Source organism: Mesoplodon bidens (assembly GCF_964165515.1).
Source record: "Mesoplodon bidens genome assembly, chromosome: 7".
NCBI lineage: Eukaryota > Metazoa > Chordata > Mammalia > Artiodactyla > Ziphiidae > Mesoplodon > Mesoplodon bidens.
Window position 1 is genome coordinate 90,914,309 of NC_138164.1, and position 576,716 is coordinate 91,491,024.

Below are 576,716 nucleotides of genomic sequence, written 5' to 3' on the forward strand. Positions count from 1 at the left end.
TCCGTTGATCTCCTAGTCTCCATGAAGGAGGTAACTAGTCTCTGGGAGTGGAAATGACTACCTTGATGGAGAATTATCAACGCAGAGGTGGGTGAACTTCATATTTACGGGGATTTGGACCATAGAGATGCTCTTGGAAAATTTCCACGCGGGCCTTTTCCCCGTTCTTTAACCTGATTTTACAATTCCCTTGACCCTTTGGGATGGGGGAGCGGGAAGGACCTATTTCAGACTGGGATTGTTCACTTTAAGCATTTCCCCTTATTATTAGACCTTAAAAAAAGAAAGATAGAAAAAAAAAAAGGCAAGAAACAGATCCCAAAGGGGTGGCAGGGGAAACTGATTACGGGATCTCGAAAGGCCTGTAAAATCCGCTTCCGCATTTTCAGCCTTTCTTTGGTGTTAGGATCTTTTTACAATATATATTTTTGGCGGAGTGGGCCTAAGACTGAGGTTCGGAACAGTAAAGGGGGCGCTGGCGTGAGGGAGCTCCGGGTCAGACTCCCGCCGGCCGCCAGGCGGGCTCGAAGCTATCAACACAAGGGCGCGGCCGCGGGCGGGCGGGCCCCGGGGAGGGGCTTCACAGAGGCGCCGCGGGCCGAGCCGAGCGGGGCCGCCCGGGCTCGGCGCGCAGAGCGGCCGGGCGAGCGGTGGCGCTGCGGAGGCGGGACAGAGGCCGGCGGGCGCGGAGGAGGGGCCCGAGAGTGGGGCGGCCGGCGGCAGCCGCCTCCGTGACGACTGCCGGCAGCGCGGCGACCTGAGGAGACCGAGCCGCGGGCCCCGCCGCCGCCGCCGGTCCCTGTTGTCTTCCTTCTCTCTCGGCGGGGGCGTCAGGAATGGGCCCCAACCGCCGCGGGCACCGCACCGCGCGCCGCCCGTAGGCCCCAGCAGTGGGAGGCTGGCCGCCCGACCTCTCACCACCCCTTCGCCCTAGCCAAGCCGTCCCCACCCCAGATCCCCGGGAAGGAAGATGAGGGACACGGGCCCGGCGCTCAGCAGCCAGAGCAGCAGCAGCAGCGGTCGGGGGAGGGTGTTTCGCCGTTTCCTCTCAGCCGCCAGGACAAGATGGCAGCGGCCGCGGAGAGGGGCTGAGCCCGGGCTGGGTGGTGCCGCCTGCTGAAGCGCCTGGCTCCCTGTCCCCGACACGGCCCCGCACCCACCCCGGACATGCTCAGGGCTGCGGCCGCCCGAAGAGGGGAGAGCGCAGGCCTCTAGGAAGGTAAGGGAATAGGGCGAGGGGCGAGGGGCGAGGGGCGTACCCACCCCGGGGCGGGGGGACCGGCTCCACCGGCCGCGCCTGCCTTCGGGGGGGGCCAGCGGGCCCCTCCCCTGGACCCTCGCGGGCCCGACGCCCCCGGAGCGGCCCGCACCCGTTGCGCGTCCTGCACCCCCATCCGCATCCCCTGCGCTCATGCCCCGCGTTTCCGTCCCGGTCCCGGCGGGGTGGCGGGACCAGGCGTCTCCCTTGAGGCCTGGGCGCCCCGGGACCGAGGCCACCGGACGCGGGGGCCGCGCATGGTTCCTGCGCGCGGTGGCGCAGCCTCGGGGAAGCCGCGCTTGGGCTGGGCCAGGCCGGGCGGCCCCCGCCGCCTCCTGCCAGCGTTGCGCAACGGCTCTTCCCAGCAACTGAAGTTTTGTTTAGTCCCACATGGGGCCTCTTCCCTCACCGCAGCCTGGGCCGTCACTACGGAGACCTCTTGTCTTTCATTAAAGGGGAACAAACACAAACGCACGCACGCACGCAACTTGAGCGCCGCGGCCGATGGCTGCGTCCCTGGCTTTGTGGCCCAGTCCCCAGCGTCGCCGAGCGGCGGGTTTGGAGGGTGTCAACTCTGGGGACGTGAGTGCGTGTGATTGTTGGGGAGGAGAAATGTGATCCGCCGCTCCGCGTCCCCCGCCGCGGCCGGAGGAAGGCGTGGCGGCCGCGCGGCGGGTCTGCTGCCGGCGCCTCTCGTTAGGGTGGCGGCCGCCCGTTTTCCTTCGCGGCGCTGGGAGAACTCGCGGAAAGACTTCGGATGAGCGAGAATGTCTGTTGTCCTGTCGGGAGGGAGACGGCTGTTTTAAAATGGTATGTGGTTCTTGGCCGAAGCCTGTTGTTTCCCAATCTTATCTCTGCTTGAGGAATTGCGCTTGAAGGGTGTGTGCGTAAATTACCTTGGACCTGTTACAGAGCAGTCATAACACGTTCAGTCCTTGAACCGTGTTTTCACAACCTCTTGCTGCCCTGTTAGAATTTATTTTTTCACCTGCCGTTCGCTGCTTCTCATTAAAAGGAGCTTCTTTTAGCAACAGTGAAGTTTTTCAGATTATCGTCCAGTTTACAGGGAAAGCTCATGGTTGGTTCTGTTGTCAGCTTTGATGTCTCTTTGGTCTAGGGCCAGAAAAGTTAGCTGGTAAACCAGCCTGTGCCTGTGTTTATGCATACCTTCTAGTAGTTTGGAGATGGGGGTGAATTTTTTTTTTTTTTCTATTTTAGGTATCTGCTTGTTAGGTGTAGCTTCTGAAGTGGAAGGATTTATATTTAAACCATTTCAGTTTATTTCTAAGATTTAATTGCTGGGCGCTCTAAATTTTTGAGAGGTTCTCTTGATCAAATTTTTGATGCAAACTTTTAAACAGGATCTTTTTTTGTCACCCAACCAAAGACATTTTAATACTGCATTCTCATTTGATTTTTCAGAAGCTAGGCATGCCTCACCATATGTTTGATAAGTCTAGATTCTGCTTATGCTTGCAAGTGCGGTGCTAATTTTATACAGTGAGCCATGATAAGATTTTGATAGGTCATGATTAAACTTAGTATTTAAGTAAACAAAATAAGACTGACCTTTTTTTGAAACATAGTTTTTATAGTTTTGTTAGTTACCTTATGTCTTTATATGCCACTTAAGAGAAATTGAAATGTAACCAACCAAATAAAGTTCCTTACTTTTAAATCAACAAGGTATTTCTTGGTATATTTATGGGTGCATTCCTAAAGTACAGGGAACTCTTATTTATGAAATATAATGCTCACCCTGATTGAGGTTTATTTTTCTTTTATTTTTGAAACTTGTTTTTAATTTGTGTTAAGGTAAAGGTGTGCTGATATATTTGATACTTTGGACGTTTCATTGTGCAGTTTTTTTCTTGCATTTATGGGAAAATTGAATAATTTGTTCCTTAATTTTTAATACTCTAGGGACTGTATTTAAAATTTTTTTGTGGAGAGCCTTAGATTAAAACTATGTTTTAGAAAGATAAAATGAGCTTGAAATCTAGAACAGAACCAGCCATTAAATATTTCAGATTTATATTTGGACATTGCTGACTATAGTAGCTAAACATGCATATTAGGCAAGCAGATCATAACATGGTGAGCCAGCCTGAGTCTATTGTCATAATATCTTTTCCATTGAATTTGTCATTATATTGCTTATAAACCAGTCAGTGGCTTCTGGGCATGGAGTTTTAGAGTCACATAAAAGTGGATGGTTTTTATGAGGTAATTCTTCTTGTAAACATGCTTGAAAAGAAGTTTCAGATCATACTATTTTAATTTTTTCGATCTTCTGTCATGGGGTATCATAAAACGGTGCAAATTACAGAGGTAGATTGCTGTAGCTTGTATGGCAGGGCACATAAGTATTTGTTGAATGCAGGTTATTGAAAGCCCCGCCCCCCTTTTTTTTCTTGCAACTTAAAATAGCAACAGCTGTCAAGTGAACTTTTTGATTGAGCTTCGTTTTAAATATTTGATACATCAGTATTGAGGGAATCTATATGTAAGGGTGGAAGAGGAAAATGTAAATTTCAGAGTGCTAAAATGCTGTTTCCCAAGCCTGTTTCACATCCATTGAATGGAATACTTGTTTGCATGTTATTTTCCATTTGAATATTAGAATGACTTATTCTGGTAACTTTTGAAGTTAACTTTCTTAATATGCTTTTCTGATTGTAGCAGTTCACCACTGAGGGTGATGATATAGTACATTAGAATTGCATTATTAGTGGTTAGTTAATTCAGAGGTTTTAAAAATAGTTTCCATATCAACTTTACATACGTTTGAATTTGGAAATGAAAATGACATGGCAATATTTAGATTTAAAGGTATTCCAAGGAACTGTGAAATTTTTCACATTTAAAAATATTCCTCCAGAATTATTCTTGCCTCTTAACTATTAAAGGACATAAAGTAACTTGCTACATGATTATATTGTTGCTGCCAAAAGAAATCTTCATGTATAATTTCTGGGTTTGCAGCTGTCCTAATTTCCTAATATCTGAAGTTGAAACTCCCAGTGTGGTATGTTTAAATTGGAAGTTACTTTTGATGACAAATTCCTAGAACTTTGTTGAAATCAAGGAGCCTGTCAGTGTACTTTATTACTTTTGAAAAGGTGTTCCCTCCCGCCCCCCACCCCCACTTGCTGAAAGCTGTGTCATGGGAAACCCTTTCTGTATGATACATATGTAAGTCTAAATGAATTATTTGAAATGTCCTTACTGGTTCTGGATTCAACTGCTTAAAATACATTTTGTCTAGTACCTTTAAGCATTTAACATAAGTTGAACATAGGGATATAGATTTGGAGTAGAAGTTTTGAATCAGTGGAGGATTTTAGGATAGCCAAAGCACTTATGTGACCGACTTGAGGAAATACAGTCCACTTCTTTTGGTTGGATTGGTATAATTAAGAGTGATTTGGGGGCTTCCCTGGTGGCGCAGTGGTTAAGAATCCACCTGCCAATGCAGGGGACACGGGTTCGAGCCCTGGTCGGGGAGGATCCTACATGCTGCGGAGCAGCTAAGCCCATGAGCCACAACTACTGAGCCTGCGCTCTAGAGCCCATGAGCCACAACTGCTGAGCCCACGCGCGGCATCTACTGAAGCCTGCGTGCTCTAGAGCCCGTGCTCCGCAACAAGAGAAGCCACCACAATGAGAAGCCTGCGCACCGCAACGAAGACCTAACACAGCCAATAAATCAATCAATAAATAAAATTGTTTAAAAAAAAGAGTGGTTTGGGGAAGAACAATTTAATGTTAGTGTGCTGCTTCTGTAGCTTTGTCACAGCTGTTGGCTTGGACTTTATCTTAATCCCTGTTAGGACCAAGCTAGAACAGATATTTAGAGGATGTTTGTTATACATTTTACCTAAATGTTTGTTGAATTAGACCTTGACTGATTTAGCAGATCATGCTGTCCTCCTCAGTTGATACTTGGGCCATGTGTCACTACACAAAGGCAACATATTGCCTAGATTCTGAAGCATACCACTGTATGCTAGGGTGTTAGAGCCTCTGCTCTTACTACTTGTGTGGAAATTAAAAGAACAGGATGAGTATTGGAAATACTATATTTTTAGGGTGGCATTTGTAGTTTGGGGACAGCTAAGTCATTAAACTGATTTACTTTGTGTTTTATATTTAGTAGTTAATGCCAAGTCAATACTTTAGAAAGCTGTCTTATTCTAACAGATAAATCTTTGAAATGAAACAAATCAAGGATAATATTTTTTACCTTAAATGTATTTTCTTTTTACCCAAATAATTCCTCTAATTTTCTGAGAATTTTTCACTGCAAAGGGAGACTGAATGGGAGGGAAGGTAGGGGGACAGATGAGGTAGAAGAAGCTGGGCTGTAGTGGGGGTGACTTAATTGGATTTGGGAGAGTTAGAAATCTGTTTTGATTTAAATGTTCCAGTTGCTAGAAACCAGGGTTCTCTTAAGTTATAAGGTCAGTGAAATATTGTGGTAGCTATTAGCGGGGGCTAATCTTCGTTGCGGTGCGTGGGCTTCTCATTGCGGTGGCTTCTCTTGTGTGGAGCATGGGCTCTGGGTGCGAGGGCTTCGGTAGTTGTGGCATGTGGGCTCAGTAGTTGTGGAGCGTGGGCTCTAGAGCGCAGGCTCCGTAGTTGTGGCACACGGGCTTAGTTGCTTTGCAGCATGTGGGATCTTCCCAGACCAGGGCTCGAACCCGTGTCCCCCGCATTGGCAGGCAGATTCTCAACCACTGTGCCACCAAGGAAGCGCTGTCTTTTCTTTTGAAGATTAGATTTCCAGATACTTTTTCATGTTGCATTTTCTTTGCTGCTTTGTCTTTTTTTTTTCTCCTTAACCAAAAAGGTTACACCTAAAAGAAGTGGAGATTTAGAGAAGCATAAAGAGAAGTATAATACTTTGCTCCTTTGAGCTCTACTTTTTCCTTTAGGTAAGGATCTAAATTGTGAAAGACTGATTATTTAGTATAACTCTTGGTCACATTGAAAATAAAGGATTGCCAGAGGTGGTCAGATAAATTCTTTATTTTATATAATTATTAATGCTGGAGCACCTTTTCTAATTGGAAAAAAATTGTTTAGGCTTGATGGATATTGAAATAATCAAATCAACAAAATATGAGTCACTGTCTCCCCTTTTAAAATTTTGTAGTCATTTATTATAAACTATATATATATATTTTGTTTGTTTGTTTGTTTGCGGTACGCGGGCCTCTCACTGTTGTGGCCTCTCCCGTTGCGGAGCACAGGCTCCGGACGCGCAGGCTTAGCGGCCATGGTTCACAGGCCTAGCCGCTCCACAGCACATGGGATCTTCCCGGACCGGGACACGAACCTGTGTCCCCTGCATCGGCAGGCGGATTCTCAACCATTGCGCCATCAGGGAAGCCCTATTATAAACTATATTTGATTACATATGGCTTACCAAGAAAATTGTCTTTAGAACTTGATAGAAAATATAAAACTTGGCTGCATTTGACTAGCCAGTTATTCCCTTTTAGAAATTAAAAAAAGTATTTGATTTACTAAAAACATTAATATTAGTTTTAAATTCAACTTCTTCCTACTTTGTTGTATATTATTCATAAATTAAACAACCTGTTGCAGTTTTTAAAAAACAGAATAGTAAACTTCGCAGAAAATAACTTGCTTAGAAAATGTTTTCTCCCCTATAAAGCAATTCTTTTAAAGGCGTAAAAATTTCATTTGTGTCTATTTTGACTGTGTGTTATCTGTTTAATAATACAATAAGAGTCTTGTAGGTTTGGTAAACTATACTACTTTAGATAAATAATGCTACAGTCTTAAATAGTTAATAAGTCAGATGGACTGATAACATATTGAAAATTGAACCTGACTTTCTACAGATATTTTTTAAGAGTATAATTTAATACTTCTGAGGGCTTTAAATCTGTAATTTATTACAACTTTTATTGAGATTAAATAGGGTACAGTGACTTAAAATCACAATGAAAATTACAGGTTATATGCTAGATAACCTATTGCAGTGATGCTACGCTTCACTACATTCTCAAAACAAAAGAAAACAAACACGTTTTGAGCCAACTTGTAATCAATTTCATCGGAGACAGTACAAGTATCTCTATAGCATATTAGTTGTAGTTTTGTATTTTAAGTTAGATAAGAATAGTATTGGGTTCAAAAGTATTAGCTTTTTAATCTGGTTAGTATGCTTTAAATATTTTTTTGTAGCTGGATCACAGACTCTGACCGCAAATAAATGAATTTTATTATGGCAGGTAAAACAATGATAAAATAAGTGTTTGAAAACTATTTTATCTAATTTGAGTGCCCATTAAGTGCAAGGTGTACTGTGCTGTGAATGAAGAGAGTAAGACATGATGATCCCTGCTTTGAGGAAGTAAATTTTATTTTTACCAGTTATTTTTACCAGTTTAGTAGTATAATTGCCTTATAGAGACATGCTGTATGTTAATTTAAATGAAGGAGTTGGTCATTTCTCAAATATGATTAATCTAGTTCTCTTGGTCTCTCAGGGTTTTTCCTTCTGGACATGCACAATTCTTGCATTGCCTGAGAAAGTTGTTAAGGTTTGCCTTTTCTAATTATATTATTACCTTCTCAGTTTGGAGTACAGAGATCTCCAAACCTCTCTTATGCCACCTGTGGAAAGAAAATAGGTGAAAACAGCATATAGATAGAATTCCATTTTACTGTACTTTAAAAAATATTGAAATTGCTAGCTGTAACTTATTTTTGAAACCACTATTCAGAAGGGATATTATTTCTGTAGTTAATTTGTGTAAATCAAAAGTCTGTTTAACTTGGGCTCCTTAAAAACATTCGTGCAAAGGGCAAGTATTGTATTGTGTTGCTCCTATTATAGTTGTATATGATATATTCTTTTTCTTAAAATAAATTTATTTATTTATTTATGGCTGCGTTGGGTCTTCGTTGCTGCCTGCGGGCTTTCTCTAGTTGCGGCGAGTGGAGGCTACTGTTTGTTGCGGTGCGCGGGCTTCTCATTGCGGTGGCTTCTCTTGTTGCGGAGAACCGGCTCTAGGCACGTGGACTTAAGTAGTTGTGGCACTCAGGCTCAGTAGTTGTGGCTCTCGGGGTCTAGAGCTCAGGCTCAGTAGTTGTGGCTCGTGGGCTTAGTTGCTCTGTGGCGTGTGGGATCTTCCTGGAGCAGGGCTTGAACCCATGTACCCTGCATTGGCAGGCGGATTCTTAACCACGGCGCCCCCAGGGAAGTCCTGTATGATATATTCTTTACGAACTTTGACAATTTGGTAATATTTTGATATTTTATATATGTGTATTTAAAATTGAATTCTTGTTTTTTTTGTTTGTTTTGTTTTGTTTTTGGCTGCACACCCCACGGCTTGCGGGATCTTAGTTCCCCAACCAGGGATCGAACTCAGTCCCCAGTAGTGAAAGCGCCATGCCAGGGAATTCCCCCAAATTGAATTCTGCATGGAAACCTACTTAGGGTGTTAGGGACTATAGCATAATTAGTTTGCCAATAGCTTTTTTTTTTTTTACTTGGAGTATAGTTGCTGCCAGTAGCTTTTGCGTAGAAAATAGTTGGAATGCTTGCTTTGTGAGTTGCCCTAAACCTAGTGTGGCTTTGCTGAAAGTATTTCTAGTGGCTACTTTGTAACTTGTAAAATCTCTTTAAAGTATCTCATATCTGAAGGTATATCTAGCTTGAAATTGTTTCCTATTAATCTGACTGGAAGAAAATGAAATACCTCAATTTATAACCTATTAAAAGGTAACCTAATACCTTACCTTTTGGGGAAGGGTTACGTATAAAGTAGTATCTGAACTGTTCCTTGCGGACAGAGACCATGTCTTAAAGGTTTTTTTTATATCTCCTAAAGTGCCTAGTTGACATTGGGGAATCAAATATAATTATTATAAAAGTAATCAAATACAGGCATTCTATACTCATATCCTTTAATCAAAGGATAGCGTCTTTTATTGAGTAGCTTGACAGGTACCTCACCAAGCAGTTGTGAATGTGTCATAGACACATTTGACTTCTCAAAACTCTCCTCTTCCCCTCACTCCTTAATTCTAACAGATGAGTCTCTTTCTTATGTAGAGGTTAACAGGCATGAATTACTCCAAATTTCCAACCCTCTACCTCTGAGCATAACTTCTACTGCTACACACTTTGTGTTTTCACTACACTCAAGAAAAGAAATATCTCCTTCCCTCCAAGATTACTCCCTATTCTCTCTTATGGGTTTCATCCTGAATTATGTTTTTCAGTATCTTGAACCTGTCTGATAACTTCAGTTTCCCCCTTTTTCTTGGCCCTTTTTCCTCAGCCTTTTGAAATGGTCAGGTATCTGGCATCCTTAAGCAGCCATCTTTTAATTGTGCCTCCCCAGGTCTGTGGACCTGTATCTTCCCTACTCTGTTTCTTCCACACTTCGTAATGTGTACTCTAGCCTCTACTTGAATTTCTATTCACTTCTTAGCTCTTGGCAGTGTAGCTCTCTGTCCATGCCACTCTAGTGAAGTCTGATTTCAGGTAATGATAATGGCTTAGTGATAATTTTTACTCTTTGAATTTGCAAGGTTTCTATGAATAAATAATATTTTAAGTGATAACATTGTTATAAAATAACCATTTTGGCATATTCATCATGTATAATTAATATGTAATCATTACTTTTATAGCTGAGATTTTATCTAGCCTCTTATGCGGTTGCCTGAAAAATGGCATGAGGTCAGTTTTGGCCAATAAGAAATTTTTAGTTATTATCTAAGAATGAATTTCTCATCAGTAAACTATAACTACTTTTTTGCCATTTTCAAATGATTTAGCATGTTTTTCTTTATTTTATGCCATGGGATCAATAGCTAGCCTTAATTTTGAACTTAAAATGTGTTAGATATTACTTAGGCAACTTCAATCTGAACTAAACTTTCTTTTTTAAAAAATTTATTTTATTGAAATATAGTTGGTTTACAATGTGTTAATTTCTACTGTACAGCAAAGTGATTCCACTATACATATATACATATATATATAGTGTTTTTCATATTCCTTTCCATTATGGTTTATTATGGGATACTGAATATAGTTCCCTGTGCTATATAATAGGACCTTGTTGTTTATTGATTCTATATACAATAGTTTGCATCTGCTAATACCAACTCCCCAATCCATCCCCCCTTCCCCCTTGGCAACCACAAGTCTGTTATATCTGTGAGTCTGTTTCTGTGAATTAAACTTTCTTTTTTTTTTGAATTAAACTTTCTTAATCATCTTTTTATCTTTTTATATGTTTATGGCATTAAAAAAACCTCTTTAGCCAGATAAATCTGAATACGTTTTTATCATTATAATTCTGATACATATAATTGTATAGTATCCTATATGACAGTGTGGCTTTTTACACCAATATAAAAATTTTTTCTCAGTGTGTTTCTGTGGAGCTTGTTGTAGCAGAAATATTTATGTGACCCTTGCTAAATGCATATAAATCTGCAGTTTTAGTTCACAGCTTATTATATCCAACCCAACAATGTGTCACTTTAAGAAGTTAATGATTAGAGGTAGTCAGAGCCAAACAGAAGCAGTTCTGATAATTTCTAAGAATTCAGGGTCCTTTCTTTGAGAGTACTTTGTTTTTTTAAAGTGTATTTTTAAAAAATTTATTTATTTTTGGCTGCATCGGGTCTTTGTTGCTACGCGAGGGCTTTCTCTAGTTGCGTTGAGCGGGGTGGGGGTGGGGGGGCTATTCTTTGTGGTGTGCGGGCTTCTCATTGTGGTGGCTTCTTTTGTTGAGGAGAGCAGGCTCAGTAGTTGTGGCGCATTTGCTCCGCGGCATTTCGGATCCTCCCGGACCAGGGCTTGAACCCATGTTCCCTGCTTTGGCATGCGGATTCTTAACCACTGCGCCACCAGGGAAGTCCTATCTTTGGGAGTACTTTTGAGAAGCTGTTGGTTTTCTTTACTCTTTAGAGCTTTATGAATTACATTGTTCTCGTTTTTTCTCGTTTTTCTTAAGGATACCTTTTGTGAATCTCTGCCCTGTCCTCCTCAAATTTTTGTCATGAGAATAAGAATGAGATCTTTATTTTTCTTAACATAGTCTCATTTCTGTTCCTTCTGTTGTTTCTCACTTGATACCATAGAGTTTCCTGAAGCACAGGATTTCTGATGCCATTGTGAAAGATCATCCTCAGTTCCTAAGGTATATAATATGACATTTAAATTTTGAAACTCAAAGGTTTCTGCATTTAAAAAGATTTTTGAAGGTACTTCACTAAATTCCTAAAAAGGGACATTTATATAAAGCGGCATATCTGGCAACCAAATATGAATAGAGAAAACATAATTGTAGGGAAGAAAAAAACAGCTTTGGATTTAGCAGTGTAGGTCACATCATGACCATGTAGGGTCTTAACATAATTTGGAAAGAACAAGTAGTTGAAGTTTTTGTTCCAGTTTATTTTTTCAAGCCCTAAAATGTCTTTCATAAAGATTTTTTAAAACTAAAAGTACTAAAATCAGGCTTATACAGCTGTAAATTTTTGTCTTTTCAGCTCTTAGAAATGCAAAACTGTTGTTAGTGTGTGCCTGTGGGGGGGCAGCTACTGTTACCATTTCACACTGGTTTTTAGACTTCTAATTCTTGTAGCATACACATTACTCTGGAGTGATAGTACTCCTTCAGTAGTACTGACTGTAGAATGCTGTACAAAAGGAGAATGTAAAAGTTATTTATTTAGCATAGCCCATAATTTAGAAAAGTTTTATAGAACTTGACCTTTAATTCTGTAAATGTTCATTTAGAACTTTGAACTATTATCTCTTACAAAAATCTTATATGTCAGCATAATCTTCCTTTATATTGCTTTATCAACAGTGGACATTTGATCAAATTATTAATCTACGATTCATCTTCCTATGAATTGTTTCAGAGGTGTTTTAGGTTAGGAGATATTCTTCTGGTAAGGATCATTTGATCTTTGCCTTCTTAATCTTTAATAATTCAGGATTTAAAGGATTTTTATAAGAAATAAAAGTTTTGTGGTGTTTGTTTTGGGACAGATTTCCTACAAAATAGAAAATAATTCATTTGGCTTTCTAGTAAGGGAGTTATTCATAACCTAAAGATGTAAAGCTGTTTAATTTTTCTAGCAGTCCATTGGTAGGTATTGGTATTGATAGATATTGTGTGAGGAATTTAAATAAAGTTTACTTTTGTATGTGTTTTATAAACCAGATGTGAATTATTTTTTTTTTTAAAGTTTATTTATTTATTTTTTTAATTAGTTTCTGCTTTATAACAAAGTGAATCAGTCATACATATACATCTGTTCCCACATCCCTTCCCTCATGCATCTCCCTCCCTCCCACCCTCCCCACAGATGTGAATTATTAATCTTAAAGTTTACTTCAATAAAGAGTGCTTCAGGTGAACTTTTCATTTTTATTCAACTTTTCTGTCGAAATTTCCATTTCTGACTTTTGATTTTTATATAGCTTTAAAAAAAACCTAGAGAATTATATGCTTTAGTAAGCGTAGCTCTTAAGTACTGTTTTTAATTAACTCTTTTCTAGCCTTTCTAAAGTAAAAACTTGTATTAACAGGGTGAATTCTAGCAGCTTTGAAATGTCCAACAGATCACTTTCTGTTCCAAAAGTTAGAATGTTTTGCTAAGTCAGATGAAGCTTGTTATTTAACATGCTGATTTGTGTTATAGTCAACACATTCCCTAGATGCTTTGCTCACAATACTGCTGGAAAATACCCAAGACTTTAGTGTTTTCAAATGTTTTGTGAGTACCTGAGACAGCAGGTTTATTTTATGAAGCTTTACAATTTGTGGTGGTTCATTTATATGAAAAGGTTTCTTACATGAGATGTTTTAGTGTTAGTAATTTCCTGGATATAATACTGGTAAAATGACCTGTGTAATGATATAGGTATTAAAATGTCCAATGAAGAGTTAAACTTACTATTCACACTAAAAACTTATTTTCTAGTGCACCCTGTCTTTTATTTCTAAGAAGACATGCTGTTTTGTCTTTTATAAATATGCACTTTAAACAAAGTAAGTGAAAAATGGAAGTGTAACTAGATACTGCTTTTTATTGCCTGAATATTGCTAGTCATATAGTTCCATTTTCTAATTCCTATTGTAGAGCCTTGTATAGACTAGTACTAAGGTTCTTTGTCTTTCAAGAATGAAAAGACCTTTTTAGTTGAATTTATTGGACCACATAGTGAAATACTAATTTTAGTCTCTGTTGATTGAAGAAATTGCATAATGACCCAAAGCTCCAAAAACCAATGTGAATTGAGTAATACTTCTTTTTTTTTTTTTTTTTTTTAAATTTTTGGCTGCGTTGAGTCTTCGTTGCTGCGCACGGGCTTTCTCTAGTTGCGGCGAGCAGGGACTACTCTTAGTTGCTGTGTGCAGACTTCTCATTGCAGTGGCTTCTCTTGTTGCGGAGCACAGGCTTTAGGTGCGCGAGCTTCAGTAGTTGTGGCTCTCGGGCTCTAGAGCTCAGGCTCAGTAGTTGTGGCTCACTGGCTTAGCTGCTCCACGGCATGTGGGATCTTCCTGGACAAGGGCTCGAACCCGTGTCCCCTGCACTGGCAGGCGGATTCTTAACCACTGTGCCACCAGGGAAGCCCCAAAGTAATACTTTTAAATTAAAAGATTTCCTCTCACTGTTTATGAATACTTTTTTAAAAAAAATTAGTGCTGGCACATGATCCCACGGACTTGTTCTGTGCCTGAGAATTCTGGATTTTAGGTGATCTGGGCCATGCCTAAGATATTCAGCAGTTCATTTCCAAATGAGTAACCCTTGAAGAGCAGCCTTATGCAAGAAAAACATTATTTTATGCCTGTCACTCATATACTCTTATTTTTCTGTTTAATTTGTCACTTGACAAAAATTCTAACCTACAGAAAATTTACAAGAATAGTACAAAGAATTCCTCTATATATTTTTCACCTAGATTCTTCAAATATTAACATTTTACCCCATTTGCATTTACCTTTTCTCTCTACATCTGTATTTTTTTCCTTCAACTTTTTGTAAGTTGCAGACTTGACGTCCATATACACCTGATTTTTTTCCTAAAAGCAAAGACTGTTTTGTTTTATGTCTATGTTTTCTGTAATCTGAAAAGTTTCTCAGTCTTTGTGTTGTTTGCTGATATTGACATTTTGAAGAATACTGCCAGTTATTCTGTGGAATGGCTCTCAATTTGGATGTTTGTTTTCTTGTGCTTGGAAGTATCACAGTGACATGTATTCCTCTCAGTACATCATACCAGGAGGCACATGATGTCAATATATCCCATTACAAGTGATTTTAACATTGATCACTTGGTTAAGGTGGCATCTGCCAGTTTTTCCTTTTGATTTGTATGTATCTTGTGGGAATGTACTTTGAAATGTATGACCATGAAGGGTCTTGCAAGCTAACAAACTAGCCATGGCTGCTGGCAGAAGATAGACTCTGAGGTCAGAGCTAAAGGACTTTCATACTCAGCGATAGTGGTAGTCAGTGTGTCAGTATTTCCTGTTTCCCCAGTTCAGTTCCCACAGGGTGCTGCAAACAGGGCCCAGTGACTCCTGCACAAGAGGAGTTGTGCTCCAGGAGGGGAACCCCAGGTTTAGGAAACTTTTATAAGGGGCAGTGAGCCTGCCTGACATGCGCCCAAGAAGGAGTCATTATCTTTTGTTATCCTGGACATGAAACAACCTGCCCTTTGCTCAGGAGGAAGACGCTATCTCTACCTTCAAGGCTGTTCAATATACAAATATCCTTGAAAGGAGACTGCAGAACAAAGGCATTCAGTGTCCCTGCTTGCAAGACATGGAGAAACATGAGAGATCCATGGTGAATTGTCTCCCAACAATAATATCCTGTTATTCTTGAAACTTTCACCCACTAGTTTTTTTTTTCCTTAAATTTTACTGGAGTATAGTTGATTTACAATGTTGTGTTAGTTTCAGGTGTACAGCAAAGTGATTCAGTTATACATATACATATATTCATTCTTTTTCTCACCTGCTAGTTTTTGCATCCATTGATAATTCTTGTTTGAATCAATTATTATGATTGTTGCCAAATAGTTAATTTTTAATTCCATCATTCCTTTATGTTTATTAATTGCTTTTCCCTCTTTCCTGACTTATTCTCCACGTCCCTTACTCATGCCCTCTAGGATAACTTCCCAAGTAAACTACCTGAATGCAGGCCTTTTTATAAGAGTCTACATTTAAGGGAACTTGGGCTAAGTCACAAGGTACCTCAAACTCAGCATGTCAAAAATTGAGTTAATTTTTCCTCTCTCATTTCTCCTTAAAAAAAAGTTTTTTTTGGTTAACATTTGGCTATCAGTTTTTCAAGCCAGAAACATGGTTTTATCAATTCCTTCCTTCCTTCACTCGTCACCAAGTTCTGTGGTTCTATCTCCTAGCTACCTATAGCTAACTATTGGTAATCAATACTCTCTCATTCTATTACTACTGCTTTTGCTCGGGCTCTGATCAACTATTATCTGGATTATTACCATAGTCTTTCAACTGTTGTTTCCATTTTTTTTTTGGCCATGCTGAGCGGCATTTGGGATCTTAGTTCCCTGACCAGGGATTGAACTCTTGCCCCCTGCAGTGGAAGCGCAAAGTCTTGACCACTGGACCACCAGGGAAGTCCTCCATTATTGTTTCTTTCCAGTTTATCCGTCACAAATTTTCCTGAGTAATCTTTCTAAAATACAAATATGATTATATTGATTTTTCTATTAAACCCCTTCAGAGGCACCTCATAGCTCCTTACTATGGAAGACAAAGTTCTTCATCATCATCTTTCTTTTTAAGGTTTTCTTTCTTCTTCTCAAGGATCATCTTTTTACTTCAGCTGCCCTCTCCACTGGCTGCATGTTATGTTCTAGAGCAGAGCTTGGCAAATTTTCTTAAATGGCTAGATGGGAAATATTTTAGGCTTTGCAAGTGGCATATGATCCCTGTTGCATGCTTTTTTTTAAACCTTTAAAAATATAAAAACCATTCTTAGCTTGTGGGCCATACAAAAATAGTCTGGGCTGGATTTGACTAACCATAATTTGTGGGCCCCTCTTCTAGCCAAATAAAGCTAATATGTCATATTTTTCATTAGTCTCTGCTCTCATATGTGCTGTTGGTTTGTGCTATTGGACTGTCCCTCCTAAATAGCAGGCTTCTTCCCATCATCCTTCAAAATTTAGCTCAGATTAACTTCTTAGTGAATACTTCAGTGCTCCTTCAGGGCATATGTTAATCATCCCCTTTTCTTTGCTGCCTGTGTGCTTCACACATCCTTATGTTACTGCCCTCATTAGTGATGTAGCTATGTGTATACATGTGTTTGCTTCTTGCTAGAAGGAGCTCATTGATGAAAAACATACTTCATTGCTAAATCTTCCTGCTCCTAAATGTCTTTACTTGATTTGAATTGAAAGAAAAATTTAAAAATTGAAAGAAAAATGGGATGAAATAGTGTATGGCTGATTGAATACACTAATAAAATATATCTAAAATGGCATTTTTCTAACTTTTAAAAATACAATTAATTAAAGAGGTTATTCTATTCTCTGGTAGATTTTTTCCCCTTCTTTATTTAAAAATTAATGTAAATTTAGGCTATGAAAGTACAGAGAGTAGTAGAACCAGTTCCTATGCAGCTGCCACCCTGGGTGCAAAATAGTTCCTGCAGTTGAAGTCCCTCCTTTTCCCTTTCTTCCTGGCATGTTTATCATTTCTATGCATGATTTTATACTTTTACCACATACTTACTATATCTAAAACCGCAATATTGTTTTGTCTGCTGCTGACTTTAAAATAAATGATACATGCTGTTTTGCAACTTGTTTCTTGTTCTATATTGTTTTGAGATTTATCCATGTTAATATATATATAATTTCAGTTAATTCATTTTGCTGCATGTCTTTAATTCTAATCTGCACAATTTTCCCCATGTTTAACATCTTTGAAATTGTGATACATCTTAATCAGTGTCTTACTCTTATAATTGGTATTTTTTCTTTTTTTGTGGTACATAACTGTATGGTGACTGTGCTATAAGCCACAGTCATTGTGTATGTTATATGAAAAAGCCACGCTACTATATCCATCCCTTTTCTGACAATTAGGTTATTTCAAAATTTTATCATTATGCTGCAGTGAACATTATTTTACCTGTTTTGTTGTACTTACGTGTGAGAGCTTCTCCAGGCAGGGTATGTACCTGGGAGAAGACTTGCTAGATTATAGACCACATCCATTTTCAGCCTTGCTTTCTAAAGTGGTTGTACTTCTTACTCTACCTAGTCTCTAAGAGTCTTTGCTGCCCTGCTCCTCTTCAGCATTGGGTGTTGTCCTACCTTTTGTCAGCCTGATGGGTTTAAAATGGCATCTTCCTGTAGTTTTTTTTTTTTTTTTTTCTTTGTGATATGCAGGCCTCTCACTGTTGTGGCCTCTCCTGCTGTGGAGCACAGGCTCCAGACGCGCAGACTCAGCGGCCATGGCTCACGGGCCCAGCCGCTCTGCGACATGTGGGATCTTCCCGGGCCGGGGCACGAACCCGTGTCCCCTGCATCGGCAGGCAGACTCTCAACCACTGCGCCACTAGGGAAGCCCTTCCTGTAGTTTTAATTAGTATTTTTCTTATTACTGATGAGGTTGAAAAAAAATTTTTTAAAGCCTTTTGGCTTGTACTTCCTTACCTGTGAATTGCCAGCTTATACCTTCTACCCATTTTTTACTGTGTTTTGCTAAACACACTATGACTTCTTTAGATCTTTTGTCAGTTAGGTATGTTGCCAGTGTCTTCTCCATAGCTGTGGCTTATCTTTACTGTATCATTTGATAAATAAAAGTTTTCAGTTTTAATCAAGTCACATTTTCCAATCTCTTCCTCTTATAGTTGGTGCTTTCTGTATCTTGTTTAAAGAAAACCTTCCTTCCTTTCTATCAGAGGTTTGTGATTTGTTAAAAATGTAACATAAATTTTAAACTGAAAGGGAAAGATTCCCCCCCCCCCCCCCCGCCTTTTATATTTATCTTCTAGAAGGAAATTCTAGCACCTCAGTTGGAGAATAATTAGAGCCTGTGGGTGTGAAATTGTTTAAATGTAATGAGGGACAAATATAGCGTTATAAACTTCTCATGATAAATTCACAGGTGGTCATAATAGGATAAAAATTTGGGAAATCACTAACTGGAGACAGTTGTGTGTCTTGTGTGTGTATTTTTTTTTTAATTAGTGAAGAACTCTCTTTTTGGATGGTGTAGGGTGAAGTGGGTAAACATACCAAAGTGAAGCAGATAGTTATCTGTTCAGTCCGTGTAAGATGTAAAGGAGTTATAAATGGCTTTACCTTTGTAGGCTGTACATGTTAAAAAACAAATAAGGAGTGACTAAATTTTGGATAAACTAACTTGATCATTTAAAAAATCGTATCCCAGAATTTGAATGTACAGTGAAAATTTATGAAGGAGTTTTCCATTGGATTTAATTAACAATTCTTCCATTTCTTCCGCAAAATATGATCTGTTTCTTTGATGTTGTCAGAAAAAACATTGGTAGGTTCATATGTATTTTATTGTCATAAATTAAAGTTTGGGTACTAATGAAGGTATCTAGACTTTTCTTTTCCCTCAAGTAATTGAATCTTTAAACTTCAAACTTGCAACCTGAGAACGAGGCCAACCATCTGTTGTCAGGGATAAGTATGGTAAAGGTAGAATTAAAATATATGAAAACATTATTTGATAATCACAGTGGATGTAGCTATGAGACATTAAAAAAGTGAATTTGGGGCTTCCCTGGTGGCGCAGTGGTTGAGAGTCTGCCTGCTAATGCAGGGTACATGGGTTCGAGCCCTGGTCTGGGAAGATCCCACATGCCGCGGAGTAACTAGGCCCATGAGCCACAACTACTGAGCCTGCGCTTCTGGAGCTTGTGCTCCACAACAAGAGAGGCCGCGATAATGAGAGACCTGTGCACCGCGATGTAGAGTGGCCCCCGCTTGCCACAACTAGAGAAAGCCCACGCACAGAAACGAAGACCCAACACAGCAAAAATAAATAAATTAATTAATAAACTCCTATCCCCAACATCTTCTTAAAAAAAAAAAGTGAATTTGATGTAACTTTCATAGATTATTAACTCATTTATCATTTGAACAATACGTTGAAAATTAGGTCAGTTGGTAGGAATTTAAACTTCAGCCCAAATAATACAGGTTTTCATTTGTGGTATCACCATAATTATTTCAGGAGCTGATTTTTTGGGGAAATATATACAACAAATATATACAACAAACTAACGTTAATTTAAAGTTATATTTATGAACTAATCCAAGATAAAATGGTTAAAGGGGCATTACAGTAACAAATAGTTGTGCAATTTATAGCTTTGTTCAGTCACTCTAAGTAAAAGTGTGATATTTGTTTTTAACATTCTTCTCTATATTTGATGCCTTTCAGTTTTAAAGCTCTTAAGAAAAATGTCCTTTTATCCCTCAATAAAATGATGACAAATTTTCAGTTGAAACAGAAATGAAATTCTGATATTGTTTGCATTGTGTCCAGTTACAAGTATCAAAAAAATGATTCTGAATGAAACGTTATTGTAATGTCTTAATATCCTTTGAAAATATTCATGTGCCTGAAAATATCTTAAAAATGGAAAAAATGTAACTTTTTCTTATATTCATGAAAGCAAAATCTTAAAGTCTATGGATAAACCAAGCTGGAACAATTTATTATTTACATGAAACTAGATTATGGACAGTATTGTTACCTTGAGGATTTCCTTCTATCTCCTTTGATCTCTTTGCTTGTCAGACCTTATGAATCCAAGACATAGCCATTTGTACAGAAATTAGAGTTGTGATAAAGCTGGTGTTTTCAATATCCTATAAAAAATAAGTGAAAAGGTTTGAGACGATAATAGCTTGAGGCTTTCTTTATTCATTTAACTCTGTGCTAGACTTTGTGAGGAATGCAGAAGTAGTGTAAGAACGGCATCATTTCTCTTTGGCCCACTACCTAGATGAAGTAGGTTGACCCTGCTGTTTTGCAAAAGATTTTCTGCAGTTTTTTAAAAATAATTAATTAATTAATTAATTTTTGGCTGTGTTGGGTCTTCGTTGCTGTGCGCGGGCTTTCTCTAGTTGCAGTGAGCGGGGGCTACTCTTCCTTGCGGTGCGCGAGCTTCTCATTGTCGTGGCTTCTCTTGTTGTGGAGCACAGGCTCTAGGCGTGCAGGTTTCAGTAGTTGTGGCACGCGGGCTCAGTAGTTGTGGCTTACAGGCTCTAGAGCTCAGGCTCAGTAGTTGTGGCGCACGGGCTTAGTTGTTCCACGGCATGTGGGATCTTCCCGGACCAGGGCTCGAACCCGTGTCCCTTGCATTGGCAGGCAGAGTCTTAACCACTGCGCCACCAGGGAAGCCCAAGATTTTCTGCAGTTTTGAAAGTCATTCTAATGATGTGCAAACCTCCTTTCTTAGAATGACTAAATTACTTCATTTGCATGTGTTAATAAAAATGCTTTTGTGAAGACCACCTTCCCCAAAGTACTTTTACTTCTCTGAAGAAGTTTTGCCCTTTAATACTACCTCCCCTAAAGTGCTTCACTTCTTCAAAGTTCATCATACCTGAAATGTTTCAGGAAAAAGATTGAGAGCTACTGTATTCAGATTTAGAATTTTGGGTTCTTTTGCTCCTAAGCATCTTTAAAAATATTTTTGTGTGTTACATAAGAGAAGTGTTAATTTTGAATCTGTTTTACTAGAAGGAGAGGAACTAGAATTTAGCAAGGAATATTGGGAGTTTGTGTGGTGGGAGATAATCAGAAAGAGATGGTAGATCAAAGGAAGAGATAATATTTTGAGGACAGAATGTGAAGTGCTGTGTTGATGTGGGCAGGTCAGACCTTGGGGTTTAATTGAGCTGAGGGAAGGAAAGAGGATTATAAGAGGTGACTGGATCCAATAAAGACCAGAATAGGATGATGAGGACTTGGTAGTAGGTCAAGAAGCACTGGCTTGTGTGTGTGGGGTGGTGTTGTTGTTTTATTTGTTTTTTAGCATGCTCACTGAGTTTTTACGAAGTACATTTCAGTCTTTTTGTCTCATGCTAATCATAGCATGCTGAAAGGCAGTTGTAATCATTGCTGAAAGGCAATTAATGTGTATTTGTGTGATTTGACTAAAAACACATTATTCCATTAGTGAATTTAGTACTACTCTAGCTGTGTAGACACGATACCATTACTGTTTGAACAGGATGATTCTTTAGCTCTTAGCTTTGAAGCTGGTAGATTAAAGGTACATTTGTACATTTTACCTGATAAAAGAGTCTCAACTTTATTTTTGTTTCCTGTTCCATTCTGTCTCCCTTTAAAGAGTGGTAATAAGTTCACTTTTGAAGGTGAACTGTACTTGTGTCTACTTATTTTAGTATATCCTGGAAACAGAGTTGATAGGTGTGTTCAGAAAAGAAATCTTTTTTTTTATGTTAGAAAAGAAATCTTAATGCAGGGTTTTTATGTAACAGAATCAGTTGTTTACCTTGATCTAGTGTAGCTGTTTGCTGATTTCCAGTTGAATGAAAATATTCCCTAAGGTAATGTTCATTGAGCTGACATTTTTGTTTGTTGTATTGACAGTCTTTTTTTTTTAATTGTGTAGTACTAGCTATGTATTTAATATTTTGGTCTTTTATCCCTGTTTATTATGAGATAATCTTTTAGTGCCCTGAGCCTCTCTTTAGTTAAAGGAAACATTTTTCCTGTGTTTTTAAAAGGGTTTTGTTTTGTTTTGATTTATTTCTTCTTGTAGATCTTTAGAAATCTTCAATACTGATCACATTTCCTTATTTGTATCTTAATTTAAAACTTGTTTTTAATTAATTAATTAATTAATTAATTATGGCTGCGTTGGGTCTTCATTGCTGCCCGTGGGCTTTCTCTAGTAGTGGTGAGCGGGGACTACTCTTCGTTGCGGTGCGTGGGCTTCTCATTGCGGTGGCTTCTCTTGTTGCAGAGCATGGGCTCTAGGCACGCGGGCTTCAGTAGTTGTGGCGCGTGGGCTCAGTAGTTGTGGCGCGCGGGCTCCAGAGTGCAGGCTCAGTAGTTGTGGTGCATGGACTTAGTTGCTCTGCCGCATGTGAGATCCTCCGGACCAGGGCTCGAACCCGTGTCCCCTGCATTGGCAGGCGGATTCTTAACCACTGCGCCACCAGGGAAGTCCCTAAAACTTGATGTTCTTAGTAATTTAATAATTTCTATACTTTTCAGTGATGGTCTGAAAGAAGGGGGTTTGTTCAGTGATCACTTGGGAATTGGTTTCTGTAGAGCTTAGTCTTAAGTGTAATGTTTAATATTCATCAGTAACTCAAATGAAAAAATACAAAGTTTACGTGTTATAGCTACTGATGACATCAAGCTCTAAGTGTTAGTGTAGCCAGTATTGATGAAGAATCAGATTTAAAAAATTGGAGATTTGAAAATCACAATAAGATACCCCTTCATACCCGTTAGTATGGCTATTGTTAAAAAAGAAGAAAGAAGAAAATAACAAGCATTGGCAGGGATGTGGAGAAATTGGAAGCCTTGTGCACTACTGGTTGGAGTGTAAAATGGTGCAGCTATGGAAAACAGTCTAGTGATTCCTCGAATTAAAAATGGAATTACCAGGCTTCCCTGGTGGCACAGTGGTTGAGAGTCCGCCTGCCGATGCAGGGGGCATGGGTTCGTGCCCCGGTCCAGGAAGATCCCACATGCTGCGAAGCGGCTAGGCCCGTGAGCCATGGCTGCTGAGCCTGTGCGTCCGGAGCCTGTGCTCCGCAACGGGAGAGGCCACAACAGTGAGAGCCCCGCGTACTGCAAAAAAAAAAAAAAAAAAAGGAATTACCATAGTAATTTCCTGGTGGTCCAGTGGTTAGGACTCCGCACTTTCACTGCCGAGCTCACGGGTTCGATCCCTGGTTGGGGAACTAAGATCCTGTAACCTGTGTGGTGCGACCTAAAACAAAACAAAACAAAAAACAAAGGAATTACCATATAATCCAGCAATTCCGCTTCTGGCTATATATACAAAAGAATTGCAAACAAGGTCTTGCAGAGATGTTTGTACATCCATGTTCACAGCTGCATTAGCCACAATAGTTGAATGGTGGAAGCAACCCAAATATCTTTTGATGATGGAATGGATAAACAAAATATGGCATAAACATGCAATGGGAAATTACTTAGCGTTGAAAAGGAAGGAAATTATGACACATGCTGCAACGTGGATGAACCTTGAAGACATGCTGAGTGGAATAAGCCAGTTATAAAAGGACAAATATTGTATCATTAAACTTACATGAGGTACCTAGAGTAGTCAAATTTGTAGATACAGAGTGTAGAAAGGTGGTTGCCAGGGGCTAGTGGGAGGGGACAATGGACAGTTGTTTTAGTTTTAGTTCTGGAGGTGGATAATGGTGATGGTTGCACAACAGTGTGAATGACCTTAATGCCACTGAGCTGTGCACTTAAAAATGATAAATTTTATGTTATGTATGTATATTTTACCACAGTTTTTTAAGGAAAAAAAAGTTTAAAAATTGAGATTTGAACAAGTAGTAGAACAAAGTTGAGTGAGGAGAATGCAAGGCATTATTTACCTTTAATTAAATGTATTTGTGATATCACAGGATATTTTAAAGAAGAACCTGATTACATATAGGGCTATGTATAAGTTTGGCAGGAAATGATCCAGAACTTTGATATTGGCTAATAAACTGAATATAAGATAGTCAAAGTATTTCTATCTCTGCTACCTCCCTCCGTTTTCAGAAGGCCTGATATTATGTGTAATAAGAAAAAAAAAAGAAGAAACCATATCTTTATGGTTAGTGGTAGTTTAGTTATCAACATTGGTTACATTGCTGTTTTGGTAATTGTAAAAGGATGTGAAGAATTTGAATAGAATTCAGATGAGTCTTAAAGTTTTTTAGAGGCTTGGAAAAATAAGGCCTATTAAAGTACCTGAGATTATTAAGCCTGAGGAATGGAAACTTAACAGTTGCTCTAACCGGAGTCTTTTTTTATTTTAATAAATTTATTTTATTTATTTATTTATTTTTGGCTGCATTGGGTCTTCATTGCTGTGCGTGGGCTTTCTCTAGTTGAGGCGAGCGGGGGCTACTCTTCCTTGCGGTGTGCAGGCTTCTTATTGCGGTGGCTTCTTTTGTTGCGGAGCGTGGGCTCTGGGAGCGTGGGCTTCTGTAATTGCAGCACACAGGCTGAGTAGTTGTGGCTCACGGGCTTAGTTGTTCCACGGCATGTGGGATCTTCCTGGACCAGGGCATGAACCCTTGTCCCCTGAATTGGCAGGTGGATTCTTAACCACTGTGCCACCAGGGAAGTCCCTAACAGGAGTCTTGACTGTCCTTGGAGTGATTTTATAGGCAGCTCCAGCTCACAAAAGGATGGTATTTCAAAACTTCATTTCTTAGTCAGTTGGTAAGAACAAATGATAAAGTCATGAAATATAACTGCATTAGTATAACAGTATATATTGCAATGAAAAATAATAGGAAATATGTAGTATTGTACTGAATCAGTGTTTTGGACTATGGACTTCAGCAGCTTCTTGGAATACTAACTATACTCTGTAAAATCCATAAACACCAAGTATAAGATACTCTTCTCAGGTCATGAGTTAATCTGATGGAGTGTGGGAGAAGGGGAAGACTTAATACCTGTGGTAGGGAGTCACAGTAGTCAAGTTGATTAGTAATTTAGAGTTCTTTTCTTGTGGTCTGTTATAACAACTATCTCCAGCATTACCCCCTCATCCACTTCTTCTTATGTGCTATGTAAATTATGTGACATTCCTACCCCGTGTTTATTTTCTAAAGTTTCCTTTGAGATTGGTCCCACAGAGTACAGTGGTTGGTGAGGGGTAATTACTTTTTCTAAGCTTTCTTTAGTTGGCCCTGGTTGGAACCTTTGGGCTGTTTGCCTTCCAGCTTGGCATGTTGGAAAAGAAAAGGTAGGGACAGCTGGATTCAGAAATTGCAGTAGTTTTAAAAAAAAAAATCTCTAGGTCAATTACTTGGATCTCAGCTGTTGTTCACATAACACCTTTATTTAACATGGCATGGATTGGCCTAGCGTGGTATGCATTTTATTCCCTAGGACTTCATCCTGATTTTTCAGACTTGAGGGCCCTGAAGTGGTAGGACTTGAATTTGCCTAGGGTTTTGTACAGATGAGATCATTGGTTCTCAGTAGTGTGAATAGTTGTGAATCTGTCAATAAATGGCCTTGGGAACTTGTATACATACAGATACCTGAACCTCACCACAGATTTACTGAATCAGAATTTTTCTGGAGTTTTAAATATATGTTTACTTAACTTTTTGTTCTTAAACATTTTTTAAAAATTATTTATTTATTTATTTTGTCTGTGCAGGGTCTTAGTGTGGCACGCGGGATCTTCGTTGTGGCATGTTTAGTTGCGGTATGTGGGATCTTGAATACGGCATGCAGACTTCTTAGTTGCGGCATGTGGACTCTTAGTTGCAGCATGCGAACTCTTAGTTGCGCCATGTGTGTGGGATCTAGTTCTCTAACCAGGGATTGATCCCGGGCCCCTGCATTGGGAGTGCGGAGTCTTACCCAGTGGCCCACCAGGGAAGTCCCTTACTTAACTTTTTATTAAGGAAAAATGTATACATATTCAAAAGTAGATAAGATAGTATAATGAACCCCTTTTTATTCACTATCAAGCTCCTATGATGAATGATTTATGGCTAATTTCATTTTATCTGTATCCCCATCCACTTTATCTGTTATTTTGAAACATATCCCAGATATATTATTTCATCTTGAAATTGTTTCATCTGTATGTTTTAATAGGTTTCCCAGATGATTAAAAAACTTTTTTGAACAGGCAATACAGGTACATAGTAAAAAATAAGGTGGTAAAAAGGACGTACAGTGTAAAGTCAATCTTTCTCATTGCCTCCAGTATTCTTGTTATTCTTCTCTAAGGCAGAGAAACCTACAACTTCTTTATATATGTACATGTATTAACGTATGTGCAAAAATATTGATAATATAATTCCCCTTATTAATTAAACACACATGGTAATATCTGTTGTAAAGTACACATTTTTCTGAATGTTGCCTTTTTCATGTAACAATATTGGGAATCAGGTTATAGCAGGGTAAAAAGATTGTATTCATTGTTTTTTTTAAGACTCTGGTTGGTCTGTGTATCAAAGTGTATCTAACTGATGCCTTTTGGATGGATGCTTAGGTTGTTTCCAGTGTTGTGTTTCTTTACAAACAGTGCTGCATGAGTGTCTTGTACTGTATCTGAGTTATCTGATTCTTGATCAGAGGACATATCCATTTGCAATTTTGTTAGGTATTGCCAAATTTCTTTCCCACCATCTATGTATGGTATGTAGGGTTCTCCAGGCTCACCAGTTCCATTTTTAAAATGATTTTCACGTGTCTCCTGTTTATGTTCATGTTCTTCTTTAAATCCATTAGTATATTTATAAGAGCTGTTTTAGAAACTCTTGTTTGTGAGTTTCGTCATCTGTCATTGTGTCTGTTTCTATGGGTCTGGGTCACAGAAGTGCTTTGAAATAAGGAGAATCATGATAATGTTAAGTTGTTGAAGATGAGGTTGGGGAGCTTCACAGTGTTAAGTGAGTTAGAGAGTGAACTTGATATGTTTAGAAGGAGTTTTTGATGTGGCTTTGCCTCATTAAAAAGATGATAATTGGTGGAGTTTTGAAACCTCCCCCGAGTAAAAGTATAGAATAGATGCCAACAAGATTTGAAGAAAATGGATGAAAAGGTTTGGAACTCCAGGATTTCAATTTACGATTTTCTCTTACACATTGGACAGCAAGTCTTAATTTGTGTAATAAGGTTTTGTAGCTGATTTCTTGCCAAAGCCAGGTCAACTTAGGAAAGTGGTAGGTTGTAACAAGAATTGTTTATGAAGTTGAAGGAGGCATAAATTTATGCCTTTTACCTGAAGGGGCATTGTATTTTCCTGCTCCTTTTACTACACCCTAGCTATGTGACTTTGAACCAATTACCTAGTCCCTCTGAGCTTTAGTTTCCTTAACAGCAAACTGGGACTAAATAAAATACTGCAAATAAAGCATTTGTTCAACTGTTGCATAGTAGGTGGTAGCTCTTATTATTTTAAATATTATATATATTACATATAGTGATGGCAATCTGTTGTTTTTGAGTTAAAGAATTGATGTTTGATTTGTTAAAATAGTAGGAGACTGCCCAGAATATGATACAGATTTTTAAATTGTGGAGAACAGAAATATTTTGAAGTTAATTCAACCAACCAACATTTATTGAAAACCAACTCTATATTATGAGCACTTTGTTTCAGATCTAGTGTGAAAGACTGTTGTATGTGCTGACAGTTACAATGTAATGTCAGGCATATCATATCATGAATGCTAATTAGAGGAATATGTAAGCTTCTACGAGAGCACTGAATGCCCAGTTCTGCCTGGAGAGTGAGTGGTGAGTGTGGGTGTTCCAGCCAAGGCTTCAACAAGAAGGTATTATACAATGGAATATTACTCAGCCATTAAAAAGAATGAAATAATGCCATTTGCAGCAACATAGATGGACCTGGAAATTGTCATACTGAGTGAAGTAAGTCAGAAAGAGAAAGAGAAATATCGTAAGATATCGCTTACATGTGGAATCTAAAAAAAAAAAAAGATGAACTTATTTACAAAACAGAAACAGACTCACAGACTTAGAGAATGAACTTATGATTACCAGGGGGGAATGGATAGTTAGGGAGTTTGGGATTGACATGTATATACTGCTATATTTAAAACGGATAACCAGCAAGGACCTACTGTATAGCACAGGGAACACTGCTCAATATTATGTAACAACATAAATGGGAAAAGAATTTGAAAAAGAATAGATACATGTATATGTATAACTGAATCACTTTGCTGTAAACCTGAAACCAACACAACATTGTTAATCACCTATACTCCAATATAAAATAGAAAGTCTAAAAAAAAAAAAGGTATTGTCTCAGAAATTCCCTGGTTAGGATTCAGTGCTTTCACTGCTGAGGGCCTGGGTTCAATCCCTGGTTGGAGAACTAAGATCCCACAAGCCAAAAGAAAAAAAATGTATCACTTTGATTTGAATGTAAAGGAGTTTGCTACAAGGGTGGATGTGGAAAATGACGTTAAGTAAAGAGGACATTGTGAAAACGAACTCTATCTGGCTTATATACTTATTTTTACAATTGATTTTTTTTTTCTCCCTGAGGCAGTTCTGGAGCTTTAGGTTTATGGAATGTAACTACATTTATGTAATATATATTTTCGGTTTTGGTCATTGGTTCATAAATGATATATTGGTAATAGAATGTTTTACTTTTGCCAAATGTGTACAGTTTAAGGATCTGTACCTTTTCTTTTGGAGGGAAAATGGTTGGTATAGTGCTTAGGGCATATCTTGGCCATTGTAGCTTAGCAGTAAATATTTATTGATTAAATGAATGCACTCAGCTGTTTAGTCCCGACCTTTCATGCAGTACACAAAATATCTGAAGTACTAAGTAACTAAAATGGAACATTGAAAATGTTTTTCTCCTCCAAGGGGAAAAAATCTTAATGGAATTTAACTATTTTTATAAATCATGGACTTGATCCTTAAATGTTTTCTTCATGAGATTTAAAAAATTAAAATTTTGTAGCTAACATGGCCCTTTTTTTCTTTTGCAGGTATGGCCTCACAAGTCTTGGTCTACCCACCGTATATTTATCAAACTCAGTCAAGTGCCTTTTGTAGTGTGAAGAAACTCAAAGTAGAGCCAAGCAGTTGTGTATTCCAGGAAAGAAACTATCCACGGACCTATGTGAATGGTAGAAACGTTGGAAATTCTCATCCTCCCGCGAAGGGTAGTGCTTTTCAGACAAAGATACCATTTAACAGACCTCGAGGACACAACCTTTCATTGCAGACAAGTGCTGTTGTTTTAAAAAGCACTGCGGGTGCTACAAAGGTTATAGCAGCTCAGGCGCAGCAAACTCAAGTGGAGGCACCTCAGATTGGGGCGTGGCGACACAGGTTGAATTTCCTAGAAGGCCCCCAGCGATGTGGATTGAAGCGCAAGAGTGAGGAGTTGGATAATCATAGCGCAATGCAGATTGTGGATGAGTTGTCCATACTTCCTGCAATGTTGCAAACCAACATGGGAAATCCAGTGACAGTTGTGACAGCTACCACAGGAACAAAACAGAATTGTACCACTGGAGAAGGTGACTATCAGTTAGTACAGCATGAAGTCTTATGCTCCATGAAAAATACTTATGAAGTCCTTGATTTTCTTGGTCGAGGCACTTTTGGCCAGGTAGTCAAATGCTGGAAAAGAGGGACAAATGAAATTGTAGCAATCAAAATTTTGAAGAACCACCCTTCTTATGCACGTCAAGGTCAGATAGAAGTGAGCATATTAGCAAGGCTCAGTACTGAAAATGCTGATGAATATAACTTTGTACGAGCTTATGAATGCTTTCAGCACCGTAACCATACTTGTTTAGTCTTTGAGATGCTGGAACAAAACTTGTATGACTTTCTGAAACAAAATAAGTTCAGTCCTCTGCCACTAAAAGTAATTCGACCCATTCTTCAGCAAGTGGCCACTGCACTGAAAAAATTGAAAAGTCTTGGTTTAATTCACGCAGACCTCAAACCAGAGAATATTATGTTGGTGGATCCTGTTCGACAGCCATATAGGGTTAAAGTAATAGACTTTGGGTCTGCCAGTCACGTATCAAAGACTGTTTGTTCAACATATCTGCAATCTCGGTACTACAGGTAGGTGACAACTATTTTTTGGTTATTTGATGTTGAATTTTTGCTGAATGAAATAATTTTGTGTGTGTATGTGGTGAAAAAGACTGCTTTGGATAAATAGAGATCAAGATAAGTTCAGTTTAGGCTTGAGGTTTTAAAAATCTAGGCATACATAAAAAGGAATGAAATTGAGTTATTTGTGGTGAGGTGGATGGACCTAGAGACGATCATACAGAGTAAAGTAAGTCAGAAAGAGAAAAACACATACCGTATGCTAACACATATATATGGAATCTAAAAAAACAAAAGGTTCTGAAGAACCTAGGGGCAGGACAGGAATAAAGATGCAGACGTAGAGAATGGACTTGAAGACACAGGTGGGGAAGGGGAAGCTGGGACGAAGTGAGAGAGTGGCATGGACATATATACACTACCAAACATAAAATAGATAGCTAGTGGGAAGCAGCTGCATAGCACAGGGAGATCAGCTTGTGACCACCTAGAGGGGTGGGATAGGGAGTGTGGGAGGGAGACACAAGAGGGAGGGGATATGGGGATATATGTATACATATAGCTGATTCACTTTGTTGTACAGTAAAAACTAACACAACATTGTAAAGCAATTATACTCCAAAAACGATGTAACGAAAACCCCAAAAAACACAAGAGAAGGCAGGAAAAGAAACAAAGGACAGAGGGAACAAGTGAACTCATATTAAAAAGAAAAAAATTTGGGCATAAAATCTGCTCAAGCAGAATAGAAATTCCTACTGCAAAGTTCTGTGTTAAAGACATTGGTTATTTTTTATTTTTTTTTTTTTTGGCGGTACGCGGGCCTCTCACTGTTGTGGCCTCTCCCGTTGCGGAGCACAGGCTCCGGATGCGCAGGCTCAGCGGCCACGGAATCTTCCCGGACTGGGGCACGAACCTGTGTCCCCTGCATCGGCAGGCGGACTCTCAACCACTGTGCCACCAGGGAAGCCCGACATTGGTTATTTTTATTGTTAATAGAGAACCTGAAGGAATGATAGGTGATCAGTGATGATTAAACAGAAGTCTAAATATTGAGAAAAGGTTTATAGTAATTTTTGTACATATCTTTGGGCATTTTTCAGCACTTAAGAGAGCTAGCTTTTTAATGACACATCTGATGTAACTGAACATTTAGAAAAGTTATAAAAATTCAGATTAGTGATTTTAAGATTTAAACACACTTCCATGGCTGCCTCAAATGTTCAGGCCACTTTTTCATAAGTTTTATTATGGTCTTTCCATATATGCTTTAGGTAAATGTTGTTTTGGTGTTGGTGCTATGGGTGGAATTTGAAGAAGAAAATAATTTCTGTGTACTACAGTGTCATGATTAATGCTAGCCTGGAGTACAATAGATGGTCTTGAGGGTAGCTAATGATTACTGTGATTCAAAATATTGTCTTTAGTTTGTAAATGTTTTTGAATTCATCGTCTGTTTTTTTAAAATTTATTTTTGGCTGCGTTGGGTCTTTGTTACTGTGTGCGGGCTTTCTCTAGTTGCGATGAGTGGGGGCTACTCTTCGTTGCAGTGCGCAGGCTTCCCATTGTGGTGGCTTCTCTCGTTGCAGAGCACGGGCTCTAGGCATGCGGGCTCAGCAGTTGTGGCTCGCGGGCTCTAGAGTGCAGTCTCAGTAGTTGTGGCTCATGGGCTTAGTTGCTCGGTGGCATGTGGCATCTTCCCGGACCAGGGCTCGAACCTGTGTCCTCTGCATTGGCAGGCGGATTCTTAACCACTGCACCACCAGGGAAGTCCCTGGATTCATAGTCTTATAATTTTGGGAAATTCTTTTCATTTCAGCCTAAATGAGTTTATCATCTTGATGTATTCTGGAGCCCCACGAGCCGCAGCACAGTGGGCAGATATAGGATCTGCCAATATTGGCCATTATTAATAAGTTAGTAAATAGATGAACACATGCAGTTTATTGTTGGAAATTGTTAGAACGTGAGGATTATATATTTAGGCCCAACACGGGGTAGTTATTTTCTGGTATTGCATCTGCCTTTGTACTATACCTCTCACCCTGATTAGCTTCTTGCAAATATATGCCTTAGTACCCAGGACAAGATAAAGCAGAAATTAGCTACTACAAAAATCAGCTCCAAACATATGTTCTACCATTAATAGTTTATCAGAAGGAAACCCACATTTATGTCACTTGGTGATAATTAAGTTTACTAAAATATATGTTAGGAATTAGGAATATAGCCTAATTTACCCTTTATATTCCTGATGTTATAATTTTTAGTATTAGAGTGCTAGATACTGTTCTTAAAGCCTTTTATTTATTTTTTAATTTATTTTTTATTTTAAAAAAATTTAAACATTTGTTAAAAAAATCTGTTTTTAATTTATTTTTATTTTTTGGCTGTGTTGGGTTTGTTGCTGTGCGCAGGCTTTTCTCTAGTTGAGGCGAGCGGGGGCTGCTCTTCGCTGTGGTGTGTGGGCTTCTCATTGAGGTGGCTTCTCTTGTTGCGGAGCGTGGACTCTAGGCATGCGGGCTTTAGTAGTTGCAGCACATGGGCTCAGTAGTTGTGTATGCGGGCCTTAGAGTGCGTAGGTTTCAGTAGTTGTGGCGTGCGGGCTCAGTAGTTGTGGCTCTTCGGCTCTAGAGCACAGGCTCAGTAGTTGTGCCACATGGGCTTAGTTGCTCGCGGCATGTGGGATCTTCCCGGACCAGGGATTGAACCCGCATTCCCTGCATTGGCAGGTGCATCGTTAACCACTGCGCCACCAGGGAAGTCCCTTAAAACCTTTTAGATGGTTTAAAAGGTATTGTAGTGTGGCACTGTAGTGAGTCTTAATTGACATCTCCTGTAATTAGACTTATTTGATCCTCTGTGCTCTTGACAATTTTTTTTCAATTTAATGTAACACAAGATTAGCTTTTAGTTAATATTTTTCTGGAAAAATTATTTTAATATCTGATTTAACAGCATGAGAGGAATGGTGTTGTTTCCCTCTTGCCTTTGTATTCTGTGGATTTTGTCTTAGGAGCTTTTAGAACTCAGCTAGCATATTATATAAACCCCCAGGCTCCAGCTGCTTGGGCTCTATTTTTAGTTCACTTGTTAGTAAATGACTTCATTATATTTTGGTCCTGCATTATTCGGCATATCAGGTTTAGTTATGTGTGATACCTAGACTCCTTTTCGTTATTTGAAATCTTGTGGATGAGAGTAAAAAGGAGCTTTATTTTTTATACTTGAGATGACCTGTTTATTAAATGTTTCAAGAGAGTAAAGGAAATCCTTTAAAAAGCAATCTAAGACACTAAATATTTTATGATATTGGTTTTTAGCATTAGGTCTTTGCACAAACATTAGCCTCTTTTGGGAATAGAAAAATAAGCTATGAATAATTGCTAAGTACAACTAGTAGTTTCTAATTTGTTTTTATACATACATTTCAAGTAAGTAATTTACCTGAATTTCAGAAGCTATACAGTTGCTAAATTACAGGTTCTGTTTTTAGATTAAAAAAAAATGAGGCTCTTATATGTAAGAACAGTAGTTGGTGTTGCTTGGATAACAAAAATTTAAAAATGGAGTTTATGTCAGTTGGATCAAGAGTTAGAAGAGTTTGTAAATATTATGGTAGATTGGTGAAAATGTAATATAGCCCTTAATCAGCTAGTTTTTTTTAAATTATATTATTTCATTTATTTTTGGCTGCATTGGGTCTTTGTTGCTGTGCACGGACTTTCTCTAGTTGTGGTGAGCAGGGGCTACTCTTTGTTGCGGTGTGCAGGTTTCTCATTGCGGTGGCTTCTCTTGTTGTGGAGCACGGGATCTAGGTGCACGGGCTTCAGTAGTTGTGGCACGTGGGCTCAGTAGTTGTGGCTTGTGGGCTCTAGAGCGCAGGCTCAGTAGTTGTGGCACACAGGCTTAGTTGCTCCGCGGCATGTGGGATCTTCCCGGACCAGGGCTTGAACCCATGTCCCCTGCATTGGCAGGAGGATTCTTAACCACTGCACCACCAGGGAAGTTCTCAGCTAGTGTTTTAATGTCTAGTATAACTTTGCATAAAAATAGCAGGTAACCATTATTTTTCAGTATTTGTACTTTTTATTTGGAGCTTTGTCAATTCTGCCTTAGTTTTTTTTTTTAATATTTATTTGTTTATCTATTTATTTAAGGCTGCATTGGGTCTTTTTTTTGAATTTAATTTATTTTTTTATACAGCAGGTTCTTATTAGTTAACCATTTTATACATATTAGTGTATATATGTCAATCCCAATCTCCCAATTCATCACACTGCATTGGGTCTTAGTTGCGGCATGCGGGATCTTTCCTTGCAGTGCACAGGCTTCTCTCTAGTTGTGGTGCGTGGGCTCAGTAGTTGCAGCATGCAGGCTCCAGAGTGTGCAGGCTTAGTATTTGCGGTGCATGGGCTTTCTAGTTGTGGCATGCAGGCTCCAGGGTGTGGGGGCTCTGTAGTTGTGGTGCAGGGGCTCAGTAGTTGCAGCGTAGGCTTAGTTGCCCCATGGCATGTGGGATCTTAGTTCTCTGACCAGGGATCGAACCCAGTCCCGTGCATTGGAAGGCAGATTCTCAACCACTGGACCACCAGGAAAGTCCCTCTGCCTTAGTTTTTGTTATAAACCTGATTAGGCAATAATCAGAAGTGTCTCATACTTGATTTTTTTTTTTTTACTCTTTGTTTAAAATAGATTGTATTTAAAAAATGAGGGACTTCCCTGGTGGTGCAGTGGTTAAGAATCTGCCTGCCAATGCAGGGGACACGGGTTCGAGGCCTGGTCTGGGAAGATCCCACATGCCGTGGAGCAACTAAGCCTGCACGCCACAACTACTGAGTTTGCGCCCTAGAGCCTGAGAGCCACAACTACTGAGTCCACGTGCCACAACTACCGAAGCCTGTGTGCTCTAGGGCCTGTGCTCCGCAACAAGAGAAGCCACCGCAATGAGAAGCCTGTGTACCGCAATGAAGAGTAGCCCCCGCTCGCTGCAACTAGAGAAAGTCCACGTGGAGCAAGGAAGACCCAACGCAGCTAAAAAATAAATAAATTTAAAAAAGAGAAAAAAAATTTTTTTAATTGCTAAAAAAAAAAAAGCAGGAAGTGAAACTTACCAAATTAAATATTTTTGAGCTAATCACAGTGGGAATACACATAGCCCAGGTTCCAAAGTAAACGATTTGCATTTAAACACAGATTCATGTGTTACTCTATTTTTTTGAACTGTGCAACACAGAAACATAGTAGGGATATCTTAAAATAGACAGTGGATTGTGGCCAGAAATTGTTGACTGCTATAGATGGTGAGGCTGTCTAGCTCTTGTAGTGATATAAGCCAGAAGTACATGCTAAGGGCATTGATTTGCTCAAGGTCAGCATGTTCTAAATTCAGCTGCCTGAGTATGGTTTCTGTCAAGAACACGTAGGGCTCTTGAATGCATAAAAGGTTTTAGCAGCAGAAGGTGCTGTATTTATGAGGTGTGGTGGCAACATTCAGGTCATAAATATCTTTTTCTTCTTTTTTAAATATAGAATTTTAGCCTGTGGTTCTGAGTCATTTCAGAGCATAGAGACAGGAAAGTGGGCTGGAAAGTAACCTGTATAGCGGTTGTATTCTTTGCTACTTATTTTTAGCATTAGTTGTTGTTGAAGTAAATGCTGCTCTTTTCCATGTGACAGTTGACAAAGAGATATGTAATGGTAAAAAACAATTCAGGCTTATCAGTTTTGGTTTAGGACACTCCCAGCCCCTCCTGCCTTTTTAGACCCTGAAGTATCAAAGACAAAGTTCCTGTAACAAAGTTAAGGCACACAGAATGACCCATAAAAAAATAACTAGTATTTTATATAGGGTACTTTATAATAACAGAAGATTGTGTATGTATACTGCATCCTTTTTTCAAGTGCTTCTACATATAATTCCTAGTTTGTTCCTCATGTCTCAATCTCTGTGTTCTTAGACGCTTGGTGGAATTCCTATTTAACAAATAGAAAACTGAGGCTTATACAGTTCGCACAGGTCCAAGTTTACAACGCAAGATTAACACAATTTTTGTTGAGCCCTTTTTGTGTGCTGGCACTGTGCTAGGTGCTAGGGATACAGATAAAACATGGTTTCCATTTAATGGGGGAGAAAAATAGTTTGTCTCAAGAAGTTCTAGGGTGGAAGTGTGTGCAGGGTGCTGTGGGAACCCAGAGGAGAGCCCTTAGCCTAATGTGAGGGTTCAGAGAGGATGTCTGGGGAAAGATGACCCTTGACTTGAATGAGACTTGAAAGTAGAGAAGGACTTAGTATTGACTAGTCTTTTTTTGTTTTGTTTTTGGCTTGCCTGATCTTAGTTCCCAGACCAGGGATTAAACCCAGGCCACGTCGCCAAGTCCTAACCACTGGACCTTCAGGGAATTCCCAGGATTGGCTAGTCTTAAGGAGTGTTCTCTCACAAACTCACCCTTACCTTAGAGCTCAGTATTGGCTGAAATTGCTGGCTGCTTCTTCTCTGTATCATAAAAGTTGTTTTTGCTTAGGAATCTTTATTAGACAAAAAGTTGTCAGCTGGGTTTAGTTTTAACAGAAGTTTTAACAGAAGATTCCAAAAGTCTATAATGAAGTGGTTTTCAGTGCCATACATTGTGGTCACAGTCATAGATTACTACTATATCAGGCCTTCAAATAAAAATTTTGACAGAGCTCTTAAAGTTTTTTTTTAAAAAAAACACCTTTATTGAGCTGTAATCACATGCTATGAATTTTACCCATTTAAAGTGTACAATTCATTGTCTTTTAGTGTATTCACAGTTATGCACCATCACCACAATTTTAGAACATTTTCCTTACCCCTCAAGAATCCCGATCCCTGCTCCCCAGCACTCTTTAGCCATCTTTCCACAATCTTCCCACCTCTAGCCCTAGGCAACAAAAAATCCACTTTCTGTCCCTACAGATTTGCATTTTCCAAACATTTCATGAATGTAATCATACAGTATGTTTCTTTTTTTTTTCTTTTGCGGTACGCAGGCCTCTCACTGTTGTGGCCTCTCCCGTTGCGGAGCACAGGCTCCGGACGTGCAGGCCCAGCGGCCATGGCTCACGGGCCCAGCCTCTCCGTGGCATGTGGGATCTTCCCGGACCGGGGCACAAACCCGTGTCCCCTGCATCGGGAGGCGGACTCTCAACCACTGCGCCACCGGGGAAGCCCCTATGTTGTCTGTTTTAACTGGCTTTTTTCCAATTAGTGTAATGTTTTCAAGATTCATCTATGTTGTAGCATGTATCAACACTTCACTTTTTTTGTTGTTGTTGCCAAATAATTCCATTGTATAGATATACCACATTTTATGTATCCATTCATCAGTTGATGGAGACCTCAGTGAAAAGATATGTGAATAGAAAACTCTAATATAGCCCCATGATTAAGTCTTTCATTCAAAATATTTAGTGCCTACAAAGTGTAAAATATTGTGCTGGGTGCTGGTTATACATTGAGGAGCAAAAATATAGACCCTACCATTATGATGTTTACAATCTAATGTGTAGATAACCAAAAAGTAATGGGAAAAGAACAGGGAGAGAGACTAACAGGATACTTACTTTTTTTGTTTTATCTTGTTTTTTAACTTCTTACTTTGTAATAATTTTAGACATAAAAAAGTTGCAAAAATAGTACAAAGAATTATATGCAGATTCTCCAAATATAAGCATTTTACCACCCTAGTTTTATCACTCATTCTTTTCTTTCCTTCCCCCCTTCCTTCCCCCCTTCCTTCCCCCCTTCCTTCCCCCCTTCCTTCCCCCCTTCCTTCCCCCCTTCCTCCCCTCCCCTCCCCCTCCCCCTCCCCCTCCCCCTCCCCTCCCCCTCCCCTCCCCCTCCCTCCCTCCCTCCCTCCCCCTCCCCCTCCCTCCCCTCCCCCTCCCTCCCTCCCCTCCCTCCCTCCCCTCCCCTTCCCCTCCCCTCCCTCCCCTCCCCCTCCCCTCCCCCTCCCTCCCCTCCCCCTCCCTCCCCTCCCTCCCCTCCCCCTCCCTCCCCTCCCTCCCCTCCCCTCCCCCTCCCTTCCTTCCCCCCTCCTTCCCCCCTCCCCCTCCCTTCCTTCCCCCCCTCCCCCTCCCTTCCTTCCCCCCCTTCCTTCCCTCCCCCTCCCCCCTCCCTTCCTTCCTTTCCTCCCTCCCTTCTTCGTTGCTGTGCAAGGGCTTCCTCTAGTTGTGGCAGCAAGCGGGGGCTACTCTTCATTGTGGTGTGCAAGCTTCTCATTGCAGTAGCTTCTCTTGTTGCGGAGCACGGGCTCTAGGCACGCAGGCTTCAGTAGTTGTGGCACGCGGGCTCAGTAGTTGTGACTTACAGGCTCTAGAGTGCAGGCTCAGTAGTGGTGGCACACAGGCTTAGTTGCTCCGCAGCATGCGGGATCTTCCCGGACCAGGGCTCAAACCCGTGTCCCCTACATTGGCAGGTGGATTCTTAACCACTGTGCCACCAGGGAAGCCCATATCACTCATTCTTTTTCTGTGTGTGTACACATACAGATACACAGGTATATTTTTTCTGTTGTTACAGTGTTGGAGAGCAAGTTTTAGATGTAAAGCCCCTTTACCTCTAAATAATTATAAGAGAAATGTCCTTATGTTTAGGAATACACAGTATTCTTTTTTTTTTTTTTTTTTTTTTTTTGCGGTACGCGGGCCTCTCAATGTTGTGGACTCTCCCGTTGCGGGGCACAGGCTCCGGATGCGCAGGCTCAGCGGCCATGGCTCACGGGCCCAGCTGCTCCGCGGCATATGGGATCCTCCCAGACCGGGGCACGAACCTGTATCCCCTGCATCGGCAGGCGGACTCTCAACCACTGTGCCACCAGGGAGGCCCTACACAGTATTCTTAAACATAAGGACATTTCTCTTGCATAACCCCAGTGCAATAATCAGAATCATCATTGGTTAATATCAGTATTATTGATTTGATGAACTGTTTGAACTGCTCAGTACTATTTGATTTGAGGAAATGAAAATCAATTTAGTACTAGTAGCTTATTTATAGACTTAATTCAGATTTTGCCAGTTGTCTTACTGTTGACTTTTTTCTTGCCCAGAGTTCAAGTTCACACATTGCAATATGTATATATATATATATATATACAGTGGTATACTACTCAGCCATAAAAAAGACTGAAACTTTGCCATTGCAACAACACGGATGTACTTAGAGGGTATAATGCTAAGTGAAATAAGTCAGACAGAGAAAGACAATACTGTATGATAACACTTATTTATATGTGAAATCTAAAAAATCAAACTAGTGAATATAACAAAAAGGAAACAGACAGATATAGAGAACAAACTGGTCATTACCATTGGGGAGATGGGTTGGGGGAGGGGCAAGATAGAGGTAGGGGGTTAAGAGGAACAAACTGTTATGTATAAAATAAAGATACAGTGATATATTGTAGAACACAGGGAATATAGCCAGTAGTTTATTTATTTATTAGTTTCTGCTTTATAACAAAGTGAATCAGTCATACATATACATCTGTTCCCACATCCCTTCCCTCATGCATCTCCCTCCCTCCCACCCTCCCCATCCCACCCCTCCAGGTGGTCACAAAGCACCGAACTGATCTCCCTGTGCTATGCGGCTGCTTCCCACTATCTATCTACCTTACATTTGGTAGTGTATATATGTCCATGCCTCTCTTTCGCTTTGTCACAGCTTACCCTTCCCCCTCCCCATATCCTCAAGTCCATTCTCAAGTAGGTCTGTGTCTTTATTCCCGTTTTACCCCTAGGTTCTTCGTGACATTTTTTTTTTAATTCCATATATATGTGTTAGCATACGGTATTTGTCTTTCTCTATCTGACTTACTTCACTCTGTATGACAGACTCTAGGTCTATCCACCTCATTACAAATAGCTCAGTTTCGTTTCTTTTTATGGCTGAGTAATATTCCATTGTATATATGTGCCACATCTTCTTTATCCATTCATCCGATGATGGACACTTAGGTTGTTTCCAGCTCCGGGCTATTGTGAATAGAGCTGCAATGAACATTTTGGTACATGTCTCTTTTTGAATTATGGTTTTCTCAGGGTATATGCCTTGTAGTGGGATTGCTGGATCATATGGTAGTTCTATTTGTAGTTTTTTAAGGAACCTCCATGCTGTTCTCCATAGTGGCTGTACCAATTCACATTCCCACCAGCAGTGCAAGAGTGTTCCCTTTTCTCCACACCCTCTCCAGCATTTATTGTTTCTAGATTTCTTGATGATGGCCATTCTGACTGGTGTGAGATGATATCTCATTGTAGTTTTGATTTGCATTTCTCTAATGATTAATGATGTCGAGCATTCTTTCATGTGTTTGTTGGAAGTCTGTATATCTTCTTTGGAGAAATGCCTATTTAAGTCTTCTGCCCATTTTTGGATTGGGTTGTTTGTTTTTTTTGCTATTGAGCTGCATGAGCTGTTTATAAATTTTGGAGATTAATCCTTTGTCAGTTGCTTCATTTGCAAATATTTTCTCCCATTCTGAGGGTTGTCTTTTGGTCTTGTTTATGGTTTTCTTTGCTGTGCAAAAGCTTTGAAGTTTCATTAGGTCCCATTTGTTTATCTTTGTTTTTATTTCCATTTCTCTAGGAGGTGGGTCCAAAAGGATCTTGCTGTGATTTATGTCATAGAGTGTTCTACCTATGTTTTCCTCTAAGAGTTTGATAGTTTCTGGCCTTACATTTAGGTCTTTAATCCATTTTGAGCTTATTTTTGTGTATGGTGTTAGGGAGTGTTGTAACCTCATACTTTTACATGTCCCTGTCCAGTTTTCCCAGCACCACTTATTGAAGAGGCTGTCTTTTCTCCACTGTATATTCTTGCCTCCTTTATCAAAGATAAGGTGACCATATGTGTGTGGGTTTATCTCTGGGCTTTCTATCCTGTTCCGTTGATCTATATCTCTGTTTTTGTGCCAGTACCATACTGTCTTGATTACTGTAGCTTTGTAGTATAGTCTGAAGTCAGGGAGCCTGATTCCTCCAGCTCCATTTTTTGTTCTCAAGATTGCTTTGGCTATTCGGGGTCTTTTGTGTTTCCAAACAAACTGTGAAATTTTTTGTTCTAGTTCTGTGAAAAATGCCAGTGGTAGTTTGATAGGGATTGCATTGAATCTGTAGATTGCTTTGGGTAGTAGAGTCATTTTCACAATATTGATTCTTCCAATCCAGGAGCATGGTATATCTCTCCATCTATTTCTATCATCTTTAATTTCTTTCATCAGTGTCTTATAATTTTCTGCATACAGGTCTTTTGTCTCCTTAGGTAGGTTTATTCCTAGATATTTTATTCTTTTTGTTGCAATGGTAAATGGGAGTGTTTTCTTGATTTCATTTTCAGATTTTTCATCAGTGTACAGGAATGCCAGAGATTTCTGTACATTAATTTTGTATCCTGCTACTTTACCAAATTCATTGATTAGCTCTAGTAGTTTTTCGGTAGCATTTTTAGGATTCTCTATGTATAGTATCATGTCATCTGCAAACAGTGACAACTTTACTTCTTCTTTTCCAATTTGGATTCCTTTTCTTCTCTGATTGCTGTGGCTAAAACTTCCAAAACTATGTTGAATAAGAGTGGTGAGAGTGGGCAGCCTTGTCTTGTTCCTGATGCTAGTAGAAATGGTTTCAGTTTTTCACCATTGAGGACAATGTTGGCTGTGGGTTTGTCATATATGGCCTTTATTATGTTGAGGAAAGTTCCCTCTATGCCTACTTTCTGCAGGGTTTTTATCATAAATGGGTGTTGAATTTTGTCGAAAGCTTTCTCTGCATCTATTGAGATGATCATATGGTTTTTCTCCTTCAACTTGTTAATATGGTGTATCACATTGATTGATTTGCGTATATTGAAGAATCCTTGCATTCCTGGAATAAACCCCACTTGATCATGGTGTATGATCCTTTTAATGTGCTGTTGGATTCTGTTTGCTAGTATTTTGTTGAGGATTTTTGCATCTATGTTCATCAGTGATATTTAGCCAGTAGTTTATAATAAGTATAAATTGAATATAACCTTTAAAAATTGTGCATCACTATGTTATACACCTGTATATACTATTGTACATCAACTATATCTCAATGTAAAAAAAAATCACACGTTGCGTTATTTGCCACGTATGTCTCTCTAGTGTCCTCTTATCTGGATTAGCTCCTTATTTTCTTTACCTTTCATGATCCTGACACTTTTGAAGAGTACTGGCCAATTATTTTTTAGAACTTCCGTAGTTTGGGTTTGTCTGATGTTTTCGTGTTATGTGTTTTAACTTACAGAAGTGATGTTTTGTTCTCACATATCGGGAGGCACATGTTGTCAGTTCGTCCCATTACTAGTAATGTTAACTTTGATCACTTGACTGAGGTGGTGACTTTCAGACTTTTCTACTATAACGTTTTTTCTTTGTAATTAATAAGTATCTTGTGGAGAGGTACTTTGAGACTATTCATATATACTGTTTCTCATCTTATTTTCACAGACCAATTTTAGCATCCATTGATGAATATGGCCTTTAACAGTTATTAAGTGTGGGGTTGCAAAATGATGATTTTCTAACTTTATCATTATCATTCCTCTGTAAGGAATTCTCCTGGAAGGAAGAGCTTTCCTTCACTCTGTTTGTTGTTGTATAGACTTACAGATTCATATTCAGTGGGTTATAATCTATTACTTGTCATTTGTTTTACCGCACAATTGTCCTAAACTGTCTAGTAAGAAGAGCCTTTTTAAGCTTGCTCCTGTATCCCTTCAACATGGCCCTATCCTTCCTTGAGAGCTTACTTGCTGACAGCACAAGATGTTCCAGGCTTACTTTGTACTTTTCCTGCTCCATGCTTGGTATTGGCCATTTTTCTAAGGACCGTTGGTTCCTGTTATTGGAGATAATGGTATTTAGGAAACAAGATCTGGATGCTAGTCCCAGATGTGCTCATTGGTACTAGGGTGTTATTGCTTTTAGGTCCTTTGAGTGGCAAAGCTAGAAGATGTGTGTGTGTGTGTGTGTGTGTGTTTGTCTGTCTTTGTGTGTATATGTAATTCTTTATCTATCTTTATATATTAAAACAATGAATTCATACTGACATGTTTAGTTCTGACACCTCAGAGTTCATTCTGTCTTCTTCCTTTATTTATGATCTCTTCTCTGACATGAAGAAACTTGGCTCTCATTATCCACAATGTTACTTCTTTGCTCAATTCTAGAATACACTTCAAGTAGTTTTGGAATTGCTAACCCATACCACTGCTAACTTACTAGCCAGAGTATGCATTTATTTATAGTTGTTTTATTCTTTAGCCTTAGACTTGGAGGATGTCTTCAAAGTACTGGGTTCCAAAGTTAGTTAGGTTAGTTCTTCCTCAACTCCCCTTTCCCCCATCTTCAATGTGATTATTATTTATTTGAAATATAATTAAGTTCATTGCATTGTATTCCATTTTGGGTCCTTTATATCCTTGTTTATTTATTTGACTATTTGAAACATTAACATAGTTCTGAAAATCAGAACAATATTAAAATATTATCTCAGAAGTGTCATGCCCCCTCTTCCGTGACTCCCCTCATTCTTTCTACCTCATTCCTACCCAACCCCTTTTGGTAATCATAATCATTGATTTTTTAATTTATTCTGTGGTGTGTGTGTGTGTGTGTGTGTATGTGTATGTGTTTGGCAGCGGGTGCAAGTAAGCAGACAAATGTCTCAGTTCCCCTTTTATAAGAAAGATAACATACTGTAGATACCTGTTTGCGCTTGGCTATTTTCCCTTAACAGTGTTTCCTGGAAATCGCTTCATGTCATTTCACAGAGATCTTTCTCTTTCTGTTTTGCTGCTTAATACCCTTTATTGTGTGTATTACCATAGTTTATTTAGCCATTTTTCTTTTTTCTTTTTTTTTTTGGCTGCACCACACGACTTGTGGGATCCTAGTTCCCTGATCAGGGATTGAACCTGGGCCCTCAGCAGTGAGAGCACAAAGTCCTAACCACTGGACTTCCAGGGAATTCCTAACCATTTTTCTAACTATTGTGTATCCCAATTACAAACAATTGCAAAGAATAACTCTGTACATATGTATTTTTGTCTTGTTGGAATTGCATCTTCAAGGTAAATTTCCAGAAGTGGAATTAGTCAAAAGGTAAATACACGTGTAGTTTTGTTAAATATTGCCAAATTCTTTTCAGTAAGGACTGTATAAATTTGCATTCTAATCAACAATGTATGATAGTGCCTGCTTCTCTATTGCCTTGCCAACAGAATATCTTGTCATTCTTTTAAAATTTTGCCAAGCGTGGTATATTTGGGGTATTAATTTGCATGTGTCTTATGAGTGAAGTTAAATATCTCATGTTTAAGGATCATTTTAAAATTATAGGGTGTGTGTGTGTATGTGTGTGTATGTTTGTGAATTGCCTATTCATATCATTTGCCCATTTTTCTATCAAGCATTTGGTCCTTTGTCCCTCAGATTTTAAGATTTCTTTATATATGAGGGATATTAGCTCTTTATGTATGATATATGTTGCCCTTTTTTTTCATTTTTTATGTTTTTTGCCTTGTGAAAATTTTGTGTGTGTGTGTGTGTGGTCAATTTTATCAATCTTTTATTGCTTCTGGATTTTAAATCATAGTTAGAAAACCTTTTTTGTACACCAAGTTTAAAGAGGCATTTGCCCTCTTTTCTTCTAGTACTTATTGAGATAGTTTTTTAGCATTTAGATCTCTAATCCGTTTCGAGTTTATTCTTGTAATTGGTGTGAGGTGTGGATCTAATGTTCTTTTTCCAAATAGCTAATCAGTTGTAGGGACCTACTTTAGATTGGGTGGACAGGGAAAAAGCTCTAAGGACATGATATATTAAACTAAGATCTGATGGGAGCCTGACATCCACCGTGGTTGGAATGAGAGACCTAGACAGAGGAAAGAGCACACGTGAAGGCTCTGAGATTAGAAAGAGCTTGGTTAGATAAAGAATCCGAAAGCCTGCCAATGAGACTTCAGCCTGTTGGAGTGGGTATAGTAGTAGAGGTGTGATTGAGGTTGGAGGGTAGCCACAATATGGTTTATGTCTTTATCTCTCTGGCTGCTCTTTCAAGGGGGAAGGGGACAAGAATGAAAGTAGGAGTAGAAAAACCATTAGGAAGGAGGCATTAAAGTAATCAATCCACAGAGAAGAGGTGGTGCCAGTGGAAAGAAATCGATAGATTTGAGATACGTTTTAGTATTAATGTGTCTATTTTGTTTTTTACTAGAATTAATTTTTTTCCCTTGAGATAGATGCTTTGTTATGGTTGATATTTGTTGACTTAAATTGTGTGTGAGTTTAGACAAACACCTGACTTCCATGGCCTCAGCTTTCTCATTTGTCAAATAGGAATGTCATTATGATTCAGAGTATATTTCTATATATATACACTTAACCTGGAAAGCTCTACTAGACATGACTGCCTGAATCAGAGGAAGTGAAGTAATAGCCTTTAAAAATTTTTAAGCTAAATCATGACATTTTGTTTTTAAAGTTATTTTAGGCTGTTTTTATAATTCCCCCAAATCAATGGTTATTGTTTATCCCCTAGAAATGACTACTTTTTCTTATCATATATTAAGAAAAATATTTAAACAAAAACAGTGTCACAGAATACATTGTTTTGCAATTTGCATTTGGTTAACTGTATATCTTTGGACTTTTTTTTTGTCAGTATAAGTTTCTGTAGAGTAATCTTACTCTATGAAACTATTTAAATAGAAATTTCATGTGTGACCTCCATTTAAATACTAATTGAACACATCAACTGTAAAGAGACAGTTATAAGGCAGTAGAGAAAAATGGGATGTCAGACGATATTAAGGAATTACTGCATTTTTTAATGTGTGATAATAGAATTGTGGTTATTATTATTAAAGTACCTCTTAAAGTTTTATATGTTGAGGTTTTTTTTTTTTTTTTTTTTTTTTTTTTGCGGTACGCGGGCCTCTCACTGTTGTGGCCTCTCCTGTTGCGGAGCACAGGCTCCGGACGCGCAGGCTCAGCGGCCATGGCTCATGGGCCCAGCCGCTCCGCGGCATGTGGGATCCTCCCAGACCGGGGCACGAACTCATGTCCCCTGCATCGGCAGGTGGACTCTCAACCACTGCGCCACCAGGGAAGCCCCTGTTGAGGTATTTTTAAAAAAAATTTTCTGGGACTTCCCATGGTCCAGTGATAAAGAATCCACCTTCCAATGCAGGGGACGCAGGTTTGATCCCTGGTTGGGGAACTAAGATCCCACATGCTGCAGGGCAACTAACGTTGCGTGCCACAACTACCGAGCCCTTGCACCTCAACGAGAGAGCCCACGTGCTGCAAACTACAGAGCCCACGCGCTCTGGAGCCTGCGTGCCACAACTAGAGAGAACAAACAAACAAACGCCCAGCACGCCACAACTAGAGAGAAGCCCGTGCAACACAACAAAGATTCCTGCATGTTGCAGCTAACACCCAACACAGCCCTCCTGCCCCCCCAAAAAAGTTAATTTTTTTTTTTTTTGCCTGCCCCATGCAGCATGTGAGTTCCTAGTTCCCCGACCAGGGACCGAACCCGAATGGTCCCCGATTCAGGGACCTGAATTGGGAGTTCGGAGTCTTAACTACTGGACTGCCAGGGAAGTCCCCTGTTGAAGTATTTATAAATGTAATATACCTGGGATTTTCCAACTACTACCTAGTGGGTAGCCGTTATAATTTTAGAGTCTTTTTGTTGATGCACTGGTAATTTTTGAAACTGGGTGGTTGGTAGATGGTGGTTCAACTGTACGTATTTGAAATTTTCTATAATAAAAAGTAAATAAATGCAATTAGGTCTTAAACACTTTCAAATTAAATGCCAAAAATAATTATCATAGTTCTTAATATCCATGGAATATACTGGTAGTTTCCTAGAGAGTGGCTTTTTTTTTTTTTTTTTTTGCGGTACGTGGGCCTCTTACTGTTGTGGCCACTCCTGTTGCAGAGCACAGGCTCCGGACACGCAGGCTCAGTGGCCATGGCTCACGGGCCCAGCCGCTCTGCGGCATGTGGGATCCTCCCAGACCAGGGCACGAACCCGTGTCCCCTGCATCGACAGGCGGACTCCCAACCACTGCGCCACCAGGGAAGCTCTACCGTAGCTTTTGTAATAAGTTTTGAGATCAGGAAGTGTGAGCCCTCCAACTTTGTTCTTTTTCAGAGATGAATATTTGGGGTCCCTTGAATTGTTTTTATTTATATCATCATTTTCCCCCAAATTTGAGGTCACATTGAGAATTTTTTTATTGATGTATAATTGACACATAATATTATATTAGTTTCAGGTGTACAACATAATGGTTCAATATTTGTATATGTTGTGAAATGATCACCACAGTAAGTCTAGTTAACATCTGTCCCCATACATAGTTATAGAAATACATATTGAGAATTTCAATGTTAAAACTACCTTTAATATATGTCAGAATTTAAGGATGTAGATTGACCAGTGGGTATAGTCAATACATAATGCATTTTGTCTATGTTAACATTTTGATTCATCTTTCCTTTTCAGCTTTATAGTACAATTTACCCTCAGAGCATCCCTTGCCTAGTAATACTTTCTGAACATGCTGTGTACTTTTCACTCCTATTCCTTTGTCTAGGCCTGAATATCCTTCTCTGTTCTTCCTAAGAAAATTGTATTCATCCTTCAAGGCTTAACTTAGATGTTACCTCCTGGATGGTCTTTTCCTGAACTACCCTGTAGTCATTCCTTCTGAGCTATATTTAGCATAGTAGGGTATTTATATGTGGAATAGGCACTCACTGAGCCTTAATTAGGAAATACTTACTCTTATTGTGAATTACTGGAACATAGACTCAAAATTTTAAAGTTGGAAGGGACTTTTGTTATCTTCTTATACAATCCCCTACCCATACATGCATAACTTTTAATAGTATCCTAACACATTTATTTGTCCAACCTCACCCTGAGCTCTTTTCAGTAATCACAGGAGACTTCCCTTTTAAAACTAGGTCCTGCTTATACCCATGGGTACTTAAGGTGTGTGGGAGTATTTCATATAGTAGGATAAGTATAATCTTTTTGTGATGTCACTTTTTTGTGGTCTTAAATTTTAAGAAATAAATACTTTTCTGGGGTAATTACAGGTATATTATAGAAACAGATACAGAAGTTCATAGACCTCTTTTAGATGTCTAGACTGTTCTGAGGCCATGAGTTTATTCTTCTCTATGTAGTCTTTTCTTTAAGTTTATATCAAGGGAAATTTTTTTGGGAATTACATGAAGTAGGCCTCTTTGTTTTCAGGCATCTTTCACTGTTAAAAAAATTTCCCTTTTGGTAACTAGAATTCTAACATAGACTCACCCCCACTTACATAAAGTAACTGATTCTGCTAACCATAAGAAACTTGATTAACAAGTGGACTAGATACATGTAGTTTATCTGAGGAACATAAATATATCTCAGTTTAAAATCCTGAACTAAGGCTTCCCTGGTGGTGCAGTGGTTAAGAATCCACCTGCCAATGCATGGGACATGGGTTTGACCTCTGGTCCGGGAAGATCCAACGTGCCACAGAGCAACTAAGCCCATGCACCATGACTACTGAGCCCGTGTACCACAACTACTGAAGCCCGTGCACCTAGAGCCCGTGCTCCACAACAAGAGAAGCCACCGCAGTGAGAAGCCCGCGCACTGCAGCGGAGAGTAGCCCCCACTCGCCACAACTAGAGAAAGCCTGTGTGCAGCAAGGGAGACCCAACATAGCCAGAAATAAATAAATAAATAAATTTATTTTTTTTAAAAAAAGAGAGAATCCACTTGCCAGTACAGGGGACACGGGTTCGAGCCCTGGTCTGGGAAGATCCCACATGCTGCGGAGCAACTGAGCCCGTGCGCCACAACTACTGAGCCTGCGCTCTAGAGCCTGTGAGCCACAACTCCTGAACCCGCATGCCACAACTACTGAACTACTGAAGCCCACGCACCTAGAGCCTGTGCTCTGCAACAAGAGAAGCCACCGCAATGAGAAGCCCGTGCACTGCAACGAAGAGTAGCCCCTGCTCACCACAACTAGAGAAAGTCCCTGTGCAGCAACGAAGACCCAATTTAGAACAAAGTGTATTAGTATCTTGCTTAGAGGACTGTCCTTGGGCTGTCTGTGCCAAGGGACTATAGTTTAGATAAGGTCTCTTTAAGTACCTAAGGAACTAAACTACTTAGTTTAGTTCCTTAGGTACTTAAAGAGAAGTGAAAGAAGGAGAGAAAAGAGAATACGACTACTTTGCCTTGTACTAAATTCTGTCCGTTTGGAAACAGCTTTGGAATTAATCTAGATATTCTAAGTATTAAATCCTGTAAAGGTTATTTAAGACCCCCTTCAGTTCTTTGTGCCTAGGCACTTGTAACTTCTAATTTCATTTCTTCCCAATTTTCTCCTTACTTCCCTTCATCCTTCCTGAAATGAAATGAAAAATAATATGGCATTTCCCATATAATCATTTCCTGTATTTTGAAGAGCCCATACTTTATTCTCCCTAATAAACTCTTCTAAGATAATCTCTTAATTCTTTTATATAATGACAAATCAGTGCTTATGATTTCACAAATGATTTCAGTAATAATGAAAAAGAAACAACGTGAAAAATATCATAGGATTTGGGTAGAACTAGCAGACTAGGAATTCTGAATTTTAACCCTAATTCTAGTACTGATTTACTTAGTATATGTGACTCGTGAGGAGGCTACTTAACTTTATATATTTGCACATTGATGGTTTAAAGCTGTATTATGATCCTCTTGCTGTATAGGTGTGATGTTAAGTTATAAGATAACAGTACATAAATGCTAAGTAATACTAGTACGGCGTAGGACAAAATCGTTTTGTAAAAGCTTGGTCACAGTGAGTTTGTTAATTCTGTTGATTTTAGATGTAAAATACGTAATAAATGTAATGCCATATGAACGGCTAATCAGTAATTTTATGTCAGATTGGAATGACTATTCTAGAATTGAATATAGTAGTTATATAGAAATAGAAATAGCTAACAGTATAACAGGTTAAAAAGAAAACTTTCGTGATGGTTTTTAAAATTAAGTTGAATAAAAGCCTGTAATTTCTAAGGTTATCAGTTTTTCCCCTTGTGCTATATAGCTTTGTTTCAAAGGTGTATATAGTGTCATGAATGTACTGTAATAGAATGTAATGATGTCATGGATTAGATGTTGGTCCTGACCCCACACACCTCAGAATGCATGTGCCTGTTTGTTTCTGAGTCTTCAGCATTTTCCCGTGAATGGAATTCAGCACCCTGGATGTTATTAACAGAGTGCTTGCTGCCACGGAAGAGTGCCAGTTCAGTGGCCAGTGAATAATTTAGTCATCAGTTGGTGTGGCAAGATTGTATTACTTAGGAGAGAATTTAATATGTGCTAAACTTTGACATTAAAAAGAACAAATGTGTGTGTGTGTGTTTTTGATAGAACAGTGAATTACAAAAAGTTTTTAATATATTTATCTAAAACCAGTGTACTAATTAAAATTTATTTGATTTAATGTTTTTAGAATTATAATAGTTATGGATGCTCACTGTCAGAAAAAATTCAATAATACAGAAGGCTAAGAAGCAAAACAGGAACAGTTTTCCCCTTTATTGTGACTCTGCTTTATAATTTTTATATGTTTTATTCTTTAAACATTTCTCTATGATGTACATTTCATTTGTTTTCTGATAATGCTACCAGGAACCTTCTGGAAGTCCTTGGACACTTGAAGGTACATTTCCACAACATTTCTAGAAGGAGGATTGTTGGGTCAAAGGATATGTACGTTGTGCTGCTGGGCACTGCCAATTTCCTTTCAGAAATGTTGTACCATTCCAGTGCACAGTCTTACCAATAATGTGTGAACATGTCCTTTTCCTCACATTCTTGTCATCACAAGGGTATTTCTGGTTTTTCAAATTGGTGGCTGTAAATAGGCAAAAAGCAAAAGCATTTAAATTTTATCTTCACTCTTCATTACATTTTTTTTTTTTTTTTTTTTTTGCGGTACGCGGGCCTCTCACTGCTGTGGCCTTTCCTGTTGCGAAGCACAGGCTCTGAACACGCAGGCTCAGCGGCCACGGCTCACGGGCCTAGCTGCTCCGCGGCATGTGGGATCTTCCCGGACCGGGGCACGAACCCGTGTCCCCTGCATCGGCAGGCGGACTCTCAACCACTGCGCCACCAGCAAAGCCCTCTTCATTACATTTTAAAAAGTTTTACATCTGTCTTCTCTGTCACACATTGTACTGGTAGATACTCTTTTATGTGGGGAATGAGAATGTAAAAGTAAACAGAGTTCATATAAAAGCAGCATTTATTGACTGCTTAGTACCAGCCACTGTGCCAGAAACTTTTCATAATTACCCTTTACCCTTATAGCAACCATGATAAGTGGTAGTACTGTCTTTATTTGACAACTGGGGAATTTGAGATTCAGATACGTTAAGCAACTTGCGCAGTGGTACACAGCTAATTGCAGAGCTGTGATTTGAGCTCAGTTCAGTCTATCCATTTTACCATGCTCCTTCTTCAGAGATTTCCCCTCATCTTCCTGAAACTCCTCTGCTGAAGGACACCGATGACTGGTTTGTTAATTATCAAATTTGGTAGATTTTTTTTTTTTTTGAGTCCACATTTGGCTGGACCTCTGTCTTTCACTGCTGTTAGTGCTTTATTTTATTGAAATGTTCTGTACTGGTTTCCTAAACACTATACCCTCAGATCCTTTCACTTCTCTGACAAACTTTCTTGTTCTTTTTTTCACCTCTTAAATGAGTACATTCTTCAGGGTTCAGTTTCGGCCCCTTTCTCATTCAATATAGTTGCCTCTTGGAGATCTTACTCTCTCCCATGACTTCAGTTTGTTTGCTTAATATCGTAAATTTTCAAATACCTTCTTGTAGCCCTGCTCTCCCTTTGAACACCTAGTTTGTTTCCAGTTATCTCCTTGGGCAGTCTCTGGATGTTACTAACTCATGTTCAAATGATTCATCTTTCTCCCAAAGTTTTCTCATCCTCCCATATTACATATCAAAATTATTAAAGGAACCATTTCCTTTGTTATTTAGTGTTGGCTGTTTCTGTGCTATGTATCTAATCATTGTATGACCAGATCCTATTGATTTTACCTCTGAAATATCCTCATATGTAAATTTTGCCATGCTCTTCTCACCGCCTTGTTCTGGTCTGGCCTTCTGTACTAGATTAGTAATTGATTTTTTAACCTATAGTGTCTGCCTTTTACTCTTCTTATCCTGCATTGTTAGAGGTGTGTTATGGATTGGTTTGAGAGATCACAGATGTGTGCACACACAGATGTATTAGAAGACTTTTTTTTTTTTAACTACTTTGCTCTTTTTTACCCCTTCAGTTCTGATCAGCAAATGTCACAAACTAATGACCTTTTGGAAACCTAATTGTGGTGGCATCAAGATTATAGCATGCCTTTGTCCTTGAAATAGTTGTATACAATTGGAAAAGGCTGATAAAGTAATCAAAAAAAGGGATTAGAATACTTAAAAATGTGTGGGTAAAATGTTGTACTTAGGAAGCATTTGGTAACTTTCAATAGTTTTTATCGTACACCCTCTGATAACACTAGCCCTGTATATCTGTTATGTCAGGAGTCTCTCTGTGGTAAGGAGCTGTTTCATATTGTAGCGGAATGCTCTCTGGCATTATAAAATAAACGTGGATTTTTTCCTTTCCTTCCTGTAAGGCTAAGTTAATCATCAACAGTTCCTAAAGATAAAAATATTTGTATTAAGGATGTTGGATGTACAAGCAAATAGTTAGAGGTGGAAACAGCTACATAGGCATTTAGTCCAACTTACTTTATAGAAGAGACTAGTGAAATGCAATATGCCTAAATGAGATTTGGCATATCAACATTTATAAATAACTCTTTTACATGTATGTAATGGGGTGTATTTATAGATTTTGAGTAATAACAAAGTAATAATAAATTATTCTCTGAATCTAAGGATATAGCTTCTCTGTAAATGGGAAAACATAATGGAAGAAATCGACAATCAGTGACTGCAAAAGTCATCTGGAAACAGGATATCATTTTCAAACAAAATAGTGTTAGAAGTATTTAGAAGGAATAAACTCATTGAATAAACTCATTTGAGTAATATGATGGTGAAGCTATGTAACATGACAGAAATGTATTTGAATCTTTTCAAGATTTTATTTACTCTAAATTGCTTTTCATTAATATATAAATCCTTCAGAGAGACTAATATGTCATTGAATTAGTAACAAGATTCTAAACACGATATAGTATTTTGGATATGATGATATTCCTTTTTTAGGGCTTATAAGAAAACTTTATCCTTTTTAGTGGTTCATATGAGACATTAAATACAAAGTGTTTTCAAAGAAGGATAGAATTTAAGTAAAAAAACAAATGAAACATACTTATGTCTGATGCTAAATAATACCACATTATTTATTCACAGGTTCATAATTTCAGCTCTGCCACTTATTGTGTCCCTTAAAGCAAGTTGTTTAACCTTTCGGAACCTCAGTTTACTCATGTAAAATAATATTAGCTACTTTAAAGGTTCTTATGAAGGTTAAACTCCATAATGCATGTAAAACAATACAGTCTTGGGACATTTTATAAGTAGAAGCTACTTAAAAAAAAAGTGTATGGTTTAAAGGAAATTAATAATGGTAACAAGATGATAAGGAGTCTCCGATAATTATTCTCTGGTGGCCTACATTAGGTATATGTGCTGCTTTATTCTTTGGAGTAGAAACTGTGAAATCTTAGAAATTGTGTTAATATTGGTTAATACAGACATTTTGGGAGGAGGGGTGAACTTACGTTGACGTATAAGATACAGTACACAAATTTTAAGTTTACAGCTTAATAAATTACAGTGTGAACTGACCCATATAACCACCACCCAAGTCAAGTTTATTGACTGTTTGGCTGTCCTAGTTTGTGAAGTTTCTTTTGCCTAATTTTCTTTTTTTAATAAATTTATTTATTTGTTTATTTATTTTTGGCTGCGTTGGGTCTTCGTTGCTGCTCACGGGCTTTTCTCTAGTTGTGGCGAGCGGGGGCTACTCCTCGTTGCGGTGCGCGGGCTTCTCATTGCCGTGGCTTCTCTTGTTGCGGAGCACATGCTCTAGGTGTGTGGGCTTCAGTAGTTGTGGCACATGGGCTCAGTAGTTGTGGTTTGCAGGTTCTAGAGCGCAGGCTTAGTAGTTGTGGCACACGGGCTTAGTTGCTCCGCAGCATGTGGGATCTTCCTGGACCAGGGCTGGAACCCGTGTCTCCTGCATTGGCAGGCGGATTCTTAACCACTGTGCCACCAGGGAAGCCCTTGCCTAATTTTCTATTTGCTTGGCTTTCTTATTGTTCATTTGTGGTTTTTAAAGTATATATTCTCTATATGAAACTTTAGGAGAAAAATAACTTCTTCCATTCTGTGGTTTGCTTTTCACTCTCTTAAGGCTGCCTTGGGTGAGTACGTGGACTCTTTTAATACATAATAATCTTATTTTAAAATAGTTTTATTTCTCAAAAATTTCATTTATAATTAACACCGTTTGTGTCCTATTTAAGGGAACTTCATGTACTCTGAGTTCACTAAGATTTTTTTCTGCTTGTTTTCTTTTAAAACTTCTATTGTTTTACTTTTCACATTTAGCTCTGCCATTTTTTGGGGATTGATTTTTGTGTGTAGTATGAGCTAGGGATTAATGTACATTTTTTTCCACATGGATATCCCTTAACTGAGCACCACTTATTATTCCACTACATGGAAGGGACAATTTTGTCACAAACCAGGTGACCTTATATGTGTGTATCTGTTTTTGGATTCTTTGTTCTGTTCTATTCATTTGTCTATTCTTATACCAGTATCACAGTGTCATTACCATGATCGATAGTATGAGTCCTTTTGCTTATTCTTCAAAGGATTGTTTCTGGTCCTTTGGATTTCTAGATGAATTCTAGAATGTGTCAGTTCTACAAAAAATACTTTTATTTTTGAAGTATGTATATATATATATATATATATATATATATATATATATATTTACCCCTGGGAATGCTTGGGGAGTTATTTTCCTTCAGCACTTTAAAAGATGTTATAGTCTGGTGTCCATTATTGCTATAGAAAATTGGCTCCTTTGATGATGGTATGTTCTTCTTTCCCTTCTGGGTACATTTAAGGTTTTTTCTTTGGTTTAAGCAGTTGACTATGGTGTGTGTGTGTGAGTGAAATTCTGCTTGGCCTTATTTAAATTTAAATCCCCTCCCTCCCCCGTATTTTACTGTGAAACTTTTCAAACTTAGAAATAATTTGAAAGGATATACAGTGAACATGCATATACTCACCACCTGGATCCTACAATTAAGATTTTGCTATATTGGCTTTATCACAGATATCCCTGTATCCATTTGTCATTCCATCTTTATTTCATGAGGCAATTCAAAGTAAGTTACAGACATCAGCACACTGTACCATTAAGCATTTAGGCATGCCTCTTATAAAATAGCTCAGTATTTATTTATGATTCTTTGTTTGGAAGTACATGTTATATACAGTGAAATGCACAAATCTTAAGCACTATCCCAGTGAGTTTTGACAAATGCACACACCTTTGTAACCCAAATTCCTATCGAGATATAGAACATTACCATCACCCTAGAAAGTTCCCTCATATCCGTCCCTCCATCTCGGCCCTTTCATTCATATCTACTGATCTGAGTTTTTTCATGACAAATTAGTTTTTCTGTTCTAGAACTTCATGTCAGTGGAACATACCTTTTTTCTAAGGTTTATGTCTCTCAACATGAGCATTTTGTGATTTATTGGTATTTTTGCTTGTATCAGTAGATCATTTCTTCTTATTGATGAGTAATTTTTCTGTCACAAGATTTCCAGGCCTACCTTATACTTTTCCCCACTCAGTTCTGGAATCAGCCATTTCTCCAAGGGGCCTTAGTTCCTTTTACTATGGGAATGGTATTTAGAAATCAAGAATTTGTTTTTTTAACAAGTAGATTCCAGGTTTTTTTGCCGAAACTTTCTATCATTTCATTCATTCTCTTGAACTTTTTTTAATCATTATTTTAAAGTCCCTGTTATTATTTCAATAACTAGGTAACTGTGAGGCTGCCTATATTGATTTTTCCTCCTTTTGTTTCTTTGCATTTGATTGTAGTTCCTGTTAGGCTGGTATCTTTTTGTTTGTTTGCTTGTTTGTTTCTTTAGCACTGGACCTTGGGTATTAAGTGTTAGATAGCGTCACTCCTGTGGTATTCCTGCTGAATAGATAACCTGAGGAAACATTAACTAAACACAAATTGAGGGAAATTCTACAAAATAACTGGTTTGTATTCTTCAAAAATGACAGTATCATGAGAACCATCAAAATGCTGAGAAGCACGTTCAGTATTTTCTCCTTATATTGTTGTCTACTCTGAGAAATAAGTATGAGGAAGTTTCACTGTAATTGAGTAAAATTTGCTTCTGGCATTTATTTTGATGATTAAGTTAGGATTCTATGGATGCTGAATTGATATAAAAGGAGAGGATAGGTATCATATCTGAGAGTATCTTTCCGCCTCTAAGGCATTGCATTCTTGTCTAAAATGGAAAATTTGGCTGATTTGAGAATAAAATGTAATTGAGTATGCAACCATGTGAAGAATAAATTTTATTTTTTGGGAAAAAAATGTTGTGGAGCTCTTCCAGATAGGGGGAACTAAAGAGACATGGGTCTGGGAGTTATTTATTTTTAAGAATTGTTTATTGTAAAAGAAGACATTATTGAGACAGTTGACAAAATCTGAATAGTAGCATCACATTAATATTGATTTCCTGGTTTTGACAAATACTCTGTAGCTATGTAAGAGGCTCCCCTTGTTTTTAGGAAGTAAACACTGAATGAAGTATTTAAGGGTAAAGGGATACAGCGTCTGCATCTTAACTGTCAAATGATTCATAAAAATCATATTTGTGTGTGTATATAAAAGGATAATACAAATGTGGTAAACTGTTAACATTTGGGAAATCTGGTTAAGGGTGTATAAGAATTCTTTGTATTAGTTTTGTAACTTTTCTATAAATCTAAAAGTATGTCAACATAAAATGTTATAAGGAGGGGCTTCCCTGGTGGCTCAGTGGTTGAGAGTCCGCCTGCCGATTCAGGGGACACGGGTTCGTTCCCCGGTCCGGAAGATCCCACGTGCCGCGGAGCGGCTGGGCCCGTGAGCCATGGCCGCTGAGCCTGCGCGTCCGGAGCCTGTGCTCCGCAATGGGAGAGGCCACAACAGTGAGAGGCCCGTGTACCACACACACACACAAAAAATGTTATAAGGAAAAAAGTATGAGAAAAATAGTTATATATTTGCTGAGTTAAGTGAAATTTAAGAATTTCATCTTTAAGAAATGGCATGCTCTAGAGTGCCACCAGGTTGTGTAAGAGATCACTCACTTGGTGAGTGATCTAATCTTCTACCTGCTTGTTAATGCATAGGTATGTGGTCTTATGATTAAATAACACATTTGCAATAGTTCATAAAATAAAATGATCTATCTACATGGTGTTGAGGAGCTTGGATTTTCACTGAGACTGTGTAGGTTTGTTTATAAGCCCTCCCACTTGCTGAGAGAACTTGGAAAGTTACTTCTGTGCTTTAGTTTCCTCATGGCTACAGTGGGATAATACAGTACCCACCTCTTAGAATTTAATGAGATAATGAATATAAAACTCTTAGCACAGAATCTGATTCCTCATTAGAGCTCAATAAACATTTTTGTTATTTTCAATAATTTTGCAGAATTGAGTCATTTATTGCAATTAAATAATTTTTGTTGTCTGATTTAGTTTCAACACACTGTATAGATTATGAACTTCTGTTGGCATCTACTGATGATACATTATGATTTTAAATATATCTCATAGTCAAATAAATTTGAGAAATCCTGGTTTTTTTTTGGGTTTTTTTGTGGTACGCGGGCCTCTCACTGTTGTGGCCTCTCCCGTTGCACAGCACAGGCTCTGGACGCTCAGGCTCAGTGGCCATGGCTCACGGGCCCAGCCGCTCCGCGGCATGTGGGATCTTCCCGGACCGGGGCACGAACCCGTGTCCCCTGCATTGGCAGGCGGACTCTCAACCACTGCGCCACCAGGGAAGCCCCCTGTATTGTTTTGTACTTCCCTCCTAATCACCTGTAGAATAAAGATTACAGCATTTATCTTATTACCTCATAGAACAAAATATTTGAAAGGGTTGTAAAATACAAATGCAATGTAAAATATTAATAATATAGTCCATTTATATGATCTGTGATAATTATACATTGACTTTTCTACATCCAGTAGCATATAAACCAATATATAAAAAACAGACACTTTCAACCTCAGTTGCTGACATGTTTTTCCTTTATTTTCCACAGATACTTTTCATATTCCTCTACCAAGCTTCTCTCTCTTGATATGTTAATAACAATTTCCTCAGTTTTCTCTCCCGTAAGATGGAATTTTGAGATCTTGCAACTGTTCTTGGTAGATAAAACATAAAATAAATAGGGCTGTCTGTAAGTGAAATAAATTTCTGACTCCTACCTTTACAAAGTATTAGCTATTGATCAGTCATAGATGTGCAAATTATTGATGTATACATCTTATCGGACGTTGGGCTCTAAGTGATACATTTAGCATACTGGTAATGACCATTAAATCTTTGCTATCACCTATCCTCTACCTCTCAGGTTTACATTTAATAGATTTTGAAGGTATTTATTATTACTGCAGTTCTTTGTACTTGGCGCTTTGATCTGGAGGCGCTTTGATCTGGATCATTGTGCAGCATACTTAAAAGATTAAGTAGCCTTGCAATTACGATATTTTTAATTGTGGTATTTTTAGCCTATGACTCAAGCTACATTTGAATGAGTGTCTATTCTAAGAGCCTGTACTTCGATTACATTTGAACACATTATTGAATAGTTGCAGTTACAGTCATAAAAGCAATTTGTGTGAAAATCCAGTATTCTGTAGCGTTGTTATTGCCTACAGCAACAAGTTTCTTATCATGGTAAACACTCGTGACTTCAAAAAGAAAATATTTCTAGAAGTGATTGGCTCTTTTGAAATTTATTCGCCTTTCTGAGAGCGTTGAAGTTTTGTTGGTTGCTTTAAAAAAGCACCATTCTGCAGGATATTTAAACAAGTGCTGATTAAGCTGGAAGTAAACTCCCTAGTATATTTTAACAGTCATCCTTCTTTAAAGTTCCAGTTGTACAAATGTTCTTTCATATTTTCATAGATTTTAGTTGCATTATGATTTGGAAGATTCTTGGAGGTATTCCAGTTCCCCTGTTGTACTTCGAGGAGTCTCCTTCGTGATAGCCCCTGCAGACAGTGTAGAGCCTCTCAGGGATACTTCCAGTATTCCTTCCCTCCCAGCGTCAGAGATTCTCAGTAGGCAATTGTTCCTGGTAATAAAAGGAAATAAAAAAATTGAGTTAACACTGATTATGTAGTTTGATAGTTATAGTATTAGAAGAAAACACGAAATTCCTATAAAATTTAGGTGACTGAACAATTTTAAACGTTAGTCTTGTCTTGTATGAGATGCTTGTTTTAGTAACAAGTATTATGGAACTGTATACTTCTCTGTCCTTTCCAGGTTGATTCCTCAGAGATAATTGCTGATAAAACTTGGTTGTGTATCCTTTGCTAGATTTGCTGTGCTTGTATAAACACATGTTTATTAGTGCCTGCATTTTATAACCACTTTAGGTCTTTGCTGTCTTTTGCTAAGTAAAGGGCTTTGCCTTGTAAGAATTTATTGAGTGCCTGACGTTATATTTATTAGTAATCACACCTACTGGATGGTCACATCTACCATTGAACTTATTTCCTTATTGCTTTTGTAAAAGGTTGTTGTAGTCATCTTTTGGAACACAGTATCTGCCAAAATAAGAGCCGTATTTTAACTGAGAAGTATCCAGCAGATGTCTGTGTATTTAACATGGAAGATTATTTATGGTTAAGATGAGTAAATGCTTAAAGATCAGGAAAAGGACTTAGTAAAATGTCAACTATAGTTCTTTTAACATATGTCAACTATAGTTCTTTTAACATAAGTGTATATCTCACATTTCCCGGTTAGTCTAAAAATCAAAGGTGATATATTGAAAGAGAAAAGAACACATTAATGATAAGTATAGCATCTCAGTGGGAGGACTTCTAGTAAGATAAAAGTCTGATAGTTTTAGTAATCCTAGGAATTATTTATTTTAACACTTAGTAGTTAAAGCATTGATCCTGAAGCCATAACACCTGGCTTTAAATCCCAGCTGCTCGTCACACTAGCTCTATGACCCTTAAGCAAGTTGCTTATCCTTGTGTCTATTTCTTTATCTATTAAAAGGATTGGTATGAATATCAAATGGGTTAATATTTATAAAGTGCTTAGAGCATTGCCTGGTTCATAGTGCTAGGTAACTGCTTGATGTTACTTCTGTTATTTATTTTAAAGGATTTATACAGAATGAAAAGTAGGTTTAAAAAATGATAGTGAAATACTTTTTTCATTTGATTGTCCTAGAAAGCTAAAGACCAGTTAGCCTCAAAAAAGGCATAGAACTATTAGGTCAGTTAGTATTTTCTTATTCTGTGGAAAATAAAACTAGAACATAACTTTAATTGAATTGTTAAAAAATACCTTCGGTGTCAATTTCTAGGTTTTCTGTTAGCTTGGCTTTCTGTGTTTCTTTCAGTTACAAGATTTTATAATTGAGATGGTATGGTATAGAGAAAGGCTTTTGGAATAAGGCATTTGAAATCTCATTTCCATCACTTTCTGGGTAACTTTGGGTAGTGTATCAGTTATCTGTTGCTGTGTGACAACTCCAAAACTTAGTTGCTTCAAAAACGATTTATTATTTCTCATGATTTTGTGGACTGACTGTACTCAATTGAGGGGTTCTTTTGTTTTACGTGGAACATTTTGTTTACCAGCATTTTTGATCTCGGAACAGAACAACAATGCTGAAATCTGTTTTTAGAACAATTTATTTAAATGAGCTAATGTGTTAAAAGTTATTTCTGTGATGCCTGGCCATTGTTAAAACTCAGGAAATGGTGTTGATTTTTATTTAATAGTCAAAACAATTCAACTGTCCCAAATGTAAAGTGGCTAGCATGTAAAAAAGGTCTCTTGGTTGATACTTGTTTGGCTCATGTGTTTGAGTTAACAAAGCTATTCACAACAGAACGCTAACAGCTTCCACTGGTTGATCAACTCAGTGAACAAATAAATGAGTGAATGCCTACTATATGCCAGACAGTGTTCTCAGTGCTGGCAATATAGCATTGAAAGAATTAAAGCTCTTTCCCTCACGGGTTTTATATTTAGTGGGGGAGGGGAAAACAGATAATAAGCAAACATATATATCAGTTGGTGGCAAGTGCTACAGAGAACACTAAAGCAGGATAAAGGAGGAGAGGTAAGTATATGTGCTGGTGGGGGCTTACCCTTCTGTTTAAGGTGGTCAGGGAAAGCCTTTCTAATAAGATCTTTGGGCAGAAACTCAAAGTAAAATGAGGGGATCAAGTCCTGCTGTTCCCTCTGCCTGGAACCTTCTTCTAGATAAATGTAAAGGTTTTGAGGCAGCAACTATGGTTAGAGACAGTAAGGAGGCCAGTGTAGGTGGATGAGAGCAAACAAATGGGATAATGGTGGGAAATACTAGATACGGCTTCCGGCTGAATCACGTATGACCTTGGAGGCCATTGTGAGGAATTTGACTTTACTGTGAGATGGGAAGAAGCTCTTGGGAGGTTTTGAGGAGAAGAGTGATGCGGTCTGACTTGTGTACTAAATGGATCACCCTGGCTGCTAAGTTGAGAGTAGATGGTAGAGGACGGGGCAGAAGCAAGAACAGTTGGGGAGCGTGCAACGAGAGATGCTGGGGGCTTGCACTGGGGTTGTAGCAGTAAAGGTAAAGCAAAATGGTCAAATTCTGGATCTATTTTGCAGAAAAAGTCAATGGGATTTGCCGATAAGTGTGGGAAGTGAGAGAAAGAGGAGAGTCAGATTTGATTCTCGCACAAATTATGGGCCTGAGAAACTAGGAGGATAGAGTTGTCATTCCTGAGATGGGGAAGGCTGGAGGAGGAGTGGGTTGGAGGGAATTATGAACATGTTTTGAACATGTTCCGTTTGAGATATCTAGTAGACACTCAGTAAGAGATGTTGAGTAGACAGTTGGATATGTAAGTCTGGAGTTGGGGAGAGAGGTCTGGGTTGGAGATACACATTTGGGTTTTAAGAATAGAGGTGGTATTTAAAACTGTGTGATTGGATGAGATCACCTAAGGGAAGTGAATGTAGTTAGGGAAGATAGGCATCCAAAGACTGAGCCTTGGGGCACCCCAGAATTTAAAGGTTGTGGAAATGCAATGGAACTGGAAAGGAATCTGAGAAGGGACCGCAGGTGAGGTAAAGAGGAGAACAGAGTGGTGTCCTGGCAGTCAGTTGCATACTGTTTAAAGCAGGAGAACACAATCAACTGTGTCAAATACTGCAAGTCAAATAAATCAAGGATGTGGCAATGCAGTGGCTGATGGTGACTTTGACAGGAGCTATTTTGGTGGAATGATGGGGTAATGAAAGCCTGATTAGAGTGAGTTCAAGAAAGGGGCAGAATTGGAGGCAGCTTTTCTTAACAGTGCTTTCAAGAAGGACTGGTGTAAGGGGGAATAGAGAAATGGGTGATGGCTGGAGGAGAGTATATAAACAAGAAAGTTTTTTTTTCTTTTTTTTTTTCAAAATGGGAGATATGGGATAGTTATATATATATGTAGAGAGAAGGAGGGAGAGGGAGAGAGAGGTTGGTGATGAGAAAGAGTGGGAAATTGGTGGAGTGATGTACTTCAGTAAGTGAGCATGGGTGCCTTAGATAGAAGCACTGACAGATGCAAGTGGGCTAGTAGATGTGGTGGCGAGAATGTGGAAGTTTCTTTCAAATCCCCCCCTGCCCCCCAGTAAAGTTGGATGCAAGGACAAGAGTCAGGAGTGAGGATGAGGGAGGAGGTGATGGTTTGAGAAGAGAGGAGGTGTGAATTAGGACAGTGGGAGTATGAATAAATTAAGAGAATGTATATACTGTTTTACATTTTACATAGATTCTTTTACTTAGTCCTTTGGATAATTTTCAGAGCATGCTACATCAGTAAAACCCCATTTTAAAAATGAAAATACTAAGGCTCAGGTAAATTCCTTGCTGTTAGAGGGATTGCTAGGTGTCTGTTGAGTGTTTAAAATCTAGCTCTATTTAGATGATTTGCATTATTTGAAGTCAGTGCTTCCTTACCAGACTCCCAAGATTTGTCTTCCCAGAACATTCTGCAGAGATTTTTAAGTACCACTATAGCAAAACATTCTTATGAATGTTTTTACCCCAGAATTTACCCATGACCTGTGGTTGACCCCCAAATGAGAGATCACATGTTGTGCCATTCCATTTGTATGACATGTCCAGAACAGGCAGATCTAAAGATCTAAAGATCTAAAGAGACAAAAAAAAAAAAAAAAAAAGACAAAAAAGAGACAAAAAAAAGAGAGACAGATCTAAAGTGACAAAGTAGATTTGTGGTGGCCTAGGGATGGAGGAGTTTGGGAGGAATGGGGAGTGACTGGTAATGGATATAGAGTTTCTTTTGATGGTGATGAAAATTTTCTAAAATTGATTGTGGTAATGGTTGCATAATTCTGTGAATATACCAAAAACCATTGATTGTACCATTTGAATGGGTGAATTGTATGGTATGTGAATTATGTCTTAATAAAACTGTTATTATAAGAAATGCCTTCTGCATCACCTGCCTCAAGAGAAGACTGTACTGATTTTATTATTTTTATCTTTATTGAGTTTACCATTTATTTACCTTTTCCAAGTTTGTGCTGCATTTCTCTGGTATCTTCTTTTTTTTTGTTTTTTAACATCTTTATTGGAGTATAATTGCTTTACAATGGTGTGTTAGTTTCTGCTTTATAACAAACTGAATCAGTTATACATATACATACATTCCCATATCTCTTCCCGCTTGCATCTCCCTCCCTCCCACCCTCCCTATCCCACCCCTCTAGGTGGTCACAAAGCACCGAGCTGATCTCCCTGCGCTATGCGGCTGCTTCCCACTAGCTATCTATTTTACGTTTGGTAGTGTATATATGTCCATGCCACTCTCTCACTTTGTCACAGCTTACCCTTCCCCCTCTCCATATCCTCAAGTCCATTCTCTAGTAGGTCTGTGTCTTTATTCCCGTCTTACCCCTAGGTACTTCATGACCTTTTTTTTTTCCTTAGATTCCATACATATGTGTTAGCATACGGTATTTGTTTTTCTCTTTCTGACTTACTTCACTCTGTATAACAGACTCTAGGTCCATCCACCTCACTACAAATAACTCAATTTCGTTTCTTTTTATGGCTGAGTAATATTCCATTGTATATATGTGCCACATCTTCTTTATTCCTTCATCCGATGATGGACACTTAGGTTGCTTCCATCTCCTGGCTATTGTAAATAGAGCTGCAATGAACATTTTGGTACATGACTCTTTTTGAATTATGGTTTTCTCGGGGTATATGCCCAGTAGTGGCATTGCTGGATCATATGGTAATTCTCTTTTTAGTTTTTTAGGGAACTTCCATACTATTCTCCATAGTGAGTGTATCAATTTACATTCCCACCAGCAGTGCAAGAGGGTTCCCTTTTCTCCACACCCTCTCCAGCATATATTGTTTCTAGATTTTTTGATGATGGCCATTCTGACCGGTGTGAGATGATACCTCATTGTAGTTTTGATTTGCATTTCTCTAATGATTAATGATGTCGAGCATTCTTTCATGTGTTTGTTGGCAATCTGTATATCTTCTTTGGAGAAATGTCTATTTAGGTCTTCTTCCCATTTTTGGATTGGGTTGTTTGTTTTTTTGTTATTGAGCTGCATGAGCTGCTTGTAAATTTTGGAAATTAATCCTTTGTCAGTTGCTTCATTTGCAAATATTTTCTCCCATTCTGAGGGTTGTCTTTTGGTCTTGTTTATGGTTTTCTTTGCTGTGCAAAAGCTTTGAAGTTTCATTAGGTACCATTTGTTTATTTTTGTTTTTATTTCCATTTCTCTAGGAGGTGGATCAAAAAGAATCTTGCTGTGATTTATGTCATAGAGTGTCCTGCCTATGTTTTCCTCTAAGAGTTTGATAGTTTCTGGCCTTACATTTAGGTCTTTAATCCATTTTGAGCTTATTTTTGTGTATGGTGTTAGGGAGTGTTGTAACCTCATACTTTTACATGTCCCTGTCCAGTTTTCCCAGCACCACTTATTGAAGAGGCTGTCTTTTCTCCACTGTATATTCTTGCCTCCTTTATCAAAGATAAGGTGACCATATGTGTGTGGGTTTATCTCTGGGCTTTCTATCCTGTTCCGTTGATCTATATCTCTGTTTTTGTGCCAGTACCATACTGTCTTGATTACTGTAGCTTTGTAGTATAGTCTGAAGTCAGGGAGCCTGATTCCTCCAGCTCCATTTTTTGTTCTCAAGATTGCTTTGGCTATTCGGGGTCTTTTGTGTTTCCATACAAATTGTGAAATTTTTTGTTCTAGTTCTGTGAAAAATGCCAGTGGTAGTTTGATAGGGATTGCATTGAATCTGTAGATTGCTTTGGGTAGTAGAGTCATTTTCACAATGTTGATTCTTCCAGTCTGAGAACATGGTATATCTCTCCATCTATTTGTATCATCTTTAATTTCTTTCATCAGTGTCTTATAATTTTCTGCATACAAGTCTTTTGTCTCCTTAAGTAGGTTTATTCCTAGATATTTTATTCTTTTTGTTGCAATGGTAAATGGGAGTGTTTTCTTAATTTCACTTTTAGATTTTTCATCATTAGTGTATAGGAATGCTAGAGATTTCTGTGCATTAATTTTGTATCCTGCTACTTTACCAAGATGATTGATTAGCTCTAGTAGTTTTCTGGTAGCATCTTTGGGATTCTGTATGTATAGTATCATGTCATCTGCAGACAGTGACCCCATGCACTTTGAAAATCCATGGATAACTTCACAGTCAGGGCCCTGTATCTGCGCTTCCACCTCCGGAGACTCAGCAACCACAGATCCTGCAGTGCACATCTATGGAAAACATCCACCTATGAGTAACACACACACACATGCATGCACACGCACAGATTTCAACTTTGTTGTGTTTATTCTCGTGGCCACTCATCCTTGACATGTGCGTGCATACCTATTTGAACAGTAATGTAACAGGTAACTCCCGTCACTTGTGTTCTACTTTTTTACTTACCATTCAGACTTAGTTCCTGATTGACCCTAGGGTTTGTAATTTTGTTTACAACTTCATAAAAATAGAAAGTCCCTCACTGATCAACAGGGAGTGTGTGAAAGGAAAATTGACCCATTCTGACTCAGGGCAACATTTCCTGGTTTTGAAAGACACACACCCACTTGGTAGTGCTTACATATGTCCAAGTACTGATCCACTGAAGTGGGGTTGCTTTCTTTCTTGGTACCAAACTTTGCATTCTTAAAATACTTCGCCATCTACCTATTTATGCTGTAGATTTGTAATAATAGACAATTTCCAAACGTCTGAACCTTGTCTCAATCATGGGGCTCACACATTCTGTCTGGTATCTTCTTATTGTCAAAAGTAGAGAGAAGCATGTAGCTATGCACTTGTATGTAGAGGAGTATCATCAAGAGAAGCCTGGATAGCTGTACCTTTCATTTTTACTGAGTGACATTTCTGACAGAATCATCAGAATCTGGCCCTTAGTTTTGTCGTTTCAGAAATTATTTGATCAGTGTCCTAGACTTGACCAGACCTGGGTTCTGTCACTAGATTCTCAAGAAACTGAAATATATCAGCATTATGCTAGTTTATTAACTTTAATGAGAAACGTTAGGCAGACTAACTAATCAAGTTGGCCTAAGCATTATATTCTCTGTATTTGAAAAAATAAGTTAGGAGTCATATTATGATCCCTGTTTTCTTGATGGCCATGAAATCATCGCATGAGTTAATAGTTTAATGGCATTTGCAGGGATAACCCAGGGCATCTTTCTCTTATAAGAATATATTTGTTCCTAGAACTTGACATATTGAGTTCCTGAACTGAGACATCCCTTTTCCTAACATGGCTAGGTTTCTCTGCCAGTAATTGAATTTTCAGCTTAAAAAAGTAAATAAAAATGAAATAAAGTAATTCCACTAATAGTTATCTTCTTTTCTGAGTGATGGTATTTCACTATGTTCTTAATTGAGCCATCTACTTCTAACATTCTTTTTGAGTTCTCTAGCAAAAGACCCACAAACCATTCAGAGTTCAGTTTACCCACTTAAACAAATTTTTTTTTAGCTTCCCCACTTTACCTGTATGTTATACCAGTGTTTCAAGGTTTTAGAAAAGTAAAAAAGGATTTGGTCTTAATGAATATTGATAAATTTTATTAAAGGCATATGGCAAAAAAAGGAAACATGGCATTTTATATATAGATTGCCTTTGTTACCATATAACCTAAGGTTTTGAATTGGTTTGTGGATTTGACACTTGTCTTCTAATTGTGAGTTATTATTTATAGAGTGGTGAACAACAGGTTTAGTTATACTCTCCATCCAATGGACATGTTTAATGTGTGCCTTGCCTGTCTACAAAAGTACAAATGATATCTGTTCCCTGCTATATCCTTAGCACCACCACATTATAGCTGCTCAGAGGGGAGTTAAGTTAGATGAGAAAAGAAGTAGAAGAATTTCCTTTAGGTGTAGAACAAAAGATTTATTTTAAGAGTGGTCGATAAATCAGAATCTCTGCTGTGGTCATTTATATACAAAAGTATATTTAGCCCAGAGGAATAATTTGAGAGCCCGTTAAGATATAACCAGAAAACTAAGCTTTATTCATTACTGACAGATGGATATATTATTCTTTAGTGCATACTTTGATTTTAAAAGTTTATTTTATTGTAAGACTAGCCAGCAGAGCTCTGACAGCTCTGGCAGTTTCATCTAGATTGTAAATGCTTAACGGTATTGCTTTCCCACCGTTTTACATGTGATGATACATATAGAAAATACAATGTTTTATGGCATGCCACGGTAAACTGGAGAGAATTTAGGCACATTTGACTCAGTCAGACTTGGTGAAGAAATTTATTACATTTTCTTTATGATATGTGGTAATATAAAATACAATACCAAAGCTTTTGGGAAGATAGTTGTGGCAGCCTTGGAATTGTGCCATTCTGATCCACTTCAAGAGAACCTCCTGCGAAGAGCAGTTAACTGACAGCCTCCAGCTGTTGTGCCTTTTGGTTATGCCTCAGTGCTCAGCAGAGGCCCCTTTGCTGCTGGGCTGCTCTCAGCCAGTGACCAAACACAGTGGGGGTCCTAGAGCTGTTCTAGTTTGATGGGGAACTAGCCTAGCAGATAATTTTTGCCTGGGGACTCCCCATTGACCCTGCCAAGATTTTCTCTTAACAGCACTGCTGTTGGAGGTTCTTTCCACCCAATTCTTCCTTTGCACCTCTTTCACAGGTGTCAGAACTGCTCAAGGTCTGAAGCTCTCTTCACCTATTCCTTCTTCCTGTCCCTGTGTATCCTTCAGAGACATTTTTCCCAAGAAATTTCTTGCACATCTTATCTGCTTCTCAGAGGATTTAAACTGATGCAATAATACATAATGAATTTGTATAAAACTTGCAGTTAAAATTCTTTCAGTTTTTAAAATGAGAAAGTTGAGTTTGCTTCCATAAATGCAACTTTTGAATCTTAGATTTGTATTTGAAGTGGTTTTATACAATTCCTAGTCAAGAGTTTGAAAAAATAACTCTATATTCTTGTCACTGTCTTGGCTTGAAACTTGGCTCATTCATTAAATGGTAACAAATGGCAGAAGGAATTCATCACTCTTTGTCTACTTGACAGAAACTCTTCTTAATTGTTAACCAGATTTCAAATAATTTTGGTCTCTTTAAGTTGAATATCCTAGATACTATCATTTTGTTAATCTTCCTTCCTTACCAAATGCAATGTTGAAGTTTTCTACAGTAGCCAATTTCAAGTCCCATGAATTTTTTATATTAATTCTTTCAAAATAATCATGAAGCTCTTATACACAGCTATAGCTCAGTCTTATTAATAAGTCTTCAGGATTCAAATTAGTACATGATTAAGTATCACTAGTGAATCTTATTTACTCCATACTTTTGAAACAGGCTGCCTTTTGCTTTGAACCTTTTAAAGTACAGATTAGTATATACCCTTTATAAACTCTTGTGTCCATTTCTCTTTCTTTCTGCCTAGACTTCTGTTCTTTGAGGCCTAGTTCAAACCCACATTTCACACTGATGCTTTCTTTCCTTTGTGTGAATCAATCTGTGTTGGCATGACTTATCCGAGAAATGTTTACTAAGTGCATATTCTCTGCTACGTTCTGTGTATAAAATAGTGAACAAAAAAGGATAATATCTCTATATTGTGAATATATAAGATTGATAATTTAGTGTAACCTATTTTTTTCTCTTTTTACAATACAGTTTAGCATTTGATTTTAGCTGAATATAACTCATGTGTGTACATCTGTACACTTGCTGAGTATTTTGTCAAAAGAATGAAGACCTTTTATAACTATGTTTTAAGGTTCTTTTATGCCTCATAACATCTCTCCATGACACTTACTTGTTTTTCACAAGTACTTCTGCATTAAGAGTCTACTGAATCTTAAGTATTAATTATAGCAGAGGTGTTTAGGAGTATAGAGTCACTGGACAGATCCCAAATCTATGGTAGAAAACAATTTGTTTATTATCCTTTGAACTTATTCTGATCAGAAGAGCTGTAGGGAGGAGACGGAATAGTTTTCCCATCGGGTTTAACTACTTGAGTCTAGTGCTTTGGTTCTCCACTTTGGCCATGTATTGGAATCACCTGGGGAGCTTTAAAAACTACTGATGCCTACCTCCCATCCCCAGAGTTTCTGATTTAATTGGTATGGGGTGTGGCCAGGACAAAGGGATTGTAATGTGCAGCCAACATTTAGAACCACCGCATTAGGAGGTAGTGACAGCACTCTCAGTTTAAAAAAATTAGCAGAAGGGTTATTTTTTTAACAGTATAAAATATACACTGAGGAATCCTGGGAACAGTGCCATCCCAATAGTAATGAGGACCCATATCTCATTGAGGGAGTTCCGACTGGTCAAGTCTGGGAAAATTAGAGCATCAAAATAAGTAATTATAGTAATAGATTATAACCCATTGAATAAAATAGGAATCCATTATACTTACATAGGTAAATACATGAATACGTTGAAATTGATTATTTGTACAGTCTCAAATGGAAACTCCACAAAATACTTCATTACAGAGGGGAAAGGAGAAACTTGATAGTGGAGAAATCTAGCAGATACCATGTTAGGTAGTCAGAGTGAATATTATCAGTAGTGGAGCAAATCAAAATTTTGTACCACCTGATAGCATGTAATGAGAAAAAAACCCCATCACTTTTTAAACATTTCTCCCAAAGATCTATAACCCTCATCTAATTACAAGAAGACATCAGACAGACCCATACTGAGGGACATTCAACAAATAACTGGCCTGTAATATCTTATGCTAGGGTCATAGCAATCAAGGAAAGAAAGACTTGAGGGACTATGCCATATTGGAAAAGACTGAAAGAGATATGACAGCTAAATGCAGTGCATGATTCGGAATTGGATTCTTTTTCATAAAGGACGTTATCAGTGTCATTGGCCAAACTCACAGTCCGAGGCTTAGATGGTTGGAGATGTATCAGTATTTGTTTCCTGACTTTGATGATTGTATTGTGATATTGTAGGAGAATATTCTTGTTTGTAGGCAATATGAAGCATGCCATTATTTGGCAAATTACTCTCAAGTGGGTTAGGAAAAAGTATTTATTGTACTGTTCTTATAACTTCTCTGTAAGTTTGAGACTGTGCAGGATGACTATGATTGTATGGCTTTGTATTTAGAGAACTCTTAGAACGTTAATTTTCTTGTGGAAAAGTCCTGTGAAGTAGCAACATAATTTATCAGGGAATTGTATCTTTCATGAAATAATTTTCCAAATAATCAAAGCTCTTCAAGTGCTAAAATGCTTTTTTAACTGTTTTGATGTATCCTGTACTTTTCTGCCTTTTAAGGCTGAATATATTGAACTTGGTCTTATCTGTTTTGGATAACAAATAGCCCAGTTTTTATTATTATCTTCTGAAGTAATACCCACGTCTAGGTCCATGGTTAGCCTTTGGGGTTTTGTTTTCTTTGGTTTGGGTCTTATCTTCCGGTGTCTGGCTTTAAGTTCTGTTGGTGTCATGGTGCATGTATTTTTAATTTGTCAGTTCTCTTTCTAGTGTGTTATTTCTAATCTCCTGTAGTCTCAAGAACAAGGGCTATGCTTTTCCTTTTTTTACTGTCATGTTAGTAAAACTCAGATTAAGTATAGACATTTTATCATAGCAATGTTGTACTCATAGCACCCCTTGAAGTTTAATTCAGGATTATGGCTAGGTTTCAACAAGTTCTGAAAAATGAAGAATTACTCTAAATAGTAGATGATTTCGCTCTCATTTTACAAACTTCTCTTAGAATGTCAGATGAATCGGATAATTTTAAAAGAAAACCGCTGATTGATTGATTGATTATTATTATTATTATTTTTTAATTTCAGAGCTCCAGAGATTATATTGGGGTTGCCATTTTGTGAAGCCATAGACATGTGGTCACTGGGATGCGTGATTGCAGAATTATTCCTTGGATGGCCTCTCTACCCAGGAGCCTTGGAGTATGACCAGGTAATAGAACTGTCGTGATAACCCAGTAGAATTGGTAGAATGTAAAGAAGAATAATAGACTTACAGGAATGCGTTTTCCCAGATATACAATACATGTGAGACTCCTTTTAGAATAAATTGGCAAAACCTTGGATCTAATGGAATTTAAATTCAGGATCTCAAAACAGAACTTGATTTTTAAAGTGTTTTCATAAACAAGGGTATAATCCACAGGCCTGAAAAGCTTTTGGGAGAATTTTTTTGGTACCATTTTTATATTATACATATATAAAGGGCTGGACTGTGTCCATTTAAATAATAGTGCTTTGCTTGGGTGACAGACATCACTTGGGTGATGACAGCTGAAATGTCAGCCTCTCCCAAGGAATAAAAGTCATCATAGCTACTGGTCTTTAACCAACAATCTTTACTGGTCTTAAGTACCTCAGTCACCCTAACCCTCTTTAGTATTTTTAGCTGGTTTTGGTGGTGCTAAAAGTCTAGCTTAACATTATTGAAATGACTCTCAGTAAAATCCAGCAAGTCACCTCATTACACACTTTTCATGGTAGTTTTCAGGTGTGTTCATTAGTCTCTCTAAGCTACTAGACAATGTTGTTTGCTATTTATTTGGTTTTGAATATCAAGATTCTTTTTTTGGTAATTGTTATCTTCTTCACTATTATTTGAAAGTTTCATAGCATCTCCCTTATTAGAGAGATATATATACTCAACTCATATTTTAGTAGAAAATGTTAGTCAGAATTAACAGTGGTTACATATATTTTGTCTGGCTTGTATTTTTATTTAAATGTTATACTATTTAACTTTCAAACATGAAAAAAATAGAAAACAGAACATTTTAAAGCACACATAACTTGTAGCAACATGCCTGATTTCTAAGGTTTAGCTTTCTATATAAAAGGGGATATGAGAGGTAGTTAATTTAGTGACTTAAATGTTGCTGAGATGACCCTAAAAGTCATTTAATATTAATTATTAAATTAGATGTTATCATTAACTTTAATCTATCCTCTTCCAATGACTTTCTACCCATAAAATTTCTCTTTTAGGCCAGGTGTTTTTTTTTTAATATTCTCTACTTTCCCCCTCCATGTTGAGCATACCTCTTAAAAGACCATTTCTATAAAAATTTCCATACATTCTAGCTTCCTTCATCTTTTTACCCAATCATTAACTTTGATGCAGGTGCCAAACTGTTACTAGTTTTGAAAGAGTTAGTGATCTAGTTGGAGAGTCCCATAATCCCTTGGCTGCTGAAGTACTGAGGTACCTGTCAAATTCTAGAAATATACCTTTGGCTTTGTGGACCACAATTTATGACATGCGTAGTACTCTGGAGCAGGACACCATCTAGTGGCAATATAAAGGTCAGTTTGCTATTGTACTCTGGATTTGGACTTTACAGTTCTAGTGTTGGACAACTAATGTTGATACTGAAAGGGACCCTACAGATTATCTAGTTACTACCCCTTCACATTTTATAAAGGAGAAAACTGAGGCCTGGAAAAATGAAATGACTTGTCAAAAGTTACAGTGGTAATTTAACACAAAGTCCTGACCAAAGCTCAGTTTTTCTAAAATCTGTAATAGATTGCTTTTTTTTTTTAAACTGGGAGGTGTTATCTGATCCAGATTCACAATATTTTCAGAATGTATATTACTTTAATTCCAAAAGGGTACAGTAATTGAAAAAAATTATTAGCATACAGCATCAATAGCCACACAGTTATCAATTCAGTGTTTTAAAAGGTATTTTCCAAAATATATGAATGCAAACGAATAGCAGTGATGTGTTTTTTGATTCCAATCTTGGACTTCATACTCATTTTCAAATATGATGCTTGCTGTAGAGGTTTTGATAAATGTCTGTTTTCAAGATAAGGACTATCCCTTTATTCCTAATTTTAAGTTGTTTTAAAAATCTTAAATTGGTTTTGGACTCTGAAATGCTTTTGTGCATCTATTAAAATATTCACGAGTGGGGTTTTTTGGGGGTTGTTTTTTACTTTAGTCTATTTATATGGTTGAATTTCATAAAATTTCCTCAACTCCCTGGATTATGACCATCTAATTAAGATGTGAAAGGACATGCCTCTGTCTGTTATCTGTTTCCTATTCTGGGCATCAGCTGCCAGGATATACTTGGATATCCAATTGGGGTGTTGTTGCTATTTTATTTTTTTAACTTATTCTTTGCCTTACAGTGGCAGTACAGTGGGCAATAGTAGTAACATTACTAATGAATACTTATCGAGCTCTTTTGGGTGCCAGGAACTGTCAACACTTTAACTCATTTAATGTTCACAACAACCCTGTGAAGTTTTATAGATGAGAAAGCTGAGGTGTGGGGAAGTTTAATAAGCTTGCCCAATAGTCTAACATGGGCAGTCTGAATCTAGAAGCTATGCTATTAGCAGTAGACCACCTCTACACTACTTCATGAATAATGATACCTTCAAGACACTCAAAGAGTCCAGCTGAACCCTGCTCTAGTCTGCCCTAGCGCCCTGGCACTGGCCCTCTTCCAGACTCCACCTCTGCCCTACCACTGTCAATCTGCTATTGCTCTAAGTGGGTTTTCACAGTCTGTATATTAGTTATTCAGATTCATCAACCTCCATTGGTATTCTGTCTCCAGATTTGAGTTCTAGGGAAGGAACCAGCAGCCTATGCTAGTTTATCGTTTTGTCCCGTGATAACTTTTTCTAAAAATGAATTTTTAAATTTTTATTTATTTTTGGCTGCGTTGGGTCTTTGTTGCTGAGTGCAGGCTTTCTCTAGTTGCAGTGAGCGGGAGCTACTCTTTGTTGTGGTGTGCAGGCCTCTCGTTGCAGTGGCTTCTCGTTGCGGAGCATGGGCTCTAGGCGCGCGGGCTTCAGTAGTTGTGGCTCGCGGGCTCTAGAGCACAGGCTTGGTAGTTGTGGCAAATGGGCTTAGTCTTTCCACGACATGTGGGATCTTCCCAGACCGGGGCTCGAACCCTCGTCTCCTGTACTGGCAGGCGGATTCTTAACCACTGTGCCACCAGGGAAGCCCCCGTGATAACATTTTGTACAAATATTTATCTCTCAGAATATATGTTGTACAAGATATTCTTCTTCTGCTTTGCTTTTATTAATAACATTGCTTTTAACAACAGGAGTGTTCGTATATTACAAATACATCAGCATTATTTATAAAGAGTGGAAGCCCAGCCAGTTAATTTGGAAATTCAATTCAACACAAGCACAGAAATTCTATATTTTATATCTCTAGCAACAGCTTCAAAACATTATAAATCTAAAATTGATAGAACCAAAAAAAGACAAAGCCACAATCATAATTAAAGATTTAAAGCACATTTCTTTCAGTAATTGTTAGAGAAAGTAGATAGAAAAATATCAGTAAGAATATAGAGGATTTGAACACATGATTAACCAAGTTGACCTAGTGATACAGGCATAGAGCACTACACCCAATACTACACACAAAACTGCAGGATACATACATTTTAAGTGCACATGGAACATTTACAACAATAAAGACTTTCTGTGAAATATATTGTAACATCTCTTACTTAACCCTTGTTGATATGCCTTTTGTGTAACCTATATTTAACCTTGTAATATTGGTTTTTTTTCAAAGGAGGTGAAAAAGACTTAACAGTATACGTGTATAGTTAAATACTTCTAGGCCAAATTTGAGTCACTAGGAAAAACTTCAGACTATTTAAATTCTTTATTATGGGCTTTGTGTTCTAGCTCTTTAATCATCTGTGTCATCTCTTAGTCTTTCCAAGGCAATTTCTTCTTTGAATTTTGGATTCTGCAACTAGGCACTGACCATGTTGAGAACATATTTTGTCATATGTGCATTTTATTTCCTTTTGTACACAAATGTATTTACTGTGTATGTGTAGAGAAGGCTGCCCTGTGAATTGGTACTGTGCTTGGATCCCTTCCTGTCTTAATTGTAGGTATACTGTCTCATTAGTGCTATATGTACTCGATTTGACTTATATTTACTGGGGAAATATCAGTAACATTCTAGGAAATTAAATAATATTTTTATGGATGAATGGACAGTATTTACTTGGTAAATGTTGATTGTTCTTGAAAAATGTTTGTTAGAGTTTAGGTAGAATCTTATCCAGAACAGCTGGAAGTCTGAATTTATATTCAAATTTTATTATACTTGGTAATATCAAATTATATCTTATGTAAGAAGAATAAAGCTCACTCCAGGGGTGGGGGTGGGAATCTTCAAAGAATTCTATTTTGTCATGCTATTCAGGTTTCAAAGAGACCTTCTGAAGTTGGCTCAAGGAAGAGTTCATTTATTTATGTGTGGAGTGTCAAAAAATCCAAGAATGAGCTTTAATATGACTGGATTTTGTGAAGTCTGGAGTTGAAGGTGCTTTTAGATTCAAGGCAACACTTAGAGAAATTAATAGGCTTTGGTAGAATTTCACTCTGGTGCTCGATCTTAAATTAAGTATAACTTAGCTGCTCTTGAAGTGCTTTTATCTGTTCTGATTCTAACTTGCTACTCAGAATTTCTGCTCACTCTTAACTCTGGTTATGTTAACATGGTCATCAAACTCTAGCTCTACCTTATAACCCTTCAGCTCATCCTCCAACAGTATCTGGAATTTCTTAGTTTGCGTTTCCGACACTGTAAATCTGATTTGCTTAGCTTAATTCTAGTTGAGTTCACAAGGCAGATTTATGAATTAATTGCTTCTAGGTCAGGTCCCCACCCTTCATCCACTGGAGACAGGAGGGGCATACAGATGGAACAAGTTCTTTTCAAATGACTGGCAGGCATTACGACCAAAAATAAACTTGGCAGGTTCATTTGCCGTTTTTTTTTTTCAGTGCCATCTCAACTTCTTAGGTATATTAATTGCTCTATGGTATTCTCTTAGCACTTTGTTTTCTTCTTTATAATGGCATTTCCTAGTTTAATTGCAGATTATGTGCTTAAATATTTATTCTACTGAATTTTTTGAATAAATTTTGAAGATTGGCAACATATTTTATTGTTCTGCATAGCTTTAGCATCTGACCCATAATAAATGCCCTGTGTATGTTTGTTGAAATTGAATTGTTGAGCACCTTTCTTACCATCTGCGATACTCTGATGCAACATCGAGGTACTAAGCTGTTAGTACTTTTCATTTTCTGTTTCCATAAAACAAGGAACTCAGGCACTTGGGGGATATGGGGTGAGGGGGAGGTACTGCACTTTAATGTAACGAAACTAATTTGTAAGGTGGAGATTTTAGTTATCATTTCATGTAAAATTGGGGATACAAATATGCGTGAACATAGACTGTTGTTAGGAGGCGCATAGTCTAGCAGGGAAAACTGACGTGTAAAACTAATTGTAATGTAGTGTTATAAATGCATTAAAATTGTTATGTTCTAGGTGTGATGATAGCACAGAGGAAGGTGATTGCCTCTGTTTTGGATGGTTAGACTTAGCTTTACAGAGGAGAATTTCTTGAATTGAGTCTTGAAGTTGGAACAGTAAAAGTTTGCCGCGTGGATTCGGTGAAGTGGCAGGGAGGGGGGTAAGGAGGGAGAGGAACAGGGATGTTGATAAGTAGGGGTTAGAGAGCAGTCTAGGAAAGGGAAACTAACCCATGCAAGGTTTAGCAGGTGCTAGAGGGGGCTGGAGTACAGGAGCATGTAAAGAGCCCGGAAGAGATAAAGCTGGAGGGCCTGTGTGCTGTGTTTAGAGATTTGGAATCCATCCTGTAGGCAGTAAAGTAATTTTATACAGGGGAGTAATAATCAGATTTGCATTTTATCAAAATGGCTGTTAGCAGTTTCTTGTTCTTAGCAATGTGAATAATGAATTGGGAGTGAGTGGATGGGGTCATTAGGGAGGCAGGTAGACTAATTAGGAGGCTTGTGAGATTGTATAACTCAGAATTGAAGAAGACCTGAAAGAGGAATGGAGAGGAGAGACAGTTATGAAAAATACTGATGAGGTAAAATTGTTACGGTGTTGGATGTTGGGTGATGAGGGCGAGGTACTTGTTGGGCATAAATTTCCGGTTTCTGATTCCGGTGGTTGGTGGTAGTCTCCAAAGGGGGAAATACATTAGGATTAACAGGTTTAAGGAAAATCAGTTTAGAATATGTTCACTTCGAGGTACCTAAAGGCCTGCCAGATGGAGAGTATCAGTAAGCAGTTGGATCTACAGCTCCAGAGCTAGAGATAAATATTTAGACATAGAATTAGGGATAAAACTATGGGCACGTGGGGCTTGTAGAGGGAAAGAAGACAGATAAAACTCTAGAATGCAATGCCATATAACAAATGGAGGAAGGCAGTTAAAGAGTGCCAAGGAGTAGGAAGAGAAATAGAAAAGAATGATGTGGAAATGAAAGGAACAGAGTTTTCAAGTTATTCACTTGAAAATGGCCAATAGTGTTGAAGTAAGATAAGGATTAATATGTGACTATTAAATGTGGCAGTTAATAACAGGACATTATCATTTCGTGAGAGTAATAGTAAAACTCCAGTTGTTGTGTGTTGAGGTTAGAATGGAAAGTAAAATATGGACCACTATTTTAAGGCTTTTAACTGAATGAGAAAAGTGTTTTAAATAGTTAAGGGAGTTTTTTGGGGTTTTTTTTTTTTTGTTTTTAGGCTGGAAGATATTAAACATTTTTGTAGATCGAGGGCAAAAATCTCATACAGAGGGAGAAATAGAAGATTCAGGAGAGGATGGACTAGTTGTATTTGAGGTTTAAAAAAAGAATCCTGTGTTCTCAAACACAATTTCAAGGAGTTAAGCCTCTGTTTATTCCCTGTGCTGCCCAGTTGTTGATCTGGGGAACAGGTATTTGAGGGCCAACTATGTACCAGACACTGTCACAGGTGTACGTGTAAGAAAACAAAACAAAGTTCTTTCCTTCATGAAATTTACATTCTACTGCAGAATGGGGTAAGAAAATACAAAGTAAATGCACAGAATATCAGATGATGAAAAAGCACAGTAGAGAAAAATACAACAGAATAAGTAGAGATTAGGGGTACTGAGCAGGGGAGAGCTTGTTCTTATTTATTAGTGGGGCATGAAAGGCCTCATGAATAAGGTAACATTTGAGGTGAGAGCTGAAGGAAGTGAAACACTAGCCATGCAGATGTCTGGGGGAACAGTGTTCAAACAGAAGGATGTTAAGTTCAGAGGCCCTGAGGCTGGAGCTTTTCAGTGTCCTCCTGAGAGAGCCCATCTACACCTGTGTCCTCCTCTTCTGGCTCAAACACACATATGCCAGTGATATAGACGCGTCCCCTCCAGTGCTCCCATAGCCCTAATTCACCATGTCAACTTGTCACTAAGTCAAGTAACTTGTCAGTTGCCTGTGTAGATTTCTCCAGTTTCTCCAGTGGTTTCCCAGTGTTACCTCTCAGAGTAAAATCCAAACTTCTTAACCTACTGATAAAGCCCTTTGCCTGCTAGATCAATTTCGTCTCTTGCCATTTCTCCCTTAGTGAACTTCAGTCTCTGAATGTGTGCATGTATTCTTTTTATTTTCCATATTTACTCATATTATAACCTTAGCATAAATCATAATAATTCAGATTTTTTTCCATTCCTTCAGGGCTAACAAACTGTTTGTTCTTTTTGACCCAACTTGAGTATCACCTCATCTGGAACTTTATATGACTACAATTATTTTATGTGTCTCTTCTTTGTCTTTCCATAAGGCATGTATTTATTATACCTGTATTATATCAATATATATTACACTGTATTATAATTGCTTACTTGTATGTTCCCCACTGGACTGATTTCTTAGGGCACACACACTGTACATCATTTAATTCTTGACCTAACATCTAGCTTAGTGTCTGATATAGTTGTTCAATAAATATCTTAATGCAATAAAAGAATAACTCATCTGTTTTGTACATTATTTTTCAGATTCGATACATTTCTCAGACTCAAGGTTTACCAGGAGAACAGTTGTTAAATGTGGGTACAAAATCCACAAGATTTTTTTGCAGAGAAACAGATATCTCTCATTCTGGTTGGAGATTAAAGGTAATTCATTTAAAAAATACTTAGAAAGACATTTTCTAAGATGCCTCATGTTCACAGATAATACCCTCTGTGCCTATTTTTCTTTCATTGCATTTTTTCTTCTTTTGAATTTTCATTTTTGACAATCCCCACCACCCCCTTTTAACGAGGAGAGTCCTTTCTGAATACCTTAGCTCATTCTCTAACCTGGCAACACAATCATTAACTCATTTTAAATAGTTTAAAAAAATTTTATGTGTATCATTTTGTGTTGTTTATCTTCCCTACCCAGTTCTACATTTATTAAGCTTTATAAGACAGGGATTGAATCTAACCACTTACTACATAACCCAAGTACCTAATTTATTCCTAGGATTAGTAAATCTTTAATGATTAACTTTAGTTATTTTGTTAAGGAATTTATCTATATGTGTAATATTTTTTTATCTGAACCTGAACTTCTCATTTTTTGTACACTTCTAAAAACTTACATTTAAAAATTTATTTTATTTTATTTATTTATTTTTGGCTGCATTGGGTCCACTCTTTGTTGAGGTGCGTGGGCTTCTCATTGCAGTGGCTTCTTGTTGCGGAGCACAGGCTCTAGGCGCATCGACTTCAGTAGTTGTGGCTTGCAGGCTCTAGAGTGCAGGCTCAGTAGTTGTGGCACACAAGCTTAGTTCCTCCACAGCATGTGGGATCCTCCCGGACCAGGGCTCAAACCCGGGTCCCCTGCCTTGGCAGGTGGATTCTTAACCACTGTGCCACCAGGGAAGTCCCAAAATTACATTTTTGATAGTTATTCTTTTGAAACTACTACTTGCCTTAGAATATTCAATATATTAGGCTGAATGTGCCAGAATTGAAGAAATAAAGGACTTACAAATGGTGGGTAATAAGATATTTTCCTTCTCTGATATATTCGATAAGACACTGGAAGAACATGAGGCTGAGACAGGAATGAAGTCTAAAGAAGCCAGAAAGTACATATTCAACAGTCTGGATGATATAGTGCATGTGAGTACCACAGTCACATTTGTCAATCTTATGCTTAAGTTGGTGGAGTTGAATGCCAAGAATGCCAAAACACGTTAATCATTTTCTACATGACGTAGAATGCTTGCTGTTTTTAAGCTTTTCAAACAAAATTGATTCTGAGGTTTCAGGAACGAAATTTCATTCATCTTTATCAAATACTTAATTTGTATTATTCAAGTATTTTCTTTAAAAAGGAAAACTCTAACAGACATGTTTCTTTTCCTTATATCTCTCTAGAAGTGGATATTTGTTTAGTTAAAAAAATTTTTTTTTTCCTGCTTTGAATGCTCTTTGGTACCTCAAAATATTTTTGAGGATTTGTTAAACTCAATTGTTCTTTCTTATTTCAAAATAATTGTAGTTCTTTGTTCTTTCCTGTGTTGTGGGCTTTTTTTGTAAACTGTGAGACTTTAACGTATACTACCTTGTATGGCTTATTTTTATTCGATGACTTGAAATTTTGATTTTGCAGGTGAACACAGTGATGGATTTGGAAGGAAGTGATCTTTTGGCTGAGAAAGCTGATAGAAGAGAATTTGTTAGTCTGTTGAAAAAAATGTTGCTGATTGATGCAGATTTAAGAATTACTCCAGCAGAGACTTTGAACCATGCTTTTGTTAATATGAAACATCTTCTAGATTTCCCGCATAGCAACCAGTAAGTTACTCTAAAATCTTTTAAAATGATTCTGGAGAAATGATAATGCTGTTTGTGGTAAACCATTGTGTTAGAAAAATGATTCAATTTCTTCATTAAATATAAGTAAACTGAGTAAAAAGAGGTTAAGCTAACGTGGCCAAGTTCACATAGACAGTAAATTGCAGAGTAGAAATAGAATGCAAATCTAAATCACATTCCAATGTTCTTTTTCCAAAATAGCATACTGAGGATGACTGAGTGATGTCGTTTTACATGACATTCTTACCTTAATAACCAGGCATATTTATAGTTAAAGGAAGTGTTAAGTTGTTCCTCCCTCAATTTTGAGTCCTGCAAACTCCATTTTCAATTTCCTTTCACAGCATTTGCTTTTCTTGTCCCCTTTCTTTCCCCTCTGTGTTGTGGTAGGAAAGGAGGTTTTTTTTTATGGGTTAGTAGAGAAGAGTATATGCCCAAATTGAGAAGGACTTAGAAGAGTTACCTTAGGCAAATCTTGTGAATTCTTTGAACCCCAGTCCTCTTTTTTATAGGCTGAAGAGAGTAAAGCAAGTGACTTAAAATAGCTTCTTTTAATATTTTAAAAATATTGAATGAAGGAGGTGAAGGAGCACACTGATATTCGTTATTGTGAATTACAATTAAAATGGATGTTTTTATAAAGCCCAACTAGTCTCCACACCCCCAATACTTAAAAATGTCTAATGGTTTCTGTATATAAGCACTTTGAAAATAACGTAATAACCACATACATGGTGCCATTAATTTAGGGATGTGGAGATCTAGAAGTTTAGAAAAAAACTATTTAGAGTAGGGGTCATAAAATTTTAACCAAAAAGTGCTCACTATTGCTTTGCTGTCTCAAGAAAATATTCCAGATATAAGTATATTCTTCTGCTTGCTTTGAAATTTGATCTTAACAGGATTTCCTGGTAGAAATACTATTGGAAATATGCAGATTAAGTGCAAGCCATAGACTTTTTTTCCTTTTGGAAATAATTTTTCATCTTAAACTACTCTAAACATTAAAAAAATAATATTACAATTACCTTTCGATTTTTCTTTTGCAGTGTAAAGTCCTGTTTTCATATTATGGATATTTGTAAGTCCCATCCGAATTCATGTGACACAAATAATCACAATAAAACTTCACTCTTGAGACCAGTTGCTCCAAGCAGTACTGCTAATCTGACAGCAAATTTTACTAAAATTGGCACATTAAGAAGTCAGGTAAGAACTTATAGTATTTGATAATTTATGCTCCTCTTTTTTTTTTTTTAAAAAAAAAGATTGCTCATTTGCTTTTGAAATATGCAGAAGTTTCCATGTCAGCAGTTAGAAGTTCCAGTGCTGATGAAGTCTTACTATGGCTGTTCTGTTAAATCTCTAATATTTCAGGGTAACAATTGGAGCATATCTACTCAAATCCATTTTTTTCCTTCACCTTTTATTCTTTCAATATGATCTACCTGCCCTTCTATGTCTCTACAAAAAGTAGACTTCAGTAAGATCAATTTCTGGGTCCATTTTTATCATAGAATTATGATTTTTTGAAATGCATTTGATTTCTACTTGTAAAGTATGTGTACAGCAATTAGAAGCCTGCTCTGTATAATGAATGCCATGTACGTCTATCGTTTCAGGCATTAACCACATCTGCTCATTCAGTTGTGCACCATGGGATTCCTCTGCAGGCTGGAACTGCTCATTTTGGTTGTGGTGATGCTTTTCAGCAGACACTGATTATCTGTCCACCAGCTATTCAAGGTATTCTTTTATTTAAATTACACTTTGAATTTAGGCACGCATTACTTTAAAATAAGTTTAGGCATCTCTTCATTAAATATACTGCATGGGTTTTGCTACATTTACTGCTACATTTGAATTTAATTTAAGCAGGTCAGTAGCCTTTAGACCAGTGATACTTCTTGACTGCAGCTCCACTGTAGTCATCAATAACAAAATGGACCATATGACAGTTGTATTTCCTGTAGAGTCTAGCATGATAACATACCTTAGTGGAAATTAATGAACTTGGAAAGGTATGGATTGTCCTATACTGGGTATAACTGCTCCAGATGTTCACGTAAGTACTTATCTGCATGTAATCACTGGACATTACAGTGATTGAGAGCTCAGTTCTTTAAGTTTTGGTCAGAGGATTTCTTTCCTAAAATACTGTAGTCTTGTTCTTTACCCATAGCTTAGTTAGTTTGTTTGTTTGAAGATTGATTTTGATCAAATTGCCCTTATTTAGATAAAAATATCGAATCAAATCCTCAAGTGAGATGGTGACAGAATACCTTTGAAGATGCCATAAATTTTCACACCGAGGAACTTCTTCGTGGCAAAAGGGTGATAGCAGTGAACTTTTTGACTGGAATAGCTAGCATAAAGCCCTCTTTCCTAGGTCCTTCGGTAGCGTTTTGTCCTTGCTAGCCTGTAACATCTAGTCATATCTTAAAATCAAGAGATTGATTCCAAATGGGCCCGAAGTGACTGTGAAGCATGGTGGTAATGCTGTATAGTGTAAGTGAGAGCTCTTGATGCTAAGTCGGCCTGGGATCTAGTTCTCTTTCTTCTGTTTGCTCTGCCATCCCAGACAAGTCTGTTAACTTGCTTCAGCCTTTGTCAAAGAAAACAGACTGAATAGATACTATCTTGATGGTTTCCAGCTGTAATATTTCTGGATTCTGAAGGTTATATTTGAAATTTTTATTTCATTTAAGGATGTGAGCAACTTTTTAAAGTTTTTATTTTAATCTTCCCCACAGTGCCTAACAAAGCTCCAAGAATATATTTGTTGACTTGCTTGGCTGGTAATGAGAGATGTGAAAACATAGCAGCTCTTTAGCCACTTTGGTTCTACCAGGGTAGCTTTGGTCTGTTATCTGTGACAGTGACCCATGGCTGGTTTGGTAATAAAAATACCTGTATCATATTGTCAGCACTCTTAAAGATGCTGTTGTGTTTCTTTGTTTTTCTTCAACTGTTTATTGTAGAGAAGTTCAAAGAATAATAATGTCCTTTCTCCTAGATTCAACAAGTATTAACATGGTGTATTTGTTCTGTCTGTCTATTACACATACACATACTGTTAATAGTAAGTCATAGACATTTTACTTCTAAATACTTGAGCATGCAAGACTGATGCTTTTTTGTTTTTCAGTTAGTTACTACGTAAGTGGTATCTTGACAAATACATTTTCACTTAGATGAGTTTTTAATCTGTACTAATAGATTCTCAGGTTCTAATGATCTCTTCCGTGTACAAAATCAGTTTGGGGGTCACCTACCTACAGTGTGGTATATTTCATCAAGATTTGGAATAGCAGGGAATTCCCTGGCGTTCCAGTGGTTAGGATTCTGGGCTTTCACTGCTGGGGGCCCAGGTTTGATCCTTGGTAGGGGAACTAAGATCCTGCAAGCCGTGCGGCACAGCCAAAAAAGAAAAAAAAAAAAAAAGATTTCAGGTTTTTTTCAGAGCTACCTTCTGTTTGTACCAAAAGGCTTTGTGGACACATTTCTAAATACAATTGAGCATCATTCTTAAAACATTCAATGAGGCTAGGCAAATCTTTTATCTTTTTATGTAGCTTATAATTAATAAAAGGTTAGTAACCTTTTGTACATATGTTAACAACTGCAAGTGCTTCCTAACAAGGATAACAGAAAGAAAAGGAGATATTTTCAGGCTCATTAACTCATCAGATGTGAAGAACAGTAGTTTTAGAATTAATAGAGAAAGCAAAATATTTGTTCGCTTAAAGAACTAACAGGCGCAGTTGCAGCAGCGTAACAGGCAGGCTCTGCAATATGTTGTCTCACTGTTTCTTATCTTAGTATAGTGTCCACTTAGAAATGAAAACTTTCCCTCTAATCCATTTTGGCATCTCTGTAGAAAATCCCAGTATTGACCTTCTTACCTTTACCTCATAATGTGCCAATCCACTTAAAAGAAACATATTTAAATGCTTATTGGGTAGCAGTTATGGTACCATTATACTTCAGATTTTAAAATAAAATTTATGTCTCTTGTCCTTCACTTTAAATTTTTTACCTTGGGTCTACACTGTTTAAGTTCATCATGCGTTTCATATATGTTAGATACTATAGATATAACGTGTAGGTATAGCTATATGGATGCCACATCCCTAATATTGTGCCATGTTTAAAGTACAGAAGACTTAGACAAGCTTTTACTTAACAAATTTGAGTGTAGGTTCTTGTATTTACTAAACAAGCATTTAACATTATTTGGCAATCTGAAAAGCTACTTATTCATCCCCTCTGGATGAAAACTGCTATTGTAGAATCAAATGCATTCCAGCAAAATTCTCCTCTGTTGTACTAGAACAGTCTTTAAACTTTTTGTGTCATGCTTTCCAGGTATCAAACAAATGTAATCAAAGATTAAAATTTTAGCTAACCTAATAAGCATATAGAAAGTTGGGATCTGAACCCACTTTTGAATTTGATTTTAAAAAAAAGATTATAGGAGAATTCTTCTTGTCTTAAGGCATTGATTCCGAGGAGAATTTAAGGGCAATCTTTTTTTTGGGGGATTTAAGAGTTTGCTCTGTGGTTTCATCCTTATCAAAGTGAGGATGCTTTTTTCTCTGATGAGATTCTCTATTGCTGCAATATATCTACACAGCCTGGGTGTGCTTATATTCCATTCCTTGGAGAATTTGCTGATCAAGACATGCTTTTTGGAAAGGGTAAGAAGGTCAGTTTAAAAAAATAACTCATAGATCTTTGTAGATCTAATTCACATGTAGCTCTTTTTTTTCTTTTTCTTTTTTTTTTAAACTTTTTTTGGCCATGCGCTGCAGCACGTGGGATCTTAGTTCCCTGACCAGGGATCGAACCCTCACCCCCTGCATTGGAAGCACAGAGTCTTAACCACTGGACCGCCAGGGAAGTCCCTCACATGTAGCTCTGTAGGTGGAGCTCAGAGGGTAGAACACCCTGCCAGTAGGATAAGTACCTCTGTGAAGAACATAAACACAATAAAATTCTCCTTAGAATTATCACTTACAAATATTTGTGCAATAAAACGTGTAAGGTTATTATTCAGTAGGAAAAAGAAACGATTGTTTTTGAAAAATTTTTTTAAGTGGCTGATCACACAAGGTCACTTTTATCCAAAAACGGATTATGTTTAAATGATCTGCCAGCCCATATTGAAAGTAAGTACAATACAATAGACTGGAATTATGAAGTAGTGAATTTATTTTAGTAACTCAGCTTTCTGATCTTAGGAGATATCCCTAAAATCTTGTTAGTCGAAGTTCTTAGTTGGTGTAATACTACTTTACTCTCTTAAAGTTTAGTACCATAAGACTTAATATTTGCAAGGTGCTCTTGCGATGTATGACACAGACATATGAATATTAACAGGATTAACGTGGGTAGTAATCCTGCTTTCTCATTTCCCTAGGGGGTCAGCAAAATGGAACATGTTTGTCCTGGAGTTCCAGTAGCTCTCCACTAGAAATACGAGTAGATTAAACCACAATGATAAATGCTTAGTTGTATCATCATATTAGGCAGAAAAGTTTGTTTTTTGCTTTTCCTTTAGAGGTTGAAATGAGTGTGCCATTCTGAATTTTACTGAATCATGTAAACCATCATGGCCATTGAAGTTGAAGTTGTGATACATTCCTCCTTTGATGACGTGTATAAGATCCTATCATAGTTTTAAAGAAGAGAATACCAAGCATAGCTAAAAGTTTGTATGAAAAGATGAACATTTACCTGCTAGAGGATAAGGGTGTTGAGCCAGATTCACCTTTCCGTGTCTTACCAGTGGCAGAACTTTCTAAAAGGAAAGTAAAGCTATAATAGCAAACTTTAAAGGGAATGGGAAGTTTCAAAAACAAATCATTCAACTTTATGCATTTTAAAATGGTAGAAAGAGTAGCTTTATAACAATTTTTGGAATGATGTACCACAAGGTAGATAGACGGTATCTCACTTTCCAAATAGATTGCTCTCTAATACTATGAAAATTTTATGCAGGGGATTTTTTCATAATTCTAATAAGAATTTTAGCAATTCATAAATCTAAGAGTTTTATAAGGTAACTCAGAGAAAAGTTTTTTCTTTTATTTGAGAACTGTTCTTTTCTATTTCACAGGTATTCCTGCAACACATGGTAAACCCACTAGTTATTCAATAAGGGTAGATAATACAGTACCCCTTGTAACGCAGGCCCCAGCCATGCAACCACTACAGATCCGACCAGGAGTTCTTTCTCAGGTTGGTAATAATTCATTATTTTTACATATGTGCTGTCCTCCTTTTACTCAGGTAGAGGCACTAATCCATTTGTGCTGTTGGAAACAATGAAAATGACCTAGATGGGAATTCGATCCTTGTAGATTATTGACTTTAACTTTTATAATTATTAGAAGATTTACTTTATTTTTTAATTATTGAATTTTTAAATTTTTTTAAATTTTTTATTTTTTTAACATCTTTATTGGAGTATAATTGCTTTGCAATGGTGTGTTAGTTTCTGCTTTATAACAAAGTGAATCAGTTATACATATACATATGTCCCCATATCTCTTTCCTCTTGCGTCTCCCTCCCTCCCTCCCTCCCACCCTCCCTATCCCACCCCTCTAGGTGGTCACAAAGCACTGAGCTGATCTCCCTGTGCTATGCGGCTGCTTCCCACTAGCTATCTATTTTACATTTGGTAGTGTATATATATCCATGCCACTCTCTCACTTTGTTCCAGTTTACCCTTCCCCCTCCCCGGATCGTCAAGTCGATTCTCTAGTAGGTCTGTGTCTTTATTCCCACCTAGAAGATTGTTACTTTGAATTAACTTGTATCATACTAGTTTTTCTTTTGTTTTTGGTTTTGTTTTTCGCTGCAACAGACATGGTCTGGTAGAACACAGCAGATGCTGGTACCTGCCTGGCAACAGATAACACCCATGGCTCCTGCTACTACATTAGCTTCTGAGGGTATGGCTGGTTCACAAAGGCTCGGAGACTGGGGGTAAGTTAAAAACGAGGGTACTTCTTTGTGAATAGTTTGCAACATAGATATGGTAAAGTAGGGATTCAATTTTTCTGAATTTTCTCCCTAGGAAAATGATTTCACACAGCAATCATTACAGCTCAGTGATGCCACAACCTCTTCTAACCAATCAGATCACCTTATCAGCCCCTCAGCCAATTAGTGTGGGCATCGCACATGTTGTGTGGCCTCAGCCTGCCACCACCAAGAAAAATAAACTGTGCCAGAACAGGTTGGTATTGATATTTTAACTTCCCTCTGCATTTTGAAAATTAATCATTAAAATAAATTTTGCATGTACACCAAAGGGTCACTCTGTTGTATTCAAAATGACCTCTTTGATAGCTTTGTTACAAACACTAAGCCAGCTCCCTTCTCAATTTCTCAGAGGTATTTTGGTAAAACTAATGGAATGGGAGCCAGGAAGAGAGGAAATAAATGCTTTCAGTTGGTAAGATTGTCTTTATTGCCCTTTTGATTTAATTATCTACCTATAATTTTAGACAATTTTAGATACTCAGATATCACATTTACCAAAAAAAAAGACTATTTGAATATATGTAAATGCAATCTGCACTCATATTTCTAGAGGTATTTTATATATCACAGACTCATGATCTGTATGGTAGTGCGTTATAATCTTAACAAGTGAAGGTTTGCATTGTTAATTATAACAAGCTATCTTAGAAAAATGTCATGTATATATTTTGATTATAGAAATAACACATTATTCCTTTGATTGCAGGAGTAATTCATTGCAGAATACCAATATCCCACAATCAGCATTTATTTCTCCAAAGATAGTAAATGGGAAAGATGTTGAGGAAGCAAGTTGCATAGAAACACAGGACAATCATAACTCAGAAGGAGAGGCAAGAAATTGTTGTGAAACTTCTATCAGGCAGGACTCTGATTCATCAGTTTCAGATAAACAGCGGCAAACCATCATCATCGCTGACTCCCCGAGTCCTGCAGTGAGTGTGATCACCATTAGCAGCGACACTGATGAGGAAGAGACGTCGCAGAGACATTCGCTCAGAGAGTAAGTGCCAAAAGCAGTTTCCTCCGATTTTCTTGCATCCTTAAATAATGATGATGGCACCCTCTGCTGCAGTGGGAAAAAAAAACTTTGTGATTTATTACTTGTCTGTTCATGTCCTTCAGAGTAAACTTCCTGAATAGTATTCAGCATGATTACTATAGCATTTTTCCTGTATTATGAGCTTTAGATTTTTGTCCATGTAGGTCACTTAACTGTTTCATATCCTTAATAAAATAATGTAAATTTTGGCTACTTGGGGAGTATGTTCTCATTTTTGACCCAATTTTCCCTTCCCTCTTTACTTAGATGTAAAGGTAATCTGGATTGTGAAGCTTGCCAGAGCACCTTGAATATTGATCAGATTTGTTCATTAAGTAGTCCTGAGAGTACTCTGAGCACCAGCTCCTCAGGGCAGTCCAGCCCATCCCCTTGCAAGAGACCAAACAGGTAAAGGAATTTCAATAGCAGTACATTATAAATATTAAGTCTACTAAAAAGCCTATGATTTCTTTTGTTGTTGTTTAAATTAGTAAGTACCTGCCAGTTTACCACAGTGACTTCTCTCTTGATCATAATATTTGAACTAGATCACCTTTCTATAAACTCAGGTTTTAAGTAGTAATTTTCTTTACTATTACAGAACAGATCTAAATGAAAAATTGAGGTTCTAATAAATGATTTTTAAAGAATCATTTTGTTTTTGAAAGGGTGAAAAAGCCACATTCTCAACTCCAGCTCCACAGACTACTATTGTAATTTAAATTTGGAATAAGAACATATACTTCAGCAAAATAAAAAGGAATGTTTTCCATAATAAAGTAATGACCCACTGTCAGTAGAGTATTTGCTGATTTTTTTCTCTCATAGTGATTGATTTGCACGGTTTCATGCATATTTCCTTCCTACCCTTCCTTTTGGCCAGGGACATGCCTTGCCACTAAAGTAGTGAGCTTCTCCTAACCTGCATGATGTACTAACGCATTAAGAGATGAGCCATAAAAATTTCAGTGAAATACATTTGATTTTAGCTTTTAGAAATCTTTTTTTTAGTGGAAACAAAATTTGAAAACTTTCAGCTTTAATTTTATTCGTCTTCTCTTTTTTCCATAATCAGGGAATACGGTTTTGAATAGTTTGGTTATAACTAAGCTCTGTGGAAGCATAAAGAAGTATTAACACATCTTCTTAGAACTTGTTTATAATGTGTTTTGGAAGTTGGTATTATACATACGTATATGTAAATACATACGTGTAAGATGTGTATATATATAAATAAGATACAAAGATAAAAATATATAATTAAAATATACATATAAAAAGAGATGCTTCAAATTGTTAAGTATGAAGTGAGTAGTAAAACAGAATATAAATGCTGTAAAAATCCCAAGGAGTTGGGGGGTGGTAGGCAGGGCCCAAGGGTCAGGGCGAGAAGAGAAATGGGACACTGGCTAGACCTTCAAAGAGGTGGGAAAGACCTTTCAGATAACTGGTTAGTTAAAAGGACCCAAATTATTACTAAAGGCACATATATAACATTAGAATTTAATCTGACATATGCAAGCTGCATGCTTATATGTTTGTACATTTCGTTTCGGTTATCCAGAACAGTACTTCTTTTGTACTGTCTTGATGAAATCTTCTGTAATTTATAAATGGGATTTTATGAACTGCTACTAAGGATCAAGTGGGAAGGGAAAGGAGGGAAAAATAAGTGCCAAGAGTGTGTTCCTAGACAGACAGAATTAGGGTTAGCAGTCTGAAAAGAGAATTAATGTGAGAGTCCAGGAAATCGATGAAAAATGTTTTTTTGATAAGGAAGAAATTGTAGTTAGGTATGAAATAATTGAATAAGATTCTTATCAACTTGCTGGGAGTCTGGAAATTATTTAAGTTTAGATTTAATGTTGAAAAACATTGCTCATAGAAATACTTTCTTGTTGTAGTATGTCAGATGAAGAACAGGAAAGTAGTTGTGATACTGTGGATGGCTCTCCAACATCAGACTCTTCAGGACATGACAGTCCGTTTGTAGAGAGCAGTTTTGTGGCGGATACTCATCAAAACGCAGAGCTGGTAACCTCTGCTGACACAGAAACCAAACCAGCTGTTTGCACTGTTGTGGTGCCACCAATGGGACTAGAAAATGCATTACATGCCGATGAGCATATGGCAAACACAGGTAAACTGAGTCCTCTCTATTTCCCTGATTGGCCCTTAAAAGGTCGTAATTTAGGAACATTAGAGCCAAAAGTCACCTCTGAATTTCCAGCTTGACCCTGCCAAATCTATTGTACAAAGGAGGTATCTTCTAATATCACCCAGTCCTTGGAAACCATGAGATCTTTTCTTTGTATTTAATTTTAAGGTTCTCAGATCACTATTGTGTAAAATGTCTAAAGACCTTTCTAATTTTTATATAAGAAGGAAAAAGCAGCTACTTTCTGGTATTTTGTTGTTGCCAGATTCTGTATGCCAGCCATTAATAAAAGGACGATCTACTTCTGGAAGATTAAACCAGCCTTCCGCAGTAGGTAATCGTCAGCAAAAATTGACATCAGCATTCCAGCAGCAGCATTTGAATTTCAGTCAGGTATGTTTGTGAATTTCTGAGTCTTTGGGATTCAAATTCAGCAGTTTTCTAACTGGGGGGAAAAAGATTCTCACACTGTATAAAATCTTAATAAATTTTTCCCTTTTCATTATCCCAAGTGACTTAAAAAGTAATTGGCTTAATAATAGGATAATTATCAGATTATCCATGGAACTTGAATTTTTCAGAAAGATTAGGTTCTTAGGTTCTCTTAAAGTTTTTTAGTGTGTTTAGTGTGTTTAGTGTCTTAGGCCCTTTAAATCAGAATGCACACCAGTGCATTGATGGTTACATTTCTTGTGTGTTAGTTGTGATGGTGAGAGATGCCTTATTGAGTACTTGCCATCTGGTCAGCACTGTGCTTGGCAGTTGTGTTTCACTTGGGGGAAAGAAAAGATCATAGGTATTGGAGTCAGACCTGTGTTCACATCCTGGTTTTGCCAAATGCTATGTACAGTACCTTGGCCAGGTCTCTTCAACAAGTCTGGACCACAGTTAATGGGAATGATAGCTATATAACTATAATTAGAATTAAATACCGTCTCGTGCGTAAAGTGTTAGTCTTACATATAATAGGTGCTCCGCAAATGGTAGCTATCAGTAGTGGTAGGAATAGTGACACTACTAGCAGGGGTGGTGGCAATGTTAATATTATAATAATATGCAGTAATACATATTAAAATGCTAATACTAATATATATATATAATGATCGATATTTTTCTCCACTCTGTTTATACTTAGTATAAGCTAAGATCTGAGAGATCCTCTGTAGGTTATCAGTCACAGAGTATCTTGTAGTTTTCCTTTTTTCCCTTTCTTTCTTTTTGACTTATAAAATATGTAATTAATCTTTTTGTTTTGTTTTTGGATAGATTCAGCACTTTGGGTCTGGGCATCAAGAGTGGAATGGAAACTTCGGACATCGAAGACAGCAAGCCTATATCCCTACTGGTGTTACCAGTAATCCATTCACTCTTTCTCATGGAAGTCCTAATCACACAGCTGTGCACGCCCATCTGGCTGGAAATACGCACCTCGGAGGACAGCCTACTCTACTTCCATACCCATCATCAGCTACCCTCAGCAGTGCTGCACCAGTGGCCCACCTCTTAGCCTCTCCATGTACCTCAAGACCTATGTTACAGCATCCAACTTATAATATCTCCCATCCCAGTGGCATAGTTCACCAAGTCCCAGTGGGCATAAATCCCCGTCTGTTACCATCCCCAACCATTCATCAGACTCAGTACAAACCAATCTTCCCACCACATTCTTACATTGCAGCATCACCTGCATATACTGGATTTCCACTGAGTCCAACCAAACTCAGCCAGTATCCATATATGTGAAAATTCAAAAGAGTCTATTGAGGAAGCTCAATGATATAAACATTTGATTAAAAATAAAACATGGTATTTAATAAAGATTAACCATGGCACAAGAAAATTATTTTTGAATCATGTAGACTTGGGTGCAATTTAAACAACTTTGAGCTTTAAAAAAAAAACTCACTTTTAATGTGTTTTGCACATTTGGTATAACTTGTCTTTGGTCATGTTATCTTCTTATGTAGTAACTCTAGGCAGGTGACTTATGGGAGCAGAAGTCCAGTTTTGCTCCCGCTATTTTTTATAAAATTGCCTTCTAACTAGTGCAAGACACGTCTATATTTGGGAAGCCATTCTGTGTACAGACTTAGAGCAACAGATGCACATATGTCAGAATTACAGCATACAAGTGAATTGTATTATCTGTGTCTTAGTGTATAAATGTTGGGTCACTTACCTAAGAAATTGAGCTATTGTTCTTTACATTTGCATGTGTCTTTTGCATGGGCAAAATGTTGCCTAGACTTTGCTCTTAAATGTTGTTCTAATAATCTCAGCTGCATTGTAAACCGTTCCCACACATAGTGCCTTAAATATTTGAGGTTGTTAATGTTATTACTATATATAAATGTTGAGGACTGCAGCACTTAAAGTTCAGACTTACTCTTTAGTTTCCTTTGATGGAGTAATGTTCATTTTTGGTTTCGTGTGGTATGATTTCAGGTTGTAGCTGTTTTTTCCTTACTAAGAGGGCAGCATGTTTGCTATAGCTGAATTCTGCTGTCTTGATTTTTCAGAATGATCTAGCTTCAAGAAAAGCAAGCAGGTAGTAGTGCTTAAGAAAAATTGATTCAGTATCTAATGGATAGTTGATACCTGTCACAACACAGCATTTTATATACTGTTCAGTGAAACTGCAATACAATCTAAGTTTATTTTGGGAGTGTGTGCTGTATAATTGGATTTAATAAAATGTTTAGAGATGCAGTGCAGTAGGCATGACTTTGAGTAGATAATGAAAGAAAATGCAAAATGCTCATTGATTCATGATGTGGTTTCATCCTAGCTTGGGCAAACCATGCAGTATTTAATAAATAGTAGCAGAATATTTACCATTGAAGCTTGAAAAGATGTGAGTTCTTTGTGTGCAATTTTTCATTTATGCATGTGAGAGGGTTTGTTTTGTTTTGTTTTTAAGTATTTTTACCTTGTAGTACTTGTTTTGCTTGTTGGTGGTGTTTGCTTATTTAATACATTCCGTCAGGGACAGAAATTACATGCTTGTTTTCCTAGGAAGTGCGTCTTGGGTTTTTCCCTCCTTTTTTTTTTTTTTTTTTTTTTTGGTGGTGGTGGTGGTGATGTTTAAATGAAGTTGCTTTTACAGCACCAAAGACTTAATCATCCATTTCCTATATAAAAGGTAGCTACTTTTTGCATAGACCTCAAGTATATTGTAGTGTAGAGGTGGAATTTAAAGGAAGGTATTAAGCAGGCTGTGTTTTAGCTTATGGGCAAATAATAAATTGTATCATTTATCTTGAATGTATCATAGATAAGCTGCTATATAACGATTGCCACTTCAGATAGCTGTGAAATTAGGTGATTAACTAGTTGTTATTTAGCCTTCTAATTTCTGTATAAGTCTAATTACATGAAATAGAAGTTGGGGTTTTGATTTTTTACTTTGCTTTTCTGTTTGGAGTGTCATTGTAACTACTGTATTGTAAATGACGGAAAAAATTGCATATGTTATTTTGGGGTGTGTTATTTGCATCAGTATTTTATCTCTATTAATGTTTGTGCTCATCACTGCATATAAAAAAAACTGGGATGTATCAATGTAACTTAATTTTTAATTTTCATACTGGCATTGTATAGACACTTGAGAAAGCTGTATCTTGCAGGCTTGACTTAACTTTTTTTCCTTAAAAATCTGGAATATAATCTTATAGCATTTACTGGAATGAACAGTACAAAGCATTTGAGTGTAAAACTCCAACTGTTTTGGATTTACAGCATTTCTTTGATAAATGAATTGCATACCACTAGTACAGATCTAGTACAGCGTTGACAATAAGCTAATAATGGATAAACTTTTCTTTACTCCATTAATACAAGCAGTGTTTTATTTAATAATCATCAATGAAATAAATGTGCCTGAAAATTAATTTTAAAAATTACAGTATTAGATCATGAGATAAAAACCAGCAGTACATTTTTAGTCACACTGAAAATGAAGGACTTAATTTTCCCCACAAGTTTCAGTGTTTTTAGTAATCAATTCTATGCATTTTATATAAATAGAAATATATATATATATTACACATAAAAAGGAGTAGCCTAAGATTAATTTAAAAGATTATTTACAGGTGGCAAATTTATGGAGTCACTATTTAAGTAAACTTGCTGCCCTCCACAGCCTTCTAATTTTATTTATCTGGTCCAGCAGTTTACTGGTATCTGCTCACTTGTTGGAGAAGAATCAATGCTGGCAGCGGATGTTTCAGAAACACCAAGTGCAAAGGATTGATTGATGTTTGTACCAGGTACAAAACTGGCGCAGTTTTCTTTCTGTTCAGGGCCATGTTCACTACCCTGAAACATCGTATTTTCTGTATTTCTGTTCCAAGACTGAGATGTCTTGTTAAATTGATGGTGAATGATAAACTTCAATGTTTTCATAATATAATAGTCCTGTTTGATAAAGGCGTACCCAAGTTAAGTACACTGCTCTTAACTGATTCTAATCGTGTGCTTTTTATGTGTTTAAGAACATAAAAAAAGATCCAAGATCCTGCTAAAGTCTAAATTTAGCATACTGACAACAGAATTTGTACTCTCTTTAAACCATTTTTACCAGTTTTCTTTGGTTTTACTGCTTTCTTAAATAAAACACTGCATGACTTCCAAGTTGCGTATTTGCATACTACTTTAATTTACAAATTATTTTTTAATCAAATATCTTGATATTTCGTTTCTTTTCCTTCAGGGTGTTTAAGTATGTTACTGTAGTAGCGAACCTTTTTCATTTTAAGAATCTCTACTACTAATTTTAAAGTTGATTTGTGTTAAGTAAAAGTTAAATCATACACTGCAAGGTGTAGAAAGATTTGTTTTAAAGAACCCAATGATATAGATTTGATTACTAAGTTTGAACTGTTAACGGTTTAACAGTTTTAGACTTGTGGCTTTCTTTCTTTGGTTTGTTTTTGCTTTTATTTCTATGCTACACTAGTTTGCCCTGTAGCAATTGCACTGTGCAATATTACAATAAGGACTGGGAAAATTTTTATGGATGTAACGTCTATTACGGTTTGCGATAGTATTTCTCTCTAGTTCTCAGTGATTTAAATGTGACCCAGCCTCCTGTACTTTGTCACAAAAAGCGGGTTTTCCAGGTGGGTGAGTGTCAAAAGAAGAATTTATGGTGTATTACTGTCGATTCACTTTGAATTAAAATATATATATTGCAGCAAACAGCTTGTTGACGTTTTTTCCACCCCAGTACTACCTACAGGGTAGGGGAGGAAGAGGTCAGGAGCACTGAGTTACCTAACGTAACATCATCGCATTTACTTCTCAAAACCACCTGTGAGATACAATATTATCTTCATTATGTAAATGAAGAAAAAGGCTCAAAATATCTATAGGTAAGTTGCCCAAACTCCCAGCGCTAATGAGTCGTGAATCTGAGACGGGAACCAGGCTGTCTAACCAAACCAGTCTACTTTCCAGCACTTCTTTCTGAAACTGAAATCTGAGGTAGTGTGCCACAGTACTGTAACCACAGGATGACCAGGGCCTGCTTCCCTGGAATATTGTTTTCTTGAATATTTTTTGAGGTAAATATTTCTGTTCAATATGCATGGATGAAGAATAGGGAATTCACATGTATTTTTAAGATATAAAACATAAGACTTCAAAAGCATGTGGTTTCCAGTAGGCCAATTTAGGCTGTGCCTTCATACACCACCTTATACTTCCAGGATTTAACTTTAGAGAAACATCAGGAGGAACGTTTCTCAGCGCCCCGCCAGAACATATCAGTGAGAATATGTATTTTCAGTCTCTCTCAGTAAACTTTTACTCGATGTATATGCACTTGGGTGTGTCTGGCTTCTTTTCGTTCAACATTTTATTTCTAAGATACATCCGTGTTGTATGTAGTTGTTGATCATTTACCACATTACTGTATAGTATTCATCTGTGTGCGTATGTAATCATTTATCTGTTTTGTTGATAGACATTTGAGTTGTTTTTACTTTTTGGCTATTAGGAATCATGCTACTACAAACATTTTTTGTTCATATCTTTTGGTGTACACGTATGCATTTCCTTTGGGTATATATGTAGGCATGGAATTTCTGGGTCATAGGGTATACAGATGTTTCACATTATTAGATACTGCAAACAATATTCCAAAGTGGTTAAATTAATTTACACTCAATGCAGTGTATGAGAGTTCTAGTTACTTTACATCCTCACATGTATTTTTTGTTTCTTTCCATTTAGTCATGGGTGTCAGTTGTTCAAAATTACGTGAACATTCTAGCCTAAAGTACTGATCCCGCATATAGGTGAAATCCAGATTTTGCAATTTTCTTGAAAGTAAATTGGCTTCTTGAGAGTACTAGGAAGTATTTAGCTATTTAAATGGATCTAGGAATTTAAAATATTTTTTTCTAAAGAGATTAAAAAGTCTTTGACCAACACACCATTCAGCCAATACCTAGCAGAGTGCCTGTCACAGCAGGTATGTCAGGAGTCATTCAGTAATATTTATGAAGCATCTACCATGTTCCAAGCATTCCATGCTAGGCATATGTCAGTGGACAAAGCCAGAAGATTCTTTTGCTCCTACAGATCTTCTTGTGGGAGGGAAAGATTGAAAGTAAGTAAGTTGAGTTAGGGTAAGCAGAATGAAGAAAATAGCCTGATTAAGTGACCTAGAAGGAGCGTGTCAGGATATGCCTCAATGAGAAGGTGACATTTGAGTTGTGACAAGAAGAATGCTAGTCAGCCATGCAGGGCAAGAGTATTTCTGGTAGAGGGAGCAGCAAGTACAAAGGCCCTAAGTCGGATGAGATTTAATATGGACAGAACAGGAAAGTGGCTTGTGAGGTCAGAGAGGAAGTGTGTGAGTGGGCAGCAGGAGCTAGAAGACAGAACCGGAGGGGTGGGAATGCAGGCCTTTTGCCAAACAAAGGAGTCTAGATTTTACTGTGTTATGTTCATGGGAAGCAAACACCATGAACTGGCTATCGTGGAGAATGGTGGCAGGGCCGGAGGAGCAGCTGGAAGACCGGAGAGGAGGTTGTTGAAGTAGTCCAGAAGAGATGGTGGATACTAGTCTTTTGTCAAGACGTTTGTATTACAAATATTTTCTCCCAGTTTGTGGCTTTTCTTCTCATTTTCTTTACAGGGTGTTTGGAAGAGCAAAAGTTTTGAATTTGGATTAAGTCCAAGTTATTTATTTTCTTACAGTTTATGCTTTTTGTGTCCTAAGAAGGTTTTGCCAATCCCGAAGTTGCAAAGACTTTCTCCTTTGTTTTCTGCCAGGAGTTTTAGGTGTTGGCTTTTATTAGCTCTGTGGTCCATTTCATGTTAATTTTTGTGTCAACTTTTTGTTCTAATGGCATTATTTTATCTTACGAGAATCTGTACTTTTCCCTAAATGGAAGTATGATTATTTGAAGTGGGAAAGTAAGATGTTAATAATTAGTATTTTTCAATCATAAAAATAATACCTGATTACATTGTACTTGGAAAATGCAGAAAAACAGTTTTTAAAACTCAAAAATGTAAGTGTTGAGGTGGTTAAAATATTGTAAGCAATTTTAGATCCTGATATTTTCTACTTCAATTTATAACATGAGCATTTTGCATGTTTTACAAACTTCAGAAATATTTTGAATGCCCAAATGTGGAATTTAGAGAGGTGATCAGCTTTGTTCTACATTGCTTATTTCCTCGGTGACTATGGAGAATCCAAAGAATTCACTTTTTCTTATCACATCGAATGTTTATACTTACTATAAACCAATTTTTAATTAGAAAAACAAAAAGAACAGTATAACAAACACACGCACAACCTACACCTAGATTCACCAGTTAACATTTGCCACATTAACTTCATCTCTCTATATGTAGTTTTTAAGTTGAACCTTTTGTGGATAACCATGATACTTGGCCCCTAAGTACTTAAGCAAGCATGCATCTGTTTGTAAGAATAACATTCTTCAGCTGATCACAAAACTGTGTAACACCTAGCAAGATTAACAATTTATAACATCTAATTTCCAGTCCATATTCATAATTTCCCAGATATTTCAAGAGTGTCTTTTATAGCCATCTCCCCATTCCCCCTGTCTAGGAGACAGTCAAGATTCACCCATTGCCATTAGAGAAATGCATATCAAAACCACAATGAGGGCTTCCCTGGTGGCGCAGTGGTTGAGAGTCCGCCTGCCGATGCAGGGGACACGGGTTCGTGCCCCTATCCCGGAAGATCCCACATGCCGCGGAGCGGCTGGGCCCGCGAGCCATGGCCGCGGAGCCTGTGTGTCCGGAGCCTGTGCTCCGCAACGGGAGAGGCCACAGCAGTGAGAGGCCCGCGTACAGCAAAAAAAAAAAAAAAAAAAAAAAAAAAAAACCACAATGAGATATCACCTCACACCGGTCAGAATGGCCATCATCAAAAAATCTAGAAACAATAAATGCTGGAGAGGGTGTGGAGAAAAGGGAACCCTCTTGCACTGTTGGTGGGAATGTAAATTGATACAGCCACTATGGAGAACAGTATGGAGGGTCATTAAAAAACTAAAAAGAGAATTACCATATGATCCAGCAATGCCACTACTGGGTGTATACCCTGAGAAAACCATAATTCAAAAAGAGACATGCACCCCAATGTTCATTGCAGCACTATTTACAATAGCTAGGACATGGAAACAACCTAAATGTCCAGCGACAGATGAATGGATAAAGAAGATGTGGCACTTGTACACAATGGAATATTACTCAGCCATAAAAAGAAACGAAGTTGAGTTATTTGTAGTGAGGTGGCTGGACCTAGAGTCTGTCATACAGAGTGAAGTAAGAAAAACAAATACCGTATGCTAACACATGTACATGGAATCTAAAAAAATGGTACTGATGAACCTAGTGGCGAGGCAGGAATAAAGATGCAGATGTAGAGAATGGACCTGAGGGCACGGGGGGAAGGGTAAGCTGGGACAAAGTGAGAGAGTAGCATTTATATATATACACTACCAAATGCAAAATGGATGGCTAGTGGGAAGCTACTGCATAACACAGGGAGATCAGCTCGATGCTTTGCGATGACCTTGAGGGGTGGGATAGGGAGGGTGGGAGGGAGATGCAAGAGGGAGGAGATATGGGGATATATGTATACGTATAGCTGATTCACTTTGTTGTACAGCAGAAACTAACACAACATTGTTAAGCAATTATACTCCAATAAAGATGTGAGAAAAAAAGATGTTGCGAATAAGTAAGTGTTTTCCTTTTGGATTTTTGAATTTTATTTATTTTTTTATACAGCAGGTTCTTATTAGTTATCCATTTTATACATATTAGTGTATATATGTGTATAAAGAAAGGATTCACCCATTGCCTTTGTTTATGACATGTCTCTGACTATTTCAAATTCAGAACAGTCTTCTTTTTTTTTAATGACGTTTTTTTGAAGAGTTAGTTAGGCTAGAATAGTCTAAAATCTGTGTTTGTTTCTTCATGCTAATTGTAGCATGAATTTCTGTGAAGTACAAGTTGGGTCTAGTGGTTTGATCAGATTTAGTGTTTGCTTATTTGCAAGAATTGTAGGAGTAGTTGTGCCTTATTGCTTCACGTTAAGGGGCGCATAACGTCAGGTTGTCCATTATCGGCTATGACACTAAGATAAAGAGGTTACTAGCAAATCTCTCCATTGTCGTATGTGGGGTTGGTACTGTGGCAGTATCAATAGCATTTTGCTCATTGGCTTTAGCGTCCATTGATGATTATTGTCTGAATCAATTATTACATTGGGGGTTGCAAGTGGTGATTTTTCAATTATATAGTTCCTTCTACATTCTTTACCTGGCATCATTCTTCTAATAAAGGCTTTCTGCCTTTCCCCCTGTGCTCCCTTCAGTTTTTCTCTGTCTCTCTCACCACTATGGATTCATGGATTTTGCTTTATTCAATAAGGTAAAATTATTAATTATCTTCAGGTCTGTCAAATCCTTTTGACATTATTGCATTAGTCTCTGAATGTTTCCTCATTTTCTGGCCTAATAAGGTGTCTTATGCTCACCTTGTATCTTTCCTGCCTTGGATCTGGAATTAGCCATTTCTCCAAAGAGCCAAGGTTTCAAAGGACCCAGTTGAGTAATGTTTATGATACAGAGGTAGTTCTTTTGTCTTTTGTAGTACTGTCCAATTATGGTGTCATAGGTATTGCTGACCAAGAGAAAAGACTGATCTTTTCTCTTAGTTTCGCTTTAACCCTGTATCCCCATTACTCGAGCTCATATCTGACTCCGTTTTTGCAGAGAGATGTTGTTTGTCCAGCAAATACAGCCTACCTTCCTTAACCATCTTGTGACTCTCAGGCTTACACACTGATTGCAGTTGACCAGGGAGAAAGATGAGTTTTCACGTGCATGGGAAAATTCATCTAATAAATGCCATGTTTACTGCTGTTTCCCCATTGTTTAGCCCTTTTGCCCAATGGCTTTTGAATAAATGTGGACCCTAGGATTTGAGGACCTTATTTATTAGTAACTCATGAAAATGGTTGTGTTATATTCATGATGATGATGATGAACTTGAAGGAGGTGATGAAGTGCTGCTGCTTCATCATAGTCCCCATATTCTTTCATCACTTTCATCATATTTCTTATAATTATCTTGAATGCTTTTCTCACTAACTAAAACTCTGAATGCAAAGGCCGTTTTTATCTTGTATGTGCCATATCTTTGACTCTATGTACCTGGCCATAGCAGGCACTAAAACGTTTGTTAAATAAATGAATGAAATCAACAAGAATCTGTTGAATGGAATTTAGGAGGCCCAGTTTTATTACCTGTTTGGCTACTCATTTAGGTGGTCTGGTTTTGAGCAAGTTTGGGCTTCCCTGGTAAATTGAGAGAGAGTTGCATTCAAACTCAAAAGCAGCAAGGGCTGGGCAGACTACGCAAGTAAGTGAAGCAGACTGAGTGGGGACTGTGGCCGAGCAGGGCAGTAAGTCCAAAGGGAGCAGGACAGGCATGTGGCATGGCACACCCAATGTCTACCAACTTCTAGTTTTCTGAGAAAACAAATATGGATGTCAGTGAAGTATTGGCAACTAATGAAACTTAAAACAAAGTTATGTTTCTTTTAAATGTGGCGTAGGCCAGACACAAGTCATCTGCAGGCCAGAGATGGTTTGTGGGTAGCCGGTTTGCTGGAATAGTTATTCTTTGAGTTTCCTTCCAGTTTTGACATTTGATCGTTCCGTTCATTTCATTATTGCTATATTGTAGTATGGCCAGCAGGGGGAGAAAGAGTACTCTAATAATTTTTCTTTCCAGTTTGGTGGGATAACAGCATTACAGAAAATAACAAAGTAGAGATGGGGCGGTGTAGGCTATGTCCCATGAACACTGATAATACAAAGTGAGAAATTTCTGACTTTTGTAAATAGAATTTGAAAAAGTGAGAAAGGATTCCAAGCCTCAGTGAATCCTTCAATTAATAGTCTAGTTGGTTTATCGTGGAATCAACGGGAGATATCCATTCATCCCTCCATGCCTCTGCTGCCATGTATACCTGCCACGTAGTCCAAAAATGTGTGGATTATTTCATCTCCAGCAAAGGAAATCAACCTTAGAGGGTTTGCAACCGGAAGGGGAAGGAAATGGTAACAGGAAAAAGTGACTCAGTACCTAGTTTTTACCAGAGCCTTTTATGTACATTATCTTCCTCATGATAACCCTTTTCCTGTGCCAAAATCCCTCTTTATTTTTTATTTTTTTATTCTGCAGAAGAAGGAAAAGGCTTAGAGAGGCTCCGTAATTTACTAATAAAACAACACAGAAATAAGCAATGCTGAAAACAAGCCCCTGTTTGACTCTGAGGCTTTTGGATGTTTCGCCTCACTACATTGTCTAAAGCTAGCGTGGTGACTATTTAATAACTGCCTGGGGGTTGTATGTGTATGTATGTACATAAGTGTGTTATAACCTTTATTAATATAAATAATGTATGGCACACAATTGACAAGTGATGATAAAATATACGACACTTTTTATTATAGATCTCATATAGTCAATTGATTCTCACAGAAGGCTTTCACTGAGTTTTGCCAAACTCTTATATGGTTATAATTCAGCCACAACTTGACAAAATCAGGCTATGGATAAATGCTTTATTACTACCTGATTTAGCAAAGAATTGCTTATGTTATTGATGAACAAGGGTGGTTCTGACCTGAATGTTCACTGTTATTTTCTTTTACATTTAAGACCAAAGTGAAACAACAAAGATATACCTTGGTCATATATAATCATATATACACTGTTGGCCAATGACATGAGTGAACTCTTTGCTCAGTCTGATGATAGTTTTCAAACACTGGGAGAATATCGCTTTCCCTCAATTTTTGGTGCTATTTATAACATACAGCTACACACACTATATACTTTTAACTGCATTAACATTTTCTTCATCACTTAAGTCTAGAAAATCAACAAAACAATAAACTAAACTCTAATTTGTAGTTGAGTTTGTAGTGTTTGCCAATTTCCATGCTATAAATATTCCCACCATAGCATTTCAAGCTACCTACATGATGTCACTGAACATAAAGTTGGGAAGAGATGTGCACCATTAGATTGTACTTCCATTAAATAGTTACAATAGACATAAATAACATCAAGAGCACAGAGAATAGCAAAATGTAGTGAAATAATTAGAGGTAAGTTTTGAAAACAAGCAGTTCTCCCTTTGCACAGTAGTGTGGGACCATAAAAATGACCATGCAAGCTGAAACCATGCAAAGTGATAATAATCAATGGGAATAATTACAATCGTTCCCTCACCTTGAATATTTTTTGTTAAAGCATTACAAGCTCTCTGCTGCTGGTTATAAATGTATATAGGAAAACGAAAAAATAGTACGGCTAATATAATAGAACATAATTTAAGACATTAGAAACATTGAGAATTAGAATTTTAAAGTTTTATTTCTTTGTAAAATACTTATCAAGAGTTTAAACAGTGCTTGCATTCTTCTCATTGTATAACTTATGATGCATCTTTTCTATATCTTGGTGAATTGTACTTTTCAATCATCTTCCAACATTTTATCCTTTGCGCTTTGAATGTCATGAGATATCTCTGGTAACTCCTCTAATGTGAATTCTGTTGCTGGCATCACTTCCTCTCTGGGACATCGTCATCCTCTTTGTCACAACACTTTGCTAGTTTATGTTGATGAGTTTGCCTTCACTAAGTTCCTCTGGCTGTATATGTACAGTCTCCCAAACAGCGGCGTGTCAGCCTTCTCACAATCAGCTTTGTCTTCTTTGGCTCCATTTACATTTGATTCAAATTTGACTTCCAGAATTATCATTTTCCATTTCTCTGCTGCACTTTCATCTTTTTTGGCCAATTCCCTCTTTCCATTATCCATTTTTGTAAAATGGGAAGACAAGAAGGTAACAAAACTACATACTCTGCTGTCTGCACGAACTGATGAACAGATGCGCAGTGATCAATCACCAACAGTCTTTGGAAGAGGCGATGTGATTGGTCACTGATCATGAAGTGTGTTCATTATTAACCTAGTGATTTATGGACTGAAGAGCCAACAGCAAAGTTTGTAATTTATGCCTTCACTCATAGTAAATATACTGTGGTAACTAAAATTTGGACCACATTGTTGGTGGACTGGTGTTATTTAACTAAACTGTGGTAACTGAAATTTGTGCATATTGGAACCATATAAAGTGAGAGCTGCTTATATTTATTACTTTTGTTTTTAATACCATTTAATTGTAAGTTTATGAAATTCAATTTTTAATAATGAGTGTGTTTAACAACAGGTTCACAAAATAGCTGAAAATTTCTTAGCTGACTTTGGTACAAGCCAGATCCAGCACATCACTACATAACCCCATAAAGCATTTAGTACTTCCACTTTCCTCCTTTGTGTGAACAGCAGAGGGGCTGTTACTTGTTCAAGTTTATAGGCAGAATGACATATCCAAGGCTGCTATTCTTTAAACTCTCCCGATAATTTGCGTTCAAATGATCTCAAGGTTTACTCTAAGCCTCCAACCTCATTCCATGTCTTCTTGGTATCTGTAAAGAGGATATATAAGAAAAGTTAATAACTTTAAAAAAATGAAGCATTTATTTTAGTTCTTCTATTTCATTCCTAATCTTGTTTCTTTCATTAGTAGCAGAGAGACTATTATTAGTCAACTTTCACTAGGTTATACTGCAGTAACAAATGACCCCTAACATCTCAGTAGCTAAAAGAATACAGCCTTATCTCTTGCTCTTGTTATATATAGGTCCCAGGTGGGTGGCAGTTCTGCTCCTAGCTACAGACTATGTATAGTCCATGGATTTTCTTCATGTTTGTATCTGGACTAAAGGAGTAATAAATATTGGACATGCTCTCCTAATGGAAGAGGGAAAAGATGCAGAATTGGACCTTGCAATGGTTCCTAAAGCTTATGAATGGAACTGGCATGCGCTCACTACTGTCACATGCCATTAGCCAAAAAAGTCATATGGCCAAGCCTCATATCAATAGGGAGGGAAAAATCAGGACAGCAAGACTACAAGTCACACAGTAATGTGTGAGAAAGTATAATCTTCTTACATGAAAGTAAAGAACAGAAGCAGATCTGGTTTTTTTTTTTCGTTTCAACTTGTGAGAAAACAGGAATAGTTTCTCAAAAATTACCAAAGGTCAAGAATTTGATTTCTAAAAATTCATTTGTTGAGATAGGATTAAGCCCTGTGTTCAATGACCTAGTGTTTTGTTACTCCAAGTGTGATCTATCAGTCAGGATTAACATCACCTTGGAATGTTTTAGAAATGCAGACTCTTGGGTGACCTCAGATCTACTTAATCAGAATCTTCTTTTTAACAAGGTCTACAAATTTATGTACACATTAAAATGTATGAAACTTGGGCCTAATGGGCATCTCTACCTGGATGCCCTTTCTAGCTCTTGTTTTCTTTCCCCCCAAACCTCCCTTTCCTATATTCCCAGATCTTGGTTAATGACATCCTCAATCACCCCAGTCCAAAGGCTGAATGTTTTCCTCAATTCCCACCCCCGTCCTCCTCCTATCATTAGTTACCCCTATCAGATCCACTTCATCCTTGGCTCAGGCCTAGGAACTTGTCTAAACTAATGCTCTTGTCTGACTTCCTTGCCTCCAGCCCACCATCCTCTCCCAGCTCCAACCAACCTCCTTATTACTTGCTGTGTGGTCTTATTAAAATTCAGTTCTGACTAAGATAGTAGCAGTGGAGATGACAAAAAAATGCTTGGGCAAGGGAGGCAGTGCAAGTAAATATCCAGTCTAACAGCACACTATTCATCAATAAAAAGGAACAAAGTTCTGAGAGCAGAGTTCTGCCTATCAAATTCAGTTTCAAGGCAAGTCCTTGACTATTTTCTCCCCAAGCTCCTCATGAGGAAATCCTGGAGTTGCCATTGTATGCTAGCCTGCTTTAAAATTGTGACTATCACTTTTAGGGTAGTGTCCAAATCTCTTAGGGGGAGATTCTCTGTGATATGTCCTTGGTCTGCCTCACCAAGAGAATCCCTCGGGCTTCCCTGGTGGCGCAGTGGTTGAGAGTCTGCCTGCCGATGCAGGGGACACGGGTTCGTGCCCCGGTCCGGGAGGATCCCACATGCCACGGAGCGGCTGGGCCCATGAGCCATGGCCGCTGGGCCTGCACATCCGGAGCCTGTGCTCTGCAACGGGAGAGGCCACAACGGTGAGAGGCCCGCATACCGCAAAAAAAAAAAAAAAAAAAAGAGAGAATCCCTCATTGCTTTCCTCCCCATACTAAGCAGCCATATCAGCATCCTGGTCTTGTGTGAAGGTACCTGTTGATTTATAATTCCATACTTTGGCATGGCTCAGATGCCCTCTTTCTTGCCCCCATTTTGTCTGCCTGACATGTCCCAGCTCAAGTGTCACCTCCTCTGGCATCCTTCCTTGACTCAGGAAGAGATTTCATATCTCCTTCCTTATGTTGTTTTTCACCTATGGCATAAATAATTGTTTTACGATTTAAGTTATCCATTGCTATATCCTGAGACCCCTGAGGGCGATGGATTTTGTCTTGCTCATCTTCATAGTCCCAGTGAGTACAATGTTGGGCACATATTAATAGTAGAGATCAATAAAGGTTTATTGAATGAATGGAGGAGTGAAGAAAAAATGATGGTTTAAATCAGACATTGTGAAGAATGATAGGATTGTGTTAACATATAGAAAGTCTCCACTCTCAGGCACTTAACAGGTACTCGAGAATGGAAGACGTTATTACTGTGCATGTTGCCTTTATTATTATTTTTTAATTATTTGGACGTGCTGTGTGGCCTTCAGGATCTTAGTTCCCTGACCAGGGATTGAGCCCATGCCCCCTGCAGTGGAAGCAGGGAGTCCTAACCACTGGACCGCCAGGGAATTCCTGCAAGTTGCCTCTAAAGGGGTGATAGTTTCATCTGGTCTGAAGATGCACTTGATTAGATTTTCTAATAAAGTAGAAGTGTTTTTGGCAAACAAAAAAGGGCATTGGTTGGTTGGAGGAGCTGGCATTTATTGCTAGTGGGCTAATATCCTTGTTAGGATATGTATTGTTTGTATTACACTTCTTATAGACCTTTAAAAAATGATAGAACTTTAAAATGAAATTTTAAGTGTAAATATTCTCTCCTTTATGTGCATTGAGAAAGACTTTATATAAAAATAACATCAAAGATTTATTGAGCACTTTGTGCCAAGCTTAGTTTTTTTTTGGACAGCTTTATTGAGCTATGACTTACATAACATAAAATTCACTAGTTTTAAGTGTACAATTCAATGAATTTTGGTATATTTACAGAGTTAATCGTCATCACCACGACCTAATTTTACAACATTTCTGTCACCCTAAAAAGAAAGCGTGTGCCCTTTGCAGTCAGTCACTCCCCATTTTTCTTCCCTCAGCCCCCGGTCACCACTGTGCTACTTTCTGTCTCTTTGAGTTTGCCTTTTCTGGACATTACATACATGGAATCATATAATGTGTGGCCTTTTGTGACTGACTTCTTTGATTTATCATAATATTTTCAAGGTTCATCCACGTTGTAGCATGTTTCAGAACTACATTCCTTTTTATTGATGAATAGTATGCTGCTGGAGCACATTTTATCTGTTCACCAATTCATAGAGATTTCGGTTGTTTCCACGTCTTGGCTGTTGTGAATAATATGCTGCTACAAATATTTGTATTTGTGTGCACATTTGTTTTTATTTATGTTGGGTAGATACCTTGATATCTTGGGTTGACATGTCCAATTTTCTTAAAGAGGAATACTGAGGCACAGAGAGTTTAAAAAATGTCCCCAAGGTCACCAGTTATTAGGTGATAGAGTTAGGACTGGAACCCAGGTTGTGAATCAGTGAGATTTTCAACGGCCAATGCTAGTTGCCACCCCATAGGGCCTGAGGAAAGGGCTTAACGTAGCTAAGTTGGAACATGAAGGCAAAGTGTGCAGTGGAAATGAACTAGCCTCAGAGTGCCAACGCCTGGACCATATCCCTGCTCTGCGATTGGACGAGCCCCAAAAGCAACAAATATTAACAAGACAAATTAGCCCTTGACGGTTAAAAAACTAATTTTCTCCTCCCACTGGAGGATTTGGAGAGCAATTAGCCAGAAGCCGGGGAGTTGAAATGTCATTAATGGAAAACCAGTTCAAATCAACAAACACTGAATCTCTAGGCTGCCGTAGGGGCCACGGCGAGGACTGCGATCAGCATCACCCACCTGGGCACTCGGGGTTGGCCCTAGTGGGTGCTGGCATCACCTTGTTGGGCCTGTTGTGCTGGGCCTTAGAGTGAGCTTTGGAAACTTAGAAACATAGGTTGAAAGATGAGCGAAAAGGGAAACCAAGATGATCCACCTTTCTGCAACAGCCTCCTTTCAGGTGGCCCCTTCTCTCTAGTCTCATGCCTCCTCTAGTCCATTCTACCGGCTAGCTCCTCTCTCAGGTCCCCTCTGTGTGTGCCCACAGCACTTGCCAGGCGAGGCAGACTTGTGTGTTTACTTGTCTCCTTCACTCCAGGATGGGGACAGCGCCTTGCACACTGCAGGGCCTCCAGGACCTACCACAGTTTTGGGCCCAGGAAAGAAGTGCTTCACAGTGTAGACCTGGGCTTTGTACCAGCAGGGAGTGTCAGTAACAGAGATTAGAACTAGAGGAGAAATATCTGCTTATTGCAAAAAGAATGAAACAGGCCCAGGCATTCCCCTCCACGGCAATGGTGGAAATGTCAAGTTGAGGGCCTAAAACCACTGCCCAGGGATTGATCTCCCCACCCACCGACCCCAATCCTGCCTCAAAAATGCTTTGCACAAAAGACACTGACTTCATAAAGCTACATAGCAAAAAATTCACACATAGGTTAAGTCCAAAAGCCCTGTTTAAACAGACTAAAATTAACAAGAGGGTTTATGGTTTAAGAGGGTTGCAATTGTCATATTATATATAACAGATAAGATTGATTGAGTGCTTATTGTGTGTCAAGTGTACTTCTAAATGCTTGAAATGTATCAATTCAATCCTTAACACAACCCAAAGAGGTAGGTGCTCTTACAGTTTCCAATCTTATAGACGAGATCTATAGAGATTATGGGATTTGCCCAAAGTTATACAGCTAGTAAATGGTAGAGGCAGAATTTAAATCTAAGTAGTCAAGTAACAGAGTCTGTACCCTCACCCATCAGTCAAGGCCTGGGATCTCATCAAGCTTCCTGAGCCTGCAGAAAACCTCTCTGGAGCTGCTCCTACTGGATGAGGATAAGGTACAAACTCAGCCTCTCTACATCTGCCTCCAGCTTAGGTCTCCGGCCTTGAAGCAGGATCTCCTCAGGTCCCCTCTGTGCTGCCCTCACCAGATACTTTACTTTTCCTTGAAAAATGCTGCAAACTCCCACGCCTTTCTACCTTACCTTTTGTGGTGCCAGCAAACTCCAAGTTTAAATGTTACCTCCTTTCACCTCTCCTCTCCCTCCAGGCAGAAATAGCCAGCCCTCACCCACATTCTCGCGATGATGGGCGATGTGCATATATGCCTCTAGCGCACACTCACTGCATCTCTCTGAGGCTAATGCCATATGTATCTGCCCCCTAACTAGATCTGAGACTGGGGCTTCTTTTTTTTTGACATCTTTATTGGAGTATAATTGCTTTACAATGGTGTGTTAGTTTCTGCTTTATAACAAAGTGAATCAGTTATACATATACATATGTTCCCATATCTCTTCCCTCTTGCGTCTCCCTCCCTCCCACCCTCCCTATCCCACCCCTCCAGGCGGTCACAAAGCACCGAGCTGATCTCCCTGTGCCATACGGCTGCTTCCCACTAGCCATCTACCTTACGTTTGGTAGTGTATATATGTCCATGCCTCTCTCTCGCTTTGTCAGACTGGGGCTTCTTGAGGATAAGCATTGTGTCTGCTCTTGAGGCCAGCTCATCAGAGAGAAAGATTCAATGAAACATCAGTCTAACCATCAAAAGCACTGACAAGTAATTTATACCTTATCTAACTCTGGCAAATAATGTTGAAGGGAAAATCCCATTTACAATGCAGAGGATATACTTTGCTATCTCTCAGCCCCAAATCTCTGTCCCCCAAATCTCTCTCCACTTTCTCTACATGCTCACAGAGAACCCAGCTTTGGTTGGGTTTTGCCTCTCTTGCCTCATAGCCTCTCCCCTTCTGGATCTTTTCTATCTCTTAGGCCAGCAATGTTCTCTCCCTTTCCATATGAATTCAGTCAGCCCCTCTGGCTTCCTCAGTCCTAGCCTCCCTCTCTATTCTCTCCCCACTGCAATGTGCAGAAAAGGACTGGGTTTGGTGGGGTGGGGCAGGGGAGGCTATGACTAGTCAAGGGTTTATATTTCTCTCCATCACACCTGCCTGTGTGTCCTCAGCTGCTAACTCAGAGCCCGCACATCACTGGTGCTCCTGAGACTAACTTTTCTTCCCCTTTTCCTCTCCCTCCCTTTAGGAAAAAGCCCAAATGTGTCCAAAGCCTTCCACAAGTTGGTCCCAATATTCCTTCCCCTCTCTACCTCCCGCTTCTTCCTAACAGAGTTCTTAGCTTCAAACAAGCAGCCCCAGGGCGCCACACATGCCTTTTTCTACCTCCCTGCCCACTTTTGCTCTCTTTTCTCTTTGCCCTCTTTTCCCTCCATGCTCCCTGCTCCTCAACACCTCCGCTGCTCCAAACCTTGGCATCTTTCAGTCCAACTCTGCCTGGACTGCTGGCACCATCACGCCCCATCCCACTGTCCCTGGGATCACCGCTTGTGGCCAGCACCATGCCTCCTATCTTATGGTGTTGTCTGAATCATGACTTTCTCATTAGTGGCTCAAATTGATTTTTCTGAGCTGTTTTATTGCCACAATTACACTGCAATTTTTTTTAAAAAAAAACAGCAGAAGTGACTTAATTGAACAGCAAGCTTAAATAATAAGAATCCCAAGAAGGTATTACTATATGTCACCAAATTTTACGTGCATGATAAGACACATCTGACTTCTGAGAAGTTACTATGTGAAAAAATGTGTGTCTTAGATGAAATATGGTGTCATTTCTATCCTACAGATGCACAGTAAGTGAGATTTAACACTTTTCCAGGCCCACTGGCTGGCTTGCTGTGCCCTGAATGCCCCAGCCAGCCGTGCTCCCGGGTTTTCACCCTTGCTGCCCCTTTTTCCTGGCATGCTCTTCCTGCCAGGCTTATTCCCTCACCTCCTTCAGGTCTTTGCTTAAATGTCACCTTCTTGGTGACACCTTCCTTCCCTCTATTTAACACTGCAACACTCTGTCCCCGATTTTTTCTTTCACACTGATTTTTCTCCATAGCTTTTATCACCGGCTGACATTTTATCTCTTACTTATTTGTTTATTGCCAGTTTACTTCCACTAGAATGTCAGCTCTAAGAGGGCAGGGATTTTGTTGGTGGCTGTTGTCTTCAGTGTCTAGAACAGTGCCTGACACATAACAGGCCATGAGGAAGTACTGTTGAACGAATAGAGCTGGAGCTTCATCACATCAGGGACTGTGTTTTTGCTCATCACTTAGATCCCTGATGCCTTGCATAGTAGCTGGCAAGCAGTGGGCCCTCAATAAATATTAATCAATAAATAGGGGATGTGTGAAGCGCCGATGAACTAGGTAACTTGCTTCAGGACATCCAGCTTCGCGAGGAGAAGAGCAAGGAGGCCAGTTCTGCTGATTTCGGGCCTTTGTGTCCCACCGGATAGTGACTAAGTGTCCTATTTTCAGGAAGGTACTTTTATGAAGAGACTTTCCCCTGGTCTTTCCAATGCGCACGGCTTTGCACATTGTGTGGCTGCAATAAATATTTATAATGCGTTTTAACCCAGAGTGTTATTCCAACTAGGCCACAGGCGTTTCGGTTCCTCAGGGGTAAAACGGGCATTCGGGTGTCGGAGGGCCCCTCAGAGAAGTAGTGAACAAACAGCACAAAGCGCTTCCCCCATCTAAAGGGCCTTCCAAAGCCCAGGCCAAAGGGCTTTCTGACCTCTTCAGCACGTTGACCATGGCTCTTTACCCCGCTTTTCCGGGCCGGAAGACCCTTCCTGCAGATCTCCCCTCCTCTAGCCGAGGGACTGGTGGGGAATGCGAGGAAGGGAAGCCCACCCCTCCACCGGCCTGTACGGATGTCCGCGGCGCGCGAACAGCCACGAGAGGTCCCCCTCCCCAGCCCGGAGCCCGGCGGGGCGCGCGGGTGCGGGGGGCGCGCGGTGGCTCCACGCGGGGATGCGCGCGCGCGCCTGCTTCGCCTCCCTCGCCCGCTCGGGTGGCTACGTGCTTTCTTTGTCAATGAGGCGCCGCTCTGAGCTGCAGTAACACTCTCGGCCAGGGAGCCGGAGCCGGAGCCGGAGCCGGAACTGGAGCCCGAGCCCGAGCAAGCGAGCGAGGAGAGCGCGGCGGAGAGGCTGCAGCCGGCGGCGGGAGGGAGGGCCCCGAGCGCGCCCAGCGACTGCCCGCCCCCGCGGCTCGCAGCCTCGCCCCCTCAGTCTGCGGGAGCCCGCCCGGGGGTGGGGGCTCCGGGCGGCGCCTGTCCCACCCTCGCTGCACCGGGCGCGCCGGCGCGCGGCGACAGGCACCGTGGGAACCCCGGCCCGCTCCCGCCGCGGCTCCATGCGGCCCCGGCCCCTGCGCGAGTGAAGCCGCGGCTCCGCGGAGCTCGCTCCTGGCGCGGCAGCACGAGCCAGCGAGTCGCGCCGCCCGGCGCCCCCGCCCTCAGGCGCCCGCGCCGTGGCCGGAGATGCCCGGTGAGGACCGGGGCGCCGAAGGCTGGGCTCCCCGGAGCGGTGCGGAGCGAGGCAGTGGCCTGGATGAGTGAAGCGTCCCCATGGCTCGGCAGGAGGCGAAACCCCAGGGCCCGAGGAAAGATGGACCGGAGGTGCGGGGGCGCAGGGGCCGGTTCCGGGCGTGCGGCCTCGGCCGGGCTGGCGGGGGAGCCGCGCGCTGCCCGGGCGTGAGGGGCCCCCGGGCTGCCGGGTCCCAGGATGCGCCGCCGCTGCCGCCGCCACTGCTGCTGCTGGGACTTCTGCTGCTGGCGGCCCTTCCGGAGCACTGCCGGGCCGACCCGGGTAAGCACTTGGCGGCTGCTTTGTGCCCACGGAGGTTTCTGGAGGAACGGGGCTGCCCGTCGGGGTCGGCACCTGACCGGTGGCGATGGATGGAGAGGTCTTCGCGGTACCGGCGCTAGGATTTTCCCCGCCCTCTGCTGCTGCAACAGCAGGCGAACTGTCAGAAATCTGTCTCCCGGGAAGGCACCGTTGGGCGGGGAAGTAAAAAGAGGTGCATCCGCATTTTCCATCTGGACAAGTGGCAGGTCCTTCCTGGTTGTCCCCAAGGCACTCTTCATTTAGATAAAGATATGCTGTGTTTAGGACACCTGAAAAGGGATGTGTTTTAGTAGGACACACAAAGTGGGGACGTCTACTATGTTTTGGGCTCCCTGACGGATGTCCACTTTGCTTTAACTGCACGAAATGGCCCAGAGAGTTTTAGGCAATTCCCGTGTCGGCGTTTTCCTCTCTGTCTTGACAGGAGACTCCTTTTTCTTTTGGGATAGAGGTACCTAAAATAATTGCTTGCGTCTTGCAAAGGGATCGGGTGTATAATCCACTGTTTGAAGGAGGTTAGTTAAAAATAACCACGCTTGGCTCTTTTGACTCCCAAGAATCCTCAGGAAATAGATTTCTGTAATTTCTTGGACGGTTTTTAAAAATCTGTTGTAACTATTTAGGGGGTATTATTCGGCTAATGTTCTTCAAAACTTCCTGTGCAGTCAGTAATTGCCTTTGAAATAAGAATGATTACTATGGCACTTGTAAAGGGCAGGCTTTTATTTGTGAAATTCGGGGCTCTTGGTACATTTCATTTATCAAGGAATATAGCCCTTGCTTCAGCCGGTATTCTTCTGTACTTCTGTGGTTTTTAGCAAGGATTAAAGAGGACTGTTTTTTTTTCCCAGTGTGCCTTGTCCCCCCAATTAGATTAAATCTCCTAATTATGAAGGAGTTCACACTCTTTTAGATAAGAGGGTTTCAGGTTAAAAACATTTCCTGTCTTCAACAGCTTAATTCAAAGCCCGTTTTCCTTTGATTCACTTAAAAGGTCACTGACATGAGGTGTCTATGTGTGCAAGTTGCTCTCCAGGAATTGTCTGTTGTGATCATAGTGGTGAGAAAGTTCAGTAATCTTTGGATGTGTGCCCGGGACCCGAGAAAACCTCCGAAGAACTTTAGCCCCCAGTTTTTATGCCTCTAGCCGTTTTCAGTGATGTGTATTTGATGGTTAAAAGGTAAGTTCTGAGTCAGACACATGTAATTACCTTAGTATTCACTGGATCAGAAACACACTTTGAGTTTTTATTCAAAATGAATCAGATCCTTAATAGTTTTGTAAACAATTTATGAGATACCAACTTTTGGATGTTCTTCATTTGAGGGCAGATACCAAAATCTGCTCAACCGTTTGTAATACGTGAAATTTAGATTTTATGTGTTTATCCTATTCGGCCTGATATGTCAGATGATTTCCTCTGATTGGCTTTGATTTCTGATCTCTCTTCTGACCTTCTGATCTCTCTTCTGACATTGCCCCTTGGGAACCTCTGTAACTTTTCTTGGCTCTTCTTTCAGTCTGCCAGAGCCTGACTTATGGGACTTCTGTTCTGTGTCTTTTGTTTTTAGCCCTGATGTCCTTTTCCTTTATTCTCTTAGTGTGGCGACCCTGGGGATTGCTAGGAAAGATGCTTTGATTTAAATGATGGTAAAAATCAGTAGTCCTCTGTCTTCTTCCTTCTCATTGGAGTGACTCGTTGCGTCCCCTGTGCTTTTTGGGTGTCCTTTCTACTGTCACTCTTGATGACCAATTTCCCGTGGTCCAGCTCCCCTGTGGATCCAGAGCCTATTGCCGGGCTCCATGGTTTCCTGTGTGTTTGCCTCTGATTCAACTTCATGACTTGTTTCTCTCTCAATGGAAGAGTTAAACGTTGGGCTCCCTATCTTGCCTCCTGCCTGCTTTCATTTGTTCTCTGATTTCTACCTGAGGCAGCTTTACTGCAGGGTGAGTGAGTCCTGGACCTGATGCAGGGAGTCCCAGGGGGTTTGTGGAGGAAGCAGTGTCAGGAGGGAGGCAGGAGAACGGGTGACATTTTCCTGAGACCTTTGACTTTCAACAGACTCCCTGGTTTTGAACTTTTTCTGAGGCACAGCTGCTGCTTGATGTTGCCACTCGCTGTAGAGTGAGTCTGAGGCCAGGTTGCATGAGAAGCCAAACGCTGATTCTAAGAACCTCCTGAATGTGCTGGCTTGCTACAGTCATGTCATTTGCATGGTTGCTGCATCTTGTTTTCTAAGCAAGGCTAAGCAGACATTTGCCTTGGCTGACAAATAGGTAAAAATAGGTTGGTTTCTGGACAGTGCTATAGGACCTTTGTGTCCTGGAGCCCCTGCAGTGTGTTCCCAGCCCACCTCCACCCACTCCACCCCAAATTCTTTTTATTTAATATTCCTGAGGAATTGGGGTTCCTTCTCAAGGCTGCTGTCTTGAATGTCCTCTCTCGGACTTCCTCTCCTAGCTTCCATCTCCAGGAAACCCTTGCTCCCTGACTTCTGTTTTGCATGTGGGAGACTGGTGTGGAAAAGAAGGTTCTTTACAGAAGCAAGCTCTGACATCTCCCCATTCTCTTTTGCCCTCTGAGGCTCTGGGCAGATTGGTAAAGTTCAAATTTGACTTCCCGATCTTCTTAACTACTGATCTTCCATTCAGTTCATGTCAGTAAACATTTCCTGTGTGTCTTTTAGGTGCAGGTGCAGTGCTCATTCCTTTATGTGACCTGGCCTCTCTGGGCCTCAGTTCTCTTGTCTGTAAAATGGGGATAATAATAGCTCCAATCTGATTGGGTTGTTGTGAAGATTCAATAAGTTAATATATCCGAAGTGTTTAAAACAGTGCTTGGTACATAGTAAATGCTCAGTGAATGCTAGCTGTTCTTATAAAATTGACTGAACATTTACTCTGTCCAGGTGCTGTGCTGGGGCAGGGGATACAGACATGCATAAGGGTCAGGCAGTTTGTAGAAACCCCTCATGAATAGGGTGATACATGTCCTTGAACTCTGATACTGTGTGGTCAGAGCAAATAAAATGAAGGCACAGTTAATTCTGGAAGACCGGGAACTTTGGAGGATGAGTAGGTGTTGGCAGGGTTGATGGTGGCATTTCAGGCAGAGGAGAAGTAAAGGTTCTTTACTTCTGTGGCCAGAAGCACAGGATGCTATAGGGAGGAGTACCCTGGACTCTCTCACTGCCCTTGGGCTTTCTCAAGCCCTCCTCACAGGCACTCCACCCCCCTGGCCCTCCTCTGCTTCTCTCACCAACTTGTAAGTTCCTGATTTACCTTTGTTTCGCTCTTGCCTGTTACAATGCCCAGCACAGAGTAGGTACTCATTAAAGTTTCAGCCTTCTTTCACTCCTGTTCCCTTAGTTTGGATGATTCTGTTAGATGTTAGAATAATTATCTCATCTAAGTAATCCACAGAAAGTTGTTAATGACTGCTTTATTCAGGGAATGTATTTGCATTTTGAAAGAATCTCTAATTGAGCACAATATATGGGGGATAATTTTGACCTAGGATGTCGTTTTTACCCCTCTCCAACATTTTATACATCATCAGATTGGAGTCCCATTCGACACAGGTGCAACAGTTCATTTGTTCATTCATTCATTCATCCATCCATCCATCCCTCCATCCATCCATTCATTCAGTGTATCTTGAGTACCTCAGCTTTTTGAGGTTACAATAATGAAAGAAAACAAGCTCCCATTCTCATGGCAGTTAGGAGCTAGCCCAGTGCTTTCCAGACTTTACTGTGCATGTGAATCACTTGAAGATCCTGTTGCAGATTCTGATTCAGTAGGTCTGGGATAAGGCCTGCAGTTCTGCATTTCTAACAAGCCGGGTGATGCTGATGCTGACCCCACTTTAAGTAGCAAATGAAAATAAACGAATAAATGTAGGTTGGATGGTGGTAAGAAAAGTGAATCAGGGTAAGATGATAGCAAGGGGCTGATGTCTATGTGCCGTGTACCCTCATGCATGTGCCTGGTTATCTAGAGTGATGGGGGATGTCCCCCATGTCGAGGTGACATTTGAGTAGATACTTAAAAATGGAAATCTGGGGAAAGGTATTCAGGCAGAGGGGAAAGCAACTGCAAAGGCCTTGAGGAGAGACTGTGTTTGGGATGGTTGGGGAACAGCAGGGAGGTCATGTGGAATTGAGTGAATAGGGGGAAGGTGGTAAGAAATGATGTTGAAGTGGGAGCTGGGCCCAGATCATATAGGACTTTTTGACAAAGTGAAAACTTGGTATTTTACTTTGAATGAGATTAAGCAAGAGGTGACGTGATCTGACTTCAGTTTTAGAAAAATGCCCATAGCTATCATGGGGCCAAAAGACCGTAAGGTCGGGACTTCCCTGGTGGTACAGTGATTAAGAATCTGCCTGCCAGTGCAGGGGACACAGGTTTGAGCCCTGGTCTGGGAAGAACCCACATGCCACGGAGCGACTAAGCCTGTACGCCACAACTACTGAGCCTGCGACCTACAGCCCAAGAGCCACAACTACTGAGCCCATGTGTCACAAATACTGAAGCCCACACACCTACAGCCCGTGCTCCACAGCAAGAGAAGCCACCACAATGAGAAGCCTGCGCACTGCAACGAAGAGTAGCCCCCGATTGCCGCAACTAGAGAAAAGTCCGCGTGCAGCAATGAAGACCCAATGCAGCCAAAAATAAATAAAAAATTTAAAAAAAAAAAGACTGTAAGGTCAAGGGTGGAAGTGGGGAGACCAGGTAGGATGGCTTAGACAGTGGGGAGAAGTGGTTAGATTTGGACATCTTTTGAAGATGGAGCTAATAGAATTTTCTCATGGATTAGAGGTGGGGTGGGAGAGAAAGAGAGGAACCAATGTGGCTCCAAGGTTTTTGGCTCAAGCAACTGGAGGTTGAAGTTGCCATGGAGATGGGGAAGGTTGCAGGAGGCTCAGGATTTGGGTAGGAAATAAAGAGTTGGTTTTGGGTTTGTTAAGGTTGAAATGTTTATTAAACATCGAAGTAGAGATGTCAGATAGCCAGTTGAACAAAGTAGTCTGGAATCCCAGCCTGATATTGGGTCCAGAGATATAAATTTGGGAGCCATCAGCACGCAACTAAGCAAGAAAGTATAGAGGAGGGGGAGATCTCAGCAATGAGACCTGGGATACTTCAGCATTTAGGGGTTCAGGAGACGGGGGACCAGCAAAAGAGACTGAAGAAGGCTAGATAGGGACTAGCAATGGATGTTGTATTTAGAGATGTGGAGATGTTTGGTGGCCCTAAGAGTGGAGGGGACAAAAGTCTTGCTGCAATGGGTTCAAGAAAGAAAGGAAGAAGAGAAATTGGAGACAGTAAAAAAGACAACTCTTTTAGTCTTTTTTATAAAGGAAAGCAGAGACATAGGGGAGGTGGGTCAAAAGAGGGTTCAGATGGGTTATAATTACATTATATTTGTACTTTCTCATTTTTTTCCAAAAGGATTTTATTTATTTATTTTTTGAATTTTATTTTATTTATTTTTTTTATACAGCAGGTTTTTATTAGTCATCCATTTTATCCACATCAGTGTATACATGTCAATCCCAGTCTCCCAATTCATCACACCCCCACCCCCACCCACCGCCGCTTTCTTCCCTTGGTGTCCATATGTTTGTTCTCTACGTCTTTGTCTCAATTTCTGCCCTGCAAACCGGTTCATCTGTAACATTTTTCTAGGTTCCACATACATGCATTAATATACGATATTTGTTTTTCTCTTTCTGACTTACTTCACTCTATATGACAGTCTCTAGATCCATCCATGTCTCAACAAATGACCCAATTTCGTTTCTTTTTATGGCTGAGTAATATTCCATTGTATATATGTACCACATCTTCTTTATCCATTCGTCTGTCGATGGGCATTTAGGGTGCTTCCATGACCTGGCTATTGTAAATAGTGCTGCAGTGAACATTGGGGTGCATGTGTCTTTTTGAATTATGGTTTTCTCAGGGTATATGCCCAGTAGTGGGCTTGCTGGGTCATATGGTAATTCTATTTTTAGTTTTTTAAGGAACTGCCATACTGTTCTCCATAGTGGCTGTATCAATTTACATTCCCACCAGCAGTGCAAGAGGGTTCCCTTTTCTCCATACCCTCTCCAGCATTTGTTGTTTGTAGATTTTCTGATGATGCCCATTCTAACTGGTGTGAGGTGATACCTCATTGTAGTTTTGATTTGCATTTCTCTAATAATTAGTGATGTTGAGCAGCTTTTCATGTGCTTCTTGGCCATCTGTATGTCTTCTTTGTAGACATGTCTATTTAGGTCTTCTGCCCATTTTTGGATTGGGTTGTTCATTTTTTTAATATTGAGCTGCATGAGCTGTTTATATATTTTGGAGATTAATCCTTTGTCCATTGATTTGTTTGCAAATATTTTCTCCCATTCTGAGGGTTGTCTTTTGGTCTTGTTTATGGTTTCCTTTGCTGTGCAAAAGCTTTTAAGTTTCATTAGGTCCCATTTGTTTATTTTTGTTTTTATTTCCATTACTCTAGGAGGTGGATACAAAAATATCTTGCTGTGATTTATGTTAAAGAGTGTTCTTCCTATGTTTTCCTCTAAGAGTTTTATAGTGTCCGGTCTTAATTTAGGTCTCTAATCCATTTTGAGTTTATTTTTGTGGATGGGGTTAGGGAGTGTTCTAATTTCATTCTTTTACATGTAGCTGTCCAGTTTTCCCAGCACCACTTATTGAAGAGACTGTCTTTTCTCCTTTGTATATCCTTGCTTCCTTTGTCATAGATTAGCTGACCATAGGTGCTTGGGTTTATCTCTGGGCTTTCTATCTTGTTCCATTGATCTATATTTCTGTTTTTGTGCCATGTACTTTCTCATTTTTTAACATTAAAGATGTATAGCAAGAGTGTTTGATTGGGTGGGCTTTTTTTTTCCAGTTATAGATAATCCAATAAAATATATTTAGACTTTTTACTCTCAATATTAATTATTAGTGCTTCAAAGATACTTGCAAGATGTCCCAAACTTGCCTCCCTTTCCTTCCCATCCCACACACGAAGTAAAGAAGAAGATTTTGGGACTAATGAGTCTGTGCTTTTAATACAGACATCAAACAGAAGTCAGATGTCCCCTCCCTGCCCCTCACCCTTCTCTAAAACCGGACATCACTGTGGAAACTGAGATACTGAAATTCTTCTGAGAGAATCTCTCAGAAGCCTACTTATCTCAAGTCTTGAATTACTAGAATATGATCTGAGAATATTCAAAATGAATGTGCACGTTTCCTTTTTCATTTTCATTAACCTTCAAGCTCTTATTGAAGGCTTTCTTGTGGTTTTCTTTCTTTCTTTTTTCTTTTTTTTAAACAAACAACAACTCCACTCTTCTCCAGACAAAAATGAATAGTTGGAATGACCCTAAAACATTTTCGTTGCTTGACAACACATTACAGGGGATTTCTAAACGCACAGAGGGACACATTATTCTAGGTCACGGGATGGCTGCCTTGGATGGTGGCTCCCTGTGGGGACTCCAGGACCAAAGGAGCAGCTGGCAATCCAGGTATTGGAAATGTCAGTTATTGTAGCCGATAGGATGGTGGCAAGTGAGTCACACTGATTTGATGGTATTTATCAAGCACCTGGCATATGCCAGGTCAAACTCTTCCCTAAACACTGGAGGTATAGTGGAGACCAAGCCAGGCCTGGCCCCTGCCCTCAAGCAGCCTGTAGCCCAGGACAAGAAATCCTTACTCAGTGGCAGGTTGGTAAGGTACCTCTGGGTCAGGAGGGAGGATATGGCAAGACAGAAAGTACCTGCCTTGTCCAAAGAGGCTGTCTCTGCCCAGCTGCAGTGAGGCTCAGGGTGCTAAAGTTCTGACTTCTCAAGAAAAGCCAGATCTTTACTTCAAATATTGTTTTCAAATGTCACCAACGAATTCAGAGTTTTGAAATGTCATGCTGTACGAAAAGCACTCCCATGAGCCACCACCCGTCTTTTTTTAAGTCAAGTTTAATTAAGGTGTAAATTACATACAGTAGAAGTCACCCTTTTTAGGCGTTCTGCATGACGGGTTTTGACAGAAGCATACACTCACGGTTCCACAACCACAATCCAGACATAGACCATTTCCGTACTTTCCAGAAATTCCCTCCTGCTCCTTTGCAGTCAGCCTCCCCCCCCGGCAGCCCAGTACCTGGCAAGCACCAATCTATTCTCTGCCCATATAATTTTGCTTTTAACTGAAAGTCATATAAATGGAATCATACAGTATGTAATGTTTTGTGTCTGGCTCCTTTCATTGAATGTAATGCTCCTGAGAATCATGTATGTCATTGCACCTCTGGTCCTGTCCTTTTTATTGCCATGTAGTATTCCATTGCACCACAGTTGCTTAACCATTTGCCAGTTGATAGACATTTGGGTTGTTTCCAGTTTGGGGCATAAAAGGCTTTGTGTGGGCAGTTTTCATTCTCTTGGGTAAATACCCAGGAGTGTGATTTCTGGGCCATACGTTAGGTATCTGTTTAACCTTAGAAGAAACTGCCACAGCCTTTCCCGAAGTGGCTGCATAATTTTGTATTCTTTTTTTCTTTTTTTTTTTTCTCTTTTTGTGGTACGCGGGCCTCTCACTGCTGTGGCCTCTCCCGTTGCGGAGCACAGGCTCCGGACGCGCAGGCTCAGCGGCCATGGCTCACGGGCCCAGCCGCTCCGCGGCATGTGGGATCTTCCCGGACCGGGGCACGAACCCGTGTCCCCTGCATTGGCAGGCAGACTCTCAACCACTGCGCCACTAGGGAAGCCCATAATTTTGTATTCTTTTTTTCTTTTTTTTTTTCTCTTTTTGTGGTACGCGAGCCTCTCACTGTTGTGGCCTCTCCCGCTGCAGAGCACAGGCTCCGGATGCGCAGGCTCAGCCGCTCCGCGGCATGTGGGATCCTCCCGGACCGAGGCACGAACCCGTGTCCCCTCCATCGGCAGGCGGACTCTCAGCCACTGCGCCACCAGGGAAGCCCTGTCAACTTTTTTTAAAATTTAAATTTCAGCTATTCCAATAATATTTTAGTGGTATCTCATTATAATTTTAGTTTGCACTTCTCTAATTACTAATGATGTTATTGTTGCATATCTTTACATCTTCTACGTGCCATTTATATTTCTACTTTGAAGTGGCTGTTGAAGTCTTTTGCCCATTTAAAAAGATGGATTGTTTGTTTTCTTATCATTGAGTTTTGAGCTTTCTTTATATATTCTGGATACAAGTCCTTTATCAGATATGGTTTTTTGCAAATATTTTCTCCCAGTCTGTGTGTTTTTTCTTTTCATTTTATCAACAGTATTTTCCAAAGAACAGAAGTTTTAAATTTTGAGTAGTTCCGGTTTATGAACTTTTAAATTTAAGGCTTGTGTTTTTTGTGTGCTGGGATAGAAATATTTGCCTATCCCAAGTTTACAGACATTCATGATTTCTTCTAGACGTTTTATAGTTTTTGGTCTGTGGTCTGTTTCACGCTAATTTTTGTATATGGTGCAGGGTAAGAGTTGAGGTTAATGTTTTTTTCATTTGGATGCTTTATTGTTCCAACACCATTTATTAAAAGGATTATCCTTGCTCCATTGAATTGCCTTGGTACCATATATTTGTGGGTTTATTTCTGGACTCTAGTCTAGTCTAGTGATCTGTACTTTTTTCCTTATGCCAGTGCACCAGTGTCTTGATTTTTCTAGCTCAGAGTTTCTTAACCTTGGCACTACTGACATTTTGGGCTGGGTAATTCTTTGTTGTGGGGGGCTGTCCTGTGCACTGTAGGATGTTTGCAGCATTCCTGGCCTCTGCCCAGTAGATGCCAATAGCTACCCCCCCAACCCCAGTGTGATAACCAAAATGTCTCCAGAAATTGCTAAATGTCCCCTGCAGGATAAAATTTCCCCCCATTGAGTTCCACTGCTCAAGCTTTATGGTAAGTCTTGAAATCAGGTAGTATGAATCCTCTAACTTTCTTTATTTTCAAAATCTTTTTGGATATTCTAGGGCTTATGCTTTTCCATATAGATCTTAGTATCTTCTCTTCCATCTCTGTAAAAAAAGAGAATTTTGATTGGGATTTCATTGAATCTAGGTCAATTGGAGAAGATTGATAGCTCAACCATATTGAATTTTTTGACCCAGGAACATATCTCTCTCCATTTATTTAGGTATTCTTTCTTTTCTTTCATCAATGTTTTATAGTTTTCAGCATATGAATTTTGTACATATGCGTTTCATGTTTTTCAATGCTTTGGTAAATAGTACTTTAAAAATTTCTTTGTTAGTATATAGAAATATGATTTTAAAAATATTAATCTTGTATCATGTGACCCTTCTAAACTCACTTTAGTTCTAGTAGCTTTTTATAGACTCTTTGGGATTTTTCTAAATAGAAAATCATGTTATCTATGAATAGAGAGTTTTATTTCCTCATTTCAAATCTGTATGCCTGTTATTTCTTTGTCTTGCCTTGTTGCACTTGCTAGAACTTCAAGTACATTGCTGAATAGGAACATTGTTGAATAGGAATGGGGAGAGTGGACATCCTTGCCCTGATCTCCTAGTCTTGGAGGGAAAACATTCACTGTTAAGTATGGTGTTAGCTGTAGTTTTTTTTTTTTGTAGAGGCCCTTTGTCAGGTTGAGGAAGTTCACTTCTATTCCTAGTTTGCTGTGAATTTTTATCATGAATGAGTATTGAATTTAGTTAAATGCAGAATTGGTAGAATTGGTATTATTTCTCCCCTTAGACCTATGGTCTTAAAAATGAGAAGATCCCTCAAGGGTTTCTTTAGTAAAATAAAAAGTGTCACGTACCTCTAGTACATTTCCTCATTTTCAGGGCTGCCAGTGGACACTTCCTAGACATTAGAACAGAGTTTGGTTTCAGGTCTAGAATGGCCTGGGTGAGGGGAAATTGTGTTGGATGAATTCAGGAAATGGGTCACCCGTAGCTGACTGTTTGCTGTTTATCAAGTCACTTTTTGGGGCCTTAGTTTTTGCATCTGTGAACAAAAGCCTCAGGATCTTCCCTTCTTCCCTCATTACCCTGGGTATGTGTTTATGAGCCCTAAGCAGATGTTTTGCTGGGTTAGACCAATCCTTTTCTTACCTCTTCCTATATTAGTGGCAAGCCAAGTCACGGGCTCTCATTCTGCAAAGGGAAGAATTTTCCCATGGTTTTCTGTCATGGTTCCAACCTGAAGCTCAGACAAATGTTGGCTTTAAAAATAATAATAATAAATTTATTTATTTTTGGCTGTGTTGGGTTTTTGTTGTTGCGTGTGGCTTTCTCTAGTTGTGGCGAGCGAGTGCTACTCTTCGTTGCGGTGTGTGGGCTTCTCATTGTAGTGGCTTTTCTTGTTGCGGAGCATGGGCTCTAGGTGCGTGGGCTTCAGTAGTTGTGGCACGTGAGCTCAGTAGCTGTGGTGCATGGGCTTAGTTGCTCTGCTGCATGTAGGTTCTGACCGGACCAGGGCTCAAACCCATGTCCCCTGCATTGGCAGGCGGATTCTTAACCACTGCGCCACCAGGGAAGCCCCAAATGTTGGCTTATCTTTAATCTTCATTGGCTTTTAAAAATTGTAAAAGTAATATATACAGTACTTTATTAAATTCAAGTAATGCACAAGGTATGCAGCAAAATGAAAAAAGCCCTGTTGGCTCCATTGCTATTTCCTAGAGTTGTGTTGTCAAGCAAATATGGTAGGTCCTTCCAGATCTTTTTTCATACAAATATTTATATACATATCTTCACTTAATTTTTTTAAGATATAAAGGGTATAATATTTAATGCCTTTCTCTTTTCATTTACCACTGTATTGTGGCCCTCTTTCCATGTGAAGTAAATTTTGTCCTAAGAGAATTTGAACTTCTTCCTGAAACACAGAAAAGCCCTTATTATAAAAGATAACAATTTTAAAACCACAGATTGGATTCAAACCTACAGAGTTAAAATATCATCATTAGACCATTCTTCCTCTTTTCTCTACTCTTTTGCTTCCTTCCCTGGAAAATACTTCCACACATGTTTAAGGAAAATCATGGACCCTTTTAAACACCGCATAGAACGGGGATGAACACTGTGTATAAATCAATTAATGCAGATGTAAATCGGGGCAAGGAGCTGCCTCAAGCTTCAGCCCAAGGTCATTGCTGCACCTGCCATCTGTCCACTCAGGCGAGACTTTGCCTAATGCCTCCTAACCACAAGAGGGGAATTTGATTTAGATTTAGATTTATATATATTAAATCTATTCTTAGCTTGAAAGAAAACCTCCTGACCTCAGAAACACAAAATGGCTTTGGTATTTATGCAGTGCCAGTAAATAGGAAGGTCTAGGATATTTCTCACTTTACTCTTTCGACGTGAAATATGGAATTAAGTGCTAGAATGAAACCAGGACTCCTGGACCTACCCCTCCACTTCTGTCCCTGCTTGTGAATGCTGCTCCTCAGTCACTTGTCTTTTTATTTACCAAACGTCAAGAGTGAACCAAGGGAGCCTGATGAAAAATGTGTCTGAGAAGAAAATGTGTTGCAATTAATAGTGCAGCTTCTAAGTCCTTGTTGAAAAGAGCTGAACCAAAAATATCTCTAAAGCTACAGACATCATTATCAAATGGGAGTCTTTGTTTTGAAAAGAGCAAGAGGATCTGGATTATGAGCATTTTTGGAATGTAATTGACCTGGATGGAAGTGTATTACAAAATCACTGCCACAGAGCTGTCTTTGGCAGTTTCCTCTTATTTTATTAATAGTGGAGGTGAACACACGAATCAACCTGGTGAATCCCAGGGAAATTAAACCTTTTTTTGAATGGGATGGAGAATGAGTTCTTGTCTCTAGTCCAGCAATAGAAATGACATTCGAAATGAGTGTTTCCCCATTCTTTTGGCTAACGTGATATATTTACTATTCCTTATGGGGATACTCATCCTCAGAGTTTGGTACAGCACGTCACAGTTGTAGAAGTTTTCATTCTTGTTTCTTGTTTGAATCTCATATCACTCCTAAGAGAGGGTTGAGGAAGTAATTTGCTAAAGGTCACACAGTGGTCCAGGGATTTTTTCGTTAGTCTGTGATTTAGGGGACAGATTACCTAGCTACTCAACTAAAACTAGCTCAAGTGTGGGGCTCCAGGCCACAGGAAAATCTCATGTGACAGATTTGGAATAGGAATGAAATACAGTGGTGTCACGTGGACAGTATAGCTCATTGATAGAAATAAGAGCTAACATTTTTGAGCATTTACTCCTTGTATCAGCTCATTTGATTTTCACAACAACCCTCTGAGGTTGGTTCTGTTGTGACTCCTGGGTTTCAGGTGTGGGGAGTGAGGCAAAAAGCAATTTAACAGTAATGTATTCAGTGTCGCACAGGTAAGTGTCAGAGGTGGGCTTTGAACCCAGGCAGTTTGATTCCATGGCTCTCACTCCACTTCATTATATTGCCTTCCTTGACAGTGAGAGGCTGAGGTTACTGGCTTTCTGTCTCCTGGACCTGGAGGCCTCTCGTCTCTCTTTTCCTGCAGGCTGGGTCTGTCCATCTGCCTCTTTCTGCAGACTGGCTTTCTCTGCTTACCTGTAGCTTCTGGGCTCCCCCATAACTAAACTTTGCAGGCGGCTTTGCTTGTTGTGGTGCTCCCTGCAGCCAGAGCTGACAAGCCCTTTCCATGTAAGTGCCCACCCTCCAGTCTCTGTCCCAGGTCTATATTTCCCAAGAGGGAAAATCAGGCTGCCATAGTCTGGCCAAAAAAGTAAGCAGTCTACCCCTCATCTGATCAGCAGAGGCCAGAGGTGAAAAGGCTGGTGGTTCAAAAATGCCCTCCTAGGCTGAGCCCTCCTTCAACCTTGGCAGTGGGTAGAGTGCAGTTTTAAATTAGGTGTATGGATAGAGCAAACTTCCCCAAATTCGTCTCTTCCCTCATGACAGTAAAAATAGGCTCATATGCTGGCTTTATGAAAAATGACAATGACAAGTGGCCTGATTGATAGAGTTGACCAATTTCCATGGTATAAATACTGTCACCGTGGCTGATTTCAAGCTACCAATGTGACAATGGATTTGGGAAGAGATGCTCATGGTTGGCTGAGCGCCAAGATGATCCTGTCCATCTACGGACTGGATGCAGGGCAGCTTACACAGTAAGTGCAGGATGTCTCCAAGGAGTTTGAAGTGTAGGCTAACCAACTAGGTGGGCTTATAATTATGTAACAGGGAAGAAGATTTCAAGGAAGAGAGGGTGGAAGTTAGGTTTGGCTCAGGCAGCCTGAAATAACTTGTTGCCCTAAGTGTGGCATCTACTAGGCACACGGGGATGCTTTCTAAAAAATTGCAACTTCCTTTGCCTGCAGCATCTCACTTGTGACATATAATGAACGCTTTCACTGACTTTAAGATGCCAGACCTCATTTTCTTGGAGGGACATTGGTCTAGCACCGAAAGGTATAGTTTTTCCTTGCTTCTCTAAGTCAGCATTTCCACCCCGTTTGCTGGTGTCATTAATGGACTCCTTTCTTCCACCTTCCAAACCTAGAGATGCCGAGTCCACATGGTGGCCTCTTAGACATCTTTCAGCTGTGTACACACGATTAGTTTCGATTGGAAGCTTTTATTTATGACCATAAGGTCATCTCTCAGGTCGTGTAATTATGCTAAAAGCCAAGACCGGCTGGTGACTACAGTCTCTGAGAGCACGTCAGATGCCGTCACAGATCTCAAGGCCCGTCTGGGTGGCTCTTTCCCTTGCACATCTGGAGAGGGGTTGGGAGTCTTGACTTTGGTGCACTGCATACAATTCCCCCATCTTTCGCCCGATGCGGCTCCGTTGTTAACCCTGGCCCGCTCTCACAAAGGGTGGTGGTGACCACTGGCAGATGGGGAAGCGGGTGTGGACAGCGTAGATCTCTCCTCAGACATGGAGTTCCGAGTGTCCTACTGATTGATGGCAGGTCAGCGTCTTTACCTATAAAAATAGCACAGTTAATTTATTCTTTTAATTTCCCCAGGGATGTAGCAAGGGAGAAATTTTACAAGATTCTTCTTTTACGTCTCATTGGAGGTTTGCCCTAGTTTGTGGATATGTTGACTTCTGAATAAGAGGACTAACATTTGCGAAACAGCTACGACTTGTTAGTTGGTGGATCAAGAGTTTTGTATAATTTAATCTCACAGTGACACTGAGAGATAGTTCTTGTCCATTTTGCTTGGAGGAAGCTAAGATTGAGAGAACATTTATGACCCTGACTTGCCTAAGGGCACTGTTGCTTGAAAGTGGTGGGGATGGGATTTGAAGCCAGATTAGACTACAAGGTAAATATATTTTCAGCTATACTCTGCTGGCCGTCCCCCCACCCCGCCCCATTTTATTAAATTTTCAGGCATACAGAAGAATTGAAAGTACTGTACAGTGAACAGACATATACCTGCCACTTCGATGGTACTGTGAACATTTTGCTATATTTGCTTTATCGTTTATCTGTCCTTCCTCTACCCATCCATCAGTTCATCTTATTTTTTGATGTATTCAAAGTAAGTTGCAGACATCAGTACATTTCACCCCTAAATATTTCAGCATTCATGCCATTGATTATAGTTCAATATTTGTTTATACTCCTTTTTTTTTTGAGGTAAATTTTACATACAGAGAAATCCAGAAATCCTAAGTATATATTCCCAAGTTTTGACAAATGCATACACAGGTGTAACCCAAACCCCTGTCAAGATATAGAACATGACCGTCACCTCAGGAAGTAAGTTCCCTCTTGCCCCTCTCCAGACATATCTCTCCCTACTCACCCCCCACCCCAGACATCACAGCGTGATTTTTCTTTTCACCGTGGTTTAGTTTTATACCATGCAGTCTTAAATGATGTTGCCTGTTGTTTTCAAATTGACTTTTCATTGTATGTATTAAGTCAAGACAGTATTTATTGAGCCCTTGGTATGTGGCAGGCACAGTGCTGGTACAAGGGGTACAGTGGGCAGGTAAAAGACATTGGCCCACGTGGAGAAAGAGACATTAATCAGCTCATCATAGGAATAAGTACCCTATTACCAGCAGAGGTGAGTGTTGAAGGGGGAGCCCAGGGTGCTGGGGGAGGCTTGGTGAGTGATGAGGTGGATGGTCAGGAAAGGCTTTCCTGAGGAAGTGACGTTGGAGCCAACATCAGAAGGATGCATAGGAGATGACCAGGCAGGGAGGTGGGGCAAAGGGCAAAGTGAATACTCTCTTCCCTGGTGGGAAGAAGTGTGGTTTCTTCTGGAACTAGAGAGAAGGTGGATGTGGTTGGTGGGCAGGAATGGAGGGTGAGAGTGAGTGATCGACTAGGCAGAGAGCTCGCAGGGGCCACATCACCCAGGAGACAGGCCTTGGCCTCTAGCCACCATCTGAAGCCATTGCCTGGTTTTAAGTAAAAGAGTCACCTTGACATTCAGTTATCCAGCCAGTTGAGTCGGAGGAAGGGGAGATATGGACCGTATGTTCTGGAATCACAGCTAAAATTAAGTATCATTGGCATGAAGCTTGCAGCTTTTAGGAGAACACTAATTTGCATTATGATCCCATATAGATCTTCAGATGCCGCATGTGAGTTTTCTCCCTCGTCTGCCTGCCTAACTAACTACCATTTAGTTACTAAATAAAGATCCTCTGTACCTCCGGCTCTTGCTTGCTCTTTCCTCCCAGTCTCCCTGCCTCCATTTCATTCTCTCCTCCTCCCTTACCTGATCCCCTTGCCATCACCTGCTCCTCCCTGAAACGGGCCCTCCTAGGGTCACCAATGACTCCCCGATTTCTTAATCCTGGGGCGGCTGTCAAATCCCCTTGGCTCTGTCATTCTGTAGACCGTCCCAGGTGGCTTCATCCAAACTCATGGCTTTAACAACTGATTATGTACGGATGATGCAAAAAAACTCTTGACTCTCTCCTGAGGGTGAGATTCATACACCCACCTGTTTACTGGACATCTCTACCCATGGCTACGGACAACCCGACATTCTCCCCTTAAAGTGAGCTCATTTCCCCTGGGGTCTTGCTCCCCATTCTGTATTTCCTATTTCAGTGAGTGTGCCCACCACTCATCTGTGGAGCCAGAAATCTGAGAATCATTCTAGATTCTTTTCTTTCTCTCCTTCTCTTCATCTAGTTGACCGCTAAAGTTGCTACTTGTATTTCTGAACATTCTCATAATGCTGTCCCTTTTCTGTCTCTGCTGCCTTATTCCAGACCCTCCCTCTTTCTGGTCCGGTGTTCTTGTCCAAGCCATACCTCCTAACTGGCCACCCAGCCTCTAGTCTTGGCCCCCTTCTAGGTAATCTCATCCTCCTTACAGAGATTTTCATAAAACATGAATCCATCCAAACCCCTCTGTGGTTCCCTGTAATTCTCTTCCACTCCACTGCTTAGCAGTCTGGGTACTTTATGGAAGAGCCACCTTCAACTCGTACCTGACACCATAGCCAGACTTGCAGCACCCCCAGAGCACTTGCATGCCCCTTATGTTTTATTCTTTCTGCCTGGGAAGCCCTTCCCAGCCCTGTCTGCTTGGTTAGCATCTGCACTTCCTTCAAGACTCGGTTCAAGTATTAACCTCCTTCAGGTAGCCTTTCCGGGCAGCCACTCTGCCCTCCACCGTGGGAGGGAGACGCTGTCCTCTCTACTCCCACCCTCCGTGCCCTCTGTGATGGCCTTTGGCCTGAGTCCTCCATCAGACTGTGAGCTCCTTAGAGCAGGTATCAAGAGGGGGGTCCCGGAAGCCCTTTCACAGTAACTATGATCCATGTGTAAAAACTGTTTTCATTATAATGTGGACACACAAGTTACAGCCAAGTCTATTAGAAGGAACAATGAATTAAGTGGCTAGTGAGACAGCTTGCTTAGAGCAAGAGGGAAAAATGTAAACTCACACCAGCACTGAGGACCACCTGGGCTCTGCCTCCCGCACACATGGCGGGAGACGATGCTGCCAGGGCAGGAAGTGGTGCTCCTTAGTACCCGGCTAACCGGTGGGATGACTCTGGAATCGGTGTAAGTTCTAGGGTGAAAGTGTGCAGACAACCCCTAAAGTTTGGGAACCCACCGTCTCAAAGGCTGGGGTCATGTATTTGTCTCAGTGCAGGCTCTTATACATACATGACAGACAGGGGATGGGTGTGGTGTGTATACAGGAAGGAAGAGAATTTCCCGGTGTGTTCTCACTGTACTTACAAAGTCCTGGTCTATTATTTCTGGTCTTAAAACCTTTCTTGGGACTTCCCTGGTGGCGCAGTGGTTAAGAATCCACCTGCCAATGCAGGGGACACGGGTTCCAGCCCTGATCCGGGAAGATCCCACATGCCGCAGAACAACTAAGCCCGTGCGCCACAACTACTGAGCCTGTGCTTTAGAGCCTGTGAGCTACAACTACTGAGCCCGCGTGCCACAACTACTGAAGCCTGCGCGCTCTGGGGCCCATGCTCCGCAACAAAGAGAAACCACTTAAGTGAGGAGCCCGCGCACTGCAACAAAGCATAGCCCCCGCTCGCCACAACTAGAGAAAGCCCAGGCGCAGCAGCGGAGACCCAACACAGCCAAAAATAAGTAAGTAAATAAATAAATTAAAACAAACAAACAAACAAACAAAACCTTTCTTGACCATTCTGCCAACAAAACGTATTTGGATAGCATAACAGTAATGGTGGGATGGAGTGCAGGGGCCACAACCCAGAGGACTGACTTCTGTCCACAGATGTGTTTTCAAAAATTAAACACTTGTCAACAAAAATAAAAATCATTGAAAAACCGGGAGCTTTTCCATACAAATCAGGATTTCCAGGTTCTCTTGAAATAGTCAGAAGACTGACTTCACTGGTCCCGTATTCTAGCGTGGCAACAACTGGCTAAAGTTGAGTGGTGGCACCTTCTTTAGATGGGGGGCATCTGTCACAGCCCCCACCTGTCCCACTTCAGTCATGTCTTGGCTGAGATGGGTTTACTGTGGTAACAACCCAACCCCCAAGTCTATAATGGCTTAAAGCCCTGGAGTTTTATTTCTCACTCACATAAAGACCCAATGAATACTCCTAAGTGGCCGGGAGCTCTCTACCATGCGGTGATTCAGGGACTCAGGATCCTTTCTTTGTGTTTTCTCCATCTTCAGTCTGTGGCTTCCAAGGCTGCTGTGCTTATCTTCATCCAGCAGATAGAAGGGGAAAGAGAGAGGGGAACAGGTCTGAAAGGGCTGTGCATCATTCTGCTCACTTTCCATGGATTAGGGCTCTGTCACCTAGCCACATCTACCTGCAGAGAGAGGCTGGGAAACATGGGGTGGACCTGAAAGAAAAGAGAACAGGTTTGGTGAACAGCCAGCTAGTATCTGACCCAACTCATTTATTTTACCTGCATGACCTCTTCAGGCATTTGAGTTTGCCTAAAAGCTGGTTTAACAGCTACAGGCTTTGGAGATAAAGAAACCTCGGTTCAAATCACTGTAATGGCTGTAATGTAATGTCAGCAGGACAGGGACTTAATCTGTTTTGGTCACTGCTGTGTACTCAGTGCCTGGCACACAGTAGGTGTTCAACAAACTTTTGTTGGATTCATGTACAGAATATATAAAGAATTCTCAAAATTCAATAATAAGGAAATAAACAAATATAAAAATGGTAAAAGACTTGAATATTCTTCACCAAAGAATGAATTAAAAATAAGCACATGAAAAGATGCTTAACATCATTTGTCATTAGGGAAATGAAAATTATTACCACAAGCTACCACTTCACACTAAAATAATTGCTAATATTTAAAAAAATTTAAAACTAACAGTGTCAGTTGCTGTTGAGGATTTGGAGCAGTTGAACTCATATATTGCTGGTGGGAATGGGATGTGTACAGCCATCTAGGAGATAATTTCTTATAAAGTTAAATATGCATTTACTCTATTACTCAGCAATTCCACTTTAAGGCATTTATCCTAAAGAAATGAAAGCTTATGTTCACACAAAAATACAAATATTTATAACAGCATTATTCATAATCACCAAAAGTTAGCAGCTCAAATGTCCTTCATCTTGTAAATGGATAAATAGACTGTGGTACATCCATACAGATTTACTGTATGTAAGTTTTTTAATAATGAAATATATCCCTTTGAAAATAAAACAAACAAAAAAACCCAAGCCTTTGTTGATTAGATGAATGAATTCCCCTTCTGCCCTGGGCAATGATAATAGCTACCATCTACTTAGTGCTTTTCAGGTGCCTACTTCTGTTAGTAGGCTGGGTACTGTCTCAGGGAAAAGGTGCTAAGATTTGGACATGGATGGTGGCCGCAGGATTAGAAAGAAGAGTAAAAGTCAAAATTTCTTTTTCTCTTGTCTCCCGCTTTCGGTATTTTTTGGAGCTCCCTTTCATCTATATACTGATGAGGAAATTTAATATATTTTCTTATTGGCTCACTGCTAGGGTAAAAAAAATCAGCTATTTTCAACCTCTGTAAGCTTTGGAAGACAGATGGTTGCTCCTTAAAGTAAGATTTTCCTTCCTGTATGTAAAACAAATTCTGATTATATTGTACTCAGTTGTACTTCAGATGGATCGTGATCAGCTGTCTTTGGTTTGTCAAAAAATCAGTGTCACTTTTCAAAGTCACCTTGACTTCTTTTAGCAGAATTCAGCATAGAGGCCAGAAGGTCTGATAGTTTTCCTATGGTTTGAGTTTTTGATTGTGGTACATTTGAAGTAATTTTTTGTTGTTCCTGTTGTGACTCATTTATTTGGGAGTGGGTTTGAGGCTATCTGGAAGGACTTGATTGTATTTTTTCTTTTCCCATAGGAATACAAGTAAAATCCTCCATATCTTGTCATCCCTGGCACTGCATCTTTGCTAGTTATTATGGGACTATACAGGCTGAAGACCTCACCTAGAGCAGTTGAAGCATTCTGGGCAGCAGGAAGTGTAATTACCTTTGTGTGAAGAATACCTTATCCCATGACCATGAGGGCATTGGAAACCCACCTTTCCACTCATTGAAGGGGGCTGCCGATGGTGCAACAGCTTAGCTGCGAGTCTCTGTTTCCCGAGACTCTAGTCTTTTGTCAGGAAACTATCCATAAGAAGATGGAAGGATGTAATAAAAATGGAGATGTATAAACACGTAACCAAAAGAAGTAGATCATTAAGATATTTACAGAACTATTGTGAGAAGAGAGGATTAATGTGGGTAGGGCCGGTGGAGTATCTGATGAGTTGGGTTTACTTGAGGGAGGACCTTGAATGAATGTTGAAAGGAGGAGTTTGGGTGATTTCTAGTCACACTGGGCCCCTCAGGCGACACTTAAAGCAGATTAATGAGAGTGAGAGAAGGGGATTCAAACTCACTCATTCTTTTTGCTCCCTTTAACGTATCAATATTACCCTCTTTCTTTTTTCTTTTAGAAACTTCAAGTAATGAATTAATGTTGGTTTTTAGGTCTTCCCCCTTTTCCTGAATTCCATCATAATTTCTTTAAAAGTTAAGACACTTCCCTCCTATTTAGAAACTGTTGCAAGGCAACCTTTTAATAATAATAAAGGAAAGTTTGGAAAGGAGGAGTCACTCACAGAATCCCTCCATTAATGCCTCAGACATACAGATTATTATCTGGTTGGAACAAAGTTCCAGTATGGTGGTGGGTCATGTAGTAATGACAGACCCGCATCCTCTCTGCACCTGTGTTATTGGTCCAGGCTACTTTTCACCGGTCTGTGGCGAGATAAGTATAGGCGCTAAAACTGTAGAGACTTTTATAGCAATTAGACATCACTGAGACACCCAGGGCAGTTGTCCTATAGAACAGGAACTAGACCAGTTTGGGTGGGATGGAACCCACACGGTGAGTCCCAGATGGTATAAGCTGGAGAACCACGAATTGATAGAGGATGGATTGGAAGGTAAAAACAAACAAAAAAACAAAGCAGGGGCTTCCCTGGTGGTGCAGTGGTTAAGAATCCGCCTGCCAATGCAGGGGACACGGGTTCGAGCCCTTGTCCAGGAAGATCCCACATGCCACGGAGCAACTAATCCCGTGCCCCACAACTACTGAGCTTGCGCTCTAAGCCCGCAAGCCACAACTACTGAGTCTGTGTGCTGCAACTATTGAAGCCTGCGCGCCTAGAGCCTGCGCTCCGCAACAGGAGAAGCCACAGCGATGAGAAGCCCGTGCGCTGAAATGAACAGTAGTCCCCACTTGCTGCAACTAGAGAAAGCCTGTGCACAGCAACTAAGACCCAACACAGCCAAAAATAAATAAATAAAATAAATAAATTTATTTATTTTTATTATTATTATTTTTTGCGGTACGCGGGCCTCTCACCGTTGTGGCCTCTCCTGCTGCAGAGCATAGGCTCCGGACGCACAGGCTCAGCGGCCATGGCTCACGGGCCCAGCCGCTCCGTGGCATGTGGGATCTTCCCGGACCGGGGCACGAACCCGTGTACCCTGCATCGGCAGGCGGACTCTCAACCACTGAGCCACCAGGGAAGCCCAATTTATTTTTTTTTAAAAAGTAAAAAAACAAAGTACTAGTCCTTTGCTGTGGATAGCGCTCTACACTGCTGGCTATTGTGTTATCACTCACTCTTCTCCCATTCATAGCCAAGTTAGAAGCAGAAGAAAAATTCACCCATAATCCCAGTGATCTAACACAACTATTCTTAGGATTAGTGTCTTTCATCCTTTCTTTCTTTTTTCCTTTTTATAAATTTTTAAGGTAATTTTAGTAGAGTTGTCTCATTCACCTAGGGCAGTTTAACTCTCAGAGGTGGCAAGCTCTTTTTTTTTTATAATTAAAAAAATTTATTTATTTTATTTATTTTTGGCTGCATTGGGTCTTCATTGATGCATGCAGGCTTTCTCTAGTTGCAGCGAGTGGGGGCTACTCTTCGTTGTGGTGCTTGGCCTTCTCATTGCGATGGCTTCTCTTGTTGCAGAGCACAGGCTCTAGGTGCGTGGGCTCAGTAGTTTTGGCATGTGGGCTCAGTAGTTGTGGCTCACGGGCTTAGTTGCTCCACAGCATTTGGGATCTTCCTGGACCAGGTCTCAAACCCGTGTTCCCTGCATTGGCAGGTGGATTTTTAACCATTGTGCCACCAGGGAAGTCCCTTTCATCCTTTCTGTGTGTATGTGTGCCTTTTACAAATATAATTGTAACCATAATCCACCATGGTTTCCAGATCTTTAGATTCAGGTTCATAGTTGCCATATTACGGACAATTTTTGTGTTTCATCTATAGTCTGAGTTAAAGACTTAGCAATCAGTTATGTCTCCTAATTGTTTCTCTTTTTAGGAATTTTCAGCTCCTTCAGTGCCAGTTAATGTCATATAATATCTTAAGAGTTTTGGGGTTTTTTTTGCTTGGGGGGGGAGGAGGGAAACTTTTCTTCTCTATTCTAAATATTGTTAGTTTCTTGTCATGCAGCCAGAGAACTGCTAGAAAATAATTCAAACGTCTTTACCTTTCTAGTATTCTATTCTCATTAATCCCAGGGGTTACAGAAGATGCTCTTTTTATCTTCTGCTAGTTTTCTCTGTTAAGGTGAGGCAAAATTCTCTCAAGTCACCAAGCTTACCTGGTGGTTGAGACTCCAGGTGGTGAGCTGGCCATCTGGTGAAATGGACATCACCTCCTACAAATAGGCATCTCCCATGGAGGAATGGCATCCAGAGGGCCATCGTTCTGAATCCCCCAGGCTCCATCCACTGCCCACTGGCCATCTGTTCTCCCCTACCCCAGGGTTTATTTTGGCTTTGCATGCTGACATATGAGATCTCTTCTGAGTCACCTGTGCCCACCTTGGTCTTATTATTATTCTTTAAAATCCCTTCCTAAACCTTGGAAATGGTTTCAGATTGTACTCACTCGGTTTTGTGAATTCAGAATGACAAAGATAAAGAAGCAAGAAGGATGTGGCCATGTTTTCGTCATAGGCTGTGGCATTCCAACTCCTCTTATGTGGCTTATCTGCCTGTGGCTCAGCTTTTTGGCTCACAGCATCATAAAGCCAGCCCTTGCTGGAAAGAGTTAGCCCCACTCGTGCTAATAGGAAACTGACTTTTGATTCCTCACTCAAATCACCTTGAGGAATGATGTGTAATAATTAGTTCTGGGGACTTCTTTGGTGGCGCAGTAGTTAAGAATCCGCCTGCCAATGCAGGGGACATGGGTTCCAGCCCTGGTCTGGGAAGATCCCACATGCCAAGGAGCAACTAAGCCCGTGTGCCACAACTACTGAGCCTGCGCCCTAGAGCCTGCGAGCCACAACTACTGAGCACACGTACCACAACTACTGAAGCCCGTGTGCCTAGAGCCCGTGCTCTGCAACAAGAGAAGCCGCTGCAGTGAGAAGCCTGCGTACCGCAATGAAGAGTAGCCCCCGCTCGCTGCAACTAGAGAAAGCCCGTGTGCAACAACGAAGACCCAATGCAGCCAAATAAATAAATTAATTAAAAAATAATAATAATTAGTTCTGAATTTGGTATTAATAGAAAAGTAATTTCTATGATTTTGACATAATATATATTTTAACAGTAATTTTGACAGTCTTATTGGTTTCTGGACTTTAAGAGTCAATGCTATTTACAAATATGAAATTTTTACAAATAGGAATAAACCAATCAAATGTTTACTAAACATGCACGAGGTTCTAAGTAAGGCCAGTGCTAGGGGAGGTTTTCAAAGTGGTACCAACAGTGTTTTGTTCTTTTTTTTTTTTTTTTTTTTTTTGCGGTACACGGGCCTCTCACTGTTGTGGCCTCTCCCATTGCGGAGCACAGGCTCTGGACGTGCAGGCTCAGCGGCCATGGCTCATGGGCCCAGCCGCTCCGCGGCATGTGGGATCTTCCCAGACCGGGGCACGAACCCGTGTCCCCTGCATCGGCAGGCGGACTCTCAACCACTGCGCCACCAGGAAAGCCCCCAACAGTGCTTTTAAGGAATATACATGAGAACACAGTTGCATGAAAATAGCTAATTGAATATGGAAGGTACAGTATCCAGGTGCAAAATAAGCAGTATAGGCAATCAGTGTTCAAAGAATTTATCCATTTTCATTCCTCATGGACTGTGCTGTCGAACTCAGCATCTACTTTGCTCTAGGTTACAATGGGAATGAACTGGTGGGTCCCTAATGCTAAGAACCTGTCTGAAACAGCAGTGGTTGCTGAGCATCTGTGATCTGGAACCCCGTGGTCTAGGATGGTGCTAGAGGTCCTCTGGGAACTTCCAAGTTGTTGATTTTCTCTAGAGCAGGTCTTACAGAATCATGCACATCAACAGAATCTTTAAAAGAGAAGCTGGCATTCTGCTTCTGAAATATATTCTCACTATAGACAGTGGGAATTGTGGAATAAAATTACCTCTAAACTGTTCTTACTTGAATTACCTTTAACTGGAGAATATCTTTACTGAACAACTCTGTGACATGTAAGTTACAGTGAAAGTAGTAGTTTCCACTTATTCTGTCAGCACTTATTATGTTCCTGACACTGTACTGGGTACCTGACATGCTTATTATGGCATTCAATCTTCACAGTCATTTTATGAGATGTGAGTTGTAATTATTCCCATTTTACAGATGGGGAGGCTGAAGCTGAGAGAGACGATGTAACTTGCCCAGGACCACAGAGCATAGTGATGTTAGATCTGTACCTCTGTACCCAAGCCTGTGCTCCCGTCTGCTGCTTTGCTAAATGTTCTCTGTGATTGTACTTGCTCCCCCTCTGCCCAGAGAGCTGTATCCCAGCCCTGAGGATGAAATACAGCAGTTTTGCTTGATGGACACATCCTACATGCTTTACAGAGGGCTTTCACATCTGCCATCTCTGCCACAAAGAGGGTGTGTGGCTCTTCATTTCAGATTTCACATACACACTAAATGATATTTATTTCCAGGCTCTTATTATTGGGGATGATGAGAATTGACTAGATTGTGTTTTGACCCCCGTAGTGCTTGAAACTCAAGGACACTGGCAAGAATTCTAAAGAATTTTTTGGAATTCTTAAAAACTCACACATGCAGATTGAATCAATTGTGCTTTTGGTCTTGTTTGGGCCCTTAAAAAATGCACAGGCCTGAGTCACACTGTGGTCACATCTAAATAAAATTTAGATGCAGCTGGATATGGTTCTGAATTTGCCCTTTTTTTCTTTTTTTAAGTTTATTTATTTATTTTTTTAATTAGTTTCTGCTTTATAACAAAGTGAATCAGTCATACATATACATCTGTTCCCACATCCCTTCCCTCATGCATCTCCCTCCCTCCCACCCTCCCCATCCCACCCCTCCAGGTGGTCACAAAGCACCGAGCTGATCTCCCTGTGCTCTGCGGCTGCTTCCCACTATCTATCTACCTTACGTTTGGTAGTGTATACACGTCCATGCCTCTCTTTCGCCTTGTCACAGCCCACCCTTCCCCCTCCCCATATCCTCAAGTCCATTCTCAAGTAGGTCTGCGTCTTCATTCCCGTTTTGCCCCTAGGTTCTTCATGACATTTTTTTTTTTTTAATTCCGTATATATGTGTTAGCATACGGTATTTGTCTTTCTCTTTCTGACTAACTTCACTCTGTATGACAGACTCTAGGTCTATCCACCTCATTACAAATAGCTCAGTTTCGTTTCTTTTTATGGCTGAGTAATATTCCATTGTATATATGTGCCACATCTTCTTTATCCATTCATCCGATGATGGACACTTAGGTTGTTTCCAGCTCCGGGCTATTGTGAATAGAGCTGCAATGAACATTTTGGTACATGTCTCTTTTTGAATTATGGTTTTCTCAGGGTATATGCCCAGTAGTGGGATTGCTGGGTCATATGGTAGTTCTATTTGTAGTTTTTTAAGGAACCTCCATACCGTTCTCCATAGTGGCTGTACCAATTCACATTCCCACCAGCAGTGCAAGAGTGTTCCCTTTTCTCCACACCCTCTCCAGCATTTATTGTTTCTAGATTTCTTGATGATGGCCATTCTGACTGGTGTGAGATGATATCTCATTGTAGTTTTGATTTGCATTTCTCTAATGATTAATGATGTTGAGCATTCTTTCATGTGTTTGTTGGCAGTCTGTATATCTTCTTTGGAGAAATGCCTATTTAAGTCTTCTGCCCATTTTTGGATTGGGTTGTCTGTTTTTTTGCTATTGAGCTGCATGAGCTGTTTATAAATTTTGGAGATTAATCCTTTGTCAGTTGCTTCATTTGCAAATATTTTCTCCCATTCTGAGGGTTGTCTTTTGGTCTTGTTTATGGTTTCCTTTGCTGTGCAAAAGCTTTGAAGTTTCATTAGGTCCCATTTGTTTATCTTTGTTTTTATTTCCATTTCTCTAGGAGGTGGGTCCAAAAGGATCTTGCTGTGATTTATGTCATAGAGTGTTCTACCTATGTTTTCCTCTAAGAGTTTGATAGTTTCTGGCCTTACATTTAAGTCTTTAATCCATTTTGAGCTTATTTTTGTGTATGGTGCTAGGGAATGATCTAATCTCAAACTTTTACATGTCCCTGTCCAGTTTTCCCAGCACCACTTATTGAAGAGGCTGTCCTTTCTCCACTGTACATTCCTGCCTCCTTTATCAAAGATAAGTTGGCCATATGTGCGTGGGTTTATCTCTGGGCTTTCTATCCTGATCCACTGATCTATCTTTCTGTTTTTATGCCAGTACCAGACTGTCTTAATTACTGTAGCTTTGTAGTATAGTCTGAAGTCAGGGAGCCTGATTCCTCCAGCTCCGTTTTTCGTTCTCAAGATTGCTTTAGCTATTCGGGGCCTTTTGTTTTTCCAAACAAATTTTTTTTTTTTTTTTTTTTTTTTTTTCCATTTTTTTTTAAGTTTATTTATTTATTTTTTTAATTAGTTTCTGCTTTATAACAAAGTGAATCAGTCATACATATACATCTGTTCCCACATCCCTTCCCTCATGCATCTCCCTCCCTCCCACCCTCCCCATCCCACCCCTCCAGGCGGTCACAAAGCACCGAGCTGATCTCCCTGTGCTCTGCGGCTGCTTCCCACTATCTATCTACCTTACGTTTGGTAGTGTATACACGTCCATGCCTCTCTTTCGCCTTGTCACAGCCCACCCTTCCCCCTCCCCATATCCTCAAGTCCATTCTCAAGTAGGTCTGCGTCTTCATTCCCGTTTTGCCCCTAGGTTCTTCATGACATTTTTTTTTTAAATTCCGTATATATGTGTTAGCATACGGTATTTGTCTTTCTCTTTCTGACTAACTTCACTCTGTATGACAGACTCTAGGTCTATCCACCTCATTACAAATAGCTCAGTTTCGTTTCTTTTTATGGCTGAGTAATATTCCATTGTATATATGTGCCACATCTTCTTTATCCATTCATCCGATGATGGACACTTAGGTTGTTTCCAGCTCCGGGCTATTGTGAATAGAGCTGCAATGAACATTTTGGTACATGTCTCTTTTGGAATTATGGTTTTCTCAGGGTATATGCCCAGTAGTGGGATTGCTGGGTCATATGGTAGTTCTATTTGTAGTTTTTTAAGGAACCTCCATACCGTTCTCCATAGTGGCTGTACCAATTCACATTCCCACCAGCAGTGCAAGAGTGTTCCCTTTTCTCCACACCCTCTCCAGCATTTATTGTTTCTAGATTTCTTGATGATGGCCATTCTGACTGGTGTGAGATGATATCTCATTGTAGTTTTGATTTGCATTTCTCTAATGATTAATGATGTTGAGCATTCTTTCATGTGTTTGTTGGCAGTCTGTATATCTTCTTTGGAGAAATGCCTATTTAAGTCTTCTGCCCATTTTTGGATTGGGTTGTCTGTTTTTTTGCTATTGAGCTGCATGAGCTGTTTATAAATTTTGGAGATTAATCCTTTGTCAGTTGCTTCATTTGCAAATATTTTCTCCCATTCTGAGGGTTGTCTTTTGGTCTTCTTTATGGTTTCCTTTGCTGTGCAAAAGCTTTGAAGTTTCATTAGGTCCCATTTGTTTATCTTTGTTTTTATTTCCATTTCTCTAGGAGGTGGGTCCAAAAGGATCTTGCTGTGATTTATGTCATAGAGTGTTCTACCTATGTTTTCCTCTAAGAGTTTGATAGTTTCTGGCCTTACATTTAAGTCTTTAATCCATTTTGAGCTTATTTTTGTGTATGGTGCTAGGGAATGATCTAATCTCAAACTTTTACATGTCCCTGTCCAGTTTTCCCAGCACCACTTATTGAAGAGGCTGTCCTTTCTCCACTGTACATTCCTGCCTCCTTTATCAAAGATAAGTTGGCCATATGTGCGTGGGTTTATCTCTGGGCTTTCTATCCTGATCCACTGATCTATCTTTCTGTTTTTATGCCAGTACCAGACTGTCTTAATTACTGTAGCTTTGTAGTATAGTCTGAAGTCAGGGAGCCTGATTCCTCCAGCTCCGTTTTTCGTTCTCAAGATTGCTTTAGCTATTCGGGGCCTTTTGTTTTTCCAAACAAATTTTGAAATTTTTTGTTCTAGTTCTGTGAAAAATGCCATTGGTAGTTTGATAGGGATTGCATTGAATCTGTAGATTGCTTTCGGTAGTAGAGTCATTTTCACAATATTGATTCTTCCAATCCAGGAGCATGGTATATCTCTCCATCTATTTGTATCATCTTTAATTTCTTTCATCAGTGTCTTATAGTTTTCTGCATACAGGTCTTTTGTCTCCTTAGGTAGGTTTATTCCTAGATATTTTATTCTTTTTGTTGCGATGGTAAATGGGAGTGTTTTCTTGATTTCATTTTCAGATTTTTCATCATTAGTGTACAGGAATGCCAGAGATTTCTGTACATTAATTTTATATCCTGCTACTTTACCAAATTCATTGATTAGCTCTAGTAGTTTTTCGGTAGCATCTTTAGGATTCTCTATGTATAGTATCATGTCATCTGCAAACAGTGACAGCTTTACTTCTTCTTTTCCAATTTGGATTCCTTTTATTTCCTTTTCTTCTCTGATTGCTGTGGCTAAAACTTCCAAAACTATGTTGAATAAGAGTGGTGAGAGTGGGCAGCCTTGTCTTGTTCCTGATCTTAGTGGAAATGGTTTCAGTTTTTCACCATTGAGGACAATGTTGGCTGTGGGTTTGTCATATATGGCCTTTATTATGTTGAGTGAATTTGCCCTTTGAGCTTGGCGAATTATGAATTTGTCTTGGAGACTCATCAGTTTCCTTGCCCTCGGTGACCACTACATTTCTCATGCTGGCAATATTGAAAAGAATGTTTAGGTTTCCAGCTACCTTTTGTGGAATTCACATACATTTATACCAGACAGTTGGATCTGAGATGGATATTGAGAATTTCCTGCATCTATACAGATTAAAAATGTTCAGTTAAAAATGTTCCAATAGATTTCTTTTTTCTTTTTTTTTGGTGGTACGCGGGCCTCTCACTGTTGTGGCCTCTCCCGTTGCGGAGCACAGGCTCTGGATGCGTAGGCGCATAGGCCATGGCTCACAGGCCTAGCTACTCCGCGGCATGTGGGATCTTCCCAGACCGGGGCACGAACCCGTGTCCCCTGCATCGGCAGGCGGACTCTCAACCACTGCGCCACCAGGGAAGCCCCCAATAGATTTCTTATATCATCCAGTTATTCAACAGTAATTATTGAGTGCCTACTGCGTGCCCTGTTCTGTGCTCTCCTTGACCTTGAAGTCTCACTATTGCTCTTGTCCAGCTCATTTTTCACAGTAGCTGCTAATTACATCTGAGTGACCTTCAGCACTCACCTGTTCACTAAACATTGGTTGGAAGCCAGTTATCTGTAGAGATTGTTGGGTGTCAGGGCATGGCCATAAATGTCTGTAATATGGTAGGCTGAGGCTGGGGGAATCTCGGTCAAAGAAATGCCACTAGGCATTGAAGCACAGGGGGAGTCCCTCAGAAGCAAAGAATCAATCAAACAAAATAAATAAATGCTGGGTAGACAGGTAACAATCACTTAGTCCATCTCTCTCATTTTACAGATAAAACATTGAGGCCTAGAGAAGAGCCATTTGGTCAAATTAAGTAACCCGTAATATTGAAGTTACATTTTAGGATGTGGCAACTTCCTTAGCTTTAAACTCCTCCAGCAGGATTAAGGAATGAAATTGCACTTTGAAACGTTTTCCTGCATTTTGTCTGGCACCACGTGCATCATGTGGGTGGGACGCTGTTTTGAATTGTTCTGCGTTTCTCTGCTACCTTTATTCTTTCACCCTCATATAAAGCTTCCTCTCGTGTTGAGATTCCTGCCTTCCCCCTCCTTGTTGCTGTCACCTTCTGACTTTACGGGCACCTGGCCCCTCAGTTATCGAGGATTCGACTCTGCTCAGACGCTTTCCATGCCAAGTCCTGCCATCCGCGCCAGCAACATCAGGCTCCACGAGGATAACCCATCGTTTCCTCCCCCAGCTTCAAAGCTTCCGGACTTCTCAGTTGGAACCATCTTTATTTTCACTTCAGTTCACCCACCCTCCCCTATGACCACACCCTGCACCGCCCTCAGGAGCTTGTGCCCCCTGTGAAATCTCAGACTCTAGTATTCCCCTCTCCGTCCACCACCCCTTAGCGTTCTGGTGCTCACTCCCGTGTTCCCACTGTCTCTACTCTTCGGCCTCTCTGAGGTTTCAGCGCCCTCCACCTCTGACTTTCATCTCAGTCCATCTCCCCCATTATACTTCCTTTTTCTTATTCAGCCACCCAAGCCCCATGCATGTCTCAGCCCCCTTGTCCTTCTGCCTTTTTCAACCTGTGTACCCTCAGCCTTGGGATAGTCCAGGCATTCACTGTCTCTGCTTCAACCCACAGGCTGCTGGAATATAGAGCAAATACAGCTGGGAGTTTGGTGTTCTTAGGATTCTTGTTTCCAGCATCCCTGTAGTCAGCTGGTCCAGCGGTGCTCACCTCTGCACGGTCTTCCTGGCCAGTTACAGTCCCTTCACGGATTCCTCATCAATTCTGCTTCTCACGCCCCATGACTCTCCTGGAGCCTTCTAACCTGATTCCAGCCTCAATTCTCCTTCTCAGTAGATGACTTTTGTGGTACCTTCTACATTTGTTCATCCCTTAAATGTGGGTGTGCCCCAGGCTCTTCCCTAGTCTTCAAGCTTCACCAATGTCTAGGTGGAGATGACTCACATGACGCATCCCCAGCATAGTTTCTGCAACACGCCAGCCCTCTTCTCGCTCATGGACACTTCTGGTTAGATGCCCTCCAGTCACCTTGCACTCAGCCGTTTCCCAGCCTAATCTCCTAACCTGGTCCTCCTGCTCTCTTCCCAGTCCTGCTGAATGGAGCCTGTCTGCCTCGCCATGCAAGCCAGAAACCAGTCATCCTAGACTCTTTCCTTTCAGTCTGCACATCTTTGGTCCTGTCAGTTCTGTCTCCTTAATATTTCCTGTGTCTGCCCCCTTCTCCTACAACCTTTACTCGAGCCCCTGTGACCTCCCATCTGGATGATTTCTGTAGCCTTCTATCTGGTCTCCCTTCCCCACTCCCACCTCAAACCATCCTCCACAGATCTTTCTAAATCATAGAACAAATCACATCTTCTTCCTCAGCCTAAGGCTGAAAACAGCTCACAGATTTGTTTTATTTGACTGATAGTGTTGGCCCGTACCATGTTTAAAAACCATTTTCTTTTGGCTTTTCTTGTCTATATTAAACAGCAGAAAACTTCACCTGAGATCTCCAGGTTTCTGGTTTGTCTTTGAAAACAAGAAACCCTGGCCCCCTGGCTCCTGCATTCCCCCAGGGCCTGCTGGCTGGACAGAGGGACAGCTGTGCCTCTTAGATGGGGTGTGCCCTCATCAGTTAGTCACAGACTCACCTTCCCAGGTATGTTTCACTCACTCATGTCACCCACCTGGCTCTTGCATCCTTAGTCGGTGGCCTTTGGTGTGTGGAATGAAGTTGGGTCTCCTCTAGTTGTAAGGGCCCCACCGTAGTCCTTGTCATCTGCACCCATTGAGCTTAATTTCTTGGAGTACCTCAAATTCGGGATTCGGTTTCACACCTCTGTGTTGGCATGTATCCCTCTTCTGGTTAAAAATCACATGAGAGGCAATAATCTTTCCTGAGGATCTTGGCAACCAGCTAAGATGACAGTTTCATCCTTAATCATTTGGACCAGGGGTGGTCCATGAGTCCATGAACTCCTCGAGTATTCTTTCCTAAATTCACACACACACACAGACACACCCACGCACACACACCACAACTAAAAGAAGAGTGCCGGGAAATAATACTTCCCGTTACCACTCTGACTCCTTCCTTCCCTTTTCCTCTTTGCCCTTCATTTCCCTTCTTGCCTCCCTTTCTTCCTTTTCCTTCCAAGCTGGTCATGAGCCACCACACTGATTTCATGATCCACTAATGGATCACAATCTGTATGTTGAAAAATACTGCCTTGGGGGGTGGTGTCTATACATCCTTAAGATTACATGTTTAAATCTATTGTACACCATACCTGTGTTTTTCTGGGAGAGAGGAACCTCCTTAGCATTCAGCTTTCCAAGGGGCCTGAAGAAACATTTCATAACCACTGATTTAGGTATTTTATTTTCAGTGGGATTTGACATTGCCACTTTCATGTACCCAAGCATAGAATTTAGTGATAATTATTTTGAATGTGGGCCCTTTGTGTCAGCTCTCTGACATGTCCTGTATTGTTTGTTGTTAAATGAAGTTAATATTTGCAGACTCTCAGGGCGGGCCAAATGGATCCTTTAAATCTCTTGTTCACATGGGAAGGTGGAAAGCTGGGCAAGGCACCCTAAAAAGGATTTACTTGGTGAAGGAGGTTTAATAAAACTTTCATTTAAAATCAGATAAAATAACAACCCAGAAAACTTTATTTTTTTTTTTTTGGTTGATATCAAGTCATTTATTCAACAACTGCCCTTGGTAATGGGAATGAAGAAAACAGTAGTGAATAGAATACTGTTCTATTCAAATTCAAATTATGGTATTTGAATAGTATAGTGTATACTCTACTATTCAAATTCTTGCCCTCATGGCTCTTTCAATCCAGAAAAGAAGAATGAGAAATAAAAATGGGGTAGCAACAAAGCATCGAAGTAAACAATAAATATCGTAAACGCATTGATGCCAAAAATATATATTAGAAAAACCTAGGTTTATGGAAGGGACTGTGTAGAGAGATAACAGAAAAGGCATTACAAGATGACCAAAATTATTTTGAGCTACAAAATTACTTACACAGTGGTTTTGAGTAAAAATTCAAATGAAACTGCCATAATAAATTAACAAAAAATTTTCCTGATTAAATATCCTCTGGTAATGTCTTTTCTGTTATCTCCCTCTATGTTTTTTTTTTTAAAGCACCAGAAGCTGCATTGGGAATAGTATTATCTGTGTTCTAGGTGTCACTGGCCCTGTTTTTAGAAGAGGAAGGCTATACGTCAATAGGCTTATGGACCTGGCCTGCTATAGGGAAGCTTAATGTTTCTCAAGTAGGGCTATTTATTACGATCGGTGGGTACCGCTTCTCTGAGTGATTCCAGCAGTTGAAGCAAAACTAACTCATTACTACAATAGTCAAAGAATGAAAAATGACCACTGTGACAAGTGTTCCTTTTTTTTAACTTTAGTAACACAATTACAATATTATTATAATTTTTGGTGTGAATATAACAAAACCATGTTGCTCCCCCCAGAGACGCCTGCAGAGAAGAGGGAAGAACATAATCCAGAATCCCACGGACCCCAGCACACCCGCTGGCGGCGTTTCTGTTGGTAACTGAGTGCTGCTCTAATGCGCTTGGCTCACTTTCAGGATGGCTGGGAGGGCAAGGGGCCCCTGCAGGCTCCCAGTTACGCTTCACCCGTGCACTGGCCATATGGCAACACGACTGAGTGTGTAAAGAAGGGACGGCTGCCGGGACACCCTGGCTTTCCATTTGGTGTCTCTGTTTTTTCAAATGATCTTTGGTCCAAATCCTGTGTCTCTCAGACAGGTGGATGTGGTCGGGGGAGGTGGGGGTGTGCTGGAAGCACACACTTATCCTCACTGACGCTCTGTTGTCATCTGGCAGGGAAATCTCAGCAAAGCTCCCCAGAGCCCTGATATTCCCGGAGGCCTGGTATGTCCCGGAGGCCTGACATTTGCTCTCTGCCCTGCACGCTTGCTTGTTTCTGAGGGCCCCCTCACCCCTGCGCAGAGGGGATTATCTCCCACCTTCTTCACAAGTCTAACTGAAAGGCATCGGGCACCTTCCAGGGAGCAGTTACTTTGCTGCTGCTGCCTCTTCTTTTTCTTCTTCTCCTTCTCCTTTTTCCTCTTCCTCCTCCTCCCCTTCCTCTTTTCCTCCACCTTCTCCTCCTCCTCTCCCCCACCCACCCCGGGGTAACCTTCGCTTTCATGTACCCAGGTATCAGAAGAGGTCTTCTTGCCCCTTAAGCCCTACTTGGGTGGGCTCCAGCCCCCCTTGTGGCCGCTGGTGGAAGTACAATGCTCTAAGGTTCCTACACATTCCTCAGGGGCTGTATTCTTCTTACCCTCAGTTTTGCCTCTGAGCTTCTGCTTCCAGCCAATGAGCTCAGATTAGGGGCTCTCTACCCTTGTTCCTCACACGTGCATCCTTAGTTTCTTCAAACAACCCACCTGGACTAAGCATTTGCAAGTACACAGAAGACGTTATTTAAATATATTTTTTTTAACATTACATGCCCAGAATTTATCTTATAACTGTAAGTTTGTACCTTTGGACCGCCTTCATCCACTTCCTCTACCCTGCATCCCCCACCTAGCCTCTGGCTCTGGAAACCAGCCATCTCTTCTCTGTTTTTGTGTGTTCAGTTTTTAAAGATTCCACATATAAGTGAGATCATATGGTATTTGTGTTTTTCTCTCTGACATTTCATTTAGCATAATGCCCTCAGAGTTCGTCCATGTTGTCATAGATGGCAATATTTCCTTCCTTTTCATGACTTAGTAATATTCCATTGTATATGTGTACCACATCTTTATCCTTTCATCTGTTGATGGACACTTAGGTTGTTTCCATATCTTGGCTATTGTGAATAATGCTGCAATGAGCAGGTGGGTACAAATATCTCTTTGACATAGTGATTTTGTTTCCTTTGGATACATACCAAGAAGTGGGATTTTTTGATCATACAGCAGTTCTATTTTTAATTTTTTGAGGAATCTCCATATTGTTTTCCATAGTGGCTCTACCGATTTACATTCCCACCAACAGTGTACTAGGATTCCCTTTATTCTGCATATTCACCAACACTTGTCATCTTTCTCTTTTTTTAAAAAAACTTATTTATTTATTTAATTTTTGGCTGCATTGGGTCTTCGTTGCTGCGCGTGGGCTTTCTCTAGTTGCGGTGAGCGGGAGCTAACTCTTCGTTGCAGTGCGTGGGCTTCTCATTGCGGTGGCTTCTCTTGTTGCAGAGCACGGGCTCTAGGCACGTGGGCTTCAGTAGTTTTGGCACGTGGGCTCAGCAGTTGTGGCTCTCGGGCCCTGGAGTGCAGGCTCAGTAGTTGTGGCACACGGGCTTAGTTGCTCCGAGGCATGTGGGATCTTCCTGGACCAGGGCTCGGACCTGTGTTCCATGCACTGGCAGGCGGATTCTTAACTACTGTGCCACCAGGGAAGTCCCTGTTATCTCTTGTCTTTATGATGATAGCCATTCTGACAGCTGTGAGATGATATCTCATTGTGGTTTAGATTTGCATTTCCACGATGATTCGTGGTGTTGAGCACCTTTTCATGTACCTGTTGGCCATTTGTATGTCTTCTTTGGAAAAATGTCCATTCAGTTTCTCTGCTCATTTTAAAATTAGATTCTTTGTGTTTTTGCTATTGAGTTGTGTGAGTTCTTTACGTGTTTTGCATATTAGCCCCTTATCAGATTTATGACTTACAAATATTTTCTCCCATTCCATAGGATGTCCTTTCCTTTTGTTGATGGTTTCTTTTGCTATGCAAAAAGGTTTTTAGTTTGATGTAGTCCCACTTGTTTATTTCTGCTTTTGCTGCCTTTGCTAAGAAGACTTTAAGGAGGATTGTGGAATCCAAAGGGTTTGCACTGCGTCAAGGCAAATGGCTTTCAAAAGTTCCTGCTGTGTCCTTGTTCTGAAAAATTCCCCGGCAGACTCTAAAAACCCTCAGCCTTCTGCTCCTTTCTTTCTGTCTTCCCTCTTCTCTTTCATCCCCAAACTCCTCATCAGTTTTTGCTTAGAGCTGTCGAGGTTTTCTTTGGTTGCTTCTTACTCTCAATGACCCCTGCCTATAGGGTCTCATGTTCTAAGCCCCCAAAGCTCATCAAGATTTTTTTCCCCTCCTAAACAAGAGAATTCCCTTCTTAAGGGCTGCTAAGATAATAGAAATTTCACCGTGTCACTAAATTATCTACTTTCTAGAGGAAAAAATAATATCAATGAATTCTACTCTTCTGAAATAAGGAATAGATATTTGCTGTACACACAAAATAAAGATTGAAAAGTGTCTTTTGTAGCACCTTCTTTTCTAAAACAGGCCATAACTGGGCTAATATGTTCTGGCGCTAGAAGGGAAGTTATTTCAACCAGTTGGGGGCCTGGGGGGCAACAGGGGATAGAGAACTAAATTATGAGCTGGAAGTGAAATGCAGGGGACTTTGCTACATATCAGCTGTATATATGGCCTTAGCTTTGGGCCAGTGACTCCCCTTCTGTTTCCCTATCTGCAAAATTAGATTCAATGGTTTCTAATGTTTTCCAACTCTAAATAAATATATGTATGTATAAATAAATACATTTTAGAGCCTCCTAAACCTTTAGGAAATCTTTCTATACACAGATGCCTTGGGTGAGCAAGTTCTTCCATGTCTCCGTGTCCCAGCTCTGCATGTCCAAGGTGATACAGATTTCCCTCTGTTAGAGGGTTGGTTGCCTCACCTCTGACCCTGTCCTTGAGATTGGGTGTCCTGCCCTTAAACTAGACTCTAAAAAAAGGCCAGAGCTGCTTGCCTGGGAAACGTTTTCTCCTTTAAAATAACACAACAGTCAAAGGTTAAAGTGTAACTGATGCTGGGGGGTTGGGGGCAGGGGCAGATATCATAGCATCTGTGTTTGTTTCTTTTCTGGGGGGGAGGGATTTGTGAACCTTGGAAAGAGCCTCAAAACTGTTCCTCCGTCTGAAACTAAATCATGTCATCGCCAACGCTTGTGAAACCCCAGACTTTTTAAGGTCCTGGTGCACTAAAGTGTTGATGGTTTGATGGCTTTGCAAAAGTCTTCATCAGAGGTGAAGGTGGTGATTCATAATTGATCGCTTTCTAAAGCGCTTTTTGTAGGAAAGTAAAATGGATGACAGTTCCCATTCTGAAAGTTCCCTTTAAGTTCTCTTTTTTTTTCTTGCTGGTTTTCCCGGTGATTAAAGGAAGTAGCATTTCTTCCAAGATATTTCTCTTCTCTTTTGTGCTTCACTGACATTTTTGTTAGTCCACTAATTTCACTAAGGGTAGATTCTAATGTCACATTTTGATTGTGACTTCTCCCAGAATCAAGGAAGAAGGTGAAAGAAAATCAATAAAGATCAGTTGCTAAATCAAGGTCATTCTGCTTGCTCTTTCCTCTCTGTTCTCCTTACTCATTTATTCTCTTTCTTTGGAAAACACCCCTTTGGAAAGACTTCATTTGATCATTATCATAATCTCCTTTCTCAGTTTAAAATGAAAACCCAAAAGCTTGCTTTTCTAGTGCATTGTCACCTCTTTTTTTTTTTTTTTCCCCGTACTTTTATTTCCATAGTGGTTTTCTGTAAACCCTCAGGGCATTTTGGGATAAGATTTGGAAGAAAAACTCAATACAGTATAAAGTTACCTTACACCCATCTCAGAGTAGGTAAAAGACTTAAAAACAGCCAGGAAAAAACCCAAGGGAGTCTGGGCTAGTGGGGGCCACAAAGGTCATTTTGTCTTTTCTCTTGTGCTTCTGTCTATTATTGTTACCTTTCTGTCTTTTATTTCTCTTTGTTCATGGACCTCTGCTGTGTCTACTTTTGCCTCCTTCTCCTTTTTCATAGAACTGTGGGATGCCAGATTTGGAATGTGGACCATGGGAATCACTAAGACAAACCTCATTTTTTGGAAAAGGAAGCTGAGGCTTAGAGAAGGTACAATGAAAGGAGGCAGTGGATTGTAGCGGAGAGATTTCTCACAAGCTTTGGAATTGCAAAGGGGAGGGTTTAATCGCTGGCTTAGCCATTCACTCCCGGGTACTCTGGGGCTAGTCTCTGAACTGCATTGCTGGTGTGCACTGCACTTGCCAAAGGGGGACAGTAATATATTCCTCATGGAGTTATGAGGGTTAGGTGAGATAATGAATTTCGTGTTCCCAGGCAGTGCCTAGGAAATCACCCCCAAAATGGTAATTATTATCACAAACTAGTTAGAGTCAGTACCTGGATTTGTTCCTCTTTCAGGTTTCTTACCATCATGGACATTGTTAACCGTCTTGGTTCTGAAACACCTGCCTCAGTCCATCTTGTGCTCTGCTTTCCTAGGTTTTCAGTCTTCTTGGCTTTTGACTTTGAGGTTGGCTTTTCTGCTTATGACATCATCTCACTCCTTGAAATGAATACTGCATTTTAAATTCTACTAGGTTCCCTGCCCTGCGGACCCACGGATGGGCATAGGGAGTGGGTATCAATTGACTGTGTCCTTGATTTAAGATTGATGTGGGATTTGGGTCTATAGACAAGGTGGAAGGGAGTTCCAAGAAAAGGGAGCAGCATGAGCAAAACTAGAAGCAAGGATTTGCAAGACATGTTTGGGAAATAGTGAATTGCTTGGCAGGCTAGGAAGAAGGCAGTTTCAAGAAGGGGAGACCAGCCCCCTGTGTGAAATGCTGCAAAGATGTGGAGGTAGGAGAAATGAGGAAAAGTGATTGGATTTGGCTACACAGGATTCCTCTGTGAGCTACGAAAGGGCTACTTAAGTGGAGTGGAGAAGGCACAAGCCAGGTTGTAAGAGATTACAGAGTGAGGGATGGAGAAGTGCAGTGTGTTAGTGTGGACCGGGTATCCCCGAATGCTGGTCCATAAGCTTTTCAGCCGAGGTTGTTAGAAGTGAAACGAGAAATACAAAGTTAACATAGTATGTTTTTCATAAGCCTAATTTTATTTACTTTTAATGGCCATCCTGTAATCTGAGATTATAGCCTTACTTTTTTGGCTTTAAAATGCCCTTTCTTTTATGGAATGATGGTGGTTCTCAACGCTGGCTGCACATTAGAACCACTTGGGGAGCTTTCAGAAACAATGGAGTTCTGGTTACACTTCAGACAACTGAATCAGGATCCTGGGGCAGGCCTGGTGCTGGTGTGGGTTCAGAGCTCCCCAGGTGATTCTGTTGTGCAGTCAGGCTTGTGAATCTGCTAGTGAATGATAGGATTTTTGTTGTTTTCCTTTAAGTTTTAAAAGGCCTTATTAGGCAGAATTAAACATTGGAAACCCTTTGTTCTATCACCTGTTTAAAACAAAAAAATAAGTGGTTCAACCGGCAAAATCGAGTTTATTTGGGAATAGCAGAAGAATTACAATTGGGGACATGTAAACTGTGGGGGACCCTAGGCAAGTCTGGAGAACAAGGGAAGAGTGTTCTTTTATAGAGGAAAGGGGGAAGTTGGGAGGGGCTGTTTTTGAATAAAAGTCCGTTGGAGAAGAGCCAGAGTGCAGAGGTTTGGTGGCTCCTTATTGGCTGAGTTGTCATGACTTCTCATTGGCTGGGCTGTTGCTGGGTAAGGAGAAAATCTTCTTTACTCCTGCAAGGTGTGTAAAGTAAGCTTCTTCCTTTTGGGGAAATACAAGGTAAGGCAGTGAGTGGTGTTGCATGTGAGCTCCCCTTCCAGGGCCGTCCGACTCCATTTTAAATGAGGTTTCCTTTATTCATTTTCACAGTTCATTGCCCCACCTTGTTTGTTTTGTTTTGTTTTCATTTGTACTTGTATTTAATTTTTGTTTTACTGACTTGTGAAGTTCAAATGGCAGGGACCCAAATGACAAGGGAGAGGTATAGCTGTCCTTTAAAAGAATTATTTCTCGGGCTTCCCTGGTGGCGCAGTGGTTGAGCGTCCGCTTGCCGATGTAGGGGACACGGGTTCGTGCCCCGGTCTGGGAAGATCTCACGTGCCGCGGAGGAGCTGGGCCCGTGAGCCATGGCCGCTGAGCCTGCGCGTCCGGAGCCTGTGCTGTGCAACGGGAGAGGCCACAACAGTGAGAGGCCTGTGTACTGCAAAAAAAAAAAAAAAAGAGAGTTAGCTCTCCTAGTGCTTTTGACTGGCATTCAGTGTATTCACATTTTCAGGATCATTGCATTTGTATGAAGTAAGGCTCACTTTTGTTCTCAAGCACACATTGAGTATCAGGATTATTGAGAGAGCAAGTCGGAGACTAGACTGATGGATGTAAAGAACACAGGACATTCTCCATTTGAGTCGTCTCTTGTGGGGGGGGCAGTTCTTGTGTTTCAGCTGCGCCTTTTATTCTAGCTGCACACAGGACATTCTGTCCTTTCTGACCTTGAAGGTGAAAATCTTTTTACTTAAAACTGCAGCTCTGAAATGTAGTACCAGGTAAGTGAAACATTCTCCTTTCTGCTTTCTGTGCTTCTAGTTATTTTAATGTTTAAAGGTCAGAGTAGGAAACATCTTAAATGCAAAGCATTTAATTTCCATTAAAGTTTTCTAAGCTTGTGTTATAGCCAATAAAAATGATGATGTTTAAATCAGCTAATGTTCTAGTTCTTACATGAATATTTTATATGAACTACACAGGCAGAAAAATCTATATGTTTATCCAGTGTTACGTCCAGTGGCTATTGGAAGCTTGTCTTCTTGGGTTATTATATGAATAACTCCTGTTTTATGTATATATATATATATATAGATCTATCTATATCTATATCTATATATATCTCCAGATTATAAAAAGAATTACATGTATTGTTTTTAGGGCTTGTTTTGTGGACTAAGTATTTGGGCTAAATCTTGCTAATATAGGCATTCCCTGAATTACTAACACCCTTACAGACTTGCTATAAATAAGACTATGTGGGCTGTGCTGTGCTGAGAGAGTGGTTAGGTTCCACCTTGGGGCAAGAAATGGTATTTCTGGGTGCTGCCTTGCCTTAGTATTAGTACTGAAGTACATAGAGTCTTATAGTAAAGAGTGTCTTAACAGCCCTCCACTTAACCAACTGGCTGCATTAATCAGTGCTGGTCGTTTGCTCTGTGACTGATGGCATAGCATGCTGATAGCTCATGGTTAGAAAGTTGGTACCTTTTCCCACCAGGAGAGGATCAGTTGTGTTTGTTCCCAAATCTGTTGATGTCTGTTCGACTTCTTGTTGTAATTTCTTAATTTATTGAAATATTATATAAACTGATTAAATATCAGTACAAACATTTCACATAGTAATCTACTATGAGATAGGTGCTATTTTTCTCTCCTTTCTACAGACAAGAAAACTGAGATACAGAGAGCTTAAATAACTTGCCCAAGCTAGTAGGTGACAGTGACAGGGTTTGAACCCAGGTAGTTCAATTTCAGCTATAGTCTTTTTTTTTTTTAATTTATTTATTTATTTTTGGCTGTGTTGGGTCTTTGTCGCTGCGCGTGGGCTTTCTCTACTTGCAGTGAGCAGGGGCTACTCTTCGTTGTGGTGCGCAGGCTTCTCATTGCGGTGTCTTCCCTTGTTGCAGAGCATGGGCTCTAGGCATGTGGGCTTCAGTAGATGTGGCATGTGGGCTCAGTAGTTGTGGTGCACAAGCTTAGTTGCTCTGCGGCATGTGGGATCTTCCCGGATCAGGGCTCAAACCCGTGTCCCCTGCATTGGCAGGCAGATTCTTAATGACTGCACCACCAGGGAAGCCCCCAGCTATAGTCTTAACTGATCCACTCTACTGCCAGGGTAATACATAATCCTGGCGTAATTGAAGGCTTTCACTGGGGAATATGAACAAGATTTTCCAAACTTATTTGAATTTTCCAAACTTATTTGAACATGGAATCCTTTTACCAAGAATACCTATTAATATTCTGCAGGGTGAATGGTCTATGGAACCTGACTTTTGTTGGATGTGGACTTAGAATAATTAATTTTAGGAGAAGATATGTTCCCTTAACAATGCTCAGTTAGGATTGCTTTGCTATCAGTTAGCACAATATATATATATATATATATCTTTAAAACGTCTTATGACTTTGGTCTTTAAAATTTTTTATTATAGTACGATCTATACAGTTAATTATCCTTATTTATTGCATAAATTATAATTTATCCTTATTAACAGGCCAGGAACAGCTTTGGGCACTGCAGAAACAAAGAAAGTGACAATTATAATGAAAAATTTAGCAATTCATCTGCATGAACTGTTGGCATGGACTTCTGTGCCATACCGAGGTCCAGATACTACATGCAGAGCAGTCCTTTTAGACTGTCTTGTTGTAGAGAGTAAGAATATTTGAATATGTTTAGAGTCTCTAGTTAAGGTGTTCACATTTATGAAGAGGAAATCAGAGCAGGGTCTGACAAAGAATTCGTGTGTGAGGATATGTAAGACTTGCAATCTCCAGCATCTGGATGTTTCTGGAAACAGAATATTTGAAATTCCCTGGAAATGCTTTGGAAAACCCTGAGATAGCCGTTGGCAAAGCATTTTTTGATGTTATAATTTCTTAATTCAGTAAATGTACTACCTAGTGTTTTTATTAACTACTACTGTCAGCACACAAGCTTAGAAGTCTCTTAAAATTATAATTGGTAGTCATGAAGATCATCGCTGTAAATGTGTTCTGCAACGTCCTTCAGAATCACACAGAAATTAAGCGTACAGTATGGATTTAGCATGAAGTATATTCTGTAATAGGATAATTTATGACATAAATAATCCATTGATTAGAGAATCTTGTAAAAGAACTTTGAAAAGTTGTGATAAAAAGGACAAAACATAAAATTTACCACCTTAAGAATGTTTAAGTGTACAGTTCAGTAGCGTTAAGTATATTCATATTGTTTTGAAACAGATCTCCAAAACTTTTTCATCTTGCAAATCTGAAACTCTACACCCATTAAACAACAGCTTTCCATTTACCCCTCCTGCCAATCCCTGGTAACCACTATTCTATAATACTTTCTGTTTCTATGAGTTTGGCTACTTTGGATACCTCATGTAAGTGGACTCCTACAGTACTTGTCTTTTTGTGACTGGCTTATTTCACTTAGCATAATATCTTCCAGTTTCCTCTATGTTGTAGTATATAACAGGATTTCCTTCCTTTTAAAGGCTGGATAATATTCCATTGTATCTATATACATTTTCTTTATTCATTCATCAGTTAATGGACATTTGGGTTGCTTCCAACTCTTGGCTAATGTGAATATTGTAAAAGGACTTAAAAAATTATGCATAGTTTCTATCATAGGCTAGTAATACTCACTTACCAGCCCTTCTATTGATGGATTTATAGGTGACTTCTGTTTTCCCCTACCATAAGCATCTTTCACATAAGTCATTGGTTACATCTCTGATTATTTCCTTAGAATAAGTTCCTGGAATAGAGTTATGGATCAAAAGGGTGTGCATTTTAAGGCTTTTGGCACAAGTTGTCCAATTATCTTCCTTAAGTGTTTGAACAGTGAAAGAGGGAACCCATTTCTCCACACCCTTGCCAATGTTGAGCACTGTCATTAAAAAGCAAAACAACAGAATACCTTTACCAATTTGATAATTGAAAATGGTATCATATTGTGGTTTTAATGTGCATTTTTTGATTACCGCAGAGAGGTTGAACTTTTTCATGTGTTTATAAGCTATTTGTGTGTGTGTGTGTGTGTGTGTGTGTGTGTGTAGACTCTGTTCACATCCTTTGTTCATTTCTCTACTAAGGTACTGTGTATCTTTTCCTGTGTATTTTAAGATCTCTTTATAGAGTAATAGAATTAAGTCTTTACACTATGTTGCAGGTATTTTCCCGAATTTTATATCATTTTCCTTTTAATTTTTATAGTGATTTTGACATCCGATATTTAATATAGCCAAATCAATGAGTCTTTTCCTCTATGATTTCTTTCCTCTGTGCATTACTGATAAGACTGGTGAAATATTAGGCAAAGCGAGTGTACTTTTCCCTGCTTCCTGCTCCAATTCAGAAAGACAAATGAAGTTGTAGCCATATTAGGTTAGTGCAGGACATTGTACATTTCATATTCAATCATTCATTCATTTATTCATTTGAAAATATTTATCAGGTGCCCACCATGTTCTAGGCACCGTATTAGACACTGGATGCACAGTATGTAGCTGGGTTGCATGAATAAGATGCCCATATATAACGGATTTTCACAGATATTCCCAATTTCAAAGATTCCACCCTATTGTCAGTTTTAGATATTAGACTACCTGTTCTGAATTTGGCTTCTGAATGTATGGATATCCTGTCCTTGAGTAACATGCTCATTGGGGATCCTTCTTTGTCTGCCTACGCCTGGACCCAGAAGGCAAGTACATCATCCATGCTGCAGCTGGAAGGGGGCCAAGGTCCTGCTGCAGTTGAAGGTGTGAACTCGAGGTGAGCATAGCTCGTTCTGGTTCTCAGAAGGAGTACCCTCCATTGAGGTACCCAGTGGAACAGCCAAGACCCTGTCCTCACTCCCTGGCCCACACTGCTCATGCTGGCACAGTCATTTCGCCTTTCTAAGCTACAGAGCAAGTCAAAGCCTGGGATGGGACCCTCGCATCCATAGGCTTCTTTCTTTACATCAGTGCTATGGGGAGGGCTGAGGTGAAGGAGCTGAAAACACTGATGATTCCCCAGCATGTAAAAGACCCCCTTCAAGCAGAAAGCAGCCCCAGATACTACATGGTGAGGACCTATTTTGGGGTGGGGTGACCACTCCTGAACCAGGTCCCTGAAAACCCTCCGTGTGATATATCACCACCGTCTCGGGCTGCAGGACTTCTGATGATAACGCTAACTGATAATCATTAGAGTCCCACGTGGGAATATTATGCCTTCCTTGGATTTGGTTTCAGGCCTTGCTCAGAGCCAGGAAATGAATTTGTAAAAATCACACTGTCGTGTTATAATGGGTCAGCTGCCTATTCCTGAAGTGCTCGCCTTTGGGATTTTGTAGTTTTTTCCCTAGTAAGTCCTTAGAATTCAAAACAAACACTGGGTAGTTATTTATTAATAGTGACTTTATGGAGAAGAAAATTGAGGCAGCCGTGCGTATGGCTGGTAAGTGTCAGGGTGATTTTCAGTATATTTTGGTTTTATCTCCAGCTGGATGCCAGCTGGATGCCAGCTGGATTATGAGACAATATAAAATCAGAGCCTTCCGTTCAGAAAACCCATTCATCTGATCACCCCGGACACAGTTGTAATTCTATCAGGTGACATTAGAGAGGTCACGAAACTCAGAGAACCATCTAGAACTGTGCTTCCCGAGAGAACTTCCTGTGTTCTGATGGAAATATTTTATCTCTGCTCTGTCCAGTACAGTAGTCACTGGCCACATGTGTCTGTTGAGCCCTTGAAATGTCGCTAGTGTGACTGAGGAAACTGAATTTTAATTTTGTTTAATTTTTTTTTTTTTTTTTTTTTGCGGTACGCAGACCTCTCACTGCTGTGGCCTCTCCCGTTGCAGAGCACAGGCTCAGCGGCCATGGCTCACGGGCCCAGCCGCTCCGCGGCATGTGGGATCCTACCGGACCGGGGCACGAACCCGTGTCCCCTGCATCGGCAGGTGGACTCAACCACTGTGCCACCAGGGAAGCCCCTCATTTTGTTTAATTTTTGTGAATTTAAATATAAATAGCCACATGTGGCTGGTGGATAGTGTATTGGACAGTATAGATTTATAAAGTACTACATTCATGGTTTTCAAACTGTTCGATTGTAATTCGCTATGAGAAGCACATTTTATATTGTACTGTGGCACAGACACATGTGTATGAACACACACCCCTGCCCCCTGGTGCTACCCCCCTCGCCCCACCGCCATCACCAAAATTTCACCAAACGATATTTGGCCTTACTACAGGCAGTGCACAGTGGTATTTTCTTTTTAAAGGTGCTGGTTATGACTTGATCAGTTGATTTTGTGACTCATGAGTGGGTTGTGAGACCCCAGGTGAAGAACATTGCCTTACATTATCTGCCTCTCACCTCTAGCCATTTCCTCTATCTCTTTTCCTGTCTCTGCATCTGGCCCCCTTGCAGGGTCTTTGCATTTGCTGTTCCCTCTGCCTGGCGTGCTTTTCCCTATACCATCTCATGACTGCATGTCTTACATCCTCAGATTTCTGCTCAGATGCTCACTGGAGATTTCCTCTTGTAGCCGCCCTACCTTGGGAAGCTCCCCATCCCTCTTACCCTGACTTGCTTTTCTCTGTCGCAGTGTTCATATGACCTGACGTATACATCATTTGTTTATTGCCTGCTTTCCCAGCTAGGATGTCAGCTCCACAAAGGCAGGGACTGTTTTGTTTGCTGGTATGTCCCAGTAGCCCGAAGAGGCTTTCAAAATAACTGTTAGTTGAATAAATGAACAGACATGGCTCCATGACCTTACTCAGATTTTTCCTTATGGCTTGATATACTGAGAGGTTTGTGGAATTGTTCGTTCATTCCTTTGGATATGTTGAGTTGATACCAGTGGCCTGGCTTGTGTTATGGCTGCTGGGGATAGATATGCTGGAGGAGAAGGGAGACAAGTCTCTGTCCTCTTGGAAATTTTAATTGGCTTTGGGCCTCTGCTGTGTGTGGGTCCAGGAATGTTGTGCTGGAGGTTGTCTGGATATGTACCAGGCAATCAGAGGAGTAGGTGAAGATTTTGTATTTTTTCAAGTACAAGCAGCCCTTAGTAAGGCTGCTGAGAGTTGGGGACAGCACTGCATGGAGGTCTAGGAAAGTAACCGCAAACAGAATTTTACATGGAAACACTGGGGTCCTGGCGATGTGGCTTGTCTTAGCTTATATTGTGGACTCTGTAAAAGTCTGAGACTAGAATTCAGGTCTCTTATCTTCCATGCCAGAAGCTCTCTCTGCATCTCTTTATGGTTGTCTCTTAACATTTTCCTCTCAACATAGGATTAAAAATGGCCAACCTAAAAAAAAAATATTATTGCTTCAGGGCTGAGTGGCACGCTTTATGAGAATTGAGTAATGGGTTCAGTGGATAGCTATCTAATTATAATCATACCTTGAAAGTTTTATTAGCCAATCTTTATACTTGATGGTTTCTGCTTACACTACGGATATGCTGGTGGTTCTTGAATCCATTTTGAAGGCACAAAGTGTTTCTATTCTCGGTCTGTTTTCCCTCCTCTTTTCCTTACAGTCAGATTTATTATTCCTTAGTCTTTTCCCCTGTCCTTCATAAGAGAATCATCAGGATGGTGCCATTTTATTCTCCTCTGTGGAGTGTACACATTAAATATAATTTGTTGAATGGCTTTCTTTTTTGCAACAGGAAGTCTTCAAAAAGAACCTATTATAATATTAAGGCTCCTAGTAATAAACAGTAGAGCTGGACCAGTAAGTTCAAAACAGCTGAGCAATCTCTTTATTGTGTATACTCGAGCTTTTAGCTGCATAAATTTTACAGTACATCATCTGACACTATTTGTGATAAATATCCCCCAGTGATTAAGTCATCATTTTATGATCTCATGCACAGAAAGAGCATCCACAAAGCTATTTACTCCCCATTCCTCGAGCTCAAATGGTAAGAATCCTGGTTTGTATCTGAGAGATCTTTTGTTGATTTTAGTCGAGCTGTTCTAAAGAGGTCATGCAGATTTTTACAAAATAGTTTTATGTAAGAAGTACCTTTTTAGGGAGAGACAGAGTGAGTTGGGGATAGAACTGCCTGGTAGGGAAAAACCAGAAAATGGACCCTGAAGTAAAAAAGAAGAGGTGTCTTTTTTTTTTTTTTTTTTTTTCAAGAGGGTATTAAATTGTTTATTTATTACACATGATAATGGATGATACACAAGCTTCATTCCCATCTATATCTGGTACCATAATCCAATTTAGATACATTGCATAGGATATGCCAACAATCATATATTAATAATCAAAAAACTCCATCACTTGGCTTGGGTGACCCTTTTCACGGTGAACTCCAGGTCACAACGCAGTAACTGTCAGTTCCACTACACCAAGGTTTCGGAAGACAGTAGCTTCTCCACCAAAGCAGGTTGTAAATAAATTTTGAATGGAACCTGGCATCACCCTGAAGGAACTCTAACTTCACACTGTTGGGATAGTTTACCAAAATGGCTTCAGAGTAGACTAACTTTACACAGCACATTTAAAAAAAAGACACATTTATTCAGCGTCATGATCAGACTATTACATTTAGCAATCAACAGCATGGGTGCAAAAAAAAAAAATCTACATTAAAACCCTTTGTTGGAATGCTTTACACTTTCCACAGAACAGAAACTAAAATAACCTGTTATACAATTAGTCACAAATACAGTCCTCGAGTTTTGCCCATACACATGAGTATTGTCTAAAACATGTCTTCTTTGTAGCAGCTAGGCCCTGCCACCACTGTGCTTGGCTGAGTTCACAAATCTGTTGTAACCTGTAGCTTCCCTGTCACTTCTCTGGCTCTCCTCTCCTGCTAAGCTTTGTTTCCTGGCAGTAATCAAAACCTTCTGCCACTGCCATAGCTACTGCTGCTGCTGGAACCACCATAGCCACCTTGGTTTCGGGGTTTGGCAAAGTATTGGCCTCCACCACCATAGGGGCCAGAACTTCTGCCTCCAAAGTTTCCTCCTTTCATGGGTCCAAAATTGGAAGATTGATTGTTGTAACTGCCAAAATCATTGTAGCTTCCACCACCTCCAAAATTGCTTCCATCATTACCAAATCCATTATAGCCATCCCCACTGCCACCATATCCACCACCACCACGGCTGCCACCAAAGCCACCTCGACCACTGAAGTTTCCTCCACGACCAAAGTTGTCATTCCCACCAAAACCACCTCCACGACCACCACCAAAGTTTCCAGAACCACTTCGACCTCTTTGGCTGGATGAGGCACTAGCCATCTCTTGCTTAGACAGGGCTTTCCTTACTTCACAGTTGTGGCCATTCACAGTGTGGTATTTCTGAATGACAATCTTGTCTACAGAGTCATGGTCATCAAAGGTTACAAAAGCAAAGCCTCTCTTTTTGCCACTGCCTCGATCAGTCATGATTTCAATCACTTCAATTTTCCCATACTGTTCAAAATAATCTCTTAGATGATGTTCTTCAGTGTCTTCTTTAATGCCACCAACAAAAATCTTTTTCACAGTTAAGTGGGCACCAGGTCTTTGAGAATCTTCTCTTGAGACGGCCCTCTTTGGTTCCACAACTCTTCCATCCACCTTGTGTGGCCTTGCATTCATGGCCGCATCCACCTCCTCCACAGTGGCATATGTGACAAACCCGAAGCCTCTGGAGCGTTTGGTGTTTGGATCCCTCATTACCACACAATCTGTGAGCGTTCCCCACTGCTCAAAATGGCTCCTCAGACTCTCATCGGTTGTTTCAAAGCTCAGACCTCCGATGAAGAGCTTCCGCAGCTGTTCGGGCTCTTTGGGTGACTCTGACTTAGACATGACGGCAGTGGAGGGGGGCGGGGGAGACATTAACGATGCTTACTCGGTGGCGTCCACGAGCAGAAAGCGAAGCGGTGTCTTAATGGCTGTGGTTAATAAATGTTTACAGCGAAGTCTTGAGCTGCAACTCTGCAGTTTTGTTAACATAAACGTTCCATAACCACAGCATATTTGATGAGCTCGTGGGGCAGGCGACTGGTGCCGTGAGCGCAGAAGGAACCGGGCTCCCACATGTGAGGGAGGTGCTGTCTGCAAGCATCGTTTTTTTCACTGAGTGAATGCAGTGGTCCCAGCTGGCATTTTGACTGTTCTCGACTGATGGAGCTCCTGGGAGGGTGACCAGGACCCCTCTGGCCCTGAGGAATGACTGTTGATTTGCGGCCTCAAATGAAGCTAAAGCCGGTAGCTTATGTTTTAAATAATGGATAGTTAGCTCTGCGAACAAACGAGCCAGATCCTCCCTCCTGCCAATGCCCTCTGGAGGTGCCTGGAGAGGGCTTGGGAAGTGTACTAACTCCCTCCACTGGCTTGAAGGGCACAGAAAGTCCCTCGTCTCACTCGGGGAGCTGTACCTATGGAAGTGCTGACCCACTGGCTGACTAGGAGAAAGGGAAGACACAGGGAGTGTGGGGAGAGTGGGCAGGGGGGCTGCTGCAGCAGATCACGGGGTCTGAGAGCAAAGTCCAGCTGGTGCGGAGATGGTGTCCTACTCCAGGGGCTTTGAGATGTCTGGAATCATGTAATTTCTTGCTACTCGCAATGTGGTCTGTGGACCTGTAGCACTAGCATCACCTGGGAGCTCACTCGAAATGCAGAATCCTAGGCCCTACCTAGGCTTACAGATTCAGAGTCTGCACTTTAACAAGATCTCCAGGCGATTCGTATGCACATTAAAGTTTGAGAAGGACTGACTGAACACTTTTTTTTTTTTTGCGGTACGCGGGCCTCTCAGTGTTGTGGCCTCTCCCTTTGCGGAGCACAGGCTCCGGACGTGCAGGCTCAGCGGCCATGGCTCACGGGCCCAGCTGCTCCGCGGCACGTGGGATCTTCCCGGACCGGGGCACAAACCTGCGTCGCCTGCATCGGCAGGCGGACTCTCAAGCATTGCGCCACCAGGGAAGCCCATGAACACTTTCATTTAGTACCTTTACAGACCCGTGGTCAAGCAGTCAATGTTAGTGACTTATAAAACAGATGAGTAAGTCATTCAAATACACGCTGCTTTGCAGCCCATCTCGCATGTTATAGGGAACTGAATAACAGCAACAGCAATAATAATGTGAATTTGGCTGGGAGTGGAGGTGGTGGGAATTTTGATTCAGTTTTGACCAGCACACATCATTACTGGCTTGAGCTCAGAGCAGAGCTCTTCAGACTTGAGCATGCATCCCAGTCAGTGGAGGGCATGTTAAAACATACATTCCTGGACCCCACCCCAGAGTTTCTGATTTGGTAGATGTGAGGCGATCTTTGAGAATTTGTGCTACTAACAAGTTACCAGGTGATGTGGCGGCTGCTGGTCCGGGGGCTACGCTCTGAGAATCACACTCTTCAGGTATAGTCTGCTCATGGCAACTGCGTGGTGCTTGTCCCTGTGATCCCTCCCCCAGGAATTCCGTGCTCTGGAGCTACCTTGGCCTCCTCTCCTGCCAGGCCTCTCACCACACCTCGTTATGACATTCTCGGAGTGTCCTCATGATCTACCTATACCTGCAGATTCCCAGAACCTTCTGAATCAGAATCCCTGGAGGAGCACAGGATGGTTCATTAGCATCTCAGGGTGACTATTAGACACACATAAATAAACAACAATTGCCCTGTGTGTTCCTTCCCCAGTGCATTACATCGTAGTTTCTAGGGTATGTTTTGCCCTTTTCTTGGCCCTTTGTCATTTTGCTTGGGCCACTGTTGCTCTAGAAATGGCCTCTCACACCTACTCACCTGCTAGGATTCTCCCCTCCTTCCAGGTCTTCCTACGAAGCTGCATCCTCCTTGAGACTTTCCCTGGCCCTTCTAGCTGGATGTGATCCCTAGATCATTCTTTTCTTTTAAAATAAGCTTTTATGATGAACTGGGTGATTGGGATTGACATGTATACACTGATGTGTATAAAATTGATAACTAATAAGAACCTACTGTATAAAAAAATAAAATTCAAAAATAAAATAAAATAAGTTTTTAAAAATGAGATGCCAATCTTTATATTTTGATCAATTGTAAGATGCCCTTTTCACCCCTCGCCATACCCCCCTCCTCTTTTTGAGTTGAATTTTCAATATATGGCACTTGTGGCTTATTGTGAGGTGTATGTCAGTGGACATTGCTGTGAAAAACAAGGAAAAGAATACCAAAAGCTTATGACTTTTTCAAAGTTAAGTGTCAAAAACCCAGTGGTACATCACACAAAACAACATCGGCTGTTAGGTATGTGATTACAGCTCCTACTTATTATAGGCTCCTGGACAACTGAGACTGTCTTATTTGTTTGGCTCCCCATATAGCTGGCTTATAGTAAGAGCTCAATAAATATTAGTTGAATGAAGTGTGATTCCTTTATCTGTGGGTAAAGTTGACACCCTTCCTTTTCTGGTTTGGCCTTTTGTTTATGTGTAGAAATATGTACCCTGCTCTGGATACTGATGAGAAGGGCAAACAGGAGAGATTCAACCAGGAGAATGATGATCTTCATTCAAACTCGAAATACATATTGACCCTCTGCCAAAGGCTGGCCTACTTCTGTAGAGTCCTGGGTGTCTGTGGGACTCGGGATGGGGAGTGGGTGGGAGATAGGGCTGAGGGAAGTGCTACCCTTCTGGACTCTCTGTATGCAGGGCATGGGGAAAGGCTAAACTCCTCCAGTCTGGAGACCACGGGCCTCCAGTGTCTCTGTATCCCCAGCTCTTAGAATAGAAAACAGGCAGGGGTCAGTGCTTGTTGAGTGAATGAATGAATGAAATCTTGACTTTGAGTCTCTGGCAGGTATCAAATCTTGACCTCTTTATGTCTCCTTTGCCTCATTTGTGGGGTAGGGATGTTAATATGTGATTCAACTCTATCTCAAAGAACTTTCGAGAGTCCAAGATGAGTTAATTGATCCGAGGGCACTTTTTTTTTTTTGTGTGTGGTACGCGGGCCTCTCACTGCCGTGGCCTCTCCCGTTGCGGAGCACAGGCTCCGGACGCGCAGGCTCAGCGGCCATGGCTCACGGGCCCAGCCGCTCCACGGCATGTGGGATCTTCCTGGACCGGGGCACGAACCCGTGTCCCCTGCATCGGCAGGCGGACTCCCAACCACTGCGCCACCAGGGAAGCCCCCGAGGGCACTTTTTAAAGAGTTGCATGTGTGTTATTACCTAGAGCAGAAGGGAACTCTCTCTTTTTCTTATAAACAGCTCTTCTTCTTGGTCCTCAAGGTCTATTTAAAAAATTTGTCAATTAGGGGACTCTTGGTTCTCTTGGTTGGCTCATTCTCTGATGATTTGCAGCAGATGTAGGGCAGGCATTGCAAGTGTTTCCGGGTCACCATGTGTATCAAGGGATCCTCCTGCTAGTCCTTGTTTCTCTGACAGATATGTTTTTTATTTTGTACTATAGATTTCATTGAAGAAACTCCGGGCTTAAAGGAATGATTTGTTGTGGCATTTCCTTTTGGAGCATAAGCTTTGAAACGAGATAAATACATAGGAGTCAACCGGGTGTAGCAGTGAGAGTGGGTGGAAGACAGCATTTGAACTCGGATTAAGTTTAAGTCGTGACTCCGCCCCTCATTTGCAGAATGTGTGCTCTTGGGCATGGTGGTTGCTTTTTCTGATCTCTGTGAAATGAGGTACATACTACCCATCTTGTAGCTTTTGTGAAATTTAAAAAGAAAGTATTCAGGGATTACACTTTTTTGTTAGCACTGGGTGGTGGTGGTGGGGCGGGTTCAGCGCCAGGGAAGCTGTTTTCCTCCCACGTTGATCAGATTTATTTTTGCTGTGTCAGGAGGCTGAGTGTCAGCTGGCCTTGGTTGGGTTAATTCCTGCTCTACCATTTACTAGTTTTAAGTTACGGAGCAAAGTACTAAAAATCTCTTAGCTTTCCTTATTCTCTCAAATGGGGTTAATAACATTTATCCTCAAAGCTGTGAGGAATGGAGATGATGTATGTAAGGAGCCTTGAATGCAGTGGTCACCATAGGGTTGATACTCTTTTTCGTTGGTCCTTTGGATACGTGAGTTCTCAGATGGGACTTGGGAGCACTTAGGTGGTGAAGGGATTCTGGATGTGGCTGAGTGAGCAAGGGCCAGGTGATTTGAGTTGGGCATGTAACTAAAATTTTCCTCTTTTAAGCATTTTTGGGGATAAAATAATCTAGAATATGATTAAAAGAAAAATAAACCCTTTGGGTGCTGAGCATGGTTACACTTACTGGTGTACAGATGCTGGAATGTGGATGGAAACATCTATTTCCATCATGATCAGGGAAGGGCTGGAACTCTGTTTCACACTGAATCAAAAATGATATGAGAAAAAAAAAAGATGATATGGGTGGAGAAACCCAGCAAACACCACCCGAACCAAATGATCGTAAGTGACAGTACCAGTAATGAGGTATATGGACATGTACCCCTCTTTTGATGCACTGAGATGGATAAAACAACACCTCTGGGAGATTTTTTACTAAAAATGCACAAGCTCACTCTAATCAGGAGAAAACAGCAGACAAATCCAAATCCAGGGACGTTTTAAAAAATACCTGACCAGTTCTCTTCACAGATGTCAAAGTCATGAAAGACAAAGACTGGGGAACTATCCCAGGTCGGTGGAGAAGGAGACTTGAGAACTAAATGCAATGCGGGGTCGAGGATTGAACCTTGCAGGAGAAAAAGAACATTAGAGGTAGAGCTGGAACATTCATATAAGGTCTATGGAGTAGCTAATAGTACTTGATCAGTGTTATTTTCCAGGTTTTGGCAGTTGTATTATGGTTATGTAAGAGGTAACATTAGAGGGAGCTGGCTGAAGGGTACTGAGCCCTCTGTACTGTTTTTGTAATTTTCTGTAAGTCTAAAATTTTTTCAGAAGTTAGAAACATGATACTGGGATACCTGGCAGCTTTTGTGAAATGTGCCGTTTTGTAGAAAGCAGAGGGAGCTTCATTTGCTGCGTATGAATTTGGGAGCTAGAAACACCTGTTTACTTTTGAGCTAAAGCAGTCGAGTTATATCTTGACTGATGAAGTTCCTGGCTGTCAGTTGAAAGCAAGGTGCATTAACAGATCGGCAGAGGCCATCCTGGTGCACAGGTGTTTGGGTGCCTGGAGCGGATGGTGTCTTGGCTGTTTCACCTTTCACTTGGTTGATCTGGCAGAGCTGACTGGCTAATAATGACGATTACCTCCTTAGATTGGATGCTGTTGTATGGTAGAAACTGAGTGCTAAGTGCTTATCATCATTAACCCGCATGACAGCCTTGAAAGGCAGATGCCAGTTCCCCCGTTTTACGATACATCTCCGAGCGATTCATTTGCCCAAGATTTGCTGGACTGGAAACCTGCCTCCAAAGCTCAGACTCTGACCGCTGTACTGTTCTGCTCTCCTTCCTCTTAACGGGTGCTCCCCTGACCAGCCTAATACCAGCTCTCCCCTGTGGGGCCTCCAGACCTGGCCCCTCTGTTATCATTTATGCCTTCAATGGATAGAAAAGAGGAAAAAGGGGGGTACCAGTATTTTCTATATCCCCTAATTGTTTGAGCATAGACTAGCATTTTATGTAGGCTCTTTGGGGCTGTTAATAGGTTTCTGTGGTCAGATATATTAGGGGGGAACTTAGGGATAAATAAATTAAGTAGCTGTCTGCCTTTACCCAGGCAACTGAATGTGGCTGGAGAAAAGCACTCAACCAGGCCGACTGGTCCCATCATTTTATTACTGCTAACGTCAAGCAGGCTGTTGGAGCTGCCAGGCAATGCTGTCCTATTGCCCCAGCCCACGTCCCACCCACTCCCCAGGATGACTGCATCACACCTCTCCTCCCTTATAAGTCTCCACCTTTCCCAAGAAAAAACAACCAGGCGAAAGAGGATTTCCAAAAGCCCCCACCACTGCCCTGACCAAGCTGCCTGAATCCTGCCTTCTTTCGTGTTAAGGATGAGCCATCTGATTCTTGTGGGAGATGGACCCACAAGGTCTTTGTGCTCGAGGACCTCCTACCGGCATCTCTCCTCCTTCCCGTTGCAGATTGGCGTGTCAGTCTACCTTCCATCTGAGAAAAGCCCTCCCTTGACCACACACACTCCTTCAGCTGCTGCTCTACGGCCCTGTTCCCTTTTCAGCGAATCTCCTTGAAAGAGTTTTCTTACAGACTGTTTCCAATTCCTCTCTTCCCATTCTTGCTTCTTTTAAAAATTGAGGTGAAATTCACTTAACGTAAAACGAACCATTTTTATGTGTTAAAATGTATAATTGAGCATCATCTAGTACATTCACAGTGTTGTGCAGCCACCACCTCTGTCTAGTTCCAAAACCTTTCCATCATCCCCAAAGTAACTCCCAGTACTTTTTAAGTAATCATTTCCTATTCTCCCCTCCCCCTGGCCTCACGCAACTGCAAATCTGTTTTCTGTCTCTATAGATTTGCCTGCTTTGTATATTTTATATAAATGGAGTTGGACAGTATGTTGATCTTATTTCACTTAGCATACTGTTTTCAAGGTTCACCCATGTTGTAGCATGTGTCAAAGTTTTCATTCCTTTTCATTGCTTAGTAATATTCTATTTTATATGTATAGCACATTTTGTTTATCCATGCATCCATTGATGGACAGGTGGGTTGTTTCCACTTTTGGGTATTGTGATTAGTGCTACTATGAACCTTCAGGTATAAATATTTGCTTGAGTGTCTAGTTTTAACACTTTCGGGCAGATCCCTAGGAGTAGAATTGCTGGGTCATCTAGTTCTATGTTTCACTTTTTGAGGAACTGCCAGACTGTCTGGTGGCTTGGACAACCGGCTGCACCATTTTACATGACCACCAGCAGTGTACAAGGATTCCAGTTTCCTTACATCCTTACCAACATTTGATATTTCCATTTTTTTCATAACCGCCCTAGTAGGTATGAAGTGGTATCTCACTATAGTTTTGATTTGCATCTCCCTAATGATATTGAACCTTTTTATGTGTTTGTTGCCCATTTCTATATCTTTGGAGGAACGTCTCTTCAAGTCCTTTGCCCTTTTTTCATTCGATTGTTTTTTTGTTGCTGTTGTTGAGTTTCCCATTTTCTCTTGAATCTACTCGAATCAGGCTTTTCTCCTTATCATTCCACAGATTTGCTCTTATCCAGGTCACCAACGGCTTCCCACTTTGTCAAATCCAGTGGCCCATTTTCAGTCCTTATATTTTTTTGTCCTCACAGCAGCATTTAAGGGAAGAGCATGCCTTCCTTCTTGAAATGCTTTCTTTACTTGGCTTCCCAGATACTATTATTTCTTCCTTCTTTTCAGCATCTTTTGCTGGTCCCTTCTCATCTTCATGACCTCTAAACATTACATTTTCCCAGGGCTCAGCTTTTATACCTTCTCTCTTTCTGTCTTCACTTCCCTGGGTGACCTCATCTGTTGGAGGACAGAGGAACAAAAAGTGCCCACTGAGCTGAAAAGGCATCTGGAGACTGAAAATGAGGCAGGCAGCTCCATAGAGTCAATGGATCCATTTATTGTTGGGTAATTTACTCACAGGGTGGGATTGGGATCAGGTGGACGACGATCTAGACGCATCGCAGCTGCACTCTGCACTGCTGAGGGGCCACTGGGACAATTTTATAGTTACCCTACGTACGGGGGTACATGCTTGGAAATAAGATGTGCATTCCTAAGTCAAGATTTATGACGGGTTATTAGTCTCGTGGGTACCAGGAATGCGTCAGGGAAGGTTTTCATCATTGTTTGCTGACTAGAGAGCATAGAGGCTACCTGGTCCTAATGATTATTAAACAGTATCTATTAACTGCAAAGCCCTTGATGACAGAGAAGTGATTTATTGCACAGCACAGTCCTGGGTAGGGTCAGTGGAAGGACAGGAGAAACTGAATGGGCCCAAGATGGTGTCAGTGATTCCAACAGCCATACACCATCCTTCCAAGTTGTTCAGGCCAGAAATCTGGGGGTTGTCCTTGACCTCTCTTTTTCCTCCTCCACTGGGCTCTACCTTCACAATATACTCAGACTCTGATCATGTCTCACAACCTCCAGTGCAGTCACCCAGATCCAAGCCACCATCATTTGTCAGCTGGAGTTTTGAAGTAGCCTCCTAATTGGTCTCCCTGCTTCTCCCCTAGCTCACCCCCATCTGTTCTGTGCGAAACACAGCAGCCAGAGAAATCCTGCTAAATGGTGAGTCAGATCATGTTACAGCTCTGCTCTGAAAGCTCCAGTTGCATCTCATTTCACTCTGAGCCAAAATCTTTAGCCCTGACTTCCTCTTCCATCTTGTCTCCTGTCACTGCCCCCACAACCTGCTCATACCACTCCAGCCAACGCTATCCTCTTTGCTGTGCCTTATACCTGCCAAACACACTCCTGCCTCAGGGCCTTTGCACATACTGCTTCCTCTGCTTGGAGTACTCTTCTTCTTCAAAGTCACATGGCTTTCTCATTCCTATCTCTGCCCAGTGTCACTTGGTCAGAGAGGTCTCCACTGACCACCCTATATATAACAGTAATGTCCTCCTCCCTCTTCTGATCTTCCTTTCCCTGCTCTGTTTTTCTCCTTTTCACTTATCTATTGCTCCGTATCCTCTATTAGAATATCAACCCCATGCAAGTAAGGAATTTTTGTTTTTTGTTCACTGCTTTAGTCCCTATGTTTACAACTATGCCCAGTACAGCAACATAGATAGTTAGGACTTCTCCTAGTTTGTAATATGCTACTATTCGTTAACAATCTCTAAGGAGAGGATATTTTTGCAATATTCTCCTTACTTCCTTTCTTTCTTTCTTATTGATTTATTTACTTATAGGGTCTATTTTTTTGCAAAATATTTTTGGGAAATGCTGGAACAGACTCTTATTTGTGATAGGTCATGTTTGGGGGTGATGTAGGTAGGGTGAGTGTTATATAACCTGAGTCTTTTTTCCCTTGACTAATAAAACATTTCAGTATGTGGGGAAAACCTTACTTCCAAAAGCCTGGACTTTATCCTGAGGGTCTGTTTTTATGACTCACTAGGTGTGATCTGGCTAATTAATTCTTCTTTGATTTTGAAAAGTGGTTTTACCTTTGAGTGTTTTTGCATAGTTTCATGTTTATAAGCAAAGTGTGGCATAACTTGGAAGCAGTTTCTCCTAGAGCTGTTCACCCAGTTCGTACTTGTCCTTTCTCTGCTTTTGTCTCGGTTCTCCAGATGATCTCTGCTGTGCCCTTTGGGATGTCAGGATCCTGCAGGGTCCCATAGGCGGTCTCTGTCATTTTCTAGCCCCAGACTTCTGTCCGAAGAAGCTCTGAGAGAGCAGGGGTTATTTCTGTTTTGTTTACCACTGTAGATCCTAATGCCTAGCTCCACGCTATTCCCATGATAGGTGGCCAATTAACATTTGTTGAATGAAACTTTTAAGTAGCACATTCACTTGACCTTGCCTCATGATGACTTATTTTTAGGGCTCAGTTCAATGGATTTTCTTTGAAAATTTGCTTAAGACTTCTGTCCCAAGGGGTTTCACATACAGAAAATTTTTGTGTAGTTCCTTCTGGGCACAATGAGAATTTTGTCCTCTGTAAAACTGTTGAGATTCTGAATGGAAATCTAAGTACCTTTTCCTCCTAGTTCCATGGTCTCAGCTCACAAACAATAATATGGGCATTCTTGGAAAGATTCTTTAGGTAGTTTGAATAGTTTGCAGTAAATAGATTTGAAAAAAAGATTCTGTTTGGGTACTTAACTTGAAAGCCACCATAATGTAAAAAGCAGCTTGTGTGATTGACATTCCCAGAGGAAAGTTGCTCTGAGGACCTGCCCATGTCATCTTTTGATTTTGAAAAGGTAGAAGGTACAATGTCAGCCCACAGTGTAGATGGGTTGGTATTTTATTTCTTAGAGATGGTCAACAGAAAAGCTGTACTCTTTCTGGAAATTGGAAAAGTAAAAGGTTACTTGGAAAAGCCCAAGATTTTTGTCTTTCAGCCTGCTCTCTTAAGCACAGAATGATGTGCCCTTCCCTTTTAGCTTTTCCAAGGGTGTTCTCTGATTTGCACAGTAAGAAGAATTGCACTGTATCTGGCTAATTAACTCTGAGTGCTAATGTCTGAGTATTAGTGTCTTAACTTTCTCTAATTAAGTTAGCAAATTCAGAGGCCACCTGAATAGGGATGGGATGGACATTTTCTTTAGAAAGAGGCAATAAAATCAAAGGTGAGGAAGCCAATGGGGCTGTGTGTTTGGTAGTTTTTCATAGATGTCACCATAGTCACAGTGTCTCTGGAAATCACACATATATTCCAGCACGGAAAATGAAGAGACCTATGGTTGCAGGTGAAGTAACCTGAATCTTTCCAATTCTGTAGCTTTTAAAAAAACCTTTTGCTTCTACACATTTTAAGGTTTTTTAAAAAAAGGCTCAGAGGACTGGGATAGTAAATGTCTATTGGTGAAATATAATATTTATTGAGGTCTTACGCTGTGCCAGACTCTGTCCTAAGATTATTGTCTTAATTCTAAAGTAACCCTGAGGTGTTATATTAGTTTGGGCTCTCCAGAGAAACAGAACCAATAGGTGTGTATACTATACTATACTATACTGTACTATACTATATATACTATACTGTACTATACTATGTCTATCCTTTATCCTCTAGCTATATCCATATCTATATCTCTATACCTGTACCTAGAGAGATTTATTATAAGGAAATGGCACACCCAATTATGGAGGCTGAGAAGTCCAAGATCTGGCAAGTTGGCAAGCTGGAGGCCCAGGAGAGCTGATGGTATAAGTTCCAGTCTGAGTCTGAGTCTGAAGGCAGGAAAAGACCGATGTCCCAGGCAGACAGTCAGGCAGAGAGAGCAAATTCTTTCGTACTCAATCTTTTATTCTATTCAGGCCTTCAACGAATAGGATGAGGCCCACCCGCATTGGAGAGGGCAATCTTCTTTATCTGGTCTACCAATTCAAATGTTATATCATCCAGAAACACCTCCACAGACACACCCAGAATAGTGTTTAACCCAATATCTGGACACCCCATGGCCCAGTCAGGTTGACACCTAGAATTAACCATCACAGGTAGGTACTGTTTTTGTTCTTTGTAGAGATGGGGAAATGGAGAGGATGGTATAGGTAACTTGTCCGAGGTCACAGGCTGGTAGTGGCGGAGGCAGAACACAAAACCCAGGCAGTCCGGCTCCCCAAATCCTCTCCTTAATTGGTATAACAAACTGCCTTTCAGAGGAGTAAACTGAGATGGGGGAGGAAGGGTGGGGAGGGGGAAAGTAATGTGCCTGAAAGCTGCCAACTAGTTAGAGGCGGAGCTGGGATTTGAACCCAGATCTCCTGACACTGGACCCAGCCCCCAGGGAGTCCTTCAACTCCAATATGGCTTATCCTCTGTATAACAGACAACTTGTTTGTGAAAGGAAAAAAGTTAACTTTACCCCTGAATTGTTGACTTAAGCACTCAGTGTAGTAGTTCCAGCCGTCTCACCTTTTCAGCGTTATAATTTGTGTCTATAATATTCCAGTCCTAAAATACTCTCAGATGAGTTAGCCTACATGGACAAGTATGGTAATTATTTTTAAAACACTACCTTCCATTTTAAAGCAAGTCAAAGCTTTTTAGAGCACTCTCATATATACACATTATTTAAAAAATGGATTAGCTTGACAAAGTGGATTTATTCTGGGGTTGTGGCCTTTCGTGCATGTGAATGGAGAAAAGGCTTTTACCTCCTCTTAACCAAGATTAGAAAAGAAAAAAATGACTTGTGGGAAGATGCTGGAAGAGAAAAGAGTGTTTATTCAAGCAGCATGATCATTGGCAGGTGGCTCTGATGGAGATGGAAGAGCCCTGGACCAGGAAATGTAGAGTCATAGAAACTATGGGTGTTGAAGCCACACAGTTCTGGGTTCGAATCTTGGATCTGCTACTTACACATTGTGTCGCCTCTCTGGACCTTTCCTCCTTTGTGAGATGGGAATTATGCTTTGTACCTTACCAGATGGTTGTAAGGATGAGAAGTGCTTGTTCAGTGCATGGCACATAGTAAGCCCTCGATAAATAAGAGCTATTACAAATCCCACCACCTCTACTGGTAAGGCCTACCTTTACCAACCCTGAGAAGACCTTCAGTCTGCCTGCTCTTTCCCACCTATAGTGGCCACATCTGACTATTTATTCCCATTCTTGTCCCTGCCAGTGGGGCAGCTGTGGAGTCATCCTGCTGCTCTAGGCCAGGTGTAGTTGGAGACCACCTGTCCGTCAGCCCCTTTGTGTGTGTCCAGCTGGATAAAGGGGCCTCTTCCCTGGTTCCTGGCTTGCATTCTGCATCCCTTCTGAACCTGGCCTGCCTGGCTGGCCCACTGCCAGTTGCCTATCCTTCTCCAGCCCTGTCCTGGCCTCTTTCCTCCGAGCTGTCTCTGTCCCTGTTTTACCACTGTTGCTAACTGTTGGTGTCAAACTGGGCAGATTTTTTTTGGACAGAAAATTGTTACACATGGATTATTTTAGAAGGAGCTACACCATTTCAAGAGAGACAGTAGATTTGGTTCACTGAGTCAAATTCCTGGTCATTTCTGGAGGAAAAATCAGTTAAGCTGGTGGCTTACTGACTCCATTGGCTGGTGGCTTCATTAAACTGACCGGCCTGTTTAATCAAAACAGTTAAGCTGGCGACCAGTTTAGACACAGACATAATGTCCCGTTCCTCCTGGTTTTTACCCTGGTTTCTCCTTACCTTATGCCTGGAGTATAACAGCAGAACTCCTTTGAACACCGATCTTTGCTTTGCTTTGCTTTTGCTGGAACTGCCTTGAAAGGATCTGGAAGCTTTCATGTACGGGAGCCAAGGCTGAAGAGGTCTCAGGTGCTGTGCTGACAGGTGACAGGTGGAGGGCTGCTGCTTCCAGCAGGAGCCCCCTGGGTGCTGGACCAGAGGTCATGCTCGCCAGCGTGCCCAGGCCAAGAAAAGGCAGGGATGCAGGGGGCATCTGTGCCTTCCATGCCAACAAAAAGGCAGTTCATTAAAGCGGAACCCACGACACCCATTATTTGATTGCATGTAACTTTTTAGAATTACTATCATTCGAACTTTTTAACTGGATTCAGTTCCAGAAGCATCACTCAGGGCTCAGGTACATGAGTCTCCACTTTGAGTCAGAAGGCACCCAGTACTTTACTTAGGCTCTGGAAAGCATCATTTATGGGGTAAGAAGTGTACTTCCTCTATTGACATTTTCCCTTTCAGCTCCTCTGTGATCAAAGTGTAGAGATTTGAAAGTCCTTTAAGATGTAACCTTGGAAACGGTGATTCTTTTTTGGCACAGATCCATCAGATCCATCAGATGCTGGTGATTCTGGTCATTCCTGACCATGTTCTGCTCAGTTAGTGATTTAGAGCTGAAAAGAATCTCCACGCAGTCCTTCTTGGCACTGGCTACATTTCCGACTCTTCCGGTTTCTCCCCCTCGTATCTGAAATGGATCCTAGCCCTGAGAAGGAAAGTCTTCGTGATTTAGTTTGTGGGCCTGGGAAACCCAAACCACCACGTGCCAGTCTTTTGTGAGAGAACAGTCTCAGATTGAAGAGACTCAGAAGGTGGAAATTTTTGAACAAGACTTTTATAGAACGGGGGCTAGTAATTAATAGTCTCTCACAAAGGATTTAGCAAAATTACCATTCCCTTGAAAATCTTATATTTCTGTGTCTACCCTGAAAAATTTGATTTAAATTACGTGTAGAATTTTCTTATCCTGTGGAATTGTTGTATTAAATTACGGCAATTATAGTTTACATGAAAATGAAAGAATAAGTTATGTCCAGCGTTCCTTACTTGAGCAATTCATGGCTAGTCTGTCCAATTTATCACTTTCATGAGTAATAAGCCCCTAGCTGGCCTCCCCTTTCTGGAATAGTTTGGACACGTCTCAAAACTCAACCAGGGTGGACTCAGAGTCCGATTGTAAGCATTGACACTTAACTGCTTAAATATTCCTTCTGACATCTCAGATCTTCCTTTCAAATCACTTTCCTTCTGAGTATATTATTTAAAAATTTCTTTAGTGAGGATCTGTTAGTATTGACCTCTATCCAGTCTTGTTTGCCTGAAAATGTCTTTATCTCACCCTTGTCTGGAGAGACAGTTTTGCTTATTCTAGATTGACAGTTATTTTTTCTTGACTCTGAAGATGTCATTTTACTTTCTTTTTGGATGCTGAGAAATCAGCTCAGTCTTTGTCAGTGATCTGTCTTTTCTCAATGTCGGCTTTCATTTTCTTCTCCTTGATTTTGGTTTTTCGATTTCACTGAATGGTGAAATTTTTCATATCTAGACACTGATTTCTTTTTATTTATTCTGCTTGGAATTTACTGCACTCCTTCAATCTGAGGTTTCATGTCTTCAAATAATTTTAAAAAATTCTTAGCCCTTATTTCTTTGAATATTGCCTCTACTTCAGTCTCCTTATTTTTTTCCTTTCTGAAAATCTGATTAGATATATGTTAAACATTTTCACTCTGTTCTCCCTATCACTTAACTTCTTTCATGTACTTTAACTTTTGTCTCTTTGTGCTGCATTCTGGGTTATTTCTTCAAGACTGTCTTCAGGTTCATAAATTTTGTCTTTGGCTAGGTCCAGTATGCTACTTACCTGTTTTTTTTTCATGATTATATTTTATATTTCAGAAATTCTATTTATACTTTAAAAATATTGTTAACTCAGTTGTCATCATATTATTTCTTTACACATGTTAAACTTATTCTATATTCTGTATCTGATTATTGAAATATCTCCTGTTTTCTGATAACTTTCACTCTTAGTTTCAGTGATTTTTTTTTTATTGTGAGCTTATGTTCCGCGAAACTTTTTCTGTGGGAATTATTAGAACCCTGTGTTTGAAGAGTCATTCTCTAGAGAGAAAGGATTTGAAATTTTCCACCCATGGAGTAATGATAACCAAGGGCTGCTTTAATCACATTTTCACCTCAGTGGTGGTGGTTGGTATTCTTCTAAGTCACATTGGTCGTATGAATTCTGGCCCTAAATCTATGTAAGTGTGGGCTTTTAGTTAGAGATTTTCAAGAGAGACTTTTTTTTTTCTTTCTTTCTGCCCTCTAAGAGCCAAGGCCAGGATAGGTAAGTCTTCTTCTAAAGGACAGTTGTTGTGGTTTTTTTGTGTTTTTTTTTTTTTTTGCATCATGATCTGAAGTTGCTTCCATTTGACTATTGTGGTGTTTTGGAAAGCGGTGTTTGATCTGGCCTGTGACCAGTATCAGGCCCCAGGCTTTGTTCTCAGGTCCCCATACTAAAGCAGTGTGTAAAAACTCAGGCTCATGGGTTAGCACGTGTACTTGGAGCAAAGGCCAGCAGCTCTGCATTCCATAGTAAAATTACACTTTCTTCTAGTTTCCGGCTTCCAGCTATTTTCCTTACTTTATTGCAACCTTAGCCATGTTTTAAAACAGATTTAAAAGAATATGTTAGGGCTTCCCTGGTGGCACGGTGGTTGGGAGTCCACCTGCCGATGCAGGGGACGCGGGTTCATGCCCTGGTCCAGGAGGATCCCACATGCCGCAGAGCGGCTGGGCCCATGAGCCATGGCCGCTGATCCTGTGCGTCCGGAGCCTGTGCTCCGCAACGGGAGAGGCCACGACAGTGAGAGGCCCGCGTACCACAAAAAAAAAAAAAAAAAAAAAAAAAAAAATATTTTATCCCTTTCTTAAATGATCTGTATTAGAAGAGGCCTCTCCACCCATCTAGTTGCAGAAACAAAGGTTCTGCATGTTTTAGGCAGTGTTTTAGATGTTTGGGATACAGCAGTGAATGAGCAAGACAATAAGACCCCATTTATCACTTATATTTAAGTGGTGGTGGAGAGAAGAAACAAATAAAAAATACCTAAATTAGTTTCAGATAGTATTGAATACTATCATCTTTTAAAATATTCACAGTGACCCATGCATGGGATTTGGTCCTGTATCTCTTTATGTATTTGTGTATTTAATCACCCCATCGTGATGCTGTTAGATAAATCTACCCGTTATTCCGTGGGAATTGAATAAAACCACCTCATTATTAAGTAATTGGTTAATTTAGTGATAAGGACAGCATGGTAGAGAAGCCCTTGAATTTGGGCTCAGAGGTGGATTGCATCCACATCCAACTAAAGCAGTTGCCCTAATGTGATTTGTTAAGATAGGTATGAGATTGAAAATGACATTTTAATGACAAGCTGAGAGCAGTCTTATAAGGCATGAATGCAGCTCTTCTCTGCAAGTAAACATTTTAAAGTCATGTTTTCATTAACAAAATATTTTGCCTCATTTTTATCAGTGATATAGACAGATTAAGGAATAACAAATAATTAGTACCTTCAAGCATTCATCCTAATCCGTACCTCTTTAAAGTGGAAACATGGAGAGGAGAGAAAAAGCTGAACATGTTTTTTTCTTAAGTAATGAGGTGATCAATACATCTGATAATACAGTTGATGAAAGAGATTTTGATCATCCAGTGATCTGCTTTGGGGTCAAATGCTGTTTGAGAGAAAGCTATTTTTTATAAGAAATATCTCAAAATATCAAATCAGGAAACCAGGAAGTGAGCTTGGTTTACTGAGCCTCTTTCGTTTGATTTAGAAACAGGCGCCACTAATGAGAAATGTCAAGAAATTTTCAGAGGTGTAAATGGCGAATGGATGAAATGCTGCACTTTTCAAAGTAGTTGATTTTGCTTGGCACCCCCAAATTGATTTTAATCCACTGGTAGAGAGTCTTACTTTTTTTTGGTGCCATGGTCCCCTTTGGCAATCTGGTGAAGTTTATGGATCCTTCTCAGAATGATAGTTTTAGTACTTAAAACAAAATGCATAGAATTAAAAGGAAACCACAAATATTGAAATATAGCTTTATTCACAGACCCTTAAGAGATATCTAGATTATTAACCTCTGTGACATATTTAAATACCTCTCTATTCTTGATGGAAAAAGTAGTTTATGACATGACTGATTTCCTCAGTTTTCTTAAAAGCGGAAATGGAGCTGGTATAAGGAGGCACTGTTAAGTCTTATCACATATATATATATATATATATATATATATATTTTTTTTTTTTTTTTCTTTTTGTGGTATGCGGGCCTCTCACTGTTGTGGCCTCTCCCGTTGCGGAGCACAGGCTCCGGACGCGCAGGCCCAGCGGCCATGGCTCACGGGCCCAGCCGCTCCGCGGCATATGGGATCCTCCCAGACCGGGGCACGAACCCGTATCCCCTGCATCGGCAGGCGGACTCTCAACCACTGCGCCACCAGGGAGGCCCTTATCACATATATTTGAATAAAGCATTTCTGCTGTGGTAACAACATGGTCCCTTGGAAAGGAACTTCCTAAGTTTTGTACCCATCTGATTTCTGTAAGATAAGAAATGAGTCAAGAAGACCAGTGCTACCTAGGGCTATTGACATTATATGTTAAGGATGACCTCAGAAAACAAAAAATCAACAAGGGAAAAACAAAAGAAAACAAAAAGGAAAAATAAACAAAGTCAGTTTATTTGGAAAGCTGTGATTTACTTGTTAACTGCCACAATAAAATGAAATATTGTTTATTCATTGTGCTTTTCAGTATCAAAGAAAACATTGAAGTGCTTTAAAACATTGGAAGCAATCTAACTGAACATCCTTACAGGATTGGCTTATTATGTCATATGCGTAAAATAAAATCCTATGCAGCCATTAAAAAGAATAGAGGGGCTTCCCTGGTGGCGCAGTGGTTGAGAGTCCGCCTGCCAATGCAGGGGACATGGGTTCGTGCCCCGGTCCGGGAAGATCCCACATGCCGCGGGGCAGCTGGGCCCGTGAGCCATGGCCGCTGAGCCTGCGTGTCCGGAGCCTATGCTCCACAACGGGAGAGGCCACAGCAGTGAGAGGCCTGCGTACCAAAAAAAAAAAAAAAAAAAGAATAGAGATACACGTGCTCTCATAATGAACTCTAAGATAGGTCATTAAATGGAAGAGGAAAGGTGTAGATGAGTACACTGTGCATTGTCATGTGTTAAGATCTCGCCGTTGATAAATCCTGCAGCAATGTTTCTGCAAAGAGATACCGGTAATTGGTAGCAAGGATTATTTCTGGGAAGGGAACTTGAGGTCTGGAGAGTAATGGGGAGCTTGACTTTTCTTTGTGTATCTATTTGTATTGTTCGAATGTTTTGCCACGCGCTTGTATCTGCAGTTCTAATTAATTCATTTAAAAAATGAACTGTCCTTCTAGCAGCTATTGATATTGAAATGCAATTAAAGCACATAAAGAATATGTACTAATTAAGCCTGTCAAATAACACATTTCACTAACTACTACACTATTCTGTGCACCAAGAAGAAAGTCTCAACAATTAGGTCTGCTCCAAATAAGACCGACTGGTTCTTGAGTTCAGGGTTCAGAAGGCAAAGCCCGTGGTTCAGGGTTTCCCCAGGCCCTCTGAGTGTCCTCCTGGGGCCTGTTGCCTTCCTTACACCTCTCACAGACTGCTTTATAGCTGTCTAGTTCTCTTCCCCTCTCCTGCCTGGTCTGTGAACTCCTGGAGCCACGTGTCTCACACGGCCTGGCATGGAGCAGGCCCACAATAAATGGTGAAAGAATGATTCACTCTTGGTCTTGCCAGGAGTGAGGTCTAGGGATGCAGAAATAGGTAGTAGGCCCCGAGTCTTCCTATAGTGGAGCAGGTGGCACAGTCAGACCCCATGGCTTGGTGGTTGTCAGCTGGATGGGCGGCAAAGGGAAAGGTGGAGGCGATGAAGGGGAACCAGGAAGAACTGAGTCTGGTGAGGAGGGCACCAGTCCTTGGCATCCCAGTTTTATCCCCAAACCTCTGCCGTGGGGCTGGTTGCTGGTGGAGGAGACAAAGCCAGCAGAACAGTGGGAGCAGAAGGTGGGAGCAAATCAGAGAGAATTTGGATAACAGCAGTTGTTCAGTGAAATTTCACAGTGCCTTTCAAGCATGAAATTCAATTTATATTTAGAATTTGATTTTAATCCAGAAGGAACACGCAAACTGGTTGATACTAAGACTCTGGAAGAAATAATTTTTTGTGCCAGTTATTGAAAGGATTAGTAATCAAGTGTGACAGGGACAACTGGTCATGCTCATTCATTTATTCATTCATTCATTTATTCCATGTTTATTGTTGAGCCATGGTGCCCCACGAGGGACACAGAGATGGATTAGATAGGTCCTCTTCCCTAAGTAGCAGATCATCAAAACATACTTTTGCATAATGATTAAGAATGATATGTTGAATTCAAGTTCCTGGGTTCAAATCCTGGCTCCATTACTTGCCACCTGTGTGACCTTGAGCAAGTTGTTTAATCTCTTTGTGCTGCAGTTTTCTCATTGTTAACATGGTAGTAGCGCCTGTCTCATAGGATTAAATAAACTACTACTCTCTATGTAGTTTGTGAAACCAAAAGCTTCTTACGAGGTAAGAAAAGTATCTTCTGGTAGTTGCTTTTTTTAAAAAAAAATTAATTTATACCCCCTTCACCCATTTCTTCCATCCCCCACTCCCCACCCCTGGACCCCTGGAAACCACCAATCTGTGACTATGTGCTCGGTGTTTCTTTTTTCTTTTTAGATTCCACATATAAGAAAGATTATACAGTGTTTGTCTTTCTCTGTCTGACTTATTTCAGTGAACATAGTGCCCTCTAGGTCCATCCATGTTGTCTCAAATGGCAAGATTTCATTCTTTTTAAACAGCTGATTAATATTCCTGTGTATTCAATTTCTTTATCCTTTCATCCATTGATAGACACTTAGTTTTTTTCCATATCTTGGCTGTTGTAAATAATGCTGCAGTGAACATGGGGGTGCATATATCTTTTCAAGTTAGTGTTTTCATTTTCTTTGAATACATACCCAAAAGTGGAATTGCTGCATCATGTGGTATGTACTTATGGATACAGGCTGAACCTCGTTGGTGGGAGTGTGAATTGGTACAGTTTTTTTGTAGGAGACTTTAGCAATGTTCTGACACTTTGACCCAGCAAGTCCACTTCTAGAACTCTACTTTATAGCTATACATGCACATGTGGCCATGGCTCTCTGGTCAGTCACGGGAATCTCCATATTGTTTTCCATAGTGGCTTCACCAATTATAGTCCCATCAACAGTGCACAAGTGTTCCCTTTTCTCCACATCCATGCCAACACTTATTTCTTGTATTTTTGATGATAGCCATTCTAACAGGTATGAGGTGATACCTCATTGTGGTTTTGATTCGCATTTTCCTGACGGTTAACTATATTGAGCATCTTTTCACATACGTGTTGATCATCTATATGTCTTCTTTGGAAAAATAGCTATTCAGATCTTCTGCTGTTTTTTAGTTGGATTGATTTTTTTTTTCTATTGCTGTTGAGTATGAGTTCTCAATATTTTGGATGTTAACCCCTTATCAGATATATGATTTGCAATTTTTTTCTCCCATTAAGTATGTTGCCTTTTCATTTTGTTGATGGTTTCCTTTACTGTGCAGAAGATTTTTAGTATGATATAGTCCCACTTATTTATTTTTACTTTTGTTGCTTTTGGAGTCAAATTCAAAAAATTATTGCTGAGACCTATGTCAAGGAACATACCACCTATGTTTTCTATAGGAGTTTAATTGTTTCAGGTCTTATGTTCAAGTCTTTAATCCATTTTGAGTTAATTTTTGTGTATGGTGTAAAATAGTGGTCGAGTTTCATTGTTTTGCATGTGGCTGTCCAGTTTTCCCAACACCATTTATTGAAGAGACTGTACTTTCCCCACTGTATATTCTTAACTCCCTTCTCATAAACTAATTGATCGTATATGCATGGGTTTATTTCTGGGTTCTCTATTCTGTTCCATTGACCAGTGCGTCTGTTTTTATGCCAGAATTTTATTATTACAGCTTTGTAGTTTAGTTTGGAATCAGGGAGTGTGATTCCTCCCTCCACCTTTGTTCTTCTCTCTCAAGATTGCTTTGGCTATTTGTGTTTTTTTGTGGTTCCATACAAATTTTAGGATTATTTGTTCTATTTCTTTGGGAAATGCCATTGGAATTTTGATCGGGATTGCACTGAATCTGTAGATTGCTTTGTGTAGTATGGACGTTTTAACAGCATTGCTTCTTCCAATCCATGAGCACGGAATATTTTTGCATTTATTTGTGTCATCTTCAGTTTCTTTCATTATTGAATTGTAGTTTTCAATGTACAGGTCTTTTATCTCCTTGGTTAAATTTATTCCTAGATATTTTATTCTTTTTGCTGCAGTTGTGAACGGGATTGTTTTCTTTATTTCTCTTTCTAATAGTTCATTACTAGGTATAGAAATGCAACAGATTTTTGTCTATTGATTTTGTATCCTGCAACTTTACTGAATTCATTTATTAGTTCTAACAGTTTTTTGATGGTGTGTTTAGGGTTTTCTATACAATACGTTATCTGCAAATAGAGACAGTTTTACTTCTTCCTTTCCAATTTGGACGCCTTTTATTTCTTTTTCTTGCCTAATTGCTCTGGCTAGGACTTACTTTTATATAATGTAATCTATATAATTATATAGTAATTAATTTTTTTTAAAAGCATATCAGAGGAGGCATCCTTTGCAGCTATCAATACTGCTAAGCTTAAAACTCCACTAGTTGATAGATGTTTTTGTGCTGTGGCTGTAAATGAAACATGACTACCAGAGTTGCATGTCCTTCCTATAATTGAGCTTTTTTCTCAATACTGTAGGCATTTATCTTTTTTTTTTTTTTTTTTGCAGTACGCGGGCCTCTCACTGTTGTGGCCTCTCCCGTTGCGGAGCACAGGCTCCGGACGCTCAGGCTCAGTGGCCATGGCCCATGGGCCCAGCTGCTCTGCGGCATGTGGGATCTTCCCGGACTGGGGCACGAACCCGTGTCCCCTGCGTCGGCAGGCGGACTCTCAACCACTGCGCCACCAGGGAAGCCTGCATTTATCTTTTAAACTATATTTCCTTGCTTCAATGGCAATGCCTTTAGTTTTTCCCTGTAGACTTGACCTGAAACATCTTGACTTGAAGATGTTTTTATGTCACATTGGTACTAGATAGAGCCACAATCCAGGATATTTTACAGTGAAGGAGGTTGCAGGTCTGTGATGAGGGTAGGTTGAATCAGATATTGTTTATACTACTGTACTCTAGGGCCAGCTTGAGATCTTTTTTAGGTTATTATTTTCTCAGTCTTCTTCTTCAGTGCAGAAATGTTGGTATGCCTGGAGGTGCTTTCTTGTGGCCCCCTGCTTGTCCCTTGTCTGTGAACTTTAGGAAACAGCTGTACAGAGAAGACTGAAACCTTTATAGATTTCCAGGTACTACTGCATTTATGAAATTCTCCTCAGTGGCCACCATGCTCAGGTAATCTGAAAGTATGAATACCTTTGAAAAACATTTCAAAAGAAGAAACTTGGCCCCAAGGATTTTCTCTGGTCCCCGTTTTTTTCTTAGTAACTCCTTTGATTTTTTTTTTCATGTTATCCACCTCTACTCACACTTAGCAATGTAAACGTTCAGTATCAAAGAATAAGTCTTAAATGTTACAGAGGCAATTAATTTTTGGTTCTACTGAAAAAGTGGAACTCAAATTTGATCTTAAATTGGAATAAAAAGTTAACAGTAATTGTCTCTGGGTGGTGTGATTAGGGATATTTTTCCTTCTTTCTACTTTCATTTTGCCCTCAAAATCTCAAAAATGAACATGTATTATGATTTTACAGTGGGTTTAAAACCAAGACACTTGGGAAAATTTGCTTTTCGACATTTGCGCTATATGTGATCTCTAGGCATTTTTGCAGAATGGATCCCGATTCCTCACTCCTTTTCCTCTTCGGAACTTAGTTTTCAATGTCAGTAATAGTGGATTGAGTGATGGCTTCAAACAGCAGAAAAGGATTCTCATTTATTCACTAAAATTTGCCTGGAGAAGGTTAGCAGGGCAAGGCAGAGCCAAGCAAATGAGACCATGGGGTCACCGGAGACTGGGGCGGGCCACCAAGGAGGAGACATTTATTTCCACCCCATTCCTCTCATTTCCTATCAAGGAAGTTTAGAAACAACCATTTTTCTGTGACTCTCTGTTGCTGATTATTGGGCAGTTTTACCCCGGCACATGTCTGCCGGTCTGCTGATGTGCCTTTCAGGTGGTGCTTTTGAAAAACCATCTCCTGACCATCCCCTCTGAACTCAACGGTCGCATTCTCCTCCCACCAATATCACAAACATCAGGTGATTTGTGGGCACACTGTCTCTGCCTGGCCCTGGGTAACCAGGTGACTCTGTGATATGTCAGATAAAGTCCTACTCTGGAATAAAAAAAAAAAAGTAGTGGATTTGAGCAAAGTAAGACAGCCTTGAAAACACATCCTAAATATTTGACTAACTCACCAATTTTCAACTCCTTTGCTCTGATTCCTGCAGAAAGCACATACAGGTGACAAAAATAGATGAAATCAGTCTTCCAGCCAACCCACCAGGCATAATATATTACTGTTTGTCTTGAGCAAGTAGCTATTTGCAAAGCTGCTTCAGTGTGATGTGCCTTAATGGTACACTTGTAGCTTTTCCTTGGATGAGGATTTCAGAAGTTACTCAGGGAGTCTGATAACTGGATACCTCATCAAGTTATAACCTCAGAAACGTCTTTACCTTGAAGATGAAGAAAAATATAAGAAAATCCCCTGATACACAACCACTTGGGATGAAAACGGGCAAGTAATGGGCTTTCAGTCCAGGCGTGAGCAAAGAAACCATCCTTAGAAAACCCTGAAGGGAGCTCTCTGTGCCGTTTCTGCGTCACAGGCTGCGGTGCTTTGCTCATGTACAACATTGCAAAAATCTCCAGCCCTGCAGAGTCTTAATGGTGCATCCCTGATTTCTGTTTTCCAGAAGTATACTGGACAGGATTATAAAAATTGCAAACTCTCCCAGAGGGAGTTCTTAAAATTTCAACAATATGGAACTGTGCGTGGGCTTTTCGTTGCAGTGGCTTCTCTTGTTGCGGAGCACGGGCTCTAGGTGCACGGGCTTCAGTAGTTGTGGCACACGGGCTCAGTATTTGTGGCTCGTGGGCTCTAGAGCGCAGGCTCAGTAGTTGTGGCACACGGGCTTAGTTGCTCCGCGGCATGTGGGACCTTCCTGGACCAGGGCTCGAACACGTGTCCTCTGCATTGGCAGGCAGATTCTTAACCACTGCGCCACCAGGGAAGCCCTGTGCTATATTTTAGATTCTGTGTGTAAGTGATATTATATGGTATTTGTCTTTCTCTTTCTGACTTACTTCACTTAGTATGATAATCTCCAGCTGCATCCATGTTGCTGCAAATGGCATTATTTTGTTCTTTTTTATGGTTGAGTAGCATTCCACTGTATATATGTACCACACCTTCGTTTTTTTTTTTTTTTTTTTTTGCGGTACGTGGGCCTCTCACTGTTGAGGCCTCTCCAGTTGCGGAGCACAGGCTCCGGACGCACAGGCTCAGTGGCCATGGCTCACGGGCCCAGCCGCTCCGCGGCGTGTGGGATCTTCCTGGACCAGGGCACGAACCCGTGTCCCCTGCATAGGCAGGTGGACTCTCAACCACCGCGCCACCAGGGAAGCCTTGTACCACACCTTCTTTATCCATTCATCTGGGGATCGACATTTAGGTCGTTTCCATGTCTTGGCTATTGTGAATAGTGCTGCTATGAACACAGAGGTGCATGTATCTTTTTGAATTATAGTTTTGTCTGGATATATGCCCAGGAGTGGGATTGCTGGGTCATATGGTAATTTTATTTTTAGTTTTCTGAGGAACTTCCATAATGTTTTCCACAGTGGCTGCACCAACTTACATTCTCACCAAGAGTGTAGGAGGGTTCCTTTTTCTCTACACCCTCTGCAGCATTTGTTATTTGTAGACTTTCTAATGATGGCCATTCTGACTGGTGTGAGGTGGTACCTCGACAATGTAGTTTAAAAATTTTTTAAAAATTTTTTTAGTTTATTTTTGGCTGCGTTGGGTCTTTGTTGCTGTGCGCGGGCTTTCTCTAGTTGCAGTGAGTGGGGGCTACTCTTCATTGAGGTACGTGGGCTTCTCATTGCGGTGGCTTCTCTTGTTGTGGAGCACAGGCTCTAGGCATGTGGGCTTCAGTAATTGCGGCACGTGGGCTCAGTAATTGTGGCACATGGGCTTACTTGCTCCATGGCATGTGGGATCTTCCCAGACCAGGGCTCGAACCCGTGTCCCCTGCATTGGCAGGCGGATTCTTAACCACTGCACCACCCGACAATGTAGTTTTTAAACACACACACACACACACACACACACACACTCTCTCTCTCCCTCTCTCTCTCTCAAACGCTCAGGTTTATAGATAAGTCATTAAGTTTCTTTCCAACAGTTGTCTTTGTGAGGGCCTACTGTGTGCAGTTGACTGAGGATTCAAAAAGGAAGAAGGCGTGAATTTTCTCTCAAGGAATTCATAGCCTTAGATGGGTAGATGGGACCTCCATGCAAATAGATTTTACAAAGGTGAAAGTGGAAATTGCCCCAGGGAAGGCGTAAAGTGTTATGAGTTTGGCTCTTGACTATTTACAACAGGACAACACAAACAACCAACCTGGGTATATTTATAAGCGTTCACAGGCATAAAAAAAATGTTTATTTTCTTGACGCTTCTTTATCATATGGCCATTTTCCCCTACATTATTTCTATTTATTGCACACATTGTGGTAAATTTATCATTGTGCATAAATGTCATTAAATTCTGCTCACTGTCTACTCTTGAGTTAATTTGTTTGCTTTGTAGCCAAAGGGTTTATGAGGAAATTTTCTGCTCTTGTCTGGAAGAAAACAGAAATGTCTCACTTGTGAGGACTCCTCATCCTCTTTTATCCATATGTCAGCTATGTTTCCTTTCCTTGGAAGCTGAGTGAGCCTCTCTCCAGAACTTTCCCAGTTGTTGTTTTTTTTTTAAAGATTTATTTTTATTTATTTTTGGCTGTGTTAGGTCTTAGTTGCAGCATGCGGGATCTTCACTGAGGCATGCGGGATATTTTGTTGTGGTGCGCAGGCTTCTCTCTAGTTTTGGCATGTGGGTTTTCTCTCTCTAGTTGTGGTATGCAGGCTCCAGGGCGCGAGGGCTCTGTAGTTATGGCGCACGGGTTCCAGAGCACGTGGGCTCTGTAGTTTGAGGCACGCAGGCTCTCTAGTTGTGGCGCGTGGGCTTAGTTGCCCCGCGGCATGTGGGATCCTAGTTCCCCGACCAGGGATCGAACCCGCCTCCCCTGCGTTGTAAGGCAGATTCTTTACCACTGGACCACCAGGGAAGTCCCCAAAACTTTCCCAACTTTGAGAATTGAACTGGACACTCTGAAAAAACCTCAAAAGCAAGGCCCTTCCTCCCTCTTGTCTCCAAACAGCCAGCTCTTGCTTCCTTGCCACTCTTTTAGGCTTTGCTGGGGCTCCCCTAGAATTCAGGAGCAACTAGCTATCATTTATTGAGTGCCTACCACGTCCAAGGCATTTTACGTATATTTTCTTTGAATTCTCTCGCTTTATCGGATGAAGAAACTGAGGCCAAGCAGTCAAGTAGTTTGACTAAGATCACATAGCTAAAATTTGGACCCCAAACCCGACTCCAAAAACTGTTGCTTTCCCCATTGTGCTGTGCTACTTCTAAATCAAAGAACCCAGTAAGAGAGAAGATACTTTAGTCCAAAGGAGAAAAAAAAAATCTCCCTGACACACAGACTTTAAAGATAGTCTTCATTTATTTAGCTTTCTTTTATTGATAATCCCTGTATTGTCCTGCCCTTCTCCTCATATCCAAGAGGCAGGTGAAAGCTGGGAAGAAACAGCAGGAAAAGGAGGTGTGCATCATAACCATCCCACTGCAGAAGGAGAGTTTGTTCTACCTTTTTCCTACACTAGTAACACCGTGGTGATTGGCTGTCGATGAGCGAGTTTTACCTCTTGTCCCATAGTTCAGCCTGTTGGGCATTTCACTGAGGGCCTCTCACCCCTCTCTGAGTGTCTTTTTTTCCCCCTTGTGGATCTTCCTGCTTTGCAGGGTCCTGGAGGCTGGGGTGAGTGAGGTGGGTTGTGGGACCAATGCCTCTGTCTAACCTTTTTATGAAGCAGGAGTTTTTCCTGTATGCTTCCTACTGCCCAGTCTGGTGACTCAGACCTGGCCAGGATATACTCATGCTGAAGCTAAAAAAGGAATCTTTCCAGCCGGACTCACTTTTAAGATGCTGTTGATGACTCTGTTTCCTGGGAAGCCACGTGCATTCTCCGAGTGGCTCACATAGTATAGTGCTGCTCTTTCAGGTCACAGCTGGATCCTTGCAAACGTCACAGGATACATGAAGAAAACAAGATACTGGGAGTGTCAGTGAATTGCAGAGCTGTGAAAATTTGCAATTTCGGGAATGAGTCAGATTATTTCTGGAAAAGATATCTGCAAGGATGGGCGGGGTGGGGGGGCCTCTAAATTTTTCTGGAGAGGGTTTTAGTTTTAGCTTGCTCCACGTTTTAGGATTACTGGCAAGGGTAGGGAATGGAGGATAAGAGTTATTAAAGTAAGACTGTTGCAGGGGGAGCTTCTAGTTCATCGTGAGTTCAAATGTGACTCAGCAGTGTGAGATAGCTGGGTAAGAGAGCTAATTCACTCCTAGGGCACCTTGATAGAAATACGATACCTTGAATCAGAGATGTGATTGTTCTCCATACTTGGGGATGTTGTGGAGAAGCTCCTAGAGTACTGGGTTCGTTTCTGGAATTTCAATTCTGTTTTGTCTAGGAAATTCTAGAATTCTAGAATCTTTCTAGGCTTTCTTTGGCTCACTTTTCTGAGCTCAAAAAGCAAGAGTTGTCAGAGGTGACAGGCATCTGATCGTATCAAGAATATAATTGAATATGGCCAAGTGGAGTCAGTTTCAACTTAAATTTTGAACCAGTCAGATAAAAATAGCTCAGAAATATTAAAACTTAATCACCATTGAGCATCTTCAGTTTCTGCTTTGAATAATGTTTAACTTTGAAAACTAGTTTTACTATGCTTAAACTTTATGAAAATAAACTCAGAAGTAAAATACAGTATTGGTTCATTCAACATCCAATTGATCCTTTCTTGGTGGATATCGCTGTGCAAAATATCGTAAGGAACACAAGTAAGAAAAACACATTCTTTCCTCCCTCTGTTCCCCGAGGTTTTTACTCCTCTGTTACCAAAATGTTTATGTTCTATTTTGGGAAACAGGTAATACTGAATAAAAAGTTAAATAACAATTAAGGGCAAGAATAAGATCCTTTCCAGTAGAAAATAAGACCCACCTATCTGCAAGCAGCTATTATGCAAGCTCTCAGCCTAGAATCAAGAAGTAAGAATTCAACCGTAGGGGCTTCCCTGGTGGCGCAGTGGTTAAGAATCCGCCTGCCAATGCAGGGGACACGGGGTTCGAGCCCTGGTCCCGGAAGATCCCACATGCCACGGAGCACCTAACTACTGAGCTACTACTCAACTACTGAGCCTGTGCTCTAGAGCCTGTGAGCCACAACTACTGAGCCCAAGTGCCACAACTGCTGAAGCCTGCATGCCTAGAGCCCATGCTCCACAACAAGAGAAGCCACTGCGATGAGAAGCCTGAGCACCGCAACGAATAGTAGCCCCAGCTTGCCGCAACTAGAGAAAACCCATGCGCAGCAATGAAGACCCGGCACTGCCATAAATAAACAAACAAACAAACAAATAAATTTATATAAAAAATTAAAAAATTTACAAAAGAAGTAAGCGGAAGAGTCTCTGAGCTGGTGAATTAGACATCAGGAGGTCCTGGCATTACAACGGAAGTTTACTGAGAACTCTTCATACCCTTGTTTATACCCTAACTATTCTTAATTTACAAACATTTCCAACTATAGTTCTACCATCCTTGCAATGTTGGCAAATCAGAGGCAACAATTGAGATGGTAAAAGAGGCTACCATTGACACAGGCAACTACCTTTTGGAAACAAGGTAACCAATAAATAAATATAGGCAGATACCCTGACAGTAATAGGGCCTGACATTGACAGCTAGGCAATAGATGTGACAGAAAGCTATAAAAATCTCTGCCTGGGGTAGGTTTAAATAGCCCCACTGAGCCCAGTGACCCTGAGGGCTTCATTGCATTAAGGTGCATTATAGTAATTGATGTGTTTCTTCTGAGTCTAATAGCCTGTGTTCATAACCATGACCCTGAGCCCTGCGGGAAAGATTCAGTTATTCTCAGTGGATGCTGTTTAAGAAGGTATGTGGGTGCATTGTATTTTTTTCTTAAATAATTTTAGAAAGATATTCTAATGTCTAAAGCAGTGGCATTGTCATAGAAGAAATACGTTTTGAAAAGAACAGAGAAATAAGATGAAAAGGAATTGCTGCTTTAAAAAAAGTTGGAAAGCCATTTGACAAAAAGAAGGTTTAGTGATTGCTGCTTAGTTTTCCAGAAACCTTGGTCAGCCACGGGGACTCATTCTCCAAGGGAATTCTCTGGATTGCCAGCAATAATAAATGCTATAGAACTGTGCTGTCTAATAAAATGGTAGCCACAGTTACATATGACTATTTAAACTCAAATAAAATTAAGAATTCAGTGCTTTGGTTGCACTAGCCACATTTCAGGTGCTCACTGGCCACCTGCGACTAATGGCTACCATATTGGACAGCATGGATATAAAACATTTCCATCATTACAGAAAATTCTTTTGGCCATCACTGCCATAGAATGTCAGGAGGAAACAAGGCTTCATGTGGGAACTAAAACAATCATATAGACACCTTTCAGTCTTAGTTTCTTGTTTGGCTTTGGCGTTTGAGTTTTTGAACTAAAACTTCGTTGCAGAATTCCAGTTAGGTTTGGTTCTGTTAGAATTAGTCAGAAAAATGCTGTTTCTGAAATGATTTCATGAGTATAATGTATAATGCTTCTGCATGGTTTTAGAGGCAGCTAGAAAAGTTTTTTGAAAATATGATGCTTCTGAGAGTCCTTTTTCTAAATGCACAGAAAGTTCTGGAAAAATCACAGAGTTCACAAGGCTCTTGGTTAATTCCATGCTAAGTCATTGGTGTATTTATCTTATTTTTTTTTAGAGTTATTCTGCAAGATATATATTGGAAGTAGTAGTAGGGAAAATAATCTCAGCCAGTTCTTCCAAATAGATTTTAGGGAGCAAAATGTTGTTTCTTCTTCTCAAACGTGTTCAGCCAAACACTGTTATGTTTTAAGTTACCTGAGAAGGAAATGTTCACCAGCTCACTAGTGGTCCAATCTGTGAGTGATGGTCATGATAAAGAAGACTTCTCTTAGGAAAAGCGGCAGACCAGTAAATTATGGGGAAGATAAAGGTATTCAATTACTGACCAAGACGGGGCGGGGGTTCTCTTTAGCTGGCTGATAGTCGTCATGATATATGTAGATTTAAAATGAAAAGAGGAGAAAGTAAAGTCAGTTTAACAGGTAACTTATAATTTGAGCAGGGAACAAACTGACTTTCTCAATCTTAGAAAACTCAAATCGATGACCTAATTTATTTTTCCTCCAAGGGCAGCTGATGCTCTGTTGGAGGTGGGCGTCACGAGAATGTTGTAATGTCCATGCATGCCTTTAGCAACCTAGGTATTTTATCCATGTGCGTTAATGAGCACATATTGGTTTATTGAATGTGCTGAACTTGGTAGGGCACATGTAGGAAATAACTTAGCTCTTTCTTATATCCCTTAACTTTTCTAGCCACTCTCAGGTGATAAGCCAGTAGTCTTCTTTCTCCTGTATTAAAAACATCCATCCAATGTAACATCAAAATCCAATTAGGGGCTTCCCTGGTGGCGCAGTGGTTGACAGTCCGCCTGCCGATGCAGGGAACACAGGTTCGTGCCCCGGTCCGGGAAGATCCCACACGCCGCGGAGCGGCTGGGCCCGTGCGCCATGACCGCTGAGCCTGTGCGTCCGGAGCCTGTGCTCCGCAACGGGAGAGGCCACAACAGTGAGAGGCCCGCGTACCACCAAAAAAAAAAAAAAAAAAAAAAATCCAATTAAAAAAAATTTTAAAGTCCTATTTAAAACACTCAATTAAAAACTTCTCCCCACCCCCAACTCAGGCCTCCCTTGGTCTTCCCCTCTTGGGAAAGAGGGATGTGTATTGGGTTTCATGTCTATTTCCTGCTCCCCCTTATCCATCCCTTAGCTGCTGGAGTGAGGGGATTTGGGGGTGGGGGAGAAAGTCAAGGATCAAGAATGAGGAACAGTCTTACCTGGTATTGTAGTTTGATACAGAACCTTCTGCGTTGGCAGAGGGACAATTGCTGGCTCATTGTGAGGTGCTTTTAGGGTTCTCTGGGCTCCCCCATTGCTGAACTTTCTTATTTTTCCAAGTAAGGACAAACTGTAAGTCCCCTCTCCAGGGGAGGGGGTGGAGTGTGTTGAAATATGCAGCACACTGATAACTCTCCGTAGAAAATATCTTTGCCCTCCCAATGAATTCTTCACTCTCCCTTAAAGAGCCTGGAGGTGGGTGGTAGGCTCAAGGTAGCAGAACTGGCAGCTCAGTCTCTTGGCAAGTCCTGCCAAGCTTGTCCAAGGTACGAGGGGTCTTAACATCTGTTGAGTAGTTTTGCTTCAACCACTCTGAGACCACAGAATAAGTGGACTTTAACATCCTGTTATAAAAGCATCTGGACCGCTCAGCCAGGAGGAGGCCTAGGTCAGCGGGCTTTTCAGTTGTGAACCCTGATTGCCACATACTTGGTAACAAACCCAGGAATTTATGGCATTTCAGCTTAATGTGGCCACTGCTCACAAGGCTCTAAGTCTCTACTGGGGGAAAAGACTGATAAATACAAGCTCAGTCTATATTACAGGTATTCCATGCTCATCTAGGTGTTTCTACAGCCTTCATTTAATAAGCATTCATTGAACCTCCTGGATTTGTGTGTGTGTGGGGGTGGGTAGTCAGGGATGACTTCCTGGAGGTGATGATCTCTTCTGAGCTAGGTTCTGAAAGAGGAGTAGGATATGCCTGCAGAAATGAGTGGTACCAACCTTAGGCCTGGGCCCATTCTGGCCCTCCTCAGTCTGTATGTCTCCATGGGGCAGGGGCTATGCAGGGTCAAGGAACCATGCCCTCCCTTCTAGAGTCTAGAATCTGCATCAGGCTCTGGGTACCCAGGACTCTGGAATTCCCTGTGCATGTCTCTTTCCATGGCCTGTGTGGGCTTCATTCCTTCCTCGCAAGGGCAGCCTGTGACACCAGTGTGTGCACCCATAGGCCTAAGAGATGACAAAGAATGACTGCTCCGTGTGCTGAGATAGAAGGATTTGTATATACAACCCAGCATTTCTATTAGCGCGAGGCCCCTTGTGCTGTGGGATGGAGCTGGGAGTGAGAAAAGAAGGTGGGCCGGCTGAGATCCAGGAGCTGAGGGCCAGAGTGAGAATTTTGTATTTGAAGCTGGCCTTCTAGGTCATTACGAAGGAAGCAGTAATAAGATAGGATGGAACATACTTCATTTAATAACTCGTCAGCTTGATTTATAGCTTTAAATATTTACATTTATGGCATGCAGGCCTCCGCTTGTACTCCTGCCCCAGGTTCTGCAAACGTTAGGAGTGGGAGTGGAGGTAAGCATGTTAATTAGGGCGATTGGATGGCTTTAGATCATAGGGGATAGAAGATAGCTCTAGAGTAATTAGAAAAGAATCCTATTTAGGAGGAGATCCAAGAATCGGATGAATTTTAGGTGAAACCTGCCGTTAAAGGAAGCTTAGTTTGGTGCGGGGGGACCGGCTGCAGGGTATCTGGGGGCAGCTGTGTCAAAGTGGGCCTGCCATGAATGCTTACAGATGCTGTCTGGAACAGAGCAGGGATTGGGAAAAAATCACAGCTTGGTAGCTTGATGTTTGGCTCTGTTTGTAGGACCCGTAATATGCAGAGCACAGACATCTGAAAAAGAGGGCGATCTAAGGAGAAAAAGGGCAGGTGGCCCCTACCCAGGTGTGTTTTTCACTAATGATTGTGCTGATCAAGTGACAGGAGTCACTGTCCTGGTGTGGTCGGATGAGAGCTCAAGATGCTCACTGGTGCTTTTGTCCCCCATGGGGAGCTCTAGATATTGGCTTGGCCAAAAAGTTCGTTCGGGGTTTTGGTAAGCTGGCACAAAACCCCGAACGAACTTTTTGGCCAACCCAGTAGAGTTAGGGAAAGTGTAGAATTAACAGGGTTAAACTCGAGAGCCCCACACTTAGAATTTGGGAAATGGAGGCATCTGAAAGTGACAGCTGGGATGGTAGGAGTGGCAGGATGAAGAGTTTCAAGCTTTTAAACAACATGTTTATTACTTCCATTGCTTTTTATAATCCCCAATTCCCCAATTTTGATTGCAATTACCAGCTGCTAGGAGATAGGCTTTTTTAATGGACTGCATTTATAAATTTGGGCATTTGGGTGCTCGTGGAGAGTTTATTTCAACTTTACAGCAGACTGAATTGAAAGGATGCAGAGCTTCACCCATTTAGCTCAGACACAGCTATTTCTAACCTTGTTGGCTGGAGGGGTAGGATGGGAATCCACATCTATATTTACTTGGATCTATACTCTGATGCCACCCCTTCCGAGGTCTGCTTCCTCCATCTGTGTGTATGTGTTTTGGGGAGAGGAGGTGGGCACGGCAGGGCTTTCCAAAGGGTGGTTTGTGTCACCCCCTTTGGAAATGATTGTATACATTTGGAGCCGTTACCCGGCAGATCTGTCATCTAATGTCACTTTGCCTTTGGCCACGTGGCTGTGCTCTGTCCCATACATGTCCTGTCTCATGACGCTCAGCCCAGGAGGGTTTACTGCGTGCGACGGTGTGCTGTTAGCAGCATAACATAGTACTTTTTATTTGTTACTATAAAATGGGTGAGGAGTTGAACAACCAGTGTCCTAGAGGATGTGGCACACGCCTCCTGATTCATGGCCTCCGTCAGAACCATCCGTCAGTCTTTTTCCTTTTCTCCTTGTATAAATAGCCTTCATCGCACCTGCTCCTTTTATCTTTATTTCTTCTCTCCCTTAGCAACCCACAGCCTATCTTTTATGCTACTCACCACACTCGTGCTCTTCATGGCTACCTTGGACGGACCTGTATTGCTCAAACATAGCAAATAACAATTAATCCTAAGTGCTCGCTGGCCTCAGGGAGGGACCTCAGCTCCACTGAAGTGGAATTAGACAATTGGCTTTTCATTAGTACCTCTTGATGGGAGCCGGTGGGAGCCCAGGGATTGAGATGGGGTGGGTGGGGACAAGGGGAGTTGGGCAAGCACGCACGTACCTGATTTTGAAATGCTGCAGAACCAGTCACTACACACAGGGCAGCCCAAGTCAGCTGCCTGGCATTGTGAGGATGGGGATGTGGGATGGAAATGAAATGCCATTGGCTGCACTCACATGGTTGTGTATATGTATATGAGGTGAGAGGTAAGGGGTTCCTGGTGTATGGGAGCCATCTATTGGCTTAAAAACATGGAGTGGTATTGGGGTGCTGACAGACTCAATCATGCCTTCAACTTGCTTGAGTACATGATTATTGACTATATTTGGATTCAGCATCAATTGTGAATGTGTGTGTATTTTTCTGCCTGGTACCTGGTTACATATTGTTGGTCACAGGGAGATTTATGCATATTGAGGAGGTTGTAGGTCTTGGGGTAGCATGTTTAATTAAAAATAATTCCCTTACCTATGTGCTCCTGTGAAATAAATAGACAAAAATCCTTCTTAAGGATTTACATTTTGTTCCTTGCAAAGATTGGTGCAGGCAGGGATGGTCCTGAGGGAAATGGGATTCCTGGTTTTGCTGTATGGGACTATTAAAAATGGATTTGCATGTATGTATGTTTATAGGCAGAGAAAAACCTTCTGGAAGGGTAAACACCGAAATGCTACATGTAGTTATCTCTCCCCAGTGGGATTAGGGGAGGCTAATTTTCTTCCTTTTATTTAGTCCCTATTTTTAAGTTTTTTTTTTAGAGTGAAATTGCTTTGCTGAGGTATTTAAAAACAGGTTAAAAAAAGCATTAAAAATTGAGTTGGGGAGTTGATTTTTCATATATATGATATATGATATGATATCTATGATATATATGATACATGATATGATATATATATATATATATATTTCCCTGTCTCTAAAGAGTAATAAGTTTTACATCATGTTTTCATAAGAAATTGATTTTTTTCCCTTGGTAGAAGAGAAAACAAAACATTCTTATAGACCACTCTTTCAATAAAGAGGAAAATTGACACTTAAGTAAAATTTAGTAGGCTGCTATAGTAATAGTATCTATTGTTTACGGTGTGCTGGGCATTTTACACATATTATTTCCGGTTGTTTCAGCAACACTACGTGGTAGGTGGTATCATCCGCATTTTATAAACGGGGGTACAAAGAGGTTAAGCAGCCTGCCTGAGGCTGCATAGCAGGTGAGTGCTGAGCTGGGATTTGAGCAAATGCCTGACTCTAAACTTTGGTTCTTCCCATATGGCAGGCTGCCTTCCTCCATAGGAAGGCATCCAGGATCACTGCAGTGCATCTTGTAGGTGTTTGCTATGCCTCATGATTACTGTTTGTCCCCAGGCATCTCATTCTACCTCATGCCTGAAAAAAATGTTCACACCTGTGCAACCTCTTCTCCCGAAGGGCCTGAGGGTTACTACTGCTAAATAAATTATCTGTTAGAAAAACACAACTAACGAAATAATAAAACCTGCCAACCATTTCTAGAGTACTCACCATGTGCCATACATATGGAGTCTTTTATATGAATTGTCTCATTAGGTTTTTACAACGGCCCTGGGAGGTAGATATCATTATGATCTTCATCATTTGCAGATGGAGAAATTGAAGCATCAAGATATCTCAACTTGTGCAGGAGCGCCTGGCTAGGGAGTATTAGAGCTGGTTTTAGGGTCCAGATGGTCAACTCAGTGCTACGTGCTTTATCAGGACAAGATGCTGAAGAAAGTGTAGGCTTCCTTCTTGGGGCTCACAGTGGCTAAGACTCTGTTACGCAGAAGCCAAGGATGTGGAGACTTTCTGGAGGAGAGGATGGTGTTTGCTGAATCCCAAAGAGTGTCTGAGTCATTTAGTGGCTAGCCAATTCTTAATTTGTAAATGGACCACCATATGGACAGAATTTATCAATCAGCAGAATTCTTCCCTCAGGTTTTTGCTGGAGAATATTCTGAACCATCTAATAAACCAGCTGTCGGTAAAAACTGAATGGAGAACAATAATATTTAGGGAAGGTAACTTAAGGAGCATATTCTCTGCTTCTCTGGATACATTTGGTTCCATGTATGGGTTGTATTAGACTATGAGAAGGTGACATTCTTGGACTACATGACTTTATCCATGGAAAATTGTTTTCATTAAGCTGTGTTTTTATATAAGCCTTCTAATTGTTTTTGAACGTTTTAACAAAACTATCTGCATATACCCCTTATGTAATATTTCTAAGAAATTTTTCTCTGAGTTTTTCACTAGGAAAAGCTTTTGCTTCCCTGAGAAGCTATCGTGTTTCTTCCCAAATAATAAGAATTATGTAATTCAACCTGTGTCTGCCTTCACCGTGACTGCCAGGAAACTCAGCAGTAGAGATACAGTGTATTCGGTGATAAGGGGCCTGAGCTCTCTGGTGTCAGACTTCCTGGGTTCAAAACCTGATTCTTCCACTTACTGAAGTTTCAAGTTTCTTAACTTGGGCAAGTTTCTTAACTTTCCTGTTTTTCAGTTTCCTCACCTATAAAATGGCAGTGGTAATGCCGTGTTTCCTTGGTTTTCAGCCATGGTTTTTATGTTTGTTTGTTGTTTAGGTTTGTTTGTTGTTTTAACAGCTCTGAATTGCCTTAGTTTAACTGGCAGTTTTTCCTTTCTTAATGATGCCTTATATGCGGTGAAATATGGTATCTTTCAACCACGTGGTTATTATAAGAACTACATAAGGAGACACACATCACGTAGCACATGAATATCATGAATGTTATGACCTTTTTTCACGCTCACTCCCAGGAACCACAGTCACCCTTATTGTTGGTTCATCTGCTCTTCTCTTCACTGTTCTCTTCCTTTTATTTCCATTTTATTCCTTTTGTATTATCAGTCCCTTTTGAAAACCAGTGTAAATGAATTGCAAAAAAGTAGATAGTGTTGTAAGATGCATTAATTATAACTACCACCAACTGAAACCACCCCCAAATAAATACCAACCTCTTGGACAAGAGAACAGTCAAGTCCACAGGCACACGTCCTTCTATCAAAGGAAAGGAAATATCGACTATCTGTTGTCAGGCTAATCCCAGGAACACCACTGAAAAAGCAGCTCAGTTAAAATCAATGATTATTTTTCTGTTTGATAGTTATTGGTCGCAGACAGTCTGAACCTCTTTCTAATTGGCAGAACATGACCTGGAAAGACTTTTATGTTATGTTGTATCTGTGACACCTTTCCTACTGCTTTAACTTCTTTGCTCTCTAAATAATAACTTTAAGCTCCTGCTCTTTAGTGGTTCAGTAGCTACTGAAATGAGGATTGGCCAATTTTTCCCATTACAGACAAGGAATTTTTTTAGAAGTTGCCTTCCACTTGGCATTAGGTACAGGTCTAGAACCTCTACTTGGTTCTCCCCTTGTACGGTATTTCTGGAACCCCATGCTGGTGCCAGGTGGCGGGGGACAAACAAAATTGAAAGGGGCAGAGTTTTATTTGTTCAGTGCCTATGCTGTGCCAGACCTTCGCTTGGCAGTTTACGCACACGGTCTCACTTGATCCTGATGATAATATTGTGAGCAGGTATTATTATCTTCTTTTTACAAATGAGGAAACAATCTCAAAGTGGATCAACTTGCACAAGCTCACACAGCCAGTAAGTGATAGATCTGTGATTTAAATCAAATCCTGTCTGGTTCCGAAGTCCAGGATCTTTCCATTAATACTTCCCGAGGTCCCTGTCCTCTGTCACTTGTTTGTTCATTCATACTTTCACCCGCTCATTCAGGCACTCAGTCATTCATTCAACCAGCAGACATTTATTAATTGCCTGCTCTGTGTCAGGCACTGTGCTGGGCCCTGAAGATACAAAGATGAATAAGACTTGGTCTCCCCTCTTACGTCCCAATGAGAACACAGACAAGCCAACAGACAAGCCAAGACACATGGTAGACATGCGTGCGTGCAGAGCCGTGTGTGTGTGTGTGTGTGTGTGTGTGTGTGTGTGTGTACAAGCTAGTTGAGGACCCCTGCACCTTTTTCCCCCTAAACATTAACATTTACTGGTCAAAGAAGTTAGCAGTCCCATCTCCCCGTCCCTGCCGTGTCTCTTTAAATTCATTCTCTACACTGCAGCCAGAGTGGTTTTCCAGACGCACACCTACTTATATCACTTTCCTTTTTAAAACCCCTGGATGGCTCTTGATAGCCCCAGGATAAAGTCCAGACTTCCTAGCAAGGCTTACTAGCCCCTTCTTGATCTTCCCTGCGTCTCCCTCCACCTTGCAGTGCTTGATTCGGCTGTCCGGGATTTCTGTGATGCTCTTAGGATACAGTCCAGACTTATAATCCTGCATCTTCCTTCACCCCCAAGTCTTTGATCCGGCGCTACGGAACTTCTTGCATATCTAAGAAATCTCAGGGGCTTCCCTGGTGGTGCAGTGGTTGAGAGTCCGCCTGCCGATGCAGGGGACACGGGTTCGTGCCCCGGTCCGGGAGGATCCCACATGCCGCGGAGCGCCTGGGCCCGTGAGCCATGGCCGCTGAGCCTGCGCGTCCGGAGCCTGTGCTCCGCAACGGGAGAGGCCACAGCAGTGAGAGGCCCGCGTACAGCAAAAAAAAAAAAAAAAAAAAAAAGAAATCTCAGAACATGCTCTGCATCTCTGAGCTCTGACCTTTTGCCCCAGGTGTTCTCCTCGCTTGGAACATCCCCACCTCCACCCCAACCCCCTCTTGACCTTCTTGTCTTCCTTCACCATTACCTCCTGTGGGAAGCATTCCCTGACCCCAAAACCTAGGTCAGGGGTCCCTGCTTTGTGTCCCCATCTATTCATGTGTGACCAGCATTTATCACATAGTTTTACAACCTCCTGTAGACACATCTGTCCTCTCTGTTGGCCTGTGAGGACCAGGAGCTTGAGCTTGTTCTCTGCTGAGTCCTCAGCAGCTGGGACCCTGACTGGCACATATTAGGAGCCTAATAAGAATTGTTGAGTGAATGGATCAGAAATTTATATGCCAATATGAAGAAAACAGAGACCCCGTTTTCTTTTATGCTAGTATGCACTGAAAAATGTTTAGCCTTTTTCTTTTACTTTTTTTCACAGTCTGATAATTAATATTATGTGTCAACTTGTTGGGTCATGGGATGCCCAGATCTGGGTGTGTCTGTGAGAATGTTTCTGGAAGAGGTTAGCATTTGGGTTGGTGGACTGAGTAAAGCTGCCCCAATGTGGGGTGTGTGTGTGTGGGGTGCATCATGCATCTGCTGAGGGCCTGATGGAACAAAAAGGGGGAGGAAGGGAGGATCCTCACTCTGTCTGGCTGATTGGGCTGCGACATCGATCTTTTCCTGCCCTTGGTGCTCTTGATTTTCAGGCCTTCAGATTCTCACAGGAATCTACACCATCAACTCTCTGGCTCTCAGGCGCTGGAACTGGGTCTCCAGCTCGCAGATGGCGGGTCATGGGACTTGGCAGCCTCCATGGTCCTGTGAGCCAGGTCCATATAATAAACTTCATATATATAAATTTCATTATATATAATATATAAACAAATATATTTCTATCAACATATTTAAATGAATAATACATTATATAAATAATATACATATATGAAAATAAATACAAATATATTGGTTCTGTTTCTCTGGAGGACCCTGACTAATACACATGGCTAAGTTGATGGACCTACACCTGATATGCAAATACACGAACAAGTGCAAGTTGAAAATTGTGGAAGGCAGCAGCAGTGAGAAGAAGGGATGGTGGTCTAGAATTTATTAAGATGAGAAGGCTGGTATCTTTTGTTCTATAATAGAACACGTTGTGATTAACAAGTAGGAAACAGAATGCAAGCACACCCACACTAGTGAGACAACTGAAATATTTCTAATAAAAAAGCATGTCCAGGGCTTCCCTGGTGGCGCAGTGGTTGAGAGTCCGCCTGCCGATGCAGGGGACATGGGTTCGTGACCCGGTCCGGGAAGATCCCACATGCCACGGAGCAGCTGGGCCCGTGAGCCATGGCCACTAAGCCTGCGCGTCCAGAGCCTGTGCTCCGCAACGGGAGAGGCCACAACAGTGAGAGGCCCGCGTATCGCAAAAAAAAAAAAAAACCATGTACAGCAGAGAGAGTGACTGTGGAGCAAATGGAAGGCTTATTCTTGAGTTTGAAGGAGGAGCATAGGAGTGGTACCTGCTGCATTAAATCAATGGCAGGGACAAAGTGGGAGGGCTCCAGGGGACATGACCTGGCCACCAGGAGCTTAGTAGGTTTGCTTGATTGGAGTTGAAGTTCCACATGGCAGAAGGAAAGGTTGGTAAAAACCTTGCTGAAGAGTCTGGGCTGCTGATTGGGTGGTATGCTGTGAATACCCTGGGTATCTGGACGGATAGCAGACTACTGAACATTGGACCCTGAGAACAGTACTGCCATTTGTGCATTTTCTTTAATTTTTAATTTTTATTTTTTTACTGAAGTATAGTTGATTTATGTTTCAGGTGTACAGCAAAGTGATTCAGTTATATATATATATATATATATATATATATATATATGTATGTATATATGTTCTTTTTCAGATTCTTTTCCCTTATAGGTTATTATAAGATATTGAATATTGTTCCCTGTGCTGTACAGTAGGCCCTTGTTGCTTATTTTATATATAGTAGTGTATATCTGTTAATCCCAAATTCCAAATTTACCCTTCCCCCTGCCCTATGCATTTTCTTTATTGCTTTCTCTGTCTGGGCAGTATAGTAGATTCCTTTTTTTGTTTGTTTCTAGATCAGCTTTAATGAAAATCTACTGTGGGTTGAGAGATGCCACCTTTATTTCGAGGGTGCAAGGGAAAGACAACAGTGACCCTCTGCAGCGAGCAAAGTGTAACACCTGGGGTCTGGCTTGGTTGTCTCATACTATCCCAGAGTTCAGGTGAAGGAGAAGGTGAAAAATTCCGCAGTTCAAAAAGAAAAAGAAAACAACAACAAAAAATCCAAACCAAAAGACTTGTCTTTTGTGCTCCTTTGGAGTAGGGCATTGAGCACTCACAGCCACCTTGTCGTTAATTCCCTGGATGTATCTACAGCCTTCTCCGGACAGCCACATTTTTCCACTGACGAAACATTTAATTCTCAGTGACATTTCTCCATCATTATAAATAGCAGGGAATTTTCAGTCATGTTTTAAGTGCCAGAGCTTTTTTCGCCCAGTGGGGCTATAGCAGTTTGAGCAGAGCCATTTGGATCCTAAAACAGATCGACTGGCTAGTATTACACTTGGCTCTTCAAAGAGAACTGCTGATTTTAGCACATTAGGAAGTTTCACAGGGGTATACATTTTCATATTTTCCTCCTCCAGTCAGGAGTTTCCATGGCACCAAAATTTTTGTGTAGCTGTCCACACTCTGGGATAGCTCCAATGATCTCTAAGGGCGTCACACATTTTGAAAAAAATTATCAAAAAGAAATTAGTTTCAATTCACAGTAGTTACGGAAAATTCCCCAGCCCTGACAAAGAGTGTTACAGAGTCACCCAGCTAGGTCATTCCAGACCTGGGACTCGCCTGTGTCCTCAGGTCCATCACTGTCACATTATCTGGAGTGATGCGTATTGCCCGGGAGCTTATCTTCCTCTGCTGTTCTGCCCCGTATCCCTTCCGTTGTTCCTCGTTTATGTACTGGTGAGTGATATGGGTTAATAAAACTTGGGAGAAAACATCATGTATGCAGCACGAAGATTAAATCTGGTGAGTGTTGATTAGCATTCTCAGTACTGCTTTAAAAATATATACTGTAATGAACTCTTCTCGGCTAAAACATGGCGTTACATGATCATAATTCTGGTTTCTGTGCCGTCGTAATCTCCGTGAGTAGTATTGCTTCCTGGTCCTGGGTAGAATGAGGATACTGAGCTTATTTTCTTTTTAAAATGTTGTAGGAACATCAACAAATCGTTTTTTAAATATCCCCAGGAAGGTAGAAGTAAGTATTGAAAGAGGGAGCGTTGATGTGCTCTGGGTTGTATTGGGTCTGGGCAGGAGTGGTCCTCCAGTGAAGTTTTTTGGTTTGTTTTTGTTTCTTAAATAACAGCTTTATTGAGATATAATTTACACGTCATAAAATTTGCCCATTTAAAGTGTACAACTGAGTGGTTTTTATATATTCACGGAGTTGTCCAACCATCAGCACTCACTCATTTTGCAATATTTTCATCACGCCCCCAAATAAGCCCTGTACACATCAGCAGTCACTCCCTATTCCCCCTTCCTGTCAGTCCTAGGCAACAACTACTTTCTGTTTCTGTGGATTTGCCTATTCTGGACATTTCATGGGAATGGGATGACACACTGTGCGGCCTCTTGTGTGTAGCTTCTCCTACTTAGTGTACCATTTTCAGGGTTTATCCATGTTTCAGCAAATATCAGAACTTCGTTCCTTTTTTATTGCTGAACGATGTTCTGTATGTGTATGTAACCTTGTTCATCCATTCATTGATTGATGGATTGGGTTGTTTCCACTTTTTGGCAATTGTGAATAATGGTGCTATGAACATTTATGTGCAAGTTTTTGTGTGGATATATGTTTTCAGTTCTCTCTAGGAGTGGCATTGCTGGGTCATATGGCGACTCTATGTTTTCTCATATGAAGAACTGCCAAACTGTTTTCCCAAAGTTTCCAAGGCACTGTTTTACATTCCCACCAGCAGTGTATGAGGGTCCCAACGTCTCCACATACTTACTCATCAACACTTGCTATTGTCTGTCTTTTTGATTTTAGCCATCCTAGTGGATGTGAATTGGTATCTTATTGTGGTTTGGGTTCGCATTACCCTAGTGGTTGATCATGTAGAGTGTCTTTTCATGTGCTTATTGACCGTTTGTATGTCATCACTGGAGAAATGTCAATTGAAATCCCTTGCCCATTAACATATTTTTAAATAGGTTTTTTTTTAAGAGCAGTTTTAAGTTCACAGCAAAATTGACTGGAAGGTAGGAGAGTTCCTACACACCCCCTGCCCCCATACACACATAGCCTCCCCAACTATCAACATCCTGCACCAGAGTGGTACATTGTTACAGTTGGTGAACCTGCATTAACACAAAGTCATTATCACCCAAAGTCAGTAGTTTACGTTAGGGTTCACTCTTGGTGTTGTACATTCTAGGGTTCACTCTTGGTGTTATATATTCTATGGGTTTTGACATATGTATAATAACGTGTATTCACCATTACAGTATCTATCATACAGAATTGTTTTACTGCCCTAAAACCTTTTCATGCTCCACCTATTCATCCCTCTTGCCCCCCTAACTCCTGGCAATCACTGATCTTTTTACTGTCTCCATAGTTTTTGTCTTTTCTGAAATGTCATATAGTTATAATCTTACAGTTAGCCTTTTCATATTGGATCTTCCAAAGTGGCTGCACCATTTTGCATTCCCATCAGCAATGAATGAGAGTTCCTATTGTTCCATATTTATACTAGCATTTGGTGATGTCAACATTTTAGATTTTTGCCATTCTAATAGCTATATGAGGTATCTCATTATTGTTTCTTTCATTCATTTAAAAATTGATTTATTTGTCTTTTTTGTTGAGTTATAAGGGTTCTTTATGTATTCTGGATATAAATTATATATCCTTATCAGATATGTAATTTGCAAATATTTTCTCCTATTCTGTGGGGTTTTTTTCTCTTTCTTGATGGTATCCTCTGAAGCACAAATGTTTTTAATTCTGATGAAGTTCAGTTTATCTGGTTTTTTTGTGGCTTGTGCTTTTGGTGTCATATCTAAGAAACCATTGCCTAATTCAAGGTCATGAAGACTTAGTCCTATATTTTCTTCTAAGAGTTTTATAGCTGATGCTCTTACATTTTGATTGATGATGTATTTTGAATTAACTTTTGTATATGATATTAGATGGGAGTCCAACTTCATTTTTTTTAATCTTACTAAATAGTGATTTATTTATTTATTTTAATATCTTTATTGGAGTATAATTTCTTTACAATGTTGTGTTAGTTGCTGCTGTATAACAAAGTGAATCAGCTATACATATACATATATCCCCATATCTCCTCCCTCTTGCGTCTCCCTCTCACTCTCCCTATCCCACCCCTCTAGGTGGATACAAAGCACTGAGCTGATCTCCCTGTGCTATGCGGCTGCTTCCCACTAGCTATCTATTTTACATTTGGTAGTGTATATATGTCCATGCCACTCTCTCACTTCGCCCCAGTTTACCCTTCCCCCTCCCCGTGTCCTCAAGTCCATTCTCTATATCTGCGTCTTTATTCCTGTCCTGCCCCTAGGTTCTTCAGAACCTTTTTTTTCTTTTTAGATTCCATATATATGTGTTAGCATATGGTATTTATTTTTCTCTTTCTGACTTACTTCACTCTGTATGACAGTCTCTAGGTCCATCCACCTCACTACAAATAACTCAATTTCATTTCTTTCTATGGCTGAGTAATATTCCATTGTATATATGTGCCACATATTCTTTATCCATTCATCTGTTGATGGACACTTCGGTTGCTTCCATGTCCTGGCTATTGTAAATAGAGCTGCAATGAACATTGTGGTACATGATTCTCAACTTCATTCTTTTACATGTGGATATCCAGCTGTCCCAGTACTGTTTGTTGAAATTACATTCTTTCCCCTCGAAGGTCTTGGAACCTTTGTAAAAAATCAATTGATCAAAAAAAAATAAGTCAATTGATCATAAATGTAAGGGTTTATTTCTGGACTCTAAATCTTATTCCATTGAGCTGTAAGTCTATCCTTGTGCCAGTATCACAGTCTCAATTATTGTAGCTTTGTGGTAAGTTTTGAAATCAAGAAGTGTGAATTCTTTGGCTTTTAAAAAAAACACATCATTTTGTCTATTCTGGGTCCCTGCATGGAGTTTTTATTGCTAGAGTTCCATTTCCACTTAAGATTCTGGCTTCAGGAAGAAGGGGGCAGGGTTAGTGGCTGATGGAGGGGATAATGACTGAGCATAATGTTGCTGCAGTGTGATTCAGTGCTTTGTTCCGGTGTCCATGGTAACACAGGTGCTTCAGTAGGTTTCTTACATTCTGAGGGAAACGTCTTTGAACACCACTACCACCCCCCAACTTTTCATGGCTTAGAGAAGCTGAAAGCCCTTTTTAAAACTTCTTTGAACATCCTCAGACTCATGATCCCAGGGTCTCCCCTGTCTAGCACCTGCAGCTGGGTGGGCCATCTCAGATTCTTTCCCCGTGACACCTTTGGTGACAGACTTAGCCACCTCATTGGTTCTATAAATCATGCAATCATGCGAAGCATTTTGCAACTTCGGTAGACTGCCAATGAAAATTGGCAGCTCACTTGGAGTAGTTCTGCAGGGTAGGTAATATTCTTCCATCTCAGTCACCCTTTCTTCTCTCTCTCCTCAGTCCCTTCATTCCAGATCTCCCCCTCCCCTTCTCTAGTGCTTGATGCTCAATTATACAGAACAGCTTTCCTCTTTCTTAGATGCCTCATTCAGGCTTTGAAGATATAACTTCTAGCCCGAGGAACTCAGCAAAGCCTTTATGCAACAGCAGCAGATCTGTCTCTAAGAGGGGTTCTCCTCACCACCTGCTAAGAGAAGAAAACCTTTCCCATCTCCTTTCATATGTTAACTCACAGCAAAGTCTGTCAGCTCTACCAGGGAATTTGTTAGGCAGGTGCAGATCTGCCATGAGCTCCAGTAGGAAGGAACAGGGAGCCAGGTTTCTGAGGTCCTTCCTGGGTCCAACATTTTTGGAGTCTGTGAATCCTTAGATTCCTTATCAGAGCCTCTTCAACATTTTCATGAAAGCAACCAGACAGTGGCTTAAACATTCATGGCTTTATTTTCTTGTGTAAAAAGTCCACAGTTAGGCAGCCCAGAGCTGGCATGCAGGCTCCTTGCATCCTGCTGCTCTGATGTCCTTAGAGGACCACCTCGGGATCCCAGATGGCTGCTTGAGCACTCTGCTTCACGTCTACATTCCTTTCAGCAGGAAAAAGAAAGACAAAGACAGGGTGCCTTTTCCCTTTAAGGAGACTTCCTGGAGGTGACAGACAACACTTCCACCTACGTTGAATTGACCAAATCTTAGTCATATGGCCACACAAAGGAGACTGGGAACTGTAATTCCAAGGACCATGTGCCTAGTTAAAAGCAGAGTGTTCCAATACTTTCTCTGGACTTGGTGATAACACTTCACTTCCCAGAAGGCTGGACTTAGGCTCATGAGGCTCTGTGGGAACGGTGTTTAGGGCCTTTGGATTCCATCATGTGACCAGGAGCAAGAGTAGGGGCTGCCTCTGGAGGCAGACACACTGTAATTACCAAACCGGAAGCACGGTGCAGGGTATAAAATAGGGCCACAAGAAATGTTTGTTGGAAGAACAAAAGAACAAGTGAATTTACTGCACCTACAGTTCAGACTTGTATGGCTGTGGTTGTAGTGTCCTTTGTGGGCTTTTTTGATGCTGTTTGCTTTAACCCACCAAGCTTTTATTGAGCATCTATTACATGCCAAGAAATCAAGAATTGAGGGAAATCAAAGATGAATAACCATGGTGCCTACCTTCAGGGAGCTTCCATCTAGTGGGAAAGACAGGAAGCAAACAGAAATTTCAATGTCAGTATCTGGTATGAGGAAACACATAAGAGGGGCACCCAACCCAATCTCTGGAGAACAGGGGATAGACACCTCCTGGAGGAGGTGATGCCCAAGGCAAGTCTTAAAGATTGCTTAGGAATCATCCCAGCGTTGAAGGAAGGGAGAGAGAAAAGCATGCGTGAAGGGTCATTGGTGAGAGGAACTGTCAGTAGTTGGAAGTGACCATACTATAGTTATCTTCTCAAGGCCCCCGTTTTATCACCTCTCTCCTTCGGCCATCAGTGTTCTGTAATACCCTTTGCCTAAAGAACGTGGTCCCCACTTCCGGTCATGGCATTCAGGGCTCCCCACCCTGTTGGTCTCCTACCCATGCTCCTTTCTAATCATACCGGTTTGGCCCCCATTCCTTGAACATGTTCCTCATTCCCACATCTTGGCTGATTATATAATCTCTGCATAGAGTAACTTTTCCTAGCTTCTCTGGTCAAGTCTTATCTCCTTTTGGGAAGTTCTAACTAAGATGTCACCTTGTTTGTGAAGCCTTAAATTTGTCCTGAATTGGACCTGCTTTGCCTGTCTCCCGTGACTCCAGGACTCACGTTTCACCATGTCGTGCTGATCACCTTCAATTCTATTTTTATTTTTATTTATTTATATTTATTTATTTATATTTATTTATTTTTTTGCGGTACGCGGGCCTCTCACTGTTGTGGCCTCTCCCGTTGCGGAGCACAGGCTCCGGATGCGCAGGCTTAGTAGCCATGGCTCACGGGCCCAGCCGCTTCGCGGCATGTGGGATCTTCCCGGACTGGGGCACGAACCCCTGCATCGGCAGGCGGACTCTCAACCTCTGCGCCACCAGGGAAGCCCCAGGGCATGTGGTTTTGAAAACCCTGCGTGTGTGGATTTGCTGGTTGCTGCTGCAGAGCTGTGAACATTGAAAGCTAGGAGAGTGAAGAAGCAGTTGTGTCTCATTCTCCTGCAATGATTTTCTGAGCAGAGAGGGTCGGGGCTCCATATACTCACTAACCCATAATTCCTCACCTCCTCTTCTCCTGCCTGATATAGCCCTGATCCACATAAGCAGGAGACAGTTTTATTTTGTTTTGTTTTTTAAGAGACAGTTTTTCTTCTTCTGATTCTGTGACTGTTAGTGTACGGATATGTATTTATTTATGTTTTCCTTAGCCTTGTTCAGAATCAGAATTTGCAGTGGTGAGCTTGTAAATATAGCCTATCTCTCTGTAGTTTAGTTGCTGTTAAACAGAGGTACATGTCAGAATTGCCTGGGAAACTTAAAAAAAATACAGATTCCATGCCCCCTCCACCCTGGCCCTCTGTGGGTGGTGATTCACTAAATCTAGAGTGGGCTGGGGCACATCTGGCAACTTCGCAAAGTCCCCAGATGTGTCTATCCCTGGTTGAGAAGCTTTGCTCCAGATCACCCAAATGGTCTTTTAAAATCTGGAAACCCCACACAACTGGCCAGAGTGACAGCCTGTGTGAGAGATGGCAAGTTTGAATGCCACTCAGGAAATCTATTACTGAGCTGAGGTTGGCAAGCTGCCAGGCTGTTGGCTTTAAAGGGAACGAGAGTCTGCAGTTTTGTTGAAAGAGAAGTTTCCTCTGCAATCAGGGGACTCGGCTAATGAGCATGCAGCCCATGCTGAATAGGGAATAAGGCATTTAGAGGAATGAATGGGGTGTGTGTGTGTGCTCATTGAGAAGGCTCACCCCCATCTCTCAGTGTGGGCAGCAGAGAGGCTGGGGCCAGACGTTGGACTAGAGAGAACCTCAAGTCTAGTAAGCCAAAGTCAAGTTCAGGGAGGTTATCCGAGAAAAGGAGGAACAGGTAGATGCTATAGGGCCAGAGTCCTGAACGCTTTTGATGCAGTAATCTTTTAAAAACATGAGTCAGATCATGTCACCCTTTTGCTTAAAACTCTCCAATGAATTCCCATTGTGCTTAGAATGAAATCCAGACTCCATACAAGGGCCTGCTAGCACCTACCTGCCCATCTCTGCGTGGCCGGTTCCTTTTCATTGTTCAGGTCTCAGCTCAGATGTCTCCTTACGAGGCCTTTCTTGTGCACCTCCTCCCAATGTCACTTTGAAATGCATTACCCTGTTTTATCTTTGCTTTTTCATGGAATTTATCACCACATAAAAATCTCTCATTTATTTCCTTACTTGTGTACTTACTGGTTTGCTTCTCTATCCGTCTCTTCCATTAGAATGCAGGTTCCATGAGAGCAGACCTATGTACCTGGTTCGATTCTGCATTCCCAGCACCTGGAACAGTGCTAGCCACAGAGTGGGAGCTCAGTAAATAAGTAATCAAGTGAATGAATGAACGAGTGAATGCAGATTCCAGATCTCAAGCCAGTAAGCTGGAGCCCAGACTGTAGTTCTAACAGCTCGGGGTCAGCAACCAGGCCAAAGGCAGTCACACATCGGAGCTGAGAAGGGAGCCCAGTCAGCTCTGTCTGTGTAGGAGTCTCCTTACAGCCTCCTCAGTGGGACCTGAGCCCAAGGGGAGGAAGAGTGTCCACTGGGTAGATTGGCCCCCAGTGCACTGAGGAGGGAGCTGGGGAGTCTGCCTCTGACACCTCAGAAAGGGTGAATGTACATTTAACAAGATGTAGAAATCCAGTGAAGTATGACTCACACCAATGTTCTCTCCGACCTTCTGTCCAATGTGATGGAACACAATGAATTTTACGATGTAAGATTTAGTTTAATGTGGGGTTTTTTAGAAAGGCGCCATGATGATGAACAATTTGTGGTGGAGTGTGCCTGGGAGGGGTGCCCAGGGACACATACACACCCATGCACACACGCACACGCAAAGAACTCACATCCCTTTCTGCACAGTTCTCTTTGGCTAGGTCCTCACTTTTTGAGCTGCATTAAGGTGCCACTTGCTTTGGAAACCATTGCCCCAGGACCATGGGAGGTGCTCTGATTTGCAGTCCCTTTGCCTGAGCACATCCTACCCTCCCAGGGTTGTCAGTTACCTGTTCCCTCTCACACCCCCAGGATTGCAAGCGCCTCAAAGGACTGTGTTGTTTGTCTTTACTTCCCTCTCACCAAGCACAGTGCCTGACCCACAGTAGGTGCGTAGTAAATGTTGGTTAAATGCACAAACACATGCACACACGTGTCACTGCAGGAACATAGTTTGGCTTTGTCTCAGTTCAGGGAAACGGAATAGCTCCAGGGGCACAGAGCACTTGATCTGCTAAAATAGCTCGTGGTTTGGAAACCTGCAAAATACAGGTCAGACGAGCAGGCCACATTTGGACAACAGGCTGCGGTCCAGCCAGAGAGGGTGTTGGCTTGTCCTAGAGAAGGGCAAGGCTTGAGTTTTTCTCTGGGATTTACTTTCCTAGCATAAAAGGGCACAGAAGGGGAAAAATCCCCAACAGTATTAAAGCCATTGTCTTCAGCAGCATGTAGATCCCTCTGACCTTGAACTCACTGATGACATGGTATCAATTGCACCTGCAATCCCACGGCAGCAGCTGCTAGCAGAAGCCATGCTAACAGGGCTCTGAGAGAGAGAGTTTTGTTCCAGCCTGACCAGCACAGCTGGCTTTGCAGCCTCAGCCTGGGCAGGGGTTTCTGTAAAGCTGTGTCTTGCAGGGATTGCAGTTTTGTCTTGGGAAAAACACAGATTGGCCTGAACTGGTTGAGGGGAGGAACAGAGAGAAAGAGGTTTCTCAGGCTTTGCAGAGCTCTTATAACCACATGGAGCAGATTTTCCGAGTTGATGGGCTTTGCCTGCCGAAGGCTGCATAGCACCAAGGGAAGGCGGGTCGGGAGTCCTCCGTTTCCGTCCTCTGAAGAGCCGGTCACAGAGAGTAATGGCATCTTTCCCATCGGATTTTTTATTTCGTCCTTCAGGTAAAGAGTAATCTGTGATTTTGCCTTAGGTGGACTGATAGAATGACCACAGTCCCAAGCCTTTTACTCGAATCATCTCATTTAATCCACACAATATTATTATCCCCATTTTCACAAATGAGAAAACTGATACTTGGAGAGGCTAAGCAGGTTGTCCCTTAAAGCCACTGGTTAGTAAATGACAGAGCCCAGATTTGAATCCAACGCAGTTAAAGGTGTATATGGGATATATACAAATCTGCAGAACTTCAGAGTTTTCTTTCTCAGCAGTGAACCTTATAATGTCTTTGTCCTCTTTGCCTTTGTTTGGATAGAGAGGAGATGGCCAAGGTCTGTGGATTTGCCAGCTGGGGTCTGGAGCGTCTGGGGGTGTCCCGGAGTAGCTGTCAGCTGCCCTGTGGCGACTGGGAAGGCTCTGAGGCCAGGCCAGAGGGCATTCAAGCCACACACAGACCACCCAGGAGCAGCCACCTGGCCTTTCTTCCTCTGGGATTGGCCAGTGTTAGGAAGAAAAGCCAGGATATGGACTTTACAAATGGCTTGTTGAGGGATGGGGTTGGGGGGCTTCCAGATTGAGAGAGGTTGGCAAAGAGTGAAAATAACTCTTCAACCCAAAAGTAAGGCAGCATTGGGCAGGAGGTCTGGGCTACACAGATGACAAGCTGGTCCTTGAAGTGGCTGAGCCAAAGAGAAAGGCTAGGAAGTGCCAGGAATAGAATAGGGAATCAGTGGGAAATTTAAAAGTTGAATTAGAAAACCTGAAAGGAAAGCAGCGTCGGGGGATATGAGAAGGCTCTCAGTTGTACTGGCATAATAGATCTTGTGATTCTCAAACCTTTTCTCCTGTTGTCAAGAGCATAACCTTAGGTCTGAACATTGAATTGAGATGTGTGTTTTTAGCAGAATGGTTGGGAGGGAAAACAAGAGCCAATACTGGCCCAGTTTGGTAGAGAATTAGACTTATTTTAAAAGAGAAAAAAGAAAGAAGAAGAAAAGATAGGACTATCAGGACCAAGCAAGGGTGGGAGAAGAGAGCTGAGAACTCTACCCAAGGTCTCCATTTAGAAGTTGTAATATGTTTAGCAGGCAGGAACTTGTTCCAAAAGACTGGGCTACAAGAGACATCCTGTTAACTTATTTTCCTAAATCAAGTTAAATTTAGCTGTAGGTCTCCACTTATCAGGGTTGGAGGCAGGTTCTTTTTTTTTTTTTTTTTTTTTTTTTTTTTGCGGTACGCGGGCCTCTCACTGTTGTGGCCTCTCCCGTTGCGGAGCACAGGCTCCGGACGCGCAGGCTCAGCGGCCATGGCTCATGGGCCCAGCCACTCCGCGGCATGTGGGATCTTCCCGGACCAGGGCACGAGCCCGCGTCCCCTGCATCGGCAGGCATACTCTCAACCACTGCGCCACCAGGGAAGCCCGGCAGGTTCTTATTAATGGTGTGTATGTGTGGTTTTCAACAGCTTTACTGAATCAAAATTCACCCTTGAAAATATATAATTCAGTGACTATACATTCAGAGAGTTATGCAAGCATTACAATTTTAGAACATTTTTGTTACTTTAAAAAGAAACCCTGTATTCATTAGCAGTCATTCTCCTACTTTCCCCCAATCCTCCCAGCCCTAGGCAACCACCAGTCTACTTTCAGTCTCTATGGATTTGCTTGTTCTGGACATTTAAATAAATGGGATCATACAATATGTAGTCCATTGTGAACTGGCTTCTTTCGCTTAGCATCATGTTTGCAAGGGTCATCTATGTTGTAATATTTATCAGAACTTCATTCCTTTTTATGGCTGAATAACAATCCATTGTGTAGGTATGCCTCACTTTATTTACCCAGTCGCCAGTTGATCTTTGGTTTTCTCCACCTTTTTTGCTGTTACGAATAATGCTGCTGTGCGCATGTGTATAAAGGGGTTCCTCATAAGTTTGGGGGATCTCTGGTCTTCAGTCCCCATGAAGACCACAAGATGCTCATTTCCCAAATCTGTGTGGCCCATTTGAAAGTTAGTGGTTCTTCTATTCTCCATATCCTCTTAGATCCCCCTGCCAGACTCTGCAAAGGGATGGCCACTGTTTGCAAGGCTGGCCTTATGGCGCTGTTCCCTGGCAGCCATGTGCCACTCCCATCAGAAGCCCAGCTACCTCCTAGGATATCACGTGGAAGGAGCAATCTGCCTTTGCTGCTACTTAAAGGACAGGGCAGCAACACCATCCTCCACTAAATCTACCATCACCAACATATTTTTTTTCCTGTATAATTGCACCAGCATTGAATTTTGCCATTTGTATTTATTTTAGTTTAATGTGTGCAGTTATGTCTTAAGTTATTTTAGTTTGTTTTGCTATAATGCCGAGGGATGCTACATTTCTCTCTCCTTTCTTTTTCTCTTTCCTTTCTTTCTCTCTCTTCTTCCTTCCTTCCTCTCTTTCTTTCTTTCCTTTTTTCTTTCATTCCCCTTCCTTCCTCTCTCTCTCTCTCTTTCTTTCTTTCTTTTTCTTATGTTTACATTTCCTTTGGGCTAAGTGAACCATCTCCTCTGGCCCACTTAATGAATACAGTCTGGGCTTTTTGTATATATTTATATCAGTTCTTTTTTTTATATCAGTTCTTTATACATACTATTTTTGAATAGTGAAAGTTTTATCAGTTATGTTTGTCCTATTTCCACATTACTTTTTATTTATTTATTTTTCAAACCCATTGATCTTTTCTCTTTTATTTCTTTAATAGTAAGACCATTCTCTCATCTTCATTTTTCATTTCTAATATAATTCTGGTAGTTCTAATACATAATCCATTGCCCTGTTTGAAATTTATTTTGTATCACCAGGACCTAAGGTACAACGAATCATTTTTATTTAAGTTGGCATTTAACAATAGTTATTTTTTTCACTTTTGTATTGCTTCTAATATGTAATTTTTTTACATTCCTTTAATAGTTTGAATTATGTTTCTGAAGTGTGTGTCAGACCAGTGATACTTGTTTTTTTTTTTTAATGCATTTATTTATTTTTGGCTGCGTTGTGTCTTTGTTGCTGTGTGTGGGCTTTCTCCAGTTGCAGCGAGCAGGGGCTACTCTTCATTGTGGTGTGTGGGCTTCTCATTGTGGTGGCTTCTCTTGTCGCAGAGCATGGGCTCTAGGTGCACGGGCTTCAGCAGTTGTGGCACATGGGCTTAGTTGCTCTGCGGCATGTGGGATCTTCCCGGACCAGGGCTCGAACCCGTGTCCCCTGCATTGGCAGGTGGACTCTCAACCACTGCGCCACCAGGGGAGGCCCCAGTGATACTTGTTTTTAATAAAGCTCCATACAATTTCGATGACTGCGGCTTTATAGTTTACAATCCAGTAGGAGGGATCTACCCTCATTTCTTCAAAAAAAGTCTGTTATTCCTTATTTCTCCAGATGAGTTTTACTCATCTGTCTGGTTCTCGAAAGTATTCCAACAGGTCTTAGTAGATAATGGATTAATTTGTGTCAACATAGGACATGTAGTCATCTTTACCAACTGAACCATCTCTATGCCCTTAGCTCTCCCCTTTAAGCCCGTGGACTCATCCCACGTCCCCCATAAATGCCCAGCCCCCTACTTCCTCCTCTTTCTCTCAGAGGAAGTTGGAAATTTACCCTTGGAACAGGAAACATCACTCCATTTATTCAAATTTTCTTTATTTCTCTTAACAGAGTTTTACAATTTTCTTTAAGAATTGTGCATCTCAAGTTAAATGAATGTGCAGGAATTTAACATTTTATATTATTACTGCAAATAGCATTTTTCCCTGACTTTTTATTTTTAAGCTGTCTGGCACTAGTATAAGCAAAGGTTATTGATTTTTGAAGATTCATTTTATATCCACAATTTTGAGTAAGTCATTTTCTGGTTAATTTTCTAGGAACATAAACACATCATCTGGAAATACTGATACTTCTATTTTTTTTCCTTCACTATCTTTGCACTTTATTTTTTCTTAAATAGTTATCTACGAATATTTCTAGAGCTAGGTTAAATAGAGATGGTAACAATGGGGCATTGCTGTTTTGTTTGCAGTGGGTATAAAACTGATGCTTCAGAGTAAATATGCTTAGCCCTTCCACTAGACTAAGACAGAAATTCTGTACCATTTAAAAAAAATTTTTATTTATTTATTTATTTATTTATGGCTGTGTTGGGTCTTCGTTTCTATGCGTGGGCTTTCTCTAGTTGCGGCGAGCGGGGGCCACTCTTCATCGCAGTGCGCGGGCCTCTAACTGTCGCGGCCTCTCTTGTTGCGGAGCACAGGCTGCAGACGCGCAGGCTCAGTAGTTGTGGCTCACGGGCCTAGGTGCTCCGCGTCATGTGGGATCTTCCCAGACCAGGGCTCGAACCCGTGTCCCCTGCATTGGCAGGCAGACTCATAACCACTGCGCCACCAGGGAAGCCCCCTGTACCATTTTAAAAAAGAAATTAATTAAAAATTAATGCTGAATTTCACTGAGTTCCTTGTTGGCACACTTTAATAATTATATGTGTCTAAGGACTTTCTTTGAATATGCTATGTTGTAAAAATAGTTTTTAAAATTTGTACTAGATTTACATGACTGGGACAAACTCTACTTGGTTATAATGATTTTATCTTATTTAAATTAATTAATTAATTAATTTGATAAGTAAGAAGTGGATTTATTTAGAGAGAAACACACTCCACAGACAGAGTATGGGCCGTCTCAGAAGGCAAGAGCAGCCTACTTGGTTATTAATGATTTTAAATGTCAGTGTTTCCCTGATGTTTTCATAAGAGAGGTAAACCACTACCCAGCTTCCTTCTCCCCATTTCCTTCCTTTGTTCCTTCTCCCCCGTCCTCTTTTTTCCTCTTTTCCTCTCTCCTCCCTTTCCCTCCTCTCCCCTTCTCTCCCCCCTTTCCCTCCTCTCCCCTTCTCTCCCTTCCTCTTCTTTTTCTTCCCTCCATTTGTCCTTCCTTCATCCCTTGCTTTTGGTGGTGCCTTTGTCAGGTTTGGGAGTCGAGGCCTTTATTTCATAAACTAACCTAGTTTATGAAGGTTAGTTCTAGAGTATGAGATTACGCCCCCCCCCATAATAAGTAGAATATGAGATCCTTTATTTAATAAGTGGGTTGGAGAAATTTTCCTGTGAGTCGAGTAGTAACAAATATCTTATTTGAGGGGTGGACAAGGGGATTGGAAGTTGTGCAGGAGAAGCCTACATTCTGGGGTGCCCTTTAGGAGATTGATATGCCAGCCTTGAGTGGAATGACTTTGGCGAGATATGGATGGGTACACGATTCAGGGGTTGGATACATTCACCTAGAGAGAAGAGCTGATCTAGAATGGTGGGCATGACACTTACACATGGTGAAAGACACATTGTGAGGGTAGAGTTTATTCCGTTTGGCATACAACTGAGCATGACAGGCAAGGAGGCAGGACAGGCACATGTTTTCTGCTCTCAGACCGTCTCTGTCTCTGGTAGTTATCCTTCCAACCAAAGAATTAGCTTGGCCATTTGGTCTTGGTCTTTGGGTCTGGAGAATATTCTTCGTGGTCAGGTACTGTCCATGCTCTGAGGGCTGCATGTGGCTTCATTTGCAGGTAGGTCCTTCCCAGATCCTTCTCTTTTCCTAAATGTGAAAGGTAGACTCTTAAGGTTATTCTTACTATTTCAACCATAACTCTTAATTTTAGAGGCAGCTCATGGATCTTCTCTTTGAATTTCAAGTTTAGAAAGCTGTTAAGTGCAAGTCTCCAGACCTCTCTTTGACTTCAGTCCTGCACCTAAATCTGCAGCTTTGTTGATTGATATCCACATAGAAATTGTCTTTCACATGAGGACCTTTGTCTTTATCAGTGCCCTCTTATGATCTCAGCATCATTGCATTTGTTTTCCTTTTTTTCTGTTGGTGCCTGTGTCGCAGGGTGTGGATCTTCATTCTGTTTCCAGTTATGGCTGTTCCTTCTGCCTTGGAGGCAGTGTGGTGTGTTGATACGAGCAAGGGCTCTGCCTGGGTTCTAACACCAGCTCCAGCACTTAGAGTCAGAGTTAAATAACTTGGCCAGTTATTTATCTCTGGTGTAACATGACATCTCCAACTCTGTGATGAGAATCATGACCACTCTTTCCATAGAGCTGTGAGAATGAGCTTATCCATACGTAAGGCTTTGTACAGTGTCTGATAGAAGTGAGTGTTCTATAAATACTAGCTGTAGCTTTATTGTTACAGTCTACTGGTGTGGTAAAGCTATAAATTAGGTTTTCTGTGGTTCTGTGTGTTCTCTGTTAAAAAATTCTGACTCTGATTACGATGTGCGTGTGTGTTTTACCCCACATCACCAAGCAATTGGTGATGAGCTGCCGTTCAGCTCGTTGAAAAAAAAATTTAACTCTGACACCAGCTGGGTTTCCTACAATTCAACTCAATTCAACACTGTCTACCCAGATTCCACAGGTGAAGGGCTCAGTCCCACAAGACTCTGCCTGCTTCAGATGCCAGTCACAAGTCCAGGTTGTTACCTGTGCTTCTGACCAACTGGCTATAAATCAGAGATATGTACCACCCCCTCCTTGGGTTTGATTACTTTGCTAGAGAGGCTCACAGAACTCAGGAAACTCCTTTACACACTAGATTACTGGCTTATTACAAAGAATATTAAAGGATACAAATCAACAGCCAGATGAAGAGGTACATAGGGCGAGGTCCCGAACAAAGGGGCTTCTGTCCTTGTGGAGTTTGAGGCCAGACATGGTGGCATGTGGAAGCATTCTGTTTCACCAACCTGGAAGCTCTGGGAACCCTGTCCTTTGAGTTTTTATGGAGGCTTCATTGCATAGGTATGATTGATTAAATCATCAGCCATTGATGATTGATTCAACCTCCAGCCCTTGTCCTCTTCCTGGAGGTCAGTGTGGTGGAACTGAAGGTTCTAACTCTTTAATTGCACCGTTGGTTCTCCTGGCAGCCCCCATCTTTAGGTGCTATCCCAAAGCCATCTCGTTAGCATAAGAAAAGACACCTTTATCTTGGGACTTGGGAAATTCCAAGGGTTTTAGGAGCTCTGTGCCAGGAACAGTGGATGAAGACCAAATATACATTTCTTATTATAAATCATAGTATCACACCATAATATCAGTGTTTTACCCCGCCCTCCCTTTTTTCAGTCCCACTCTAGAGTCTAATTTTACTCTCGTACCACTACTTCACTGCCCAGTCTTGCTTTGATAATTTATTTCTTCCTGCATCTTTTAAATAAGTAGTCATGTGCCATGCTCCTACTGACCTTCAGAAGGCACCAAGCCAATCAGGCCATTTTAAGGATCAACTGTCAACTTCCCCTCCGTTTGATCCCAGTATGCTTGGGTTCCTTTTTCATCTCTCTGGGTCAGGCTTTCCTCACCACCTGACTTTGGCAGCTGCCATTGGCCCAGCACAGATCCAGCTTCCTTCTTTGGCACTCATAGCTCAGCATCTTGAACCTTACAACCCAGGTTGGGACTTAATTTGTTACTGGAACCTTGGTGCTTCCCATGATCAGGTAAGAGCGCCCCGTTCTAATGCAGCCTGTCTGTTGGAAAACTTGGACCATAGGGAGGAGCATTTGGTCATCTTGCCAACTTGCCCTTTGGAGTCAACAAAGCTTTTGAGGATCTGTGTCTTTTAAAATTGGTTTTGGAGCATACCTTGCTTGGTTTTATTATTGTTTCTGTTGGTTTAAGATATTTGGCATTTTTTTAATTTTGGCCAGTTTGGTTTGGAGGGAATACCCTGGGGATGCTGCCGTTCAGTTCGTTGAAAAAAAATTTAACTACTTACGCATTTACTTTATGTATGAAATTATACTCCATATAATTAACTTAACTAAGTCTCTATAATAAGTGATATTATACTGAGAACAATGTTTTATTAAAGGCTAATAGATGATCTTCGATAGGAGAGACACCGTAACAGCTTTTCATTTTGTCATCTCACGAAGGACAAATTATCCTTTGAATCATTGCCTATATCTAGCAATTCTTTTAACATCTTTCAAATGTCAAGGTCTTTCTAGATTAAAGAAGAAAAGAATCTATGAATAACTCAACCAAGGAGCTGCCTGCAAAACTCAATTTCTGCTGGTGATTAGGTATGTCACAGAAATCTGGTTACTGATGATGGAGCAGGTATTCTCAGTCTTGTACGAGCCAAGACTGACTTTGGCCCATCCATTCCTAACAGCTTTTTTTTTTTTTTTTTTTTTTAAATTGGAACCACTACATTACTGTCATACACTTTGTGGACCCATGAAAACAAGTGGCTTTAATCATTCTCAACAGAGCCTGCCTGTGATGAATATCAAGAAATATTACATGGATCTCCCTAGTAATTGATTATTCACTTAATTAGAAATAAATTGCATTTCTTCACTATGCCTTGACCTGTAGGAGGCCCACTAATGGGGAAAAGATAACGTCTAATAAAGAAAAGGCTGGTTGTTTTTCGAGATGTCAAAGTGTCGAGGTCAGTTTCCAGCAAGGATAGGGTCATTTGAGAAGATTATGAGCCATCTCTTTTCTTGGCTCCAGCTATAGCTCATTTGCAAGATTCTTGCAGACCACAGAGACTGATTTGGAGGGGTGGGGCTGCACGGTGGGAGGGTGATATGTACTGACCAAAAGGTGCAGTCCACTAGATGGAGGCAGTTTGCTGGATGAAGAGCTCTGGAGGTAGGGACTGTGGTCTATTGCTTTTGTATCCTTAGCAGCTGACACACAGAAGGTCTTGACTGTTCATTGAATGGCTGAGTGATTGCTATGGGGCTTTGGGAAATGGGATGTTCTAGCAAAGCTCTAGCATTTCACTGTTGGAAGCTCTTCTTTCCCCTCTTGTCCTCAAAAGTCCATGAGCTGAAGCATTGGTTTGTAACTATGAATGCATTTTAGAATCACTTGGGAACGGTAAAAAAAAAAAAAAAAAAAAAGTGACACTTGGGCCCATGCTCAGAGATTCTGATTTAATTAATCTGGGGTAGGACCCAGGCATCAGCTTTTTCCAGAAGTTTTCTCATGTGACACTAAATGTCCAGCCAGGGATGAGGACCCCTGGACTAACAGAAAGACCAGTGTAATGGTCTGAAGTTGAAAACCCAAGATCCTGTATGTTAGACTCTACAGTTGAGCAGGGGTGGTTGGGGAGCCTGCTAATGAGTAAGAACTCTGTGTCCTCTCTGTAGCTGAAATCTTGGAAATTAAATCTAGAATCATGTTTTAGAGGAAAGATGATTTTCAGGGGGCAGAATGATAGAGTAATCCAGGAAGTTGGCTGTGAAAGACTTAGATTCTGGTCCATCTTCTTATAACTAGCTGTGATCTTGGCCAAAACACCTAACATCTTGGAATCCCAGCTTTCTCACTGGTGAAACAAAGACTTCAAATTTTAGAATCTTTCCAGTTCTAACTATGGTTTGGTAAAGGTGCCTTTTTGTGCTGACCCACTCCCGCAGTAGTCAGTCTATGATGTTTGTGGTGCCCAACCCCAAAGAGACTGTTAGGAAAGTGAGTTACACTGATGTCATAATTATTTACATTCCCTGCTCTAGTCTATGGACAGTTCCTGAATGTGGATAAGTCCATCTACAGGTATGTTGCCCCTCAACTTTCTTGAAGAACAAACATTAAAGGATGGCAAAAGGACTAAGTCTAATTATTTTAGTTGTCAAAAATATTTATATTGATCAAATCCTGTATGTCTAATGGGAAGGAAGGCCAAAGTGGGCAAAGCAGGACATTTGGGGCAGTTGAAAATTATAATTCATATGTCCTATTTAATCTTAATAGTTATCAATGTTTATTAATTGTTCGCCATGTACTAGATGCTGTTTTAGGCACTCTATGCCTGTCTTCTCATTCAATACTCACAACGACCATATGAGGTAGATTCTATTATTATCCCAAATTTACAGGTATGGAAATTGAGGCACGTAAATGTTAATTAATGTGCCTAAGGTTACTATCCAGGAAGTAGCAGATCAGAGTTTTGAATTCAGGTAGACTAGTTCCTAACCACTAAGTCATATTGCCTGTGGAATAACAGCTTTCATTTCTATGATGCATTCACATATAAGAGCCTGTCATCTGCCTGAGAGCCCTGTGAAGTGTTATTCTTATCTCCATTTTCAGGATCGGCTCAGAGAGTATGAATAATTTATTCAAGATCATCCAGTTTGTGTGCAACAGTGCTTGGAGTTGAACTTGGTCCTGACTCCAGATCTGGTGTTCTTTGCATTCTCTCTAAACATTTGCACATCACTTAACAGTTTATAATGCATTTCTACATTTGCTATGTTGTTAAATGTTCACAACAACCCTATGAGATAAACTGTGAAAAATGTGAATGTTGTACTGCCCAGCTGTAGTTAGGTGACACACTAGATGCTATACCAGATATACCCTGAAATTGCTGACTTAACACAATATCAGTTTATTTCTCACTCATACAGTGTCCAGTCAGTAATGAAGGTGATTCACTGCATGAAGTCATCATTCAGGGGCCCAGGCTGATGGAGGGGCTGCCCTCCTCATCCCATGATCTCCACAGTTACTCCATCCCAGCAGCATACTGGGGAAAGAGTGGAGGATCCCACAGGAGGCTTTGATGGGCCAGGCCTGGAAGTGGTATCTGTCTCTTCCAACTACATCCCATTGGCCAAGACAGTCCATGGCCACTCCAAACAGAATGGAGGTCTGCAAAATGTAGTCTAGATGTGTGCTCAGGAATGAAGGAAATTGGGTTTGGTGAACAGCTGGCCAGATTCTGCTGCAGTAGTTAAAAATAATGAAAACATCAAATATTACTAATTCTTGCTATATGCCAGGCACTCCGTAATCTCAACAATTTACAAACATTATGTCAATAAATTCTCATAACCGTCTTTGAGATAAGTTACTACTTCTTACAGATGCAGAATTTGAGAGACATGAAATCAAGTGACTTGCTCAAGGTCAAAGAGATAGATGATAAGTAGCCAATCTTGAATTCAGGCCCAGGTCTCTCTGACTTTGGAATCAATACTCATAACCACTCTGCAAGTTTTATATCTTCTTAGGGCAAGTCAGGAGAGTGGGGTTCCAGTCCCACTTTTGCCATTAATAGTACCGCCCAGGCCTTGACTGATGAGGCAGCTAAGCATGTCGGGGAGCACTGATTAGTTTCCCTCTCTTATCCAAGGCCATTAAGGGTCTGAGTCTTGTGTGGCAGTTGATAGAACTACTTAATTTACTTCAAATTAGCCAGGCTTTTCTAAATCCTGCAATCCTGCATTCAAGCAGATGTAAAAGTCTTTTCCCTTGATTACTCTGGCACATTCTCCTTGCAGCTCCAGTTAGGGGTGTTAGCAGGGACCCAGGTGCCTGGTTTTTCGTTGACATTTAACACAAAGCTTTTCAAGTTCTTATATGCCCACGCATCACCTGGGATCGTATTAAAATGCAGATTCTGCTTCAGCAGGTCTGGGGTGGGGCCTGAGAGTCTGCATTTCTAACAAGCCCCCAGGTCATGCCCACCTTGCTAGTCCGTCAGCCACGTTTTGAATAGTAAGGATCTAGTATTTGTGTAGCAGAATCAGCCTGCTCCCTCCTCAGTTGATTCTGGCACTTTGTTCCTATCCGTCACTTCACTTGTTATATTGTACTACAGCTAACGGGATAGATGGCTGTCTCCTCAACTAGAGTCTGAGTTTCTTGAAGACTAAGGCCATTTATACTTGAAACTTTTATGGCTGGCTTAGTGCCTGATTCATAAATAATTGCTGAATCCATGTGTTGTTGTGTTTTTTTTTTTGCGGCACGCGGGCCTCTCACTGCTGTGGCCTCTCCCGCTGCGGAGCACAGGCTCCGGACGCGCAGGCCCAGTGGCCATGGCTCACGGGCCCAGCTGCTCCGCGGCATGGGGGATCCTCCCGGACCGGGGCACGAACCCGTGTCCCCTGCCTCGGCAGGTGGACTCTCAACCACTGCGCCACCAGGGAAGCCCCATGAATCCATGTGTTTTGAGTGGACAACTAATGACTGCAAGTGCGAGTATGGAGCCAGGCTTCATGGAATCCTGCTCTTGAGGCACTGTCAAGGGCATTACCTCTCACCCTATAGGGTGCTATGTGAAAACGGTTAGTTGGCCATCTGCAGGTCCCACAGGGCTTTTGATCCTTTTTGGTTCCTTCACTGTTCGTATGACAATACAAAACAAATGCGAGACCAAAGAGTAGAAGGATACATAGGGAAATTGTCTGGCTAATGTTAATTTGGTGGGTGTGGGAGGAGGGATCTGGAATACACAATCTATAATGTTCCAAGCAGCCAAGGTTGACTAGTTATAGTTCCTATTTGGCTATTTTCTTCTAGGTACTAGGTTTTGAATGTGGGAGTACTTTCCAAACTAAAAAAAAAAAAAGATCACCATAAAATATATATCTTTCCCCAACAAATCCCTTTTCACATTTTTCTACAGAAAAATCTGTTTTCTCTAAAGAAACAGAATCTGAGGGCTATAGCTGTCTGAAAATGGGATGGTATCGACCCATTTTGTAAAGACACTCCTTCCCCCCAAGTAGTGGACCCTTGAGCTTATCTGAGGCGGCTGGTTCCTCCAGTTCTCACCAGTGACAGACCACTGACAAGAAAAAGAGGACATGAACATCAAGTGTTAGAGGAGAGATCTGGTTTCCGTCCGAGGTTCAGATGGCTTAGAAACAAGATCTGTTCGTAGAAGGTGAGATCTAGGAAGGGAGTCAGAATAGGCAAGGAGAAGAAGAAGATAACGTTTCTGGAAGATTGTCAGGCTAAGCCTTTCTGTGGATCACCACAAAAGTCTGCTGGGACCCGTGGTACCTCTGCCCAGGAAGGCACATACACTCACAACTGTGCATATGATTGCAGCGAGTTCAGGTTGCCTTTGGGCCCCAGATTAAGGCCAGGGTTACCCCTTGGAGTGAAGAGACATGAAGACTAGGGTATGGATAACTTGGGGCAGGATTTAAAGAGGTTCTGTCTCTCTCTCATCTATTCCCAAATGGAATTTCACATGGGTACTAGTTATGGACATGGTTCTACCTTGTGTTATTTAGGCTGTTCAGAGAAAGTTTAGCTTCTTTTCAGACACTGATACAATCTCAGAGACGAGCAGAAATGTCAAGAGCCTTGATAATTGTGCTGCATAGGTCACGGCGTTAGTTCTGCTCCTTTAGCAAGATTGGATTTTATTGTCCCAGGCATGGGTACAATGTTTCCTATCAAAAGCTATTCCAGGGACTTCCCTGGTGGCGCAGTGTTTAAGAATCCGCCTGCCAATGCAGGGGACACGGGTTCTAGCCCTGGTCCGGGAAGATCCCACATGCCGCAGAGCAACTAAGCCCGTGCGCCACAACTACTGAGCCTGCGCTCTAGAGCCTGCGAGCCACAGCTACTGAGCCCAAGTGCCACAACTACTGAACCCGGCGTGCCTAGAGCCTGTGCTTGGCAACAAGAGAAGCCACCGCAAGGAGGAATCGGAGGTGCAAGTCAGACAATGAGGATTCCTGTTCTTTCTTTAAATTAGAAATCGTGACAACTGCATGGACTTCCGCTAAAAGAAAACACTCTGTTTTCCTGAAGATGAACATAAACTGCATCATGTCCCTCTCCCCACCTCCCCCGCCCCCCGCCCCCCGCCTTGTTACTGCAAATGCTAACGTTAACCAAGCTGAAAAACAGTTACTCCAAACAGCATTGAGAACCATCCACCAGAATGATTGGTATTCATCTGATGACAGTACTGCAGGCAGATAAAATAATGAACAGAGTATGTGGAATAGCTTTTTTTTTTTTTTGAAGGATATTTATTTATTTATTTTTGGCTGCGTTGGGTCTTTGTTGCTGCGAGCAGACTTTCTCTAGTTGCATCGAGCGGGGGGCTACTCTTCACTGCGGTGCGCGGGCTTCTCATTGCCGTAGCTTCTCTTGTTGTGGAGCATGGGCTCTAGGTGTGTGGGCTTCAGTAGTTGCAGCACGCAGGCCCTAGAGCTTGTGGGCTTCAGTAGTTGTGGCATGTGGTCTCTAGAGCACAGGCTCCGTAGTTGTGGTGAACGGGCTTAGTTTCTCCACGGCAGTGGGATCTTCCTGGATGAGAGATTGAACCCATGCCCCCTGCATTGGCAGGGAGATTCTTAACCACTGCGCCACCAGGGAAGTCCGACATCAATATTATTTAAAAGCTTTAAAATCTCCCCCGATGATTCAAGTGTGCAGCCAGGATAAGAACCACTGCCAAAGAGGCTGTTCCGGAGTCTCCAGACCTGCCTGCCTGGTTTCCCCACCTAATTCACCTTCTTGTTGAGTCTGTGAGTTACTAAAAATCTTCTTTTAAATCCTCGGATTATTTAAATTAATCAGAGTTTGTTTTGTTTCTTGTAGCAGATGACCCCAATATTAAAATAAAAAACAGTCATATGAATATGTTTTACTCTGAACCCAATGCAAGTTAAGCCACCTTGCCAAGAAACCCAAAACTAATGGATTTGACAGCTTAAAGCCAATAATTACTCTTCCTTTCCTAATGGAAAAGCCAAATCCACTCATGAAAGATAAGCCCATTATTCCACCAACACAAAGACTGGGGATTTGCATGGTATTAGGAAAATTTTTTAAGAATCCCTGGAAGGCTTAAGCAAAAGGACACTCTAAGTACCAACATGCCCTCTTTGCCTTCTCTACCTGCTAGAGATAAATTAACATGTAGCCAAATAGCTACTTGCTGGCAGCAAACGTGTGAATCAGGGACTTTGCAGGCACTCTTCAAAGGCAGTTGGCAACAGGAGGGCTTTCTGGACCTTAAAAGAGTTTTTAAGTGCCTTAGATTTTCCAGTTGGCATCACAGAAGAGGAAATTGTATCTTTGAGAATGAGGGTGATAAGTGGCCAGTGAAAATGGAAAATTTTCCAAAGGCCAGATTTCATTTAGATTGTGTTGCAAATCCGGAAAAGAGCCACTTTGGCTTGATGCTTCTCCCCTGGGTACACAGCTGAATTTCAGGCTTTGGAACAAAGGTGCAGAGGCATCTCATGCAGCTTTCCTGTGAGAAGAAAGAATTTGTGAATATTTATCTGCATTTATAGTCACATCGCTTTTTTTTCCCCAGCAAAGCATTTTTATTTTTTTAATAGATCTTTATTGGAGTATTATTGCTTCACAATACTATGTTAGTTTCTGTTGTACAACAAAGTGAATCAGCCATATGCATACATATGCCCCATATCCCCCCCTCTTTTTTTTTAACATTCACAGAATATATATTTTTTAAAATGTATTTGTTTATTTTTTACATTTTTTTTTGGCTGTGTTGGGTCTTCGTTTCTGTGCAAGGGCTTTCTCCAGTTGCGGCGAGCGGGAGCCACTCTTCATCGCGGTGCGCGGGCCTCTCACTGTCGTCGCGGCCTCTCCCGTTGCGAAGCACAGGCTCCAGACGCGCAGGCTCAGTAGTTGTGGCGCACAGGCTTAGTTGCTCCGCAGCATGTGGGATCTTCCCGGACCGGGGCACGAACCCGCGTCCCCTGCATTGGCAGGCGGATTCTTAACCACTGCGCCACCAGGGAAGCCCCTCCCCTCCCTCTTGAGCCTCCCTCCCACCCTCCCCATCCCACCCCTCTAGATCATCGCAAAGCACCAAGCTGATCTCCCTGTGCTATGCTTCTGCTTCCCACTAGCTATTTTACATTCGGCCGTGTATATACGTCGATGCTACTCTCTCACTTCGCCCCAGCTTCCCCCTCCCACCCTGTGTCCTCAAGTCCATTCTCTATGTCTACATCTTTATTCCTGCCTGGCAACTAGGTTCATCAGTACCATTTTTTTTTTTTTTAGATTCCATATATGTGCATCAGCATACAGTATTTGTTTTTCTCTTTCTGACTTACTTCACTCTGTTTGACAGACTCTAGTTCCATCCACCTCACTACAAATAACTCAGTTTCGTTTCTTTTTATGGCTGAGTAATATTCCATTGTATATATGTGCCACATCTTCTTTATCCACTCGTCTGTCGATGGACACTTAGTTTGCTTATGACCTGGCTATTGAAAATAGAGCTGCAGTGAACATTGTGGTACATGTCTCTTTTTGAATTATGACTTTCTCAGGGTATATGCCCAGTAGTGGGATTGCTGGGTCATATGGTAGTTCTATTTTTAGTTTTTTAAGGACCTTCCATACTGTTCTCCATAGTGGTTGTATCAATTTACATTCCCACCAACAGTGCAGTAGGGATCCCTTTTCTCCACACCCTTTCCAGCATTTATTGTTCTTAGATTTTTTGATGATGGCCATTCTGACCCGTGTGAGGTGATACCTCATTGTAGTTTTGATTTGCATTTCTCTAATAATTAATGATGTTGAGCATCTTTTCATGCGCCTCTTGGCCCTCTGTATGTCATCCTTGGTGAGATGTCTATTTAGGTCTTCCACCCATTTTTTGACTGGATTGTTTGTTTTTTGATATTGAGCTCCATGAGCTGTCTGTATATTTTTGGAGATTAATCCTTTGTTATTTCATTTGCAAATATTTAATCATAGTCAAATATTGAAGCAGAGTCTTCAGAGTCTTGATAGGAAATAAATACATTCTTTATTCAGTGTGAAGAAAGGAGAACTATGCCTTGTTGTAAACAAATTCACACACTTCTAGTCCTTGGGGATTGTTGTCATGTGTATTAATGGCCTTCTTAGGCCACTTGCAGAGATCAGAAGTTGGAATGTGGTTGTCACTTTAAAACTCTCTGGTCTCCTTTCACCCATAGACAAACAAGCCCTGAAGTCATTGGACTTCCTTATCCTATCTGGGAATAGGGGTTTAGGATCCCAGGACCTCTGGTTTGGGCAGCACTGGAGGGGGCGTCAGTGGCAGCCATTGACCTAGTGCTGGCAGCCTTTCTGAAGCACTGTTTTAGTCTAATGCATATCTCAGCTTACTATGCCCAACGTACAGCTTTGGCATTCTACTCCCAGACATGTTCTTCCCATTTCGGTATGGATGGCATCTTCAGTGGGGATGTCTTCTCAGCATCTCCACTGTCACTCCTTATATTCAATCACCGTAAGCTTAGCCAGGCCACTGTAATAACTCCCAACAGGTTGTCTTGCTTCTACTCTCGCCTTCATCCCTCCGACACGGCAATCATTTCCTCACTATACAGCCAGAGTGATCTTTTAACATGCAACTCAGATTATATCACTCCCGCATTTAAAAGAGAATAGCTTTTAGAGTAGAGAATAGCTTTCCATCTCAATAAAATAAAACTCAAACTCCTCATGGTGACCATAAAGCCCTATGATCTAATCCCTGCCTTTTTTCTAATCCTACCTTGTATACTTTTTCCCTTTGCATCACGTTCCAGCCACAGTAGCTCTCTTCCCACCCCTTCAACACACTAGCCTCATCCCTTCCCCAGACCCTTGCAGTTGGTGTTCTCTTGGCCTAGAATCTCTTCCCCAGCTCTTCCCATGCCACTCTTTCTTATGACTCAGATCTTAGTGCCAGTGTCACCTCTTCTGAGAAGCTTTCCCTGACTACCCAGTCTAAGGTAGCCTGCCTCTCTTCAGCACCACATTCTACTTTCTCTTCTTCATAGAATTGAACACTTTTGTGTCCTATTCAATTGATTTCCCCCACTAGAACCTAAATGCCATGACAGCAGGGACTTTAAAAAAATTCATTGTTGTGTCTCCAGTACTTAGAATGTTGCCCAGCACAAAGTGGGTAACAGTAACCCTAAAGTAAAGCTTAATATGTAGCCCCAACATTCAAAGAGTAACTTAAATTGCCTCACCTTCATGTGCAACTTTATTAATAAGCAGGTGACATTCTTTTGAGGGGGGTGAACTTTTTTTTTTTATTATTAGTTTCTGCTTTATAACAAAGTGAATCAGTCATACATATACATCTGTTCCCACATCCCTTCCCTCATGCATCTCCCTCCCTCCCACCCTCCCCAGGGGGGTGAACTTTTTAATTTGTTTTTTATTTTGTTAATTTAAAAAAAATTTTATTGAAGTATAGTTGATTTACAATGTGTTAATTCCCACTGTACAGCAAAGTGACTCAGTTATTCATATACATATATTCTTTTTCATGTTCTCTTCCATTATGTTTATCAAAGGATATTGAATATAGTTCCCTGTGCTATACAGTAGGACCTTGTTGTTTATCCATCCTATATATAATAGTCTGCATCTGCTAATCCCAAACTCCCAATTCTTCCCTCCTCTGACCCCCTCCCCCTTGGCAACCACAAGTTGTTCTCTATGTCTGTGAGTGTGTTTCTGTTTCATAGCTATGTTCATTTGTGTCGTATTTTAGATTTCACATGTAAGTGATATCATATGGTATTTGTTTTCCTCTTTCTGACTTACTTCTCTTAGTATGATCATCTCTAGGTTCATCCATGTTGCTGCAAATGGCATTATTTCACTCTTTTTTTATGACTGAGTTATATCCCATTGTATTGTATGAGTAATATCCCATTGTATTGTATCCCATTGTACCACATTTTTATCCATTCATCTGTTGATGGACATTTAGGCTGTTTCCATGTCTTGGCTATTGTAAGTAGTGCTGCTGTGAACATAGGGGTGCATGTATCTTTTCAAATTATAGTTTGTCTGGCTATATGCCCAGGAGTGGAATTGCTGGATCATATGGCAACTCTATGTTTATTTTTTTGAGGAACCTCCATACTGTTTTCCATAATGGCTGTACCAATTTACATTCCCACCGACAGTGCAAGAGGGTTCCCTTTTCTCCACACCCTCTCCAACATTTATTATTTGTAGACTTTTTAATGATGGCCATCCTGACTGGTGTGCGGTGGTACCTCATTGTAGTTTTGACTAAGCAAGTGACATTCTTTTTGAGAAAACTAAAAAATCATTATTTCAGCTCATATAAAGCCCAGTTGTCTTGTGGCCACGTTTAGGTATGATGTCACTTTCAAAGAAACATTACTCCAGGACCTCCCTGGTTGTCCAGTGGTAAAGAATCTGTCTTCCAATGCAGGGGATGCGGGTTGGATCCCTGGTGGGAGAACTAAGATCCCACATGCTGCGAGGCAACTAAGCCCACGTGCCACAACTGCTGAGCTCACATGCCTCAACTAGAGAGCCCACGCTCTCTGGAGCCTGGGTGCCTCAACTAGAGAAGACCCGCACACCACAGCTAGAGAGAAGCCCACTTGCAGCCACAGAAGATCCTGCGTGCTGCAACTAAAACCTGACACAGACATAGAAATAAATAAAGAAAAGTAAATTTTTAAAAGAAGAAACATTACTCCATCCTCCAAAATAATCAAAAAGGAATTAGAATCTTTACTGCAGTCTGGAGTTAAAACTCAAAACACTTCTCAAATATCTTCTTTCTTCCTTTTATTCCTCCTTAGTATCTCTAAGGGTGGAGGGTTGCAATCTATTTATTAATACTTTCCTTTTTTTCCAATTTACATTGTAACAATAAATTAAATAATTAAACAATTAATTAATTAAACAATAAATAAATAAATAAATGGAACATTTCTTTCATCACATGCTATTAGTCAAAGCAATTATAAAGCCAGCCCAGATTCAGGGGGGGAGGAAAGAGACTCCATCCATATCTTGATGGAGCGTGTGCATACAGGGAGGGGAGTAATTGTCGGCAGCTGTCTTTGGAGATAATCTGCCATAGTGAGAAAGCGCCCATTCCCTTCCTGCAGAGGGGTTGATGGGAGGGGATAGACTCTTCACACACAGTGCACTTCCTACAAGACCACCACTCGTAGCTCCTTGTCCTCTTCTTACATGAACCTGTGAGGGAGGTAGGAGGGCTGGTTCTTCATCCTGATGACTCTCAAAGAGCCCTGTGAGGTAAGGCACGTGTTTGACTCTAAAGCTGGTATCTCTTTGAGCTTACATACGAACACTCAGAGCCTTTTATTTTTCTTCTTCTTTCTTTCCCCCTGAACTATTGCACTGAGCAGTTAAAAGACAAACCCCTACTTGACATTCTGCCGTATAGAAAAGATCTTCCTCTTTACCCCATGTTAGCTTCTTGGTTATTTTCTCTCTCCAGCTTGTTTCAACAAGTAGCCTTCTCTATCCAAACTCAGGAACTGAGTAGATTAAATTACTTGTTAAATAAATCCCTACCATCTGAACTTTGATTACTATTTTGATGACGCTCAGAGAGCAGCTAATGCACTGGGTGGCATCCCTCACTATCCAGACCTGTATCCAAACTCTCATAGGTTAATACTTATATTTCATATATTTGGGTATTTGGGGGTGGGGGTGGGGGAATAGGGAGTCTGTATTCTCACTCTAGAATGTAGGCTTTATTGAAGGCGGAGTCAGTGTCCATCCTAGCCCCATGGTTTATTTAGCACAGCGCCTGGCATATAACAAGTACTCAATGAATAGTTGTTGATTGAATGAGTGAAGAGAATGTTATGTGCAGAGGCTTAATGCTCCCTGAACCAGAGTGAACATGCTCGTCTCTCCATTTTGGTTTTGTGCAGTTAGATTTTGGACCAACTTGTAGGACCTCAGAGTTATCTCATCTCTATTTCCTCTTGTTAGATCTAGTCAGGATTTAAATCTAGAGCTTTCCGGCTCTAAATATAGTGCTTCTATGGTGCTGATATGAGAATTAAATGAGATAAAGTATGAATAAAGCCCCCAGCACAGTGACCGGCATGTAAAGGCACTCAGTTTCCTGATAGAGAAGTCAAATTCATTCCCCATTAATAAAGCAAACAAACAAGGAGCACACATGAATCATTCTCCTTTGAAACTCAATGCAGTTCATAGCAAAATAAAGGAATTTATATGGGTGTCTTACTTAGCTCCAAACATCTGCATTCCTCATATTATGAACCATAAAGTGGAGCATTCTAAATGCCTTCAGCGCATTTGGAAGCTGTTGCTGTTCGTGGTGCTGAATCGCTGTTGCCCGGTCTCCCTCAGAATAATATTCTGAATATCAGGATGAGGAATGGTAACAAAAAAGAGAAGGGGCAGGAACACAGAGAGAAAGCAAACAAAATCTGTTGGAAAGGCCTGTTTGCTTACAGAAATTTCCAGGAAGAAAAAAGTGAGGCCTTTGTTTGCTATTCTTTTCAAATACAGACGTCATTCGTCATTCAAACTTGGGATCAGATAGCTGCAAACATGTTTTCAGATAAACCCCCTGCTCTCCAAACTCTTGCTACTGGTACTATTATAAAATCAGGAATCAAACAGATTTGTATAACACAGTATCTCTCACAGTTCAAACTTGCTATTTAATCTCAGAAATTTAAATAATTTAGGTAACGAAAGACAGTTGTAATTGCAGTTCATTTATTCTAGTAATGTTTACTGAGCCGTCTGTGTCCCGGGGACTGTACTTGGCAACCAGACATAGAGTAGTGAACAAGAAGGATGAAGTCACTGTTGTCATGGAGATAACATTTTTGTGGGAGAAGACTAAAGATAAATAAATATAAATAATTTGAGATTCTAGTAAGTACTATGAAGCAAATAATCGGCAGTTATCAAGAAGGAAAATTATCTTTTTTCTCGGCAGTTGTATGTGTATGTGTGGAGGATATTGTATATAATTGATAATACTAACAAGGACTAGCACTTATTTAGCGTTAGGTGACAGGCACTATTGTGAACATCTTACCTGTATTCACTCATTTAATAATTATAACAACTCTATGATGTGGCTACTGTTTTTATCACCCCCCTTTTATAGATGAGATGGCTGAGGCACAGGAAGGTTAAGTACTTGTCCAAGGTCACATGGTAAATCAGGGATAGAGCTGAAATTTGAGCCTAGATAGTCTGCTGTCAGAGTCCACTCCAGAATCTGAGATGCCCAGAAGCCAGTGGTGAGAGTGAAAGGAAAATGGTAAGAGAAGGAAGGATAAGAGCAACCTCCTCAAGCAACCTCTCTTGGGAGAGGGAGGCCTTTCCGAGAAGCTCATGCAGAACTTTGCATCTTGCTTTTGCTGAGCTTAACCTTCCAGTCTTCATGAATCAGTCTTCATTTTCCCCTCTTTTTACATCTGTGATTCTATTGCTGAGACTGGATTCTTAGTGAGATTCTGCTCCACAAGCTTCTGGATAGAGCTCCATTCCATCACTCATGAGAAGTCAGGTTTTTTTTTTTTATAAATTTTTAAATTTTATTTATTTAGTTTTTGGTTGCGTTGGGTCTTTGTTGCTGTGCGTGGGCTTTCTCTAGTTGCGGCGAGGGGGGGCTACTCTTCATTGCGGTGCGCGGGCTTCTCATTGTGGTGGCTTCTCTTGTTGCGGAGCACGGGCTCTAGGCACGCGGCTCAGTAGTTGTGGCACACGGGCTTAGTTGCTCCGTGGCATGTGAGATCTCCCCGGAACAGGGCTCGAACCCATGTCCCCTGCATTGGCAGGGGGATTCTTAACCACTGTGCCACCAGGGAAGCCCTGAGAAGTCAGTTTTAATCAGGAATTTTTATGTTACTACCTTCGGTCTCTGAGAGGAACTTCAGAGATAGGGAAAAAGTCTTAGGTCAGTTTAGTTTATGAAAAATTTTGTATTGAAAGCTTTAAACACTTCTTTAGATCATCCATTTTTCCTTTATGTGAAGGCAACTTGGTGATATCTGAATCTAATTCTCTCTAGTCTGCCCTCAGGCACACTCACTTTAGGAGTCGTTTTTAGTTTCTCAAGTTGACCATGTAAGCTTAGTTCATAGAGTTTGTCCTGGAGTTTTAGTGTTTTATTCACAAAACCATACAAAAGGTGACATCTAATAGGAATATTGGTATCTTCAACTTTAAATGTTCATGAAACCTAACAAGCAGATGCCAAAGACAGATATATCAAAGAAATAGTTATTTTTATTACCAGAACATGCTTCATGGAGTATAATGTGGTCTCATGGAAAGAGCATGAGCTTCTTAGTCAGTGAGACCTGGTCCAAACCTCAGATCTACCACTTATGCATTGTGACCTTGAGAAAATAATAATCTTAGAACCTTGATCATCTTGTGTCTTAAAATGGGGATAACCTCATACAGTTGTCTGTCAAGGTCAATTGGAATCAAGCAGATAAAGTTCCTAACACAATGCCTAGCTAGTAATTGATAGCTGATTTTCTAATGCAAACTTTGTATGAAATATATACAACAGAAAAATGCACAAACCCTAGGTATACAGCTTGATGATTTTTTTTCAGATGAACGCATCTATATAACCACACCTAGATCAAGAAACAGAACATTACTAGCCCACCTGAATACCCCCTTATGCCGCTTCCAATCACAGTCTCACCTTATAGATAAATTTTGAATGTTTTTGAAATTCATATAAATGGAATTATAGATTAAATTCTCTTTTGCGCCTGACTTCTTTTGCTCAGCATTATGTTTGTGAGACTGAACCATGTTGGTATGTGTAATTGTGATTTGTTTATCCTCCTTGCTGTATAGTATTACACTGTATGAATATATCACAATTATTATTATTATTATTTTTTTTGCGGTACGCGGGCCTCTCACTGTTGTGACCTCTCCCGTTGCGGAGCACAGGCTCCGGACGCGCAGGCTCAGCGGCCATGGCTCACGGGCCCAGCCGCTCCGCGGCATGTGGGATCTTCCCGGACTGGGGCACGAACCCGTGTCCCCTGCATCGGCAGGCGGACTCTCAACCACTGCGCCACCAGGGAAGCCCTATATCACAATTATTAATCCATCCTGTTGTTAATGGGCATTTAGGTGGTTTCCTTTTTATCTATTATGGATTTTGCTGCTAATTATCATTCTAGTACGTGTCTCTTGGTGAACATATGTAGGCATTTCTATTGTATATGTATATTTTTTATTGGGCATATTTCTAGTAGTGGAATTGCTGGGTTATAGGATATGCATATGTTCAGCTTTGGTAGACACTGTCAGTCAAATGGTTTTACAAAGGGGTTCTACTTCTTCTTTTTCCTTCTACAAAGAAATATATCTCAAGGTTTTTTTAAATAAGTGAGTTAGTAAGTTTACCATATGAATCTATTTGCCAAAATTATATGGATAACCTGCATCTTCAGTAATATTCCCATTATATAAAGTGAAGTATGTCTGGGTGTGTTTGTAACTTTATTTCTGAGAGTTCCTTTTCCTGGGAATTATTCACTCTGCCACCAAAAAGTCATCTGACAGTTTCAAATATGGCAGGGCTTAAACTGGTTGATTTTCAGTAGTAGTTTCAGTGTTCATGCCAAGCTTTTCTCACCTTTCAATTCTGTGAGTGTAGCCCTTGAATTATTTACTAGCTCTCACTGAGTCTTGGCTTGCAGCAGGGACAGTCAACAGAATACACCCGCTGTCATTATTCAGCTCAAACAACATTCACAAAAATTCTGCCTTCAAAATGGCCTAAAGAATTGTTATTTTGCAATCTCCCAAGTTATGTAAGTTCTCCCCTTCCGATTTAAGAAGTTTGATGCTGGCTTCCATCTTTACTATCCCCGTCATTTATTGCTTGCCTCTTGTGGACAGAGAGCACAGAGTGAATTACTTTACATGTGTTTCATTTAATTTTCATAGCAAGCCCATCAAAGAGGAATCATCACAGATTACTGAGCCAAGGCACAGAGAGGTGTTAAGATGCTCCACAACAGCTCCCAGGTGGTGGAGTCAAGGTTCTAACCACAGTGCACAGGACTCCGAAGTCAGAGCTCTTTCCTTCTATCACACATCTTCACATCTCTGTATCCTTCCCTCAGAAGTACTTAAATCACAAAGAACAAAACACCCCATGCACAGAACTGCCTGAAGCGAATGTTCTGTTCACTCAAGTTCATTAGCTGGTTATGAGGAGACTCTCCAGTGAATGCATTATCTGTGCTTTTAGTCAGTAAAGGCTGAAAACTCTGCATCTGTGAACTTTTTGTCTCTCTTCTCTCCTTGCCAACTAGCGCAGTTATTCTGCGGCCAACACAGCCTTTCTCTCCTATTCCTGTTACCTGATACCCCATGCTCGATTTGCATTGGATTCCAAATCAATTATAAATTTTTAGCAAATTGCAAATCCAGGCCACCTCCCACTCCTGCTCTGCACCCCCTCCCCATTCCCCTCTGTTTATCTTCTATTCCCACTGCCATCAAATTGAGCCTCCACCTATTATGTCTGCTCATCCTCTATTATTTCAGGTCTGAGCAACGCAATGGAGACTTCCTTTCTTGTACCATCTGTGCTCTCTAGGAGGTTAATGTAGCAATATTTGTGACACTTAGTGAAAAGGAATCTTCTCTTTGATTCTTCCCACTTGTAGCTACAGTTCTGGTTTTTTTTTTTTTTTTTTGCGGTAGGCGGGCCTCTCACTGTTGTGGCCTCTCCCCTTGCGGAGCACAGGCTCCGGACGCACAGGCTCAGCGGCCATGGCTCACGGGCCTAGCCGCTCTGCGGCATGTGGGATCTTCCCAGACCGGGGCACGAACCCGTGTCCCCTGCATCGGCAGGCGGACTCTCAACCACTGCGCCACCAGGGAAGCCCTGGGTTTGTTTTTTTTATGGCCAGATTTTTGGCATCTGGGAATATGATTCCAAGATTACAAAATCTTTCAGTGGCAAAGGGGAAGATTCTAATGTTCGACCTCCACAAAAATAATGGCTTCTATTTATTAAGCTTCCGGACCTGGGATCGAACCCATGTCCCCTGCATTGGCAGGAGGATTCTTAACCACTGCGCCACCAGGGAAGTCCCCATATGACATATTAATTTATCAACATGACAACCCTATGAATTCTGTTATTCCCATTTTACAGATGAGGAAATTGAGGCAGAGAGAGTTAAGAAATTGACTCATGGGGGCTTCCCTGGTGGCGCAGTGGCTGAGAGTCCGCCTGCCGATGCAGGGGACACAGGTTCGTGCCCTGCTCTGGAAAGATCCCACATGCTGCGGAGCGGCTAGGCCCGTAAGCCATGGCCGCTGAGCCTGCACGTCCGGGGCCTGTGCTCCGCAATGGGAGAGGCCACAACAGTGAGAGGCCCGCGTACTGCAAAAAAAAACCAAACAAAAAAAAAACAAAGTCAAGTGAGCTCACATGTCATTACAGAGAGGAACTATTGCCTTTGTTAGGTGGCCGAAAGGGGCTTCTCTGGAAGTGAAAGTTAATGTTCATTTTTCACAGTGAAGTATAAAAAGGTCATAAGGAGCGATAAAATTTTCATAGTGTTTATGGTGTCTCCTCTTGCTTGGCCTGTGCTTTCGATTGCATTTAAGGCAGGAGGTATATGATTTAGGGCCTTAGCTGATCTGCATAATCCATTAAAACATCACTTTTTTTTTTTTTTTTTTTTTTGCGGTACGCTGTCCTCCCACTGCTGTGGTCTCTCCCGTTGCGGAGCACAGGCTCCGGATGCACAGGCTCAGTGGCCATGGCTCACGGGCCTAGCCGCTCCACGGCATGTGGGATCTTCCCGGACCGGGGCATGAACCCACGTCCCCTGCATCTGCAGGCGGACTCTCAACCACTGCGCCACCAGGGAAGCCCAAAACGTCACTTTTTAAATTGCAGAAGCTACTCCTCTGAAGCTCACACCTGCTGCTGCTGGAATTTATAGCTATGGCTTGGTGTGATTTGTGTTTGGAATGAATGTAGCTACCTCTGCCATGCCAGGCTGCCCTCAGTAATGTCACTCTGATCATCCTCAGAAACTGGGGGCCAGTAGAAATGACTCCCCCACCAGGAAGTTTTGTGTTCTCCTCCTAGAATCTTTGAGGATCTGCTTCTCTGCTTCAGAAATTGCTGTGTTGGCTCCCTGTTTACAGAGGGCAGAATTCTATAGGCAGCATCAAATAAGAGTGGACTTCAAGGAAGGCTTTGGAAATCGACTGTTTATAGTGAATTGGTGACAGCCGTTAGGCCAAGAAATGGCAGAAGGAGCTTTCGTTACTGCACATCGAAGGGACTTGCTGGGACAGTGTAGAGCAGCTTGTTTCTAGAATCCCAGAACTGTTTGTCTCTAAAGTAACCAGATTTTAGGGACACAGATATTGGACTCAGGCTTCTCGGGTATTTGCAAAAAAGATGAGGGCTCCTAGAACTGGGGCAGCCAGCCATGAGGGCAAAGTTTTGGTGATGCTGGAGAGGACGTGGGCATGGCCAGAGGTGAGGGGGAGGCTGAGGCACCTAGGAAAGTTATCTAAAACTTGGGGGTGTGAAGGCCTTGAGCTCCTGGGGGTAAGAAACAAGATGAAGCTAGTGCGAGGGTTCCCGTTTCCTGTTCCTCAGAGTCAACTAACTGTGGTGCTTCCTCAAGTATGGTTAGCTGGGGCCCTGGAGAGTCTGTCTCAGTTGGTTTGGGGTGGTTGTAGCCAGATGTGAAGCTGAGTTTGAGAACCACCAAGACAGGGAAACAAACAGGAGGGAAAGCGTGTGGGAGCAGCATGGTGCTGTGGAAAGAACACGGCCTTGGGAGTCACGTAGACCAAGTTAAAGTCTCACTTAGGCAAGTTACCGCTGGAAACTCCATTTCCTCTACCCCCTTTCCGTCTGTGCTTTCCCAGGCCCCCAGAAACTGGAAACCTAAAAATTCCTTTTCCATGGCTCTAGTACAGGGAGGGTTCGGCCAATCTAAGGCACTTCCATGACACCCAGAAGCAGAGGCCACAACTTCCTCTACCGTTCTTTCTCTAGGAGAGCACAGGCATGGCTGTGTTAGCTTCTTTTCTGCAGTATCCCAATTCTTTGGTGTGATTTTGGGTGTGTTCCTGGAAGTTCTGTCTTTAGAGGTGGTTTCTTCAGACCTCCCAACAAATTCCTGAAGCCATTTATTATGTCTAGGAAACCCCTTCCTGCTTATATTGGCTTTTCTGCTATCAAAGTCTGGCTGATACATGGAGACTATAATATCTTACTCAAAGTATTGTTGGGAGGATTAATGAGATAACATATGTCGAGTATCCATACATTGCTGGCCCTCAGTAGAATTAATTTCTTTTCAGAAAGGAACACAATTTCCAACTAGACATTGGAAGAGAATCGAAGGAGTCATTGTTAATCAGGGAATCAGTCATGCAGTGTTACGAAGCACCAGGTGCATACTTCCATCACAACGTTGCAATTCATGGTTGCCCAGGTGAATCTGAGTTATCTGGTCATCCATCCCACAAAATGCAAAGCCGTGGCACGCAGGATGGATGACTGTAAAATCTAAGTCCCAAATACACTCTGGTGTTGGAGTGTTCTATAGAGCCTGTGGGCGGAATCTCCTTGCATGGATGACATATGTCAAGGATATAGGCTCTGGAGTCTGACTGCACAAGTTCAAATGCCTTGTTACCCTCTCCAGCTTGGGTTAATAACCTCAGCTCTCTGAGCTTCAGCTTTTTCACATTAAGTTGGGGGTACTAAGAGTATCTACCTTAGCATTGGCGTGAGGATTGAATGGATTAATGCATCTGAAAGGCTCAGCCCAGCCTGGCACGTGGTGAATATGTATGCAATAAATGTTAGCTAGTATTAGGTTGAGAGTGATAATTTATCTAGAGAGCTTCTTCTAAGGAAGAAATTTGCCTGAGGTCTTTTTCACAAGCTTGTTAACCATTTCTCTTGGATCATCTTGATAATGTACTGCTGTAAGTGTATGACTAACTCAGAATATTCTGATTCTAACACTACACATGATCAGGTAAAATTCCAGTGGCTAGATTGTTTATTTTGTTGATTATATTATTGTGAGAAATCTTCATTAAAAGATGATCAAATTTATAGGTTCAAAAATAGACAAGGTAATACATATAGATATCCTGATTTTTTTCTCAGAGTGACAATTTAATGGACGTAGAAAATAATTGTGGGGCTTCCCTGGTGGCGCAGTGGTTAAGAATCCGCCTGCCAATGCAGGGGACACGGGTTCGAGCCCTGGTCGGGGAAGATCCCACATGCCGCGGAGCAACTAAGCCTGTGCTCCACAACTACTGAGCCTGCGCTCTAGAGCCCGCGAGCCGCAAGTACTGAAGCCTGCGAGCCTAGAGCCCGTGCTTCACATCAAGAGAAGCCACCGCAGTGAGAAGCCTATGCACCACAACGAAGAGTGGCCCCCGCTCGCAGCAACTAGAGAAAGCCCGTGCGCAGCAACAAAGACCCAACTCAGCCAAAAATAAATTAATTTATTAAAAATAATAATAATAATTATGATACAGTGGACTCATTTTTCTTATACACACAATTAGACTTTTAATTTGGCCATCATTTTCTTAAAATATTTACCTTTTAATACCACAGTGGTGGTAACGATTAATACATAATAGTCACATTTTTTTCAGGCAATCTAGTTTATTTCTGTTTCATAACAATCCCAAGGAAAGGAGGTGTAAGGCAAGGAGGTGGATCTACCTCATGAAGCCATCCAGGGATTCAGGTGCTTTTCTCTTGCTCCTTAGCCATGCCCTAAGGTGTGTCCCTTGTTCATACAGTACAAGCTGGCTTACCAGTTACATATGCTCCAACCCAAAGGGAGAGTATGAAAGAATGGAGGGACAGCATTTTCTTTGTAAGAAATAGAATATTACTTTTGTTCACATTCCACTGGTGAGAACTTAAGTCACCTGGTCACGTCATTTGCAAAGGATAATGAAATATTGTTGATGGTTACTATGTATTGTACTAGGCACTATTCTAAACTCTTTTTTTTTTTTTTCTTTTGCTGTGTTGGGTCTTCGTTTCTGTGTGAGGGCTTTCTCTAGTTGTGGCAAGTGGGAGCCACTCTTCATTGCGGTGCGTGGGCCTCTCACTGTCGTGGCCTTTCTTGTCGCGGAGCACAGGCTCCAGACGCGCAGGCTCAGTAGTTGTGGCTCACGGGCCCAGCCGCTCTGCGGCATGTGGGATCCTCCCAGACCAGGGCTCGAACCCGTGTCCCCTGCATCAGCAGGCAGGTTCTCAACCACTGCGCCACCAGGGAAGCCCCTATTCTAAACTCTTTTAATGCCATGTCTCCTTTAGTCCTCACATCAGCTATGTAAGGAAGGTATTTCATAGGTGAGAAAATCGAGGCAGAGAGAAGTAAAGCGACTTGCCCAAAGTCACACAACAAGTGTAGTACTGGGATTTTTATCTGGGTCTGTCAGGTTCCAAGGGTCATGTTCATATCCACCGAGACGGAAGAGAAAAAAGAAAGCTAAGAGAAAAATTGCACAGGGTTGAGAAATCTGAGCTCAGGTCAGCTTTGTCAGTGTCACATTGGCTCCAGCCCCCTTCCCCCACTGCACGCTTGATGACGTGGTGCAGTTGACGTCAGGACACAGAGACAGAGACTGTCAGCAGCGCTTTCTCCCAGGCCTCCCCAACATGGTGGCCAAAAGTGTCAGCTGGGAAGCTTTCCTCTAAATTTATAGTCAAATTCATCAAGTGTCTTTAAGAAAAAATGAATTTCAGATGTTATATGGTATTTGGGACTGTACTGAACTGTTCACAGATAGACTCCAAAAATGGGGTAAAATGAAAGTAAATCAAATTTCTTCCAACTCAATAGAAAATCTCCTGGTGACCTGGAGTCTTATCATGGAGGGATTGACAGTTTTCCTCACAGGGGTTGGGGTGGAGGTGGATTGCAAATGTACAGAAAGTTTGGATGGTCGGAGTCTTTGGGTGCTGGTAACACTCATACTAGCTGAACCAGAGATGGGGGTTTTATTGGAAGGCTTCCAGGGGTACATCAAGGAACCCCAGAAGAGAGAGTACCACCGGGCTTGGTGAGAGAAGAACCAGCAGATGCAGGGCCGCCATCTCTGTTTCTATTGTCTGTCTCTGCCTCTCTCTCTCTCTCTCTTTCTTGTCCCACCGCCCCAGTTCTCTCATTTCTGCTTCTCTCTGGTCCTCTCCTTTACGTTTATCTGAAAACTTTCTCTGGGTCCGTGGTATTCAATACAAATAGCCAACCTGAAAGGGCAGCATGGAGTCCAGTGCCCGCCCGCCCCCCACACCTTACTGAAGCTCTCTGTGGCCCAGGGACAGCTTGATTGCTGCAAGGTCAGGTACAGTTAGCTCCCCCTGGGGCAGGTGTCCACTCTTGGACACCTGAGTGTCGGCAATAGGGGATGATAGCAAACCAGCTTCGTGTTTTCAGGAGAGGGCACTTGCTGGCAAGAGGGACTGTGCACTGGACAGAAGCTCCAAATGGTGTCTTCTGCAGCTGGACAGAATAATGACTGTTTATTGGTCATTTACCTTGTACCAGACTCTCTACCGTCTGAAAATGAAAATCGAGACTGCCTTGATCATTCCATAGTATTTTACTCACACCCCAATCTAGGGCATCTGGACAGGTCCAAGGCCCAAGGAGGTAAATGGCAAAGGCAGATTCAGTTACAGCTCTCTTTGCTCCAGGTACAAGGGTCGCTCGCTTGGAGAGTTTGGTTCGTGTTGCAGCGTGAGCTGCACAGCTGCCCCTCGCCGTTCCAGGTACCTCTTTTGAGGCATCTGGGTGACTTCAAGGTTGACAACCGGGAAAAGCTCCAGAGGTTTATCATTTTAGAGGTTAAATGTTACACGTGGTCTTGGAGTCAACTAGAGGAAGAATAAACTCAGCAAAACTAGAGTAGTATTTTATGCAAAATCACTAAAAAATTCAGAGATAATGAAAATTTTAGTCTGGAGCATTCGTTTCCCAGAATGTGTGGTGGAAGCCGCATACTGATCAACGCTTTGCAAATCGCATGAGTTTTACAGGTCTACACTGCCTGATGCTGGCCATGGGGACATATCAACAGGATCTTCCCTCCACCTTCTCATTTTCTATACCAGATTTGGAGGACTTCAGTGAAAACCCAATCCTTGCAAAAGTGAATTGTCTTTTAAAAAGAGTTTATCTCTCCCTACTTTATATCACTTTGCTTTCCTACGAGGAGGCTTCGGAGCAGTCTTTCAACAGGCTTTGCCTAAGCGCTCACTGGCACTTTATTTAATCATAGTTTTATGAACTCTTCATATGCCACCAGCCAATTTTACAGCCCCAGAATCTTGCTTAGGAGACACACTGCATTTTTCCACAGTCGATTTTAAAGGCTTTACCATCTGGGATTTTTAGTAACTTGTGACTAGCAAACGGGTGCCATGTTTTCAGGACTTTGCAGCCTAAAAACTCTAGGGTTGTTGTGCAGAAATGCCTGGTAATAAATAAATGACATGTTTCACATTCGTTTGAAAAGCTAACCATCAAAATAGATTTTAAGTAGCTGATATCTTGTTTAATTTGATTTATTACCTTAGCGCCTTACTTGGTGGATAAAAGTACATTATTGCAAAGGTTACCATATTATGTCGGATTTTCTGAGAACATTTGACCTGGAAAAGGATACTATTTCTCATCTCCTCCTCTCCACAGCTGTCACTGTGTTCATAGAAAATGGAAACCAACCAGGGTTAGGTTGACTTGGCTGAGGTCATATTTGCTTGCAAAGAACAGAAGCCACCTGAGCTAGTTGAAGCAAAAAAGTCTTATATTTTGGGAATCATACAAGGGTATGTCACAGAACACAGTGGTCTGGAATCCAGCTGAGTCCCCCTAGAATGTGGAACCAGAGCAGCTAATCTGTCTCTTTTTAAGATTACATGGTCTCTTGCCCGTGAAGCTCCTTGCAGCTGTTTCATTCTTCTCTCTCTCTTCAAACCAGCATTCTCTGTTTTGGCACATATGTGTGCCAAACGTGGCTTCCTGTTCTGTATCACTTCCCTAGTCAAGCACCCAACACAGAATGACAATGGTCTCCAGGTCCCAGTTTCAGATTCTGGGGGGACAGTTCAGTTAGCCCAGCTGTGACCAGTTATCCATTCCAGGTCCAAGCATCTGTGACCACATGACCAGAGATCTGCTCAGATGGGGCTATAAGAGCTGATGCTCAGGGATGGAGCAGGGGAGGTGATACAAGTAGGTTCTCTCAGGTGAGTGGTGAGGAGGAAATTGTCAGTGTCTCGGACCCGCTAGGTGTGGAAACAGCTAATTTGCATACCCCCTGTAGCCTGGAAGTCATATCTATCCTCTGACCCATCCCTATTAATCCTGCTGATCTTTTCCTCTCTTTCATTTGGTCCCACAATCATTCTTTAACTTCCTCTCTTTGCTTCTCCTCACTTCATTTTCTCTCCCCTGTCTCTTAGTTGATGCTTCAGGAAAGTAACATGATGCATCTGGTGATAGAAAGCACACGGTCATTGGGAATCCAAGACCAGCCTCTAATTCAGACTTGCCCAGAGCTAGACCTTGGCCAAGTCACTTAACCACCCTTGGCCCTGGTTTCATCTTCTGAAAAGGAATGGAGCTAGGCTAGATGCTGGAAGAAATCTTAGAGATCACATTGTCCAGGCTGCTAAATATCTATCTGTCTGCTAATGCTACCATTGTGCAAATATGGCATCTGTGGCAGACATTACTAATAGATTCCAGCATGCTTCCCTGCTGATCCAGAACTGTGCTTAGAATCCTTCACAGCAGTCTGGGCAGCCACTACCAGTCAGTTGGAGGCAACCCACCTTTGAGATGTGACCGATTAGCCATCTATCTCTAAAGCAAGAAATCAAGGCTCAGATGTCTACCAATTTTTCTTCCTTTTATCCTTAGAGGGATGGGATGGATAAATGAAGTCATTATTCCTAATTTCCTGAAACTTTGAGGAAAAAATAAATGCCCTCTTCTGCGCTTTTCTTCCTAATATTCATTCAATCCAATCCATCCAGTTCAGCCTTTAATTTCTCCTATGGCTGAAAAATTGACAGTTCTTTTAGCAAAGATGTGGAATAGGCCACATTTGTCTGAGAGCCTCAGAATTACACTGTCTCACTTTGCAACTGTGTGGTGGAAGGCAACAGTGAGCGTTATTTTACTTCTTGAAAATATGTTTTCTGCAGTTATATTTGGACTGAAAAAAGATCCTTGCATTCTCAGCTCAAATTATATTCAATGTTCCTAATTGCTGTTACCCTCAAATACGATATTGAGTGAGGTCACATCTTCAATTCACATTTCTCATCTATATTTACAAGTGAAACAGCTTTGGAACATCTGCTCTGCCTACCGAACACTCATTTTTGCAGATGATGCAGCTGTAATGGCTGGTGGCAGAATTGTTTCCTCGACGACAATGCTGGGAAACATCTCTCTCTCCCTTTCTGCCTTTCCTGCTGGATGCTGTTTTTTTAAGTCGCCTTCTGGAGTTCATTTCCCCAGGAGAGACGGGTTTAAACTTCTAAGGTAGCATATTTCAATGATTTCTGCTGAAAGGCTGCCTCCTTAGAATAATTACTGATGGCAGCTTCCATGTGGTTAGGGTTAGGACCACCTTATGTAACGGCCTTGAGGTGGGGGAGCTGTAGGTCTAGAAAGGAGACTAATTGTAAGTAGAGGGATGAAAGGAAACTTTTCCAAAGAAGACCAGACCTGGGAGAAAATGCCTGTCTCCAATGCATTGGAGCTGGGAGAAAATGCCTATCCCTAATGCATAGGAGTCTAGAGCTGGCTTCCTAGTAAAAAGAATCCTTGCTGTTGGTAGAGAATCTGGCCGTACCACTTTATTCTTCCTTGGAAAGGGGTAGTGCTCTAGGTGAATGAGGAAGAGTGGGGTTACAGTCCATAAAGACTGCATTTAAATGCTTTTTTGTTGTTGTTATGTACTTCCCATTTAAAAATATTATAAGGTAATAACAGTGAGGACTTAAATGCTTTCATTTCTGGAGCCAACTGTCATTTGCAGGAACTTCAGAGGACAGAGGTATATGTTGACTTGCACCGTGAGTAGGTGCTGACCCAGTTCAGACTGTGGGAACTCTACAGGTTCAAGGTGACACATTGTAATGTGACAAAAGGAATGGAGGACAGAACCTGGAGATTAAAAGATACCTAAAAGACATAACAAATTTTTGTTTGTTTTGGGGCAAGATTATATATATCTAGGATGATGAAACTATTAAAAAATAATTTCCTAGATTAAATCATGCCATAATTAATGGGCTCTTCTAGATTATCAGTTTTACCCTCTCATGTTACAGAGGAAGAACCTGGGACCCAATCAGACAAAGTAATTTGCTTCACATCTAAGTGGGAGAAGGTAGGAGAACCACGGTCAGAATCCAGATGCCCGGGCCCGTGTGTGATGTTTCTACTACTCCCCCTGAGTATGACCTTTGTCATACATTAATTTTATCTTTGAGTTGATTGAAATAGATAAAATCAAAGCAGAGCCAAGTACATATTGGAGACTACTTTGTGTTAATCTGTTCTGTTACTTGCTTTTCAAGCAAAATTGGCTATTTGTCCTTTATATAGTGGCTGTAAGTAAGCAAGCCCAGGAGCTGCAGCATTCTCTGACTTTCAGGTTCAGAGCATAAAGTTATTCTTTTACTTTCTACTTGTTTTGATATTATAGTCACTTTCAATGTTCAGCGCTATTAAAATGCTCTAAAGTTGCAATTAAAGCTATTAAATAATCTTTACCTTTGTTATTAAATTTCTTTTTTTCCCAGTAGTTCTTCCAGCACTGATTTAAATTACATATTTTCACATGTAGCACTTTTTCTTGGGGAATTCATTCCTATATAGACTGGCTGTTTTGAACATGGGAACTACCTGATGTAGGTTGGCATGAAAAATAACTAGTTAAAATTTCAGAATTCTGAATAAAGATGTGTATCACTACCATGAAAACAACTTAGCCAACAAATTCAACCTTCTGAAATAGATTTAGGATTAAATTATTCAATATTTCAATATAGTTTGAGAGAAAATAGATTTTAATGAAGTCTCTATAATAGAGATGTTGATTTCTATATGACATATATTTGTCATTGATTATTTCTATTTTTGAAAAGAGCCAGGATTTCAGGATCACTTACATGTAATTAACAACCCAACCATTGTGCCACAAGAAACATTTAATTTCTCTTGGTATTTGTAAAGAGTGAACAAAACATGCTACTATTTCACTGGTAATCGTTCTAACAGTTATTTACTGTGAAAATAATAGTGTTAACAATTCAGGGTAGAAGAGGGAATTGTATGTTATTTATTTTGCCGGTAATAGTGTATGTTTTTAACTTCAAGAAGCTTCATATTGATACGAGGTGGCAGTTCGCCAGGAACACGCAACATCTCCCCCCTACTCCCACCAGATGGCGTGTAGTCAGTCATTCCTAGGCTTCTTCTGGACCAGAGTGGGAACTGTGTTGGATAGGCCAGGTGCAGAGAGTACCAGCATTCTGGTTGCCTCTTGTGGGCAACCCTTGTTCTGGCCAGACTCTGTTGCTAGTCACAGATTGGCCTGGAGGAGACTGGAAAGATAAAGGAAAATCCATTGCCAATACTGAAAAATCATGTCTAATGATTCTGGTTAATACTAGGTAAGCCAAGGTATTGGGAGAGAGAAATGGAAATTCTGTTGAATGGAATAAACTTAAACTTAATACAGATAGATCCTGCTATTTTATACCAAATGAGGGAAAATGTAGTCTCAGAAATGTCTAAATTATAGAATTCTTAAAAAATAAATGCTATCTTGATAGGACCACATGTGTAAACACTAAAGGCAAATAAACTATAAATGAACTAACACAACACTGTAAAGCAACTGTACTCCAATAAAAATTAATAAAAAATAATATGAACTATAAATGGAAATTGCTATGAACATATTGGCTATCTTATTGAATTTTGGTGCTTCTAAAGGGTTTGAAAATTATTTACTTAGAATAAATATTTTCTTTTTTATCTTACAGGTAATCGGTTTGATCATTATTCAGTCCTAATAGAGTTGATCAATAATTTTTTCCTACAAGAATCTGAATTAATATATCCTGAAATAGTGATATTCATATTAATAAAGTTAGACTTCTGTAGTAAAACATATGCCTACATCAGTCACCAGTGAATATGAATTAAGAGTAATAATATTTGTATTAATATTGGCTACTTATTCTGCTTCTTTGGTCTCCACATAGATACTTGCAGGTTTTTAGTGTCTAACTGTAAGAAAATCATCAGTATCCATGGAGCATCACACAACCTTTTCCAGTAGAGCACTTTTTTGTTTGTTTGTTTGTTTGTTTTTCGGTACGCGGGCCTCTGACTGTTGTGGCCTCTCCCGTTGCGGAGCACAGGCTCTGGACGTGCAGGCTCAGCGGCCATGGCTCACGGGCCCAGCCGCTCCGCGGCATGTGGGATCCTCCCGGACCGGGGCATGAACCCGTGTCCCCTGCATCGGCAGGCGGACTCTCAACCACTGCGCCACCAGGGAAGCCCTAGATCACTTTTTTTAATGTCTCCTGTCAGGGGGGAAAACAGTCAAGTTATTGATATTATTATTTTACCTAAATTAAATTAACTTAATGCCCCAAGAAGGCATTAGAGCCAATCAGTATAATAATGGTGGTCCTTTACATTAGTGACAGTACTTTACAGGTTTCCTAGTGGTTACCCTTGTGTTATCTCAGTGATGTGCATCAATAGAAGAGTTCATGAATAAGTCTGATAAGGTATACTGGGAAACAAGCAAACAGGAGCAGAATTTGTCAGCTATGTAATGACCAAGAGTATGTTTTCTGATTCTTTCATGGATTCAGTCCACCCATCAGTGCTTCTTTAGTTTTTCTGTGTGTCTGAAATTGCTCGAGGGCAACAACTTTAAATTCTGCAGTGATCTAAGCTAGAATTCCAAAGTGTTCTTCAGTTGGGATATTAAGTGGTATCAAGCAAAAAAGAAGAAGAAAAAGTCCTACAGTCAACCAGCTTGAGTATTTTCTAGATGAAATAGATCTTTCGTTTATCGCACACTTTTCAGAGTCTTTAGTGTATATGTTTGCACTGTGAATCTCCCACAAGAAATTTCCTGAACTGTTTTGAATACAGAACTTCTTTTCCCTCAAATCATTGCACGGGACCAGTATTTATTGGAACAGATGTTGGGACCTGGTTGTCTTTCCTTTTTCTCAGGTTTAAGAATGTCAGGTTGTCTGGATGTCCATAGGATTATTTCCTTATCAACATAAAAAAAAATCCTGTGAGATACAAGATGAATGAGAAGGACTCTGCCTATCATGAACAGCAATGCAAATGGTACAGAGTTGAGGTTGCACACATTGAGTCCAGAGTTGGGCCTAGGGTCACACTATTTGGTCTTTAAATGCAGTGGAAAGTTTTACATTCTCCTTTTGTGTGTATGGATGTTTTGTGCATGCACTTGTGTGTGTGTTTGTGTTGACTGTCACAAACCTTATAAAATTTTTATTATTTATTAATTGATAATTTATGCATTACGTAATTTATTATTATATACACATACATAATTTTTATATAACTGCACAAATGTATCTTGGAGTATACATAGATTTCTATTTTTCACTGTTGTTTTTTCCCGCCCCCTACATAGACACATTTTTGCTTGGCTGCCTTGTATTCACTTACATATTTTGATCATTGCTTATTTGTTTAGTATATCCATACGGGATTTGGGTATTAAAGCAGTACTGGTTTCATAAAATAAATTGGGGACATTTTCATATATTTCAAAGGCCTGAATTAGTTTAACAACATAAGAATTACCTATTTTTTTTTAAGTTAGATAGCTCTCAGCTGAATATATCTCATTCTGGTGCCTTTTTTAGTAGTGGCTCTTCTTTTTGTATATCAATTTGTTTAGGTTTTTCATATCTGGTTTAATTTTGGTTATCAAAATTTTTCTCATGTAATAAGTAAATAAATATTAATAAATACATTAATTTTAAAATTTGAGATAAATATGTGAGAAGCTCTTGTTCTGTCTCTGCTTTCTTCTCTCAGAGTCTCAGCGATAGTTGTAGTTAGATTTGTAAAGAATCTTATTGGGAAAGTGTTCACTTGGCAACTATGCTGAATAAATCATCTTCAAAACCACATTCTCAACTGTGGAAATAAGCAGACTTCAGGGGAGAAATCTAATGCAGAAGCTCTGTGAGTCTTACTAATGCCTAAGAAAGCCAGATGGATTATTCAGGTACTCACTGGAGAATTACGGCTGGGGAAAAGGGATTCATTGTAAGGAAAGAGAACTATTCCTGAGAAGATAGAATAAATTTACCCTCAAAAGTGGGAGTATAAGAATTTATTTTTATCATAGTTTAGAAAAAAGATATGCCTCTGAAACCTCTCAGTTGCATTTTGTGCCCCTTGATGATAATCATAACAAGTAACTTTTTTTTTTAACATCTTTATTGGAGTATAATTGCTTTACAATGGTGTGTTAGCTTCTGCTTTATAACAAGGGGCAGGACAGGAATAAAGACGCAGACATAGAGAATGGACTTGAGGACACAGGGAGGGTCCAGGGTAAGCTGGAATGAAGTGAGAGAGTGGCATGGGCATATATACACTACCAAATGTAAAACAAGTAACTTTTTTTTTTTTCTTTGCGGTACGCGGGCCTCTCACTGTTGTGGCCTCTCCCATTGCGGAGCACAGGCTCCGGGCGCGCAGGCTCAGCAGCCATGGCTCACGGGCCCAGCCACTCCGTGGCATGTGGGATCTTCCCGGACCAGGGCACGAACCTGTGTCCCCTGCATCGGCAGGAGGACTCTCAACCACTGCGCCACCAGGGAAGCCCCAAGTAACATTTTGACTGCTAACCACATACCAGGTTATGTTTCAAAAACCCTACATGTATTAATGCATTTAAGCCTCAAAACAGCCTGTGAGACAGCAATTCCTACCATCCTCATCTTAGAAAGGAGGAAACAGGCATAGAGAGGTACTAACTTGCCTAAATTTACACAGCTGGAACAAGGCCATCAGCTGCTCTGTCCCCAGGTCCCACACCCTAAACCGTGACCTTTGGCCACCTTCCCAGTGAGATCACAGTTGTTGTTGTTTTTTTTTATTTTAAAAAATTTTATTATTATTTTTGGCTGCGTTGGGTATTTGTTGCTGCACGCGGGCTTTCTCTAGTTGTGGTGAGCGGGGGCTACTCTTCATTGCCGTGCGCGGGCTTCTTATTGTGGTGGCTTCTCTTGTTGCAGATGGAGCACGGGCTTCAGTTGTTGTGGCTCGTGGGCTCTAGAGCGCAGAATCAGTAGTTGTGGCACACGGGCTTAGTTGCTCCGCGGCATGTGGGATCTTCCCAGACCAGGGATCAAACCTGTGTCCCCTGAATTGGCAGGCAGATTCTTATCCACTGTGCCACCAGGGAAGCCCTACAGTTTGTCAATCTTTGTAAAACAGCGACACTCAGATAAAGCATTCAATATGTATTTGTGGAATAAATGTTAAGTGATTGAGCAAATAAGGGAGACAACTGGCTGTAATACTAAGCAGAAGGGAAGTACTCTAATAGAGCTAAAAATGAAGAGTTGTGGGAACAGTGCCATCTTAATTATGGGACTATCACTTAGGAGTGGTTTACATTTAAACCTTTCAACATGGGGGAAGACTAGTAATATGTTGTCTTTTTGCTCAACTCTCTGAGCTCCTGTTACTGCTTTTCTCTAGGTCCAGAATTTCCTAGATCTCCAGTATCTTGCCTAATGGATTTAAATGGTCTCAACTCCCCTTAAGGCCATCAGAATGAAATAGTAAAAATTAATACGGAATTTGGGAAGGTTTGCCAGTAGGATTGCCCTAGTTGTGAAGGTCAGTTACTGGTGGCTAACTGTGTCTTCTATCATTGAGTTAGGCCATCATGAAGTTTTAAATTTATACATGACCCTATCCGAAAGATCAGAAGGGTGCCAGGGCATAGGGGTAGGAGAGAAACTCCAAGTCCCATTGGTTTACTTCTCTCGATGCAGATGATCTTCTGTGTGTATGCTGTCCTAGTCCATAAGAGGAGGTCATTGTATCTGTCCCATCTGCCACATATGGATTTTGATGACAGAATTGGAAGGAGATGAGGCCATTATTTATAATACTGAAAATTTATAAGCAGCCTGTATACTAACAGTTAGGGGATGGTTAAACAAATTATGATACCACATCTTAGTGGAAATAATATACAGCCTTATCCAATGTGGAAAAACGCCTTAATATAATGTTAAAAGACAAGAAGTAGGTGCAAATTTGTATGTGCAGTGTGATCACCAGTCTGAAAAGCAAGCTAACCCAAACTTTCCCAAGAATGAAGTCCGGAAGTACAAGTCACCACAGTATGAATCCTAGTTTTCTTGGTGTAGCTGGACATGCACATGGAGAGGGCTGAGGGCAGCACGGGGTTTTTTTTCTTTTCTACTTTTCCATCTTTTCTGAATTTTCTGTAATGATCACATATGCCAAGGTTTTAAAATACTGAAAATGAAATGTATTACTGTTATAAAGGGGGAAGATCAACTTTATTTTTAAACCTGTTTCACAAAGGATTTGAAAGCAATAAACTTAAAAAAAAAAGAAAACGGGTTTTCCTTGGTGGCGCAGTGGTTAAGAATCCGCCTGCCAATGCAGGGGACACAGGTTCGTGCCCTGGTCCGGGAAGATCCCACATGCCGCAGAGCGGCTGGGCCCGTGAACCACAACTACTGAGCCTGCGCGTCTGGAGCCCGTGCTCCGCAACAAGAGAAGCCGCAACAGTGAGAGGCCCGCACACCACGATGAAGAGTGGCCCCCGCTCGCCGCAACTGGAGAAAGCCCTCGCACAGAAACGAAGACCCAACACAGCCAAAAATCAGTATAAAATAAATAAATAAAAATTTAAAAATTGTAATATGTTAAAAGAAAAAGAAAATAGCTGTGAAGGAGCTTTGAAAGTTAAAATGCTTCTGTCGAAGCAGTAAACAGAACCTCTGTTTGCTGGCATCACTTCAAGGAATGGCAATTTGATTCTATTAACTGGTGCATTTCGTCTTAAAAAGCCCCAGGAGAAATCATCTTAGGCAAAGACATCCCAGGCGCCAAACTTCAGGACTGTGGGGTCTGGGGTGTGGGGTGGATGCTTCAGCATAGCAGTGATGCTTAATCCATCTCTTCTGACCTTCTGGGAATCGAAGCCTGACAGGTCTTGGTGATTTAGAGCTGTGTTCCAGTAATGTTTGTCAAAGCAGCACCAAGGAGAGAGACTCATCATCAGACTCAGGAGAGGAGGGCAGCTACCACGTGGGCTGGAGGATGGAGCCCACCCCAGACCTGGAGATGGAGCAAGACCTACTCCTCATGTGGAACAGAGAGCCTTGGATCTGAGGTCAAAGGGGTTGAGTCATGCTTGGCTATAGGGTAACTCTCAGAGCGACCTTGGACAAGCCAGCACTTGACCTCCCTGAACCCTGGTTTCTTCACCTGTAAAATGGGGATAATAACCTTTATCTTCTACCTCACAGGAACTGTAAGGAACAAGGTGGGTTGAGGGTATGACAATACTGTGCAAACTGGAACGGGTTCCACAGATGTGTGGGATTGTGACAGTGCATGATCTGCAGGCATTTCTAAGTTCTGACTGGTATCCAGATCCTCTGAGGAGGCTTCTGAGTACTTCCATGTCGACTCTGGGCTCAACAGGTAATAAAATAACAATAACAATACTAGCTAGCCGTATAGGAGCACGAGTACCAGGCAGTGTTCTAAGGACTTGACATGTATCACCTCATTTTAATCCTTAAAACAATTTCGTACTGTGGGTGCCATGAAGTAGGGACTGTAATTGTCTCCTGAGGAAACTGAGGCACAGAGAGGTTAAGTAACTTGTCCAAGGTCACACAGCAAATAGAGGAGTGAGTGGAATTTGAATCCAGGCAGTCTGACTATGGGACCTGGTAGAAAGCCTCAGCTATTTTTCTCTGACATACAAGGAAGAAGAGTTTGGGATATTTATTAATTGGTTGCCTTAGTTTCTTACATTTAAGGGTTGTTGGGGATCAGGTTTGCTTTCCTTTAAGTGCTGCAGGGAGCAAACCTGCTGGTGAGCGGGGAGCGGGACAAAGTGGATGGTTTCTTGACCTTGGTTGGAAATGCAGCCATGCCTCATCACGCATTAGGCCGGCTGTGGAAGGCTGTCTTCCCCTCCATGTCGCCAGCAGTCAAAGAAAGGAACAGCGCTGATTGGGAAAGGACTGTGGCGGGGTTACAAGAGTGGTTTTGAGGAAACCAGGAAGCAACCCAGGGAGGGCAGCGCAGAGGCCCTGTGAACCTGAATGAGAACGCTCCTTAAGTAGCAGACTCTGAGGGCTCTGGAAAAGAGGTTCTCTGAAAACAGCCATGACCAGGGGACTGACACAGCCCTGGGGACTGAGGAAAGAGGCTCAGGTGAGAAGCTGCATCAGCAGAGGAGTCTGCTGTACCTGGGGGCTTCTGTGAGGTTAAAGTGTGCCCGGTGCAGGCAGCAGCATTGCAGCCCGGCTCTGCGTCTTATGTACAGGTAATATGGGGCCTCAGGAAGACAGAGGCCTGAACAATCCATCATTATGCATCTCCGTGTTCCCACGTGGATCTCTGAGGTTTGGGGAGACTAGGGAGGTCGTTCTCACCATTTTGACATTAGTCAGTGACAGACTCTGCCTCCAGGCCTGGCCAAGCCTTTCTTAACTTTTGATGTTTCATTATGTTAATGATCTGTTTCTGGACTCTTCGTTGAAGGCGAAGTTTAGCTGCCCTGGGACTCTGCACACTTGCTGAGCAACAGAAGCACTTGATACTTAACCTGTGCGTGCAAGCTTGTGCACTTTATTATTAAGTCTGATATTTGGACAGGAGTGACTTATCTCTTTCCTGAAGCTCTGAGAGTCATGGTTTTATTTAAACCTGGCTCAGATAAGCTTGGTTTAAAGTGCGTGTGTGTCGGTTGTCTGCTGAGCAGCATTTATGGGACCACCGATCCTTGTTGCCTGAGGAAGGGAAGAGCTGACTCAAGTTAACTTTTTTTTCATTATTTTGAGGGTCTTCGTCTTGCTTGCTTTCACTCGTTTGCAACATAAGTTGATCTTTGCTCCTTGTCTTTCTTCATCTAGAGCCTCCTTAAATCTCTACCATCTAAACTACTTCCCTTTACAGTTCTTTAGATTACCAGTCCCTTTGTGGGAAACACTGTCCAAACAGAAGGTAATTGTTGGCTTGTCCCTGGAATGGATGATGTTTGTAAATGCTCAGAAAGGGTAGCCAGCCTGGGGCTTGTGCAGAAAAACACCACTGTCTTTCATCTCCCTCTGTAATGTGTGGGACTTATCTTTGCTTTCTGTACATTTTTTGAAGACTGTTGCCATATTTTCAGCAAAGAATAATCCATTTATTCTAAATAGAAGAAAGTTATGGAGGAGTGGAGATTGGAGAGTCAGCAGGAGTTCATTGAGAAAAATAAGAATTCAGTAATTTGATTAGAATGCTGTGGCTTTTTTTTTCCCCTGAAAAATGGGATTTAAACAGAAGAGTACACCCTGTTTCATAGCAACATTCCAACGTGTCTGGCGCCATTTGCTGCTGTGGCTTTGTTTCTGCTCTTGCAAAGCCCTGTGTTCTCTTCAAATAACTTCCTCCGAGTCCCAGGTACTGTGTTAGAATTGTTACTTCACAGCTGTTCTCTGTGATAGTCCGAACAAACATATTAATTTGTGCTCCTTTTTTGCTGTCTTGAGTACACCTTCTCGCCATCCTTCAGGCTACACTTCAGCCATGGTACCTCGTGCTCCGTCTCTTCTTCTTCATTCCCTCGGCACCATATACCCTTCCACAGCGTGTTACTGCCTACTTATATCAGTTTTCAACTGTTGTGTAGTCAACTACCACAAACTGTACAGCTTGAAACAGCACACATTTATGATCTCACAGTTTCCATGGGTCAAGAGGTTGAGTATAGCTTGTCTGGGTCCTTTGTACAATGTCTAATAAAGCTGCCGTCATGGTGTCAGCTGGGCTGTGTTCTCATCCAGAGGCTTGGCTGGGGAAGAATCCACTTCCAAGTTCAGCCAGATTGTTGGCAGAATTCATTTACTTGTGGCCGCCAGATTGAAGGCCCTGGCTTTTTGCTGGCTGTCAGCCGGAGGCCACCCTCAGCTCTGAGCCGCCACTTGTAGTCCCTAGAGACCACCTGCAGTTCTAGAGGCCACAAACAGCTCTTTGCCACACAGGCTTTCTCAATATGGCCTCTTAATTCATCAAGCCATCAAGAAGAGCGAGTCTGCTAGCAAGATAGAGTCTAATATAAGGTAAGATCATGAGGGTGACGGTCTGTCACCTTTGCCATAGTCTCTTGGTTAGAAGCATGTCACAGGTTCTGCTCATACTCCAGGAGAGCGGTCACACAAAGGCGTGACCACCGAGAGACAGGGATCGTGGGGCTGTCTTAGTCTGTCCAACGTACCACCTCTACCAAGCTTCTACTTCACTTCCTTCCTGTGAGTGTGTTTTAAGCCCTCTGTAATTTGGTGTTGTCCTACTTCTTGTAATTTACTTTCCCTATACCACCTACCTTTCATTTCTCCTCAAAATTTTTCTTCCTTTCTTCTTTCTGTGATGCATCTTTAATTAATACAAAAATATTTTTAATTAATTAATTAATTTATTATTTATTTATTTATTTATTTATTTATTTTTGGCTGCATTGGCTCTTTGTTGCTGTGTGTGGGCTTTCTCTAGTTGTGGCAAGTGGGGGCTACTCTTCGTTGCGATGCGCGGGCTTCCCATTGCGGTGACTTCTCTCGTTGGGGAGCACGGGCTCTAGGTGTGTGGGCTTCAGTAGTTGTGGTGCGCAGGCTCAGTAGTTGTGGCACATGGGCTTAGTTGCTCCATTGCATGTGGGAACTTCCGGAACCAGGGCTCAAAGCTGTGTCTCCTGCATTGGCAGGTGGATTCTTAACCACTGTGCCGCCAGGGAAGTCCAATACAGAAATATTTTTATTAGCAGAGACAGAGTTCTAAAATCTTATGTGTAAAGCAGAAGTATTTTTTATTGAAGTGAAGGCTTCTTAACTGTCTTTTTGGCTTCTGAATCCTTTTGAGAATCTAATCAAGGGTATAGAGACTCACTCCCAGAAGTGAGGGACACAGCCCTGTACTGTTTCAGTTATTATTTCTGCACAGCATACCACCCCTAGCTAAGTGTTGTAAAACAACAACCATTTTGTTGTGCTCGTGGTTTCAGGAATTTAGACAGAGCACAGAGGGGATGGCTTGTCTCTGCTTCTTGATGTCTGGGGGCTCCATAGGGAAGACTCAAACAACCACAGTGATTCAGATGGTTGGGGGCTAGAATTATCTGGAGGCTTTTTCATTCACCTGTTTGTGCCTGGGCTGGGATGACTGGGAAGCTTGGCTCAGCTGGGACTATTGACTGGAGTACTTGCGCGTGATCTCTCCACATGGCTTGGGCTGCTCACAGAGCAGGGTCTGGGTTCCAGGAGGAACAGTGAGGGAGGGGTATGGAGGGGAGCATTCCAAAGACCAAGCAAAAGCTGCTTTTTATGATGGTAGCCTCAGAAGTCACATGGCACTATTTCTGCCACACTCTAATTGGTTTAACAGTCTCAAGTCCACCCAAGGGATGGGGACCTAGACCCCCACCTCTCAACGAGAAGCATATTGGAGAATTTGCCGTCATTAAAAAAAAAGAAAAACCCACCACATACACAAACACACACATTTTTAAATTTTTAATTCAAGTTTTTATCAAATACCAATACTTCATAGAGATGCAGGGCATGACCATACTATATTTCCATATTTTCCACAAAAGTGTGAGGGATCACATGTTGCCCACGTTTTCCTTTTTGCCTCCCATTAGTGAATCTTTTTTTTTTTAACATCTTTATTGGAGTATAATTGCTTTACAGTGTTGTATTAGTTACTGCTTTATAACAAAGTGAATCAGCTATACATATACATATATCCCCATATCTCCTCCCTCTTGCATCTCCCTCCCACCCTCCCTATCCTACCCCTTTAGGTGGACACAAAGCACCGAGCTGATCTCCCTGTGCTATGTGGCTACTTCCCACTAGCTATCTATTTTACATTGGGTAGTGTATATATGTCCATGCCACTCTCTCACTTCGTCGCTGCTTACCCTTCCCCCTCCCCGTGTCCTCAAGTCTATTCTCTACATCTGCGTCTTTATTCCTGTCCTGCCCCTAGGTTCTTCAGAACCTTTTTTTTTTTTTTAGATTCCATATATATGTGTTAGCATATGGTATTTATTTTTCTCTTTCTGACTTACTTCTCTCTGTATGACAGACTCTAGGTCTGTCCACCTCACTGCAAATAACTCAATTTCATTTCTTTTTATGGCTGAGTAATATTCCATTGTATATATGTGCCACATCTTCTTTATCCATTCATCTGTCGATGGACACTTAGGTGGCTTCCATGTCCTGGCTATTGTAAATAGAGTTACAATGAACATTGTAAACACACACATATTTAAAGGAATATACTGTCTTGAACTCTGAGAATTGAAAGGGACCGAGAAGGATTATCCATTTCAATCTCCCACCCACGGCTCAGCTCCTCTTTACAACTTCCTGTCATCACATACCTGGACCACAGCAGGTATTTCCTTACTAGTCTTCTGTTGTCCACTCTTGCCCATTACAGTCTGTTCTTCACTCTGTAGCCAGAATGATTGTTTTGAAACACAGATTTGCTCCTGTACATCACCCACCCTCAACTCCATTCCCTCCCACTCCTCTTTGAACTAAAATCTGTGACACTTCAATGGTCCAGTCATCAACTACCTCTTCAGCCTTATGTCATGGCCACTCATGTTCTACTTGATCTTGCTATGGTTGCATTTTTAGTTCTTTGTACTACTTATGCTTCTTCCTGCCACGGGGCCTTTGCATATGCTCTTCTCTCTGCATGGAATGTTTCCCCTACCCTCTTGGCTTGATTAATTTCTCCTTATTTTTTGGCTCTCAACTTGATAGTAACTTTCTCAGTGATGTGCTTTCTGACCTGCCTGATCAGGTCACATCCTCTTATTGCATGCTTTTAAGGACTATGCATCTTTCATCTGTAACATGTATCATTTTCACATTTGTGAGAATGTCTGATTTAACTCCACATCTCCCATAAGACTGTGAGGTCCATGAAGCCAGAGACCATGTATGTTTTTTGTTATTTATTCTTTATGCATTTATTCTTACATACAGATGTTATAACTATTATTTCCTAAGTATGAAATAGTTTTTTATTTCAGGAGTGAAAAAAATTTAATGCAGCCTAAGAATTTATACTTTCCTTGCTAGCCTACATTCCTATTGTAGCTTATAATGAGCTCCAGTCAACCCTACCTATAGTTAACGTAAGCTATCCTTAAAGGGAAGCTCCCCCATTCTGTTCTTGTCTAGGTAATATGTGGATTAAGGGTAAGCCTTTATACTTAATCCTAATTTATGTCTTCCTTCAACAATAATTTCAGTCAGTTGACATGTCTTTGAAGCATGTTTCTCTGGAATTCTTCATATCAATTATTCTTTTGAATTTGCTATCATTTGCTAATTCAGTGAACATGCTTTCATCCTTAGCTTTATGTATATTGGTGGAGTTTTTTTAGTCACCAAGTTCTGAGGTCAAATATGTTTGAGAAATATCCTGAACATATTTCAGAAGTTAAATATACTTGATCAATTTTGGCCAAAGTTTAATTAAACCATCCAACATCAATTCATGGAGTTTGTACTGCATCCCAGGCACTTACGTTTTCTTGATTATGGGACTTCTCAGCCTTTATTTAAATGTTGATATACATGGGAGTATGCCCATTTAAGTTCCAAATCCACTCTGATACCAATTTCTGAATAGGTTAGGGGAAGTTAGGTTATGCTGCAGTAACAAATAACCCCCAAATTGCAGTGATTTAAGAGAGCAAAAGCTTATTTTTTGCACATGCTACCTGTACACACTTTTACAGCAGAGGGCTTTTGCTTATTATAGTCCCTAAAGGACTCACGCTGGTGGACCAACCTACAAACATTTTGAAGATTACTAGGTTCCTCCTCATTCTTCTTCATAACAGCTTACTGAGATATAATATTGCTAGGGTTTTTTTTTTTTTTCTTCAGAGAAAGCAAATTCTGGAGAGTCTTGCTCCAGCATTGATTATAAATATTCTAGACCAGAAGTGACACTTGTCACTTCTGCTCACAACTCATTGACCAGAACTAGTCACATGGCCCCACCCAACCACAGAGGTATCCGGGAAGTGCAGTCCTATTATATGCTCTGAAGGTGGAAAGCCAGAAATATATGGTGAATAACATTAGTGACTGTTAGGTGTGCGTGTAGTATACAACAGTGCTCAGAATTGTTAGCTTGTTGAAACTTTTCTTCATGAGGCATCTGGGACACTGTGTTTTGTAAGGGATAGCTTGGGAAACACCGGGTCCTAGTCTAGAAACAACAAGGTTTAGCAGAGGCAAGTCCACTAGAGACTATTCCTTTACTTCAGCCTCCTTTGGCTGTGCCCATTCAGTCAATTACGATCCCCCTTGTATTAATCATCCAACACCCACTTCCCCTTCCTGTTTGTAAGATCTTTATGAAAGAGTTTGTAAAAAATATTTCTGAAAGCAAAAACTGCTTTGCCTGTCATATCCTCTTTGACTTAGAAGGGTACTTACGTGAAAACGGTTTAATTTGGTTGACTCTGGAATCCATGAGTTGAACCCATGGTTGACTCCATTGCAATGAGAGTGCAAAAGAAGAAATCCTACACAGATTTCATCTGACATACCAGTAATAAAAATGGATTCTAAAGTGTTAATGGAAAGTGCCAAAATGCAAACACTACATTAGATGGATGTTATATGCACTCATGTAAGTACCGCCGATATACATAACCAGACAAGGCTGCAGGACAAGTGTGAAGCTGAGTCTATCTAGGAGACGAGCATCATGAACAAGAAGGACTGAGGCATGACAGTCGTATCAGCCTTCCATGTAAAGTTGCAGTCAAGGGAGCATGGATGCCTCCTTAGGCTGAGTTTGGTAACAGAAACACACTTTTCATTGCAAACCATGAGGCAGCTCCCAGGGAGTGCAGATATTTTAATGAAAGGCTGTGTAGACTTTTTTGTCCTATAGCTGTATATACATTTGGCACTTTTCCTGTAAAAGGTGCATTTTTGCTAACAGAGGCCGGAGGAAGCTTTGGGTCCTGCAGGTAAGGGCTGTAGTGATTTTGATCTGGCGACAAGGAGACAAAGAGGCTGAGCCTGGCTTATGAAGATGGCTTGCCCAGGAGAAGGGGTTGGTTCTCACTTGCAAAATTAAATGAACAAGGCCGTCGACTGCTGTACTATTGGCTTATATCCTGATGTGTTCTAAAAATGACTTACGGCTAATTCCTTGGGTATCTGTAAATCCCAAGAATGGGGAATTTTTAAAACAAGAAAGCGAAGAATCAGAAAGGAAAGTTATTTTTTTGTGTGTTAATTCAGAGTAAAAGACATCGTTTGTCCTTGCTTTTTCCATCTTAAAAAATGAAACCGAAAACAATATTTCAGAAAATCATCACGTTTATGCTTTTGTGACTCAGAGTATGTTTCATATTCTAAAAGCTCAAATATTTGAAAGCTTCAGCTTTAGTTGTTTGGTTTTCTGGTGGCAGGATACAACGGGGGTGGAGTGAAGGCTAGAACTGGTTTGGGAGAAGCAGTTGGGAAGAAGACACTGCAATGGGAGTGAGGGAACCTCGCATCTGGACCTGCTTCTGTCCCTGATGGGTTATGTGGCTTCTGGCAATGATGTCTCCACTCTGGAGCATAGTGTCCTCTTTTGTTAAACAAATAAACAGAAAACACAGGGACTTAGAGCCTGTAATGACCGCGCACTTGTTTAGTGATTTTTTTTTTTTAAGCATTTGTTTGGTGCTTTTCTGCTTGGGGAGCCCTTCCTCCCACCTCCATGATTTCCTCTGTTCCTCCCAGCCAGCCAGCGGGGCAGTTAGAGTGTGCTTGTTGCCCTCACGCCAGCCACAGCAATCCACAGATGCACACACAGCTGCGGGTGGCTAGAGGGTGCGTGCGAACCCAGGTCTTCTGACTTCAGCTCTTGGTATGTCTGCTTCTATTGGATGGTTCTAACGTTTTTTTTGGCCAATAACATAGAAAGCTCTAGGAGTACCTTTTCTTTGTTATTTTTAATTTAAAATGACTATTTAAGGGCACTTAGCCACCTCTGAGGGGTCATCAACACCATCGGCACCACTGTGGAAAGGGGCATCAGAGAATCCTCAAGCAGGATGTCGTTTCTCTTCCCAAGCATGGAATTCCCACAGCTTTCTGATCAGTTATTTCCTTGCCTCCTTTCCTGCGGAGTCACCTTTTTGCCCCGTCACCTCGCCTTTCTGCCTGCAGTTTTGCTCATTCGTGCTGGTTTCTCTGCAGGTGCTGGGAGTGACACCAGCCCTCATGAGAGGTGTCTCTGGTCCTACATGGGATGTGGATAGTTTTTCTCTCAGAAATAGCCTAATTTGAAAGAAATCCCCTTTGCTGTTTGACATGGTGTGAACAATAGCATCAGGAATCCTTTTACATCCAACAAAATAAATATGTCTCCTTGGTGCCATGTTCCCAAACACAGGCTACCTCAGTTATTGTGCTTGAGATGCCCTAGGGTCTGAAAAAAAAGATCTGCATTCAGATACACAGTCCTTTCCTTTTGCATTTTGGATTATTGGATGGGATTTATGTTGGTGTCCTTGGCCATGGCAGGGAGCCATGTTCATCTTTGATTTTCCAGGTTGTGAGTTTCACAGTCCAACCCTTGTAGGTGGAACAGAAAAGAGATTTAAAATACACAAGTATCTTCCACATCTTTGCTTAAATGTCACTTCATCAGAGACCACTTCTCACCAACACTGCCCTGTAGGTTAGCTGCAGCATCTATGTGTTTGTAATTACCTAAGTTATCGTTTGAATGTGTTTAATGAGTCTTCTGTGATGTGGTGGAAGCTCTGTGAGGTCCGAGCGGTGCCTGTCTGGCCTACCCTTCTCTCCAGGACCTGTGATGAGCCGACGCCTGACTGCTTGATCCTTTGTTTCACAGGAAGGGACAATCTACAGATCACTGTCACCCCAACCCCCGTGTCATTTCCTCATGGGAAATTGTTACGGATTTCACCAACATGGCCCTTGTCCGAAGTCCGGTCTTCCTCAGCGGTGGACAGAATGCAGCCTGTGCCGGGACGGTCCCCTGACAACACTAGCTGGCCACAGTCTGCGCAGACGCCTCCGCCCAAGACACACCGCCAAGTTCGGGCCCATGGGGACTTCTCTCCTTCCCCTTACCAAGGCAGTGGACATAGTGCCTCCCTCGAGCCTTCCAAGGATTCTACGGAGGCCCTGGTCCAACCAAGACCTCCAGGGGGAAAAGAAGCAGCCGCCGTGTCAGGTTTGCCTCACACCAGCATGCTTCCCACACTGTCCCCTCTCCCACCAGTGGCGTCCTTCCGTGCTGGCCTCCCATCCCGGCCACCGTGGGTAGGGACTCCTTCCATGGCCGAACTGCATTCCCCGAGGGCAGACGCTCTCCCCTCATCTTCATCTTCTTCATTGTCTCCTGACTCACCTCATTCCATCATCTTTTCTAAGCCAGCAGAGCGACCCACCAAAGTGCTTTTATTCCCCCAAACAGCTCCAACTGACTCATCCTCAAGTCAGAGCATAGCTAATCCCCTAAACCCATTTGCTGAGGAAATGAACCACACTCCATCCAAAAATGCCCAGGACTTAATAGGCATCCCTCGTCTAGGTTTTCCTGGATCCTCAAGCCCAGCAGAGGGTCCTCACTCAGCAGTCTCTCACACACCTGAGTTTCTGAGCTCCGTGGCCGACCTGGCCCGTCTGTCTCTCCCTCCCCTAGCTCCCGGAAGTCTTCTTCAGCTTCCAGGTGGAACACCCTCATCATCGATGTTGGAAGGGGCTCCAAGTCCTGCATCCACCCAGCCAATTGAAGCTTACGAAAGAGCACGTAATGGGGTGTCTCTGCCAGCCTTTAAGAGCACCGTGGCCCATGAGGCTGTGTCTTCACCTGTCCAGGCTGCAGAATCGGTGGCAGTGGGAATGATCAGCCGAAAGGCAGCCCCTGCTCCTGCAAAGGACTCTGCTCACCCCCTGCATTTGTCAGCAGCTCCAGAGAATTCCAAAGGGCCCACCCTTTCAGCAGAACACACATCCTCCCCTTTGGTGCCTTCTCTGCCTCTCACCCCAGCCAGCCGAGGGCAAGAAATCCCTTCTGGTGAGGTTCTCACATCCCCATCAAATGGCGCAGTGGCAGACTTCCCCTCCATGCCTTCTTTCCTCCAGCTGGCAGGGAATCATGCCTCTCCATCCGCCATGCCCCCAGTGCCAACTCCTCAAGAAGCAGGAAATTATGGATCCTCTCCTACTGCAGCTGCAGTATTGCTCCTCTCAAGCACATTTCCTAATCTTCCTTCCACGACTTGGACATTTCCCTTGCAGAAAGAAGGTAGCGGAACAGCTGTTTTAAAGAAAAACAAAAAGGCAAATTTGACAGTTGCTCTCCAGACCCTTTCAAGTAAAGAGAGGCCAAGTCTTCACGCTGTGAGTGGAGTCACCTCTGATTTTAGCACTGATCGGGTTTCTTCAGACATTACGCCACCAAGAACAAACCTCTTTCCTTCAGAATTATCTCCATCTTCCATCCCCTTCGCACAAGCCACCCAGACTGTTTCCCCATCTCATAGCTCTTCCAACACCAAGCCAGATACTTACACAGCTGTGACGGACCATTCTGGGTTGCCAGTTTCAGCTTCCAAACAGGTGACAGCATTTCCCTCCTCCAATGAGGTCTATGATTTCTCAACAATGGGAGACATGAAGAAGCCAGCAATCACAGATGTTTTCTGGCATTCTCTTGCAGCAGAAACTGGATCCCTTTCAACAGAACCAATGATAGCTGGCTTGCTGCAACAAACAAATTATGATGTGAACGGGCACACAATTAACTCCACAAGTTGGGAAACTCACTCAGCTTCAACTGCTCCTCCCGGTGGTTTAAATTCTGCTGCCAGTACAATAAAATCTCGGGATTTCAAAGATTATGTTGGGCATTTAGCGACTGCAGAAGGCTTTAGCATTCAGGATCCAGTCTCTGGTAGAAGCACTAACCAGCTCGTCCAACAGTCAGACGTTACCATAATTGGAAACCATACAGACTTCTTGTCCATAAACACTAACAACTATTCCAGAGACTTTCAAACAGCTGAGGTTGAAGATGACCCATCCATAAGTCAACATTCTATGTCTCATCCCCATCTACGGCTGCCTGCCCATCCAACACACTCTCCTGTGCTGACCTCTCCAAGTCTAACTTCCACAGCTAGCTTATGGGAAATGCTTTCAGATGGAATGGATACAGGTTTCCAAATTTCTGGCAACATCTATCCACCTCCAGTGATAAATGCTTCCCCACTGTTCCAGAGTATCCCGAGATATCACTCTACTGCTGAATCTCCTCCTCTATCAACCAGTGCCTTATTCAGGACCCCATCCAAAGCACTGCCGGCTTCTCAGCGCCCCGAGAAGTGGACAGGTGCAGCCACTAATGCAGGTAGTTTGTTTCCTGGTACCCCACCCCCCCAAAATAGGTGTGACTGCTTCTGGAGCCAAAGCATCTTCAAGCTCAACACAGATACCCAGCTTTGCTCAGAAGGAGCAGATATATCTGATTCCAGGATGGTGAAGGAGTTAGCAGTCCAGATGGTCAGGCCTCTGATCTTCTGCCGACTGATTTTTTGGAAAGTATTCAGAATTTAAGTGTCCTTATTTCCAACCATAGTTTTGCTCTAAGTGGCATTCTCATTATGGTTAATCGACTTAACGAACCTAAAGCTGTTTTGCCTAAATTCCAGTGCTCAGAGGCTTTTCACCCCAGCAAACCCATAAGTTACGTCCATTCATTCCCACAGTGGTGTGTGCATTCCGGACCAATGACAAACTTCGCTTTTCTCTCTTTGCAGTGGACTCCTCGGTGTCGCCCAAGGCAGAACCAACAGCAGCAACCATGTTGTTTCTTCGGAAATCAAGTCCACTGGGGCCGTCTGCAGCCCTGGTTGCTAAGGGCACCGGCAGCAGCCCTTCGGCCGTGGCCTCGGGATTAGTCAAGAGCAGCTGGACCACTGCTGTAGCTAGAAACGTCACAAGCAACACAGCATCTGACTCAAAGGCGACACCAGGGGCAGCCCATCCAGCCTTCTCGTTCACGCCGACCTACATGTTTGCAAGAGCAGCACACACCATGAGCACTCCCACGGCCATGCAAGGGAACACGGGCACTGCCTCTGGCCTGTTGTCCACAACACACCTCCCCAGGAAACCACAAGCCATGTATACGGGCTTCCTGAACCCTACCAACCCAAACATGCCCAAGGTGTCCACCGCACGCCCGCTGACAATCACGGCAGCCTTGACGTCCATCACTGCACCAGTAAGGGCCACCCGGATGCCGCCTTTGTCAGCAGAAAACACAGACGCTGCTCTTCCCGCTGTGTCCACGGCCATGGTCACAACTGGCAAAATGGCATCCAACCTGGAGTGTCACATGTCCAGGAAGCTCCTGGTGAGGACAGGTAAGAGTCCACTGTCCTGATTTGACTTCAAAGCAGCAAGTGCATCCTGGCCTCAGAGGTGTAGCAGAATTATTAGATTTCTTTGAGATCGGTGGTTCTCAACCAGGGGGGCAGATTTTGCCCCCCTGCCCAGCTACCAGGGGACATTTGGCCATGTCTGGAGATGTTTTTGGGTGTCTGCAACTTGGAGGGTAGGGAGGGTGTTACAGGCATCTAGTGAGTTAGAGACCGGGGATGCTGCTAAACATCCTACAGTGCACAGGACAGTCAGGCAACAAAGAACGGTCCAACCCAAAACATCAGTAATGCCGAGGTTGAGAAGCCCTGATCTTTATCAAGTGACAGAGGAGAGGGGCATCATGTGACATGGATTCTAGTCCTGGGATCCATCCTGATATCAGAGGCCCCTGGGAAACCAGTTCTGCCCGTGAGTCTGAGAAAGCAAATGTACACCAAAGTTTGCGTGTAGAGACTTCAGCGATGTCTCACATGCGTGAATGATGTGATCGGTAAAATACAGAATCTTGGGAAGGGCTACAGAACTCAGAAAGGCTTTCTGTCATGTATCTTCTCAACCAGCAGATACTAACAGTACAGCTACCGTACACTATGTTGGCGCCCAAGATTTCTTCTGATGTTAAAAAGGAGACCTTCTTGAAAAAGTCGCATAGATGCTATCTTTTTTAGCCCCCGCCTCTGATTTGCAGCAGACGGGCCAAGAAGGCACAGGATGCTTTTAATAGTGTGGTAATGTCTGCTATAAAAAAGCATTAGACACATTATTTGAAAGAACACGCCAGTGTTGAATGCTCATGTCCCGCCTTCCTCTTCACCCCGCAAAGAATTAAATGAAATTATCTCTTGAGACGTATCTTATTCTAAAATGGGAAATTGTGAAACTAGGCAGAGCAGAAAGCACAGTATCTTTTTCAGTTCCTCAAGCAGTTATACCATCTGGTTTTCCACATCCCAGCCACCTAGGTGCGGAAATCTAGAACATTCTCCCCTCCCTCTTCTTCACAACCTCCCTTCACCCCAGCCACCCCCAGTCAACGACCGGTTCCTTCCAGTTCTACCTCCTAAATACCTCTTCCCTCCACCCTCACTGCCGCTTCCCTGGTTCACGCCATCACCATCGCTCACCTAAATTTCTGAAACAACAGCCAGATTTCTCTCTCTGCCTTCAGACTTCCCCCACCCTCCAATCTGTTCTCCAGTCTGGAGTCCAGGGAGCCTCCTAAAATACATGCCTTTGCTTTAAACCCTTCATTTCCCACTGCCCCAGGACCGAGCCTGATATTGTAGGCTGAAAAATTCACTTCTCTCCCCTGTGCCTTTGCACTTGGTCTTCCCTCTGCTGGGAGTGGCAGGGGGCAGTCCCTCCGGCCTTGGCCTGGCTCACGTCCATCATCCTCCAAGACTCAGTGGAAGCAACAGTTCCTCCCGGAAACCTTCCCTGATCCCCACGCCCTTGCCCACGTCAGGGCTGGATGCTCCTCCAAGGGCCTCCAACCACATCCTAGGCTTCCCTTCACATAGCACCTGTCATGTTGAATCACAAATGCCTCTTCTCCATGTCAGGTCTCCATTCCTGTCTCTGTCCCACTTGGGGGGTGAGGACTGCACCTCCTGATGCAGGGTTGATTTAGGCTGTTTTAGGGCCTGCAGTTAAGGATGTTCGCAGGGATGCTGTTCCAGGAATTTCCTTGCATGCAGACTGGTCAGGGGCAGGCGAGACTTAGCCTGGCTTTCAGAGTCAGAGGCAGCGTTTGTCAGAGGTGAAGTGCCGCCAGCATGCTAGCTCTCTCTCCACTAGGGCCACACGAATGGCTGGGGCCTCCTTTCCTTAGGACTTGAGCGGGACCAATGGAGCTGCTGCCCCATTGGTTGGACCTGTGCCCACTAGCTTTGCTCAGAACCTGTAGGAGGTGGGGGTAGCTGGGGAGGAGAGGAGGGCTCATTAATTAGGAGGTCTGCTGCCTTACGCTGATTGCATGCTTCTGTTTCGCCCCACAGTTCTCTTTGTGACCCAAAGGAGGGTGCAGATCAGTGAAACCTTGAAGCTTAATGTAGCCAGAGGGCTCACACAGGCATTGCGGAAGGCATTTCACCAGAATGACGTCTTGGCTCATGTAAGCCCCCTGCTTTTGTAACCAGGCTCATCTATCTCTTCCTCCTGGGTCCAGAATCTGTTTAGATTGTTTTCTTCCTCCCTGGGTACCATAGCCACAACAGAAGTAGGATCTTTCATCATTTGGGCAAATAGTAATGCATGGTAGCTGGAGAAGTTCAAATTGTGAGATGGAAAATTGAGGATAATTGCCTTATGTCTAGATTTTTTTTTTAAGCCTGGAGGTTCTGTTTTAAATTGTCCCATTATCCTGTTGTTTTGGGGAAAGTATTTAATTGTGTCAGTGTAATTTTGCTGAAATCATCCATTGTGTTTTTCCTTTATCTTCCTCACCATTGTGAACAATTAGTGATTTATTTCTGGACATTTAAAAATTACTCTGACTTGTAAACTGAGTCCACCTTTGCTTAAATTGCCAGCAGCAGATAGGGAAGTAAACTTTTTTTTCTCTAAACACTTTAATGCCAAGAACTATTTAACAACCACTAGCTGATTTTGATGGCATATCTAAGTGACGGAAGCCTTGCTTTACACCCTTTTGGTTTGATTCCAAGTTTTAAAGCAGTAAATGTGATCGGCAGTCAGTGGACAACCCTTTACATCACTAAAAAATATTGTTCTCGCTTCCTCCTTTGATGCTTTGTGCCCCAGCTGCATTCAGATTAGGGGTCCTTCCCCACCACCACATGAAGGACTAGGAAGGAGATTGGGTACACAGTTTATTGGTCATTGTTAATCTCTTTTATATAATTCTGAAAAAAAAAAAAAAGAAGAAATGCTCTCCACGAGAGGCATCTGTGGTCTCTGCACCAGGAACTTTATTTGAAAGTTGAAAATGTGAATGCTTCTATGTGGTTACCTGAGACAGTTTTCACTAAACTTTGGTCATTTGCAAATTACCCTCACAGCTTTTGCCTTTTTTGCATATCATCACAGACTGCTGTGACAATTAGTACACGTTAGTTTTTTTTAAAATCAGCTTTTATTTAAAAAACACTTAAGATTGGGATCGACATACACACACTACTGTATGTAAAATAGATAACTAATAAGGACCTGTTGTATAACACAGGGAACTCTTCTCAATACTCTGTAGTGACCTATATGGGAAAGAATTTAAAAAGAGTGGATATATGTATATGTATAATTGATTCACTTTGCTGTACACCTGAAACTAACACAACATTTTAAATTGACTATACTCCAAAAAATTAAAAAAAAAACACTTAAACACGTTTCTTTTGAAAGGATGTTTGATATTACCACCATAAATGGCAATCAGGATCATTTGCCACAAATAAAAGGTAATCATAAAAAGGAGACTAGGGAGTTCCCTGGTGGCCTAGTGGTTAGGATTTGCACCGTCACTTCCATGGGTCAGGTTCAATCCCTGGTCAGGGAACTGAGATATTGCAAGCTGAGCGGTGTGGCCAAAACTTTTAAAAGGTGAAAATAATGGGAACAGTCTGTTAAATTCAAGCTAGACATTGTTGCTTACAGAAGGCATTAAGGCTGGGCCTGGTGTTCCTTTGTTTGTTTAAAAATATGGTTAGCAAGGATTAGAGAGGTGTTAAAAGTCAATTATCCTCAAACTGAGACCTGCTCCTTGAGGTAATTGGAAGGACTGGACTGGGAGTAACTTTCTTGCTGGGTGATTTGGTGGCATTTGGTGCTGAGTCCATGTTCCATCCAGAAAGTCACCTAAAGTCCCATCTAAAGTCACCTTGAACACTGCCTTTAGGGAACAACGTGCTGGGGAGCACACAGTGTGGAGCAAGCAAAGGCACACCCAGCCTGCTGCAAAATCAATTGTCTTGGTTTCTTTGGCAAATACACATGACACTCCTAATGGAGATGCAAGAATAAGGGGGAGGAAAGCAGGTGTTAAAAACACCCTGAACTGCTGATATAAAACACTAAGGAAACAAAAGAAAGTAAGAATAAAATTGAAAGTCTCAGAATCTTCCAGTTGGGTCAGAATGAGATCAGATCATCAACGTCCCTTAGGACTCAGCTGTAAGAGAAACTCTCCATGGCCCATCCCTGCCTTGGTCTTGAACCAGTCACAAGCTAAGAATGGAGTGAAGTCTGAACAGTTCTTCTCTCAGCTTCTAAAGAAAGGAATTTGGGCTTCCCTGGTGGCACAGTGGTTGAGAGTCCACCTGCCGATGCAGGGGACACGGGTTCGTGCCCCGGTCTGGGAGGATCCCACATGCCGCGGAGCGGCTGGGCCCGTGAGCCACGGACGCTGAGCCTGCGCGTCCGGAGCCTGTGCTCCGCAACGGGAGAGGCCACAACAGTGAGAGGCCCGCGTACCGCAAAAAAAAAAAAAAAAAAAAAAAAGGAATTCACCTCATATACTACCTGACCCCTGTCCTGAAGGGCCTCCACTTAATCTATCACTTCTACCTTTTAATGTTTATAAATGATGAGAAATATGATACAGCTGTTTTTCCCAGCATTCCATTCCCTGGAAATCTCTTTTGCCTGCCGTCTCCTGCCTGCCTTCTTGGGTGCTAATTGATGCTCACAGGATTATACTGAGGCACTTAAAGAATTAAAAAAAAAACAACACACACATTTAATTCTATTCCAGAATTAAATTAAATATAGATTGACTCCTGTATCCATAGGTTCAATATAAACTATATTTTGTTGTATTCTTGTATTTTGAGACTTGACAATTCCCGTAGGCTTATGGGATTGTTAGAATATTTGTCGAATGGGAGTGTCCTGTTCCTCAGCCATGCTGAGTAACAGTTGTGGTTCTAAGAAACACCAAGAAGAACTTAAAGTGCCACGGAAATGAACACTGAGTTCTGTGGGTCCATTTGTTTTGTAGGTGGACATTCTGGAATATTCTCACAACGTCACTGTTGGTTATTATGCTACCAAAGGGAGGCTGGTCTACTTGCCTGCTGCAGTGATTGAAACGCTGGGCGTTTATGGGATCAGCAATGTCACTGCAGATCTGAAGCAACACACCCCAGCCTTGCAGTCTGTGGCAGTACTTGCCTCCCCGTGGACTCCCCAGCCTGCAGGCTACTTGCAGCTGAAAACAGGCAAGTAACTCAGAAGGAAAGGATTCCTATCCATTCTGGGATCAGCGGTGGTCCCAAGAGGACACCTGTTTGAAAACTCCATCACTGGCAGCTCTGTTATTTCTTAGAGTCATTGTGTACCTTCCTCCAAGGGCCTTGCTAATCAAATGTCCAAGTTCCCTGCACAGCAGCCTAAACTTTTCCAACCTGGATTCATTAGAAATATTCCTTCACAGGAGTCTTTCTTCCCAATTTATATAATTATGAGTATATTGTACTTGTGAGCATCAAATACTGTATTTTTTTTTTCCTGTATTACCAGTGGATACTGAGGAGAGTTGAGCGTCCATAAAATCTGTGCTTTGCAGCAACACGTTCCAGATGCCCCTGAATCAGAATCTCTGAGCTTAGGCCTTGGAATCTTTCTTTCAAACTCCCTGGTGACTCTGATCCTGTGGTTTGTAAGCCACAAGAGTAGAGGAACCACTGAAATTGAAAGACTCAAACAACTTAGTCATGCAGGCCAATTGATTGTTTCCCCGCCAAAGAAACAGAAGACATGATCACTCTTAAGCCATTTTGTTGTCTTGGAGCAGATGTCTCCATATGCCAATCAAATGAAATCACAAAATCCTTTGCATTGGAGGGAATCTCAGGTTCAGTCCCACTTTTAATTCTTCTATGTTATAAATCATTTTAAAAGTCACTTCCAAAACTGCAACTGTCCTTCTTATTTGTCTGATTTCTCTGATGTAAAATCATGCCGTTTTATATCATGACTGCTATTACGTTCAAGGAACTAAGACACAGAGCTTTGGTGAGCACTGATATATTACTCTCATTCTAGTGCTACAGTTTGTGAGCCAGTCGGACAACATACAGTCCTGCAAGTTTGCTCAGACGATGGAACAGAGGCTACAGAGGGCCTTCCAGGACGCCGAGAGGAAAGTTCTGAATACTAAAAGCAACCTGACGATTCAGGTAAGGAGGAGGGTGCTTCAGCTGTGTAGTTGACAGAGACCAACCGGAACACAAATGTTGGCAAGAAGTGATTTGGTCCTGCATTTCAAAGCAGGTGTAATGTAACTTTGTACTTCGGGCATGTGATATCAACAGGAGAAGGTGCCACTTTGGGGCCACTGAGTTGAGTCAGCCTAGCAATGATGAGGATGTCTGGGGTGTGGTGGTCATGACAAGGGAGATGCTGTGACACTGTGTACCTGCTGTGATTTTATATTTATTTTCCCAAGCCTTTCTTGGGAAGGCTTAAAGCTTCCTTAAGCCTTTCTAATACATTTATTATTATTATTATTATTATTATTTTTTTTTTTTTTTTGCGGTACGCAGGCCTCTCACTGTTGTGGCCTCTCCTGTTGCGGAGCACAGGCTCCGGACGCACAGGCTCAGCGGCCATGGCTCATGGGCCCAGCCGCTCCGCGGCATGTGGGATCTTCCCGGACCGGCGCACAAACCCGTGTCCCCTGCATCGGCAGGCGGACTCTCAACCACCGCGCCACCAGGGAAGCCCCCATTTATTATTTTTTAAAAATGAACTAGAATATACTCTGTAGGTCAAATGTCGCATATAAAATGAATCATTTCTAAATAGCTAACTCACCAAGATTTGCCTATTCTGTGATTTTCTTTGAGCTGTTTTCCAGGCATCCACACGAACAATCACCTTATTTTAGACACACACACACACACACACACACATTTTAGGGTTTACTATGTGCCAGGACTGTGCTAAGTGTTTTATAAATGTTTTGCTACATAATACTCAAGACATCCTTCTGAGGTGTTATTATCAGCATTTCACAGGAGAGGGAACTGAGAGAAGGGTAGGAAACTTCCAGAAGGTCACACAGTTGGTATGGAATGGAATTAAGACTTGAGCCAAAGCCCATACTCTAATCTACCATGCTCTACTAGCATCAATGCAATGCCGAAATGGGATCCTCGATGAAATTTTTGGCAAGCATATGCATTATCTTACAGGGCAATCGCACTCCTGGTATACTGTATTTCAACTTCCTGGATTTACAGTAGACATGCTACCAAAAGCGTTTCTCAGACCCATTTTTTACAATTATATTGATAACATCTCACTAAAGACAGATGCTTCTTAATCATATTCATCCAGCCCCCAAATTTCTCTAATTAACTGTACTAACTAATGTCTCTGTTTTTACTGAATTAAAGCCTTTGCAATTAAACCCAGTGGTTTTAAAATTGACATTTAGCATAAGTGAATTATCAGCAAAGCCAATATGATGTGGAAAGCATACATTTTAATTTGAATGAGCAGTCGTTCTTTTCTAGATTCACCCAAAGTATATATGGAAGTATCTCATTATGATCTGGTTCATATTAGACTAAGATCTAAAAATATGTCACAGACATAAGATTTATGTAAGGAGTGTGACTCAACTCCTTTTTCTTTCTGATTGCATTTATGATCCTCACAGGTACATGAGTCTTATTGGAGCTTGGCAGTGGAACATATTCTAATTATATTCAAGAAGCACAGACTTATCAGCCAGCTTCTCTTTATCAGGCACTGGAAGGGACACCAAGATACATAAGCTGCCCTTGGCCTTAAGAAGCCTCTCTTGTATTGTTGTATGATAGTCAGGGGCCATGAGATGAAACTTTATAAAGCAAGTAACAAACATTCCTTGGAAAAGACTACGATGGGCAATTAGATAATTGCATTTAAATAGATTTTAGATGCTCTCGAACATATCCACAGCTTTGGGTGAATTGTTTTATTAACCCTCTTTCACTTTTTGCCTTGGCTGGCAAAAAGGAAGCCCAGAGCCAAAGTTGTTGTGTGGATTTAGTAACCCTCTAGGCCCCTATATCATGCATAGATTGCTACATGCTAATCATCCCCCCAGGGTTGTCTTTAATCTGTTTTTTCAGGACCTGGTTTTGTAATTAATAAGTTACCATTTTATTGTATTAAATGTAATTTGTGGGGCACCTTGGATCTTTTGTGGAATAAGACCATGTAAATATTTAATTTGTTCAGAGAGTCATCGAAAAAGTAACTTAATTATTTTTTACTTGTATAGCATAGATATTAGGGGCTAGAGTATAGTAGACTCAGTTCGGACTTTTTGATTATAAGCAACAGAATCCAAGCTCACAGGCTTATGCAAAAAGAGGAAGTGATTGGGTCATGTAACCAAAAGGTTCACAGCTCCTTACTTCAGGAACAATTGGATCCAGGTGCTTACATGATTTCTTCATGAAGTTCTCTCTTCATCTCTTGGCTTGCCTTGCTCTGGGTGGCATCATCCTCAGGCCCCTGACACCTCCAGATTTGCCTCATCCTTATTACTTACAGTCTCATGGATCCAGAGTGCCTTTTTTGTGTCATTCCAGTCAAAATCCTGGATTAGTTTTCATTGAACCCTCTTGGATCATGTGCCCATTTCTGGACCAGTAACTGTGGTCAAGGATATGAAATATCCCAGTCAACTAAGTCTGGCTGAGATGCCCACCCCTGGAACCTGAGTGGGACAACTGCACCCAAAGCACATGAACTGATTGGAGAGGAGGAGGTGTTTCCACAAGGAGAATTGTGGTGCTGACAAGGAAGAAGGGAGAATGGATACTAAGAATGAAAACAACAGCTTTCCATTCTGTCAGCATTGTGGGTCTAATTAGCTAAATGAATCATGGCATGAGTGAATGGGAAGTAAGAGATACGGTCAGAACCCATACGAGTCTAAGAGTAGAGGGGTAATGGGAAAGTATCCCCTGCAAGGGACAAGGCATGACTATCAAGGAACAGTGATATGACCTTGGTTTCAGGCCTGTGGATCTCTTATTTATGAAGTTGTTGTTAAGCAGCCCCCAAGAATGGTCACAATTTTCTTAGCTATAAAAAAAAATGAGTATAGTAAAGGAAACACAAATAAATGGAAAGACATTCTGTGCTCATGAATTGGAAGACTTAGTATTGTTATGATGTCAAATACTACCCAGAATGATCCCTATGCAATCCCTATCAAAATTCCAGTGATGTTTTTTGCAGAAATAGAAAAATCCATCCTAAAATTCACCTGAAATATCAAGGGACCCCGAATAGCCGAAACAATCTTGAAAGAGGAAAACAAAGTTGGAGGTCTCACACTTACTGATTTCAAAACTTAGTGCAAAACTATGGTAATCAAAGCAGTATGGTACTGGCATAAAGACAGACATATGGACCAATGGAACAGAATAGAGAGCCCAGAAATAAACCCTTACATATATGGTCAAATGATTTTTGATGAGACCAGTTGGTGGGGGAAGGGACAGTCTTTTCAACCAGTACTACTAGGAAACTGGATATCCACAAGCAAAAGAATGAAGTTGGATCCTCACCTAACACCGTATGCAAAAGTTAACTCAAAACAGATCAAAGACCTAAATGTAGGAGCTAAAACTGTAGGACTCTTAGAAGAAAATAGGGGAGAAAAGCTTCATGACATTGGATTTGGCAGTGATTTGTTGATATGACACCAAAAGCACAGGTAACAAAAGAAAAAATGAATAAGTTAGATGTCATCAAAATTAAAACCTTTTGTGGCTCAAAGGACATAATCAAAAGGCAACCCACAGAATGGGAGAAAATATTTGCCAATCATGTATCTATAGGGGGTTAATATCTAGAATATGTAAAGAACTCCTACAGCTCAGCAACAAAAAAACCAAACAACCCAAGTGAGAAATGGGCAAAGGACTTGAATAGACATTTCTCCAAAGACGATATACAGGTAACCAATAAGCACATGAAATGATGCTCGACATGACTAATCATTAGGGAAATGCAAATAAAAACCATGAAATACCACTCACACCTATTGAGGATGGCTATTATATTTTATTTATTTATTTATTTATTGCGTTACTTGGGCCTCTCGCTGTTGTGGGCTCTCCCGTCGCGGAGCACAGGCTCGGGACGCGCAGGCCCAGCGGCCATGGCTCACGGACCCACAGGATGGCTATTATAAAAAAAAAATAGAGAATAATAAGCATTGGTAAGGAGAAATTGGGATTCTTGTGCACTGCTGGTGGACGTGTCAAATGGTGCAGCTGCTGTGGAAAACAGTATGGCATTCCCTCAAAAAACATAGAATTACCATATGATTCAACAATTCTATTTCTGGGTATATACCCAATAGAATTTAAACCAGGGACTTGAACAGATATTGGAACACCGGTGTTCATAGCAGCATTATTCACAACAGCCAAAAGGTGGAAGCAACATAAGTGTCCATCCGTGGGTGAATGGATAAGTCAGTGTGGTACATACATGTGATGGAATATTATTCATCCTTAAAAAGGAGGGAAATGCTGGCACAGGCTACAACATGAATGTACCTTGAGGACATCATGCTAAGTGAAAGAAGCCAGTCACAAAAGGACAAATACTGTATGATTCCACTTATAAAAAGTATTTAGTTTTATCAAATTAATAGAGAGAAAATAGAATGGTGGTTTCTAGGAGCTAGGAAGAGGAAGAAATGGGGTGTTATTTAGTAGGTACAGAGTTTCAGTTTGGAATGATGAAAAAGTTTTGGAGATAGATGGTGGTGTTAACTGCACAATAATGCGAATGTACTCAATGCCACTGAACTGTACACTTTAAATGGTTAAAATGTAATGTGTATTTTACCACAAAAAAGTATGAAACTAATATAATGTTGTATGTCAGTGATGTCTCCTCAATAAAAAATTCTTATCTGAAAAAATGTATACGTTACCTGATCGAGTGTAGTATGTACAGAGATACCATATTGCAAGCTCTTTGGGATCCAGTGAGATTTAGTTTTGTTGAAAAGCAAAAAACTAGAGCGTTCAGAATAGAGATAAAGGTTGCAAAGTTATTTTAGTTATTATTTTTTTTAGGTGACAGTGCAGTGAGGTCTTTTGAATTATTCAGAAAGAGGTGCCTTTTTTCTAGGTACCTTGGGAGAGGCATGAATATCTGTGGCTAAACCACATTCCAGAAATACTGTTGGAGAGGAAGTAAGAGTTGACCAGAAAAGTTGACTCCGTATGTCATTAATCATGGGACTCTAGGTACTGTGTTAGAGAATTTAAAAGGAACTTCCACTTATGGGAGAAAGTTCGAAATAACAGGAAGAAGCTACTCTTGACGGTCTTCTTCAAAGTAAGGTTTAAAAGGAGCGTTGCAGTGATATTTACGTCTGAGCACACAGAGGTCTGGGACAGACTGGGTATCCGTTTCCGGCAGAAAGAGAGGACACATTCAAATGAAGATCATTTGAGGAAAGTCCAAGGAACAGGACTTTGTAGAAGTGTGGGTGGGCTCTAGGGAAACCACAGGGACAGTGCAGCTGCCAAGGCTGTGACAGTGGGCGCTGATGCCGTGAGAGGAGCGAGCAGCTGTGGGAAGCCTGAGGCCAGAGCTGCCCGACATGAGCTGTGACCTCACAGGAGGGAGTCCCTGACACCAGCTCTCCGACCTCACTCTCCTCCTTCTCTCCCACATCCTCCTGAGCTCCCTGCAGCTGAAGCCAGGGGTCCAAGGAGCCCATTGACGTGGTCTGTGCACAGGGGTCTGCCTCGGGGGGCGCTGAGCAGGATGAGGGCAGGGTGGCAAACGGATCTGGAGGGGGAAGGGGGAGACGCCCAGCACAGAAGCCCATAAAGAGTGTCTCACCAGACGGAATGCCTTCCTCCTGCATCTGTTTTTCAAATCTCATCTGTGGGATATTTTTATGTATACATTGACCTATAAAAGTCTCACTTCCTCATAACTAAAAAACTGACTTAGACAAGATTCGAGAAGAAAACCACACCATCTCATAGTAATATTAACATGTTTTACATTGAATTAATAGACCACTAGGAAATGGAATCTCTCTCTAAAGAAGCTGTTTTCTATTTCTGAATTCGTTTTGTCATCAGGTTCGGTCACGCTGTCCATGACTAGGTTGATGATGGACGGTGTGCATTCCCCGTCCTTTCAACCTTAAAACCCCCAAAAGTTTGACTCAGGCTTTCCCTGTCTGAGCAGTTGAGTCCTCCTTAAATTTACCATTCCTATGCTCTATTGTGTATTTTCAGAACCATAAAAGTAGCCTGAGACCATTTAGCCCCTGGAAAAGATACACACAGCAGTGGTTAAAACCCAAAGTCAGGCTGCCTGGGTTGGAATCCTGTCTCTGTCACTTATTAGCTGTGTGACCTTGGGCAAGTCCCTTGATCATTCTGGGCTTCAGTTTCCTCCTCTGTAAAAGGGAGTCATAACAGGATATACCTCCTAGGGTTTCGGTGAGGATTAAATGAGATCATGTGCCCTTAGCACGATGTCTGGCATGTAAGCAAGCAATCTGTAAGTGACAACTATTGTTATTCTTATCTCTTCCTTGCTCTCTTCCCACCTCCCTTTCATTCCTAACCTCAACTTCTCCTTAAACTTCTCCTCCCACGGCCTCCATGAAACAGACCCTCATCTTATTTGGCATGTCTCCCTCCCCTTTCCTCCTGTGTCGATTCAGATGGTGAGCACGTCCAACGCCTCCCAGACAGTCACCTTGGTGTACGTGGTGGGCAATCGAAGCTCCTTCCTCAACGGCACCGTGGCCAGCAGCCTCCTCCGCCAGCTCTCCGCTGAGCTGGTGGGGTTCTACCTCACCTACCCGCCGCTCACCATTGCTGAACGTGAGTATGTCCTCGTCCTACAGGGACTCTGCCATCTTCTCCGGGGCCCTCTCTGTTTAGCAAACCTCCGTGGTGCCAGGCCACATGCTAACTCTTTTGTCATTATATCACAACTGAAACATGTGATCAATGGGGATTGAATTGATGAGAACTTTATTACACGTTGAAAAAAGCACTAGGTGCTTTTACCCTTCACTAATATCATATCTCATTTAATCCTCACAACTACCCTATAAGGTAGGTGCAAAATTAACTCCATTTTGCAGATGGGAAAACTGAAACTCCAAGAGTTTTAACAAGACGCCTACTCTGACATAGCTAGCGAGACATGGAACCTGGGGTTTGAACCCAAGCAGTCTGCCTTCTGAGCTTATAACACTGCCTGGTATGGCATCTGTCCTCGTGGCAATCTGGGTTGCTATGGTTTCCTCCACTTCTGCCATCAGCAAATGTTCCTGGGCCTTCAGCCCTTGCCCGGGCTATAGATATTATAATGCAACTCATGTGCAGTCAACATTGTGACTTCACTTGATGAAGTCCCCGTAGGCTTGTGGCCTCATCTTCCTCTAATGCTTCAGTTACATAATCCTCATTACCATGCAGCAGGCATAGACTTTGAAGACGATGCGGCCTACATTTTGTACCCAAACATTTACTCGGTAGCCAAAGGAAGTAAAGACCTATGCTCTTAAATTTAATCATTGGTACATTTCTAAAGGTCACTGGGCAAGTTTTTTTTTTAAACATGTATTAGCAAAATTGTTTCTATTTCCTTCTTTGGTTGCTTTATATATTGTAGATAAGTGAGATAATGTGTGTGAATGTACTTATTAGCACATAGTAGACACTCAGAGTTTTTGTTTGTTTGTTTGTTTTGCGGTACGCGGGCCTCTCACTGTCGTGGCCTCTCCCATTGCGGAGCACAGGCTCCGGACGTGCAGGCTCAGCGGCCATGGCTCACGGGCCTAGCCGCTTCGCGGCATGTGGGATCCTCCCAGACCAGCGCACGAACCCGTGTCCCCTGCATCGGCAGGCGGACTCCCAACCACTGCGCCACCAGGGAAGCCCCAGAGGTTTTTTTTCATGTTTGTTTAATGACAAGCTTTTGTGACTTTCCATATACTAGGGAAAGATGCTTCTGGATTTTATGGAAAAGATGATGTCATAAAAGATGGCATTATGTCACCTGACAGCACATGAAGAATTTCCTTTTTCATCATCTTGATATTCTGAGAATAAGAACAATAACACAACTATGATTTATTGAGTACTTACTATGTGCCAGGTACTATGCTAAGCCTTTTACATGTATTAACTCTGACGGTCACCACACCTGTAAAGAAATGGTACTGTTACATTTGGCTACAAAACTTAGTCCTTGACACTGGAAGAATCCATTCAAGAAATAATTATTCCTAAAAATGTTATGATGGTTGAATAATTTTTAAAGAGAAAGCTATTGTTAAGATAGGTTCTAGCTGTAGGTCTTGACAACGGAAGTGTTTCACTTAAGAAAGTTTTGATGGAAAAACCAAAAGCAGGCATGCAAAAGCCCTTTACTGAGTATTTTAGTTTTCTGAATAGCAAGTTTCAGTCTGTATGTCCTAGAGTTCCCAAGAATGATAAAGCAGGATTTAGCTGCTTGGTATTTTGTCAGCTATGTCTATTTCTCTGAACAATATTTACATATAAAACCTGTGAAAGTAATTTGGCATGTTTCTTGTTTGTTTTAGCGCTGGAATACCCCAACCTTGATATATCAGAAACAACCAGAGACTACTGGGTAATTACAGGTAATCTCTTCTTTCATTTCCCCTTTCACCCTATCAGGTTGGTTTATTTTTCTTTCTTTCTTTCTTTCTTTTTTTCTCTTTCTTTTCTTTCTTTATTATTTTTTAACATCTTTATTGGAGTATAATTGCTTTACAATGTTGTGTTAGTTTCTGCTGTATAACAAAGTGAATCAGCTATATGTATACATATATCCCCATACCTCCTCCCTCTTGTGTCTCCCTCCCACCCTCCCTATCCCACCCCTTTAGGTGAACAGAAAGCACCGAGCTGATCTCCCTGTGCTATGTGGCTGCTTCCCACTAGCTATCTATTTTACATTTGGTAGTGTATATATGTCCATGCCAGTCTCTCACTTCGTCCCAGCTTACCCTTCCCCCTCCCCGTGTCCTCAAGTCCATTCTCTATGTCTGCGTCTTTTTTTTTTTTTTTTTTTCAGTACGCGGGCCTCTCACTGTTGTGGCCTTTCCCGTTGCGGAGCACAGGCTCCGGACGCACAGGCTCAGTGGCCATGGCTCATGGGCCTAGCCGCTCCACGGCATGTGGGATCTTCCCAGACTGGGGCATGAACCCGTGTCCCCTGCATCGGCAGGCGGACTCTCAACCACTGCGCCACCAGGGAAGCCCCTATGTCTGTGTCTTTATTCCTATCCTGCCCCTAGGTTCATCAGAACCTTTTTTCTTTTTAGATTCCATATATATGTATTAGCATACTGTATTTGTTTTTCTCTTTCTGACATATCACTTTGTATGACAGACTCTAGGTCCATCCACCTCACTACAACTAACTCAATTTTGTTTCTTTTTATGGCTGAGTAATATTCCATTGTATATATGTGCCACATCTTCTTTATCCATTCATCTGTCGATGGACACTTAGGTTGCTTCCATGTCCTGGCTATTGTAAATAGTGCTGCAATGGACATTGTGGTACATGTCTCTATTTGAATTTTGGTTTTCTCAGGGTATATGCCCAGTAGTGGGATTGCTGGGTGGTATGGTAGTTCTATTTGTAGATTTTTTAGGAACTTCCGTACTGTTCTCCATAGTGGCTGTATCTATTTACATTCCCACCAACAGTGCCAGAGGGTTCCCTTTTCTCCACATCCTCTCCAGCATTTATTGTTTGTAGATTTTTTTATGATGGCCATTCAGACTGGTGTGAGGTGATACCTCATTGTGGTTTTGATTTGCATTTCTCTAGTGATTAGTGATGTTGAGCATCCTTTCATGTGTTTGTTGGCAATCTGTATATCTATTTTGGAGAAATGTCTGTTTAGGTCTTCTGCCCATTTTTGGATTGGGTTGTTTGTTTTTTTGTTATTGAGCTGCATGAGCTGCTTATAAATTTTGGAGATTAATCCTTTGTCAGTTGCTTCATTTGCAAATATTTTCTCCCATTCTGAGGGTTGTCTTTTCGTCTTATCTATGGTTTCCTTTGCTGAGCAAAAGCTTTTAAGTTTCATTAGGTCCCATTTGTTTATTTTTGTTTTTATTTCCATTTCTCTAGGAGGTGGGTCAAAAAGGATCTTGCTGTGATTTATGTCATAGAGTGTTCTGCCTATGTTTTCCTCTAAGAGTTTTATATTGTCTGGCCTTACATTTAGGTCTTTAATCCATTTTGAGCTTATTTTTGTGTATGGTGTTAGGGAGTGTTCTAATTTCATTCTTTTACATGTAGCTGTCCAGTTTTCCCAGCAGCATTTATTGAAGAGGCTGTCTTTTCTCCATAGTATATTCTTGCCTCCTTTATCAAAAATAAGGTGACCATAGGTGTGTGGGTTTATCTCTGGGCTTTCTATCCAGTTCCATGGATCTATATTTCTGTTTTGGGGCCAGTACCATACTGTCCTGATTACTGTAGCTTTGTAGTACAGTCTGAAGTCCAGGAGCTTGGTTCCTCCAGCTCCATTTTTCTTTCTCAAGATTGCTTTGGCTCTTTGGGGCCTTTTGTGTTTCCATACAAATTGTGAAATTTTTTGTTCTAGTTCTGTGAAAAATGCCATTGATAGTTTGATAGGGATTACACTGAATCTGTAGATTGCTTTGGGTAGTAGAGTCATTTTCACAATGTTGATTCTTCCAATCCAAGAACATGGTATATCTCTCCATCTGTTTATATTATCTTTAATTTCTTTCATCAGTGTCTTATAGTTTTCTGTATATAGGTCTTTTGTCTCCTTAGGTAAGTTTATTCCTAGGTATTTTCTTCTTTTTGTTGCAGTGGTAAATGGGAGTGTTTCCTTAATTTCTCTTTCAGATTTTTCATCATTAGTGTTTAGGAATGCAAGAGATTTCTGTGCATTAATTTTGTATCCTGCTACTTTACCAAATTCATTGATTAGCTCTAGTAGTTTTCTGGTAGCATCTTTAGGATTCTCTATGTATAGTGTCATGTCATCTGCAAACAGTGAGAGCTTTACTTCTTCTTTTCCGACTTGGATTCCTTTTGTTTCTTTTTCTTCTCCGATTGCTGTGGCTAAAACTTCCAAAACTATGTTGAATAATAGTGGTGAGAGTGGGCAGCCTTGTCTTGTTCCTGATCTTAGAGAAATGGTTTCAGTTTTTCACCATTGAGAACGATGTTGGCTGTGGATTTGTCATATATAGCCTTTATTATGTTGAGGTAAGTTCTCTCTATGCCTACTTTCTGGAGAGTTTTTATCATAAATTGGTGTTGAATTTTTTCAAAAGCTTTTTCTGCATCTATTGAGATGATCATATGGTTTTTATCCTTCCATTTGTGAATATGGTTTATCACATTTGATTGATTTGCATATGTTGAAGAATCCTTGCATTCCTGGGGTAAACCCCACTTGATCATGGTGTATGATCCTTTTAATGTGCTGCTGGATTTTGTTTGCTAGTATTTTGTTGAGGTTTTTTGCATCTATGTTCATCAGTGAATTTGGCCTGTAGTTTTCTTTCTTTGTGACATCTTTGTCTGGTTTTGGTATCAGGGTGATGGTGACCTTGTAGAATGAGTTTGGGAGTTTCCTCCCTCTGCTGTATTTTGGAAAGGTTGGTTTATTTTTAAAAACTGCATGCCATTCAGTGATAGAATTGGCATCTTTTCTTGGGTCCTGTCTTATAAGCCAAGGAGTTACTTCCCTAGGACCAGAAGTGGGTGGAGTAAGCTGAGATAGGAGAAGACAGCCCGCTGAAGATGAGGGTTAAGTAACCAATTCAAAACAGCTACGTTGAAAGTCCCACCCAGGAGCCTCCTCTTCGCAAAATATGTACCCATCAAAAGGTGCAGCATTAAGCTGTGGACGTCTGGGACATGTCCATGTGAATGGTTGTCTATTCGTTTAAAGATCATTTAAAGATCATAGGATTTTCTGCACTGCTTTACAAAACCCAAATGAAAGTCAGAGGAATGCTAGGCATGCATTTTTCTCTCTCCCCGGTTCCCCTGCGTTGATCCTGGTGGAGCCCGGGCATGTCCTGACAGTGAGGGTGGATGGAAGTAAAAGGGTGTTTGGGTGGCAGTTTCCTTTTTTCTTCTTTGACATTTCCCAGCTGAGATGTATGAAACAGCAAAAAATTTTTGCTTGTGTTTTTCAAAAGCCAGACAGTAGCTCTGAAAATTAGAGAAGAAAGGATTGGAAGCAGAGAGAGAGGACAGATGCTTTTAGGGGGAAAAGTGACCAGCCAGGCCATAAAGGGTGATGCCAAAAGCTCAGCTTCTCTGTAACCGGTGCCACACTGAATCTCGGAGATGGAGTTTTGGGTGAAGTAGAAGAGGATAGCTTCATTGCTTTGCCAGGCAAAGCGGAACACAGCAAGCTCCTGCCTCGAAAAACTATGTGTCCCAACCCGGGAGGATTTGATGAGTTTTATAGCAATAGTTCAAGGGTGGGTTTGCTGATAAAATTAGGGTGTGTGCAGGGTCTGCATGCCTTTACTCTTGTCTCAGGTGGTTGGTCTCCTAATCTTGATGAGCTTCTCTGGTCCCTTTAATCTTGCCTCAGGTGGTTTCTTGGCTGCTCCTCCCTTGATTAGCAACTCTTGGAATCTGCCCTTTGGAACTCAGGGAAGGTCATGGAGGCTGGAGTCTTGCCTACAAGAAAGGGGGGACAAAAAGGCTTCCGTGCCCAGGAGCCCCACAGGGTCCTCCTCAGTTTCAAGGGGAGGGACGGAAGGGTGTTACTCTGCTAGAGGTGCCGTAACAAAGTACCCCAGGCTGGGGGAGCTTCAACAACAGGAATTTATTTTCTCATAACTCTAGAGACTGGAAGTCTAAAATCAAGGTGTCAGCTGGGTTGTTTTCTTCTGAGGTCTCTCTCATTGGCTTGTAGATGGCCACCTTCCCTCTGTGTATGTCTGTGGCTTAGTTTTCCCTTCTTTTTGCGGTATGCGGGCCTCTCACTGTTGTGGCCTCTCCCGCTGTGGAGCACAGGCTCCGGACGCGCAGGCTCAGCGGCCATGGCTCACGGGCCTAGCTGCTCCGCGGCATGTGGGATCTTCCTGGACCCGGGCACGAACCCGTGTCCCCTGCATCGGCAAGTGGACTCTCAACCACTGCGCCACCAGGGAAGCCCAGTTTTCTCTTCTTATAAGGACACCAGTCACTATAGGATTAGGCCGCACCCTGATGACCTCATTTTATCTTAATTGCCTCTTTAAAGGCCCTATCTCCAAATACAGTCGCATTCTGAGGTCCTGGGAGTTAAAACGTCAACATGTGAGTGGTGGGAGAACACAATTCAGCCCATTACAAGGAGGGAGGAAGATTTTGCAAGTCCTGGAAGATGTGCCTGAACAAGCAGCCCCTCCCAAACCTCCTTCCCTTGCCTGTCTCCTCCCTCCCTTGCTGTCCCAAACAAACAGTAGATGGGCTGCTGCCTGGAATACTAACCAAGGAGCTTGGTGAAGCCTGCTCAAGATCTCTCCTAAATTGCAGAAAATTGCATTTCTTTCTCCCCTGCAAAGCCATGGATTTGTAGAGATTATTTTACCTGCTAAGAAGGCCAACTAAAGAAATGTTTAAAAAGGAAACAACAACAACCCACCAGAGTTTATGCTCAAGAGAGACAATGCAACACATGTTGGAAACCAGCAGGTTATGTAACATTTACAAAATCGCGTTTCTTGCACAGGGAATGCTGTTTTTTAACTTGTAGACATTTCCTCCCTTCTCTTCACTTTTAAGATTTACATTCAGTGGTCGAACATCCTGTCCTGGACAGACTCCTGTCTCATGCTTTCCTCATGTACCTGCGTCTTGCCCTGCCTCTGTTTTAGTGACATAACCTTAATAAAAAGCTCCATACATGGTCTTGTTTTCAGGATTCTTCTGGGACTTGACCCCTGCCCACTCACCTACGTATCCAACTTTGTTATCACTGTTGCTGCCTGTTGGTAATCAGCATACACTGTGGTACCCATCACTGTGTTTGGGGCTGATTGGATCAGTTGATTCGTGCTTGGGGGGGAAGAGGGGACAGGTCCAGGTCTCAGGATGACCCTCCTGCCTTCCCTTTGGCCCATAACCACTTTCTAGACCCATGGGCGGCCACCACCAACTTTAACCATCTTTTCCAGAAGGGGTAGGAGATTAGGAACTGAGAGATGAAGACAGCACTTGTTCAGACCTACAGTCCCTCGAATAACCTGTCTGCCCAGATATTCATCCTGGGCATCCTGTCTTCTGCTCATTGCTAACAGCCAAGAGGATTTGAAGCAACTTTTCTTCCTGTAATTTGTATTATAAAAGCCTAACATGTTTTCATCTGTTTTCCGACTAAACTTATATTAAATATGTTTTGGCACACTATCCACTTCTCCCCTCCCTGAGTGTGGGTCCCGCCTTGGTGGAAAATCACTGGCTTAGGGTGACTCCTGCAGCCCCTCTTTACAGAGTACCCAGGGGCTACCCTGCTCCCATGGATCCTGCAGTCAGGGGTGTATATATGAGGCGGGGTAGAAATGTACAGACTTAATATTGCTGCCTGACAGAGGTGAGAGCCCCTCTTACGTTTATTCATCTGTCTTTATTTCACCTACCAGAGTCAAAATATCCCAGACCCAGCAGTTACAGGATTTCTTCTGGTCTCAGCTCTGCTACTGACTAACCTAGTGTGTCCTTGAGCAAGTCAACTTAGACCCACTAGGCATCACATGCTCACCTTTAGAATCAGGAAAAGATGTGAGCTGAGGACTGAGGTTCTTTTGGCTCTGAGTATGTGAGATTCAACCACGAATAAAACAACTTAACTTGAGTTCACTTGGCCTGATCGTTGGAATCTTAGAGCCCAGTGCAATTGTAAACAAAGAAGGAATGAGAGACCAGTGATGTTACAGTCACCAAATCTTCTGGACAAAGCTCCTAGGAACACAGCAGGGACTTGCCCACCTCCTCTGAGCTGAATCAGTGGTGGGTAAGGGTGGGTGGCCAGGGCCCTGGCTCATGTACTGTGGGGCTGCGGTCTTCCTGGGCCCCCGTGCCAGGGTCCAACCCCTGCTACTGCTTCCGTGTCTCTGTGAGAGCTATGGGCACACACCTCTTTCCACTCCCTTCCAGGCGGGCAGAGAGGTCCAGGAGGCTGAGGTCCGCCGTGCTTCTCAGGGGAAAGGAAAGGAGCTACAGTCCTGGAACACAGCTCTGTGTTTTCCAGGCAATTCCTTCCTCTGGTGAGGATGTGTCTAGTGAAGCAGAAGGCGCGTTTGAGCAACAACAGCTACTGTTTATGGGCACCCCCCTCTCAAGTGCTTTATGGCACTATGCTGGAAGCATTTTTTTATAAAGTATTCTGTTTTTTGCAATGATACAGTCAGGAGGAGCTTATGATAACCATGTTTTCTGATGAGGAACTGGGGCCCAGAGAAACTAGGCAACTTGCTCAAGACACTCGGTAAGGGGGCATCAGGATTCAAACCCAGGCCCCTGGCTCCAACCCTCAGCTCTTCCCCAGCTGTCTCCTGAGAAGGACACATCCTCTTTGCAAATAGAGCCACGAGGCATGAGGAAGCTGCCCAGTTGATTCCATGTAGCTCTGTGGCAGGTTCCCACGGCCTCCCGTACTTCCCTGGAGGTATTTTTTCTCAATTTTAAAAACTGGTAAAATACACATAAAGTGTGATTTACCGTTTTAACCTTTTTTTAAAAAAAATTTATTTATCTATTTATTTATCTTTGGCTGCATTGAGTCTTCATTGCTGTGCCCGGGCTTTCTCTAGTTGGGATGAGCGGGGGCTGCTCTTCGTTGCGGTGTGCAGGCTTCTCATTGCAGTGACTTCTCTCTTTTTTTTTTAATATCTTTATTGGAGTATAATTGCTTTACAATGGTGTGTAAGTTTTTGCTTTATAACAAAGTGAATCAGCTATACATATACATATATCCCCATATCTCCTCCTTCTTGCATCTCCCTCCCACCCCTCTAGGTGGTCACAAAGCACCGAGCTGATCTCCCTGTGCTATGCAGCTGCTTCCCACTAGCTATCTGTTTTACATTTGGTAGTGTATATATGTGCAATGGCTTCTCTTGTTGCGGAGCACGGGCTCTAGTCGTGCAGGCTTCAGTAGTTGAAGCATGCGGGCTCAATAGTTGTGGCTCGCGGGCTCTAGAGCACAGGCTCAGCAGTTGTGGCGCATGGGCTTAGTTGCTCCACGGCATGTGGGATCTTCCCGGACCAGGGCTCGAACCCGTGTCCCCTGCACTGGCAGGAGGATTCTTAACCACTGCGCCACCAGGGAAGCCCTTAACCATTTTTAAAGTGTACAATTCAGGGGCATTAAGTACATTCACAGTGTTGTGCAACCATCACCACTTCTTTGATGTCTGCCCTTGCATCATCTCTGGGATTCCTGTAAAGTAACCCATGATGACATCCCTCGACCATCCTGTGTCCCCTCTCTTGCTCTTGTCCACCAGTTAGGAGAGACCAGTGTAGAAGTAATCCTTCAGCAGTTGGCGCTGTCCTTTTATGGGAGGGGGGTGTCTTTGAACACGCAAGAACACGGGCTCTCCTTCTGGGGTCAGGAGGCTGGTCAGCCCTTCCTCAGCCTGACAGCTGTGTCAGGAGGGTTCCAAGGGGCCACAGTGGGAAGTGCAGGAGTGTTTTATCTTTGTTTGCAGGAGTTCTGCTGAGCTGGGAGTCCCTCATGAGGGCCCTGGAAGGAAAGCTGCTTTATGCCCTCCGTGGGGATTATTTAGCATTTGTGGTTGCAAAGAAATAATTTCTAAGACTCAGCTGTGGGTTTTATTTTTCTATTGATCGGTTTAAACATCGTTCTCAGTATCTCGTTGTCATCCGTTGCATGTTCTGGCCCTGCTAGAATGCCATCATAATAACAATGCCGTCTTTATATCCAAGCTATTGCCAGATCCCAGTAGACGGGTGGTATTAATGGTCCTTGGCTGGACTGTAGTAGGACAAACTCTGCTAAATGAAAAACCTTGTATTACATTCCCAGCCCATGTAAGTTTTGGTCTAAGAAGGTGAGAATTGCTTTTAGCATTTTTGTTTTCAGGGATGACTGTGTTTAGAGGGAGTGTTTGTGTGTTTGGGAAGAAGTGTGCTTCTCCCCAAGGGTCTCGGAGGAAGGGCTGGCTTTGGGGGTAGACAGCAAACGGCAGTCGCCCCCATAGTAATTGACCACAGCAGTCCTTGGATGGCTCTGATGTTCACTAAATTCTCTCCCATGCACCAGCCATTGCCTGGAATTCCATCACCAACGCCTTACCCATTGATTACAGATACGCTGGATGTGGATGAAGCCCAGCAGTGAAGGGGGGATGGAAAGACAGGGTTTCATTTGCCTTCCACACACCAGGCTCTATGCTAAGCTGCTATATACATCTTATTTCATCTCAACCTTAAAGCCCACTAGAAATATATTTGCTGTGATGTAGCCCTTCTTATTCCGTTTTACAGAAAAGGACTTGGACTCTGAGAGGGCCGATGGTTTGCCCAAAGTCCCCCAACTGGCAAGGGCCAGCACTGAGAGAGCCCACTCTTTGTATCCACGATCCTGCTCTCAAGTGAGAGAGACTCCAGGGGCCCTGGGCAGCTTTAGCGGTGAGCCCTGAAAGGACCCCATTGAGGAGAGAGGGATGAGGACACCGAACAGGGCGGTTTGCCCATGCGGAAGGGGCTGAGTTGCAGGATGGAGCTTAGATTTCTCACCAAAGCTGTTGGGAAGGAAAAGTAAAATCAGGGTAGCACTGAGCCAGGGCTTCTGAGTGGGAACCACCAAAAGTCCAAGTAGTTGTACCCATTAGCGATGCTGTATTCCCATATGGACTCTGACAACACATACTCTCTTAAATAAGGTTGGGACCTAATACAGCAGCGTTACACCTGTCACAGCTTGTGAAGGACAGAGTGCATGCTTTGGGGTTCCACACGCTTGGGTTTGAGCCCTGGCTTTGCTGATTACTAGCTGTGTGACCTTAGACAAGTCACTTAACCTTTTCAGCATCTCGAACAGGTCAATAGCTATTCCTAACTCCTGGGGCTGATGCGAGGGTAAAGTGAGGGAAGGATAGCCAAACCCTAACATGGGGTCGGGCCCATGGCCCTTAGTGGCTGGTGGGGGCCAGCGGTGGCGGCTGTGGTCCTGAGTCAGCAGGCAGCCTCTCCTCTGACAGCCCCTCTGTGTCCTGTGTCCACAGTGCTGCAGGGCGTGGACAGTTCCCTGGTGGGCCTGCACAACCAAAGCTTCGCCCGGGTCATGGAGCAGCGCCTGGCCCAGCTGTTCATGATGTCCCAGCAACAAGGCCGGCGGTTTAAACGGGCCACCACCCTGGGAAGCTACACCGTGCAGGTGGGTGTGCGCAAAGTCATGGGGGTCTTATAAGAAGGGTGTGGAAATGTGCTTCCTGAGCCTAAGAAAACCATGCTGCGTGCCAAGGAGCACTCACATTGCAAGCTGATGAGGCCGGTTAATCCACACTGCTCTTAGGATTTGGGAGGGGGTGACAGTCATAGTCATCGAAATCATGAAGGAGGGTGGGAGCTGCTCTCCCGACTACTAGACTGTAGGGAAAGGAGGTCTCGGAAGAAATGCTGCCCACGTGCACATAGTTATTAAACAAAAGGCTATTAGTAGGCAAGGGCAACTCCTCTGCATCCCGTTCTGGAGGCTGGATGACGTCCCAGCCTTCAGTCCTCTCAGCACCATGACTGTGATCAGCAGAGACACCGATCAGCCTTACAGGTGTGGGGTTCTGTTAGCCTTGTCGAATCCGTTTCAACAGATAGAGCCCTCTACGTTTATAATGGACATGTGACCACACAGGGATTCAGGGTAGGTAGCTGTAGCAGACACTACTGATGCCCTGCCCAAACCCCCTTATAATTTCTATGATGAATGCTGATGAACTTCCAGCATCTCTTTATTGATGGGCTGCTCTTGAGATGCCAGAACGTACTTTGCCCAGCCACGGCTGGCCGGAAGTGTCTGGGAATTCACCAGTGGTGGAGGTATAAATACCACTGCTCTCTTGCTTCTTGGCTGGGAGGATTCTGAAATGTCTGCTTTAGGATCATTGCCAGAGCTTTCCCACAGAGAATTAAGCTTTAGTTTCCTGCTCTGGTGACTGGCTTCATAACGCATCCCTTGTTAGCTCCCTTCCACCCCCTGTCAGTTCCCTGCATCTCTCCAATAAATTACAAGCATTCAACTCATCTCAGAGTCTGCTTCAGAGGGAACCCAGTAGCCATCCTGAGGGTAGAGGCTCTAAGCCTCTCTAGATTCTTTATCCAGTTCAAGCAAGAGTGGGAGTGTCTATAGCATATTCTGGCCAATCCACATATCTTGAGTACCACTAATTTCACCAAAAGAGAACCCATTTCTAACATTTGTTATGCTAATTAACAAGCTCTCTTGAGCATGGTATCAAATTACAGAAGTGCTTCTGGTAGTTGCCTCTAGGAAGTGGGCTTCTTATTTTCTGGGATCTAGTCCACTGCCCCTGGATTGGTAATTGACCACATCTAGTGTGTAACTTAACCCAAACACACATGCGTGGTGTCTCACTGTCTAAGAGGAAGCTTTAAAGGAAATTGCAGACATTACCACAGTGTCTGCAGATCATGTCCCCAGGCAATCTTGGAAGTACAAACAACCCATCTTCTGGAACACACTTCCCTGTGTTAGTCAACATCACGCCCCTGAGGGAGACTCCAGGTCCCCCGTTCGCAGCTGGTGAATTTGGCCTCTTGTCCTTTGGATGTTGCTTTGGTTCTAAAAACCTTTGTGGTCTGAGACAGCCTTGTCATGAGGTAAAGCGATAGTTAATTTCATGGGCCAGGTTTGTGATTTCCCTTCTGTGGGTCCACGTGAGCCCTATAATTCACACTTTTCCAAATGACAGAAAGGAAGTTGCTGGGATTCAGACAGTTGAAATGGGATTTGCCTCAGCTGAAGGGGAGGAAAGAATCACCCTACACTCCTGGTGTTATTTGTAAACCTAAGAAACCCAGCACATTCTAAGTGTCTAAAAGAGCCCAGTGAGATGCTGTTTCCTCTTTTTTTCTGAGTACTCAGTGTGCTTGGTCCCTTTCGTTGCCTGGAAAGCCTGAGTGAAGTAAGTAGGGGTTTATTTCTGCAAATCCCCAATTTACCGAGGCTGTAGACCACCTTCCAACATCATCCTTGGAGAAATTTGGTAAGAAGAATTTGCTATTAAATTGAAATTGAGCCAAGTTATTAGATACTTGAATGTTCATTCACCTTGTACCTGGTTATACTAACGCTCTCCCTACCTCCTCTCCCACTGGGGACAGAAATAACACCCCCAAGTTTCCCAAATAAAATTCACTCTACATAGCTTATATCATCCTTCACCCAGAGAAGTCTTTCGTCTTGGCTCAGATCATTTGTAAAGATGAGCCACCTTCATGAATATGGAGATTTTAATGTCTAGAATCTAAAGATATTTCTCTAGTGGATGTACGTGAAAAATTGAGTCCAAAGAAGATATACATATGACCAGTAAGCATTTTTAAACATTTAACTCTTGTCATCAAAGTAATGCAAGTTTTAACTACCACAAGATGCCATTTTCAAGATGAGTAAAATGGTACCACCCCCTGTCGATGAGGATGCAGTGAAGTGGGCACCCTCAAACACAGTAAATGGATATGACCTTGCTGGAGGGCAGGTGAGCAATTCAGACAAAAATCTTTTAGATGGTCACAACATTACTCCTAGAAATTCATTTCGAGGAGATAGAGGTGAACACAAAGATGAAAGGGTAAGAGCAGTGTTTCTCAGAGAGTGTCCAGAAAATGACTCTATAAGGTGCCCAGAGGCAAAGGGGCTTTCTGGCCAGGTCAGTTTGGGCAAGGCTGCATCCTGTAGAATGTTCTTGAAGATTCCAAAGGCATATTGGCATACCAAAGACTCTAAAAAAACCTGCAAGTAAAGAAATCTCCTTAACTTTCTTCAATATACTGGTTTCTACATTTAAATGCCAATAAGACCCTTGTTTATAATAATATCTACATTTCCCCAACATTTTATTATAAGCATTTTCAAACTCACAGAAAAGTTGAAAAAATTATGACGTAAGCACTCATTTACTCACCATCTAGGTTCTACAATTAACAGTGTATTATGTTACTGTTTTATATTTGATAACATATCATTTCCATACCGTAGATCAGTTTGGACTGTTCTAGAACCTCATATAAGTGGAATCCTACAGTATATTCTCTCTTGTATAAGGCTTTTTTGACTCTGTAGTCTTTTTGAGATTCATCCATGTTGTTCTTTTATTCAGTAGTTTATTCCTTTTTATTGCTGAATAATATTCCCTTGTATGAAATATACTACTGTTTGTTTATCCATGCTTCTGTTGATGGACACCTGGGCTTTTCCCAATTTTTAGCTATTATAAACAAAGCTTCTATGAGCCTCTTCTGCAGGTCTTTCCATGGCCATGTGCTTTCCATTTCTCTTGGGTATGTAGGAGTGGAATTCCTGGGTCATAGAGTTGGTGTATGTGAGTTCTATGAGAGACTGCCAGACCTCTTCCCAAAGTGTACAGTTTGATTCTGCCACTCCCACCAACCAGATGTGGAGTTACCCCACCTCCTCATCAACAGTGTGGTCAGCCCTTCTTATTTTAGCCATTCTGGTGGTTCATAATGATGACTTGTGGTTTTAAATTGAATTTCCTCATTGAGCATTTAAAAAATATGCTTATTGGCCATTCAGATATCTTCCTTTGTGAAGTGTCTAGTCAGACTTTTTTAAAACCCATTTTTTATTGGGTTGTAGTAATATTTATTTTAATTGTTATTTATAGCATACACACATAGGAGCATTCAAATATGTAGAGTTTAAAGAACACTAGTAAAAAAGAACCCACAACCCAAAGAGTAAGAACATTACTGTTACCTTATCCCAGAAGCCTTTTCTGTGTCTTTTCTGATTATACATACTCGCTTCCTTCCCATCGGAGTTGACTGTGCTTCTGAATTTTGTATTAAATCACACCTGTGTTTTCTGTATAGATTTTACCATCCTCATGTGTATCCTTAAGTAGTACATCATTCGGTTTTGCATTTTATATTCTGTAATTTGTTTCTTTTGCTCCACATCAGGCTTTTATATTCACCCATATTGATACAAAGAGCCATAGTTCATTTACATGACTCTATAATATTGCATTGGGTGACTGTACCATAACTCATGTATCCATCCTTCTGTTACTGAATTCTGAATTTTCAGATTTTTTTGCTATGATATGAACAATGCTGCTATAAACATTTTTGTAACATCTTTTAATATCCTGTGAAACTCGTAATCTGTAATGTACACTTTGGAAAATACTATATTACGCCATAATGTTTGTCAATGGTTAATTACACTAGTAAAAAGTTGAAAACAACCTAAATGTTTAAAAATGAAGGGTTAGTTAGGTTTATGAGACATGCATACAGTAGAACATTATGTAGGTTTTAAACTTATATTTTATGTATTTATAATGACTATCAATTGTTAGTTACAATGCTGAAAAGTGAGTAACAATTTAAGTGTTCAACAATAAAGGATTGGCTAAGTTTATGAGGCATGCCTTGGAATGCCGTGTAGAAATTAACATTTATGCTTTTGTTGTATTTAAGCCCATTATGGATGCAAGTAAAAATGGCAATATATAATACTATATAGAGAGTATGATAAATAATTTTTTAAAATGATAAATCAAAGGCCTGTGTGGAAAAAACAAAGAATAGAAGCAAATACTCCAAAATGGTTATAGTAATTAGCTTGTGGTGGAAGGATTCCAGATTGTTTTTATTTTATTTCATTTCTCAATGCTTTTTTGTATTTTCAGATTTCCTGTAGTGACTATGTATAACTTGTACAGTGAGAAAAAGCAACAAAGGTTATTTTAGAAAAAGAGCTTTGAGTCTCCAAGTACTGCTTTTATCAGAGTTCTTTTGAATGGCAGACATATAAGTTCATTTTTTTTTTCCTCTCTGGCAATTGCAGGAATTTGAAATTAGAAATCTTGTTTGAGAATAACCTAACATGCCCTGAATTAATGTGGAGGCCTAGTTTCAAATGAGGCCAGAGTTCTCTGGAGGCTGGAAGACATCACCATTTCAGCGTTTCCTTCTCCAGCCTGAAACTGTTCTTTCCAGATGTTTATATTTTCAAAACCCTTTTCTCCTCACTGCCTCCCTCCTCCAGCCATAGCAGGGTTTCTTGAGACGTTGGTGATAGGGAGGTATGCGAAGGGTGATGTCTAAAATATACGTCATGGGTCCACTTAGCCATGGAAGGCTTCACAGTTGGGAGACAGCCTGCTGATTGCCCAGGTAATTGCAGAGTTGATGCAAGATGCCCTGTAAACATGGCCTGTCTTTTTCTGAAAGATGGTAAAGATGCAGAGGGTACCAGGACCCAAGGACCCCGCGGAGCTGACTTACTACACCCTGTACAATGGGAAGCCTTTGCTGGGGACTGCAGCTGCCAAGATCTTGAGCACCATTGACTCCCAAAGGATGGCCTTGACCCTGCATCACGTTGTCCTTCTGCAAGCTGACCGTAAGGGGATAACCTTTCCATTCATTCATTTTTAAATTTTTAATAAATTTATTTATTTATTTTGGCTGTGTTGGGTCTTCGTTGCTGCGTGCAGGCTTTCTCTAGTTGCGGCGAGTGAGGGCTACTCTTTGTTGCGGTGCACGGGCTTCTCATGGTGGTGGCTTCTCTTGTTGTGGAGCATGGGCTGTAGGCGCGCGGGCTTCAGTGGTTGTGGCACGTGCGCTCAGTAGTTGTGGCTCGCGGGCTCTAGAGTGCAGGCTCTGTTGTGGCACGTGGGCTTAGTTGCTCTGCGGCGTGTAGGATCTTCCCGGACCAGGGCTTGAACCTGTGTCCCCTGCACTGGCAGGCAGATTTTTAACCACTGCGCCACCAGGGAAGTCCCATCATTCTTTATTTTTAATACCAGTAAATGTTTCCTGAATCACTTGGATGTTATTAGACCCAGAGCTAAACATACTTCTGTTCTAGAAGGTTCTCAAATCAACCAGTTGTTTCCTGTGTTGTTTGAAGCAATAAGTTTTGGGTAAGGGATATGTTTTGGCTACTAGGATGATGATAATACTGCTTTTCCCCAGGTCCTATCCTCTCTTCCTCCTCAGTATAATCTTGTGAACAGTTAGAAAAATCACCACAGCTGAGATGGTATATGTCTGCTGGGGAATTAAAGGTAATTTCATTCAGTAAGCTTTGTAGAGTCCTGCATGAACTGTGTTCAGTGCTGGAGGACATATAGAAGTGGGCAAGTCCCAATCACTGCCTTTAAGGAGCAGAGAAGGCGTTTATGCAGATATAAAGGCATAGAATGCAGGAATGCTTTGAGGAGACAATGTGATAGATACAGGGCTCAACCGAGGGACAGATTGCTCTGGAGCGGCATCCGGGAAGGATGAACAGAGAAAGGATATGAAACATAACAGCTGCCTCTTTGAGGACCCTCCCCTGGCAGCTACTATGCTTGTTGCTTTACATAGATTTTCTCAATTTCTCTGGGGCAACTTTATTCAGCTCCAAATTACAGATGAGGAAACCTAGGCTCAGAAAAGTTAACTAACTTGCGCAACATCACAGAACTAGTACTTGAGTTGCCAAGATACGAATCTGGATCTGTTTGACTTCAAAAGTGTGTTCTTAACTGTATTGCATGCTACAGTTTCAGCAGAGGGAGAGGAGGATGTACTGTCCAGAAAGAGGGAGCAGCAGAAGCAATAGAAGGGAGGTGAAAAGTACCAAGGGTGCTTGAAAAAAAGGAGTTCAAGTTGCCTGGAGTGCAGAAGCTTGAGGAGGAGATGATGGGATTAGAAACGAGCATTGCTCAGGAGACTCAGGCGTTGGATGGCAGGGGAGGGAGATTGTACATGATGTGATTGGCTGTGGGGAGCTGTTGGACATTTCTGAGCAGGGGAGTAGTATCACTGGAAGTACCCATTATCTAGGGAGGTTCATCTGTCGGCAGTGTCCAGGATGAGAGGGGGCAGGACTAATGAGGCTCCCTGGCGGCCCAGGCATTGGGGCCCCAAACAAAGGGCTGTGAAGGCAGCAAGGGGAGAGAGGGTTGATGAAGCTGAGAGGTTGTGTGGTAGAAGTATTAGATTCAACAGCACACCGAGCACACAGGGCCTGGGAGGTCCTCTCCCGTTGATCTCCTAGTTGGTGTCCACGTTCCTTTAGGAACCTGACGCCTGGCTCATGGTTTTCCTCTCCTCCTCGTCTCCTGCCTTCGTCCGGGGTAGGTGTGGCTTCCACAGGGATGGTCCAGCCCACATGTTGTTACGGCCCTCACTTCTGCTCGGCCAGCACATCCTCACGGACACACCTTTGCCTGGAAATGATGGTCACCCTCTACAATCTTGTCTTTGAAATGACTTTTTTTTTTTTTTTTTTTTTTTTTTGCGGTACGCGGGCCTCTCACTGTTGTGGCCTCTCCCGTTGCGGAGCACAGGCTCCGGACGCGCAGGCTCAGCGGCCATGGCTCACGGGCCCAGCCGCTCCGTGGCATGTGGGATCCTCCCGGACCGGGGCACGAACCCGTGTCCCCTGCATCGGCAGGCGGACTCTCAACCACTGCGCCACCAGGGAAGCCCCCTGAAACGAGTTTTTAACCAAGATTCTCCTCCTTTGCGCCTCTCTCCTTCCCTCCCCGTGGGCTCTGTTCCATTTCTGGGCAGCTCAACTACTAGCTTCATCAGTTTTACTGCATCTTCTTTATGTGGGTTCCCCAGGGCTCCGTTCTCGGCTCTTTCTCCGTCTCTCCAGGTAGAGAATGAATTGTAGAGGACTGGAGTGAAAACCATTGTAGGTGCCCAGGTGAGCGGGGAAGGTGTCCGAGGTGGAGACTCAGAGAAGTGGTTGGATTCGGGATATGTTTGGAGGCAGAGGTGATGGGGCAAGGTAATGGAGTGTGTGCATGGCAGGAGGAGGGGAGGGCTGGAGGACTCAAGGGTGACTCCCAGGTGTTTGCTTGAGCACTGGTTGTGGTGTCATTTGTTGAGATGCAGAAGGTGCAGGAGAGGAGGAGGCTTAGTGGGGCTGCAGTGGCAGTGGGGGGGATGGAGTTGAGAGTTTGCTTTTGGACATGTGAGCTTACACATTCAGGGAGAGCTCAGGAGATAGGAACTCGGCAGTCAGCAACACAGGTGACATTTAGAGCTAAGGGAGTAGGTAAGATTAACCAGATTTGCCTTGATTGAGAACTAAAGAGAAGAGGGTAAAAATTCAGGCCCAGGGCATCCACATGAGGGAAGAACTGGAGCTGGCAAAGGACCCTGAGAAGGAGCATCCGGGGAAATGGAGGAGGTGGTGTCTAGAAACAAGTGAAGAAAGTGAATGTTCTGGGAGGGAGGGAGCTGCTGCATCATCTTCTGTTCTGGAAGGATGGAGATGAAGTGAATTTGGTAAACTGGAGTTCAGTGGTGACCTTGGCAGGAGGGGTTTCCAGGAAGAGGTGGTGGAGACAGCCTGGCCGGAGTGGACCCAGGAGAGGGTGGAGGTGGGGAAGCAGTGACAGCAAAGGGAGAAGATTAATGGGACAGTTGCTGGAGGGGCGTGTGGGAGATATTGGGGTATGTTTGAATATTATGGGTGGCTAATAGCAAGGGAGAAATTGACGATGCAGAAGAGAGACGAACACTGCAGGGGTGAAGTCCATACGTGCTTGAGGGGGTGGCACAGGTGGAGGGTTCAGACTCAGTGAGGAACAGGGATGGATCAATCTTTTGCACCAGGAAGGAAAGCAGAGTACAGGGGTGTGGGTGTCGGTCAGGGGGTACACTTGGTAATGGAAGCCTGAGGATGCTTCTGTGGTTGTTTCTGCTCTCTTGGGGCATAATGAAGTTGGCAGCTGAGGTTGAGATTGTGTGGGGGGGCATTTGAGCAAGTGCAGTAGTACACACTGAGCATCAGCAAACCGATGAGAGAAACACCGTAAGATTGGCAAGGCTCCCCTCCTCCCGGGTCCTCACTGCTATGTTCAGACCATTTCTTCTATTCTTTCAAAATTCTAGATGCTTTGAACCGCCCCTTCCTCACTGTAGTCACCTCTAGAACCCAGGCTGACCCCCATCATCCTGGTTCATTGTCTCTTCCTCTCCATCGCTTCTCCTGTCCCAACCCATCCTCTACTTTGAGGTCAGTTCCTTGACCTCCTCACATCTACTCTAGGCCTTGTGGTACTTGGGAAGGGGCACAAGTGGGAGAGCTGGCCTTATTTAGAGCAAGAGGTGAATGGAGTGTCAGGAGGAGAGGTAAGGGGACTTTGCTGATGGAAATGGATGGGAACAGTGGAAGGTCTGAGAGCATGGGCAGGAGAGAGCAATCCCATCCAATTAGAAGGTGCATGGAGCCTTCTGGAAATGAGAGTCAAGGGGTCATCTAGGGGTGACCTTAGAGGTTTGACTGGCTTGGAGAGCCAGGATTCAAACTCTGTTCTGCCTGGCTCCAGAGCTGCTAGCCCTCAACCCTACTTCTTTGTTTCCTTCAAATCCACCTGGCTCTCTCGGTTCCCTTCTAGAGTAACTCACAAACTGTTTCCTCTTCTCCACTTCATCATTATCTCCTCTTGGACTTGGCAGGTGCTTCCCAAATGACTCAGCCTCAGCCTATTTGCCACTAGTGTACCATCCACACTGTAATTAGAGTCATTATAATAAACACAGGTTCTGGTCTTACATCTACTCCATTTAAAAAATATTTGGTGGCTCTCTGCTGTTCACAGAATAAAATCCAATCTTCTTAAAGTGGGTCTTTGAAGCCTTTCACAACAGGTGCTCAGCAAATGTTCAGGGCCCTTGACAACCTGGTCTCCAGGCTTCTTTCCCAGCCGTACGGCTACTCTTCTCTCCTTCAGACCTAATGCTTCAGCCACACGGGAGGATTCATTCTTCACATTTCCTATGCCTCTGAAGCCTCCCCTGACCCCTGAAGCATGACCCCTCCCCGAAGTTTCCCTAGTTCCAGGGGCCTGCATTGCCCTTATCACACTGGGCAAATGAGTTGTTTTCTCGCTTTTCTCCCTCATGAGCTCTTTAAAAGCAGGTACCCCATCTCGTTCCTTTTTGAATATCCAGCCCCAGCTACTGCCTGGCTCTGTCTTTGTGAAGGCAAAGGACCCACTTTTGCTAAATGCCTCTGCCAGGCCCTGAGTGAGGCACGTGGTTGGAAGACACCATAGCAGAGCAGTTGAGAGCAGAGCCTTTGGAATAAGACCGAAGACAAATGAATGACCCTCTGACCTATATTTTCCTCATACGTAAAGTGGTGATATCAAAAACACTGACCTGGTAGAGCTACTGGGGGATTAAATAAGATAATTATTGCATGTAGAGGGTTTAGGACCATTTACTACGTGTCTATTAGGCACGTAGTAAATGGTAGCTGAGTGTCTCATTTATCCATAAGGTAGAAGGACTCGAGGAGAGGCAATGAAGAAGGAAAGGAGATTGGAAGGTTAAGAGCCTATATAATTCAGAGAATAGGGTGCTTTTAATGAAATTAGAGAGGGGGTTAGAGTGGAGAAGCACTTTTAGGAAGGAGAAGGTGATTTATTCAGTTTGGGCCATGTGGAGTTTAGGTGATGAGCTATTAAGGGGTGCCATGGGGGTATTGAGGGCTGAGGTTAGGAAAGTTGTTGGAAATCCAAGCCTGGATCCCAGGAGAGAGGCCAAAGTTAACACTATGGATTTTGAGAACATTGTAGATACAGGATAGAATTTAAATCCTGGAGAAAATTCGAGTCCTGGAGGGAGTATAGCTAGATGACAGACCCTGGGAAATGCCTCCATCCCAGGATCAGATGAGGAGGACACTGAGGCCAGTGAAGAATAGGAGAAACAGAGAGGTTTTAAATCCCATCTTCTCCTAATAGCTTTGAAATCAGCCTGAGATGTGAATCTGAGGTCAGCACTTTGAGTAGAGAGTCATGGTGTGGAACAGACACCTTGTCCCTCTGAAGGTAGAGTGTAGCGTTCTGTGTGTTCCAGTGTCTTCTAAATCGCTAGGTCTAGGCCGATGTGCGGTGCCCTACAGTGGAATATATGTTGCCCACTCTACCCACGTCATCTCTGGGTAATGGGGCAGCAATGACTTCTAAAGAAGCAACTGCATTCCCGATGGAGGTTTTCATCCACTCCCTTTGCAGGATCTGGAGTGAGAGGCCCCTCAGAGAGGTTACCCAGCTGATGGAGTAGGGAAAACTCTCCCCATGCAGAAGCAGTCCAGGGCGGGAATTGGTTTACCTTACATGGCCATCAGAAATTTATCTCAAAAAAATATCACTTAAAGAAAGCCACAGACTGACCCTGTGGTGAAGGGAACTCTCATTCATTCCTTCAACAAATATTTTTTGAGCACCTGTTATGTGTCTGGCACTGTTCTAGGCACTGGAGAGACAGCCGTGAGTAAAGCAGGCAAAACCTCTGGCCTAATGGACCTTACATTCCTGAGCGGGCAGGTTAAACAGACAAAATAACTGAATAATATGTTAGATGCTAATAAGTGCCATGGAGAAAAATCAAGCACAGAAGGGGCTAGGGGATGCCGAGGAGATAATGGCTGTGATTTTAAATTGTTGGGGGGTTGAGAAGAGGATATTGAGGAAGTAACCTTTGAGTGACCACCTGAGGATACCTGGGACAAGATTCCAGGCAGAGGGGGGAGGGTTTGAGAGCCATCGAGGAGGTCCCGATGGAGGAGAGCAGCAGCGATGAGGTCAGAGGTGCAGAATAGGGGCCACGATCAGTGGAGCCCCATGGGCTGCACCCAAGTGGGGTGAGAGCCACGGGAGTGTGTGGGCAGGGGCAGGATGGGCCTGGGCTCTCACCAGCTGCTGGACCCTCCCCTGCGTCCACTCACAGCAGTCACGAACTCTGATGTTTTGACAGCTACAGAAATGAGCTGGGAGCTTTTTTGAATGGATTCCTTCTCCTTTCAACATTTGCTCCACATGAGAATAATTCATTCTGAGTTTAGGTTATGTGGACCCTTTGACTTCATTCCCTCTGACAGATACTTTGTGTGTGTGTGTGCATGCACACGCACACATGCACACACTTCCATTCATGTGTGTTAACTCAGAACTGACTTAAATTGTATATTTCAGAGAAATGAATTTTTTGGTAAAAAAAAAATATCTAACCTCCCCGGGGCTCAGTTTCTTCATCTGAAAAATGGGTATGAGAATCTTGACAAAGAGTGTATCCCAATGCCTAGCACACGGTAGAAGCTCAAGAATGTGTTGTCTCATTTTCCTATCCTTCCTCTGACATTCTTGTAAGTTAAATAACCATTTGTTCCTTTTCACCTCTGTACATGACTTTGTAGTTTTAGATCATTATGCCAATGAATATACTGGGTTTGGATGACTTCAGTTGACCTAACTTTACTATCGCTTTGACTGTTAAATGAAGTTATTAATGTACATAGCATAAATTTGTTCTCTCCCCGTTTAAATAGAGGTGAAAGGATTTTCCATACTGCATCAAGAAGGCACACCTCTATCAAAACAATAAAGCTGAGTAAAAGCAGAACACATGTAAATATTTCATTCTTGCTAATGAGAAAAATTATATACATATATAAATATATTTAGGGTATCATGTTCTGATACACTATACATTTTTCTCCATCAGGATAGAACAACATAGCCGAAAAGAGGCATATTGATATTTTTCACAGAAGCACTGAGCTTTAAAAAATGTTAATGGCCTAAAACTCACATATAAATACTGAATTACTAAAAGCAGCAGCAATTACATGTTTAATGTCAACAGGAGCACATTATCTAATGAGCTGTTTTCAGAAGTTAATAATGCGATTAATCACTGATTGACAAAAACTGTGGAAAAGAAGTTCTTTTGTACTAATAGTACTCCCAAGCCAAGTGCTGCCTGAGGAGAGGTAGATCTTGGCTAATGAGGTGCCAGTTGAAATCAGGGGGTGGTCGAACTCAGAGAAAGATCAGCTGGCTCCTCAGGCAGGCCCTCACCATGTGGCACTTACTGGTGGGGTCTTTGTATTCCAGAGTCCAGTCCTCAGCTTTGTGGGTCTAGTAGCCCCCAGAATTAAGCAGGATCAGGAGGACCAACTTATGCTAACCAGACTTATAAGAGATTGATATATAAACCAGATTGAAAGTATTTAGTTTAAAATATAGATTAGAACTACCAAGGAGAGGGGATTTCTTTAACTGGCTGTTACTCTATCCTTTGTGGAAATCTGTATGGGGAGCCAAATTGCAACAGGAATAATGGTAGTTCAGTTACACATTCATTCAACTTTTAATTGAGCACCTACTATGTGCAAGGCTCTGTTCTAGGCCCTGGGGAATGCAGCAAACAAGGGACAAAAAACCTCCCTGCTCTCTTAGCGTGTACATTCTAATGGAGAGGCAGGGGGTGACAGATGGTGAGCAAATACATATGTATCATGGCAGATGGTGATACGTACTTTAGAGCCTCACCACTCCAAGTGTGGCCTGGGGGCCTGCTGCATGGGTACCCCCGGGATGCTCATTAGGCATGTTACCGAGTCCAAGCTTGTACTGCTCACCACACAACAGGCCGATAAATTGAGAGACGAGTTGTTGGGGCCAGGAATAGTGACTTTATTTGGAAAGCCAGTAGACTGAGAAGATGGTGGACTTGTGCCCCCAAAGAACATATTACAGGGGGACCCATCCCAATCCACAGAATCAGAATCCACATTTGAGCAAGATTCCCAGGTGATGGGCATGCACATTAAAGTTTGAGAAGCACTGATTTAGAGAAAAATTAAGTAGGAAGAGGGGGATGGAGAGTGCTAAGGGCAGGGATTGTTATTGATATTTTATAGAGAGTACAGGGGAGGCCTCACAGTTATGGCGACACTTGTTCAGAGCCCTGAAGGAGGGAGGGAGGGAGCCACGTGGATATCTAGGTGAAGAGTGTTCTACGTAGTAGAAGAATAAGCTGGTGCAAAGGCCCTGAGGCAGGAGCATGTCCTGCATGTTTGAGAAACAGTAGGAGGGAGGTAGGCTGGAGCAGAGTGAGTTGAAGGAAGAGTTGTAAGGGCAGAGAAGTAACTAGATGGTTGGTCGGGCAGATCACTTAAGGTCTTATAGAAATTATAAGGACCCTGGCTCTTACTCTTAGTGGGGTTGGAGCCTCTGGAGGGTTTGAGCAAAAGAATGTTGTGATCTGAATTTTTAAAGGTTCACTCCAGCTTCTGTCTTGCAAATAGACTATAGGGGACAAGGGAGGAGCCCATTGCAGTAATTCAGGTGACAGATGTTGGTAGCTATAGCAAGATGACTATAGCAATAGAAAGAAGTCATATATTTTGAAGATGGAGGTGACAGGGTTTGTTGCTCAATAGGATATTGCGTGAGAGTAAAAGAGACAGGTCAGCATTGATGGCAAAGTTATTGGTCTGAGCATCTGGAAGGAAGGAGTTGCCGTTTGTTGGAGTGGAAAATATCACAAGAAGAACAGGTTTGGTTGGGGGGTGGGGGGATTGAGAGTTGGCCTCTGGATATATTAGAGACATTTCTTAAGTATCCAACTGGAGATTTGAGTTGATGGTTGGATACAGGAATCTGGAGTTCAGAGTAGTAGTCCTGGTTAGAGATATAAATGAGCATCAACAGCACAGATGGTTTTTAAGCCTTGAGTCCATGAGATCATCTAGGGAGTGGGAGAGAAGAGAGCTTGTGTGGTATTAACAGTATCACCAAGCTCAAACAGCCAGCTGCAACCATCTTGCCCACCAGATAGACCTGCCATCCGGCCAGGTTACCCATGTCTACTGGTCGGGGTACCCTCCCCTGGCGTGGATAAATCTTTGTTTCTCTTATTCTAGATTTTCTGCAGACCCCACTCCCTTCCGATAACTCTTGATTCCTATAAACAATTATTTTGGTTACTGTTTTCTTTACTCCAGTCCTTTTGATTGGACTGAGATGTTTTCAAAACTTCCCCACCTGGGATCATGGGGGGAGGACTCATTCATCTCACATCAAAGGCTTCTTCTTTTTCTTACATTTTCCTAACCCAGCTTACTAAAAAGTTGAAAGAATTGTACAGTGAACACCCATGTGGCTACCACCTCGATTCCACAATTAGCGTTTTACTATATTTTAATAATCGCATCTCTGTTCATCTATTTTTCCATTCATCTGTTAATCCATCATATTTTTTTGATGTATTTCAAAGTAAGTTGCAAACATCAGTAGACTTCAACCCAAAACACTTCAGTATGCATATCATTGCCTAGAGTTCAATATTCGTTTGTGATGTTTTAGATAAAATTAACATGCAGTGAAATGAACAGCTCTTAACTATACCATTTGATGTTTTGACAAGTGTATACACCTGTGTGACGCTAACCCCTATCATGATGTAGAGCATGACCATCAACCTGTTGCCCTTTGCAAGTTAATTAATGCCAGCCCCACCCTCCTTGAGGCACCTACTGTTCTAATAACACATTCTTCCTACTGACAGTCACTTTCGTTACTCTATTTCACTCTGGCTCTGAGAATAGCTGGATCGTTTTGATTAGACAAGGCATTTCCATGCCTCCCCAGCCAGCCATCGGGGGGCGGGGCAGATCCGTCCACTCAGGTATGTTTTATTTGTTGCTCACTCAGCGGGTGACTTAACTACAATATTTAGAGTCATCTCTCTGTGGCCTTTGCCGCCTGACTGCCCCACTGTACTAATCCTCAGATTGCTTCTCTCTTCTTCTCTTTTGACTCACGGACATTACCAGTGGGGAAACTTGATACCAATCCATCTTCCTCTTCCTCCTCTTAATCATAGTGAAGGCCCACATTTCTTGAGCACCTACTACGGGCCACACCAAAGCACCACATGTACCTTGCCTCCCTGATGCCTTGCAACATGATAGCCCCATTTTACAGATGAGGACGCTGAGGCTCAGAGACTTTGAGTAGCTTGCCAAGGCAAGAGCCTTTCTGAGCCCAAACCCTCTCAACCATCTCACGACCTGGGACTGGAGGGCATTTATCTCCTGGTTGCTTTCCCCTTCCCCGAGCTCCTTGTCATGTGCTTCCCCCACTCTTCCCCGCAGCCGTGGTGAAGAACCCGCCCAACAACCTGTGGATCATCGCCGCGGTGCTGGCGCCCATTGCCGTGGTCACGGTCATCATTATCATCATCACTGCCGTGCTCTGCCGGAAGAACAAGAACGACTTCAAGCCAGACACCATGATGAACCTGCCACAGAGAGCAAAGGTACGAGACGGAAGCTGTGAGGAGAGGGGCAGGAGCCCTGGCCCCTTGGGGCTCCACCTGCCTTTTCTCTCTTGGCTCTGAGGTCTTTGCAAGTACCTTCAGAAGCATCCTCATGAGTCCTCATGTTGAAGGAGACCCTTTATTTACTTATTTGAATGTTTCAAAAATTGTGGTAAAATATACATAACATAAAATTTACCATCTTAAGTCACTTATAAGTGTACAGTTCAGTATTCTTTAGAATATTTGCATTCTTGTGCCACCTTTATTTTTATAATGAGGACACGATAGCTAATGCTCATCTAATGCTCACTCTTTGCCTTAAATGCTTCTCAGGGCTTTGCATATACCAGCAACCCCTAATCTTCCCAGCAACCCTTTGAGGAAGAACATTATTTTACGGATGAGGAAACAGAGGCACAGAAAACAAGTTGCTAGCTAGACCTGAAAGGGGCCTCACAGGTCATCTGATCTGACACCTTCCCTTTTACAGAGAAGTGACTTCTTCACAATGGCACAGTTAGTAAGTAGCAGAACTGAGAGTAGAACCAGGTCTCTTGGCTCCTAACTCAGGGCCCTTTGGGGCACATCAGACCCTCAAAACTTTCCTTCTTCCGCTGGCCGGAGTGGCTGATCTTCAAAGGCTGCATGACGGGCGAGCTACAGAAACTTGGCCTTGCAGCCATCAACCCCCAGTTCAGTGGCTCCCCTGAGGGCCGGCCGGGAGCCCCGTCCACTTTCCACAGCCTCCATAGGGCTGTACCACCCATCTCCAGTGACTGGAAGGGGAATGAACCGAGGAAATTCCAAAGGCTAATTCTCCAGTCACATAGCTCCCTTCACAATAGTCCCCGAAGGGACTATAATAACCTGTAATATCCAGTGTTTAAATAATGCCTTACAATATCCTGGGCTCTCCTAGGTCTGTCACCTTGTTCGCTCATCACAGTAGCCCTGTGAGGTAAGTTGCAGTCAGGGCAGCATTTATTATTTTCATTTTACTGCAGAGAAACCCAAAGGAAAGAGAGACTGTGGGACTTACTCCACAGCAGTGGGGGAGGTACTCAGGCCCATATCTGAGTCTTTGGGCTCTGTCTACTTTCTATCCCTTCCTGAATTCTGAGATTTGGTGGGTAGAATCCTCTTCCAGCCCTGAACATCTGAGCTTTGTCTACCTGTGTGGGAATGAAACAGCAAATGGAATTTCACATCCACTGGAATGCGTGACGTGGTGATTGTCCTTGCTGGGAGTCAGGCATGTCTAGTTCTTCCTGGATGATCATACCTTGCTTCAGCAAAAGAAATCAAATGAATTTCATTGTTTATTAAACCGAGTCACCTGTTGAGAAGCTGCGGCTTGCTGAGACACAGTCTAGTGAAGAGCCCAACCCCAAAGAATGTCATTCTGTGTCTGTTGACATAAAGCCACCCGCTGCCCGGACACAGCATGATGTTGGTAATTACCCAAGCAGTGAAAAATGAAACTATTCCAAGAAGGGGTATTTCATTTCCATCTTAGCTTGGTTACAATCTGAGCCTTGCAGACCTAACAGTAATTACCAGAATCTAATTGCAGCTGAGTCCAGGAATGCAAAACATGCCATACTGAGGTTGTAAATGCCATCTTTGTGTGCTAGATGAAGCCAAAATTTTACTAATTTGCCGAGATGAGTTGGGCAGCACATGATTTCAGCATATCTTCTGGCTGGAAAGCTGTCTGAGGCTGGAACAGATTCACGTGTGTGGGTTTTCATGGCCCCTTTTATGTCCCTTCCCGGTGCATTGTGCTTCAACAGATACCCGGCTGCTGTGGAAAATCAAGCAAATTTATGTTCCATGAGATGATCGAGTTCACTTGTGTGGGGTGATGGTGGTCGTTTTCTCCCTCGATGAGACTGGGCTACGCACTGGATTTCCAAAACCCTTTTATCACAGGACACCAGTGGGGTGGAACTGCCTCTTTCTTACCGCAGTCCTGCCCATTGCAACCCGGGGACACTGCAGTGTTTGCAAGAGGAGAGGGCTCCCTGCATCACCTCTCACAACCTTTGTGTGTGAGCAGGATTCATTTAACGCCAAGGGACCAGGCGGGATGAGAAAGTTAGCTTTCGCCACCAATCCAGAGACCGGGAGGGTGGTCTCCTAGTCTCCAGGGACACCACTGTGTCTGTAAGGATGCGGCTGCGGTGCCAGAGGACGTGGCTGGGGATCCTTGCTGAGCCCCACTAATAGACTTAGCATCCTAAGAGGAGGTGAGTGTGGCTGTCCCGGGAGCCAAGGCTCAGCCGTGCACGCCCACACCCTTCTGCGGAGACAAGGTACCACCATTGCTGTCATCCGGGCTTCAGCAAGTAGAAGGTTGAGAAAATGATCAGAGCAGCAGGAGGAGGGCCAGGCGTCATGCCTTTGTCACCTCCTTTCTTCCTAGTTCACTTTTTCCCTCCTCTTTGTCGTTGGATTCATAGCCTTCTCCCAGGTTTTCCCTTCAACTGAAGAGAACATGATCCCCTGGAACAGGCCACCTTAAGAGAAAATGGTTAGGGCCATATCCAGGTGCAGAGTGAGCTTGGAGGGCCTGCACTGGTTGGCATGTCCTTCTGCTTGGGATGGGTCTGCTTTAGTCACCCCCTAAAGATGCCCAGCTGTCTCCTGTTTCTCACATATTATCTATATGACCATACTTAACCTCTTTGTGCCTCAATTTTCCCATCTGTGAAATGGGGGTGATAACAGTATTCACTTACAGGTTGGTGTGAGGATTAAGTGAGCTATGTGAATTACTTTGAGTGTACCTGGTACAGAATAAATATTATATATAAGTTGATGTTTATTATTACACATGCTTTCTTCTTAAAAGATCTGGGTAACATGTTTACCTTTGAAATTGTTGGAGATTATTTTGATTTGATAATTTTACACAACTCATTAAAGCAACTATAAATGTTTCATGATGTTGTATTAACGGTGTTAGGGGTCACTAGTGTGTGTCCCGTGGGCAGTGAGTTAATCTCAGGTGATTTTCAAGTTGGAGGTTGCAAGACCACTATCCTGTCAGTCAGAAGAGTAAGGTACTAGTCTTGAGTCTTTCACCACTTAGCTGTGTGATCTTGGCCAAGTCATCGAACCTCTCTGAGCTTTTGTTTTCTTACCTATAAAGTGAAGACTGTGCTGTTTGCCCTGCTTTCCCCATGTGGTTGTTGTGAGAATGAAATGAGGTATCAGTGTTTTGCAGGCTGTAAGTACTGAACATGTACAGGGATTGTTATTATTAACCTAATAACAAGGCCCGCCTTTTAAGCTTGTCATTCCTTGATGTCTCCCTGCTCACCCACCGTCAGCCCAGTCCCCTGAAGTATTTAGCAGGTAACTTCAGCCCAGTGTGAAGGGTGAGAGGCCAAGTTCAGAGAGAGTGAGGATGAGGGGGGCAAGCCAGAGCTAGCTCGTCCTCCTCACTAGGTTCTTAGGTCATCTTACCCGCCAGTGCAGACTCCCAGTACCTCACACACAGGCCAGGAGTCTCAACACAGGAGCCAGGCCAAGTGTGGTAGAAGATGCCCAACCAAGATGGCAGGCTGCAGAAGGAGAGGAGGGGCCGTGGGAAGAACCATCAAGCAGTGGTTGGGTGTTCTGGCTCTGGGTCATGTAGTACTGGGTTCAAATCCCGGCTCTACCATAGACCAGCTGTGTGAGCCTGGGGAAGTTGCTGAACCTTTCAACCTCAGTTTCTTCATCTTTAAAATGGGGAACCATAACAATACCTACCTCCTTGAACTACAGTGAGGATGAAATGACATAATTTATGCAACATATTCGATACTGTACCAGTAATATCAAGTGAAGCTGAAACTGTGAGCTCCTTGAGGGTGGGGGGCCAGTTATTATTCACCTTTATGTTTCCAGCACCAAGCTCAGTCCCTGACACAAGCCAGTGCTCAATAACTAGAGTTGGAACAAAACTGAATAGGATAATGGGAGGATGGGGGTGTGGCAGAAAAGGGACCAACAGGAGATGAGGCTGGGCACATGGGTTCAGACAGAATGTGAAGGGTCTTGAGTGCCTTGCCAAAGGGTTTGGGTGCCATGGAGCATTTTTAATGAGGGAGTGACGATGACCTGACATGGTTCTAAGGGAGGTAACTTTGGAGGCTTGTCAGGGGTGGGCCTGGAAAGGAGCAGAATGGAAGTAACAAGACCAGGGCAGGGTCAGTACAACAGTGGACCTGGAGAGAAAAGGTCAGCTTCCAGAAACATTTCAGTTGAATTCAATTGGTGATCAGTTGTTTGTAGGAGAAGCAGGTGAGTCAGTATTCTAGGAACATCAGCACATCACCTGAAGGCTCCTTTGTATTTCATGTACCACCAAGGGAGGGGAGGGAAATGAACAAACACTATTTCAGAAGCACATTCCCAGATCTTAGCATAGAATTTTAGTGGTTACCACGTGGGTCAGAGTGTGAATGTCTCAGAGAAGAGGGACCAGTGACCACACCTCCCAGAGTGAGTTATCCAGGGAACTGTCCATGGCTATACTACAGACAGCTTGAAATAAGGAAGCTTTGCTGGATTTAGCAATAAAACTCCATCCTATTCTGAGACACTATTTGATGGGTTGGGCCACGGTCTTAGACCATTAAATCTGGCTGGAGCCTTCCTGTTACAATTCTTAGCTAAGTAACCTGCTGAAAGAGAACTTATGATCATATCAAGTGCTGACAGAACCCAAACAATAGAGGTTAAGTTTCATCCCAAATTTTCTTAAGGAGAATCCACTGATGTCCATTTCACCTGGCCTATGATTTAGTAGGCAGGAAAGCAGTATTAACTAATACTGATTGAGCACTTGCTGTGTGTCGGGTACTTAGCTAAATGCTGGACTTGAATTTACTTATGTAATCTACACAGCCTCCCTTTGAGGGTAGCTAAATATCACTCTCACAGACGTACACATTTGATCCTGCTCACGCTGTTATTCTCTCCATTTTACAGGTGAGGAAACATGTGCAGAGAATTTCAGTAACTTGCCCGAGGTCACCCAGCTAATACATGTCAGAGCCAGGATTTGAATCCAGGCTGTCTGCTTTTGGAGCTGCTGATCTTAACCTCCCCATCTTCCTGCCTCAAATCTGTGTTGTGCTGTTTTGAGGTGTCAAGCAGAATAGAGACACGCTCAGGAATTGTTTAAATATGCTTCTTGGTTTTTTCATTACCCCACTAATAAATGTCTGTTGGGTTTTGCTCACAGCTGCCCTATTCACTTGGGATTTCAGACATTGTACAACAGAAGCCTTGCTAATTTTTCAGTAATGAATTATAGGAGAGCCAGCCTGCTTAAGGGAAAGGTCTGGATTAAAGAGTGATTCCATAAATTCCATTTTATTATTAATAATTGTACTACCTCGCATGTGGTAGCACATTTCCTCCCTCTGTTTTCAGATCTGTGATCCCCTTTAATACCCAAGGGTGGCAGAGGTAAAGCAGATATGATTATCTTCATTTCTCAGATGAGACAACTGAGATTCAGAGTTCAAGTGACTTGGCAAAGCCACACACCTGCTATTACACAGGGTTTAAGGGATGACAAAATATTCCTAGGTAGGAGAAGATGCGGGACCTGTTTAATGTAGCAATTAAGAGCTTCTAATTCGCAGTATCCTGTGACTTAAAATAAGTGGCCTAAAATCCTTGAAAGTATGTGTTCTCACACACATATTTGCATCTTGTTTATACTAGTCATTTTTCTGAGTCTCATCTATAGCGATTCTGTAGCTAGGTGGAATTAACACGGATTTTGATCTTGCAGGGACAGAAATTATGATGGAGATTTATATTAACTCTTGTTCATCAGAAAGCTAAGTATGGTCCCATCACATGCACTTTCCCACCTGTCTTCTCTTAAAGCTGCTGTGAGCGTCTTGCTTTGCCAGAAACGTGACTGCACATCTGTTTCCTCTTTGCAGCCTGTGCAGGGCTTTGATTATGCCAAGCAGCACCTGGGCCAGCAAGGGGTGGACGAAGAGGTCATCCCCGTGACTCAGGAAACGGTGGTCCTCCCACTGCCCGTTAGAGATGCTCCTGCCTCTCAGGAAAGGGATGCCCCTCAGGATGGAAGCACTATCAAGACGGCCAAATCCATCGAAACCAGAAAGAGGTAGGCACGGGGCCAGCTTCTGCCTCTCTGTGTCAGCAAGAGAAATAATTGATGGGGAGAACAGCTGAAGCCCTCAAGTTAATTCCTCTGTTCTCTTTAAAAATTCCCCTTCGTGCTTGTTTTGAATATTTGAGGAGGAGACTAAGGGAGACGATAAGAATCACAATACCTGCTTCTCATGAACCACTCATTGTAAGGTTTTAGATGCCTGATCAACCACAACGGAAGAGGTTTAGCTCTTATATTTATGATAGCCAATTTGGCACTGATGTCACACTTATATTTTTAATTTATCTGAAGAGCAGTGCCTTTGGTTCAGGATAGTTGTATTTTATCTGGCAATTTCTCTATAGAGCTTATGATTTTAGTTCAAAAACCATTTATTGAGTTTTTACTATGAACAGAGCACTTTGACAGGCATTGGGAGGACTACAAAACGGTTTAAGATTGATTCCTGACCCCGAGCATCTGCTGCTGGAAAGACAGAAAGAAATTGCTGGAATACCAAACGTGATGGGCAGGTGCCCACAGTGGAGTCTGAACCAAGTCCTGGGGAAAAGGGAGGAGGAAGAATTTAATTCTGATGAGGGAAAACGTCGTGGAGGAGGTTATGTTGTAGCCAAGCCTTGAAGGGCAAGTGGGATGCCCACAAGTGGGAAGAGATAAAGGCATCCAGGCTGGCAGAGCCAGGAGAGATATGGACATCCATGCTCACTTAATCATGAGTGTCTCTGGGGCTTAGAGCTCACAGTGCTTGGGATATAGTGAAAGATGAAACCGGAAGATAGATGAAAACTGTGGAGGGTCTTAACTGCCAGCCTAAGGAGTTTGACCTTTATTTTCTAGGCGTTAGTAAGGCACTGAAAGTTCTTCAGGAAGACAGTGATGTCCAGCCTGTATCTTAGAAAGACTACTCCAGCGGCAATGTGAATGATAGATGGGAGAGGTTAGGCTAGAGGGCAGGAGCTTGTTAGGCCTTTGCAATAGGCTCACAGAGAGGTAAGGAACTCTCTGGCCAGCCCTGTTGTCTGGCTAAACCAGCTCCCATTGCCAGCCTTGCCTGGGACCACAGTGGCGGCTGCAAAAGCTACATCCTCTCTCCCTCCTTCCCTCCCTTCACCTAACATATTTATCGATTGCTTGCTGTCTACTAGGCACTAGGGATACCCCAGCAAACAAGACGAAGTTCCTCCTAACGTGATGCTTACAGTTTGGTAGGGAGAGATAGACAATAAACAAATAGAGAAATAGAAACATAGTAGGTTGGGCGGTGATGAGTATCGAAGAAGAAAACCAAAGCATGGTAAGGGAATGCAGAGTTGGAGAGGGGAACATGAGGCTATTTTAGCAGGAAGCTGGGGAAGGCCTCTCTGATAAAGTGACATTTGAGGAAGACCTGACTGAAATGATGTGTAAGCCTTGAGGTTATCTTATCTCGCAGAAAAACTTTCCAAGCAGATGGAACAGTGTGTACAAAGCCCAGGGGAGGGAACTTCTTGACTTGCTTAAGGAAGAGCACAAAGGCCAAAGAGGCTGATATGAACTAGGGGGGAAGTGGTAGCAGGGGGCCAGAGGACCTGCCTGAGGTTGAGCATGTCAGGCTTTATAGACCAAAGTCAGGACTTGAGATTTTGTTGTGAATAAAGATCAGGAGTCATTGGAAGGTTTTGAGAAGAGCAGTGATGGGATGTGACTTGCAATTTTAAAGGTTCACTGTGGCTGCCGTGTGGAAATAGACGTAGAGAAGCAGAACAGAAGCAGAGAGACCCATTAGGAAGCTATTGCAAGAGTCCAGGTGAGAGATGGTGGTGTGGACCAGGGCGTGGAGGTGGAAGAAGTGATTGGGTTCTAGAGATGTTTAGAAGGAAGGGCTGACAAGATTTGCTGATAGATTGTTGGGGGGTATGGAAATAGAGAGGGATGAATTTGCCATTTATTGTGCTGGGGAAGACTGGAGGAGAAGTTCGTAGGGGACGATCAAGAGTATGGATGTCGTGCTTCCCTGGTGGCGAAGTGGTTGAGAGTCTGCCTGCCGATGCAGGGGACACGGGTTCGTGCCCCGATCCGGGAAGATCCCACGTGCCGCGGAGTGGCTGGGCCCGTGAGCCATGGCCGCTGAGCCTGCGCGTCCGGAGCCTGTGCTCCGCAACGGGAGAGGCCACAGCAGTGAGAGGCCCGCGTACCGCAAAAAAAAAAAAAAAAAAGAGTATGGGTGTGGGTATGTTAAGTTTGAGATGCTCATGAGACATGCAAGTGGAGATGTTGAGAGCTCCGTTAACCATATGAGTCTGGGGTTCAGAGGAGAGGTCCAGAGTAGAAATATAAATGTAGGAGCTGTCAGCGTTTGGTTATAAAAAGCTCTGAGACTAGATGGGCACCTAGGAGAGTGTAGATAGAGAAGAAATCAAATAACTGACCACTGGGACATTGCAATGATTAGAGGTCCAGATAATGAAGACGGATCAGCAAAAGAGTCTGAAAAGCATCAGTAAGTAAGGCACAAGGAGAGCGAAGCAAGAAGAGTGGAATCTGAGAAGCCAAGAGAAGGGAGTCATTGCAGGAGGAAGGAAGGATTGTTTGTATCAAATATATAAATTTTGCATTGGAGTCAAGCAGCAAGGCTCTGTGCTTTTCTCTAGGAGATCTTGGTACTTAAGAAAGAGGTACAGAGAAACAGGGATGGATTTCAGCTTGTGTGGGAAAGAATGTTGAGGGCATGTGTATTAATTATCTGTTGCCCTGTAACAAGCCACTCTAAAGCTTATCAGCGTAAAACAACAACCATTTATTCTGCTCATGACTTTTGTTGGGTCAGCAGTTTAGTCTGAGCTCAGCTGGGTAGTTCTTCTAGTCTGAACTAGGCTTGGCTGATCTCAGCTGGGCTCACTCATGCATCTTTAGTCAGGTGGAAGGCCTGCTGGGCTGGCTTGTTGACGACAGCCTTGTCTGGGGTGGCCAGGTAACTGGGACCTCTTGACATGTGGTCTTGAACCCTCCAGCAGGCTAGCCCTGACTTTCTCACAAGGTGGTTACAGGGTTCCAAGAGCAGTAAGAAAAGAAGCCCCAAACAAGCTTCAAGTCTCTGCTTGTATCATGTTTGCTACTGTCCTGTTGGCCAAAGCAAAACACATAGTCAAGTCCGGAGTCAGTGTGGGAGGGGACTGCCCTAAGCTTGGTTACTGGGAGGTGTGAACAAATTGGGACCTTAACTGCAACAGTCCACCTCAGCATGAAGTTGAAACATACAGAGAAGCAATGGATGATTTATCTGAGTTGACGGGCAAGTAGTATTATCTATAGTAATTATTCTCATTATGATCTTTGCCAAGTACCACCATAAAGGCATGTTAACAGTTTATCACCTATTTAAAGGACACTGAAAAGAAATAAGAATTACTAAAATTAGAATATTAACATAGCACTGCACTGCCAGGAAGAATAGAAACTTTGCCACCCATTCTAGTTGAGTGGTTTAAATTGTGCAAAGATTTCTTTTAAAAAATTGTTTTAGAACAAGCTGTTTTTTTTTCTTGAATTTGCAAGGAGTCTGCTCTTGCTAATCAGATTTAAATACTTAACCTCAGATTTTTATTAAGAAATATTAGCTTATGAAACAAATACAAATAAAGAAGACAATGCCTACCCTATTGAATGATTTCTCTGTTTGCTTCATAATTTTACCATAACAATATAATTTTATTAAAGACTGGCTATATCATTGCCATAGCTGTGGGAGAAACTTCACCTCTGTTCAAGTTCAGTTGATCACAGGAATCTCTGATCATTTAGGAAGATTTTAGGATGCCACATCCAAGAGCAAGCCCATTACGCATCTATGTTTCTAGCCTCCCCAACTTGCCACTTCAGTTTCCTCATTCCTGCTAGAGCAGGACTGCATGACCCTTCAGAATGGGGCCGTTAGATGGTCCAAAAAGTTTTGCAGGTGAAAAATAGGGGAAGCCAGTGATCTGGTGGTCATTAAGATATCTTTAAAAAATTTGTTTTAAAACTGAAGGAAAAATGAAGATTCAGCCACTTGCAGACAACCAGATGATGTTTCAGGTCCTTTTCCTCATGTAGGCTTTTGTTGATGGCTATTTTGTTGTTCCATGACTGGAACTAATGAGCAAGGATAGAGAAGCAACAGCCATTCGCAATGGGTACTTCAGTGCAGTGATTGGTCATGATTGTTCAGCAGTTGATTAATCCCCACCCCCAAGATTGTTCTTCCAGGATCCATGTACACCCATACTCGGAATGGGGACTATTGAGTTCAATAGACTTAAACTGCAACCTCTCAGGTGACACTTACTTTCAAAGACATTTTTGTTACTGTCATGAGTGGACACACACACACACGCACAATACATATATCTCACTCTCGTTTTTGACCAGAAATTCTGAGTTGACAGGTCCATGTAAACATAAGTCTATAAGCTGGTGCAAAGAATAAAGCCGAGCTGGGTTTTGTTTTTTTTTTTTCCCCTCCAGAAATGTGTTCATTCATACCGTTCCTCGGAGCAAGAGTAATAGCCAGAAAATCGTTTCAGGATTAAATGAGGGAAAGGGTATGCAAATGCTTCAAAAACCATTAAATATTTTGTGCATGTGAAATAGGTTGCAAGGAGCCTTTCCTTCTGGACCTCAGTGAAAGCCTCTTTGTGCCAGTGAAGCCAGCGGGAAGAGTAGGGATCATTAACTGTGAGGTTCTGAAAATGATCCAAAGGTGTGTGTGTGTTTGCACACCCAGCGCTCAGTGATCAAATAGTTAATGCCTCATTCATATTTTCCCGAACTACATTCTTTGTATTACTTTTATGGTGAAAGAGATTGTGGCCAAATAAACTGGGAAGTGCTGAATTAAACACAACAAGATGAGTCTCTTTCTGACAGGACTGATGAGAGCCTTTGATATGCTGATGTGCTGTAGGAATATCCAGAGGGAGTATAGTAATTGACATCTCCCAGACTCGTGCTTGTCTGTGCATCCTTGGCGGGGAGCATCTCCTGTGGCTGCAGCGGTGCTCTGTGGAACGCTCGTGGCTAACTCTGCCTTATCCCACGGTTGTGAGCGGGCACTTTCATTGTGCATGGTTTTTAGGGTGCTTAAGTGCACAGAAGTGTACAGGACTGAGATTCCCAAATTCCCAGAGGATGAGAGGGGGATGGGAGGAGGAGGAAGAGGAGCTGGATACGCAGCTTCCACTTAAGAAGCTGTTTACTTATGGGTCAAAGGCTGCATTTTTTTTTTTTTTTTTTTTTTTTGTTACGTGGGCCTCTCACTGTTGTGGCCTCTCCCCTTGCGGAGCACAGGCTCCGGACGCACAGGCTCAGCGGCCATGGCTCACGGGCCCAGCCGCTCCGCGGCATGTGGGATCCTCCCAGACCGGGGCACGAACCCGTGTCCCCTGCATCGGCAGGCGGACTCTCAACCACTGCGCCACCAGGGAAGCCCAAAAGGCTGCATTTTTAAAAAAAATTTTATTTTATTTCTTTATACAGCAGGTTCTTATTAGTTGTCTATTTTATACATATTGGTGTATATATGTCAATCCCAATCTCCCAATTCATCCCACCACCACCACCACCCGCTTTGCCCCCTTGGTGTCCATACGTTTGTTCTCTACGTCTGTGTCTCTGTTTCTGCCCTGCAAACCGGTTCATCTGTACCATTTTTCTAGGTTCCACATATATGCGTTAATATACGATATTTGTTTTTCTCTTTCTGACTTACTTCACTCTGTATGACAGTCTCCATCCACATCTCTACAAATGACCCAATTTCGTTCCTTTTTATGGCTGAGTAATATTCCATTGTATATATGTACCACACCTTCTTTATCCATTCGTCTGTTGATGGGCATTTAAGTTGTTTCCATGTCCTGGCTATTGCAAACAGTGCTGCAATGAACATTGGGGTGCATGTGTCTTTCTGAATTATGGTTTTCTCTGGGTATATACCCAGTAGTGGGATTGCTGGATCATATGGTAATTCTATTTTTAGTTTTTTAAGGAACTGCCATACTGTTCTCCATAGTGGCTGTATAAGTTTATATTCCCACCAACAGTGCAAGAGGGTTCCCTTTTCTCCACACCCTCTCCAGCATTTGTTGTTTGTAGATTTTCTGATGATGCCCATTCTAACTGATGTGAGGTGATACCTCATTGTAGTTTTGATTTGCATTTCTCTAATAATTAGTGATGTTGAGCAGCTTTTCATGTGCCTCTTGGCCATCTCTATGTCTTCTTTGGAGAAATGTCTATGTAGGTCTTCTGAAGGGCTGCATTTTATTCCAGTCAGTTTTCCACTGTAGGGGCCAGATGCCAGTAGGGCTGAATTTGGACAATTGACATCAGAACAACAAGGGATTTGGTGAACCTCTGCATAGCTGCTTCCTGATTGTCTCCCACAGAGGGGAAGGCCGTGGGTCTTTAGCTCAGCCCACCCACAGGCTGATGTGATCCAAGGAGCATGAGCCTTAGCAGGGGTTCCCAAGAGCCCATTTTCCCACAGGTTCCAGAACACCAGTGAGTGGCCCCAATGGAAGGCAAGAAGGCCCTGTGGCTTACCCTGTGTAAGGCCTGCCTCATCTGGGACATTGTAGGAGACAGAAAGGGAAGGGGCTCCGGGCTGTGGCGAAAACTCCTACCCACAGGGGGAGCCCTGGCTTCCAGGGCTGATTCGCCACTCCCAACTCTGTTCTGGACAAAACACCTCGCCTCCTGAAATTCCTCACTTGCTAACAAAGGTGACAATCACCACGTCAGTGAGTTGTCATAAGGATGCATTAACAGTTTGAAAGCATTCAGCACAGTCCTTGGCACGTGGTAGGTGCTTGTGATGGGGACCTTTTGGAGAACATGGGTGGTGTCTTCATATCTCTATACACCTGTATACCTGACACAAATCCCAGCACAGAGGAGGTGCACGTAAAGTCTCTCCTGAATGAATGAATAGCTCAAATTGGTAGATTCAAATGTAAGTCGTTGCCAGTTAGCTTGAGTGGCTTAATCTTTAGGAGTCAAGCTATATTCTGTAAAGACACCAGCCGAAGAGAACCATGTTTTATGCATGTCCCTCAAGATGCCATGTGAATCAAACACTCTGCAACGCTATCCAAAGTGCTGCGATTTAAAAAGAGGGCACGCTTACAAATGCCATCACTGCCTTGTCCCTAGTCACTGGGGGTTCATGAAAAAGAGATGGGAATGGAGGGCTGCGCTCGTTGAACTTCTCTGTAGAGCCCGGCACTGGTAAACACACTTCACAACAGCCAGGTCCTTAACCCATGCTGTGTGTTGGGTGTGTTTTTTTCCTTTTCCTGTATCGTGTCTTCTTTGTGGATAAAACCGGAATGAAAGGCTGCAGACACAAACTGTGCGAATAAAATAACCTTGAGAGGAGGCTGCTCTAGTTGAAACTTACCGTCTCCCTGTTGCTATGGTTACCTCCAGCAGGTCGCCCAGTGAGAGTGGCTCTGTCATCAGCAACGAATCAGGGAAGCCCAGCTCGGGGAGGCGCTCACCCCAGAATGTAATGGCACAGCAGAAAGTGACAAAGGAGGAGGCATGGAAGAGAAATGGTGAGAAGCCTTCCCTGCCAAGCAGCATCCCCAAGCCCAGCGCACACGTGCGCGCACACACGTGCACAGGCTCGCACACCAGTGTGCTTTAAACCACCGCCCACTCTTCTCTCTACTGTGTCCCGCAAAGGTCCTACCTACCTAGTGCCTTATGCCCTTCCCTGAAATACTCTGTTTCACTTCCTCTGCCCTCTGTGCTTATGGAATTGTGCAGGGCCTGAGAAAAACCCTATACAGATTGAGCTGATGTTTGCTTAGAGACTTTTCTCATTTGGGGGTGAATTGCCTAGATTTGTAGCACCAGGTCCACGAGGGTGGCAGGTTTCTGAAACGCTGCTTGTCTTGGAGAGTCCCCTCATTTTCTTGCCCTGACTCGCTTGATAAGTTTCAGGGCTTCAGTCTGTGCCAGTGAGTCCAGATATTACAAACCCACCTCTCCCAGAAAAATCAAGACAGTACTAAATCTGTCATCATAAAAATCAGCCTGTGCTTGTCTTTATTCTCCAGGGGAACTTAACCCTTTAGTTTCTCCCTCGTGCAGATCTTTTCACCACCTATAAAGGATTGGTGTTGGGGGTTATTTACAAGTTGTCAGCGCTGCCTTAGTGTGCTGTGGCACCACCCGGAGATCTCATCTCTTAGACATCGTTATGCAGCCTCCTTCCTCCTCATCCCACTTTTGTTCTGAGCCTCATCTCCACTCCGTCCTTCTGTGTGTGATGCTGGCTTACTAAAGCCCAGATTCAGGGAACCAGTGCTGCCACTCAGATCAGGGAAAATTCCTTTTGGATATCAAAGCGTTGTAGGTGGAGTCCTACAGAAATGCTGGGTGAAAAGGCAAACAATCTGGCACTCTGGTTAGCTGTGCTTCCCTTTTGCAGGAATTTGATGAAGTGTGGTTCAGGACTCTCCCTTGAAACTAGTGCCAGAATATAATTTTGTTTTTGAGCGTCACTTACTTCTTTCTTTTTTCTGACCAAAAAAGAAAGAATGGCACAATGGATTTGTCTTCTGCATGGAAAATGTGGTCCCTGTTCCCATTTCCAACCATTATATAAAGCATTTCTTTAAACTGTCAAACTGATTTGATTCTTTCATTTTTTCTTTTTCTGATCCCCCCATGCCACTCAGAGACTGTGCTTTCCACACCAGAATCAGGGTGTGACCTGTGGGGTTTTCCTGGAATATCACCCTACCCGGGTCCACTAGAAATTCTGCCCATCGGCAGTCTGCCAAGGCAGCTCACAGCGGGCCACAGGAGCTGTGGCTTATAAAGGGAGATGTGAACTTAGCCACTTTCTCCTCTTTCCTCCCAGAGTGAGATGCTAAGGAAGGTGGTCAGAGGGAGTGAGGCAACCCAGAGACATGTAGTGAAGCCATAGGGGAAAGTTGTTTTAACCAACTGCGGTGACTGCCATTGCCTCTAACCGAGATGCCCTCCTACACCCATCACACCCCTCCTTCCCTCCTTCCTTTATATTCTTCCCAGAAATGTATAAAGTCGAGTCAAAGTCCATCCTCCCCCAGATACCCCATCACCCACCCCAGTCCTCAAATGGCCTTCAATAACTCAGTGTGTGTCTCTCTCAGACTTTTTTTTACTATGCATATGACAACACACATGTATCAACACATGTTTTTTGTTGTATTGCTTTATTTTATTTTGTGCAATGGGATCAATGTACATACTGTTCTGTGCCCTTTTTCTTGCTTAAAAATATGCAATATACAGGCTCCTCTGTCAGTAAATACCCACTGACAAGATGATGCCTTTCCCCGTGCCCTGCATTTAATCTGTAGAAGAGGAGTGGGCGGGGTCAGTTTCAGACCCCATCACTCCCCACCCAGTTGGTGAGGCATTGACTTGCCTAAATGTTCCCACTGACCTTCCTCTTCTTGTTTTCCCACCCTCTCTACCTGCCTTCTCATTCTGTTTAGGTCACTTTGATTATTTAAATATCAGGTTCAGAAATAACAACAGCCGGGTGCATGAATAAAATGCAATTACTGTACCAGGTTGAGGTTTTAACGTGTTTGTTGTATTAAAAAGCCATCCTTTCTCCAAGTTTACCGTGCTTCATTGCATTTTATTTTTGCCAGAAGTAAACCCAGTGAATTTTCAGACTTGGTCACTTCTCTTTGACCAAACGTTCTCATTCAGGGAGGTTTCACTTTGAAAATTTCAACTAGAAATGAGAGGACCAACTCATTTAATGTAAAATTCAACAGATGCTGAAGCACATCAGGATTCTAGACTGGACCTTCAATGGAACCTACACTTGTCCTTTTTTTTATCACAGGGCTCCACTTTATCACAATACTAGGTTAGAGTTTACCAAAAATATCAATAGCATATTTTATTGTATTAGAAGATGAACAGAAGGAGGGAAGGAAGCAGGGAGGGAGAGAAGGAAGAAAGGAAGGAAGGAAGGAAGGAAATAACGTTGAATGGAATTGTGGAAAAACTAAAAGGTGTAGTTCCATCCCATTGTCAGCTTGCAAAAAGTACGTGATTGTGTGAATGTAGCCTCTGAGAATAGATTATTCTCTTGGTATGGAATAATCAGGAGTTGTTTTTATGGCTCAGTATCCATTCTAGAGGTTAGGGTTACTGAGGTTAATTAATAAATGTTCATGTACCAGGCTATCATTCTAAAAGTCTTCTTGTTTTCCACCAGGTTTGTTGCATATGTAGCTTCTAATTTTCTACTTTTTTGTGAAGATAAGAACTTTAAAAGGAAAAGACACTATTCCACTAGCAACACGGCTGGGGGTGGGTGGGGGGGAGGTCCTTGTAGCTCAATGGCCTTGTTAGTTACCATAACTGCAGGCAGTTTTAGAGTCTGTTTCAAGGTGATGTTTAAATATAAGTGGGAAAGACAGATGCGAGAGCTAGGATTTTGAAAGCAGAACAATTCGGCATTCTCTCAACTAAATACAGATACTTAAACTTCTGAACCCAAACCAGTGTCACCTTAGAAAGAGTGTTTTCCAGGAAAGAGTTAAAAATGAGTTCAAGGTGAGAACATTGTGTATTTATACCTTCAGTCATTTAGAAGAAAGAACCTCCATAAACCCTTAAGGGTGCACCTTCCTTTAAGACCCCAAGATTTCACAGCCAGGTTTCAGAATCTAATCACACCTTGCCTCCTAGTTCTCGTGGGGCAGGTGGGACAGGAGGAGGACAAGCATCAGAGAGCTTGGAGGATGAATCACTGCTTTCTTAGTAGGAGCCCTTGAGGATTTGCCAGAAATATTAGCTCAAAAACAGTTTCAGTTTATTCTTTCTTTGCCTTCCCAGTGAGATGAAGACTCGCTTATTATTTGATAAGCAACACCAGAGGGCAGTGATTCTAGTTGTAAATTATTTGTCTTTGAGCTTTAATAAAGATTCCCCCCAAAAGAAAATGTTTTGTTTAAGAGCATTTCCTGCTTCACATGGGAAGATTCTCCCCATGCCAGTTCAAACATAAAGAAATGAAATCTCCCTTTCCAGCCTGATTTACTGAAGTTCACACCAGCCATGCACATAAAACACAAATAGATACAGGGTGGATGCTTGGGGGCATTTACCGTGATGATGTGATGATGTTCTAGGATACTTCCTCAATTTCACTGTGGCCCTTTTCTTTAGCATTGTCTCATGCTTTTTTCTTTAGGGACAAATTATGCTTTAAATATACCCACGAACCTGCTGTACTCACATAACATTTTAATGTATTAATATTTAATGCAATGCCTTTTAATGTATTTTTTTCATACAGTCCTTTTGGGGGGAGGATAATTATTTTGCTCTTAAAGAAACCTAGAGGAATTATTGTGCAGATCTGAATATGACTTTGAGTGATAGTGGAAAGGAACTGCAGTTGATACAGTTTCCAGGGTGTTCTTTTCCTGTCTCATTATAGTTATACTCCCCCCTTTCCCTCCACGGGGTGAGGAGTAAGGGTGTCACAACCCAGGAGCAATAAGAATGCGAGGTATCATGTCTTCAACCTCGGAATGGTTAACTTTTACATGTTTAATTGTTCTGCAGGTACTAACAGCATCTCTTTTTCCAAGTCAGGAAATTTTAGTCATTCCTTTATTCATTCATTTATTCAGCAAATCCCTATTGAAAGCCAACTGCATGTGAGACATTGCTAAATGCAAAGGCATGAGCCTTTAAAAAGATGGGCAAGAATGGAGCTCTTCTATTCTAGTGGCAGGGGGTGGGAGCCGATTAAATCAATACAACAAATCACTAGTGATAAATGCATTGAAGAAAATACAACAGAGTGATGAGGTGAGTTTTTTTTCGATTGGTGGATAAGGAAAGTCTTTTTTAAGCTGCAACTTGAAAAATAAGAAGGAACTAGGCATGTAAAGATCTGGGGAAAGAGCAAATGCAAAATCCTGGAGGTGGGAACAAGCCTGCTGTGTTCAAGAAGGCCATTGTGGCTGGAACGGAGTGGCTCAGGGGAGAAGCGGGAAATGAGCTCAGCAAGGTAGCCAGGGCCACATGGTACAGGACCTTGTAGGTCACAGTAAAGTCTCTGGATTTTATTCTGAGAGAGAGGAAGCCTTCAGAGGGTTCTGATCAGAGGAGTGCTGTGATCTGGTTATCTTTTGAAAAGATAATCCATCCTGGCTGCTGGTGGAGTGTGTATTTTAGAGGTAGGAGGACAAGAGTGGAAACTCAGAGGAGGGGCATTGTTTAGGAAGTGTATTGGTTACTTATCACTGCGTAACAAATTACCCCAACATCTAGCAACCGAAATGACAATCTAAATTTATTATCTCACGTAGTATCTGTGGGTCAGGAATTCAGAAGTGGTTTACTTGGGTGGCTCTGGGTTCAGAGTATCTCATGAGGTTGCAGTCGAGATATTGGCCTGGGCTGTAGCCATTGAAAGGCCTCGCCGGGCCTGCAGAACCCACTCATACGATGGCTCACTCACATGATTGTTGTCAGGAGTCTCAGTTTCTTGCCACATGGACGTCTCCATAGGGCTCCTTGAGTGTTTGCGTAACATGACAGCTGACTTTCCCTACAGGGAAGTGATCCAAGAGAGAGCAAGGTGGAAGAAACGATGCTTTTTTATGACCTAGCCTTGGAAGAGATACATTGCCATTTCTGCAGTTTCCTGCTTTGTTACGCAGGTTAATCCTATGTGGTTGTGAATATCGGGAGGCAAGAATTACTGGGTGCCATATTGGAGGCTGGGTTTCGTAGGAGTTGTCTGGTGGGAGATAATGGTAGGAAAGCAAGAATTGCCCAGCAAAACTACACTCTCAAAAGATATATGCATCTGGTAACACATCTGAATAGAGATTTTTCTCTGTCATTGGCTTCTTGGTGGCCTGCTATTTACAAATAAGTCCACAGAACCCCCAAATACTCCAATTATAACCCACGGTTAGACTCTGAGGTGTTTTAGCCACATTGCAAAATAACAATTTACTTGGCTTAATTTGACAAATCTTCTGTGATTCTGATAAGTGACAGAATGGTACAAACTATGTTTCTCAATAATTTAAATGACATCCCAATCTCTCGAGACGGGAGGAAAGGTGAATACACTTCTATTACGTTCGTATTTCATATAACACCTATTTTGCTCCTAAATTGCCGGCTGGCTTGGTTGTTTGAACAGGCTTAATTTATCTCTTGCCGAGCCATGTTCAATAAACTGTCATTCGTATAGTTACTTAATGGGGATGTGCTTTAAGAACAAGTAAATCAGCAAGATACCGCTGGCCCTCCAACGTCCTCCGTCAGCTTAGCTATGGAAGTGCAAGCAGATGGCTGTCTTTCAGCAATCACAGCAGAATCCTCTGTCAGAGGGGAGAATTAATTTAACAGAGTGTAGGTGGAAATCGCTCTACTTAATTAGGGGAGTCGTCTGTAGCTTTAAATTCGTTTCTCTGGTGGTTATTCCTTACCTTTCTTTTGTTTAAGACACATGAAAGAAACCAAACCCTAGTCATTGAAGAAGCAGTCTTTAGAAAGAAAGAAAAAGTTTCAGGAGCAATTACTGTGGCTGGTTGACCAGGGAAGGCTCGTGAGCTTCACATTATGCCAAAATGGGTAGCTTTGGTGGCAGAGACTAAACTGAATGCTGTTATTCTCTTGATCGTCATATTTTAAGAATAGTTGCCAGGTTTGGCCAAATGGCACTTTTCCCATCTCCGACTCAAACATAGAGAACAAATTTACTTTTTTTTTTTTTCAAGTGTGTTCTGTCACAGTTTTGAAGGAATGGTTTTTACTTTTTGAATTCAAACCAGTGGAGGGGTGAAGAGTGTAGATCTTAAATTAAAAAAAAAAAAAAAAGAAAGAAAGCCATGAGCAGGAGTGAGCCATTGGCACAGAACCAGACACTGTCATTCCTGAGGTCATTTTGAGTAAAGTCAATGTCCTTCGGCTGTGAGCCTCTCATATACTCCCCCACGATGGTGTAGCTTCCGCACACCAGAAAATCAATGTGCTTATGTTGTGCTTTAGTGCCGGCGAGTGACGAAGAGGAAGGAGCAGTCCTCTTTGACAACTCTGGCAAGGCGGCCGCTGATCCCTTTGACACGTCTTCTGGGTCTGTGCAGCTCATCGGAATAAAACCCACAGCCCTCCCCGTGGTGCACCCCACCTCGGACAGGAGCCAGGAGCCAGTCGTACTCAACGGTGAGGTAAGCACCTGAGGACCAGAGCAGGAGAGAGCGGGTGCAGCCAGGCCTCCGTGGATGCGGACTAAGGAGTAGCACCTGCGGGGGGGGTGGTCCTGGGTGCAGGTTGCATCCAGGTGTACGGGGCTCTGGGGGTCATTTTTACCTCTGCATGCACGGGCCTCAGCAGAACTAATCAGGACACAAGTCACCCCAAACCAGTTTGCTGAGTGATGTTTTCAGAGCATTTTCTACCTTCATTAGAAAGCCCAAAGGGGACTTTTTAAAAACTGTAATTGTGAAGAGAAACATAAATTCTGCTTCCCCAGCACCTCACCCACACAGCCTGCTCTCTTTCTTGATACTAAACTGGTCAGGATGGCACGTCTGTTGCAGTGGTGGTGAGAGGCGCTTGAATTGATAGGGGACCAGAGGAGATCCAGACCGGTATGTGGCCCACTATCTAGGCTTTGAAATGACTTTTACTCCTTTGAGCAAGCTTGAAACAACCCTTTGCCTGCTTCCAGGAGGATATCGATGGATATCATGATATTAATCAATTTTCCTAAGTCTGAAAAAAATTATTAATGTACACGAGAATAATGATTCCACCAAAGATAAACAGATAGATGGATGGATGGGTGGGTGGATGGATGGATGGATGGATGGAGATAGATAGATAGATTGATAGAGGCAGTTTAGGGGAGAGCAAGAGAGTAAATTGGGTAAAAATTATCTGCCATTTCTCCATCTCCTGCAGCAGAATGGTCACTGGGCTGAAGATGTTTATGATCCTTTAAGGCCATGCATATGGAACCTGCATGTGAATATGTTACACATGTATGCACGCACACACGTACTTTCATATATTTTTCTCTGTTGTTAAGCTGTCAGGTTGGCTTTTCACTTCATTAGTTTATACCCAGCTATGGTTACCTGCATCAGGAGGGAGACTGCCTAAGCTTTAAAGTCTCTTTACCATCACACCTGGAGGAAAATGCGACAGCCCCATACAGCTGGGTATTGTAAGCGCACTTTAGCGGCTTGTCTGCATCCCCCATCCAGGCCACGTATAAAAGCCTGTTACAGACCTGATTCAGGAAGCTCCTCTGGTTTTCTGGACAGAAAGACCGAACTGCCCAGAGGTGTGATGAGTTGAGGTTCATCAACTTTTAAAAAGAACTTAACTGGGAATTCCCTGGTGGTCCAGTGGTTAAGACTCAGTGCTTTCACTGACGTGGCCCAGGTTTGATCCCTGGTCGGGGAACTAAGATCCCACAGGCCACGCGTCATGGCCAAAAATAAATAAATAAAAATAAAAAGAACTTAACTGGTTGTGGACTTATAGAGCACTTCTATTCCAACCCCATTTTTTTTAGACAAAGAAACTGAAGCCAGAGGGCTCAGGTGGCTTGCTCAAAGTTGCACTGCAGGTTATTGTGACAGCATGATGTTCAGGCCCCCTGGCTCCCTGTCCAGTGCTCCTTCCCTCTCTTTGACTTCCTGTGGCCCATTAGTGATAAAAAGCATTGTGCTTGAAAGAGTATGGACTCTCCAGCCATGATGCAAGAATGTGAATCCTAGCTCTTCTACTTACTATCTTTGTGACCTTAGGCAGGTTAATTTATCTGTGCCTCAGTATCTCCATCTGTACAATGGGACTGTTGTGAGGATCAAATGAGTTCATACATGTAAAGCACTTAGAAAAGTGCCTAGCATACAAGTACATTATTATTACTGTCATCATCATCATTAGTCAGCTAACGAGCAAGGATTCACTGATCATGTACTTTATGCCCTTTGGCCCTATAATTTGGGAACCTGTATATCTTCTTAAAGCCAATCACAGCCAGTGAATCTTTCCTTGTACACAGTTCTGCCACTGGACGTGCAAGCCCAGTGATTAGAGGCCTCTGAGGTTATCACTAACGCACTGGTAACTGCTCTTCATTAAGACCCTCTGCCCAGTATGGGCCCAGGTGATGGCTGCCATGCCTTGATCTTTTCATCCCAGCTTAGCCATGTGAATGTCATGGGGACAGATTCCAGATCTCGGCTAAATCTAACTTACCACTCGCTTTTTCTGCCAGGCCCATCACCCTGTCACAGGAGCACAGATGAGCATTTTCCCTGTCCAGAAATGGATGCATGTTACACTTTGGTAGCCGAAGGAATAGACCTTGCTGACATGTGGATTGAAAAGGAGCCCTGAACTGTTCTCTGTAATTTACTGCCTTGTGGCATTTGAGGCAGATTGTCTTATAATTTTCCTCTTTCTCCTCTTACGGGCAGCTTGTATAAGTGAAGAAAGTACAGCCTCAAAACCATAAATTTTCCTTTTATGAATTATAGGTAACTCTTTGAAATATTATTTTAAAGAAAACATAATAACAGCAAAGTTCAGAAAGTAAGAAAGATCACTGTAACTTCACTACCCTAATATATCCTCTGTTTTCATTTTTTCCACCTTCAAGCTTTTGATCAAACTCATGTATATTTTAGAACCTCATCATAGACAGACAACTTTATATCTTGTATCTTAAGCATTTGCTGTGTTGCTGTTGTCTTTCTGACGATCATTGTGAATGACTTGATTGAGTAGGTGCACCATTGATTGGGAAACTACTCTCCCATTGATCAAACCAGGTATTTTTGGTTTTAGTTCTCATGCATGACTTTTAAAAAGTTTTTATTTTGAAAACAATTTTAGATTTACAAAAGAGTTGCTGTAATAGGACAGAGAATTCCTTTACCCAGCTAGTTCTTTACCTGCTACCCCTACTGTTAACATGTTATGTAACCATAGAATAATGATCCAACCCAAGAACATAACATTGGTACAATACGATTGACTAATGTGCAGATCTCATTTGAATTTCACCGGTTTTCCCGCTCTTGTCCTTTTCCTGTTCTGGACTCCAGTCCAGGATCCCACATGGCATTTAGTTGTCTTCTGAGTCTCCTCCAGTTTGGGACAGTTTCTCTGTCCTTCTTTGTGACCATTTTGTCTTTCATGACCATTACTCTTCTGAAGCCAGTTACCATGTAGAATGTCCCTCAGTTTGGATTTGTCTGGTGTTTTCTTACGACTGGATTGAGGTTATGAACTTTTGGCATAACTATGGGAATGTTGTGGCCTTTCATGGGCATTGCATCAGGAAGTACTTGATACTGATATGTCTGATTACTGGTGATGTTAACTTTCATCTTTGACTTTGAACTTCTCTTGGAATGTTGTTTCAGGAGAGATTCCAGAAATGGATTCCTGGCTCAGAGGATGTCATGCTACCTTCTTCTCTTTACTGGTTTTCTCAGTGGCAGGCAGAATGTGGGAACAATGAAAGATTTGTGAGATGCCACCAACCTAAAGATATCATCAGGGCCCAGGTTGGGGAGATCTTTGCAAGAGTTAGAAAAAGTATGTCTCTCAGTCTGTTTCTTCAAATGCTGTAAAAACAAAGCATCTAAGATGCAGCCTCGTGTTAGTGAACCTTGGGCTTTGTACATTGGTTGATACGTATCTTACCAGTGGATGAATTCATGGCTAGGATAACCTAGCAGTGTGGAGTGTCAGGACTGGACCCTCTGCTTGCACATTGAACCACATCCTGGGCATTTAGGAGTTTATCTTAGAGGATGGGCTATAGTTACTCAGGCTCATGACTCCGGAGCTAGCTGCACGGATCCTCGAATGGGCTTTCCTAAAACACCAGACTCTCACCACGACTTGTTGGCCAGACACAGCTAGTGCTATGTCTAATGCTCAAAGCCCCCAGGTGTTGGTTTGCGTTGTTACAGGCTGCTTCTCGCAACTGGCTCGCCCCTTCCTCTTTCCCTCCTGAAACAGGAGCCAGAAAGGATGCAACCAGAGTAACTCTCATGGGCAAGAGGAAGGAACAGGGACATTCTAAGACTTCGGTGCAGCCTGTGGCCTGTCGGCCTTCCTTTGTTCGTCCTGCCCCTGCCCCAGCACACCCACTCCCACAGTACTGCACCCATGCTGCTCAGCCCAAAGCCCCCTCACTGCCCCACTCCACCCACGTCTGCTCACCTTAGTGCTCTGTGCTCCCAAAGCTACTCATTCCCCTTCCCCTTCTCTCTGTCAAGCTCCCTCTCCCTTACTCTTAGATGTAAAGGAACCCCAAACAACCCACATTAACGATAATAACATTTTAAATTTTATTTATTTATTTATTTATGGCTGTGTTAGGTCTTCGATTCTGTGCGTGGGCTTTCTCTAGTTGCAGCGAGCGGGGGCCACTCTTCATCGCGGTGCGCGGGTCTCTCACTGTCGTGGCCTCTCTTGTTGCGGAGCACAAGCTCCAGACGCGCAGTTGTGGCTCACGGGCCTAGTTGCTCCGCGGCATGTGGGATTCTTCCAGACCAGGGCTCGAACCCGCGTCCCCTGCATTGTCAGGCAGACTCTCAACCACTGCGCCACCAGGGAAGCCCAGCGATAATAACATTTTAAAGTCATTCTCAGTGGTGGTCATGTTGCAAGCATGCCATGCATGTGAACTCATGCAAATCCTCACAACAGCCCTACGAGGGCAGTAGTATTATCTCCCTCTTCACCTAACGAATCTGAGGCACAGAGAAGTTAAGTAATGTGCCCAGGCTCACGTAGCTAGGGAACGACAGAGCTGGGATTTAAACCAGGCAGTTGATCTGGTTCCCAGAACCTATACCTTTAGCCACAGCTTTATGCTGCTCCATCATTAAAATGTAAATGACTGAAAGCAACAGTATTATCCTCCCAGGTGTGTGTTTGCATATTAACCCAGTGAACTCTGGTGAACATTTCATGAAGAGTTGGGAATGAGTGAGAGACAGAGATTGACTTTAAAAGGAGATTCTTCCCCTGTGTTGCTTGCAAGTAAGTTTGGCTCAAGTGGGGACCCTGCTCCTATGCTTACCTGTGACAGTGGGGGGAACTGGGGGAAAGAGGGGAGCAGTTCCCTCAGCAGAAGGGAGTACTGCCGGCCTTGGTTTTTGGAGTCTTGATGTTCTAGCAGATTTTAAGTTAATTATCCAAATAGAAGACCCTTAAGAAGAAAGAGAGCTTAATCTAAAGTATCGTCAGCAGCATGGGCAGTGAGTCAGGGATTCATGGGCCCGACTGGCCAGAAGCCCAGCATCCCAGGCTGTGGGTCCTTGCTACCTGGGGGACTTTCAAGTCCAGGAGGGACACAAAGGGGGTAAGACAGCCATACCCCTCCCTCCCTCTGTCCCCCGTTGGCATTGGCTGCAACAGTGAGGAAGCTCCTGTGCCACGTCCCGCCCGGGGGCCTCCGGGAGCTCCTCCTCTCCTCCCTGGCCTCGGCCCCTCTGCATATCTCACGTATCTCAAGGCCACAGCCTGTCTCCCTCTCCTCCCAGAGCTCGGCTCAGCCTGACTTGGGGGTCAGGCCTCAAGTTTCTGACCCCAGGACCATTGGACCTTATGCCTTCTCGAACCCCCTAATCCTTTCTTCAAACATGCTGTTTTGTAGCCGTCTAATATAGAACACAGACGGGAGCATGGAGGGCTGCTCTGTTGGTTGGGGACCAGACCCAACAGCTTAGCTGTCTTCTTTTTTTTTTTTTTTGCGGTACGCGGGCCTCTCACTGTTGTGGTCTCTCCCGTTGCGGAGCACAGGCTCCGGACACGCAGGCTCAGCAGCCATGGCTCACGGGCCCAGCCGCTCCGCGGCATGTGGGATCTTCCCGGACCGGGGCACGAACCCATGTCCCCTGCATCGGCAGGCAGACTCTCAACCACTGTGCCACCAGGGAAGCCCATTAGCTGTCTTCTTGCTGCCTCCATACTTTCCTGGCTCCTGAGGACTCTCCTGGAGCTCTGGGGCAACAGTTCTTAACCCCAGGTCCCTGGACTTGCTGAAGCTATTGGCTTTTAGAGGGCAAGACTCCTAATTCTCATAAGATTCTCAGCCGACCTTCCAAAATGACACAAATCCATGGAATATAATTTGAAAACCAATGCTCAGTGCCAGAGGTTTCTCACCCAGGTGCTGGACCAGAGTCAGCTCTGGGACTTTTTTCAAACTACAGATGCCCAGGCCCCACTCTTGAAGATTCGGATTCAGTAGGTCTGAGGTAGAGTCTGGGCCTCTTGATTTTTTGCCAGCTCTGTATCCAGCACCAATGCACTGCCCGATGACCGTTGCCTTGCACATCTTCCCACTGGAAAGACCCAACTCTGGCAAGCCCACACCAACCTCAGCCCTCAGCCATTCTTGGGGTGGAATCTACCAGTCCAGGGGCTTAGACTTTGGACCTTCTCATCCTGAGAGGCAGTGTACATGGTAGCTAACTGTGCAGACTCAGAGCTCTGACATGGGCTCTCCAAGGTCAAACCCTGACCCCACCACTGATTATCTGTGGGGACCATGAGAAAGTTCCTTAATCTCATCTGTAAAATGGGGAATGAAATAACCTGCCTATGGGTTGTCATGAAGGTTAAGAAGACTTCACTTCACACCCAATAAGTCACTCCAGTGATTGTACCTCGCTATAAGGGGAGCTCTTACTTAGTTGGCTAGGGATCCCAACTCTGCACTTTACTAAGTTAGCCGTTTTTGGGCTTCAGTTTCCTCATCTGTCAGGTGGAAGTCATCCCCACACTTACCAGACTTTCCATGATTGTCCCTTGAAATTACAGCTGTGAAAATGCTCTCTACATTATACATGATTATACAGATGTAGTCAAGTCCGATTACCAGCAGCACTAATGGTTCTCCATATTGTTCAGTAAGTGTCAGGCAGATTTCACCATTCAGCTCTGTTTGTGGGAATAACATCCTCATCATTTGTTACTTATTTAGCACAGTCATCTGCTTGTATCTTTGACAGGTAAGCTGGAACTGGTTGGCAATAGCAACCATGCCAGGCTTCTTTCAAGAAAGCTATAGGTTGACAAAAATAAGCTCTCAAGTGCAGGTCGATAGAGTGGGAAGACCTTGGGAGCAGGGTGTCTGCTCCCCTTTCCCAATCCCATTCATCTCAACTCTACTCTTTCAGGAACTGGCTGTCTTATCCAGCTGGACACCAGCCAGACAGCCAGGGGAGGCCACTGGGCTGCTCAGGGCTGGAGCTAGAGTCAGAACCCCAAGTCTAGCTGGGTTGCCAAGTCCGAGTCTTCCACACAGGGGAACCAAAAGGGTTTAGGCGGGACTGAGGCCCACACCACAAAGCTGAACGTGCAGAGTCAGGCCTAGACCTGAGTAGACTCGAATAGATGGGCAAGGAGGCCCTAAGGGAAGGTCTCAGGTGACTTAGGCAAGTGCCAGGCTCCATACTGTTTGTGGTCCACTCTTGAGGGCTGGTCTTGGCATGGGACACAGGTGGGTCTGGCTGGCTCAAAGGACCAGAGGTGAAGCCCAGGATGGCTTTTCCAGGAGTTGTGACTGTGTGATGAAGCTCCCTGTCTATGGGCTGTGCCTGGTCAGGTGTGGGCCTGAGACTGTCTCTCTCCCCAGGTGAACAAAGCCCTGAAGCAGAAGTCAGACATCGAGCACTATCGGAACAAGCTGCGCCTCAAAGCCAAGAGGAAGGGCTACTACGACTTCCCTCCGGTGGAGGCGAGCAAGGCTCAGATGGAAAGAAAAAAGATGTTTGAAAAAGGCCCAAAGGAAATCGAGCACGTTTTGGATCCAGACCCAGAAGTGTGTGCCCCCTTCACTGAGGCTAAAAACAGGTGCAGTCCCTAAGGGATTCTCTGAAGGTCGCTGTACCATTAGTGGGATGAGGGCAGGGTGTGCCTCGGGCAATACAGTCTGGGTCTCTGGATCTGTGTGTTACCTTAGGACTATCATCTTTGCAGGCTGCTGGTCTGGGCCACACTGGTCTGTACGAACAGGAGTTCCACAGTGAGTCTGGAAGAAAATAAAATTGAAGCCATTCAAAAAAAATACTTGTGCAAACAACCATAATTGTCCTTTAGCTTAATGATGTTCTCATACCTGTAGCTGTTTCAGAGCTGGGTTCAGATATAATTATCACCCGCCTGGTTATGCAACTTCCAGATCAAGGGACAGTGTATTCGTCAATTATTTTAATGGCTCTTGCATAAGAAAAACAGAACCCATGCCTCGCCTTTTCATTCAGCTTCAGTAAGTATTTACTGCACCGCTACTGCAGTCTCCATGCTGAGTTCCTCTTTCATTCATAGACTTGTTCATTCACTTGCCATTTATTGTCACCTGCTCTGTATTGGGCACCATGCATGATCCTGGATACTGTCATGGTCACATGTTCGTTCATTCAATTCATTCAAAATGTTATGGTGGACAGGACAGCCCAATCATTGCTTTCGTGGAGCTTAAGGTCTGGTGGGAGAGAAAGATCACCACCCCAGAAGTTCATTGCTCACAAGTGCAATGGGTGTTTGAAATGTGAGCTGCTGTGAGACAAAAAGGTGGGCCTGGCCTAGCAAGAGACGGGTGGGCCTGGCCTAGCAAGAGACGGGTGGGCCTGGCCTAGCAAGAGACGGGTGGGCCTGGCGGGTGGAATTGGCATCTCTCCAAGCTTTGCGGCTAATTCAGCAGGGGGTGGCCTCACCTACTGGGAAAAGGGGTGGAGGTCAGCAAAGCTAGATGGGCCCACCTCTCTTCTTTGCCTTCCCTCTGAGGTACTTCCCCAAAAGCATTTTCATGATTTGAGAACATCTCTTTCAAATACTCCTTGGCAGTGGCCCCTTGACTTTGAGCTGCCAGTGCTCCAACCCATCCTGTAGCCTTGGCAGACATACCCTCTTCAGAGGTCCCCGGGGAGGATAGGATGGTTCCTGGCCTGAGTGGGTATTTATTCAAAGCCAAAATGACTATGTGGCTTAGATGGAAGCCATAAAATCAAGCTGCTACATTTTATGAATGGAATCACCATAATTTATTTTTAATAATGAAAGGGGAGAATTCTAAGCCAGTGCTTCATTTACCAGGCTTCTCATTAGGCTTGGTGGGGATAACAAGCTGTTGATCTAAAATCACACTGTGATGGGATCACAACGTATGTGCCACCAAGTTGATAATTGTAGGAAAAAAAGAGAAGAACATATGTAGATTTTATTGGGAGGCTGGGGCTTCTTTAGCTTTCACTTTATACTTTGGGGCTTTTTACTTCAGGGGTCTTTGATAGACTAGGGTGGGGAGTTTTTTTGCTGGGTTTCCTGCTGATACTTGGAAAATGAATCAAAAGTCCTGTACAAGTAAGAGGAACTGAGTTTGGAAATTATTTGAGAAATGAAAATTTCCGTTAAGGTATTTTATAAGGAGAATGAACAAAACTTTTTTCTGGAAAGGTGTGTCTCCACTGCCTAACAAAAGGTCAGGCCAGATTCTTAAGGCCCTTTGATGGCCTGCTGATGCTGGGATTATATAGGTAATTTTTAGGAAATGTCTGTTGAAGAAATGATTTAATTAAAAATTTTTAAATTTATTTAATTTTTTAATTTAATTTTTTAAAATTTATTTAATTTTTTAAAAGTTAAGGGAAAAATAGAGATAAACACAAATCAGGTTGAGGTGGGGGGTAGGAAAGGAGATGGGGTCAGCAAGAGACTGGGACGAGAAGAGAAAGAGTAATAGAGAAAAGGAGAGAAACAGAGGCTCTTGGGTGCTATTCTTTTTTTTAAAAAAGTTTTTTTAAAAAATTAATTTAATTTATTTTTGGCTGTGTTGGGTCTTCGTTGCTGCGCGCGGGCTTCCTCTAGTTACAGTGAGCAGGGGCTGGCTACTCTCTTCGTTGCGATGCACAGGCTTCTCATTGCGGTGGCTTCTCGTTGTGGAGCACGGGCTCTAGGCGCACGGGCTTCAGTAGTTGTGGCACACGGGCTCAGTAGTTGTGGCTCATGGGCTGTAGAACGCAGCCTCCGTAGTTGTGGCGCACGGGCTTAGTTGCTCCGCAGCATGTGGGATCTTCCTGGACCAGGGCTCAAACACGTGTCCCCTGCATTGGCAGGCGGGTTCTTAACCACTGTGCTACCAGGGAAGCCCCTCGGGTGCTATTTTTGTCACACCCCACTGTTGACTCCAGGCACTGTCCACTGCTACCTGCTGTGTGTGTCACCTGTTATCACAGGTTAGACTTGCCTGTTAATTACTGTTCACAGTTCAACTTGTTAGAGGTTCTGCTCTCAGTGACCTAGCCCCTGCAAGGCACAAGTAAGGGACTCATTCTCTTGGCCAGAGGTAGCATCAGTAACCAGAATCTTACCCTGAGACCTAAATAAATCAAAGACAAAGTTTAGATTCCAAATGATGACTCATCCTGATACCCTTTAAAAGAGTTTTCACAGGGCTTCCCTGCTGGCGCAGTGGTTGAGAGTCCACCTGCCGATGCAGGGGACATGTGTTCGTGCCCTGGTCCAGGAAGATCCCACGTGCCACGGAGTGGCTAGGCCCGTGAGCCATGGCCGCTGAGCCTGCGCATCCGGAGCCTGTGCTCCGCAACGGGAGAGGCTACAACAGTGAGAGGCCCGCGTACCACAAAAAAAAAAAAAAAAAAAAAAAAAAAAGAGTTTTCACAGCTTTTTTTTTTTAAGTCAGAGCACACCCCCCTTTTTATGTTACAAACTCTTACCCAGAGACACAGAGTGTGTAATATAACTGAGGCAGGTGCTGTCGGAGGCCCCCTACATGTCCCCTCAGCCCCCCTATAGGCCAGCAGCATCCTTCATCTGTGACTCTGACATGAGCCCCCGACCAGAAGTGTCAGGTAGTTAATGTGCTCAGGAGCAGCTGTAGTCACTGACAGATGGGAACTGATGGATAAAGACCCCTGGCAGAAGAACTATACACTGTTGTAATAACCACGTTGTCTGGTTTCTGTGTTTGATGATTTGACATCTGGGACCTTGCCCCTGGAGAAACTGCCCCTCCCAGGGCTGGCTAGCCTTTTCTTAGGGATAGTAAGTCTCACGTGCAAGTGCACTTGTCAGACACAAACCAAACAAGCTAGAGCCCAGACTCCAGCTGCCTCTTGCACACAGGGCTTTTGCAATCTGAGCCCCAGTCTCCCTGCCCAAATCACCCTGGCCAGGTACCAGACAAACAGGGACAGCTCCCATGTCCCAGAGTCTGCCAGAATCTTTCAAGTGAGCCAGTCCTAAGCCTGCTTACCCTGCCTTGCCAGTTCTTTCCCATGAAAGCCACAATAAAGGCTCTTGCCCACATTTTCCCCACACTCCCACTGCCTTGTGACTGACCTTTGTGCTTTCCATGTGGCCCTCCATAGTGTGGCATGCCCTTTCCTCTTGAGATCTGTGAGTATACGAGCTATCTTTTCAATGGCAGTCATCCCCTGATCTGTTGGTTTTACCATACCTGAATAATAATGAAACCTCCATTTTGTTTTATTTTATTAAAAAAAAAATTTTTTTTGTTTTTGCGGTACGCGGGCCTCTCACTGTTGTGGCCTCTCCCGTTGCGGAGCACAGGCTCCGGACGCGCAGGCTCAGCGGCCATGGCTCATGGGCCCAGCCGCTTCGCGGCACGTGGGATCTTCCCGGACCGGGACACGAACCCGTGTCCCCTGCCTCGGCAGGCGGACTCTCAACCACTGCGCCACCAGGGAAGCCCGAAACCTACATTTTAAAACATCTGTCTCCCACACTTCTCTAGTGAGTTTGAGCCCCAGATTCCCAAAACACTGATCTGCTCTGGATCATATCCTTTATTGGCTTCCTTTCCTTCCCTCTCTCATTTTCCCAATTCCCAACTTGTGCTTCCTGGAACCCTCTCCCAAATAAACCACTTCTACTTCTACTCAGATCATCACAGAGCTTGCTTTTGGCGGAACCCAACCTAAGGCAATAACCTGTAAAGACAGAGTTTCTCTGATAGAAGCAGGGCGACCTCCTCCTGCTCAATGGCTCTAGTCCATCTTTATGGAACCCTAGGGTTCTGTAGAACACAGTTTGGAAACTACATTCTTAAACTATAGTGGTTAATCCCAGGCTCCAAAAAAATCCAAATAATATTTATCATTATCCTCCCGGCAGTATTTTCAAAGGTTAAAAAACTTATGTCTTAAGTTTGCAAGTGTCAAAATTTGTTAACTTTTAAAGAATATAGCAAAAATACCAATAGGAAATGAATATACCTAATGGAACTCTATTTGATGAAAATAAGTAATTTCTCTACCTGAAAGCCTAATTTATCTCGAAGTAGTTGCTTGCATATCAGGCACACATTGGTGATCTGGTCAATTGAGATCCATGTCAAACTGCAGTCTTCAAGCTGTATATAAAAGAACATTGTCTTTGACAGAAAAGGAGACTGGGGTGTGTGCCAGTGTCTAAGGGCTCACCCCCCGCCCCGCCCCGTTCATGGTTCTTGAAAGGGCTTACACAATCTCACTGTTGTATTTCTAATACTTCCAAAACAAACTACTTAAATGTCAATTGCTAATCCTAGTATTTACTCCTCCATCACCTTTATTAGTAATTGGCAATCTCAGGACAGTTGTGAAGTCTGCTTCTTCAAAAAATGATTTGTAATTAGGTCAAGGGTAAGAATTCTTTGGGATCTGCCTTAACGTGTGAATCACTCAGAACAGATTCTGTTTCACAAGGTTGTGCTTCTTTCCTAAAGGAAGCCTCTAATTGCAGATAACTGTAGGGCACATTTGATAACACTAGGTGGTAAGCTCCTATATGAGTCAGGATTCTTTTGGATGTAAATGATGGAAAACCAACACAAACTGGTTAAATAAAAGGGGAATTTACCATTGAACAGGCCAAAGCTTCAGGAGATCTAGCTTCAGCTAGATCCAAGAGGTCATAGAATGTCTTCCATGTTTACCTTGCTGTTGCTTCACTCTTTGCTGGCTGGTTTACAGGCAGCCTTTTACCTCATAGTGGCAAACTGGTTACCAACAAGTCTAGGCTTATATCCTATCTTCTTAGAAACCTCAGTGCCAAGAGAATGCCTCTTTGCTGGTTGCCGTAGCAAAAGCCTTGAGACTTAGTCTCATTTGACTAACTCAAGTGCCCACCCTCTGACCAACTCTTATGGCCATGGGGTTGTGATGCTATGACTGTCCAGCCTGAGTCACATGCCTATCCCTGGAGGAAAGCTGGCCCCCAAAGAACATCCTAGTGCTCTTACCTAAAGAGGGTTGTCCTGGGTGCCAGGCAAGCAAAGACCACAGAGGCTCTCTAAACAGGTATAAGCTCCTCATGGTGAGGGAGTCGGTCTAATAGTGTGTTTTATTCCCTAGACTAATTGCAAGGGTAGTGTCTTGCCTTGGGAGTTCTAATGTCTGTTCTAGACTAACAGTGTGTGAGTGTCATGCTGGGACAGACTGTGTGGGATCATGAAAAGGTATCTATATGTCCCAGGTTTCTTCCATAGTCACTGGGAATAAATAATGCAACCTCTTTAACTTCAACCCACGAATGGATAGAATCTTAGAACCGAGACACAAAATAGGTGGTGTTTGGGGAGTTCTCTGAAGGCAGATGCTCTGAAATGCAAGTTATTTACAGAGAGAAACTTACTGTTGGATGAGAGGGAAATAGCCAGTGATTTTATCCCGCCTTTGTGGGATGAACCCTGCAGGATCATGTGAAAGTCCCTGCTGCTAAGAGTTGACTCTTGTGCAAGAAGAAAAGCACAGCCACAGCCCTCACTATGTTAGTTTCTTTCCCCCTCCTCAAAAAATTCCTCTAATGACAAGCGGAAAGAAGACAGTGATGATGCATTTCCTAGTGGGAACTGAGTGGAGCCTCTGCACATGCTACTCCCTGGGACTGAAATGCTCTATGCCTAGATTGGCATGTGGCTGGCTCTGTTAAGGTGTCTGCCGAAATGTCACCTCTCCAGAGAGGCCTTCCCTGACCATCCTATCTAAAGTCATCCCCCATCCTATCGCCATGTGTCACATCACCTCGTTTTTCTTCCTAGCCCTTATTTTTCTTGGAAATTATCATGCGAATTGTCTGTCTCCCTTATTAGAATGTAAGCTCAGGAGAGCAGGGCCATGTCTGTCTTGCTCACTGTGAATCTTCATCATCTTCTGCAGTGCCTGGTACATAGTAGCCACTCAGTAAATACTGAATGATGAATGGATGGATGGATGGGCCCCAAATTGCCTTTTGGTTTATAGCTCCTTAGCCCAGAAGGGAATCCACTGTGGTAAAGGTAGAAAAGAAAATCTATCAACACTTGTGTTTGAGAAGCTCATTAGCCACAGCGTTTGTTAACGCATCATGGAACCCTGCATGTGAAATCAGAAAGATGAAAAGGAGTAGGAGGCTGCTAAGTCAACAAAGCTAACAAAAGCAAGTTTGTTCTTCCAGCATTAGCTGTCCTAGAGGGTCAAGGGAGAGCCCCTGGCCTTGCCATCATCAGAATTTTAGATGAGGTTGCATTGTTGCAATTGATTATAGTTACCTAGTTTCCATACAAAAGAGCATTTACAATTCAGCCAAATGGTTATAGCATCTGGAAGAAAATTCTTTATTCTACTCTTTCTACAGCCCCTGATGGCCAGGGAACAAATACCATCAATTCTGAGATTCGTGAAGCAAATCCAAACCCTTCATTGGTTGCCTGTAGTTTGGATCAGTGGAGAATTCCATCTGTCAGGGCATTTGCTGCATCATAACAGTTGTTGAATTTTCTTCAGGCAACAGATGAAGAACTCTGTCTACCGGAGTCGGCAATCTCTGAACAGCCCGAGCCCGGGCGAAACGGAGATGGACCTTCTGGTGACTCGGGAGCGACCTCGGCGTGGAATCCGTAACAGCGGATACGATGTAAGTCTCTGGTGGGCCGAGCTGAATACAGCTTTGCTTTGTCCTGAATGCAGAGGGGAGAGAGCGTCCTATAATGTTTCAGTTTACTGCATATTAGTGGAATTTTAAAATGCACTAAAATGGTTTCTGTTTTATTATTCCTTAATACCTATTTTGCAAAGTGAGACTAATTGGAATGTGTCAGAGTAACAAATTATTGCTCAAAGGAGCTCAATGTCTAAATTCAACCATTATATGAATAGTACATTATTGACCTTAAACTCAACAGCAATTCTAAATGTCCTTAATTTTTTTCCTCTTTGTCCTTACAAACTCAGTAGGAACTATGGCTGTGGGTTAGAATTCATTTGAACATAGGCTTCTTTTAATCCATAGCACCGTTGAGAAGTTGGACTTGTTCCTGATTTCATAACTCCTCAATATGCCATGGAAACAATGAGATTTCCAACAGAGCGATTTGGTGATTGCATATGATGAAGCACCTGCTTATGTGCAGGGATGCTCCAAGCTGTAAAAATGCTTCTAATCCCATCAGACGCCCCCAGGTGATGACTTACAATTTGGTGCCTCCTCTCGCGTTGTTTACATCCCGTCACATGTAGTTGCTCTCATGAGCTCACGTGAACAATACTATGCTGAGATGTTCAATAATGCTTCCTTCTGCCCCAAGATTTCAAATGGCCTCGAATATCCTCTTATGTTCTATGAAAATGTTTCTTTCCCTTTCTCCTAAAATGTTTCTCTAATGACAAATAAAAATTTTTCTGTAACGAGAGTTATGATTCAGATGTATCCAGATAAAGTTTTATTACAATTGTGAGCTTGTAATTTGAAAATGACACTTGATTTTTTAAACATCTGGTGCTAATTTGAAGGCAATACGATTTCTCCACCCTCAGGACTGGTCATTGTTTGCCACAAAAACTTAAAGTGGGAGTTTTTAATGGTCCAATTAGAAACAGAGATATTATACCTAATTTGAATTCTAATTACCTTCCTTACATTTAAACTTGATATTTGTGTTGGTGATGATACCCTTATCTTTTATTTCTCTTTCCTTTTCTATAGAAAACCGTTTGATGGTTTAGTTTTGTAAAATTCCAGATGCTTTGGGCAAATCTTTTTTTCTCCTCCAGATTAAGTTATTCAATGTTAAATTTTCTCCCCATACAAATACTTCTTATACTAAACTTGATCATCAATTTGATAATCAGCCTGTGGTTAAAAATAGGGCGTTTGAAATTTCCAATTAATCTCTCCCTACTAACAGTGAGTATTCTTCCTGGATGCTTGTAGTTTGGGGAATTTCTTCTTCTGCTCGGGACTATTCTGCTGAGGTATGATAGGATTCTTAATTTATTTCAGGATTTGTATTAATAGATTTCTCATGAGGTCCTAGACACAGACATTTTTACAGTTTGAGGAAACAGGCCAGAGGTTTCCCTATTAGTCTTGAAAAGAGAACACTGCAGGGTATTTTTTTACCACTTTGCCAGGACTTGCAGTACTCACCTAATACTCTTGGAATGTTGTGTAGAACAGTAGAAGGAGAGGGTCGATTTTTTTTTTTTTTTTTTTTTTTTTTGTGGTACGCGGGCCTCTCACTGTTGTGGCCTCTCCCGTTGCGGAGCACAGGCTCCGGACGCGCAGGCTCAGCGGCCATGGCTCACGGGCCCAGCCGCTCCACGGCATGTGGCATCTTCCCAGACCGGGGCACGAACCCGTGTCCCCTGCATCGGCAGGCGGACTCTCAACCACTGCGCCACCAGGGAAGCCAAGGGGGTCGATTTTTTAAAGGAGGTTGCTCACCTCTCACAAACATGTATAAATATTCCAATTACAGATTACTTTAGGGGAAGCACACTTCATTTCAGTAGATATTTTAAAATGTACAATTCTTTGAAAAGTGTGTGTGATCACAAAAACACAAGCAAATATAAGTTTCCTTAAGAGAAGATGATCATCTAGGGAACAATTTTAGGAATTTAGACTGTTGATGCTGAGAATGAAATTCTTTCTTGTATCTCCTCCTGAGCCTTTTAATCCCATGAGAAGTATTTGCTATCATTTCCTGACTGCACACACTAGACCAGGCCCTATTCTAGTCTTTTTGCATGTATAATCTCATTGAATTTGCAGTCACCAGTCAGGTAGGTGCTCTCATTATGTCCGTTGTACAGATGGGAAACCAAGGCTCCAAGCAGTTACATAATAAGTTTACCCGACTCCAGAGCCCGTCCCCTTAACCACCACAATACGACCTGCATGTGCCCTCACAACACTGTACAGCTGTCTTCTCATAACATAATATATGCCCTGTATTTCTGATCTCTATAAGATGTCAGGTCTCACAAAATTCTTGCATGGATAACCCACACAAGCAAAAAATGGACCAGCAGATAAAGCAGAAAAATAAGAGTCTTAGTTTTAAACAACGCATGCATTCGTTTTCTGAATCTTGATTTTCCAAAAGTCCTGAATCACTCCTGGCAAAAGAATCCATTAGCTCAACAGTGAACAGGTCATTCAGTTGGAAACACGTCATGCTTCCTACTGGGTCTGGGGATCTTGAAGCCAGGCCAACATTTCCAAGTCATATCTGCCAGATTAGGAAACACCAGAGGGACCAGATCCTTTTTTTTTTTCTTGTGAATTTTTGAATTTTATTTTATTTATTTTTTATACAGCAGGTTGTTATTAGTTATCCATTTTATACATATTAGTGTATATATGTCAATCCCAATCTCCCAATTCATCACACCACCACCACCACCCCCTGCCACTTTCCCCCCTTGGTGTCCATACGTTTCTTTTCTACATCTATGTCTCTATTTCTGCCCTACAAACCGGTTCATCTGTACTATTTTTCTAGGTTCCACATATATGTGTTAATATACGATATTTGTTTTTCTCTTTCTGACTTACTTCACTCTGTATGACAGTCTCTAGGTCCATCCACGTCTCTACAAATGACCCAATTTCATTCCTTTTTATGGCTGAGTAATATTCCATTGTATATATGTACCACATCTTCTTTATCCATTCATCTGCCGATGGGCATTTAGGTTGCTTCCATGACCTGGGTATTGTAAATAGTGCTGCAATGAACATTGGGGTACATGTGTCTTTTTTTTTTTTTTTTTTTTTGCGGTACGCGGGCCTCTCCTGTTGCGGAGCACAGGCTCCGGACGCGCAGACTCAGCGGCCATGGCTCACGGACCCAGCCGCTCCGCGGCATGTGGGATCTTCCCGGACCGGGGCATGAACCTGTGTCCCCTGCACTGGCAGGTGGACTCTCAACAACTGCGCCACCAGGGAAGCCCTGTGGGTCTTTTTGAATTATGGTTTTCTCTGGGTATATGCCCAGTAGTGGGATTGCTGGGTCACCTGGTAATTCTATTTTTAGTTTTTTAAGGAACCTCCATACTGTTCTCCATGGTGGCTGTATCAATTTACATTCCCACCAACAGTGCAAGAGGGTTCCCTTTTCTCCACACCCTCTCCAGCATTTGTTGTTTGTAGATTTTCTGATGATGCCCATTCTAACTGGTGTGAGGTGATACCTCATTGTAGTTTTGACTTGCATTTCTCTAATAATTAGTGATGTTGAGCAGCTTTTCATGTGCCTCTTGGCCGTCTGTATGTCTTCTTTGGAGAAATGTCTATGTAGGTCTTCTGCCCATTTTTGAATTGGGTTGTTTGTTTCTTTAATATTGAACTGCGTGAGCTGTTTTTTTTTTTTTTTTTTTTTTTTTTTTTTTTTTTGCGGTACGTGGGCCTCTCACTGCTGTGGCCTCTCCTATTGCGGAGCACAGGCTCCAGATGCGCAGGCTCAGCGGCCATGGCTCACGGGCCCAGCCGCTCCATGGCATGTGGGATCTTCCCGGACTGGGGCACGAACCCGTGTCCCCTGCATCGGCAGGCAGACTCTCAACCACTGCGCCACCAGGGAAGCCCACGTGAGCTGTTTATATATTTGGAGGTTAATCCTTTGTCCATTGATTCATTTGCAAATGTTTTCTCCCATGCTGAGGGTTATCTTTTCATCTTGTTTGTAGTTTCCTTTGTTGTGCAAAAGCTTCTAAGTTTCATTAGGTCCCATTTGTTTATTTTTGTTTTTATTTCCATTACTATAGGAGGTGGGTCAAAAAAGATCTTGCTGTGATTTATGTCAAAGACGGTTCTTCCTATGTTTTCCTCTACGAGTTTTATAGTGTCTAGTCTTACATTTAGGTCTCTAATCCATTTTGAGTGTATTTTTGTGTATGATGTTAGGGATTGTTCTAATTTCATTCTTTTACATGTAGCTGTCCAGTTTTCCCAGCACCACTTATTGAAGAGACTGTCTTTTCTCCATTGTATATCCTTGCCTCCTTTGTCATAGATTAGTTGACCATAGGTGCATGGGTTTATCTCTGGGCTTTCTATCTTGTTCCATTGATCTATATTCCTGTTTTTGTGCCAGTACCATATTGCCTTGATTACTGTAGCTTTGTAGTATAGTCTGAAGTCAGGGAGTCTGATTCCTCCAGCTCCGTTTTTTTCCCTCAAGACTGCTTTGGCTATTCAGGGTCTTCTGTGTCTCCATACAAATTTTAAGATGTTTTTGTTCTAGTTCTGTAAAAAATGTCATTGGTAATTTGTTAGGGATTGCATTGAATCTGTAGATTGCTTTGGCAGTATAGTCATTCTCACAATATTGATGCATCCAATCCAAGAACATGGTATATCTCCCCATCTGTTTGTATCATCTTTAATTTCTTTCATCAGTGTCTTATAGTTTTCTGCATACAGGTCTTTTGTCTCCCTAGGTAGGTTTATTCCTAGGTATTTTATTCTTTTAGTTGCAGTGGTAAATGGGAGTGTTTCCTTAATTTCTCTTTCAGATTTTTCATCATTAGAGTATAGGAATGCAAGAGATTTCTGTGCATTAATTTTGTATCCTGCAACTTTACCAAATTCATTGATTAGCTCTAGTAGTTTCCTGGTAGCATCTTTAGGATTCTCTTTTTATAGTATCATGTCATCTGCAAACAATGACAGTTTTACTTCTTCTTTTCCAATTTGGATTCCTTTTATTTCCTTTTCTTCTCTGATTGCCGTGCCTAGGACTTCCAAAACCATGTTGAATAGTAGTGGCAAGAGTGGACATCTTTGTCTTGTTCCTGATCTTAGAGGAAATGCTTTCAGTTTTTCACCATTGAGAATGATGTTTGCTGTGGGTTTTTCGTATATGGCCTTTATTATGTTGAGGTAGGTTCCCTCTATGCCCACTTTCTGGAGAGTTTTTATCATAAATGGGTGTTGAATTTTGTCAGAAGCTTTTTCTGCATCTATTGAGATGATGATACGGTTTTTATTCTTCAATTTGTTAATATGGTGTATCACATTGATTGATTTGCATATATTGAAGAATCCTTGCATCCTTGGGATAAATCCCACTTGATCATGGTGTATGATCCTTTTAATGTGTTATTGGATTGTTTGCTAGTATTTTGTTGAGGATTTTTGCATCTATATTCAGCAGTGATATTGGTCTGTAATTTTCTTTTTTTGTAGTATCTTTGTCTGGTTTTGGTATCAGGGTGATGGTGGCCTTATAGAATGAGTTTGGGAGTGTTCCTTCCTCCACAATTTTTTGGAATAGTTTGAGAAGGATGGGTGTTAGCTCTTCTCTAAATGTTTGATAGAATTCACCTGTGAAGCCATCTGGTCCTGGACTTTTGTTTGTTGGAAGATTTTTTTTTTTTTTTTTTTTACGGTACGCGGGCCTCTCACTGTTGTGGCCTCTCCCATTGCGGAGCACAGGCTCCGAACGCGCAGGCTCAGCGGCCATGGCTCACAGGCCCTGCCGCTCCATGGCATATGGGATCTTCCCGGATCCCGTGTCCCCTGCATCGGCAGGCGGACTCTCAAGCACTGCGCCACCAGGGAAGCCCTCTCTTAGCTTTTGCCTGTCTGTAAAGCTTTTGATTTCTCTGTTGAATCTGAATGACATCCTTGCCGGGTAGAGTAATCTTGATTGTAGTTTCTTCCTTTTCGTCACTTTAAGTATATCATGCCACTCCCTTCTGGCTTGTAGAGTTTCTGCTGAGAAATCAGCTGTTAACCTTATGGGAGTTCCCTTGTATGTTATTTGCCATTTTTCCTTTGTTACTTTCAATAATTTTTCTTTGTCTTTAATTTTTGTCAATTTGATTACTATGTGTCTTGGCGTGTTTCTCCTTGGGTTTATCTTGCCTGGGACTCTGCATTTCCTGGACTTGGGTGGCTATTTCCTTTCCCATGTTAGGGAAGTTTTCGACTATAATCTCTTCAAATATTTTCTCAGGTCCTTTCTCTCTCTCTTCTCCTTCTGGGACCCCTATAATGCAAATGTTGTTGCATTTAATGTTGTCCCAGAGGTCTCTTAGGCTGTCTTCATTTCCTTTCATTCTTTTTTCTTTATTCTGTTCCGTGGCAGTGAATTCCACCGTTCTGTCTTCCAGGTCACTTATCCGTTCTTCGGCCTCAGTTATTCTGCTATTGATTCCTTCTAGTGTATTTTTCATTTGTTATTGTATTGTTCATCTCTGTTTATTCGTTCTTTAATTCTTCTAGGTGTTTGTTCTTTAATTCTTCTAGGTCTTTGATAAACATTTCTTGCATCTTCTTGATCTTTGCCTCCATTCCTTTTCTGAGGTCCTGGATCATCTTCACTATCATTATTATGAATTCTTTTTCTGGAAGGTTGCCTGTCTCCACTTCATTTAGTTGTTTTTCTGGGGTTTTATCTTGTTCCTTCATCCGGTACATAGACCTCTGCCTTTTCATCTTGTCTATCTTTCTGTGAATGTGGTTTTTGTTCCACAGGCTGCAGGATTGTAGTTCATCTTGCTTCGGCTGTCTTCCCTCTGATAGATGAGGCTATCCGAGAGGTTTGTCGGGACCAGCTCCTTGACATGGTAGAAACAGAAGCACCAGGAAGTTGATTTAAGTGTGAATTTTTCAAAGGTTGCCTGCTTTAGAGTCCCAAAGGAAACATCTGCATGTAAAAACAAATGAATAAATAAACAAATAAGCCAACAAACACACTCTTCATGGGCAAATCTTAGTCCCAGGACTGATGGCAGCCTGTATTGTTTCAGAATTTTTCCACTGAACAGGAAAAGTGAGGGCCTACGGAAGAGAGACTCTTAGCTCCAGGGGGTTTGGGAATCCCTGTGTTTTGCAGCAAGAATTCTCAACCACTTTGCCACCCTAACAGATAAGGAATGCCACACACTCCTGGCATTTACTGGGGCTCACTTGGATAGTAATTTTCAGGAGCAGGCACCCCTTTTAGAAGAAGGCATGATTTTAGAAGGATGTCCAAAACTGATCCGTCCTAACAAGGACAGATCATATCTTTAAAGTAACTTTGAAATTAATTGAAGTTAATTCCTCCAAGTGCAGAAAGAGGGTAGAAAAGATAATGTCAGCCTAATATTTCAAAACAAAAATAACTATTTCAAATTATTTTTTTTTTACTTTTATTTTTTTGCGGTATGCGGGCCTCTCACTGTTGTGGCCACTCCCGTTGCAGAGCACAGGCTCCGTATGCGCAGGCTCAGCGGCCATGGCTCACGGGCCCAGCCACTCCGCGGCATGTGGGATCTTCCCAGACCGGGGCACGAACCCGTATCCCCTGCATCGGCAGGCGGACTCTCAACCACTGCGCCACCAGGGAAGCCCTCAAATTATTTTTTAAATGTTATTTTCCAAATGAAAGTCATATAGAAAATAATGAAGCAGTGGGGAAAGGAAAAGAAAATGCCCCAAATGTGACTTCTCAGGCAGAATAAAGACCCAACTGTTTTTTCCTACATCAGCCAAATTGTTAACCCCTGTATGTGGATGATGAATCAGTCTTTGCTTCCAAAAAGCAAGTAATAATCAAATCATTCCCCAGAAATAAAAACGCACTTACTCAACCTTGATTTGCATTTGGACTTCAAAAACCTATGACAGGAATAGGGTCAGCTATGTGCCTTGGCCACGAGAGCATCTCTGAAACAATGGTTTGAATTATAATGTTGAAAATGAGTGCTGACCTCCCAGAAGTAGAGAGCTTTACAGGCGTTTCCCTTAGTTTGTCTCCAGCACCTTGTCCGGAATTCCACACCCTGGCAGTGCTCAGACCTTAACAAACATGTGGGCAGTGAGTGAAAATGTTAAGAAGGATGATTGATCCATTGATGCGTCTCAGTAGAGGTGCTGTCGAAGGCTGTGATGTAGCCATCACCAGCACTGTTACAACCTTGGGGGAAATGTTTTGATATGTTAGCGGAAACCAGATGATTTTACAACTGAAGAGTTTGTAAACCTACAAAAAGGGACGCTACATCAGACAAGGTTCAGCTGCAGAAAACAGAAAACATCGAGCCTTTTTTTTTTTTTTTTGTGGTACGCGGGCCTCTCACTGTTGTGGCCTCTCCCATTGCGGAGCATAGGCTCCGGACACACAGGCTCAGCTGCCATGGCTCACAGGCCCAGCCGCTCCACGGCATGTGGGATCTTCCCGGACCGGGGCACGAACCCGTGTCCCCTGCATCGGCAGGCGGACTCACATCGAGCCATTTTAAACAGACAAAAAGGGACTGTAAGGAATTAGGTGCTCCCAAAATTATCAGAGGGCTGGAAGAGTGTTGCAGGAAAGACTGAGAACAAAACCACAGGGCTGGCCCTGCAGAGGGGGCCACTGCTTGTGCCCCAAGCAATAAGGTGAGGGAAGTGGGCTGCCCTGGAACTGCTGACCAGCAGAAAGATGGGCCCTGCCCCATTCCCTTGGTCCAAACCACACACTAGTGCATTTAATTGACAGAACCTAAGTCTCAGTCACAGCCAGTTCCTCCTGGAGGGCCCCAAGTGCATGTTAGCTGTTAGCCTTCGAGCTATAGGAAAGCGTGCAAAAAAGAGGTTGCCAAGGCCTGGTCCAACATTCCTACTGTGGCACGGGGTAAAAGCAAGATAGAGAATTACCAGGCAGAGCAATATTTGGGAAGCATTTGGGGCAGCTAGTGGAGGAAAGCATAGCAAAGAGGAAGATGGAAACACCGCTCAGAGCTCAGTACCCACCCAGGCTGCAGGCTGGGCGCAGTGTATTGTGTGTGACGGGCTGTTTATCTTGCTGGCCTCTCTCGGCTGACAATGAAGCCAGTTTCCTTTGTTCCAGGTGAACAGTGGTTACTGGAAGGAGGCCAAGGGATTGGAACAGTTGTTTTGATGGCTTCCATTTTCAGGGAAATGAAATATGATCTGGAAGGCCCCTGACTGCCTGAGATAGCATACAGCACGTCTGGGGCCTTCTCAGTAAACTTGTAAATCCTATTATTAATGGGAGTCTCTCCTGCTCACCTCTCCCCTCCCTCCCCCAGTGTCTTATGGCTCTGACATGATAGTTAGAGACCAAGGCAAAGCACAAGGATGCCCTGGCACTGCGTGATGTGCCCAGTTAAGGGTACAACCAACTTTTGCTTTCATTGGGAAGCAGATGGTTGGATTTGGGGGTTTTGTCCTTTACCAGAAGCAACCCGCCGTTGCCCTCTGAACTAGGTGCCCTGGGTTGGCCCTGACCCCAACACCATCGCCTCCTAAGCATCCCACCTAGAACTGCCTTATAGAGGTCTCCCATCTCAGCCTTTCATTTCTTTCTCCTGCCTCTGCCAGGTAGTTTAAGCTGCTAATAAGCCTGGCTTGATATGTTATCTCAAGTTAACTTCTAGTACGTTTTAACAGGGGCCTTTAATCCCAGGGAAATATCTGATAATGGGAGATCAGGCTCCCTGGTTGAGGCTGAGGCAGAGGCGGAGGTGTTTGGTGGTGAAGTGAGCCTTTTGGTGTAGTCCAGACCTCAGCGGGCTGGTGGCTGCCCACAAAGATGCCTGTTCATCGCACAAAGATGGAGGCCTCTTGGCAGGTGGAGAGCAGGAAGTAGATTCTTGTTTGCAGATTTTGGGGGTGGAGGGCCAGGCTTCAGGACCGCCTAGTGACCCCACTTGGTGCCAGGCCTCCCCTGCTGAACTTCCCCTCCCGTGCCGACAGGATTCCACTGGGCAGGAGACAAACAGCTTCCCTTCCTTAGTGAGCACTCAAGTGCCATCTGCCTGCCTGTTCTCTCTGGTTCCCTGTGCTCTGGACGCTGCCTGTTCCTGCTCTTGGTACCCGCCCACTCACCCTGCCTCTTCTGGGCTCTGAGAGCTCTTAGCCTCTTGACTAGGGCAGCCACTTACTGCAGGCCAGCGTCCCCAGCATGCTCTTGGTGTGGACACCTGTAGGGGAAGGGAAGGAAGCAGGATTGGACAGAGTTAAAGGTCGGGCTATGGTACAGGAACTCCAAGCCCTCAGCTCACCCCACGGGGAGCTCTGTAGCTCACATGGCCCTGAAGAGCTGTCCCGGGTTTTCGAGAAGCGTCTGGGCTCTTATCCTCTAGCACTGGCCAGTCCCTAGGTGTCCTTGGGAGAGGCAGCTCTCTTTAGCCAAGGACAATTCCCAGCGAGAGAGTTGCCACTGCCGGTTCCCACTAAATGCCCAGGGAGAGTGAGGGCGATTCCCTGTTGACACCTGAGGGCTGGCGGCGTGCCCAGCAGCTCGGGCAGGAGCCCTAGAGTCCTGAGCAGCACAGCACCATCCACCCCACGCTAGTGCCTCCCAGCCCTGGTGTTCCTTGGCCCACTGTGGCCCTTGAATTCCTGCAGGAGCCGAAGGCCAGGGGACAAATGAGAACACCCCTTGGTAGTTGCTACTCCTTCATTTCCTCTGCAAACATTTCTCATGTGCAGTGGAACCACTGCATTATATTGCGTTTAACATATGCAAAATCGGTAATATAGACCCTGTAAGACAAAGGAAAGAAATTTAAATATTGCAAAAAAAATAGCTTTTGTCTGTATTCTGCTCATATCGTGCATTACAGGTGATCTGTTTTTTTTACATATTGTCCTGTAAGATGGTACACACAGGCCATGCATGCTGTACCATATGGACGATTTAAGGACTTCTCAAAGGTTTCACTACATGATTTTTCCCTTGTCTGCTGGCATTGGCATCTAAGCCCCACATGTGACTACCTGTGTGAGGCTCTATGGAGAAGAGAAAGGTAGATTAACTACTGCTTGCCCCGAGGTGCTTTTGCAGACTAGTGGAAGAGACAGGTAGAGACATATGCAGCTGGTTGTGCCAGTGAACTTGGATGGGAACAGGAAGTCCTCCTGAAAGTCTCTTCCTGTCTGTCCCACGGCTGCCAGAGGAAACCTTCTAAAACACATACCCTTGTTTAAAATCCTTCAGTACCTCCTCAGGGCTTGGGCATAAGACTCAAACTCTAAGCTTCCGGCTCAGGACCCATCTGCTCGGGCTGGCCTGGGCACGCCCTCTGGCTACTGCTGCTGCTTCTAATCCACCCCTTGGTTCCGGCCCTACACGCCCTTCCCAGACTTGCCCTGTGATCTCACATCTCCGCATGTGCTTTGCATGTGCTCCTCCCTCTGCTCAGAACATCCCTTCCCTCCAGCCTAGGGCAGGCCAAGGTTTCTCAACTTCAGCACTATTGATATTTGGGGCTGGATCATTCTTTGGATGGAGGGCTGTCCTGTGCATTGTACGACGGTTAGCAGCATCCCTGGCCTCTACCCACCAGCTGCCAGGAGCACCTCCCAGTTGTGAGAGCCAAAAAATGCCTCCAGACATTGCTGAGTGTACCCTGGGGGCAAACGTGTTCCCAGTTGAGAACTGCCTATGCAGGCAATGCTTTCAGACTCGGTTGAACATCATCTCCCTGAGAATCTTTTCCTCGACCTCACGTCTGTGGTCTGACTTAAATGCCGTCCTTCGTGTTCCAGTAGCACCTGGGACTCACCCCAATCAAAGCCCTTACTCCCCATTCTCCCTCTGTGGGTTTATATATATTATAGCCCCGCTGCCCTCCTCAAGGACAGGAATCATGTCTTATTCATCCTGGGAGCCTCAGCACTCAGAATAAGAACCAACGCATATTAGATGCCGTGTCTCTATTTTTTGAGCAAATGAACAAGCAAGTGTCAACCAGAAGTGACTCTGGAGCTGAGACTTGAAAATAATGGTGCAGATTTAGCTCTGAGCCAGATAAACCGTTGATTTGACTGGCTTATCAACACTGTAGACAAATGCATGTTACTGTTTGAAGTTCAGTCTAAATGGTGGTTATCAGTTAGGATGCTTTGGCTAAAATAACAGAAAACTGAACCCAACTCAGACTGTCTCTACTCATTAAGGGCATGTATTGGGTACAGTAAATCTGGGCCTGGTCTGATTGATGCTCCCGTTCCTTTTCTCTGCATTATGCAGTGCTGTCCCCCTCATGCTTTGGGTTCATCTACAGGTTGATTCTCTCCTGTAGGAAATGGCTGCAGCAGCCTCAGGCCTTGTGTCTACATACTGCATTGGCCAACGCAAGAGAGAATATCTCTTTTCCCAGCCATGAAACGAAGCTTATGGGTTTTACTCTAACTGAGCCACCGTAGGTCAAGTGCCCACCCCACCCCTGTATCAATGCAGCGTGGGGAGGAGGGGGCTTATACTGATTGATTTAACCCAGTCAGACCTCAGCAGCAGAGCTGGGACAGGCTTATTAGTCCCTGCCAGCCCCCCCCCCCCCCGCCAGAGCTCCTGTCTGAGACCCAGGGAGAGGAGTGGATGGATGCTGAGGCCATTACAGTACCTGCGACTTAAGGAACATCAGTCTTTGGGCCTTTTAAGGGCAAAACCAGCACAGTCCTCCATGTCACTTGTCCCTCCAGTCTCAGTTGTGGGACAAACACCTCTTTGGTTGACCGTCCATAAAAGGAAAGATTGGCATGGCGATAAGCCCATGACCATTTCTCCCTGTGGGCTTGGGGAGTCCTGGCTAGGTTGTGTTTTGGAGACGGAGTGACCAAGAGGGATTTTGTGGGTCTGTCTGGCTTTTTCAAGAGGTGGGAGGAGGAAGAGCAGATTTGAGTTGGTGACAGGGAGAACCTGTTTGGCTGCGGATTCGCGTCAGCTCTCAAAATTGAGCCTGAGTCCCCTTGCTGCCTGCAGGGCCAACTCAGCTAAGAAGATGAGAAGAAGGAGGTGATGACTCGTCTCAAGAGCAAAAAGCAAAATAGCTTCCCACGAGAGAAAGCCATTCTTGTGTGTTTACTTTCAGGTTGATTTTTTATTTTATTTTTAATGTTTTAACTTTTTATTTTTTGTGTGGTACACGGACCTCTCACTGTTGTGGCCTCTCCCGCTGCGGAGCACAGGCTCTGGACGCGCAGGCCCAGTGGCCATGGCTCACGGGCCCAGCCACTCTGTGGCATGTGGGATCTTCCCAGACCGGGGCACAAACCCATGTCCCCTGCATCGGCAGGCGGACTCTCAACCACTGCGCCACCAGGGAAGCCTTCAGGTTGATTTTTTAAAAGGTATTAGTCATTAGTTGACTCTGGCTCATGTATTGTTCTCAACATGCACAATCAGTACTGTGTAATGGTTATGCTCATGGCCTCTGGAGCTAAGCTGGGTTCACAGTCCAGCTTGGCTAGACACTGGCAGTGTGAAGCTGGGCTAGTTATTTCACCTACCTGCTTTAGTTTCTCCACCTGGAAAATGGGCATGCAGGTTGAACCTGCCTTATAGGGTTGTTGTGAGGATTAAATGAATTAATGCAGGTAAAGCACCTAGAAGATGCACAGTGAACATTAGCTGTTGTACCTGTGGCTAACAGATTCCATGAGGGAGAGAGGGATACTCTTTTTTCTGTTTCTTTTCCACTCTAGCACTTTAGACATCGCAGGACTGCTGTGAATTGTCTCACCCACTGTGATATTGTGATTTATAATAAGAAATAGATTATTTGGTCTTAGTCCTTGTTGCTGGCCTGGAGCTCCAAAACCCCTTGGGATTTCCTGAGTGATGGAAGCATTAAATGTCCTTTATGTTAATGAGGTGACCTAGAAAGCACCTAAGGATGGGGGCTGGTTGCTGGTGGAGCCCACCATGTGATTAAGGGTTGGAACTTTCAGTCCCACTCCCACCCCCTGACCTCCAGGAAGGGAAGAGGGGCTAGAGATCGAGTTCAGTTTCCAGTGATTAGTCAATCGTGCCTATGTAATGAAGCCTCCATTAAAAACCTAAAAGGACTGGGTTCGGAGAGCTTCCGGGTTGGTGAACACGTGGAGACTGGGGAGAGTGGCACCCTCAGAGAGCGTGGAAACTCCTTGCCCTTCCCCATAACTTGCCCTATGCCTCCCTTCCATCTGGCTGTTCCTGATTTATATCTTTTAATAATAACCCAGAAATCTAGTACATAAAATGTTTCTCTGAGTTCTCTGAGCCATTACAGCTGAACCTGAGGAGGGAGTCGTTGGAACCTCCCATCTATAGCTGATTGGTCAGAAGCACAGGTGACAACCTGGACTTGCGACTGGCATCTGAAGCGGTTGGTGGGGTGGGGTGGAGGGCAGTCTGGTGGAGCTGAGCTCTTAACCTGTGGAATCTGATGCTTTCTCCAGGTAGAATCAGAATTGAGTTGAACTGTAGGATGCCTAGCTCATGTCGAGGAACTGGATGTGTGGGGAAAAACTCACACATGGTGATCAGAATTGTACACACTAAAGAGAGGATTGTATTCCTCAAAGAGTGCCTTTCTCCAGCATGATGGGGCTGGAGAAGGGCTTTGTAAAGGGTGCCTGAGACCTTCCCCCCGTTGCCCCGACACAGGCCAGACCTCCAAAGGTGACCTCTAAGAGCACGCTTTGCCAAACCCGGGGTTGCCAGTGGTTATAACTTGGTAAATGTGACTTGCTCAGTAATTGAATTTCCCCTGCTCTGTGGAGGGCAGCAGGTCATGGGGAGAAAGACAAGAGGATGGGGCCGGTTCCTGAGACTCCTGCTTCAGGATGAAGATGTTTTGCTTTGGGAGCAGTGAGTAAAGCTGAGACTTGTCCATTTGCTGAGGACATTGGACACCTTCTTTTACCCTTTATTGTCCATTCCCATAATTTCAGTGTAATTATGGGTCACTCTTTGGAAGATGAGAAAGAAAAAGAATGTCCCTCTTCTTTAGAAATCTATGAGAGACCCTGTAAGGTTTTTTCTACTCACCTGAGACAGCAATAGCATGCTATTTTCATGTCCCTGTAGCTTGGAAGTGATTGTGGGTCATCCTTTGGAAGGCAATCAGAGTGAAACTTGAAATTTTGCTGAGATTTTTAACAAATTCTTTTCGTACAACCTGTTGCAGAAGAGAAATCATTAACCATTATTTTGAACCCCCCTACCTGTTCTGAGGGATACCAATCTCCCTCTATTGTCAGAGAACGTTTTGAGATGTAGGCTCAGGAGGAAGCTGACCCTGTGTCGTGATAGCTCTTCTCCTCACAGGGGAAGTGAAAACCTCCTGACCTTTGGTTTCCACAAGTGGCTTTGTAAATGTCTCTGCTTACTCAGTGACAAGCAGCACTTGCAATGGGGTTGTAACAGCCAGAGCAGACATTGAACGGAGAGAAGCAGTAGTTTTGTGTTGCCCAAGGGACCCTGTTGGTGGAGAGAAAGATGGTCATGGAGCCAGATCAGTTCATCATGGCCATATGGCCCAGAGATGTATCTTGCTGAAACCCACACTTGATCTTGGGGCTCTTGCTGTGAAGATGCAGAATTTGCTCAGAATCTGTTCTCCATGTTAGATAGAGCTGTGATTGGCACTGAGTTGACAATCAGGGCTCTGGGGCAAATTTTAGAGAGAACCTTCAAATTTTTGTGCTTCAGAAATGAAGTGCCTGGGTGGGGCAAAGTGCTGTTGCACACACTTGTGTGTCCTAGAAAGCATGACCTTGTAAGACATCTGTCCACTTCGGGGCTCATAACTCAAGAAATTCTAGAATAAATGGCTTCTAGAGTCCTTCATCCTTCCTCTTCAATTCCATTCTAGATAAGACTGCCTAATTCATTTTAGACAGTTGGAATTGTCTTTTACTGTTAAAGACTTTTGAGCAGAAAGTCTCCAGGCTTCTTTTAGGATTAATTTCCATCCATTCATTCATTCATTCAATAAGCATTTATTAAAGTTCTACTATTTGCCATTCTGGGATGCAACAGGACACATGACAAAGTCCCTGCCCTCCTGACACTTATATTCCAGCAAGGGGAACAGATAACAAACATGTAAGCCCATAGATATACAGCACAATGTTAGAAACGCTATGGAGGGACATAAACAGGGCAAGGCGATGGAATATTGAATATAGACTATAGAAGAACGTAGAAAATATAGAATATCAGGAGGTGCTCTTCATAGGTTGACCAAAGTAGGGCTCTCTGGGGAAGTGGCTTTTGAGCAGGGACCTGAAGTGAGGAAGCCAGCCAGGCTGACCCCCAGGGGAAGAGCATTCTGGGCAGAAGGTATAGCAAGTTGAAGGGCCCAGAGGAAGATGCATGCTTGAGGAGCTCAGAGAACATCAAGGAGACCATGTAGCAAGATGCCCTTTCTTGGTAAAGGGTCTCAGCTCTGACTCCTTCCCTATATCCCCACATGTCACTATCTGCAAGTCCTATCAGCCCTCTTCCAAAAGGCATCTTGAACTCAGCTGCATCGTCTTTGTCCATGACCACCCTAATCCAAGCCCCTGCCATATCTCTTCTGGCCTGGATTATTGCAAGAGCCTTCTAACTGACCTCCCATAAATTCCAATCACATTTCAACCCTGCTTAAATTTCTTCAACACTTTCCCATTGCCCTTTGAAGACAGTCCAGCCTTCTTACCATGGCCTTCAAGACCCTACAGGATCTGGCCCCTGCCTGCCTCTCCAGCCACATCTCCTGACACTTGGAGCTTCAGCCACATGGTCCATGTATTTATTAGTCAGCTCGGACTGCCATCACAAAGTACCACAGACCTGATGACTTAAAACAACTGACATTTATCTTCTCACAGTTCTGGAGGCTGGAGGCCTGAGATCAAGGTGTTGGCAAGGTGACTTCCTTCTGAGGGCTGTGAGGGAAGGATCTGTTCCAGGTCTGTCTCCTTGGCTTCTAGCTGGTTGTCTTCTCCCTGTCTTCACATTGCCTTCCCTCTTTACATGTCTGTGTCCAAATTTCCTCTTCCTATAAGGATGCCAGTCATATTGAATTAGGGCCCACTCTAATGACCTCATTTTAACTTATCTCTGTAAAGACCCTATCACCAAATACAGTCATGGTTAGGACTTCAACATAGGAATTCGTGGGATCAGGGTAAGGGTGGGGACACAATTCAGCCCATAACAGTTACTTTTCTCTTCCTCAAATACTGTAAGCTTTTTCCCATCTCATGACTTTTCATAAGCTTTCCTATGATCTTCACATGGCCACCCCATTTTCCTTCAGGTCTCCATAAATGTCACCTCTTCAGAGAGGTCTTCCCAGCATCCCCATCAAACCAGCTATGATGCCAACCCATGTTGTTTGTTTCATTAAGCCAAATTTATATATGATAACGTGTACGGGTCTTTAGTGTACAATTGGATGGGCTTTGACAAATGTGTATACCCTTGTAACCATCAGTGCAATCAAAATGTAGAACACTTTCATCACCTCCGAAGAGTTGCCTCATTTCTCCTTTCAGCCAGTCTTTACCACCACGACCTCAAATAGCAACCACTTTTCTGATCTACTATCATAGTTTTACCTGTTCTTGAACTTCATCTGAATGGAATTATTCAGTATGTACTCTTTTGTGTCTGACTTCTCTTGCTCAAAATTTATCAATGTTTTTGCATGTATCAGTAGTTCATTTTTTTGTTACTGAGTACTATTCCATTGTATGAATATACCACTATTTATCCATCATCCTATTGTTGGACATTTGGGTTGTTTCCAGTTTGGAGCTACTAGAAAAAAACTGCTGTAAACATTTTCACATATATGTTTTGTGAACATATGTACTGTAGTCTAAATGTGTGTGTCCCCCTAAAATTCAAGCTTTGAAATTCTGACCCCCATATGTTGGCATTAGGAGGTGGGGCCTTGGGGAGGCGAGCAGGTCATGAGTGTGGAATCCGTGAATGGAATTAGCGCCCTTATAAAAGAGATTCCCCCAAAGCAACCTCGCCCCTTCCTCTATGTGAGGATACAGTGAGGAGTGTGCATCCTGGAAGAGGGCCCTCACCCAGCCACGCTGGCACCCTTGGACTTCCAACCTCCAGGACTATGAGAAATCAATTTCTGTTGTTTATAACCCACCCTGTTTGTGTTATTTTATTCTAGCCGCCAGAGCAGACTAAGACAAGATGTTTTTATTTATCTTGGATAAAGATGTAGGAGTGGAATTTCTGGGTCCCAATATAGGTGTATGTTTAACTTTTTAAGAAACTGCAAACAGGTTTACAAACTATTTCTGCTGTTTACCTTCCCATCAGCATCGTGACAGTTCTAATCCTACTCCTCAATCTCACCAACATTTGTGATTAATCTTTTTAATTTTAGCCATTCCAGTGAATGTGAAGTGATGTAATTTCCCTAATTACTCATGACGTTGAGCCCTTTCATACATTTATTGAACATTTATGTACCTTACTTAATGAGGTGTCTATTCAAGCCTTTTGCCCAATTTTTAAATGACGTTGTCATTTTGTTATTTATTTGTAGGAATTCCTTATGTTTTGGATACAAATCCTAATATTTCTCCTGGTTGGTGGCTTGTCTTTTCATTGTCTGATAAAAAAAAAAAGCTGGTTTTTAATTTTGATGAAGTCTTAGGGCTACAGAATGTGTTCTAGGACCAGGCAACATGATGGAATATTTTCCAGAAAGAAGATAATTAGCGTTCCTAGCAGGGCTATAATTTCCTTCAAGTTTTTTCCCATGGTGTGTCAAAGAGAAGCTGAAGGCACATGAATGCTTAGCCACTTTGTGGGCATTCCTAGGTGTGCGAGACAGGTGTGCTCTTTTAAACAACGTTGAAAGGATCGCAGATGTTTACTCCGTCCGGTGGGCACCCTAAAGCTCAAGCCCAGAGGCCCGTGTGTTCAGGTATGGAGAAGAAATGACCTTAATTTCTTCTAAATTCCTGTGGCCTTTGCTGCTGAGGATACTTAGATTACCAGCTCAGGTCTTTGGTCTCCTTACTCAATAGAAATTGATAAGAGACCAGACTAGGAATTCAGGCAAGGCTTTCTTGGGACTCGTGCTACAGCAGGAGGGCGTGAGAACAAGAAACACGTGCCCTTGCTCACGCCCTGAGGTGGGGGGCATGAGCTGGTTCCTTAAGTGGGGTGAGGGTGAGGGTGGATCCAATCGGTCGGGCAGGAGGCGTAGCTTAGGTTGGCCTGCCCACCCCGTTGGTGGTCCCGTGTGCAGGGATCATCCGCAGGACCCTGCTTTTGCTCCTGGCACCTCAGAAATGGTTTGTGTCCTTTTTGTATCTTATTGTTCATCATTTGCCCCAACTTCACATGTGTGCAGTTATTTTTAGTCCCTTATAATTTCTTTGTATTCTGTTGCTGGAGATGTTTGTCCAGGTGCAAGCACTGCAGCAAAGATTCCCAGGTCTCAGCCTAGCTCACTTAACACCATAAATATCCAAAATCTTAAATATGGGCGTTTCCTCTAACCCAGTAATTCTACTTCTAGGAATTTAACCTAAGGCTAAATTTATGGTTATATGTGAAATTTTAATCACAATATACATATTTCAGCTTTGTTTCTATGGTAAAATATTGGGAAACCACCTAAAATAGTGGATAGTTAAAAATAGGTTGAAGGGACTTCCCTGGTGGCGCAGTGGTTAAGAATCCACCTGCCAGTGCAGGGGACAAGGGTTCGAGCCCTAGTCCGGGAAGATCCCACATGCCGCGGAGCAACTAAGCCCGTGCGCCACAACTCCTGAGCCCATGTGCCACAACGGCTGAAGACTGCACGCCTAGAGCCCATGCTCTGCAACAAGAGAAGCCACCACAATGAGAAGCCTGCGCACTGCAATGAAGAGTAGCCCCCGCTCGCCGCAGCTAGAGAAAGCCTGCGCACAGCAACGAAGACCCAAGGTAGCCAAAAATAAATAAATTAAAATAAATAAATAAATATTTAAATATTTAAAAAGTAGGTTGAAAACTCGATATAGCAGTATGCTATGAACTCTTTTAAGGTTATTTCCTATAAATACATATTTTTATTGACATATTTACTTGTAATATTGTATAAAAGATTTCCAAATATTATATATAATTCTATTATATATATATGTAAATCCATATATATTCATATATATAGGAGGATTTTTATATAATGGGACATTCAACTTATATATATTTATAAAATATATATGTGTGTGATTATTCTGTTTATAAAATCATGACCCAGATGGCTCTGAGAAAGTACCTAAACTCAAAAGAATTATGTTGACAAAAGTAGATTTTAAATACTTCTACTTCTTTACTCATATTTTCATATATTGATACAAGAAATGCCCATAATACATTTTCAACTTCCTTAATTCCTTTCCCAGTCACATGCTTTATTGCTGCTTTTGCATCTGTCTCCAAAATCCCACTAAAAAAATCCTGCCGCCCACTCCCCTTCTGCCTCATTGCCCTCCCCCACTTCCTGTTCTCCATCACAAAAGCCAGAGAATCTTGTGGCAAGTGGTGAACTCTCCTTGGAAGAGGAGGAGGGAGAAACTGACGTGGGCCAAGTCAGCATTCTTTGTAGCTGCCTGGGGTGGGGTGATGGGTGAGGTGGGGGAGTAGAGAGGAGAGTGTCGGTAATGTGCCACCATTCATAATCTTCAGCTTATCTCATATGCATAGAAAACATCTGGAAGGGCATGCACAAAGGTCAGAATGTTAACATTAGTTATCTCTGGTGGTAAGATTAGAATGGATTTTAATTTTCTTCCTTTTGCTTATCTGTGTTTTCTAATTTTCTACCAGGAGCAGACATTCCCTGATTAACTTTTTAGAATTTTTATTGAAGTATATCTTGATCAATTTATAAAAATCATTTAAAAAAAAAGTTCCCCAGTGCTTCTCTGGAGTATGAGGTTGGAGAGGCTAGTATGATAAGCTCCAAGTTAAGGAGGTTTAAAAATATATTCTCTGTCCCAGATATTCCACTGACATTTGTACCCAAGCCAGCCATCAGTCAACACTGGGAGATGTGTCTTTGTGCCTGTCTCCCTCTTTTTGTCAAATAAAAGCAAAAGGTATTTTCAAAATTGTACAAGTTAGGAAGAAGGACTGGGAGCAGGTTAGGCCAGTTGACACATACGCCTTAACTGGAAAATGGGTACAGCCATACGGCCCTCAGGGATTGGTGAGGGACCACAGGTGGAAAACCCAGCACAGGGCTAGCATATCACAGGTCCTCAGGTAACTTTGAGCACCTGCTCTGTTCAGTTCTTTTGCTTAACAGGCAATTAGTGGTTTCAGCTTTGGGCTAAGCTCTGAATTGGAGGCTGTGGATATAACAAAAAGACACTGACCCAGCCTTCAAGGAACCCCCAGCCTGTGGGGAGGAGGAGATAATATGGGAGTGTCTGCCAGACCCTCTTCTAAGCACTTGATATTTGCTTATAGTAATCAGTAAGGTAGATTTTCTCAATTATTATTTTATAGTCTGTCCTTCTGGTCACAGATATCTGTTTGTCCCTCTGCCAGAGCCAATATCTGTGGTACGGTAATGGACCTATTTATGTACGTGGTGAGTAAGAGCTTGGGTGCTGGGAATCAGGCTCTCTGGGTTCAAAATGCAGCTCCATCAATTATGGGCAACATAGTTGATCTTTCAATGCCTCAATGTCTTCATCTGTAAAATAAGGATAGGCATAGTTGTTGCCTCATAGATTACTGTAAGGAAAAAATGGATCTATATAAAGCACTTATAACAGTGTCTAGCACATAAGCTATTAGTAAATGTTAGCTGCTGTTACTACTGTTGTTGTTGTTATGTGTCTCCTTCTATAGACTGGGAGCTCTTTGAGGGCTGGGACACTATCTTATTTATTGTTGTATCTGCAGATCCCAACCCAGGGCCAAGCACGGGGTTGAAATCGATGATTATCTGTTAAGTAAAAGAACAAACTTATCACTACTCATATATTGATATTTTGAGGTAGGGAAGGAGGTGATACAGAGGGTGGGGAGGGATTCCCCTTATGAGCGGACATCAGATTCCCCCCAGGCACAACGATTGTAGGAGGAATCTGGGCTCTCTTAGAGCAGATAGCATCCAAGAAATCAACGTCATTCACAGTAAATGTGAGAACCAGAAGGGACTTCCCCAGACCATGGTTAACACTCCCATTTTTCAGGTGAGGAGACTGAGGCATAGGGAATTCACGTGGCTCGCCTGTGGCTCTGCAGTGTTGGGGGAAATCTGTTAGGGAATGAGGGCTCTTTATCTTAACCTCAAGTTCTTTCTACTCCATGGGCAATTGACAGAATTTTTTATTTTGGTTCAATTTCACAAAGCTTTCTTGAATGCCAAGTGTCTTGTGCTAAGTTCATGAGCGACAAGTGAAATGGGCTCAGAGAGCATCCAGACTTGCTCAAGATTAAATAAGCAAATCAAGTGTGAAGAGGGGAAATCCCAGGATATAATGCGAGCTCATGTTTTTCCATCTATAGATATCAGGAGGCTAAAAAAGCAAGTGAGAAGAGTGGGAAGAGAGGAATTCTTTAGCACCAACCTGTTGAGGTCATACTTGGGTTATGACTCTGGCCCTCCAGTTAAAGGGAGACCCCTGCCCACGCAAAATGAAAACTCGGGGCAGGGGGGAAGCGCAGGTTGATTTGCATTGGGGTGTTACGGGGTAGATGCAATGGGATTCTGGAGAATGTCTCCACCTCCCCAGCCAAGATAGTATCTTCCCTGAGCCTTACTCAGAGAACCCCTCCCTGAACTCAGTACAGCCCCACCCCAGGGCTCCTGGGAGAATGGGTGAGTAGGAAGTTGTTGCTAAGAAATATATTTGTGCCCTGCTGAAGTCACAACTATAAATTCACATGATAATCGATCCAACAGTATGACTGGAAATGCATAGCCCAGCTCAGGTGTGGGAAATATCACAGCCGTCCTCAGCACCATTAATCTTCCACCTGGGAGTGGTTTAGCACTAAGCATCCATTATTCATCCAGGAGACTGGGGATGCGAGGAGGAAGGGCCCTGTGTGGGTAGCAACCAGCATTGCCAGGGAACTGTGAGAGGTAATGGGGTGCGGCAAGATGTGCAAGGGACAGGAGCTGGGAGAGCAAGGCTCTGCCATTGCCACCTCTGGTGGACATTGGGTAAGTCACTTAACCGCTCTGGCCTTGAGTTTCTCATCCGTAAAATGGGGCTTGAATTAAATGGTCTCCTAAAGTCCCTTCCGGCTCTGAAATTCCATTCAGAATGTTCTAAGCGTTGTAAGAAAATTTTTTTCAGAAATTGCATTCACTACCCTAGAAGGTATCACTGGGAGCACGTTTCCTGGAGAGCGATTTCAAGCCTTTCCCTAAAGAACCCCGATGCATAAGGGCCCCGGGGCGTCCCCAGCCCAGGGTCTGGGGGCATACATCCAGGCATGAAATGTCTTTGAGTTCTTGTTTATTATTATGAAAGTAATTTTGCACTCCATAATCTGTTCTTGCATGCGTTAATATAAAAATAGTATTCTGAATTACTGTTGATGTACGTTGATAAATCTAGACTTGCAGGTCCACAGAGAATCTTGTCTTTTGATCTTGAACTATAGCCAAGCCCTAATTCTGTGTGATAAGATTACAGGAAATGTTTAATTTCTTTTTCATGCTTTCTGTATTTTTTATTTCTTCTCTAGTGCATGTGTATTAATACCAAAGAAAAGTACATAAATGTTTAAAACATGAAAAATAATGTAGTTCTGACCTTCCACATCTAGATTTTTTTTTTTTTTTTTTTTTTTTTTTGGCGGTACGCGGGCCTCTCACTGTTGTGGCCTCTCCCGTTGCGGAGCACAGGCTCCGGACACGCAGGCTCAGCGGCCATGGCTCACGGTCCCAGCCGCTCCGCGGCATGTGGGATCTTCCCAGACCGGGGCACGAACCCGTGTCCCCTGCATCGGCAGGCAGACTCTCAACCACTGCGCCACCAGGGAAGCCCCACATCTAGATTTTAAGGAGGGAAGGGGTCCCTTTAATGAATGGGTTCCCTGATGACATTTTCTTGCTGTGCTCATTCCTATATGTTCGAGTGCTTTATCCGTGAGAAATAACGTGTGGTTGAATGAATAAAAGTAATAATAATGACAATTATGATAACGACAAAAGCTACTATTACTGTGTTTTTACCATGTGCTGCTGTTCTAAACTACCTCTATCATCTTGTTCAGTCCTTATAAAACCTTTTGAGGCAGGTCTTATTATTATCCTCATTTTACAGATGAGGAAACTGAAACATCATAAAGTTAAGTAACTCTCCTGGTTGGAACATCTTTTCTGCCCTTTTACCTCTTGGATCGTCTTTTAGAGCTGGTCATTGCAGAAGCATCCGCCCTGCACGGTAGCAGCTTGACTGTGTTACCCTAACAGTTCCTCATCTCTTGGCTTTGCCCGAGGCTTCTCTGCACTATTCTGTGGGACACCTGTGGGACCCCATTCTGCCCACCTGGCTCCTGCACAGATCTCAGAGTGCAAGGACAGTCTCTGGAGGGTCATTGACTCATTCCTCGTTGGCCCCCAGAGGGATTAAGCCTCTGTGGCCCACAGCAATCATTAACTCAGTACCGCACCCTTGACTGGCTTTTCTTCCTTCCCCAGTTTACTCATTCTAGGCCCCCATTCCCCAGGAATTCTCTTCCAAAATGAATTATCAGTATATAAATGTACGTCTCAGGTTCTGCTTTTTGGGGCAACCTAAGCTAAGACATTGCTCTAAGTCACACAGCAGTTAAGCTGTGAAACCCAGGTAGGAAAATATTCACTCTATGTAAAATAATTATAAGCACCCAGAACCAGGATATAAATACATCAATCTTTTTAAAGGGGCATGTGTGCACGGAAGAGGAGTGTACACACAAAATCAGATAGGTTTAGGAATGGAATAACTACGCCAAATGTAAATGGACTTTTTTGATTTTTTTTCCCTCTTGCTTATCTGTATTGTCTAACTTTCCTAAAGTGACAGCTGTTTCTTGTGTCATGGATGGGGAGCAGGGTGGCAAACTGATCTATGCCAGTTTATTCACACAGAACCCTCAGGTTCTTTTAGCAGATAGCGGTAGCCATGGACATACTTGAAGTGGACGTGGGTTAACTAGCCTCTGCAACCTCACTATCACGTTATCACAAAAGCAAGTCTCAGACCAAAATCTGCCACACATGCAGACTTATTAAATAAGCATTCATTAGCAGGCAAACATAAGACGGTCCAGGCAGCCTGCTCTGGAAGCTGATCAAGTCCTAGCTCTCTGCCCATCTGAGTACTGCAACTGCTCCCCGAATGGAAAGTTCACTGGAAGAAGGCAGATGAACATTCTAGAGCAGTGGGTCTCAAACTTGAGCAGGCATCAGAATCTCCTGGAGGGCTTGTTAAGGCACCGATTGCTGGGCCCTGACCCCAGAGCTCCTGACTCAGGGGGCACTACGCTTTGAGGTCTGGCTTTGTTATTCTCTCTGATGACTGGCATCAGGCAACCAGCAATTCCCTCAATGGCTGGGGCACAGGACCATTTAGGGGGTTAGTCTATGGTCTAGAACACCAGCCCCTGGGGTGTAGACTACAAGATGCTCTAGATTCTTTTACCTAAAAGGCCTAAGGGTGGAGAATGTCTCTGAAAGGTTTTAGAGGATACCACTAATGTCATCAATGAAAAGCCATTTCTCATCCTCATTATGCGAATTAGCAAAGCCTGATGCATTCCTTAAGGTCCAGAAAACTGAAGTTCACAGAGATAGTTGTGTGTGTTTACATAGATAGTGTGGCCTCACTGATAGAATGCTAGCTGACTACCCCTGTAGTGTGAATGCTGGGAGAGGGCGCCTAGGGTCTAATATAAATTAGCACAAAGGCCTAATGACACGCGCCTAAACAGAACATTTTAGAGTAAATTACAGACATCATTAATGGGAAGGAAAGTTCATTAACAAATCGATGGGCATTTGTTTGGTCCCACAGACTGAGCCTGAAATCATAGAGGAAACCAACATCGACAGAGTGAATGAGCCCCGGGGCTACGCCCGGTCGAGGCAGGTGAAAGGCCACTCGGAGACCTCCACGCTGAGCTCGCAGCCCTCCATCGACGAGGTCCGGCAACAGATGCACATGCTGCTGGAGGAGGCCTTCAGCCTGGCATCCGCAGGACACGCAGGCCAGGGCCGGCACGCAGAGGCCTATGGCTCCGCCCAGCACCTGCCCTACTCCGAGGTGGTGACCAGCGCTCCTGGGACCATGACGCGGCCCAGGGCTGGGGTGCAGTGGGTGCCGACCTACCGCCCAGAAATGTACCAGTACAGTCTGCCCCGGCCGGTAAGTCAGACATCCCTCCGCGTGCCTGCCCTCATCAGGTCAGCCCCGGCCAGCGTGTTCCGACAGGGGTTTCAGAGCGGGGACTTTCCTGATGAGCCACCTTGGGATTTGGAAACAAACTTTGCTGGGCTTTCACACGTCCTCCACCCAGGATCCAAGCCTAAGTCTTTTAGTCCTGTGGACACAGACACACAGGAAGCCCTTATGTCCGACCGTAATATGTTTTAGAATGACTTCCCTTTTTTATCCCTTCTGTGAAGGGCTGACCTCACTCTTCATGCACTGGTTGTTTTCTACAACCCCACGTTTAAAGGCCCTGGTTTAAATGTCAGAACGTGTTGCAGAACCCCATGTTAGGGGCTGGTGGGAGCCTGGTGGCTCCCAGCAGAGGCTCTGGAGGCGGTTGCCTTGACTTTGTATCCCAGCTGACTTTGTAACTTGGAGACTTAAATTTTCTACAGGTAAAGTAAACATAAATATAACTGATAAAAATAACTGATATCCTAGGGTGGTTGTAAAGATTACCCAAGTTGATATACATGAGGTACTAGAAAAATGCCAGGCACCCAGTAAATGCCATAGAAGTTTCAGCCATGATTATCTCATTAAGTAGTAACTGTACTTCAGTATCTGAGAAAGCATCCAATGACTAAAAGCTTCCATGATTTAAACAACCACTTTAATTAGTTTGCATATAATTAGTTCATCACCATAGCATCTACAGATATCTTTTTAAAAAGACAGACGTAGTTTTATAAGCCACAGACCATAATAGGCAATGCTTTGTATATGTATAGATTCCACCCTTGCAATACTTCATGCCCTATCCCCAAGGGTTACTCGTTAATAGAGCTTTATAAGTTGTCGTTGTGATATGTAATTACCCAATAAAAGCTAACATTTATAGGGTGCTTCACTGTTACTAGGTACTGATCTAAGTGTCATGTGTATGTTAACTCATTTATTTAGTCCTTACTACAAGCCTCTGAGACAGATACTGGTTTACTAGTTTTATCCCTATTTTACAGATGAGGAAACTGAGGTTACACAGCTTGTTCAAGTCACACAGCCAGGAAGGGGCAGTGCCAGGACCCAAAGCCAGGCCATCTGGTGACAGAGCCCATGTTCTCAACCTGCCTTGTGCTGTTCCATTGTCTCTCCATCGTATTATTTCTTTCATTTTCAGTAGACTATTGGGGATACCTATGGGCTTGTGGAGCCTTTTGATAACTCCAACCACCACCCCCCCAAAGCACACACACTACAGTGGCACTTAATAAACTGCTGTTATGCTATGGAACTACCTAATCTACACACTATTGTGAATTTCCTTATTCTTTGCCCCAGATTCCTCCTGACCAGGTCCCTGAGATGTCTCCCCTTCACACTTCTCCTAATCCCCTCAGTCTCTCTTTCTGTTGGTGCTCTCTCTTGGAATGTCAGTCTCTGGCCCAGCCTTTCCCTGTTGATAAAACTCTGTGAGGAGAGACCAAAGTTTATTTCAATCTGAGCCTTTGGGGCAGGGACACTTGTGCTTGAGTGCGGTCATCATCACTGCAAGGGTTGGTCCTTAAGTCGGCAGGTGCAGAATTTCTGTTTTGTCTGTTCACTCCAGGGTGATCAGATCATGCTGATTAAACTCACAAAAACTACTTTATTATTAAGAATATTAACTTACAAACCTGCAGTGAGATGCTGAATGATCAGGTGGGCCAGAATACTCGTTTCCTGGTCTTTCCTGTTAATGGTCTTTCGTTAAGTAAAAGCCAATTCAGGGGAAGTACGACATTATCAGAAGGAGAACTGGTTGGTATTGGAGTCATCTTCCTCGGTCTGTAATACGCAAACCCAGAGAGCAGAGTCAATAAAGGAAATAGAGTGAATGTGGGACATCTTTTTTTGCATCCCATTTTCTGAGATATGGGTAGAATAAAATGCAAAATTCTTAATATAATGTTTAAGTTAAAATAGAAGACTTTGGGGCAATGCCCAGATCTCAGGAATTAGGAGTTTGCCTCTGCCATCACGGAACTTTTCTGAATCTGTTCAAGAAACCCTGCCTTCCAGAAGAGTGTCAGCAACTCTGGGGCCACCACTGGCCATGCTCTCATCAGATGAGATTCCAAATATCCTTTTTTCAGAAAGAGTTAGAAAAATGCTCACTGAGCCTGGCAAATCTGTTACTTTAAAATACTTTCCAGAACAAAAATTTAAAAAAAAAAAATAAATAAATAAATAAAATACTTTCCCATGATAGTCGTATTACAGTTTCCGCAATCACAGTTTTCTTAACTAATTGCCCATTAAATTGGTACTCTTCTTTATGGGGAAAGAAGGGATTTTCTCACTGAGATTTAGAAAACACTCTAATCTCACCACATTTATACCTACCTCTTAAAGTGGCTGTCCCCTGGGGAGAGTTACCTGTATCCATTCTATACTGATCCACACTGACTTCAGTGTCGTTGGCCCATTCTTCCTGATTCCAGACATTAACCGTGTCCCCGAATTTTCCCTCAGCCCAGAGTGGAATGGCACTCGCCAGCTGAATGACGTTAGCCAGTGATCATAACTCTGAGTCTCAGATCCCTCAGCCATAGAATGGTGGCGAGAAGAGGGCTGCAGTGAGGAAGGGATGGTAATTCGTGTAAAATGCTCAGCACGGTCCTGGCATTTAGTAAGCACCTAACACATGTTAGCGGATATTAATCAGAGTGCTTCATATGGAGCCTAGCACATCAAATTACTGGATAAATGGTAGTCATTGTTATAAAAATATTCTCTTCTTTTCCCTGGGTTCCACTAGTTATCTCCCTTTCCCTGACAGTTCTGAGATTATATCTTCTTCTCCTTCTACTCTGTTACATTCTTTTAAGAGCATGCTCTGTGCTCAGGGAAGCTTCACTTCTGCTTAAAGATGATTCTCCAGAATGACTGGGCCCCTCTAGCTGGAGGCCAGATTCTGGGAATCTGTGAAGAGATCTGGGTTTCAGAGAGAAAAACTTAAATAGCTGGGTTGAGTCTTCCAATGACAGGCAAGAAGATGCCACAACCCACATCCATATGCCTCAATTTAACAAAACCATCTAAAAATGTCATTGTGGGAATATGAAAACTTGGATGGTTCTGTTTGTTATAATTCAGGGTTGGCAGTTGTGCCAGGAAGGGCAGAAACATTAGCATCATATACTTAAAAAAAATGAAGCCACCAAAAAAGGGGAATGGACTGAGCAATAACACAGCAGAGAGATGGGCCGTCAAACTGAACAACATCAAAGGCAGTTCTTTCGTTATTAAGGTTTCCTTTTGCCAACAAAAAATGAGGTCCTTGTTTTAACGAAAAGAGAAATGGCTAACAATACACAGTAGCAGTGATGATTCTTAACCCAAGTTCTTGCCAAGCCCTCTGTGCTATGATAATGTGGAAATCAGTGGACAGGGTGGCAATTTAGAATGATAACTGTGATTACTTTTCAGCTTCCAAAAAGGAAACATTCTGAGCTCTGCTGTAGGATAGTGGGAAGCTGGTGGTTCTCAATGCACTCGGCCAGGCTGATGGCATTTACATCGTGGAGAAGGTTACTGCTGGCAGCTGGGGATTTCTGCCCTGCAGTTCAGGAGACCCTTGATCATATTTTACCCCTTGAATCTGGGAGGAAATTGGACTTGACACCTAATGACCAATCCAATTTTGCTAGCAGCCGTAATGAGTCTGTGCCAAGAGGAATGAAAACATCCTACAGCCTTCCTGTTGGTGTCAGGGATTCCGAGAAAGGGATGGGGTGAAAGAATCTTCCCCTCTAGAGGCCTTACAGATGCAACTAATAGTAATAATAATAGCACAATACCAGCTGCCCTCTCTTGCGCTCCCGCCCTATACAGGACATTAAGCTAAGTGCTACTGTCTTTTTTGATCTAACACCCACCCTATGAAGTCAACATTACTATCCCCGTGTACTCCATGGGAAACTGAGGCCTGGAGAAGTGAAGACCCTTGCCCAAGGTGACACAGCTCTAAAGGGCAGAATGGGGTTAGAACTCAGGGCTCTCTAAGTTCAAAGCCCATGCTCTTTCCACCCTCTGGCCAGGTGAGCCAGAGGATGTCCTAGCCTCTGATGAGGACTCAAATCTCCTAAACTTCAGAGTGTGATCTTATAAGGAAGCTTAACCAGTTTGATGGGATTTTGTCCATTCCTATCATTGCCCCTTGTAGGAGAGACATCTCCATAAGGATGGAATTGAGAATATTACAGCCCGTTTTCCTCCTCTCCCCTCAAAAACAAAGCAAAACAAAACCAAAAAACCCCTTCTGAAACCTTCATTAATGATGAGATATGCAGGCATACCAGGCAGGAGTTTGCATCCACCCCAACACTTGGCTTCAAGAAATGTTGCATTTCTTGTGTTTCTCCAAATCAAATTTGAATCTGTTCTGAGCTGCCATCTGGCCAAGTTTGGTGGGGCGGGAAAGGAAGGGGGGAGGGGGAATGGGAATTCAATGTCAGTTATTGCACAAAAGTCATTGACAGTTTGCTGAAGGTGGAATAGCGGGAGAGGGTCTACCCCAAGCAGTGTTGATGGGTGCTTAAGGATGAAGGGAACCCACCAAACCGAGAAGGTATCTGGAGACTGAAAAATGAGGCAGGTAGCTCCATTTAATCAATGGATCAGTGTATTATAGGGTAACTTACATACAGGGTAGGATGGAGCGGATGGCGATCCAGAAGCATTCACAGGCTGCACTCCACACCACAGAGGGGCCACTGGGACAATTCTACAGCTAACCTGGGGTATGGGGGTACGTGCTTGGAGACAGGGAGTGCATTCCTACGTCAAGACTTACGGTGAGTAATTAGTCTTGTGGGTGCGGGGACTACATCATGAAGGTCTTTATCATTGTTTGGAGAGTAACAGAGCATAGAGGCCACCTGGACCTAATGGTCATTAAATAATATCTATTAACTACAAAGCCCTTGATGGCAGAGAAGTGATTTACCACGCAGTACAGTCTTGGGTAGGGTCAGTGGAAGGACAGGAGGAACTGAACGGGTCCAAGACGGCATCAGTTATGCTGGCAGCCAGACAATGGAGCGTTGCCCAGCTCCCAGGAGTCCATGAAGGTAGGTCGCTCTGTATTACCTGGGACAGCCTGCGCTGGGGCTCTTTGCCTTTGGACTACCCCAAGGAAGCCCCGCTTGAAAACCGACAGAGTACCCAGCGTCTGGCAAAGGCATACCCCTCTAAGCTTAATCATTTGAGTGAGTAAAAACCAGTTTGTTTATTTTATTTATTTATTTTTTTGCGGTACGCGGGCCTCTCACTGCTGTGGCCTTTCCCGTTGTGGAGCACAGGCTCCGGACGCACAGGCTCAGCGGCCATGGCTCACGGGGCTAGCCGCTCCACGGCATGTGGGATCCTCCCGGACCAGGGCACGAACCTGTGTCCCCTGCATCGGCAGGCGGACTCTCAACCACTGCGCCACCAGGGAAGCCCTAAAAACCAGTTTGTACAGGAAGATTGTGGAAAGGGAGAGAGGGAGGGAGGAGAGGAGTATGTAGCTCAGCTCACAAACTCAGGTGTGCAAGACATGTCAGTTTATTTTCCTGTAACCTTCCAGCGCCAGAAGTTCAGTCTCAGTTCAGGGTTTCCCTCCCCATCTCTGATTAAAGCTTAGTGTGTGGGGGGGGGGGGTAGGGGAGGGGAGGGGGAGCTACATGGTGCAAAGCATGGTCAGGGTGGGGAGGAGGCTTCAGTACTTGGTCCCAGTTTGCTCTCATCTAACTACTCATCTGGCTGATGTCCCAGAGAGCTGCTTGTTTCCATCTAGTCTGCAGGTGTTAGTCCAGGTAGAGCACAGCTGTATTCTGGTCCTCCTGCTTACAAGCTCTCTCCAGATCCCTCCTTCCCCTCCTCCCGTGCTTGAGCCTTCTCTCTCCCTCTCTCTCTGCCTCTCCCCTCTCCCCCTCTCTGTCTCTTTCACATGCACGCGCGTGTGCGCGCGCGCACACACACACACCCTTGCCCCTCTCCCCTCTCTAGCATCTTCCTTATATTTATTCTCTCCTCACCTCCCCATCCCCCTGTGCTCCCAGATTGAGGCGCTTCTCCAGACCCGTCAGCATCTAAGCGCTCTTCTTCCTAACCTAAGGGTGTTTAGAGGGCAGAGTGGTTTAAAAGTACCTCACTTCTTCCAAATCTCTTGTTTTGGCATCAGCCTTCAGCCTTGAGTGCTCTAAGGGCTCAGGTTTTTGATATTCAGAATCCTAAATGCTTGCAATTCAGTAGCTTGGACTTCTGAAATGCCAGTAAGAGCTGGCTCTTGGGCCATCTTTAGTGGGGGTAGCCTTCCTTCCCTGGGGCAGGAAGGTGCGATGCCCTCACTGCTTGGGGCAGGGGAAGGGCCCTGGATTCAAGGAACCGTGGTGGCAAAGTCTTGGTTACTACAATTACTATATCAAAATATTATCTTGTCTCAAAAGGAAGAGAATGTCATTTATTGAGTACCTACTATGTGCCAAATGTCATATTAACATATAAAATGAGTCTTCTAAACAGCCTTTGAAATGGGGGTGTGATTCTGTTACTTTCATCACCTACTGAGAAAACAGACACAGAGAAGGTAAGTTACTCGAGGTCAAGCAGCTGGTAAAGATCAAGCCAGGATTCAACTCCAGTTTTTTGTTTGTTTGTTTTTGCTTTTTTTAAATTGGAGTATAGTTGTTTTACAGTGTTGTGTTAGTTTCTGCTGTACAACAAAGTGAATCAGATCCAGTTTTGTCTGACTCCAAACCCCTGCCCTCTGCATCACACCACCCTTAGCTCAGAATTGTGCGATAGCACCCTTAACTGGCTATGTGATTTTGAACAAGTCAGTTCACCTGTCTGGGCTTCCATATCTCTCTGTGTTAAGGTAAGAGGTGTGGTCTCCTGCTCTTTCCAGCTTGAATCTTCTATGATTCCCAGGGCCTGGAAGCCTCAGTGTTGCTCCATCAGTGACTCCTGGTGAACTGACAGGTCAAGATAAGCACTGAGTTTGCACCATGGGGTCAGTCTTCAATTACAGTGCCCTCTGCTTTCAACTAAATAAGAGCTATCTGCTGGAAGATTCTACTTTGTGCACCAGGATGTAAAGTTATTTGTAGCTGCATGCAGACTTAGACACTTGTTGTGCCCGGAGCAGTACTCGCAGGGTCAGCACAGTGCGGTGGAAGGGGCACCTGGCAGTGGAACCCAGCATTGTCAGCAGGACTGGAAAGATTGGCACATTCGCTCTGACCTGAGGCTGACTTGCTGTCACAGGACAAGGGCCTCCAATGAGGGTGGGGGGCTTTGGCCTGTTGTTCCTCATGCCCCGACCAGTGCAAAGCCTGAGAACCCTGACCTGTTCCTCCGGCTGCAGCCTGCCCCTTTGACTTCTCACCCCTCTAGTGCTACCCCTTGAGGTTGATCTTCATCAGATTCCCCCTCTGGAAGGATGCACATGCACAAGGAGGGTCCACCACACAGTGGGTCTCTCACCCGGGCTCATTCTCCACTGGGTTTGCTAGAAAGAATGGCTCTGACCCACCCCCTCGGCACCTGCCCAGGGACATCAGGGCTGGAACTTTGAGCAAACTGTGGTCACTTTCCCTTCTACTTTTTTTTTTTTTTTTTTTTTTTTTGCGGTGCGCGGGCCTCTCACTGTTGTGGCCTCTCCCGTTGCAGAGCACAGGCTCCGGACGCGCAGGCTCAGCGGCCATGGCTCATGGGCCCAGCCGTTCCGGGGCATGTGGGATCCTCCCAGACCGGGGCACGAACCCGTGTCCCCTGCCTCGGCAGGCGGACTCTCAACCACTGCGCCACCAGGGAAGCCCCTTCCCTTCTACTTTTACAACCAAACCTCTGAGCCCAAAGAGTGGCCTATTTTTGTCACATCCAGGTTCCTTCCACCTCAGAGACCTGAGAGCTATTTATAAAGACTGCCTACAGTTCTGAGTGTGATCTCCTTTCTAGCCAGAGGACAGGGATCCCAAAAGATGGTGTCCTTGGGGGCCAGACTGGGCCCCTCACGGCCACTGTCACAGAACTGGAAACTTGGAACTAGGTAACAGTTTTGAGCAATAGCTTCTAGTGAGATCCTAGTCACAAAGCAGCCCGCAGGGAGCCAGGTTCCAGACACATGGAAAGGGGAGCCAGAATGCGAATCCAGGAGGACTTAGAACTATGGGGAAACCGCACAGGGGGAGGTAGGAAGACACTGCTGGGGGGATTTTCCTCAGCCATTAGCACAGGGCACAGGTAGCCTTTCTGCTTTTTATGTGGTCTCTGTGGCTGCAGGGAGCCCCGAGGATACAGACCAAAGGAGACCTTGATCTCCTGTGTAGTCTTGCTTTGTACCTGGAAAAATCATCCAAAGCAGGAAATTCCCTTGGTACTTGTCAAAAGTTCAGAACTTTTAATCAGTTCTTTGGGGAACTGTTACAAGACAGACATAAAATGCATTTTCTTGGCTGGAAAACTGTGTTGGCTACAGAATAAGCCTTCCAAGAACCAGGGATAAAAATAAGTTGTCTGTCTCCTCTACTGATATCATGAGAGGCCAGAAGAGAGAAGAGGGGCTATACACCCCTTTCTCTATTTTGGGAAAGACATATCCTTACTTGTTGGTTTGTTGATAATAATGGAATGCAAAGCTGGAAGGACCTCCGGGACAATGATTTTCAAACTCTGTAAAACCATAGGGTTCAGGGAGGTCCCCAGGGTGTCATCATGCAGGTAAGCAAAGGGCCAAAGTCACCTAGGCATCCCTACCCCCAACTTCAACCAGAGCAGTTCCGCTTTAATCTGGTTATGTATTCGGGTCACGTCAGAATGGTTTCATGGCTAAATAAATGTTTGTTTGGAAGCTCATGAACTACTCCAATGCCGTATTTCACAAGGAAAACCAAAAACAGAAAAATGAGACGCAGAGAGACTGAATGACATGTCCACAGAATGTGAATGGCTGAATCAAGATGAGAGCCTTGGTCTCCTGACTCCTGGTTCACTCAACATTCATTCAATGTTGCACTACTAGGTGCAAAGCACTTTGCTTGATGAGGTGGGAGAGCCAGGATGAGAAAGATGTGCTTGCTGAACCCCAAGGAGCTTAGGATCCAGTGGAGCTTAAGATTTTGGTTCCCTGAATACTACCTTAGCATGTATACTGGGTTGGCCAAAAAACATCTTATGGAAAAATACAAACGAACTTTTTGGCCAACCCAATAGTTTACTGATGCTAAAAAGGAAAATGCAGCATGGTGATGTAGCTTTCCATATTGATTCAGCCAGTACCTCTAGATTTGGGCAATTGTTTTTTTCATTCTTGTTCTGGAAAATTACTGTTGCTGATACATTTCTAGGTTGACAGTTATTTTCTTTGAGCACTTGCATACCATGGTCTTCTGGGTGCTGTTGAAAAGTCATCTGTCAGTCTAAATGTCATCCCTTTACAGGTGATATGCCTTTTTTTCCTCTGGCTGCTTTAAGACCTTCTCTTTGTCTTTGGTATTCTACCATTTCACTACAGTGTATGTAGGTGTGTATTTTGTTTTATTTATCCTTCTTGTTATATATTATACTTCCTAAAATGATTAATTTATTTCTTCAGCTCTGGAAAATTCTTAGTCATTGCTTCTTAAAATATTGTTTCTTCTTTCTCCAACTTTTCTCCTTTGGGACTTTGATTAACTGCATGTTAGACCTTCTTATTCCATCCTCTGTATCTTTTACTTCTCTTTTATATTTTCTATCTTTTTTTTATCCATTTAATGAGTTTCTTTTTATTTTATGTTTTGAATTTTTGAATTTTAGTTTATTTTTTTATACAGCAGGTTCTTATTAGTCATCGTGGTACATATATACAATGGAATATTACTCAGCCATAAAAAGGAACGAAATTGGGTCATTTGTTGAGACGTATGTTTTCTATCTTCTTGTCTCTTTGTGTTTCATCCTTAGTAATCTCAATTCCATTTTCTAGTTTATCTTTCTTTCCATCTGTGATAAATCTATTACTTAATTCGCCTATATTGAGTGTTTTATTTCAGTATTTTTTTCACTTCTAAAAGTTCTATTTGTTCTTTTTCAAATCTGCTGGATCATTTCTGATAATGTTTCTGTCTGGTCAGTTATTTTCTTAAAACATTTCTTACCTTGTTACTTTCTATTTTGTATCTGGAAATTTCAAACTCTAAAGTCCTTTAAGGTCTAAATTTCTTGTTTTTTCTAACTTTCACTTATGTTTTCTGTTGTGTTTTCTGATATTTGATTATGAGCTCCTTTTTGCCTCATCTCAATCTGTGCCAATCCCGAGAGCCTAGATTAGGAATATCTCTTCCAAAGAGGACTTACAATTGCTTCTGCCTGAGCCTGGGAGCATTGCCAACCTTCCTCCCTGGGAGGAACCAATGTTAGCCCCTTCCAGGTTGGCTGAAGGGTCTCAGTTTCACCTGCCTCACCTTGCCCTGTCCCAGGCTTGATCTCTTAATTGATTACCAGTATGGCATTTGTTTTCGAGGCAATCCCACCTTTCATATTTGTTTACTACTCATTGTTTCTACCTCTGATTTCAGCTCACAGTTTTTATTTTAGTTTGCTGAGATGTGAGAGGGATGGGGTGGGTAGTGGGTGGAGTCCTTAAGATTTTCCTTATATCCTGCAATTCCTACATGCATTAAAAGCCAGGTTTTATCCAGGATCTACTTGTTATTTACTGGGTGGGCCCTTATGAGTAGGTAGTCTGCCATGATGCTGAAGGGAGAAACCCTCATTCGGTTTAAAGAATCCTGTTTATGGATTCTCTCTGCTGCTGCTTTCTGTCTGGATGCCTTCAGGTTTAAAGCCCTATGATCTTGTTCCTCAAGAGATCTGGCAGGCCTTGATACCTAAAGAAAAAAATGAATGAGAAGCACAAGCCAATCTTTGTCTTCGCAGAGAGCATTTCTAGATTTTCTCCTGCTCAAAGAGGCTGTGGCCTGGCTGTCTGGTCCTGTCTCTGACCATTTTCCTTTTCTCCCCTCCTATGTTGATTAAAGTCTTCACTTTTGTGGCATTTCTGATCCCTTATCTTTGAATAGTGCTTTATAGATCACAAAATACTTACACATACACTCTCTTGCCTGATCTTCTTTGCACCCACCCCCTCTGAGCAAGGTATCCTTGTCCCCATTTCAGAAGAAGACACTGAGGCCCAGAGAGGTCACCTGACTTGCTTAGGGACATAAAGTCTATTCATCAGCAAATTAGAGCCTCCACCCATATTTCCTGACTCCAGACCCATTACTTTCCGCCACTAAACCCACTTTCCATGAGTCAGAAAGTAAATGCAATCAGTGATTCATTCCTTATCTAATATTTATTGCTCATCCATGGTATAACAGGCAGTGTTCCAGGCGCGAGGATGCAGCTGAGAATAAATCTCTTGCCCTCATTACAGTCTAGTTTGTGGCAGATAATAAATAAGCAATGATATAATACCAGAGTGACAACTGCTATGCCAAAAAATAAAACAGAATATGAAGACAGAGTAAATGGGGCTCACAGGGAATATGGGGCTGGATGAATGAAATGAAGGAAGGAGCCACAGGAAGGACTGGGAGAGAAGCATCCCAGGGGGAAGGAGCAGCATGTACAAAGCCCGAGGCAGGAAAGAACTTGGCAGATTCTAAGAACAACTGAAGGACTCTGTGACTGCAGTGGCCCAGCAGAGGGGAGAATGGTGGCAGATGAGATAGAAGAGTGGGCGGGGGAACATGTTAAGGGAGATCGAAGGGGAAAGTTTGAGGAAAGAAGGAAAGTCTAACCCTCGGAAGTTTGCTTCCCTTTTAAGTAAGAAGAACCTGTGTGTTGATGGACACCGGGTTTTAACACATCTCCCTCTATTTGCTCGTCTCTTTCACAGGCCTACAGGTTTTCCCAGCTTCCTGAAATGGTCATGGGCTCTCCCCCTCCACCTGTGCCTCCACGGACTGGCCCAGTGGCTGTCGCTTCTCTCAGGCGGTAACACATTCCTTTCTTTGCCTTATTTGGAATATTTGCAGAGGATTTGGTCCTGTGTGCCCCGCCCTGACAGATTTCCTTCCTGCCCTGCCCCATTCAGGGTGCATCACCCGTACAGACAACCATGTGCCTGGGACACCCCAAGTACCATGAAGGAAGGAAGTGGGGGGCCACAGAGGGTTGACCTACTTTCTTACCATTGAAAACTGAAAGTCCTGTAGAACCCACAATTGAAAAAACCCAAGGTCAACTGCCCCATACCTTGACCTTGAACATCTAAAAATTACTCCACCTTGGGCCGTCACAACAGCTGCCTCAAGTCTGGGCACCTCCTGCCAGGTGTGTGCACCCAGAAGGCCCTTTGTTATTGAGGGGTAGTGTCCGAGAGGCCGGGGTGCAGCACGTCTAGCCTCCTGCCCTAACTCTTGACTTCCAAGATGGAGAGGATGAAAGCACACGAACTTGGATAGGTCAGCTGTGAAACATATATCCAGCATTCTCTTTGCTCTGTAATAATATAAAAAGCACATGTTTTAAAAAAAAAGATAGACAAGAAACAACAGCCAAGAGCCCTGGGGGAGGTTGGAATAGTCATCATGTCCAAGGCCAGGAGAGACAACCGTGCCCTGGGGCCTGTACGGGCCACTGCCCTGGCCCTCCTACCATAGCTTCCTCCAACATGCTAATCATACACTATTTGTGGGCCACAGGTCTGAACTTTGTCAAAATGGTGAAAAGAAATGAGTTCTCCTCAGAAACGACCTGCCTTCACTTCCAGCAGTTTAGGATGCCGAGCTGTGTGTAGACACCACCCTTTGACCCCAGTCAAGCTCAGGGAGGGATGGGAGGCAGCGGATCAGGGTTCCACCCTAACCTGCCAGTAACGTGCTGTGTAACTCCAGGCACATTGCGTCCCCTGTCTGGCTCCTGTTTCCTTATCTGTAAAGTGAGGGCAATGACCTAAATGACCTCAAAGGCTCTGGGAGTCCTCAAAGGTGGCCAAGTGTATAGAGCAGAAGCCAGGGGTTTTCCTAGGATGGTTTTCTAAAGGAGTAGCAGATGCCTGGAAAGAGCCTGTGGGAAGCCAGGGCTGTGGGAGTGAGCAAATGGGAGAAGGAGGGACGGAGAAAGGAAGGGAGACCCTACACTGCTGAGCCCCCAGCAGCCCACCCTGATGTGTAGTTTAATCCTCACAGCCTGTGTTTGACCCTCCCTGGGGAACAGTTGCTCCTGGGGGTTCTGGATTGGAGGAGCTTTTCAATCAGTCGTTTGAGCTATGTTTGCTGAAGGCCAGCACCTATTTCTTTCTTTCTTTCTTTTTTTTTTTTTTTTTTGCGGTACGCAGGCCTCTCACTGTTGTGGCCTCTCCCGTTGCGGAGCACAGGCTCCGGAAGCGCAGGCTCAGCGGCCATGGCTCACGGGCCCAGCCGCTCCGCGGCATGTGGGATCCTCCCGGACCGGGGCGCGAGCCCGTGTCCCCTGCATCGGCAGGCGGACTCTCAACCACTGCGCCACCAGGGAAGCCCCAGCACCTATTTCTTATTTCTTATCTCAACCACCAATCTCCTCTCATGTCCTTCTGCACCGTCTGCCATCCTTGCCAAATATCAGGAGGTCACTGCCCTCCTTATGAACCCAGAGGGTTAGACCAGGGAAGAACCTTTGAGATGGAGGCATCCTCCCCTTTCATTTTACAGATGAGGAACTGGGGCTCAGAGACAGGAGGCAGCCAGAACCCAGGCTCCCGATGCGCTCCCTTACCGCGCCTCTATTCTGCTCTTAGTATGACAGCCTGCCTCTGCTTAGAGGGTGGCCCTGTGGGCTGGCAGCCTTTGCCTCCCTCCACTTTAATTTTAGGAGAGCCCGAAGTGCCTCTACCACAGGGAAGACAGAGACTGGCTACAGCAGTCACCCCAGCCCCCTCTTCTTACATGGCTTTCTGAGCCATAAGTGAAGAGAAGTGTTAAATGCGCCAGATTCTCTGCTTGCCTGTGGAACTTAAAAAAAAAAAAAAAAAAGTGTTCTCTCATTCATAATGCCAGAAAGTACTAGGCTCCTGCTTCCGGGAGCAGCCTGAGCTTCCCAGAGCCTAGGGCTTCTTGCTTCCTGCCAGTAGCAGCAGGGAACGCGGTCCCCGCAGCCCTCCAGGGTCTCGTCCCGGTGTCAGGAGGGGGAGTGGCGGCGCACTCCAGACGGAGCCTTCCCATTGGCTGCCGATGATGTCATCACCTGCCAGGTCGACCATCCCCAGCTAAGACCCAGCGCTATTTCTTGGCTCATTTTTATGTGGAAATTAAGTGTTCTACTCCCCAGAGACATGAGAGTCACCCTCAGGGGAGCACTGACCTTGACTATCTAAAAATGACTCCAGCTCGGGCCACCGCGACGGCTGCTCCAGGTCTGGGCGTGTAGGCCCCCGTTGTTATTCGGGGGCAAGCCCAGGCCTGAGGACCCCGCCGTCGTGGGGCTTGGAGGCCGAAGCCATCCCCCGGCCGTGATCTGCCCCGCGAGCCCCGCCTCGCCCGGCCGGCCGCGGTCCCTGGAGACGGCTAAGGCGGCCCCTCTCCACCCGCAGGTCCACCTCGGATGTTGGGAGCAAGACCAGGATGGCCGAGTCCGCGGGGCCTGAGCCCGCCCAGCTGCACGACAGCGCCTCCTTCGCGCAGGTGTCCCGAGGCCCTGTGTCTGTGGCACAGTTGGATCAGTCGGCTTTAAATTACTCAGGTGGGCAAGAGGAGAAAGGCCTGGAAGAAGCCCGCGCCCTGCGCCAGCCCCCGCGCTGTGCACTTTGTCCTCCCCGCTCTCCACCTTCTACCCGCCACCGTCAGGAATCAAAGCAACTGTATTTCTGGATCCCCTCTGGACTTAAGTAGCCCTGGCTAGAAGAGCTACTGCTTTTATTTCTTAAAAAGATCTGAACTCTGACAAAATATTAAGATAGGTTACGGTCAGGGTGGATGTTCACATTTTGCCAGACATAAGGCCTTCTAAAAAATGATTATATATATATCTTTAAAGCGTTCCAGATACAACTATCCACTCCCAACTCATTCCCCTTCTCCCCAGAGGTAATCACAGTCTTTAAGTCATGGGCTTTCACTACGTATGTATATCTATACAATGGTATAAGTTAATGCTTTGTATATTTTAAATTTACATAAGTGACGTTAAGCTATACCTTTCCTTTTGCACTTTGTTTTCTTGGCTTAACATTGTTTTCAGAAGTTGTCCAGGTTGCTACACACATGTTGATCTAGTTCATTTGTTCACACTGCCATATGGTATTCCATTATGTGATATGCGACCATTTAGCCTATCCCCTAGTGAGAGACATATTGGTTGTTTCCAGTGTCTTGCTATTACAAACAATGTCAACGAACATGGAGGTTTGAACATGCCCCAATGGGTTTTGTCATTTATCCAAACCATACCTTTTAGGCTAAAACTGCAAACACTCGGTTGTCAACACTTACTAAAGCATACTGTGTCCAGAAATGCCACCAGTGAAATCTATTCCTTTAGGTTCCTCTTCTTGGCTCTTGAAAAATACCCATTCTCTTGGGAGGAAAACACCTGGCACCCCAGTAGGTCAGGGGTGTTGGGATGGGGATGGGGGAGTTGGTGAGGGCTCAGCAAGGACTGTTGAGCCATCACTTCTCTAGAAAGCTAGGTCTGAGTCCCAGCAGGTGATGCCTCCACTACTGTCTGGGCAGGTGAGCAGGGCTGGGGCTGCAGGTGGAGGTGTGATGCCTTCCCATCAGCCCTTCCCCCAAGGCCAGTGTCCTCCCATTTCCCAGCTTCCCCCAGCTTGTGCATATGTCAGCCCAGTGGGCGAGGTGCCTAATCTCGCCCGTCCATCTCCTCCATGCCAGGTAATACGGTGCCGGCAGTATTCGCCATTCCAGCTGCCAACAGACCCGGCTTCACCGGCTACTTCATCCCGACGCCTCCCTCGTCCTACAGGAACCAGGCCTGGATGTCTTATGCAGGAGAGAATGAGCTCCCGAGCCAGTGGGCTGATTCGGTGAGACCCTTGCTGATTCCCTCACAACTTTACCTGCTTGACACCCTTCAGGGAGAGAAGGGATGTGAGGCTGAGACTGAGTGTTTTGTTATCTCAGGCCCCCTCCCACCAACCAGGTGGCTAAAATCAGCTATTAGAGGAGACAGTGCGGGGAAGGGAGTGTGATGTCCTTTGACACAGGAGCCTTCAGTCAGATTCCACCTCTTTCCGGAGGGCGCCCTTAATCAAATACAGTTTTATAATAACTACCATTTTTTGAGTATTTTCTATGTGCCAGGCACTATATTAGATGTTCTATTTATGTTATCTTATTTAATCTTCATGAGACCTATCATGTAGGTATTATTCCCCTGATGTGTCCAGCAGTCAAACCTGCATCTTTCTGGCTCCAAAGCCTTTACTAAATTTGTTCCTTTCAGCTTTAAAATCCTGTGAAAAGTTTAGATGCAATACCAGAAAATGAAGTATTAGAAACCCAAGACTGAATTACTTTGCATGTAGATCTAAAGCTTTCTGCCCGTCTTCCAGCTGAAGACTGTCTTGGCATGGTCTCCTGGTTTCTTCCTTCATTATATTAGTAGGAGTTTATGGCACAGTGGACCTGGCCCAGCCTGGACCAAAGAGGGGCAGCAACCAGATGAACCTAGATATTCACACCCAAACCTGCGTCTGAGCCACCTGTCAAGCACTGCCAAGTGAAAAACAAAAAACAAGCAAACAAAAATAGCACAATGATGGCCTCTAGAATGAGTTGCCCCACTCCCTGTGTGAGATCATCCATCATGGATAAGAAAGGCAGGCTGTTTCCTAGGGCCCTGTGGTGCTGTGTGTCATTTTAGGGTTTGGTCTCAGCATTTGAAATACATCCTAGATTTAGGAAACACATTGACGCCTGTGTCATCTTTTCTCTCTGTCCAAACCCCTGGGGTCCATACTTTCTACCCCTACAGGTTCAATTCAACCTCAGCGTTGGTGTCTCTTCTTGTTGTAGTGATGCCACATTTAAACAACATCATCAGGGTAAAACTACCCTACGTATATTAATTTTCCTAATAATCAAAGCTATTCCTTTAATTTCCAGAATATTTAAAAATATATGCCACCTGAATTTTTAAATTCTGGAATGAATTACATCCTTCTCCCCTCCTTCTTTAAAAGGAAAACATAATTTAATTTGTCTTTAACAAATGATTCAGCGTCATTATTATGGCTCACTGTACTAAAATGACATTTGTCAGATGAGCTCTGACGGTTTGTAGGATTATTGTCCCTATGTCAGGCATCTCTAAACTATTATAATTTTTGGAATTATTATAAGGCTTAGTATGTTTTTTCTTTCTCTGACCTTGCTCCCGGCTCACACCTTGCTCAATTTCCCCACTTTCAGATATATACTCACCCTTAAATATGCTTTTCCTAATGCCCTGTTATCTGCAAATGAGGCATGTCTGAGCTCATTAGAGTTGTTTGTAGAGCTAGAGTAAATAGTCTCTGAGAGAGTAACTGGAGGGGTTCCCTACTGTTCAGTCTACAAATCTTAATGCGGGAGTGTATGGCATCTCTTTTGGTTGTTTGTGGGCCTTTTTTGCTTCCTTTGTCATGCTCAGCTCTTCTAAACAGCTGAACTCACCGGGTGTGAGTTGATCCGTTCAGAGGTTATTCACCTCCATAATTCCACTTGCAGTCTAAACATAATGTGTACTTTTCAGAAAGTAGTTGTTACTTGTGCTAATTAGACAGTGGACCTGCAGCTTTGTCAGCTCACCCTCTGCATGCAGGGTGCACTGGGTGCTTTGCAGGAGTCAGCAAAAGTATTTACAAAACCTTGTCCCTTGCCTTCAAGATACTTACAGATAATACTTAGCCAGGCTTATGGTGACATCCAGATACCTTTGGGTTCATGTTGCCTTAAAGATGAAGGAAAAGGAGCCCAGCAAATCAAAACTTAATCTTTTGGACATGATGACTTGATCACCATGCCACCCCCCAATTGTGAGGGAGTGCTAGTTTCCTATTAGTTGTTTTTAAGAGGAAAGTGATGGCTGCAGCCTAAATGGGTCTTTCCTGGAGCCCCATTACCACCTTCAGTTAAGCAGGGTGGCATGCCCATGTGTGGAGCACAGCAGCCAGGAAGCAAGCTGGGAGGTCAGGTGCTTTATTGAATTTGAAATTCAGCACAGGAGGCTCAGAGGGACCAGATGTCGGCTTGAGAAAGATACTCCAGTGGGGAAAATATTCACCCTCCACATCCATGTGAGAAGAAAAAAGCCCCCACCATCATTTGGATGTCTGACCTTCCTGATCCCAGGTATCCAGATATAAGGAGCTAACTTGTATAAAATCACCTGGACCTGGCTTGACAAATAGGTTTCATCCTTGGTGCTGGATGGAGAGGGATTGAGAGGGGGTTCCCAGGCTCATCAGGAAAGTGTGCTGTGATCAATAGGTGATGCCTGCCACAGGCACTGGCTAGGGAAGGAGTGGTGTTTGCCAGCCCTGGATTTTGGCCCACAAGGTGCGGTGGCTCCCGCCTGCATCTACTGTAAGGGAGGAAGAGTGTGTCCTCTCCTCATCTTCCCTGCCTCTGAGTATTACCCTGAGGCCACTCCAGTGGCGTCAGGTGTCCTGGCCTGTCCCAGCCACAAGCACCAAGTTGCTTAATGCTGCAGAACTGGGAGGTCTCAAGAGTTGGACACTGACCCTCAGCTCCAGCTGAACTTGAAATGCAGGGAAAGGGGACATGGCAGCTTCCTTCACAAACATACGGCACCACTTGGTCATCCTTCGGTGATTTTCAAATTGTGCCGCTCAGAACCCCAGGTCTGAGACACTCCCTACTGTGTACCATGCACAGTTCTGGGCACTGGTGCACAGTGGTAAGCAGGTGAGACACAGTTCTGCCTTCACAGTCAATGCCTGAGACACGCGATGGTATTGTGAGTGATAACTGTTATGCTAGACAAAGTGCATGGAAGGACCTTACAGGGAGCTCTCAGCTAATATAGGACTGGGGAAGGTCTCCCGGAAGAAAGGGAATTTGAGCTGAGACCTGACAGGCAAGTCCCATGTCCTGGCCTTAGCTCTCTGTTAGCCCCCAGTCACCTGTGCGTTCCCAGCTGTGTGGCCCAAGGGCTGGGACAGTCCGGCTCTGATTTTCCTCTAAGATGCAAGTGAAATATATTTGCTGCTTTGTCTTCCTTTACCAGATCTTGTAGGGAAATTAAAGCCCCAAACTTTGGGACATCCATCCCATCACTTCTTCCCTCACTTGGGTCCTTCCCGACTCTTACCTGGTCCCATTGAGGTAGCCTCAGAACTTATCTCCTCTCCACCTCCAGTGGGTCCACCTCCAGAGTGTCCTTCCTAAAATACAGACCTTTCCTCTGCCTGACACCCACTGGTAGCTCCCAGGCCAGGCCTTCTCCGGAGGGGTTGTCAGAACCTCTGGCAGGGACTGGAGAGGCCTGCTTTCCTGCTACACATTCGCCCATACAAAATTCTGAATCCTCACCCAACCCCTTCCCACTCCATCCTCACCAGCGCCCAAACAGACATCTCTGTAAAGAATGGAAACACACTCAATTCCTTAGAAGTGCCATAGAAAACTTTACTCCGTAGCCTGGCGTTCAGCAGCTTTTTGATCTGGCCCTGACTGCCTGTCTTCCTGAGCTCCCCTCATACCCCACACACCCTCTCTGGTCAGACCAAATCACTGAACCTCCCTGGGTGCACCTTCCTCTGTGTACCTCCAGGCCTCTGCATTGCTTTTCCCTCTGCCTGGAATGCCCCTCCCACCTTGTCTTCTGAAAAACAGCCTCTTCATCTTCCAGACTCAGCTAAGCTGCTCCTCCCAGAAAGCTGCCTGACTCCTTACATGTGTCCCATTCACGGTAGCACCCCATACCTACATCATCCATGGGCATTTATCTTGCAGTGTTGCAGTTAACATTATGGGATATAAAGGCCTTTTGTGGATTACCATGGAACAGCATCCCCTTTTATGACACTGCTTCTGTGGGAAAGTTGATCCTGAATTCCAGATCATTGCCCTGTCCTTATTACTATAAGTGTCCATATATGAAAGCATAGAACTGTGTATCTTCCACTTTTAATGAAAAGAGAAATTTTTTTCAAGAAGCCAAGATCATATTCCAGATCCAAGACAATATAGTGCAGTGACTAACTCCCAGCCTGGAGCTGCATCTCTCAGTGGCTTGTTAGCTGTGGCACCTTCAATTGAGGCACTGTTTGCTTCAGTTTCCTCTTTTGTAAAATAAGGGTAACAATACCTACCTCCTAGGTTGTTGTTCTGAGAATTAAATGAGACCACGATTGGAAAGCCCTTAGCACAGGGCTCATTCAATATTAGCTGTTATCATCAGTGATAAATCCCTGAGTCCTTTTTTTATAAAAATATATAATTAAAGTCTAATTTTTTGAACATCTTTATTGGAGTATAATTGCTTAACAATGTTGTGTTAGTTTATGCTGTATATCAAAGTGAATCAGCTATACGTATATATATATCCCCGTATCCCCATATCCCCTCCCTCTTGCATCTCCCTCCCACCCTCCCTATCTCACTCCTCTAGGTGGTCACAAAGCACTGAGCTGATCTCCCTGTGCTATGCAGCTGCTTCCCACTAGCTATCTGTTTTACATTGGGTAGTGTATATATGTCCATGCTACACTCTTACTTCGTCCCAGCTTACCCTTCCCCCTCCCTGGGTCCTCAAGTCCATTCTCTATGTCTGCATCTTTATTCCTGCCCTGCCCCTAGGTTCATCAGTACCGTTTTTTTATATTCCATATATATGCATTAGCATACAGTATTTGTTTTTCTCTTTCTGACTTACTTCACTCTGTATGACAGACTCTAGGTCCATCCACCTCACTACAAATAACTCAATTTCGTTTCGTTTTATGGCTGAATAATATTCCATTGTATATATGTGCCACATCTTCTTTATCCATTCATCTGTCGATGGACACTTAGGTGGCTTCCATGTCCTGGCTATTGTAAATAGTGCTGCAGTGAACATTGTGGTACCATGTCTCTTTTTGAATTATGGTTTTCTCAGGGTATATGCCCAGTAGTGGGATTGCTGGGTCGTATGGTAGTTCTATTTTTAGTGTTTTAAGGAACCTCCATACTGTTCTTCATAATGGCTGTATCAATTTACATTCCCACCAACAGTGCAAGAGGGTTCCCTTTTCTCCACACCCTCTCCAGCATTTATTGTTTCTAGATTTTTTGATGATGCATTCTGACCGGTGTGAGGTGATACCTCATTGTGGTTTTGATTTGCATTTCTCTAATGATTAATGATGTTGAGCATCCTTTCATGTGTTTGTTGGCAATCTGTATGTCTTCTTTGGCAAAATGTCTATTTAGGTCTTCTGCCCATTTTTGGATTAGGTTGTTTGTTTTTTTGATATTGAGCTGCATGAGCTGCTTGTATATTTTGGAGATTAATCCTTTGTCAGTTGCTTCATTTGCAAATATTTTCTCCCATTCTGAAGTTGGTCTTTTCATCTTGTTTATGGTTTCCTTCACTGTGCAAAAGCTTTTAGGTTTTATTACGTCCCATTTGTTTATTTTTGTTTTTATTTCCATTTCTCTAGGAGGTGGGTCAAAAAGGATCTTGCTGTGATTTATGTCATGGAGTGTTCTGTCTTTGTTTTCCCTCTGAGAGTTTTAGTGTCTGGCCTTACATTTAGGTCTTTAATCCATTTTGAGTTTATTTTTGTGTATGGTGTTAGGGAGTGTTCTAATTTCATTCTTTTACATGTAGCTGTCTAGTTTTCGCAGCACCACTTACTGAAGAGGCTGTCTTTGAACAGACTATCCTGTTCCATTGAGCTATATTTCTGTTTTTGTGCCAGTACCATACTGTCTTGATTACTGTAGCTTTGTAGTATAGTCTGAAGTCAGGGAACCTGATTCCTCCAGCTCCAGTTTTCTCTCTCAAGATTGCTTTGGCTATTCGGGGTCTTTTGTGTATCTATACAAATTGTGAAGTTTTTTATTCTAGTTCTGTGAAAAATGCCCTTGGTGGTTTGATGGGGATTGCATTGAATCTGTAGATTGCTTTGGGTAGTATAGTCATTTTCACAAGGTTGATTCTTCCAGTCCAAGAACATGGTATATCTCTCCATTTGTTTGTATCATCTTTAATTTCTTTCATCAGTGTCTTATAATTTTCTGCATACAGGTCTTTTGTCTCCTTAGGTAGGTTTCTTCCTAGGTATTTTATTCTATTTGTTGCAGTGGTAAATGGGAGTGTTTCCTTAATTTCTCTTTCAGATTTTTTGTCATTAGTGTATAGGAATGCAAGAGATTTCTATGCATTAATTTTGTATCCTGCAACTTTACCAGATTCATTGATTAGCTCTAGTAGTTTTCTGGTAATGTCTTTAGGATTCTCTATGTAGAGTATCGTGTCATCTGCAAACAGTGATAGTTTTACTTCTTCTTTTCTGATTTGGATTCCTTTTATTTCTTTTTCTTCTCTGATTGCTGTGACTAAAACTTCCAAAACTATGTTGAATAGTAGTGGTGAGAGTGGGCACCCTTGTCTTTTTCCTGATCTTAGTGGAAATGGTTTCAGTTTTTCACCATTGAGAATGATGTTAGCTGTGGGTTTGTCATATCTGGCCTTTATTATGTTGAGGTAAGTTCCCTCTATGCCTACTTTCTGCAGGGTTTTTATCATAAATCGGTGTTGAATTTTGTTGAAAGCTTTTTCTGCATCTATTGAGATGATCATATAGTTTTTATTCTTCAGTTTGTTAATATGGTGTATCACATTGATTGATTTGCGTATGTTGAAGAATCCTTGCATTCCTGGAATAAACCCCACTTGATCATGGTGTATGTCCTTTTAATGTGCTGTTGGATTCTATTTGCTAGTATTTTGTTGAGGATTTTTGCATCTATGTTCATCAGTGGTATTGGCCTGTAGTTTTCTTTTTTTGTGACATCTTCATCTGGTTTTGGTATCAGGGTGATGGTGGCCTCGTAGAATGAGTTTGGGAGTGTTCCTCCCTCTGCTATATTTTGGAAGAGTTTGAGAAGGATAGGTGTTAGCTCTTCTCTAAATGTTTGATAGAATTTATCTATGAAGCCATCTGGTTCTGGGCTTTTGTTTGTTGGAAGATTTTTAATCACAGTTTCAATTTCAGTGTTTGTGATTGGTCTGTTCATATTTTCTATTTCTTCCTGGTTCAGTCTCAGAAGGTTGTACTTTTCTAAGAATTTGTCCATTTCTTCCAGGTTGTCCATTTTATTGGCATATAGCTACTTGTAGGAATCTCTCATGATCCTTTGTATTTCTGCAGTGTCAGTTGTTACTTCTCCTTTTTCATTTGTAATTCTGTTGGTTTTAGCCTTCTCCCTTTTTTCTTGATGAGTCTGGCTAATGGTTTATCAATTTTGTTTATCTTCTCAAAGAACCAGCTTTTAGTTTTATTGATCTTTGCTGTCATTTCCTTCATTTCTTTTTCATTTCTTTCTGATCTGATATTTATGACTTCTTTCCTTCTGCTAACTTTGGGGTTTTTTTGTTCTTCTTTTTCTTATTGCTTTAGGTGTAAGTTTATGTTGTTTATTTGAGATTTTTCTTGTTTCTTGAGGTAGGATCGTATTCCTATAAATTTTGCTCTCAGAACTGCTTTTTCTGCATCCCATAGGTTTTGGATCATCGGTTTTCATTGTCATTTGTTTCTAGGTATTTTTTGATTTCCTCTTTGATTCTTTCAGTGATCTCTTGGTTATTTAGTAGCATATTGTTTAGTCTCCATGTGTTTGTACTTTTTACAGTTTTTTTCCTGTAATTGATATCTAGTCTCATAATGTTGTGGTTGGAAACGATACTTGATACAATATCAATTTACTTAAATTTACCAAGGCTTGATTTGTGACCCAAGGTATGATCTGTCCTGGAGAATGTTCCATGAGCACTTGAGAATAAAGTGTATTCTGTTGTTTTTGGGTGGAATGTCCTATAAATATCAATTAAGTCCACCCTGTTTAATGTGTCATTTAAAGCTTGTGTTTCCTTATTTACTTTTTGGATCATCTGTCCATTGGTGAAAGTGGGGTGTTAAAGTCCCCTACTATTATTGTGTTACTGTCAGTTTCCCCCTTATGGCTGTTAGCATTTGCCTTATGTATTGAGGTGCTCCTATGTTGGGTGCATAAATATTTACAATTGTTATATCTTCTTCTTGGATTGATCCCTTGATCATTATATAGTGTCCTTCTTTGTCTCTTGTAATAGTCTTTATTTTAAAGTCTATTTTGTCTTATATGAGAATTGCTGCTCCAGCTTTCTTTTGATTTCCATTTGCATGGAATATCTTTTTCCATACCCTCACTTTCAGTCTGTTTGTGTCCCTAGGTCTGAAGTGGGTCTCTTGTAGACAGCATATATACAGGTCTTGTTTTTGTATCCATTCAGCCAGTCTACGTCTTTTGGTTGGAGCATTTAATCCATTTACGTTTAAGGTAGTTGTCGATATGTATGTTCCTATTACCATTTTATGAATCAATTTGGGTTTGTTATTATAGGTCTTTTCCTTCTCTTATGTTTCCTGCCTATAGAACTTCCTTTAGCATCTGTTGTAAAGCTGTTTTGGTGGTACTGAATTCTCTTAGCTTTTGCTTGTCTGTAAAACTTTTAATTTCTCTGTCGATTCTGAATGAGATCCTTGCTGGGTAGAGTAATCTTGGTGTATGTTTTTCCCTTTCATCACTTTAAATATGTCCTGCCACTCCCTTCTGGCCTGCAGAGTTTCTGCTGAATGATCAGCTGTTAACCTTATGGGGATTCCCTTGTATGTTATTTGTTGTTTTTCCCTTGCTGCTTTTAATATTTGTTCTTTGTATTTAATTTTTGATAGTTTGATTAATATGTGTCTTGGCGTGTTTCTCCTTGGATTTATCCTGTATGGGACTCTCTGTGTTTCCTGGACTTGATTGACTATTTCCTTTCCCATATTAAGGAAGTTTTCAACTGTAATCTCTTCAAGTATTTTCTCAGTCCCTTTCTTTTTCTCTTCTTCTTCTGGGACCCCTATAATTCAAATGTTGGTTCATTTAATGTTGTCCCACAGGTCTCTGAGACTGTCCTCAATTCTTGTCATTCTTTTTTCTTTATTCTGCTCTACGGTATTTATTTCCACTAGTTTATCTTCCAGGTCACTTATCCGTTCTTCTGCGTCAGTTATTCTACTATTGATTCCTTCTAGAGAGTTTTAAATTTCATTTATTGTGTTGTTCATCATTGTTTGTTTGCTCTTTTGTTCTTCTAGGTCCTTGTTACACCTTGTATTTTCTCCTTTCTATTTCCAAGATTTTGGATCATCTTTACTATCATTACTCTGAATTGTTTTTCAGGTAGACTGCCTATTTCTTCTTCATTTGTTTGGTCTGGTGGGTTTTTATCTTGCTCCTTCATCCGCTACATATTTCTCTGTCTTCTCATTTTGTTTAACTTACTGTGTTTGGGGTCTCCTTTTCGCAGGCTGCAGGTTCGTACTTCCCATTGTTTTTGGTGTCTGCCCCCAGTGGGTGAGGTTGGTTCAGTGGCTTGTGTAGGCTTCCCGGTGGAGGGACTGGTGCCAGTGTTCTGGTGGGTAGAGCTGTATCTTGTCCCTCTCGTGGGCATGGCTGCGTCCGGTGGTGTTTTTTGGGGTGTCTTTGAACTTAGTATGACTTTTGGCAGACTCTCTGTTAATGGGTGTGGTTGTGTTCCTGTCTTGCTAGTTGTTTGGCATCGGGTGTCCAGCACTGGAGCTTGCTGGCCATTGGGTGGAGCTGTGTCTTAGTGTTGAGTTGGAGATCTCTGGGAGAGCTCTCGCCGATTGATATTATGTGGGGCTGGGAGGTCTCCGGTGACCCAATGTCCTGAACTCGGCTCTCCCACCTCAGAGGCTCAGGCCTGATACCCAGCCAGAGCACCAAGACCCTGCCAGCCTCACGGCTCGGAAGAAAAGGAAGAGAAAAAAAGGGGAAAAAAACCCAACAAACAACAGATAGAACCCCAAACCAAATGGTAAAAGCAAAACTAAACAGAAAAAATCACAGAAAGAAACAAAAAACAACAACAAAATAGAAACAAACAGTCAGAACCCTAGGACAATGGTTAAAGCAAACCTAAACAGACAAAATCACACAAAGAAACTTACATATACACACTCACAAAAAGAGAAAAAGAGGAAAATATATTTTTTAATTTAAAAAATAATAAACATTTTAAAAAGAGAGCAACCAAACCAATAAAAAAAATCCACCAATGATGACAAGCACTAAAAACTAAACTAAGATAAACATAAAAATCAGAAACAAGTCAGATGCAGAAAGCAAACCCCAAGTCTACAGTTGCTCCCAAAGTCCACTGCCTCAATTTGGGGAACATTCATTGTCTATGCAGGTGTTCCACAGATGGAAGGTTTATCAAGTTGCTTGTGGGGATTTAATCCGCTGCTCCTGAGGCTGCTGGGAGAACTTTCCCTTTCTCTTCTTTGTTCGCACAGCCCCTGGGGTTCAGCTTTGGTTTTAGCCCCAGCCCTGAATGTAGGCCACCCTCAGGCGTCTGTTCCTGCCCAGACAGGAGGGGTTAAAGCAGCAGCTGATTAGAGCTCTCTTGCTCACTCAGGCTGGGGAGAGGAAGGGGTACAGAAGTCATAATTGTAATTCGGGGCGAGCCTGCAGTGGCAGAGGCCAACATGACATTGCAACAGCCTGAGGTATGCCATGTGTTCTCCTGGGCAAGTTGTCCCTGGATCTCAGGACCCTGGCAGTGGCAGGCTGCACAGGCTCCTGGGGGTGGTGGTGTGGGTAGTGACCTGTGCTTGCACACAGGATTCTTGGTGGCAGTGGTGGCAGCATTAGCATTTCATGCTTGTCTCGGGGGTGTGAGCTGATAGCTGTGGCTCGCACCTGTGTCTGGAGCTTGCTTAGGTGGTTCTCTGAATCCCCTCTCCTTGTGCACCCCGAAACAATGGTCTCTTGCCTTTTCGTCAGGTCCAGACATTTTCCCCTGACTCCCTCCCGGCTATCTGTGGCATACTAGCCCTCTTTAGGCTGTGTTCATGCAACCAACCCAAGTTCTCTCCTTGGGGTCTGACCTCTGAAGCCCGAGCCTCAGCTCCCAGCCCCTGCCCACCCCGGCGGGCGAGCAGACAAGCCTCTCGGGCTGGTGAGTGCCGTTCGGCACCGATCCTCTGTGCGGGAATCTCTCCGCTTTGCCCTCTGCAGCCCTGTTGCTGCGCTCTCTTCTGTGGCTCCGACGTTTCCCTCCCACCCACCCTCAGTCTCCGCCCGTGAAGGGGCTTCCTAGTGTGTGGAAACTTTTCCTCTTTCACGGCTCCCTCCCAGAGGTGCAGGTCCCATTCCTATTCTTTTGTCTCTGTTTTTCCTTTTTTCTTTTGCCCTACCCAGGTACGTGGGGAGTTTCTTGCCTTTTAGGAAGTCTGAGGTCTTCTGCCAGCGTTCAGTAGGTGTTCTGTAGGAGTTGTTCCACATGTAGATGTATTTCTGATGTATTTGTGGGGAGGAAGGTGATCTCCACGTCTTTCGGCTCCTCCATCTTGAAGGTCTCTCCCGCGAGTCCTTTGACATCCATAAAGAACAACACTTCTTTTGGCTAGATGGTGCTTATATTAAAAAGGTAGCCGGGTAGATTCAGATGTAGATTCAGGTATGTGCCCACTATTTGCATACTGTTTAAAACACGTATTTAATTCATCCAACCAGCAGATCCAGTGAGTCCAAACAGACTCCAGCTTTTGTATCTGCACAATGGTGCGTTGCCTTCATTTTCTTCTAAACCTCTTTCCTTGTCCTCAGTCCCCTCCTGCTTTGGTATCGAGTGCGTCCTATGACTTGAGCCGCTTCCTGACCCCAGGTCCTTGTCTTCTCTCCCAACATGCTTTGTAGGTCCCCCTCCCGGGGTACATCGAGGCTTACCCCCGGTCCCGGTATCAGCAGAACTCGCCCTCCAGGCTCCCTCGCCAGTACAGCCAGCCAGCCGGGCTGCACCCCAGCTTGGAGCAGGCCCCGCTGCCCTCCGCAGCAGCCTCACAGCAGAGCCTGACGGAGAACGACCCGTCCGACACGCCCCTGACCAACATCTCCACAGCAGCCCTGGTGAAGGCCATCCGGGAAGAGGTGGCCAAGCTGGCCAAGAAGCAGACGGACATGTTTGAGTTCCAGGTCTAATGCCTTCACCCACTTCCAGACTCTGAGGAAACAGTCTTTGGGTTTCTCCAGCCTGGCTTGATGGGTCTGGAGGCACAGACGATGTGGGAGTCTTTCTCACCCTCAGTTTCTAAAAAGGTGAACAGTGGGGCTTCTGGGGAACAGGAAACTCTTGAACAACTGGATGCTTGGCTTATTCAACTGATTGTATGTCAACAAGTCCCCATGTGGGACCATATGTTTGATACTCTGTTACATTAACTGTTTGAACTGCGGGTGTATTTCCCTACGGAGCCTTAGTCACGAGAGATGCTCACAAATCTGCAGGTTCCTGTCCAATGCCATATTTTAATAAATCACCAGAATGGGGAGAGCACAGCTCTATCTTCGGTGACCTCTGCATGTTAACTCTATTTCTGTGTTAAAGGCAATGCAGGCGTGTGATGGAGTCCCAGACTGTACTCTCTCTCATTCAGCCATGACTGTAATCGTTGCAATCACCTCCCATCTCCAAGGGAGACACTGACTCCAGCCAAGAAAGCTGAGTCCTTTTCTTTTAAAGGTTCATATTCAAAGTCAAATAAATTGGATGAAAATCAGTACTGTCAATGACTGCACCTATGAATAGTCCTGACTCTTTTCCCCCTGCAATTAATTCAACAAAGGCCAAGAAAGACAGAAGATGAGAGGGAATGGTGGATTCATGTTGACAGGTTTTTGAAAAGGTGTCATTTTGGACATAGAGTATTCTGCAAGTTGGGCTCTGGCTGGAAGAGAATTGGTGCTAAGAGCTTTTAAGGTCCTACAAAAGAAAAACAGGTTTTCTTTGCCCTGCAGTGAAGGTGGCCTGAGAACGAAGCTTCTCTCTTTTGGGGGACAATAGATACATCGACTTTTCCAAGGAAACCTCTGTCTCTTCAGCAATGATGTCCAGCATGTGCTGCCCAGTGATACAAAAGGAAATAGTCATTGATGCCTGTTAGAAGCAGGAACAGTGGACCCAGTCTCCCCAGGCTGCAGCCTCTGTTTATAGAAGCTTCTGAATGCAGAAAATCTGTTGATTTACATTTAAATGTAAATAACATTTTTAAAGGTGTATGGAGTTAGCCAGTCCCCTCCTGCACTCCTTCCCATAGTTAGTTAATAGACATAGGAGGACATTTGCCAAAATGGCAGGCTTCTGACCTCATGACCATGATGTTGCAAATCAGCCTCCCTGGCATGGCACGTGAGCCTCCAGAGCTCTGGGTGGACCATGCCTCACAGCCCTAAGGCACCAGCTGCTGACTGTCAGTGCAAAAGCAAAACAGCTACTGACTTCAGGTAGCCCAGGGGAGGGGACACCCTGGTGCCCTCACCAACTTTGGGAGCTATGCTCAATGTCGGGGACTTACTTGGTATCTGTTGGAGAGTGAGGTCCTGTCCTGCCTTCTCACCCATGATCCATCTAGCTTCAGCTTGTATCCATCCCCTCTGAGTCCATCTTTCCATTCTCCTCATGAGTTTCTTTGGTCTTTATTGAGAAGAAGGTGGAAATTTTAAAATTGAGAGAAGAGTAGGAGTGGAATTGATTAGAGTGGGAGAGTCAAACTGTCAAAGCACAGACTCTTCAAAGAAGCTGTTTTTACTTCCCAATGGCAAATTGCCCTTTCTGGAATGTTCTGGAGAATGCTGTGTCATGGAATCCCCAAACAAGTCTCTTGTCCTGATGATATTAGGTAGTGTCCTTTTGGTATGCTGGTTGATCTTTCATAGTGTTAGTTTTTTGTTACTTAAAAAAAATCAGCTATAAATAAAATGTATTTTTGTAATTTCCATGTGTATATATGGTATATTTCTACCAATGGCCGCTTGTTGTAGTCCAAAACCTAAATCAGTTTGCAAAACACTGTGGACAGTGCAAGATTTTACTGACAGATTAACACAATGCCTAAGTCTATCCAAATAGGTATTCTGTGCACTTGAATGAACAGAGAGCCAAAGAAACTCAGCCTTTTCATGCAAACGGTATGAGTCTGATCAAGTCAGCTACATTGTCCCGCCTTATCAGTGATATGAATATTTCATCAGTGCAATGATATCAACCTGGTACTTTGTCTACTTGGTAAATGCCTGGAAATACTGTATGTGAAAATGAAGTTCCAAGACCTTAGGGTAATTTAAGTGTAGGCACATGCTTTCAAGACAGTGTCTTTTTTTTTGGATGTACCAGTAACTCACAGACGAGGAGAGCCTACAGTGTGCGGTGGTCTGGCTCCAGCTGGCTAAGAGGATGCAGAAAAATCATGGTGAGCTGTGTAGAACCCCATGAAATACTGAGTCAGTCAATGGAGATGGCTAAAAATACAGCATGCTAAATCAGACACTCTTTTAAACGAGATACTGCAGGTTTAAGAGCAGTATATGGGAGGAAAACCTTAAGTTGAGAAGAAATCAAATCTGTTTGTGTTGTCCCACCAATGTGAAGATGGCCGCCATTGTTTGATATTCTGTGACTAAGATGTGGTCCCTTTTCTGAAGAGTCTCCTGACCTCATGGAGGTTATGGATACCTGGACAGCTGACTCTGAGAAAAGGCAGGTGGTCAAAAGTGCCCTGTGGAAGTGAACACAGAGTTCCACGCAAACCCAGAGGCTCTGTGTCCCTCATGACCCTCCAGACAGTTGAAGAAGCCACAGAGGACATTGGTGACCTCAGAGAAGGAAGCTAAAGTCCGAAGAAGTGGAGTGACCTGCCCGAAGCCTCCAGCCCAAGCCCGCTGACTCATGATCGGGCTTGCTTTCCATTTCACCATGCTGCCTGCACGCTTGCCTGCAACACGTTTCTTGAACTGTGCTAGGAAGTTCAAAAAGTAGACAAGGGTCATATGAGGGACTATCTACGTTCTTGTGAAGAAAAAAGATAATTGAATATGTAAAGAACTTCAGATAAAGTGTATGAGGACAGTGCATTTGTGGCATAATAAACATTTTTCAGAACTAGATTCAACGTGAGTTTTCTGCATTCATGAAAAGAAAGGCATTTTGGCTTTTTCCAGAGAGCGCCGTCAAGGAAATGGTGTTCTCTACTGCTGTTCAAGACTTCAGGGGTGTGTTCTTCTCTCAGTGCCATGGGTCCAAACAGGCAGGTGGGGAGGCCACAGCAGCTTGTCACTGAGAGGTAGCCAATTCTGCACTTTGCATTAGGGGAGGCGATCCCGTGGTACAGGAACGTAAAAGTCTGTTGCATGCCTTGGTACCTACCATCCAGGATGCATTGGTACCTGTGGAATAGGAACTTGCCTCTTTCAGGGTGTGCTATGGACTGAATGTGTCCTCCGCAATTTCTATGCTGAAATCCTAACCCCCAATGTGATGGTATTAGGAGGTGGGGCCTTGGGAGGTGCTTAGCTAGTGAAGGGAGCCCTTGTGAATGGGATTAATGCCCTTATAAAAGGGACCCCAGAAAGCTCTCTTGCCCTCTTTTCTGCCACATGAGGATAAAATAAGAAGTCGATAGTCTGCAACCCAGAAGAGGGCTCTCACCAGGACCTGACCATACTGGCACCCTGATCTCGGACTTCCATCCTCCAGAACTGTGAGAAATAAATGTCTGTTGTTTGTGAGCCACCCACGCTATGGTTCTCTGGTATGGCAGCCTGAGCTGACTAATGACTGAGACAGGGTGGATCATGTAGGAATCAATTCTCCGGTGCCAGAAGAAGTTATATTGTGCATGTGCTAATTTAAGAATTCAGCAGAAGGGCATGCAATTTCTGAGCATTCTTGACGGAAGAATGGGTAGGATATTGTTAGATTTGTGATATAAAAAAAGAAAAGAAGACTTCTGAGAGTACGGATGGAGGAGGAGAAAGATTTAAATACCTGACTAAAATAAGTGCTTCTCTAACAGGCAGAAATTAACAAAATAGATCAAAAGAGTTAAATACCGATTACCAATAAATAAGCTTCTTTTCTCTACGTAACACACAGGCACTCATTGTTTAATGAAAAAAAAAATAACAGGGGGGCTTCCCTGGTGACGCAGTGGTTGAGAGTCCGCCAGCCAATGCAGGGGACATGGGTTCGTGCCCCGGTCCGGGAAGATCCCACATGCCGCGGAGCGGCTGGGCCCGTGAGCCATGGACGCTGAGCCTGCGTGTCCGGAGCCCGTGCTCCGCAACAGGAGAGACCACAACAGTGAGAGGCCCGCGTACCGCAAAAATAAATAAATAAATAAATAACAGATATTATTTTAAAGTTTGAGAACAGAATTTAAATGTAATCCACTCCTATTACACATCAGAAAGTAGTTTGGACTTTTCTAACAAAATACAGCCAAATACGCTTAGGGAAAGATAGTAATTTAGCAGTGACTGACTTGGGTCCAAGTATTAGAAATTAAATGCGGCCATTCAGTCCAATCTTGAAGATATTCTAGTCAAGGACCTTTGTGAGGACCAGAAACCCATTCACGCTTGCTCAAATGTAGAGACTGACTGAGCAAATACAGGCAGACCTCAGAAATATTGTGGGTTTGGTTCTAGACTGCCACAATAAAGCAAATATCACAATAATGTGAGTCACATTAATTTTGGGGTTCCCAGTGCATATAAAAGTTATATTTACACTATACTGTAGTCTATTAAATGTGAAATAGCATTATGTCTAAAAAAATACATACCTTAATTTAAAAACACTTTATTGGTAAAAAAAATGCTAACCATCATCTGAACCTTCAGCGAGTTGCAATCTTTTTGCTGGTGGAGGGTCTTCCTTCAGTGTTAATGGCTGCTGACTGATCAGGATGGTGGTTGCTGAAGGTTGGCATGGCTGTGGCAATTTCTTAAAATAAGGCAACGATGAAATTTGCTGCACTGATTGACTCTTCCTTTCATGAACGATTTCTCTGTAGCTGCAATGCTGTTTGATAGCATTTTGACCACATTAGAACTTCTTTCAACATTGAGTCAATCCTCTCAAAACGCTGCTGCTGCTTTATCTTCTAAGTCATATTCTAAATCCTTTGTTGTCCTTTCAACAGCCTTCACAGCATCTTCACCAGGAGTAGATTCCATCTCAAGAAACCATTTTCTTTGCTCATCCATAAGAAGCAACTCCTCATCCGTTTACAGTTTTATCATGAGATTGCAGCAATTCAGTCACATCTTCAGGCTCCACTTTTAGTTCTCTTGCTGTTCCCACCACATCTGCAGTTACTTCCTCCACTGAAGTCATCCATGAGAATTGGAATCAACTTCTTCTCAACTCCTGTTATGTTGATATTTTGACCTCTTCCCACGAATCACAAGTATTCTTAATGGTATCTAGAATAGTGAATCCTTTTCAGAACGTTGTCAATTGACTTTGCACACATCCATCAGAGGAATCACTATCTATGAAGCCTTACAAAATGTATTTCTTAAATAATAAGACAAAGTCAAAAGTACTCCTTGATCCATGGGCTGCAGAATGGATGTGTTAGCAAGCATGAAAACATGAATCTCATTGTACATCCCCATCAGAGCTCTTGGTTGACCAGGTGCATTGTCAATGAGCCGTACTATTTAAAAAAAAAAATCTTTTCTGAGCAGTAATCTCAACAGTGGGCTTAAAATATTCATTAAACCATGTTGTCAAACAGATGTGCTGTCATCTGGGCTTTCTTGTTCCATTTATAGAGCACAGGCAGAGTAGATTTAGCATAATTCTTAAGGGCCCTAGAGTTCTTGGAATGATAAATGAGCATTGGCTTCAACTTTAAGTCACCAGCTGCATTAGCCTTTAACAAGAGAGTCAGCCAGTCCTTTGAAGTTTTGAAGCCAGGCATTGGCTTCTCCTCTCTGGCTATGAAAGTCCTGGATGACATCCCCTTCTAATATAAGGCTGTTTTGTTGTATGGCTGTTAGCATAACTGATGCCATCTTGGACGCTTAGTTTCTCCTGTCCTTTTACTGACCTCACCCAGGACTGTACTGTGCAGTGAATCACTTCTCTGTCATCAAAGGCTTTGTAGTTAATAGATAATGTTTAATAATCATTAGGACCAGGTAGCCTCTATGCTCTCTAGTCCCCCCAAATGATGAAAACCTTCCCTAATATAATCCCGGTGCCCATGAGACTAGTTACCCATCATAAATCTTGACTTAGGAATGTACATCCTGTTTCCAAGCACATACCTCCATATTCTAGGTTAGCTGTAAAATTGTCCCAATGGCCCCTCAGCAGTGCAGAATGCTTCTGGATCGTTGTCCACCTCATCCCACCCTGTGAGTAAATTACCCTATAATAAACTGATCCATTGATGACATGGAGCTTCCTGCCTAATTTTTCAGTCTCAAGATGCCTTCTCAGTTTGGTGGGTATTTTTCGTTCCCTCTGTCCTCCAACATTCGTCTACATTGACAGTCTGTTGTTTAGTGCAGTCACCCATTAATCATCTCAGCTGTACCTTCTGGGTAATTTGCTGCAGCTTCTACATCAGCACTTACTGCTTCACCTTGTGCTTTTATGTTTTGGAGACGGCTTCTTTCCTTAAAGCTCATGAACCAAACTCTGCTAGCTTCAAGCTTTTCTTCTGCAGCTTCCTCACCTCTCAGCCTTCATGAAATTGAAGAGAGTTGGGGCCTTTCTCTGGATGGGGCTTTGATTAAGGGAATGTTGTGGCTGGTTGGATCTTTAGACTACTAAAACTTTTTCCAGATCAGCAATAGGCTGCTTTACTTTCTTATCATTTGTGTTTTCCCTGGAGTAGCACTTTTAATTTGCTTCAAGAACTTTTTCTTTGCACTCACAACTTGGCTAACTGTTTGGTGCAAGAGGCCTAGCTTTTGGCCTGTCTCAGCTTTCAACATGCCTTCCTCTCACTAAGCCTATTCACTTCCGGCTTTTGATTTAAAGTGAGAGACATTAGACTCTTTCTTTCACTTGAACATTTAGAGGGCATTGTAGGGTTATTAATTGTCCTAATTTCAATATTGTTGTATCTCAGGGAATAGGGAGGCCCAAGAAGAGGGAGAGAAGAAATGGGGGAATAGCCGGTCAGTGGCGCAGTCAGAACACACACAACATTGACTAAGTTTGTCCTCTATGTGGATGTGGTTCATGGCGCCCAAAACAATTACAATAGTAACATCAAAGATCAGTGATTCCAGACCAACATAACAAATATAATAATAATGAAAAAATTGAAATATTGCAAGAATTACCAAAATGTGATACAGAGACATGAAGAGAACAAATGCTGTTGGAAAAATGGTGCCAACAGACTTGCTCGACACAAGGTTGCCACGAACCTTCGATTTATAAAAAAAATGAAATATCTGCAAAGTGCAATAAAGCAAAGCGCAATAAGACCAGGTCTGCCTACACAGGGCCATTTCATGGAAACAAAACAGCTCCCGATGGGGAGGGATGGAGACCACCATCCTCCCCCTGGCTCGCTCTCTCCTGTTCTCTCTCCACACGGGCTTTCACCTCTGTTTTTCTCTGCATACCTGCTCCGTTCTCCTGCTTCCCTCGGCCTACTGTCCTTCTCTGTTTTCTCATTAGTGTGTATGTAGCTGAAAATCCACCCCAGGACCCACTCTGCACAACTTTACCCTTTCATTACCCACCCCTATCTGGCTGCCATCTCTGTGCCCCCAGGGCAAATTCTTGAGACTCGGATTGGTCCAGTTCATCCACCTACGATGAGCCACCGTTGGGTCAGGTGCCTATACAATCAGCTGTCAGCAAGGAGACAGGGTCATGTGACATAAGCATGGCCCCCCTGGACTGACCCTTTCAGTGAGGGCTTTTGCTGAGGGCTTGTACCCAGAGGAGGAAGCATGAGTGGGCAGGTCCTTCAAAAGCCTGAAATTGGCCACTACCCCCAGGATGGCAGCCAGCAGGTGGACAGTCCCTGTGGACACTACCACGGAGAGGCGAGGGCACCCTCGACTCCCACGTCGGGTGAGAATGCACGTGCTTGCAGACCTGCCCACCACTCCCACCCCAACACCTGTCCTATTGAAAATGCTGCTGGGTCTAGGAAGTGACTTCTGACTGAGGCCCAGTGAGCACAACGTCTTGCTTAGCAGATGATAAATACTTGTAAATTGAAACGAATGATCTTAGCTCAGGTGATGTTAATATGGCTCCTGGCCACACACTTGCATGATGTGAAAACTGATGAGCTTCTCAATAGAGCCTTTTGAAACAAAATTGGTCTCTAGTAAAATTGATATTATTGTGGTTCTTCCCTTCTAAACATTTAATAAGTTAATGTCCCAAGAATTGAAAAGTCTCTTGATTTCTTAAGGTGAACTGTTACAGAATCCTAGCCTGTGATAAGTGCTAAAATGTAGGGTGTTTCTGGGAAGGGATATTTAGGAAGTATCGATAGAATTAGTGCCAGAAACAAATTCTTTCAGAGGATATTAAGTTGCTTTGATTATGCAGGTTTCAAAAACAGAGAAATTTGTGATGGGGCAGGATTTGTCTTCATAGGACAGATCCACACTTTAATGAAAGCCATTATATAATGAAATCTTAAAATTGATTATCTTCATTCTCTGACTTTGGCCAGACTTTTGTGAATTATGGAGGGAAGCCATCAATGAATTTTACATAAATTAACTGTGGCTTCACTTTATTTTCCCCCATCTCTACCTTATGACTAAACTGGCCCCCTCCAAACCCACACACAAACTGAGTCGAGAGATGGTTTGACCGAATAGAATCAGAGGAATATCGTTGGTCTGGAAGTTTTGAGAAAAGCAGAAATAATCAAGGCCTTGGCAATTCACGTTAAACCAGTCTCTGCTTCCTCATCTGTGAAATGGGTATAAGAACTTTTGCATTTCCTACCTCCCGTGGTGGTTGTAAGGAGCACGTGGCATAAAGTATCCGAAAATGCTTTCAAAAGTATATTTGAAGATGTTCTTACTAAAGTATTAGCTTCATAATTCAGTTTCATCCAGCGAAATGTTTTAGCTCCTTCCATCTACTGAACTAATTTGTCACATGTTCTATAAAATTTTTAAAGTATTTATATTCTGTAAAATAAAAATACAAAGATGATCCTAAGTTTGGAACTGCCCATGAAAGCCAGCCTCACCTGGAGCTGTGCTTTGCTGTTGCTGCCTATGATTTGGAGGACATGTAAGTACTTGTGCCTGCGCTTTCGCTCTGGGGGGTAAACCCAGGCCAGGAATTCTCACCAAACATGTTAGACATGCTGGGCAAAGGCAAGGACTGAACAGGCGCTTGACTATAGCTGTTGTAATGTGATGCTTTGCTTCCTAATTAACTTTGTACGTCCTTGGCCTCTGCCAGGAACAGTGTTCATATGCTATTGGAATTTTTTGTGGTAAAATAAAATGGCAAAGGCTTTCATGCCCCAAAACCTGCCTGCGCCTCATTTTGCCTACTCCAGATGGTGAGATGGACTCACAGATCAGTTGCACAGCAGTACCCGCTGGGGGTTGTTAAAGGACAGTTGTGGGTCTGGCAGACCCCCCTGTGGTCTCAACCTGGGGCATGAGCTCATCAGGCAAAAAGAGCTCACCCCTGGCCATCCACAGGGTCCTGAGAAGCAGTTCCAGCCCATCCACGACTGTATTCCTGGGGCAGATGGTGTCCAGGGGCAGAATAAGCCAATATTTGCTTACATGCCCTTCTCAGAACATAAAGAAGTCCCATCCAGTGCTCCCGAGGAGTTCAGGGATGCTGTTAGTCTGGGACATAAACTCCCAAGACCACCTATTTCCCCATTGCTAGTCCCAGCAATTGTGATGCCAGCCTTATATTTAGACCTAACCAGAGACTATGTGTTATACTCCATGCTCTGCCCTTTGATCCAAGCTGGTTGGACGGGAGGCATATCTGACCCAGGAGCCACAGATTCATAGGCCACCAAAAACAATGTGGCTTAGCACATGGGGCTAGGCCAACCAGATTCTCTCTCCAGGAAACACCAAGAAACAGAGTCTGTTAGCAGCAGGTGTTGAAACTGAATTGTCAAGACTCAGAGGCCATGATGGGCTGTATTGAATACAAAGATCTAAGAAATCAGAATATTGACTAAGAAGTAGCCTTGAAGCCAAGGAGATTAGAGATAAGGAAGTCTATCTTCTGTATTAAAAATAGACCAAAAACCCAACTCTGAATGTTTCAGAGGAGTCCCTATGCCCTAATAGAGAGACACGACCCTGGGCTTTTGTGGCTCCGGTGAGATTTGGGTGGCAACCTAGTGATGTTCCTCACTTCAGTCTAACTGCTGAAGCTTTCTGCAAATACTCAGAAAGTACCTAGAGACCGAGGGAGTGATTCTTCACTCCACTCTGCCCCTCTGTAAAGAAAGCTCAACTATGTACAAAAGACACCCCCGAAGCTGCTGTCTTGCTTCAGTGACAAGGAATAAACTTAGAGCCTCTGCAAAATGCTGTTTCAGGGCTCGCCATGGGGTGGAGAGCACGGCAGAGGAGAGGACCGGTGGGCCCAGGAATGGAGGGCTTCCCTGCTCCCGCATTTGCTTTTTCTTTCCTCCGTGACTCTGGCTGCTCCTAGCTGTCAGGACCAATGACGTGACCAAATGGAAGGAAGTGGTTGGTACCTACTTCCATCCCAGGAATGGCTGACAGACACAGCCCCAGGGAGCTGGAAAAGGCACATGGCAAAGCCAGCCCCTCTTGCTGGTCCCCATTAGAAATAGGAGAGCAAACTTATTCCAAAGGATGGTTTCCAGACATCTTTTAGGAAATGTCATGCATCCAACTCAAGAGCTCTGGAAGCCAGAAAGGATGTGCCTAGGAAGGAGTATGGAACCAAGTAATGAAAACATTATTGAGAGTGATGGTCAGTTAACTGTAAAATGTACACAGATGGTTAGAGGGAAACACAATTGCTTTGAGTCTCTCTATGACCTTTTGGAGGTACAGTTATGACAAATACTGGTTGGCACAGTTGGGTACTTCATTTTAACAACATTCCAGTCCATATTTGCACATAGACAAGCCCACATTTAGGGAGAGGTCATCTGACTCCTCGGAACTGAAATAAAGTTTTGTTAGCATAACAGTTTCACCACCTACCCCTCCTCCAAGCCAAAGAGCTCTGGCTAACCCTTGAAGGGAAAACACTGCAGGTTATCTGGTCTCTGATATGGGCTGGTGTGCTTGCTCTGGACTCTGCTGGGCCTTCACGGAACATATAAAAGGGCCTGCTTTGGCCCCCAGTGCCCACTCTGTCACCCAGTTCCTGGTGGCTGAGGCCTACAGGAGCCCCACAGGGCCTGTGGAAGCCACACCTCTTGAAGCCATATTCCCAGTGATGCCAACATAACCTAATGAAAAGTCAGGCTACCACCCAGATGTCTTACCTATGGGACATTTAGAAACTATTGGATTTGGGACATAGGGTTGACCGATAAGTCATCTGTTGGACAGGATTTCTCATGCTTCGGCTGGTGGCAAAGCTGGAAACTGTTTGCATGGAGTAGTCCATTTTCTAGATCAAATTTGGCAGCATCAAGAGAAAGGGAGTGGATAGTCTTAAGACTGTGAAAACAAAGGGTTGCCAAATTGCCCGAGTTGCTTCATACATTGCTTCATGTATTCAGGTGCTTTGGGAACTAAAAGTTTGCTTCTCTCTAATTTAAGGTTTTGTCCCTAAAATTGGAAGGTCCCAGACAAGCTTTCTGTGTCCCGGGGACCAACTCTTTTAATGGTCCACGTAAAAGAGAACCAAAGGCTGAGACCAGAAGCCGTGACCTGAGCAGATACGAGGCCTGGAGAAGGGCTGCAAGGCTGTCTTTCTGCCAGGGATGTGCATGTCTGTTGATTGTTAATCTTTCATTTAACTGGAACTGTACAGGGAGCACTGATAGAAGCTTCCACATAGCCATCCATTCAGTCCTTCATTGGCTGAGCAAACTTTCCTGAATTCTTACTATGCATCAGACGCCATGCTAGGTGATCAGGATTCAGCGGTGAGCAAGACACAGCGCCTCCCCTCACAGAGTTCACGGTCAAGGGAGACTGATTCTTGAGACACAAAGCCCAACATATGAAGGACTCACCATGCATTCAGTGATTTTTCTACCTCATAAGAGCCAGTCGAATGAAAACTGAAGTCCCCTTCTTTCTGGAAACATTTAGGTTTAGAAAATAACAGACTCTGCAATTGCATCTTCTGATTAGGCTACACACAGCTTTCCTTCCCAAGGATCTTTAACTGATTAGTAAGGTACCCACAATATACCAGTGGAGATAGAGAACAAATTGCCAACTGCCAAGAATCAACAAGTATTTGTTGATTTCAGGAACCATATATTCAGTACTTTACAAATGAAACCACAGCGCACCAAACACTCACTTTGCATTGTTCATATCAGTAAACTGCCATTCAGAATGTACTGGATTATTAATGAATGGGCTTGGGTTTTTATTCAGCCTCTGAAATATAGTGCTCTGTGGAACAAATCTAAACAGGTGAACCAGGTAGAGCTCTGCAGTGATACCATTTCTTTTTCTTTTTTCTTTCTTTGTGATACCATTTCTTTGCTGCATTAGCCTGTTTTCTTTAGTTGAAATTGTGTTTATCTTCTCCTGGAAATTTTGCATATGAAATAAAGCACATCGTCTTGCTGGTAATTTTCTTTCCAAGGTGTTAGTGGATATATGTGTTCATATTTTGTCTTTTCTCTTACTTACTAGTTCTTTCTCCATTCCCCATAAGGAAAAGATTTTAATAAGCGTTTACAAATTCTCATAATATTAGAAATCACCATGTGATGAACTGATGTCTCAACTGTTTTTGAAATTATAGGATCCTAGACTTTTTTAATTGGAAGAGAATTTACTGGGGAAATGATCCAGGTTTCTACCCTGCAATCAACCCCATGACCTGTGGACACTATAGAGGCCTACCTGGTCAAAGATTAAGCAGAATTAGGACTTCAGCCAGGCAGGTACTCAAAATGAGGGAGAGGGGAATGAATGGGGAGGAGATGGAGGGTTTTAAATATAATTTAGTATTTAGGGGGAAAAAGCAATGTAGTCACCACTGAGTGGGAGTGGAAGAATTTCCTTGATTTTAAATCACGCATGGAGTGAGAGGACACCAAAATATTTTCAGTTTGGGGTCTGAAAAGTTTTACTCTAGCTCTGAATCTATGTCAAGGCCACTGTTATCACACTTTAAAGGGATGCCCATGTTAGGATTTGGGGCCATCCAGACCTAGATTGGAACCTCACCTTTACCACATTCTACTTGTGCTCCTCTGGGCAAGTCATGTCCCCTCTCTGAGCCTTATCTGTGAAATGAAGCTGGGATCTAGTCAGTGAAGTGACTATAGAGCTGGAAGGAGAGAACACAGAGTTTACAATTGCAGGGCACTCTACAAGCATGATGGACTATTGTGATTGATTAGCCTCTGCTTGAATACTTCTAGTGTTGGGAAACTCACTATCTTGCCAGAGCTGAAGAATTACCCATTGATCCACCAAGAGTCACTGCTATGCTCAGCCCCTTCCAGCCCCCAACTGTGGACAGCCTCCCTTTTCAACAGCTCAAGACACCAATAAGCGCCCCCCAAAAGAGGGTGAGCTCAGGACACCTAGGGAGAGGTGGCTGGTGCTGCGATAGGAAAGGCTCTTCATCACCTGGCTGAGGTGAGACTAGCTGGAACCGGCTGGAGATCTCCCACAGATTCCACGGTCCCATCACTCCCAGGAGTCATTCTTCTGAGCACCCAAAAGACTCAACTCACCCAGGGCATACCATTCTGGTCCTAGCAAGCAACTTGCAAAACACCTGAGCTTGGTGCATTTAAAGGTCTGGCAGCAAAGATGGTCGGCTCTGTAAGAATGACATGGAACTCATTACCAGAATCATATGGTAAGCCAGAGGAAAATAAGATTCTATTTAGTAAAACTCCATGAGACTGCTCATGTAACTGCTCAGGGACAGCGTTGCTAAAGTGAAGTTCGCCTGTGCTGGATTCAGGAGAAACCTTGCCTGTCCTTATCTTGGAGTCCAGACTCTTGTCAGTTATGACATTTGCCCACACATTCTCCATATCAGCTGGCTGAGGTGGGCTGGAGGGGAACAGGGAAAATATAATAAACTGAAGCCGGTCAAGAAAACATGAGCTAAGGGTTTAAGTGTTTGGGCTTTACAGCAGCTTGGCCACAGCCTAGCTGTACACTTCTTGGTGCCCCTGTAAGTGGGGATGAGGACATATTCCTTATAGGTTCAGGCTATAAACATTAATGAGATGCTATAAGTAGCATGCTGAGCCCAGGATCTGGCACAGAGAAATCCCTTGATAACTAGTTCTTGATAGTTGGTATCATGTGATGTTGTGGCAGGGCTGGGGAGAAACTCCCAGAGTGTCACTAACCCCCAGTGGTCTCTCTTGTACTCAGACCCCAAGACACCGTTTCTGGTGCTAGAACTGGTCTCGTCAGAGCATCTTTGCTCTGTTCCTAAAACAAACTATAAAATGACATCAGTTCTTGAAACGCACCTGTAGTAAACTGTTTCTTTGGGATGGATGGGGAAGGATGCAGTGAGCAATTCAGATTTGGACGCCACCCTCTTTCCCGTGCAGAGGGTCACACAACCTTTTTCTGCAGGAGGCCTGATTGTGTACATGCCCGCGCGCGCACATGCACAAACACTCCACATCTTGGACAAGCGAGCCTGTCCTGATTGTCCTGTGACTCTTCCCAAGTCACTTCCAGGAGGGATAAAAAGGGAGCCTAGATTCCTGGAGGCTTACACAGGGAGGAGCTGCTACTTGGAGGGAGCGGGTGGGCTCAGCTGCCAACCCACTGTGTCACCATAGGCAGTGGCTTCACTTCACTGGTTTGTAAACAGATACCATTTTGACCTGCTCCCATATCAGTTAATGCTGGAAACCAAGCCAACATTAAACCCCAAACTTCCCTCTTTCCAAACTCAACACAATCTAATCAATTAAATAAGGGGGAAAAATATATACATATATATCTAGACCTGAGCTGTCCAGTATGGTAGCCACTAATCCCATGTGGCTATTTAAACTGAAATTTAAATAATTAAAATGAAATAAAATTTAAAATTCAGTTGCTCAGGTGTACTAGCCACATGTCAAACCTCAATAGCCACGTGGGGCTAATGACTTCCATATTAAACAGCACAGATACAAAACATTTCTGTCACTGCAGATAGTTCTATTAGACAACATAGATCTGCTATGGATGGAAACATGTTCTCCCCCCTACCCCGCCCCGCCCCACATACATACGTTGAAGCCTTAATCCCCAGTGTTTTGGTATTTGGAGATGAAGCCTCCGGAGGTTTAGGTGAGGTCATGAGGGTAGGGCCTTCATGGTGCTATTAATGTCCATATAAGAAGAGGGGGACACACCAGAGCTCTCTCTCTGTCTGCCATGTGAGAACACAGCAAGAAGGTGGCCAACTGCAAGCCAGGAAGAGAGCTCTCACCAGGAACTGAATTGGCCAGCACCTTGATCTTGGACTTCCAAGCCTTCAGAACCGTGAGAAATAACTGTCTGTTGTTCAAGCCACCCAGTCTATGGTACTTTGTGATAGCAGCCAGAGAGGACCAATGCAGATAATAAGTATTAATGAGTTCAGTCCAGCTTCTTTTATTCATGTGAACTGGGCTTTTCACCTTGAAACTGGTTCTAGAAAAATATTTTCCCTGTGCAAGTAGAACGTGGCTCTCAGCAGGTGACCACCTGCATCTTCTGAGAAGGGCCTGATGTTGCACCTGTGTTTATTTTTGCAGTGAATGCCTGCAGTGGCCACAGTGTCTCCTCCTCCCTAAAGATTTCCAAATCGCATTTTCTTCTAGATAATAAAGAACAAGCTGAGAAGTATCAGCCCTGGATGTGAGGGGATGGGGGCTGTTTCATCCCAAGTCTAAATCCATGCTGTCACCTAGTGGATTCCCCCGGCCCCACATGAGAGAAACAAGGATTTTGTGTTAATGACCAGAAACCTTGATGCAAATTTACCTGGCAAACCCTCGGAATGAGCATTAGCTGTGTGTCAGGCGGTGAGCTGAGCAGTTCACACACATTATCTCAGTTAATTCGCAACACAAATTATCATGCACATTTTCCATGAGGAAAAGGGCTCAGAGAAGTGAAGAACCTGCTTCACTGGCAGAGCCATTGGATGAATAAATGAATGAACAAATCAGTAGAGGCATGCAGGCTTAGTTTATGCTCACTGCATTCAGATAAACTCTGCAGAGATTTATAATCCTGGGGGAGTTTGGGAATGGATAGGTGGAATAGCTAACATTTATTCCCCCTCTGGAGGAATCCTCCCTCCGGCTCCCGTGGAATCATCCACTGATTATAGGACCTTTGCTGTTCTGTCTCTCCTGGCACCTGACTTGCGACCTAAGCTCAAAGCCAGCTGGCAGGCCACTCCCATTCTGCTCTTAGGAACTGGAACTGGGAAAGAGTTCCTGTGAATGGGGAACCCGAGTGACTCTCTAGGAGGAAGCCGATCAGAAAGGCAGGAGGTGCACAGGTGTGTGGAGTGAGAGGGAGTTAGGAGGGCAACTGCCTGGGCTCCTGGTAGCTTCCAAGCCCTGGTGCCAATTGGCGTGAGGCTTATGACGGGACATGTGGTGTGTCTGCAGATGCTCCCCAGCTCCAAGGAGCTTCTGGTGGGGCTGCGATCACAGGACCCTGGCCACCCCGCCCCAACATGGACAGAGATGGACATGCAGCCCAGACGAGCCGATCACATTTGCTCTCCGAGGAATGTGGTTGAAGCTGAGTGTCCAGTGGTAGCACCTCATTCCTTTCCTCCTAAAGGCCTGGACGCCTCCTTAGTTTATTTCTCTTGAGTAAGTTTCTACTGTTTGTAACCAAACAAGCCTCCTGGCATCTGCTCTTGTTACTTAAGTAAACTAGTTTGAGTGGCCTCTTTCCTCTCAACCAGAAAAGCCCCTAGAATACGTGAATCTCCAGCTGTGCGTCACTGATGCATCTGTGGATTCCTCTCCAGGCACTTTCCCTCCAGTCGCCACACAGATGGCTTCTTGGATGTGCTGACGCTCTGCTATGGACGGGACAGAGGCCTGGGCGATGGCCAAAGCTCTCCCTTTGGGGCACCACCTCCAGAGGGGCCAAGCCCTTGACCTCACCTGATGTGGCAGATGTGATGCTGCCTGGGAGAAACGTGGTTGGCCCTCTCTAGAAAAGAATCACCCTCTTCCCCAAACTGCCTCCCAGCCACGCTCAGCCACTTGCTACTTTTTGTGGGTGGAGCTCTAGGGCCCTGCAAATCCAACGTTTCTCCCTCCCTGCTGGTCAGGCCAACCTCCAGCTCAAACCCCGAGGCCACCACCCACCCCTCCCCGTACCAGTAGCTCAGCAGTGAGGGCTGAGTCCTAAACCGGGTGGGAAACAGTCATGATGACTCCCAGCTGGGGGCAGTTCCCCATCTATCACCTTGTTTGTTGTCCCCATCCAACCATCCCATGAGAGCAATGTCTCCCTTTCCCAGATGAGGAGACAGGCTCAGAGAGGTTAAGTAACGTCCCAGATATAACGTCCCAACATATCTGGTTGGGGACGGAATCTAGATGCCGTTGAAAGGCAAAGGCCAGTGTGCATGAGGTACCAACACAGCCTTCACCTCTAGTGAGAGGGAAGTCTTTAAAGCGGTGATTACATCTCTTCTGTTCCTGCTCCGAGAAGCCAGGCCCCCGCAGGCGCTGGATCCGCCCTGACCCCTTTGGCCCTAGAGTGGGGCACAGGTTACTTGGCTGAGGGAGTGGCAGGTTTTCCCATCACACTTGAACTCTCTACTTCCCTCAGGACTGACAGATCTATTGATGAAGCCCTCATGATATAAACAGTCGGTTTCACACTCTATCAGCTTTCCTGTTCCATCTTGCTCAAACCAGTTACCACTGGAGAAGATGTACTTCAGTCCCTCACCCACAGGCTGTTCCCTCTCCGCACCCTCTGCCCTGATGTCCTGAGAGTACAAGTTGCTAATCTGATTGGCCGGAGTCCAGGACATTCCCTGGGCCCTGCATCACCAGTGGCCAAGCTTACTCCATCTTAAGAGTCAGTGCACCTGTGCTCCCTGAGCGCCTGTTACGAGGTAAAGCCAGCCTTTGTGAGCAGGCATGACCAGGTTCTTCTTTCATAGTTCTTCCATGTTGGTAACTAAGTGGGCAATCAAGCTGAAGGCAGCAGGGAGCTCCCATCATACCCTCAGCCCAACTTTGAATGCTTCAAAGCAGCTTTCCCTCTAGCTCCGCTATAAATTTTTTTTCCTGTTTATCTGGTGGTGTACTGGTAAATGTTTGACAACCAACTCTTTATGGAGGTTGGGAAGGGTGGAGAGGACAGGAACAACCCTGATTTGTACATTTGCCAATTTCCGTAGTGTAAATACTCTCATTGTGGCCAGTTTTAAGACACCAACGTGACATTATTAGGAAGGAATGTAACATTAGCACAATGTTCTATAGTATTTCTGCTCTACAGACCCAAGAGCCATAAATAATTTCCAGTGTAGGTAATTGTAAAATGTAGCAAAATAATTAGGGAGTGCTGAATTTTGAATATTTATTACCTTAGTTTTAAATATAGTCTAATTGTAAGTTGATATAGTTTAATTTTTAACAATGGCTGTATTTAACAACCAGCTTACAAAATTCCTGAAAATTTAACCACTGGCTCTCACGAGCTGTTCAAGCTGGCTCCAGCACGCTACTCTATTATTCCTCTGCACAGGGTGCTCGCTCAACTGGGACCCCATCCTGTTTTCATCTGCCAAGCATCCTCCTCTTTGGGGAACAGCCTCTTCCATTCCATTTCATTCTGGAGGGGCTGACAATCACAGGACCTGCCTTCCCCACCATCGTGATAACAGGATCTGTGACCAAAGCCATGGGATGAAGGGATAGGTGACAGGGCTGGGTGTGGGCATTCCTGGGACCTTGGCTGTGACACCATAATACCGTCAACCCCATTCTCACTTGGGAAATTGTGGGAAACAACTCAGCTGACCCCCAAACTATGTCCTACCAGTATTGAGCCTAATGTTTCCTTCTGATAGCTCACTAGGGCTTCCCCTGTACCTGCGCCCCATGCCGCGGGACAGCCTGGGTGAACCTTGACAGGCCTGAGTTCCAGTCCTGGCTCTGCCATTCCCTAGCTCTGTGCCCAGGAGCAGCAGGGGTGGCGGAGGGGGGTGGGTGTAAGCTACCTCACCTTTCAGAGCCCCTGTTCCCTCATCTGTAAAACATGCCAAGAGCGGTTCCTATTTTACAAGGTGCTAGTGAGAATTCGATTGTTCACATCAACTGCCTCCCTCTGTGTCCAGTATGCACTTAACTGGTGGCCAATTTTCGAGCCTGGAGGGATGGGGGCGGGGGCTATTGGGGCTCTGGAGAGGGAATGGGAAACAGGGCCCCACTGGACAGCTCTGTCTCCACCTGAGCTCCGCGCTGGGTTTTCTTGATGCCTAGTTTATTCTCATTTATTCTCATTAGAGTCTCTAGCTCCCCTCTCTGCACTTGCCAGCCTGCAGTTTTCTAGAACAAGGGAGCCTCTCTTGTAACAACCAGCCTGGGGCACTGGGAATCTGGCTTCTTCCTGGAGAGGGGAGACAGGGCCTGGAATGCCCAGGGTGGGCAGACTCCCATGGGTAGAACAGAGATTGCAAACTCTGGGGGGACTGTTCAGCCTTTATATGTCCCGCATTGGGTTTTGGAAACACCGGAATTCATTGCTAAGATTTACAACCCAAGAGCTTTTGCCTGACACTGGGCCCACACTCCTGGCTGGGCAGCAGTGGCTGGAACTGACCCCGCCGTCAGGCAGGAGCTCTGGGGCTTGCCAGCCTCCCCCTGGCTCCCGGCACCACACCCAGGGTGTCCAGCTGGGCCTCAAAGGCATGCACATTTGCATCCTCAAGCTAGAGGTCGCTGCACAAACTTAGGGGCAAGTGTATGTAACATCCAGGGCTCCCACCACCCCATCTACCCATCTATCAGCGTCTGCACCCTTATACTGCAGATACAACCTCCCGCTATTACAGATAAACCATCTCTGCTTCCATCTAAAGCCAATTCCTCTGCTGTAAACTACACCCAACCCCGCTAGTTCACTCAAGGATACCATTCCAGCAATTCCTCATCTCTCTGAAACCGTGGGTTAAATCCATTTCACCTGCCTTCACTAATCAAGGTCGTTTTAAGACTTGCATGTCCTCCAAGCAGCACAAAGCTTAAACAGTAAGATTTTTGCCTGAGTTTTTGTCCAGAAACTTGGAATCAGCTGTGTCTAATTCGATCTGAGTGGGTTAAGACTGGATAGGACCACTGACCCTCTAACTGGGCCTGTGCCAGTGTCCGCTCAGTGACTTTTTTTTTTTTTTTTTTGCGGTACGCGGGCCTCTCACTGCTGTGGCCTCTCCCGTTGCGGAACACAGGCTCCAGAAGCGCAGGCTCAGCGGCCACGGCTCACGGGCCCAGCCGCTCCGCGGCATGCGGGATCCTCCCGGACCGGGGCACGAACCCGTGTGCCCTGCATCGGCAGGCGGACTCTCAACCACTGCGCCACCAGGGAAGCCCCCGCTCAGTGACTTTCTGACATCAGAGGGCTAAAACCTCCACCCTCAGAACACGCAGAGGCCTGTAGCCGAGTTATACCCGAGCAGAAGGACAATTACCGCACCTTTTTCCGATCACCTTCCCATGCTCCCCACGCCTCCGGCCGCCCTGAGTCTTTATTCACTACCCCATAAATACCCCAGCCCCTTACCTTGGGGGGCAGACCAGGCCGGACCTGAGGCTTGTTCGCGCAGCTTCTCATCTGGCTGCCTCGCAAATCAGCCCTCTCTTCGCTTCAAACCTTGGCGTGTCAGCATTTGGCTTGCTGTGTGTCAAAGAAGCCTCTTCTACCTCGTCAGTTTTTCTCACTCTACTGGGTCATTCTCCAACAGACCACAAACGTCTGGTCGTTTACCCCTTCTTAAAAAACCATTCTCTCAACCCCGCTTACCCTGCGGGCTCCTGCTCAGATCTCAGCTTTCCTTGAAGCTAAGCTCCGTAAACAATCATCTACACCTGCTGTCTCTAGTTCGTCTGCTCCCGTTCTCCCCACAAACTACTTCAGTCAGGGGTTAACCCCCATCGCTCAACCGAAACTGCTCTGGGCAAGATCGCCGGTACTAAATCCATGTTGCTGAATCCAAAAGTGAATGCTCAGGCTCCTCTCACTCGGCCGAGCAGCATTATTTGTCAGAGCCGGCGGCTTCCCCCCGCGACACCCCTTCTTAACCTGTCTTCTAAAATACCCGGCTCACTGCTTACTCCTATTCATTCTCCCAACTTGATGGATTCTTTGCCTTTGATCTACTGTGCTGCTGGTACAGTGAGGGCACAAGGGAGTCTGGATGCCAAGCACCAAACCGTTACATTGGATGGAAAATTTTGTTCTATCAACTACGTTACCCTTTGCATGCTCCTGCGCTGAGCTGTGGCTCCTCCTGGCAGTAGAGGCAGCACCTGGCAGAGGGGCGGCGGCCACAGCGGGTACCCCATAGGGGGACCCAGCAAGGGGGAAAGGGCAGAAATGCTGTACCGTCGCTTCTCGCTTAGCTGAATGATTAATTCCCACAGCCTCCTAGCTGCTTTCTCTGCGTCCCTCCTTACCCTGTTCTCAACATAGAGCAAGTCAGATCCTGTCACTCGTCAGCTGAAAACCCTCTAACTACTTCCCATCCCACTCGGAGTAAAACCCCAAGTCCTTACCAGGGTTTGTAAGGTCCCGCTCGAATGGACCCTCTCTGTACTCGTCCCTAACACTCTCCCCTCACTCCTGCTCCAGCTGCTGACCCTCAAGCATCCCACCTTCAGCCTTCGCACCTGCCCTTTACCCTTAAACATGCCCGCAGGGTGTCATCTGGCTGTCGCCCTTAACCTTTGTCAAACCTTGTTTAGATGTTCCCTCTTCAAGAAACCCTGCTTTCCTCCTACCCTCGGGACCACCCTCCTCCCTACTCTTTTTGTTTTCCCCTTAGCCTGTCATCTTCTGATACCACATTATGGTTTACTTATATTTATTGTCTGCATCCCCAGGCCCAAGAGCCTAGGAGGGCACCTAGCACATAATATGCACTCAAATATTTCTTGACTACATGAATTTCTAGGAAGGACTGTGGCTTTGATCAGATTATCAAGGAGTTTTGTGCTCCAAAAACCATTTAAAAACTAAAAACATTTCCAAGGACTAAAGCTGTTTGAAACAAACTAACCCCTTGTTCCAGTCCTCAAAGATCCTTTCCGAGCAGGGTCATGGCAACAGGTCCAAGTATATGTTGCCCTTGGCTTTTCCCAATCCCCCCACCCCAACTTGGCAGTGTTGGGGATCCCCTCCTCTCCTGAATGCTGGCTGGGCAGCAGCTTCCAACCCCCGTGAGAGTGCTTCCCCAGCAGCAGCACAGACAGGAGAGAGACCATGAGCATTACCACTCAGGTGGGCACTGTATGTAGAGTTTGTGCTGAGAGCAACGAGAACAGCAGTAAATACAGAACAAAAAATAACGATCTCTGAAATGACAACAAACGGGGCACATTATCTAAGCACTAACACCTAAGGAGGCTGCTGCTTAGGCTCTGGTGGGCAGCTCCTCAGGAGAGAGAGGCCGACTTCTTTCCAGGCTGCCTCGTCTTCAGGCCTCGTAACTTTTCATCTTTCAGCGCCTTCAAGAATTTATCTGTAGGAGGGCAAAACAAACTTAGCTGTAGGAGACATAAGGGCTTTTTCTAACACTTCCAAAGCAAGCTCTGGGAAGCAATTGTGTGCTTCCTACATGAGGCCCAAACCCATTATGACCCAAGGTGGGTGAGGGGAAAAAAACCCTAACAGCCAAAACACGTCAAAGTGGAGAATAGGTGGTTGAGAAATCCAGGACTCAGAAAAGCCCAAGTATTCCAGGAGTTTTCTCCCCGAGGATGTGAGGAAGGAGACTTTACAGGGTGCCTGATGAATTGGGGACCATTCCTATGGCCCCATGGTATGTCTGTTATTTCACAATAATGGGGATGGTCTTTCTAGAACCATCTGCCCTTTTCCAGTGGTCAGGGGCTAGCCTTAGCCAGGCCAGGTGTTGAGAAAGACAAAATCTGTGGAACAGCCTATGGCTGTTTGGTCCTTCTGGGAGTAGAATATTCTACAGTGCAACTTGGTCTTTCTGGGATTAGAATTGGGTTTAACAACTTTACTCTCTAACAGCAAGGACTCAGTCTGCGCACTAGAGGAATCCTGCCCACATCAGCACACCTGGTCTGCTCTGGTCTGCCCAAGACTTCAGACCTCAGACCAGATGGCAGAGGCGAGGACCCTGGTGAAAGGGCGGCCAGGGGTCACAGGAGGCAACCTTCCAGCACTGAGAAATTGAGGACCCCAAAGCTCCTCAGCGAACATCCTTGGGCCTTCTGGGTCTTACACCTCCCCCTACAGATCAACTGACCCTCACCTATTTCCCCCTCCTCCCACTGAGGACCCCAGTTTAAGAAAAACACTAAAAGTCAGGTCTCTAGAGACAGGGGCTGTGTATCTCGGTGGGGTGTGTGTGTGTGTGTGTGAAACTCCAGGGTGTTAGTGTCGCTGTGCAGGAGGCTTAAAGTTCAACTTGGGGGTTGTGATGGACAGAGTTCCAGGTTTAGAGGCTCAGAGTCCAGACTAACAAAAGGGCTCAGGACGGAGGGAGGTTGGAATTTGGGGCAAAAGGGGCCGTGAAGTCCAGATTTATGGTGAGCAAAGGAATCGGTTGAAATCCAGGATGGAGTGTCAGGGTTCTGGGGCATCGGTTTGGGATCAGGGATTCCTGGGAGCTGGAGTCTGAGCCCAAGGCCACACTGAGGGTGAGGGGCTCAGGGGGCCTGGAGCCAAGGAGGGAGCAGAGGCAGGCTAAGGGTGGGCTCGGCCGAGGTTACACACAGCGCTGGGAGTCGAAGCCGTCCCCAGTGATGGTGAGCAGCTCCAGCTCCTTAATCCGGATCTCCAGCTCGCACAGCTCCTCGGTGTGGGAGGCAGAGGCTAGCAGTGGGGTCGTGGGGCCGGGGGCCAGGGGCGAGGCAGCCACCTCGGGCCCCGGCGGTGGCGAGTAGAAGAAGCGCAGAGGCTCGTAGGGGGTGGAGGCCAGGCCAGAGGGCCAGGGCGGGGGACAGGGGTGCTCACTGGGGGAACCCAGGCCGGGCGACGGTGGCGGCAGGGGCGCTGGGGCCAGGAGCGCCTGGGGCAGAGGCTGGCCCCCAGCCGCCCCGCCCACCGGCGCCTCTCCTGCCTTCAGCGGCGCGAAGAGCTTCTGCCAGATGTTGAAGTCGCTGAGCGGGGGCGAGGAGATGCCGCGGTCATGGAGGGACGGGAAGTAGAGGGCCGGGGCCGGCCGCTGGCTCATCGTGGGGCTGTGGCTGCCGCGCCGCCCCTTCGGCATCTTTTGAACGGGAGGCTGAGTCGGAGGAACCCCGTGCCGGGACACGCGAGCCCTGGCCCCGAGACACCCGGGTTCTGAAGTTCCACAGGCCACGCCCCGAGGGAGAACGGCCCCCACCCTTTCGCCCGGCCCCGCCGCAAACACTCGAGATTCTAAAGCCCCGCTGGCCGCGCCCCAGAATATGACCCCGCCCACCGACGCGCCCCGAGAGTGAGAAAGGCCAGCGGAGCAGCTGGAATGGGAAATCCCGCACGTGCGCCCTGATGTGCGGTCCGTCCCCTCCGGGCGCTCCCCCAACATCCTCGATGACAGCAGCTCCGGGTCCTCGAGATCCCGCCCCACGACTCCTCCTACCGCCCCTAAATTCCGCAAGCCTCACTCCCGAGCTATTGAACCCCTGGCGCCTGCTCTCGCATCCCGCCATAACTTCATGCAAAAGTAGGAAGCTGGGAGCTGGTCAGGACTCCCGAGAGAAAACTTTCTTCAGTCTTCCTCTCCTTTTATAGGGAGAAAAAGAATTCCTAGAAACTTGCCCCCTGCCCTAGCAGACTTCCCTTACCACTGCTCATTGCACAGAAGTTTAGGGGCAGGAGTGTCTGACTTTTCCTCCTCTACAAGGGAAGAAGAGGGTAGATGGGAATGGCTGTTAGAGCCAACCCATGTTTCTACCAAATTTCCCAGTGTTATGGACGATTCTGGAAAAAAGGGACCCTGGTATGGATTTGGAATAGATCTGAACTAGGTGTCTTCAATGAAATGTAGTTTAGTTCTCTTCCTAACATTCATTATCAGGAACTAACAGGCAGTAAACGAACCACCAAAAGGAAATCCTGCAGAACGGCCCTCGAACAGCTCAGCTATTCTTTACGGTGACTTGGACATACTGTCCAAGGGACATGCCCAGCTCATATAGATGAGTAGTCTGTACTAGTCATAGACTGAGTGTGAGTAAATTTCCTTGAAAACGTCTGCCTAATGATATTGATGTAAATGAACAAAGATGGGTGGGGGCCAGTTTAGACTGTTGGCCAGTCAAGATCTGAGTCTGTACCAGCTCCACTAGCAAATGCTGTGTGTGTGTGTGTGTGTGTGTGTGTGTGTTTGTGTGTTTGGCAGCAAAGCAGAGAGAGTCAGATATCCAAGGTGGACAAGTTGCTTGACTTCTAAGATGGATTTCTGTAAAATAAAAATAAGAGAACCAGGCTGCCTCATAGGGTTGTTTGTGATGATCAGATGGAAGACAGAATAGTGTGGGTGAAGCACTTGTAAACTTAGAAACTCTGTCCAAATGTAAGGAGCAGCAATCCCCACTGAGGGGCTTGTCTGAAGCTGAGAAGATTTTCCTTCCCACACTTACCTGTAAGCTCCTTGAGGGCAAGGGTCCAGCCCAAGGATCCTATAATGCTGAGCATATAATAGGACTCAATAAATATTTGGACACTTTTAAAACAGTGTTATGTGTTGTGGGAACTGAAGGGTTCACAATATACCACCCCCAAATATGCCACTTTGGCATAAGGATTATTTTAAGTTGGCAATTGAAAAAAGCAGACACAGGAGGAACTTCGTCCTCTCCTTTTACGGCCTAAAAGCAGGCCATAAATTTCCCTTTGTAAAGGTAACAAAATTTCCTTTGTAAAGAAAATAAATTTCCCTTAGTGAAGGTGTCCCCAACACTCTCTCCCGTGCCAGGAAGAAGAGATGACTCTTATTACTGGAGATGGCACTAACTTGAGCCTGGATAACAGACCTTACCAAACAACCCTTATCTTCCATAAGTTTCCCCCATATACTTACCTTCCCACTATTTACCTAGAAATTAAAAGGCCCAGAAATCCAAACCCCTTTCCCTTTGTCTTATCATTTGTTCGCAATTTAACACCCTTTGTTGAAATGGTTTCTGAGCTCTCAAGCCTAAACACTTCTTTGGGTTTTCATTACTTTTCTGTAAGGCCCACATATGCATACATAATAAATCTTTTCTCCTGTTAATCTGTCTTTGGCTACTTTAATTCTCATGACCCAGCTACTGAACCTAAGGGAGTAGGGGAAAAGTTGTTTTTTCCCATTCCTACAGTAGTAGGAACCATAGTAGTGGTAAGAACCAGGGTTTGGGACTCAGACCTGGGACCGAGCCCTGGATCCACTATGTGTTTGGCTGTGTAGGTTGAACCTTTCTGAACCTGTTTTTCATCTATATAATGGGAATAGTAATGGTACCTAACTGCTTGGATTGGCAAGATTAAATGAGACAATCTAAGTACCTGGCCGTAATACCTACTCAGTAAACGTTAGCTCTTGTTATTACCTATTGAAGATCCTTAGAATGGAAAGAGATTTTGCATTATGTTTTTTATAGTTTATTTTTATTAAACTAGTATTTACTACTACTAATATTATAAAATAATAAAATAATAAGATTAAAGAATATTATTAAACTATTATTTTTAATTAATTAATTTTTGGCTGCGTGGGGTCTCTGTTGCTGCGCACAGGCTTTCTAGTTGCAGCGAGCGGGGGCTGCTCTTTGTTGCGGTGAGCAGGTTTCTCATTGCGGTGGCTTTTCTTGTTGCGGAGCATGAGCTCTAGAGCACGGGCTCAGTAGTTGTGGCGCACGGGTTGCTCCGCGGCATGTGGGATCTTCCCGGACCAGGGCTCGAACCCGTGTCCCCTGCATTGGCACACGGATTCTTAACTACTGCGCCACCAGGGAAGCCCGCATTATGTTTTTTACATGATGTGATATAATCACATGTTTTTACTTGTATTTATCCATTCAAAGAGAAAAGGCTTCCAGATGTTTTTTCTTAACCCCAAGATAATCTAGACAGATTTGATACTGGATGGCTTGCTTATAACACAGTGGTATTAGACAATGGGTTAAAAAGGTTGTTTCCTCTAACAAACACACTACAAGAAAACTCAGGCGCCACAATGAACAAACACTGAGATAAACCCCAGTTTGGAGGTGAAGTCCATATGGGGTCATAACAAACCATGGTAGTTAAGGCAGAACCCTACCGATTATTTCTGCAAACAAAGGTCTGGGAAATTCAAGTTGCTAATGAAAAGATGAGCAGGCTTGCATCCATTTTAAACAGAACTTTTCTCTCCCTGGGGTCTAAAGCTCTTGTATCACCTGCCTCTTCCCCAAAATCTCCATTAAGGGCCATCCTGTTGGGACTAGAGGGATACAATTCCTAACACCCCTGCCCCCTGCCTGCATTTGCAACCAACTGAGAAAGACACACAGGAGTCCTTTTTTGCTGATAAACGTCAGCTGGAGGATGCTGCTATCGGTCTGGCAACCAGGTGGGCTTACTGATACTGCACCTCTCAGGTGAGCTCACCCACACAGCGCAAGGCCCTCTGGGAAAACCACGGGCCTTGTGTGCACGGAAAGGGCCTTTACTGGCACGGTGAAGAGCTGGCCAAGAGCCGACCTGGTCCTTTCTCCAAACTCACTAAGCAGGGCAGTCCTTCCTCCACTCTCTGGAGAAGAGGGGCCAGGAGGGTCACTCTTAAGAACCATGACACAGCGGGATGTAAGTTCCTCCCAACACTGATTTAAATTTTCTATTTAACCCAGGCTGCCTCACTGCAGTTGGTGTTTGTAATTTTCCATTGCCACAGCCCTCTCCAGAAGGTCCTGGGAGTACCTGGGGTGCTGTTCGCCTGGTTCCCTCCATCATGGGACTGCTGGAGATGGTACAGAAAGCCTCCCCTGGGAGTCCCCTTCCCCTCCATCACTCTAACTCTGCATCTAGACACACTGCTGGCCATCACACCTTTACTAGGGTCTCTGCCTCTTGAGGGGTGTGTCACGATTTGCCATGCCTGCCTTGGCTCCGGGTGGCTTTTAGGGACACGCAGTGTTTGTGGCTTGGAATACAACAGAGTTTTTTATGAAGAGACTGTTTGTGTCCCACCCAAATTCCTATGCTGAAATCCTAACTCCCAGTGGGAGGGTATTAGGAAGTGGTTAGGTCATGAAGAAAGAGCCCTCATGAATGGGATGAGTGACCTTAGAAAAGAGAGCTCCCTTGCCCCTTCCACCACATGAGGGCACAGGAGACAGCCACCTATGAGCCAGGAGTGGGGTCTCACCAGACACCAAATACACTGGAGCTGTGATCTTGGACTTCCCAGCCTCCAGAACTATGAGAAATAAATGTTTGTTGTTTAAGCCACCCAGTCTATCGTAGTTTTGTTATAGCAGCCTGAACCAACTGAGACAAGAGTCGTGTTTGAATCAGGACCCCTTGTGACTCTGCGAAAGTCATGCTACCTCCCTGAACCTCCATTTTCTGACCTATAAAATGAAGATAATATCTACGTCACAAGGTTGATGTATTTGATGAAAATATGTATAAGCAGTACCTGGGACACATCACGGGTGCTCAATGAGGTGTGACTATGATTAGTATTCAGTTACACATAGATTCCTTAATTCACCATTAGGTCCTGGTGAATTGATGAGAAAAATGGGGCAGGGGATCCCTCCTCGAAAATCAAACCCACTCCAGATTGAAAAGCCCTACACCCTAGAAACTGATTCCCTGTTGTTTTGATGAAGACAGTGGTAGTGAAACCGCAGAATGCGTTTCGGGACTTAGTAGAGCATAGGTTCTCCTGTCTTGGCACAGAATTCAGCGAGAGGCAGAGTGACAGGTAAGGAAAGAGTTTATTAGTAAAGGACGCTTGTGAGAAATACAAGCTGGCAGGCAAGGGAGTGACACCCCGAGAACTTAGTGGGCTACGGTTTTATAATGAAAGGAAGAGTGGAGAGGGGGGGAAGAACATCTTCCTCATTCTTGAGTAGACATCAAGCTTCCATCATTAGCTCCTCCTCCACAGCAGGGGGGGGGCGGGGTTTCTTGTCCCTCTATAGTCAACCCCGAACCGTCATGGTGCTGTGGAAATGAGCAAAAAGGTGGTAACATATAGTAAGATATGATAAATCATCTCAGGTTTCGGTATAATGTCACCTTTCTCCTATATTTCTGCTCTTACTACAAGCAGAAAACTCCCTTTCTCAAGGATCATTAACTTGCTGACTTCAATGGGCGTGATGTAGGACTCATTCCACAGTTGTTTTATTGTTTGGGGGCATGTCTCATGCTTCTGTGGCATGGTTTTGTTGCCAAGCATGTCTGTGTGGTTTTGTTGCTAGGCAAGCCTGCTTGGTTTTGTTGCTAAGCACGCCTACTTTCTTGAGTGATCATGAACTTACAGGGGTCTTCCATACTGTTCTATTTAAGATCCCCTTTGGGATGAACTATTTAATCACCTACTTTGTCCCTTTACTCTGTCCCTATAGTAGTAAACACAGAAAGAGAGGCTACTGTGTGCCAGGTACTTGTCTTCACTAATTTCATCTTTCTGACAACCCCTAGAAGTAGGTGTTGTTACCCCCATTTTCCAGGTGAGGAAACTGAGGCACACAAGGTTAAGTAACTTACCTGAGGTCCTGTGGTTGGTTAGCGTCAGAGCTAGTGTTCCACACAGGCAGGCTGGCTCCAGCGCTCGGTCTCTTCACCACTCCCTGCTACAGCCTCCCAGCAGTTCTCTCAGCCCTCAGGCAAGGCCACCTTCCCGCCCTCTGGCTTCCCGTCCTCTTCCTGGCAGGGGGCTGGCTCTAACTGGAAGTTGTTTGTGCCACAGTTCAAGGGCCCAGCTATTCTGGGAAGCATGGAACAGTCTTTTCTTTATTACTCATTTGAAGTAACCATTGTGTTGGTCTGAACCTGGGGGTGGGTAGGGAGCAGGCATTCCCACCTCCCTTCCCAGCACCCACGATTTCAAGAAAGTTTCTAAAAAATGCAGCCCGGCCCTTATTCTTGTTTCTCTTGGTGGATGTGTTCCTCTGCATTTGCAGAGTAAGTAGTTTTTAATAAACTGAAGCCTGGGAGGTAGATTCCCTGGCATGGAGAGTACAGGGGTTTGGAAGATAAGAGCTGAGTCTAAGTCCCATCAACCAGCATGAACTAGCTATGCAACCTTGGGTGAAATAATTTTCACTAACACTTATTGTCCACTTACTGTGTTTTCATGTATCCTGACAGTAACACTTACCGGGGTAGGTCTGTCAGAATTTTCTGTTTACAAGCAACAGAGGTTGATACTGAGGATTTACACAGAGGTCTGTGAGACGGCTCATGGAATTAAAAGCTTAAGAATTAGGTTTAGGGCTTCCCTGGTGGTGCAGTGGTTGGGAATCTGCCTGCCAGTGCAGGGGATATGGGTTCAAGCCCTGTTCCGGGAAGATTCCACATGCCCCGGAGCAACTAAGCCCGGGTGCCTCAACTACTGAGCCTGTGCTCTAGAGCTTGCGAGCCACAACTACTGAGCCCACGAGCCACAACTACTACAGCCCGTGCGCCTAGAGCCCGTGCTCCACAACAAGAGAAACCACCACAATGAGAAGCCCGTGCACCGCAATGAAGAGTAGCCCCCGCTCACCTCAACCCGTGCACAGCAATAAAGACCCAACACAGCCAAATATAAAAACAAATAAATAAATAAATTTATTTAAAAAAAAAAAGAATTAGGTTTAGAAGGTGCAGAAAACAGGGCAACTTTTGGGATCCAGGTAGGAGGAAGGAATCAATAGCCTGTTCAGTGTGGTCAGTGGGGTGGTAGATGTTATTGGCTGGCTATTCTCAATGACTGTTTTTAACCCTTTTTTCTTGCTGCCTTCCCCTACAGAGGCTGGAAACTCTGCCAGCCCCCTTGTAGCTAGGGGTAGCCATGAGACACAGTTCCAGTCAGAAGACATGAAGAAGATACCTGGGAGCTTTCTGGGAAAGATTGCACTTTCCTGATAAGAGGGACAGAAACAACTGAAGCTTTCGCCTCATCTCCTTTGCCTGCCTAGAACCCAGATGCAATGCTGGCACTTCTGCAGTCACTTTGTGATCAGGAGGGAAAGACCAAAAATAGCCCAAATATCCCAGCCCAGACATCACTGAGCAGCTAAAGCAACGCTAGTGGCTGCCCACCTCCAGATTATTTATGCAAGAAAACCAGACTCTATCTGATTAAACTACTCTAAATTGGGTTTTCTGTTACTTGTACCTTTCCTGAGACTCACAGCTTCAACCAAAAAATTTTTATCAACCCTTGCATAATTCAAGACTCAAATTCCCGGAGAGAACACGCCTGTCTTTTGGCTAGAGGAGGGCAGACCAATTTTATTAACAGTTCCACCAAGACTGCACTTAAAGGGTGAAAGTAATTCCCCAAAAGGTAATTACGGCTCTGTTACAAGAGGGGAGGAGGAGAGATGCCGAGTGGCCAAAAATCAAATGTCCTTTACTGTAGGTACCACTGGTACAACTGATGACGATACAGAGGCTCAGAGTGGCGAGGTAGTATGCTCAGGACCTCAGAGCTAGCCAGTGATAGAGGCATAAAAAGGACTCTTTGGGGCTTCCCTGGTGGCGCAGTGGTTGAGTCCGCCTGCTGATGCAGGGGACACGGGTTCGTGCCCCGGTCCGGGAGGATCCCGCATGCCGCGGAGCGGCTGGGCCCGTGGGCCATGGCCGCTGAGCCTGCGCGTCCGGAGCCTGTGCTCCACAATGGGAGAGGCCACAACAGTGAGAGGCCTGCGTACCACAAAAAAATAAAAATAAAAAAAATAAAAAAAATAAAAAAAAAAAAAGGACTCTTTACAACTATGCTGCATATGTACGGCTTTTAAGTAAATGTCTGTTGCAGCAGGGTTTTACTGTAAACCTAAACTAAAAAAAAAATCTCAAAGCTACTTTATTCACATAATATACGCATTATTTCCAGTCCAATTTTTAGTGTACTCTTAACTGCTTCCTATAGCTCAGGGAGGAAGGGGTTTAGTTAGTAACTGTCAGTTAACCCTTCTCACTCGTAGTTGTCTTCATCAGGGATGTCTGGTTGCAAAGAACAGAAACTTTCTCAAACTAGTTCAAGCAACCACACTAGTTCAAGCAATCTTACTGAATCCAAGGGCAAGTCACCTGTCCCACTGAGTCACCAGCCCCACTGTCCCACTCAGTGAAATTGGCAGGGACTGTAGTTTGTAAACACTCTGATGGGTTTGGGTATAGGCAATACTATCGCATAGTTACTGAAAAAAATTAAATGAACTCATATAAATACAGTGCCTAGACTAGTACTGGCACACGGTTAAGCCCTCAAGTTGTGAGCCACTATGCTCCCTGTTCAAAAATTTGGAGCCAGTCCCATTTTGTCTACCCTAGTAGAGTTTACAAATTACAATGCTAAGGTTCCAGTTCTGGTCATAGCACCATAAGCCAACACTGCTCACATACAGGATCAGCATGCTGGGGTTGGCTAACTTGCATATGGCCGATAATAGCAAGGGTGGGAATAGCAGCACCCCCAGGGAAGCTGATCACAGGCAGGAAGCTCCCTACTCCACAATCAGAGTCTTGAGTTTCCCAGGTCAGTGCACTCGCCCCCTGTAGGGATTATGCTGTCCCGCCCCCTCTCCCAGAGGCTCTGGACTCCCCAGCTGCCAGGTGGGAAAAGAACATCCTTACCTACAAGGAATCCTTGTAGACACTGACCTGGAAGTTAAGTACTGTGGTCATTTATTTTATTCCAAAACAACATGTGCCTATGAATAGGAAGCTTTACATTTATTTAGATAAATAAACAGTTTATGGTGAATAATCCTCTAAGAAAATGTTAAAGATCATCTCTGGTCAGCTTCTACTTTGGTCAAAGCCAGAGGTTAGTAAACACACTGTGGTTCCCTGTAGATTCTGAGACCCCTGTAGCTTCAACAACCCTGTGCTCCAGGTAACTTATGTTTTTATTATAGTCCACTTCCCACCTGCTGGACACTACAGATGCATGACCTCAAGCCTCACAACAATTCTCTGAGGTAGGTGTAGGAAGCCAGAGCTCAGAGGTGTTCAGAAAACTTGTCCAGGGACTTCCCTGGCGGTCCAGTGGTTAAGACTTCACCTTCCAATGCAGTGAGTGTGGGTTTGATCCCTGGTCCAGGAGCTAAGATACCACATGCCTCACAGCCAAAAAACCAAAACATAAAACAGAAGCAGTATTGTAACAAATTCAATAAAGACTTTAAAGATGGTCCACATCAAAAAAAGAAAAATCTTTAAAAAAATAAATAAAATAAACAAAAACTTGTCCAGAGACATAGCCAATTAGTGGAAGAGTCAGGATCTGAATTGAGGCTACCAAAGACAAACTCCATGCACTTAACAGCTACTATCCTGAAACAAAATATTTACAAGAATCAGTGGGCCTTTTGAAACAGACTGGCAAACACAGTGTTTTGAAGTTACCTCCTGTTTCTGGAAAGGTCTAACTAGGTATGTAAAGCTCACACCACTGGGTAATCTAACTGTCAGTAAAAAACAACTGTACTTAATATTTTCCTTTCTAAGAAAAGGCAGGAATTGATTCCTTCAAAGCACAAAGGCACGAGGGTCCCATTCCATGTTTCTTTCCGGAGTCAGACTGGAGTACATTTAGAGCAGTACATTTAGGGCAGCTGAGTGGCTGACCTGGGGAATTGAGTGGGCATCCTAAACTTGCCAACATATTAACCTGGTGACCTTGAGCAATTCAGCTAACTTCCCCAGATGAAGTTTCCTCTTAAGCAAAGGGAGATGATGACAGTACAGGTAAAAATACTCTGTAATGACCTATACGGGGAAAGAATCTAAAAGAGTGGATATAAGTGTATGTATAACTGATTCGCTCTGCTGTACAGCAGCAACTAACACAACATTGTAAATCAACTATACTCTAATAAAAATTAATTTGAAAAACTACATGTAAAACACGACGCACAGAACCTCACACTAGAAAGCACCCTTCATCTCAGTGCACAGCATGTCAGTACAACCTCCAGTCATCTCTGCGCCTTCTCAGCACATCAGCATCCCTTAGAGGGAACTGTGAGCATTAGTCAAGATCTGTTTGGAAGCAGCAAGACCAATGTGAACTAGTAGACTTTCAATGTTGATGAGGGACTTACAATGTGCAGATAAATAATCGGGCCCTGCTGAGGGTTCAAACTCTCAAGGGGCCCAAAGTCCAAAACATGTGGGCTGGCAGGCTCTTATTTTATCAGGACACACACTGCATGATGTTAAGTCACGGGGCCAACTGCAAGGACACAAAAGTAGACCTGTACCTCGAAGCTCAGTACCTCCCAAAGTTGGACACTGGGCCAGTATCCTTCAGGACATACTATGAGTTCCACTTATCTACCCACTGGGTGTACCTTGCATCTATCTATAGCTCATCCCCCAAAAGAGATGATCCAATGGGGTTATCACCACCCAATACTGAATCCAAGACTATAGACTCTCCAACTCATCTGGCCTTTGCAGTATTGCCTCCGGGTCCAGACATCTAACCCTTAGTCTATGGTATCAGTCATAGCAACTATCTGCAGAAAGAAACCTCGAAGCTTAAGGCCATTTATATGACCCTTGCTGATTGACTCCCAGCAGCCCTCTCCCCAGCTCCCCATTTAGCAACACCCAGATTCTGCCTTAGAGAATTACCCCCTTCTCAATGTACTCTGGCCCCAAGGTGGGCACGAGACCCAAGAAAGCAGTCAGACAGTCTCACCCTGGCATCTGAATCTTGAAAGAGATTTCTGGAACTGCCCAACTCCTGGCTTTTTTTTTTTTTTTTAATCTCTCTGACTGACTCTTCTGCCCTCCTCTTCCACTTTTAAGGGTGTGTGTGATTACATTTGTTTCACCTTCTCCCTATTTTATTTTATTTTTATTATCTTGAATAGCTCTTTATTAGAGTATAATTGCTTCACAATACCGTGTTAGTTTCTGTTGCACAGCAAAGCGAATCAGCCATATGCATACACGTCCCCATATCCCCTCTCTCTTGCGTCTCCCTCCCATCCTCTCTATCCCATCCCTCTAGGTCATCCCAAAGCACCGAGCCGACCTCCCTGTGCTATGCTGCTGCTTCCCACCAGCCATTTTACATTTGGTAGTGTATGTATGTCGATGCTACTTTCACTTGGCCTCAGCTTCCCCCTCCCACCCCACGTCATCAATTCCATTCTCTATGTCTAACTCTTTTTTTTTTTTTTTTGCAGTACGCGGGCCTCTCACTGCTGTGGCCTCTCCCGTTGAGAGGAGCACAGGCTCCGGATGTGCAAGCCCAGCGGACATGGCTCACGGGCCCAGCCACTCCGCAGCATGTGGGATCTTCCCGGACTGGGGCACGAATCCGTGTCCCCTGCATCAGCAGGCGGACTCTCAACCACTGCGCCACCAGGGAAGCCCTCTATGTCTAACTCTTTATTCCTGCCCTGCAACTAGGTTGATCAGTACCCCCCCCACACCTTTTTTTTTTTAGATTCAATATATATGTGTTAGCATACAGTATTTTTTCTCTTTCTGACTTACTTCACTCGTATGATACAATCCAGTTCCATCCACCTCACTACAAATAACTCAATTTCATTTCTTTTTATGGCTGAGTAATATTCCATTGTATATATGTGCCACATCTTCTCCATCCATCCATGTGTTGATGGACATCTAGGTTAGTTCCATGTCCTGGCTATTGTCAATAGAGCTGCAATGAACATTGTGGTGCATGTCTCTTTTCTTTAAATTTATTTTATTTATTTATTTTTGGCTGCTTTGGGTCTTCATTGCTGCACACGGGCTTTCTCTAGTTGTGAGCAGGGGCTACTCTTCGTTGTGGTGCGCAGGCTTCTCATTGCAGTGGCTTCTCTTGTTGAGGAGCATGGACTCTAGGCACGTTGGTTTCAGTAGTTGTGGCACGTGGGCTCCAGAGTGCAGGCTGAGTAGTTGTGGCGCACGGGCTCAGTTGCTCTGCGGCATGTGGGAGTCTCCTGGACCAGGTTTAGAACCCATGTGCCCTGGATTGGCAGGCGGATTCTTTTCTTTTCTTTTTTTTTTTTTTGTGGTACGCGGGCCTCTCACTGTTGTGGCCTCTCCCGTTGCAGAGCACAGGCTCCAGACACGCAGGCTCAGCAGCCATGGCTCACGGGCCCAGCCGCTCCACGGCATGTGGGATCTTCCCGGACCGGGACACGAACCTGTGTCCCCTGCATCGGCAGGCGGACTCTCAACCACTGCGCCACCAGGGAAGCCCCATGTCTCTTTTTGAATTATGGTTTTCTCAGGGTATATACCCAACAGTGGGATTGCTGTGTCATATGGTAGTTCTACTTTTAGTTTTTTAAGGAACTTCCATACTGTTCTCCATAGTGGCTGTATCAATTTACATTCCCACCAACAGTGTAGGAGGGTTCCCTTTTCTCCACAGCCTCTCCAGCATTTATTGTTTCTAGATTTTTTGATGATGGCCATTCTAACCGGTGTAAGGTGAAACCTCATTGCAGTTCTGATTTGCATTTCTCTAATGATTAGTGATGTTGAGCATCCTTTCATGTGTTTGTTGGCAATCTGTATATTTACTTGGGAGAAATGTTTATTTAGGTCTCCTGTGCATTTTTGGATTGGGTTGTTTGTTTTTTTGATATTGAGCTGCATGAGCTGCTTGTATATATGGGAGATAAATCCTTTGTCAGTTACTTCATTTGCAAATGTTTTCTCCCTTTCAGAGGGTTGTCTTTTCGTCATTTATGGTTTCCTTTGCTGTGCAAAAGCTTTCAAGTTTCATTAGGTCCCATTTGTTTATTTTTGTTTTTACTTCCATTTCTCTAGGAGGTGGGTCAAAAAGGATCGTGCTGTGATTTATGTCATGGAGTGTTCTGCCTATGTTTTCCTCTAAGATTTTTTTTTTCTTTTTTTTTTTTTGTGGTACACGGGCCTCTCACTGTTGTGGCCTCTCCCGTCGTGGAGCACAGGCTCTGGACGCGCAAGCTCAGTGGCCATGGTTCACGGGCCTAGCCGCTGTGTGGCATGTGGGATCTTCCCGGACCGGGGCACGAACCCGTGTGCCCTGCATTGGCAGACGGACTCTCAACCACTGCACCACCAGGGAAGCCCGTCCCTTTTTTTCTTGATGATACTGGCTAAGGGTTTATCAATTTCGTTTATCTTCTCAAAGAATCAGCTTTTAGTTTTATTGATCTTTGCTATTGTTTTCTTCATTTCTATTTCATTTATTTTTGCTCTGATCTTCATGATTTCTTTCCTTCTACTGACTTTGGGTTTTCTTTGTTCTTCTTTCTCTAGTTGTTTTAAGTGTAGGGTTAGATTGTTTATTTGAGATTTCTCTTGTTCCTTGAGGTGAGATTGAATTGCTATAAACTTCCCTCTTAGAACTGATTTTGCTGCATCCCATAGGTTTTGGGTCATTGTGTTTTCGTTGTCATTTGTTTCTATGTATTTTTACATTTCTTCTTTAATTTCTTCAATGATCTCTTGGTTATTTAGTAGTGCACTGTTTAGCTTGCATGTATTTGTGTCTTTTTACAGTTTTTTTCCTGTAACTGATTGCCAATCTTATAGCATTGTGGTCAGAAAAGATGCTTGATTCAATTTCAATTTTCTTAAATTTTCCGAGGCTTGATTTGTGACCCAAGATGTGATCTATCCTGGAGAATGTTCCATGTGCACTTGAGAAGAAAGTGTATTCTGCCACTTTTCGGTGGAATGTTGTATAAATATGTATTAGATCTATCTGGTCTATTGTGTCATTTAAACTTTTGTTTCTTTATTTATTTTCACTTTGGATGATCTGTCCATTGGTGTACGTGGGGTGTTAAAGTCCCCTACTATTATTGTGTTACTGTCGATTTCTCCTTTCATGGTTGTTACCATTTGCCTTATGTATTGGGGTGCTCCTATGTTGGGTGCATGAACATTTATAATTGTTACATCTTCTTATTGGATTGATCCTTTGATCATTATGTAGTGTCCCTCCTTATCTCTTGTAAGTCTTTATTTTAAAGTCTACTTTATCTGATATGAGTATTGGAGTATCTGATACTCCAGCTTTCTTTTGATTTCCATTTGCATGGAATATCTTTTTCTGTCTCTTCACTTTCAGTCTGTATGTGTCCCTAGGTCTGAAGTGGGTCTCTTGTAGACAGCATATATATGGGTCTTGTTTTTGTATCCATTCAGCCAGTCTGTGTCTTTTGGTTGAGGCTTTTTTTTTTTTTTTTTTGCGGTACGTGGGCCTCTCACTGTTGTGACCTCTCCCGTTGCGGAGCACAGGCTCCGGACGCGCAGGCTCAGCGGCCATGGCTCACGGGTCCAGCCGCTCTGCGGCATGTGGGATCTTCCCGGACCGGGGCACGAACCTGTGTCCCCTGCATCAGCAGGTGGACTCTCAACCACTGCGCCACCAGGGAAGCCCTGGTTGAGGCATTTAATCCATTTACATTCAAGGTTATTATCGATATGTATGTTCGTATTACCATTGTCTTAATTGTTTTGGGTTTGTTTTTGTGGGTCTTTTTCTTCTTTTGTGTTTCCCACTTAGAGAAGTTTCTTTAGCATTTGTTGTAAAGCTGTTTTGGTGGTGCTGAATTCTCTTAGCTTTTGCTTGTCTGAAAAGCTTTTGACTTCTCCATTGAATCTGAATGAGATCCTTGCTGGGTAGAGTAATCTTGGTTGTAGATTTTTCCCTTTCATCACTTTAAGTATATCCTGCCACTCTCTTCTGGCCTGCGGAGTTTCCACTGAAAACTCAGCTGATAACCTTATGGGGATTCCTTTGTATGTTATTTTTTGTTTTTCCCTTGCTGCTTTTAATATTTTTTCTTTGAATTTAATCTTTGTTAGTTTGATTAATATGTGTCTGTGTGTTCTTCCTAGGGTTTATCCTGCATGGGACTCTCTGTGCTTCCTGGACCTGGGTGACTATTTCCTTTCCCATGTTAGGGAAGTTTTCCACTGTAATCTCTTCAAATATTTTCTCAGACCCTTTCTTTTTCTCTTCTTCTTCTGGGACCCCTATAATTCGAATGTTGGTGCATTTAGTGTTATCCCAGAGGTCTCTGAGATTGTCTTTAATTCTTTTCATTCTTTTTTCTTTATTCTGCTCCTCGGCAGTTATTTCCACCATTTTGTCTTCCAGCTCACTTATTTGTTCTATTGCCTCCATTATTGATTTCTTCTAGTGTATTTTTCATTTTAATTATTGTGTTGTTCATCTCTGTTTGTTCTTTAGTTCTTCTAGATCTTTGTTAAACACTTCTTGTATTTCTTGTATTTCTCATTCTGAGATTTTGGATCATCTTTACTATCATTACTCTGAATTCCTTTTCAGGTAGATTGCCTATTTCCTCTTCATTTATTTGGTCTTGTAGGTTTTTACCTTGCTCCTTCATCTGTGACATATTTTTTTGCTGTCTCTTTTTTTTTTTTTTTTTTTATGAGTGGGATTGTGTTCCTGTTTTACTGGTTGTTTGGCCTGAGGCTTCCAACACTGGAGTTTGTAGGCTATTGGGTAGAGCTGGATCTTGGTGCTGAGATAAGGAACTCTGTGAGACCTCACTCCGATGACTATTCCCTGGGTTCTGAGGTTCTCTGTTAGTCCAGTGGTTTGGACTCAGAGCTCCCACCATAGGCGCTTGCCCCCGACCCCAGGCTTGCAAATCAAGATCCTGGAAGCCACGTGGGGTGACCAAAAAAAAAAAAAAGAGAGAAAGAACAAAGTAAAAAATAAAATTAGACTAGGAGACTCACAGATATGTTAGCAAGAATGTAAAAATAAAAATATAGATGAATCAACAACTGGAAGGTACATCAGTACCAAAATAGTAAAAAAGAGGAGGGAAAGGAAAAAAAAGGGGGGAAGGCCTTGGCTGTGGAGGGCGGGGCCTAATCAAGGGTGAGGTTTGGGCAGTGGGCAGGGCCTATGCTCAGGACCCACAGGGCTGGAAAAGGCCCTGGGGGCTGTGGGGGGTGGGCTTAGGCTCAAGGAACAGAAGGGGCCCAGGCGTGCCCCCCACCCCCATCTGAGGGCAGCGGACCTCACCTGGGAGCCCAGCAGGCTTCCTGGCTTGAGTGGGCGGGGCAAACACCCTCCTCTCCTCTCCTGCTCCTCCAGTCTGGGGTCTGGGAGCACCCCTCCCGCCTGCCTCTCCTGATCTCCCTGGCTTCCCTATGTCCCCAGGTCCAATGCGGTCGGGCGGGGGTGGGGGTGGGGGATGGGGGAGCCTTGGAGGGCAGGCGACCCGCCTGGGAGCTCAGCAGGCTCCCCATGCCCAAGTGGGCAAGGCAATCGCCCTCTGCTCCTCTCTGGCTCTTCCCGGAGAGTCCCTCCCACATGCCTCTCCTGATCTCCCTGGCCTCAGGGGTGCTGATCTTATCTGCTCCACTTCTCCTCCCCCCTCGGTCCCCCTACGTCCTACTGGTTCACTGTGGGGTTCCTCCCGTCTCCTTGGGGGTCAGAGTACCCACCAGCGGCCGGCAGATGCCCTATTTGTGGGGAGATGCTATCTCCGCATCTTCCCACACCACCATTTTGACTCCTCCTTTCTGGCTTTTTTTTAATGTTTTAAATTTTTTGGCTGTACTGCATGGCTTGCGGGATCTCAGTTCCCTGACCCAGGATTGAACTTGGGCCACAACAGTGAAAGCACTGAATCCTAACAACTAGACCACCAGGGAACTCTCCCCAACTACTGGTTTTTTGCAGTCTGGTTGAATGCCCCTTCAAAGTTCCCCCAAATTCATTTTCTGCTTAAGTGAGTCAAAATTGGTTCTTGTTCCTTGGAACTAAAAGGCACTGTATGAAATGAGCCACTTTGCTGTGGGCATGGTCAGTACTTTCTTGGGCAGAAAAAGTTCTATTGAGGAAAGAGTCACACCTAGTATTTTGTCTTTGAACAGAAGATTAAAGAGGATGTAAGGAAAAGCTCTGAGCCAACAGGGAACACAGAACACCAAGGTAATGCTAGGTTTTGATGAGGAAGCCTCTATTGGTCTGTGTTTAAGTAATGGCATCAACAGAAGAAATCTGATACCGTCCAAGATCTCTTCTTTCAGTTGCTACCATTGGGCGTGTCACTTATGTTGTTATTCTTTGGGCCAATCACCACACTCATGCGTTGGATGAGATTTTATTTTCAGAAAGGCAGTATTCATTCTGGTTTGTCCAACAGATCACATAATCAAGGAGTTTTTTTGGTTCTTTTTAATGTTAATAAATTCCACTCTCATCGGCAAAAGTCAGACTATGCTGTTAAATACAGCCAAGACTGTAAGCATACAAATGTCATTGTCTACTGGATCTTAAATTATTCACCAGTACCCACAAGAGGCAAAACTTTGTCCTCCTGAAAAGGTGTATCACTTTTTAGGAAACCGGTAGCGCTTCTGAAAGCCTCAGTATTCGTGATTACGCTAACAGCCCTTACAGGTGTATTTTACACTATCTGTGCTGACTCAGCGAGGAGCCAACAGGCTGGATGTCGGCAGGTAAAACACATCCCTGCAGACCTGTTACTGTTCATGATGACATTTGGAAATCTCAAATCGTAAACCCAAAGGCTCTTCCTTTTCCATTCATGCATTATACACACACATATGAAGAGTTTTCCTACCAGTAACATTTAAAATAAGCACCCTTAATAACTGCAAGTCACAAGTAACATAGAATATTCAAATGTTTAATTTTTAACTGTGTGTGACAAAGCTAAGACAGCCTACCATTCCAATAAAAAAGGCGGGGAGTGGGAGGGATAGTTTTAACACACCATTAATTTATGCTACTGAGTTTTTCTGCTGAAAGACAGCAAAGAATACAAAATTTAGGGACAGAGGAAAACTCAGGTTTCAGCCTCTGGTACCTCTCTAAAGATAAACCTTGTGCTTCCGTGCCCTGCCATCTGGAAAGCTTACCTCCTTCCCAGCCAGACACCTTCTAGCTGAGAATACAACAGTCATTAAGAATCTCATTGTCCCTGACAGCCCACACCTGGAACATGCACCATGCCTACCTGGCAATACAGGGGCCATGAAAGGCGAGAATAAAGCATGCCTTGTGAGAGACTGTTGAAAAGGAGCCCCCTGCCCCGGTCACCCAAAAAAGTACTGATCACGTTAACTACATCCAAGGAACCAGAGGGAAATAGCTGAGGACTGCAGAGAATCTACTCAAGCTGTCAGTGCAAAGAGCAGAGTAAGAAGCATGCAACTTTACTCAAATCACATGCACTTCACTCAAACTTTTTCCCTCCAACAGGTCTTCTCTGCCAACAGAACTGGTCTTCAGAGTCCCTCTGAGTTCCTCTCTCTAATCTAACTTGTTCAAGCTAGTTTTAGTCTTTCCCAACAGGATCCAGCTGGAAAATATAAAGCCTTTGGAATGCAGCAGCACAGGAAATAAGGAGTATACAGAAACAGGAGATTTAGGAGAAGCCCTCCTGGGGTAGATTTACAGACAAAAGCTCCAGACTGACACCAGCAGCAGGATGACCAGCAGAGCTGTTTTCCCTGATATACTCGTCCCGTCATTTTTGTTACACAGGTTCTCCTGGCAGCAGCGGTACTGAAGCTCCTTCTCCCCTAAGGCTTTCGCAATGGCTTCGAAACTGCAACGGTCAAACATCCAACACTGGTAGTAAGTTTTTGTTGGCACTGTGGGGGAAATACACACACACAAAGATAAGCAATCAAGCAGGTAAAACTCTGCACCTGTCTTTAAACTCTCAGTTCTACTTCTTAGAACTTATCGTGGGGAAATAGAGATATTTGGGTAAAAATATGCATCCCAGTTAGCTTATAAAGGGGAACAATTAAGTAAATAATGATCCAGCTCTGAATGGAACTTTTCCATAAAAGCAGAGTCTCATCAGAGCCAATACAGTTGTGTGTATATGGAAGGCAACAGGCAATCATACTAATGTTTGAGAGAGTTACTAAGATTTTTAAACACATGCCCTCTTTGATCCAGCAATCCCACTTCTAGAATTTACTCTATGAAGTTACTTGAAAAAAGGTTAAGATATACGCTCAAGAATGGTCACTGCACTACTATCTGTAGCAGCAAGAAACTAAAAGACAAACAGTTGGTTAATAAAAAAGCACTTGGATAAATTATGGTAGAGTTCCACACAACGAAGTTCCATGCAGATAAGGAATGCCACAGGACCATGTGTATTGACATGGGAGGAGTTTGAGGGTTTTTTTTGATGCAGAAAAATAGTTAAATTGGACTTCAACAAAATTAAACTTTTGTGCTTCAAAGAACACTATTTTAAAAAACTAAAAAGACAAAACCCACAAAAAGTGAGAAAATGTTTGCAAATCATATATCCGATAAGAGTATAGTACACAGAATATATGAAACACTCTTACAAGTCAATAATAAAAAGACAACCCAATTAAAAAGTGGGCAAAGGATATAGATACTTCTCCAAAGATATACAAAGGGCCAATAAGTGCATGAAAAGATGCTCAACATCATTAGCCATTAAGAAAATACAAATCGAAACCACAATGAGGATCAATTCGCACCTATTAGGATGGCTATAGTCAAGAAATTGGAAAATACCAAGTGGGGTCAAGGAAGCGAAGAAACTGGAAACCTCAAATATTGCTCGTGGGAAGGTAAAGTGGTGCAGGTATCTTGGAAAAGTCTGGCATTTCCTCAAAAGGTTAAAAATAGTTACCATATGACCTAGTAATTCTACTCCTAGGTAAATATATTACCCAAGAGAATTGAAAACTACGTTCACACAAATGCTTATACACGAATGTTCATAGCAGCATTATTCAAAACAGCTAAAAAGTGGAAACAACCCATATGTCCATTAAATGGTAAATGATAAGCAAAATGTGGTATATCCATTCAATGGAATATTATTTGGCCATAAAATGGAATGAGGTACTGATATATCCAATCACATGGGTGAATATTAAAAACATTATACGCAGGGACTTCCCTGGTGGCGCAGTGGTTAAGAATCTGCCTGCCAGTGCAGGGGACACGGGTTTGATCCCTGGTCCAGGAAGATCCCACATGCCGTGGAGCAACTAAGCCCGTGCACCACAACTACTGAGCCTGTGCTCTAGAGCCCATGAGTCACAACTACCGAAGCCCGTGTGCCTAGGGCCTGTGCTCTGCAACAAGAGAAGCCACCGCAATGAGAAGCCCATACACTGCAACGTAGAGTAGCCCTCGCTCGCTGCGACTAGAGGAAGCCTGTGAGCAGCAACGAAGACCCAATGCAGCCAAAAATAAATGAATAAAAAATTAAAAAAAAGAATAGATTATATACTTTAAAAAAACAAACAAAAAATTATGCTAGTGAAAGGAGCCAGTCACAAAGGACCACAACACTGTATGGTTCGATTTATATCTAAATGTCCAGAATAGGCAAATCCATGGAGACAGAAAGTAGATTAGTACTCCCTGCCAGGGTATGGGCGAGGGAAGAATAGGGAGTGACTGCTAATGGGTATGGGGTTTCCTTCTGGGGTGATAATAACATTCTGAAATGAGTGGTGATAGTTGTGCAGAGCTGTGGATATACTAAAGGTCACTGAATTGCACACGTTTGTTTGTTTGTTTGTTTGTTTTTCGGTATGCGGGCCTCTCACTGCTGTGGCCTCTCCCATTGCGGAGCACAGGCTCCGGACGCGCAGGCTCAGCAGCCATGGCTCACGGGCCTAGCCGCTCCGCGGCATGTGGGATCTTCCCAGACCAGGGCACGAACCTGTGTCCCCTGCATCGGCAGGTGGACTCTCAACCACTGCGCCACCAGGGAAGCCCTGAATTGCGCACTTTAAAATGTACTTTGGAACTGAGATATGTGAATTATATCTCAATAGAAAAAAAGCCTAGATGCAGAACAATATGTAGAATGTGATCCATTTGTATAAAGTATATGTGTGGGGGTGAGTATACTACTTTTCTCTGGCAAGATTCCCAAGTAATTTAACAGTGTTACCCTCACAGAAGACTATCTTTCACTTCTACATTTCTCTGTAGATTGAGATTTAAAATAAAAAGTCACTGGATGAATTTATTTTAAACATAGCTTAAACTTCCTTTAAAAAATCATTAGATTATTCAGTAAAGCAGGAAAATTTCCCAAAAGAACGTGCCATCATGGTCCCAATTTTTACACACAAAGGAAAATGCAGGCCAAAATACACAATGCCAATTAGCTTAGAGTGATTTTTTAATATTTAGAAAAATTATGTTAAATATTTTTAAAAAGTGAGAGTTGAGAGAGAAGAGAAGATAGTTGTGCTAGATGCTGGGGACACACAGATATAGAAGGTTGGTCCCTGCCCTGGAATCATTTTCTTTTCTTCTGTGTTGGAAAGAAGAAAATACAGATGACCATTTCCTTATTTAAGGCCAGTAACGAATTTATTCTATTTCATTCACAGCTCAGAACAAAACGTCTAAGTTTATAACTGCAGGTATAACTGTTCTATCCTCCCCCTCAGAGGAGATGAGTGTTTGGCCTGGATTTCAGTGAAGTTTGGTCAAGTGGCAGAGGCCAGATAAGAGTGTTCCAGTGACTCTACCTGCTTGGATCATAAATATTTAAGTGGATGCTTCTAATACTGTACTAAAGAATGCTGTTGAATAGGACAAGTTACTGTCTTACGTAGTAGTAATCAGGCTTTGGAACTGGGAAAGCATTAAAGTCACCAGAATGTTAATTAGGGAAGCCTAACAGCTTGGGAAAAGCAGATAGTAATTTATTAATAATTGCTACCAATTAATCACTTACTATGTGTCCTGCAGTGAGCCAAGCACTTTACTTGAATGATCTTATTTGCATAACAACCTTCAATGGTGAGCTTCTCACCAAAGCCACTATCAGAATCACCCAAGTAAAAGTGGATCATATCACAGAGTCACCGGAATGTTAAAGGTTCTCTCTCTGCTAGGCACAGCCTCCCCACTCTCTTTGAAGATTTGCCTTGAGTCTGCCTTTACCAAGCAGTAGTCCCCAGTTGCCTTAGGCATCCTTCAGTGTGTCCCTTATTTGAAAGGCCATTACAGAAATGATTGCTTGGCACTGTCATCAAAGGCTCTGCCAGACTCTAAGTACACGGTTTATATTTCCAGGACCTAGCCAGGACGCCAGTAAATAGTGGCTGAAGTAGCACCCATCTGTCTCTCTTCTAGACTGAATCTTCTATCACGCACATTTCTCCACTAAATGCCCCACTGACCCTGGGAGATAAGTATTCCTATTTCACAGCTGGGGCGAAAATGTGGCTAGATTAATTAAATAATTTCTCCAATGTATGCCTGGCCTTTGATTCATGTTTATGACAGTGTGCCTCGCCTCTCCCAGGCTGATGTCAATCAGAGTCGGAGGGGCATTTAGATGTTCTGTTACTATCTGCCTTACTGTAAGGTCTGAATATCTATATTTCAAGAACTGCTGTTACCACATGTCTAGCTGAAGTTTTGGGACCTATGTTCACGAGAAGAAGAAAACTATTTAAGATTCACAATATCCTTAAAAAAATAGATTTTATACTTGAGAGGAGTTTTAGATTCACAGCGAAATTGAGCAGAAAGTACAGAGTTCCCATAGAGCCCCCGACAGCCCCACCTCCACCCCAAACAACCTTCCTCACTATCAACATCTCCCGCCAGTACATTTGTTGCAACTGATGAACCTACATGGACTCATCATCATCACCCAAAGTCCATAATTTACATTTGGGTGCATTCTGGGTGTTGTACATTCTATAGCGTTTGACAAATGTATGACATGTGTACATCATTATAGTATCACACACATTCCTAGTTTCGTTGCCTGAAAAATCCTGTGCCCCACCTATTCATCCCTCCCTCCTCCCCCACTTAACCCCTGGCAGCCACTGACCTTTTTATTATCTCCTTGGTTTTGCCCTTTCCAAAACATCACATAGTTGGAATCATAACAATGTAGCTTTCCCAGAGTGGCTTCTTTCATTCAGTAATGCATATTAAAGTTTCCTTCATGTCTCTTCATGGTTTGATACTTCATTTCTTTTTAGTCCATTCTCTGGATGTACCACCGTTTATTTATCCATTCATCTACTAAAGGACATCTTGGTTGCTTCCACGTTTGGGTAATTATGATTAAAGCTGCTATAAACATCCATGTGTAGGTTTTTGAGTGGACACAATTTTTTGACTCATTTAGGTAAATATCAAGGAATGCAACTGTTGAATCTTAGGGTAAGAGTACGTACTGTGTACCAATTTATATTCCTTCCAGCAATGAATGAGAGCTCCTGTGGCTCCATATCCTCGCCAGCATTTGGTGCTGTCAGTGTTTTAGACTTTGGCCATTCTAATAGACGTGCCCCATTGTTTACATTAATCATTTTTACAAAGCATAACAGTTCATTATAAGATGAGTAAATTCTGGGGAATCTAATGTACAGCATTATGACTGTGGTTAACAAGATTGTATTGTCTATTTGCAATTTGCTAACAGAGTAGATCTTAAGTGTTCTCATCACACACAAACAGGTAACAATGTGAGGGGGTGGTTGTGTTAATTAGATTGATTGTGGTAATCATCTCACAATGTATATGTATATCAAACCGCCATGTTGTACACCTTAAACATATACAGTTTTTATTTGTCAATTATACTTCAACAATGTTGGAAACAACTAAAATGAAAGTTTAACCATTCAGGTAGGAAACAATGGGATTTGTTCCCTAGTCTAGTCTACTTCCCTCTTTCTTTCTCTCCACCTCTACCATCTGACACACCCACTTCATCAATAAAAAACAGAGGCCGGAAGAACTTACTGGTGGCAAGACAGAGATCAGAGGTCAAAGCTTCTAACTGATAATCTAATACTTATTCTACATATAGTATTGCCTTTATTCTCTCATTTGGAAATTATACTTTTTGTAGTGGGGGTTCAAGAGACACAGACAATCAGGTTTAAGAAGAAGGTCTCTGAGCTCATAGATAATTGGTGCTCAAATATTTGTGGAGTGAATGATTATTCTCTCTGGCACCCTCACTATGCTTTCTACATTAACAATGAATTAATAGTCCCAGGTGAGGCAGAGGAACTGTCCCCTACAGAATCAAGGACCTTACACGTAGGCCTTGGAATCTGAGCTGTATTCCAGGAGTTTATATCAAAATTATGAGATACTCCTGTTCTTTAGACAGGATCATTCTAATTCGTCCTTACTTATTGAGGGATTTTTCCTTTCTGGGGAAGTGAAACTCCTCCTCCTTTCAATCAGCTTTTTCTGAACATGTGGGTCTCCCAAGCCTTTTATGAGTTTACCTGATGTGCTTAGCATTCCTTGAGGTGGACACTGGGAAGAATTTACATAGAGGGTATGAGTGAACTAACTTGAAGGGTATTTTTACTTTTATCTCTTAGAGATGGAGGTCAGGGGATTGACCTTGTACACTAACTAAGCAGGTCCTGAAATAGCCACTCCTCACCAGTATCATTTCCACACACTGATTCAGTCCAGAACCACACCCAGCCAAGAGCAGAGGGCATGCCTTTGCTGGTTTCTTGCCTCTGTCCACCATTTCCTAAATTCTATTTTAACAGGATTTATGGAGGAAGCGATTCCATAGTCTAACCAATTTGGAAAATGCAGATTTGACAAAATTTGTCAATGTTGACAGTTCCCTACCCCAAGCCCACGAGTTCCTTGTCCTCTGAGGCCACCAAGCCTCGGTACCTACTGTTGCCTTTCTTGGGAACACCCTTCCTCTCTTAGTCCTCTTACTTCCTACTTATCCTTTGAGCTCAGCTTGAGTCCCCTCAGGACTCTGTATGTATTAAATTCCCCACGGAATGAGACACGGGTATAAATAAAGACATCTGTAATAGCTACACAGGCCTCTTTCACAATTTTCATCATCTCCTTTCTTTATCTCTGTACCCCGATCTCCTAGCTCAGGCTCTGGCACAGGGCAGGCTCTGAAAAGTTTGCGGGGCAGCCAGCGTTGCTGTTAAGAGCACAAGTGTTGGAATTAGATGGAGTCCCACGTTCAGATCCTGAGCTCGTTCCTTGACCTTAGTCTGTTGCTTAATTTGAGTCTCAGTTTCCTCATTTACCAAACGGGAATAAAATATTACCCCGAGTGGTAGATGGGAAATATTAAATAAAAAAACAAATGGAAAGTGCTTAGCGCCGCACACAACTGGTGCTATTAAATGATAGCTATTACTTGTTGAATACGAGTCTAACAAGAATGAGAGCGGCGCAGATCTCTTCCCAGGCTCTCTTCATCCCATTACACTCAGGAAGAGGGGGAGGGGGAGGCTCTTACCGGCTTTAACGATGAGACAAGTATCTTGATTACGTGAACAATTGACGGCCGTATTGCAGCCATTAGCTGGGTTAACACAGCTGTAGCACTGCAGGCTGTGACCTAGGATCAGGAAGAATGCCCGTCAGGACCTGGTAGACCAGCAATGACTCACCCTCCTGGCAGCAGAAGCAAGCCCACCAGCTCCATTAGTGTGGGTCAGAGGTCAGCAACTCAGCGTGGCCTTCCTTCCCACATATATCTGCAGCAGATATATTTTCCCAAACTCAAACTACAGTTGCAGCAGCAGTTGTTTGGACCCTGAGGCAAGTGCAAAGGGAATTTCCAGATTTCAAAATCCATTTAACTGTGCAATTGAGAAGCTTTCTCCTACTTTCAACCGGAAGGGATTAATCTGCAATGCAATGACATATTAAAAGGAATCCATTAAGAGGATAAACTAACAGAATTCTATAAACACCTTCCAAGCAATGAATATGCTCTATCACATAACATTCTCACGGGCTGCTCATCGGTATTTGGCTGTGCCTATCTGTGTGGAAAGAAGCTCCAAGACGAGATGCATGAAACCTCATTACAGATCAGTATTAACAGATGAACATTTGCAACCAACTTGATGATGGGGAACACTAACTTTTGAATCCCAAAGTAAGCAAAATGTTATTCTCCCAGCAATAATTCCATTCTTCTCAGTAGTAGATCTGTATTAGAAATAATTGTACTCAATTATTACATTTTTGAATTCTGTCAATTAAAAACTTGGAGAAATGTTTTCTCTCTTATTTATATAAAAGCCTACATAATATCCTTGATTTTTGTCTCTTGGCCTGCAAAGCCTGAAATATTTACTATCTGGACCTCTGCAGAACAAGTCTGATGGCCTCTGGGATAAGGCGTCCTCACTGCAGCTGTTCTCTGCTGAGGGAACGACCCATCGCCAGAAGCAAACACAGTCAAGGGGCAGGCAGCAGCCATACACTTTAAACCCATGTGGGTGGGAAGACATGCACAGTGACACTGAACACGAGGGTCGACTCATATCAGAAGCAAACGCCTCTGGTTCTCCAATTTGAAAAATGACTACCGCTCCCACTCATGTTCTTAGGATTCATCTTTGGTGGCTAGACTTCAAGTTTCACTGGATTATTTTCCCTTCTCTGTTTTTATAACGATGGTGATGGAAAAAGATGAGTCATATTCCACATTTGTGATGGGAAGAGTTGGAAGCAAGTTTTCCTGATTCATGTGGACATACTCTTTTCTACAATAAGAGATCACCTTCTTCCGGCCACATGGCTTCTGCCACGTAATCAGTATTTGGAAGTACCTATCGGTGTGAAAAGACATTTTCAAAGATGAAATATGTAAAATCTCATAGAAGAATGGCATGGTTTAACCAAGACGAAATGTGGGTTTTAGAACCCAACAGCTGACTTTTAGTTCTAAGGCCAAAGTCTAGGTTCATCACCAGGGAGAGGAATTCTCCAAAGGCCAGAAGAAAGTGGCTCCTCACTTCCTGAGCACAGATAGGAGTGAAGCTCTCTATAACTTCTTTTTTTTTAAATTAATTAGTTAATTTATTTTTTGCTGCGTTGGGTCTTCATTGCTGCAGGCAGGCTTTCTCCAGTTGTGGCGAGCGGGGGCTACTCTGTTGTGGTGCGTGGGCTTCTCGTTGCAGTGGCTTCTCTTGTTGTGGAGCACGGGCTCTAGGCAAGCGGGCTTCAGTAGTTATGACACACGGGCTCAGTAGCTGTGGCTCGTGGGCTCTAGAGTGCAGGCTCAGTAGTTGTGGTGCATGGGCTTGGTTACCCTGTGGCATGTGGGATCTTCCCGGACCAGGGCTCGAACCTGTGTCCCCTGCACTGGTAGGCGGATTTTTAACCACTGCGCCACCAGGGAAATCCCTATAACATCTTAAATGGCCAGGTCAAACCTTCAGACAGAGGAAAGAGAGCTCACGTTTGGAACTTCTGTGGGGCAGAAATATTCACAGCTAACACAGTGTTCAAATACCTAAACTTTCAATCTTCAGAGAATTCCTATAAGAGGCAGGCTCAAGGATCTCCATCCCCATTTTTCAAGAGAAAACTAAGACTAAGATATTAACTAACTTGTCAAAAGTCATATGGCTACTAAGAGGAGAGCTGGGACTCACACCCAGGCGATCAGTTCTGAAGCCCACGCTTGGTTTATTTACCGTGATGTTCTTCTAATTGTCCTGAGTAGGAAAGAGAAGAAACCAGGACCAATTATGGGGGAGACCAGGTCAGGGGCAAGCAATAAGTCAGTGGCTGTTTGATATTCTAGCTACTTAGCCGGGGTGGAGTGGATCTTCTTCACACTCCGACTCCCTCAGGAAAGACCTACGTGCCCCCGAGACCTGTCACAGAACAGCTAACAGCGCCAAACCCAAGCCTGCTCCATAAACAAATGTAGACTGCTGGAAAGCAGGTATGACCAGGCTATTCTTACTACAGAAAATTCACTGGGTAGAAGAATTAAGACAATAACGTATGTTGTAACATAGCGAACCACATTACAAACCTCTGTGACTACAATCAACAGACGTGGGGAGGGAGGGGGGTCGTGACTTTTGTCTTTTCTCAGAAAGGGAAAACTTGTTCAAACATGCCCTTGGGCTACTTTGTTCTTTGCTTCAGTTTCCTCAACTGTAAAATGGGCGTAATCGTACTGAGCCCTCACAGGATGGCTGGAAGGATTAAATGAGCCAGGGTCCGGTACAGGCCCTAGTACCTAGTAAGCGTTCACCATATGGGAGCTACTAAAGCTACAAGCTCTAAGACGTGCTCCAACATGCAGATGCCTCTGTAGTGCCCACCGCATGGCTACTTCCTTTTCTGCCTCCTGTCCCCACCCCTCAAGTAACAGTTAGTAGTACCAACATGACATAGGCAAAAAATGGCCTTTGATGTTTACAATGAAGCAAAGCAAGTAACACAGGTGTTCCTACTGTTAGAGGTAACTAGGATCTCCAGCAGGCAGGGAGGGGTGGCCCCGTGAAGGAGCTGGGGCAGACACTCTGGTGCCAGGCTTATTTGGGTTCAAATTCTGGCTGCACCACTTTGGTGTGATCTTTTACAAGTTATTTAATCTCTTTGGGCCTCAGTCTTGTCACCTGTAAAATGGCAAGAAAAATAGTCCCTGCTCCACAGGGTGGACATGAGGATTAAATAAGTAAATACATGTAAAATGCTGAGAATAGTGATTGGCACGTGAATGCTATGAGCAGCAGCAGCATTACATGGGAGAAGCCCAGGGCGGGCGGCTGGGCTCAGCACTCTAAAAGATGGCATCCATCGGTAGCCCCAGCGGCTGGTGGTGAGTGGGGTGAAACTCAAGCAGCTCAGTGTAATCGCTCCCCACAAAAGCAGCTCTGTCACCCAGGATGAACTGTAACTCAGGAAGGTGCTACACTCAGGGTAGGGCCGTAACACAGGAAGGAGCAGCCACACCACCCTGGACCTGTAATACTGATGGCAAAAGAACCGAAGCTCGGCCCGAGGTCTGTGGCCATCAGCTTGGTCTTCCTGAGGCCTAAGAAAAAGTTTAGGGCCAAGGCGGCCTACATGATCCAGATCCATGTCCCTCTGGACCACTCACCTACATGGCAGATGACAGCCAGGCTGAAGAGGAGCCCAAGCAAGATGAACCCTCCTTTGCTTCCCATTGTGACCGGCTACAGGTTCTGGAAGGAAGGAACACAAAGCATTGTCATGAACCAACAGGTGATTGCTGGGTATCTCAGAAACCAAGAGTTGGAAGGCCTGGGGGCTTCAGGAAACATGGGAAGGAGTGAGCAGACCAAGAAAGCAGGGAACCTCCAGGCTGGGTGCAATGAACCGAGGGTGCTCTCAGGTGGGGCAGTTCTTGGTCCCTCCCTGGCTGAGACCTCAGCTTACTGAAGAAATGCTGCCGGGCCTGGTGGGAGGGGCGGCTGCAGGGAGTCAAAGCACACTGGGCCCACCCCAGCTCCCACCTACAGTAGCCGTGCACCCTTGAATAAATTCAGTTCCTCTGAGCCTCAGTGTTCATGACTGAGCAGTGGGACAGCACTATCTTCCCCCTCAGGGTCGCTGACTCAAATGAGAATATGAACAAAGTACGTAATGCAGCACCTGCAGTTTCAGCTCTGCAGGCCCCACCCCCAGCTGCTGGCTGAATTGAGCCTGAGCCCAGCGAGGGCCACTTCTCCAGGCCACGCCACTAAATGCATCAGATGGAAGGGGTAACTCTGGAGGGCACCAGTGCATCAGATGGAAGGGGTAACTCTGGAGGGCACCGGTGTGCATTCAGAACAGGAGGCAAAGGCTTAGCGTGCACAAAATCTCTGGTTCCCCACCTCCTCCTTAATCACTATGGAAAAGTATGCAGGGGTTCCAGGGACCTCTGATGACAAGTCCCCATTACATTAATGCCTAGATGTGTGGCAGTGAGCATCAGGGGAGAAGGGAGGGCTGAAACACCTTGAACCCTCCTTTTACCTGAGCAGGAGGCCAAGACACAGGGAGGTTTTTCTTTTTTTAGACTTTATTATTTGTTTTTTAAAGATTTTTTTTGATGTGGACCATTTTTAAAGTCTTTATTGAATTTGTTACAATATTGCTTCTGTTTTATGTTTTGTTTTTTTTTGGTCCTGAGGCATGCGGGACCTTAGCTCCAGGACCAGGGATCGAACCCACACCCCCTGCGTTGGAAGGTGAGGTCTTAACCACTGGACCGCCAGGGAAGTCCCCACAGGGAGGTTTTTAACTTGCCTAAGTCCAAATCATGAGCAGTAGATCTAAGGAGTCTACCGACGCTACCCCGACTTCCCTGAGGCCATCCTCCAACAAACAGGCAGCAGCTGCTCCAAACCAGGGCGGCTCCACATTCTATTCTCCTGGGCCGCACAGGCCAGGACTTCTGCCCGGTAGACAGACACAGATGGGGCTCTTGGTGGGTGGGCCCTGCCCTCCTCTGGGTTGGAAATGGCATCTCTCACACCTTTGAAAGTCATGTGATGCTCAGGAGTTGGCTGAGGAAGGCCAGAGGAGAACTGGGAAGTGAACAGGGCAGGGCCTGGCGTTGCCCAAAGACGAAGCCATTGAGTAAGCCACGCCCGGGAGAGAGACAGGTCGCTTGCTGACATGTGGGAAAGTGGGGAGAAAATCTAACTGGGCCTGGCCTTTCTTTACAGGCTGAATACCCCCCACTTCCCTCTGGCACCTGCAACACCTACCACAGCCTACTAATGCCCCCCGCCACCGGGCTGACCCTCCCGGGGCGTAGCTGCCCACAGCACCCCTGCGCGGTGAGGACCTGAGGCTGCCCGAGGCCAGTGGTCAGAAGCTCAGACTCTGGGCTGGCAAAGACCTGGACACAAGGTCTGGCTCTGCCACGGCTACTGAGCCTCATTCTCCTCACCTGTAACAAGGGGCAGGTACATGGGCGCTTTCCCACACCAGGAAGTTGAGGTGAGATAAGACAAGTTAACTATGTGCTTGACAGTCACAGAAAAGTGGTGGCTGTCACCGGCTTCCTGCCTCACCCTGGACTTCCTTCCTGACCACATCCAGACTTCCTGCCCGAAGTCAGGCACGTACATACCTCCGGGTCAGACTATTGGCCTCTCCAGGCTCTCTTGTTCCCTGAGCCTGAGAGGTGGAGGCAGTGAGGTCTCTGCATCCTAATAGCTCAGGGAGAGGCCCCAGCCCCTCCTGCCAGCACCTGACGCCCCTGCAATGCCCTCTGTCGGGAGCCAGATGGGTCAAGGGAGAGAATCACAGCATTCCCGCGCCACCCACCCCCCAGCCAGTGGCCCAGGCCCAGCACACCCCAGCTCCCTGCCTGGTTCCTCAGGCTCGGGGGCATCTGGGTAGAAAGGGTGATTCACACACTCAGCTTAGACAGGCCTGGGGCTGGGAAGAAGTGCTGCAAGAGAACAGGAGAGGAAGGCACCCATCTGAGGTCGCTGAACAGGGGTGCGGGGAGCATCAGACTCTTCCTAAAAGTTAAGAACATCTGCTTCCTCAGGTAGCCCTATTGGAGGAGGAGGGAGGGACCTCCTGACTGGGGCGGGTAGGTGCTGGGAGGGTGCCAGGCTGGCAGGAGCTGCAAGCTCCAGGAGACTTCCCTCGGAATGGTCCTTGGCATGAATAACACCATTACAACAAAGAGGGTGCAGTGCAGTGAACTCGCCCTTGATGACAAGCATCAGAAAGAAGGGTCTACTGAGACAGGCTCATCATCTCTTAACAAAAGACGGCGGAAACGGCACAGTGAACTGGTCTAGGGATAGGCTTTCTCGTCGACCGGTGAACAAAGCCTTGAATATTTCTGGCTCTGCCACTTATTGCCGTGTGTTACTCAACCTCTGGGCCTCCCTTCTTCACCAAGTAAACACAGGGATAATCACAGGTACTGCACAGCATGGTGCCTGGCCAAAGAAGGCCCTCAAAAAGCAGTAGCCACCATGAGTATTACTGGGAAGTCACGAGGTTCCCAGGAAAAGAAAATTGGGCAGGGAGGGGGTGTTGGGGGGTGAAGCGTGGGGAGGGTCGACAGAAGGTAGCATCAGGTCAGGAAGCTGGACAAACACTCTGGACTGGATGGGCAGGGGAGACTGCAGCCCCCAAGCCTAAGGCCATCCATCTGGGTTGGATGGGGAGTGTCAAGACTGAGGTTTAAGTCCACAGGACTGGCTGGTAGTCACAGCGGCTGTTTCTGTGACTTGGCTATGGGAGGGCCAAGATGGCAGAGAGAGGAAGTGATCAGTGTACGGATGTTGAGCTGTTCAGATCGGAAGACCAGGTCTTCATTAACCACTACTAAGATATGAATTTCCAAGAGCGATATGTTGCTATGAAATGGCAGGGGTGGGGGACAGAAAATAGCTGATTGTTTTAAAGCTATTTTATAAATGCCCCCCAAATGCTGACAGTAGTAAACACTAAGCAGGATTATTTATAATCTCATTTCTCTTCCTGACCTTTTACTTTTTGCCACACCTCCCCAAATAGTCTATAATGAGCCAAGCATTATTTTTATAATTAGAAATAGGAAACTCCGCACATTACAAAACTTTCCCTTAGTAGTCATAGATCACCTGTCTTCTGGCAAGTCTGTTACAGAATTAAAAAAGAGAATTGAACCTCATGGCTTGAAACTCTTCCCCCTAGTCTAAAACATCCTCCATTTTAAATTTTAAAATGATGCCCATAAGTTAAGTGTAGATCAGATGGCAGATGAACCAAGAGAGCTGCCATTACTTTTTCAATCCACCCAACCAAACGCTTAGATGCAAGATGCATCCAGAAGACCTCATCACTCTTTTCTAAACATATTAAGACTCATTTAAATGGATTTAATTATTGGAAACAGCCCAAAGTCATTCTGCCTCCCATCCAAGTACTAACCAGGCCCGACCCTACTTAGCTTCTGAGATCAGTTGAGATGGGGCGCGTTTAGGGTGGTATGGCCGTAGACCCAAAGTCATTCTGGAAAAGGTCCACAGAATAAAATAGGTGAGCCTATTGGAAAACACCATTTGGGAGTCATAGGACACGTCTGGAGCCAGCCTTAGGAAGTCTGGACAGATTTTCCTGGGTGGCTCTGAAGTTGACTCTAAAGGAAATTCCTTCAGGGGCACGCCAAATAGGCTTTTCACCAGAGGAATAAGTAACAGTCAAGGATATATAAGCATTGTTTAAAATAGTAAAAATTTGGTAACATACATTTCCAACAAGAAGATGAGTAAATTATGGTACACTTCCATGGTGGGGAACTACACAGCCATGAAGAGTAACAGACATGGAAGGTTATCCACAGCGTATTAAGAAAAAAAGCCAGTTTAAAAATAGCTATAATTTTATTACTTTGTCTTAAAAAAAAATATATATATATATACACACACACATACATACATACATACATACACACTCGTATAAAAAAATGCTTGGAACACCTTCCAACTTTTCCGAACATTTTGGATCATGTGATTAACAGCATGGTAGAATTATGAGCAGCTTATTTATGCTTAAATATATTTTCTTAACAATGAACATTTTTATAGAAAGAGCTCTCAACATGAGTGAAGAATATTTTAATGTACTTATGTGTCATTTCACTTGCAGCTTAAGTTTTTATTTTTCTACTACTCCACCTGATTAAGTATTAAAAATATATACCACCTTTCAAAATTTGCTACATTGAGGTAAAAAATATTTCATGTATATATATTCTCCTATGTCTAAAAATAGTTATTTTAGTCACACCCTGTATTTGTAAAAAAAAAAAAAAAAAATGAGGCTTGTGTTATTTTCTAGTAGTCCTGAAAGACCTCTATTCTAATCCCACTCTGCTGTCAATTTATATAACCTTAAAGCAGTCAACTACTTTACTTCAGTTCCTAATTTGTGAAGTGGTAATAATGATTTTATAAAATGATAAAATATAAAAATAAGACTTGAGGGTTTTAAAGCTCACTATGGGCTAAAATGTTACATGGCACTTTAAGGAACAGACAAATGCACACACAATCCTGGGGTTACTCTGTCCTGGGCTTAGACCTGACCTGGAAATAATATTTTTACTATTAGGTGCCAGATTTCTGAATTTCTTCCAGTTTATCAGGACAGCAAAATAAACAGCTGTAAAAGCCAGGAGAAATGGTTGGGAGAAACCAGGGCTGTCCTATTTGGAAAAGTACAGTCAGAGACGGTAACCATCTTCAAATACGGTAATGGCCACCAAGGAAGAGAGGGAGAGGTTATTCTGTGTAATTTACAAAGACAGCATTAGGATCAATTAGGGAGGCATTCTGAGCTTCCTAAGAGCAACTGCTTGCTATCACTCCACCCCTTCCTCCCTCCCTGCCATGTGCCAGGCACTGTGCAAACTGTCAGCACATATGGAAATCAATTCCCTTGGTGAAATGTGAAAAACTCCCCATCACTTGGAAATGTTCACACAGAGAGCAGAGATCACAGATCAGAGATGATGCAGAAAGATGCCAGCAGAAAGCAGCAAGGGGTTAAAGCAAAAGATCTCTGAAGTACTAGAGATTCTCATCCTACAATAAGAACCAACCTGATCATTATTTATTCATTTCCATCCACCTGAGATGTAAGGTGAAGCTACAAGTTGCAAGGTGATTTACAAATACAGGCATCCCTAATCAAGTTCCTGAAAATGTTTTGGGTAGCCAGTTTATGGATAGTGCAAGCCTATATTCCATTATTTTAAATAGGAAAACAAAGACGTGTTGCTGTCCATGCGAAGACTCCAGCCAGTCTCCCCAAATATCTTTATCTATCTACCTATCTATGTATCTATCTATCCATCTAAACAATCCAAATAAATGTGAACATAAAATATTTAACACACCAATGACCCAACAAACTGAAGGACTACATCGGTGCGTATATTTACTCTATGAAGTAAGTTCAGTCTTGGCACCTACCCCCCAGTCATCTCCACAACGATCATTTATGAGCCCACTGTGAGCTGAGCAGGTGCCATGCTAGGCACTGGGCTACAGTGACTGCTGAATCAGGCAAAGCCGCACTCTCAAGAACCTTACAATCTAGCGGAGGTGGACACCAACTAATGGTAAAGACCAGGAAGAAAATAAAATAGGGTAACAGTATTGGTTCTCTAGCTTTAGTGGGCATCAGAATCACCTGGAGGGCTGTTAAACACAGATTGCTGGGCCCTGACCCTATAAGTTCTGATTCTGCAGGTCTTGGGTGGGGCCCAGTTAGAAATTAGCATTTCTAACTGGGGACCACACTGAGCTGAAGATTCAAAGAGTGAGATGGACTTTGCCCACCCATGGGGATTCTGAAGACAGAGCAAGGGGGTCACAGCTGAGGCATACAGGTGGCCTCTAGAAGTGAAGAATGGTCCTTAACTGACACTCAGACAGGAAATGGCACCTCAGTCCTCCAACCCCAAAGACTGTACTGTGTCAATAACTTGAATGGTCAAGGGGACAGATTCTCGCACAGAGCCGCCAAAAAGGAATACAGCCCTGCTGACACCTTGATGTGAGCCCAGTGAGGCCCCGGTCAGATTTCTGACAGATGGAACTGTAAGATTAATAAATTTGTGTTGTGTTAAGCCACTAGGTTTGTGGTGAGTTGTTTCAACAATAATAGAAAATGAATACACCAACCCCAGAACTGGGATGTGGCAGAGTGGCATTTAAACCCAGGTCTTAGCTCTTAACCACAGTTAAACTCTCTGGTGGGGAAACTGCTTGTGAATTCAGCTTCTGAAATAAAGTGGTTAACACAGGCCACTAGAGAAGAGATTTTACATCAGCGACGTTGCCACAAGACTCACAGATGCCCAGGAGTATGGTTTCTGTTCCTGGGAGCCTGGAGCCTTAGAGGCTGATAAACTTTAAGGCTAGAAGTATTCTCAAAAATTAAACCCAACGTTCCTATTTTATAGGAAATTAATGGAGGCCCCAGGGGATGAAATTACCCGTTCCCAAGGCAACAGGTTAGTTGCAAAGACACACTGGGTGGATCTTGCTTCTATTTACCAGAGGCCAGTAAGTCACAAGTAGCTTAACATTACCTAGAGGCCAGTAGTGTTAGTGGCTTGGGGCTTTGCCTCCTTATCACCTTGTACACACACAGCCAGGCAAGCTGAGAAGATCACTGATCTTACACAAAGATCACTCAGCTCAGAGAAGTCATTACATCAGCAAGTAGAGACAAACAGAAAGCCACCATCATTATGAACAGCCCCTTGCAGCTACTCTGAGGTGCCAGAGACAACCTCAGAACTCTCTAAACTACACAAATCGGAAGCTTCCTCAACAAGGAAGGGCCTTCCTTGCAATTTGTTCCAGGAACTCAAGTCTCTAGTTCTCCAAAGAGGGCCCTTGTCAGACAGCTTCGTCACGGCCCTGCCCTTTGAGATTGTACATGGAGAGCCAACTGCGTAGTGAAGATATCTCACAAGATATAGGGTGTAGTAATAACATGTCCTCCGCTTTGGAAAATCTCAAGCACCTCTGGGCTTGGTTTTGTTTATGGCGTTTTTGTTCGTGAGGTTCTTCTGGAGCTGGCCCAGAATTTTTAATGCATTTCTTTTCAAGAGCTTGTACCTGCAGCTGTTAAAGCTGAATTCCATTAGACACCCGCTCTCCACACTCTTAACATCCATTTTTATTTGGACTTTTACCTTACAAGCTACTCAGCATAATTCCTTATAGTTTTCTGTTTGAAAATACAGAAGCCATAGTTTCACACATTCGGTCCGCAGTCAGGCACCTCCCTCAATTAACATTCTGAGCTGTATGTGCCTTCCTTAGAGAACTGGGAGTAAGCTGCCCCCTACTGGGAACATGGGTACTGAAACAATAACAGCCACATTTGTTCTCCACTTACGAGGCGCGCACAGAGTCCTTTCCACGAATTATCTCATTTAGTCCTTATAACACCCTAAGAAGTAAGGCCTGTTATTTTAGCAGTAAGAAAATGAGGTTAAATAGCCTGCTCAGCATTACGCAGCCAGTAAGAGCAGAGCCAAGACTCAAACTGGTGCCAAGCCCAGGCCTTTGACCACGCATGAACTTCATCACTTCTCTGCAAGCAAACCATGTCAAATTTTACTTATTTTAGGAGCATTCCAGAGCCATCATCACCGACAGATGAAGCTAGACAACGGAGAGCAAGGTGGTAGGAAAGAGCTGTTTCCCTGATCTGTGATTCTCAGAATTGTACGCAATCTTCGGATTATCTGGCCTGTATTTGAGGTCTCTCCCTCCTTTTCAAGAAATGTCTATCATCACAAGCAACCTTGATATGGTGTGGGCTATGTCTCTAGGTTTGTAAAATGTATGGGCTGACTTGTTTAGAATGAAATAGAATTATTGCAGTTGAGAGTGGTGGGCAGGTCTCAGCTGGAGCCCCCTGATGTCCTTAAAAAACTGGCCAAGAACAGGATTTTTAAAAGAATCAGCTGGCTACGGCAGGAGGCACTTTCAAAGTGGACATGAGGCATTACAGGAAGGAAGGAAAGCACTGGTCAAAAGGAAAACCGGAGGAAGCCTGGGCCAGAGCCTTCACTAGGTGGCAACCAGGCCAAATCGTTATTTCACAAAGACTCCGAGGGCACGGACGAGACCCGAGTTTCAGAAGTCACACAACTACTGCCAGGGTGAGTCACAAACCCCAGCTCTTCTCCGTGTGAGTTCTGGGATAAGGGGTGAAGCCACATACGTCAGAGGAGAAATGGAACGTTACCTGGTACATTTCCAGGATCCATGGAGAAAACCACTACTTAACGTTTCCTTAAAAGTCTGCCGTCAGACTCTATGAAGGATGCGGCCCAAGCTGGCCCAAGCAAACTAAAACTGGACTTAAAATGTCTAAGTCACGACCCCACCCTGCTGTTTAAAACTCAAAATTTAAACCTCCAGAGGAAGAGAAGAATGTCCATAACTTCCAGGGATGGCATTAACCTCCTTTCAAGGTGCGATGCGCTTTCTTTTCCCTAAACTGCCAGAGCTTCCCTTCAGATTCAAATTTCTAAACAAATACTCCCAGGAGAATGGAGGGCAGGGCCCGCGGAATGGGGGGTGTTTCGGAAAGCGCGCCCGCTCCCCCCTTCTCGTTGGTCGTATACAAAGGAATCGCCGGGAGGCTGCGGGCCGCGGGCCGGGGGAAGGGCGCCGGATCTCGCCGCCCCTGGGCGCGGAGGCCGGCGCAGGGTGGGCACGGCCCTCTCGGACCCTCCAAACCCCCCAGTCCCGCGATGGCAGGGGCCCGGGCCCAGCTGCCCGTGGGCGCATGCGCCGGCCCAAATCCCCGAGTGCCGGACTCTCAGCGCGGCTCCGCTCCCCTCCCGGCCCCCAGACCTCACCTTCCAGCCCCCGTCGTCCGCTTCTGCGCGGGTACGCCTGCTAGGGTAGTCCAGTCCCTTTTTATCGCCTACGGCTGGGGCGGGCTCCGCCTCCTCCCGCCGGCCCCACCCCGCCCAGGCTCCGGCCTTGGCATGCGCGCCGCAGTTTGCCAGCGAAGGTCACCGGACCCGGCGCAATTGCGGGCTCCAGGCCCCGGTGCAGAAAAAGACCTGTGGCCAGGACTAGATTAAGACCTTTATGATAAAACACTGAAAACGGAAAGTTTATGATGTTCTTCCTCCGATTTGTTATCGAAAACAAAAACAATATGAAACTCCAACACTTATGAATTTTCCTCCTTTGTTGAAAAAAATATGAAAATGTTTTTCAAAATGTTTGTGTGCCCTTGCCAAGCTCCCAACTGGCCCGGCTGTCGGGTTAGCCAGCCTGGCTGCAGCCTGAGGCTCCTTTCTGCTCTCGGGCTCTGGTAGCCTCCAAGTACCCTTCAGCCATAGTCACCTCTGTGACTTGTTTGGAACCGAGATGAAATTCTGCTGTGGGTTTTTTTTTTTTCGGGGGGGGCGGGGCGTGCCCTGCAGCTTGTGGGATCTTAGTTCCCCGACCAGGAATGAAACCCACAACCCCCTGCAGTGGAAACCGGGAGTCTTAACAGCTGGACCGCCATAGAAGTCCCTAGAACATTATTTTTAGGTGAAGATGTAATCTGAAGTTTCTGGTTATCACTTTGTCATTACCCACTGCAGAACCGGCTTAAAGAGCGCCATACAAGGGGGAGTGGGAAAAGCAGGCCAAAAGTACAGGTCTTTCTCCAAGAGATTGACCTCTGTTGGGGACTGAGACTCTCTGAGGATCAGGGTAAGAAGGTATTGCATCTCAGGACTGCTCATGTTGAATCGGGAGCGGAGGAACCGATGACAAAGTTCAAGCAGGGAAAATCATACGACAACTGATCATGACACGTGCCTTCTACCATGATCCTCTGATGGCTTTGGGATGTCAGGGAATGAATTTCATTTGGTGGTGCCTTAATCTTGGTTTTTCTCTATACAAACAGGATTCTCACATCAGAAAGATTTGCTTTGATATTTAAAGTGTGTCTGCTTAAATCAGCTAATACATGTGTTTCCTATGATAGCTTGTTTACAAAGCTCTTCCACATGCATTTTCTATGTATCCTATAAGCTCTTCCCTCCTTTAAACTCTCTTGGGTTCTGAGATGCCACTCTCTCCTGGTTTTGCGTTCAGTTCCTTGACCTTTCGGTCTTGAGATTCTTTTCCATTACCCCCTCATAATGTGGTGTTGCCAGGGTTGGACTGAGAACCATGGCTGTATGTTTTCCCTGGGAGACTATAGTGCACCCACTGTTTTACCTTGGGAATACAGTTGGCCCTCCATATCTGTAGGTTCGGCCAACCAACTGCAGAATATGCGGTTACCAAGGGCTGGCTGTATGACACCATTTTATATAAGGGACTTGAGCATGTTTCCGTATCTGTGGAGGTCCTGGAATAAATCCCCTGCAGATACCGAGGGATGACTGTATGTATGTTTGCAGATGATTTGCAAATCTTTATTCTCCAGTCCCGACCACTCCCTGGATCTTCATATTCATATCCAACTGATTACTGGACAACTCCATTTCTATATCCCACAAACACCTTGAACTCAAAATGTGTCCAAATCTGAACTCATCTCCAATGTTCCACTGCTTTTCCTGCAATTTTTTTTTCATAAATGAAGCCCCGTACCTGGAATCAACTTCTATTTCTTCCACTCCCACACATGCAATCACCAACTGCTGCCTATTTTATCATTTAGCTACTTCAATTTCATCCTCTCTTCCCTCTACTCCTACTGATACTGCCCTAATTCATGCCTGTAGCATGTCTTACTTGGGCCATTACCATTCCTTCATACCAGGTTTACAGGCTGCCCACGTTAATACCTGCATCTCTTGTCCCTTCTCTACTTTTCCTCCTGCTGGAGACCTGGCTGGTTTACCTCTCTCCAGCCTTATGATTGACTTTTTACTTTCCATTTAATTTTTCCCTTTTCTCATCATCCTTCCTGGAATACAATATGACTGCCTTCGCTATCTTGCAGTCATGAGGTGACCTTAAAGATTAAAGTCTGCTACGAATGGTAGAACAGGAAGATGGAAGGAACCTAGAATGTTGACACCATTGGGCCACCTTATCAGTCCTGAGCTAGTTACCTCCTACTTTTCACAAGAGAAAAAAAAACCCCTAAGCTATTTAAGCTCCGGTTTATTTACATATCTGCCTCATCCTGATACATCAAGCTTCAGACAAATGAGTAAAAGGTAAGTGGTGCTCTGAAGGGACCTAGGAGCCAGAAATGGGCTTCGTTCCACCAAAAGCATAGTCTGACCAACTGTTAGATCCCTTTTCTGTGTGAATACACATTCTTGCCAATGAAATAAAATGCCTGAGGTTGTTATCAACTAATCAATCACACCTTAGTATGAACTAGAGACCATTCATTCAACATACTAAGAGAATGAATTCTGATGGAAGGATAAGCAAGCCTGAAGCATTCTGAGGAGCAAGGATTGGATGGGGTGGCAGGGAGATTTGGAACATCATGAGTACTCTGTGAACTGAGAGAGGAGAGGCCATTCTGAAAAAAGAAAGATGCAAAGAATGGCAAGGTATCCTGGCGCCAGCTTTAACTTCCAACGTTAACTAGTTTTAATTAAATCACTGCTTTACCGGGGAAGTTTATTTTTCAAAAAACCAGTGGGTTGATTAAAAAAAAAAAAAAAAGGATAGGCATAATAGATTTGGGAGCCTATTTAAAAAGAAATAAGCAGGAAAAACTACTTACTCCACTTCAGAACATTCTGACATGTGCCAGTATGAAAGACTAAGTTTGCCTTCATGGTCTCTGATGGCAGCTGCTTAATCCTGTATATACCTCCCTCTTACTACAGTTTTCCCTACAAAAGAACTGTTCCTGGGGGAATTAAGAGGTGGAGTACATGACAGAGTATCGTCAAAGCCAGGAAATGACTTTGAATGGGCCTCTGGCAATAGGCCAATGAGTTTTGATCTCCTCTTCCATCTTAAGAGCAAAGGCTTATTAATATTCGTTTATGGGAAATAGGCAATTATACAAAATACAGGATCGGAACCAAAATATGTTTTCAAAATGTGAGTTTTTGACACTTGGAGGATTTCATTCCAAACTCTCAATTATATAATTACAAAAAAATCCATGTTTTAGGGAAACATACTTAATCTTAACTTAAAATTCATGTCACTTATCACAAAGTTAGACAGTCAAGTATATAGAGGGGAAACAAAACAGAAGCAGTATTTACAAATTTAGACTACATGAGATATTGTGAAGAATCTTTTGTTAATAAGCAACACAATACATACTTTTACACACTACACTTCAAAAATGATGCATCTGTGAACAACATGACAAAGGTCATAATGTTGAAGACTTTAAATTCAAGGTTGGCAGAGTTGAAGACTAAATTCAAGGTCAAAGTCATACTGATAGACTTTAAATTCAAGGTTGTTGTGATGAAAACTCTAAATTTAAGGACAGATTGTCTAAGAAAGGACAACTAGCATTCAAGCTATTTAGTCAATTAGTTCCCTGTGAGTACAAAATATATAGGACTCACTAAATGGATTAGCCTAATTACAAACTCTGTTCATTTCTAAATAACTTATAAGTCTTTTCACAGAATCATTCAGTCACAGTTTCTCTCTATCCTTGTGTAGGTATTTCTGCTTCATTTAAAATCCTTATTCTACTCCCTCCCATTTCCATATTTTTATAAGTATAAAATATCTTTAAACAAAAAAAAGTCTGTTCCTTAGCTAGAGAACTATTCTCCCACTGACTTCCAGAAGAGGAAAAAAAGATTCCCATTTCCTCCTCTACCTCAAAAAAACTAAGCAAACTCAAACAATCCAGCTCCTAAAGTAGTGTCATATAGAACCCAGGTCCTGGCACAATATTTCATGCTAGTTTTCCTGCTATAAGCTGAGAACAATTTAGTTATTTACATTACTGAGAAATCTATTTAACAGGCTGATTCACCCCAGGGCTTCCATCAGCAGAGGCTTGCTAAAAAAGGCGAGAGCAGCGGCGTCTTCGAATGGGAACATCAAAGACTCTCCTCCGTCTCTCCTCCTCGTCGTCTTCATCAGATTCATCCATATCTGCCGAATCATCATCATCGTCTTCCTCCTCCTCCTCTTCTTCTTCCTCTTCCATCTCTTCATATTCATCAGGACCCATTTCCTTGAAAGAGAAAACAATCTTTTGATAAGAACTTCCATCATTTTTACTCTTATTTAATATAAATTCTCATTTACCTAGAATCTAAACAACTGGGCATGCCAAATATGATTTTTTATAGACTTCTCAGAGAATGTTTATAGATTTTTAAAATAGAATTTTATAGTCTTTTATACATTTTCATAATGCACATGCTGATGCAAATTCTAGAGTATATATTCTATCACAAGTTTTAAAATGCTCAATGTGGTTTTAATGGTAAATATATTTCATCAATATAGTACTTATTTTTTACATGGTGGTTGGTAATTCACACAATGTAGCAAACAGACCACTCCTAACAACCCAAGATAAAATTTTACTGAACTTATTAGTGTACTGAATAACAATTCTTTATTAACCTACATGCTTACAGAAAAGAGGATCTGAAAATATTACTAAGGTGTGACCTCTACTGGTAAGTTTTATGTACTGTCAACAGGAGGTCTAAGAGATTTCTATTGAGCTCCTAGTATAAAGACAATCGGCATCGGTAGCCTCTGCTTTTAAATTAATTTGTTGAAGGCTCTCGGAATAAGGCAGTAGTGATGTTGAACATCCAGTACATGAACATCTCCTGGGAACTTCAGTTCCTTTTAAGCAGTGTCTCTAATTGAGTCTTGACCCATTCTGATGTTGGTTTTCCCTCTTACACATTTGAAGACTCAGTGAGAGGACCTACTGTATTGGACGGAATCCTGAACGGCAAGGAGGACCTAGCTGGTAATGTGGCAAGTATTGGGAAACTTGGGATGTGAGGGCAGCAAAAGTCCTTCCACCAAGGCTTTTATGGCATTTGCATATGCAGCATCCCGCTACCCCGTGATCGAGTCTCTAACCACTCTCCCCTGTTCACTGCCCTCCAGCTACACTGGCCTCCGTGCAGTTCTTCAGACATACCAGGCACATTAGTGCTTCAGCACCTCTGTACTTGCTGTTCTTCTGCTTGGAACACCCTTCAACCACACATCCACCCAGCTCCCTCTACTTCTTTCAAGTCTGAACTCAGATGTCACCAAGGCCTTCCCTGACACATCTTTATATCAGAACAACCCAACAGTATACTTCTTAGCTCCCTTACTCTGATTTTTCTCCAGAGCCCGTATTACTACTTGACATAAGTGAGGAGTGTGTATTTGCTACACTTTGTCTCTTCCAACTAGAATGTAAATTCCAAGCCAGAGATTTTTTTTTTAATCTCCTCCACTTTCTTCTTTTTTAATTTTTATTGAGGCATAATTGACATACAACATTATATTCGTTTCAGATGTACAACATAATGATTCAATATCTGTATACATTACAAAATGATCCCCACAATAAATCTAGTTAACATCCATCACCTTACATAGTTACAGGGCTTTTTTCTTGTGATGAGAACTTCTAAGATCTACTCTCTTAGCAACTTCCAAATATGCAGTACAGTGTTATTAACCATAGTCGCCATGCTGTACATCACATCCCTGAAGGCAGAGATTTTGATAATATCGTTCACTGCATTTTCCCCAGCACCTAGTAGGTACTCAATAAATATCTGTTGAGCAAGCAAATTAATTAACGTGGGGGAAAGGAAATGTCCTTTAGAATTTGTCAAAGGAACTGTCACTTGGGATTTATTATAACACTAACAACAACAATCAGAGAAAATATACATAAATATATTTCATTACTTTTATCTTTTGATTTTTTAAATCTGGGAAATAAAGACTTTAAAATTCAGTAGAAGGTACAAAAGGGGGAGAGGATTAAAGCTTAGGAAATTCTGAAACATTAAATCCAGGTAGTATGATTATTAATTATCTTAAGGAAAAAAACAGAAAAACTGTTAAGGAAATCAATGTCGCTAAAGAGGGAGATTGCTGATGATCTCAGACAAAAGTGTACATATACAAACAGTAGATGGAAAGAGGAACACACAGACAAGAATGGAAATAAATAAGCAGCAGGAGCCTCTAAAGTGTCCAAACACCAACTACCTAGACCAAGAAAAGGCTTAAGACCAACCAAAAAATGTTTTATAGCAACATTCAAAGTATAAAGCAAAAGGAAGTATTAAGTATGATAATATATGGTTAGTGGACAAATAAGGGGAACAACTCAACTTCCATATCAAGAAAACTAATTTTTAAACAGGAAAGGTACAATACAAATAAACACAATACAAATACAATTCCCACTGCCTCTTTCATGTTGATTAGAAATAAGTCCAGAATTCTCATTTCATTTTATTGAGTTCTCATCCTCGAGAAAGAGAAAACATTTTCCACAAGGCAGTTCAAGATTTTATATGCTTCTTTGTGGTTGGGAGGAAACTAAAACTCTTAAGTAAGAACATAGTTAAGAGAGGGTTGAACATGTAATGAGTTTATTATTGTAATTTGAAATTATAAATTTAAAAATTTAAAACTTTAAAAAAGGAGTAATATTATAAAACTTCTCAGTTTTAATTTTTAACATGATAAATGTCATATAACTCATATAAGCAGGAGTTCTTTGGAGTCCTCAATAACCTTTAAGAGCTGAAGGGGATCATGAGACGGAAAAATCTGAGAACTACTGTCCTTAAGTAAAGACTACTCTATCCCCACCCTAACAAACATTAAAAACAAGCCTCAACAGGATCGACTGACCCAATAGTAACTTAACTGCACAAACTACCTGTGTGAACAAATGTCAACACTCTTTACACTTTAGGTCAGGAATATATAGCAACTTTAGGGCAAGGAATATTGCCATATATAGAGATTTTATAACAATAAAAGAAGCACTTCATTAAAAACATGTAACAATCCTAAACATATTTGCATATAATTAAAATACATGAAGCAAATTAAAAAGAGAATAAAAATTCAGAATTAAAAAAATAGACAAAACTGTAATTATAGTTGGAGATTACAACAATCATCTCTCAGAGAACACACACACATTAAAAAGATCAGTAAATATATAGAAGACTTGAAAAACAGTCAACCAATTTGACTTGCCATTTATAGAATTAATATTCCCCCAAATATCAGAATATACATTCTTTTCAAATACACAAAGATCATTTACCAAGATAGACCATAATGCTGGGCCATAAAACATTTAAAAATATTGAAATTATACACAGCGAATTCTCTAACCATAACAAAACTAGAAATCAATAACCAAAAGGTAACTGGAAAAGCTCCAAATGTTTGGAAATTCATACATTTCTAGAAAAGACATAGATCAAAATTAAATTACAAGGGAAATCTGAGAATATTTTGAATTAAATGTTAATAAAAATAATGCATCAAAATTTGTGAAATGTAGCTAAAACAGTGCTCAGAGAGAAGGTCTAAAATCAATAATTTAAACTTCTACCTTAAGAAGTAAAAAAAAAAAAAAAAAAAAAGAGCAAATTAAACCCACAGTAAGTGGGAGAGAAATAAAGATAACTCCAGAAATCAATGAAACAGAAAATGAACAGAGAGAAACAGTGAAACCAAAACTTGTTCCTTTAAATAATCAATAAAAGTGACACCCCCCTAGCTAAGATGATGAACAAAAGAGAAGATGTACATTACCAATATTAAGAACAAAACACTACATATAACTATAGCTCTTACAGCCATTAAAAGGATATCAAGGGAATACTGCAAATAACTTCTACGGAAATAAATTCAACATTTAGACCAAATGGACAAATTCCTTGAAAGACACAAAATTACTGAAAGTGAAACATGAAACAGAAAATATGGATATTAAAGAAATAAAATTCATATCTCAAAGCGTTCCCACAAAGAGAACTCCAGCCCAAGATGACTTCACTGATAATTGTATCAAACATTTAGGGATGATACCAATCTCATACAGAAATGGGGCTAGTCAAAAATGGAAGACTGTTATAGGAAGTAGCAAATTCACAGTATTGGAAATATACCACTGGGAGGGAAGCTAAACTTCACTTCCAAACCCAGGCTGTAGATTCTTTTCACCAGAAATACCACAAGTATAATGGCCTAAAGTCTCATCATCATCCTTCTCTTTCCAAACTGGAGTTGGGAATGGATCCACTCTAAGTCAGATTAATATCATGTCTATCCTCCCAGACTTACACTAGACCCACCCATCGGGGTCATCCCAGGAGCTAGAGGGCTTTTTTTGAACATTTGACACCTATGACTTGATGATATTCTGGGTATGCAATTCATAATTTATTCCTATTGTATAACTCAAGTGTCATAAGTTTCTTTAATCATTTTATAGCCTGTAAGGTTGGGGTTACTGCTATACCTGTCACCCTAGAAATGAGATTTCAAAAATACAACTAGTTGACTTAGGAAATGATCCCAAAGAGAGACTACTAAAAGTGCAAGTCTACCCATTAAATCTTCTTTGTAATGATTTTATAGGATATTTGTATTATTTTTTAAAATTGGGAGTTTTAGCAAAACCACTGTAAGAAATTGCTTTCCCAGTCTTAATGAAATAAAATAAAGGCGATTCTAACTGGTCTAGTGTGGTGATTCTCAATAGGCAACAAAACTGTTTTTGGAAACTGGAAAAGACACTGAAACTTTGAAACCAATAACTACTTTATATGATACTGTAATGGTGGATACATGTCATTATACATACATTCAAACCCACAGAATATGCAACACCAAGAGTGAACCCTAATGTAAACTATGGACTTTGGGTGATAATGATGTGTCAATGTAGGTTCACCAGCTGTAACAAAGGTACCACTCTGGCGGGAGATATCGATGATGGGGGAGTCTATGCATGAGTTGAAGCAGAGGGTATATGGGAAATCTCTGTACCTTCTGCTCAATTTTGCTGTGAATCTGAAACTGCTTTAAAAAATAAAGTCTATTTAAAACAAACAAATAAAAACAACAACAAAAACACAACAGTAGAGTTACTCTGATTGAAGAATCTGGAGCCTAGTTTACTTACTGTCCACCCCCCCCCAACATATTCACACATCTCCCCCTCCCCCCAAAGATATTTCCCTCAGAATCTCTAGGGTTCTCTGAAATACCATTTACAAACTATCTGTCTGGGTAATCAACAAAGACCCTCTGTGGAGTTCATTCTACAAAGTCATGTATAATCAGCACCAGAGGAAAATTTAACCTACCAATCGAGCTATAGACACCCTGAATGTCGGACATGCCATATGGAATCGGGGAATGGCAACATTAAAGATCTTGTCTTTAAAGTAAAGGAAATGGAAGGTATAATATCCTTCCATATAGCCTGATGTTGTAGAGAATGTGGTACAACTTGTATATTCATATACCCGGCCTGGGCTGATGATTGGAAATTCACCTGCAGAGAAAACAGTAACAATAAATTAAAGTAGAATACTTAGTTCTTCATTATAGCAAACACGATATGTCCTCTTTAAACTATATTAAAGAAAATGCATAATTAGAAAAAAATCTAAAAGGAACTATAAATAATGTTAATATTTTGGGATGGGATTATGAGTGTTTTGACATTTTTTTGTACTCTCCTAATTCCCTATAGTCTGTTGGGGGGTGGGGGGGGTGATATCCAGTAGAATGAAAATTAAAAAAGGAGAGGGGGGGCTTCCCTGGTGGCGCAGTGGTTAAGAATCTGACTGCCAATGCAGGGGACAAGGGTTCAAGCCCTGGTCCGGGAAGATCCCACATGCGGAGCAACTAAGCCCGTGTGCCACAACTACTGAGCCTGTGCTCTAGAGTCCGTGCGCCACAACTACTGAGCCTGTGCTCTGGAGCCCACAAGCCACAACTACGGAGCCAGCGTGCTGTAACTACTGAAGCCCGTGTGCCTAGAGCCCATGCTCTGCAACAAGAGAAGCCACTGCAATGAGAAGCCCGCGCACCACAACAAAGAGTAGCCCCCACTCGCCGCAACTAGAGGAAGCCCGTGTGCAGCAAGGAAGACCCAACGCAGCCAAAAATAAATAAAATAAAATTAATTTATAAAAAACTAATTTAAAAAATAAGGAGAGGCATTGAGGACACAATTTTTAAGACCCTGGTAATAAAAAGTGTCACATATTCTAGTTCAAACAGAGATAAGGATAATCTAAATGTTTAAATGTAGCAAGAGACTAAAACATAAAACTCTGAAGATGCATCTTAAGCATTTAGCCGAGACAAAATGGCAGTCACAAGGGAAAGGTTTTACACCAATAGACGAAATGACAGAGAAAGAATTACAGCTTTAATAAAATTCTTTAATATCCAGGAAAAATTCCTTAAAAACACACATAAATATGAATCTATTTGTGGCAATTAATTAAAACAACTTCAATTTAAACTGAATTCTACATATGCTTAGGACCAATAACAAAAGCGCATATCTTAAATAATATTATTTTCCTGAAGTACACATACAAAACGTGAAAAATCTCAGAAACTTATGATAATCATAATTTTTTAAAAAGCCAAATGTCAATGGTAATCAGAGGCTAGAGATGATTGACATCAAAAAACAATAAAATCTGTGCTACTAAGTTTAACATTTCTCCTGAAATTTCAAAAAGATGACCAATATGAAATTTATTTTCTCTTTCTTCCATACACCCTGTAACCCTACAGAATATGATAATGAATAATTATCCAGCTAAAAAAATAAAGCAGTTAAGAAGGAAAAGCAAGAAACCTGTGTAAACTACAGAACGGAAATTCAACCCCTGAATAATTGAGTTTGCTATAATTTTAGAAAAGTTCATGTTTCAGGAACTAAACTGATAAAATAATGACCTTTACACATTATATTTATGAAGCAAAATATTGTAGTTAGGAGAAGAATTCAGAATCTATGATATCTTTCACACTGAAACACAGCTATTAAAAAGATGCAGTCTTATCCACTAACTACATCATGCATTTGCCAAGCTATGTATCACATATATACTCTCCAAAATGTTTTAGAAGCAACTGATGTATAAACCCAAATCTTGGGACACATACCAACTACTCCAGGTCCTTGAACTTCTTCCACATCACCTTTAGCATTTGTTATTCTCCAGTAGCGACTGTCTAACTGACACGCCTTCTCAGGAAGTGCATCTTTTGACATTTCAATCCTGGAGAAGAGAATGGAGTGGTAGAGACACGTTGTTTTTTTCTGTTTAAGAGCTACAGTATTTTGAGCTGAGCCAGTGAAAGGGATTTCCAAAGGAAATTAAGAAACCCAACCCAAAGTCTGTGTAAATCATCTATTCCTGTAAGTTTGCAAAGATACTGGCCTAATTAGCTGGACTCCCCCACAGAAATGCTTTCATTCAATTTACACACTTGACTTTCATTTAGGATTAACAATAGAAAGGACAACATAAAAATTTACAAACACTGGTGACAACAATCTTTTGCTGTTCAAATAAAGACCAATGTGGGAAACACTTTCTAGAATATGGTGCCATGAAAAACTTCTGTTCTAAAAAATGGAGTCTTTTTTTTCACTACAAGGCTATACAGCCCTTTTCTCCATTAGCTTCTAGAAAGCTCAGAGCAAAATGTCACTATTTCGTGCATCTACTATTCAGTTACTGGGGTTATACCTTGACTCTGTTTTCCAATACTATTATTTCCCTCCTTTTTCTGAGACTCTGCTGACTCTTATTTTCATTTAGAATACTGTATAAGCACGTGTAGGTATTACTATTTTAAGCATATCTCAATCCTAGGCAGGATTAAATTAAATAATTAAAACAACATTCATCTGAATAGGTATAACTGGACATACCAAAGGCTTCATACAATACCAAAATCCTAGAATGCTTTCTGGTTAAGTATACATTATTATTATTTCTAGTATGTATATATGCATGTATATGTATTTTTAAAATATATATATCATAAAGTATTTAAAAATACATCTAAAAACAAAGCATTCTTAATCCCTTAGGGCAATGAGTTATCTTTACCTCACAGTACAGAGTACTTCTAATTAAAGTGTATTTAATATTTGTTTTTTATTTAACCAAATCCAGGGCTTGCTCAGCACTATGTCTAATATACAGGCTGTACTCAATAAATATTTATTACACTTTTAATTAAATATAGACAGGCAAGATAAAACTGAAATGCATCGTTTTATCTTGGGCAATTTCATAGCTTTCAGAACGCAATATAACTCTAATACTGATCTTTCATGATGATTACAGCTTAGTGGTCCACCTCTCAAAGTACCTGGCACAGAGGTTGATACAAACTCAAGGTGCTTTACAAACACTATATTGTAGAAAATTTGTTTGTTATCCACCTACCTCCACACTTTAGCAAGAAGCTGCCTTTCAGAATGTGTTTTTATATCATGTCAAATGGGGTGATAACAACACATCCATAAGGTATATCCCAAAAGGCGACCCCATTCAAAATTCTCACCTGATTCGGTATGTGAAGAAATAGTGGGGTGGATGTACAGAGCTAAGTTCTGGCAGAAACGATGTGGAAACGGAAACTGTGATATCCCCAGTCGTTGCTACACACTCTGCATCATGAACATATCTAGGTAATTTTAAAAAATTAAACATTTTTTAATCAACAAACGTCAATTCTGTAAGATAAAAGATTTAAAGATACAATGCAAAATAGTTTATATTTTACTTTATGATAAAAACAAATTTAAATCATATTTGGCACCTTAAAGGTATAGTTATTAAGCTTAAAAGAACAAACAAACTAGAACACCTTGAAGACTCTGAATCAATAATGATAGCAGTCAAGGTTCAACCAGTGGTTGACCAGTGGTTCAAATAATGGATCAGTAACTAACTTGGAAACTAAAAAGAGCTTATTTCAGTCTTTAGAGCTAAGGAAACTTTTGGAACATCTGAAAACCCAGCTATGCCCTATACACAGTGACTCTGAGAATAAAAATGTGTTAGTATTGTTATTCTGGAGGCCTCTAATGTATAATTAATGTATCATTTCTGCCAACTGGGCTACTGTGAACCAACCTCTAGTTCCATCTATAATACCTGAATGTTCCATTTAGAGATAATGACTAATATTTTCCAGGAGCTAATAGTTACTGACTTGCTATTCACAGTAAATCTGTTATTGGCAACAGCCTCTCACTCCACCGCCAAAAAAACCACAACTATGTAACTATTATAAAGCCACAGCTTCTAAATCAAAATCAGTTTTTTCTCTTCATTCTTCAAGATGAAAAAAATACTGGCTGTTCAACTGTTTGGATGTTTTGGCTTTAAAGTGAGAATAAAATAGTGAGATTTAAGATGAGAGGTTCTGTTATTAACCTTCATGGGAAACTTCATCTCATGATCTGTAACTGATGTTTTTTTCTGATTTATAATCATTCCAATCCATAAAGCCCCAAGTGAAATACCTGAAAATCTGGTCTCTGATGATAGGGAAGCCACCTGATACAACATTGTTGACATAAGAAGTAAACCAGTCAGTAAAAGTAGCACCTGTAAAAAAGGAAGGGAAAAAAAAAGAGAAAAGGACAAATAGTTTTTTTTTAATTTATACAGGAAACAAGGGGAAAAATGACAATTTCTCTATGCTTAATAGTGGTATCTAGTGATACCAAAACTAGAAAATTTATATATACCATTCTATTAATCCTTTATTAGGTAAATTTCTATCCTCAGTTCTATCAATCTTATTCCAAACTACCTTGCTAGGGAATCCTCCAACTACCTTCAAACTACTTTTTACACTTAAAACTAAATAGTTGACTTTTAAATTTTAATTTGTTCTGGTACAAGAATGAGAAGCCTTCTGTCTATAATTTCTGGAACATATAGAACAAAGGAGATATAGCTATGTCTAGGAAGAAACTACAGAAAAAGTATCAGCACCTATCCTCAGATGATCAGGGTACATCCCTGGTCCAGGCACATCCTGACTCATGCACAGAATTGTGGCAGAAGCCAGGCTCAGTCTGGACATCTAATAGGGGTATAGCACTGTGGAGTTCTGGGCATCAGGCCAATCCCAAAGTAGCCCAGTTGCATTACTACAGATTCAAATGTACAGCGGTCCTCCATATTCTCAGTGACCAGCTCAATGCAGAGAAGAATGACTGAGATAGTCCAGTCCAGGCCATCTATCCGTGACCTAGTGATTGGATCAATAACAAGTATTTACATGAATTATGTTGCCTCTTGTAGGTAATACCACATAACTTTCTCAGACCCCCATCATTTACTGTCAATACAGCTCAGTGCCTAACACATACTAGTCCCTTAATCAATGTTGTTTAATGAATTTCTTCATAATCTTGTTTCTATTAACCCAGTTCCTGCACTCTGCCACACTGAAAGTCAGATGCTAAATTTATAGTATGTATTTACTTATAATTCTATTTAGGGAATGACTGAAGATACAGTTTAAGCTTGAGTCTGAGAGTATACAGCTTTAAAATTCTAAAGGTATCAACTGACAGAAGGTAAACTACAATAGTTTACTCTTTCTTCAATGCCTATTAATGGCCCACTCTGACCCTTTATTTATTAAATGCTACTTTGTTCAAATGATCACTGATCATCTTCTATCCACTTTGAGCTAGAATTTAAGGGGCCACATGAATGTTTTTAAATTCATAGAAGGTACAATTTTCTGTTTTGAGAACTAGCAGTTTCCCTGCAGAGTTTAAAAAATCATTTTGTAAATTTCATGAACTAAAATGTTATGTAAGAAAAAAGACATTTCTTATGATTTACATTTAAAAAGAAATTGGCATGGTGTATTTTAATGTGCCTTAATTTATTACAACACATACTGAAGTGTGTTCTTTAAAATAAGGATAAAATTTTCCATGCAGCCTTCACCAGTAAACTTATCTGCACATAGATTCCAGTTTTCTTAAATATGTATTAATAATGCACTGAATATCAGGAGATTCCATCTTATGTTTTACCAAAAATTCCAAGAAAGTCAAACTTAGTTGAATTAAGATGTAATTTATATGTTCTACAGTAGTTTACCTTTTAAAGTAAGCCCATATCTTGCAGCTCCTTTGAGAGTATTGGGGTTTTATCAAGGTAGTGTAAAGGCAGATCAGATGCTTTCTCATCTTTCCTCCCAGCACTAACTTCCCACCTCATTTCTTCCAGTGCATCTCAAATCTTTTACTTTACTCTCTCATTCTAGGAGAAACCCCAACTCCAAGAAGAGTATTCTCAGACCTTAGTACTCTGCTGTAGTGGTGGGGTCTTCCACGCCATGTCAGACCAGCACCAAACTAAGACTAAGAAACTCACAGAGCCTAGCCGGCAGCTTATCTTAGAGCTCAGGCAGCCTTTAGTTTATAAACTGAGCAGCACCCCTGGACTAGAGCCAGGACGATCATGTTCTCAGAGTATGTGCCACCCAGAGAAGCCAAAGAGGGCAACGAGCAAGGGTGTAACCCCCAGAGGGTGCTTAACTTAGATACCATAGACCACAGGAATCAGGGTTAGCTGAAGGCTAGGAATCAAGCTTAAAAGTGTTTTATAACTGACTGTGTAGGGGTGAGAACTTCTTGATATTGTGAAGTATGCCACAAACCCAGAATATGCCGTAGTTTGAACACACAGAGACTTATACTCTGTTCAAGGTTCCATTTAGGAGATACAATTAAATACAGATGCCTTGGCCTGCAAGATTCTTTTACTATTAATATATAATGATGTTTAATATGTTCCAGAAATGCCTTTAAAAAGCAGAATGGATAGTCAGGAAGCTTCTCGTTTTCTTCTACGTGAGCAAAATCTAAGCAAAACAAGAATGGATGAACAGCAAAGGGGTGAGCTGCTCTTGAATACAAATTGAATTGTTCTCAAAATCCTATGAGAAATAGGCTTTTAAGGCCAAGAAAAACCCGGTGTGCCAAGCAATTTATAAGGCCCAGTTTATACTGGTCTCTGAAGACTGCTGGTCTGAGGTCTCTGGTGTGACATCAGTATTTTACTATAGCACTGGCACCAGAAGAGAAAAAGTATAGTTATTTTATGTATCTATATCTCTAATTATGTATTAATATGATCAATGGAAAATGCATGTGTGTGTAAGGGAACTATATACACATTCTTAGCAGTTCTATACATTTCACTGTTCTACAGCAGAATCCTAAGAGCACAAGGTTGTTTATGGCATGGCTTTTTTCCAAATGGAAACCCAAGTCAAATAAAGTACAAGGGCTATTCTAATGAGAACCTAGTTATAGTACTTTATGAACCAGCAAGCTTTAAGAAATACAAATATCAAATTGCCAGTTGATCAAGTAACAGAAAAGTTTTTACCAACTTAATTTTTTTTGACCAAAAAGAAGAGACTTTTCTCTTACCTATGATAAACATGTCAATAGCAGCTGGATTCCGAGCCATTTGGTCCTAGGTGAGAAAAAGAATATTGTAATCAAGGAAAATACATTTTACTTAATTCCCCATTGTTCACTACCTGTATCCTTCCCTGGGGACAAGACAAAACAGATAAAAAGAACTTAAGTGCTCTAACCAATACTCAGACATTCCTCACACTTTTCAGTTTCTGCTCTTATGATTTCTATATTTAGGCTCTTCCTATTAGTTACAATGAACTAATAAATTATCCTTCCAGAAAACAATTAGGACATTAAAACCGTGAGAAGACACATGGCCTATGAACCCAGAAGACAGGGCTTTGAATTCAGTCAAGGGACCTGAACAGTTCTAGATTAGTCTCTTCTCTCAGTAAATGGAGAGATCAAGTCATCATCCTACAACCTTACAGAGCTATCAAGTCAAAAATGAGATAAAAGATGTGAAAATGCTTAGAAAAAAAATTAAAAGCTATGCAAGCTCTTTAAATAATTTAAATGTTATATGGAGTCACATGTCTCAGATAACTATGAAAATTTTCTTTTACATAAATTTATTTATTTATTTATTTTTGGCTGCATTGGGTCTTCGTTGCTGCACGCGGGCTTTCTCTAGTTGCGGCGAGTGGGGGCTACTCTTCCTTGCGGTGCGCGGGCTTCTCACTGCGGTGTCTTCTCTTGTTGCGGAGCACAGGCTCTAGGCACACAGGCTTCAGTAGTTGTGGCACGCAGGCTCAGTAGTTGTGGCTCACGGGCTCTAGAGCGCAGGCTCAGTAGTTGTGGCGCATGGGCTTAGCTGCTCCACGGCATGTGGGATCTTCCCGGACCAGGGCTCGAACCCGTGTCTCCTGCATTGGCAGGCGGATTCTTAACCACTGTGCCACCAGGGAAGCCCCTGAAAAATATTTTCTATTTAAGTTCACATCTAGGCAAAAATGAAAGCAGAAGGTCTGCAACTGAGGAATGACTGAGAACTGAAGAAATAAGAATGAAACCAAATGCCATATTTTCTGTGCTTACATTAAAATCATAACAAAATCCTCTTTAAAAAGATCTACATTTTTCAACAACTCAAATACCTACTGAAGAAAGAGTTTAGAAAGTTTCTATTGCACTCAGAACTTGAATCCAAAGTGAATGATGATGGATGATGTCCAAAAGCTAAAGTTAGAAATTTATATTACAATTAATCACTTCAACAAAAAGCTCATTCATTTTTCTTTTTTTTTATAACAGCTTTATTGGAGTATAATTGCTTTACAATGGTGTGTTTCTGCTGTATAACAAAGGGAATCAGCTATACGTATACATATATCTCCATATCCCCTCCCTCTTGCGTGTCTCATTAGTTTTTCTTAAACTTAAAATGTCCTAATACAAATCACAGCTTCCCTCTGTACGCACAATAGCTTGCATTGTTTGTCCATTGGTGAAATTTTCTTTTAGCATTCCATGCCATTATACCAGAATATTAGACCTCTAGTTAGATCCGTCTATAATCAAATTGCATAATGCTCTATACCCATTCTACAACCCTGAAAATTCCTAATGCACATTTTATACACCCATCAGAACACATCTTAAAGGCACATTTAAACATGCTTCCTACTTACTGGACATTGGTAGAAGACTTCATTTTTGTTTCGGCCCTCCGCAGCTTCCACTGCTATGTACTGACTCAAACCAGTATGTATGCAAAAAGTTAAAGGTAGACAGTATTTCAGTCCCTGTCTCTGCTGGAAGCCTCCAGCAGCCGTGTCAACGTCTAGCAAGTCCTCAGAACGATAGTGATTAGACAGCGCCATGCTTCCCAACAACCTGAGAATATAGACTCAAAAATTTAGTCAACTGCATCTTTTTGATGAATAATAATTTCACATTGACAACTTTATAAGAACGATTAACATGTCAATTCTAAACCAGGAATACCCCAAACACTACAATTTCTGCATATATTAAATTCAAACTATTGAGTGGAAAGATTCTGATTTAAATTAAAAGCCTAAAAGTCTAAACTGTCTAAATGCCAACCTTTTAAAAATAGTTTTACTGCTTTCAAAAATCTATCTTGCCATAATTTGCCAGTGTTTTGCTATATATGTACATATGACTAATTTAATGTTTAATGTCCTCTCTGATACCTTTATCTTGATACAACCTTTAGCTTACACTATCCTACCAGGCAGTATAAATGGAAATCAGCTTAATCCTTGTTCAAATTTTCATAAACTTGGGATGTACAGGGTCTAAACTCATACGTATGAGAACAACACAGGTGTCGGTCCTTGATGAGAGTCTCATCCTAAGTCTCACTGTTTGGGCTGCGGGCAGATAAAAATCCCTGTGTTGGGGCTTCCCTGGTGGCGCAGTGGCTGGGAGTCCGCCTGCGGATGCAGGGGACACGGGTTCGTGCCCCGGTCTGGGAGGATCCCGCATGCCGCGGAGCGGCTGGGCCCGTGGGCCATGGCTGCTGGGCCTGCGTGTCCGGAGCCTGTGCTCCGCAACAGGAGAGTCCACAACAGTGAGAGGCCCACGTACAGCAAAAAAAAAAAAAAAAAAAAAAATCCCTGTGTTGAAATCATGATCTGTTTGTCATGTCAATTCTGAGCAACTCTTAGTATAGTTCTCTCCTGTTGGTTCTTGAAATATGAAAATTTTTCCATTTTGTCAAGTTTCAGCTTGACAGGAAAACAGAATGGAAAAAACCCCCAGTGATTTAGGCTTATCTAGTCCTAACTGCCCAATATTTGACTTCTGAATACTACCTTGTAACCTCAGTATGACCACCTCCTAGATTCCCTGTACTCACTCAACTCTGATCTGAAATGGTAACAGAGCCTCATATCGTTCTTCACACACAAAGAGATACCAAGTTCTAATAAGAACAATGCAAAGTTCTCCCTAAATTCCTATCAGTATGTCACAAGTGCAATGTCTCTGAAGTACCTTAATTTCATGAGGGAACAAAGGGAGTAGACTCATTCGAAGCACATAGCTTTAAAAACTGTGAGTAAATTTGAGAGCTACTGCATGGTCTGCTTTTACCAAAAGGTTCCACAGTGAATACTTCATATCGTTTAGAAGTAAGTTTAAAATAGGTCATTCAATTATGGACTATGCTTGAATAGGACAAAACTAATATTTTCTTTAGTTAAGTGTATGTAGCTCTGAACAAATTACTTTTAACATGTATGATTCATAGAACTTATATCAAGCTCTCTAAAATACTTTACTTGGCCTGTAACAGGATAAATACTTCAAGGATTTGGAATAGGTTTAATTAAATTTTAGTCAAATTATACTCCCACACACATCTCCTCTCCTGTCCTGTAGGCCCACCCCAACCATCTCAACTGTAAAGATGTGTTGATAGAAACCATGTTTTTGAGACATTATCTATTTTGGTAAAATCAAATTCAAGCTATAGATTTTGTCTTATGGATTGTTATAAGGAACAGGAGGAAATTCTTATACTTTTTAATCTGTTAAGAGTAACTACAAATACAATTTGTTTACATTCTAGAAAATAACTTGTATCATTAAAAGTAACTCAAACAGTGAACATCTCACCCAGGAACCACTAACTTCTGCCCATTGTGGATACGATATGAACATCGATAATCATCAGGAAGCTTGCAGCCAATCTGAGCTTCCACAGCATCTAGGTCTTCCTCTCGAGCACCCTCTGCAGATGCACAAAAAAGCAAATTATCAAGAAACCATAAGCCTTAAATCTAAGAAGAAATGCAATCCATCTGCTAGCCAATGATACAATCTTAGAGCAAGTGAATTCTGTCCAAAATGTACTTGCTGAAATACAGGGAAATGAACTGAAAATTCACAGAAATATTATATCACTTTAGATTAGCTCTGACGTTTGAAGCACTGAGGAAGCAAATTTCTCAGTTTCCTCTCCATGGGGAAAACACTGGCACTAAGCAAAATATGGAACGGCAGGCACCAGTGAAATCCACAATAGTTTTTTCACAGTACAATACAAACTTTAGAGCATATCTCATTTTTCTTAATCTAATATACTCAAATTTCTCTATTTAAAAAACTCTCCAGAAGTTCTCTAAATGGATGTTGTTCAAGAGTCTTAACCTAGTCTCTTAATGGGAAATATAGGTGTAGGTTCATGCTGTGAGGAGGCCATTACCTTGAATTTGATTTTCATGTTTATAAGCTTGCCATATATTCTAGCTTTAAAAAGCAGTAATTACAAATACTAAGAGAAGAGATTCACTCCCAGCAATGGCCCACCAGGTTGTTGGACCAAACATTGTGCTGAGAACTAGAAAAACTGAACAACAGAAAATTGGTTTCAAGGCTTTTGGAGAACCTCAAAGACAGTGAGAACTGGCAGGGTTGGGGTGGGGGGAGGTTGGTCCAGAAGAACAGGGAAACTGAGAGTTTAGCCAGGGCTTTGGAGCCACCTTGTCTCTGAGACAATTGCCACTTCTGAAAGCAAACATGAGGCTGAGAGGCCGAGAAGATGAGCAAAGCTTTCAGCAGTACCACAGGGTTGAGAGAATTTTCCAAAATTGATGAAAACATCAAACCATAGATTTAAGAAGCACTATAACCCCATGGAGAATAATTACAAAGAAAATCATTATCTAGACACATTACTGGAAAACTGCTGAAAATCAAAGACAAAGAGAAATCTTAAAAGCAGCCAGAGAAGGGGAAAAGCCACAGTCGTCTTCAGAAGAACAACAATAAGACAGCTTCTTAACAGAACAATAGAAGCTGGAAGAATGGTCTCTTCAAGTGCTGACTAGAATTCTATATCCAGTGAATATATACTTCAAAAGTGAAGATGAAATAAATATAGTTTTTGACAAAAAAGAAAAATCTGAAAATATTCAGCAATAGCATTCCCTTTTTAAAAACAAAACAAAACAAAACAAAACAAAAAGGAATTCTTCAGGCAGAAGAAAAATTATCCCAGATGGAAACATGAAGATTCAGGAATAAATAAAGTACAACCAGAAAAGGTAAATATGCAGATAAATCTAAAATAATATTGAACATGTAAAATAATAATAATGTTTTCAAGGATATAAAATATGTTAAAAACTAAAATCACAAAACTATAATACAAAAGACAGGAGGGAGGTAACTGAAATTGAAGTATTCTAAGGTTCTTTCATTGTTCAGGAAGTGGTAAAAATACTAATTTACAATAGACTTTAAGTCAGAGATACATGTTTTAATCTCTAGGCTAATCACTAAAAAAAAAGTTAGATAAATAAGAAAGGAAAGGGAGTATGGAATAAAAGATAATTAAGAAGAATGCAAAAAAGGAATACCTGCTCAGGTGGCACCAATATAAAATAGAAACATGGTATATTTACACTCAAATGTATTAGTAATTACATTAAATATAAACAGACTAAATAATCTAATTAAAAGACAAACAGACCAGATGAAAAACAAAACACAATCATATACAAGAGGGATATCTTAAAGATGTAGATACAGAAAAGAAAGCTAAAATAGCTCTACTAAAATCATACAAAATAGACTTTAAGGCAAATAGCATTATTCGAGGTAATGGAGGACTTTTTGTAATGGCAAAAAGGTTAAATTCACTACACAGGTATTATAAGTTTAATTTTGTGCATCTAATAACACAGCTTCAAAATATATTTTTTTAAATGACAGAATTAAAATGGAAAAAAAATATATCTGTAATCATAATGGGTGTATTAGTTTTCTACTGCCACAATATTAGCCGCTTAAAATAACACTCATTTATTATTTCACAGTGTCTGTAGGTCAGAATTCTGGACATGACTGAATTGGATCTTCTGCTCAGGTCCCACAAGGCTGAAATCATGGTGTTAACTGGGGCTGCTAGTGCACCTTATGCATCTTTTGCTTGGGGTTCTCTTCCAAACTCACTGGTTGTTGGCAGAACTCAGTTCTTTGTAGTTGCAGGATTGAGGCTCTCTACTCTTAGAAGCCACCTGCCATTCCTTATCACCTGGCCCTCTCCACAACGTGCCAGTTTGCTTATTCATGACCTGTAGGAGATACACCCAGGCTTTGAATCTCTCTGACTTCTGGAAGGGCCCAGTTCCTGTTAAGGGCTCACCTGATTGGGTCAGGCCTGCTCAGGATAATTTCCTTTTTGATTAATGATTAATTCAAATGCAACTAATTTGGGACCTTCATTACATCTGTAAAACCCTTTTGTCATCTAATATGACCTAATCACAAGACAGAAATCAATTATATCCATTGTACAACTCACACTCAAGGGGAAGCTATCATTATACCAGGCACGTACCACGGTGGGTGAGAATCTTGGGACCTATCTCAGAACTCTGCCTACCACAGTGAGAAATTTTAACATACCTCTCTCAGTAACAAACAGAACAAGGAGACCAAAAACCTCATTAAGAGTACAAAAGATGTGAACAAGATCAACAGTTTTGCCTAATCATATATATAGTACTAAATGGCAAGAATGGCAGAATATACATCCTTTTCAAGTATACACGGAACATTTGCCAAGATAAATTAAATGCCGGACCACAGAACAAATCACAATAAATTTCAAATGACTGAACTCATATAGAGTATGTTCTCTGATCATAGTGGAATTAAAATATAAATTACATTAAAAAGATTACTAAAAAAGCCCCCGATGTTTAGAAATCAAGCAATACATTTCTATATAATCCATGGGTCAAAGAAGAAATCACAAAATATTTTGAACTGCATGTAATGAAAATACAGCATATTAAAACTTGTGGGATGAAGTTAAAGCTACGTTTAAAGGGAAATTTATACCCCTAAATGTATTTGAAGAAAACCAGGAAGGCTGAAAAATCTATGATCTAAGTAATCATCTCAAGTCAGGAGAAAAGTGACAGTAAACTTAAAGGGAAGTAATCAGAGAAATTAATGAAATAAAAAATAAGATATTAACATAGAGAGGATTAACAAAGGCAAAAGTCAGTTCTCTGAAAAGACTAATAAAACTGATTAGCCCTTACCTAGCAAAACTGATCCAGAACAACAGAGAGAAAGCACAAATAATACAAGAAATGGAAAGGTGAAATCACCAGAGATCCAACAAGCATTACGAAGAGGATAATTATGAAAAACTTTATGGCAATAAATTAGAAAATGTAGATGAAGTAGACAATTTCCTAGAAAAACACAACTTATCAAAACTGACAGGAGACTAGGTAGAAAATCTGAGTAGTCCTAAATCTGATAAAGAAATTGAATCCTTAATTTAAAACCTTCCCACAATGAAAACTCCAGGATTGAATGCCTTCACTGGTATACTCTACTAATCATTTAAACAAGAAATAAGACCAAGCTTACATAAACTCTTCCAGGGAACAGAAAAAGAGGCAACACTTCCCGACTCGTTTACAAGGCCAGCATCATCTTGATACCAAAACCTGACAAGAACATTGCAAGAAAGGAAAATTACAGGCCAAACTCTCTCATGAGCATAGATGTAAAAACCCCAAATACTAGCAAATCAAGTCCAACAATACATAAAAAAGATAATACATTCCAAGCAAAGTAGGTTTATTCCAAGAATGCAAAATTGGTTTAACATTCAGAAAATCAATCAATGTAATTCAGAGCATTAACAAAATGAAGTAGAAAAGTCATATGATAATGACAAGGCTGGAAAGGCATTTGATAAAACTCAATTATCTGTTTAAAACACAAAAACAAAAAACCCTTTTCCCAAACTAGGATCAGAAAGGACTTTCTACAAGGTGCTAAAGAGTGTCTACTAAAAATCTACAGCAAACAACAGCTTTCAAGGAGAAATGTTGAAAGCTTTCCCTCTGCAGTCAGAAAGATAAGGATACTCACTATTATCATTTCTATCCAACACTGCACTGAAGGCTCTAGCCAGTTCAATAAAGCAAGAAAAATAAAGAAATGACATATAGGGATTGGAAAGCTAGAGATAAAACTATCATTCTACATCCTTAAAGAAATGCAAATTAAAATCACCACTACACACCCACTAGAAGGGCTAAAATAAAAAGAAAGACAACATTAAAGTGCTAGTAGGAATGTAAAGTGGTAAAACCACTTCGGAAAATTAACAGTATCTTCTGAAGTTTAATACAAGCACACTATACAACCCAGCAAACGCAATCCTAGATATTTACCTGATAGAAATAAGCTCATATGTACATCAAAAATGATTTACAGCATTATTTGTAACAGTCAAAGACTAGAAACAACCCAAATACCCAACAACAGTAGAATGAATGTATAAACTGTGGTCTAATCATATAACGGAGTATTTATACTGTAACAAAAATGAACAAAATACTGTTACACACAACACTGCTGAATCTCACAAATGAAACAGAAATAATTCACGCAAAAAACATACTTAATCGTGTCAATTATATAAAGTTCAAAAAGAGAGAAAACTACTCAGTGGCATTAGCAATCAGGACAGTGGTTACCCCTGAGAAAGACGTAGGGTTCTAGGTACACATAATTATTCTACTTCTTGACCTGACGGGTGTTACAATGGGCATGTTCACCTTGTGACAATTCACTGAGTTGTACACTTATGATCTGTGCACATTCCTATAGGTTGGTTAACATCACTAGTGATAGGCTGTGGATATCACATACCCCCAGCTATGTGATGAGACACCACACCTCGCTGGTAACCTGAAAACACATTACTCCAGTCTAATCGTGAGTAATACTTTAGACAAAGTCAGTTTGAGGGACATTCTTCAAAATACCTGACCAGTACTCCTTCAAACTGTCAACGGTGTGAAAGACAAAGAAAGACTGGGAAGTGTCCACAGACCAGAGGACACTAAGGAGACATGACAACTAGATGCAATGTAGTATTCTGGATTGGATGCAGGAATTGAAAAAGGATTCCACTGATGGAAAATCTGGTGAGTTCTGAATAAAGTCTAGAATTTAGTTAGTAGTAAGGTGCCAGTGAAGACTTTAGTTTGACAAATGTCCCATGGGTTGGTACGTTAGGGGAAACTGAAACTGGGTGAGGGGTGCACAGAAATTCTCTGTACTATCTTTGCAACTGTCTTGTAATCTAAAATTAGTACAAAATGAAAAGTTTATTTTTTAAAAAGTTCAATACAAAAGAAAACAAGCTGAATAGCTGCCTGAACCAGGAGGTGAATGAGAAAAAAAACCACTAATATTTATATAGTTAGTGCTACACGTTGGACATTTAACATGTAACATTAAGAAACCAAGAATTTCTTGAAAAGAGAGAGCAAGGCAGAAAAAAAAGTAAAATAACAACAAGCAAACATGGCAAAAGATAAATATAAGGAAATACATTTAGAGGGGCATCCTACTATAATAGAATTTGGGAGCCAGACAGACCAGGGTCAAATCTCAGCTCTACCAATTACAGCTGGCTTTCTATATCCGGATGTGGAACTCAAGGATACAAAGGGTCAACTATGAGACCTGAGCATCTGCATATTTCAATATCCTCAGCAGGTCCTGAAACCAATGCCCGGTGGATACCAAGGGATGACTAGACTGACTGTGATCTCTGGCAAGTTATTTCATCTCTTTAATCCAGTTTCCTCATCTGCAAAACAGAAGATAATACCACCTACCTAAGAGAATTACAGTGAGGTTTAAATAAGCTTCATGTGCTTAATAAAGTGCTTTCCTGGCATACAATAAGCGTTTATGTACTTCCCTTGCCCCCAGCCTATTTGTATGCGGAAGAAGTGAAAAGGTTACTAGGAGCCAAGAAACCTAGATTAGAGTTCTATCTCTGTTACTCACTAGCTACGGGACCCTGAATAAGTCACCTAAACTCTGAGCCTGTTCCTTCACCTGTAAAATGAAAGGGCTGGTATAAATCAGGGATCCACAAACTACAGCCTGCAGGCCAAATCCTAGACTGAGGCCTATTTCCATAAATAAAGTTTTCTTGGAACACTGCCACCCCATTTGTTGTTATATTGTCTATGGCTGCTTTCCCACAATAGCAGAGTTAAATAGTTGTGACAGAGGCCATCTGTCCCTCAAAGCCTAAAATGTTTACTATCTGGTCATTTAAAGAAAAAGTTTGCTAATCCCTGGTCTAAATGATCTCTAAAAGTCCCTTCTGACTTTAAAATTTTAAGCCAATACTTAAGGTTAATATGAAATTCAAAGATATGTGATATATACCATGAGATAGATTGGTAGAATGTACACCAATATACTATAATTTCAAGATACTTAATAAAAATTTTCCCAAACCCAGTGGCTATTTGCTTTCCAAGTTTCCTTCCTATCTGTGATCTCTATACCCTTGAAACTGAGTCAGGGACTATGGCCCCTGAGATGAGCAGCTAGTTTCCTGATTCAGCCCTAAAACACATAGGTCTACATTAATAGAATCCCCAGCTTTCTAGATATCAGAGCCTTTGTCCTATTCCAATTCATGGCAAAGACCCCAGAGAACTGGCACCTGGGAGTAAAACACGGGCTGACAAGGAATTCTCTGACAACCTCACCTTCAACCATTAAGTACAAAACAGTGAACAGGGAGCCTGGGAATACCAATTGAGTGTCCCCTCAAAAAATTAAAAAATTAAAAAAATAAAGAAAAAGGAAAAAGGAAGAAGCTGCTATGTATCCTTAGTTTCTTCCTTTCCTGGCAGCTCTGTGTCTCAAAGGAGAACCATGTCTATATTCCCATATTCCAAATATTCTAATATTAGACTAGCTCTCTAAGACTCCTAACACATTCTAAACAAAATAGTATAGGTCTTCTCTCCCTTCAACAGCTGGTAAGACCACATCTCTGGAGTCAGCCCTATATCCAAATCCTGGCTCTGCTCTCCTTTGTGATGGCAAACTACTTACTTAGCCTTCTATGCCTCAGGTAGCTCACCTATAAAATGAGACTAGTAATTACCTACCTCATAGGATTTTGGCAACTTAAATGGAATAATATACAGTACTTGGCTTAGTACCTAGCTTTGTGTTTAATAAATGACAGCTATTGCAAACCCTGACATATTTTACTTATCATTACCAAATACCTATTTTCTGAATTATTTTCCTCTTGAAATTATTTAACCCCACACACCAAGTGGATAATATTTTTCTTTTCTTCCAAGGAAAAAACCTATTAAAAATATTAATCAAGGGTACTTTCTTTCAAAGCTGTACTCTCTCTGCCAAATCATTCTTTCTTCTACCTCCTAGCAATTCAGTTTTAAGTACCTGGTCATGCAATCATGATTTGTATGAAATTCATATTTGCATGGAAACGTACAGCAGAAATATGAAATGTAAAAGGAATGCCGTTTCAAAAGAGTCCTTAGTTCAAAAGGTAGACGTTTGAGAAGAACTGATCCCAATTTCAGTTTAGCAAAACCAAAACACATAAAAAATTCCTTTTAGTGGAGAAACTTGAAAAAAACTTGGAGGCTAAAGCAGATGAGTAGCAATATATCTGCAATCAATTTGTGTATTTCTTGGGCATAAATTTAAAAATCAAAGTAATGGGAAATAGCTTGCTAATATTTCTTGCCAAAATTGGAAAATAATAGTATAGTAGAGACAGCATAGATTCTGGGGTCAAATAGACCTCAGTTCAAATCTTAGTTTTCATTACTCTGTAAATGTCAAAATAGGGACGAAAGTTTTCCCTACCCTATTATGCTGCTCCTACATGCTTGAAGACCCGGTCTGTAATATTTGGTCTTTCAAATATTAGACTGTCAAATAAACATTTACTTGTACTAAAAAGAGTGAAGAGGGTTGATACAGCAGGCAATTTTTCAATTAAAAAAAAAGTCTTTTAAAAGAAATTACAAGTTATCCTCAAGCAACAATAACATTACTAGTTTCTTTATGTAAAACAAATGTAAGGATAAAAAGAAGCTTTGACTTCTAATAAGCATGTGGATGCTGAGGTAGGCAAAAATAGGGCAAGCACTAGAACCAGGGTCCTTTTAGCAAATTAGGCTTTCTATGTGCTTGACCAAATGTGAATGGTGAATTACAGATAATGTTGGATTAGCACAGATTAGCACAGATGATAGAAACCCAAAGGTATTTAACCTATTTATACTATGAAACTAAAATGGGGAAGGGAGACCCTGCACTCCCAATACCTTTCAGAGATAAAACCATACGAGGACATCTGGGTTCCAAATATTTCTTGAGATCATCCCAGGCCTTTTTAATAGCAGCATAATGGTCAATATATCTTCCTACATCAGAGTAAGTATCAATGAAGAGGGATTTCCAACACTGGTTCTTCTGTGTTTTCTCTTCCCTAAATAGATTTAAAAAATAAAATTAAAAATCTTTTGAAATGAAATTAGCATATATTTTAGACACTTATACCAACATACGTTATTGGGAATTTGTGGTTACTTTTGTCTTCATTTTCATTTATTGTAGCTACAAATGAAGACTAGATAACAAAAAGTGACACATACATCAAAAAATTTAACAAGTTACTGCTGGCATGGTGGGATTATGAGTCACTTATTTTCTTACTTTCTACTTATTATTTTTTCTAAGTTTCTAATCCTTGATAAGATATAATGTGAATAATATATGGGATATGAATTTCAACTTACTCCTAAAAACATACCAGTTACACAATTTTAAACATATATTTAATTTTTCTATTTTAGAGAATATTTAGAATCTAATGATACAATAATATTAATCTAACTTATCTACATTGGATTAGCTAGAGGATCATATAGCATATCAAAGGAATCACACGATTCAACATTCCTATTTGGTACAATTCCACAAATATTTACTGTCTACTTAGCTACTGGGGACATTAAAAGTAAGGCACATTTTTTGCCTTCAAAAATGTATAATCTAATCAGGGAGAAAGAAGGAAGTATAAATTTAAGAGTCAGAAGTGGTACAGGATAAGGCAGCCAGAAAGGGCCTTAAGGTAACATACTAATGAGGTTGACCTTAACCTGTAGGGAATGGAGAGCCACTGAAGAGTTTTAACAGGAGAGTTAAAAGAGCAGAATTGTGGTTGTGGTTTGGGAAGGGTGTACGCTAGAGCCACAGAGATGGACTGGAAGGGTTTTGCAGCAGTCTTGGTAAGAGATGATGAACTGAGCTAAAACTGTGGTGGCTAGATGAAATGAGAAGAAAGACTCAAGAAATATACAGGGGCTAAAATCAGAAAAGCTTGGTAATTGAATGAATGTAGGGATGGAAGGAGAAAAGAGATCTAGAATGATTCCTGTTTTGGCTTCGAGGGTGGGATGGATGGTACTGCTATGAAGATATGAATGCAGGAGGATCAGGTTTAGGGATGGGGAAAAGAACAATTCAGGGTGTTGTATACATGTGCGTGCGTTTTTCGGGGTGGGGGCAGTGGGGAAAGGGAAGTATCTTTTTATTAATCTAAGTAACATACATATATATTATTAAAACCAAAAAGTACTGAAGAACGTAAGATGAAAAACTAGGCAGTCTCCTGTTCTAAGTCCAACCTCTCAAAGGAATCTTTAGTTATTTCTGGAAGTTATCTCCATAATTCTAAATGTTTACGCCTCTAGTTCTTGGTTTATCATTTTATGTCTATCTACTGATAGTCCAAAGTTAAAGACCAGGATACAGCGATACTTAAAATTCCCTCTTCCTCATCCTTCCTCCTCCCAATGTTTGGAGGCTTTGTTATTAATTTTTCATTCTATTGAGTAGCTTGCGGCTTTAAATAATATATTTAAACCTCTATTTCTTGCTTCACCAACTTCAGTCACTACCTGACTCCCCTCAACCTACGAAAAACGTACTAGCAATCCTACCCTCTTTCATCTTTCCCAACTCCCACCTTCTGTCATCTACCCTTTTATTCTATCAAATTTATTAACATTTACTGAATTCAGTGAACCCTGTGGGTCATCCAATGGAAAGATCCAGCAGACGGCTGTGCAAAGAAATCTGGAGCTCAGTGGGAATGTTAGGGGTGGACACTTGGGTTTGGGAGTTAGAAGCATACAAGTAGTCTCTACAAAGTGCAACAGTACATGCAGGAGACTTCACAGAGAGAGAAGAGTAGAGAGCCAAGGGCAGCAGCCTGGAGAACGCCTGCATTTACTGGCAGGCACAAGAAAGGCCACCAAAGGACTTAAAGAGACAAGGGTTAGAGAGGAGAATCAGGATAGACTAGCATTAATGGAAGCCAAGGGCCAAATTTCAAGAATACATTTCCCAAATACTCACTCAGATATCAGCCAGTATTTTTTGCAATGTCTTCTCCACAGTGGATCGTGGCTTGATAGCTGGCTAAGTCTTCGACTGACATAGCAACAACTGGCAGTAACCAGATTCACGGTTAGTATAAAAGAAAACAAGAAAACAATTTAAAAGTAAAGATGAAAATATTCAATGTTAAGTTTTATTTTATTCCTTTTGCTTTTCTGCCACTATCTACCTTTATAACTGCAAAATAATCTTTTCTAAAACCTGTTTAACATGTTAGCTAGTATAATTTCCTTGTGAGTAGTGAAATCTTAACTATTTGAGTTCACAAACCACAAAATGTCTACAATTGTAATTTTCATATGAAAGTCTATAAAACATATAAACCATTGGAGTTAATTTCAAATCAAAGAGCTTTCCTATATTTATTATTGGGGTAGTAATCATTTCTACATTTAGAAACGTTATTCAGGTGTAAACAAAGTGCTTTTTCTTTTTAAGATCTGTGAGACATTTGATATTAAATATACAGGGCTTTTGTTTATTCTAATTTTTTCTTAACAGAAAGAAATATTACAGCCAAAAACACTTTTTTAACTATAGCAACTATTGGAAAGCCCACCTATAAAAGGTGTCAGATTCTTAACAATTCTGATTCAAGATCCATAGCTGTTCAAGTTAGTATCAGCTGCTCAAAAATTTGGAATGTTAGAAACAAATAATTTTCTTTTTACACAGAGATTTCTAATACAATAGTGCTTGAATCTTGTAAATCCTACCCTACATAATTAATTTGCAAAAAGAATGAACTTAAGATTTAAAAAAAGTGCATTTCTATCCTTTCAGAAGAGAAGTCACAAGTTATAGAAAGTAGGTATAAAACATTTCACTTGGGCAATAGCTCATCAATTAAGGGAATCTTAAATCACATGGGATTTGTCAAGGCCATAAGTGGGGCATGTTAAAAAACAACCGATGGTAAACAGATTAGCCTTTGTTCATTTTTCAGATTTTATACAAATATAATTCTCATCCTTTTCTGCCAAGCTCAGGAGATGCCCAAACTAACATTTGCAAACATAGGAATCCTTCCAGTTTTGTGAATTCAGAGTCCATCACTGTCCCAAGAGTTAACATAAAAGAATCTCTGGAATATGCACCAAAGGTGATTTCTGATGCAAGTCAAGGATGAAAACTACTATCCTAGAGCTTCTGACTCAGTTGGCATGGAGTGAGATCTGTACCTCAGGCATGTGTATATTTAAAAAGTGCCACATGTAATTCTGATACACAGTGAGATTCAAACTATGCAGTTTATATTATATAATGATCCCAATGGACTAATTCAGTCCAACCCAATCCAGTTCAGCAAATACGTACCATAACCTTCAGAGCTTAGCAATGGGCAGGACACCTGACAAATTTGGGCTATAAACTACAGGAAAGAAGTTGCAGTACACTGGAAACTTTTCTGTGGATAAAATTCTACGGCATTTGTGTCAACATTCCTGGGCTAAGGGATGCCCAGATAGCTGGTTAAACATTATTTTTAAAAAAATATTTATTCATTTATTTATTAGCTGCGTTGGGTCTTCGTTGCTGTGTGTGAGCTTTCTCTAGTTGTAGTGAGCGGGGGCTACCCTTCGTTGTGGTGCGCGGGCTTCTCACTGCAGTGGCTTCTCTTGTTGCGGAGCACCGGCTCTAGGCGCGCGGGCTCCAGTACTTGTGGCTCGTGGGCTCTAGAGCGCAGGCTCGGTAGTTGTGGCGCACAGGCTTAGTTGCTCCCCAGCATGTGGGATCTTCCAGGACCAGGGATCGTACCTGTGTCCCCTGCATTGGCAGGCGGATTCTTAACCACTGCGCCACCAGGAAAGCCCCTAAACATTATTTCTTGATTGAGATGTTGCCAGAAAAGATTAGCATTTGAATTGGTGGACTAAGTTAGCCAGATGGCCCTCCCCAATGTGGGTCGGCACCTTCCAATCATCGAGGGCCTGAATAGAACAAAAAGGCAGAGGAAGGTTGAATTTGCTCTCTGCCTGACCGCTAAGTTGAGACACTGATCTTCTCCTGCCCTTGGCACTCCTGGTTCTCAGGCCTTCAGACCCAGACTGGGATCTACATCATCAGCTCTCCAGCTCTCAGCCCTTTAAACTATACCACCAGCTTTCTTGGGTCTCCAGCTTGCATTTGGCAGACTGTAGGACTTCTCAGCCTCTATAATTCATGAGCAAATACCTTATAAAAAACCACACACTCTCTCTCTCTCTCTCTCTCTCTCTCTCTCTATTGGTTCTGCTTCTCTCGAGAACCCTAATACAGTATTCAACTCAGTTCACTTCCACAAACATTTATGAGGGATCACTTCTGTTTAAAATGTTGATTACTACCAAAAGCATTTAAAATAAAATCTGATCTCCTCACCTTGTTTTACAAGGTCCTGCATGATCTCACTAGTCTCTTCTCAAGCCTCTCTACCTGTGAATCATTCCCTAATTCCTGCAACACCAGTCTTCTAGCTCCTCCAACAGGCTATGCTATTGTCCAATCAGCTTCTGAAAACACCGTTCCTTCTGCCAGGACTGCTCTATGTTATCCGTCATAGATAGCAGCTCCTTCCAACTTGAATCAATTCCTTAACAGACCAACTGGTTCACTTCCTTCATAGCACACAGTAGCTCTTGTAATTACGCATTTATTTGTTTTCCATCTTGCCCGTTAGACTGTAAGCTTATGAGAGGGGCCTTGTCTGTCTTGTTCACTATTGTTTCCCCAACATTTAATAGGATGGCACACAGCAGGCACTCAAAAAAAGAAAATCTGTTGAATAAATGGCGACTGCAAAGATAAGCAAGACAGTCTTTACATTTAAGAAATGCATAATCTATCTGGTATGGTAAATACCTCTCCTTCTGCAGAGGAAGGAGAAAGGTAGAGATTGGACTCAGGAGAGGGGGTCCTTAAAGGAATTACACCTTGCCAGGTTCAGAAGAAGGGGGCATGGCATTCCAGGCAGGGTCAGGAGTTTAAGCCACAGAACAAAAAAAACACAAGTGTGCTGGCAGAGGTCTATTTGGCCAGAGTAGACTATGCCAAATAATAAGGGCCTTAAATGCTCCCAGAAGTTTAGGTTATAATCTGTAAATAACAAGGGGCATTATAGGTTTTTAAGGAGGATGACAGCCAGATCTGTCTTAGAAAAATCACTCTGGGAGCAATGTGGCCCACAGATCAAAAAGCGTGTGTGTATGTGTTACGTTTCTAAAAGGCTATTGCAACAGAACATTTCAGATGAAAATAGTTTGGAACTGTAACAGCCTTTTCGAAAGAAAAAGATAAACTTTATTACAAGCCTGAGTAGAGAAAAATTTGTTTTCTAGAAAAATAAGAGTGTTACAGGTACTAATATAGATAGCAGCCAGAAACTGGAATTATCCCTCTGTCATCACTTAGCTAGATCAAGCAACAGCTACCAGTAACTTCAAGAAGGCTGTATTTCTAAAAGGATCCCTGACAACACAGGGTACAATCAGCAAACGACTAAAATCCAATGGTTAATCAAAAAAACAAAACAAAACAAAACGAATCTCGCCTACCTATCCTTAAGAGGGCGATTCTGCCTCCTTTGCAAATATATGTGGTGGCACAAGAAAGACCCATGCCACCAGCTGTCAAGGGTGTAAACAGCGCCATTTCTTCCACCATCCCAGACGGTCCCAAGCGCTGAAGTAACTGGGCATTTAACCACCCCTACCAGCAACCGGTGTTTATTTTTGGAACAGATGCCGGTAACTTGGGAAACCCAAAGCATACAGGAGGGAAGATGGTCACCTGTACCGCACCACCGGAAATCAGTACCCAAACACAAAATCCAACATGCAATCGTGAGAAGGAAGGCTGAAAGCGAAACAATTATCTAGCGCAGAAGTCCGAAAGTGAGCCCTGCCAGATATTACGTTGCTGCATAAGTCGCACCCAGGGGTCAGAGAGTCGCCTGGCTCCTCTCCGGCGTCCCACCTGCCCACTTTGGCGCCTGACTCTGCAGGCTCCTGGCCCAGACAGAGAAGAGCGCTCGGCCCGGACGGGGACTTTTCCAAAGCGGCCAGGGCTGCCCTTAGCGGGCAAAGACCACGGTGGCCGGGAGGTGCGGGGCGCTGGAGTCCGCGCGGCGGCAGCGGGGAGCATTTGGCCCCCCTTCCAACTGGGCCTCGCCAAGGCCTGGGAGAGAGAGCTGTTGTCGCTCCTCAGGCCTGGGCCCGGGACGGGAGGAAGAGCTCAAGGCGGGGCTCTTTCCGCCCCGGTCTCGCCCCTGCCCCCGGGTGGCTCTGCAGGATCAGGGCGGCCCTGGCGTCACCTCCTGGCTGTCACGGGAGTCCAGGTCCTATCGGCGAGCCGGGCCTCCGTCCCTCTTGCCTTACGCCTCCTCCCCCACCCGTGACCCCACCCCTGCCGTGCGCATCGTCCCATTACTTGATTAGGTCCCGGTAGTCCAAGAAGGATAAGATAAGGAGCAGGGGATCGGTGGGCAGCGATTCTAGGGTCAGGGGCGCCGACTCGGTCTCCACGGCCGCCATCTTGCCTGGCCCAGTGCAGGCCTGGCCCCGCCCCGGCCCCGCCCCCTCCGCCACCGCCCTCGCCGTTCCCTAGCCGATCACACAGGTTTGTTGTGTAACCGACAGGATAGCCCCGCCCAAGGGGAGGCCGATGGGCGGCTCCCTGGAAGGCTCCGCCCACCGCCCTGAGGGTCAAGGGCCCGCGCGGTGGCGTCCGTCTGCGTCTCGAGTACCTCTTCAGCCAAGCTGCGCGAGCTCTGCCAGGTGCCCACATGCTCACCCTTAGATCTCCCGGTCTCTCTCCTCCCATTCTGGTCCCTAAACTTGCCCAGCCCGGACCCCTATGAGACTTTTTTTCTAAATCTGCTTGGGTCACTCCAGCCCTTCTTGCGAAATTTTACATCCGGTATCCTCGAAGCGTGCCCCCAAATCTCCCAGTAAGTTCTCTCTCTGCCCTTGGCCCCCAGATCCATCGCTTCTCTTCGTCTTCCGACCTAGAAATTCCTCGTTTCTCCCTTCAGCTTCCCTCGCCCGGCGTGTCCCTTGCACAGAGCGGGAACCTTGTCCGCTCTGTAGTGGGCAGAGTTGGGAATCAACTAGAGGCTCTTCTTCCAAACTAGGGAAATGGTCGTCGAGGGCATAATTTTAACGCCCTCCCAAGTAAACGGTGCATGGGCTCTGAATCTAAGGGTCAGCCGCTCTCAATTAGGTTGTCACGGTTATTTTTCAGCCTATTAGGGAAATGCAAAGCGTATATTAAATGGATTTTTTTTTGCCAAGATTTAATCTCGGAGGGTTAAGTACTTCCGGTGTGAAGGGATGGGTTGAGACCCGGCTGGGCTTGATTGAGGCACATGATGGCCACTCTTCAGCTTAGACAAGATGGTATTAAAATGGGGGTGGGAGACGTGTCATGGATTGTGAGCTAAGGAATACATCACTTATCAGATTTCTTCTTTTCCGTTTCTTTCCAAAGGCAGTATGGTGTAAGCAGCTGTGGGGAGTCCGGTCAGACACGAACTTCACACATCTGTTATTTACTAGAAGTGAGATGATGGACTAGTTAACTATACCTAAGTTCTATGAGCTTGTTTACTCTAAAAACCAACCATTCCCTAAAGTGGTTTATGGATGCTGATAAAGATTTGTGTAAAGTGCCTGGCTAGATATTCAATAAATGTTAATTTCCCAAGCCTAAGTATACATCCATCACTAAGTTTTCCAAACTCTTCCACATCCTGGAGAAAGTTTTCTCCTAACTGTTTGGAAAAGTGGAAATGATTCTCCCATCCCACTCACCCCCAACAGTAAAACACTCCATTTCCTCTATTCACCATGCCATTAATGCTTTATAATTATGGTTTTGTCTAATTTTATAACCCCTCTCCTCCCCCTCCCCCACTGTATTAATTACATTTTTTATTTTCTGTGTCTTATGATGTTTTGACATGCTAAAAATCCTGCTGGCTGGGGAGAGACTGCCCCCCTCCCCTCAGGACTAGCTGCTTCCTAAAGATAGCAAACAACTTACATGGACGCACCTCTCATATGCAAGCCAACCACCCCCTTTATCTAACTGTCACACACCGAGCCACTATTTCCCCTGCCTAAATTGTCTCAGGGCTAGGTACCAGGCAATGAGAGAACGCCTCTATATCCCAGAGCCCACCATTTATTGTTCAAATTAGCCAATCCCAAGCTGTTTACTCTGCCCTGCCCAGTGCAAACTCCAATAAAGGCTCTGGCCTAAATTTGCCTCTTGCTCCTGCTTCTGCCTCCTGACCCAAACCTGATGCTTCCACTGGGAACCTTCACAGTGTCGGGTGCCCCTTTCTCTAGGGAAATGTAATAAAAATCTTCTTTCAGTGGCACTGATCTTGCCATGTCGTCACTCAGTCACCTTCATAAACTAAAATCCCACAGGTAAAATGAGAGCCACGCAGCAAAAACCAAAAACTAAAACAAATCAAAACAAAACAAAACCCTCTGCTTACATCTCTGTATTTCCAAACTATTTATGCACATATTTAGAGCGTTAATTGAACTGGATCCAGGTCAGTTGTTCCCTGTTTGTCTCTCTCACCAGGCTGTAAACTCTCAGTCTTTTTCATCCTTGTAACCCCAAGGCCTTTCTACAACAAGTAGAAAGTTTAAGTTCAGGTTGAATGGATGAAGACAGAACTGTCATTTCTGTTTACAAGGGAACCTTGCCTGTTGATATAGGTAAATGCTTATAAAGGCATTTGATTCTAATTCATGTTTGTCTATTTCTCCCTCAGATGGGCTACTTTACTTGTTTTAAATCGAAAAACTGGTAGGAGTTTCAAGTAGACTGCATTTGCTTCTGCTATCCTATTGCATTTTCCTTCCCTTTGGACTTGGCCCAGTTATGACCTAATGAGAAGAACAGAAGTGTGAAGTTAATCTATCATGGCCAGGATTAAGGTGAGGCAAGATTTGCGCTCACCTGGGGCACAAAATTTAGGGGAGTACCCAAAACCCAATAATCAAGAGGATGCTAATATTTTAATACAATACTTTAAAACAATTAATGCAAAAACCCATGATGAACAAAATCTTAAACAAAAACGAGATCCCACAGTGCTATGCAAGCCATATTGGAGCCTAAGGCAAAAGGAAAAATATATGTTTTCATGTCTTTTCAAATGGTTATTTTTTTCCTATACGGCCAGGAGGGGGTGCTCAGGCAGGGGACTTGCTTCTCCCATGTGGCAGGGCTCAGAGCTCTTGCCATCCTTGCGGAGTGGCACCAGGTTGCTGGCGCCTGCTGTCACAGCCCACACCTCCCTGGGGAAGTGGTCCCAGCCCAGGCTCCATTTCTCTCCCAACATGGTAGGAAGCAGGTAGAGGAAGCTGGGGGAGCAATGTAGCTGAGCAGGACCCAGGACAGCCCTTTCCTGGGCTGTGGCTTCCTGTTACCACCCCCCATACCCCTAATCATGGCTGGAAAGGGGTAGGAAGAGGAAGCCGGGACTTGGCTATTTGGGTCCCCTGGGCTAAGGTTGAGGGTGAGGACTCCATAGCCTTTGTGCCTTGGTGGGAGAAACAGTTTCTCTGAGTCTGCTAATTGTTTTGGAAGCCAGTCTCTAAAGGGCATGGAAGGATTTCACCAAAACAGAATTTGCTTGCCATTAATATTCCTATGGCAGATCAGAAAGCACAAGGTTCTGAAAGAAGAGTTCATGTGTGGCATAAAAAAAGAGATTTCTCTATTCTCTCAGGAATAGAGATAATACCTGAGAAATAAATATACTTACATGTTCTCTTTAGAAGCCCAGTGTCGCCTTCACTGGAAAGCAGTTTTTAGTGCACAATGCCTACCTCCTTACACGTGATTACACCTTTGCTTCAAGGTTCCCATTGGCTGTTTTGGTAAATCCCTCAGACATTCATTCATACCTTATCACATGCAAGGGTCTGGGCTCAGGACTGGAAGGGATCAAGACACAGTGCTGTTCCTGCTTTGATGCAATTACTCTTTAGAAGGTGAGAGATACACCTGTTTGCTCGGGGAGAGACAAAGCCGCATGGCCCTGCAGTCTGTTTTCTCCCTCGTTTTCATGGTTTAGCAAGTAGCTGCATCAGCAGATCTGAGTTTGCTGGCAAGCAGGACAGACAGCAGACACTGAGCTTTAGAGGCGCTTGCTAAATGGTGTAAATGGTGGCCGGGGGCCCCCCATGTGTAAAACACCATAGTTTAGGGTCCTTCTCTATTGACCACTCTCTGGGATGTGTCCAGTCTTCTTCTGCCCAGCCTAGGTGCGCCTCCCAGTGGGACAATGAAAGCTGTGAATTGGGATGGGGAGGGAGGTGGGGTGGAGTGGGGAGTTCACGTGCATTCTCCTCCTTCTCTGCTTGTAGACCCGCCCTGAACATTGTGTGTTGACACTGCATGGCCTTGGTGGCATGCGTCCTGGGCCCATGAATAGCAGCTGCACAAAGGTCAGACTCCACTTTGTCTCATGCTCAGTGTTTTGGGAAAGGGCCTTGACCATTTGGGCCTCTCGGGCAGGAAACATTCTCAGGGGGTCCTGGCAGGTTGTAGGGCAGGCCTGGGACTGGACCATGCAACCCTTGGTGTCAGCTCTCCTAGTTCTGGTGAGGCAGATGAGGCGGTGGGAGGACCAGCATGGGACTGCCTGACACCAGCTCCCCCAGACAAGTGCGTCATCCAGAAGAAAAACCGGGCTGCAAGGCTGCTGGTGATTGGTCAAAAGGAGGCCTGCCTCTGCAGAGCCCAGGAAAATTCAAGACTATGCGTATGCTTCACGGGCTGAAAGCAGGGAGAAGAATAAAATTACAGGGTGATAGGGAGGTTAGGGGCTGTCAGTGCTTCTCAGAAAGGCATCCAGCCTGATGGGTTGATGCAAAAATCTGGAAGGGATTTAACTGTTTCTGTGGAACAAAAACACAGACAAACCCATGGCTAATGAGAAGCCTAGAATGAAGGTAAGATTTAAACGCACAGTTCCAGCAGTCACACAAACAAGGTTCTGGGACTCCTGCTCCTCCCGTAGGCAAGACTTTAAATATTCCTGAATTTGCTGAGCATATGTCTGTTGTTTTGTTTTGTCTGGAACATGCTTCTTGATTTCTTGCAATCTGTATAATTAATATGAATTTTCTGGACACATGGTGAAAGGACCTGCTTATTGGATGCAAAGTGTCCCCTATTGGTGGCTTCTAATATGGTGAATACTGAAGCTGTGGCCAAGAATGGCCTGTAACCCCAAAGCTTACCAAGATTGCATCATGGAAACAACAGCTCCTCCCAGGGACAGAGAAAAATGCAGTATGTTATACAGGTCAGGGAGCCAAATACCGCCATCCAATTCAATAGCCTGCAGGGCTGGGGAAGCCACTAGTGTTTGGAGTCTTATGGTGTCCTTTGGAGGCTTATGCAGGTCAGTTTGTCCACTGTTGTTCCTGTAGTGCCTGACAGACATCATAAGAGTGGCTGAACCAGTGATGCTTGGTATGTGGGCTTGGATGGGCCAGTGTTTTTTTTTTTTGGTGGGGTGGCGGGATACTTTCCAGGAAGAAAGAAGGGAAAATTCAGTCTCTGACCTATGCTCATCTCTGTGCCCTGGGAGGCTGATCTCTATGACCTCCTTCACCTGGGTTCTCTTGTCATCTGGCTCTGGTGGGTTTCAGCCAATGGAAAGCATTGGTCGGCAACTGAGAAGGGGGGGAGAAAAGAGAAATTAGGGTATTTCTCTGTGTAGACCAAACTTTTTGGTGCCCTCTTTGAAGTCTTTGGCTTGTCCCGCTATGGTAACACTATTCCTTCCCATTGCTCTTTCAGGCTTGGAGACATCTCCCCCCTGTTTACTAATCCCTGGGCACCTCACCATCCCTTATTGGTTCCCTCATCCTGCTCATACCTCTTACGTGATCTCCTCATTGAATTCTGTTCAGTAATGTCCCTTTGAAAGTTTTGTCTGTTTTGTTGTAAGACCCTGACTGATATCATTTGCCTTCACCCACCCAGGCAAGCAGTACTGTAAGAAACTCCCCAGTACATCATCAGTGGGTTGAACTCAGGCTAAAACAGTGAGAACTGCTGCTTGGGGCCAAACATTCCACTATATTGATGACACAAGCACTGAGTGTACTTCATGCATTCCATCATGTCCCATCTTGGAAAAGTTGACCAAAGATGGATGCGTTCAAAAACTTTTGGAGGTGATGGATATGTTTATTACCTTGATTATGGTGATGGTATCACAGGGGTACGTATATGTCCAAACTCTTCAAAATGTGTACAGTAAATATGTGAAACTTTTGGTATATATCAACTATACCTCAATAAATCTGTAAAACAACAAAAAAAAGAAGAAGAAATGATTCTGCCACTCATGGGAGCTTCTTGGGTGCTAGCCATGGGAATGGAGGCCCAACCCCTGATTGGCCTATTTTAGAAACAAGACTCTCCATACCTAGGAATTTCACTACAGCCTTTATATACCAGACAAACAACCGCAGGTGGGGAGGGGCCACATGTGGCAAGAAGCCTGGAAAGTGATCCAGTCATCAGTAAAGCAAACCTGTGCTGGAGGCCTCCTCTCCTATCTCCTTCCCACCCATGGAATCACAGATATCAGTGTTCAGTCTCAAAACAGGCTATAGACTGTGGAAATGGGACTCTGCTTTCTCATCAGCCAGGTCTACAAGAACTTCCTTCTGTTGCCAAGCCTGAAGCTAGCCCATTCTGGAAAAACAGACTGTCAGTGAAAAGAAAATGACTCTGCCACCTGACATTCTCAACTTGCATTGAGTCCTATACCATCTGAACTGGAATACCCAGAAAGTTCTGTAGTGATATAGAAATGGTCCCTCCAGTCAAGGCCCAAGCCTGTTTCCTGATACCTCAGCCAACTTCAGGAACAGGTGGCTGCCCACCCGTTAGACACAGAGAGGCCCACCTACTGTTAAACCTAAGCAGTTGGCTCACTGGGGACCTCTTCAACAAGACTTCCATATGACAAAAAACATGGCTCACTGATGAAATAGCTTGCTTCTGAGATGGGCAAACCCCATGGAATGCCACAGCCGTAAATTGTGGAGTTCAGCACTAGACATGCTGAACAATGGGTTAAACTTCAGATGCTATTCTTGGCTGTAGGGCACACTGCCCCAAGATGGACAGAAACAAACCTTTACACAGTGTGTCCATTAGGGTCCTCCAAGAAACAAATGCTGGGATAGGATTAGATTCATGAGAGATGCACTGCAGTTGTGAGTGGGGGTTGTGAGGGATAAAAAATAGGGAGTGAGAACAGGCAAAAAGAGCCTCAGACCATGATGCAATTCTGATGCTTGGGAAAAGAGAAGCTGGAGGAAAGAGGATTGGGAAGGAAGAATCTCAGACTGGACTGCAGCTCTGAGAATGTCTCAGCCAGGCCGATGGAGAGTCCTTGAGCCAAAGCTGCCCACTAGAGTAGTCCAGAGACCCACAGGATTGGCCTGCACTAACACCCCATTATGGTCAGGCCTGGACTGGGAGCACCCCAGAGGAAGTGTGACCTTGATGCAAAAACATTGTGGGTATCAAACTGGAGTTGTCAGTTAGTGATGCTACCTGCAGCAGGAGATCTGAGCTATTTCCATGGCTGTCACACACAGAACATCCCTAATGGTCTAGCAATTGGTCAGGCCATTGGGCCACCCAAAGACTGAATTAATAGAGGCATACCAAAATGGGGCATCCCCTGTGGACATAGTTATGAAGTGGCAAAATCTAGAGGAAAACAACCTACTTAAAAAGACTGATGAAGCATATATGGGCTTTGTGTCTATCCATGGCAGCCCAACCTGCTTTCTTGAGTGATCATTAACTTACAGGGGTTTTTTGTTTGTTTGTTTGTTTTGTTTTTTTTTTTTACTTAATATCTCCTAGTGGGATTAACTATTTAATCACTTACTTTGGCCCTTTACTCTGTCCCTATCACGAACATATCAGAGCAGGTAACTCAGCAGATACTCAGAGTCTTGAAGTCACCATATTTAGCACACATACACATATACTACCACCACCACCACCATCACCACCTTCAACAACAACAAAAAAACAAAGGGAAAAAAAAGGCCACCAGGAAACCTAGTTAAATTTGAATGATTTCTAATTGCTTACGTGCATATACATTGAAATAAAAGAAAAATATCACATGGGACATATTTATACTAAAATATGATTCATTCTCTATCTGAAATAAATTATAACTACATAAGTGACCTACCTGTTTCTTTAATTATATTTCCCTGGTGATTTGGGTCTCCCTAACATTTCTTTGTGTTGCAGAATTTGCATGTATAAGTCCTTGAATTTACAATCTGCTTCATTTACATTATAAAATAGTTTCTACAGTGGTCACATCCAGCTTATTTTGTTCTTTTGTCTACTGAACGTCCATTAATGAGAAAATACGCTCAACAATTGCATTGTGAGCTGGTGTGCTGACGTGTAATGACTGTCACCGACTGGCTCAATTTCAGAAGTTTGGGGGCTATCTGTGACTTGTTAACTTTCCATAGTGTGGGTTATTGGAGTGAGGCTGTCATTGACTGGTTGATTTTCAGAACACAGGTTATCTCTAATTAGTGGTGGTTTCTTGTTCATGACTTGGGACTTTGATCAAAGAAAAATCTTTCTCTTTCTTGAGGATAAGAAGAATCAGTACTTTAATTCTCAAACCTCCTTTTTGGTCTCTTCTAAGTCAAACCTGCAGGACAGACCATGTGGGACTGTCCATAACTATATTTGTGGAAGTACGATTTTCAGCTATGTTGCATTTAAGTGACTTAAGCTTCAATTACTATAGCAAAAAAATACTCTAACTGCTGATACTTGGTAATTTATTGGAAAAGAAAAGCTGTCTAGAGGGCATTGAAGGCATTGGGGCAAAGTCAGTACAGAATACAGAGCACAATCATTAAACACAAGACATGTCATATAGAGGAGTCCGGGCAACCCTACTCGAAAGGGTACCACTTGATTGGTATTGGACCTTTGACAAGGACAACTTCACAGCTAGTGATTTGGATCCTGAAATGGCATCCTGGGGCTGGGGATCAGAGTGCCTAAAGACCTCTGGAGAGAGACATGCAGGGGCTGGAAAACAGCAAGAGACTCCCCCGCCCCTCCTTCCTTCCAGTCTCCTGCCAGTGCTTCCCAATAGGCAGTGCCTAACAGGGATCCAGCTTGCAGAAGCATCAGGGAAGTGTCATTTTCAGTCTTACAGGCCCACCATCACTGAATAGGAAACATAAGGGCAGCCACAAGCTAAAAGACAAGAGGTAAATAATTAACACAAGGAAGAATTAGTCAAGGAAAAAAAAAAGCATCCAAATCAGAAAAGAAGTAAAATTATCTCTGTTTGCTGATGACATGGTATTATATATAGAAAACACTATAGCCTCCACCAAAAAAGTGTTAGAACTAATAAGTTAGTTCAGTAAGATTTCAGGATACAAAATCAATATACAGAAATCAGTTGCATTTCTATACACTAACAACAAACTATCAGAAAGAGAAATTCAGAAAACCATCTCATTCACAATAGCATCAAAAAAGATGAGATACTTAAGAGTAAATTTAACCAAGGAAGTGAAAGATCTGTACACTGAAAACTATAAAACACTGATGAAAGAAATTGAAGAAGACACAAATAGATGGAAAGATAGTTCATGTTCATGGATTGAAAGAATTAATATTGTTAAAATATCCATACTACCCAAAGTGATCTACAGACTCAATGCAATCCCTATTAAAATTTCAATGGCATTTTTCACAAAAATAGAACAATCCTAAAATTTGTATTGAACAATAAAAGGCCCTGAATAACCAAAGCAACCTTGAGAAAGAAGAACAAAACTGGAGGAATCACATTTCCTGATTTCAAATTGTATTACAAAGTTATATTAATCAAAGCATTATAGTATTGGCATAAAAACAGACACATAGATAAATGGAACAGAATAGAGAGTGCAAAAATAAACTAATGCATTAGTTAATTAACTAATGGTCAGTTATCTTTAACAAATGCACTAAGAATATACAATAAGGGATAATAGTCTCTTCAAAAAATGGTTTTGGGAAAAGTAGATATCCCCATGCAAAAGAATGAAACTAGACCACTATCTTACACCATACACAAAAGTCAACCAAAAATGGATTAAAGACTTAAAGGTAAAACTGTAAAACTCCTGGAAGAAAACATAGGGGTAAGCTTTTTGACACTGGGCATGGCAATGATTATTTGGATTTGTTATCAAATCAAAGGCAACAAAAGCAAAAGTAAGCCTGTGGTACTACATCAAACTTAAAAGCTTCTGAACAGCAGAGGAAACCAAAAAAAAATGAAAAGGCAATGTGTGGAATAGGAGAAAACATTTGCAAGCCATATATCCAATAAGGGGTTAATATCCAAAATATACAAGGAACTCATACACCTCAGTAGCAAAAAACCAAATGATCCAATTAAAAAATGGACAAAGGACCTGAGCAGACATTTTTCCAAAGAAGGCATACAGATGGCCAACGGGTACATGAAAAAGTGCTCAACATCCCTAATCATCAGGGTAATGCATATCAAAACCACAATATAATACTACCTCACACTTGTTAGGGTGGCTCTTATCAAAAAGACAAGCAATTACAAATGCTGTCAAGGATGTGGAGAAAGGAGAACCCTTGTTCACAGTTGGTGGGAATGAAAAGTGGTGCAGCCACTATGGAAAACAGTACGGAGGTTCCTCAAGAAATTAATAATAGAACTATCCAGCTATCCCACTTTTGAGTAAAAATTCAAAGGAAATAAAATCATTATCTCAAAGAAGTATCTGTAATCCTATAGTCATTGCAGCATTATTCATAATAGCCAAGGTATGGGAACAACCTAAGTGTCTATAGATAGATGAATGGATAAAAAAGTGCAGGGTATATAATGCAGTGGACTATTATTCAGCCTTAAAAAAGGGAAATCTTACCATTTGCGACAACATTGATTAACCCTGAGGGCATTATGCTAAGTGAAATATACCAGACAGGGAAAGACAAATACTGCACGGTATCACTTATATGAGAAATCTAAAAAAAAAAAAGGTTGAATTCATAGAAACAGAGAATAGAATGGCTGTTGCCAGGGGTTGAGGGATGGGGGAAGTGAGGAGAGGTTGGTAAAAGGGTACAAACTTTCAGTTATAAAATGAATAAGGTCTGAGAATCTAATGTATGACATGTTCATTATTGTTGATAACACCGTATTGTATAATTTGCTAAGAGAGTAGAATATAAGTGTTCTCACCAAAAAAAAATTTTTTTAAAGGTGGATTTGTAAGACGTGTTCATTAACTTGATTGTGGGACTCCTTTTGCCATGTATATCAAGCCAGCATGCTGTACACTTAACTACAGTTTTGTCAATTATACCTCGATAAAGCTGAAAAAAATAAAATGGGAAAGATAAAAAATAAACACAAATATAATAAAAAAGAAATGCATAAATATTTTAAAGGATTCTCCTTATATTATTGTACAACTTGTATTTTTGGAACAGATTGTAAACTTTTTTCCTTCTTAGGAAACATTCATCTACATTATCATTATTAATGACTAAATGTATGTTCCTTAATATGAATGCATCATATTTTACTTAATCTCCTATTATGAGACATATCGACAATTTCCAATTTTGTTATAATAAAAGCATTGTGATAAATATCCTTGTACATTCATTTTTGTGAATTGTTACAGTTACGTTCATAGCATAAATCTTAGGTTTGGAATTGCTGGGTCAAATTTACAAACTTTTAAATAGTTTGTCACCTATTTCTAAAGGACTCTCAAAATAGGCTACAGACAAAGCACTGAGTTCAAGGTATAGAAGTAGTACAGACCCACATTCTCTGACCCAAATATAGTAAAATCAGAAACAAATAATAAATGTATATTCTCAAAGCCCCACCAGTTTAGCCTCAAAAAGCAAATAAATGAAAATGTCCTCTAAAAACCTCTTTGGTCAAAGAAGAAATTAAAGGAGATATTACAGAATTATTTGACAGTAATGACAATCAGAATGACATATAATAAAATTTTTTATTTTTCTGCCAAAACTTTACCTAGAAGCAAATTAAAAACCTTAAATATTTTCTGTATTAGACAAGGAAGAAAATATATATTTATATATATATAAATTAAGGAAAAGTATAATGGAAAGAATTAGGAATAGAAAATAGTGGAATTGACATGTAAGTTCCATATCTTGCTCTATGTGTATGTAAGTGTTGGTGCATTTCTGTGTGTGTGTGTATTCACATGTGCTCAAAGGAGCAGGGAGCACCATGGAATCTTCCCACATTTTGCTGACAGTTCAAGAGACAAGAGAAACCTAACCTCACTTGCAGTGAGATTAACTGGGATAATGTCAGTGTCAGCAGAGCGTCATGAAGGCACAAATGTGGAAGTGACTAATTTAGCAGTGGGCGGGTCAGTGAAGGAAAGCGTCCTAAAAAATGTGACAGCTGAGTTGAACATCATGGGATGGTTCAGATTTTGCCAAGTAAAATGCTTGTAGAGAGAAAATGAAGCCTAGATGTGTGACTGTTTTCAAGGAGCTAGAATTTTTTTCCATGCCTAATCCCATTCATGGGATTATTAACGATGCAGCCTTATCATTTTTAATTATATGCTTTCTTTTAAAACTGTGATTCTTTTGATTGAGGTCATCTATTTTTAGAGCCTGGTTTATATTATTAGTAATTACGGCAGAAAATGAACTTCATAGAAATTAAATGTCTTTTTGTTTCTTATCTGTACTTAGCTGATGAAGTTAGCATGCAAAGATATATTGAAAACCTACTTTATCCTATGAAAAGGACATGTTTCAAGGATCTAAATGTGGTCAAGGAATGCAGTCTGTTAAACCGTATGGAAAGCTTTTCATTAATTTTAAATTTTTAAGGAATTTATCTGTTGGGTATACCATGACTAAGTTACAGTATTTTATATACTAAGTATGTAATGGGAAAAATGAGGTATATAGAACTTCTTTTTCCTGAAAGATATACTTTTTACTGTCCTTGTTGTTATGAGTGTTTTCAAAGATCAAACTTATAAATTCAGTTGAGTCCTTTTTGGGGGGAAAGAAACAATGTTATCATGGGTGTGTGTGTGTGTGTAAAATCAAGGAGAAAGGTGTAAAAAGATATATTTTTTCAAGTGGCTTCTCTGGGAATGGAGACAGGGATGTTGTAGAAAAGGTGAGTGAGGAAAATAAGAGGGCATGAAGGGAGACAATTATTTTATTTCTTTTTATACATTTGTATTGTTTTGTTGTTACAGTGATAACTGGTGTGATGGTTAATTTTATCTAGCTACTCCACTGGACAATGGCATGCCTAGACGTTTGGTCCAACATTATTCTGGATGTGTCTTTGAGGGTGTTTCTGGGTGAGATTAACAACTGAATCAGTAGACTGAGGCATCTATGAAATCCCCACAGCTAATGTCACACTTAACAGGGAAAGACTGAAAGCTTTTACCTGTAGGATCAGGAATAAGACAAAGATGTCTGCTCTTATCACCTCTATTTAATATTATACTGGGGATTCCAGTCAGGGTAATTAAACAAGAAAGGAATAAGTGGCATCTAGATTGGAAAGGAAGAAGTAAAACTGTATTTGCATTTGACATAATCTTGTTTGTAGAAAATCCTAAGGAATCCACACACACACAAAAATACTATAGCTAATGAACAAGTTCAACACAGTGGCAGGATATAGGATCAATATGCAAAAATTAATTGTATTCCTATATATTAGCAATGGGCAATCCAAAATGAAAAATAAGAAAACAAATCCATTTTCAATAGCATGAAAAACAATAAAATACGTAGGAAGAAATTTAACAAAAGTGCAAGACTTATACACCGAAAACTCTAAAACATTATCGAAAGATATTAGAGAAGACCTTAATAAGTGGAAACTTATTGTTAAGATGACAGTTCTTCCCAAATTGATCTATAGAGTCAGTTCAATCTCTATTAAAATCCTAGATGGTTTCTTTGGAGAAATTGATAAGCTGATCTTAAAATTCATATGAAAATGCAAGAGACTCAGAATACCAACACAATCTTGAAAAAGAAGAATTAAAGTTGGAGGACTCACATACCCTGATTTCAAAACTTACTAGAAAGCTACAGCAATCATGAAGGTGTAGTATTGGCATAAAGAGAATTATATAGATCAACAGAATAAAACTGTGAGTCTAGAAACAAACCTGTACATTTAAGTCAATTTTCAACAAGGATATTAAGACAATTCAGTGAAGAGAGAATAATATTTTCAACAAATAGGGCTGGAACAACTGGCTAGTCCCATACAAAAGAATAAGATTGGATCCTTATACAAAAATTAATTCCAAATGGGTCAATGACATAAATTAGAGCTAAAACCATAAACTCTTAGAAGATAGCATATAGGTAAATCTTCATGACCTTGGCAATGGATCCTTAGATATGACACCAAAACTATGAACAACGAAAGGAAAAATACATAAACTGGACTTCATCAAAATTAAAAACTTTTGTGTTTTAATGGACCCTATCAAGAAAGTGAAAAGAAAACCCATATAACAGGAGAAAATATTTGCAAAATATATATCTGATAAGGGGCTTGTATACTATATATACTTGTATACTATATATACTTGTATACTATTTATATATAATATATATAAAGAACACCTAAACTCAACAATAAAAAGACAAATAACCCAGTTAAAAACTGGTAAAGTATTTGAACAGGCATTTCTCCAAAAAAGATACGTAAATGGCCAATAAGCATATGGAAAGATACTCAACATGATTAGTCCTTAGGAATATGCAAATCAAAAACACAATAATCTAGAAAAATGGTGCATATGAACCGGTCTGCAAGGCAGAAATAGAGACACAGTTGTAGAGAACAAACGTATGGACACCAAGGGGGGAAAGTGGAGGGGGGGGGGTGGGATGAACTGGGAGATCAGGATTGACATGTATACGCTAATATGTATAAAAGAGATAACTAATAAGAACCTGCTGTATAAAAAATAAATAAATTAAATTAAATTAATAAAAAACACAATAAGATAGCACTTCACATCCACGAGGACTGCTATAATAAAAAAGACAGATAATAACAAATGTTGATGAGGGTGTGGAGAAATTGGAAACCCCACATATTGCTGGTGGAAAGATAAAATTTTTCAGTCACCATTTTTTGATAAAAAATTCTTTAATCCAAACAAGTTTACATGTTGACACATGACGTGACTAGAATAAATCTATCCAAATTAAAATTGTGTTAAGGACCAAACAGATAATGACTGGTTTATATAATACAGAGTTCGCTCAAAATAGTGGGTCCTAGCTCTAGCGTAAGACCTCTCAGTTTGGCAGTTCCTCAAAATGTGAAATACAAATTTATCATATGGTCTAGCGAACTCACTCCTAAGTATATACCCAAAAGAATTAAAAATATTTGTTCACACAAAAACCTACACATGAATATTCATAGCATCATTATACATAACGGCCCCAAAGTGGAAACAACCCATATGTCCATCAACTGATGAACAGATAAATGAAATGTGGTACATCCATACAATGGAATTATTTGGCAAAAATTATTTGGCAAAAAAAGAGAAATGAAACAAACTGAAGGACAGTGGTACAATGTGGATGAACCTTGAAAATATACTAAATGAAAGATGCCAATCCCAAAAGAACACATATTGTATGATTACATTCACATGAAATGTCCAGTATAGGCAAATCCAAAGAGGCAGAAGGTGGATTAGTGGTTGCCAGAGGATGTGCTGAGGAGGGAGTGGGGAGTGATTGGTAACAGGTACAGGGTTTCTTTGGGGGTGATAAAAACATCTGAACTTAGGCAGTGGATATGATTACATAATTCTGTGACTATACTAAAAACCCCTGAACTGTACACTTTAAAAACAAAGTTGATCATTTTTTCATATACTACATGTTCTCAGGAAAACAGTTGGATAATGCTGCAGAAATGAATATACTCACTTAGTATAATGAACACTGCCCGCCTCTACATAATTACATCATACCTATTTCACAGTCCGTATTGACCATTTGGAGAACCCATCAGAAGTGCACATGTGAGTCTCTGTGCTCGTTACTGTCAGAGCCCAATCAGCCTCAGACCACTAGGGACAAACCTGCAGTTTGACAAAGTCAGGTTTATTGGCTCATTGCAATGAGAAAAACCACACAGTAGAGTTAGTTACTATGGCGCTTCTCAACAAACAAAGGGAAAAGTAGAGTTATTATAGAATTTGGGGTAAGGATGGAATCTGGGTAAAATTCAGATGAAGTAGGTGTTTTAATGCATTTAAAGCAATGCAGGGTGAGTGCAAAAGGGTCACACATGGCTAGACTGTGAAATGGATCCAGGGTCATACTTCCTTGGAAACCACTAAGTTAAGATAAATGTGGACTCTTGTGTCCAGACACCTTTATCTGAATGTCTGCACCTGGGTTCTAAATCAAGGTCGCTTCTTTGTGTCAGAGTGTCTTGGTTATTCCAGGCAAGACTGGAGGGGGTTTCATTCTTACCGGAATAACTTCAAACAGCAAAGTTTCTGATAGTCTGATTTTAGAGGACAGGTTTTCTGGTGAGTAGGACAGCAGTAGTCATCCAAAGAAGGGGTCCTATGGCACTTTTCAGCGTTTCCTTGGGAGAAATACTGTTTACTGTGAACTTTGCAGCCGTCTTTATTTGTGTCTGTTATCCCAGCCTGATGAATGGCAGGGATGGTTTTTCCTTCCTCAGTATTTGAGGGGGTTACAAAGATTAATGTGATGTTGTTTGTGCTCTTAAGACCCTAGAGGGAAGAAAGGCAATACTTTGATTAAGGAGGGACCCAGGCAGGTTGCCCTTGTGTTTTGGTGGTTTTCAAGGTGCTGGTCAGCAGGTCTGAGTTAGCTCAGAGGAAGGACAGTCTGGACTCCAGAGGCGTCTCCTTTCTAACAAAGCGATTTCCTCAACCAGGAAGACCTGCTGTAATGTGGACTCCCCCATGGCCCCCCTTCCCTTTCCCCCTTAGAGAAAGAGCAACACTCGGCGGCCAAGACCTTACTGCAGCGCCCAGGCCAGCCCTGTCCGGCCCTGACACACCCTGTGTGCTGAGCTGAGAGCGCGTAGGAGGTTCTGCCTCCCCTGCCCCTGGGTGTCCCATGAACTCTATTTGTACTGCGTGCGACCTCAGTGGGGTGCGTACCCTTGTATTCCCGCATGAGGGTTCCGACCACAGAGGCACACGTCCACTTTGTCTCTAGTTTTTGCAAGTGGTCATTTGAAGCCGGGCCACCTTAGGGATGGCAAACATTTCTTCTCAGGGGTCGTGTCGGGTCTCAGGAAGGGCTGGAGAGTGGGTGAGGATCTCAGAGTTCGGGAATCCAGATGCTCGGGGTGGGTGGGCTCTGAGATCGGGGAGGGGAGCGGAGGGGTAGCAGCCGCAGAACGAGGGCGCCATTTTTAAAAGAGGTAGATTCGCTACAAAAGGAAAAACCTGGTAGCGAGGCTGCCAAATGGGGGCGGGTGGCAGAAGCAGAGGATGGATAGGCAGCGGCGGGTAGAGAAGACAGGCTGCAGCCGCCGCCTGACTCGCAGCCAAGCTGGTGGGCGGATAGGAAAACCTGGCGTGGATTTCGCTACTCCTGGAGGCAAAAACCCTGGAGGCTTAGGGTACAAAGGGAAAACCAGGAATGGCTCCAGGAAAATTACACTGGACCAGCAGGAACCAGGACTAGGTCTGGGATTTAGTCCCTAACGCCTCCCTCTCCCGCAAGAGGATGCTCAAAATTTCCTCAATCTGCTGGAGACCAGAGCTTACTTGGCTGGTTAGTAGTAGTCAGTTCTTTTGTTTGTAGAGACAAAATTATGCACGATCTTGGGTCTTTGAAGGTACTGATTAGAGACGTTCAGAGCGACCCCTGTTGGTGACTTCTAGAAACAGTGGGCCAAGGGCACTGCCAAGAATGACCTGTACTCCTAAAACTTGACTAGATAGAATCCGTTTTGTTCCTCTTACCAAGAAAAGGAAAAAGAAAACAAACAAACAAACAAATCAAACCCCGCGATTTGTAGGAATCCTGCATTAAGGAGGTTCTGCAGCTCTTGGCGGCTCCGTGTTCTCTTAGTGGCAGTATAACTTCCTCCTTCCCCGGGGACATCTGGCTTCCCATCTTGTATTACACCTGTCCTCACCTCGGGGCAGAGTTTGGTCTTGTTCTTGGTAGTCGGGGGATCCCCTTGTCTTCCTCTTCTCTCCTAGGACACTGAATGTCCACTTTTGTCTCCTTATTTTCAAAGGTATGGGGCTAATCCTAGCCAAGGCTTTTAAAATTTTTTATTAAAAATATTTTTTTTTGATGTGGACCATTTTTTTAAAGTCTTTATTGAATTTGTTACAGTATTGCTTTTTCTGTTTTATGGTTTGGTTTTCTGGCCCCGTGGCATGTGGGATCTTAGCTCCCTGACCTGGGATGGGACACGTACCCCCTGCATTGGAAGGCAAAGTCTTAACCACTGGACCGCCAGGCAAGTCCCGGCTTTCTTAAAATGGGCTTCAGGGAATCAAATAAGGTCCAGTTATCATCCTCAAGGGTCAACCAGTAGTATTTATTCAATATTTATTGTGTATGTGAATGTTTCTCTGTGAAGAGGGTCAATAACTTTCAAAGATGACCCCAAAATGCTCAAAAGGCTTAGACTCAGTATCTGAGAGATATTCCTCAGAAAAGGTTGGCTTCGCTGTTTTTTTAAGTCCCTACTGGGGTCAGGATCAGTTAAGCTTTCTCTGGTGTCCTACACTCAGATGTATTCAGTCTCTCCATCTATGTCTATTTCTTGCCCTTACCTCCAACATACCTGTTAATTTATTAATACTGTATTATTAATAGCAGTATTTATTAGTATTGCATTAGTATTCATATTAGGTCTCACATGCTGTAGTGGGGTTTTTGGGTTTTTTTTTTTTAACATTTTACATTCATCTTAGAAGAAAAACCTGAAAATTGTTCTTGGTAATTTGACTAGACAGGAAAAGATGGAGCAGGTACTTTTTAATCTAGATTAAAAATTCAGTGCTGAAGTGCAGAAGTTCAGAAGTGACTTTTTGTCACCTCGGGAGAAGCAGTGGAGATGGTAGATCCATGTGGATCCATGCAGATGCAGGGAAGATCATCAAAGATGGAGCAGGAGGCCTGGAACAGCCACCACAATGGCAACATGGAGAAAATAGCCATGGTGATGGTCACTGCTAGCATAGATCCAGCAGTCATCATGTGCCAGGGTCCACTCTAAGAAACAACAGGGGGTGGGCTCAGAGTTGTAACTGAGTTCTGTCTTGATTCATATTATATTCTCTTTTACTTAAGGTTTTAGCAGGTAGAAGTCTTCAACAGTAAAAATAAAATTTAACGCTAAATCAAGAGCTCTATATGGTATGGGTTTTGTCTGTATTTCTTCCCTAGGACAGGCCTGAGCTACAGTGAAAGACCAGGCTTTCCTGAAGAGGCTATTTTTGAAAAATGTTGATCAGGTAGCTTTGGCACAGATTCTTAGACATAACTGGATTCTTTTTTATGTCTTCTAAGCCATTTATTCCTATGTTCACATATTTCTAGATTGTTCAATGCAAAAAGAGGGAAAAAAGGAGCTGATTCCCAATTCCTGGGGAAGACTGAAAACCTATAAACATTGAGATACCTGTGGACCATGTCTCTTCACTTCTTGCCTTTAATAGTGACATTCCTTTGGGAATTGCATCAACTGGGCAAAATTCAAGGATCACAATTTATCCTCTGAAAATATACGTGGTGAAAAGAGACAATTGTTTATAAACTGTAGAAGTTGCCAGTTTTCAAGTTATGTCTAAAGTGAGCCCTTCTTTCTTCAGGTTCCAAGAAATACTATCCACCCTTTTCTGCCACCCTTCTTTTTCTTCTCTCCCGAATCAGAGGAAATGATGACCTCTATCTTTACCTTATGTGGTAACTGTGTACAACTCTGATAATAGCAATAATGGTGATGGTAATAGAGTTGTATAAAATGAAGGTAGTAATGTAAATGTGCCCCATACACTGCCTCACCAATGGTTTTAAAAACTCATAAACACTCAGAAAACATTTCTTAAATTGTAATCTGTTGCAAGTCATTCAGCAAATATTTACTGAGTGCTAGTGTACATGATTTTAGGCTATACCTGACAAAGTGATAAACAGATGTGGTCCCTGCCCTTCTGTGCTTTTGTTTTCTGCTTTGTCCTTCTTGTTCTTCTTCCATAAGGAGGGGCGTTATGTTTCACATGCATAGTGGTATAGATCAGGGGTCACCAAGCCCTGGACCACAGTTCCGTGGCCTGTTAGGAACCGGGCCATGCAGTAGGAGGTGAGTGGTGGACGAGTGAGCAAAGCTTCATCTGTATTTACAGCCGCTCCCCATAGCTCACATTATTGCCTGAGCTCCGCCTCCTGTCAGATCAGCAGCGGCATTAGATTCTCATAGGAGCACGAACCGTACTGTGAACTGTGCGTGTGAGGGGTCTAGGTTGTGAGCTCCTTATGCTAATCTAATGCCTGATGATCTGGGGTGGAGCTGAGGCGGTGATGCTAGCGCTGGGGAGCGGCTGCAAATACAGATTATCAGTAGCAGAGAGGTCTGACTGCACAGAGACCATACTAAATCAATTGCTTGCAGACTCATACCAAAACCCTATCGGTGAGTGGCAAGTGAAAACAAGCTCAGGGTTCCCACTGACTCTGCATTATGGTGAGTTGTATAATTATTTCATTATATATTACAATGTAATAATAATAGAAATAAAGTGCACAATAAATGTAATGTGCTTGAATCATCCCTAAACCGCCCCCCCCCACCAGTCCATGGAAAAATTGTCTTCCACGAAACTGCTCCCTGGTGCGAAAATTGTTGGGTACCATTGGTAGAGGTGATAATAACACCCGATTCCATATCAGAAGACCCAGATGCTAGTTTTTCTTTGATAGGAAAAAGCAGTGGGATCTTGGACAAGTCATTTAATGTCTTAGTATCATCTGAACCAATAAGATGGTTAAACTAGATTTTTACCTTTTTAAGGGCTCTATCAACTGTAGCAGGTCCTTCTTTAGCTTAGAGTTTGTAGTATGCAGTGTTGGGAGGGCAATTAGTTGACTGGTTATGAAAGGGTAGCTTTTACATTTTGCATCTACGTCCAAGTTGCCAGATTTGGTCTACAAAGTCTTTTTCATCTTCTTTAATGGTAGTCAGATCATCAGAAACCTGGCTTTTGATACTAAACTCATATGAAAGTGATAATGATAAGAAACCCAATTTAGCAGTTTATCTTTTTTTCTAGGTGGGGAAACCAACAACAACAACCACGAAACATTCACATGGTTTCTTGCTTAGGCAGGAATCTGAGCTTCAAATGTAGGCTGATTCAAGCTACCAGCTGTCATCATATGAGAAGCTCTTGTGAGCTGGTCTACTTTATAAGAGATGAGTTATCTTTTGTCTTCACTAACCTATATCTGTAGAGTCCGTTAGTGTTTACCCATGTTTACCCTTTATCTGGTTTTCCATGGCCTCGTGTGATGTGTTAGCCAGACAGGTCAAGGTTTAAATGTACTTTTTGCTGTGAAAGTTAATTGTTAATTGAAAATTGATTGATTTTTCTGAGAATGAGCCTCTAAACATGGCCACCTCTTTACTCCCCATCCCCAAGCCTGATCATTAGGCTGTAGCCTTCAAGGCACCAGCTTTTAAAATTTCTTTTTCTTGTAAAGAATATACTATATAGATTGCTTTGTGATGATACAGTAATACTTTTTGAACACTCTCATTTTATGTTTAAAAAAAATCCCCATTTTTTTTTCAGACTCACAACCAGGTTTGGGAAGCCCTAGCCCATGTCAGATGGGCCTGGACTTTGCACAGTCTGGAGTCTGTTAAAGTTCTGGGGCCCTTGACAGAATATTTTGTCCGCAAATATTTGGTGTTCAGAATAATGCTGTGAGATGGAATAGTACTCATCCATAAAAAAGAACAAAACTTTGCCATTTGCAGCAACATGGATGGACTTGGAGGGCATTATGTTAAGTGAAATAAGTCAGACAGAGAAAGACAAACACTGTATGATATCACTTATACGTGGAATCTAAGAATACAACAAATTAGTGAATTTAACAAAGAAAGAAGCACATTCACAGATATAGAGAACAAACTAGTGGTTACCAGTGGGGAGGGGCAATACAGGGGTGGAGGAGTGAGAGGTACAAACTATTGGGTGTAAGATAGGCTCAAGGATGTATTGTACAACATGGGAAATATAGCTAGTATTTTGTAATAATTGTAAATGGAAAGTATCCTTTAAAATTGTATAAAATTTTTTTAAAAATTAAAAAAAGAAAAACTGATGAGAAGTATTTATTTTAATTGACTACAAAGTGATTTTTAAAAATCTAAATACTATACAATTTTTTTTCAAAAATGCTATCACAGTTCAAAGCTTAGTTCATTTTGAGAAATTGATCCCAAAGTCCTATACCCTGGAGATGAATTCATTGCATAGAACTAGAGAATAATGTGACATGGAAAGAAAGAAAAACCAATAGTGCTGTGAGGTGGGCAGTGATGATCAAGGCTCAGAGAAATGATCTTGCCCAAAGTTGCAGTGAGCAATGATAAAGCTCACACTAAGCACTCATTTCCCAGGCACTTTACAAATATTATTGCATCATCTCAAGTCTCCTACTTGGCTTTGCTGTCTCAGGAGCTTCTCTGAACCTTTATCCTTCTGAATTCCCCTTACATCCAGCAGGGAGATCCAGAGGGCTGGTCCTGGGGGCACATTATTTGTTGTAGGGGAAAAATGGGAATGGAAATGTCTGTGAACCCATGGGTCTGGAGAAGCCAGGCCTTCTCTTTTTCCTCCTCTTCTTCTTCTTTTTAATTCTTCCTATTCCTCTTCTCAGTTACATTTTTCCTGACCCAGGTTGAAACACTTGGAGGTGGAAGTCTTCCTGTAGTGGGCAACCTGACCACCAGAAGGCAGCATGAGACCATGGCTGTGTCTGAGCATTAACCAGGTCCTTCTAATGAGCACTTCCCCAGCAAACATGAGGATCTCGGGTTCCCAATCCTGTCTGCACATTGGAATCATCCGATGAACGTTTATAAAATCACAACTGCCTGGGCTCCATCACAAGCCAACTACATCTTACATTCCTGGGAATGGGGCACAGGCGTTGCTAGTCTTTAAGTTTCTCAGGTAATTCTAATATCTATAAAGGGTTAAGAATCACTAATGGAGAACACTGAATCCTGAAAACTGTACAGGCTTTTAGGAATCAGCCATCTCAGCCCGTCTGTTCCCATTTCACAACTTCAGGACCTGAGGCCCAGAGATAGAAACAATAGGCTTAGGGATCATTGGAGGACACAGCTCAGGACCCTGATGCTCAGCTTGTAATCATTCCTCCATAGCACACGTTCTTCCATGTTTATACCAGGCCTAGGCATCAGAAGGCAGCAAGGAACAGCTCTTTCCTCCCCTCTGATCTCAGGGCTGTGTGGTCTGTGGCTTAAGAGGCTCCCCATTGATGGAAGAATTCAGGAGAAACAGCTGGAGAGCAACCCCAGCTGTGTGAGTGCTGAGGTCCAGAGCTCACGTGCTCTAGGAAACCATAGGAGGGAGAGAGGGTATGAGAGCGGCTACAGCCAAGGAAGGCTTCCTGGAGGTGAGGCGAGAGTAGAGGACAGGCTGGATTTCAGTGCCCACCATGGATGGTGGGAGCCACATTCCACACCAGAGGACCAGGACAAATGATGGGCATTGGTGGGGCCACATGAGCCAGTGGGAGTGGGCAGAGGTGAGGCCTGGAGAGCAGTGAGGGTTAACACCGCAGACAGAGAAGGGGGCACAGCCCAAGGACAGAGGAACATCCAGAGGAACCAAGGCTTTGTATGAAATGTTCTAGGTTTCAGCCTGGATGCAGTGAAGAAACACGGACGGGAGAGGCACAGGTGAGCTGGGCCTTAGAGAGATGCTGCTGGGGTAGGATGGACTAGAGACCCAGAGACGAGGCAGCGTGTATGGGGGCCCCATCCAGGGAACTCCCTTTGCATCATCCTTTTCCAGGTCCTCAGAATCTAGAAAAGATGTGACTTTTGGAAGGTGTCCTAGAAGTAACTGCTGAATAGAATGGAACATTTAGTAGAAGATGGAGCTCAGCAGGGGGTTGTGGCCAAGGACGGCATGGTAGAAAGATACGGAGGGAATAGAGGGTTGTTTGGAGAGTAGCAGGGGCTCCGTGTCCAGAGGCCTTCTAAGTCTGACAGTTTATGGGGCTGTCAGAACTGTCATAATCCCAGGGGAGCAGGACGGTGGTGTTCAGAGTGAGGCGACCTCCCTCTTTCCCATCCTCTTCCTCCTCTAGTCAGGATATTCTTGGGGATCCCCAGAAACCCCACTTGAGAAAGCTCCAGAAGTCCAGCATTAACCCCACACCCCATCCTCATGCATCTTTAGAGTTTTGTTGACATGAGGGCTCCTCTTTCCCACGGTGTTGTCCGTGTTGTGTCCAGTCCAGTTGTGCCTAATTTAGCCAGCTCTCTATGGGATAATGGGAGCTCAGGAATCCTGTACTCTACTTTTTGGCTTTTAGGATCCCCCCACCCCGTAAACCCTACCATGTGACACTGATGGTGTGTGCCCTTGTCTTTCTTCCATGACATCTGGTTACCACATAGGTACACACTCCATTTCCCCCAATGCCAGGTGTTTTTGGAAGAGACATTATTCAACTGGGCCTCCCCAGGGGCAGATGAGTAATATTTTGCTCCTAAGCATCCTAGCAGGTCACGTGTTTTTTAATGGTGGGGCAGGGCAAGGAGAAGAGCCAGAAAACAGTGCCCTCTATTTGCAAGGCAATACAAACTTTTCAGAACATCATGTCTGCTATCTCTTCCATCATTCACTGGAACCTTCCGAGGTAAAGAGTATCCTTATTAGGAAATGGCTGCCCAGAGATGGCCCCACCTGCACTGCCCAGCCAATCCAACAGAGAAAGGGGGTCTTTTCCCCTAAAGAAGTGCCCAGAGAGTAAGCTGTTTTCCCACATTGGGACATGGGCATGAGGAGATGGGAACACCAGAAATGTTAAGCGTGAGGGAGTTATTCCAGTAAAGGACCAGTTTTGGTAATAATTACGCGCGTTGAAGGCTGTATTGGCACTAACATCTTTTGTGCACTCTGGGATGCTGTGAACAGTCAGCAGGTGCAGTCACAGATTCCACATAGTTCCCTTTGGTGTCTACCCTCCTGCTAATTAGGAAGATTTGGCAGGTCTTGAAAACATCACCTTCTCAAGGTGACACCATTGCTTTCTCCTTCCTTAGGGAAGATCTGGTCCCTGGTCTTTCAGATTTCATCTCAGGGTCCAGGCACTGCCATCTTCATATAAATGGGTACAGGCATCCTCTCGCCCTAGACTGGTAGTCGGGGGTGTTTGGTCATAACTCTAAGTAGTCCAGAGATTCCCTTTGTTTTCCATTTCTCTCGTAGCAGCTGGAAGCCCACTTTTATCTTCCGCTTATTTATGTAGGCAGGGCCTGAGGTTAGTCAAAGATTTATTAACTTCAGGTCCATACAACCAAATAAGGTACATATACAGCCTCCAAGGAGGTCAATGCACTGAAATGTATATAAAATTTTATGTGTATGTGCATGCTTCTTTGAGAGAAAGTGATTCAGAACTGTTGCCTGAGACTTAACAGCTACTGAATAATCCTCAGGAAAAGCTGGCTTTCCTCCTTAGTAATGGGAATGAGGTGAAGATGTCTGGTCTCTCCAGTTTTTTGTTTGTTTGTTGTTTTTTAACATTGTGCTGGAGGTCTGAGCTAGTGCAAAAAGGCATGCAGATTGGAAAGGAGAGACCAAAACTTTATTTGCAGATGATATGATCATGTACTCAAAAATTCTAATGAATCTTAAAAAAAATCTACTGGACTATTAAGTGAATTTAGCCAAGTCACAAAATACAGGGTCAATATCACAATAATCAATTATACTTCTATACATTAACAATGAACAGTTGGAAAAGGAAAATTTTAAATACCATTTATAAAAGCATCTAAAAAGGTGATATATTACTAAAGGAAAATTTAATGAAATATGTGAAAAACATGTATGCTGTAAACTATAAAGCCCAGCTGGGAGAAAATAAATGGAGATATATACCAGGCTTATGGATTAGAGGACTCAATATTGTTAGATGGCATTTCTCTCTAAGCTGAGTTACATATTCGATGCAATCCCAATCAAGATCCCAGCAGGCTTATTTCTGATTTTTAGAATTTGACAAGTTGATTCTGAGATTTTATACAGAAATCAAAAGGTCATAAAATAGAAAATTTTTGGAAAAGAACAAAGCTTAAGGGTGTAATCTGTCTAAATTTTAAGACAATGTAAATATACAGTAATCAAATAGGTTACTATAGATTTAAGTATAAAAATAGAAATCAATGGAATAACAGTCTAGAAGTAGACCCATATTCATTGATTTTCAATTAAAGTGCCAAGGTAATTCAATGGGGGAAATGATGGTGTTTTCAGCAGATAGTGCTGGTAAAATGGTATATCCATTTGGGAAAAGAAGGTGAATGTCAACTCTTATCTCACATGATACACAAAAGTTGACTTAAACTGAGTCACAGAACTAAATATGAAACGGTAAAACTTCTAAAAGAAAACGTAGGAGACAATAGTGTAAACTTTAGGTAGGCAAAAATTTCTTGTGGGGAAATATGAAGTGTGAACCATAAAAGAAAAAGCTGACAAATTGGACTTCATCAAAATTAAAAATTTCGGTTCTTCCAAAAACACCATTAAGAAAATGAAAAGGCAAGTTAGGGGCTGGGAGAAAAATTTGCAATACATGTATCTGTACAGGACTTGTATCTGGAATTTATAAAGCACTCATATAACACAGTGAGGAGGAGACAAACCAGCCAATTGAAAATGGGTGTGGTAGGAAGAATTCTAAGATGACCCATGCCCATGTATAATAATCTCCCCTACAGTATGTGTGGGACCAGTGAATATTGTGGATGTCACTCCTGTGATTGGATTACATCATATTATATGAAGGGATTGACAGATGTAATTAAGGTTACTGATCAGTTGACTTTGAGTCAGTCTAAAGGGAGATTACCAATAGGTGGGCCTGACCTAATCAGGTGAGCCTTTTAAATGAGACTCTAGAAGCAGCGGCAAAGCTTTCCCTTTGGCCTGAATCACCATGGGTTCTACAGCTGCAAGGAAGTGAATTCTGCCAACAACCATGTGTGACTGGAAAAAGACCTGCAGCCCTGGCCAACGTCTTGTGAGACCCTGAGCAGAAGGCCCAGCTCAGCCAAGCCTGCAGGACCCATGGAAACTGTGAGACAATACATGTGCTTGATACTTGAATAGCCAATGAGTACCTGAAAAGATGCTCAACACGATTAGTCATAAAACAAAAATGCAAATTACAACCAAAATGCATACCCCCCTACACACGCGATAGAATGGCTAAAGACAGGGAGAAAAAACTGGCGATACTAATTGCAGCATCTGGAACTTTCATGGACCACTATGGAAATGTAAAATGGTAGAGCCACTTTGGAGAACAAGTTTGGAAGTTTCTAGTAAAACTAAACATAGATTATCATATGGCCCAGCTATTCCGCCTGTAGATATTTACTCAAGAGAAATAACATGCAACCACACAAAGACTTATACATGAATATTCACTGCACTTTTTGTTCATAATAGCCAAAAAGTAGAAATAGCCCAATTGTATACCAACAGGCAAAGGCATGAACAAATTGTGCTGCCTCCATACAAGGGAACACTCCTCAGCAGTGTGATACCTCATGGGGTTGAAGGGAATGATCTCTGACTTCACAGCGGTGGTGGCAGTTACACAGGGGAATACATGTGTCAAAACTCATCTAACTTTGCACTTATAATGGGTGCCTTTTATATCCACATCATAACTCAATAGAGTTGATTTTTAAAAATTCACTCTCCTAGAGTGATTTTATTTGCTTGACAACGATCCCATATGGAGGGAAAACCTAGTGATGCAGGTAGATAGAGGTCAGTTGCAGGAGGGATGTCCTTGATTAGGAAGGGGGGTGGGGTCCACAGCCTACTGATAAAATCAGAGGCGGTTTATCTGTTTTCTTGGTTAAACAGGAAGCAGTGTAGCAGCTGAGAGGGAGGAGAGGTAGGGCATGGGAGGTTTGGGGGGGGTGGTGACAAAAAGGTGTGAAAGCCATTTCAGAGAGTGGGAGACAAAAAAATAGACCTCAGGTCTGCGCCCTGCACACACACACTCCCCCCCACCCCACAATTCACCTCGGAGCTCTTTTCCCCCAGATTCCTCTTCCCTATCACTGTCTCACTTGACCAGCTGCCTTTTCAGTTTAGAATCTTAGACTCCTTACCATCATTATGGAAACTCCAGGCCACGTGGGGGACTCTGCAGGGGTCACATCCCGGAAAAGCCTTCTGCTTTGTTTCCCAGGTCCCTGCAACTTCCAGGGTTCTGGGGCTTTGGGGAAGCAGTAGGCTCTCAGGAAGCAGGGTGCTTGGGAAGCTCACAAGAGAGGCATCCACCCATGGAGTCAGGATAGTAGCAGCGGGGGAGGTGTGAGGGCCTGTTGTAATAAGAACTAAGGGTGGGGAACTGGCCGGACAGGCACAGGGACAGGCAGAAGACAAGCTGCCAGGACCCCGAGACCTAACAGATAAACCTTGGTCTGTGGACTTGGTTTTCCCAGGGCTGCTAAGCATCTAGGTAGCCAAGGAATCCGACAGTCCTGCTCCCAGCAAAATACCCAGCCTGGTCTCCCTGTAAGAAGGATGCCAACTCCAACCTCATCCATTTGGACCAAGTCCTCCACTGAGAGGACTTTATGGACATCTGTCACTTCTTCAACTTTGATTTCTGTTGTGTCTTACCCTTAAGAGACTCTTATCATGGGCAAGAGACATGTCATCAGCATGTCTACGTGTCCATGTGGACACTCAACCTACCAGAGTCAACTCTGAGATTCGTGGTTTTAAAAAACAACATTGGCCACTAAGGAAGGTCACCCGGACTTGGAGCCTAAGGAGGAAGTGCCTACCTGTTTCCAGCAGTCATTGAGATAGATATGGAGCGAGAATGTTATTAGAAATCGAATGCTTTTAAATAATTTTTGCTAATATCTCTGTAAGCAAAGGACAGTGGTCCTGGAGTCAGGAGAGACTGGGGCCTAGTCCAACTTCTGTGCTCCGTGACCCTGGGCAGGGCTGGCCCGGGCACTGATAACTGAGGAGTTATCTGGCTCTAATGACATCATGTTTCTCCTTGGTGCCAGGTGCTCTTTAGGCAAAGGTGGTGCCTGAGGCCAGGGTAGAACAGACGGCAGCTCTGCTGGCCCCAAGGGTTCCAGAAGAAGTTGGTCATGCAGTGATGTGTCCCCCCAAGTCACTCACCGCTCCCAGGTGAGACGCAGCCAGCTTGCAGTTCCAAGGCTCCCCCGATGCAGACAGAAAAGACAGGACAGGGCAGAGCACAACTGGTTTCCTCCTGGAGGGCCGTTGTCATGGTTCCCATAACCCTGCACGTCCAGAGAAAAATTTGGTACCAGTGGAACCTCTTTTCAAAATACCTTCGCTCCCAAAATCATATACAAAATACATGAACTAGTGTCAGAGGAGCTGTTGCCAAAATGTGGACGGTTTCTGCACGTTTAGTTGATCCCTATGGACTGGGCAGGGGAGTGGTCAGTGCAGGTATGAGGCCCAGCCCTCAGTCACTCAGGATGGGGGAGCCACGGTCTGAAGCATAGTTCTGCCATCAGCACCCACCTCCAGACCTGTCTCCTTCTGGTCAGAGATGGGTCTTTTCCACCATAAACCACAGAGCGCGCTGGGGCCCTGGGTGCTCCCAGGAAGTGGGAGCTCAGAAAAGGAGGAGGTATGAACTAGTTGTCTGGGAGAGTGCAAGGACCAGCCAGTGCCAAGGCCCCCTGGACCTGCTTGAGGTTAAAGGTCATGAATTCGGTCATTATGGTGGGGGGTTTTCTCCAGCCACCTCCAGCTATGCTCCTGGAGGTGGGAGTAGGCCAAGAGTTGATCTTGACGGGGGCTGCCGCTTGCTGGATAAGCCCAAGGAAGGGGGCTGTGGTGTACGTGGGATACTGCTTATAACAACCGCAGAACGTCAGCTGGAGAGGAAAAGAGATGAGGATGAACTGAGGTTGGATTCCACCACACCTGAGCTGTGTGATCTCAGAAAAAATCACTTAACCTCTCCAATCTGCTCTTTCCTTGTTTACAAAATAGGCATCAAAGCGCCCCTTCCATGGGATTGTGAGTATTAAATGATGTCCTTGGTGGGCAAATGCTCTGGCCTATAAGGAGCCCTGGACACAATGGGTGTGAGCTTTGCATTAAAGGTGGTCTGTGTGCACAAATGTTGCTGGAGCTTCCCCGGGCAGCACTAGCCAGGTGTGAAGCTGAGCCCAGCACCCGTGGTCACTCTGCTTCCCCGAGCTCCTCTCCTCCTGCAAAGCCACCTGCAGACACCCCCTCTTCCCTGGGGGTCCCCATAGAGCATGACAGATGTTCCCACAAACAAGTGGTCTCTCACTGAGCTGGGCTGCTGCCCTGTGGGCCCCTCCGGACCCTTCTCTGCTCTTCTAGTGAAAAGGCCTGTGATCAGAATTGGCCTTGATGCCCCTCAGGATGAAGCCTCTCGCCGGAAGCCCCTTACACTCCCGTGAAAGGGCTGCTCAAACAGCTCAGGTGCAGACATCTGTCGGGGGCCAGACTCATCTGTGGCATGTGGGATCTTCCTGGACCAGGGATCGAACCCGTGTCCCCTGCATTGGCAGGAGGATTTTTAACCACTGCGCCAGCAGGGAAGTTCTCTTTCTTTCTTTATCTACAACTATTTGAACCTGATGAAATCTCTTCTACAATGAAATTTTAATCTCAATACTTATCCTTTTTGAAGAGCAACCTCAAGTCTTCTAAAGGGTTCACAAACCCATTGCTCTCCAGGCCTCTCAGGAGTTGGGTCATTTTCTGATGACAGTGGGGCTATTTTAAACTGAGTGTGATGAATCCATGGCTTTACTGCAGCTAACTTGACAGATGAGTGCATGGTAAGTAATACCACATGTGGTCCTGTCCACTGTGCAGTTAGCTGGTGTTCAGGCCTTTGTTCTCTATAAGTTTTAAGGAGGACTTGATCCCCAGGTTGGAAAGGATGTAAGACTACTTCAGTTGGATAGGCAGACCTGCTGGAGGCAAACTCATGAACAGAGGTTAGTATAGTGCCCAGAGTTTTAACGTAATTGGCAACTGCTAGGTCTTTCAGAGCATTTATAGATTCTCCCACCGGGGCAGGCACCTGGAAAGGCCTACCATATAATATGTCAAAGGGGCTTAATTTAAGCCTGCTTCTGGGAGCCCCTCTGACCCACAGCAGGGTAACTGGCAAGGCCTTATCCCAAGTTAAATTGACATACGTTAGCAATGTTCCTTTTTAATGTATAATTCACTTTCTCGGTTTTTCCTGTTGATTGTGGTCTCCAGGCTGAATGTAGCAGCCCATTAATTTGCAGTGCTTTGGACACTTGTTGGATTGTACTAGAGACAAAAGCAGGCCCGTTACCACTTTGAAGGGAGGCAGGCAGTCCAAATCAGGGGATAATTTCCTTAAGGAGGGCTTTAACCACTCTGGAGGCTTTTTCTGTCTGGGTAGTGTATGCCTCCACCCATCCTGAAAGTGTCATCAAACACTTACAAGTATCTGAAATTTCCTGCAGCTCACTTGAGCCAAATCTATTTGCCAGTCCTTGGTGGGGCAGGTTCCTCTGTGTTGGGTGCCCGTCTGGGGAGGTCTGACAGCAGTCTTAGGGGTATTTTTAGCACAAATCATGCAATTTTGAGTGACTTGTTGGATGGTCCTTTGTAGGTTAGGCCCCATAATATATTTTTGAATCCATTGTAAGGTGGCATCTCTCCCGTGATGGGCACTATTATGAACGTGCCACAGCACAGTGTCCAAGAGTGTCTCAGGGATCAAAACAATTCCTTGTGCATGACATTTCCAGCCAGGCGAGGTGTGATCAAGTGAAGCCCCACTTTTCAGCCTTCTCCTTGTCTTTTTCTGGATGCACCAGCTGGTATTTTGACAAGTCGATCTGCAGAAGTGACCCTATCATGGCTTGATAATCGCCTTCTTTTGCTGCCTTCTTTGCAGCTCAATCAGCTAACCAGTTGCCCTTTATTATATGAGTTTCGTCCTTCTGGTGGCCTTGGCAGTGCTTTGTGGCCACTTGTGAGGGCTTATGGACTGCTTCTAACAGTGACAGGATTTCAGAAGCGTGTTTTATGTATTTATCGTTTGAAGTGAGGAGCCCCCTTTCTTTCCAGATTGCCCCGTGAGCATGCACCACAGAGAATGCATGGCGAGAGTCTGTGTAAATATTTACTCACTTCCCTTCAGTGAGAAATAGGGCTCTTTATCCGTTCATCCGATGATGGACACTTAGGTTGTTTCCATCTCCGGGCTATTGTGAATAGAGCGCAATGAACATTTCAGTACATGTCTCTTTTTGAATTATGGTTTTCTCAGGGTATATGCCCAGTAGTGGGATTGCTGGGTCATATGGTAGTTCTATTTGTAGTTTTTTAAGGAACCTCCATACTGTTGTTCTCCATTGTGGCTGTACCAATTCACATTCCCACCAGCAGTGCAAGAGTGTTCCCTTTTCCCCACACCCTCTCCAGCATTTATTGTTTCTAGATTTTTTGATGATGGCCATTCTTGTGGCACATATATACAATGGAATATTACTCAGCCATAAAAAGAAATGAAATTGAGCTATTTGTAATGAGGTGGATAGACCTAGAGTCTGTCATACAGAGTGAAGTAAGTCAGAAAGAGAAAGACAAATACCGTATGCTAACACATATATATGGAATTTAAGAAAAAAAATGTCATGAAGAACCTAGGGGTAAAACAGGAATAAAGACACAGACCTACTAGAGAATGGACTTGAGGATATGGGGAGGGGGAAGAGTAAGCTGTGACAAAGTGAGAGAGAGGCATGGACATATATACACTACCAAACGTAAGGTAGATAGCTAGTGGGAAGCAGCCACATAGCACAGGGAGATCAGCTCGGTGCTTGCCTGGAGGGGTGGGATAGGGAGGGTGGGAGGGAGGGAGATGCAAGAGGGAAGAGATATGGGAACATATGTATATGTATAACTGATTCACTTTGTTATAAAGCAGAAACTCACACACCATTGTAAAGCAATTATACTCCAATAAAGATGTAAAAAAAAAAAAAAAGAAAAAAAAAAGAAATAGGGCTCTTGTCAGAGCAATGATTTCTGCCTTCTGAGCTGAGCTCCCTGGGTGCAGGGCTTTGGCTTCAACAGTCATTTTAAGGGTACCTTTGCATACCCAGAGCGTGGCCTACCTTGGTCCATGATGCTGCTTCCATTGGTGAAGAGTCCCATATCTAGCTTGGCCAAGGGTTGGTCCATTAAGTCCAGTCTGCTAGAGCACACTAGCTCCATGACGTGTAGGTAGTCATGCTCTGGGGATTGTGCAGCATCAATTGGAAGCAACGTGGTTGGATTTAGGGCTGAAGTGACCTGAAATCTTATACTGGGATTGTCTAAGAGAATGGCTTGGTACTTTCCCATTTTCCCAAAAGTCAGCCAACAGCCCCCGCTTTGTTCCAGTAAAGAGTGGACATGGTGAGGGACAAACACAGTGGTGGGTTGCCCCAGGGTCAACTTCTCAGCTTCCTGAAGTCTGTCACAAGTAGTTGCTATAGCTCCGAGGCAAAGGGGCCATCCCTTAACAGTCTGTTTTAGTTGTTTTGTGAAGTAGGCTACGGGTAGAAGGATATTCCCCAGAGTTTGAATGAACACCTCAAAACTTATGCCTTGTCTCTCATGGACCTATAATCTGAAAGGTTCTTTTAAGTCTGGTAGTCCCACAGCTGGGGCTGAGATTAACTTTATTCTTATTGTTTCAAAGGCTGTTTGGCACTCTTTAGTCCAAGTAAGGGGCTCAAAATCATGTTCCTTTAAAGCCTCATAGAGGGGCTTTCCTATGAGCCCAGAGCTGGGGATCCAAATCCAACAGAACCCCGCTAGTCCCAGAAACCCCCTCAGTTGTCTGCGAGTCTTGGGTGTTCCAATGCCTGCAATTGCCTGTTTTCTATCAGGCAAAAGAACCCTCTGTCCTTGGCAAAGGACAAAGCCCAGATATATGACTTGTTGCTTACATATTTGGGCCTTTTTCTGGGAGAGCTTATATGCACAACTGGCCAAACAGTTCGGGGTTCTGATGGTATTCTGTAAACACTTATCATATGTAGGACTCGCTATGAGCAAATCATCAACATACCGGAATAAGAGTCTTTCATCCAACATGAAGTTTCTAAGGTCCCTAGCCAACACTTCCCCAAATAAGGTAGGGGAATTCTTCAATCCTTGAGGTAGGACTGTCTAACAATACTGTTGGACTACCTGTGTTTCTGGGTCCTGCCATTCAAAAGCATACAGCTGCTATGATTCTTCTGCAATAGGAATGCAGAAAAAAAGCATCTTTCAAGTCCAAAACTGCGAACCAGCTGTATTCTCCCTGAAGAGTTGTGAGCAGAGAATATGGATTAGGTACCACCCATTAGGGGTGCAAATCTTGGACTATTTCATTAACAGCCCTCAAGTCTTGGAAAAGCAATACTCTGCTGAGTTTGGCTTTTTGACCAGGAGATTAAGGCTGTTATATGGGGACCTGCAAGGTTTATTCAGTCCTATTTTCAAAAACTTTTTGAGAATTGGCTGAATTCCCTTTTAGCCCTCTTGCCTCAGAGGGTATTGCTTTAGATTAGGTGTCCCAGCTTTTCTTTTTAAGGGGATTTGTATTGGCCATGTGTTTTTGGCCTTCCCTGGGGTGCCATCAGCCCACACTTCTGGCCTTACCTTTTCAAAGCCTCGTGGAGACAGAGCGCTGTCTCCTTTTCTGGGGTGTCCATGAGTGCCATCTGTAGGCTTACAGTGTGCTCTGGTAGGACCCCAATGTCAAGCTGTCCTGGCAAAAAAATTACTTGAGCATTTAATTTCCAAAGGAGATCTCAGCCCAAAAGAGAGATTGGATATACTGGCATATATAAGAAACTGTGTTTCCGGGTGAGGTCCCCTAACTGGCATTCTAGAGGTTGTAAGAAAGAATGATTTTGTACTTCTCCAGAAACTCCCTTGACCAGGATGGATTGAGATGTTTTCTGCGCCACCTTGGTATTTACCACAGGGTATGTTGCACCCATATCTATCAGAAAGTCAATCAACTTGTCCCCCACGGTCAAAGTTACCTGGGACTCCTGTGGGGGAATTGGAATTGGACACCTCAAGTCAAGCCCCCAGGCCTCTTCATTCATTTTCAGAGTGTTCCTCTCTTTCTACCACATGAGAGGCCCCCATCTTTCTTTCATTGTTTTCATTCTTATTTTTTAGTCTAGGGCAATCTGTTTTCCAATACCCTTCCTTCTTACAGTAAGCACACTGTTCCCTCCCCAGCGGTGGCTTACCTCTCTTCGGGTTACTCGCCTTCCGAGAATCTAATGCTGCTGCCAGAAAAGCTGCATCCCATTTTGCATCTTCTTCCTTCTGTAATTGTTCCCTATTGCTCAACACTTTAAAAGCAGCATCTACCAGTTGCGAAGGGTTCATTCCAAATGTACCATCTAACTTTTGTAATTTTTTTCTTATATCTGGGGCACTTTGCCCTATGAAGGTCATATTTACCATTGTCATATTTTTGGAGACCTCGGGGTCTGCATCAGTGTAGCACCTATAAGCTTGAAATGGAAAATCCTTGCAATGGAATATTATTTGGTTATTTTTAAGAAAGAGATATTTTTATATGTTGACTTGGAAAATGTATAAATATATTAAGTGAAAAGAATTGGTTACATGAATCATATCATGTTCGTTAAAAAGAAAAAAATCATATGATTGAATAAGCAAAGGGAAAATACAGAAGGACATTTGCCTAAATGATCAAGGTCTCCCAGTATTTTCCTGTTCCTAATTCCAATGTTTAATTCTCAGGCCTTATCTTCCTTGACTTATCAGCAGATCTGACATGGCCAATCACCCTCTTCCTTGAAATACTTTCTTCACTTTGTTTCTCCCATGTGATGTACCCTTGGTTTTCTCCTCCTCCTCTGGCCTCTCCTCAAGTCTCCCTTGCTGCTTCCTCCTCCTTTCCTTGACTTTCAAACATTGGAGCTCCCCAGAACATAATCCCTGGGCCTCTTCCATGCTCAGCTCCTGCCTCAGACTTTAAATTTCAACCATCTGTTGGATGATACTCAAATGGATATCACCAGCCCTGACCTCTGCCCAGACCATTGGACTCATATAGCCAACTGTCTAATTGACTTCTGCACTTGGAGGTCTAATACACATTTCTAATCCTGCTATGACCCGTCACACCTTATCCTCCTAGTCTTCTCCATCTCAGTCATGGAAAATGACTCTCATCTAGTTGCTCAGGATCAAAACCTGATTGTTATTGACTCCTCTCTTTATTTTACGCTCCATATATAAATTCTGTGGATTCTATCTCCAAAATTCAATTCGAATCTGACCATATTTCCCCTTTCCATGGCTACCTGATCCAAATCACTACCAATTCTTGGCCTTGATTACCGCAATACCTTATCTCGTTTCATTATTGTGTACAATAACCTAATAGAAAAAAGATCAAAAGATATGAACAAACTGTTAATAGAAAAGAAAGCCCATAAACATATGAAAAGGTGATGGGCCTCATTCATAATAAGGGAAACTACACTGAGATACCATTTCACATCTATCAGCTTGGCAAAAATCTGATAGTTGACAACATATTCTGTTGTCAAGGCTTGGGAAACAGGCCCATACACTGTTAGTGGGAATATAAAGTAGTACAGTACTTAGGAAGAGACGTTTACCGCTATCTAGCAAAACTACCTATGCAGCTGCCCTTTGACTCAGGGATCCCATTTCTAGGAATTCTATCCCAAAGACACACATGCACAAATACGAGTGAGCTAAGTACAAGGGGGATTTTTGTCTCCATTATTTATTGCTGCATTTGTCGTTATTTATTTTTTGCTCTATTATTATTATTATTATTGTTATTATTATTATTTGCGGTACGCGGGCCTCTCACCATTGTGGCCTCTCCCGTTGTGGAGCACAAGCTCCGGATGCGCAGGCTCAGCGGCCATGGCTCACAGGCCCAGCCGCTCTGCGGCATGTAGGATCTTCCCGGACTGGGGCATGAACCCATGTCCCCTGCATCGGCAGGTGGACTCTCAACCACTGCTCCACCAGGGAAGCCCTGCTCTATTATTTATGAACAGTGCCTGCAACATATTAGGTACTCAATCAATATTTGTTGAATGACGTTTAGCCAATGTTGGACTTTATTGGTCCTGTTTGCTTTGTTAGCAAGCGCTGAAACAACCATTTTATCCCTACACTCCAAGGGAATCCCAACTCTCAAAATTAAAAAAACTTTTCACCATGGAGCCCTGATTCATTTTAGTGGAGAAAGGTGTTAAAGAGCACAATTTAACATGCTGTGTCACTCTCTCTGGATGCTTGGCTGAGGAGAGAGCCAGAGCTCAGAGCCCCTCTCCTCTCCATTCCCAGCCTGGTCTTCTCCTCACCTGTGTCTTCTGCATTTGCCTTTTGATATTCTCAGCTCAAGTCATCAGACAAACCGGCAGCAACCTCTACAGCAACAATGACAGTATTGCTCTTGGGGTCACCTTGAAATGGGACTTGACTTTACGCTAGTCCCACCGGAACCCACAAGACTCCTATTCTGAGACCCTCCCTGCCCCTAATCCTACCAGGGGAGAGCCCACTTCAGGGTACCCCTCCTTCCTCACAGAACATCACAGGAAGCCTCAGAAGTTCCCTGTAGCAGATTAGTCTCCACTTCTGCCCGGGGGGGATCTGCTGGTCCTATCCCCACTGGGCAGGATGGTCCCAGGCTCTTGCAGTGCTCTGGCTCAGACACTCCTCATCCCAAAGCCAGGTCACTGTCATCATCTGGGGATGGAGTGAAGGATAAACACCTCAGGGGGAACTTGCCCTCCAGGACCTCCCTGCTGGTCATAGTCACTGATGGAGCCATGAGGGTGAAAAAGCATGTAAAACAGCCCAAGCTTAAACTGGTTTTGCCTCCTTAAATAGGTTGTTGAAACAGCACTAGCTTAAACTGGTTTTACCTCCTTAGATAGGTTGATTGATTAATCAAACTTGAGTTATTTTAAAGAAACAGCACTGCTCCGTGTGCAAGGCGGGAACCCTTGTCTCCAGGATGACCCTGGAACAGGGTCAGAACTCAAAGAATAGAAATGATGCCACCAGAGCCCTTTAAAAAGCGAGAAGCTCTTCAATAAGGAAAATCTGGCTTCCAGGAGCAGTAGTAGCTTATATAGACTAAATCAAGACCAGTCAATCAGCATCCAAGTTTGAAATTTCCCTAAACCCTATACATTTCCCCCTGAACCCTGGATCAAGGAGACAGATTTGAGAGCTTTGCCTCCTATCTCCTTGCGGGTGGATTTCCCGATAAAGCTCTGATTGGTAGCGAGCTGCGTAACAAGCAAAATCCAGCAAGTCGGGAGGACTAGGCCTTCTCTTCCCCACCTTGGGGCACAGAGCAGGACATGACTAGGCCAGCAGAGGGCACTCAGCCTCGACACTGAGGCCCGAGTCCGGCGGGGAAGGGTGTGAACCCACCGCGCAGAGGAGGGAGTGCGCCCCCCACTTGATACACTTCAGAGACTCCTGGACACCCTGCAGCGCCGAGAACCCCGGAAGCCTTTCTCCGGATCCTCCGGGGGTTAGGGTCAGGTTGCGCTGCATGGGGTACTCGGTCCTCAAACGCTGCCTCTTGCGAAGAATAAGTCCCTCTCTGCGTTCCACCTGGAAACGCAACTCCCCTGCAGGGCTGCGGGGCTCGCTGGATGCTGCTCTCTCCCCTCCGGGTTGGAGGATCCCGGAGCAGCCACAGGGTGAAACCCAGCCCCTGGGACCCAGCGAGGTGCTGGAGAGGCGCCTGAATAACAAGCTTGGAGCCCCGCGCCCGGGCAGGAGGAGGAGGGAAGAGGGGTGTCGTGCTCGGGCTTGGGTCCCAGCTCCCCGGCACCATCTAAGATCACCACCCTCTCCCCCGGTCCATTCCGGCTATCAAACCAGGCTCCCTTATCGCTGCAACCCCTGGGCCTCCGGTCCCTCTTTCTTTCCTCACCTCCCCCGGGACAAAGTGACCGGCGACGTCCCGAAGGTGGCTCTGGCCGCTCTCGGAGACCCGGCGACGTCTCGGCCCGGCTCTGCCTACCCAGTGCCGCCAAGGAGCCCGCAGTCCACTGCGGAAGAACATCGGCGCCGCCCGGGCTCCTCCTCCCGCGCTACGTTCGTGGGGACCCTGCAGCGCAAGGGCTGCCCGCGGGAGCCCTCACTGCGCTCTCCCCAGAGCCTGGCGCTTAAAGCCGCGCCTCCTGGTAAACACCGGCGAGGGTATCCTCCGCCTTCTCTCTGAACGGGGGTCACAGAGGGAAACCCAGAAGCAGGGAGTTTAAAAGGTGGGAAAGGGCGGCCTCGCCTTCTTGGGCCTCGAGCGAGGTCCCCAGCACCTCCCACCTGGGGTGAGCCCGACACCCGGCCCCGCGGACACCTGGGCGGAAGCCCAGCCGCAGTGAGGAAACTGCGCGGTGGAAACAGATTGCCTGGTTTTCTCTGCATTCATTTCGCGTAGTTTTCCGGAGGCCTAGCAAAAGGCTGGGACCCTTTCCAGCAGCGCCCTTGGGTTAACTGGTGAGATTCAGGACTGGGGTCCGACAGGAACACTGACAGGGAAGGAGCACCACCTCGCGGTCAGCGCGAAGCTTATCGGAAAGACCTCAAAGGAAAGCGAGGGACCATCCTGCCCCCCACTGGGAGCCCCTACCCCTTTCACAGGGACACTCCACCTTCCTCCCTAATTCCATCCCGCACCTTGAGGAGCCTCCAAAGGGCACCTCAGCTGCCGCGTTAAAGCTGTGTCCATGCTCTTGCAAATGGCGGCCCCTTGGCCTCCTCTGAACCTATGGGTGTGCTCACCTGGGGGGAGACGGTAGCCTTAGGATGGCGTGACCAGAACAGGGCAGCACCTGGCAGTGGGCTTTTTGGGGTTGGGCAGGGAATTCCAGAGTCCTAAGCAGCCAGAAGGGGGTGGCTGAGGAGGTGCATCCCTTGGCCCCCAGGATTTCTTACCCAGTGGGAAGGATGGTGAGTCTAGAGGAGAGCCAGAGCCAGACTCTCTCAAGTGTGGGTCTCTTGCTCCGGTGTAAAGGCGGCAGTGCCTTTTTCCATCTGTCTCACTTACCTGAGTGTCTCCTATGCCCCACCCCTGTCCCACGCTATATGTTATTTTCCTCTCATTCCTCCCTCCTTCCTTGTGGCCTCCATTCCCTGGGTGCCATTCCTGTCCATCTCATTCCTGCCTCTTTGCCTATCTCCCAGGTGGCCCCCATCTCTTCTCTTCCTTTAGTCACATTGAGCATGTCGTTAATAATGATAAAATTCCAAGCTTACTTAACATCTATGAGCCAAAGACTGTTGTAAGGGCTTTACATATATTAACTTAATTCCCGTAAGAACGCTATGCTGTAGGCACTAGTATCGCCCTTGTTTTTAGATGGGGAAACCGAGGTCCCCAGAGAACTTTGCCAAAGAACTGAGACGTGAACCCAGGTCATCTGGCTCCTGTGTCTGGTCCCTTAACCATAACACCCCGCTGCTCCTCTTCTGGATTTCTTTTCCACTTTTGGATTTGACTGAGGCCGTGGAAACTTCATATGGATTTCAGCAATCTTGGAGAAGTTTCACCTCCTCTCTGGATCCCATGATCTCTGTAGCTCCCTGGCCCTCTTTATAACCCATGTTGCTTTGAGTTTATATTTCACTTCAGCATTTGCTAAGGTCCTATTTGAACTTTCTAGTCTTGTCTCAGACAGCTTACAAGGAATTAAGGGAGTACGAAGGGTGAGTAGTGTCCCTGTGCAGCCAGAATATTGGTGGCAGGAAAAGCAGTGAGAGATTTGTCACCCAAAGAAAAGGTGAAAACGTAGCCACCAGGTCTGGCTTCCCCTCGACACATGTCCTTCAGTTCTCACCTCAGAGTCTGGCTTTGATTTCGTTTCAGAGATGACAATTTATGTTCACTTCTATCCATTGCTTTCCTACTTCTTGCGGATTGAGCCCCAGATGTGCTCGAGTCTGTCCTAACCACAGAGCACCAGTTCCTTCAGCGAGAGAGGCTCTCAGGCAAGATCAGGACCGACAGGAGGTAAGAGTTCAGGGAATATTTGGTGAATTCAAAGAGGTTCTTACTCAATCCTTTTGTGGGAAACATGGACCCTGGGAAGAAGAAGTCGGCGTGGGCCTCAGAAAGGTTTGACAACATGTGTTGGCTGGTCCTGTTCTGCTCTGGCTATCTCTCCAAGAGGGGGAGGTTCTGTCCTCCGACAGCTGAGTTCTGCCATCATCTCCCCCAGTGCCACCCACCAGTGAGTGTAACCAGCAGGGGGGCTCTGGGGGCCGAAGTCCCCCTAAATGCTGGACTTTCCAACTTCAACCCGGGACCCTCAGACTGATTTGGCTTGAAATGTCTTTTGGAATTCCAGAGGCTGGCACAGCACTTCCTGTGACACTCAGGGCTAACCTGAAGTGGGCTGTCTCCTGGCAAGGTTATAGGGCAGGGTTAGGGTCAGGATAGAAGTCTTGTGTACTTAGTTGAGTCCAATTTAAAAGCAGGTCCCATTTCAGGGTGATCCTAGGGCTTTTGGACTCCGACAGGAGTCCTTGCTATTTTTGTTGCTGTTGCCTTTGTTATCACGACGATTCAAGTTTAGAAAAGGAGCCAGAATAACTGTTAACTGTCTATGTACGTGGCAGAGCTGAGATAGAACCCAGAACTCTCTGGTCCCAGGGCCACACACCCAGCCACTGCCCCACACTGATCTCTCTGCTTGGGTCCTGCAACCCCAGGATGAAGTTTCCTCTCTATTTTTAATATCAACCACATTCATTACCGTGAGCCTGCTCCTTTCATGTCCATTAGTACTGCTCCATCGGTTGTTACCTCATCCTCTTACATATCCAATCTCTCCCTCTTAATTGGCTCCCTGTGGCATAAGAACAATGATTCTGTGGCCTGAAAATCCCTTTCCATTGATCCTGCCACTCAAGCTACCATCCCGTTTCTCTCCTTTTACCATCTCCTTTTACTTCTTAAAAAACAAAAACAAACAAAAAAGTAGCTCTAAAAACTAATCTGTGCTTTTAGGAGTCAGGAAAGCAGTTGAGCTGTATACTATGTGCACTTTGCTATATATATATATATATATATACATATACATATACATACTACACATATGTAAGCACAAATATGCTCTATTATAAATACACATATGTATAAAAGAGCATAAGTTATATTGAGTATGTGTTTCTTGTTTTTTGGGTTTTTTTTTGCGGTACGCGGGCCTCTCACTGTTGTGGCCTCTCCCGTTGCGGAGCACAGGCTCCAGACGCGCAGGCTCAGCGGCCATGGCTCACAGGCCCAGACACTCCGCGGTATGTGGGATCCTCCCGGACCGGGGCACGAGCTCGTGTCTTCTGCATCGGCAGGCGGACTCTCAACCACTGCACCACCAGGGAAGCCCTTGAGTATGTGTTTTATATGATATATATTACTTCAATAAATGTATATTAAAATATGTATATTTTAATAATACATAATAATAAATATATGTAACTTCAATAGAAAGTTAACAAAGGAAGAGAGAGAGTAGCCTAATTCTCTTTTCTACTCCCTCCCCTCCTTCCTTTCCCACTCAATCATTATCCTTGCTTGCAATCTGGCTGTCATGTCCACCTTCAAAGGCCACCAGCTGCAGTGGCCCCTGCTAGACACTCCTCCCTCCCTGGACACTGTCACCATGCTCTCCTGTCCCGAATGCCTGACTGACGCCCCTCCTTCTCCTCCCACTTCGTCCTGCTGCTACTGTTAACTCCACTTGGGATGCCTTTTCTCTCCATCTCTGCCTGTCTGCCTGTCAACATTCTGCCTCCTTGTCAAGATCTAACTCAATTAACACCTTCACCTGGAAGCCCTCCCCAGTTCCCCCAATTCTGCCTCCTCTGTGCTCACTTGACACTTTGGGGTAACTCTGAAGTAGAACTCTTCTCATTTATTCAACAAACGAATGCCCATCATGGGCCAGGGGCTAGGGGTACTTTCTGCCCTGTGTTAGTTATGGTAATATTAACTTTTGCGATTTGAATTGCAAGAAACGTAGGCTCACTCAGTATTTTCCTTCAAATACATGGGATTGGGTAATGGGAATTTCTTATCACCTTGCCATCTAACTATTTGTCTTCTTCCAAGAATAGAAAATATTATTGGATTTATGACCATTGTTTCCAAGCAAAATATTGCCAAAGGGCATCTTTCTAGCAAGATGATTGTGAGTTTGCACTGAAGAATAACTAATATGTGTAAAGCTCCCTCTCCATCCCCACCCGCACTTGAAGTTCTTTTGTTCAGGGATCCTGCTGGCCCATCCCTAATTTTAGGCAGAGTTTTTATTTTTCCTCTGATGGTTTGCCTGGGCCCAACCCCTCCCCCATTCCCACTCCCTGCAGGGTGAATGGCTTTAGCCCAGAGGAGACTAAGTGCAGCTCAGCTCTCTGGCTTGGGGCCAGTGACGAAAGTCCTGGACAGCCAGTCTTCCCTGCTAGAATGAGTGGCCATTCTGTAGAAGCTGAATTGTAGGTTGTATCCCCCTCCCCTGTTTTTCTACCCAAAAACATGAATGAGCAACACCAGACTGGACCCCAAGAGTGTCTTTACAATGGGAATTTTTCTCCTTTGTCAGAAGATTGAAAACAACAAGAATGAAATCTAGATGCAGTTGAGATTGGGGCTGCCACATATGATTATTTTGGTTGGACACTGCACATGTGCTCCTCATCTAAGAGGTCACCATCACAGACACCTTTATTATTCTGCAAATGTCTGTATGTTTGTTATTATTGTTTATCGCAGAGATGGGTGCTTTGTATATTTATTACAACCTCCCTGCAGATGGCAGTAAAGTGTCTTGTTTTAAGAGGTTTAATATATTTTGTTCTGCTTCCATGCACAAAGGAAAAATGAATCAATAATCAAAACCAACAACAGCTCTAATGTCATCTAAAATATTTCTGCTTCTAAACAAGAAACTGCTTTTCTAATTGATATACTGATAGGTGAGTATTTCAAAAATTAAAAATAAATAATCCCCATTGTTAGTGCACCAACTAATTTAATGTTTCATGTTGCTTCACATCACCTCCTGTTTATTTGCTGTTTTCAAAAGGTATTGCTGAGTTCCCAACATAAATCTACAAGGACTTTCATTATTCTATGGATCATCATCAAACTAAATACATATGCTCAAATAATCCATAAAATAAATTATATGCACATAAATTAGAAATCACTATTTAATGATCTGGAAATTACATAATAGCAATCACTTGTTGTTTTGGATATTCTGTTAGTAATACTATTAACATGACAATATTTAGCAGCTTGTCGATTATGTATTTTGTATGTTACATACATATAAGTTCTAAAATAAAATACTAATTATTGATTTTGCTCAGATACTATGAAAGAGATTTTAAAATTTATTTCAGAATCAGAAAACAGAGAAGAAAATGAAAAAGAATAATTTAGATCATTAAATACACTTTGGAGAAGATGGAATGGGGGCAGACTGCTGGATTAGGATGTGGAAGAGAAAAAGAAAACATTAAACTGGAGATTGATCTATCTATCTATCTATCATCTATCTATCAATCTAATATACATATATATATGTATATTTTGTCTATCCAGGTACCTGGCTATATAATTTAAATATTTAACGATTTGAATATTAACAAGATTCTAGCTGAAGTTTGTCCATCTTATGTAAGGAATTATGTAACTTTTTATTAAATTTATTTTCATTAAATTTTCATCAAAGTTTATCAAACTTAACTACCATCAGTGCAGATGGGAAGTTTTCAGAAATTGTTTATTCATAAATTCTTATTAATGATCAAAGCCCCTACATTATTCTACCTCAGTGATTTCTGTGTTTTATCTATATTGTAAATTCTTCAGGGATGGAGGAAAAATACCAACTGAAATGAAAACATGAGGCAGGATTGGCAGTATACATCACACATTACTAATAAACAGAGGGTAAAATGCTCTTCACTGATAGTATTAAGAATTCAAAGTTGAAGTATGATTTGAAAGCTATGTATTGAGAGAGAGGCAGACAAACAAAGATACTATGAAAATGAGAAACAACACTGGGAACACATACTATGCATGATTCAACTTTTGGCAAGGCCACATCCAGGGAGAAGATTATCCAGGCAACTGTGAGTACAATGATGAGAATTGCCTTCCTTTGGCAGAAACTATACAAAATTCGATAACATAATGGCACATTGATTAACAAATAATGTTACACATTTTTAAAGTCATAAAATATAAAGCCAAATAATTAAAATTATAGTAGATGCAATGAATGAATTATTTTTGAAAAAGGTAAGAAAGGCAAATATTATTGGATCATTTTAGATATAACCCCTGTAGAACCGATAATGTTATTAGATTTGTGGATTTTCAACAAGTAAACATTTCATATGTGAATGTTTGGACAAAGGGGGTTGCCCAGTAAATGACAAGACAAAAGAAAGCATATGTGTATTTTCAGAAGGCTACTTACAAAAACTGAATCTAAAGAAACATTGGATTCAGCAATGCCACAAGTATGCGTACAGAATGTAATGAATTGTTACAGAAGATCCTCAAAAATTCTAGGGCATTTTATAGTTTTTGTTTTGCATCTTGTTTACATTTGGTATTGAATCGTGGCAAAAATCTATTTTGACAGCACTGAATTTTTTATATCATCCAAGAAATGATATAACTACTCTTTTTCCTTCAACCAAATGTTGAAGTATATTGAAAATGCATTTACGGGACATAAAATTTTAAATCATTGTTGAATATGAGATGGGGAAATTGAGTAGATGCCATCTTGCTACTAAAACTTAATTAGAGGGAGTATGCAGTGCATACTGATGTTACAAATAAAAGCACAGATTCTCAAATACGAGTCAAAGTATACTTTTGAAAATATTCTCTTTAAAATGCATTGCTCAGTACTAATTTGAAGTGAAGGTAAAATTAATGTGTAAGCAAAATTAGATGGGAGCCAAAAGTCAACATCTATTATTCCCTCACAGATAATGGGCGAAGAAAATCTTTCAAGAAAAATGAATTTATGATAATTACAAAAAGATATTATTGCTGCTCAACAAATTGCAACTTCTTGACATTGACTCCAACTTCTTCAATGTAAAAACACCAGACGGGGAGGAAAATTCATTTCAAATGTTATTTCCACAATCAAACCACCTCTGATCCAAAATTGATTTCTATTTTTTTCTATAATGGTAACAATAATATTGATATTATCTTTAAAAGAAAGGTTTCTATTGCTGAAAGAATATGATGGCCTTTACAGCATCCTAGATCAGTACTTCTTAGATTTTCCTGTGCATACAGAGCGCCTGGGGATCTTATGAAAATGCAAATTCTGATTCAGTAATTTGGAATGGGACCTGAGATTCTACATTTATAACAAACTCCTGGTGATGCCCTAATGCTGGGTACTTGAAGTAGCCGAGTTCTGGATATCTCATGTGATTTGAAGAATTACTGTCAATACCAAGTACCAAAGCTGGGTAAAAATGTATAACTGAAATTGACTGATGAGCATATTAAAGAATTGTATGCATCATTCATCAATGTATAAAGAGCTAAAAATCTAAATCTGTCTTTTTATAATCTCATATGCTCCCACCAAAATATTGTGATGTTTTTGTGACAATAATTTACCAGATCCATTTCCAAATAACTCTGAAACTTTCAAGGTAAAACTAATTTTGCTAATATCAATATCAGTGAAGAATGTGGCATCTCAAAATTAAATATGTTAAAACCAAGGTAAAGTCCACAGTATCATAAGAAAGACTGCCAGTCTGGTGATCATCTCTATAAAATATGAACTGTATAAAAAAGTAAGCATTAAAACCATCAGAAAGAATTATTTCTACCAAGGCAAGATGTCTATGAATTTTACAACAAATCATTAGATCCAAGTGACTTAAATTTCTAATATTATCATTAACCATTTGAATTTTCTATCATTTTATGATGAATCATTTACCTGTGCAACTCATATAAAATGACTGTCTTTCTTTAGTAATTGTTATTATTGAGAAATAATTAACTTTGTTAATTTGAGGAAGGGGTAGCTTTTTCAAATTTGTAGAAAATGCCAAATGGTCTGGTGGTAGCCCTGGTTTGGGTAGTGTACTTAATAAGCAATAAAATGGCCTATGAAATGCATTTGCCTGGTCTCAGGGTTTTGGTATCCTGAAATTCCTGTCTCATGTGATTAGAAGAATCATAGTATAATCTGTGCCCAAATAGATCGTTACAAGGATATTCATGGTACTAAGGAGAACAGGATATTTGGCCATGGGTCTGTCTGCCAGATACCCAGAAAGACCAACCAACAAGACCTCATGGGAAAAATAGGAATCGTGGTCCTGCATGGCATAGAATCTTGGAATCAGTAGCTAGTCCAGGGTCTAAGGCAGCTCTAGCTATCAAGTTCCTTTATTCTTTATTCCTCAGCCATCCACACTGCAGCCATTCAAGGGTGACTCATTCTTTCCCTCTTTCCTCTTTCCCTTCTTCTGCCTTTGCTACTTTCTCTGTGTGGATCAATTCAAGAGAAAGAATCCGATTGGACTAATATGGTCACTTTTGGTCCTGCTGGACAAAACTCCTGAACTAGAACCCCCTTGCTAAGGGGGTGCTAAGAGGACACCCCTGGGGCAGCTCTTCTAAGCAGGGGCCAGTGGGAAGGAACCCCTTGCTTTCAGAATGCGGGTGTGTGGGCTGACTATGTAGTGAACCTTTTGAAAACGGTCCTTGTGTTTAAAAAACACCCTTGATGGAAATTTTCTTTATAAAGAGGATCTATTTTCCTGAATATAAGAGAAATACCTGTTTATTTTAGAAAATATAGAAAACAATAAAGAAGAAAAAGTAAAATAATCACTGTTAATTTTGATGTGTTTTCTTCTAGTTATATATATATATATATATATATATATATGTAAATATACCTACATGCATATATAAAACTTCTATAAGATATGGGATTACACACTTTTTTTCATTTATGTTGTGAGATTTTTCCTAGGTCATTGAAAAGAAATCTTCCAAAACACCCTTGTTTATGGTTTCCTCACGCTCCAAGAGATGGGCCATTATCAGCTGCTTCACTATTGCAGGACAGATGTTAATTTTAACTGGATTCACCTGCATGAAAATGTCAGAGGGATGGCTCTGGGCACGATTCAGTGTGTTGTGCTTTGGGGCTTTCACCCCTAGGCCAGACAGAGGCAAAATAGCTGGCTTCCGTCTCCAGGTCAGCTCTGGCAGCCTGGACTCCATCTGCACCCACGGAAGCTCAAAGAGGTGCAGGACCTGGCCTGGGGATTTTCTGCACATATTTATGGGAAGGAGTTGGTGGTAAAGGGTTACAGGATTAGAGAGCTAAGCTGAAGGGCTGCACGTGGAGGCAGTCCTGCGTGCTGAATTTACAACAGGAGCCTGGGAGTCGTATAAATGAGTAATGCTTCATGATGCTCTTCTCCAAGCGAGCTGCAAAAATTGGCAAGGGCCCTTCAGTGTGTTGTCGATGTGTCTGGAATTCAAATAATTTGATTCTGAGATACCATGACAATGGGAAGCAAGGCATTACCTTGAGACAATGATGGCAGAGACAGCTGCTGCAACCAATATTCATGGACGACATGGCATTAACAACTGTTCTCCATCCGCTGTCCTTCCGAAATCGAAATCTCTATCCTGCCTCCTTGCTATTGCCCTTACTCAAGGGCATTAAATTAAAAAGTAATGTCGCTGGTAATTCTTTTTATTTTTTTTCCTAGTCCAGGCAGTGAAGAATGGGGAAAGTGAAAGAAAAACCTTGACTGAAACTGATATGTCTCCTTAAAAAAATGATGCTGACATTAGACATAGCTCAGAACAGCACATTTGAATATCGGGTGGCATTGCAATGTGTAGCATCACTTGCTTCTTCTTTTAAATTTGTCTTTGTTGGCTGAGCACGTTAATATTTTCCCAAGGTGTAATAGCTGGGAGGATTCCATCAGTAATAACAGGAGATCTGGTGAGCTGGGTCCTGTTATCTTTTGAATCACAAAGCGTTTTGCTTGTGCTGGTTGTCGTTTCCATTAGGGGAGCTGATAAGCAGATTCGGACTTTATTTGTCCAAATATAGTGCTCATGCTACCTCTTTTTTGTACAGTGTTTAGCTTTTCTGAAGCACTTATTTTAAAAAGGCTTTTTATCCATGGCGTAGCATTCTGGAGAAGAACTGTGGACGGGGACTATGAGCTATTGGTCACAGGTTTGCCACTGTGACTTTCTTTCTCTATAACTCCTTTTCTCCACCTAAAAAAGGAAAGTGTTGGTCTTTCCTCCACGTCCTCAATTCCCTGATTCTATTATTTCATTTGACAATTTATTACTAATAGTAGCATTGACCAAGTTCCCAGGCATCTTGACTCCACGTTTCCTACAAAAGTCATATTCCTTTAATATGAATATGAAAATTTAACATTTTGACACTTTTTATTAACCTACTAATTAGTTCTAAGAAAGTGAACATGTACATAATAATTGCAACCATTTACAGAGCATTAACTCTGTGACCAGTACTGTTTGAATGCTTTATTTATTTTCACAACAACCCTGTGAAGTAGGTAGGTAGGAATTATTATTCCAATTTAACTGTTGTAAGAAATAATTTATAATATATCTTGTTTCTGCTACAGAAGTACTTTGGACAGACAGTCAAAAAGAGGTAATGAATGGATGAAAATTCATCGACAACATGTCCCCAGATTCAGCTTTTCTCCTAGATTCATGAATTTAGGATCGAACCTTAAGACACGAAGCCAATGTTGAAGGAGCAAAGATAAATTCAGCAGTGATATCAGTTCACCTTCATGGAAACTGTCCAGGAACGTGGTCATGAGTCTGCACTGAGATGTTCTGATTGACTTATGGGTCTCTTGCTACAGAATTAGTATTGCAACTGGCCAGCATTTAGATCTATTATTCCTTCCTAGTTAGCAAGCACTTCATCTGCAGCCATAGCTCCAGGAGCAGAGCCATTGGTGTGTTGGGGAACCCTGGGGTGCCTAGAAAGGGTTACAGTTGGGTCTATGTTATCAGCATCCTCGGAAATCTTGTTGGGCAACAAGCAGACTCCTCCCATTACTGCAGCATTCTGCTCTATATGTGCCAGGATATGGGAATATTAGGAAGCATTAGAAGAGAATTTATTCTCTTTTTTACTTGCTCTTACTGGAAATGAGAATTCCACCAAAATGTGCATTTCAATTCAAGTCAGGAATTCCTTGTGGAACAAGAAAAGAGGATATCATGTGTAAGCCAGAATAGCCATACAAAATAATCCAGACTTACGCCTATTCCAAGAAAATGAAATCATATTTCATTAGTGCCTCTACCTCTCTCTCTCTCTCCTGAGCAAGGTAAACTATACTTCTTGTATCCAAAACTATTTTTAAAGACTGGAAGTTACTGGAGAGGTCAACTTCCCCCTGGCATTTATTGCCACCATTTTGAATTACCATTAGAGCACGATGGCCCAGAAATGGTACCAGGGAAGTCCACCCATTTGGGCCTCCTTCCTTCACACTAGGGAATCAGGCTCTCAGCCTTGCAAGTCTAGACAGAGGATCTAATCAGCCTCCCAGAGTGTGATGGGAGATAGGAAAACAACTCACATGATATTAAACTATAACCAAGACTGCAGTTATAACATTCTGAAATAAAATTATCTAGGGAAGTGGACATTCTTTGGGCCAACTCTCCCTGGAGGAAAACTCCTAGGGAAGCCAAATCATAATAGAAGTTTGTTGTGAAGGCTGTTGAATGAGTCAGACAAAGACAAGAGGCTTAGAAAGTGTCCCTGAGCTGGCGATTGAACTTTGTGTCAGGTGCTGTGCAAAGTACTTTACATATATTATGTAATTTGGTCCTCATAACAATCCATAATATTCTGTTATTACTCCCACATTGCACTTGAGGAAACCAAGACCCAGAGAAGTTAATTACATTATCCAATGTCACACAGATATTGTGTTTGGTCAAAGGGTACAGAAAACTGTTCATATATTTCTAGCTCTGTCTAGTGAGAGACCATGTCTAGTTTTTTTTTTTTTTTTTTTTGCGGTACGTGGGCCTCTCACTGTTGTGGCCTCTCCCGTTGCGGAGCACAGGCTCCGGACGCGCAGGCTCAGCGGCCATGGCTCACGGGCCCAGCCGCTCCACGGCATGTGGGATCTTCCCGGACCGGGGCACGAACCCGTGTCTCCTGCATCGGCGGGCGGACTCTCAACCACTGCGCCACCAGGGAAGCCCTCTAGTTTTTAAAATAAGCTTTGTTGAGGCATAATTTACATATGATCAAATCCACCAATTTTAAGTGTTCAATTCAATGAGTTTTAACAAAAGTACAGTCACGTAACCATGACTACGGTCATGATACAGAACACGTATATCATCCCCAAATGTTCTTTCATGCCCCTCTGAAATCCATACACCCTACCCCCAATCCCAGCTCCTGGCAACCATTGATTTGTTTTACATCACTGATTTTCCTTTTTCTAGAACTTAATGTAAATGGAATTGTATAATACATAGCCTTTTATGTCTGGCTTCTCCCAGTGCAATGATTCTGAGATTCATTCACATTGCCTGTATCAGTAGGTTTTAACTTTTCCTCTTTATTGCTGAGTAGTCTTCCATTTGTACCTCTCCTTTAGCGAAGTGTCTATTCAAATCTTTTGCCCACTTTAGTTGACTTGTCCTCCAATATTGAGTTATAAGAGTTCATTATACATTCAGGATACAAGTCCTTTATTAGATACATGTTTTGTAAGTATTTTCTCCCTGTCTGTACCTTGCTTTTTCATTTTCTTAATGGTATCTTTGGAAGAGTAAAAACTTTAAATTTTGATAAAGTCCATTTTATCAATTTTTTGTTTTAGGATTTATGCTGTTTATATTGCGTTAAGGAATCATTGCCTACCCAAAAGTTGCAAGATTTTCTCTTAAGTTTTCTTATGGAAATTTTATAGTTTTATGGGTTACATATAGGTCTATAATTCATTTCATTTTGAGTTAATTTTTTGTATGGCATAAAGGATTGAGATTTACCCTTTTTTCCAGTGTAGATTTTCAATTATTTCAACACCATTTGAATTACTCTATTGAATTGCCTTGGCATCTTGTCAAAAATCAATTGACCGTATATGTGTGAGTCTATTTCTGGACTATCTGCTTTGTTCCATTGTCTAGTCTTACACTAATATCACTCTATCTTGATCAGGTAGTAGGTGAGTCTGCCAACTTTGTTCTTTTTCAAAATTGTTTTGCTATTTATATCCTTTGCACTTTATGCAAATTTTAGAATTAGTTTATCAATATCTACCCCCTAAAAAGCTTCCTGGGATCGTGATTGGGATTATGCTGAATCTACAGAACAATTTGGGGAGAATTGACATCTTAACAATATTAACTCTTCAGATCCATGAACATGGTATTGCTCTTCATTTGTCTTGGCCTTATTTAATCATTCTCAGCAATGTTTGGCAGTTTTTAGTGTATAGGTTTGGGACATTTTGTTAGATCGATCCCCAAGTATCTAATATTCTTATGCTATTTTGAATGGTATTTAATTTTCTTTCAAATTCTGATTTTTCATTGCTAGTATATGTAAATGCACCTGATTTTTGTCTGTGACCTTGCTAAACTCTTTAGTTCTAAGTTGTTTTTGGGGGGAGACTCCTTCAAATTTTCTAGACAAGCATTCTCTTTATGAAAAGACAATTTTACTTCTTCTTTTCCAGTCTATATGCATTCTATTTCTTTTTTCTTGCCTCACTACACAGGTTAGAATCTTTAGTACAATGTTGGTTATGAGAGTAGGCATCCTTGAATTTTTCCCAAACCGAAATTGAAAGTATTCAGTCTTTCACATTATGTATAATTTTAATTGTGGGTTTTTCTTTATTGTATCTATATAAATACGCACAACACATCCTGTTGGTTCTGTTTCTCTGGAGAACACTGGCTAATATGTTGTGACTCTGGCATGTGAAAATTCATGTGTGTGATTTAATCAATTCTGGTATAATATCAGCCATTATCTCTTCAAATATTTCCTCTTCTCAGGTCTCTTTATTCTTTCGTTTTGGAACTCCTAGTAGGTATAAGTTGACACTTCTCGTTCTAACCTCCATTTTTCTTAATCTCACCCTGGGTGATTTTCTTAACTCTGTCTATAGGCTCACGAATTCTTTGTTCAGCGGTCTAAACTGTTTAACCCATTCATTGAGCTTTAAATTTCAGTTCTTTTTCTTTCTAAAAGTTTTATCTGATACCTGTTCAAATCTACCTTTTTTAAAAAAATAGACTTGTTCTTTTAATAGATTTCAATTCTTAATGTATTTAATCATTTAAAAATATATTTATTTTATATTATCCTTTAAACAGTTTTTCTATGAACTGAAGTTCTTGGGGGTCTCTGTGTGCTGTATTTTCTGATACTTGTTCATGGAAGGAGTGTATACTTTGCATTTTACTTACTTATTTACTTAAAGCTCTTCTTGAGTGAAGCTTTAGTTTTCCGTGGAAATTCTGAATGATCTAAGTTGCAAGTATGTCCCTTCAGAGAAAGTTGTTTTCTTCTTCCCAGTGAGACAAGAGGAATCACTGGCCCAGTGTAGATTTTCATTATAATTTTCTGGGCTGTGCATTTATTATAAATTCAGAATCTGTGAGCAGTAGGCCTGAGGTTTTGGGTACCCAGAGGAAACTTCTTTTGCTCTCATACAGTATATCCAGGCAGAGATTACAAACTTCCTTGACATCTCTCTGAGACTGTGGATAGGTTTTTTTTTTTTTTCTGGTCTACCCTTTCACTGTGGATGTGGCCCTTTGCCATCTCTGCTTTTATGTAGGTTTTTGCTTCCAATCTCCCACTTCACAACAATTCTCATCTCTCAATCTCTGCATGGAGCCAGATTGCAGTGGCCAGTAACTCCCCCAGGGCATCTCAGGATCAGCTTTACGCAATTCTTCCCACTTCTATTTATTTCTGGACCTAATATTTTCTATGTTTGCTTTTCCTGCAGCTCAATTTTGTGTTTAAATATCTTTGGATTGGTTTTATTCAGCATTTATAGGTGTGGTAGGTTATCCTAGGCTACCATCTTGTCCAAACTAAACACTCTTCAGTTTAGGTTCTACTACATCTTTGTGTACAGCTGGGTCTGATGCATCTTACCTTCCCTTTGTTCTGGGTGTATGCTGGGTATACTCATCATTGGGCACCTTTGTTTTGTTATAAGCCGTGGCAGGCAGGATCAGAAGATTCACATTCTAGTGGTTACCAGAGGGAGAAGGGGTGGGGAGGAAGGCAAAATGGGTAAAGGGGGTCAACTGTATGGTGACGGTTGGAAACTAAATATTTGGTGGTGAGCACACTCTAGTGTATACAGAAGTACACATGAAACATATAATGTTTTAAACCAGTTACCTCAATTTAAAAAAGAAGATTCACATTCTTTTCTAATAATACCAATTACCCAGAACCTAAGACCAACTATCTTTTTTTTCTTCAAGCTCCGGGTAAGGAAGGAAATATTTGTCTATATTCAAATGAAAATTTTCTTTTTTTTTTTTTTTTTTTTGTTTGTATTTCCTTACAAGAAGACAGCCTCGTGGATGGGCTTCCCTGGGCTCTGATAGCCTCCCAGCCCGGGGTCAGCTGCTGGCCCCCAGCCTGCGGCCTCCCCACCCCAGGCCTTCAGCTCTTGCTGGCATCCTCATATGCGCATTCCTGTCTGATCAGTGGGGAAGCCAAGGCTAGAGAAGTTGGGTCCTCTCTGAAGGGAGATCAGGCCCCAGGACCTGGGCTGTCCTGGGAATGCTGGCGCTGGAGGGGGAAAGGCTCTCGGGGGAGGTGCCATCCCACCCGTTCTGCTGAGACAGTCTCTGTTTCCCTGACTCGGCTCCCCCATGCCCACCCTGCCTCTCACTGTGCCCCTTGCACCTCACCAGCCTGCCTGCCAGCCAAGCAGCCACCTTGGTTTCAAGGCCTCCTGTCCTGTCTCCTGGGATCCCACGTTGGAGGGAGGGGGAGAGAGCCCCACACCCTTCAGGAGGCAAAGAGGAGGCGCTCCTGCTGCTCCTCAAGCTCAGCCTCGCCCTCACCCCTGCAGCCTTCCCTGGACCTGGGGACCAGCCACCCTGCACATCGCTCCCTCCCGGGTTCCCCTTTGGGTCTGTTTCCACTTCCATAGGAAAGGAAACTGCCCATCTCCCACTCCTTCCGGACCTCCTCTGGGGACTTTGGGGCGCGAGCCCTGGTACCTAGGGCCCAGGGCCGCGCGGCAGGGTGGGGACTGAGAGCCCCGAGGCCCCGCAGGTATTTGGTTCTCCAGGCAGGGGTGGGGGGAAAGGACGGGTATTTAGAGGTCCCCAGGCTCCCCACACCCCCGCTCTTCTGCAGCTGAGAGGTTGGTCACAGCGCTCCGAGCCCGGATCCTGCTCCCTTTACCTCTCAGCACAAGACGGTTTTGCAGTTTTAACGAGCGCACGCTGAGTTTTCCAGGTATACAAAACTGGCGTACACACTGAGGAAGCAGGACCAAGCTGGGTTCTTTTTGAAACACGCAGCCCCCCTCCCGCCGGTAGCACTGGGGGTCGGAGTCCCCACGTGTGACGACTGTGGCGCGTTCAAGGCTGATCCGCAGGTTCTGCGGGGGCGCCTCTGATCATGCCCACAAATCTGAGGGCTCAAGTGCCCGTGGTCTCCGAGGCCTTCCTCTCCTCCCACGCGAGGGCAGGCCGTTCCTCAGGTCAAGTAGCGTGGGTGGGTAGGTGTGCTTGTGTGCGGGATGCGGCAGCACGCGGCGGGAGCCCAGGAGACCCCCGAAAATTTTCTTTTTTAAAAATAAATTTATTTATTTTATTTATTTTTATTTTTGGCTGCGTTGGGTCTTTGTTGCTGTGCACAGTCTTTCTCTAGTTGTGGCACGCAGGCTCCTCATTGCGGTGGCTTTTCTTGTTGTGGAGCAAGGCTCTAGGCGCACAGGCTTCAGTAGTTGCAGCACACGGGCTCAGTAGTTGTCGCTCGTGGGCTCTAGAGCACAGGCTCAGTAATTGTGGCACACGGGCTTAGTTGCTCCGCAGCATGTGGGATCTTCCCGGACCAGGGCTCGAACCCGTGACCCCTGCATTGGCAGGCAGATTCTTAACCACTGTGCCACCAGAAAAGCCTGAAAAAATTTCTTTTCTTAGTAGCTCATTTCCTCTGATCACACGAAGCAAGTAAAACCCTAGAGAACATGGCAAATTGTGTTGCAACAAACACCATGAAGACAATGTTTCGTCAGCAAAAACTGACACCCAAGATGTTTAAGAAGTCCCTATGAATAATAATAACAAAAAAACAACCATTTTTTTAGTGTCACTAAGTAATTTCAGCTACCTCTGAAACACATCTTGAACCTGTCGCCTTTTCTCCATCCTCACCGCGAACACCCTCATCTAAGCCACCGTTATTTCTCACTTGGATTATGAAATATCCCCCATCTGGTCTCTCAATAAAAAGCATGTTTAATAACAATGGTGATAATAAAAATGCTGCTGAGAATCAGAGTTTTATTGCTGGAAAAATTGTAGGAAAACTGTAAGAGAGAGTTTATTCTCTAAGTTTGGACTGTATAATTTCAAAAACCTTTTTCAACTCTAAGACTGTATTATTCTGATCAGTGATTTTCAAACTCTCCATGGAGTAGATCCAACATTTTTTTTTTTTAAATTTTCAAACCACCATAGACTGATACTTTGGTAAAATACAATAAAAGTGAATGACTGGGCTTCCCTGGTGGCGCAGTGGTTGAGAATCTGCCTGCCAATGCAGAGGACACGGGTTCGGGCCCTAGTCTGGGAAGATCCCACATGCCGCGGAGCAACTGAGCCCGTGAGCCACAACTACTGAGCCTGCGCGTCTGGAGCCTGTGCTCCGCAACAAGAGAAGCCGCGATAGTGAGAGGCCCGCGCACCGCGATGAAGAGTGACCCCCGCTTGCTGCAACTAGAGAAAGCCCTCGCACAGAAACGAAGACCCAGCACAGCCAAAAAAAAAAAAAAGTGAATGGAAAAATTTAAAAATTAAATTCAACAGACATAAGATTATTCCTTCAAATTGCTTTAAAAGTTTCTAAATGTGTTTTAATTATGTCTTGCCGCATAATAAAATACCTCAGAACTCAGTGACTTAAAACAATTATCTATCTTACACAATTTCTGTGGGTCAGAAATTGAGAAGCAGCTTAATTGACTGATTCTGGCTTAGGAGTCTCTTGTGAGGTTACGTTCAAGGTGTGCCAGGGTTGCAGTCATCTGAAAACCTGACTGGGGCTTGAGGATCTGCTTTCAAGATGGCTTCTTCATAGGACAGGCAAGTGCTGGCTGATGGCAAGAGGCCTCAGTTCCTTTTACTGCATGGACCTCCCCATAGAGCTGATGGAGCACCTTTAAGGCATGGTAGCTGGTTTTCTCCAGAGCAAGTCATCCAAGAGACAGCTCGGTGGAAGCCACAGAGTCCTTTATGACCTAACATCAGACATCATACTCTATCATCTCTGCAATATCCTGTTGGTTAGACAGGTTAGCCCTATTTGATGTGGGCGGAGACCGCATAAGCCTGAAGCCAGGAGGCAAGAATCTCTGGAGGCATCTTGGAGACCAGCTACTACAAATGCTTATTCCCAATTCCCACACTTCCCTGTCTGTAAACCAAAATTTGAGTAGCAAATTCCTAGAGATAATCTATAATACGTTCTTCATTTTGCAGATGAGGAAACTGAGGTCTGCCTGAAGACCTAATAACCCTAATTAGAGGCAAAATCACATTTCCAATTTCCATTTCAGGGTTCCTTCTACCACATTAGATTGCCTTTATATCTATTTTACCTACTATTTATCTCAAGGGTGGGGTGGGGGGCACTTGCCTTGAGCTGCTCATTAAGTAATGAGAATGAATCAGGTGGGGTGGAAAGGCCGTGACACACAGAAGCTGCGGCTGTGGGTTTTCTTAGGATCACCACAAAGCCGTCTTCAAGGTGGCCATCAAGTAGGATAATTCCGTGAGCCCAGTTCAGAAGCTTCACAACGTTACAATGGAAATTGACTTGATTTAGCTTCAAAAATTCTATTAACTCAGAGAAGTGATGGTTTTCTGGGAGAATTAACATACAGCCACTGGTAGAGGACGAAAGTCACTTTAGTGCTTTGAAACTTCTTTCAACTCAGTTCTTAGATCTACGTACAAAACATTATAGCTTAGATTCCTGGTCCTAAAATACACACATTTCAGAGTCAGATGATTACATCTTGATGCTAATTTCAAAGGAAATGAAGAATCTGTATCAAGCTCATTTTATAAGGTTGAGAAATAACCTGCTTCAGAAACTGGCACTAAGTGAATCCTCCTAAACACATCATTTACACTACATGGTGTGTGTTTGCAAGGAACTGCTGGCTTGAGACACATGAACTTCACTTCTAAGGCTAGAAGTACATTAAAATTGTGATAAACGAATAGTAGAGTATCACTGACTTCCAAACTATATTTTCCCTCTCTTTATCATCTCTCCTATTCTTCTCCTAATTAAATCAAAAGATCCCAAAAAGAAAAGGTCAAGATTTCTAAAGTTTTAAAAAACTTTTTATTTGTAAACGTGTCAAACTGATAGAAAAGATGCATGAATAAAAATAGTGTACCTGTGTATCCCATACCTAGATTCACCTGTTAACATTTTTACCCATTTGCTTTGCCATTTATTCCTCCCACCCTGCCCTCTCTCCGTCTCTGTCTCTCTCTTTCTCCACACACACAGCAGACACACACACACACCACACATGTAAATTTTTCTTAATTATTTGAGACTAAGTTCCATATGTCATGACATTTTGTTCTAAATATTTCAGTGTGTATTTCCTAAAAACGGGGATAGTCTCTTATGTAACCACAGTACAGTTTTCAACCTCAATTTAGCGTTTGTGCAATAATTTGAACTAATCTATCCACTCATATTTCAATGTTATCAATTGCCCCAGTGATATCCTCTATAGCATTTTACCCCTCCAGTACTGGAGGGAAAGTAAAGGGCCAGGTATTGGACTTAGTTGTCAGGTCTCCTTAGCCTCCTTGAATCTGGAACATTCCCATAGCTTTTCTTTATTCTTTATGAAACTGACATTTTTGAAAATAGAGTCCCATCTCCTTCCTTTTTAAAAATACAATGTTCATCATTTTGAGTTTGCCTGGTAATTTGTCTCATACTTAGATTCAGGCTATGCATTCTCAGGAGGAATCCTAAAACAGTGATGGTATGTTCCTCACAGAGAATCACATCCGGAGGCACACATGGTCCATCCGCCCTTCACTGATCACCTGGTCAGGGTGCTGTCCAATGTCTCCACTGTGTAATTACGAGTTTCCCCTTGCAACAAATAACAATATGTGGAAAGGTACTTTTAAGACCGTCCAAGTATCCTGCTCTCTCTTTGTTGAAATTTAGCAACTCTTGATGACTCTTGCTTGATTCTATCATTTCACTATGATAGCTGCAGAATGATGACTTGCCAACTCCCACACTCTCTTCACATTTACCTGTTGGCATTCAAGATGCTGCTGTAAACAAGAGCCCTTTCTTCTATCCATTTATTTATTATTGGTATGAACTCACAAATTCTTATTTTCCCCCCAACACTTTATAACTCATTACTATCCTTAATTATTTTGGTAGTCAAATTGCTCCAGATTGGCCAGCCCCTTCAAGCTGGCTTCTTCGTCCTTGTGGCATGCCTACATCACTTTTTAAAAAGCAGTTCCTTATTTTCTAGCATAAGATGCTCCAGGCCCCTGTTATACCTTCCTTGCACCCTCCCTCCACCTCTCAGAGATTCCTGGGTTTGGATTTTGATTTGCCATTCAGTCTCAAAACTGTGGAAGACCTCATCTCCCCTGTTATTTACTCACTGGCCCAGCCCCCCTCCAGCCAAAGCTCACCACCTCCACCACCACCACCATGAAAACTCTGGGCTCACTTGACTACCTGCTCCACTAGGTCAAGGTCTCTGAGTCTTTGCTCTTGCCTGTGTCACCTCCTTGCTGGTCCAGGGGCATTTGAAATGTCACTTCTGCTTTACTCCAGATAGCCGCCCAGGGGCCAATAGAATTGTTCCCTCATCTGTGTTTCCATAGCACTTTTGACATATCTTTGTTATGGTGCTAATCTCATATCATTGTACTTTGGTTACATTTCTGGCTAGACTGTACTCAAATGGTTTCAAATAACCTGGGGAGAAAGGTATTCATTTTCCCTATTTTGCAGATGAGAAACCTGAGGTTCAGGGAGGTGAGCCTAAGAGAGGCAACGGAGCACAGGGTGAGGCCTCAGTTACAGGCCACTTCTGCCCTTTATTAGCTGTCGGACCTTAGGCAGGTGACTAAGCTGGTCTGTGCTGCAGTTTCCCCGGGAGTCAATGTGGATGATAATAAATAGAAACTGCCACATGGCACTGTTCTGTCACTTAAAGGAGTTGCTGTCTGTACAGCCCCTAGAAGAGTGCCTGGCACGTGGTAACTGCTGTGTAAATGTTTGTTAAATAATTAAGTCACATCATTGCCATTCATATCCCAGTCTTATGATGATAAAGCTCCTAGCCACTGCTCTGTTGTAACTTTGTAGGAGTCCAAGATTCTCTGAGAAGCAGTGATTCTATTAGAGACAGCAATAAAAGGAAGCTGGTTCAGGTTATAAGACATTAATAAGGTAAGAGGAAGTGAAATGTTCCACCAAATTGCTGAAGTAAGTCATGGACCGGGGAAGGGTGCAGGTGCCTGGTTCTCTGCCTCTGGGTCTTGGGCACACAGCCTGCATGCTCAGGCAAGGGCCACCAGGGTAGATTCTGGGGGCTGGTCCCTCTCTTTACATGTCCTTCCTCTCAAGTCAGCTGTGGGTTAGACATTTGGGTCCCTGGGGTGACTTACCACAAAGACTCTGCCTATGCATTCACAATTCTGCAAAATGGTGCCATGGACAAATGGAAAATGTTGATTATCGCTGTGTTGAGGATAGCAAAGGTATTGGTTGAGCTCTTGAATCTTATGTGTATTATACTATCATGGGGATTAAGAATAAAGTTTACATTTCAAAAGCAAGAACCATTTTTATTTTGACCTAATACTGCACATAGGATCATTCACATAACTAAAATCTATTATTATTATTATTATTATTAATGTCGATATGGTTAAAAATGGTGGATTGAATTGTGATTGATCTGGTAGATGACAACTGCTAGCTGAGTGACAAAATTATGTAAAGGTTTTCAGCCTAGGGACCAGGGGTAGACAGTGTTGGTCTACATGTGGAAAAGTTACTCAGTGATTAGCCATTGTGTCAAATACTAACTATTAACAACTTAGAGCAGATGATCTACCAAACTGGGGGATGTTTCAGAACATTCTTAAGCTTCAGCATCAGTCAGAATCATCTTTAGGGCTTGTTAAAACACAGATTGCTGAACCCCATCCCCAGCATTTCCAACTCACTCTGTCTGGGATGGAGCCCATGAATCTTCATTTAAAATAAGTTCTCAAGTGATGCTGATATTGCTGGTTCATGGACCACAATCGGAGAACCACTTCCCTTTGCTGATTTAGAACAAATATCCCCTCACTGGAAGTCCCTTACCAACACCTAGTTGAGATTCAGTATAACTAGATTTGTTTTAAATAGGCCACCCTAAGCAGTCAAACTTCCCAAGCACTTTTAGTATTTTACAGACCAAGAGAGCCATCACTTAATTATTTCTCCAGAAGAAGAAAAAACCAAGCAAACCCTACTGATGAACTTTTTAAGGGAATATCACAGTTAACTAATTGTAGCACTAGATGCATGTTTCTGATGTCTTGATAATTAAACACATTAAGACTTCTTGGTACTTGCCAATATTCGTATGTAACAACTGAAATACATCTCCCGTTAGTCTTTCACTGGGACGTTCTTGAACTAGTGAGCTGAGAAGTGATGACCAGCAGGTGGCGCTCTGAGTCAGTTCATGGCTGCCTGGATGCGGTGAAAGGCAAACGCACAGACGAGGTGCCTGCTTTAAATCCTCGAAGTAAGGTTCTCTTAACCACTTGTCATAAAATACCCTGAGACACATGTCTTGGAAAATCGAAGTGTCAAGCTCAGCATCTTTGCCACATTTCAAACTAGGTAATTACCTTCTCTCCCAAGGGAACCTGTTTTATGTATTTGTGTCCTTCCTAGGTTACAGGTTTCCCAAAGGCAAAGATCTTACCTTCTGTTCACTCTATACAACGCTGAAGTGAAATGCAGGTTTCACAATAGCAATCTAATTATTCTACATCCCTCTGAGCTACATGATGACCCGTTGGATACTAATTGCTAGTAATATAGAAACTGCCTGCCTCGTATAAACCCTAGCCATAAACTTGTTTTTATTTGACCTAAAAGTAAATTGCTTATTTACTTCTCCTTTACAACATAAAAAGCCATTTTTTTCCCTGCCATCCCAAATTATAAGTCATTACCAGGTAAACAACACTGCGTTTTAGTCAGTCATTTTTATTGTTCTCAGAGTTTTTTTAAACTACACACAACAAATACTTTGATATAATCTAAGATAATAAAATAGGTGAACAACTTTTCTTTTTTTTTAGATTTACATCTGTATAGAAACAATCTGTGGAACTCCTCACTTCAAAACTAAGGTGTCTAAAAACAGTGATTCATCAGCAATGCGTTAAAGAATTGTTTGGTTAAAAGTTGCAGTTTTCATTCTCAACTGAAATGTGGTCTCCATGCAGTGTCCCTTGGGTCCAAAGCTTAAGGCCTGGGGAAGGTGGCCAAGAAGAAAAGGATGGCCACTCTTCTCTCTGTCCTTCCCTTGTGTGGAGGACAGTGGTTGGAACAGGGTTCTCATAAAAGCCAGGAAGAAAAGAAATCAATTGCACATCTCTAGTTTTCAAGGGTTAAAGACATAACAAGTCTGGGCAGGACAAGTCCCCATCTGTAGATGGGAAGTTCCATCATGACGGCACAGAAGCCCCAACACTCTCTCCCTCGCTAATCATGTCAGTTATTACCCATAGGCTGTGGCCATTGTCCATAAGGTCTCCCTCAAGGCCAGTCCTTTTGTCACGTTTAAGTTTTGCCCCCTTGCATTACGTCACTTGGATGCTGTGTATTGGTTCTTGGTGTCCAATCAGGGTCTTTCATCCCCTAAGAAATGTCTCAGCCCACCCTCAAATCCCCCAAATGCCTAAGAGTGAAGACCCCACGGAGACAGTGACTTCAGTGAAACACCTCTCCAGAGATGCTGGGGCATCTGGCCTATATCATCCCATTGACCTTAGTCCACTCATAGATGTCCTGTTCACACACTATATCGGAGTTGATGAGGAGGTATCTGTCACCCACACAGAAATGCTTCTGACAGGCGGCACATTTGAAACATTCCAGGTGATACACTTTGTCCCTCACCCGCATCGTCATCTCGTAGGCACGGATCCGCCTGTCACAGGATGCGCAGAGGCCGTCCTGGCCAAAGAGCCTGGGGGGAAAACAAGAGAGAAGAGCTAAAGAGACAGTGGCACAGACAATACTGGAAGAAAGGGGCTGAGGATGGGTTCCACGCTGTAGGCTGGGTTCCCAAGACGTCCCAGCAAGGAAGAGCTGGGTCCAGACTGGTGGCTGACTCGTTCGCCGTCTTTCCTAGAAGGAAGTGGGTCCTCTGGGATGAGACCATATCTGTGGCATTTGTGTTTGGCATGACTCGTCCCTTTTCTGGGCTCTCTCCCTGCCCGCAGCCACCACCCTCCACGCCTCCAGGTTGCCCCGGGGCCCCACCTCTGTGGAAAAGACTCTCAGCTGAAGTGATTTCAGAGCTTAGGCATGGATTGTGCGTCTCTTCCCAGGGCGACTTTCATTTTCGAAGAGGAGCCGGAGTAAACCCCAGGGGCCCCTTTGAGAAGAAACTGACCAAGAATGCAATGAAATGGGCATCGTTCTGAGGCTCCCAAATCCTATCACATCAACAGCCACTAATATCACCCCCGGGGAGGGGTGGTCTTGAATTCCTTCCAAGGTACCAGGGCCATCTCCACATGACTGTTCGCTGGGACCCCGGCTTCTGGGAGACAGAGGGAGTTCAACCGAAAACACGTGGTGTAGTTAATCGTGCCTCGGAGATCTGGAGGGTGAGCAGCATCTCTCCACATAGAATGGAAGATCTTAATTGGAGTTCCCGCTGCCCCAGTGGCATGAGTCTCTGGAGAAACTTCTCTTCTGACACTGACATCAAGACTCTCCTAAGTCTCAGTTGACTGGTTACTTATATTAAGCAATATGTAGTGCCAAAGTGGGAGATGCAGTAGGGTGGAGCCTAGTGCAGTGGTTCTCCAAGTGTGGTCCTGGGACCAGCCATATTTGCATCACCCGGGAACTTGTTAGAAATGTTCACTCAGGCCCTCCTGATTGAGATGCTCTGTGGGTGAGGCCCAGCCATCTGTGTGGTCCTGAGCACGGCCAGGTGATTCTGATGCAGGCTGAAGTTTGAGAATCAGCCCGCAAGAGTGGGATAACACAAGCACTGGAATCAGAAGACTTGGGTTCAGCCAGGACTAGCCCTGAGTACCTGAGTGACCCTGGGGAGACCTCTCATTCCTCTGAGCTTGGCAGTGATCATAGCGTACCCCTCACCCGGCTGTTAAAGGATGGACGCAGGGCTTCCCTGGTGGCGCAGTGGTTGAGGGTCCGCCTGCCGATGCAGGGGACACGGGTTCGTGCCCCGGTCTGGGAAGATCCCACATGCCGCGGAGCGGCTGGGCCCGTGAGCCATGGCCGCTGAGCCTGCGCGTCCGGGGCCTGTGCTCCGCAACAGGAGAGGCCCGTGTACTGCCAAAAAAAAAAAAAAAAAGGATGGACGCAGCATGTCAAAGCACCAGCGTTCAAGGGCAAAGCCAGCGCTGGCTGTGTTTTAACACATCTTGGGGGTGTTCCAACAGGGCCAGTCTTGCTGCCAAAAGTCATTTTCCCACATGCCTGATTACATGGCATGTCAGCAGGTCCTTTCCACGGAAAACCTTCAGGGCGGTTTTAGGTGAATGCCTGTTCTTCTCGGAAGTTCTTATTAACTTCAGAATAGCAGAGAATCAACTGGTACGTCCTGAGAGGTTCTAGGGGAGATGAGGGCAGTTGACAAATTTGGAAACACATGAACAAAATGAATGTAACCAGGAAGACGTGGTCTGTGGGTAGAGAACTCATGGTTACAGCCAGGCCAGCTAATTTCCCTCCGAATCCTGCTTCCCATTTGAAGAGCTCTGAGCGTTTTCAAGGCACCACCTGGGAGCAAACTCATTACTGGGGGAGAACATTTCATCCCAAGGCAGCAGATGGTGGAGCTGTAGGGAACTGCCACCCTGGAGGTCACAGAGTGAAAAGACAGTTCTGATTTCCTGATTGTTCAGTAAGTTAAGTTTGGGCCCAAGTGACTTACAAAACAGTGTGCGTGGAATGAAGCCAACCACCTGGGGTGTGTGACCCTTACGGAAGGAGAGCGTTTATTAAAGGGAAGTTGGGGGTAAATTACAACACACGTCAGGCAGTTAATGAAAGGAAGGATGAAGGACTTGTATTTGGGAGACAAGTTCAGGTCCCAGCATCACCTCTAACTAGCCGGGTGCCCCAGAGCCAATGACATCCTCTGCCCTGGCTTCTGTGTCTTAAGCTATAAGGCAAGAGAACTGGAAGAGAAGGCCTCTGCAGGCCCTTACAAGCTCTGGTTTGCTGGGACTTCACTGATAGTGAAAATAGCCAGGACTTGACATCTAACTTGAGCGTTCACCTCTGGCACCAAGAATTGGTGCCTTAGGCTGGATATCCCAGAAACAGACCCTGAGACCAGGATTTATTAAGGATGTGTCATCAGGGGAAACAGGTAAGCTGGCAAGGGAAGCCGGACAGAAGGGGTACAAGGCAAGTAAAGTTGCACGCTCGGGCCAAGTCCCTCAGAAGGGGCTTCAGCCTGACTGCACGGGGCCTCTGGGGTGTAAGTTATGTCTCCAAGAGGCCCTGGCTCCCGGCAAGATTGCAGGACTTTGGTCTCCGGCAGTGCCAGCCACTGGGCCAGGTCTGTTGGGCATGTGTGGGGGGGGCAGTGGGCACACTTCTGGCTTTAACAGACACGGGTGCTGGCTGTTGAAAGTAAAACACTTAGGGGTGGGGAGGCACTGCACACAAAAATTGGTAAAAAGCGATCCGAGGGGATCTGGGCTGGGCGCTGATATTAACAGCTACTCTTTGGTTCCCAAGAAAACAACATAATAGCACAGGGTTTATTTAGGTTCTGCATGGAGGTCTCATGAATATTTGAGGCTAAATGTCTGAAAGGGACTGTAACAGGCAAGTCAAACATTGGAAACCCTCAGGGAGAGAAGTTCTCCTGGGGCAGGGGTGGGTGGGCAGGGGAGAAGGACTGAACCCCCTCATAGAACCCATTTCCTGACTCCTCCAACTTGCCTTTTGCAAAGACACTGCCAGACATGTTAAGAATGCAAGCAAACAAGTCCATGGCTAAAGGGCCATGCCTGCAGCAAGAAATGATTTTTCTCCTCTGTCAAGAGGTGTCATGTCTGAAGCTTCCTCCTGCCCATTTTAATAACAATAATATAAATATGAAAGGATGGCTGGAAACGCTTGCACTAACACAGAGTTAATTAACATGTTGCCTAGGAATGTAGCAGGGAGAAGAATTATTTCATGTCACCAAGACACAAGTTAATTAACACTGGGTTCTCCCAGACTATTTTTTTTTCTCTCCTTTTTAAAAATGCAAGAGATTAACAAGCCCAGGCAGCACGGGGTTTATTCTTGAATGTTATACAAAACCCGCAGAGATAGGGAGAAGCCCGGGCTCTTTTGACCTTACTCTATCTGTACTTCATTTAATAAGATTCAAATGATTTGACAGGGATGTAGTCAGGGGGCCCAATGGGAATCATTTACCCGTCTGCTTTCTGCACTGTCTTGGCAAACTGAGAGCGAGCAGAATCAGGTCTCTATTTATCCCAGTTCTGTTTTCTCGTTACTTAATAAAAAATTGACCAAAATTAAAATCATGATCCTTGGAAACCTGACTTCTTTTCTCGGAACCACCAAATTTGCAAGGACTTTATCAGGAAATTTGGGGGTGGGAAGCTTACTCTGTCAGTCTCTGGGTGAACAGATAAGCTTCCTTTCACCATGGAATAGCCTGCATTATTTTTCTTTTTTAATGTAAAATGCTCTGAGGGCAGGTTTGGGAGGAAGAGCTGGCCTGGCAGCCAAGGGCGCTGGAGTCTAAACAAGCTTCCCTGGTTTGGGTGGTTCTAATGTATTAGGGCTGCATGCTCCACAGACCCTCTGCCACAGGAAGATGGCAAAAGTCTGACAGCTACACAGTTAAGCAGATTTGACAGCAGAGGGCACAGAGTTACCTCTGCAGCAGCTAATATGAAACTGGAAATGCTAGAACATTCCGGGCAAAGGCACTCATCTGAGTGCTGGAAAATTCACATAGTCACACGTATGATCCAGAGCATCCAAGATGTCCTCACTGCCTGTCTCACTGGGTGTTCTAGAGTTCCTTTTTTGCCTTTCCATTCTTTCATTTCTTTGTTCATTAGATCAGAAAAGACTCTAATGATAAATGTCATGAGCAGCTAACATCTATTTGATCCTCATACTCATGCACCAAGCCAAGCACTTTACATGTATCACCCCATCTAATTCCCACCGTTTCTTGGAAGTAGGTATCGCTGTTATCCCCATTTTACAGATGAGGAAATCGAGGCTTAGGAAGGTTACATAACTTGTCCAAGGTCACAGAGCTAGAAAGCAGTGGTGCCGGGGCTCAAACCAACAGCTGACTTCAGGGCCTTCCTGCTGTGACCGTCAAATCCTTGGAGTGCCATGGCGAGATCATGCTTTCTATTTTTAAATTTCTCATCACATAATATTGGAATCTTACAAAAGAATATTTAGAACATATAGGTATATTTTGAAGCATTAGATAGGCTCCTAGGAGCCCACACTCAAACTTAGAAACCACAAAGCTCCCAGCTCCTCTGGCACGTCCTGTGCCTTCCTCCCCAACCTTCTCCCCTTTTCTGCCCCACAGAGGGAACCGCTATTCTGAATTTTGTGTTCATCACTCTCTTGCCTTTAAAATATTAGAATTTGACCATGTAGGAATGCATCCCTGAGAACATGCTTCTCGAACAGGAAGAAAGGCCGACTGCTTCCCTGCATCGGGCAGCTGAGACCCAGCCTGACCTCGCTGGGGCAAGAGGCAGGCACTGGGGGAGACAGACCCACAGCCCCAGGAGGGCAGTGAGGACAGTACCTGAGATAGTCTCTGCGGCAGAGCTTCCTGCCCAGCTTGTAGTAGAGGCGCCGGCCCACCTCGCCCAGCCGGCACCCGCAGAGGTCACAGCTGAGGCAGTCCTCGTGCCAGTACTGGTCGATGGCCTTCAGGAAGTAGCGGTCCCCGATGTTCTGCTGGCAGCCTCCACATGTCAGCAGGGATGGGGGGATCTGCAGCACCTCATCCACTGGCTCCCTGGAAAGAAGGCCAAGCATTAGGGATGACCTCATCTTGGGGAGACAAGCACGGGGGAGGGGTCAGGAGTCATGCTGTGCCCAACAGGAAACCTCATTCAATTGCCTGTAGGTGACATAGGAGAAAGGAGGGGACAACATATACCTAGGGCAGACTGCAGAGAGACCCTGCCAACCTTGGGTTAGGACAGGAGAGAGCTAGACCCTATATCCTAGATCCTGGAAGAGGCAAGTGCGGGGGCACCAAGGGGCACCAAGGTAACTGCAGGTGGTACTGCACCCCTACCCACAGTCCAGCCCCACTTTCTCGGCACCTGTGGTCTCTCTTCTTTATCTCCCTCCTACTCCACCTCCACACCTCTCCTCTTTCCTCCTCACGTACCCAGGACCCAAGGGCACTGCCCAAACCCAGAGGAGGCACCCAGGACAACCAGAGTTGCTCGCTGCCAGGACAGTGACTTCCTAGAGGGCTAAGAATCTGCAAATTCCCTTTTGAATCTCCGTGGCATCCTGCCTCAAACCCTTCCCAACTGCACAAAAGCAGAGGTGAGGAAGGAAGAAAGAAGAAAGGGACCCCAAGTTATTTTAGGTTGCTTTCTCTTTCCAAGATAAAAATTCCATCAGGATATAATAGAAATTCTCATTATTATTATCTTGTAATAGAAATTCCGCATCCCATCCTTCTTACTGAATGAATCCTTGGAGAAAAATCTCAGGTGCTAATTAAGGCCACTGTTAAACTTATAAAGGACATCAAACCGAACTTTCTGCGCGTGAACATTTTTACGCAGCAAAACTGATTTGGATGAAGTTGATTTAGGAAAGAAAATGGGGAGAGGGGCAATAATTATTTTCAAGAGAGTGGAAGGCAATTAAACAGACTCTGAAATCTCCATCCAGGCAACTGTTAGGAGTGAGCCTGTGATGTGTGTTCTTTCACCACAATGTCATACAGTGTCTCCAGTTCACTCTGCTTAACTGGAATCTGAATACTTCTGTTTTACATTTTAAAAGAAATAACTTTATTTGCCAAAAGAAAATAAAGGGAGTGGGAGAAATGATTCTCTCACCAGATGGGACACAGGAAAAACAGAATACCTGTTGATCTGTGACAATTAGCAAGTGCTTTCTTGAACCTCACTCAAACACAAATCTATTTTTCAAAAATCTATTATGTTTAGAAAAATGGAACTGCCTCCAACTGTGAAATTCCCAAAGGGAGTTTCCCCCTCGGTACTTTGAGGGTATAAATCTGTCTCCTATTTCCAGCTGATGCTAACTTACCAGGTGACCTTGTGTCCTGATTGGCCTGTGCCCACAGCACTCAGCATCCTTTACACCTAGGGATGACAAGGCTCAGGGAATCAGTGTTGGTAACACACTCTGACAGCTTCAGGTGACTCTGTCTGTAATGTGCATACCTCCCTGTGAATATTTAGGGCTACTGAAACCGAGCCCACACTTTGTAGATCAAGTATGAGGGTCCTTTGTGAGATGATCTCCTTTTAGAACAGGGAAATGTAAAACCCAAACCAGTTTTCTCCTAAAAACTCAAGACTTTGAATAGTTTTAAGAATTCACTGAAGCCTGGCTTGCTTTTCTTTGTTTCCACGGGTTATACATAAAGACTTCCATTCTCCCTCCTGAAAAATAAAACACCAGCATTTTCACATGCATCACCTCAGAATCGCATCTCTTCCCTTTCCACAGCCCGTGGTCTTACTTTAGGCTTTCAGAAACACTCGTGGAACCTCAACACTGCTGGATGCCCTGATGCTGAGCCTGCCAACCAACTGTGAAAGAAGAGAATTTGCACTTAGCTGGTGCAAAAACTGCCTGGAATTAAAATGAACTGCTCTTGTTACTCACAGGGAGGCGGTAGGGGCCACTGGTGGCACAGTGGAGGAAATCTCTGTGTCTGTGAATCCTGGCTGTCTTTCTGTCTAAATGTTTCATTTGCATATGCCTTGGCAAATTTCTGTGTGTAATTTGGAGATGCTGATCAGACTGACCTCAGCTGCACTGACCCAAGTATGTACACAATGAAGCTTCTGGTAGAATAGTGGTCCACAGTAGAAATGGTAAGCAAAAGAGCTATTGTGATGGCCTGAGATGAGATAGGAAAGGATAGGATAAGATATTGGCTCTATCTTCCTATAATTAATGATAATATCACATTATCTTTGGTGGATGTTCCAAGCCAATAACTGAGTGGGATTCACTCTCTAATATTTTATATTCTCCTAGAGCCTAACTGAATATTACACCTAAACGCACTTCGGCCTGGATTGCTGGGATAATTTCCCAACAATTTCCAAGAGAGATAGGGAAAACATGTGCTGCAGTAATTTCTCAGTTAGCTGGTCCATCTCCAATTAGAGCTTGTCTGCATTGGGCAAATAGTGAAGCAAAGGGTGAGAAGACCACCCTTCAGTAGGTGCCTGCTGCGTTATGAGGTAAAGATGTTTCAATGTTCCAATCTCAGTGAAAAAGCACAAACTTTGAAAAGAGAAACACTTCCTTCAGGGAACTGAAACCTCCAGATTTATCTTCTAATAAAAGGCTTAGTGATTGAGTTCTGCTGATCGAAAAGGCATTAGGCACCTTTCAAAGGTAATTCATCCAATTCACTCTCTTATTGTATTACTATGGTCTTGCCCGGGCTCTGAAAACTCAGGGCTAAGTTGTAATTCTCGGTTTGTTAAAAAAAAAAAAAAAAAAAAAAAAGAGCAAACCACCCCTTAAACCCAGTGTTTTCGTAGATATATACTTTTAAAAAGGAATGTTATCTTTCTCCTGAGAATTTAAGGAAGCTGGGTTTTTGTTAGAACAAACCAGACTCCTTATAGAACTGGCATCTGAACCTTCAAGATTGAATAGTGATGTTTATATTCTCACTAGATCACGGTACTTCCTGTGTTTTATGAGAACACGCTGAGCTTTTATGCTGGTAACTGAGGGTAAAACCCAGGTATATAAACACCATAGGAGACAAACTGGGAGGAGGAGGTACTTCAATCAGGAAAGCACAATTCTTTTAAAGCAGAAAAAGAAAAGAAAACAAAACAAAACAAATGCCTCTTAAAAGCACAAATGGACAAGTCATTAACCAGCTCCTTTGGTCTGTGTAACAAATCCCTTCAAAGGATTAGATGGGGACTTCAAAGGAATAAATGTTCTCAAAACCAGACAGCTAATGAATCTTAAAAGGGCATTTGCGCTGACGGCTAAATGATATCTTAAAACAACCCTTTCTCCCCGTCTTAACACTAAGGAATGGGCTGGAGGTAAACATTGGGAAGAGGGGATACTTCAAACCAGTCAGAGCCTCAGGAAAACAAATGCAGTTCATTAGAGCTCCGGTTCCCAGACTCCAAACCCTTTGAGACTGTGATAAAAGCCGTGAGACTCCGCTCCCCAGAAAAAATTCACCTATACGCAAAATGGTGCACTAACTTTCGAGGTTCAAAGGTCCCCATCGGTGGACCCCGAGGGGAGAGGCGGGGACGTGTATCCAGATTAACTCCGTGTTTAGCTGCTCTAAAATCTCTGGAGGCCTGAGTGAGCTCCGAGGTGAATTCTCGCACCTCCTCACCCGCCGGTCCCTGGCGCTGCGGGCAGCCGCTCCACCTGAGGACCGGGAACGGGGCCGTCGGGGACTCGGGAGGCCTCCACTTGTAATGTCCTCCTTTCCGGGACCAAGTGGACAAAGAGAAAGGGGACCAAGAAGGAACGAGAGGGGAGAAAGGCGCAGAATCGAGTCCTGAAGGCTCTCGGGACTGCACCTGCGCGCCTCCGACCTCCCCCTCTGCCTGCTCCGGTGGAAACTTTCTGGCCCTCAGTGGCTTTGGGGAGCGTCCCAGGTAGCCGGGAGGGGCCCGCAGCGGCGCCGGGTCGACCCTCTCTTCCTGCCGCCCGCCACCCAGCCCCTCTCCCAGTGTCCCCGGAGTCACCCGATAGGATGCGGGAGCCGCGCGCAAGGCAGAGGGAACCAAGGGCACGCTGCGGGCGCACACCTGGAGCCTTCTAGCCGGCCGCCCGCGCCACCTTGCCGCCCCGGGGCGCGAGGCCGTGGACATCGTGGGTGGCAGGGGCGCTGCACTTACTCAGACGGGTCCAGGCTCTTCCTCTCGATGGCCGAGGACATTGGGGAGGGAGGTGGTGTGCCAGGCGGCGGGGGCGCTCCCTTTGTGGCGCGGGGCTGGCCGGCTGCAGGGGCTCGGACCCCCTCGGATGCTCGGGCGCCGCCGCCTCCGCTCCTGCGCCTCCTCTTGTTCCGGCGCTCTGGCGGCGAGCTCGCCCCTCCGCGCTCAAGGACAGTCACCGCGCTCCCTTCAAACGCCAAAGAGAGAGAGCGAATCACCGGGCTGCCGCGCGCCGCGGCCGAGGCGGGGACAGGGGCGCGCAGCCTGCCCCGGGCGGCTGCAGCTGCCGCTGCTGCTCAGGACTTAACCTTCCATCCCGGTCCCGCCGCCGCCGCCCGGTCCGGCTCGGCTCGCGCGCTGTCGCCGGCTCCGCGCCGCCCGCGGGAATGGGGCGCGACCGTCCGGCTGCCCCTCGCCCCTCGCCCCTTCGGCCCGGGTCGCGGCGCGCAGCTAGCCGCCGAGGGCAGGGAGGGGGCGGCGGCCTGGGGGCCGGGAGGGGACTGCGCCTCTCTCCCCCGGCTCCCTCCTCTCTCGGGAAGGTCTATTTTCGCTCAGCTTCCCTCTGTCTCTGGTTTCATTTCCTTTTTCCTGATCACGATTCAAATACAATAGAAGGAAATCACATTTAAAGAGACAGCTGCCCGGTACCCACCCCCCCACCTTCTTTTTTCTTCTTCTTCTTCTTCTTTTTTTTTTTTTTTAACTGGGCTCCTGGGGATTAGCGATACAAACAGCAGCCGCCGCCGCCGCCGCCGCCGCAGCGGCCGCAGCAGGACTGAGTTGGCGTCTTAAAGGGGCCAGCGTCGGGGACGGGGAGAGTCTCTCAGTGAACACCTCTCCTTGGAGAGGCGGCTGGGTTGCCTCTAAATCATTCTTTAGGGATTCCCCGCTTCGGCGTTGCCCTTTTGGTAAACTAAGATTGAAAGTAACCAGCGGGCCGCTCGAGGAAGAAAGAAAAGACAAGAATGCGAAATAAGCACATACAGAGATGCACGCGTTCCGAGTGGCGTTCGCGCCCGTTCGAGGTTCCAGGTCCGCGGACACGGGGCGCGGAGATGCCCCAGACAGCTCGGCTCTGCTGGCTGCGGACTTGCGACTGCGTCCGCGCTCCAGACAGGCGACGGGAACTGTGCGAGCAGAGGCCGCACGGGCTGGGTACGCCTGAGCAGTGCCAGGGGCAGCTAATCCCAGAGGGAGCGTGGTTGGGAGGGACCAAGCTGATCTCAGTCTCCTCTCCATCTGCTGGCGGCAGAATTCCCTCCCTCAGCATCTTTCAAAAATCGGACTCCTGCGGTTAAACTGGCCCCTGTAAAGTGCCAATAGTACTCTGCATAGAGAAGAGTGCCTCTCCAATGAGGGAGAGACTATTTTGCCCTGGGTCAGGGAAAGAGAGAGAAGCCAGACTTGATTTTCGAGTTCAGGTTTCCCCTCCAACCTCAAGGGCAAATTCTAGGGAGAGGGAGGAATGCAGAAGGGGAGAGGAGGAGGCTAATAATCTGCCCTTGTGTAGAGCAAAACTTTAGGTCTCTTGGACCTCATCAGAATTCCTTGAAAATAACTGCATTCAGAAATTATTACTAAAGGCCTACTTGTGCATGACACCAGTCACAAGTCTTGTAAAGAAGAAACTACCAAGTACTCTCAGGATCCATAGTTTTATATGAGCAGTCTGGATCATGATCATGGATATTGTATTCCCATTTTAAAGATGGCACTGAAGGACCTGGATGAGTTCACCCTGAAAGGTGGTGGCTGAAATCAGAAGTGCATCCCTGTAGGCATCGTTTTCCCTGTTCAGAGCTTATCCTCACTAACTTCTCACACGTATAACCAGAATTTACTATTGCTTGCATGCTCTTGTCCTTTCCTTACCTCCATGTCCAAAGCTTGGGTCCTTATGGGTATAATTAAAATCTCTCTCAATCTCCACCCGTCCCGTGTGTGTGTGTGTGTGTGTGTGTGTGTGTGTGTGTGTGTGTGTGTCAAAGGAAGACTTAAGAGCAGCTTTGGGTCCAACTCAAGGCCTCTTGAGTCTCTAAAAAGGCCTTCTCTGCTCCTTGTTTTTAATTTAAAAAGGGAAAGTGCCTAGAATTTTTAGGTCAGCCTAAATTATGTGATAACCATGTAACCTACCACTCTACAATCGGAAATGAAAATAAACATATATATATAAGCTGTAAGGAGCAGTTCACCTACTTACAACCAGTCAATGTGGTGATTAAATGCTAGGACTTGGGCATCCGACTGCCTGGGTTTGACTTAAGCTCTTACTTATAAGCTAGCGGGGCCTATCTAGGAAAGTTACTTAACCTGAGGAGGCAGTGTTGGTAGTGGCTCTGGAGTCAGACCACCTGCATCCCAACCCACCATTTCCCACCTGTGAACCTGGGCAAACAGCAGGAATTTAAATGCCCAAGATCCTCATCTGTCAATGGGGTGCCAGAACCTATTGATTAGTTGTTGTGAGGATGAGTGATTGCATGCAGTGTGGCCCTTAGACGTGTAATGAGCTGGGGGAAATAACAGATATGAGATTACATACATGGATAGCATTTGGTGTGTATTAAGCTCTCATAAATGGTAGCTTCTGTGTTATAGCAGAATATCGTTGGGAGAATTTAAAAAGAGTTTGAAATTAAATTTAAAGGTGAGCTGGGGGTTAAAAATGAGAATTTCCTGCCCAAATTAAAAAAACTGTCCCATTTTTTAAAAGCAAACAGAGGAGGGTCCCTTCACTTCACCTCCTTGTGCTCGTATACAAAACATATATGTATTTCCCACTTTAGTGTTCACTGCCTTGGTGATTACATGATATGTTTGCATCTGCTTGCTTTTATTAAATCTGATAAGTTGCTTCCTACCTTTCTATGTAGTTTTGCATGGGGCTTAAGTTAGTTGTTATATTAAATATATCCTTGGGTTCCGGAGGTAACCTCTAAACGGCCAACTTTGGGGCATGAAGTTTCCTTTTTTTTTTTTTTGTGGTATGTGGGCCTCTCACTGTTGTGGCCTCTCCCGTTGTGGAGCACAGGCTCCGGACGCCCAGGCTTAGCGGCCATGGCTCAAGGGCCCAGCCGCTCTGCAGCATGTGGGATCTTCCTGGACCGGGGCATGAACCTGTGTCCCCTGCATTGGCAGGTGGACTCTCAACCATTGCGCCACCAGGGAAGCCCAAGTTTCCTTTTAATAATATGCTTCTGTTTTGACCCGAATGTGTAAAGAAAGAGCAATTACTGCCGATGACTTTGGGTCAGTTTCTTATCTCTCACCACTCTTGGGGGAGAACTTCCTTAGAGAAAGTGAATATTTGAAATGGTATCTTAAGATTTCAATTTCACACACAGTAGTTGTAAGAAATAACTGCCTACCAGTGGGATTTCATTTCTATTCAACGGGCAATTAAATTGCTCAAATTTAAGTTTAACATTTAGAATCGAGTCTCAAAATGTGTTTTCATTATGAATAATTTTAAAGCAATCTTGCCATTATTGTATCCTTCCATAGCAAACTTATGCCTCATGCAGAGAGGGACTCAGTAACTATGAGGCAATTTGAACATGTAAAATGGTTCTTGAGAGTTGGGGAAATCTATACTTGATCCCTATCCAGTGGGATTGTAATTTAATTCCTTTTACCCTCCCCCAACTCCTTGCAGATCTTAAATACCTTAAAATTTAGAAAA

General features: G+C 42.6%; 7 protein-coding genes across 15 annotated transcripts; 2 read left to right on the forward strand and 5 right to left on the reverse strand.

Annotated features, from left to right (window-relative positions):
• The first annotated feature begins 617 nt into the window (after positions 1–617).
• On the forward strand, positions 618–97,335 carry HIPK3 (homeodomain interacting protein kinase 3). Of its 4 annotated transcripts, XM_081238964.1 has the most exons (18): positions 618–1,219; positions 25,748–25,795; positions 29,082–30,177; positions 72,017–72,140; positions 80,068–80,187; positions 81,097–81,183; positions 81,677–81,861; positions 82,932–83,091; positions 83,505–83,628; positions 88,004–88,125; positions 88,755–88,876; positions 88,968–89,129; positions 89,286–89,348; positions 89,643–89,939; positions 90,246–90,386; positions 91,883–92,118; positions 92,402–92,529; positions 93,403–97,335. In XM_081238964.1, the coding sequence occupies exons 2-18, from the start codon at positions 25,783–25,785 to the stop codon at positions 93,877–93,879; spliced, it is 3,657 nt and encodes a 1,218-aa protein (XP_081095090.1). In that variant the 5' UTR covers positions 618–1,219; positions 25,748–25,782; the 3' UTR covers positions 93,880–97,335. The 4 variants fall into 4 exon arrangements, with proteins under 4 accessions (XP_081095090.1, XP_081095093.1, XP_081095091.1 ...); XM_081238967.1 differs by lacking the exon at positions 89,286–89,348 and having other exon boundaries at positions 619–1,219; XM_081238965.1 differs by lacking the exon at positions 25,748–25,795 and having other exon boundaries at positions 619–1,219.
• A 17,210-nt stretch (positions 97,336–114,545) lies between these two features.
• Positions 114,546–402,288, forward strand: KIAA1549L (KIAA1549 like; the record flags this gene model as incomplete). Of its 2 annotated transcripts, none has more annotated exons than XM_081241354.1 (21): positions 114,546–114,786; positions 268,487–270,994; positions 271,422–272,030; positions 274,047–274,162; positions 277,004–277,223; positions 278,050–278,183; positions 284,726–284,888; positions 286,622–286,681; positions 296,301–296,452; positions 301,519–301,690; positions 312,251–312,414; positions 318,372–318,562; positions 326,018–326,145; positions 332,633–332,811; positions 340,266–340,483; positions 347,416–347,545; positions 373,670–374,020; positions 385,941–386,038; positions 388,614–388,762; positions 389,911–390,062; positions 402,007–402,288. In XM_081241354.1, 21 exons carry the CDS (start codon positions 114,546–114,548, stop codon positions 402,286–402,288), a joined length of 6,417 nt encoding a protein of 2,138 aa, XP_081097480.1. The 2 variants fall into 2 exon arrangements, with proteins under 2 accessions (XP_081097480.1, XP_081097481.1); XM_081241355.1 differs by having other exon boundaries at positions 268,487–268,831.
• On the reverse strand, positions 163,899–165,502 carry LOC308621149 (heterogeneous nuclear ribonucleoprotein A1). The gene has a single exon (XM_081241359.1). It carries the CDS (start codon positions 165,482–165,484, stop codon positions 164,522–164,524), a length of 963 nt encoding a protein of 320 aa, XP_081097485.1. The 5' UTR covers positions 165,485–165,502; the 3' UTR covers positions 163,899–164,521.
• A 22,573-nt stretch (positions 402,289–424,861) lies between the features above and the next one.
• LOC308620630 (uncharacterized protein C11orf91) lies at positions 424,862–426,721 on the reverse strand (the record flags this gene model as incomplete). Its single annotated transcript, XM_081240423.1, has 2 exons — positions 424,862–424,999; positions 426,226–426,721. 2 exons carry the CDS (start codon positions 426,719–426,721, stop codon positions 424,914–424,916), a joined length of 582 nt encoding a protein of 193 aa, XP_081096549.1. The 3' UTR covers positions 424,862–424,913.
• Positions 426,722–444,283: 17,562 nt separating this feature from the next.
• Positions 444,284–464,886, reverse strand: CD59 (CD59 molecule (CD59 blood group)). Its single transcript, XM_081239513.1, has 4 exons — positions 464,802–464,886; positions 455,544–455,628; positions 451,923–452,024; positions 444,284–445,269 (listed from the first exon to the last, which is right to left on the reverse strand). The coding sequence occupies exons 2-4, from the start codon at positions 455,608–455,610 to the stop codon at positions 445,067–445,069; spliced, it is 372 nt and encodes a 123-aa protein (XP_081095639.1). The 5' UTR covers positions 455,611–455,628; positions 464,802–464,886; the 3' UTR covers positions 444,284–445,066.
• Positions 464,887–467,962: 3,076 nt separating this feature from the next.
• FBXO3 (F-box protein 3) lies at positions 467,963–500,199 on the reverse strand. Of its 4 annotated transcripts, none has more exons than XM_081241352.1 (12): positions 500,075–500,199; positions 495,626–495,715; positions 493,528–493,691; positions 484,973–485,087; positions 483,016–483,220; positions 481,391–481,436; positions 478,445–478,529; positions 477,478–477,600; positions 476,062–476,177; positions 474,234–474,424; positions 470,467–470,657; positions 468,978–469,087 (listed from the first exon to the last, which is right to left on the reverse strand). In XM_081241352.1, exons 1-11 carry the CDS (start codon positions 500,176–500,178, stop codon positions 470,514–470,516), a joined length of 1,383 nt encoding a protein of 460 aa, XP_081097478.1. In that variant the 5' UTR covers positions 500,179–500,199; the 3' UTR covers positions 468,978–469,087; positions 470,467–470,513. The 4 variants fall into 4 exon arrangements, with proteins under 4 accessions (XP_081097476.1, XP_081097478.1, XP_081097479.1 ...); XM_081241353.1 differs by having other exon boundaries at positions 469,006–469,087; positions 470,472–470,657; XM_081241350.1 differs by lacking the exon at positions 470,467–470,657 and having other exon boundaries at positions 467,963–469,087.
• Positions 500,200–562,833: 62,634 nt separating this feature from the next.
• Positions 562,834–573,979, reverse strand: LMO2 (LIM domain only 2). Of its 2 annotated transcripts, none has more exons than XM_081239592.1 (4): positions 573,695–573,979; positions 572,996–573,221; positions 568,675–568,890; positions 562,834–563,841 (listed from the first exon to the last, which is right to left on the reverse strand). In XM_081239592.1, exons 2-4 carry the CDS (start codon positions 573,034–573,036, stop codon positions 563,622–563,624), a joined length of 477 nt encoding a protein of 158 aa, XP_081095718.1. In that variant the 5' UTR covers positions 573,037–573,221; positions 573,695–573,979; the 3' UTR covers positions 562,834–563,621. The 2 variants fall into 2 exon arrangements, with proteins under 2 accessions (XP_081095718.1, XP_081095717.1); XM_081239591.1 differs by lacking the exon at positions 573,695–573,979 and adding an exon at positions 573,343–573,686.
• Between the last annotated feature and the right edge of the window lie 2,737 nt (positions 573,980–576,716).

Coding starts and splice junctions, on each gene's coding strand:
- HIPK3 (XM_081238964.1), top strand. Junction 72,141..80,067: donor GAGCCTTGGAGTATGACCAG/GTAATAGAACTG, acceptor ATTATTTTTCAG/ATTCGATACATTTCTCAGAC. Junction 83,629..88,003: donor CTGTCCACCAGCTATTCAAG/GTATTCTTTTAT, acceptor TCTATTTCACAG/GTATTCCTGCAACACATGGT.
- LOC308621149 (XM_081241359.1), bottom strand. CDS start 165,484: ATGTCTAAGTCAGAGTCACCCAAAGAGCCCGAACAGCTGCGGAAGCTC.
- CD59 (XM_081239513.1), bottom strand. CDS start 455,610: ATGGGAAGCAAAGGAGGGTTCATCTTGCTTGGGCTCCTCTTCAGCCTG. Junction 452,025..455,543: donor GGCTGTCATCTGCCATGTAG/GTGAGTGGTCCA, acceptor TCCTGATCCTAG/GTCACAGCCTGCAGTGCTAC. Junction 445,270..451,922: donor TTGTCTCATCGTTAAAGCCG/GTAAGAGCCTCC, acceptor TTTCCCCCACAG/TGCCAACAAAAACTTACTAC.
- FBXO3 (XM_081241350.1), bottom strand. CDS start 500,178: ATGGCGGCCGTGGAGACCGAGTCGGCGCCCCTGACCCTAGAATCGCTG. Junction 495,716..500,074: donor GACTACCGGGACCTAATCAA/GTAATGGGACGA, acceptor GGTTACTGCCAG/TTGTTGCTATGTCAGTCGAA. Junction 481,437..483,015: donor AAGTCTTCTACCAATGTCCA/GTAAGTAGGAAG, acceptor TTTCTCACCTAG/GACCAAATGGCTCGGAATCC.
- LMO2 (XM_081239591.1), bottom strand. Junction 568,891..572,995: donor AAGAGCCTGGACCCGTCTGA/GTAAGTGCAGCG, acceptor CCTTCTTTCCAG/GGAGCCAGTGGATGAGGTGC. Junction 563,842..568,674: donor TGCCGCAGAGACTATCTCAG/GTACTGTCCTCA, acceptor TTTTCCCCCCAG/GCTCTTTGGCCAGGACGGCC.